Raw genomic sequence first — 451,400 nt, forward strand, 5'->3', positions numbered from 1 at the left:
ACACTCTCTTCCAACAACACAAAAGAAGACTCTACACATGGACATCACCAGATGGTCAACACCGAAATTAGATTGATTATATTCTTTGCAGCCAAAGATGGAGACGCTTTTTATAGTCAGCAAAAGCAAGACCGGGCAGGAGCTGACTGTGGCTCAGATCATGAACTCCTTGCCAAATTCAGACTTAAATAGAAGAAAGTAGGGAAAACCACTAGACCATTCAGGTATGACCTAAATCAAATCCCTTATGGTGATACAGTGGAAGTGAGAAAGAGATTTGAGGGACTAGATCTGATAGACAGAGTGCCTGAGGAACTATGGACGGAGGTTGGTGACCTGGTACAGGAGACAGGGATCAAGACCATCCCCATGGAAAAGAAATGCAAAAAAAGCAAAATGGCTGTTGGAGGAGGCCTTACAAATAGCTGTGAAAAGAAGAGAAGCCAAAAGCAAAGGAGAAAAGGAAAAATATAAGCATCTGAATGCAGAGTGCCAAAGAATAGCAAGGAGAGATAAGAAAGCCTTCTTCAGTGATCAGTGCAAAGAAAGAGAGGAAAACAACAGAATGGGAAAGACTAGAGAGCTCTTCAAGAAAATTACCCTACAAACATCATTAAATCTAAACATTAAAGTATCTGTACCCCATTGCCTAGACCACATTGGTACCTCTTTTGTCTACTGTCCCATTTCTCCGATGGACACACACCAGCAAATTTAAATCAGCCTGAATCCCAGCCGCATACCTCTTACCTGTGAGTACATGCTCAGAAGGTAGGTGCTGGACACTTTGTGCACCTTTGAAGGTGGCTAAGGAGGGTCCGTGGGGTCGTTTCCCTTTCCTGCTGCCTTTGAGTCTGCTCCCACATCACCTGACCTTGACGAGGTTGTATTAATCCAATCAAGGTTAAGTATCACCTTTGATCTTACAACATTTTGTACACACTTTCCGAAAAAAGAAATACCTTATAAATCCACTCATATATGGAACTCTAAATACAAAGAAAAAGAGGGAACAAGGAAAAAAAATTATTAAGAGACAGCAAACGATGGTAACGATAACCCTTTATGCGAGACAGCAAAAGAGACCCAGATGTATAGAAGAGTCTTTTGGACTCTGTGGGAGAGGGAGAGAGTGGGATGATTTGGGAGAATGGCATTGAAACATGTATAATATCATATAAGAAGTGAATCGCCAGTCTAGGTTCGATGAAGGATACAGGATGCTTGGGCTGGTGCACTGGGATGACCCAGAGGGATGGTACCGGGAGGGAGGAGGAAGGGGGGGTCAGGATGGGGAACACGTGTACACCCGTGTCGGATTCATGTTGATGTATGGCAAAACCAACACAATATTGTAAAATAAATAAATAAAAGTGTAAACACACACACACACACAAAGAGACAGGAAATGACACAAAAAATAAACGCATATTCACAGAGCAGAGCAGTGGGGCTCAGAGGGCGGCAGGAAGAGAGGTCCGCAGGCTGGTGAAAGCAAAACAGTTTCTGGTGTTGGTCAGCCTATGGCAGGCAGAGTTGAAATCTATTTTTATACAAATAAAACATGTACTTTTGTAACCCAAAGATACCCTAGAGAAAGAAATACTTAAAAATTACATTATCCATGCCTCAGTGCGTCCCTTGTGACTCAGCGGGTAAAGAGTCAGACTGCAATGCGGGGGACCTGGGTTCGATCCCTGGGTTGGGAAGATCCTCTAGAGAAGGCAAAGGCTCCCCACTCCAATATTCTGGCCTGGAGAATTCCACGGACTATACAGTCCATGGGGTCGCAAAGAGTTGGACACAGCTGAGCGACTTTCTCTCACTTCACTGAGAGACAAGGGGGTGGTGACCCTCAGCCTGAGCAAGGGTAGATAAGTGCCCGGTTGGTCAGGGAGTTCTCAAACCACTCGTGGTGGCTTCTGCTGGCCCCTGTTGGTCCAGGAACAACAGTCCCTGACACTTGCCTCTAGTCCCCTGCTGAGATACCCAGAAGCCTGCTGTCTGGACTCCCAGGTTCTGGAGGAAGAGTTGTCACAGGGCACCTGAGGATGAGGGCTGAGGTGATTCTGGGGCTTCCCGTGGCTGTAGGCAGTGCACAGGCTGACCACTTTCTCCTTGCAGGGGACTCACACGGGGGCGTTGTTAACGTGCATAAGTGGCTCCGGGGATCTGGGAGGCCCTGATTCTGTGTTTTTCATAAAGTCCTCCCATGCTCCTCTTTCCCCTCCATTACAAGATCTATCTTGAGTCAAAATAGTATTAAGATGATCTTCAAGGCTTAGAGATAAAAACCACACATAAAATGTTTTATATGGTAAAACTTTATTAAAATTCAAACTTTTTCATTGGTAAATTTTATAAAATTGGTGGGAGACATTATATCAATCCTACCAAAATGATCATTCAAAAGCAAGGCGGCAACTGATTCCAACCAGTTTTTGATACCAGCATTACATAATAGGGCTTCCCTAGCGGCTCCGTCTGTAAAGAATGTGCCTGCAGTGCAGGAGACCTGGGTTCTATCCCTGGGTTGGGAAGATCCCCTGGAGGAGGGCAGGACAACCCACTCCAGGATTCTTGCCTGGAGAATCCCCACCGACAGAGGAGCCTGGCGGACTGAGGTCCATGGGGTCCAAAAGAGTTACACACGACTAAGCCACTAAGTATACCTTTCCATGATAACAAAATCAAATAATACTTAATAACAAACTCAAAAATTTCCTGATGAGCATAAGTACAAAAGATCTTAATAAACTACGAGCATATTAAATCCAACAGTATGTAGTTGTATTTACATATGAAGCGGATCTTGCCGTATTGGTGATTTGATTTAGGGCTGAAGGAAGGCCCTGCAGGGCCTCGGTGCAGGGCCAGCCTGGCCAGGATGTTGACTGTGGCCAAATGATCTTCTACATCTCTTGAGATGACTGTGTAATTTTTCTTGTTTCTTCTGAAAACACAGAAAGAAATTTTTTAAAACAAACTTTATAGTAACATTTAATGGCACTTGATAAGCACAGCCCCAGGAATTTTCCCCACTGTGATTTATAGTGCAAGACTCCACAGAGTCCACTAGACTTATCTCAGAACGGGGCGTGGCTGACCTTCTGCAGAGCAGAGTCAGGCCTTTAGGCAGGTTCCAAAGGTTCAGATACAGCTACTAGCATTAATACAGACACTACCATCATCAACTGCAGATACTACCATCACTTCCTGTCTGCAGCTACTATTGTAACCCAATGGTACCCTGGAATATCAATACTTGGAAGTTAAATTTTACATGGCTCAGTGCATCCCTTGTGACTCAGCGAGTAAAGAATCTGCCTGCAATGCAGGAGTCCTGGGCTGGGAAGATCCCCTGGAGAAGGGAACGGCTACCCACTCCAGTATTCTGGCCTGGAGAAGTCCATGGACTGTACAGGTCATGGTGTCACAAAGAGTCGGACACAACTGTGCCACTTTCACGGTGCGTAAAGCCACACGTGTACAAATCTTGTGTGCATCTCTTTTCTCTGGGGGATACACTGAACAGCAAATAGAAATAAACAACCTGAAATCCAGCTGGGTGCCTCCCATCTGTCAGTAGATGCTCAGAATGGTGGGCGCTGGACACCGTCCACTGGAGGAGATGCAGCCTCGGAAGTGGCTGAGGGTCCTTGCTGGAAGTTCCCCTTCTTAGCTGACTCGTTACTGCTCCAAGGTGTGTGACCTTGTTAAGATTTTCCTGACCAATCCAAATCATATATCAGCTTTGTTCGCTCTGTGTCTGAAGACAGATTCAGAGAAGAGAAACACCTATTGACTCTACTCATGTGTGAAGCAGGAAGAAACCAAGAAACAAAAGGAAAACAAGTGAAAAAAAATGAAGAATTAAACAAATGACCCAAGAACACATACACAGAAACACAGAGCTGAGTGGTGGATACAGGGGGGAGCTGGCAGGCGGGAGGGCCCGAGGGTAACACAGTCACGGAGAGCAAAGGAGGGAAGATGGCGTGTTGGTGCTGGGCAGGCGCACGGTATGCCGGAGCTGAAATCTATTGTTGTAAACCTGAAACTCATCTAATATTATAACAGAACACCTCAGAAAAATAGAAATGAAAATTAAAAAAAATTAAAGAATCTTCACCGCATTGTCTAAAGCCACATCACTACATATTTTGACTGCTGTTCCATTTCTCTGGGTGTGTAGCTGAACACCACATATATTTCAAACCAACCTGAAATCCAGCTGCGCTCCTCCTATCTGTCAGTAGAATCTCAGAAAAATGGCTGCTGGACAAACTTCACTGGATGACATGAAGCTACTCAGGAGGCCGAGGATGTGTCCATGAGGAAAGCTGTCTTTGCAAACTGACCTTCATGCTACTCCAAGGTCACATGACCTTGCTGAGCCATTTGTACCCAAGGAATGAAATGCATGACAATAGACAGACAAGAGAATTGGTTGCCCCTTACCCTTGCTCAGTTTTACCACCTGACTGTCCCCAGAATTCCGCTTGGAGACTTTGAAAGCTAATGATGGAGTTTCCCTGGTAGCTCAGTGGATAAGAATCCACCTGCCAATGCAGGAGACATGGGTTCGATCCCTGGTCTGGGGAGATCACCCATGCTACTTAGAGCAGCTAAGCCCATGTGCCGCTACTGAGCCTGTGTTCCAGAGCCCGGGAGACACAGCCGAGGCCACGCACCGCAGAGCCTTCGCTCTGCAGCAAGAGAAGCGCTTGCAAGGGGAAGCCTGCACAGCGCAACCGGAGTGGGCCTGGCTCGCTGCAACTAGAGCAAAAGCCCTCAGAGCAAAAGAGACCCAGCACAGCTAAAATCAAATAAATAAGCAAGAAAAGAGGTAATGAGATATCAGTACCATCCTTGTGTGTGTTTCTGTGAGTGGACTCGGGCCTTCTTGGGGAATTGTGCTGCTTTGGCAGGAACACACCTCATCCGAGTGGATATACGGGAAGACTCTCCCTGGAGATTTGGGCTCCGTATGGATGTGGGTCAAAGGATAACTTTCCAAGTCCTACAGACAAGAGGGGAGATTTGCTTTGTGATGACATTCATTTCTTTCTTTGGAAAAGGACATTGCACTGATTATTTTAAAAACCTGCTTGTGTGATGGCTGATAGTTTTAGGTATTTTATGTTCTTGCACATTTATCCCATGAGCTTATGTGAGGGTAACAAGACTGGGTTTCTGTTGAGACTGCTGTGTGCATAATTCAGGAATCAGCTGAGTAAGATAAAGAGTATGATTATGGAAGGAACTCTTCATCCACTGGGCTCAGCTCAGAGATTTGGGGACAAAATACAGATTCCTGAGGTCTGGGAGGGCAGAGATCAGATGTCTGTCTCTTGAGTCCTAGGTGGTTTCCATCCACAGACATAGGTTGAAGGGCCTCAAATAATGTAAGACCGGATGTCTCTGAGACTCCACCAGGACCTTGCCTGAGCAGGTCATGACATTCTGGGAAACCTGGACAGTGGAGCTGAAGATGAGAGCTGTGTCAGCCCCAGGCCCTGAAGGGGTAGATCGGGTGGGGAGATGCTGAAACGAGTGGAGCTGAATTGTGTAGAAAGAGCAGTGGAGAAAGGGGGGCGCAGAGAGTGGGGCTGAGTCTCTGCCCACTTTCCCAGAGTGCAGACCTGAGTCCCTGTGTTACAGGGGCCCAAAGAAACCAGACTTCCCAGGTGGCACAACTGATAAAGAACCCACCTGCCAATGCAGGAGACATAAACAGACATGAATTTGTTCCCTGAATTGGGAAAAACCCCTGGCAGAGGGCTGGAGAAGGCAGTGGCACCCCACTCCAGTACTCTTGCCTAGAAAATCCCATGGACGGAGGAGCCTGGTAGGCTGCAGACCATGGGGTCCCTAAGAGTCGGACACGACTGAGTGACTTCACTTTCACTTTTCACTTTCATGCATTGGAGAAGGAAATGGCAACCCACTCTGGTGTTCTTGCCTGGAGAATCCCAGGGACGGGGGAGCCTGGTGGGCTGCCGTCTGTGGGGTTGCACAGAGTCAGACACGACTGAAGCGACTTAGCAGCAGCAGTAGCAGCCTGGCGGAGGGCATGGGAACCCACTCCAGGATCCTTGCCTAGAGAATCCTATGGACAAAAGAGCCTGGCAGGCTATGGTCCATGGGATCAAAAAGAGCTGGACACGACTGAAGCGACTAGCATGCACACAGGCAAAGCAACCAGACAGCAACACTGAGCTCCTTTAGCCACAAACGACTGTTTGAATATTTACAACTATTATTGCACACACAAATTCTAACTTCTTACAAAACTTTACATCCACGTGGCCAGGTCTCTTCATTCTCCATTTCATGCCACGTTTTCATGAATAGGTCTTTCCCCAAATCATGATGTACTCACGTGTTTGCTGTTGTTCAACTGCTAGGGTGTGACTAACTCTGCAACCCCATGGACCGTACCCCCCAGGCTCTTTTTTCCATGGGTTCTCTAGGCAAGAATGCTGGAGTGGGTTGCCATTTCCTTCTCCAGGGGATCTCCTGGACCCAGGGATAAAACCCATGTCTCCTGCATTGCAGGTGGATTATTTACCACTGAGCCACCAGGGAGACCTGACTGTATGTTACAGGATTTTTTAGGGGCTTGCACAAAGAATCTTTTAGGGGTTTGCCCTGCTACACAAACAATCTGCCTGGAATACAGGAGACCTGGGTTAGGAAGATCCTCTGAAGAAGGGAATGGCAACCCACTCCACTGTTCTTGCCTACAGAATTCCATGGACAGGGGAGCCTGGTGGGCTACCGTCCGTGGGGTCACAAAGAGTCTGACACGACTGAGCGACTAGCACTACGCCTCCTCCACAGGATTTTTTCTGCTATGAAATCTGGCTGTAGCCCCACTGTGCTCTCAGGATCACTGTATCCTCAGGGTGATATCTGTGTGGACTGAGAAATGAGTGATCACCGAAGACCTCCCTTCCTCCATGACACTGACGGTGTGTTATACAGCCTGCGTACATGTGGACCAGAGGGGTTGCTCTATGGAGAGAGAATGTCTCAGAACCTTCTGTGAAATCACTCTCTGGGATAAATTGTTCAGAAGTATGCTTTGGTGCTGCTCAGCATACCTTAGTATTTCTCAGAGGTCTTCGTCTTTGTTCTTGCTTTAGTGCTTTTTTTTTTTTTTTTTTTCCCCACGGAATTTCTTGCGCACATCAAGCCTGGGGCTTGGCTGAATGTTTGTTGACAGTTATCAAAGTCCTAGTGGTTCTCCACATGGAGTTGGCTCATGGTGAACAATACTTATGAAAGAAACACTAAGCATTCTTATCCTCTGCTCACATCCTCTAGGGTCTTTAAGAGTTGGGAGTTGTTGCTGAAAACACCCATATTGTATTTAGAGGGAGTTCTGCTAAGTTACCTGAGGTCAGGCCAGTGACTAAAGGCTTTGCCACAGAGACAGCGCACATGTGGATCCATGTCCACAGGTGATTCCTGTCTGGACCGGGGAGTGCGATGCCTGAAGGAGCCTCCATATTGGTTACAGACAGTTACTTTACTGAGTGTGAACTTGGTGACTTTAAATGCTAACGCTATGGCTGCAGTTCCTCCCACGTTCCTCATGTGTGGAATGTGGGAGGAACAGCGTGTCACCTCGGGTGAGAAAGTCTACTGAGGGCCTTCCTGGTTTTCTCTCTGGTGCTGGGTTCCCTCGTGTCGTCTAAGGGAAGAGCCGTGACTAAAGCACTTCCCACAGAGCTGACACTCATCGGGTTGCTCACCGGCGTGTGTTCTCTCCTGCCTTCTCAGCTTTGCATATTGACTGAAGGCATTCCCACACCGCTGACATTTATAGGGTTTCTCTCCTGTGTGGGTCCTTTTGTGCCGAGTCAATTCAGAACTCTGACTGAAGGCCTTCCCACACACAAGACACACGTGAGGTTTCTCTCCAGTGTGGATTCTCTTGTGCTGACTAAGGCCAGCGCTCTGGCTAAAGACTCGCACGCTGACAACAGTCATAGTGCTTCTCTTTGGGATGGATTGTCTCGTGTTTTCTAAGGTAAGAGATTTGATGAAAACTTTTCTCACAGAGACGACATTTACAGGGCTTCTCTCCTGAGTGTTTTCTCATGTGTCAGGTAGGAACTTTGGAGAGTTTCCCACACACGTGACATTTGAATCGTGTCTCTCCAGTGTGGACCCAGTGCCGGCTTCTCAGAGACTGCATTTGTATGGTTTCTCTCCAGTGTGAATCATCCTGTGTCATCTGAGGCTAAAGTAATTATTGAAGACTTTTCTACATAGAGGACATTCACCTGCTTTTCCTCTAGTGTGAATAGGACCCTGTGCATCAAGAAATGATCCTTGACTACGTGATTTTCCACACTGTTTGCGGACATGTTTCCTTCTCAAGTGAACTGATGAATGCTGAGGTGAAGATCTAGAAGCTAATTCATCTCTCAAATTAGTGCATCCAGCAGGATCCCCTTGCTGGTGAGAAACCTGTTTTGGGAAAGGAGATATGAGGCTGTTACTGGTTTGCCCGTGTCCAGGCAGACACTCATTTGTCTACATGTTCACCCTAGAGCATCAGCCAGTAATAGTCTCCTGGTAAATGTCTCCCGTGTTAGTTGCAAACATGTTGTGTTACTCCCCTTCAGGCACAAACATTCTCTTTTATAGTTTCCAAACCCCAGATATCAGATTAATTTAGAAAACTTCAGTGTGTTCTAAAAACTAGGAGATGAACAATGTTTGTGCTATTGACTTTTTTCCTTACATTGGTTTTAAGCTCATATTCACTTAACCAATTTCAGACTATCCAAAAATTTGCTCTGAAAGAGCTTTATCAACTTACTCACAGGCAACTGTGCTCAATTACCAACTTATCACACTGCTGGGTCTTTCATTTGAATGACTGAGGTTCCCACCCCTGAAACTTACTACTGACATAGTAGAGGATAGGTGCTTTCTGTAGACACTTTGTATGAATATCATTTCTTGTTGTTTAAGGGATCTCTCACTGCCTAAAGAATGGAGAAAAAATATAAATTTTAGAATGGCATTAGGGAAATAAAATGTAGATAACCACCAAGGTCCATGTGAGTATATTTCAAAAATTGGCACTCAGTTGGAGAAACTGTGTATAGCGAAGAAATACTCAGTGTAGTATTTGAAAGAAATATTTTTTAAAGTCATTGTGTATTGGAAAATGAAAACAGGATTAAAATATAAAAATGTAATGTGGTCAGGAGACATTGGGTCAGAAAATGGTGGAAAAATCATGAAATGGCAGGATCAGGACAAGAATCACTATGTGAAAACTTAAGTGCAATAACTCCATAAGAACCCTTTTCCTTAAAGAAGAGAAAATGGCAGGAAGTAATATGAATCGTGATGATGGGGGCCCAGAATGGTGACAACGCGAGGAATATGCCCCAGTGTCCTCGCTTCCACTTTGGAATATATCCCTGGCTTCATCAGACTTTCATCTGGTATCTCCAAGGACTTAACACACTGGCTGAAACTGTTTTGCCCTGGAGCCCAGGCCCCTGACACTCACCTAGACTCTGACCTTGGAGGCTTCCTGCTGCTCCAGTCCACAGCTCTTTTCCTTGTTCCAGCTATGAAATCACATCTGATTTGGTAATTTGATAGCCTGTTTGATTTAAACAAACAAACAAACAAACGTGGATTTTGAATGTGGGCTAATTACCCTTTGCTGTGAGTCATGGGTAAGGTGGTGAAGACAATAAAGAGATAACTGAAGGTCGGTGCAGGTAACATCTTCACCAGACAGAACAGCGAAGGCCCTTGAGCAGACCAGGAGGAAACCCAGAGCAGCAGCAAGAACAGTGAGGCTGTCTACGGGCTGATGCCCCTGCACCAGTTCAGAGAGAGGCCACAGAATCCCCAGTTTTTTCCAAATGGGAAAGATCAAAAGACTCTACTGTGGGCTGAATATTTCTGTCAAACAGGATCCAGTAGTGATTCACCTTACAGGAAGAATCAAAATTATGTCATATGCAGGACTCTGGTGTTAAGCCTTCATGGAGTGATTAGAAGAAAATAATTATTTTAAAAATATTTGATCCTTTTATTTATGCATTAAAATGTCCATTGAATCCCCAGTCCTATTCTGAATGTTGAGACTAAGTATCAATAAAGATATGAAACCTGGCCAAGCTGACCTTTCAGTGTGGTAATGAAAAGTGCCATGAAAAGGAACATGTTCCTTTTATGTAGTTAGGAGGACTAGCAGAGAATCAGGGAGCAGCTGGAGTGGGACACAGGGAAGCTGCTCTAAATGCTCGTTCAGTGAGTGAATGAACAGAATGGACACAGGCGCAGGCACATCCCTGTTGACAGACTCGCCTACAGAGACCAGGTGGGTGACCATTTCCAGCATCACATTTCTGAACAGGTTTTTCTGGGACTTGTCTAGCAGGCTCCACTCTTCCTGGGTGAAGTCGACGGCTACATCTTCAAACGTCACCGATTCCTAAAACATCAGGGATGTTCTGGTTTAGACAGAGCAGCCCTCCCGCTGTCCAGAGTGGGCGGCTGAGCTGAGGAAGGATGGGGACTGGGTGCAGCGTCAGGAGGAAGCACCCCTACTCACCAGGGGCTCCATGCTCAACAGCTCAGTCACCGGGAGCCTTTCTCGGGATCTCACTCAGCCGATCAGGCACTAGGCAGGCCAACCCGAGGATGGAGAAGCCACGAGACTCCAGGCCTGTGCTCCCAGACCCACCTGAATTCAAGCCCCCAACCTTCACCTGGGTGTAGCCTCAGCCCAGCACTCGGGAACCGGTGGTGCGTCCAGGGAATACTATGCAGCTTCTTCTCTCCCAGATCCCTTGTGAAGAGCTAGAGCTGCAGTTGCTAACACAGAAAGTCAGAGTCTGCAAATAAGAACGTGCTAAGCACTAACTTTGTGTTCATCAGCCCGTGGCACCCAGAATCGCTCAGTGTCCTCCCTCATTCCAGCCCTCGGGGACCCTGACTCTCGCCAGAGTGGATGGTGGTTACTGCTGTAGGTAAACGCTCTGGAGGCCCCCAGATCATCCCCTGCCTTATGCGCCCACAGTGCTTCTCCAACAGCCCTGGCAGTCCTCTGGAAACACACTGCCTTCCAGCTCTCCCTCAGCCCTGAGGTTAGTTCTGTCCCCCATGGATGTGGATATCAATTACCCTAGGACCTCTTTTAGGGTGGAGTTAGACTGAGGACTTATTCCATTTGGAGGGACCATAGCACCTATCAGGCAGCCTCATCCTTAACATCCTCTGGACCAGAATGTAGCCGGCATCCAGGAGTCACGGGGTCCCTGTCATAGACTGCTGCAGTTCTCTAGATCAAGGATGTTCAAAAATATGGAAAAACTGAGGTTTAGGAAGAAACTGCTTTATTTACCAATTTACAAATGACACCCAGAGATTCCAGAAGCTTTAATATGACCGAGTTGCATAGAGGAAGGAGCAGCTGCATTTGATTTTGCTCAGTCAGTGTCCTGTGATCAGATTCCTCTGGGGAAACAAAGGTCTCCCTGGTTTACCTGTAATACGACCTCTAACATGAACAATCAGAAGAAGCTCCCTGTCATCTCTCTTCACCTTTATCACCCAGTTTGGGAGGAACCTCTCCATACATCCGCAGTCGATCCCTTCACCACACCCCCTCTGTCTGGAAACAGAAATCTCCCTGAAGACACTGGCTCTCAGGCTGCTGCTCTCCAGTCCTCCCGTCACGATCAAAGGGAAAGCCTAGGGATCACTTCCCACCAGAAATGAATTCCTGGATCCATGCCTCTGCTAACTGTGGAGAGGAGTCAAGTGTCTAGGACAAAGCACAAACCCCAGAATCCACTCAAGAAAGTGACGGAATCACTGATTGGATTATCCCTGGGATGGACTGTCCATGCGTGCTTGCTAAGTCACTTTAGTCGTGTCCAGCTCTGCAACCCCATGGATCATGAGGGGCTGTCCAGGAAAACCAATCAAGCTTTGCCTTTCATTTTGACTTAAAGACAATTTCAGAGTGAAGTGACATGTTCTTTTTCACTTAGAATTTTCCTTCTACTGATAAGAGGAACAAGTAAGTTCCTATGATATCGAAGGAAACTCCAGTCATATGCGAAAGGGCAGTCACACCACTGGAGACATTTCAAGAGACATTCCATCTTGAAATAATTATTTCAACATAAACATCTATCTCAAGTCACATAGAAATGAAGAAAATTGCTTGATGAAACCCATAAAAGGAGAGTAATTCAGAGAGGCAGAAAATGAAGTATTTAGAAACAAATTAGTAAAAACATCAGATGGAGACCAACAGCCAGTAGAACTTTCCGAGACGAAGGGCATGCTCGATCCCAGCGCTGCGTGATACAGAAACTGCTGTGCCTCACGTGCGTCATGACAAAGGACTTGAAGTCTGGGTGGCGCTACCAACGATGTGGAATGTAGCTATTCGGTTGCATGAATTCAAATATTCCAGCCACATGGGGCTGTATTGGAGAGCACATGGCTAGGATCTTCAGTTAGGCAGACGAAATAATTAAATAGATTTAAGACAACAGTGTTGGAGCTGAAAAAAAGGGATGTGAACAGTCAAAGTTTGGAAATGAGAGTGGCAAAGAAAATGTTGACATGGTATGATTCAGAGACCATAAGAGGCTGCTTTGACACCAGTGTCTAGAGACAGATAACACTTATAACATTTAAGGGAAAGAAACACACCCCTATCTCAGTTTGGAGGACTCACCAAAACCCCAAATTGCAGAAGCCGGTGAAGCCAAGTGGATTCTGAGGACTCCACAGCAAGCAGCCAATTTCTCTTTCTTCAAGGTCCCAAGCAGTCCAGCTTCTTCTTCTCTGAACAAATGCATCCCTCTGCCTGTTTGACTCCCTTTTGTACCTGAATAACAGCCTACAGTCCAATCTAGCGATGCTTCACCTGATCAGGAACCCTCTTCAATTTGATCAGGTTTTCCAAACTAATAGGAAAGTATAACCCTTAGGCATGCTGAAGGGCAAGGATGTAATGGCGTTGTCCAGGGACAGTGAGAAGAGCCATCATTTCCTTCTTCATCCACCTGAGTGCGTTTTCTGCACCGGGAACCATACTATGTCTTCAAAACCAGCACGACGTCAGACACACTGGGATTCTGGGGAAATGAAGCTGGGATTCTCTGGGAGAAATTAAAAATAAAATGCAAGATGAAGGACTATGAACACTTGAAAGATAAACAACGAGGTGACCATAGAAGACCTACTGCTGGACTGCAGAGCATGACTCATTAGAGCACTGGCCACACAGGGCCTTCAAGAACATGTTACAACTTTATTAACTGTGCACAGAAAACAGGAAGGCAATTTTATACTCAATTTCTTGGTTAGTGGGGAAGTCAACAAAAAGTTTTCCTGCGTAGTAAACTACTGTAATTTACTTCACTTCCATGCCATGCACAGTTGATTTTTATATTGGAGTAGAAATATTACTGGTGTGGCAATGGTTCTTTAAGCTAAAAGTTTCTGGTTCCCAAGTGGAAAAAATTAGACCAGAGGACATAGTGAGTAGTTCATTGTATCTGAGGACATTTTGCTTATACCTCATATAATGCCTGGGAATCCTATTATTTCATGCATTTCAATTCCATCTCCCATGTTCATTAAAGAAATTTCATCTGAAGCTAGTATATTAAGGTAAATCCACTATATTTTAATTTTTTAAAAAAAGAATATTTTAAACTTTCCCCATTACCATTCAATCTCCAAGGGCTCATCCTGTTCCCTTATGGTTCATCAGATTTTGTGTAGACCATTTCCTAAATGAAATAGATCATTTTGGGAGTGGACACTTTCCACCACAAGATTTAAAGAACTCTTGCAGGGTTATTCATTATTTATGCCACCTCCCACATAAAAGGAAAGGAGCTGCCTTTCGTATCACTCGGGAATTCATTTCTCTACCTGTGTTTTCCCTATTCTCTCCTGGCACATCAGAACGTATGTTATGATTTAAAACGCATGCACTGTATTGTATTTTCATCTAGTTTTTAAAGATAGTTGATGTAAAGTATGATATTCGTTTCAGATGTAGTATGGTGATGCAGTATTTTATAGATTATGCCCCGCTATAGTGTATTGTCTGTATTCCCTGTGTTTTATAATATATACTGGCAGCTAATTTATTTTATACAAGGCAGTTTGTTCCTCTTAATTTCCTACTCCTGACTTGCCCCTCCCAGCTCCCCTTCCCCAGTGGTAGCCACTACTTTGCAGTCTCTATCTGTGTGTTTCCGATCACACACAGAAATGGCAACACGCAGTATCTGTCTTTCTCGGAGTTATCTCACTTGGCGTGATATGCAGTATTACTCAGCCATAGAAACGTGTTGGAGATTACGAGTGAAATGACACAGAGCAAGACACACACACGAGACAGATGACATGCATACTCCGGCCAGAGGAACAGAACTGGGCAAAAAACTAATTGCTGTTTATTATAAAAGCCCCCTAGGCAGAATTCCAGACTGCATGAATAAACCTTTTCAGCACAGTGCAGGTGCATATATGTTATCCTATAGCAAAGGGGAGTAAAATCTTAGTCTACTGCAGAGTCTGTACAAAGCCCTCTATTCCTTCTTTGTCACAAGAAGGGAATGCTCCCTCGTTTGCAAGGGACCATCAAACTCAAGGCTGTGTCCAGACTCTGGCAGAACGCCTCGTTTGCAAGGACATCCAGCCCTAGCAGAGAGGTATGTTTGCAGGCACATCTCTGCTACCCTATTAACCCTTCAAAATGAAAGCAGTTTGCCATTTGCAGCAGCAAGGCTGGACTGGAGGGTACTATCGGTTCATCCACAGGCGGACACTGCGGTGCTTCCATATCTGGGCTCTTGTAAACAATACAATGTGAACATGAGAGGCGCCTGTATCTATTAGAATTCATGTTTTCCTTTCCTCAGATTTTACCCAGGAGAGGAGTTTTGGATCACACAGTAGCTCTGCCTAGTATTCTGAAGAACCTCCATACTGTTCTCCACCATGGCTACACCAATTAGCACTCCCACCAACAGGGTAGAGGGTTCCCTTCTCTAGCCGGCACCCGCTAGCCGTAGAATTCTGATGATAACCCGGACAGGTGTGAGGTGGAATCTCATTGTGGATTGGACTTCCAGTTCTTTGATTAACATTGTTGAGCATGTGCCTGAGGCCAAGCGTGTTTCTTCTTCACAAAAATGTCCGTTCAGACCTCTGCTCAATTGTTATTTGGTTTGTTTGTTTTTTCTGACATTGAGTTGTATGAGTTGCAAACCAACGATATATACTTTAAACCGCTCCTTCTCTCTGAACCCTCCTCTTGGCATTTAAATATGTTATGGCATCACCCGATCTGAAATTTGAAATGAAACAAAAAAAGATAAGCAAACAATTTGGATTCCTTTTATTTCTAATGGTTTCCCTCTCATACCCTCTTTAATCCAGGTTAAGGGTAGAGCTTATTAGCATTTCTCCCCACCTCAAACAATCTTGTTTTCTCCCCATTAATTCATAGATATGATTCTTGCCACCAAAGCTCACGTCTGATCAAAATTCAAGTCTCATGAGATGCCATCAGTCTTCATGCTATTTCCATCCTGAGAAGAAGCTGATTCCTTCTGTTGTGAGCCTGATTTTCCCTGGAATCTTATCACTTTCGTCATAGTTTTGGATACCAGAGGACAGAGGATATGAAGTTTCATGTGCTGAGTATTTATTCGGGAGTGATCTCAAAATAAACATGTTGGGAAAGGATGAGGAGGAAGAAATCCATGCAGGAAGCCCGGCTTCACCTCAGCCCGACAGCAAGCTCTGGCCGAGCACCCTGTGACCACTGCGCCTACATGGCCCTTCGTGTGTGTCCTTAGTCAGACCAAAATGTCCAGGGCTGGACCTCCATCCCTGTGGTCAGCCCCATGAGGGAGGGTGTCACCTTGAGACAGGTGGCACTTTGCTGATGCGTCACCCTCTGTGTGTGCTGACTGGTAAAGTCCCCCGGGGAGTGTGGGCCCCATCACCCTGCAGCTCAGAGAGCTGTGAGGACAACACCCTCCATTCTCTGTGGCCAGAGCAGGCAGTCTCGACTCAGACCCTTGCAGGCCCAGTCAGGGCAGGTGGCCGGAATTCAGCCGCGATTAGCGGGGTGGGGAAAACGAAATGGGAACTGCGCGTCCCAGGAGGCGGCCGCCCTGCCAGCCAGCTGTCCTCACTCCAGAGAGCTGGTGGTGTCCTGTGGGGGTCCCGGACCAAGCCTCTCTGTGCCCAGAAGCCCCTCCTTCCATGGCTGGCAATAGGGTTAGTGCCCCATGCCCTCCTGTGGACGTGGATTCCTTTCTCTTTCTGCTCCTAGGCTTTGCCCCAGAACATATTTCCCTGTTAAATCTAGACCTCTGCTGCCCTGAAGACTGATATCACGACCTTGTCACGCACTCAGGGAAGCCTGTCCCTTCATCCCCTTTGCTATAGGTTTATCACCATTATTAATATAATAAGCACATCTCCCTCCACACATTCATCATGGTCCTCATTATTGTTAATCTTCATTATTCCCATTATTCCTATTACTGTCTATTATAGTACATTGTGGTTGTTAATATGCAACAGTGAGGGGACACGCTCTTTGGGGAAGTGCTTCCAGCTGTACCACATGGTACTTTTCTCCCGAGGAGCTTCCTGAAATATTCCAAATTGGCCTCCAGGGGCACAATCTACACTCGATTCTACTAACAGATAATCAAGGTATAAAACAGGTATGAAACAGATAGCTAACAGGGATGCAATGCACAGCATAGGGAATATAGCCAATATTTTATAATTTTTCTATATGGAGTATGATCCATTATGGACTCCTGAGAGTCCCTTGAACAGCAAGGAAATCAAACCAGTCAAATTTAAGGGAAATCACCCTGAATACTCGTTGGAAGGACTGACGCTGAAGTTGCAACTCCAGTATTCTGGTCATCTGATTCGAACAGCTGACTCATTGGAAAAGTCCCTGATGCTGGGAAAGATTGAAGACAGAAGGAAAAGAGGGTGTCAGAGGATGGGATGGCTGGATGGCATCACCAATGCAATGGACCTGAACTTGAGCAAACTTCGGGAGATGGTGAGGGACAGAGAGGCCTGGCGTGCTGCAGTCTATGGGGTCACAGAGTCGGACATGACTGGGCAACTGAACAGCAACATGATCCATTATCATCAGCCAAATAGCAAAGTACTAAGTTGTACACCTGAAAGTAATATCCTGTAAGTCAATTGTACTTCTGCTTTTTAAAAAATCAATAAAAAATAAGAGCAGGTTTAAAAACAAACCAAAAAAAAAAAAACCACCAAAAATGAATGAACTTTATAAACTGGATTGTGTCCCCTCCCCAAAATTCGTATGTTGAATCCCTCACGTTGAAGAGATCAGAATGCAACATCCCTGACGGGGGATCTAGTGGTTAAGACCCCGCTTCCCCGTGCAGAGACAGCAGGTTTGATCCTTGCTCAGGGAACTAAGATCTCACATGCTGCAGGGTGTGGCCAAAAATTAAAAATAAATAAAGATTGAAGAGACCAGAATGGGGCTGTCTATGGGGAAGGGGCAGATAAAACACTGATTAGGTTAAAGTCGTCCCCTGAGGGTGGGGCCCTGGTGCCCTTGGAAGAAAAGCAGGAGACCCCAGAGCCTGAGGAGGGGCAGGCCGAGAAGGACGTAGCAGGTGAGTGGTGTCCACATGCTAAGGATGGCGGCCTCAGGAGAAAACAAACCCACCTACACCTTCATCTGGAAACTTCCTGCCTCCAGGACTGAGCCTCTGGCAGTAGTTGGAAACTTCTTCATGCTACGTGCTTAAGTCGCTTCAGTCATGTCCGACTCGTTGTGACCCCATGGACTGTAGCCTGCCAGGCTCCTCTGTCCATGGGGATTCTCCAGGCAAGAGCACTGGAGTGGGCTGCCGTGCTCTCCTCCAGGGGATTCCGAACCCAAGGATCAAACCCGGGTGTCCTATGTCACCTGCATTGGCAGGCGGGTTCTTTACCACTAGTGCCTCCTGGGAGATCCACTTTATTTAGCTGGAAACTAGAGCGTGCACCTCTAAATTCAGCCTGGGGAAGGAGCAGTTTCACATCAAACCCCTCAGGATACATTTTCCATTTCTCTGGCCCAGAACGACCTGGTTCTTACTGGCCTCTCCTTTCCAGGAGAACTCGTGTCCCAAGGACGCACAGGTAACAGTGACAGAGGAGACTGACCCATGTGTATCATGGTCTTCGAGCTGACAGTCAGCTTTTCCCACAGTCAAATAGCCAAACAGACCTGCTACTGTTGCTGCTAAGTCACTTCAGCCATGTCTGACTCTGTGCGACCCCATAGACGGCAGCCCACTAGGCTCCCCTGTCCATGGGATTCTCCAGGCAAGAACACTGGAGTGCGTTGCCATTTCCTTCTCCAATGCATGAAAGTGAAAAGTGAAAGTGAAGTCGCTCAGTCATGTCCGACTCTTAGCGACCCCATGGATTGCAGCCTACCAGGCTCCTCCGCCCATGGGATTTTCCAGGCAAGAGTACTGGAATGGGGTGCCATTGCCAAACAGACCTATTAGCTCCAAAAAGCTGGAGGAAGGTGAGCTCTCTATTACATTCATTGTTAAACAGCCTCCAGGAATACCAGAAACTGTATTTTTTCCCCTTTGACCATGTGTGAACGAAAGGTCTGTTTCTTGGGTGGGTAATTATGATAGCACAAGTTTTAAAGTGAAGTGGAAAGTGATCTCAGCCCAGGCTCACAGAGGAGGAGTATATTGTCAAGGGCAGAGCAAGGTCACCGAAGGCAAGGGCATGTTTTTTACATTCTTTGCAATTTCACGTTTCATATAATAAGGACGCAGGCTTGCTGTATGGAATGACAGTCATCCTCACGCCTGGGGTTTCTGCCCTGAAGTCTCCACCCCAGCAGGAATGGGGCCACTTTCCCCACTAAGAGGAGCAGCTCAAAACTGCTGCATCAGGCAAAGTGCCCAGGACACTCCCTTTGGGCACGTCTGTGGGGCCTCACCTGGCTTGGGTCAGGCGTTTCCACGTGCGAGGAAGCAGGTGCCCCTGGGTCCAGAGAAGAGCGGCTCACCTCTGTGAGGGTGAAGGGTCAGTGCAGGAGGGAGAGGTCTGGGCAGGTCTGTGTTCATGCCTCTGGCTCTCTGGAATGTGCTAGAAAGTCTCTCAGTGAGCATGTAGATTTGTAGATAAGTTTCCTCTTAGCAGCAAAGCATGTTTCTGGTCAACTGATGTGTGGACCACAGCCAGGCATGGCTGCGGGTGGGCTAGGTCGGCCCCCGGGCCTGCCCTGGATCCCTGCGCTCTGAGGCCTCCCCTCCCACGTCGGGTGAAAGCATCTGGACACTAGGTTCATATCACAGTGTGGTTTGGAAATTAAACCAGAAGAGGTGAGAGGTGAAAATCCTTTATAAAGTCCTTCTATAGGATAAAAAAAAAAAAAGACTCAAATAACAGACCTGTACTGCTGCAGGCCCCTAGATCCAGTTTAAAAGGTTTTTCAACTTGCTCTAGAGACTGCAGACAGCAGGGTCCAGAAAATGGACAGAAATGTCTGTCAACCTCTGTTTTAAGAGTCTGCAGGTGGCCGTGATCAAGGCCTCACACAGAACCAGCCTGCAGGCCGACTGAAGAGGTCAGTGCCAAGTGTCCCCTGGGCCAGTGTAGGCAGCCGGTGACACACAACTCAGCAACGGGAAAGAAGCCTGGAATTTCAAGGGGAATCACACACACACACACTCACATGCACACATATTCACACACACACCCTGCACGCAGATCTGTGCATGTATACCCACACTCACACATATACCTGGGCACACGTGTGCGTGCACACACACACACACACCTGGAGCACACAGATATGGTGTGTATACCCACATGCACACGCACACACATCTGCGCACACCCTGAACTTACATTTTTCTGTTGACTAGTAGCAGGGCTGTGGCAACCCACTCCAATACTCTTGCCTGGAAAATCCCATGGACGGAGGAGCCTGGTAGGCTGCAGTCCATGGGGTCGCTAAAAGTTGGACACGACTGAGCGACTTCACTTTCACGCATTGGAGAAGGAAATGGCAACCCACTCCAGTATTCTTGCCTGGAGAATCTCAGGGATGGGGGAGCCTGGTGGGCTCCATCTATGGGGTCACACAGAGTTGGACACGACTGAAGCGACTTAGCAGTAGCAGGGCTGAGACATCTATCATGGAAATCTGTTTCCACGCAGCTGGATTAGGGCTAGTCTACTTTCTGGGCCGCCGCTCAACCCAGGGAGCTTTCAGGGTTCAACCTTTAGATTCAGTTGAGTTTGCCTGTCTCAGCTGTGCTGGCAAGAGGGGTCCTTTCCAGGGCCTGTGTTTGCGGGGGGCGGGGGGCGGGGTGGGAAGGGGTCTCCTCTCTGGCCAGACCTGTGTGTCCCTTCTTCCCTGTTGATCATTCTCTGGGTCCTAGTGACCCCAGAGTTGCTGATCACCAAGAAGAAAGCACACTGTCTCCGTGGAGGAGCGCAGGAGACCCTTGGAGTGATGTGTGGTCTGGAGGGTATGACAAAAGGGAGGGGGAGCCAGCCAAGACCCCGGCACTCCTGTCCTGGCCCATCCAGAGGGACTTTCAGGAGTCCTAGGACTCTGTCCCACCTGGCTCTCCGGGTTGTGTGGATGTGCCTTTGTTCCGGTAGGGGGAAAGGACAGGACATAGTTTATTCAGCAGTTTAATTTATAAAATAAGTATTAGTCACCTGTCACAGGAGCCGCTGTCTGTGCACTTCCCAGAGCGCAGGATTATTTGGGGCACTGGGTTTCCTCCAGGGAAAGTGACTCACCTCCAGCCGTGGTGGGACTTCCTGCCCTCATCAATGCTGGGACGCAGCTCTAAGAAAATCGTGGGCTCCAACTGCCTAAGGCTGCGAACCTCAGGCCCTGTTGCTTCTCCTAGAGCATCTCACTCCTCCTTGTGACCGGCTGCCAACGGCCCCGGGAAAGGGGCTTCCCACACCCCCGCCCAGGATACCGCGTTTCTGGGGGTCTGTCTAATCTCTGCACTCAGCTCTGTGCAGAGAGGCAGGCGGTCCCGCCCGGAGCAGCCCCAGCCCTCGGCCCTTGTTCCAGGGGACCGGTCCCTGCGGGGCCACCACGAGGGGAGGCTCGGATCTCTTCTTGTTCAACAGAAACGCGCCCCACGACCACACCCCCGGAGGCTGGAGCAGAACAGACCCGGGGAGACCTCCCTGACGGTGGATGCGCGGTCCAGACAAGTCTGTGGCCTTCAGACCTGACCTCGGGAATCCATCATTGACCCTCAGTCGTCTGAAATACGTTTCCTCGAGGTCCTGAACTACAAGAGGTTTTGGCAAGTTGGAAAACGGAGACTCGAACAGTCAGAGCGCTGGCTTTGAGCTACTGAGAAGGTCCTGCGCCGGAAGGAGCCGGCGGCCCTGGAGCCCGCCCTGCCGTGCGCGCCACGAGGCGGCGCCGGAGAAGGGCCCGGGCGGCTCCAGGCTCCGGGCGTCAGGCGGGACCGGACTCCTCCTGCGCGCGAGTCTGCACAGAGCCGGGCAGACGGCCTGTGAGCCGAGACGCAGGTGCGCACTGCCGCGGCGGAGCGAGCGCCGGGCGGAGCTCGAGAGCCGCGGTCCTCCTTTGAAAAGTGCGAGAGGCGGGCGCTGTCCGCGGGGAGCCGGGCGGGGGGCCGGGCGGGGGGCCGGGCGGGGGGCCGGGCGGGGGGCCGGGCGGGGGGCGCGCGGAGCCGGACGGGCGCCCCGGGCGCGGGGCCCACACACCGCGGGGCTGCACGGACGCCCCGGGCGCGGAGCTGACACACCGCGCCTCCCGGCAGCGCTCAGCTCCCCCTCCTCTTCTTGGTGCAGCGGAGCCGGGCTGTTCACTGGGAAGAGCAGAGAGCAGGAGAGGACTCGGAGACTCACACCCAAACCCACGGGGACGACCGGGTTCCGGGGAGCAGGCCCCACCAGCAGCCCTGCGCTCCGCTCCCGGGACGGGCGCGCCCGGACCTGCTCCCCTGCTGACCTGGGGGCGCGCGGCGTCCTCCTCGCACGACGGCGCCTGAGGGACGGGGCTGGGGGCGGAGGTGACCCTGCGGCTGAAGGGGCGTCAAATGCGCACAAACCTAAGTTCTGTTCAGTTCAGTTCAGTCGCTCAGTTGTGTCCGACTCTTTGCGACCCCATGAATCGCAGCACACCAGGCCTCCCTGTCCATCACCATCTCCCGGAGTTCACTCAGACTCACGTCCATCGAGTCAGTGATGCCATCCAGCCATCTCATCCTCTGTCGTCCGCTTCTCCTCCTGCCCCCAATCCCTCCCAGCATCAGAGTCTTTGCCAATGAGTCAACTCTTCGCATGAGGTGGCCAAAGTACTGGAGCTTCAGCTTTAGCATCATTCCTTCCAAAGAAATCCCAGGGCTGATCTCCTTCAGAATGGACTGGTTGGATCTCATGAATCCCAATATTCCTATTTCCTAGCTTTGGTATTTCTCAACATTTTACAAATTTTTTCAGCTCTGTATTTTCATGTCTTTATTTCTCTCTTCCTTTTCTTTCTTTTTTTGACTGAAATGGGAAGTGTTTACTCTTTAACTTTTGTTTATGTATTCATTTATTTTTCAGTTGGCCTGGCGTTACAACGCTGTTAGTCTGTGCTGTACAGCACAGTGAGTCAGCTGCATGAATACACGGATCCCTTCTTTCCTGGATTTCCTTCCTACTGAGGTCACCGCAGAGCGTTTTCCCTTTCTTTTCTTTTCGCTAGACTGTTTTGAAGCAAATCCAGGGTACCGTGTCATCTCACTGCTCAGCCCTTCAGTGAGCTTCTTTAGCTGATTAGGCCCCTTCTCTTCCAGCATAACTGCCTCATTGCTGGCACCCTAATCAAGTCAATAACAAGCTCTGATATGACCTAGTCCATATTCAAACTTATCTGGCCCTCTCAAAAATGTTTTCTTGCAACCGGTCTCTTTGATACAGAATCCAATCAAGGCCCACCACTGGTTGTTTTGCCTCTTTTCTCTCTATAATGACAATCCCTTCTCAGGCCACTGTTTTTGTAAAAAAAAAAAAGTTTGTTTTTCCCGTGCAGCATCTCCTGTTCTGACCTCGACTTATTGCTTCCTTGAGCAGTTGTTTTACTTGTTTCTCTAACTTTTGCATTTCCTGTAAATTGTTAGTTAGATGTAGAAACTTGATTAGTTTCGGGTTCAACTGCTGGTGAGCCCTGAGGGAACTCAGGAAGGAAACAAGAAATACCCACTATCTAGTAGCCATCAGACTGCAGCCACCCCTGATGGTGCAGCTTGAGGAAACTCAGGATGAGAAAACATAGGATCCTGGCCCCAGAGGCCTGAGGAATGATTTCAGTGAGCCCAGACTTACATCTTCCCATACCTAGAGAAGTGCTAAATTCCTTAACTGGGGATATCTGTTTTTCTTTTATTAACAGTAACCTTTTGTTCTCACTACGTGTTGTTATTGCAAAAATTCCTATATATCCTGGCATATATGCTGGGTTCACCATTTCCTTTTCCAAAGAGTTTTATCTGAGAGGTTCTCTCCCTAAAAATGCCGGCCGAATAAACATAATTCTCAACTTTTAGGTTGTGCATTTTTTTTCAGTACACATGCTTTTGGCCAGAATATTTCTTGGGTGGTGGTGTGCGCTTCTCTGAATCACAGTAGGCGGTCCATGAACTTACAGTCTTGTAAGCTTACAGTGAGGACAAGGTTGATCACTGAGTTCAGTTGGTCTCAGCCTTAATTTTATATCATCAAATTTCCTGCCAGGCTTTCCGGTGGATGTTTTAAAGCCATCCATTGACATTGTTTTAGTTCCATGATTTCATTCAGGGGTGCAAAATGGTGATTTTCCAATTCTATTATCCATTCTTCATTTATTAGCTGGAATTGTCTATAAATATTTCACTCATATAATGGTTGTTTTTTGGACTGCAGCCATGAAATTAAAAGACGCTTACTCCTTGGAAGGAGAGTTATGACCAACCTAGACAGCATATTCAAAAGCAGAGACATTACTTTGTCAACAAAGGTCCGTCTAGTCAAGGCTATGGTTTTTCCAGTAGTCATGTATGGATGTGAGAGCTCGACTATAAAGAGGGCTGAGCGCAGAAGAATTGATGCCTTTGAACTGTGGTGTTGGAGAAGACTCTTGAGAGTCCTTTGGACTGCAAGGAGATCCATCCAGGCCATCCTAAGGGAAATCGGTCCTGGGTGTTCATTGGAAGGACTGATGTTGAAGCTGAAACTCCAGTATTTTGGCCACCTGATGTGAAGAGCCGACTCATTAGAAAAGACCCTGATGCTGGGAAAGATTGAAGGCAGGAGGAGAAGGGGACAACAGAGGATGAGATGGTTGGATGGCATCACCGACTCAATGGACATGAGTTTGGGTGGACTCTGGGAGTTGGTGATGGACATGGAGACCTGGCATGCTGCGATTCATGGGGTTGAAAAGAGTCGGACACGACTGAGCGACTGAACTGAGCTGAATGGTTTTTTACCCTAAAATATAGTTTCTACAAGAGGGGCAGAATAAATGCTTAATCTTTTCTCTTCTATACCAGTTTCCAGAGTGATAAGTTTGCACCTTAACAAACTCCAAGTATAAATAATATTGTTTTTTAAGTATCAGTACTACCTCATGGATTTTTCTATATTTGGTGTTTAAAATATAATTTACTGTTATATTTTTGTGTATTTAATGTGTTTATACATTTTATATATTTAATCAGTGGTGGTCACAGTTCTCTGCCGGGATGGAAAGTGCTCCATCCTAGCCTAGGGAGTCCCCCTCAGATTGGAGCCAGTGTTTCCTGGACACTCACCAGCCTTTGGTGGCTTCTCTGCTATTTAGCACAACGAGATACCCCAGACTCATCTTGTCCATCTCAGGCTCCGTGCTTGGAAGCTGCTGTTTCTGTGAGACATCCTGGTTCCTTCTAGTGGGAAAGGTAATGACCCATGGCCTGGGTGCTAGGGGTGCTCATTGCTACTTCATTGTCTCTGCATTTTAGGGGTGGGGCTGAGAAATATACACTTGTTAAGTGGGGGAAAGTCAGGATTTTATACTAATACATCCAATTCAAAGTTAAGGCTATAGGATTTTAATATAAGCTTTTAATTTTATATGAATCTTCTCTTACGTCAAAACTCTTGGTTCTGATGTTTTTCATCCTCCCCTCAACCTGACTTTCATCTTGAGAAGCTTCAGATGGACACACAGGCAAGATTAGTACAGCGCATACCGTACACCCTCCCTCTGGATTCACCAGTTGTAATTGCTTTGCAAATTTAATTTGCTTTGAGTGATTACAGAGGAAGTTGCCAGCTTTGTGACATTTCAGCCAGCCCTAAATGCTTCAGCTCTGACCTCCTAGGAACAGGCCATTCTTAGCAAAATGTCAGCGCAGGAAACAACACAGATGCAAATCTCGTAGACACTGCTTTGAGCCGTGGGCACACACTGGTCCTGGTGTGTTCAGGCGACTTTGGCTTTTCCATTGGACAACAGTCATGTCTTGCATCTTCAAAATATATGTTCTATACTCCGCATACATTTTATACAAATATACATGTATTTTGTGAAAACGAAATTCTTCCAAAGTACTTCTAACTGGAAGCCACTGCCTTTCACTGCTCCTCTGAATGACATGCTTACCCCTCTTATTTTCACTTATCAACTTTAAACACCATCTGTTGTCTCCTAAGCCACAAGGATTTAGTTGATACTACCCACTCCCCTAACCACTGGACCACCAGGGAATTCCCCCACGTTTTTATACTGCTTGACTTGTATGTGTGCTTGTGACTGATCCAAGTGGAATGTGGACTTGCTCTTGCCAGATGGAGAGGACAGCATGTGCATCATCAGGAGTTGTAAGAAATTTATTGGAAAAAGGGGAAGGCAACCCTTTCTCTCCCATCAGTGGGTGTCTACAGGCCTCGTGGTGCAGAAATGACAAAAGGCAGGGGCAGTGGTCCTGGAGAATGCTTCTGTAAGTGATTGTAAGTAGACCATGTGACTGTGCTGGAGCTAGAAATGGTCCTCCAGGGACCAGCTATTAGGCCTCCTGACTCTGGATAGTTTTACGGTCCTAATGAAAGTTCTCAAATGCTAAGGTTAACCAACCCACAGCCCACTGTCCCGGCCCAGGGAGGAGCAGGGGCAGCAGTTCTGGGCTCAGCAGATGGACAGGCTGCTGAGATCGCTGGGTCTGGGATGAGCTTCTGCTACGAATGAGGGGGGCCTGAGGCTGGGTCATCACATGCTCTTGGTCTCACCTGGACCCCCTGCATCGCTCACCTGTAGATCTGGTGATAAATCAGAGTGGAGGTGGCACGGCTCACAGCCTCGTCAGCATCCCCCAGTCCCGTACTCGATAGGCTTTGCTGCCTAGCCTGTCTGCCCTTTCGAACTCTTCCAAAAGGAGACACACAACTCATTCCGGTCTCAAGGACGTATGCTTCACAAAATCCTTTTATTAAAACAACGGTTACAAAGACTTCACATGGCTCCTGAGTCCTCTCTGCCGTCGCTCCCAGCTCAGAGTCAACGGATGCAGCACTTGGCTTTGCCCTTGTAGCAGGTGCCTTCAATCCTGTTGTAGAGGGGGCAGGGCGATAGGTTGCAGGTCCCCCCTTTCCTGGCACATATGTAGCTGTCAGACCGCTTGCCGAGAGCCGTAAGCTGGCCGGCACCTGAGACGAGGGAAAAGCAACCGTGTCAGACTCCTGGCTTGTGGCCACAGGGATTTCAGGGGAAAGCAGGACAGACAGCCCTTTGCAAAGCACATCACAGGGGTTTCCCTTGCAAGAGCTTCACACCAAGCTGAACTGTGGAGCTGCTTGTGAAACACGGCACCTGAAGAGCCCCCTCAATGCTGGTGGGTTGGTGTCTCCACCCTTAGCAAGCCCTCATTTTTGGCATTATCTTTGAAGCTTCAGTACATTATAGGCCCAAAAGGAATAGCAACATATCTCATCAGAGTGCTTTGGTTACGTTCCTTATTCTAGAGTGTGTCTGTGTGATTTTTAGCAAAGCACTCAAACATTCTGAACCCCAGTTCTCAAAATTAAGGAGACTAGATTATGCGATCTCATTCATTTTCAAGATTCTGAGGCTGGTCATCTTTCTTTTGTTGGGGAAATAGCACTTTTATGGTTACTTTTTTTAAATTTAAACTTTTGATTTTATATTGGAGTATAGCTGATTAAAAATATTGTGATAATTTCAGGTGGACAGCAAAGGGGCACACCCATACATATACATGTATCCATTCTCCCCCAAATGCTCCTCCCATCCAGGCTGGCATGTAACATTGGGCAGAGTTCCATGTGCTATACAATACGTCCTTGTCCTTGACGTATAGCATTTATATATGCCATTTTATATATAGCAATGTGTACATGTCCATCCCATTATGGCTGCATGTAATTCTCCAAGAAATGTATCACTTTTTCCTAACTAAATGACAGAGGAGTTGAGATTAAATGTTCTCATTATCTTATCAGTCAATGGTTATATTATGTTAAAAGATGCAGAAAAATATTGGAAAAAATTCAACATTGATTCATGATTAAAAAAAAAGAAAGAACTCCTACCAAATAAGGAGCTGGAGGAAACTCCTTAACCTGATAACGAGTGCTTACAGAAGCCTGCAGCACAGTGTGCACTTCATGGTCGAGCACTGGAAACATCCCTCGAGACCGGCAATCAGACGAGCATTGCTGCCATTTCATCATCACCCCACACTGTGCTTGAGGTGCTAGCCAGGGGAATGAGACAAGGAAGAAAGAGACAAAAGGTGCAAGCGCTGGAACGGAAGACACGAAACTGTCTCTGTTTGCAGATATTATGATTAGACGTAGGCAGTCTAAAAGGAATTAACGGGAAAGCTTAGCAAATTTGCTGTCCATGAGATCACTACACAAAAAGAATAAGAATTTTACTTCTGCAATCAACAGGAAAAAAAAAAATAAAAGCACCTTATAGAAGAGCATAAAACATACTTGGTTACAAATCTAAAAAATAATGTGCAATATCTCTATCTGTAAAGAATATATATATTTTTTTAATTTAAAGAGGCCCTAAATAAGTAGAAATGCTATGCTTAAGCATTGGAGGATTAATTATATTTAAAATGTTAATTTCCCCCCAATTAAGCTGCTGTGCTAGCCCAAAACCATGACAATCCCAGGAGATTCTTTCAGTGACACTTGATGAGCTGATTTTAAAATTTTTGTGGCAATTCAAAGGACCAAGAGTAGCTAAGGCAGTCTTAGCAAAGAAGGCAGGAGAACTTGCTTTACTGGATTTTGAGACTAATTATAGAGCCACTGTAATTAGACCCGATGGTGAGGATACAAACCTACCAGTGGACTAGGGCAGACAAATACACAAATAGAATAGCGGGAGACGCCCGAGGAGGTCCCTGCAGACACTGAAAGCTGAACAACAGTCGCTCAGCATAAGAGGGGAGGAAATGGTCTCCTCCGTGCTTGGTTCTGGAACAATTAAATATTCATAATGGAAAAAATAAACCTTTTACCGTTAGTCGCACCACACGTGCACATTAAAAATCACTGCCAGATGGTTATAAACCTGGATGTAAAAGGAAAATTAATAAGCCCTCAGAAGACACACTGAACACGCTTCATGCCTTTGGGCTAGAAAAGACTTCTTAAGGCATCACAGCACTAACCCTAAAGGAAAAAATACGACACGCTTAACCACCTTAAAATATTGTGGAAAATTCAGAGAGTGAAAAACTAAGGCACAGGGTGAGGGAAGATATTTGCCATGCTTACAACTGACACGGCTGCTATGTAGAATATATAAAAAACTACTCCAGATTACAGGGCCTCTCCTCCGACCAGCCTCCACACCCAGGAGACCACTCACTTACAGGAGCCATGTCTGGGGCACCCCTGGTGGTCCAGTGGTTAAGAATCTGCATTGCAATGCAAGGGACATGGGTTTGATCCCCGGCCCAGGAAGACCCCGAGTGCCTCAGAGCAACTGAGCCCCAAAGCCACACTCCTGAGCCTGTGCTCTGGAGCGTGGGATCCGCAGCTACCGAAGCCCACATTCCAGAAAGCCCGTGCTCATCCCCAACAAGAGAAGCCACCACAGCAAGAAGCCTGCACACGCAGCACAGAGCAGCCGCGCTGCAGAACTAGAGAAGGTCCTCACATCAGCGAAGACCCAGCACAGCCAAAATGAACAAGTAGATCCTCACCAAGAAGAAGAAGCCATGTTTGATTCTGTGACTCTCTGGTTTGAAAGCCTCTGGGGCCCACCTGAACACAGATGGGGTCTCCTGCTGCCTCAGGCCTGACTGACCTGTGCTTACCTACATCCCTGACCCCTCACCCTGGTCCCAGGACGCTTTGTGCAGTGTTGGAGCTGATGGCCTGGGTTTGAGTCCCTGCTCAGTCTGTTACCAATCATGTGACTTTAGCCAAGTTATTAAGCCACAGAATGGGGGTGATGATTCTTCCTCCCCACAGCGGAGCTGGGAGGACTAGAGTGAGAGTGAGAGCTCTGTTTGTTGTTGTTGTTTTAATTTATCTGGATGTCTGGGCTTTCAAGGGGATCCCCTGGTTGCTTAGATGGTAAAGAGTCTGCCTGCAATGTAGGAGACCGGGGTGCAATCCTGGTGGGGGACAATCCCCTGGAGAAGGAAATGGCACCTTACTCCAGTATTCTTGCCTGGGAAATCCTATGGATGGAAGAGCCTGGCAGGCTACAGTCCATGGGGTCACAAAGAGTCGGATACAACTGAGCAGCTCGCCTACCTACTTGGGTTTCATACCAGCTCTCCTTCCCACGTGGCTTGTCCTTGCCGTCTCTCGTTTTGATAGAGGCAAAGTGAAGAGACAAAGTAGGTAATTAAATAGTTAATCCCAGTCGGGGATTGCAAGTAGAAAAATATGGGAGACCCCTATAAGTTAATGATCACTGGAGAGAGCAGGTTTGCTTAACCACAAAACCCAGCAGGCTTGCTTAGCAACAAAACCGAGCAACAGAGGCACGAGGCAAGCCTCAAAGCAGCAAAACAATGGCGGCATGAGAGCCACAGCCTGCGCAGTGAGCTCAGCAAGTCAGTAGCCCAGGACATGCTCTCTGCACACATGATAAAGCTAATTTGTGGACCTAGCTTGAGCAGGAAGGGACGAGAAAACGCCCCTGCTCAACCTGGAGGAGGAGCAATGTTGGAAGCATGATGTCCACCTAAGAAAGTCGAAGAAGTTCTTCCCCCCCCCTCACTTTTCCATTGTTTATAAAAGAAGCCAGTAAGGTTTTGAGGTGCAGCACCCCATTGCCTGCCCACTTTTATACCTCACAAATGTCGTATCCTAATAAATCACTTCTATCACTTTGCCTCTCATTGAGTTCTTTTCTGGGCTGAGATATAAAGAAGTTTGGTACGGAGCTCTTCAGAAACACCCCCGGCCAAAAATAACTCCGAACAGTTTCACTTTCACTGGTTTAGTTAATTGGGGCTGAAAATCCAGATTCCCATCTCAGCCAGGCAGATAACACAGCTCTGTGAAATGGGCTGAGGGGGGCAGTAGGGACTGCTGGGGTCTGCGGCGTCCTGAGGGGCGCATCCTGTGTGGCGGCAGCGGCACTCTTTAGCGCAGCTCACTGTTGCCAGGCAGGAATCTGCCACATGTGCTGTGCCCTTAAGAGAAGAGAACACGTACACACTGCTGTATTTGATGTGGATAACCAAAAGGGCTTCCTGGTGGCTCAGCACGTAAAGGATCTGCCTGCAATACAGGAGGCACAGGAAACCTAGGTTCAACCCCTGGGTCAAGATCCCCTGGAGGAGGGCATGGCAACCCACTCTAGTATTCTTGCCTGGAGAATCCCATGGACAGAGGAGCCTGGCGGGCTACACTCCATGGAGTCGCAGAGACAGACTTTGACTGAAGCCACTGAGAACGCAACCAAAAGGACCTACCGAATAGCACAGGGAACTCTGCTCAATATTATGTAACAAGCTAAACTGGAAAAGATTTTGAAAAAAGAGTAGATACATGTGTATGTACAACTGAATTATGTTGCTGTACCCTTGAACATGACACATTTTTAATCAAGTATACTCCAATATAAAATTAAAAGTTAAATAAAATTTTAAAACTTTTTAAAGAAGTTAAAAATCTGATTTTTTTGTGTGACATATCCTGACTTTTAATTGGGAGAGAGTTAAAAGAAATATTATTTTGAAAATTCCATGAACTCAAAAATGACTTTCATCATTCCCTCACTTCTCAGCTTCCTCAGCAAAGCCTTTCCGGCCCCTTGAGACCCCCTCTGCTCTCATCGTCATGTGTTCCCCTGGCACTGTGCCCTTAACAGCATTTCACAGCACAGCTCTCTTTAGCTAAGCAATTCTGTTGGCTTGTGCTCTGCTTCTCAAATGTGCGGCCACGGATTCCGGGGCTGCTCCCCGACGCGGCCCCTCATCCTGGGCAATGCCTGCCTGCAGCAGCTCTTCCCTGGATACTCCTTGAACAGCGAGGACACAGCCTCAGCCTTTCTCAGCACCTCTGCTGGCCTCCAGCTTCTGCAGGGACCTGGGTGGCCTTGCCACTGTGACATTCCATGTTCACACAAAGACTATCTGTGTAAGCTAACAGTGGGTGACACAGGCCTTTTTCTCTGACCGGGAGGAAAACTGCTCAACACCAAGTCTTAGGATCTCCTGCAGTGACCACAAAGCGCTGGTTCCCCGGGGCCTCACGGGCCTCGACTCCTCACCTGTGAAATGACCCGGTCTGAGGGCTCTTCTAGAAAAGGAGTAAATTGACCCTGCAGGGGTTCAGGGTGGCTGAGCAGTGCCGCCTCCCTCCCTGCACTAGCCCCAGGCCTCCAGCGTCGGGGCAGCCTGCTGGCAGGGTGGGTATTGCAGGGGTGGCTGCTGCAGCTGCAACAACCAGTACACAGCAACGAGGACGCAACCACAAGGAGCGGAAGCAACCCAGCTGGCGCCTGTGCGCAGGGAACCTCGACCCTGGGGACAGGCTGGGGACCCCAGTGTGTTCTGATGCAGGAAACACCTAGGCTCTTCCTCCCCTCCAGACGTTTCTACATTCCCTAGAAAACGTGATGTCGAGCTTGCCTTCCCTGCAGCCCCTTTTCCAGGTGTGAGCATCTCAAGGCTCAGAGAGGGTGCTCAACCTGCAGGGACCCTGCAGCTCAGGCACCCCCTAGCTCCAGCCCAGAGGTGGGGAGGACCCCACTCCGCCCCTTCTAGAAGAGGAGTTGGGCTCAGTGAGCAGTCCTGAGGGGCCCCATCCTGAGGCCCTCTTTACTGCTGCTTCTGTGCAGTCAGGGCTTGCCTTTCATTCAAGGGCAGTATCTAAGCCAGTCCAGTTTACGCTGGGCCCTCCATCATATCAGCTGCCATTTCTGTAAGAAGTGATTAGTAAGTTCAGTTCCTCCTGCGTGCCCCCGGGAACACTCTTTTTCGAGGCTTTGGATGAGATGCTTGTAATCCTACTTAGATGTCACAGACTGAAAACAACTCTTCATGTTAATATAGTGGCTTTCAAACATTCTGAGTGTGAACTGAGCTGTGGTAAGAGGCTTTGCACGGCTGCTCATGAACACACGTGCTGTGAGATGAGTACGATAACAGCAGGACGCTGCATGGATTTCTCTGCCTCCCTTAAGGGTCCCGACTGGAAACATTAAAGCTCTGCATTGGAATACTTCGGAACCCAGCTGTCCGAGGGGAGCCCTGAGGAACCCCTGGAGTAAATGAGGCCCAAATGCACAACGAGGTGCTGCCCTGGAGGAAAGCACAGCGGGGCTTGCAGAGAATTCCGGAGCCTAACGCTCTTAGAGCCCTCTGCCGCAGCCCACTCACTCTGCCAACGAGGAAACTAAAAGCCAGAAGAGGTGACTTGCTGGGGATGACCTGGGAGTGAGTGGCGGGGCTGGGATAAACTGTGTTCTTGACTCTTCTGGCAGGCAGGGGCTCGCCTTCTCTTACACCAGGGGCATTGCTGCTTTGACCCCGAGGAACTGGCATCCCCTGGCCTGACACAGAGCTCCCCTGTGGTGCACTGGGGAATGGGCCACCCTGGAGGATGTGAGCGGATTTCTCAAGGAAGGTGGATCCCTGAGTGCCTGCACACGGGTGAGTCAAAGACTCTGGCGGAACTGGTCTTGTGGGCAGGGCAGGTGGCACCTGCTTGCAGGAGAACAGCTGGGAGGACCCGCCCCGGGCCCTGGTGAGAGACGGGGTGCACCTCTGGGCTGGCTGGGACCCTGCGCCTCTCGGGGGTAAGGGGGCATCTTGCAGATGGGGGTAGGGGTCCCCTTCACAGAGGATACTTTCTGGATGCCCAAGACAGAGACAGGGCTGGGGGTGTGGGGGCTGCCTGCCACCTGACATCCCCGCCAAGGGCAGAGGGAAGGGAGCCCTGAGGGAGAGATGAGAGAGAGACTGGAGTCCGGCCCTCCTGCCGCTCAGCTGCCCTCAGGCTCCTGGGAGAACTAGCCCGGGGAGGCTCTAGGCAGGCGGGTGCACTCCTCGCACTCGGGATGGCCTGGACCCCTCGGTCGGACCGCCCCGCGCCATCTGCCCCCGACAGGCCGCTCTGCCCCAGAGAGGCCTTCCTGCTGCCCCGGGCTCGGGTTGCAGAGGCGGCCAACCTCAGACGCAGCCCCGAGTCCCAGCCCCGGGTGCTGCAGGGTCCCAGCTCACCTGGGCCCAGCTGGGAGAGGAGCAGGCTGAGGGCCAGCAGCAGCAGGCGGAGGACCCTCATGGTGGCGGCAGGTGGCCGGAGCCCCAGGGAGGGAGGCTCAGGGGAGGCCGGGCTCCAAAGGCTCCAGAGGCTCCAGAGGCGGCAGGGTCACCGCCTTTATGGGCTGGAGGATTGCACAACCGCACACACCGACGTGAAGGGCGGCGTCCAACGCCAGGGAGAGATTCTAATAAATAACCTTTCACATCAAGCCCTGAGTCGTCGGGGAGTCACGTGGACGCCCGTCTCCCTCCGGCTGCAGCTAGATCCGGCGCTGGGCCTGCAGGCCTGGAGGCGGCTCCTCCTCTCTGCTCTGTCCTAGGTCCCCGAGGAGCCGCTCAGATGGAGTTCCCGGGATGGGAGTGCACGCTGGAACCCCTCCCGCCAGAGGCTCTGGGAGCAGGAGAGGTGGCCCCAGGGGCACTGAGCCAGGTGGCTGCCCTGCTGGCAGCCTGTGTCAGGCCTTTAGCTGAGCTGCACTCTCCACGCTGTGCCCCGGACTTCACCCTTGTCCCTCACAAAAGCCCTGCTGTTGCCTTTTCTCCAACCATTAGGGATGGAATTTTCTTCTGGCCCATGGTTGACTAATACTAGTCTTTCTAGTTTCTGGCTGGTGTTGCTTTTTTTTAATCAAAATATCTCTCAAATCTTTTATAATCTATGAGCTTCTTCTGACAAACTTTTTTTTTTTTTTTGGTCAAGACAAATTTTTTGGAGCAGTTTTAAGTGCACAGGAAATTTAGGGGAAGGGACAGACGGTTCATCGTATTCAAACATTTACCCTTTCACTCACTGATGCAAGTGTGCATGTTTGGTTCCTGTTGTGCGCTGGGTGATGGTTGGGGTCTTGGGGTGCAGTGAGGAAACAAGATTTATGTTGGTTTCCTGCAAAAGTCTAGCTGAGGAGATGGAAGAGCAGACAGGCCGTTGCCATGGCACTGGATAGGTGCTCTGATTGGCAGCAAGCGAGGACCCGGGAACAAGGCTGCGATCTGAGGGAGTGTGTGTGAGTTTGGCTTTGCTTTCCTCCTTAGGCAATAGGGAGATCTCGGAAGATTTCAAACAGGAGAAATACACAAGCCAGTTGCCATTTTAGAAACCACCTCAGGGAAGTGTGTGTGGAGAAAGGCAAGACTGGACTTGGGAGGCCAAGGGAGGAGCTGGTGGAGCAATGAGGGTCTTAACTAAGGTTGTGAAGGGGGAAGAAAGGAGACATGGATTCAAGGGATGTTAAGAAGGAAAAGTGCCTCAGACATGGGAGACAGATTGAGCTAGATTCCTGGCTCCACCTAAGTAAAAGGTGATGCCCCGGACCAAGGTAGCATAACCAGGAGCAGGAGGTGATTCAGGGAAATGGTGGTGAGTTGCATAAACATTTCCGCGGAAGGAGTATCTCGGTTTCGGTTTCCCGAGATGCAGAATGTGAGCCCAGATCATGACTGAAGGTGGAGAGCTGGGAAAGTAAAGAGTGGGGGAGGCGACTGGGTGAGAAGGAAGCGGACGTGCGCCTCCAGCCCGAGGTTCCCTTCCTGGTCAGCGGCAGGGCTCCAGGCTCCCACTTTCTCTGTGGAGCCACCGGGCCTGGCACCGCAGCCGGGACAACCTCTTGGCTGGAGCTGTCCCATCTGTGAACCGGGGAGATTCAGACAGAGCCCGTCATGTCCGCACAGCTGGCGTTTGGGGTGTTTACACGGATCAGGGGAGGGACTGGGGTGCACCTGTGTGCGGCGCTCCTGAGAGTAAGAACAGCCACTTTCACTGACAGCTCACGGGCCCCAGGCCAGCCCACGGGCCCTGCGCGCCTACTGAGCGTGGAGCGCTCTGCAGCAGAGACGGAGTGGACTGCATTTCAACGATATTCATGACATAACCACCATGTGCTGAGCACCGCAGCAGGGCTGGCGGCACCTGTGGGTGAGCCTCTCTCTTGTTTCCCAGCCACCTGCTCTGAGAAGTCATCCCTGACCTCTCCTCTTCCTAAAAGTGGCTGTTACTTCTGGGCTGCCTCCTTCCTGTCGAGTTCTTGGCATGCTGGCTGCTTCCCCCGACATCAGTGAGGTCTGAGGGAGGGGCCGCATGGAGACCCCCATCATCTCCCCTCCCAGGAGGGTCTGGTGTCGGTATAGATGACCAGTTGCTGGAGGAAATGAATGAAATGAGTGCTGCCATGGACTGAATGGTGTCCCCCAGTTGCCCATGTTGAAGCCCTGTGTTTGGAGGTGGGGCCTTTAAGGAGGTAATTAAGGCTGAAAGAAGTCACATGGCCCCATCCCTGTAGTCTTATAAGCAGAGGAAGAGCTTCACTGCTCTCTTTGCCACACGAGCACACGGTGAGAAAGTTGCCTCCAGAACCACGAGACGAGAGCTTCTGCCCTTCAAGCTCCCATCCTGTGTGTTTTGTTACAGCAGCCATCCTGACTAATACATGTGTCTGCACCTTGGTTAACTCTCCGTCTCCTAGGACCCCAGAACTCCCTGGATTCCACTCCTGAGAGCTCCCCAAACTCTTGGCACCCCAGCGATGGCCCTTCTCTAGATGCCACAGCCCATGTTTGTCAAAGGATTTCAATCTGAAATGGAACCGGAAGATATAAAATGGAAAATCTCATGCACATGCCCTCAGAAAAATAAAACTTCAGGACTAGAAACAGAGTTTCTGTAAATGCCTGGTTTACAGAAAAGTGATAATATTACAGTTTTCTTAAATGAGAGGGCCTTGGTCATAGGTTGCCTCATATCAGCCTTGGAAGGTTTGCTTATGGTTCCAGAGGTGAGAAAAAGAAATGACCTGGGTTAGGCTCATCTGAGCTTTGTTTGCCTGCCTGGGCTTTCAGGCCTGGTCTCTGTACTTCTTTCAATTGATTTTTATTTTAATAGACTAACTGGACTTTCCCTTCTTTACATTTCCTGGCCATAAACATGGCCTACCCCACACCTTTTATTGACTCACCTATGGCTTCTACAGTTTGTGTGCCCTGACGCAATTACGGCTGTTCCTGAATAAACTCATCTTTTTGACAATTTTGAGCTCGCCTTGGTTTACCTCTTCATGTGGTCCACGGTAGCTATTTCCACTCCACTCTGCTGTGTCTGAAAACAGACTCAAGGCCTTGTTTATAGTTTGGGGCCTCGTTAGGAGGGCCTGCATCCCTCAATGCGTTCCGGGGGCGGCGATCATTAACATTCTTTGCCTGAGAAAGCTCGGGTCAGGGTCTATTCAGGGAGAAACTTCAGTTTTAAGCACATTTGCATGGGGTAAAAGAAAAAGGAGATCTGCGTGTGTGCACATCCACATATGGAATCGCAGGGGAGAGCCCGGAGACTCACAGAGAGTCACCAGCTGGAAGCAGTCTTTGTGAGAGGGGCAGGGGTTTGGAGGGACAGGCCGGGGAGAAACCCTCCGTGTTCCCGCGGCAGGTTTGCGTCCTGGTTATTCAGTTAGTGGAGCTCACGTGGTGGTCAGGGGTGGCACGTGCCCCGGAACTCCCCGCACTTGACCATTCTCTCCCTGGCGCCTGACCTTGGCCGCAGCCAGCTGGGTCCCGTCCTCGCCTGCTGGTCTCCAGGGCACGTCCACCTCACGGGCCGCGTGGCCGGCCACTTCCCGGAGGCAGGAGTTGTTTGCATCAGGTGTTGATCACACCTCCCGGATGAAGAGGAGGGGGCCTCCTGAATTAGGCCTCAGGTGCCACTGGGTGTGGATGACCTCAGGTGTCCCAGGCCACCTGCCACCCTCACATTCCCATCTAGCAAAAGAAGGCGGTGAATTCTATGGGGTTTTTTAGGGGTCAGTTTCCAAACGAGGCAGCCCATCAGAATCACCAGGGACACCGTCACGAAATAACTCCTGCTTGAAAATTGCCAGCAGTGAAACTCTAGAATATGTCTTTTATTTTGGGCTGTGCTGCACAACTTTGAAGGATTGTAATTCCCTGACCAGGGGCAGAACCCTTGCCTTGGCAGTGAAAGCACTGAGTCCTAACCACTGGACGCCAAGGAATTCCCTGGAATCTGTCTTTTCAACACAAAAAAGACTCAGGCAATGCCCTGTGCTCTGTGCACAGAAGGAAGAGCTTCCTGCAGGCCTTGTGGCCTCCAGACTTCCCGCCGGGCTGGCAAAGTGAAGGCAGCGTTTGCTCTAAAGTTGTGGACTCACTGGGCCTCCAGTTTGGCTACCGGATAGAGGAGGGCCCTGTGCGGGCATCAGGATGGGAGGCGGGTCGTCCTGGCCCACCCACAGGCCCCCTGCCCCCACCCAGATCCACCTGCAGATTTCACCATCCGACTTCCTTGCAAAGTGCTCAGAACTAAAGCAGGTTTTATCTTTTAACAGCATCGACAGTGACTGTGTCAGAAAGATAATGGAGCAGCTGTCTTAGCAGGAGAAAAGGGGGTGCACTGACCCCAGCACCCCGTCCCCACACACCCGCCTCCCTGTTTACTGAGCCCATGGAAGGCCAGGGTGGGTACTAACCCTGGGTGCTGGCTCCTCTGTGAATCATCACACGCCCACAGTCAGTGCCCTGGCTCTGAGCCAAACCTTTTTCTCCTTATTTAACAAATATCACAGTGTCTGCCTGTGCCAGACGTTATGCCTGAGCATAAGGAACACCTTGTTGGGCCTGACAGCCCTCATATTATGTGTTGCTTATTCGTAGACAGAGATGGAAAAGTGACCAAATTCTTGTGATTTGAATATATATGTCCAAATTCCTTGTGTACCACCTGCTTGTTATCCAGGAACTTTCTCATCATGGGAAACTGCTTGTATTTTCTCCAGACAGATGCTGCTGGGTGCTCACTGCCATTCAAGAAAACCAAGAGGCCTCTCCAGCAGGGGCCCAACCAGAGTCCTCACCAAGTCCCTTCCTGGGCCTTGGTTTCTTGCTTATTAAGAATGAGTTTATAAAATAGAAAACAAATTTATGGTTACCAAAGAGGAAAGAGGGAAGAATGAATTAAGAGTTTGAAATTAACATATATAAACTACTATATATAATAGATAACCAACAAGGACCTACTGTATAGTACAAGGAACTATACTTAATATTATACAATAACCTATAAGAGAATGTAAGAATGATTCTCTATTATATATAACTACATATGTAAATATAATTGACTCACTTTACTGTACAACACTGTCAATCTACTATATACCAATAAACATTTTTTAAAGGAATGAGTTTATAAGATAGATAAACAGGGCCCTTCTGTATAGCACAGAAAGCTATGTTCAATATCTTATAATAACCTATAATGGAAAAGAATCTGAAAAAGAATATAGATATACATATGCATATGGGGCTTCCCAGGTGGCACAGTGGTAAAGAGTCCACCTGCTAATATAGCCCCAGGAGAGCGAGTTTCCCTCCCTGGGTCGGGAAGATCCCCTGGAGGAGGAAAATGGCCACCAACTCCAGTGCTCTTGCCTGGAGAACCCCACAGACAGAGCAGCCTGGCCGGCTACAGTCCATGGGGTCCCCGAGCTGGACACCACTGAGTGAGCACACACGGGGCACCCCCCACACACGCATTTAAAACGGAATCACTGCTTGCTGGGGTCCAGCCCCGGTGGATCCAGGGAATTCGAAGGGTGGATGGCGTCGGCGTGGAAAGACTTGTTTATTTATTAATGAAAGATTAGATTAAGAAACTATAGTGTAGTAAGAAGATTAAGTGGAGGAAGAGGGCTGAATAGCTTGGTTTACGCGGAAGGCCAATAAAATTCCAGACAAGGAATTTGCACCATCTACGTTGGGCCACCAGCGCCCGCTTGAATATCTAAGGGTGCCTCGCCTTAAGCTCCCTTTCTCGCGGGTCTTAACAGCCAGGGCAAGTAAGTAGACCTGGCGAGCCTCCGAGCTCCAGGTGGAGATTCAGCCTGAAGTTAAAGTAAAGAGCAGAGAGAGGGAAAGGGAGAGAAGAAGAAAGAGAGAGAGAGACACGGGGGGAGCCAGAGTCCCAAGAAACCAGGCCGGGAGACTAGTTAGAGAAGCTGGTCCAAGTAGCTGGCCCCTGGCCCCTGGCCCCCTGGCCCCAGAAGCTGGCCCCATCCTTTATTGTTCAGAAGGCCTTTTATACTTTTGATAAAACACAGAGATCAATGGGTAACACAAGATTATGTAGCGTTCGCAGCTCAGGCTCTTTCTATACATCATTTGGTATACAAAAGGTCTCAGGTGATTTACATTATCTTCTGGCCAAGAGGCTTGTTAACACTTTTGGCTCTCTTCCTTAATGAATGTTAATCTTGTTTCCCCTGAAGTGTTTTTCTTTAATCTACATCTCCTTAAAGCATTAACATTAAAGTTACATCTCTATAGAACAAAGGTGCAGTGGGATATAACAAAGAAGGTACTTAACTCAAAGATCTAATGTTGCTAACACAAGGTCTACTACTTGTTTTTCTAACTATATCTACAACTAAAGGATGTGAAAATTTGGCAGCAAATATTGACTCAACAAATGAAACCTTTAATCAGTCCTAAAAAGATTTTGACTCCTCGGAAGCTCCTACATTCCTAGGATGTTTTAAGCTTCCTGTGCCTCCTGCGGTCAGGAGGCCTCAAACAATCACATGCGCAGCTGTAGGAGTCCTGCAGGCAGGCTAGAAAGCCATCAGAGGGTTTTTTGGATTGAAACACTCTTTCAAATGCAGAAGACTAAAGCCCTGAATTGACTTTTTCCAGAAAATGTCAGAAGAGTGGAAAAGCAGAGCACAAAAGCCAGCAGATTTTTGTTGGGGTACATGCTTAGGAATTTCCAGAGGGGTCCCTGAAGTCTGAGCACGCCTTGCGTATGTCAGCTTCCTTCCTCATGACCTTGTCACGGGCGGGATTCCTCACACTGGCTCCCGGCAACTGCTGTTTCAGAGAAATGAAAATGGAGTCTTGTTCGAGCTTCAGAAGCAGGAGAGCAGGCCTCCGACTGGTGTCTGGTCTGCCTGGACTACATGCCTGCTCGCAAACACCCCAACTGTCGTCAGCAAGTCGGGCAGCACGTTTGCTAAGAGAGGGTTGTGAGTCTTGGAATTTTCTCAAGCCCTTGGAGACCTGTCCAGCCCCCGGGGTCCAGAAAAAAACTCACAAGATGAAACAAACAGCCTTGTAAAGGTTAAAGTTAAGCCAGAGCTGCATTTTTGTGGGCGAACAGATGATGGTATCAGTGGGAGGCCTGGGATTAGGTGGCTCAGACTGTAAAGCGTCTGTCTACAATGCTGGAGACCCGGGTTCGACCCCTGGGTTGGGAAGATCCCTTGGAGAAGGAAATGGCAACCCACTCCAGTACTATTGCCTGGAAAATCGCATGGACAGAGGAGCCTGGTAGGCTACAGTCCATGGGGTCGTAAAGAGTCGGACGTGACTGAGCGACTTCACGTTCAGTTCCCAAAACTGCGATCTGAAGTCTCGCCCTTGCGGTGGATGCACCACGGCATTCTGAGTCCCCTGAGGTTTTCCTCCAGGCAGCCCTGATGTTTCCTCTTCCCTCCTCAGAGCTTGTGTTTCCAGAAACGCTCGATGGGATGGTTGGACCTGGCATCCCCGTGCCACCCTCCCGTTCCTGACCAGGGGGACGTTTGGAAATTTCTGGGGAAATTTCTGGTTTTTTCCTAACCAAGGTGAGGTGCCCATGGCATCTGGTACACAGAGGCCGAAAGGATGGCTGAGCATCTGGGCATCATCCGGTGCAGGAAACAGCCCTCTGGACCAAGGACCGTCCTCCCAAAGGGCCCGCGGTGCCGAGGCTGAGAACCTGGGTGAGAGATGGTCAGGCCTTCCTGCCCCACTGCTTATCATCCTGCTCCTGTTGTTGCTATGACCACATCACCTGCCGTGGGCCTGGGTTCCAGGAACGAGTATTTATCGTGAAATCAGTGGAACAAACTGGTATGCTGTGGGCTTGATCTTATCAAAGATAATTGGCAGGAGAGCGGACCACGATCGGGTTACTCATCAGGCCACAACGGCGGAGCTTCTAGTCCCGGGGGGGGGCGGGGCGGTGATCCAGTCCTGCAGTCTGACACCCGCGGGCGGTGAGCGCGGGAAACAGGGTCTGCGCAGGACCGATCGAGAAACCGGCCCCGGATGCCCCGCTCTGCTCCGAAGTTCTGAGTCATCACCAGTTTCACAAGCAATCGCGGGGGGAAGCACTCCAGGGCGGGCGCACACTGCGTTCACAAGAAGCCTTTCTGTTAAGAATAAATGTGCCCTAAATTACTCTTTAATAGCCAACACCATTTTGAGTTGTTGGAGGTTTCAGTGTCCCAGTGCACTTGGATCTAAATATCCCTGGTCCCTTACGGGGTGCTCCGTTCCTCCCACTGGGTGACTGCTTGTCTGCTGTGTGTCTGGGACCCTCTTGCTCTGGGGTTGGCCATGGTAGACGTGCTGGTCTCTCCACGGGCACTGTCACCCTGTCCCTTCACACGTGGGCCTAGGTCAGCTTGCCACCGTGGAGAGCTAGTGGGAGATCTGGGGCCCGAAGTCTGGAGACTGTGACTCTAGGAAGATGGGGGCCCTTCTCGGACTCCCATGAATGAGGCCTCTCCCACCTCCAGGTCCAGGCTTGCAAAGGATCTGAGGCTGGGGTCATGGGCTACAGCCCAGCTGGGGACACCCCTGCAGGGCCCGCTGTTTGGACAGGTGCTGACTCTCTCTGATTCAACTCGGAAGATTCAAGGACTGCAGGGTCCTTGATGCTAGAACTTTTACTTCAGTGGATGAGGGGGAGATGGACAAGAAACACAAACAGTGCACACACGTGTCTGAGCGTATGGACGAATCAGCTCATGAGCAAAAGGAGGCAGCAGGAAGGATGAGGGGGCAGTTCAGAGGGCGGGGGGGGGGGGGGAAGTGTCTGAGGAGGGAGCCTGAGGCCTGCACAGGATGAGGCGGCAGCTCTGTGCGCGCCTGGGGGCAAGAGTCCTCTTGTTACTAGTTCCCAGTGAGGCACACACTCCCACAGGCAGGTACACACAGTTGCACACACATGCCAGCAAGTGCACACACACACACCACACACACACCACACAGACACACACCACACATTTTATAAGAGGTAGAAATAAAATTGTCCAGACTGTTATCCCTTGACTCTTGCCAGTACAATTCAGCCAGTGTTTTCTGAGCTCCCGCGGTGCGCCTGAGAGTTGGTCACTGAACAAAAGCATCTCAGGAGCAGGAACGCGGTTTCAGAAACAGCTCTGCTACTTCTCCGCCTTCAGGTGAAGGACGCGCCAGCAGACCTCAGATTTGCTGATGGCTTAAAAGGCTACATCAAGGTCAAATGAACTATGTGATTTAGAAAACTTTGCTTAGCCAAAAAAAAAAACCAAAAAAAAAAAACAAAACAGAAGCCAAATCCAGAAAACATGTCTTATGAACTTTATGCAGGCACGTGGAAAAGCAAAATGATGACATAGTTTGAAATTTTCTTTTTAAAGAAGGTAAAAAGAGCAGAAGCCTAGAAACTCTCAAGAGAGGTTATTTAGTGAAGAAATCTGCCTTGTACTCTGGAATCATGTATGTTTGCTTATGTATATGGTCCTCAGATCAGAGAAACAAGTCAACCTGACATCACTTTCCAGAGTTAATAATGGCATTTTTCTTACATTAAATGAATGATTCCTCTTTCCTCAATGGCCATGAGTCGCACTCTCCCTTTCAGCTCCCTGAGAGGGGACGCTGGCCTGTCCAAAGTGGCAGAAGGACCCACTCCTTCCTCCTCTCTGAAAGGAGGTGGGGTCTCTCTCCCTTCAGGAAAATCTGCATTATTTCACTAGAGATGCAGCCTCATCCAGACCAGTGTGGTAAATCTGAGATGATGATTTTTACAATCTGAGGATCTCAAAGATCATGAACAGCTGTCTCTGCATGTGAATCACAGGAAGAGTACTGTCGAAAACGTTTAATCAGTGACACTTCACTTTTCTCTGAGTTAAAAACAATTTTAGTCACAGTATTTTACAACTGCCCATTGACCAGCCAGAACTGCTTATTCCTGGTCAGGCAATGTTCTCAATGACCTTAACACTTTCAGGTGATAAAGTCATGAGACCAAAGGGCAGAGAGGAAAGTTAGACACTCGCAAGACAGAGTTCTGCAGACCCTGACGGCATGCGCCACAAGTTACCTGCCCAGCAGCAAACAGGGATCACTGGACAGCTTCCGATGGAGGCAGAATGCTCACATTCTAAATCCCTTCAAAGAAGATCCATATGCAGGAAGTGCAGACCCAGAGTCTGTTTCTTTCATGGAAGAATAATCTGCATGAAACCATTGCTTGTTGGAACTGAGGAAGGGGTGAAGACAAAATCTAAAAACATAGAGTCATTTCCTTCGTTTTGTATAACAGCTAAACATAGATTCTGAGTTAGCTGAAGAGTTTGTTTTTAACATTCCTTCTTTCGTTTCTGTGGCTGTCCAGGTGAGACTGTTTTGCCTCATTAAGAGTCTCTGAAGCAAAGCACAGAAATAGTGTAGATATTATATGCAGTGCTGCCTGCCGGCGGCAGCGTCACCAGCCTGGTTTGGTGGTAGCAAGCGAACGGCAGACTTTAACTCGAGGAGACAGTTCTCTCAGCATGTTCACAGGCCTTTCCTATGCGGCGATCCGTGTCACGCCTGTGATTTCTGTTAAGTATCCATTAAGGAAGGACAGAAAGACCAAACAGAACAGCGACTGTCTGTGTTCAGTGCCTGTAAGCTCACCTCCAATGGACAATGTATGTGGTTCATTTTCCTTTTTATTCTGTGTGGTTTGTTCCACACAGATTATGTTTATTGAAATGAAATGATTGTTGATTCTAATAATAAATATAGGACTAATAATTTGTACATCTTTAAAAAATGCACAGGCTGGCATACACAAACATAATAAAAGTTTTCACCAGGAAACATCTGGGAAGCGTTGCTCTGAAGGATGTGGTTGCGTGGGGTGGGGGAGAGGTGAGGTGAGATGATGGGCAGAACCCCAGTTCTGACCACAAGGGAGATGGGGTGAGAGTTGCCAGCTCTGTGTGCATATTTTGACCAACCTGAGTTTCTTTCTGGGATTTAGATTTGTTTTCTCTGAAACGGCTTTCTCTTTTAAAAGAGTGTAGTGGTTAAAAAAACAAAAGCAAAAACAACCTGGGATTCCTGGCAGGATGCCTAGAAGGACCATTTGCACAAGCAGAGGAACTGCCAGGCCTGGGAGGTCCAGGCGCAGGACGGGGCGAGCTGCCGCCCTCTAGTGGTCAGACAGAAACTTGCGCGCACCCCACCTGCCGGAGTTAGCCTTTCTCTTAAGAAAACTGCCTGCCCCCGCTTTTATTTTACAATGTTCTTTTTTTAAAAAAACGTTTTTAGTTTTTAAATTATTTTTGGAGTATAGTTGATTTATAATGTTGTGTTAGCCTCAGGAGTATAGCAAAGTGAATCGGTTATACATATACATATCTCCACTATTAGATTCCTTCCTCTATAGGCCATCATATTGAGGAGAGTTGGCCTGTAGAGCTCCCTGTGCTGCGCAGCAGGTTCTTATTAGTTATCTATTTTCCACAGAGTAGTGTGTATGTGTGTATGTAGTGTGTATACGTAGTGTGTAGTTTGTATATGTAGTGTGTAGTGTGTATATGTTAGTCCCAATCTCCTAGACCGTCCCTCCCTCACCCCCACGACAGCCTCGTAACCATAAGCCTATCTTCCACATCTGTGACTCTTTCCGTTTTGTAAATAAGTTCATTTGTACTCTTTCTTAGACTCCATTCCTTTTGATAAACATGAAAGCCCCACACTTACAGTCCTCCCCTTTTTCACCTAAAGATTCCTGGGGATGCTTGCCAAGAATTCATTCAACTTGCTACATATTTTCATCAGCTAAGAGTCGTTCCAATCTTTCTTGAAGCTTGTAACACAAAAATAATATGTCAAATGTAGATAATATTGTAACCCTGAGTATACTCAGGTAAACAACTCCCCTCCCCTCGGCAAGATTCCTGTTCTCTCCTGGAGCTGCACGTTCCAGGACGATGCTCCTTGCTTTAGTTCCTGCTGAAGATCCCAGTCCCTTCGAGCTTTCCTGTTGTCTTCCTGCACGTTTCAGGGGCAGTGATGCCGGTTCTATGAGCAGTTTTCTGTCGCTCTGGCTCCTTTTGCTTCCCTCCCTTTCCCTCCCCTCCTCTTTCTCACCCTCTTTCTATATCCTCAGCCTGTCTCATCTTGTGGAGGGAAAATGCTGAAGGAGAGGTAACCCAGCTCCAAGCTTGTGTAGACGGTGGTTTCAGTGAGTTACTTGTATCACCTCATTTATTTTACCCAGCAGCTTCAAGCAGGAGGTAAGACCTTAGGAACGGGAGCTCTGTCCACTCTGCTCAGAGGGGCTCGGGAGTGGAGGTCTCTTCTGATGGACCATGGGAGGAAGGAAGCAACGGAAACCACACAGCCGCTGGTCAGCGGGGCTTCCCAGAGACCCGCCATCATCACTCAGGGTCTGCGTAGCAGCTCTTCCCTGAGCCTCCCTGGCTCCCCAGTCCTCTGCCCACCCCCAACCCCCACTCCCGGCTTCCTGGCCCTGGCATTTGGGGCCACCCTTCTTGCTGTGTGTCTCTTAGCTTCTGTTTCTCCCACCAGCTGTGTCTGTGTGTGTCAGTTATGTGCAGGTTTGCAGAACCAAATGATCCACATCATGCTAACTCAACCTCAGCTACAGCCTGTGGCCAAGTTTCAGTAAAGAGACTTAGAAATTTTCTAGGACTGTCTTGTGTGTGTGTGAGGGGCGGTTTGCTCTCAGAAGATTCTGAGACCCAGGAAAAGTTCCTCCAGAGCCTAGACCGCCACAGCCCATCCCTGTGGGGCTCTCTGAGGGGGCCTCCCATCTTCTTCCCCCTTACTTGTTCAGATCTGTTTGTGAATCAGCCAGGGTTCTCCAGAGAAATAACCCATTTCTTTAGTTTAAGGAATCGGCTCATACCATTGTGGAAGCTTGCATTCACGCTAAGTCACTTCAGTCGTGTCTGACTCTACGACCCCATGGACTGTAGCCCACCAGGCTCCTCTGTCCATGGGATTCTCCAGGAAAGAATACTAGAGTGGGTTGCCATTTCCTCCTCCAGGGGTTCCTGACAGGGATCAAACCTTCATCTCTTATGTCTCCTGCATTAGCAGGTGGGTTGTTTACCACTAGTACCACTTATGAAAGCTTGGTGAGTCCATCCAGTGTGGTAGACCAGCAGGACTCAGGGAGGAGCTGATGTTGGAGTTCAATTCTGAAGGCTGGCTGCAGGCTCAATTCCTTCTCTTTGGGGAGAAGTCAGGCTTCGTTCAGGCCTTCAACTGATTGGATGAGGCCCACCCATATCACGCAGAGGTAATAATAACCTGCTTTACCGAGGTCCACTGATTTAAATGTAGGTCTCATTTCCAAACATCCTCACTGGAACATCCAGAATGATGTTTGGCCAAATATCCGGGCAGCAAGGCCCAGCCACGTCTATACGTAAGATGAAGCACCACAAGGAGCTTCCCAGGTTCGCTCTTCTCTGTCTTCTGTCTCCCCCTTTCCTCACAGTGTGGGTTTCCAGCAGTTAGAAGCTTTGAGATGGATAGCATTTGCAGTCTGTTAGAAATGCCATCCCTACCCCTGGTCTTGAGTCTGGACACTTGTGTCCTGCGTCCTATTTCACACTCAGACGCTCTGTCACATCAGGAAAGCATTTGCACTTCACAAGCCTCATTTACAGAACAGGAAATTTTATGTTGCTCTTGCAGGTTTGTGTAGAGAAGGAAATAAGGTGGTATAAAAGGGGAGAATCTTTTAAATAGTTCAGCACAAAAGTCAGTATCATAGGTTGTAAGCACCCCATCCTTTTTGAGAGATGGCCTTCCCTGCTTGCTCACTGCCAGGTCTGGTCACATGAAAGTGTTGTTACCAAAAGGTGGGGTCTGGCTGCTCACCACTGGAAATCCAATAAACAGGCCAGGTTGGTGAAAAGGAAAGTTTGCTTTATATCAGATGGTGGCAAGTGGGGGGCAGTGGGAAGGTGGACATTTGTCCAAAGGCCGACCCTCCCATCACTGACAGTCAGTGGGGCAAGAGCTTTTATAGACAGAAGGAAGGTGCTACACGCAGAAACAGCACAGTCAGCTCTGACAATCAGCTTCACACTGACCATCGGTGGTCTGAGCAGCATGATCTTGATTCTTTTAAGTACAGTTAACTTTCAGTTACAGGGTTTGTTCACTCCCATTTCTTCGAGGCCAGCTCTCAGAATTTTGGTCACTTATGTCACGGCTACACTTTCGTCATCATATAGTTAACTTCTCCCACCTCGTTGAGTTTCAGTGTCTATAAGACAGCTCACAAGATATGCTCAGAATATTATCTATATCCCTTGAGGAAAAACAAAAGGTCCTTGACCCTACTTAATGACTACATTAATATTATTTGGTCTCCTTTGACTGTTTTCCCTTTGTTTCTGCATGCTCTCATTTCTCTGATTAAACGTATTCTTTGATTAAAGTTTTCCCCCAGACAAGAGGCAGGCGGAGGACATCGAGGTGGGTGGAAGGACTGTAGAGTTACGCTCCATTTCAGCATTTGGCCAACACGAGTTAAGTCTCTGGTGAGAAGGCGTGGTAGGGAGGGGAGTACACAGCTCTGTTTGCACAGGTGTGTCTGGCTCAGCTGGAGACTGGGGTGCCCCGAGGGAAGTCTACCTTGCCGGGGCTCCTGCGTCTCCTCCCACTCCAATCCGGCTGTTGTGGGGCAATGCCAGGGATGGGCATCATCACCTCTGGCTGCATCTGGCCTGGCAAGTGGAGACAAGACACTACTTTTGTTATGCCCAGAGTCCGAGTCCCCAAAACTGAGAGAATAAGACGTCCACAGCAATGCAAAAGCATGAAGGGGTTTTATTTCTAGCTCAAGCTAGGGCTCCCGCCACATCCAACGCAGTGGAGTGGAGCAAGGAGCCCCGAGCCCAGATTTACAGCAGTATTTATAGGTTTTAGAACAGAGAGTTGGCAAGGGCTGATTGGCTGCAGGAGTTTCCTAGTATTTACTAATTGGCTAATCTTTATTGGCTGCAGGGGTTTCCTGGTATTTACTAATTGGCTATTGGCTGCAGGGGGATGTCTTTTACGTCCTGATAAACTCAAACCAGGTTACCGGGAGTATGCTGATTAGACAAGTCCTGGCATCCGCGGGGATGACCTCACTGGGCAATGACTCAGCCTTTCCTGTGAGTCCTATCTTAGTCCCTGAAGCCTATCATGGCGTTTGTTAGGTCCCAACAGGAAGTTCCCTGGAGAAGGAAACGGTAACCCACTCCAGTACTCTTGCCTAGAAAATCCCATGGATGGAGGAGCCTGGTATCTATGGGGTCGCAAAGAGTTGGACACGACTGAGCAACTTCACTTTCACTTTTTTTAATAGACTTAAAAAAAAAATTACAAAGCCTGCATTTTGTCTTTGCTAATTTTTAATTGAAGCAGAGTTTGCAGAGTGAGGAGCACAGATCCTGAGTGTTCAGCTGGAACCTGCATCCCCATCAAGCTATGGGATGGCTCCATCCAGCCCCAAGTTACCTTGACCCCCTCCCCTCCTCCTCTCCAACACTCTCCTGCTCATCCGGCCTGCAGAACTCTGTGGAATCTGGGTGGTGAGGTCAGGACACATTCGTAGCAGTGTAAGAATCCCCAGCTTTGTATTCCAATAGTTCTGATATGTTTCCATAGTTCTCATGCTTTGCAGGCAGATTCTTTACTTTCTGAGCCACCAAGGAAGCTAGTTTAGTGCCAGTGTTCTTAACTCACATAGCTTTTCATTGTTCAGTTCAGTTCAGTTGCTCAGTCGTGTCTGACTCTTTGCAGCTCCATGGGCTGCAGCACACTAGGCTTCCCTGTCCATCACCAACTCCTGGAGCTTGCTCAAACTCATGTCCACTGAGTTGGTGATGCCATCCAACCATCTCATCCTCTGTCATCCCCTTCTCCTCCTGCCTTCAATCTTGCCCAGCATCAGGGTCTTTTCTAATGAGTCAGTTCTTTGCATCAGGTGGCCAAAGTGTTGGAGCTTCAGCTTCAGCAACAGTCCTTCCAATGAATATTCAAGACTGATTTTCTTTAGGATGGACTGGTTGGATCTCCTTGCAGTCCAAGGGACTCTCAAGAGTCTTTTCCAACACTACAGTTCAAAAGCATCAATTCTTCAGTGCTCAGCTTTCTTTATAGTCCAACTCTCACATCCACATATGACTACTGGAAAAACCATAGCGTTGACTAGATGGACCTTGGTTGGCAAAGTAATGTCTCTGCTTTTTAATACACTGTCTAGGTCAGAGAAGGCAATGGCACCCCACTCCAGCACTCTTGCCTGGAGAATCCCATGGATGGAGGAGCCTGGTGGGCTGCAGTCCATGGGGTCACTAACAGTTGGACACGACTGAGCAACTTCACTTTCACTTTTCACTTTCATGCATTGGAGAAGGAAATGGCAACCCACTCCAGTGTTCTTGCCTGGAGAATCTCAGGGACGGTGGAGCCTGGTGGGCTGCCATCTATGGGGGTCACACAGAGTCAGACACAACTGAAGTGACTTAGTAGCAGCAGGTTGGTCATAACTTTTCTTACAAGGAGCAAGTGTCTTTTAATTTCATGGTTGCAGTCACAATCTGCAGTGATTTTGGAGCCCCTCAAAATAAAGTCTGTCACTGTTTCCCCATCTATTTGCCATGAAGTGATGGGACCAGATGCTAAGATCACAGTTTTCTGAATGTTCAGCTTTAAGCCAACTTTTTCACTCTCCTCTTTCACTTTCATCAGAGGCTCTTTGGTTCTTCTCCACTTTCTGCCATAAGGGTGGTGTCATCTGCCTGTCTGAGGTTATTGATATTTCTCCTGGCAATCTTGATTCCAGCTTGTGCTTCATCCAGCCTAGCTTTTGCATGATGTACTCTGCATATAAGTGAAATAAGCAGGGTGAAATATAAAGCCTTGACATACTCCTTGCCCAGTTTGGAACTAGTTTCATTGTAGTTTATCTTTAAATAATATTTACCTCTGATTTTCACTGGATGGTGGGCATTAGTCTCCTGGGAGAAGGAAGGGACCATGAACTTGCCTGTGTTTGGCTCATGACAGAGACTCAATAAAGTCTGTTGTATCTGTGACTAAAGAGTCAACACTGAGAACAAAGAAGGGTTTGGTCATTTACTTGGCTCAGGTCACACGTGTGGCCTCTGAAGTCAGGAGCTGGCCATCACCAAAGTGGCAAAGAGAAGCCCAAGATATCTTGTGCTGTTTTCTGCTGATCTCAGCCTGTCAATCACTGGTTGTGGTCAAACTGCCCTTTGTGGGTCTTATGATTGCAAGATGCTCTCAACTACAACCATAAGGGAGTTCTGAAAAAAACAAAAAACAAAAAACAAAATGGAGGCTTTTTGCTTACCAGACCTAGAAATTACACAGCACACCTGGAGCCATGGTGTCAGGCAGAGAGAGAGAGCACACGGGGCAGAAGCCTGGAGTTTTACTTTTATTCAGGTCTAAGATCCCCTGAAGAAGGAAATGGCAACCCACTCCAGTGTTCTTGCCTGGAGTATCCCATAGCCCGAGAAGCCTGGTGGGCTATAGTCCACGGGGTCGCAAAAGAGTAGGACAAGACTTAGCAACTAAACAACAACAACAGCAAGGATGGGGGCCTAGGTTTGGGGCTCACTTGTTATTGGTGAATTTAAAACATCAGAGCAAGAATGTAAAGTCTGGGAATAGAAACAAAAAACCGTGGAGCCCAGGGGTGGTCCTAAGATAGTGGAAGAATAGGACGGGGAAACCACTTTCTCCCCCACAAATTCATCAAAAGAACATTTAAACGCTGAGTAAATGCCACAAAACAACTTTTGAATGCCGGCAGAGGGCATCAGGCACCCAGAAAAGCAGCCCATTGTCTTCGAAAAGAGGTAGGAAAAATATAAAAGACAAAAAAAAGAGACAAAAGAGGGAGGGACGGAGCTCTGTCCCAGGAAGGGAGTCTTAAAAAGAGAGAAGTTTCCAAACACCAGGAAACACTCTCACTGCTGAGTCTGTGGCGAGCCTTGGAAGCACAGAGGGCAACATAACAGGGAGGAAAAATAAATAAATAATTAAACCCACAGATTACGAGCCCAAGGGTAACTCCCCCAGCGGAGAAGCAGCGCAGACGCCTGCGCCTGCCACTAGCAAGCGGGGGCTGGGCAGGGAGGCGTGGGCTGCATTGCTTAGAGTAAGGATTGGCCGAATGCCCCGAGTGTAATCAGAGCAAACTAACTTGGGCTAGCAAACAAGACTGTGGGATAGCTACCACGCGAAAAGCTCTAACATAAGACACTGCCAAGACCGTGCACAGAACAAAGGATGGAACAGAATTAGCCAGCTGCAGATCATCCCCCTCTGGTGACAGGCAGCCAGAGCCAGAAAGGCCGGAAGGGGGCAATTGCAGCCCCAGAGAGACATTATCTACCAAACTGCAAGCAGGCTTCTTTGCTAACTAAGACTTCTTGGGGTTCTGGACAGTCATCATCCACCTGAGAAGGTGCACCAGGTGTACACCCAGAAAACCAAGCAGCAGGGACGGGAGAGGCAATAAGTCGCAGCAACCACACTCGCCAAACACCTGAGCTACTCAGACCTGGGAAGGGCACAAAATGCAGGCCCAGCTGAGTCTGCGCCTCTGAGGGCTACATGAGTGCCTGAGCCTGAGCGGCTTAGACCTGGGAGGTGCATGCAGCCCAGGGCCAGCCTCGGATGGTGAATGGGGCAGGCCCAGCGTGCCTGAGACACTGCGAGCACACGCCAGTGTTATTTGTTTGTAGCGTCCCTCCCTCCCCACAGTGCGACTGAACAAGTGAGCCTAAAAAAAGTGTCCACCCCTCTTGTATCAGGGCGGAAATCGGACACTGAAGAGACCAGCAAACAGAAGAAGCTAAAACAGAGGGAACCGCCTTGGAAGTGACAGGTGTAATAGATTAAAACCTGTCGTTAGTACCGACTACATAGGAAGGGGCCTATAGATCTTGAGATATATAAGCCGGACCAAGGAACTATCCGAAAATGAACTGACCCCACACTGCCCACAACAACACCAGAGAAAGTCCTAGATATATCTTTACTATTTTTATGATCATTCTTTTTTGTCGTCTTCTTTTCTTTAACTTAAAAAAATTTTAAGTCCTCTATTACTCCTTTAATTTTCATTTTTATAACCTACTATTACTTTTCAAAAAGAGACCCTATTTTTAAAGCAAACTTCATATATATATATATTTTTAAATAATCTTTGTGACTTTGGTTTTTTTTCTTCTTCTTCTTCTTTTCTTTAATATTGTATTTTTGAAAATCCAACCTCTACTCTAGACTTTTAATCTTTGCTTTTTGGTATTTGTTATCAATTTTGTACCTTTAAAAACCCAATCTTCAGTACCCATTTTTCTTGGGAGTAAGATTGCTGGCTTGACTGCTCTCTCCTCCTTTGGACTCTCCTTTTTCTCCACCAGGTTGTCTCTGTCTCCTCCCTCCCCCTTTTCTTCTCTAGCCAACTCTGTGAATCTCTGTGTGTTCCAGATGGTGGAGAACACTTAGGGAACTGACTACTGGCTGGATCTGCCTCTCTCCTTTTCACTTCCCCCTTTTATCCTCCTGGCCACCTCTGTCTCCTTCCTGCCTCTTCTCTTCTCTGTATAACTCCGTGAACATCTCTGAGTGGTCCAGACTGTGGAGCGCACATAAGGAAATGATTACTGGCTAGCTTGCTCTCTCCTCTTTTGATTCCACCTCATCTCATTCGGGTCACCTCTAACTCCCTCCTCCCTCTTCTCTTCTCCATGTAACTCTGTGAACCTCTCTGGGTGTCCCTCACTGTGGAGAAACTTTTCATCTTTAACCTAGATGTTTTATCAACGTTCCTGTATAGAAAGAGAAGTCTTGAGACTACTGTAAAAATAAGACTGAAAACCAGAAGCAGGAGGCTTAAGTCCAAATCCTGAGAACATCAGAGAACTCTTCAAATGCCTCCATACCTACACTGAAACCAACCACCACCCAAGAGCCAACAAGTTCCAGAGCAAGACATACCATGCAAATTCTCCAGCAACACAGGAACACAGCCCTGAGCTTCAATATACAGGCTGCCCAAAACCACTGACATCTCATAACTCATTACTGGACATTTCATTGTACTCCAGAGAGAAGAAATCCAGCTCCACCCACCAGAACACCGACACAAGCTTCCCTAACCAAGAAACCTTGACAAGCCACTGATAGAACCTCACCCACAGCGAGGAAACTCCACAAAAAAGAGAACTCCACAAACTGCCAGAATACAGAAAGGCTACCCCAACGCAGCAATATAAACAAGATGAAAAGACAGCGAAATACCCAACAGGCAAAGGAACAGGATAAATGCCCACCAAGACAAACAAAAGAGGAAGAGATAGGGAATCTACCTGATAAAGAATTTCAAATAATGATAGTGAAAATGATCCAAAATCTTGAAATAAAAATGGAATCACAGATAAATAGCCTGGAGACAAGGATTGAGAAGATGCAAGAAAGGTTTAACAAGGACCTAGAAGAAATAAAAAAGAGTCAATATATAATGAATAATGCAATAAACAAGATCAAAAACACTTTGGAGACAACAAATAGTAGACTAACGGAGGCAGAAGATAGGATTAGTGAAGTAGAAGATAGAATGGTAGAAATAAATGAATCAGAGAGGAAAAAAGAAAAACAAATTAAAAGAAATGAGGACAATCTCAGAGACCTCCAGGACAATATTAAATGCTCCAACATTCGAATCATAGGAATCCCAGAAGAAGAAGACAAAAAGAAAGACCAGGAGAAAATACTTGAGGAGATAATAGTTGAAAACTTCCCTAAAATGGGAAGGAAATAATCACCCAAGTCCAACAAACCCAGAGAGTCCCAAACAGGATAAACCCAAGGCGAAACACCCCAAGACACATGTTAATCAAATTAAAAAAGATCAAACACAAAGAACAAATATTAAAAGAGCAAAAGAAAAACAACAAATAACACACAAGGGGATTCCCATAAGGATAACAGCTGATCTTTCAATAGAAACTCTTCAGGCCAGGAGGGGATGGCAAGACATACTTAAAGTGATGAAAGAAAATAAACTACAGCCCAGATTACTGTACCCAGCAAGGATCTCATTCAAATATGAATGAGAACTCAAAAGCTTTACAGACAAGCAAAAGCTGAGAGAATTCAGCACCACCAAACCAGCTCTCCAACAAATGCTAAAGGATACTCTCTAGACAGGAAGCACAAAAAGGGTGTATAAACCCAAACCCCAAACAATAAAGTAAATGGCAACAGGATCATACTTATCAATAATTACCTTAAACGTAAATGGGTTGAATGCCCCAACCAAAAGACAAAGACTGGCTGAATGGATACAAAACAAGACCCCTATATATGTTGTATATAAGAGACCCACCTCAAAACAAGGGACCCATACAGACTGAAAGTGAAGGGCTGGAAAAACATATTCCATGCAAATAGAGACCAGAAGAAAACAGGAGTAGCAATACTCATATCAGATAAAATAGACTTTAAAACAAAGGCTGTGAATAGAGACAAAGAAGGACACTACATAATGATCAAGGGATCAATCCAAGAAGATATAACAATTATAAATATATATGCACCCAAAATAGGAGCACCGCAATATGTAAGACAAATGCTAACAAGTATGAAAGGGGAAATTAACAACAACACAATAATAGTGGGAGACTTTAATACCCCACTCACACCTATGGATAGATCAACTAAACAGAACATTAACAAAGAAACACAAACTTTAAATGATACAATAGACCAGTTAGACCTAATTGATATCTATAGGACATTTTACCCCAAAACAATGAATTTCACCTTTTTCTCAAGTGCACACAGAACCTTCTCCAGGACAGATCACATCCTGGGCCATAAATCTAGCCTTGGTAAATTCAAAAAAACTGAAATAATTCCAAGCATCTTCTCTGACCATAATGCAGTAATATTAGATCTCAATTGCAGGAGAAAAACTATTAAAAATTCCAAAATATGGAGGCTGAACAACATGCTTCTGAATAACCAACAAATCACAGAAGAAATAAAAAAAGAAATCAAAATATGCATAGAAACGAATGAAAATGAAAACACAACAACCCAAAACCTGTGGGACACTGTAAAAGCAGTGGTAAGGGGAAAGTTCATAGCAATACAGGCATACCTCAAGAAACAAGAAAAAAGTCAAATAAATAACCTAACTATACACCTAAAGCAACTAGAAAAGGAAGAAATGGAGAACCCCAGGGTTAGTAGAAGGAAAGAAATCTTAAAAATTAAGGCAGAAATAAATGCAAAAGAAACAAAAGAGACTATAGCAAAAATCAACAAAGCCAAAAGCTGGTTCTTTGAAAGGATAAATAAAATTGACAAACCATTAGCCAGACTCATCAAGAAACAAAGGGAGAAAAATCAAATCAATAAAATTAGAAATGAAAATGGAGAGATCACAACAGACAACACAGAAATACAAAGGATCACAAGAGACTACTATCAGGAATTATATGCCAATAAAATGGACAACGTGGAAGAAATGGACAAATTCTTAGAAAAGTACAACTTTCCAAAACTGAACCAGGAAGAAATAGAAAATCTTAACAGACCCATCACAAGCACGGAAATTGAAAGTGTAATCAGAAATCTTCCAGCAAACAAAAGCCCAGGTCCAGACAGCTCCACAACTGAATTCTACCAAAAATTCAGAGAAGAGCTAACACCTATCCTACTCAAACTCTTCCAGAAAATTGCAGAGGAAGGTAAACTTCCAAACTCATTCTATGAGGCCACCATCACCCTAATACCAAAACCTGGCAAAGATTCCACAAAAAAAGAAAACTATAGGCCAATATCACTGATGAACTAGATGCAAAAATCCTTAACAAAATTCTAGCAATCAGAATCCAACAACACATTAAAAAGATCATATACCATGACCAAGTGGGCTTTGTCTCAAGGATGCAAGGATTCTTCAACATCTGCAAATCAATCCATGTAATATACCACATTAACAAATTGAAAATAAAAGCCATATGATTATCTCAATAGATGCAGAGAAAGCCTTTGACAAAATTCAACATCCATTTATGATAAAAACTCTCCAGAAAGCAGGAATAGAAGGAACATACCTCAACATAATAAAAGCTATATATGACAAACCCACAGCAAACATTATCCTCAATGGTGAAAAATGAAAAGCATTTCCCCTAAAGTCAGGAACAAGACAAGGGTGCACATTTTCACCACTATTATTCAACACAGTTCTTGAAGTTTTTGCCACAGCAATCAGAGCATAAAAAGAAATAAAAGGAATCCAAACTGGAAAGAAGAAGTAAAACTCTCACTGTTTGCAGATGACATGATCCTCTACATAGAAAACCCTAAAGACTCCACCAGAAAATTACTAGAGCTCATCAATGAATATAGTAAAGTTGCAGGATATAAAAACAACACACAGAAATCCCTTGCATTCCTACACACTAATAATGAGAAAGTAGAAAAGAAATTAAGGAAACAATTCCATTCACCATTGCAACGAAAAGAATAAAATACTTAAGAATATATCTACCTAAAGAAACTAAAGACCTATATATAGAAAACTATAAAACACTGGTGAAAGAAATCAAAGAGGACACTAATAGATGGAGAAATATACCATGTTCATGGATCGGAAGTGAACATGAGTATACTACCCAAAGCAATCTATAGATTCAATGCAATCGCTATCAAGCTACCAGCAGTATTTTTCACAGAACTAGAACAAATAATTTCACAATTTGTATGGAAATACAAAAAACCTTGAATAGCCAAAGCAATCTTGAGAAAGAAGAATGGAACTGGAGGAATCAACCTGCTTGACTTCAGGCTCTACTACAAAGCCACAGTCATCAAGACAGTATGGTACTGGCACAAAGACAGAAATATAGATCAATGGAACAAAATAGAAAGCCCAGAGATAAATCCACATACCTATAGACACCTTATCTTCAACAAAGGAGGCAAGAATATACGATGGAGAAGAGACAATCTCTTTGACAAGTGGTGCTGGGAAAACTGGTCAACCACTTGTAAAAGAATGAAACTAGAACACTTTCTAACACCATACACAAAAACAAACTCAAAATGGATTAAAGATCTAAACGTAAGACCAGAAACAATGAAACTCCTAGAGAAGAACATAGGCAAAACACTCTCCGACATAAATCACAGCAAGATCCTCTATGATCCACCTCCCAGAATACTGGAAATAAAAGCAAAAATAAACAAATGGAATCTAATTAAAATTAAAAGCTTCTGCACAACAAAGGAAACTATAAGTAAGGTGAAAAGACAGCCTTTGGAATGGAAGAAAATAATAGCAAATGAGGCAACTGACAACTAATCTCAAAATATACAAGCAACTTATGCAGCTCAATTCCAGAAAAATAAATGACCCAATCAAAAAATGGGCCAAAGAACTAAATAGACATTTCTCCAAAGAAGACATACGGATAGCTAACAAACGCATGAAAAGATGCTTAACATCACTCATTATCAGTTCAGTTCAGTTCAGTCGCTCAGTCATGTCCGACTCTTTGCAACCCCATGAATCGCAGCATGCCAGCCCTCCCTGTCCATCACCATCTCCTGGAGTTCACTCAGACTCACGTCCATCGAGTCTGTAATGCCATCCAGCCATCTCATCCTCTGTTGTCCCCTTCTCCTCCTGCCCCCAATCCCTCCCAGCATCATAGTCTTTTGCAGTGAGTCAACTCTTCGCATGAGGTGGTCAAAGTACTGGAGCTTCAGCTTTAGCATCATTCCTTCCAAAGAAATCCAAGGGCTGATCTCCTTCAGAATGGACTGGTTGGATCTCCATGCAGTCTAAGGGACTCTCAAGAGTCTTCTCCAACACCACAGCTCAAAAGCATCAATTCTTCGGCGCTCAGCCTTCTTCACAGTCCAACTCTCACATCCATACATGACCACAGGAAAAACCATAGCCTTGACTTGAAGGACCTTAGTCGGCAAAGTAATGTCTCTGCTTTTGAACATACTATCTAGGTTGGTCATAACTTTTCTTCCAAGGAGTAAGCATCTTTTAATTTCATGGCTGCAATCACCATCTGCAGTGATTTTGGAGCCCAGAAAAATAAAGTCTGACACTGTTTCCACTGTTTCCCCATCTATCTGCCATGAAGTGATGGGACCAGATGCCATGATCTTCATTTTCTGAATGTTGAGCTTTAAGCCAACTTTTTTGCTCTCCTCTTTCACTTTCATCAAGAGGCTTTTAGTTCCTCTTCACTTTCTGCCATAAGGGTGGTGTCATCTGCATATCTGAGGTTAGTGATATTTCTCCCGGCAATCTTGATTCCAGCTTGTGTTTCTTCCAGTCCAGCGTTTCTCATGATGCACTCTGCATATAAGTTAAATAAGCAGGGTGACAATATACAGCCTTGATGGACTCCTTTTCCTGTTTGGAACCAGTCTGTTGTTCCATATCCAGTTCTAACTGTTGCTTCCTGACCTGCATACAGATTTCTCAAGAGGCAGGTTAGGTGGTCTGATATTCCCATCTCTTTCAGAATTTTCCACAGTTTATTGTGATCCGCACAGTCAAAGGCTTTGGCATAGTCAACAAAGCAGAAATAGATGTTTTTCTGGAACTCTCTTGCTTTTTCCATGATCCAGCGGATGTTGGCAATTTGATCTCTGGTTCCTCTCTCTGCCTTTTCTAAAACCAGCTTGAACATCAGGGAGTTCATGGTTGACGTATTGCTGAGAAATGCAAACCAAGACCACAATGAGGTACCATTTCACACCAGTCAGAATGGCTGCAATCCAAAAGTCTACAAGCAATAAATGCTGGAGAGGGTGTGGAGAAAAGGGAACCCTCTTACACTGTTGGTGGGAATGCAAACTAGTGCAGCCATTATGGAGAACAATGTGGAGATTCCTTAAAAAACTGGAAATAGAACTGCCTTATGACTCAGAAAATCCCACTGCTGGGCATACACACCGAGGAAACCAGAATTGAAAGAGACACGTGTACCCCAATGTTCATCGCAGCACTGTTTATAATAGCCAGGACATGGAAGCAACCTAGATGTCCATCAGCAGATGAATGGATAAGAAAGCTGTGGTATATATACACAATGGAGTATTACCCAGCCATTAAAAAGAATACATTTGAATCAGTTCTAATGCGGCGGACGAAATTGGAGCCGATTATACAGAGTGAAGTAAGCCAGAAAGAAAAACACCAAAACAGTATACTAATGCATATATATGGAATTTAGAAAGATGGTAACGATAACCCTGTATGCGAGACAGCAAAAGAGACACAGACGTGTAGAACAGTCTTTTGGACTCTGTGGGAGAGGGAGAGGGTGGGATGATTTGGGAGAATGACATTGAAACATGTATAATATCATATAAGAAATGAATCGCCAGTCTAGGTTCGATGCAGGATATAGGATGCTTGGGGCTGGTGCACTGGGATGACCCAGAGGGATGGTATGGGGAGGGAGGTGGGAGGGGGGGTTCAGGATTGGGAACACGTGTACACCCGTGGCGGATTCATGTTGAAGTATGGCAAAACCAATACAATATTATAAAGTAAAAACAACAACTGTGGAGCCCAAATGGCCAGTTAGAGAAAGCAACCAAGGTTTCTAATACAAAGGAGCCTGGGGAGGCGACCGTGGCCTGGCCCTCCCTCTGGCATTTTCTGTAGTTCTGTGAGTCAGTCTAGTAAATCGTACAATATGAAGGGGGAGGTACTGGGAATTCCTGAGGTAGCCAAGTTGGGCAGAAGTGTGGGGGAGCTGGGGACCCAAGAGTTGGTATCTGAGGTGGGGACAGTCTTGTGGAACTGGGATCATACCTGTGAGGCTGATCCTCCTTCTGGGGTGGTTAGTGTCAGAACTGAGCTGAAGCCCTGGTGTCAAGAAGGGAAAACACACAAACAAAATCCTCTCAGCCAGGACCTGCGAACCCTCTGTAATCTGTTTTAAGCACCCTCTCTCAACTTCCACCTCCTGTCTTTCTGGCTCAACCCTTTGTAGATGAAGAACCTAGAATCTTTCACCTGATGCTGCTAAGCCCCTTTGGAAGCCCCCGGATTCAGCCTGTTTTCCCGATGCCTCATGCACAGCGGGTCCTGTCTCCCCACTGGCCCTGCTTGGACGCCTCCTTTCTTTCCGCTCGCCTTCACTCCCCACAACTGCTTCACGTGGCACCTTCTCCTCCAAAGCTCCCGTCAGCTCCTCACGCCTGCTCTCAGCTGAGAAATCATGACAGGTTTTCAAAGAAAATCAAAGCAACCAGAAGTGAACTTCCCCAGTTGCAGACCCCAGGTGTATCTACCTCTGTGCCCACATGTGGCGTGTGATTCTCTCCAAGCTCTCTGCACACCTTCCTATCTCTTCTCTCCACTCCACCCCCACCCCCACCCCGCCGCCCCCCAAGCCCTCGGTCCCTACCACCTCCTTTTTCTTTCAGCATCTTTGGAGAGATTCTGAATGGTTTCTGTTTGATGATGACTCATCTTTGTCTAGGTGAAATATTCCTGTGCTATTTTTCTTAATTTATTGTATCTAACTGCTTGCTTTATACTGATTCTTTTTTGTTTTGTTTTTTAATTTGTGCCAGCTGTTAGCTGTTGCATGCAGAATCTTTAGTTGTGACACTTGAAATCTTGTTTGTGGCATGTGGGATCTAGTTCCCTGACCAGGGATTGAACCTATGTTCCCAGCATTGGGAGTGCAGTCTTAAGCACTGGACCACCAGGGCTATCCCTGCACGATCTACTTTAAAGAGATTTTGTAGGGGAGTAGAAAAGACTCTGATGCTGGGAGGGATTGGGGGCAGGAAGAGAAGGGGACGACAGAGGATGAGATGGCTGGATGGCATCACCGACTCGATGGACGTGAGTTTGAGTGAACTCCGGGAGTTGGTGATGGACAGGGAGGCCTGGCGTGCTGCAATTCATGGGTCACGAAGAGTCGGACATGACTGAGCGACTGAACTGAACTGAACTGAGACAGAACTGTGTTCCAGGCTACAGGGATTTCTCCCTATGATGCATGACTGTTACTATGAATACCTTCTTTCAATGGGTAACCAATGAGAATAACACAAATGGACCATCCACATTCTCATAATCAAATTCACAACTACTGCCTCCTAAGCAGACTGCTTCCTACCAGTGTGGTTCCCTCATGTGATGGTTAAGTCAGCACATCTCTTCTCCTTCCTGAAGCTGAGCTTCCTGTGCTATACAGCAGCTTCCCACTAGCTAGCTGTTCTATATATGGTGGGTTTATAACAGTCCTCTACCTTCCCTTCCTGAATCCAGTCTATATATGGCTACCAAGTTGTTTCCAGATTGCAAATTTGGCAATGTTATTTTCTCATTTAAACTCCTTCAGTTTCTTCTCTTTGCTTACAAGACAAATTCAAATATCCAAACCTGAGTGTACATATCCTACAGTCTTTCCTTTTTCTTCAGCCAAAGGATACATGACTTCCCAAATTCACATTGAAATCTACGCCTTTCTATCTTTGCCTATGATCTTCCTTTTTCCTGGACTGGCTTCACCACTGTGTGTCTGCCTCATAAATACTGACTCATCTCTTAGACCATAATCAAAAACTGACCTCATAGCAAAGTTTTCTCAACTTCTCCCCCTGCTCCCACCCCCACACCATAGGAACAGGAACAGCTGTTCCTTTCTTTAAGACCCCTCCTCCTCACTGCAGTGAACAGTGATGAACTGTTACAGTGTGGATCTGTTTGATCCAGCGGAAAGCCCCTGCCATTCCGGGAGCACATTTTGCTCATTTTGTACCTGATTCTGGCTAAGTAACTAGAAATTGTGGGAGCAGAGGAAATGGGTCTCATGAAGATGGTGCTGAGCCAAGCTGCCCTGTGCCTGGAAAGGGGGCCAGGAGAGTACTAGAAACTGAGAACCAGGTGACGCCTGAAGGGACCCATCTGACTGTTTCCTATCTTTGTATAATTCCTCACTTGAGTGCTTTGCCCAGAAACTTCCAGGATGTTAGATTACTATATTCGTGTACCATGAAGCAGCTGAATAAGCCTACATTTTGAGTAACTCACTTCCTTTTATTACGCAGGAGGGACAAACATATTTTCCCCAGAGGCAGATAATTTGGCTTTTACTTAGTGCAGGAAGTATCTTTTTGCTGAGAAACCATTCATCAGAGCCTAGTGTCAGCAGGTGCGAGCCCTGGGCTCCGATGCTGTAGCATCTCAGAGTTGGAGGGACCTAAGTGACCATTGCAGTTTCCAGATGAGAAAACTAAGGTCCAGAAAAGAGAGGCTATTTCCCAGGGGTCCAGAGGCAAGTGGCTTCTCTGGAGCCACAGCCTAAAATCAGAGCCACAGACTCTAAAATCAGTGTTTTCTCAGTTAATCCTAAGACTCAGTAATGACACTTTCATGGAGGAAATGTCTAGAGTTGTGAATAATAATCAGAAGAGAAATCGGAAAATAAAAGGAGATTAAAAAAGTGAAATTAAGCAATATTGTGCTATTTCCTTTTATGGACACTTAATAATATTATTCCCAAATGACTTTTGTCGTTTTCAACCTAAACCAATTTTTGTCTATTTCAAATGCATCTGATGAAGCACCCTCCACAGACCAAGGTACTGAAGACCCCAAGACTGTTCACCTCTTCTCAGCTGAGTTCGTTGCTTCCCTGCCGCTGCCCCCTACTTGCCCGCTGATGAGATGGTTAAAGCGCATGTCTGCTGCTGCTGCTAAGTCACTTCAGTTGTTTCCGACTCTGCGCGACCCCATAGACGGCAGCCCACCAGGCTCCCCCGTCCCTGGGATTCTCCAGGCAAGAACGTCTAGGTATGATTTATTGCGTTGTCTCCCCAGACAGGTTTTCTCTCTTTTTCTTGCTTGGCATGCCGCCCTATTTCCTCTTGATTTCCTCCCTTCTGCAGGGGGATCAGACCATCTGAGCCCTAAGGCCGTGCCATGGTGTCATAGAGAGCTGTTCTCCACCTTCTATCTCCTCTCGTCCTCAGTGTTCCTGGCACTGCAGCAGCGCTTGGACCCTCCGACACCCTCCACTCGCCCAGCAGCTCAGCTCTTGGGGGTCGGTGGTGACTGGCTCCTGAGCTTGCTGAGAGGCAGGGGCAGTGACGAGCCCCCCGCATTTTGCAGCCTCACGTCCCCTCCAGTCCACCCGGAGCCAGGCCCGGGTACAGAGGCCCCGGGCGCCAGGTGCTGGCTCTTGGGTCCCTGCCAGGAGGCGCCGCGCGTCCGCAGGTGCCCACTCAGTGATTTCTCTGGTTCACTAGTGCCCAGTGATGGGAACACGGCGGGCCGTCAGGGCCTGAAACAGGCTAGAAACAGGCCCTGGAGGACGAAGGAGAGGCTCCTCAGGCCCCGCTGCCCGCAGGAGGGAGAGGAGGTGAGTGAGCGAAGCTGAGGGCCCGGGCGGACGGCGTCTCGGCTCCGGGGACCCCAGGAGGGAGCCCGGAGACCATGCGAGAGGCCGTCCTCCCACGGTCCCCCCTCTGCGTGGGGCCCCCGCGCCTCTCGGAAGCGCCTGGAGCCACGGGCCTCAGAACCGGCGGGCCTGGGGGTCAGCTCACCCAGCTCTGGCATCTCGCCGACGAGGGCGCGGAGGCGCCGCGAAGGGCCGTGACCTGTAGTCGGAGGCGGAGCCGGGACCGGAGCCCGGGGTCCGAAGCCTCGGTCCAGCGTCATCTTTCCACGCGACATCCCAGACGTGTCTGAGGCTGCTTCTGAGGGAGCGAGGGGGCTGCGGGACGGGACACGCGCGGTGGCGGGGCCCGGCTCTGCGTCCACCCGGGGCTCAGTCCTCCTGACCTCGGTGTGGTCCCGCTCCCCGCGGAGGGAACGGCCGCTCGAGGACGCCCCCGGGGGCCGTCTGAGGCCGCACGGAGGGTCCCAGCGCACTCCGCACGGAGAGGGTCCCAGGATGCTCCGCGCGAAGCCGGCGCGGTGCCGCCCGACGCCCGACGCACTTCCGGGCGCAACCGACGCTCTTGGCGGCCGAGGGCGGCCCGAGACCCAAAGCCGCCCGTGCGCACGTGGGATGGTGCGTCCCCCAGACCGACCTGAGGCAGAGCGTCGGGGGCTTGAAGGGCCCCTTCTTGTTCTCACTGGAAGCAGGACCCCGAGACTGGAGTGTGTACAGAGGCGGGCAGGCCGGGGGCCGGGGGTCCTGAGGCCCTGAGTCAGGAGCGATGAGTGAGCCCCCTCGGGGTCCAGCGCGGAAGGCGTGGGAGCCTGGGCTCAGGTGGGAGAAATCTGGGCACAGACGAAGGAGAAGAATCCCATGTTCCTATGGTTCTGTCAAAGGTGCTTCCTGTTTCCAGGCTCGAGTTAGTCTCCGTCTGGTTCACACCTAAGGGCTCAATGCTGAGGAGACTCTGTTGGGTTTTCAAGACCTCGGAATCTTGTAGGTGAAACAAAGTCGACAGGTAACAGGACTCCCAACTCATTCATGACGACAAGGACGTCATTCTGTTTCTCTAGGGAGAGAACGAGGGCTCAGAAGGAGGCCTGTCCTGTCAGAGTGGAGTCAGTAAGCTCCTCCGGAGAAGGCGGTGGCATCCCACTCCAGTACTCTTGCCTGGAAAATACCATGGGCGGAAAACCTGGTAGGCTACAGTCCATGGGGTCGAGAAGAGTAGGACAGGACTGAACGACCTCACTTTCACTTTTCACTTTCATGCATTGGAGAAGGAAATGGCAACCCACTCCAGTGTTCTTGCCTGGAGAATCCCAGGGACGGGGAGCCTGGTGGTCTGCCGTCTGTGGGGTCACACAGAGTCCGACACGACTGAAGCGACTTAGCAGTAGCAGTAGCAGTAAGCTCCTCAGAGCAGAGCCAAGTGGGAACAGAGCTGCTGGCATCCTATTTTCTCCTCAAAGAGAAGAGATGTGCTAACCCAGGGCCACATGCTCCCAGGCCTGCTCTACTGGAGGAGCACATGGGGAGCAGACTGGGGCCTTTTATGGCCCCAAAACTGAAGAAGAATTTTGAGATTCTTGTGACTGCTCTCTCTCCCTCCCTTCTTCCCTCCATTTCTATTTTCTGTCCTTTAAAGTAGCAACCATCCTTGCCTTGGACAATTGCTCTCACAGCCCATACATCCTCCAGAGATTTCACTCAGGGCCCATAATCAGAATTAGCCCACATTACTAGACCCAATGTGGATTTTTATCTCCCTCTAACTTTTCAAACAGAAATCTTGACATGAACTCAGTCATCTCCATTTTGACCCCACCAGAGTGGTAGACTTAATCCCAGGGTTGCAGAAGCACTGGGTGTTGGTGTTGTCATTAAAATTCCCTCCATTTCTTCACTGGACACAGTCATTTCTGACCACCCAAGGACATCTTGGCTGAAACTACTACTTGTGCTTCATGCATGAGTTGAAATTCTTCATCAAGCCCTGGAAGAAAAATCAAAGGTTTTTACAGAAGAAATCACACATAAAGAAAAAAAGATGGAAGTATCTATTTGAAAAACAGCAACTGTCTTTAAAAACTGTTTTTGAAAAATCTTGTTTCGTTTTTGGAGATTGAGGAAGTTGATCTTTGACAGGAGAAAGAAGGGATAAAAGAAACAAGAAAACAGGGGAAATGGATAGAAACAAGTTAATTTTTGCATTGTCATAACCAAGAAAGAGTTTGCAGCATAAAAGACATTTACCAGAGGATAACCACTAGACATGATTTTGACCTTGTTTGGCCAGTTTCCTCTTCTGTAAAGTAAGGAAGTTGGCTTCGAGGATCTCTGACAGTTCCAGCCATTGTGTCAATGCCTTTCATTGAGAGCAGAAAGGAAGAATCCTACACTTCAGAATCAAGGAAGTTAATGATAATTCTTACAGACCTATAATTTTAGAACTGCAAAACCAGTGAGAAGTAACCACAAAAAATCTAAATGAATAAGAGTTCAACTTGTGGCCTAGTGATGCATTATTATCCCAAATCCACAGCTTTTCTAATGCAGACAGTAGCAGTTATAAAATGTAATGAAAGAAGAATGTGGCTCAAAAAGAAAGAAAAACCATGAAATATCTAGGAGTCAATTTACAAAAACACTCTGAAGGACCCTGAAAGAAGCTTACTGAAGGACACAAAAGGTACTAAGAGGAGGCGAAAACATCTAAAGGGAAATCTAGTTCTTAGATTCAATCACCCACATATCATTTTCTTTTCTTTAGTAAAACCTGTAATTTCAATGAAGTGGTAGCATTGTGTTTAACTTGATGGAATGATTTAAATGTTATTTGGTAATAGAGAATCACTGAGCGTAGCTATGGACTCTAAAAGAGACTGAAGAGGGAGATTTGATTATCTTGAACTTGAGGAGCTGTGTCATTAATAACTCAGATTACATAGTGCTGCCTCTGGTAGAGACAAACAGAAGAGCAGAAGGAAGAGAACCGTCTCTGACCAGGACTAGGTAGGTGTCAGGCAGGCTGTGTGGTTTAGGTGCTCTGATGGGTGTACAGAATGTGTCCCCCCATCCTCCCCCGGACGGCCTGCTGTACTTGGATCACGAGGGTGGCCCTGATCATTTTCAATTCCTTCTAACCATGTATGAGCTTGTTTCTCTTTTACGCAAGACTCGGTTTCCAAAGAGGACAGAGACATGAGCTTAGACATGAGCCTTCCATATGAGACACGTGGGAGTGAGGGCATGTCTGTGGGCTCAGGAAATTCATAGTTCTGGATGGTGCAAGAAACAGTTCTCAGGTCACTGCTGGTGAAGGAGGAAACAGACAGAGCTGGACTCCACCTTAGGCCAGGCTGCGAACATTAGGCTACATGCATGGTCACCCTCCCAGTGGACTCTGAACTTTGTGCCCAGTGTCTGTAGAAATGGCATACCAATGGAAAACCAGACCCCCGCCCCCCCCCGGATAAAAGAGCCTCAGGACTTGGACTCTCTGTTGCCTAAAAGAATATGCTAATTATCTCTGTAACAGAACAAAGTCATACATTCCATTATGTTTATTGGGATATGACCACAGGCCTATTGATAAATGTCCACTGTTTAGCTATCTAGGCTTATGACACATGAATCATGGGTTAACTTTGATCGTATCTCTCTTTTACTCTGTCCAGACTAGTTTCAAGGAATTTGGGGAGATGGGTTTGAGCAAGTACACTTAGGGTATATAAGGTTTTCACAAAAACTGGTCAGGGTCCTTGGCTAAGAGGAGACTCTGCCTTGGGCCCACGGTGTAATAAATTGCACTCCACTATCTGCATTGTCCTTCTGAGTGAGTTTGTGTCCCAGAACATGTGGCTACCACACTGGGGACTTGTCTGTCACAGCTTTTCAGAAGAGCCTCTATTCTAGGGTTGATTAAGGATGAAACTGATTGGGAATACAGATAGAATTAGGTAAATATACAAACAAATATCTTTAAGGAAATTAAACATGAGCAAAATTAATCACTGAGGGTACCTATAAATTTCAGCTATTAGATGAGCAAGCACAAATCCAGAAACAAGCCAGAAACAATTTTTGCAACACATATAAGAAAGGATTAATGATTTTAAACATACACGGGATTCTTAGAAGTCAGCAAGGAAAGATGAATAGAAAAATAGAAAAATGGGTAAAGTGTAAGAGACAAAAATGACCAGTGAACATTCAAAAAATGTTCAAAGTCAGAAACAATTTTTAAAAGATATATTAAAATAAAAAAGGAATATTTTTCACTCATTTAATTTGCAAAAATTGAAACAATTCATAAAAACCAATATTAATGAGAATATTGAATGTCAAATATACTTTTTCACATTGTCAGTAAGAAGATGAATGGTACAACAGTTTCTAGCATGGGCAATTGGGCAAAACCCTTTAAAATTTGAACACTACATATATATTGAGATTCCACTTGTAGGAATTCATACAAAAGTAAGTGTTACATACATTTCTCAAGATATATGTGTAGTCATATAAATATATGAGGCAAATTTATTTGAATAGATATTAAAAATTTTCCTAGATAATATTTAAGTGGTAAAAACACACATTGGCATTGGTTGTGAAATAAGATGCTGTATTTTAAATTAAAAAGAAATATTTACACAATTTCATTTGCAAAGGAAAAGAGCTGAAATACTCTGAATTGTAGGTAGTGATTATACCTGAAGTGTGGGGCTATGGGTTTTTATTAAATCTTCCATTTTTGCATTTCTTTTTGACCTGAAATTTTGTTTTTTTAAGTTGAAATTTTCTGATATGTATTATTTTTTATAATCAGAAAGACTATGATAGATTTAAATGGAAGTAAGCACTGAAATTCAATTCCAGAAATAATTAGGCATATTTCTCCACTGATTTTTAATCAATATGAACTCTTTCTTCCGTTAACATGGATTCTCCAGGAAGGTTATAACCCACCACCATTCTGGATCTTCCTTTCAAGTAGCCCTAAAGATCCAATCAACTGAGCTCTAAATCTTTTCTAATGAACCTCCTCACCCAGGAGGAGCTGGCCTTACCCTCCTTTTGTAACAGCTGGACTTCCGCCCTACCATTGGCTTTGGATGCTCCAGCTTCTGCCTCATGAGGACACTGCCTCCATAGATGTGGGCACAAGAGGGCCTCAACCCCAGATCTGAAACCCCAGGTCTGAGCGAATCCAAGGCGAGCGACAGCTGGGGCTCAGGGAGCAAGAAAGGACGGAGCAGTCACACTCCTCCTCCCGAGGCAGGTGCAGGGCCCCGGGGTAGGAGGTTGTGTTTGCTTTGGTTCTGGAGGCCCTGAGCTCCTCGGACTTCTGACTGTGTCCTTGATTCTTCCCACCAGGCCTCCCGGGACCTCAGTTCCAGGACAATGAGGCTCCTCTGTGTCTTCCTCACCGCTCTCTCGATCCTCTTCCAGGTACTGCCCGGTAAATACCTGCCACAATGCCCTTTCTTATCATTACTTGGTTTTTCCATCCCTGAGTCAACCATCATCAGAAAGTAAAGCGTGACAGAGCTACTAGTAGGTCACTTTCACACCCAAAATTAGGCATCGAGTGATGAGAGAATTCTTCCAAAGCATGTTGTTGTGTCTTCATGACTTTAAATGTCTTGTTGGTGGTAACCTTCTCCCTCTTCTCCTTTCCCTGCAATGAGCTGGATGATTTGTGAACTAAGTCAGTTGAATCACTTGGTTGGTATAACCCAGTATGAGACAAACTTCCTTTATTCAGCCCCAGACTGGAGACCTCTTGCCACACATCAGGGTATGACCTTGAGTTCCACTGGACAAGGCCTCCATCTGACAAGCCTGTGAGAGCTGGGTGGGTTTTGCATGATGGGGAGGTGGGGTCACTGGTGAGGCACAGAGGGCAGTGGTTACTGACCCTGTGGTTAACACCCAGGTGTTCCTGTGGCTGGAAGGAGATATATATATACATATATACATATATATATATATATATATGTATATATATATATTATATATATATTTTTTGGCTGCGCTGGGTCTTCGTTGCTGCGTGGGCTTTCCCCTAGTTTTGGAGAGTGCAGGCTACTCTCCAGTTGCAGGGCACAGGTTTCTCATTGCAGGGGCTTCTCACTGTGAAGCCGGGCTCCGGAGCACAGGCTCACAGTGGTGTCTCAGGCGCTTAGTTGCTCCCACATGTGGGATCTTCTCGAACCAGGTTCATCAGCAACACTGACATCTTACGTCAGAGCAGAGGGTGAGGGATACGAGGGGGATGTTTGCTATTGGTGTTTAGCTGGGAAAGAAGGGGATCCCAGTCAGGTGGTGAGACCCCCAGATTTCCTCATGGGACTTCCATGAGGCTTCATATAAATGTCTTTTCCTTTTCCAGATAGCACTAGGGCGCTCAATTTTGAAAGACCCTGCTATCTTCGGGGTGGAATCTGCCTGAAGCAAGGGACGCCGAGCTGTGAGCCCTTCAGAGGACCTTGCCGGGCATTCACCGTTTGCTGCAAAATAAAGCCGAGCTGATGGAGGCAGCCCAGCTGAGGAACCCAGGGAGAGACCCAGAGCAATCTCCTCTTGTGCTAATAAAAGCAGACAGTTCTCACATCTACACAATCAACTATTTTATCATTAGGACTGATTAAAGTTGTTTTCAGGGTAGGCAGGGTAGGCAATGGGAGGGAAACAGTTATAAGAATTAAATTTATATTATGCTTTAAATGTTGCAAAGTGTTTCATTCACAGAGCAAATGTGACCCTTAGGCCACTTTGGCCCGAGGCTGGAGTCCTGAGAGAGGTGCGCTCATTTGGTGTCTTCCTTGTTCACTTGTTTTGTCCAAGGCATGGCCCCTGCTGTAGTTTGCTGAGTAGGCCGCCTCTCCATATGGGTGTCACTCTCCTCCCTCTGGGGAGGGAGCAGGTCTTGACAGGACCACAGCTTTCTGCAGTTTACAGAGCAGGTTTAGGGCGGGAGGACGGAGACAGGATGCAAGGTGCCCAGGAAGCAGGGGACAAAGAGGACAAGAGACACAAGTGTTTTTCCAAAACCTGAACAATCTCACGGGAAAGAAAGAGTGTGACTGGCATTGCGGCGATGTGACGAGGACCAGTTCTATAACTGGGTCCCAATCAGTGAATAATTAAAGATAATTCAGAGCAGGCTTGCAGATGAACAATGGGCAATGACCAGTGTACATCCGTGTCTGTAAAGATATCCAGAAACAGATACAAATGTAGTTTCTCCAACTGTTCTCCCTGTATGGTCTGCCGGCCGAGGTCATCACAGAACTTTGAGTATGCCTTGTGTCTGCGATGTTGGCCCACTGTATGCTCTATCAGAACAGCTTATCTTCCATTACTGGAACGGGCTTCTAATTTTTCCATAAAACAAATAATGCATACTGACTCTTTACAAAATATCCTGAGTCTAAAAATTATATTTAACACCCCATTATAATCCAGTTCATGCTTCCTTTAAAGCATAAAATAGTTTTTCTCCAAATAGATCATCAATCAGCTCTGCATGATTTATTAAAGGAACAGCTCGCTTCCCCTCCTCCCCCTGCCCCTGCCACTCATGTAAAGGTCACTTTTTATCATAAACTAGCTGTCAGTGTCTGCATAGTCTGTTTGTGACTGCTGTTTTTTGTCTCAGGGATTCTTTTTTAATTCCTCTGCCAATGCCACGTATTTTGAGCCTAGCCATCATCATAGATTGTAGAACTGGTAGTGAAAGTCACCATGTTGCTCTTTATAAACAATTTTATATATTCTTGCACACATTTTCCTTTTACAAGGAATTTTAAAGCCAACACATTAATATAAACATCTTTATTTTTAAATCCTAATTTCTAGATTATCACTAGTCTATGAAAAGTCATGAGCCAATTTATCAGTTCTAAAAATGTATAATAATTTTCACTTGATTCTAATACCTAATCCTTGAGGAAGGACATCCTGCAATAATCAAGAATTCAGAATCTGGAGTTAGATTCCTGAATCCAACTTTGATTTCACCACAAACTTGAACACCACACTGAATATCTCTAGTCTTGTTTTTCCTCATGGATACCATTAGGGATGATATTAGAATCTGTGTAAGGTAAGACTAATTTTTTTTTCTGGTTGTATGAAGACCATCACAATCACCTTCAATACACTTCACTTGATTCTGACTAATTACATAAATGTAGGATGAGTAATCAGCCATCATCTTGGGGTGAGAGGGAAAGTATGAGAATCCTTGAGTCAGTCACTCTGAAGACTTTTTTTTTTTTACAGAAAATGCTTCATTCAGAATAAGGGGGATCATTTCTTATGAGAAGCCCAAGATTTTCTGGGTGAGAAAGAAAATGAAATCCCACACTCAGCCTCTGAGACTCTAAGTTAGGAATGGCTCAGCCAAAGCCCGGGGACAGAGGAGAGAAACAGCAGGTTAAGGAAAACCAGGAGGAGGGTGCCTGGATGTCTGTTAGCATCACTGATGCCATCCTGGGCTCGTGCAGCTCCCGCCGTCCTGCTGACCCTGCCCGGAACTGGACCGTGCGGTGCATCACATCTCTGTCATCAGGGTCTTGTAGTTAATAGATATTGTTTAATAACCATTAGGACCAGGCAGTCTCTATGCTCTGTTAGTCCCCAAACGATGATGAAAACCTTTCCTGGCGTATTCCCATGTGACCAGTTACCCTTTCACAAATCTTAACTTAGGAAAACACATTCCTATTTTCAACCTCCAACCATACACCAGGTTAGTGATAGAATGGTCCCAGTGTCTCCTTGGAGGGTGGAGTGAGCTGTGAATGATTTGGAGTCCTGCTCTGTAAGTAAGGTGCTCCCTGCCCCCCACCCGGTAATCAACTTACTCATTGATTATACTCAGTGACCTCATTTTTTGGTCTCAAGATGCCTGGTCAGATTGGTGAGCTGTTTTCATTCCTTCCATCCTCCAACGGGGCTCCGAAGCCCCTCCCTCAAGACAGAAGAGCTGAATGTACGGGACAGCTGAGGGGACACTCCAGCTACCTGGATTTGGGGGAGCAGAGTGGTTGGTGTGGGTGAGCACCAGGAGGGGCTGCAGTGTCCCTGAGAGCCAGCGCCTGGCCCCCTGCAGGGAGTCCGCCATGGTCTTTTGCTGCCATGCTCTGCTTTGTGCTCACCCACCTTCCTTCTCTGTCTCTCCCTCACTCTCGTCTCCCTCCAGTGGTAAATACACTCATCTGAACAATGATTCCTCTCCTAGCTCTCACTGCTCAGGGCTCCCCATGCTTCCCAGGGTGTTAGCTCACAACACCTGACAGATAATGAGCTAAGCGAGCAGGGGCTGGATGGATACAGTAGCTCCCCCGATGCTCATCCCCAGACTCCGTCCTCTGTCTGCTTCTGGTCAACAAGCCGCTCTCTGCTGTGGGCCCACTGGGCACAATCATCGCTTCTGTGGCCTCACTCAGATGAGTGACCCCAAGTTAGTTTCCTCACTGGGCTAACTTTCAATCAGAGAGAAGGGGACTGGGCTTTTGGGAAGAATGAAGAGAGAGCCACAGAAATGCTTGTGGGAGATTCTCGGCGCAGCGCTTGTACACCGTGGGTCCCAGCGATGGGCAGTACAGGGGTCAGAACTCCTGGGTCACAGCTGCTGTGATGAAGCCCAGGGTGGCATGGGTGGGCATCAGGACAGCCTCCATGATGTGGCACAGGGCTGGGGGTGCAAGGACCCGTGATGAGCAAGCTCCCTGCTAGAGGCTGAGTGCTAGCACCTTCCCTCCAGCCTGTGGGAAAATGGGCAGTTCAAGAAAGTGGAAACAAGGTTGACGTTCCTGAGTGGGCAGAGCAGGGAATGTGAGCCTGCTGCCAGCCCTGGCATTGACCCCACAGGGCGTTGACCCCTCAGCAAGCTGAGGCCAATGAGAGCCAGCCCTCTGACCACTCAACCTGGTTTCCCAAGTTGGTGACCTCTACAAATGACTCAGAGTGGACAGGCTGGACTTAGAGGGTCCTTTTCGGGCCCTTGCTTATCTCCCTGGGAGAAGGCAATGGCACTCCACTCCAGTACTCTTGCCTGGAAAATCCCATGAACGGAGGAGCCTGGTAGGCTGCAGTCCATGGGGTCGCTGGGAGTCGGACACGACTGAGCAACTTCACTTTCACTTTTTACTTTCATGCATTGGAGAAGGAAATGCAACCCACTCCAGTGTTCTTGCCTGAGAATCCCAGGGACAGGGGAGCCTGGTGGTCTGCCGTCTATGGGGTCGCACAGAGTCGGACACGACTGAAGCGACTTAGCAGCAGCAACAGCAGCTTATCTCCCCCACCTCCTAAGAGGCAGGAAAAGCCACCATTTTTATTTTTTAAATTTTTGGCTGCATTGAGTCTTTGCTGCTGTGCCCAGGCTTTCTCTAGTTGTGGTGACTGTGGGGTTCCTCTCTAGTTGTGGTGACCGGGGGCTCCTCTCTAGTTGTGGTGACTGGGGGCTCCTCTCTAGCTGTGGTCCTCAGGCTTCCCTTGTTGCGGGTCCTGGACTCTAGATCGCAGGCTCAGCCGTTTGGCACATGGGGCTTGGGTGTCCCGGGGCATATGGGATCTTCCAGGACCAGGGATCAAACCCGTGTCCCCTGCGCTGGCAGGTGGACTCCCAGCCACTGGGCCACAGAGAAGTCCAAAGCCAACCTTAGTCCTGGTTTGGAACCATGCAGGCTATTCCTTTTTCTCTTTTAGAAACCTCTCTCCCCTCAGCTGGTGCCCTGATCATTCTAGGCCCTTGGGGCCATTCTAGGTCCTAGGTCCATTCAGGGTCTTAATGTTTAAATCTTTAATCTTAATTGTAAGACTTATCTGAGAAACCCTGAAAGCAGGGGTATGTTCTTAGCCTGGGAATGGTGAGTGACTTTCAGAGCATTGCTGACACTTTTCAACCGCGTGGCATACTGTGTGAGTACGTTTACACATTTTAGTAAGTATCTGAGGGCTGCGTTGCCATCTTATTTTTGGTGGGATCCCTTTCCAAGAGGATAAAAACATAAACTTATGAAATTTTAATGTGTTTCCGACAGACATTATCTGAGAACTCCACAATGGCCCATCTCAGAGGGCACAATGGCAGGCTGTAAATGTCGGCCCAAGAGAGATGTTTAAAGTCTCTGATCCCAGCTTCCAAGTTGCAGCATAAAATTTCTGTTTATAACAAACTCTTGAAATCTGGCCTTGTCCTTCAGCTTAACAAGCAAGTAAATAGAAGGGGCAAAGTGAGGGAAAAGCAGTGCATAAGACAGAATACTTTCCTGACAGTATATTTTGGGGATTCCTGGTTGGACTGAATTATTTCCTCCCCTGGACACTGATCTCAAGACTTTCTTCCAAAAACAGACATTTTTGTTCTTTCTGCAGGTTGTGGACACAGTAGTAGAATGCTAAACTTGTGTGACTGAAATAAATTGTCTTATTCCCACGCCAGGGGTGTGCCCTGGTAGGAGCTTCTGCTGTTTAAGGAGGAACTGAAGGACTCATGTTTGATGGAACTTCCTGAATTAAGTGAACTGAAGAATTCACATTTAATGGATCATCCCTGAATTATTGGAAAGCTAAAGCCTCATTCTATCATTTTCTTTATTCATTGACTCTTCTGTCAACATCTATTGAACACCTACTATGTGCTAGAAACTGTACTGGTAGCTGAGGCCATGGGAACAAAGTCTATCCTCTTACTCAAGTTGGGTGAATGAAGGATGTCTTCGCAGTGAAGGCCATGTGTGAGCTGAGACTGTAAAAAGCGAATACAAATCAGGCAGGGAAAGTCGGAGGACAAGTAGCTGAAGTGAGTTCCAGTGTGAGGAGAACACAATACGCCAGAAAGACAACTGACGCTGTGTCAGGGGTTAGTTTGAGAACCAGGCTGAGATAAGATGAAATTCGAGAAAGTATGGCCAACGGGTGAAGGACTTGAGACATTAGAGAATTTGTCCTTCATCCTTTTAACAGAGAAACACGGAGAATTTTACATGAAGGTGTGACGAGGGATGGGAACATGGAGAGACTGGGAACTCAGAGGCCACTGAGATTGTCAGCAGCGACCACAGCTGCTTCAGAAAGCAGTTTGCTGTCTCTTGGGAAGTTAAGCACATGTTGACCACGTGGAAACCCATAAGCCAGGGGAAACACAGACGTCCTTCCACAAAGGGACACAAAACCTCCGTGACTTTTCATAGTATAACACACACACACACACACACACACACACACACACGCACACTCAAAGCTCTTTCCCCCAGTCCATACATTTGTAGACATATATTAACAGGTTGGCTTTCCTGGGGCTCAGTGCTAAAGACTGCCTGCCAATGCAGGAGACACAGGAGATGCGGGCTCAATCCCTGGGTCAGAACGATGTCCTAAAAAAGGAAAGGACAACCCACTCCAGTATTTTTGCCCGGAAAATCGCATGAATTGAGGAGCCTGGTGCCAGGCTCCTCAGTCCATGGCGTCACAGAAGAGTCGGACATGATTTAGCAACTAAACCCCACCACTAACAAAATTAGGCTGCGGGGAACATCCATTTCAGCAGTCACAGGAGCAGAGACTGAGAGTTAGGAAAGGCAAGGCCTGTCCAGCGTGAGTCAGCTAACGAGTGGTGTGACCAGACTTCCAGCCAACCTTCCCATCCAGTTCATGACCTCGTGCACTCAGAAAGACCCCACGGGACCCAAGTGAGCAGCGGCTCTTTTTAAACAGGACTCAGCGGTGGGGAGTGTCTCGTGCTGCTGTGGACGCTCCGATGCTGAAACTAGAGTCTGCAGCAGTGTTTCTTCCGACTCCGGCACTCTCCAGGCAGGATGACACACCCATGGGTGTTCTGATACCTGCAGGCACCACCCATTTTCTCACAGTCAAGGTTTTTCTTTTTTCCTTTCCCTATAAAGGAAGGGGAGGTGGAAAAGAAACAAATAAGTAAGGCATGTGTAACTAAAGCTACCAGAATTCATCTTGTACAGCAAGGAACTCCAAATTACAGTCCACAGGGACACAACTGGCACCCTCCTTGGTTTGGTGTGACCTACCAGCTTAGAATGTTTTCCCACACTTTTTTAAATTGTAGAAAAGTTGAGAAGGGGCCATAAATTGTTCTATAGGAAGGTGATCGTGTTCATTCATTTAAACAGGGTCTATGGGGCTTCCCTGATGGCTCAGTGGTAAAGAATCCGCCTGCCAGTGCAGGAGACATAGGAGGCGCAAGTTCGATCCCTGGGTCAGAAAGATCCCCTGGAGAAGCGAATGGCAACCCACTCCAGTATCCTTGCCTGGAGAATCCCATGGACAGAGGAGCCTTATGGGCGACAGTCCATGGGGTCGCAAAGAGTGGACCACAACTGAGTGACTAAACAACTGGACCTGCTTGGTTAATGAATTCTGAGCGGAACTGATGTTTCCCTTCAGGGCTGGGGCCTTTAATCGCCAGCACAAGAGTCCTGAGAGCACCTTGCTGGGACACAGGACCCGCAGCGCCCGCAGTGGTGGCTGACTCCTCGGGGGTGGGGGGTCTGATCAGAGCACGCGGGCCCTCCCGGGTTGGCATCATTTGAGCAAGAATTAACTTTGGCTCTTTTAAGATGCTAAGATCTGGAGGCCCTGTCACCATAGCACAGCTTGGAGCACGCTGTCACATGAGGAGGGTTGCAGGGAAAATGCAGGACACCCAGTTTAGCTTGGATTGCAGGTGAACAACAAATAACGTTGTAGGATAAGTGTGTCCCAAGTGATGCACAGATCACACTCAAGCTAAAGTATTTGTTGTTTATATATAAACAAATATATAAAATTATATATTTATATATATAAACATCGGAGAAGGCAATGGCAACCCACTCCAGTACTCTTGCCTGGAAAATCTCATGGACAGAGGAGCCTGGTAGGCTGCAGTCCATGGGGTATATAAACAAATATATAAATTTTTTGTTTATATAATTCAGTAAGTAAATTTGTTTTTTAAGATTGTTGAATGTTTAATAAAAATGTGGTCTTTGGAATCAAACCCACTTGGGCTTGTGTTAAAGTCCTCCCTATACACAACCGGCACAACTTTGAACAAATTACTGTATTTCTAAATCCCAGCTGTAAAACAGGGCTGAAAACACCTATCCCATAAATACTGCTATGAGGAATACATTTGGGATAAGACATTAAAAGTTTCAGTGTCTCAGTAAAGAGGAAGGGGTCAATATCATTTGCTATTACTATTAGTGTTGCTGTTAGTCACATGGAAATGATTTGTAAGCTGTAAAGTCTATCTATCACCATTACAATTTATGGACTTAGTACCAACTAGTTAAGGGCAATCGTGGGAGACTATTTTTCACTTTAAGCTTCTCTTTCCTTATTTGAAAAATGGAGCATATTGTATATGCATACTTCTTTCAGATATATTTTTCAGTTGTTATGTACTTCAGTATATCACTGAATGAGGAATCAGCCTGACTTTCCCTACTCCAGGCTTCAAGTTTGGAGCCAGCTGTAGCCGCCAGTTACCTGATATCGTCTGGATAAGACATATGAGTAAGAGGAAGAGAAGGTACAGGAGCCTCATGATGGAAGAGGAGCTTTCTGGATTCCAGGTCGACCCGGCAGTGTCTGATGGCACACCTGAATCGGGCAGGTGATCTGGGAAAGAGTTTGAAAAACAGGTAGCAAGAAAAGACTTGTATTCCAACTGGTGGTGGTACTGTGCTCAGTCTGGTTTGACTCTTTGCAGCCCTATGGAATGCAGCCCACTAGGTTCCTCTGTTTATGGAATCTTCCAGGCAAGAGTACTGGAGTGGGTTGCCATTTCCTACTCCAGGAGATCTTGCTGATCCAGGGATCAGATCTGCGTCTCTTGTGTTTCCTTACCACTGCGCCACCTGGGAAGTCCCTACTAGAGGTGTTCAGTTATGGCCTGGGAGTAATTTGAGGGTGTTTCATCTATGGACACAGGGTCACAGACCCAAGTGTCTGCTTTTTGTAAAGGAAGAGGTTTGCAGGAAGTCAGGGTTTCCACATTGATTCTCACTTCTGCTTATGGCTCTGAGGTTTGGGGCTTTTTTGTTTTGAGAAAAATCTTTAAAAATTGAATTCTGTTAACAAATTATTCATCTATTTATTCAGCTTTATTGCATATCTCTGCATCCATCTCTTTCTCCTTTCAGAATAAATACTGTCCCCTCCACCCTCCACACACACACCTTTTCCAATTAAAAAGTAAAAAGAATTTTGGAAACAGAAATGATCTTCTCTCCTTTTGCACTCTCAACATATTTCTTGCTACCATTTCCAGAGAGACTGATCCATCCTAAGCAAGCTTACCAGGCCATCTCTTGCATAGACCACAACCAGGTGAGGCTTTACAGGCTAGAGTATTTCTTAATACAGGTATTACATCAACATATTCTTAAGTTAAAAGCATAGAAGGGTTCTAGCTGTGAGGCTTCCCAGGTGGTCCTAGTGCTAAAGAGCTCACCTGCCAATGCAGGAGATGCAGTTTTGATCTCTGGGTCAGGAAGATCCCCTGGATGTCAAACAACTCACTCCACCATTCTTGCCTGGGAAATCCCATGGCCAGAGTGGCCTGGTGCGCTGTAGTCCGTGGGGTTGAAAGGAGTTGGACATGACTGAAGTGACTTAGCACACACGCATACCAGGTAAATAACTGAAAAATTTCTCCATCTCTTCCTTCTCTCCACTCAGTTTTGCTTTACAGTGTTCATATCTCCCTTTTTCTTTATATGTAAATTTCTAAAGCAACAAGTCCTGTTTTATTATCTCATGTTCTCAGCACCTAGAACAGTTCCTGGTATAGAGCAGATAGTCAGCCAAACGTTTGTATGAACAGGTCCTAGTATGGAAAAGTCAACCTGTGGGTGAATGAATAAGTGGATGAATGGAGGGAGTCAGGGAGGGGAGGAGAAAAGGAAGGAAGGCTAGGGCTTAATCCTTAGGGTTTTGAGGGTCTGGAGAGAGCCCATTAAGTTGCTTTATCGTTCCCGAGCACAAGCACCCACGCACCCATTCCCAACAGAACAGGTCAAAGCAGGTCATAATACGTCATGGTCTGTAGCCTTCACTCACCCACCTCTCTTCCATCTCACATGAACTATATGTTCTGACGTTTTTCTCTCTGTCCTGAGGCAACTTAGCAATAAAATGTTTTCACTTTTAATCTTTTGATCAGCATTTGAATCTTTCACTAAGTGGAGATCTATTTTAGTTTAGTGACATCAAGGTAAAAATAGAGTGAGTGTTTGCAGGAAGCTGTTTAAATAAGTCTTACTTAATTCTGTTAAATAGCTGTGAGGGTTTTACTTCCTTGGTCCCAGCAACAGTACTTTTATAATAATAGAAAAGAAAGTATAAACTAAAAGTATTGGGTCACATTTCTCTCTTGTACTTTTATACTGAAAGTGATCCTTGAAACTGACTCCCTAAATGTTACACATCTATTCCTACCCCTTCTTCAACCACAGATGTCTCTCTCTCTCTCCTGAAAACCTACCTTGCAGTTGGTTCCTCTGCCCTTCTCAGGTGCACTGCGACCCGTCCACTCAGGCAGAGACACCTGAGAGCCCCTGTCCACGGCTACACAATTAGAGGCCAGGTCAACAAAGGGCAGAAGAAGGGGTGAGTGAGGTCACACAGGATGCCTTGTGATCCCTGTTGGCAGGAGTCATTCTGGGGGAGGAGGGCGACCAGCCAGACTTGATGGTACCAATCCTCCTGAGAGTGATGAGAGGAAGTGGGGGCTGCAGACACTCCTTCCAAAGAGTTTTGCTGAAGAACTAAGTGCAAAGAAGACTGAGCTGATTATTGCTATCATGTCAAGGAAGAGCTGTTTCGTTGTTTTAGGTTTTTTTTTTTTTTTAAAAAAACATGGCTTTTGGGGGTGTTTTTTTGCTTGTCTGTTTTATAACTTATGGCCTCTCCTTTAGCATGTGGAATCTTAGTTCCCCAACCAGGGATGGAATCCAGCCCCCTGCATTGGCAGAATGAAGTCTTTAACCACTGGACTGCCGGGTAAATCCCTGCTTTTAGTTTTTATAGATTCAGTGCTATTGCTGCCAAGTCGCTTCAGTCGTGTCTGACCCTGTGCGACCCCATAGACGGCAGCCCACCAGGCTCCCCCGTCCCTGGGATTCTCCAGGCAAGAACACTGGAGTGGGTTGCCATTTCCTTCTCCAATGCATGAAAGTAAAAAGTGAAAGTGAAGTCGCTCAGTCGTGTCCGACTCCCAACAACCCCATGGATGGCAGCCTACCAGGCTCCTCCGTCCATGGGGTTTTCCAGGCAAGAGTACTGGAGTGGGGGCCATTGCCTTCTCCATAGATTGAGTAGACGGGGGCAAGAGGTAGAGCCGATTTGGGCCTCACCCACAAGTAAGCAAGAGAAATGAGACCCAGGACCCCGGTGGAAAGGTTGGCCTTAGACCAGGGGGGGAGCCTGTTTGGTTCATGAGTCACATGGAAAAGCCATCCTCTTCTTGGTGCTGAAATTAGAAGAGCATTCTTCCCACACAAGACTCCAACACGACACTCAGAAACGTTATGGCAATAAAACATCAGCAGATACATTTAGAATAAAACTTAAAAAGTTAAGCAAAAATTAAAAATTGAAATCCCAATAAAAAATATGATAAAAGTTTAATAAACAGTACCACCAAACCACAGTCAATATCAGATAAACTTTCCATGATAATAAAATTAAAAATAAAGGATTAAAGGGATATAAGATATATGAGGTGTAAGACAGTCCCAAATACAACCTTTGAGATGAAAAGGAGTTGGCAGATGCACCATGAGCATTTCTGTAAAAACAGAAATATAAAACTGAATAAAATGTTATCATTTTTTTTCTCCATTAAACACATGCAGGTTTGGCTCTTTTAAGCTGCTAATTTTAGGCTCAAGGCATGATTTTAAGCTACTGCTGTATTGTTTTTCTGTTGCAGCAGTAGAAAATTGCCACAAGCTACGTGGCTTAAAGGAACACATACTTGTTATTGTGGTTCTGAGGGTCCAAAGTCCCAAATGGGTCTTTGGGAATCTTAGAAGCTGCCTTCCCTCCTTGGCTTATGGCCCCTCCTGAACATCAGTGTGAGCCGGGGCTGGTTTACCCTCTGAGCGCGCATGTCTCTGACATTGGTCTGTATCCCTCCTCCACGTCGAAGGCTCCTTGTAATGAGATGACATTGGGCACAGCAGATAATCCACGTCATTTCCCTATCTTAAGGCCAAATGATTCAGTTCAGTTCAGTTCAGTTCAGTCACTCAGTCGTGTCCGACTCTTTGCGACCCCCTGAATCGCAGCACGCCAGGCCTCCCTGTCCATCACCAACTCCCAGAGTTCACTCAGACTCACGTTCATCGAGTCAGTGATGCCATCCAGCCATCTCATCCTCTGTCGTCCCTTTCTTCTCCTGTCCCCAATCCCTCCCAGCATCAAAGTCTTTTCCAATAAGTCAGCTCTTCACAGTTGAGGTGGCCAAAGTCCTGGAGTTTCAGCTTTAACATCATTCCTTCCAAAGAAATCCCAGGGTTGATCTCCTTCAGAATGGACTGGTTGGTTCTCCTTGCAGTCCAAGGGACTCTCAAGAGTCTTCTCCAACACCACAGTTCAAAAGCATCAATTCTTCAGCACTCAGCCTTCTTCACAGTCCAACTCTCACATCCATACATGACTACTGGAAAAACCATAGCCTTGACTAGATGGACTTTAGTCGGCAAAGTAATGTCTCTGCTTTTGAATATGCTATCTAGGTTGGTCATAACTTTTCTTCCAAGGAGTAAGTGTCTTTTAATTTCATGGCTGCAATCACCATCTGCAGTGATTTTGGAGCCCCCCAAAATAAAGTCTGACACTGTTTCCACTGTTTCTCCATCGATTTCCCATGAAGTGATGGGACCAGATGCCATGATCTTGCTGTAATTCTCGCTTGTCATGTGTCTTCCCTTTCAGGCTACTGAAACAGAAACACCATAGGCTAGGTAGCTCTTTCTTTGCACTTTATTTTTTAACTGAAGGATGATTGCTTTACTGAATTTCATGGTTTTCTGTCATAGATCAACAAGAATCATCCATGGGTTCACCCATGTCCCCTCCCTCCCGAAACTTCATCCCATCTCCTTCCCCATCCCACCCTTGTAGCTGGTCTCAGAGCCCCTGTTTGAGTTCCCTGAGTCACTCAGCAAATTCCTGTTGGCTATCTATTTTGCATGTGGTATTGTAATAGGTGGCTTACTAACAACAGACCCTTACTTCTCAGTTTTGGAGGCTGGGAGCTCCACGATCAAGACAGAGCAGGTGGCTGGTGGACAGCAGTCTCCCTGTGTCCTCAGAGGGCACAAGGGGTGAGCCGTCTCTCTGGGGTCTCTTTCATAAAGGCCCTCATTCCACCTGGGAGGGTCCCACCCTCATGACCAAATCACCTCCCAAAGGCCCTGTCTGCTAACACCATCCCCATGGTGACCTCAGCTTGCACTGAGGGAAGAGTTAGTGCAAAGACCAGAGAGCTGCTCACACGTACAGCGTGCACCAGCAAGGCTCTTGGTTTAAGGAGCAAACCCTCTGAAGAAACTGCACGCAGGCTGAGGTCAGCATGCGAGCCACCCCCCACCCCCGCACCGCCGCGGTCTCTGTGTTCCTTGCTGTGTTGTCTTCATTGAACTGTGCTTTCCGCAGGACTTGTTTTTCCGTAGCATCTAGTTGCATCATATATCCACACAGAGAGGCATGCTTTGTCCACGTCAACTCTGTCATTCAGTTGATGACAATGTGTGAAGCAATGTGTCATCTCAACGCCCAAGCACATACAGGAATAGGGCAAGTCCATGCCTATAGCGATCTTATAGCCCAAAAGGGAATCAGAAGGGTATCCACGAGCGCACAAGGCAGGAGTAAGAAGCACAAACCAAATGGAAGTGAGGGCTGCAGGGGGACAGAGGAGGGGGGTTTCCTCTTGGAGCAGGGGCAGGGGGTTTCCTACGGGACTGGTGTGCTGGTGATTCTGGACCCCTGGGGTGTATGTTTGAGGGGAGACACAGGGCAGGTCAGGGTGCCCTGGGCCGGGAAGCAGGAAGGACAACAGGCAGAGGGGCTGGGGAAGGTAGGCCCCCATGGAACAGGGGGCCACACCTCTGGGAGCACAGAGCACCCCATCATAATTCCCCAGCGGTTCCCGTGGGGAGCTCAGAGAGCATCTTCAGGGATTTTGGAATTCACCTGGGATCAGACACCACACAACAACCTCAATGACCAGTGGGCAAGATTCTTTAACTTTGAACAAAATTTATTCTGGTTTAAATTTTAGATGCTCTGTCTAAGGGCGCAGTTTCTGACTCCACATCGGTCCTGGCCGCGTCTTCGCCTTCTGTTACTTCTTTCTGCAGCATTTTACTGGGGGCCCGCGACAGGTGCCAATCTGTCTCATGTGTCTAGGGCACCTGCTCGGCACACAGACGCCTTTATTCCTATGGCAGCTTAGACGATTTCTTACTCCTTGAGTAAATCCTAAAAAGAGAACAAAGAGGGATAAACGTGTCAGCAGGAAAACGGCATCTCGAGAAGGCCAGCTGTGTCCCCTCTGAGCAAGGCCCTGGGGCTTTCTGTGCTGAGATGCGGACACGGCTTCATGACAATAAGATGTGAGTCCAGGACCCCGTGGCTCAGCTTCCAGACAGACGCTGACCCTGCCCAGGCTCTGGTGGATCCTCATGTTTCCAGAACCAGAGGCCGAGGGACTGGGGCGTGAGGACCCCGGTTGTGTGCGGGGTCAGCTCCACCACGAGGGCAAAGACCGGGAAGCTCTGCTGCATCCACCCTCCCGCCAGGAGTCAGAAGCGGCCCGCGGGGGTCTATCTTCACCCTTTAGTTTTCCACCTCATGGAGTCAGTCAAGCAGTGGAGCTGAGATAGGAGGAGAAGATGCCGCTGAGAGTGTAAGAACTGTTTAAAGAGAGCTTACTCTCACAGGAACTTACAGCTGACGGTGACGATGGCTCAGAGAAAAAGTTTTGTACCATTGTCTCCACTGGCTCGGATCGCTCCCAGCGCTGGTGCGAGTCAGCCCCTCTCCTCCTCCCCGTGTGGTTTCCTCCTGGCCAGCCGCCTTCCCGTCCTCCTCACACCCCTCTCTCTCTTTTGGCCACAAGGCGCCTCTGGTCCCTCTCTAGTTCCTCCCCGAGGGATTGAACCCAGGCCCCGGCCACTGAGAGGCCGTCTTCCTTACTCCCCTGTCCTCTCTCCCTGCCACTGTGCTAAGAGCTGGGTTACAGCCATAAACAACACTGACCAGACAAGGGCTTTTCAAGTTGATTTCTGACACTTAATCAGGTGTCTCAGTGTCTCCGCGTCCTCTCCCTCCCTCCCTCCATCCCTCCCTCCTTCCTTCCTACATATTTTCATCCAATTTCTGGAAATATCAAGGGTAAGATGAACATTAGACAGCCGATCCTGCACACTGCTTTGGATGCGCTGCCTCCCAGCTGTGGAGTGAGGGTCGCATCTTCAGCGACGTGTCCTGGAGGAGACTCAGCCCGGAGCGTCTCAAGGGCAGCCTCTGAAGCCCAGGCTCGGCCTGACTCTCCTCTGGACTTCTCCCGTCGCCCAGAGCCACCACCCTTCAAATAGATTTATAAAGCGACATTCTGCGCTTCTGTCATGGGACAAAATCAAATATCTTGCTTTTATGAAAAAGAAAAAAAGGAGAGTCACTTATCAGAGGCATCTTCGGTTTCTTCCTCATGAAACCAGTGAGGAGACGGGCTCAGAAGCTTTGGCTCACTAGAGTGGCTTAGAAACAGCCAGGAATTTTGCAGGACGGTTCTCAGACCCCTCTCGCTACTAAGGACTCAGCGCTGGCTTCTCAGAAGCATCAACTGCGGTGGGTTTAGTCTGACCACGTGTAGATGAGGGTAGCAGGACAGAAGGAGGTAGAAACAGGAGAGAGAGAGAGCCCGCGGCTCCCTCCGGGGCTCCCACGAGCTCACCTGACCCAGCAGACAGGACCACGAAGAAGAGCACGAGGAGCAGGTGATGGAGCCTCATGTTGGCGTCACGAGCTCTGCAGCTGATGCTGGAGAAGAGGCTGCGCTTGCCGCTTTATAAAGGTCCCAGGTTCCGGGAGGAATTCCGCGCTGGCTGTGGATTTGGTTATTAGGAACTGGTTAACTGAGCCTCTTCCCTGTGTGTCATGGGAGTGGCGTTTGTAGAACAAAGCAGGGTCAGTCACTGTTATGCTAATGAGGCTGTCGAAAACCCCAGAAAAAGCTTTCCTGCTGCCCTTTTGACCAGAAGCTTCTCCCTGGCAGTCAGTTCAGCTGATGGGCAGGGGTGTGGCAAGGGGCACAGACTTCTTGCTGAACCTTTGCTTACCCGCTCCCCAGCCCCACCCTCGCCCCTCCAGGGCTTTGAATCTGCCCACTGTTTTCCTGTGCAGAAGGAACTGGCAACCCACTCCAGTATTCTTGCCTGGAAAATTCCATGGATGGAGGAGCCTGGTGGGCTATAGTCCATGGGGTTGCAGAGAGTCAGACACAACTGAGAGACTTCACTTTCTTTATTTCTATAGTTCCTTTTGGAGAAGGAAATGGTAACCCACTCCAGTGTTCTTGCCTGGAGAGTCCCATGGACTGAGGGGCCTGGTGGGCTGCAGTCTACCGGGTTGCAGAGAGTCGGACACGACTAAGCAACTAACACATACACTGTTTCCATGAAAGGCTGTTTCAGGCTCAAATAGGGACTAACTCGTTCAGAGGCAGTTTCACTCCCTGGGCAAGACTTGCTGACTCCCAGCATCCGCAGAGACAGCCACGCTCTTTCCAGCCCCTGGAGCACTGAGGGAAGAGACCCAGTGGTCCCAACCTGCTCCCCACGCCAGCTAGCCTGGATGGCAGCAACAGTCTCTGCCAAAATCTTGGTTTCCTTTGCCCACCAGATCTGAATAAAAATTGTGGAGACAGAGTTTGGGGCAAACGGAAAGATGGCTTTAACCCTTAAGCCAGCAGAAGAGAGAACACAGTAGGCTCCCACCTCAAGGAGCCCGTCTCCCCTCCATCAGGAATCCAGGGGATCAAACAGTCGGGGCTCACAGTCAGGGGTGGGAGATACGGGACAAAAGGTGTAGGGGTCCTGAATTCTCTCTGTCTCTGTTTGGAAACAGTCAATATGCCAGTGTCAGGTGGCTAGGTATTTGGATCTGGCAGTTGGTCCCGGTGGTTGGGTCCATTGTCCTTTGGGGATTGCCTGGTGACTTTCTTCCTGTAATACAAAAGGGGGAAAGCAAACCACTACGGGGTGGCTTCAAAGAGAGCGCACCATAAAGTTAAGCATCAACATGAGGTTAAAATAGAGCAGAGAGGTAACAAACTACAAGGGGAGGTTTATGATGCCATAAAGTTAAGTATCAGGATGTGGCTAGAATACGTTAAAGGATAACAGATGCAGAATGTGGCTCCTGCAGAAATGGAGGGCCATAGGTGTCAGGTGTAGTTTGCATAATAGGTTAGTTTTCTGAAAAGAAGAGACTTGGTTATCAGTGCAGACTGTACGTTAGGAACAGTTAAAGTGGAGAAAGACACGAAAGGGAGAAAAGAAAGAGGGGTAAAAAAAAAAAAAAAAACCGTTTCTTAATTCACTGCAACACAATCACACACCAGTCTCATGAAATCTCAGTGGGACACATGATGGGCAGATGGGTGCTCCGTTTCCTTTCATCAGAGACAGAGTGGGAGGATGACGTTGCCATTGAACGCATCTCCCCACCCTAGTATCACAAAGCAGGTCCAGCAGTGGGGACCCGTTCACTGGGTTAAGGGGGACCTCCATCACTAAGTAACATCCCTCACTTGGTAACACCCATCCATCTCAGTGTCGGAGAGACACTGACCTGGCTTTTCAGAAACGCTAAATCTCAGGATGGAACTTGCCATGCAGCTCTGAGTAGAACTCCAAGCCCTTTAGAACTGTGGGTACCCAGGGGGACCCCATCCTGAAGGAGCCCCCGGAGCTTCAGTCCTGTTCAGGTCCCTTGCTGTAGCTCAGAGTCTCGCATCTGAGGCTCGGCAAAGCCATGGAGGCTGCCTCGAGCAGACAGAGTCCCTGGCTGGCACCCAGGGAGAGGATTTTTCTGATGGAAAATAAGTCGTCTTGATCATGATTCCTTCTGCTTTAGCTCTAAATGATATTTGAGAGAGGTAGACAGCATCTACTTATACATATATATAATTATCTATACATAAGATATATGTATCTGTTTATTTATGGACCTTGCAGGCAAAATCTATACTACAGGGTCAATTTACATACATACTATAATACTACACTGGAGAAAGAAGTGAGACTGAATCATTGTCTACTGTGTCTCTTCATTGAAAAATGCTGTTTTTCAGGGAACTCTGCTTAATGTCATGTGACAGCTTGGATGGGAAGGGAGTTTGGGGGAGAATGGATACATGTATATGCATGGCTGAGTCTCTTTGCTGTCCACCTGAAACTATCACATTATTAATCAGCTATACTCCAATTCAAAGTTTTTTAAAAAGTAATTTTTAAAAATGCTGTTTTATGGGACTTCCTTGATGGTCCAGTGGGTAAGACTCTACTCCCAAGCATAGCAGGTCAGGGAACTAGATCCCACATGCCACAACTACGACCTGGTGCAGCCTAAATAAATAAACAAAATAAAAATTGGTGTGTTTTAATGATCTATGGTTTTCAGCACAGCAGATTTTTTTTTTTTCTTTTAAGGAAGCTGATGACGCAGTTTTATGTGCAAGACCGAGCATGACTTTTCATAGAAGGGAGTTTTCAAAAGGCTGGTCAGGTTGTCATGGTGAGTTTCAAGGGAGTTTCTTGCCATGGTTCCTCACCAGTGGGACACGGCCCTTGTCAGGAATTCCACAATTGCAGTTGCTTATTTTTCCTTGGCAAGGTCTAAAGATGACTCCTTTGCAGCTATGTTAATCCTAGAGATAAAGCCTAGGGGCGTCTCTGTCCATCAGGGAAGGGTCCTGTTGCTTCAGCAAGGAGGTCACACACCCTAGAAACCATGGAGTGGCTCACCAGAAACCAGAGATGAGTTCAGATAGGATAGCTGCTACTGCTGCTGTTAATTTGCTTCAGTCATGTCCGACTTTGTGCGACACCATAGACGGCAGCCCACCAGGCTCCCACATTCCTGGGACTCTCCAGGCAAGAGTACTGGAGTGGGTTGCCATTGCCTTCTCCACATATAGGGTAGAGGAAAGGGTTAATTTTAGGTCAAGTCTATATGAATTATTAGTTTTCCCAGGTTCAAAGCCAAACAAGGCCAGGTGGATTGTGGTTGCTTCATGCCTGTGCTGAGAGGTAACTCGTGGTTTCATTCTTTAAAGGGAAGATAAATGCTGTGTCCCCAAACCCTTAACCTGTGAGTAGGAAACTGAGGCAGGGTCTTTCCGGCAAAGCGCCTCAGTTCCTCAGGCAAGAAGGTGTGTCCCAGTCCTACAGATAAGGTTTTGAAGAGCAAAGCCCTTCACATCTGTGACTCCACAAACAAGTGTTCTCAGCATGGAGCCCTGGGTGTTAATGGGCAGAGGCCACTGTCGCCAGTTCCCTTCTGTGGACGGGGTGGGCGCCATGGCTTCTGACAGTCATGTGGGGACCTGCCTTCAGAAGGGGACCAGGGCTGGGTCTAATGCTGTGCTCCCCCACTGACACTTTCACTAGTTTTTCTTTGAACTTGTCCCACGATCATATTTTGCAATGAGCCTTGCTCAGTAGCTGGCCACTTTTATTCAAATTATCTCTTTGAATTCCCCTAAACAAACCCGTCAGGTAGGTATGACCCAAGGTTCATACAAGACGGTCCCGAGGACTAGAAAGCCATGTCTGAGGCCACAGGCAAAACTGACTTAAAAAGTTGATTAAAATTGGCTGCAAATCCAACAAAAAGATGTGTCCAAGGCCGCAGTCTACTAAGTGGCAGTAGCGTAACTTGGAGCAAAATCAACCTCCCTTCCAATGTTCCTGCCTGCCTCCTGCAGTCACCAGTGTCCTGAGAGCTTTACCAGGACATTCTCCTATAACACGAAAGCTCGAATAGTGCTGTCAAATGCCAGCTCAGTTCAGTTCAGTTCAGTCGCTCAGTCGTGTCCGACTCTTTGTGACCCCATGAATCTCAGCACGCCAGACCTCCCTATCCATCACCATCTCCTGGAGTTCACTCAGACTCATGTCCATCGAGTTGGTGATGCCATCCAGCCATCTCATCCTCAGTCGTCCCCTTCTCCTCCTGCCCCCAATCCCTCCCAGCATCAGAGTCTTTTCTAATGAGTCAACTCTTCTCATGAGGTGGCCAATGTACTGGAGCCTCAGCTTTAGCATCATTCCTTCCAAAGAAATCCCAGGGTTGATCTCCTTCAGAATGGACTGGTTGGATCTCCTTGCAGTCCAAGGGACTCTCAAGAGTCTTCTCCAGCACCACAGTTCAAAAGCATCAATTCTTCGGCGCTCAGCCTTCTTCACAGTCCAACTCTCACATCCATACATGACCACAGGAAAAACCATAGCCTTGACTAGACGGACCTTAGTCGGCAAAATAATGTCTCTTGGTCATAACTTTTCTTCCAAGGAGCAAGAGTCTTTTAATTTCATGGCTGCAGTCACCATCTGCAGTGATTTTGGAGTCCAAAGAAATAAAGTCTGACACTGGTCTACTGGTGCTAATGAGACTGGAATCAGGCGGGGCACAGCCTTTAAAAGAATGACAGGGACTTCCCTAGTGGTCCAGTTGTTAAGAATCTGCCTTGCAGAGCAGGGGATGTGGATTCAGTCCCTGGCCTGGGAACTAGGATTCCACACGAAGAAAGAAAGTGAAGTTGCTCACTTGTGTCCAGCTCTTTGGGACCCCATGGACCTTGGCCCACCAGGCTCCTCCGTCCATAGAATTTTCCAGGCAAGAATACTGGAATGGGTTGCCATTTCCTTCTCCACATGCCATGGGGCCACATGCCGTGGCACACTCAGCCAGTGTGCTGAGATGAATATCCTGCATACCGCAACTAAGACCTGAAGTAAATATATTTTTTTAAATCCCTTTGTAACACGGCAGCTAGGTGACACACCCAGAGGCGCCATGACAATTCCAAGGCTGACCAGAAAGGTCAAAAAGTGGGTGTTGACCCAGTTCCTGGAAATCCCCACCCTTTCCGCAAAATAGCTGGAATACTCCTCCCACTCATTAGGCTATGAAATGACCCACCCCTATAAACACTGACAGCCCCATACCTTGGTGTTGCACTTGCCTTCCAAGATGGCCCACACTCTCTGCGTAGCGTGTTTCCTCCCTGGATGGACCTTCCTTCACTTCACCGTGACTTGCTCTTGAGTCCCTGCCTGTGCAAAGCCAAGTACCCACATTCGGCGGCCATCCCAGGGACTCGGATGTGACCTGGGATGCGACCATCCTCTCTCAACCCACTCTCTTTCCCGCAACACTGCTGCCATCTCCTCCAGCCTCAGAGATCACTGGAGCGTTAAAATATCACCGTCTTTTCAGTTTGGTCACTGTTTCCTTTGCTGTGCAGAAGCTTTGCAGTTTGATGGATCCTACCGTTTAGTTTTGTTTTTGTGGCTTTTGCTTTTCATGTCAAGCTCAAAACCATCCTTGTGGAGACCCATGCCAAAGAACTTTCCTCCTATGCTTTCTTTTAGGAGTTTTGTGGTTTCAGGCCTTATGTGTAAACCTTTAATCTATTTTGGGGTGAATTTTCTATATGGCATAAGAGATTTTAGTTGCTCAATCAGGAATCGAACCTGTGCCCCCTGCATTGAAAGCTTGGAATCTTAACCACTGGATTGCCGGAAAATTCCAATTGTAATTGTTAATTTGTCTATTTCTCCTCTTATTCCTGTAAGTTTTCTTTAAGAATTTTAAAATTCCTTTGCTAAGTACATTCTGATTCAGTATTCATATGTATTCTTGATGAATTAAACATTCTATCATTAGGATAAATACCCCTCTCTATATCTGGTCCTTGTCCTAAAAGTTACTTGATTGTGCTATGCTTAGTCACTCAGTCATGTCTGACCCTTTGTGACCCCATGGACTGTAGCCTGCCAGGCTCCTCTTTTCATGCCGATTCTCCAGGCAAGAATACTGGAGTTGGTTGCCATGCTCTCCTCCAGGGCATCTTCCCGAAACAGAAATCAAACCCAGGTCTCCCGAATTGCAGGCAGATTCTTTACCATCTGAGTCACCTGTCAATTAACCAATACAGCCTACCATGTTTTCTTTAAATTAATGTTTCCATAGCATATCTGTCGGCTCAACAGTAAAGAATCTGCCTGAGATGCAGGAGATGCAGAGACATGGTTTGATCCCTGGGTCGGGGAGAATCCCTGGAGGAGGGCATGGCAACACACTTCAGTAATCTTGACTGGATGATTCCATGGGGGTCTCAAGAGTGTTGGACATGACTGAGGGTCTAAACAATGACAACAGCAGATCTGTTTCCATCCTTTCATTTTAAATCCATTTGCCTTTATATTTGATATCTCAAGTGGGTTTTTTATAGCTAATTTATATCTGATTCTTGTTTTTTGTTTTTTGTTTTTTTTTTTTTTACTGAAATGACCATCTCTCTCCTTAAGATAGTGTCTAGAATCTTAGCATCACACTTTATGTCATCATGCTGAACCAAAATTCCATCTAGTATCTTAGACTTCATTCTTCCGAGCAGTTTTAGAACTGAATGAAAAGCGCAGAGTTTTTAGGCAGGCTACACAGTCAGGCTACAGTCCATGGGGTCACAGAGGGTCAGCAACTCCACAGTCCACAGAGTGGCAGAGTTGGACACAACTGAAGCGACTTAGCACACAGGCACACACCCCTGATCCCGACGCCCATTGCTGGTTTTCTGTCCAGAAGTGAAGATGCCTGCACTCTCTGAACTTTGACCCCACTCTCTTCGACTCAGAAGAACTGTTGGTCTGTTTGGGTTCTTGTTCCCTATGCTTTAGGCCTGGAAATCTGTAGAGGCTAGAGATGCCATAAGTCTCACTTCACTTACTTTCTTTTCTTTTTTTTAAAAATGGTTGAGCACAGACATTTTAAAAATTTAATTAGCTAATTCATTAATTTGGTTGCCTTGGACCTTAATCCTGGCAGGCAGAATCTAGTTGCAACATGTGGGATCTAGTTCCCTGACTGGGGTGGACCCAGGCCCCCTGTGTTGGGAGCACAGAATCCCAGCCACCAGACCATCAGGGAAATCCCTCAGCTCACTTGTTTTCCTCTCTCCTCAATTATGGTCCTGTACGGCTTGTGCCAGAGTCTGACTCAGTAGTTTCACGGGTTTTGCCTGGTTCCTTAGTTGTGTACTGTAGGAGGGCAGTATGCAGTCCCATCACAGTTCATTTTTTTTTGAAATGCTGGATTGTGGGGTCCAAGCTCTTGTCTTTGAGTGTGTTCCGTTTCTCCTTGAGAATCTAGTGCCTTCTGAGAAGCTAGTGACTAGGGGCACGAGTAGAGGGTGATGGGCCTGCCACTCCATTTGCTGGAATTGTTCTGTGTCAACCTCAAGAGACCAATAGATAGTTACAGTGCAACACTTCCAAGGCCTTGGAATGTTCTTCAACACACTAAATTCTTGCAGAGCAGCTTTTGTGTCAAGACGCTTAGGCCAGAAGTGATGAAATGATGAAGTGCCCTTCAAAATCCTGCAACCACATACGGAGATTGGAAATATGCAAATGTAATGAATGTAATGAACTGAACTGACCTGAACTGAGTGAATGTAAAAATCAAGCGGGACTCATAGATGGAGCACTCAGGTCAGAACCCTTTTAAAAGGAAAGATCATACTTGTTGGCGAAACCAGCTGTGTTTTTAAGAAGGAGGTAGAATTTGAGGTGCCCCTGAGAGATGGGTTTGGAGACATAGCTGGAGGAGAGATTTCATCCAGGCCTGAGGTCAGTCAGAACAGAGGCAAGAGTGAGAGGAAAGCTGAGGGCAGGGTCGAGGAGGAGCCAGGTTCCCCGTGTCTCTGAGCCATAAAGTGCTCAGAAGGACCTGGGAAGACCCTCAGGGATGCCCTGAAGTTTCAGAGACGGATTTGGTGGGGAGATGCTATGACAGATGGACAGACTGCGAAGCTCAGATGGGTGACAGAAGGCAAAGGAAGTGTTTCAGAAAGAACAAGCGGTCCAGTGTCACTGGGGGGTGAAAGCTGCGAAAGAGGAGTAAAATCTGACAATCTTTGGAACATCAGTTTGGACCCTCTTGTGGCTTCACTAGGAATTATACTTTATTTGAATTAAAGGTGAGTCATTAACACTAAGTTGCCTTTTTGGTAACAACTAGCACAATAAACAATGCTAAAAAATAATAATGATAATAATCAAGCTTCTAATTTTTGGTAAAAAGTCTTTAATTTGATTTGGCTTCTGGAGTCTTCAAGGAAGCATTTTCATGCTTTGCGACATTCTCCTTGTGTTTCTGGAGTTTTCATTTCTTCTTCCGGCAGCATTTTCAGCCACATAGGGAACAGCGGCCTATCTGTTTCTCCTTTTGAAGGCAGCCAATCAGAGCACACCGGCCGCTTCTCATTAAGCAATAATACTTGTGTAACCTGCTCGTGATTCCGCCATTGCCTGCAGGAAAGAAACGGAGCACACGGGAAGGGTTTAGGAAGGCCGTGGTACAAGTCTAGGGCTTTTGGAATCCCTCTAATAAGTTATCTGGTGCCTTTCTTTTATTTCTTTTTTCTTTTCTATACCATCAGAAGTAAAGGAGAAGGTGAGGCTAGCAACTAACAACATGTCTGTGAACACAGCTCAGCCTCAAAGGCAGTGTGATCATGGTAGCCACTTCTTCAACTGTTTTGCTTTGCTTCAGTGATTCTTTTAAAGAATTCAAGATGTAGTCCACAGGTTGGTAACAGAAACCGATTTATTATGTATTGAGCCTAGTACAGATCAAGGATCAAAGCAAAAGGAAAGAAGTGAATTTACAATAGCACTTAGCAGATGAATCTCACCCGTCCAGGGGAAAGCACCTTCATCTGGCTTGCAGCAGCTGGGCAGTCGCTGTGGTCAGCGCACCAGAGTCCCAGTGGGAGCACCATCCACTACAAGTGTCCATGCATGGGGGGGACCTCGCCGTGAGTCTGGGTATGTGCCATTTTACAACTTACAAAGTTTTTTGTTCTCAAAGGAGTTCAAAGAGTTTGCACATGAGGGAAATGGGAAAAAAAAAAAAAAAAACCTGATTGGCCCTTTGATTGGCCAGATCAAAGGGGAAAAACAGTATTCCCCAAACCCTACTGTTCCTGATCTTTATCTACTGTTGATGCTTTTCCCCTTTCTTGGTGGATGTTTTCATGATGCTCCCATTCTTCGTGATGTTTAAGTACATAAGATGTTTAAGTACAAGTAATGTCTAAGTACTTTGGCCACCTCATGTGAAGAGTTGACTCATTGGAAAAGACTCTGATGCTGGACGGGATTGCGGGCAGGAGGAAAAGGGGACGGCAGAGGATGAGATGGCTGGATGGCATCACTGACTCGATGGACGTGAGTCTGAGTGAACTCCAAGAGATGGTGAGGGACAGGGAGGCCTGGCGTGCTGCAATTCATGGGGTCGCAGAGAGTCGGACACAACTGAGTGACTGAACTGAACTGAACTGAATGTCTAAGTACACATGTTGTTTGGGTACAAGCAATGAACACAGTACATCAGGTCACCATCTGGTACATGCTTCATCAAAATGGTGACTGAATGGTACAGTAACATGAAATTACTAGCCATTGCACTACATTTGACCCTCCTGTTACAAGTTACGAGGGAGTCAAGTATTATAGTAACTGTAAGCATTAACAGTAACTGTGCATGTGACTTGATAAACATTGCATAGCACAACAACATACAATTAACAAGACAGTAAGTATGATTAGAAAAACCAAAGCATGCATTATCCAATGTGAAGGTGAGGAAAACCATGACAGCAAAGAGTCCCATATAGACACATTAGGGTTGTTTAACTTATTGATCACTTCCTTCATATGTTGAAGATAATCTGACATATTAGCACTATGATCAAGGATGAACACACAACATTCTGTGTGAATTATGGCACAAGTTTACTGCGCTGCTGTTTATGTATATAATGCCATTCTATTCTGAAGTATGGCTTTGCACATTAAAGCTTGTTTTGTAAAATTAGTCAAGGTTTTACTATGAGCATTATGTCAATGGTGCCAACTGATGGCACAAATATTGTAGCTAAGTAGCCATACTTCTGGAACACAGATCATGCCTATCTTGCCTGTGCTATAGGGAAATTGCCTGGGGTGTGTGGTAATTCATTTAAAATTTGACCACGTGCAAATACAGACCCAGGGTACATCTTCCAGTCCATCCTGTGGGTAACGAGGGCCAAAGATTAACCCCACATATCCAATGAGTTCCATTTGGGGCTAAAATCACATGCCTGGGTTGTTTATCCAATCAGTCCCTGGCCATATGACTGAATCTGATGAATTCATATGATTCACTGCTCCTGTTTGATTACACAAATTTAATCAAGATGTTACACAAGATGTTGGTAGGAATGCTAGAGATTTAGTACTATTAGGATACAGTTTGGTATGATTATTTTGTTCCCAGCAAATGGGGGCTGCCTTGATCAATTGCCCCTTTTCTGAAGTTACCCACTTATATTGGTCCCAAATTTGGCATATTTGTAGGGTAGCTTTGGTTTCTCTATGTGTATGGCTAGCATTGGTCCTTTCTTTCATATAATAGTCACAGGCAACTCTTTTTGCTTGATCATAATCAAAATGCAAATTGTATCCTAATCCATCAGTATTATTACACCAAGTTAACAAGTCATAGTAAGGACATTTAACTTCTGGTTTGATTTTGATTTTCTTGAATAAAATGACATACTTCTTAAAAGTCAGGTCCATTTAAGAGTGACACCCACCAAGGCAGTCCATGAGTGGAGGATGGTGATAGATCTCTACAGGCCCAACAGTATGACTGGCTCTGGAAGTTTGCATAGAAGCAGGCCCAAGAGAGGGAGACACTGTCCTGTGGGTCGGCCTATGTCCAAGCGACAAAGGTTCTCAGGAAAAGATCTATTAGGCCAGTTTCTGTGATAAACATTATATATATTTTAAGGTTCTTGAGCATAGCAATATTGTAAAGGGATATGGTTAGGTGTTTCCATTCCCGTAGTCTTAGCAACATTTACATTTTTGGGCCTTGGGCTATAGCTTCAGCTGGTTCTGGTTTATTCATATTGGGTAACTTAAACCATATTTTAGCCCCAGGACATGTTAGATTAGAGGATCCAAAACGCTTTGTCTCCCCGGAGGGTTTGCAAGGCGAGGGACATTCCAATAGATAACTCTAAATGTAAATAGGGCAAAATGAATAATTGTGCAATCTGGTCTGGAGCAGCAGTTAACACCAGGTGGTCCCCCCATTTTGTAAAATAACCTTAATTTCCCCTTGATAATCATTGTCTATTACTCCTCCCAAGACTTGTATACCTTTAATGGCCAGGCTAGAATGGCTTTTAATCAAGTCAAGAAGTTTCGGAGTTAATTTAATTCCAATTCCTGTAGGAAGCACTTTAGTATCTGAGGGATTTAAATGAGTCTGTTCAAGAGAATATAGATCCAATCCAGCTGCTTCAGGAGAGGCTTTAAAAGATTTCATAGCTCCTGGTTGCATTTCCTAATACACTAAGGTTATACCCCATCTTGAAATAAGGGCCACAGATAAACTAAGATTAGGACTCATCATTCTCATCAAGAGGGTTTCACTTTGTCCAATAGGTCTATTATTTAATTGTTGCAAGGCTTCAAATAAATTATCTTTCCATTGTTTATATTCTCCTACTCCTAACTTTAATAACTGTTGTTTTAAAAGTCTATTCATCCGTTCAATTAAACCAGCTGCTTGGGGATAATAAGGGATATGATAAATCCATTCTATATTGCTTGTCTGGGCATGGGTTTTAATTAACTTAACTATAAAGTATGATCCATTTTCACTTTGAATCTGAACTGGGGTACCATAGTATGGAGTAATAATTTCTAGAGTTTTAATCATATTTTGCTGATTTGTGTGTTTGTAAGCACAACCAACCAGATATCCAGAATAAGTATCTACTATTGTACATACCTATTGGCATTCCTGACTAACTGGTAGAGGTCCAGTATAGTCAGTCTGCCATATCTGGCCAGGTAATGTTCCTCGTTGTAACTGTCTAGTTAATCTTTGAGGAAGGGGGCACTTGGTTAGATGCTGATGTATTGGACCATGAGCTATTACCATTTTTATTAGATCTTGTGTTGTAGGAATACCATGATTTTGCCCCCTCCTCTGTATGTAGCCTTTTCACCAAGATGTCTGGCCTTCTTTTTTTTTTTTTTCTGTCTAACTGCCGTGGTCCAGCCCCAGTGGATCCAGGGAATTCGAAGGGTGGACGGAGTTGGCGAAGAGAGATTTATTTAATTAGAAATATAAGATTAGATTAGGAAAGAATAGTGTAGTAGGAAAAATTAGTGGAGATAAGAGGCTGAATAACTTGGTTTATGTGGAGAACTAATAAAATCTCGAGTCAAGAGTTTTGCACCATCTACGTTAGGCCACTGGTGCCCATTTGAATAGTGGAGGGTGCCCTGCCTTGGGTTCCCTTTCGCGTGGGTCTTAGAAGCCAGGGCAAGTAAGTAGACATGGCAAGCCTCCACGCCCCAGATGGGAATTCAGTGAGCGAGGCCCCAATAACTTTATTTTTTTAAAGGACTTTTATACCTTTCCCACAAATGATGTTGTGTACATTATCTTCTGGCCTTGGAGGCTTGTGAAACATTTTAAGACCCTCTTTTGATAAAGGCTGCTCAACCAGAAAACTTATTTTGCCTGGAAGTGTTTTTTCGTTATATTTCTAATCTATGTCAACCTCAGAAAGTATCAAACAAAGTTACATTTCCACGAAGCAAAGGTGCAGTAAGTTACAACAAAGAACCAATTAGCTCAAAAGTCCAATGTGGTCAGTTTCAAGGCTATACTTCTTTTTTCTTACATTCTAACTATGTTAACGAATGTGCTCCCAGGTGTACAGTGGATAAAAGATATGGGAACTTAGCAACAAGCATTGGCCCAATAATGAAATCCTATACCAGCACTACTCTAATAACTTTTAACTCTTTGAAAGGCTTTATGTTTTAGGCTTCCTGTGCCTCTCACAGTTGGGGGGGGGGGGTGGCTGTAACAATCACATGGGTAGTTGTAAAAGTCCGGGTAAGGCAAGTTAGAGAACCATCAGAGGGGTTTAAGCTGAAACACTCTTTTCAAATGCAAAAGACTGAAGCCGTAAGTTAACTTTTTCCAGAGAGTGTCAGAAGAGTGGAAAAGAACATTACAATAAAATCAGGCCAACTCTGGTTTCTGGGGGTAGATGTTCAGGAAATTCCAGGGGGAACCCCTGAAGCCTGCTCCCCGCCTTTGCGTTTTGTCAGGCTTCCTTCCTCATGACCTTTGCCACGGGTGGGATTCCTCACGCTGGCTCCCGGCATCTAACTTTTTTTTCCTTCTCAGTTGTATTTATTTATTTATTTTTTACTTTACAATATTGTATTGGTTTTGTCATACATTGACATGAGTCTGCCATGGGTGTACATGTGTTCCCCATCCTGAACTCGCCTCCCACCCCCCTCCCCATCCCATCCCTCTGGGTCATCCCAGTGCAGCAGCCCTGAGTACCCTGTATCATGCATTGAACCTGGACTGACGATTTGTTTCACATATGATAATATACATGTTTCGATGCCATTCTCCCAAACCATTCCACCCTCGCCCTCTCCCATAGAGTCCAAAAGACTGTTCTATACATCTGTGTCTCTTTTGCTGTCTCACATACAGGGTTATTGTTACCATCTTTCTGAATTCCATATATATATGTGTTAGTATACTGTATTGGTGTTTTGCTTTCTGGGTTACTTCACTCTGTATAATAGGCTCCAGTTTCATCCACCTCATTAGAACTGATTCGTATGTATTCTTTTTAATGGCTGAGGAATACTCCATTGTGTATATGTACCACAGCTTTCTCATCCATTCATCTGCTGATGGACATCTAGGTTGCTTCCATGTCCTGGCTATTATAAACAGTGCTGTGATGAACATTGGGGTACATGTGTCTCTTTCGATTCTGGTTTCCTCGGTGTGTATGCCCAGCAGTGGGATTGCTGGATCATAAGGCAGCTCTATTTCCAGTTTTTTAAGGAATCTCCATACTCTTCTCCATAGTGGCTGCACTAGTTTGCATTCCCACCAACAATGTAAGAGGGTTCCCTTTTCTCCATACCCTCTGCAGCATTTATTGCTTATAGACTTTTGGATTGCAGCCATTCTGACTGGCGTGAAATGGTATCTCATTGTGGTTTTGATTTGCATTTCTCTGATAATGAGTGATGTTAAACATCTTTTCATGTGTTTGTGAGCCATCTGTATGTCTTCTTTGGAGAACTGTCTGTTTAGTTCTTTGCCCCATGTTTTCGTTGGGTTGTTTATTTTTATGGAATTGAGCTTCAGGAGTTGCTTATATATTTTTGAGATTAATTCTTTGTCCGTTGCTTCATTTGCTATTATTTTCTCCCATTCTGAAGGCTGTCTTTTTACCTTGCTTAGAGTTTCCTTTGTTGTGCAGAAGCTTTTAAGTTTAATTAGGTCCCATTTGTTTAGCTTTGCTTTTATTTCCAATATTCTGGGAGGTGGATCATAGAGGATCCTGCTGTGATGTATGTCAGAGAGTGTTTTGCCTATGTTGTCCTCTAGGAGTTTTATAGTATCTGGTCTTACATTTAGATCTTTAATCCATTTTGAGTTTATTTTTGTGTATGGTGTTAGAAAGTGTTCTTGTGTCATTCTTTTACAAGTGGTTGACCAGTTTTCCCAGCACCACTTATTAAAGAGATTGAACCAGGAAGAAATAGAAAATCTTAGCAGACCCATCACAAGCATGGAAATTGAAACTATAATCAGAAATCTTCCAACAAACAAAAGCCCAGGACCAGACGGCTTCACAGCTGAATTCTACCAAAAATTTAGAGAGGAGCTAACACCTATCCTACTCAAATTCTTCCAGAAAATTGCAGAAGAAGGTAAACTTCCAAACTCATTCTATGAGGCCACCATCACCCTAATACCAAAACCTGACAAAGATGCCACAAAAAAATAAAACTACAGGCCAATCCATCCTAAAGGAGACGAGTCCTGAGTGTTCATTGGAAGGACTAATGCTGAGGCTGAAACTCCAATACTTTGGTCACCTGATCTGAAGAGTTGGACATGACTGAGTGAACTGAATTGAACTGAACAGGCCATCACTGATGAACACAGATGCAAAAATCCGTAACAAAATTCTAGCAATCAGAATCCAAAAACATATTAAAAAGATCATGCACCATGACCAAGTGGGCTTTATCCCAGGGATGCAAGAATTCTTCAATATCTGCAAATCAATCAATGTAATACACCACATTAACAAATTGAAAAATAAAAATCATATGATAATCTCAATAGATGAATAGAAAGCCTTTGACAAAATTCAACATCCATTTATGATAAAAACCCTACAGAAAGCAGAAATGGAAGGAACATACCTCAACATAATAAAAGCTATATATGACAAACCCACAGCAAACATTATCCTCAATGGTGGAAAATTGAAAACATTTCTCCTAAAGTCAGGAACAAGACAAGGGTGCCCACTTTCACCACTACTATTCAACACAGTTCTTGAAGATTTTTGCCACAGCAATCAGAGCAGAAAAAGAAATAAAAGAAATCCAAACTGGAAAAGAAGAAGTAAAACTCTAACTGTTTGCAGATGACATGATCCTCTACATAGAGAACCCTAAAGACTCCACCAGAAAATTACTAGAGCTAATCAATGAATATAGTAAATTTGCAGGATATAAAATCAACACACAGAAATCCCTTGCATTCCTATACACTAACAATGAGAAGAAAAAAAAAAAGAGAAATTAAGGAAACAATTCCATTCCACCATTGAAACGAAAAGAATATAATACTTAGGAATATATCTATCTAAAGAAACAAAAGACCTATATATAAAGAACTATAAAACACTGGTGAAAAAAATCAAAGAGGACACAAATAGATGGAGAAATATACCATGTTCATGGATCAGAAGAATCAATATAGTGAAAACGAGAATACTACCCCAAGCAATCTATAGATTCAATGCAATCCCTATCAAGCTACCAGTGGTATTTTTCACAGAGCTGGAACAAATAATTTCACAATTTGTATGGAAATACAAAAAACCTCGAATAGCCAAAGCAATATTGAGAAAGAAGAATGGAATTGGAGGAATCAACCTGCCTGACTTCAGGCTCTACTACAAAGCCACAATCATCAAGACAGTATAGTACTGGCACAAAGACAGAAATATAGATCAATGGAACAAAATAGAAAGCCCAGAGATAAATCCACACAGCTATGGACACCTTATCTTTGACAAAGGAGGCAAGAATGGAGATGGAGATGTCTGGCTTTCTGATAAGCCCATAATGCTAATCCTTCCAGTTCAGAATCAGGGACAATGGATGCATTGTTGATTTCAGCCAAGTGGTCGGGTTCCCTGTTATATTTTCCTTCTTCTGTTATCTCAGGTACATGTGCATCTACAGGAAAAACTGAAACATTAGTCTGTGAACATATTTCCCGAGTATCTTGCCACAATTCCTTTCCCTATATGTGTTTAGATCCAAGTTCCCAGTTATGTTTTCTCCACTGAGGCATCCAGGTTGTAAGACCATTAGTTACTGACCATGCATCTGCATAGATATGACATTCTTTAAAATCTTCTGCCCACAACACTTGGAAAACTACAAATAACTCAGCATATTGACTACTTTCCCCTTCCCCTTCAGTGGTCATTACTCTTTGAGTTGCGGGATTATAAGACACAGCTTTCCAACGTTGGGTTGCCTCCGCATATTTAGTAGAACCATGTGTAAACCATGCATGATGCTTTTGTTCCTTAGTTAACAGTTAATATTCTATTTCCTGTTTTATGGGTGATTTTTCTGTTGGTTTTTGATATTGTAATTGGGAAGATTCTTCATCAGAACAGTCAAACACTCATTCATGTAATAACAGAAGGCCAGATGGCCCAGGTTTTGCCTGGTCTTGAGTATACCATGTTCATTTAATTATTCTAGAGTCTTGAGCATAACCAATTCAGTGAGTTTTGGGGGTACTCATAACCCAAGTAATAATAGGAATATTTGGCCTTAATTGTACTTCATGATATAAAGTCATGTCCTCTCTGTCAATTAATGCCCAATAGCAGGCTACCAATTGTTTTTCAAAAGGAGTGCTGACATTAGGAAGTTTTTGTAACCAACATCCTAGAAGCATTCTTTCCCCTTCTTGTTTTAGCCATAGACTCCAGTTTGCATAATTCTCATCCATAGACACCTGTACTTTCATAGGGCCTTCTCTGCTGCTGCTGCTGCTAAGTTGCTTCAGTCGTGTCTGACTCTGTGCGACCCCATAGACAGCAGCCCACCAGGCTTCCCCGTCCCTGAGATTCTCCAGGCAAGGGGCCTTCTCTAATAGGCCATAAATCCAAAGCAGTTTGAATGGCTATTTTAGCTTGTTCAAAAGCCAAATTCTGTGCCTCTCCCTATTTGAAATTATATTTCTTCCTGACTACTTTATAAAGAGATTGTAATATCTGCCTGAGATGAAGAATATGATGCCTCCAAAAGCCAAATGATCCTATAAACTTTTGGGACTGTTTCTTAGGGTGGGGAGGAACAAGCTCCAAAATTTTCTGCTTGCCTTTAGGGAGTATTTCTTGTTTTCCTTTGTTCCAAATTATTCCTAAAAATTTTACTGATTGTCTTGGCCTTTGAATTTTCTCAGGATTTATTTCCCATCCTTTCATTTTTATGGGCTGGATAATTACATCCAGCTGAGTCCTCACTTGTTCTTCATCAGATCCTTCAAAGAGATTATCATCAATATAATGAGTAATCTGCATTCCTGTAGGTAGAGCCATCTCATCCAAATGCTTAGCAGCAATACCATGATAAATTGTAGGGCTATGAATATATCTTTGGGGTAGTGTAGTAAAGGTATACTGTCGCCCCTGCCACATGAAGACAAACTGATCCCACTGTTTGGGATCAATAAAGAAAGCATTAGCTAAATCTATGACAGCATACCAAGTACCAGCATGTTTCTGCACTTATTCAAGTTAACAACATCAGGGATGGCTGAAGTTAAAAGCCTAGTATGTTTGTTAAGTTCTCTATAGTCTACTGTCACCCTCCAAGATCCATCCGATTTCCTGACAGGCCATACAGGATTATTTCATTCCATTCGAGTAGGAATTAAAACTCCTGCATCAACATATTCTTTAATAGTATTAGTAATTTCTTTTTTCCCCTCTCTGGAATACAGTACTGCTTTTGTGTGACCACCTCAGTAGTTTCTGGGATGGTCACTGGAGGCTCCAACAATTTTCCCACTACCACTGGAACTACTAGTTTAATCATGTGCACACAAAATTGGTATTTTCCATCATCTAGGTTTAAAGTGAGCCCCTTTAAAATATCTATTCCAGTTATGTATTCCGGAATGGGAACTATCATAACTTGATATTCTCTCTTAGGTAAATAGCCAGTTTTCATGTATAATGAGGTTTGTACAGCTTTAGATTCTTTTCCTCCTAATCCTGAAATAATAACTGTCTGCTCCTTAAAGATCTTTGGATTTCCACCTCCACCCCAGTATCAACTAATACTTTAGTAATTGTTTTAGATCCATTTTCCCAAAATATCTGAATTTGCACATGTGGGCAGATGTCTTTAGTAACCAATCTGACTTGGAAAACTCCAGGGCTTGGCCTTCCCTTCGTTTGAGCAACAAATCTGAATATAACAGAAGAAGCAAGAGGAGAAATGACCTGGGAAAATGGGATTATTGTTACCAAGATCTTTAGTTTCTACTTCAGCCTTTTGGATATGAAGGCCTTTCTCTTTATGCTTCCTGGTGGTTCAGGCAGTAAAGAATCCACCTGTAATGCAGGAGACCTGGGTTTGATCCCTGGGTTAGGAAGATCCTCTGGAGGAGGGCATGGCACTCCAGTATTCTTGCCTGGAGAATCTCCATGGAAACAGGAGCTTGGTGGGTTACAGTCCATGGGGTTGCAAAGAGTTGGACACGACAGAGCAACTAAGCGCAGAGCTTTATACTTCTGCCATAATGCCACAGCTGTTTTTCCATCAATTTCTGCAAAAGACACTCCAGCTTTCAACAGTGCAGTAAACATATCTTTCCTGACATTTGGTGCTTGCCACTGCCATTATTTCCACCATTACCTTTTGCTTTGGGAGTTTCCCATTCTCCCAGATCTCCTAATTGCTGCACTTTCTCAATAACTTCCTGAATTGGGCTTCCAGTTTCAGAGAACAATGCTGCTTTTGCTGCTGAGTCGCTTCAGTCGTGTCTGACTCTGTGCGACCCCATAGACAGCCGCCCACCAGGCTCCTCCATCCCTGGGATTCTCCAGGCAAGAACACTGGAGTGGGTTTCCATTTCCTTCTCCAAAGTGTGAAAGTGAAGTCGCTCAGTTGTGTCTGACTCTTCGCAACCCCATGGACTAAAGCCCACTAGGATCTTCCGTCCGTGGAATTTTCCAGGCAAGAGTACTGGAGTGGGTGCCATTGCCTTCTCCACCAGAGAGCAATAAAATCACAATAATGTTCTTACATGCAGCTGGAGCAGTTTTAATAATTTGGTTACAGCTACTTGCATCCAAAGCAGTATCATGTATAGTAGCTGGTCCCTGTCTATCATATAGAGAAATTTTCATACCCTCTTCCTTCAATCTTTGTATACACTCCCGTAGTATATACCAAGATTTGGTGCAGGCTGGCCAAGAGCCAAGAGTAGGGTATTTAATTCCATGTCCCGCAGCACATAATTGTAGCAAAGCTACAGGTCCCTGCCGATGATTAATATTCTAATCACCAAAGGCTTGTTGAACTTGTGGGTCATGGAATATAGGGATAAATTTAATACAGTCTTGGTCATCTGGAACTATTCCATGACCCCCTGTTTCAGATAGTTGGACCAGCCAGGCTACAAGCGGCTCTCCGGCCTGTTGCATGCTATGGAATGGTATATCATTTATCTCTTTTGTATAATCCTTATATATAATTTTAGTCGTAGGAGCATGGCCCCCTCTTTGCTCCATCTTTCCACGTAAAGCCAGTTGTGCCTGACAAAGTGCTCCTTCTTTTGACTTTTCTACACTATCATCGTCATCCATGTATTCATCATCCTCCTCATTATCCCAGATATCGCCGTCCCAGGTAGCAGGGTCCCAATCAGGGCAGGCATGGGCCAAGACAACCTGTACCTTGAGTTGATTGACTCGCCCCTTGCGGTGAAGATAATTTGTATTTAGCCACATGCACTGCTGCTTTCTCTGACACTGTCTGGTATCTAGAAACTTGATCAGGTAAGACTCAATTTTGACATTGCAACATAGCCATGTGGCTTTGTAAATCCAGCATTTCTTTTTCTATTTGTACCTTTTCAGTTTCCACTTCTGCCTTCCTAGTATGTATTTTCCTATAAGCCATGAACAAACACCAACCTTGTCTTCCAAAAAAGAATCTGTTCCTTACTTTTCTTGAAGTTAACCATGGGAAGCTGTCCCAACATGTCCAGCGGCTCAGCACACCACATTACAGTGTCCCAATTTTCACATAGTCCAGCTCCCTTTCTCATTGCTGAGCTAAACTGCTAAAAGAAGGATCTTCCCATCCTGGAATAGGATCAACTTTCCCATGAAAAAGCAATAGCATCTCGAAACATGCTGACTATGCCGAAAACGTTTTGCTTTGCTTCAGTGATTCTTTTAAAGAGTTTAAGATGTAGTCCACAGGTTGGTAACAGAAACCGATTTATTAAAGTACTTAGGCTAGTACAGATCAAGGATCAAAGCGAAAGGAAAGAAGTGAATTTACAATAGCACTTAGCAGATGAATCTCACCCATCCAGAGGAAAGCACCTTCATCCGGCTTGCAGCAGCTGGGCAGTCGCCGTGGTCAGCACACCAGGGTCCCAGTGGGAGCACCGTCCACTACAAACATCCATGCATGGGGGGGACCACGCCGTGAGTCTGGGTGTGTGCCATTTTATAACTTACAAAGTTCTTTGTTCTCAAAGGAGTTCAAAGAGTTTGCACATGAGGGAAATGGAAAAAAACCTGATTGGCCCTTTGATTGGTCAGATCAAAGGAGAAAAACAGTATTCCCCAAACCCTACTGTTCCTGATCTTTATCTACTGTTGATGCTTTTCCCCTTTCTTGGTGGATGTTTTCATGATGCTCCCATTCTTCATGATGTTTAAGTACATAAGCTGTTTAAGTACAAATAATGTCTAAGTACACATGTTATTTGGGTACAAGCCATGAACATAGTACATCAGGTCACCATCTGGTACATACTTCATCAAAACAGTGACCTAATGGCATAACTTTAAATTATTAAACAACATTTTTACTATTATTAAATAAAATTTTGTTATTAGATATTAAATAACACTTTGTTATTTAATATTATTAAATAATATGTAATATTATTATTCAATAACATTTTAAATATTAAATAACACTAAGTAACATAAATTATTAAATAATGCTAAATTATTAACCACAGCACTACAAAGGGACACCTAGGAGGCAAGGGCTGCAACAGTTCTTTGGGCCCTTAAGAGGCCAAGAGACTCTACCTCCAACCACTAAGCTAAAAAAAGGGAATCTGTGTGTCTGTCCTCAGATTAAGCCCATTTTTTCTGTTAGCATTTAAGTTTTACATCACTTTCTTCCTGTCTCATGAACAGGTATAACAATCCTCCCATGAAGGGGTGGTTTGTGAGCTGATTGACTAATCGGAAGAGATGGAGACAGCTACTTTCAGATTTTTAATGGTCTTGTCAGAAAAAAAACAAATTGGTGATGTCTAGTTCCTGGACAATAAATTTACTTTGTCTAAAAGCCCCAGAAGAATGGAGAGGGCTGACTCTGAATGATAAATTCTCTATCTGTTCATCCCTCTCGTTTCCCAGCGCATCTTACCTGGAACAGGCAGCAAGAACAAGAAGAGCAACGCAAAGAGAAGGTAGTAGAGCCTCATGGCTGGCTGGCTTCCCAGCTGAGACTGGACAGGACGGTGTGCTCACTCACTTTATAAAGGCTCCAGGTCCACAGCCATAGGGAGAAGCATTCAGCAGCGGCAATTCCTGTAATATTACAGTGATGACAATATGACGTATTTCCTGATGCTTCATGCCAAGATTGCTTACAAAGCAGACCACGCCCATCCCCCACAGGAGTTAATTACAAACCTCAAAGCACAGGGCTGTTTTGATGCCTCTGAGCTCTGGGTGCTCCTGTAGGGCTGGCTCATGTCTGGCTGTCTGCGACGGGAAAGACCTGCCCACTCCTGGATGCTGTCCTGGGGCGTATAGCTGGAAGCTCGCCTGTGCCCACTGTGGTCCTTCTAAGCTTTTACCTTCTTCCTAAAGTCCTGGGAGAGTCTGAGGGCTGCTAGGAGCCACATCAGTCCAGTCCAAGGCTGGTATATTCAGAATCCAGGTGTAAACTGGGGCTGGGTCTCGCCCTAAGCCTGCAGAGATACCAGAAATTGTTATGAACCAGGATAAGCTTTTAAGTGGTGTGGGAAGGGAGGAAAAGTGGGCTGCATTCTGGAGACCCTGCCCTTGTGTCCTTGGCCTGTGACGGAGTGCGACATCTCAGGTCAAACACAGCTTATACTTTACTGCGGTCTGAAAACCACCAAATTCATGACTCAGGAAGGTGTCTCATTTTCCTTTATCAGAGACAGTTGGATGATGTATTTAATATGCTGGTGTCTCCTTACTGATGATGTCACTCCCTCCACAAATGAGGGGCTTTGGAAGATGAATTTATGACCTTCTCCTCCTGAGAAAAAGAAGGAGGTTTCTATGCAATTTTAACAGAAAGAACGAGGTTTCTGAGAAAGTTCTGAAAGAATGTGATTTGTGGGAGAACCCTGACATAAAAAAGAATGTTTCTGAAGAATCCTCAGAGTACAAAGTAAGTTTCTGAGGAAATTCTGACAGAAGTTTTCTGAGGGGAATCTGACAAAAAATTAGATTCTGAGGATATTTTGAGAGAAAGAAGGTTTTCAGGGAATTTTGAAAGAGGTTTTCTGAGGGGAATCTGACAGAAAGATGGATGTTTCTGAGGATATTTTGAGAAAGAGAAAGCAGTTTCTGAGGGAATATTGATAGAAAGATGTATGTTTTTGAGAGAATTCTGACAGAAAGAAAGATGATTCTGAAGGAATTTTCACAGACAGAAGGAGGTTTCTGATGGAATTCTGACAGATCTGAAGGAATTGTAACAGACAGGAGGAGGTTTCTGATGGAATTCTGACAGAAAGAAGGAGGTTTCTGTGGGAAATGATGAAAAGTAGGAGATTTCTGAGGTAATTCTGACTGAAAGAGTGACTTTTTAAAGATAGTTTTCATCTATAGGTTTTACAGAATATTGAGTAGAGTTTCCTGTGGTATACAGCAGGTCCTTATGGATTGTCTGTTTTATACGTAGTTGTGTGTATACTGTTGTTCTTCAGTCAGTAAGTTGTGTCTGACTCTTTGTGACCCAATGGACTGCAATATGCCACGCTTTCCTGTCCTTCACTATCTTTTGGAATTTACTCAAATTCATGTCCATTTAGTTGATGATGTTATCTAACCATCTCATTCTCTGTCACCACTTCTCCTTTCGCCTTTACTCTTTCCCAGCATCAGGGTCTTTTCCAATGAGTTGGCTCTTCACATCAGGTGGCCAAAGTATTGGAGTTCAGCAACAGTCCTTTGAAAGAATATTCAAGGTCAATTTCCTTTAGGGTTGACTGGTTTGATCTTCCAGTCCAAGGGACTCTCAAGAGTCTTCTCCAACACAACAGTTTGAAAGCATTAGTTCTTTGGCACTCAGTCTTCTTTATGGTCCAACTTTCTCATAAGTAAATGGGAACTATTTACTATTTATTGGAAAAACAATAGCTTGACTAGATGGACCTTTGTGGGCAGAGTGATGTCTCTGGTTTTTAATATGCTGTCTAGGTTGATCATAACTTTTCTTCCAAGGACCAAGTGTCTTTTAATTTCATGGCTGCAGTCACCATCTGCAGTGATTTTGGAGCCCAAGAAAATAAAGTCTGTCACTGCTTCCACTTTTCCCCCTTTTATTTGCCATGAAGTGATGGGACTGCATGTCATCATCTTAGTTTTTGAATGTTGAGTTTTAAACCAGCTTTTTCACTCTCCTCTTTCAGCCTTGTCTATAGGCTCTTTGTTTCCTCTTCACTTTCTGCCATGAGAGCAGTATCATGTACATATCTGAAGCTGTTGATATTTCTCCCAGCAATCTTGATTCCAGACTGTGATTCATCCAGCCCAGCATTTCACATAATGCATTCTCCATATAAGTTAAATAAACAGGATGACAATATGATAGCTATACACTAAACAATGTCAAATTTGTGATCTCTGAAGAAGATTTAGCTTTGGGACCAGGGACCAGGCTTGATCACTCAAGAGCTTTTGTGTAGCAGAGTTTTATTAAAGTGAAAAAGGACAGAGAAAGTTTCTGACATAGACATCAGAAGAGGGAGTACCCCACTCCTAGTCTTATCAAGGCCTTCTATACTTTACCAGGCTCACTCCCACAATATACAAGCTTAGTCAGAAGATTCATGTCCAGCAAGATACGTTGCTGTTATATAATCATTAGTACAGAGCTTAAGGAGAAACATCCTTGAGCAAGATGAGTTATTTTGTTGTGTAATCATTAGCTCTGGGCTTAAAGAAAGTTAGTCTTAAAGATTGTTGTTATAACAACTCAGAGTTTAAGAAAAAATGTCTTATGTGACTAAGACAAAGCAATATAGAAAGAAACCATTTGTCGCTTTTCTCCTCCTCGAGAGCTCCAGACCCCTTCTTCCTTGAGGGCCCTGGACTCCTTATCAACCTTCCTAAGGCTTAGCTTTCTCAAATCTACAGCCTTGTCTTACTCCTTTCCCAATTTTGTACCAGTTAGTTGTTCCATGTAGGGTTCTAACTGTTGGTATTGTTTTTTTTTTTTTTGCCCTGCATACAGTATTCTCAGGGACAGGTGGTTGTCTGATCTTCCCATCTCTTTAAGAATTCCCCACCGTTTGTCGATCCACACAGTCAAAGGCTTAAGCATAGTCAATGAAGCAGAAGTAGATGTTTTTCTGGAATTCCCTTGCTTTGTCTATAATCTTACAAACGTTGGCAATTTCACCTCTGGTTTCTCTGCCTTTTCTAAATCCAGCTGGTACATCTGAAAGTTCTCAATTCACATACTGTTGATGCCTAGCTTGAAGGATTTTGAGCATAATCTTACTAGCATGGGAAATGAGTGTAATTGTATGGTGGTTTGAACATTGTTTGACATGGCCCTTCTTTGGGATTGGAATAAAAACTGACCTTTTCCAGTCCTGTGACCAGTGCTGAGTTTTCCAAATTTGCTGACATATTGAGTGTAGCACCTTAACAGAATCATCTTTTAGGATTTGAAATAGCTCAGCTGGAATTCCATCATCTCTGCAAGCTTTGTTGGTAGTAATGCTTCCTAAGGCCTACTTGACTTCACACTCCAGAATGTGTGGCTCTAGGTGAGTGACCACACCATCATGGTTATCTACATTCTTAAGACCTTTTTTGTATAGTTCTATATATTCTTGCTACCTCTTCTTAATCTCTCTTGCTTCTGTTAGATCCTTATTGTTTCTGTCCTTTACTGTGCCCATCCTTGCATGAAATGTTTCCTTGATCTGTCCAGTTTTCTTGAAGAGATCTCTAGTCTTTCCCGTTCTATTGTTTTTCTCTACTTTGCATTGTTCATTTAAGAAGTCCTTTTTACCTCTCCTTGTTATTCTCTGGAACTCTGCATTCAGTTGGGTCTATCTTTTGCTTTCTCCCTTGCTTTTCAAGTCTCTTCTTTCCTCATCTATTTGTAAAACCTCCTCAGACAACCATTTCGCCTTCTTGCATTTCCTTTTCTTTTGGATGTTTTTGGTCACTGACTCCTGTACAAAGTTATGAACCTCTCTCCATAGTTCTTCAGGCACTCTGTCTACCATATCTAATCCCTTCTATCTATTTGTTGTATGTGTATGTCAGTCCTAATCTCCCAATTTATCCTTCCCTCTCTTGGAACTTGCTATTCTTTTCCTTTTTCCTATAAGAAAATGATCATCTTTAGTATTTCTCCTAAATAATGATTTTGGATTCAAAAGTGCCTTAATTCCAGCTGAGGAACTCATGAGGGCTTGGGGCAATTGTTAGCCTTTCTATTTCTCTAGTATTCTGAGTAAATTTGATGAGTTCATATGTATTTATGACACAATTGCACACATGTTTTGGGCTGAGTTAACGATTACAATTACTCCTCTTCTTTTGTTGTTTTGAATTATAGCCAAAGACCTATTGCTTAGAAATGGTTGGGGAGGGTGACTACTTCACTTACGGGCATTGTGCTGATGATTTCTATTAGTTGAGTCATAAAGATGCATGAGACATCTGAGGCTGTCAGTTTACATATGCATATTTATTATATGCATTGTATTTATATGCATTACTAGAATTTAAAACACCCATTTCCAATTTATTTTCTTTATTTAACTTTAGTCAGCTCTGCATCATATTGTGTTAGTTCTATAGAAAAGGGAAACCAGAACCACCTTAATGAGTTTTATTTGAAAACCGCTTCCATTAGTATGCAAGCTAAACCTATATTTTCAATGATTATTGTATATTCCAACTTATCATAGTTATCAATTTATCATTTATCATTTATTAATAGTATATATTTATTATATTTTCCCAATTCTTTTATCTAATGCTGTGTACTCTGCTAGAAAAGCTATGACTTCTTAGCTGTTTGGGAAACTGAAAACTGTCAAAAATGGAAAGAGGCTTTTAGCCACGAGGTGTCATGGTTTGTCTTTTCTTGAGTGGAACGGTAATGGCTAACTTGCATTTTGTTAAGGTATAATAACATGGGATTAGGAGTTAGAGTCTGCTTTGCTGAGCCCAGATGTTTTACTCCTTCAGCCTTATCACCTCCTATTCTATAGCTGACACAATTTCCCATGGTGTATGCCAGTGCAGAGTACATCATGAGAAACACTGGACTGGAAGAAACACAAGCTGGAAACAAGATGGCCGGGAGAAATATCAGTAACCTCAGATACGCAGATGACACCACCCTTATGGCAGAAAGTGAAGAGGAGCTAAAAGCCTCTTGATGAAAGTGAAAGAGGAGAGCGAAAAAGTTGGCTTAAAGCTCAACATTCAGAAAACGAAGATCATGGCATCTGGTCCCATCACTTCATGGGAAATAGATGGAGAAACAGTGGAAACAGTGTCAGACTTTATTTTTGGGGGCTCCAAAATCACTGCAGATGGTGGCTGCAGCCATGAAATTAAAAGACACTTACTCCTTGGAAGAAAAGTTATGACCAACCTAGATAGTATATTCAAAAGCAGAGACACTACTTTGCTGACTAAAGTCTGTCTAGTCAAGGGTATGGTTTTTCCTGTGGTCATGTATGGATGTGAGAGTTGGACTGTGAAGAAGGCTGAGCACCGAAGAATTGATGCTTTTGACCTGTGGTGTTGAAGAAGACTCTTGAGAGTCCCTTTGACTGCAAGGAGATCCAACCAGTCCATTCTGTAGAAGATCAACCCTGGGATTTCTTTGGAAGGAATGATGCTAAAGCTGAAGCTCCAGTACTTTGGCCACCTCATGCAAAGAGTTGACTCATTGGAAAAGACTCATGCTGGGAGGGATTGGGGGCAGGAGGAGAAGGGGACGGCCGAGGATAAGATGGCTGGATGGCATCACGGACTCAATGGACGTCAGTCTGAGTGAACTCCGGGAGATGGTGATGGACAGGGAGGCCTGGCGTGCTGTGATTCATGGGGTCACAAAGAGTTGGACACAACTTAGCGACTGAAATGAACTGAACTGAACTGAACTGATGCCAATTCTGGTTTTATTGAGCATATGAATCTAAAATAATACAGTATCTTCTGTGGCAAACTATGTCATATTTAAAAGCTTTTTTTTTAACTTTTAAGTTTTCAAAAATGTAATAATATGATAAGTGAAAGTGAGTGAGTGAGTGAAGTTGCTCAGTTTTGTCCGACTCTTTGCGACCCCGTGGATGGTAGCCCACCAGGCTCCTCCGTCCAGGGGATTCTCCAGGCAAGAATACTGGAGTGGGTTGCCATCTCCTTCTCCAGGGGATCTTCCCAACCCAAGGATCGAACCAAGGTCTCCCACATTGCAGGCAGATGCTTTAACCTCTGAGCCACCAGGGAATAAAATGATAAAGTGTTCATTAAATATAAGTTAAAAGGAACCTATTGGTTTGTATTATTCAAATCGAACATGAACTTCATTAACAAAATTGTTTCTTTATTGAATCCTTGTTTTATTTTGAGTGGATTAGGCAAGTGAGGGGAAAAGAGAGCATGAAATAAACTAGACAAAGATGAAGGATTTATTTCAAAATGCCATTCTAGAAATTTGTGGGGCAACCAACTTGTATTTTCAACCTTTGACATTTATCTCTAGTCCTCCTAGAATATAACTAGTCTTCATCATCTCAGTTTTGAGGTTCTTCAGTTACAAAGGATATCTTAACAATTACGGATAATCAAAGTTTTATCAAAACATTTATATTCATATAAAAACCCAGAATGTTCTAGATAATTTATTATTAACATATCCACATCTGACAGTTTTGTTATCTCAGGAACTTTCAGTGTAACCAAATTAAACCAAACTTTAATTCAGTGCAACTGAATTAAATCAAACTCACTAAAATGAGTTAAGAACTCCCATGGAGGTATGTCTGTGTGTGTAGAAACACAAAGGAGGGAGAGATTGCCTTGCTTTGTGAGGTGGGTGTGGAGGGCATCTGGAGGAAGGCTAAGCAGAGGTGTTTGTGGAATCATTTGTCCTCATTCAATAGATTTTTTTTCCATCCTGTGAAACCTGTGTCCTGTAACATTCTTGTCCTCTCTCTCCTCCTTTCCTTTTCTTACCTCTAAAGTACAAATCCACCTGCAATGCAGGTGGTGCAGAAAATGTGGGTTTGATCCTCGGTTTGGAAAGATTCCCTGGAGGAGCGTGTGGCAACCCACCCCAGTATTCTTGCCTGGAGAATCCCATGGACAGAGAAGCCTGGTGGGCTACAGTCCATAGGGTTGCAAAGAGTTGGATGACGGAAGGGACTGAGTACACACGCAGCACAAAGTATGAATGATCCAGAATTACTGTTCTGGTGGAAATGATTCCAGCCAGAATGTGGAATTATCTCGCGGCACATATGGAAAGAATGAGCAGGGCTCACTGAGTTCTTAGCTCTCTGTCATCCACCCATGAACCTCCTCACAGGGAAGACGTCTTGTGTTTAACTCCTGCAGAGCCTGGGGAAAGGGGGTGAGACCAGCCTCAGCTAGTGTTGGCAGGACTGAGTGGGATGAAAGCCTCCAGCTCAGGTGTCCTGTTAGCAGGCTCATGTGATGAACAGACCTTGAATCAGGCCACCCAAGTAGGTCTGTCTTAACAATGAAAATGATTTTTGTTCAGAGTCACATGAAGAAGAAGGCTGATATTCCCCTTTAGGTCGGCAAAACTACCTATTGTTATTTCTTACCCTTATGATTTTTTTTCTTATTTTAAAACTTTATCTTTTTAAAGAGAATCACCTTTAGGATATGAGATGGCCTGTCGTTTAGTTTAGTCTTGTAGTTCTTAAGATGCTGGCAGTGCATTGAGAAGAAGTTCCCCAGGGATGAATACAAGTAGAATTAGGACATTTATTTCCAGTCAATGGAGAAAAAACAAAGTTAAGAGGAGTCTGTATAATTTATCCTCAAGTTCTGAAGTTCTGGAGTTCTGGGCCAAGCTGGAGCCTGTGAAGTTCATGTATGTGTTCTAGAGTTTGAAGAGCCTACAGTTGGCTCTTATCAAGGAGATTTTGATCTGGGAGCTGGCGTTGGATAGGGAAAAAATACCCACCACTTTCTACAACATCTTTTGTCTTCATTACATATGCCAATGGGCTGTTCTATGGTGGTGCAGCCTCCGTCTTTGCACACCCCTTTCAGCCGATTACATTGTTTCTGTCCTGGAATAAGGCCAGTCCTTGCTGCACAGAAAGAGATTTAACAATGTCATTAATTCACCATCCATGTATTGATAATGTACATAAAGCAATACATTTACAGAAGAATGGCTTCGAGATAGAATAAGTGATATTACCTAGTATTACTACTACTATTCTTTGCACACACTGTGGTTTCTCCTGCATCAGGGAAATTACACTGGCTTCTTCCTTTGCCAGAAGCACGGAGGGCTCCTTGCAAGTGGTTTATCCATGAACACTTCTAGTTTTCAGCTCAAAAGGCATACCTCAAGAAACTCTTCCCAGATGTTGAAAATCGACCATGACCACAAGCTTCAGGCACTTTTAAGACTCTGTTCCTCTTCATTATACTTGGCAAAATTTATAATTATAGACAAATTTGTTATCGATTACCTAGTGTCTGTCTTTTGTACCGTGGGAAGATCCCCTTCCTTTTGCTCTCCACCGCATCTTTTGTGTTTCCCACAGCCCATTGGAAGTAGCAGGCGCTCAGTACACACTCCTTACCACTGAGTGCAGTTACGTATTCTTTGACGCCATGCACACTATTTGTCTCTTATTCCTTCTAAAACTTCCTGGCTTCAGCCTGTTTTTGTCTGTCTGGTCCCCACTCTTGGATATACAATTGTATTTGTGGGTGTCCAGTCCCTAGAAACTTCTCTAAATCTTAAGCCTAGATTTCTTGAGTCTTATTTTCCTGTCAGTTGTTTCTAGTCTTTGTTCTAGAATAATCTTTTTCAAAATTGTTTTTCACCCTAAGACTGAACCACTGCTGTATCCTTTGTCCTACTCCAGTGATGAGTTTTGGCTGGATCTTTACTTCCAGAAGAACTATCCTCCTTAACTTTTTCTTTTTTAATTAAAAAAAAAAAAAAAGGTCCTTAACATGGAATACGTATGACTTTGGATGGAGACAGTAATTTATGTTGAATTGAATTTAGCTTAAGTGGTGGAAAGCAAGCATGAACAAAAAATTTTAAAAAAATAAAATATTCACTAATCAATCATGCAGACATAATTGTCTTGAGGCAATTGCTTTCAGCAATCTGAGAATTTATCACTATTATCTAATTTTAAGGAACACCGATCAGGAAAATCTACAGACTAGTGTAAGTCGTCCAAATAATAATGCCAGAATATTAAGCCAACTGGACATGCCTACCACAAACTGAAAAAAAAGAGTTTAGAGTTAAGTGAAGTAACATGTTTCAAAGACATTGTGATTCCCCAAAGAGGAACCTTAAAAATCTTCTCAGGTTCCTCAGTGTCTAATTAGGAGATTAAAAAGCCTGCAAGAAATTAGAGTTACCACTTTGTGGGCATAGATTAATGGAAACAACACTGACCCAGATTAAAATACTTGGTTCAACAATGAGGTCCTACTATGAAACACATGGAACGCTGCTTAATGTCATATGGTGGCCTGGATGGGAAGGCAGTTTTGGGAGAGAATGGATTCATATATATGTATGGCTGAGTTCCTTTGCTGTCTACCTGAAACTATCACAACATTGTTAATTGGCTATGCTGCTGCTGCCGCTGCTAAGTCGCTTCAGTCGTGTCCGACTCTGTGCGACCCCATAGATGGCAGCCCATGAGGCTCCCCCATCCCTGGGATTCTCCAGGCAAGAACACTGGAGTGGGTTGCCATTTCCTTCTCCAATGCAGGGAAGTGAAAAGTGAAAGTGAAGTCGCTCAGTCGTGTCTGACTCTTAGCGACCCCATGGACTGCAGCCCACCAGGCTCCTCTGTCCATGGGGTTTTCCAGGCAAGAGTACTGGAGTGGGGTGCCATTGCCTTCTATAGTCCAACATAAAATAAAAGTTAAAAAGAAATACTCAGTTCCAGCTGTAATGTTGCCCCTACCTACGTGATCTTAGTGAAAACATTCTTTATGTGGACATGGATCTTCTTATCTGTAAAATTAAGAAATTAACTATTAAATTGCCTTCTAGCTTTAAGTCCTTAACATTGTATAATTTTATGTTAGCTGTCACTGCAAGTGTGTCGTCTTCTGACAGAACTGAGGGCCAAATGAGAATTATGTGAACTCCCTCGAGAGTTCACAAATCAAGGGGGCAACTATACCTCAGAGTTCCTAAGACAGTCATAAATCAAGTAAAGATCAAACAAGTCAATATATTCGATTGTATTTGAAAGAATGTTATAAATGATTCAAAGAAGAGAGAGAGTTACCCAAATGAACCCAGATGTTGAGGGGTGGAAACACTCTGCCGTAAACAGTTTTACAAGCATCTGAACGACCCAGCCGGAAAATGGCACGGTCCCTTTCTCCTTTATCTCCTTGAATATTCCAGCTTCTCAGTCATGAGCACCAAGGATGTGCCTCCAGCTGTCAGAATTCCTTCCTGCTAATTTTGCATTATGCTTAAAATTTTGCCACCGAAGTGCCACCCCAAATTTCTGTGCTTTTTCCAGATTCCCCTGCCCCCTGCTGGTTTTTAATAACTTGATAGAATTCTTTTTTGTTGTTGTTGTTGAGTTGTCTTACACACCTAACTTGCACCCTTCACAAATATTCCTTTGCCAATAGACTCCAGGTCACTTTCATTCACTAACCAAGTCTGACCCAACAGCTGCCATTTCCACTGTCTCTTTTGGAGATGGGGGCCCTTGTGAAAGCTACTTGATTTGTATCCTTGTGTCAGATGTCAAGGCTTCTCCCCATCCCCCTAAATTTGAGCCCCCTTTTGTAATCATGGAGCTCTTAGAACTTGTTTTCTGTTGGTGGAAATCCTTGTCCTTCTTCCCAATTTGGACGCCATCAGTTCTAAGGAGGATGCTCATGTTGGACCTCTCTATCCCTGAGACTGTGCGTTAGGGTCTGAGTCAATATGGCCATGGTATAACTCAGTGTCCGAGTAGGTCTCCTAAGAACCCAGGTCTACAGTTATTCGCCACCTACCTTTTGGTATTATAGCCAAAGAGAGAAGGAGAACAGAAAGTAATAAATGGAGTCTCATGGTTGAATGCCTGGTAGAGCAGTGAGTAATCAGGAACAGCAGGATACAGCGCCTTTTATTTACTTCTGCAGACCAAGAGTCCTTTTAGTCAATGAAGCTTAACAAGTAAGAAAATAAAACAGCTTCCGCTGGAATGTTTCCAAACCCTGGGCTCTCTAAATTTGGTGACAAATTAACCTAACCACTGGAGACCAGATGGCTTATCCTGTACTTTATCTGTGGGCTCTCACATTTTTCAGGGGTCACTATCTCTGACCAGCATCTTTTGAAGGATCATTGAGTGCAAAGTCCTGGTTACCAAAAAGTCCTCTGTGTTGCAAGGGGACTCTTGATCATACGAGGAAGAAAATAACTGCATAAGGTCCATTTCTGGAAAAAAGAAGCTGTACTTTTAAGTCATTTCTTTAAAAGAGAGGCCAGTATCACGTATGTATTTTGTTCTTAGTAGCATCTAAAAGGTAAATACACTGAGTTCACATTGAAAACTAAAATTTTCTCATCCGTTATAACCCTTTGTATAATTGTCCCATATGACAATTGTTGGTGAGAACAGAAGAATCAAGAGCACAGGATTTCCTCAGTCACCGTGATTGTCTAAAGACTCTATGTCAAAAGCTTAAGGAGACCCGCAGCCTTTCCATATAGCCAAAGCTATGGTTTTTCCAGTAGTCATGTACAGATGTGAGAGGTGGACTGTAAAGAAGGCTGAGTACCAAAGAACTGATGCTGTTGAACTGTGGTGTTGGAGAAGACTCTTGTGCCTTAAATCTCCAGAACTTACTTATCGACCAGTTGTAAGTTTGCACCCTTAAATAGGGAGAAGAAAATGGCCACCCACTCCACTATTCTTGCCTGGAGAATAGCATGGTCAGAGGAGGCTGGAAGGCTACAGTCCATGGGGTCATAAGAGTTGGACACAACTTAGCGACTAAACCACCACAACCACTCTTAAATAACATCTCCCTAATTCCTCCACGCCAAGTCCCTGGTAACCACCATTCTGCTCTCTGTTTTTACGAGTTTTGCCTTTTTACATTCCACATAAAAGTGCTATCATACAATATTTGTCTTTCTATGTTGAACTCAACTCACGTTGGCATAATGCCCTCAAGGTACCTCTATGTTGGTGGAAATGACAGGATTTCCTTTTTTTCTCATGACTGAATAATATTTTATTGTATATGCACACCCTATCTTCTTTATCCATTCATCCATTGATGAACACTTTGGGTGGCTGTCATATCTTGGCTATTGCGAATAATACTGGAATGCTGGAATGTGGGAGTGCAGATAATTCTTCAAGATTCTGATTTTATTTCCTTTGTCTATATACCCCAAGGTGAGATTGCTGGATCATATGGTGAGTCTATTTTTACTTTTTGAAGAACATCCATGCTATTTTCTGTAACGACTGAATCATTCTACATTGCACTAACATTGCACAAGTTTCTCTTTTCTCCACATCCTCACCAACACTTGTTATCTCATCTTCTTGATAATAGCCATTATGGTAGATGTGCAGTAATATTTTATTGTGGTTTTGACTTGCATTTCCTGATAATTAGTGACATTGAGACTCTTTTCATGTACCTATTGGTCATTTGTATGTTTCTTTGGAAAAATCTGTTCAATTTCTTTGACCATTTTTTTAAAAATTGGGTTATTCGGTTTTTGGTTTTGAGTTGTATGAGTTCTTCACATATTTATGCATATTAACCCTTATATGATGTATCATTTGCGAAATTTTCTCACATTCTGTAGATTGCCTTTTCATTTTTAAAACTTTCGTTCATTTATCTGTCTTTGGTTGCGTGGGTCTTCGTTGCTGCCTGCGGGGTACTCTTTAGCCCTGGTGCGAGGGCTTTCCCTTGTGGTGGCCTCTCTTTTTGTGGAGCACAGGCTCTAGGTGCAGTCTCTCAGTGGTTGTGGTTTATGGGCTTAGTTGCCCCATGGCATGTGGGATCTTCCCAGACCAGGGATGGGACCCATGTCCCCCGCATTGGCAGGCAGATTCTTATCCACTGCAAATCCACCTTTTCATTCTGAAGATTGTTTCTACGGCAGTGCGGAGCTGTTTTCAGTTTGATGTATTCCTGCTTGTTAATTTTTGCTTGTTGCTTTTGGGGTCACATCCCCAAAAATCTTGTTGCCAAGGCAAATGTCAAGTTTTCCCCTGTTTTCTTTTAGGAGTTTTATGGTGTAGGATCTTATGTTTAAGTCCTTAATTCATTTCAAGTTAACTTTTTGTGAGTGGTATAAGGTAGGGGTACAATTTCAGTGTTCTCCATGTGGTTATCCAGTTTTTCAACACCGTTTGTTGGAGAGATTGTCATTTCCCCATTGAATGTTCTTGGCTCCCTTGTCAAACATTAGTTGATTTCATAAATGCTGCAGTATATGATGAAAGAAGGGGAGTCTTCACTACCAAACCACACTTCCTTAATCATCGAAGTTTTACATGTGACTGAAAACCGACTCCTTCTAAGGACAGCTTTGAGGTATGTAGCTGAACTCAAGTCCTAAGGGCATTCAAGGAAAGGGAGACCTTATGATTCTAGGGAAGAAAGTGAAATTGTAGTCAGAAGTTGTGACACACTGAAAATCTATTTAAAAGGGGTATTGAAAGCATACCCTTGAAAGAGGTTACTATGTTTTTTACAGTAAAAAATGTTTAGTTTCTAAAAAGGACAATTATTTGTGTAGAGGAAAACAATTGAGAATCTCTAAGTTATCACAATGTTTCCTCATTGCAGGAGGACATCGATATCTTTTTGTTGTTAACTGAGGTTTTATTTGTTAGTACACTTATTTCTGTTGGTCTTAAACCTTCTGTTCCCTCCTTTTTGATCTCATCTCTTTGCAGTTATCTGTCATACACTTATAATACTTATATATCACCTCAAATTATTTCCTCTTGCCTCATTCCAGTTTTCTCCCCTTTCCCTATGTATATCTCCTCCACTCCCAGATCATTTCTAGATTTGGGTTTGCATTTTCTTTGAACTCTCTGTGTGTCTGTTTAATTGCACTGTATATAAAGATATCGTCATCTTTGCAACTTGTTGGTTAATTTTTTTTTATCTTTCTGTGACAAATTTTGAAATATTTGTTAAATAAATGGGCTTTCTTACTTTTTTGCTTATGTTTTTCACTGGTGTATAATTGCTTTACAGTGCTGTGTTAGTTTCTGTTGTAAAATGAAGCGAATCAGCTATATATGTATGAATGTAAAACCCCTCTCTCCCACTCCGCCCCCATCCTACCCATCTAGGTCATTGTAGATTGCCCAGCTGAGCTTCGTGTGCTTTATAGCAACTTTCCACTGGCTACTCTACGCATTGTAGTGTATATATATCAACCCAAACCTTTCTTACTTTTACAGAGATTTTCTGATCTGAAAATGAGTCTCAAAGCAGTATCAGGGTAAATGTGAACTCACTATATATATATAGGCAAGGGACGATAGAAGTTGATAATAAAAACAATAATGTTTAATATATACATTCTAAAATGTTTAGACACAAAGACATTTCCTTTTTGATGATTTTTCAAGTTTCATTTCACAATCTTCTTATGGGGTGCTTGATAATCTGAATAGATAACGGGCGTTGGAACTAGAAAAAGAATCCACCATGTACAACAGCATTTCCATTTTCTTTGGCAGGTGGCAACTGTATCCTCTGTCAATTTGCAGGTGTCTCTTCTGCAAACGCCATTCAGATTGAGACAGTGGTTTACTGCAGATGATAAACCACTTTAGAAGAAGAGTCCGTAAGATCATTAGTCCATGAAGGGAATATAAACCTGTAAATTATGGTGTGAGATTTTAAAAAGTTCTAGGATGAGCATTTCTACATGGAGGAAAGAAATTGGACAAAGAGTCCATCCAATTGCTTCATCACATGCACTGGCTCCTTTTTACCCAAGAGCCAAAATAATTACAAAGTCTTCCCTCCTTTCCTTATATGTTTAGTCTTCAAATGTAACCTTGGTAAATGTTGAACAATGAAGGGATGGACAAAATGTATGTTCTAAATACACCAGTGTCCTTATTTTTACTCTTTTATATGGACCTTCAACAAGTATTTCCCAAATGTCTTCTATTCACTGGGCATTTTTTGCACTAGCAATAGAACAGCAAGAATGGCGGAAACGTTTCTATTTCTCATAGCACCTGCGGTCAGTGGGGAAAAGCTGACCATACAAAAATAGAATAAGATAATTTCAGAAAGTGATAAGTGGTTAGAACACAATAATACAATAATGGGGCAGTTATAATGGGGAGGATGGAGTTAGTAAAAATGGACTGAGAAAGGCTTTCTGAGGATAGCATTTAAACTGAGATTTGAGTGATGAAAATGAAATAGACAAACAGATATCCATGTAAGGAAATGATAGGCATGTAGGGAACAAGGTCCCTTGCTTAGTTTATTTGAAGAACAGAAAGACCTGTGTGGATGGTGCATATTGGAGAAAACAATAACTTTGATAAGAAATGAGGTGACCTTGATTTAACAGAGTCAGGACATTTGGGGCTTGTAGGTCGCAGGAAGCTTGTAGACTCATATAGCTAACATTGCAGCTTCTTTCTGTCCGCTTCTCGGTGTTCAATCTTCTTTAAAAATGACATTTTTACCTCCTATTTCCTACAATCCATTTAGATAAGGGGTAGGGGAAAGTTTCACAAAAATAGACCCTGTGAGTACTTAGTTATGGTGTGGGTTTATTCTATACTAATAGAAAGAGGAGAGTGAAAAGTTGGCTTAAAACTCAACATTCAGAAAACTAAGATCATGGCATCTGGTCCCATCACTTCATGGCAAATAGATGGGGAAACAGTGGAAACAGTGACAGATTTTATTTGGGGGGGGGCCTCCAAAATCACTGCAGATGGTGACTGCAACCGTGAAATTAAAAGACACTTGCTCCTTGGAAGAAAAGTTATGATCAACCTAGACAGCTTATTAAAAAGCTGAGACATTACTTGGCCAACAAAGGTCTGTCTAGTCAAAGCTATGGTTTTTCCAGCAGTCATGTATGAATGTGTGAGTTGGACTATAAAGTAAGCTGAGTGCTGACGAATTGGTGCTTTTGAACAGTGATGTTGGAGAAGACTCTTGAGAGTCCCTTGGACTGCAAGGAGATCCAACCAGTCAATCCTAAAGGAAATCAGTCCTGAATATTCATTGGAAGGACTGATGTTCAAGCTGAAACTCCAGTACTTTGGCTACCTGATGAGAACTGAGTCATTTGAAAAGACCCTGATGCTGGGAAAGTTTGAAGGCAGGAGGAGAATGGGATGATGGAAGATGAGATGGTTGGATGGTATCACCGACTCAATGGACATGAGTTTGAGTAAGCTCCAGGAGTTGATGATGGACAGGGAAGCTTGGCATGCTGCAGTCCATGGGGTCACAAAGAGTCGGACATGACTGAGCAACTGAACTGAGCTGAACTGAATAGAGAACCTCTCAGTCTCTTCACGTTTCAATCATCTCAGAAAGAAGTAGAGGTTATTTTTTCCTTCCAAATTAGATATTATCTACCTAATTCAATGGACAAGGAAATTTTCATCATGGAGTCTATCAATCAGAGGAAAAGTAAATTTTTAGATATTCTCAATGATCCTTTCAATTAAATCTTAAGAAAGTAAAAGGTACTGGAAAGCTGAAAATTGGTCATTTTGTCCAGACCATTATTTCCTCCCAGTAACTTATATTAAGGTAGAAAATTTAATTTACTAAATAGCTCTCCAGTGGTAGAGCCAAATAAACTAGACTTCTAGTAAAAAATCTATCTAAAGCAAGAGTTAGGAAACAGATAGTTAATAGCTTCACTTTGCGCTTATCCTGTGTGTTGAGAATTTGCATAGTGTCAGAATTTCACCACTCAAGAAATAATACAAAGTCCACTTAACAGCAGATGAAGTCTATTAAAATTTTGAGTGTAATCTTGTTAATTATATTTATATTTCTCTGTTGAGGCCATTCCTAGCTAAGAATGATAAGTCAATATTTTTATTATTTTTTTTGTTTTATTTATTTTATTGTTTCATTTTTCATTTTATTTTTTTTACTTTACAATACTGTATTGGTTTTGCCATACATTGACATGAATCCACAGGTGTACATGAGTTCCCAACCATGAATCCCCCTCCCACCACCCTCCCCATATCATCTCTCTGGGTCATCCCAGTGCACCAGCCCCAAGCATCCTTGCTGGGAAGTCAATATTTTTAGATTAAAATTTGGTGTATGTTCCCGTTTACTGTAACAGAATGACACAGACAATATACTCACTTGCTCAAGTAACTGAAACATGTTTGAAGGGGAGAATGGAAAAGTAAATCAACATTGACACTTGATAAACATTATTTTTTGAATAGGAAGAGAAGAGTATTGCTTTAACCAAGTTAAAGTTTGTCTGAACACAAAAATCCAGGTAATATTTCATAGTAAAATATAGCTTCAATTCCGTGAAAATCAGAAATAAAAGATGAATGTCCACAGTCAATATTACATAAATATAGTTTTGAAATTTTTGAACCATGTCATGAGTCATAAGAAGGAAAGTCAATGGCTACTTGAACCCTTCCTTCAGTATCTCCCCAGATGCCACAGGAATGATGTAAGTAACATTTTGACAGAATCTGCAGGGGTGCCAGAAATCACAGGGTACCATCAATGCATCAGAAATGGGGAAATAACTGAAAGACACAAACCAAATACCATAAGGTTGCAAGAAAGATTTAAACTTTGGCTAAGATTACAAGTTCGATGCTCTCAAGCTACTGCTGTTATAGAAAAAGTAAACCTTAGAGAATATCTTTGAAATATTTCTACTCTTGAAAATGGTATGTTAATGTCCTAAAATACTCTGTTTTTCAAGGAGAAAAGTCTGTGAACTGAAACTTGAGCAGTGGGCCCTCTGTATTGGTCAACTGGGTAGGTGGAGGGTTTCCTGGAAGGTCAATGCTGTGATCACCAGTCCGAACGTGGGGACTGACTCTTGGGTTTTGCACATTGCTATTTGGTTAAGATTGGAACCTGGGAACTAAGAAAAGAAGGGAAGAGGTTTGCAGTGGTAGCTTTGGATGGCTACAGAAACACCTTTTCTATTGAGACCATAAGAACATGGCAGACTGAGTATAGTAAATGAATTTATTATGAAAGAAGATCAGGAAGGCAAGACATTGTGGGTACAGATTAATGGAAAAATAACATGTTTGGTCCTTCAAGGACTAAAGGTATGGAATCATCCATGTGAGCAGATAATCATGTTCTTTACAAAGAGTGCAAGTGGAATAATTTACAGATAGCTTTTTTAAAGAGCCCCTTAGTGATCTGGGTTCTCAAAGAAAGCTAGTTAACGAAAATCCAAATAGGAAAGGACCTGCTGTGGAGAGAAGGGGGAGCTGGGGGAGCAGTGTACATGGTTTGTCTTACAGTCTTTTGGGCTCCTCTCAAAAGTCTAATATTTATTCTTAGCCTTGAGGATTTATGATCATAGAGTCTCATATTTCGTGTGGCTGTCTCCATTTCCCACCTCAATCATTTTTTTCCTACAGAACTCATGCATTAGTATTGCAAACTGTGTTTTCCTCCAAACTGCCTTGTTTTGCGGGACTAGGTTTAGGTTGAGGTACCTATTCTGTGTGATGCTATTTAACATATGAAGCCCTTCCGAAAATGTGGACCAGCATTTGATCTTCTCAGTAACCTCTTACTGGGGACTCTAATTCTCTTTCTGAAACCCTCTCCTGGGTCTGTGCTATTTACATAGCGTGGCCCAGTGGCCAGTTTAAATGAGACAGGTCTGGGTTATGCCTTAGTTCTGATACAGTGATAAGCGCTCCTTTCACTTTGCAAAGATGTCTAGTTCAGATTTTAGAAATGTTCATCCTGCTTCTATAATCACGGCTACACCTCTTCCGTAATGAGAGCTGTGCTCATTATTATGCTGGTTTGTCAGTTCCTTCAGGAGGCAAACCTACCGGACAGAGTTCCCCAGGACGCACCCTCTGCACTAAATCCTGTCGCTAGGTCTCTGTCCGTCTGTTTCTGACCCACTGAATAGATATAACAATAGATGCTGATGGAATCCAATCCTTTCCGATCTACCTGCCTACCAGTGGGTCACTGTGCCTCACCCAGACATCCCAAGCTACAAAGTAAGGATAAAGCCGAATGTGACGCCATCCAGCATTTGGCTAACGGCGAAGGGATGATCTCTCTACCGTCCTCCCCTGTTGTCATCCTGTTAGGTTTATGAATCTGTAAGACCGCTTCCAGAGTCTTGTCTGACCTTCCCAACAGCCTTCTGAACTGTGGACCCAGGTAATCAGCCGCCACCTTACCTAGGGATAAGAGGGTCAAGAAGAAGAGCACAGAGAGCAGCAGGTGGAGCCTGGCGGGGGAGCAGCAGCTGGAGGGAAGGAGCGTCCGCATGGCTTCAGCTGGGGGTCGCTGGACGGGCAGGTCCGTGGCCTTTTATAGTGTCCCCTGGGCCTGCGGTTTTTCCATGGTTAGTAGAGCCTGTCCAAAAGAGAGTTAACTCACAGGAAATCTCCAGGGAAAAAAGTACACGGTGTGGTGGAAACTCAACGGATGAGAAAGCAGAAGCTGATGCCATGGGTTTCCCAGATTCAGGATATCCGAGCTGTCTGCTGTGTTCCCTTGTGGGGAGACCCTCCCAGCAGGGGACTGATGACCTTAGCAGTCAGCGGATGAAGACGTAGTCAGTTCCTCTTTATGTTACATGGAAAATAGAAATTGAGTTCTGTTTCACATTTATAATATCTAGAATTGAAAATGTCTGCACATTTTGCCTTTAAAATTGCTGTTTTAGTTGCTGTAGAGTCTTTTAAAAATTATTTATTTGTTTTTGGCTGTGCTGGTCTCCATTGCTGTGCGGGCTTTTCTCTACTTGTGGCAAGCAGGGGCTACTCCCTAGTTACAGGAACAAAAGTGAGGAAGTCCATCCCCCTTCTCCAAGCTCCAGCTCTTCCTGGAGAGTCCATCCTTGAAGCAAATCGGCAAAGGAGTCTGGGAAATGCGATCTGCACCTTCCTGGGCCCCGAGTGACTGGGAAGCGTGGTGTCAAAGAGGGAACTGGAGCAAAGAGACTCTGGGGAAGTGATGCCACCGTGGATGCGATGTTAGAAAGTTCGAGCAGTCAGAGTGTTTTTCAACATGCAGATGTTCCATGTGATTATGTTGTAAACTCATTCTGCATTTCTTAGAGTTTAAGTCACCTAGGGAAGCAGTGTTCCAGAGTGAAATACAAGGAGAGATATTGAACTGGGGATGATTCATTCCGGTAATGGGATCTGACGATAATTGGGCCAGAAGGTGGTTAGACCCTGAAAAAGAATTAGAAGCAAAAACAAGAGAGAAGCAATCTGTAAGGATGAAAAATGCTATCAGTTATGCTGAAGTATCCTGGCATCCGGTCCCATCACTTCATGGGAAATAGATGGCGAAACAGTGGAAACAGTGTTAGACTTTATTTTTGGGGGCTCCAAAATCACTGCAGATGGTGATTGCAGCCATGCAATTAAAAGACACTTACTCCTTGGAAGGAAAGTTCTGACCAATCTAGATAGCATATTCAAAAGCAGAGACACTACTTTGCCAACAAAGGTGCATCTAGTCAAGGCTATGGTTTTTACAGTTGTCAAGTATGGATGTGAGAGTTGGACTGTGAAGAATGCTGAGCGCTGAAGAATTGATGCTTTTGAACTGTGGTGTTGGAGAAGACTCTTGAGAGTCCCTTGGACTGCAAGGAGATCCAACCAGTCTATCCTAAAGGAGATCAGTCCTGCATGTTCATTGGAAGGACTGATGCTAAAGCTGAAACTCCAAAACTTTGGCCACCTCATGGGAAGAGTTGACTCATTGGAAAAGACTCTGATGCTGGGAGGGATTGGGGGCAGGAGGAGAAGAGGAGGACAACAGAGGATGAGATGGCTGGATGGCATTACTGACTCGATGGACATGAGTTTGAGTAAACTCCAGGAGTTGCTGATGGACAGGGAGGCCTGGTGTGTTGTGATTCATGGGGTCACAGTCAGACACGACTGAGTGACTGAACTGTATTGTTGCTGGAGTATCTAAGAATCACTTTCCTATCCTGCCTGTCCATGAATTAAAGGCTCACCATTCTGAAGGATAGTTACGGGAGTGGGTGGGTGCCTCATACCTATTTAGGGCTTTTCTAGGGAGGCTACAACATGCTCTTGAGGCAAGATATTTACCCCCTCTGGTTTCTGGTTCTTATCATTCTGTCAAAGCCTGTAGCAGAGTTTTTCAACCTCAGCACTGTTGAGATTTGGGGTCAGATAATTCTTTGTCTTGAAGGTCATTTCTGTCGTTGTAAGACGTCTCGGAGCATCCTTGGCTGGTAGCATCTTGGCTACTATTAATAGATGCCGGTAGCATCTTTCTGGTTGTCACAACTGAAGGTATCTCTAGACACTGGCAACTACGTGCTGGGCAGAAAAGCATCTCCAGGTGAGAGGTCTGGTTTATAGTATCTAAATCCTCAGGCAGGGTTGTTTTTCTTCTACTTTTGGACCACTCCTTAGGGCAAAGGTTTGGCTGTAGGGTTATCAGATGGCAGCTGACTTTGAATGAACCCAGGTAAAAGTTGGGGTTATATGAGCTCATCAGGAGCAGAGCCAGACAGGGTGTTTTCCATCACTCAGTATCAGGGCCCACCGTTTTATAATTCAGACAGTAAGGGGTGATGATGAAGCCTTCTCTGCATGACTGGAACTCCTCCAGATTTTTACCTGTCCCCATGGTGGTGCCAGGTCTCAAAGGTACAGCAAAGTTCTGGGGGTGGAAGCCGTGGTTACTCAGGAAGGCCGTGTTCTGGGTGGAGGAATACAGCAGGTCTCATATCCTGACATTAAAGCCCAAGGAAAAGAAGCCACAAGCTATTAGAAGTCAAAGGGAGCTATAAAAGCTGAAGACAGGAACAGAACTGATATTTGCATTGTCTTTTACATCAAATATATTGAGATGTGTCTTTCACAATAGAATTATTTTCATTAAAATTTAGCTCATTTCTATGAGTTTTTAGATGTGCATATAGCTGTATAACCACCACCACAATACCTAGACTAGCTCTATCACCTACAAAATTCCTGTCATATTCTTCTGTATCTGACATCTCCTGTTCCCAGCCCCTGACAACATCTTATCTTTCTGTCCCTATAGTCTATGTTGTCTTCTTATCTATTTCTGCTTACGTGAGGTTTTGGTAGTTTTTTTCTTTCAAAGAATTCACCCATTTTCATTGATCTTGTTGGATTTATGTATGTAAAGCTATGCCTAATAACGTCTGGTTGTTCACCTTATATCTGTAGGATCTAATGTGCTCATTTTCATGGCTGGCATTGGTAATCCCTGTGCTTTTTGTCTCTCTATCTCAGATCAGAATGGTAAGACATTTATAAATTTTATTCATCTTTTCAAAGAGCCAGGTTTTGATTTCAACTTTGTTTTCTGTTGCTTTTCTGTTTAATTTATTATTTACATTAATCTCTTCTTTTTCTTGTTTTAGATTGAATTTGCTCTTTGATTATATAAGCATTTGGATACTATAAATTTATTTTGAAATGCTACTGTAGCTTAATTCCATACATTTGATTATGTTGTATTTTTATTTAATTCAAATGCTTAGCCATTTTTATCTAGAAGCATGTTGTTTAATTTCCTAATATATGGGAATTTCCCAAGTACTGAATATTGAAATCTGGTTTAATTCTATTAAGGTCAGAGTGTATTTTGCCTGGTTTGGGTAATTTTATGTTTTTCAAGACTTGTTTTGTTGCCCAGAATACGATTTACTTTGATAAGCGTACACTTAGAAAGAATGTTTATTCTGCTGTTGTTGTGGGAAGTTTTTAAGTACTATTAATTGGATTGAATTGATATGCTTACAGAATTTTTATTCTCATACTTTATTGATTACTGAAAAAGAAATGATTCTTTTACTGAGATGTAATTAACATATAATATTAGTTTCAGGTGTACAAAAAATGATTAAATATTTGTATATATTGTGAAGTGATCACCACCAAGTCTAATTAACATCCATCACAAAGCATGGTTACAGATTTATTCCTTGTAATGAGAAATTTAAGATCACTCTCTTAGCAATTTCCCAGTATACAATACAGTATTTTTAACTATGTTTACCATGCTATACACTATATCCCTAAGACTTATTTATTTTATAGTTGAAACTTTATACCTTTTGATCATTTCACCTTTTTTACCCACCTCCAACACCCTCACTCCAGTGACCACCAATCTCTTCTCTGAATCTGTGAGTTCATTGCCTTTTTGTGTTTTTTTTTTCTCATTTGAATTCCACATATAAATGAGATCATGCAGTATTTAATTTATTTCACATAGCATAATGCCATCAAGGTCCATCCATGTTGTCACACATGGCAGGATTTCCTTCTTTTTATGGTTTAACATTTCATCATACACCTAATATATATCACATTTTCTTTATTTGTTCATCTACCAGTGGACACTTAGGCTTTAATGAATATGGGAGTGCAAATATCTTTTTGAATTAGCATTTCTATATCCTTAAAAAAAACCCAGAAGCAGAATTGTTGCGTCATACGGTAGTTTTATTTTTAAAATAGCCTCTGTTTGCAAATGAAATGATCTTACATATAGAAAACCCTAAAGGCTCCATAAATGGTTGTTAGAACTAACAAATGAACTAAGTAAAGTTTCAGAATACAAAATCAACATACAAACCAACTGGATTTCTATATGCTAAAAATGAACTCTGAAAATTTAAGAAAAATATTTTATTTGTGATAACATCTAAAACAATAAAATACTTAGGAATAAAGTTAGCCAAAGAATTGAAACACGTATACACTGAGAATATAAGACAATAATAAAGAAATTGAAGAAGACATAAATAAATGGAAAAAATGTCCCTGAATGGAATATTGGTTGGTCATGAAAAAGAAGAAAGAAATCCATGGATGAACTTTGAGAATGTATGCCAACTGAAGTGAGTCAGAAAAAGACAAATACCATATGATCTCATTTATATACAGAATCTGAAAAACAAAAATTCAAACTCATAGAAACCACAGTAGATTGGCGGTTGTTGGGGGTCAGGTGAATGGGTGAAGGTGGTCAGAGGATACAAACTTCCAGCTATAAGATGAATAAGTTCTGTCAGGGGGTGCTATGTAATTTCTTTGGTTCTGTCTCACTACAGCAAAGATTTGAAACAGCGGTCCAGTGTTACAGCTCAGTTAAAGCTCAGAATTTTATTTGGCAAGCAAAGGAAAGTACACTCTTGAGGCATGAGGGTGGGCTGACCACAAAGGAGAGGCCCAATCTTGGCTCCTCTTTTTATATGTTTCATCTCCTCCCCCTGAGCCTGCTCTATATAAATCAGGCGAGCCAGGAAGGCTGTTTCACTTGCGGTTCTCCCTCTGGTCCTTGGATTTTCTTTTGTTCCATTTCCTTTCTTTTTTCTTTTCAGTTCAGTTCAGTTCAGTCGCTCAGTCGTGTCCGACTCGACTCTTTGCAACCCCATGAATCGCAGCACTCCAGGCCTCCCTGTCCATCACCAACTCCCGGAGTTCACTCAGACTCGCGCCCATCAAGTCCGTGATGCCATCCAGACATCTCATCTTCTATCGTCCCCTTCTCCTCCTGCCCCCAATCCCTCCCAGCATCAGGGTCTTTTCCAATGAGTCAACTCTTCGCATGAGGTGGCCAAAGTACTAGAGTTTCAGCTTTAGCATCATGCCTTCCAAAGAAATCCCAGGGTTGATCTCCTTCAGAATGGACTGGTTGGATCTCCTTGCAGTCCAAGGGACTCTCAAGAGTCTTCTCCAACACCACAGTTCAAAAGCATCAATTCTTCAGCACTCAGCTTTCTTCACAGTCCAACTCTCACATCCATACATGACTACTGGGAAAACCACAGCCTTGACTAAACGGACCTTAGTCGGCAGAGTAATGTCTCTGCTTTTGCATATGCTATCTAGGTTGGTCATAACTTTCCTTCCAAGGAGTAAGTGTAATTTAATTTCATGGCTGCAATCGCCGTCTGCAGTGATTTTGGAGCCCCAAAAAATAGTCTGACACTGTTTCCACTGTTTCTCCATCTATTTCCCATGGAGTGATAGGACCGGATGCCATGATCTTTGTTTTCTGAATGTTGAGCTTTAAGCCAACTTTTTCACTCTCCTCTTTCACTTTCATCAAGAGGCTTTCTAGTTCCTCTTCACTTTCTGCCATAAGGGTGGTGTCATCTGCATATCTGAGGTTATTGATATTTCTCCCGGCAATCTTGATTCCAGCTTGTGCTTCTTCCAGCCCAGCGTTTCTCATGATGTACTCTGCATAGGAGTTAAATAAGTAGGGTGACAATATACAGCCTTGACGTACTCCTTTTCCTATTTGGAACCAGTCTGTTTTGGGCTCCCTTTTCCTATTCTAACTACCTAACAATTCTGGAGATCTAATATATACCCTGCTATCTATAGTTAACATTTTATTATATAATTGAAAGTTGATAAGGGAGTAGATCTTAACAATTTGTATCACATATGCAAAAAAATTCTAACTATCTCAGTTGATTATGAATTACGGTGGTAATTATTCAGTGATAAATATAAAACTGGGCAAAGGACCTGAATAGACATCATTTCAAAGGATTCATACCAGAGGTTAATAGTTACATGAGAAATTGCTGAACATTACTATTCAAAAATCTTATATATTGACCTCCTTCTGTCTCTTTGCAGCAGTCTCTCAGAGCTATCTGAGGTGCTGTCTCCCAGGCTGCAGTCCTCATTTTGCACCAAAATAAAACTTAAATCACAACTTCAAGTTGTGCATCTTTTTAGTTGACCAGCACAAGAGAGTGAGAATAAAACATCTAAACAAACAAAAAACTTCAGGAGGGCTGTAGTGCAGTCGACTTGACGTATGTTCACTATGGGCAAGGAGCATCGTTGGCCATCCAGACATCACCCAAAATGGAAATGCCAGTCAAATCTTGCATTCAAGGAGATATCATCCACACCTGTTAGCATGGCTATTGTTAGAAAAATAAAAGAGAAAAAGTATTGTTGAGAATGTGGAAAAGGTGGGATCCAGAGCACTGGCTGTGAAGAGGGTGTGAGAAGAACTTGTCTTTTATCTGGTTGTCATTCTGTGCATGATTCATCTTGCTGGTGACGTCCAGGAAGATTTCCTGTGAGCTGCCCTTTTGTCAGGAAGGGAGACCCCATGAGGCTGCATGGAGTGAAGTGGTGCATTCTCCAAGTTGGAAAAGGGATTCGTCTCCCCACATGAAGGGCAGAGAGTTGCAGGGCCAGGAGGTGAGAGAAAGCTCCTGCCCCCAACCGGAGCTCATCCAGGCCAGATAAAAAGATGGAAACCAAACCACGGCCAAGTGAGGATACATCACAGGATTCTTAGAACAGGTTCTGTGTTCTTTGCTTACTGAGAACTCACTAAGAATCCCTGTGAGAAGAAAGACAGAAGAGAGATAAGAGTGAAAGAGAATGTCAACTACAAATTGGCACCTGCCAAGAGCATTTGCCAGGAACTGAATAACAAGTAGGGCGTTTGCCATCTGCCTTTGTGGAGATGGAACCCTGTGCTGCTGCAGCTGTGGGCCTTCAGCATCTGCTGCGGGAGTCCAGGGTGGAGTGAGGCACTCTGTGCTCCAGGAAATCTGGTGGGACAGGTCTTTAGATAGTTAGATATTTTCAGGAACTGATTTTATGATCCCAACCCAATCTCTTCATATCTAAAAAAGCACTAAATCCCTTCATAATGATATCAGCTGCAGAAAGCCTTTTGTAAAATGAGTGCCTGATTGCACTGAACTCCCCGTTCACCAGAATCTTATATATTGACCTTCTGCCTCTGTCTCTTTGCAGCAGTCTCTCAGAGCTATCAGAGGTGCTGTCTCCCAGGCGGCAGTCCTCATTTTGCACCAAAATTAAACTTAAACCACAACTGTCAAGTTGTGCATCTTTTTAGTTGACCAGCACAAGAGAGTGAGAATAAAACATCTAAACAAACAAAAAACTTCAGGAGGGCTTCAGGGCACTCTGGGTGTAGTGCAGCCAACCTGAGGTATGTTCACCATGGGCAAGGAGCATTGTTGGCCATCCAGACATCACACAAAATGGATTTCTGAGTTATGGCAGAATTCCTGGCAGGACCTATTTGGATGCTCACAGACCTCCTTGAAACTGGTCCTGTCTGCACAGAGAAGAGGGTGATGGTTACTGTCTACTTGTCTCCTTGAATTTTATTGAATTACATGGGAGGGGGGTGTATCTGGAAACAGACTTGTATAGATTTTTCACTGTTATTCTATGTCTTAAAAATCTGTTGCCCAGTCCCTAAGTCATGTCTGATTCCTTTTTGTCACATGGACTGTAGTCCACCAGGCTCCTCTGCCCATGGGATTCTCCAAGAGAGAATACTGGAGTGGGTTGCCATTTCTTCCTCCAGGGAATCTTCCTGACCCAGAGAATGATTCCATGTCTTCTGCATTAGCAGGTGGATTATTTACCCTGAGCCACCAGGGAAGCCCTTTAAAATCTGCTTTCACATAAAATTAGGATTGGGGGCATTCTGGTAAAATCTGCCAATATTGAGCGCATCTAATAAAAGAAAGGCTAGCCATGGGCAGCCCTGCCCTTGCTCTGGGGCTCACACACATCAAAGCTCCTCCCGTCTTTCTCACTGCCTGTTATCTCCTGACACTGATGGCAGGAGGCAGTCTTTATTTGTTATGAGTCTTGTACTGCTCATTTTCCTAAAGTTGAAAAAAAACTTTTTAGAGAAAGCTGTCTTTCTGTGTGTTTGGGTATCTTTCAAAAGTGGAACTGAAATACAGATCCAAAAGATAATGTACACAAGGACATTATTAGAGAGGATATACTTCTGGGGGAAGGAAACGATATTCCTACGTACGTAATGTGCAGATGGCGCCCACGTCAGCATTTCTTGCATCATGAGGGGGCACTCACTGCTTCTCTCCCTGGTGCTGCTCTTCTGGGTTGCAACCTGCTGCAGGAATCGTTGTATGCATTGAGTTCTTAAGGGATAGGCTACCCACTCCATTATTCTCAGGCTTCCCTAATAGCTCAGACAGTAAAGAATCTGCCCGCAATGTGGGAGACCTGGGTTTGATCCCTGGGTTGGGAAGATCCCCTGGAGAAGGGACTAGCTACCCACCCGTGTACTTGCCTGGAGAATTCCATGGACAGAAGAGCCTGGCGGGCTACAGTCTATGGGGTCACAAAAAGTCAGACACAACTAAGCGACTTTCACTTTCACTTTCAAGGGCTGAATACACATGCTTGTTAAAAAAAAATGAATCATATTTGACTTGTGGCCTAATATGTTAGTGTTCTGGAGATGGGTCACACACAACGAGGGGCTCATTTTCGAAAGTGGCTTCATCTCAGCAGTCTCCATATGTAACAAACAGCACCTTTCCCAAGACAGCTTCCGAAGCTCTTTGCTGGCATTAAAAGAGGTCTCAAACCCAGCACTCCTAGATTTTTCTATTCCAGAACACAAAAGACAACTCTTGAATAGTTTCAAATCAGTGTAGGGCATTTGTAGCAGTTCAACAAAAGTCCATTGAATTCAAACGAAAGTCAAATGGATTAAATTGAATTTAACTCTTTACCATTCATAAAACAACCACTAATTGATATTTGCTATGCATCCACTGAATGGGAGGCCCTTACTGGGGAGAAGGCTTCCAAAGAAAAAAAGATATGATGGCCCTTGACTTCTAAGGTATCATGGTCCAGTCATCTTCGTGGCTAGACAGTCCAGGGAACAGTCAACTAGCTCTCAAAACAGAGTGTTGGCCCAAGGATGAAGAAGAGGTTTGCTAAGTGAGAGCCAGAGGTAAATAAAACATGACTGAAATAAAGACAGCGTAAGTGTCCCAGGGGATGAGAGCTCAAGGCACTGAAGCCTCAGAGAATCTGATTGTTGGAGCAGGCTTTGGAAGGAAAATGATGGGATCAGATTAGTACTAAGGCTGTGTGTTCAAGGTTTTCATCTGGATTTTTCCTTATTCCCAGAATAGTAACATTCTCTGTATGTGTGTGTACACACACATGCACTTTGCCTGTCTGTGAAATATATCCACTGCCCCACACTCCACGAGGGATCTTAAGATGAATGAAAGGGCCGGGATTACAGCTCCTTATACGAGGACTGTCCACATTCACCCATCTGTGAACCTTCCCAACCCTGAGACCTTGAATTCTCAGGAAAAGACAAGACAGTCCTGTTGACGTAGAGCACTGAGTCGCTCATCCCTCACAGATCAACAGGTCCTGGAGATAAACATCTGCGCCTGCCCCTGTGATGGGTGTTGGTGAACCACACAGCATGCAGGTGGGTAGACTCCACAGTAGTGCCATCTTCATCTCTGTGTTTAAGTTCTATTCCAGGAGAACAGATGTTGAAAAGAAAGAGGAAGCCCAGGGTTTGGGTGGAGCCTTCAGGGACATCATCAAGCCAGGAGACCAGCAGTGGGTGCACTGGGTTAGTAGTCTCTGAGACTCAGAATAGGCCTTTCAAGGAGACCCTCACCTATCCACCTGCCTGGGCCCCTGTAGCTTTGGCATAGCTCTTATATCAGTATCTTAGGATACTAATTTTTGCTGAAAGTAGAGGAATTTTGGAGACCAAAATTTAGCAGAACAATGCCTTGTTTTTTGTTACCTAGATTTGGAAACTGCTAGTAAACTTGCCTAAATCATCTTCAGTGCTGGAGCAAGAAAGGTTTCTTTCAAGCCCTTGAAACGCCCTTGACCTCGCGTTGTCTAACTGAGAGTCGCTGTGGGGAACGACTGAGTCAGGAGGCTGCGGGTCTTCCCAGGTTTCCCACGAGACCCCTCCTCAGGCAGAGGTGATGGTGACGTTGCTCTGATCACTGGATCCGCTCAAGGTCTCAGGCACTCTACTCTTAGCAAGGAGTCAGCCAGGTTTTGTTGTTGTTGTTACCTGGTGGAACGTGGCTCATAAGGAAGAGAATGGTGAACAGGGGGACAGCAGTGCTCATGGCTGGAGAGAGGAGACCGCTTGGCTTCGTCTCCAAGAGGCAGAGGACACTTCGGTCCGCGGCTCCGGCGCCAGCGGGGCGTCGGGGCCGGATGTCCGCGCTCCTCCACCTCCTTAGGGCTCCGCGCAGAGCTGTTCTGCGCCAGAGCGGCCTTCGCAGGAAGCCGGAGAATCCTCCTTTCGTGGGACACTCAGAGCATTGGGAGCCTGTGGGCGCACACTTTGGACCAGAGAACCGTGTTAAATGGGAACATGAGCTACCAGTGCTTTGGCTCCAGATTAAAGGGTCTGAGCGAGAAGCCGTCTGTATTCAGGGACAAGTGAGTGGGGCTGGTTTTGTCAATGACTAGACATTAGTGAGCTCTTGCCAGGCTTTAAGAGCCCTCCTCACGATCAATCGCCTCTCCCTCCGGGTTAGAAAGCCCACGGTGCTCTGCTCACAATGTACTCATGACACCATGTGAGTTTGCTTAACAGACACTTGCCTCCCAGGGAGGTGTGAGCTTGTTGCTGAGATCAGGCTTTGCTCCTCCAGGCGGAGGAAGTTGAATCCTGTGGTCATTCACTCTCAGAACCTCATGAGGTCAGACGGTGGTGGGGCAGGGAAATGGACATACAGGCAGGAAGTCAGGGTTCAGGTCCAAGTCTCTAGGCCAGCCCCTCACTAGAGGTCCAGACATCAGCAGAAAGCCATCTTCCTGGAGTCTCAGCAGCACCTGCATAGATTTAGATCTGCTGCAGCTTGATCAGGAGACACTTGATCATGCATGAAAACAACTGGGAAAGCTGCTTGAAGATGCAGACACCTGGACCCACTCCAGGAAGTTTTAGTTTGGTAGGGTACAGTGGAGCCTAGACATCTGCATTTTTAACACAGTTCCCAGGGACCAATTTTGGAGTATATTCTGGAATAATCGATGGAAAATGTCACCTTAAATCATCTCTCCGCTCCTTTCTAGCTCTTACAGTAGAGTATTCCAAGTGCTCTTGTCTGAGTAAATCTCGTGGTTGGCTTTTATGATTGACAACAACATTCTGTGTACAGGTGTGTATGCGTGTGTCTGTGCATGCCTGTATGCAGCACACAAAGGTAAATTGCACACCTTAATCTATGCCAAGTTAGAATCCATGTTTATAAACAAAACTGGCCAGGAGGAGTAACTAAATTGACAAAGCAATCTATTTAGAAGAAAGCTGTTGCAGTAATAGAGGCTAACTGAGCTTCCAGACTAAAACGGTGCATGTATAGAAGAATGAGAGACAAAGCATGGGGCCATGATGACATTTATAATTAAAGGGGGCACGTATGAGTAGCCAATAGTTTTTATCTGAGTGCTTAAGAAAATGGCAAGAACACTTACCTGGAAATGGAGCTGTGCTGAGAGGCAAAGGGGTGGTGACCCTCAGCCTGAGCGAATGCAGATAAGTGCCTGGCTGGTCAGAGTTCTAGAGCCGCTTGTGGTGGCCTCTGCTGCCTCCTGTTAGTCCAGGAACAACAGTCACTGACACTTGCCTGTAGCCCCCTGCTGAGATACCCAGAAGCCAGCTGTGTGGACCCCCAGGGCTCTGGAGGAAGAGCTGGCGGAGGGCACTTAAGTGTGAGGGCTGAGATGATGGCGGGGCTCCCTGTGGGTGTAGCTGGAGCTTCTGCACACTGGGTGTGGGTCTGGGGTCTGCACTCCATGCATGCACTTCCTGGGTGGAACTTCCGAAATGGGTGGGGATGGAGGGGTAGGCAGTCTCAGCACCAAAGTCTTTCTGTAGCTGTCCCATAGGACAGCCCTGCGGGACTTGTCTTCTGGGGTTTGTGCCAGGATTCCCAAGTTCACCTGTGTCCTCCTCCTCCATGGTTATTTCCTTTGCTGCAACATTTTGCTTTTTTTTTTCTCTTCTTTCCTTTGTGCAGACCTTGCACTATGAAATCCAAATATCCCATGAGGCCAGAAATTAGTACCTTGTCATCTGTAGAGGAGAGTCTCTATTCTAATCTCTCATGATCTTAAGGTTTATTTTTATTGTTCTTGATAGTGGTGGTACTATTATTACCTTTATGATGGCCCTCAACTTTTGTTATCATTGTTGGTCATTATTATTTTATTAGTAGCATTCATCATTATTTTATTAGTATTTATTAGTAATAGTAGTCATCCTTTTTCCTTATTATGGATGAGTTTGTGGTTGATTTATTCAACCTGAGGGCTTCCTATGGGACTTAAGACAAATCCACGGTTGCTGAACAGGTCAGCTGGCACCCTGTGCCTTCTAGGGCAGTAGCAGAACTTCTTGAGCCAGTGAGGGGACTGAGAATGTGTCCAGAGGTACAAGGGATCCTAGGGTGCCCTAAATGCCCCTAGGGTGCCATAAGTGCCCTTCAGTTTGGGGCTGTGTTGGCTTCCTGTTTCTGAGCTGATAGAGGAAATACTGAGAAGGTAGGGGGAGGTGGTGACACTTTCTAGAAAGCCAAGAGCAATATCACCCGCATCTTCAGGGTGAAGTTAGAAAAAAAATGTATACTTCTGAAGGGCCAATGATTTCTTCCTTGTGTCTTCTAAGACATATACCTTTTAAAAAAATATGGATAGCATCACATACTTTTTCACTTTTTATAAATATATTGTCAATTCACACTTTTCATTATCTTTCCTCCCTGGGCTATTTGAAAGATTATTTTTGTTTTGAAAGTAGGGGATTGTTAAACCCCTCTTTGCTCACTCTAAATATTTTGGGTCAAGTGTGGCTAATGAGCTGCGTACCTTCACCTGGGTGGATGGAGGACCACGATCTTCTCATAGCTGACGGCACGTATTCCAATGGAGCCCAGATCTGTGCCATCTCACTAAAACTGTCCTGTGTCCTGAAGCCCTGTCCTCTGGAGGCTCAGGCCCAAGAATATCAGCCCATCCCTAATAATTCCAATCTTACCTGGCTTCTGTGACAGACTCCTCTCTACGCCTGTGATGCTCAGAGGATTCCATAAGATAGAGCATTCTCAGGCCCATTCAGAGCCTTTGAAATGACAAAGTTGAAGATCAGATGATGTTTTCTTTTGTGAGAATCTAAGAATGTAATGAGGAGGATTTAGATCCTGAGACAAGGGAGTAAAAGGAATAGGCTGTGACCCAGGTCACAGAGAAAGACAGTCTCAGAAGTTTGGGGCGGTTTGGGCCCAGCCCCAGCGTGCCAGCTGTCTCCCTGACAGTTTCATCCCCTTGGGCCTTCAGCCAGCGGCTCCCTGCCCTTGAGGTGCAGGGCTCTGCAGAATGAGGAGATTCCCCCAACCGCTGCTCTGTAGGAAGGAAGGAGCACAGTTTGCTCTTCCAAGGAAGTCCTCTCCACGTGGCTCAGTGGCTGTTCTTGGACGTACTCAGGTCTTTTCCTGCTGGAGAAGAGAGGCAGCCGGGGAGGTGGGTGATCTCTGCCCAGCACCTCCAGTGCTTCTCAAACCCTGCTGCTCGTCTGATGACCTCAGCGCAGCGGCAAGCCCGGTGCCCAGGCCTCAGAACAGACAGTGAGCTCTACCTGAAAGGAGGATCCGGGCGTATGTACACATTGCAACTCACCAACTGAGTCCAGTGTGGCCAGAGTGAGAATAAACCAGTACAAATGCTTATCATATTCTCTACACAGGGGACTCACACTGTGCATTGTCCATGTGCATATGTGGGGATCTGGGAGCCTGATTCTGTGTTTTTAATAAGGTCCCCTGAAGCTCCTCTTTCCCTCAATTACAAAATCTATCTTGAGTAAAAATAACATTCAGATCCTCTTCAAGGCTTAGAGATAAAAACCACATAAAACATGTCTTATATGGTAGAACTTTATTAAAATTGAAAGAAAATATTTTATTCTATGGTAAATTTTATAAAATTTTGGGGAGACATTATATCAGTCCTACTAAAATTATCATTAAAAAGGAAGGTGGAAACTTATTCAAACTATTTTTTCATACCAACTATTTTCATACCAGTATTACATGATAACAAAATCCAATAATGCATTATAAGGAAACCACAAATTTCTTCATGAGCATAGATACAAAAATTTGTAATAAATAGCATATTACATCCAATAGCCTGTAATATGTAATAGCATATTAAATCCATATATAATGGATCTTGACCTAGAGGTGATTATGCAAATTTGATTTAGGACAGAAGGAAGGCCCTGCTGGAGCTGGGTACAGGGTGTGCCTGACCAGGATGTTGAATGTGATCAAATGATCTTTCTACATCTCTTGAGATGATTGTGTAGTTTTTCTTGTATATTCTATATAAGAATAAATATACAAAGAAATTTCTATAAGTATAGAAAGAAAAATTTAAAACAAAATTTATAGTAACATATAAAGAAACATAAACACATTCATGGATGTCTCCCTCCATGATTTATAGTGAAAGACTCCACAGAGTCCACTAGACTCATCTCAGGATGGGTGCACCTTCTGCAGAGCAGAGTCAGGCCCCTTAGGCAAGTTCCAAATGTTCAGATACAGATACTACGAACAAAGCTAGTGGAGGTGATGGCATTCCAGTTGAGCTATTTCAAATCCTGAAAGATGACGCTGTGAAAGTGCTGCACTCAATATGCCAGCAAATTTGGAAAACTCAGCAGTGGCCACAGGACTGGAAAAGGTCAGTTTTCATTCCAATTCCATAGAAAGGCAATGCTAAAGAATGCTCAAACTACTGCACAATTGCACTCATCTCACCTGCTAGTAAAGTAATGCTTCAAATTCTCCAAGGCAGGCTTCAGCAACACGTGAACCGTGAACTTCCTGATGTTCAAGCTGGTTTTAGAAAAGGCAGAGGAACCAGAGATCAAATTGCCAACATCCACTGGATCATGGAAAAAGCAAGAGAGTTCCAGAAAAACATCTATTTCTGCTTTGTTGACTATGCCAAAGCCTTTGACTGTGTGGATCCCAATAAACTGTGGAAAATTCTGAAAGAGATGGGAATACCAGACCACCTGAGCTGCCTCTTGAGAAATCTGTATGCAGGTCAGGAAGCAACAGTTAGAACTGGACATGGAACAACAGACTGGTTCCAAATAGGAAAAGGAGTACGTCAAGGCTGTATATTGTCACCCTGCTTATTTAACTTCTACGCAGAGTACATCATGAGAAATGCTGGACTGGAAGAACAAAGCTGGAATCAAGATTGCTGGGAGAAATATCAATAACCTCAGGTATGCAGATGACACCACACTTATGGCAGAAAGTGAGGAGGAGCTAAAAGCCTCTTGATGAAAGTGAAAGTGGAGAGTGAAAGAGTTGGCCTACAGCTCAACATTCAGAAAACAAATATCATGGCATCTGGTCCCATCACCTCATGGGAAATAGATGGAGAAACAGTGGAAACAGTGTCAGACTTTATTTTCTGGGCTCCAAAATCACTGCAGATGGTGACTGCAGCCATGAAATTAAAAGGCACTTACTCCTTGGAAGAAAAGTTATGACCAACCTAGATCAGTTCAGTTCAGTTCAGTCGCTCAGTTGTGTCTGACTCTTTGCGACCCCATGAATCCCAGCACGCCAGGCCTTCCTGTCCATCACCACCTCCCGGAGTTCACTCAGACTCACGTACATTGAGTCCGTGATGCCATCCAGACATCTCATCCTCTGTCGTCCCCTTCTCCTCCTGCCCCCAATCCCTCCCAGCATCAGAGTCTTTTCCAATGAGTCAACTCTTTGCATGAGGTGGCCAAAGTACTGGAGTTTCAGCTTCAGCATCATTCCTTCCAAAAGAAATCCCAGGGCTGATCTCCTTCAGAATGGACTGGTTGGATCTCCTTGCAGTCCAAGGGACTCTCAAGAGTCTTCTCCAACACCACAGTTCAAAAGCATCAATTCTTTGGTGCCCAGCCTTCCTCACAGTCCAACTCTCACATCCATACATGACCACAGGAAAAACCATAGCCTTGACTAGATGGACCTTAGTCGGCAAAGTAATGTCTCTGCTTTTGAATATGCTATCTAGGTTGGTCATAACTTTTCTTCCAAGGAGTAAGTGTCTTTTAATTTCATGGCTGCAGTCACCATCTGCAGTGATTTTGGAGCTCAAAAAAAATGAAGTCTGACACTGTTTCCACTGTTTCCCCATCTATTTCCCATGAAGTGATGGGACTGGATGCCATGATCTTCGTTTTCTGAATGTTGAGCTTTAAGCCAACTTTTTCACTCTCCTCTTTCACTTTCATCAAGAGGCTTTTGAGTTCCCCTTCACTTTCTGCCATAAGGGTGTTGTCATCTGCATATCTGAGGTTATTGATATTTCTCCCAGCAATCTTGATTCCAGCTTGTGTTTCTTCCAGTCCAGTGTTTCTCATGATGTACTTTGCATATAAGTTAAATAAGCAGGGTGACAATATATAGCCTTGACGTACTCCTTTTCCTATTTGGAACCAGTCTGTTGTTCCATGTCCAGTTCTAACTGTTGCTTCCTGACCTGCATACAGATTTCTCAAGAGGCAGGTTAGGTGGTCTGGCTTTTGTTCTGAGTGATATGCTGAGCACCAGCTTTAAAAAGCAAACCATCCTAAAATCCAGCTGTGCTCCTCCTCTCTGTAGGAGATGATCAGAGAGGTGGGGGAGGAATGCCCTCACTGAGGGAGATGCAGCTCTGATGGTGGCTGAGAACCAGTCAAGAAGGAATTTCCCTTTCCCAGCTGACCTGAGGCTGCTCCAAGGTCATATGACCTTGTCGAGAGTTTCTTATCCAAGTGACATCATCTATTCCCTGTGGTCTGACGACATCTGAAGACTTGTTAAGAGAAATTATTCACAATTTCACTCGTGTGTGGAACACAAGACAAAAAGAAAACAAGTAAACAGAATTTGAAAGAAGACAAGGCTGACATGATGGCAAATACAAAGGTACACAGACCTGAGTAAAGGGAATCAGAAGAGGAGCCGCAAAGAAAATGGGGCCGCAGATAGTCACAGAGGAAACCTGCAGTTTTGGGTGCTGGGAAGGTGCGTGGTTCACAGAAGCTGAAATGTATGGCGATGTACCTAACAGTTCCCTCAAATTATAATGGGATAATACCAAAACTTAAAACAATTAAAATAAAATTCATAAGAAATTAGAGAATCGATCCCCAGCTGCCTAAAGCCACATTACTACATGACTTTCCTCTTGTCCCGTTTCCCTGAGGGACTAGCCAAACACCAACTTTAAACCACACAACCTGAAATTCAGCTGTGATCCTCTAGTCTGTCAGCAGATGCTCAGAATCATGAGTGCTGGACACTCCAGCCGAGGAGATGCAGCTTCCAGGGTGGCTGAGGAGGGTCAGAGGGGAAATTTCCCTTTCCTGCTGACTTTATACCCCCCACTTCAGTACTCTTGCCTGGAAAATCCCATGGACGGAGGAGCCTGGTGGGCTGCAGTCCATGCGGTTGCTAAGAGTCGGACACGACTGAGCGACTTCACTTTCACTTTTCCCTTTCATGCACTGGAGAAGGAAATGGCAACCCACTGCAGTGTTCTTGCCTGGAGAATCTCAGGGATGGGGGATCCTGTTGGGCTGCCGTCTATGGGGTCGCACAGAGTCGGACACAACTGAAGCGACTTAGCAGCAGCAGCAGGTCATATGACCTTGATGAGGTTTTCTTCCCTTTTTCTTTTTTTTGGATGAGGTTTTCTTAACCAATCAATGTTATGTAGGCTATAGTCCAGAGGTCACAAAGAATCAGACACAACTGAGTGACTGAACAGCAGAAATCACCCTGTATCTCTCAGTGTCTCAAAGACCCATTTAGAAAACAGAAATACCTTGTGCATTCACTTGGATGTGGAACACTAAACACAAATTTCAAAAGCAAATAAGTCAACACAAAAAGGAAGGAAAGCAAATGACACAAAAGCAGACATTCTCACGGAGCAGAGCAGGGCGTGTCGGAGGATGGTGGCAAGGCGACGGCTGACGAGTGGAGCAGGTCCACAGTTGGTAACAAAAACACCTAAGTTGTTGGTGCTCACCAATTTTATGATCTACTGGAATTGAAATATATTTTTTGTACACATAAAGTTTAATCTAACAAATTCACTGGATCAGTTCAGTTCAGTCGCTCAGTCGTGTCCGACTCTTTGTGACCGCATGAATCACAGTACCACGCCAGGCCTCCCTATCTATCACCAACTCCCGAGTTCACTCAAGCTCATGTCCATCGAGTCGGGATTGCCATCCAGCCATCTCATCCTCTGTCATCCCCTTCTCCTCCTGGCCCCAATCCCTCCCAGCATCAGAGTCTTCTCCAATGAGTCAACTCTTCCCATGAGGTGGCCAATGTACTGGAGTTTCAGCTTTAGCATCATTCCTTCCAAAGAACACCCAGGACTGATATCCTTTAGAATGCCATAGGCATTTGAAAATCAAAAATATTTATTTAATTTGGTAATTTTAAAAAAACTGTACTCTCCCAACTGACATCAGAGAAGTCAATTTTCAGACAAAAATTCAGTTACCCAAATTATTGTTCTCTCCTGTTTTCTGAATCTTTCATCCTCAGTGTCTCATTTTTACCTAGTTAATAATAATGTGAAATATATTTTTCAACTAAAGATGAAGAAATAATTTTTAAAGCTTTCAGTGCCTACATACAATAGCACTGAGGTTTCATAACTCCTTATCCAGTGTCCCACATCAATGAGAATGATAAGATGCTAAATTCCTTAGAATTTGAATCTTCACATAATAATAGCATTCAGAAGGATGTATTTTATCAGCCTCTGTTCTCAAATTTACTGAGATTAAGTGAGCTAGATCATTGTATGTGTGTGTTCATTCACTAAGTTGAGTCTTGACTCTTTGCGATCCCATGGACTGCAGCATGCCAGGCTTCCCTGTCCTCCAGTTTGCTCAAGGTCATGTCCATTGAGTTGGTGATTCAATATAACCATTTCATCCTCTGATGCACCCTTCTCCTTTTGCCTTCAATCTTTCCCAGCATCACAGTCTAAATCTAGACCCTTATTTGGCACCATACCTAAAACTCAACCCAGAGTTGATTAAAGATTTGAAGATAACACCTAAGATTGTAAAACTCCTAGAAGAAAACAAAAGTAATACGCTCCTTGTCATAGTTCCCAATCAAGGGAAAAGGGGGTAAGGGGAAAAAAACAAAAAAAAAAAACAAAAAACCATGTGCATATTCAACAGAAATCTAATCAGCCTTTAAGAAAAAATTGAGATCTTGTTCTTTTCCAGAACATGGATAGACCTTGTTATGATGCTAATGAACTAAGTCAGAGGCTGAAGGCAAACACCAAAGGACTTCACTCCCAGGTAGAACCGTAAGAACAAACTAGAAAGCAGCAAAGCAGATGACAAAAAGAAACACACAGATATACAGAACAGAGTAGTGAATACCAGTGAGGAGGTTTCAGGGGTAAAGGCACGATGGTAAAGTGATCAAATGTGTAGTGACAGAGAGAGAAGAAAATCTGGGTGGTGAGCATGTGTAAGGTTTACAAAAGTTGACGTGTAAAGCACAAATGGAACACATCTAACCTTAAAACACAATGTTAACTCAATTTATAAACTTAAATTATAAAGACACTTTACCCTATTGCCAGGCAAAATCACTATGTGTCTTTACTATGGACGTCTTTTTCTGAGCAATATGCTAAACACCAAATTTAAAGCAAACTATCCTAAAATCCAGTTGTGCTCCTCCTCTCTGTAGATGATCAGAGAGGTGGAGGAGGAATGCCTCTACTGGAGGAGATGCAGCTTTGAAGGTGGCTGAGGACCGGTGAAGAAGGAATTTCCCTTTCCTAGCTGACCTGAGGCTGCTCCAAGGTCACATGACATTGTCGAGAGTTTCTTAGCCAAGTGACATCATCTATTACCTTTGGTCTAACCACATCCAAAGACATGTTATGAGAAAGAAATAATTCACAATTTCACTCATGTGTGGAACACACACACAAAAAAAAAAAAACAAAAAGAAAACAAGTAAAAAGAATTTTAAGGAAGAAAAAAGTTGACAGGACAACAAGTACAAAGACCTGAGTAGTGGAAATCAGAGGAGAAGCCTCAGCAAAATAGGGCAGCAAATAGTAACAGAGAAAAACTGCATTTTTGGTGCTGAGGAGGTGTGTGGTTCACAGAAGCTAAAATGTATGGCTGTGCACCTACAACTTCACGAATGTTATAATGGAATGATACCTGAGTTTAAAAAATTTAAAATTAAGTTGAAAGAAATTAAAGAATCAGTTCCACATCAGTGATGTGGTCTAAAGCCACATCACTATATAATTTTACTCGTCATATTTTCCTGAGGGACTAGCCAAACACCAAATTTAAACCACACAGCTGTGAATCTCTAGTCTGCTGTTAGCCTCTAGTCAGCAGATGATCGGAATCATGAGTGCTAGACACTCCAGCTGAGGAGATGCACCTTCCAGGGTGGCTGAGTAGAGTCAGCAGGGAAATTTCCCTTTCATGCTGACTTTATACTATCCTAAGGTCACATGACCTTGATGAGGTTTTCTTAACCAATCAAGGTTAGGTAAGCTATAGTCTAGGAGGTCAAAAAGAGTCACACATCTTAGTGACTGAACAACAGCAATCACCCTGTATCTATCAACATCTTGAAGACACATTTAGAAGAGAAATAGCTTACGAATTCACTTATATGTGGAACACTAAACATATATTTTAAAAGCAAATAAGTAAAAAAAAAAATGAGGAAAACAAATGATACAAAAACAAACACATATTCTCACAGAACAGAGCAGTCAACGTCAGAGGGTAGCAGCAAATGGACAGACGGCCAATGAGTAAAATAGGTCCACAGAATGGTAACAACAACAACGACAAAAAGCAAAATTTTGGTGCTAAGCAATTTTGTGATATGCTGGAGCTGAAATATATTGTTACACACATGAAACTTATCTAATATTGTGACCAGTGATAACCTAGAAAAGAATAAAATTTAAAGTATCTGTGGCCAATCGCTTAAACCACATCAATACATAATATCTGGTCTACTGTCCCATTTCTCTGATGGACAGGCTGAATGCCAAATTTATTTTTTATATAATAGTAAGTTTATTCAAGTCAACAGCAGTAAGCAGATGTATCAAATAATGTCAAAATGGACAAGTAAGTGAACTGCAAATTTACATATAACAACCTTAAATCCTCTACTCTGCTGCACCTGAGCTGGGCTGGTCCCTAACCCTAATCCTTGTTGGTCAGTAGATGCTCAGAATGGCAGATGCCGGACACTCTTGAGTCCATTTGAAAGTGGCTGAGGCTAGTCAAGGCTATGGTTTTTCCAGTAGTCATGTATGGATGTGAGAGTTGGACTGTGAAGAAGGCTGAGCGCTGAAGAATTGATGCTTTTGAACTGTGGTGTTGGAGAAGACTCTTGAGAGTCCCTTGGACTGCAAGGAGATCCAACCAGTCCATTCTGAAGGAGATCAGTCCTGGGATTTCTTTGGAGGGAATGATGCTAAAGCTGAAACTCCAGTACTTTGGCCACCTCATGGGAAGATTGACTCATTGGAAAAGACTCTGATGCTGGGAGGGATTGGGGGCAGGAAGAGAAGGGGAGGACAGAGGATGAGATGGCTGGATGGCATCACGGACTCGATGGACATGAATCTGAGTGAACTCCAGGAGTTGGTGATGGACAGGGAGGCCTGGCGTGCTGCTATTCATGGGGTTGCAAAGAGTCGGACACGACTGAGCGACTGAACTGAACTGAGAACCAGTGGGAAATCTCACTTTCCTGCTGCCTTTGAGTCTGCTCTGAAGTCGCATGACCTTAATTAGGTTTTTCTTAACCCAGTCAAGGTTATGTATCACCTTTTGACCCTGTCATGTCTTGTAGACACATCTAGAAGAGAAATACCTTGTGAATCGACATGTATGGACCACTAAAAACAAAGAAAAAGAACACATAAAGTAAAAAATATTAAAGACAGTCAATGGCACAAAAACAAATCCATATATTCACAGAACAGAGCAGTTGATAGCAGACAGTAGCAGCAGAGGGATGGCTGATGGCTCCTCTGTCCATGGGATTCTCCAGGCAAAGATACAGCAGTGGTTTTCCATGCCCTCCTCCAGGGGATATTCCCTACCCAGGGATCAAACCTAGGTCTTCTGCATTGCAGGCAAATTTTTTACCATCTGAGCCACCAGGGAAGCCCCAAAATAGGTGAACAGGATGGTAAAAGATAAACCTCTACTTTCTTGGTGTTGACCATTTTATGGCATATTAAAACTGAACTATAATCATACACAAGTAAAACATGTCATATTGTAACCCAATCATACCCAAGAAAAAATATTAGTTTAAAAAATTAAATTACCCATGCCTCAGTGCATAAAGCCACATCTATGCATATTTTGTCTATGTCCAGGTTCTCTGGGGAACACACTGAACACCAAAACAAATTTTTTTAAAAAACCAAACCTGAAATCCAGCTGGGTACCTCCCATTTGTCAGTAGATGCTCAGAATGGTAGGCACTGGACACCCTCCACTGGAGGAGATGCAGCCTCGGAGGTGGCTGAGGGTCAGTGGGGAGAATTCCCTTAGCTGCCTTTGTTACTGCTCTGTGGTCCTGTGACCTTGTTAAGATTTCTCCTGGCCAATTAAGGTCATGTATCAGCTTGTTCCATCTGTGCCGGAAAACAAATTAAAAGAATCTTCATAGGAACAAGGATAGGAACACACCTGATCCCAGTGGATATCCGGGAAGACTCCCTGGAAATTTCAGTTCAATGTAGGTGTGTATCAAAGGATAACTTTCCAAGTCCTGCAGACAAGTGGGGACATCTGCTTTGTGATAGTATTTCTTTCTTTCTTTGGAAAAAAACATTGTACTAGTTATTTTCAAAACTGACTTGTGTTAAGGCTGATAGTTTGGAGCATTTTATATTCCTGCAGCTTTATTCCATGAGCTTATGTGGTGGTAACAAGGCTGGGTTCCTGTTTAGTGAGAATGCTGGGTGCATGATTCAGTAATCAGCTAAGTAAGACAGACAGTATGATCATGGAAGGAACTTTTCACCCACTTGGCTCAGTTCAGAGGTTTGGGGGCAAAGTAACAAAGAGAATTCTGAGGTCTGGGAAGGCAGAGATGTCTGTTTCTTGAGCCCCAGGTGGTTTCTCTCTGCAGACGTAGGTTAAGGGGCTCAAATAATGTAAGACGAGATGTCTCTGAGACTCCCCCAGGACCTTGCGTGAGGAGGGTCACAACATTCTGAGAAACCTGACCAGTGGAGCTGAAGATCAGAGCTGTGTCACCGCCAGGGTTTGAATGGGGTCATGGGGATAGGGGGACATTGGAATGAGTGGAGTTGAGTTGTGTACAAAGAGCTGTGGAGAAAGAGGGAACTCAGAGAATGGGGCTGTCTCTGCCCACTTTCCCAGAGTGTAAACCTGTGTCCCTTGTTTATAGGGGCTCAAAGAAATTAAACAGCAACTCTGAGCTTCTTTAGCCGTGGACTTTATTATTTGAATATTTGCAATTATTATTCTATACACAAACATTAATTTCTTACAAAACTCTGTATTCCATATTGCTAGGTCACTTCACTCTTCATTGTATGCCACATTTCCATCAAGAACTATTTCCCCATATCACAATCTGCCTGATTGTGTGTTGTTGTTGTTCAGTTGCTAAGTTGTGTACAACTCTGCGATGCCATAGACTAGCCCACCAGGCTCATCTGTCCATGAGATTTTCCAGGCAAGAATACTGGAGTGGGTTGCCACTTCCTTCTCCAGGGTTTCTTCCTGGAAGCAGGATCAAACCTGTGTCTCCTGAATTCACAGGCATATTCTTTACCACTGAGCTACTTGGGAAGCCTGATTGTGTGTTACAGTTTTCTTTCAGGGGTTCCCCGTCCCATATATGATCACTTTTCTTATGATGTGAAATCTAGCTGTAGCTCCACTGTGGTTTTTAGGATTGCTACATCCTCAGTGTGAGAATTTGACATTAACTGAAAAACAAGCGATCACTGAAGACTTCTCTTCCTTCTTCCTTCATGACACTGAGGATGTGTTATATGGTCTGAGCACAGGTGAACCAGTGGGTTTGCTCTATGGAGAAAGAATTTCTCATAACTTTCCATGAAATCAATTCTTGAGGATAAATTATTTAGAAGTATGCTTTGATGTTGCTCAACATACTTTGGTATTTCTCAAGTCTTAATCTTTGTTCTTATTTTAGTGTTTACTTTATTTTCACTGAGTTTCTTGTGCACATCAAGCCTGGGGCTCATCTGAGTATTTGTTAAGAGTGATTACAGTCCCAGTGATTCTCCACATTGAGTGTGTGTGTGTGCATATTAGTTGTTCAGTCACGTCCAACTCTTTGTGACCCCATGGACCCCACCAGGCTCCTCTGTCCATGGAATTCTCCAACCAAGAATCCTGGAATGGACTGCTCTTTCTCCAGGCCACATGGAGCAGCCTCATACTGAACAATTAATTGTGAAAGAAGAACTCGGGGTTGCTTATCCTCTCCTCACATACTCTAGGGTCTATAAAGTTGGAAGGTGCTGCTGAAAACACTCATATTGTGTTTACAGAGTGAGTTCTGCTAAGTTACCTGAGGTCAAGCAATTGACTAAAGGCATAGACAGTGCGCATATGGGTCCACTTCCACAGGTGATGCCTGTCTGGACTGTGGATGGAATATGATGCCTGTAGGAGCCTCCATGTTGATTAAGTCACCTCAGGTTAGAACATCTATGGAGGGCCCTTCTGCTTTTATCTCCTGTGCTGGGTTCCCTCCTGTTGTCTAAGGGAAATAGCAGGAGCAAAGTGTTCTCCACAGAGCTGACACTCACAGGGCTGCTCTCTGCTCTGGGTTCTCTCATGTTCCCTCAGTTTACTACATTTACTGAAGGCCTTCTTACACACAAGGCAAACGTGCTTTCACTCCTGTGTGGATTTTCTTGTGCATACAAAGCCCAGAACTATAACGGAAGAACTTCCCACACTCAAGACATAGATATGGTTTCTCTCCAGTGTGAATTTTATTGTGTGAATTAAGGTCCCTTCTTTGAGGAAACGCTTTTCCACACTGATGACACTCATAGGGCTTCTCTCCTGTGTGAGTTCTCTCATGTTCTTTCAAGGAGGAATTTCGACTGAAGACTTTCCCACACAGTTGACATTTGAATGGTTTCTCTCCAGTGTGAATCATACTGTGTCTCTTGAGGCTGGCACATCTACTAAAGACTTTCCCACACTGATGACATTCATAAGTCTTCTTTTCTGTGTGACTTTTCTCATGTTGTTTCAAGGAGGAATTTTGACTGAAAGCCTTCCCACACAGTTGACATTTGAATGGTTTCTCTCTAGTGTGACTCACCTTGTGTCGTATGAGCCTAGAGCAAAAACTAAAGACTTTTCCACACTGATGACATTCATAGCCATTCTCTCCTCTGTGAGCTTTCTCATGTTCTTTCAAGGAGAATCTTCCATTGATGATTCTTCCACAGAGTCGACATTCAAATGGTTTATTTCCAGTGTGAATCCTCTTGTGTTTGCTGAGGCTAGTACAACTACTAAAGGCCTTTCCACACAGAGGACATTTATAGGGCTTCTCTCCTGTATGAGTTCTCTCATGGTCTTTCAAGTAGTAACTTTGATTGAAGACTTTCCCACAGAGTTGACATTTGAATGGTTTCTCTCCAGTGTGAATCTTCTTGTGTCTGCTGAGGCTAGAGTAATTACTAAAGGCTTTCCTACATAGAGGACATTCATAGGGCTTCTCGCCTGTATGAGTGCTCTCATGCTCTTTCAAGGAGAATCTTTGATTGAAGACTTTGCCACAGTGTTGACATTTGAATGGTTTCTCTCCAGTGTAAATCACCTTGTGTCTTCTGAGTCTAAAGAAATTCCGAAGGACTTTTCCACACGGAGCACATTGACATGATTTACCTCTAGTGTGAATGTGACCCTGTCCATTAAGGAATGACCCTTGACTAAGTGATTTTTCACACTGTTTGCTGACATTATGTTTCCTTCTTAAGGGAACTGTTGAATATTGAGGTGAAGATTGAGGAGTAAATTCATCACTCAGATCAGTACATCCAGCAGAATTTCCTTGCAAGTGAGAAACCTGCTTTGGAGAAGGAGATATGAAACTGTTACTGGTTTGCCCAAGACCAGGCAGACATTCATTTGTCTGCATGTTCACCGTAGAGCATCAGCTGGTAAGTTTCCCATTAAAATGTCTCCAGTGTTAGAAGTAAACATGTGTTGTGTTATTCCCCTGCAGGCACAATATAGTTTTATAAAACTTTTATAGTTTCCTACCTCAGATATCAGATTAATTTTGAAGATGAGCAATGTTTGTATAACTGACTTTTTCCCCTTAATTCACTGGTTGTGGTTTTGAGCTCATATTGATTCTTAACTGATTTCAGTGTACCCAAAATTTTTTCCAAAAAGAGCTCAATCTCAAATTACACATAGGCAATAGTTCTCAATTACCAACTTATCTCACTGCCAGGTCTTTAATTTGGATGACTGGGGTTCCCACCCATGAAACTTACCATTGCCATGGTAGGGGATATGTGCTTCCTGTAAACACTTGGCATGAGTATCATTTCTTGTTGTCCAAGTGGTCTTTCACTGCCTAAAGAAATAGGAAAAAATATAGATTTTAGAATGGCATTAGGAAAATAGAAATATAGATAACTACCAAGTCCTCTATGTGAGTATGTTCCAAAAATTGGCACTCAAATGGAGAAACTGTGTACATAACAAAGAAATACTGAAGGTAGTAGAATACTTTAAAAGTCATTGTCTGTTAGACAAAACCAGGATTAAAATATAAAAATGTAGTGTGGGGAAGAGACAGTGTGTCAGAAAATGATGGAAAAAACATTAAATGAGAGGATCAGGACAGGAATCACTATGTGTAAGTTTAAGTGCAGCAAGTCCACAAGTATTTAAAGAAAAGAAAGTGGCAGGAAGACACATGATTTGGGATCATAGGTGCACAAAATGGTAAAAATGTGAGGAATATGCCCCAACGTTCTCCTTTCATTTAGGATAGATCCCTCATGTCTCAAAACCTTCAGTTTTGCTTCCAAGGACTTAGTCACTCAATGACCAGAACCTCTTTGCAGTGAAGCCCAGGCCCCTGATGCTCACCTGGTCTTTGACTTTGGAAGCTTCCTGCTGCTTTACTCCACAACTCTTTTCCCTGTTCCAGCTGGGAAATCACATCTGATTTGCTGATCTGATTGCCTGTTTGATTTTTTTAAAAAAAGTGTGATTTTGAGTCTGGCCTAATTATCCTTTGGTATGCTTAAGTCCAAGGTAAGGTACTGAGGAAAATAAAGAGATAATTGAAGGTCAGTGCAGGCAACAACATCTTCACTGGACAAAACAGTGAAGATCCTTCAGCAGACCAGGAGGAAACCCAGAGCAGCGGCAAGAACAGTGAGGCTGTCTACGGGCTGATGCCCATGCACCAGTTCAGAGAGAGGACACAGAATCCTCAGTCTTTTCCAAATGGGAAAGATCAAAAGACTCTACAGTGGGCTGAATATTTCTATCAAACAGGATCCAGTAATGATCCACCTTACAGGAAGAATCAAAATTATGTCATATACAGGACTCTGCTCTCAAGCCTTCAAGAAGTGATTGGAATAGAATAATTATTTTTAAAATATCGAATCCTTTTACTTATGCATTAAAATATCCATTGAATCCCCAGTTCTGTTTTGAGTCTAGAGACTGAGTAGCAACAAAGATGAAACCTGGCCAACAAAACCTTTCAGTGTGCTGATGAAAACTGTCACATAAAGAAACATCTTCCTTTTAAGTGTCCATGAAGAATATCAGAGAATCAGGAAACAGTTGCAGTGGAATACAAGGAAGCTGTTTTATATGCTTGTTCAGCGAATGAATGAATGCAATGGACACAGATGCATATACATCTGTGCTGACAGACTCACCTACAAAGACCAGGTGGGTGATAGTTTCCATCATCACATTTCTGAACAGGTTTTTCTGGGACTTGTCTAGCAGGCTCCATTCTTCCCGGGTGAAGTCAACAGCTACATCTTCAAACGTCACCAATTCCTAAAACATCAGGGATATTCTGATTTAGACAGAGCAGCCTCTACTGTTGTCCAGAGTGGAAAGGTTCAGCTGAGGAAGGATGGGGACTGGGTGGATGATGATCATGCTCCATGTGGGGTTCCCCTGGTTCCCTGCAGCACTGAGCTGTTGTCTGCCTTTCAGATACATTCATGGACACCTATACACTCAAGAATCCTTATTTTACAGAAATATCACATGAAGTGTGTTTTAGTATAATTTGGAAGTTTTTCGATAACCTGGTAATTAGGACTTCTAGACAGGTGATTATGAAATAGTCACTTGAAAATGTATAATTAAATTTCTCTTTTTTATTAATTGGACACATTTCCAACAAGACAAACAGTAACCATGATGAGCTACCTTTAAACCATGACTATTGATTTAAATTATGTCCCTAGGTGCTTCCCTGGTGGCTCAGAAGGTAAATTATGTCTCTAGGGGAAATTTTGATTCTCCAAATAGAAACTGCTTTCATAACTTCTTATGAGTGTTGAATCGCCCAATATATTGAGGTATGAACTGTTTCTGGCCTAGCAAACCTATGTTAAATACAAAACATTATTCTACTAATCATGCAAATGTCAGAGAATCATGATGAGCTGTCTATAGTGTTCTCAGAACTGAACAGGGTTCATATAGAACTCGGTACCAGGAGATGTTGTCTCTCTCAGCACTGTGGGACTCAGGTGTTCAGAACACACTCTGAGGTAAGACAGTTCAGCAAAATGAGTTATGGACTCTCGTGCTGGAGTGAAGGACAGACTGAGACTGGCTATTCCTGTGGTGGGAGGACTCCCACTCTCTGCATTCTCAGGGACCTTGACCTTAGTTATCCCTATTTCTCTTGTAATCTAACACTGTCTCTATGGTGAAGGATGAAAGGAGCCTAGTTATTGGCTTTGTTTTCTCCAGTTTTTAAAAAATCTATACAAGAGCCTAGTTTTACTCTATCTACTCTGCTGCTGCTGCTAAGTCGCTTCAGTCGTGTCCGACTCTGTGCAACCTCATAGACAGCAGCCCAGCAGGCTCCACCGTCCCTGGGATTCTTCAGGCAAGAACACTGGAATGGGGTCTCTTTTCTTTGCAGACAATACTCCTCCCTACACATTCCTTCCAGACTTCCCTGGTGGCTCAGTGGTAAAGAGCCTGTCTAACAGTGCAGAAGACTCAGGTATGAACCCTGTGTCAGGAAGATCCCTGGAAAAGGAAATAACAATCCATTCCAGTATCCTTGCCTGGGAAATCCCATGGACAAGGAGCCTGGTGGGCTACAGTCCACAGGGTTGCAAAGAGTCGGATAAAACTGAGCAATTAAACAGTAACAATAGCACATTCGTTCCAGTTCTCAAATATAAGTACAAGTCAGACATCTTGGAATGTGAAGTTAAGTGGGCCTTAGGAAGCATCACTACGAACAAAGCTAGCGGAGGTGATGGAATTCCAGTTGAGCTATTTCAAATCCTAAAAGATGAGGCTGTGAAAGTGCTGCACTCAATATGTCATCAAATTTGGAAAACTCAGCAATGGTCACAGGACTGGAAAAGGTCAGTTTTCATTCCAATCCCAAAGAAAAGCAATGCCAAAGAATTCTCAAACTACTGCACAATTGCACTCATCTCACATACTAGCAAAGTAATGCTTAAAATTCTCCAAGCCAGGCTTCAACAGTATGTGAACTGTAAACTTCCACAGGTTCAAGCTGGATTTAGAAAAGGCACTGTAGACAGATGCTTTACCCTCTGAGCCACCAGGGAAGTCCTTAGAAAAGGCAGAGGAACCAAATATCAAATTGCCAACATCCGCTGGATCATTGAAAAAGCAAGAGAGTTCCAGAAATACATCTACTTCTGCTTTATTGACTATGCTAAAGTCCTTAACTCTGTGGATCACAATAAACTGTGGAAAATTCTGAAAGAGATGGGAATACCAGACCACCTGACCTGCCTCTTGAGAAACCTGTACGCAGGTCAGGAAGTTAACAGTTAGAACTGGACATGGAACCAAAAAAAACACCTGGTTCCAAATAGGAAAAGGAGTACGTCAAGGCTGTATATTGTCACCCTGCTTATTTAACTCATATGCAGAGTACATCATGAGAAATGCTGGGCTGGAGGAAGCACAAGCTGGAATCAAGAGAGCTGGGAGAAATATCAATAACCTCAGATATGCAGATGACACCACCCTTATGGCAGAACGTGAAGAAGAACTAAAGAGCCTCTTGATGAAAGTGAAAGAGGAGAGTGAAAAAATTGGCTTAAAGCTCAACATTCAGAAAATGAAGATCATGGCATCTGGTCCCATCACTTCATGGGAAATAGATGGGGAAACAGTGGCAGACTATTTTTTAGGCTCCAAAATCACTGCAGATGGTGACTGCAGCCATGAAATTAAAAGGCACTTACTCCTTGGAAGAAAAGTTATGACCAACCTAGATAGCATATTAAAAAGCAGAGACATCACTTTGCCAACAAAGGTCCATCTAGTCAAGGCTATGGTTTTTCCAGTGGTCATCTATGGATGTGAGAGTTGGACTATAAAGGAAGCTGATCACTGAAGAATTGATGCTTTTGAACTGTGATGTTGGAGAAGACTCTTGAGAGTCCCGTAGACTGCAAGAAATCCAACCAGTCCATCCTAAAGGAAATCAGTCCTGAATATTCATTGGAAGGACTGATGCTGAAGCTGAAACTCCAATATTTGGGGCACGTGATGCAAAGAACTGACTCATTTGAAAAGACCCTGATGTTGGGCAAAATTGAAGTCAGCAGGAGAAGGGGATGACAGAGGATGAGATGGTTGGACGGCATCACCGACTCAATGGACATGTTTGAGTAAACTCCAGTAGTTGGTGATAGACAGGGAGGCCTGGTGTGCTGCAGTCCATGGGGTCCCAGAGTCGGACACAACTGAACTGAACTGAAAATGCGTGATTTGGGGAAAGAATGCTAATGATAGTTTGTTGACTTTTTCATTAACTTTCAATAGTGCATATGTACTGAGTAGTGAGAGGTTAAAAACTGAAAAAAAGTAAAATGATTCTCTTTTAGTTCCAAACCTGATTTCTGTTCCTGTCAACACTGAACAGCTTCACATCAGGTGGTATAACACTAGATTAGCTACACTCAGGGCCGTGACCTCTGACTCTCCAGGGCTTGTGATGTCTTCTCCTCACTGATCTCTACTACTTGCCATTACTGCTCCTAAGCCCCTCACATCCAAAAATAGCCAAAAAATTAATCTTTCACCAATCAGGACAAGGGTTGAATAAGTAAAAAGAAATTTTATTATCTCTTCTGTAAACATACAAGATTAGTGCAAGCTCTCATAAATTTGTTTACTGTAAAGAATGAGATTAGTTTCTTATTATTGATAGACCTGACCCATGATAACTATCCCAGAGTCCTGGACAAAGGTAATTTGACCTCAAATATCTGAACCCTGTCTGCTTGTGCTTGGAACATAGAAGCCAGTTTGCAACCTTGTCATCTAATGGCACTTGGGGCGTAATTTCAGGAGGAGGCATCTCTACTTACCAGGGGCTCCATCTTCAACAGCTCAGTCACCAGGACCCTTTCTCACGATTTCACTCACAGCCAATCCAAGCACTAGGCAGGTCAATCTGAGGATGGGGAAGAAGCCTTGAGACTCCAGACTTCCAGACCCACCAGAATTCAAGCCCCAACCTTCACCTGGACATGACCCCCAGCCCCTCAAACCGAAATAAGTGATGCACCCTAAGAATCTTCTCTGCAGGATCACATGTAAGATGGCTATAGCCATTGTGAAATGAAAATATCTCCTGCCACATTAATAAACAAGAAATGTCACAGCCATCAGTAATTTCTGCCCTCCATATGTGAATAAGAACTCCCTAAATTGCAATCAAGCATATGTTGCCACCCCTTCACGTTCCTCCCTCCACCCACCCACCCCCACGCCATGGTGATTGCTGAGAAGCTGGGGAAATACAGGCAGCAAGATGAACAAGGAAACAGGATTAGTCCCAGGGAGCTGAAGTGCACATGAAGGCAATGAGCCCAGAGGCTTGCATCTTCCTATACACAGAGTGCTAACTTTCTAATTTGATACCTGATCTTTGATGTTCAGAGTGCCTGCTCCCTTTGTTAAAAACTTTATAGAGCCTGACTTCCCCTCTGGCTTCCTTGGAGCAATCTCTCAGAACTAACTGAGGCACTGCCTCCTAGGCTGCAGTCCTCATTTTGCCCCAAATAAAACTTAACTTGCAACTCTCAAGTTGTGCATATTTTTAAGTCGACGATGCCATAGGCTGCTGAACATAGAAAACTCAAGGTTTATCTTGTCTTATTTGTAAGATGTCTGTAGTTTGACCTTCTTTATTAGCATCCACAGTGCGGACTACAAAATACAGTCATAACCTGAACGTAGAGAGTTATTGCTTTTGTTTAGGACTCTGAGCCCAGGAGACAGCGTCTCAGTAGTTCTGAGAAAACTGCTCCAAGGATGCAGGAGGGGAATTAGATATACACAGATTTTGTAACAAAGGGAGCAGGCAGGCCGAAGGGACTGAAGAATTCCCAGTGCTGGGATGCTCATCCCAGATCAGGTGAAGGTCCTTGTTGATATGTCAATCCAAGTGTTAATTTCCAGATTAGGCCTATTGATAAATAATAAAAGATTCTCTGGATCCTTATCTTCTAATCTAATAGGATCCAGAGATATTTCCCTTGTTGCCTATTACGATACCTCAGTTCAGTCACTCAGTCGTGTCCGACTCTTTGCGACCCCATGAATCCCAGTACGCCAGGCCTCCCTGTCCATCACCGACTCCCGGAGTTCACTCAGACTCACATCCATCAAGTCCGTGATGCCATCCAGCCATCTCATCCTCTGTCGTCCCCTTCTCCTCCTGCCCCCAATCCCTCCCAGCATCAGAGTCTTTTCCAATGAGTCAAGTCTTCCCATGAGGTGGCCAAAGTACTGGAGTTTCAGCTTCAGCATCATTCCTTCCAAAGAAATCCCAGGGCTGATCTCCTTCAGAATGGACTGGTTGGATCTCCTTGCAGTCCAAGGGACTCTCAAGAGTCTTCTCCAACACCACAGTTCAAAAGCATCAATTCTTCAGCGCTCAGCCTTCTTCACAGTCCAACTCTCACATCCATACATGATCACAGGAAAAACCACAGCCTTGACTAGACGGACCTTAGTCAGCAAAGTAATGTCTCTGCTTTTGAATGTGATATCTAGGTTGGTCATAACTTTTCTTCCAAGGAGTAAGCGTCTTTTAATTTCATGGCTGCAGTCACCATCTGCAGTGATTTTGGAGCCAAAAAAAAAATGAAGTCTGACACTGTTTCCACTGTTTCCCCATCTATTTCCCATGAAGTGATGGGACCGGATGCCATGATCTTCGTTTTCTGAATGTTGAGCTTTAAGCCAACTTTTTCACTCTCCTCCTTCACTTTCATCAAGAGGCTTCTTAGTTCCTCTTCACTTTCTGCCATAAGGGTGGTGTCATCTGCATACCTGAGGTTATTGATATTTTTCCTGGCAATCTTGATTCCAGCTTGTGTTTCTTCCAGTCCAGCGTTTTTCATGATGTACTCTGCATATAAGTTAAATAAGCAGGGTGACAATATACAGCCTTGACGTACTCCTTTTCCTATTTGGAACCAGGTGGTTATTTTTGTTCCATGTCCAGTTCTAATTGTTGCTTCCTGACCTGCATACAGATTTCTCAAGAGGCAGGTCAGGCGATCTGGTATTCCCATCTCTCTCAGAATTTTCCACAGTTTATTATGATCCACACAGTCAAAGGCTTTGGCACAGTCAATAAAGCAGAAGTAGATGTATTTCTGGAACTCTCTTGCTTTTTCCATGATCCAGCGGATGTTGGCAATTTGATCTCTGGTTCCTCTGCCTTTTCTAAAACCACCTTGAACATCAGGGAGTTCACGGTTCACGTGTTGCTGAAGTCTGGCTCGCAGAATTTTGAGCATTACTTTACTAGCATATGAGATGAGTGCAATTGTGCGGTAGTTTGAGCATTCTTTGGCATTGCCTTTCTTTGGGATTGGAATGAAAACTGACCTTTTCCAGTCCTGTGGCTACTGCTGAGTTTTCCAAATGTGCTGGCATATTGAGTGCAGCACTTTCACAGCATCATCTTTTAGGATTTGAAATAGCTCAAGTGGAATTCCATCACCTCCACTAGCTTTGTTCATCGTGATGCTTTCTAAGGCCCACTTGACTTCACATTCCAGGATGTCTGGCTCTAGATTAGTGATCACACCATCATGATTATCTGGGTCATGAAGACCTTTTTTGTACAGTTCTTCTGTGTATTCTTGCCACCTCTTCTTAATATCTTCTGCTTCTGTTAGGTCCATACCATTTCTGTTCTTTATCGAGCCCATCTTTGCATGAAATGTTCCCTTGGTATCTCTAATTTTCTTGAAGAGATCTCTAGTCTTTCCCATTCTGTTGTTTTCCTCTATTTCTTTGCATTGATCGCTGAAGAAGGCTTTCTTATCTCTTCTTGCTATTCTTTGGAACTCTGCATTCAGATGCTTATATCTTTCCTTTTGTCCTTTGCTTTTTGCCTTTCTTCCTTTTCACAGCTATTTGTAAGGCCTCCCCAGACAGCCATTTTGCTTTTTTGCATTTCTTTTCCATGGGGATGGTCTTGATCCCTGTCTCCTGTACAATGTCATGAACCTCATTCCATAGTTCATCAGGCACTCTATCTATTAGTACTAGGCCCTTAAATCTATTTCTCACTTCCACTGTATAATCATAAGGGATTTGATTTAGGTCATACCTGAATGGTCTAGCGGTTTTCCTACTTTCTTCAATTTGAGTCTGAATTTGGTAATAAGGAATTCATGATCTGAGCCACAGTCAGCTCCTGGTCTTGTTTTTGTTGACTGTATAGAGCTTCTCCATCTTTTGCTGCAAAGAATATAATCAATCTGATTTCGGTGTTGACCATCTGGTGATGTCCATGTGTAGAGTCTTCTCTTGTGTTGTTGGAAGTGGGTGTTTGCTATGACCGGTGCATTTTCTTGGCAAAATTCTATTAGTCTTTGCCCTGCTTCATTCTGCATTCCAAGGCCAAATTTGCCTGTTACTCCAGGTGTTTCTTGACTTCCTACTTTTGCATTCCAGTCCCCTATAATGAAAAGGACATCCTTTTTGGGTGTTAATTCTACAAGGTCTTGTAGGTCTTTATAAAGTCGTTCAACTTCAGTTTCTTCAGCATTACTGGTTGGGGTATAGACTTGGATAAGTGTGATATTGAATGGTTTGCTTTGGAGACGAACAGAGATCATTCTGTCGTTTTGAGATTGCATCCAAGTACTGCATTTCGGACTCTTTTGTTGACCGTGATGGCTACTCCATTTCTTCTGAGGGATTCCTGCCCATAGTAGTAGATATAATGGTCATCTGAGTTAAATTCACCCATTCCAGTCCATTTTAGTTCGCTGTTTCCTAGAATGTCGACGTTCACTCTTGCCATCTCTTGTTTGACCACTTCCAATTTGCCTTGCTTCATGGACCTGACATTCCAGGTTCCTATGCAATATTGCTCTTTACAGCATCGGCCCTTGCTTCTATCACCAGTCACATCCATCACACTATCACTATTAACTATTTTTCTAACTATTTTTCTAAATGTGATCTATTTCTTCAAGATGTTTAGCTATCATTAATTTGGCAGGAGGCCTGGTTATACATCATGTAATACAAAAGGCAACAATCATAAAACAAACAGGTTATAAGTAATACTGTTAATAATGTAATGAAAGTTACAAATAGAGATTTAAGCCATGAGCTTTCAGAATCAAACCATCTTCCTAAAACATCACCCATTAGAGGATTCATGTGGTATATAAACCAAACACTCAGTTTGAATTATAGCACAGGTGCCCCCTTGAGACGCTGTAAGGATATTAAAGGCCATATGATTTTGTAAGACAGCTTTTCTTATCATAGAAACCTCAGAATTTAGTAAGCTAATAGACTGGTTGCATTAATTATTTAATGCCTTGAATGAATCTTGTTAAGGCTTCAATGTGAGAAATAACAATTTCCAATCCTACTGAAGGTGCCAAAATAGCTGCCAAGTGATCATATCCATGAAATATAGATCTCTTGGCCCATTGGGCTCATACTGATGGTAAATTTGGAGTCACATCTAAGTTTGTACATAAGTGGCCTTGAGCCCAAGGGAATCTTAAAACAGATGTTTCTAGCCAGCCTGTTGGAAGCTAGGGACATAGATTGGACCCACAAAGCCATGGAATCCCATTAGGTGCCAGCCAGCATATTTCTGGTCTTCTGACCTAATCTGTTCCGTATCAATCATTGTCTTTAAGGGGAATGGTACACTGGCAGTTTTCATGACACCCAGCCTAATTTTCTACTATTAGGTTGATTATCTTTGATATGATTACATTGTTCCCAGCATAGGGGGACCTTTAGGCTTAGATGACCATAGTCTGGTGTTAGCTAGATAAATCCATCCCATAACTGAGGAAATGTCCCTCCTAATAGTCTAGAGTTTACCTAGCCCTTAAGAGAAAATTCATGTTTATGGCTATGGTTAGAATAAGTATGTTTGACTGGTCAAGTGAGTGGGTCCCATCTAGTGATATTAGCTGTAGCCTAAACAGAATTATAGTTCTTTTATTCTAAAATAAACTTTCTAAGAGTCATAAACCAATCAGAGCCTTGGAGGGAAGAAAGCCACCAAGGTAAACCAGAGGTACTCAATCCTGGTAATTAACCACAATTCAACTATTTGATTGATTTCTAAAATTTGCATAAGATTGTGCCCATGATAGAAAAACATTTGATTCATGTGTAAGAGTCCAAGAAACTAAGAATAAAACTTACAAACAATCATATGGGTCAGGCCAACATCTTGGATCAGCTGTCTACTTCTGATGGTGTCTTCTTGTCCTGGGCTTTGCTGTTTCCTTATTATCAGAGTATCACTTTAAGGTGAGTTTGAAGCCAGCAGTTCTCTCTATAGACGAGTCTGGTGCAAGAGCCCTTTTAAGGTGGAAAATATGAATCCAAGAGTCAGTTCCCTTCCATTTCACTGCACATGACCTAGTCAAAAGAACCTGATAAGAGCCCTTCCATCTAGTTTGGAAGGAGTCCTTTAAATGACGTCTCTTTTTCCCATGCATAATCTCCTGATTGGGCTTCCCAGTTGGTGCTAGTGGTAAAGAACCAGACTGCCAATGCAGGAAACATAAGAGATGTGGGTTTGATCCCTGGGTTGGGAAGATCCCTTGGAGGAGGGAATGGCAACCCACTCCAGTATTCTTGCCTAGAGAATCCCATGGAGACAGGAGCCAGCAGGCTACAATCCATGGGGTTGCAAAGAGTCGGACATAACTGAAACAACTTAATCTCCTGGTTAATCTCTCATGGGACATCTGATCTTCCTTTGAGGATAGATTACTGTAGTAAGCTTCAGAAACAAGTTTAGAATGACTTGTCAATACTTTGATTAAACCCTTACAATAATATATCTCCCTAAGTAATATAGGGTCATAGTCTTTCCTTCAGTCTCATCTGTCTCCCTGTAACAGTCTCAAAGGGAGACAAATGATGTCTGGGGTTGAGGAGAACCGACGGAAGAGCTTTAGGCCGAGAAGGAATAAACATCCATCATCCTAGCCATCTGAGTTTTAGTTTAACTGTTCCATTTGTCCTTTCCACTAACCCAGAAGACTGGGGGTGACAGGTACAACGGAAATGTTGCACAATCGGCCAACTTTTACACATTTCCTTAACAATTTGTCCAGTAAAATGGGTCCCTCTGTCACTGTGTAGTTCAGAGGGGATTCCCCAGATGGGAATCACTCTTTCTAAAAGCAGCTTCCCTATTGATTGTGCCTTGGTCCTTCTGCATGGTTGAAGATTTGATTACAACATAGTTAGGAAACTTGGATATTTCTGCAACATATAACATTTCAGTATAATCACCAAAATTATGAATAATAACACTGCATCAGGACATGTCAGATGTTAGAGATATTTGGAATATCTATATTAATAATATTTACCTATACATCACAATCTCAAGTTTACTTTCAATCACTTGACAGTGTTTTTGAATTAAAAATACCAAATAAAATACTAAGCTTAATATTTATCTCTGAGGTTCCTCAGAGATGATTCTTTGAAGCATCTATCCCAAAGTCAACTGGAAGCTAAACAGCTTAGTTAGGTTTTGATATTTGGGAAGTTTATTAGAAATATCAAAGAGATTTTAAAATACAGGATCATAGGTCACTGAAACAATACCTATCCATTTAATCAAGGTCACAAAGAAGATAAATATAAATCATTTAAGGGCGCAGAAACTCACACAATCTTTTATTAGGAGGAGCACTTATCACAGAAAGAAAGAAAAATTCCAGTCTTGCATTAGCTCACTTAACAAAGTCCATTTACTTAGTTAACTTCAACCTAAATTCAAGTTAATCCTGACTAGGAATAAAATTTTTTCCTCAGGGTTCCACTTTTTGTATCCAGCCTTTCATTTTTCAACTAAATAAAATTAACTAGCTCATTTTTTTTCTTTAACTAAAATGTAGTTTCATTGCTCACTATCTTCTTTATCGGAAAGACATTTTACTTCCTACTGTATTCTGAAAAGTTACTTTATTATTTCCAACAGCTTTAATTACATGTTTAAATTAGAATCCTCAGCTCTTAAAGCCTTAATTTTAGTAAAATTAAGAAGCAAGCAATTAGGCAGTCTTTACATTATAAAATTATGCATTTTATAAATTGATGAGCTTAAACATAGTGATAATTTTAAAAATAAAACATTTGTTTTCCTATAGAGAACATCTTAGGTGGTATCAAACATTGTCATTAATATTCTCAAATACTTTTAATTTTTTTTTAATTTAGTAATTGATGTCTTGTACATCAGTGTTCAGTCACTTCAGTCATGTCCAACTCTGTGCAACCATATGGACTGCAGCCTGCCAGCCTACTCTGTCCATGGGATTCTCCAAGGCAAGAGTACTAGAGAGGTTTGCCATGCCCTCCTTCAGGGGATCTTCCCAACGCAGGGATCAAGCCCGCAGTGTCTCCTGCATCTTCTGCACTGCACGCAGATTCTTTACCAATGAGCTGCTCCCCAAACCCCGGAAGTCCCAATTGATATCTCAGTATCTTTTAAATAAACGTCCATCACTAAGCTTAAATTGGCCCAGCTTTAGAATCTTAAGTTACAAAACATCTGGAAAGATCATTTTAAATACACATTTCCACTTTATGATTACTTTAAAGCTTTTATCCTAAAGTTTTTAATCTCATTTACATTTATGTGACGTTTCATCATGTCCAGTTATTTTCTTGCAAGAGATTAGTAAGGTCTTATTTATTAAACCTAGGTATAATAAAGTATAATAATTAATTTTGATGACTATTAATGACATCTATATTAATTTAGATCCACAAACTTAAACATTAGTATCAGGTATCAATTTAATATTGAATATTTCCCAGTTCATGTGAGCCTGAAAGCCATCTTGGCCAGTTTTCTTTAAATGTAAGAGCTCATTAATATTAAATAGATCTCTTTATAAATCCAATTCTAATAAGATCTTTTAGAATTAGAAATATCTCATATGTATAATGTGGACACAGACATAAACAAACTAGAGATCTCATGGTTTTAATGAAGTTTAGGTATGAACCAATATTACAATATTAATATAAACTTATTAGTTAACAAACAGCTGGATTATCTTAAAGTTGCTTTCTCGGATGATTAAGGCTTACTATCTGTAAGTTTTGGCTGAGCTAACAGTCTCAGCAGTTTAGATTTAAAACTGCCACTTTTTTCCCCTGCCTTAGTCTTGTAGGTCTTGCCTGCTTAATTGGGCTTAGTCTAGGTCCTTGCGGCTTCCCTGGTGTCTCAGACGGTAAAGCATTCACCTGCATTTTGAGAGACCTGGGTTAGATCCTTGGGTTGGGAAGATCCGCTGGCGGGCATGGCAACCCACTCCAGTACTCTTGCCTGGAGAAACCCCACGGACTGAGAAGTCTGGCAAGCTATGGTCCATGGGGTCACAAAGAGTTCCATGGGGTCACAAAGAGTCGGACATGACTGAGCAACTAAGCACAGCACTAGGCCCTTGCCACTTGTATTCATTTTCTGAATTAAACATTTGAGAGAGAAAGGCAGTTGTTTAGTTTTTTAAAGAATTGTTTTGTCACCCTGAAGTTACTAAAATCAGCGGCAAGATTTTTATCAAACTGAAATGTAATTTACGAAGTTCTATGGAGGGACTGGGGCAGGAGGAGAAGGGGACAACAGAGGATGAGATGGCTGGATAGCATCACCGACTCAATGGACATGAGTTTTGAGTGAACTCCAGGAGTTGGTGATGGACAGGGAGTCCTGGCGTGCTGCAATTCATGGGGTCACAAAGAGTTGGACACGACTGAGTGACTGAACTGAACTGATGCTCTGTAACTTAAGAGTTTTAATTTATCACATTATCAAAGGTTTGTGTAAGGCATTTAGTAAACGCCTTTCAAATTAAACCGAAGCAAAATCACTATTTTTATTTTATTAACACTTGCATGTTAGTTCCCAATTTAGTTATTTTGTATGACTCAAGTAACTATTGGTTTCTTCAGTACATTTAGTTATTATTTCCTTAGTGGCAATCTATATGCCTTGTTTATCCCACAATATTAATTAAATAAGAGCTGTAACCACCTTATATAAAGCCCACTTAAATGTATTCATTTATATACCTTTTTACCTAGATTTCACCAACTTCTGTATCTTTAACTTCCATAAGGATCCAATCAACAAGCTTTGGTCTTAGGGGAGAGTTTAGAAGGCTTTTTCTTTTTGTTCCCTGTCTATTTTACCTACTTGTACATAAAAGGCTCTGGAATCCCCAGAGTCAAGGAAGTCAGGCCATTTAGCTTAACTGTCCCAAAATAACTGGTCAGCTATCTCAGTGTAAATTTTTCTAGCCCCTTAAATACATAACTTAAAACTGGGGTAAACAGAACAGACTTGTTTAGCTTTTAATGTTGGGGACAAGTAGGGGGTCCCGCTTGGCTCATTAACTTTAGGTAGTGTAGTAATACCAAATCTTGTTTAATAATGTAAATGCCTATTTTATTTATCCCATTCTAAATAACCATCCAAAGAATTATATATTCATTTGAGATGAAAATGAAAGTCAATCAGTCGTGTCCGACTCTTTGTGATCCCATGAACCGTATAGTCCATGGAATTTTCCAGGCCAGAATACTGGAGTGGGTAGCCTTTCCCTTCTCCAGCGGATCTCCCCAACCCAGGGATCGAACCCAGGTCTCCCGCACTGCAGGCGGATTCTTTACCAGCTGAGCCACAAGGAAACTAACCCCCTTTAAAAAGAGAAAAAAAAAAAATGTTTTTTTATTTCATTGAAATAATAGCTAGACCTCTTTTTTTCCCCCCCAGTTTTTTGTTGATAGTCTTAATTGCTCTTATTAACATCTGTAAACCCCACTGAGAAGGTCTCAAAGAAACTTCCTAAACTAGTTTTTCTTGTTCAAAAAAGTTCTTAGGTTAATTTGACTTTTGTTTTATAGGTACCAATAAAACAGTTGTTTACAATGAGAGCACTCTAGATTAAATAATTTGTTAGTTTCTCTAATTTCCAAAGGACCCATCATCTGGCCACCAATAAATTACATCTTCATAGAGATGCAAGTGATTAATGCAAAAAGCTATTCATTAAGAGTGGAAAAGCTGGCTTAAAACTCAACATTCAAAAAACTAAGATCATGGCATCTGGTGCCATCACTTCATGGCACATAGATGGAGTAACAATGGAAACAGTGACAGACATTATTTTCTTGGGCTTCAAAATCACTGCAGATGGTGACTGCAGCCATGAAATTAAAAGATGCTTGCTTCTTAGAAGAAAAGCTATGACCAACCTAGACAGCATATTAAAAGCAGAGACAAAGAAAAACAAAGGTCTGTCTAGTCAAAGCTATGGTTTCTCCAATAGTCATGTATGGATGTGAGAGCTGGACTATTAAAGAAAGCTAAGTGCCAAAGAATTGATGCTTTTGAACTGTGGTGTTGGAGGAGACCTTGAGAGTACCTTGGACAGCAAGGAGATTAAAAAAAAAGTCAATCCTAAAGGAAATCAGTCCTGAATGTTCATTGGAAGGATTGATGCTGAAGCTCCAATACGTTGGCCACTTGATGTGAAGAACTGACTCATTGGAAAAAACCCTGATGCTGGGAAAGATTGAGGGCAGGAGGAAAAGGGGCCAACAGAGGACGAGATGGTTGAATGGCATCACTGACTCAATGGACATGAATTTGAGCAAGCTCAGAGAAATGGTGAAGGACAGGAAAGCCTGGTGTGCTACAGTCCATGGGGTTGCAAAGAGTTGGACACGACTGCGTAACTGAAGGACTGAGCGACTGAACAACAACAAAAAGGCAAAAAGATCTCTTATAGGCCTAACATGAACAAACACACAAAAGAACCACCTATGAAGATCAGACAGGACATTTCCAATTCAAAGACACAGAGAAATCTGAGCTTCCCCCTAGAAGGTCTTGCTTAAGGTTTTACCAAGCCAGCTTTTAATTTTTAACTGCATGCGCATTAAAGAGCCCCCACAATATTTAGGACAAGATTTAATGTCTCCAATTAATTAGGTACTTGAAAGTATGAGTTCTGTTCTTATGTCTTTCTACAATGGAACCACCTTGACGGCTCTCAACCGAGCCCCAAGTATTACTGAATGTCTTTCAATTGAACCCCCTGCCCCCAGCACCTTTCCATTGGGTGGGTAATCACCTGTTTGTGTTTTTTCCCAACCTGGCCCCCACACAGTGGGAATTTCTTGCTATCTTTCAACTGAGCCCCACTTAGTATCTAGACCATGAGTGGGTATGCCCAGGATATTCCATCCACGCCCTGCCCCAGTATCTTTCCCACTGGAAGAGGGCAGATACCCTGCTCCACCACCAAATAAAACTCAGAATCTCAACCAGTATGAGAGATTTGAGAACCAGGAGAGACTTACGCAAATTCATCTGCACTTCCTAGGAGGTGGATGGGTACAAGGGGGGCCGCCAAAGCTCCTGCTCCTCATGGAGTTCAGGCGAAGGAGGGAAGTCCACTCAGGGTCACTTCATTGGTCACCAAACTGTCAACTAAAAAATATGCACAACTTGAGATTGCAAGTTTCTTTGGGGCAAAATGAGTACTGCAGCCCAGGAGACAGCACCCCAGTTAGTTCCGAGAGACTGACTGCTCCAAGGGGGCAGGAAGGGAAGTCAGGCTAAACACAAGCTTGTTAGGAAGGGAGCAGGCAGTCTGAACATCAAAGATTAGGTATCAAATTAAGGAATTTAGCATTCTATGTATGGGAAGATACACGCCTCGGGCTCACTGAATTCATTCTATTCACATGCACCTAAGCTATCTGGCACCAATCCTGTTTCCTTAAGGAGTGGCAGATGGCTGCCTGTTGTATTCTCCCAGCTCCTCAGCAATCGCCACGGGGGTTGGCAGCATCTGTTGGATCTCAGTTTTGTGAGCCCTCGTTCACAAGTGAAGGCCAGATAGCTGTGACATTTCTTGTTTATTGATATAGCAGGAGATATTTTCATTTCACAGTGTCCAGAATTACTCAGTGTCCTCCTTGATTCAAAACTTAGGAGAGCAATCGATCCCCTCGCTATGTCACTTTCGTTGTGTCAGACTCTTTGTGACCTCGTAGACTGTAGCCTTCCAGGCTCTTCTGTCCATGGGATTTCCCAGGCAAGAACACTGGAGTGGGGTTGCCATTTCCTTCTCTAGGGGATCAGCCCGACCCAGGGATCTAACCTGTGTCTCCCCCAATGGCAGGCGGATTCTTTACTGCTGAACCACCAGGGAAGCCCCTGCAGAAATGCTTCCAGTACCCACGACAATTCGGCATGCCTTAGGGACCCCTAAGAAATACTTTGTAGCAACTGGATTAGCCAGAGCACAAGAGAGTGTCCAAGAAGGGAAGGAAGATCTAGGAAAACGAAATCTGACTTGGCTATGGAATATGTTTTGTTTTGACTTCAAGGCAAATTCAGAGTGAAATGGACTATTATTTTTCACTCTCAGGATTTTTACTCTATACAAAGATAAGACTCTGTACATTCCTATTTGGTATTCAAGAAGCCCCCAGGTATATGCAACAGGGCATCCTACTGAGCAGAAAGGACCCAGGTACCAGGAATCCCTGTGCTGCATCCATCTCCCAAGCATCAAAACATCAGAGAAGGTCCATATTTATTAATGTTTTAAAATAATTAAATATCTCAAGAGGTTTATTTAATCCTGAGATGCTTATTGTAAAATATCTATCTCAAGACATGGAATAAATAAAATGAAGAAAATCGCTAGATGAAAGCCATAAGAGAAAATTAATTCAGAGAACCAGGAAATTAAGTATTTATAGCAGCAAAAAATTATAAACACATAAGGTATGGATCAAGATGTGAATAGACTTTCCAGGGTGAAGGAAATGCTCTGTATCCACATTACAAGAGAGTAACTGCCCAGCACATGGTTACATAACACTCGAAATTTAAGTAACACTGGAAAGGTGGTGAAGTATAGCTATTTCACTTAATTAATTTAAATTTTATAGCCACTTATGGCTGCTAGTGACTGTGTTGTTGGGACTAAAAAGAGAAGGGAAAAAAAGGGGGGTCACAAATACTTGGAGCCTTACAAGACCACATAGCTTAGTTGGTAAAGAATCCATCTGCAACGCAGGAGACCCCATTTTGATTCCTGGGTCGGGAAGATCGCTGGAGATGGGATAGGCTACCCACTCCACTATTCTTGGGCTTCCCTGGTGGCTTAGCTGGTAAAGAATCCACCTGCAATGCGGGAGACCTGGGTTCGATCCCTGGTTTGGGAAGATCCCTTGGAGAAGGGAAAGGCTACCCATTCCAGTCTTCTGGCCTAGAGAATTCCACAGCCTATATAGGCCATGGGGTCACAAAGAGTTGGACACACTGAGCGACTTTACTCCATACCAAGCTTGGCTTCCCAGGTGGCTCAGTGGTGAAGAATCTGCCTTCGATACAGGAGACATAGTTTTGATCCCTGGGTTGGGAAGATCCCCTGGAGAAGGAAATGGCAACCCATTCCAGTATTCTTGCCTGGGAAATTCCATGGACTTGGTGAGATACAGTCCACAGGGTCACAAAAGATTCAGACATGACTTAGCGACTAAATAATACAGTGAAGTCACTCAGTTGTGCCCGACTCTCTGCGACCCCATGGGGTGTAGCCTATCAGGCTCCTCTGTCCATGGGATTTTCCAGGCAAGAGTGCTGGAGTGGATTGCCATTTCCTTCTCCAAGGGATCTTTCCGACCCAGGAATCGAACCCAGGTCTCCTGCATTGCAGGCAGACACTTCACCGTCTGAGCCATCAGGGAAGTCACAATACCAAGACCACAGTTACAGAGCCTGCACCGAGGTCACCTCCGTCACTGGCCTACCCCCATGGCAACCCTTGCCATGAGGCCTCCTGCTCTAACCCAGTCAGCTCTCTGACGCCATATTAGGTAGACAAACAACACCTAACCAATTACCTAACGCCACCCTTCCAGCAGGAATTTTGTCTTGAGACTATAAAAATCGGTTACTAAGCCAAAAAAACGTCTGCTCTCCCTGGCCAGACAGGAGGTCAGCTGGCTGTACTCCCAGCGTCCTTTGCTGTTTGTTCTTAATAAACTCACTCCTTTCTGAAATACTCTGTGACTGGAAATTCTTTCCAAACCCACGCAGAGACCACAACAAAATAGTCAAAACTAGAATTATGAGGGTGATGGAATCAATTTTGGCACAATAACGTTCAAAGACCATAAGAAACTGCTGTAATAAGACATAAGTCTAAAGACAGACAGGACTTAAGACAGTTTTAAGGGGATGAAGCCACCTCACAACTCACTGTTTGGAGAATTTACCAGATTTCAAAAATCAGAGGAGCTGGTGAAACCAAATCGATTCAGAGGCAAACCCGTTCCTCTTCCTCCAACTTCCTCCTAAACCGTCCCTGTTCAGTTTCTCCTTCTCACTGCCTCCTCTGACTTTTTCCCTTTTACTGGAGCTTTAATCTGGCTACATTCCAGGGACACGCCCTAACTAGATTCTCTTAGGCCTTCAGCCTGCGAGCCACACCCCATTCAACTAGATTGGATTTTTCAGACTAATAAAATAAGCAAAGGTGAAAGGATATTGTGAAGGGATTCGGAAAATCCATTCACCCTTCATTCATCCATAAATATTTCTGAAAGTGAAGTCTCTTAGTCGTTTCTGACTCTGCGACCCCATGGACTGTAGCCTGTTAGGCTCCTCAGTCCATGGAATTTTCCAGGCAAGAGTACTGGAGTGGATTGCCATTTCCTTCTCCAGCGGATCTTCCCGACCCAGGGATCAAACCCGGGTCTCCAGCATTGCAGCAGAAGGCACACGGCCCCACCCGGGAGCCGGCGCACCCATCCCCCGCCCACAGAGGGGAGGGGGGTTTCTGCCCCCCTGCTCTGGCAGTCGCCACTGCGGCCACTGCGCACTGGGGAGGGACAGCGGCTGGGGGGTCCGGTACCCCAAGGTACCCCAATATTTCTGAGTGCACTCTATATACCAGAAAACATTCTGTGTCTTGGAAATAAAACAGGACAACAGACACAATGGAATTCTATGTACATAAAGCTGGAATTCCCTAGAGGAAACAAATATTTACAAATAAAATGAAAGATGAGAAAATATGAAAATTTGAAATATAAACAATGAGGGGGCCACAATGTTGGGATGGAGAACTTGAATCTTAAAACACTGGCCATGTAGTACTTTCGAGAGCATGTTACTAATTTATTAAGTGTCCAAAGAAAAAGGGAAGACAGTTTTATATTTTATTTCTTGCTTAGAGGGAAAACAAATAAAAATTTCCTTACATAGTAGAATATAGTTAATAATTTTTCCTTCCATGTCATCACAGTTTTACATTTATACATTCTAGTGGAATTCTTCAGTTCAGTTCAGTTCAGTTCAGTCTCTCAGTCGTGTCTTGACTATTTGCGACCCCATGAACCACAGCACGCCAGGCCTCCCTGTCCATCACCAACTCCCAGAGTTCACTCAGACTCACATCCATCGAGTCAGTGATGCCATCCAGCCATCTCATCCTCTGTCGTCCCCTTCTCCTCCTGCCCCCATCCCTCCCAGCATCAAAGTCTTTTCCAATGAGTCAACTCTTCACATGAGGCGGCCAAAGTACTGGAGTTTCAGCTTCAGCATCATTCCTTCCAAAGAAATCCCAGGGCTGATCTCCTTCAGAATGGACTGGTTGGATCTCCTTGCACTCCAAGGGACTCTCAAGAGTCTTCTCTAACACCACAGTTCAAAAGCATCAATTCTTCGGCGTTCAGCCTTCTTCACAGTCCAGCTCTAGCATCCATACACGACCACAGGAAAAACCATACCCTTGACTAGACAGACCTTAGTCAGCAAAGTAATGTCTCTGCTTTTGAATATGCTATCTAGGTTGGTCATAACTTTTCTTCCAAGGAGTAAGCATCTTTTAATTTCATGGCTGCAATCACCATCTGCAGTAATTTTGGAGCCCCAAAAAATAAAGTCTGCCACTGTTTCCACTGTTTCACCACGTATTTCCCATGAAGTGATGGGACCAGATGCCATGATCTTCGTTTTCTGAATGTTGAGGTTTAAGCCAACTTTTTCACTCTCCTCTTTCACTTTCATCAAGAGGCTTTTGAGTTCCTCTTCACTTTCTGCCATAAGGGTGATGTCATCTGCATATCTGAGGTTATTGATATTTCTCCCGGCAATCTTTATTCCAGCCTATGTTTCTTCCAGTCCAGCGTTTCTCAGGATGTACTCTGCAGAGAAGTTAAATAAGCAGGGTGACAATATACAGCTTTGACAGACTCCTTTTCCTATTTGGAACCAGTCTGTTGTTCCACGTCCAGTTTTAACTGTTGTTTCCTGACCTGCATACAGATTTCTCAAGAGGCAGGTTAGGTGGTCTGGTATTCCCATCTCTTTCAGAATTTTCCACAGTTTATTGTGATCCACACAGTCAAAGGCTTTGGCATAGTCAATAAAGCAGAAAGAGATGTTTTTCTGGAACTCTCTTGCTTTTCCATGATCCAGCGGATGTTGGCAATTTGATCTCTGGTTCCTCTGCCTTTTCTAAAACCAGCTTGAACATCAGGAAGTTCACGGTTCACGTGTTGCTGAAGCCTGGCTTGGAGAATTTTGAGCATTACTTTACTAGCATGTGAGATGAGTGCAATTGTGCAGTAGTTTGAGCATTCTTTGGCATTGCCTCTCTTTGGGATTGGGATGAAAACTGACCTTTTCCATTCCTGTGGCCACTGCTGAGTTTTCCAAATGTGCTGGCATATTGAGTGCAGCACTTTCACAGCATCATCTTTCAGGACTTGAAACAGCTCAACTGGAATTCCATCACCTCCACTAGCTTTGTTTGTAGTGATGCTTTCTAAGGCCCACTTGACTTCACATTCCAAGATGTCTGGCTCTAGATTAGTGATCACACCATCATGATAATCTGGGTCATGAAGACCTTTTTTGTACAGTTCTTCTGTGTATTCTTGCCACCTCTTCTTAATATCTTCTGCTTCTGTTAGGTCCATACCATTTCTGTCCTTTATCGAGCCCATCTTTGCATGAAATGTTCCCTTGGTATCTCTAATTTTCTGGAAGAGATCTCTAGTCTTTCCCATTCTGTTGTTTTCCTCGATTTCTTTGCATTGATCTCTGAGGAAGGCTTTTTAATCTCTTCTTGCTATTCTCTGGAACTCTGCATTCAGATGTTTATATCTTTCCTTTTCTCCTTTGCTTTTCACCTCTCTTCTTTTCACAGCTATTTGTAAGGCCTCCCAGACAGCCATTTTGCCTTTTTGCATTTCTTTTCCATGGGGATGGTCTTGATCCCTATCTCCTGTACAGTGTCAGGAATCTCATTCCATAGTTCATCAGGCACTCTATCTATCAGATCTAGTCCTTTAAATCTATTTCTCACTTCCACTGTATAATCATAAGGGATTTGATTTTGGTCATACTTGAATGGTCTAGCAGTTTTCCCTACTTTCTTCAATTTAAGTCTGAATTTAGTAATGAGTTCATGATCTGAGCCACAGTCAGCTCCTGGTCTTGTTTTTGTTGACTGTATAGAGCTTCTCCATCTTTGGCTGCGTAGAGTATAATCAATCTGATTTCGGTGTTGACCATCTGGTGATGTCCATGTGTAGAGTCTTCTCTTGTGTTGTTGGAAGAGGGTGTTTGCTATGACTGGTGCATTTTCTTGGCAAAATTCTATTAGTCTTTGCCCTGCTTCATTCCACATTCCAAGGCCAAGTTTGCCTGTTACTCCAGGTGTTTCTTGTCTTCCTACTTTTGCATTCCAGTCCCCTATAATGAAAGGACATCTTTTTTGCGTGTTAGTTCTAAAAGGTCTTGTAGGTCTTCATAAAACCGTTCAACTTCAGCTTCTTCAGCGTTACTGGTTGTGGCATAGACTTGGATAAGTGTGATATTGAATGGTTTGCCTTGGAGATGAACAGAGATCATTCTGTCGTTTTTGAGATTGCATCCAAGTACTGCATTTCGGACTCTTTTGTTGACCATGATGGCTACTCCATTTCTTCTGAGGGATTCCTGCCCGCAGTAGTAGATATAATGGTCATCTGAGTTAAATTCACCCATTCCAGTCCATTTTAGTTCACTGATTCCTAGAATGTCGACGTTCACCCTTGCCATCTCTTATTTGTACTCTGCATGTAAGTTAAATAAGCAGGGTGACAATATACAGCTTTGACAGACTCCTTTTCCTATTTGGTACCAGTGTGTTGTTCCACGTCCAGTTTTGGCTGTTGTTTCCTGACCTGCATACAGGTTTCTCAAGAGGCAGGTTAGGTGGTCTGGTATTCCCATCTCTTTCAGAATTTTCCACAGTTTGTTGTGATCCACACAGTCAAAGGCTTTTGCATAGTCAGTAAAGCAGAAAGAGATGTTTTCTGGAACTCTCTTGCTTTTTCCATGAGCGAGTGGATGTTGGCAATTTGATCTCTGATTCCTCTGCCTTTTCTAAAACCAGCTTGAACATCTGAAAATCATGATTCACGTATTGCTAAAGCCTGGCTTGGAGAATTTTGAGCATTACTTTACTAGCATGTGAGATGAGTGCAATTGTGTGGTAGTTTGAGCATTCTTTGGCATTGCCTTTCTTTGGGATTGGAATGAAAACTGACCTTTTCCAGTCCTGTGGCCACTGCTGAGTTTTCCAAATGTGCTGGCATATTGAGTGCAGCACTTTCACAGCATCATCTTTCAGGATCTGAAACAGCTCAACTGGAATTCCATCACCTCCACTAGCTTTGTTTGTAGTGATGCTTTCTAAGGCCCACTTGACTTCACGTTCCAGAATGTCTGGCTCTAGGTGAGTGATCACACCATCGTGATTATCTTGGTCATGAAGATCTTTTTAGCAGAGCGCAGGTGGAATTCTTACAGTTGTGTAAACGGCTCTTTAAACTTAAAATTCCTGATTCCCAAGAGGAAATAATTAAGCTAGGCAACACAGTAGGCATTTCATTGTATCTGAGGACATTTTGGTTATTTCTTAGAAAAATGCCTGGCAACCTTGTTAGGTTATTTTGCCAATTTTGTCTCTCATTCTCTTTAAAGATTACTCCAGACCGTCCCTATTACCATTCATTGTCTATGGACTCACCTTTTTCCTCACATTTACAGGCTATATGTAAACTATTTCACAAAGGAGATACTTTTGGATGTAGATACATCCTACCACTAGATTTAAATTGTTTCGGTACTGTCCTTCATTATTTATGCAATCTCTTTCATAACCGGCTTCCCAGGTGGCTCTAGTGGTAAAGAACCTGCTAGCCAATGCAGAAGACATGAGACTCGGGTTCAGCCCCTGGGTTGGGAAGATCTCCCAGCATGCACTGGCTCATGACAAGAAAAGTGAAAGCCACTCAGTCGTGTCCAACTCTTAGTGACCCCATGGACTCTAGCCTGCCAAGCTCTTTTGTCCACCTGATTCTCCAAGCACGAATCCTGGAGTGGGTTGATGTTCATCCCTCCAGGGGATCTTCCCAACCCAGGGATCAAACCCAGGTTTCCTGCACTGCAAGAGGATTCTTTACCGTCTGAGTTACCAGGGAAACCCAGGAATTGCCTTTAATCTCAATTTCATAGTTTATTTCTACATTTGTATTCAGTTCCTTTTATCTCCTGCCCCATCATGAATCTTATGCTATTACTTATACTACTTTATTTTAAACTACCCCCTCTCTCCGAAGCCTCCTGTTAGCATTTAAATATGTTACAATATCATCCAATCCGAAATTTGAATTGAAAAGAAAAAAAAACATCCTTGTTGCTGTTGTTCATCATTATATTCATTTTTATCTTTCTTGCTAAGAATTATTTTTGTGGTTTTTCCTACACTTTGAAGAGAGACTCTCTACAAGGAAGTGTTTCCTGCTGTACCACCTGCAGGATCCTGAGCAACATCCAGAAATATTCCAAGTCAGCCTCCAGAAGCAGGACCAGAGATTGAGAGTACATGGGCGTATACAATGGGAGAGGAGAGTGTATATTTTGCAGGCTTGTGTCTCTATTAAATTTTAGTAGATAAATTTAAAAATTTTAAAAACATCGAAAACAGAAAGAGAACCCAGCAGTACCAGTCTTTGCAGACACTGTTGTAGGACAATCTTTACTAGTTGGCTAGTTTTGCTCTGAGCCACAAGATCATCTGAAGGCTTCCCAGATAGCTCAGTTGGTAAAGAATCCACTTGCAATGCAGGAGACCTGGGTTCAGTCCCTGGGTTGGGAAGATCCACTGGAGAAGGAAAAGGCTACCCACTCCAGTATTCTGGCCTGGAGAATTCCATGGGCTGTATAGACCCTGGGGTAGCAAAGAGTTGGACATGACCAAGCAACTTTCACTTTACATGAGATCATCCAGAGGTGAAAGGTTAAGGCCACTTCAGATCTTTTCAAAGCATGCTTCTTGTCTGGACTTACACATGCTTTCTAAAACCCCCAGTATACACTGCTGCTTGTGAATGTCTTAATAACCTAAAGATTTTGAACCAGAGTTTACATAAGAATCTCTGTGATTACCAAAACCAGACAAAGATGCTATAAAAAAAGAAAACTACAGACCAATATCACTGATGAACATAGATGCAAAAAATCCTTAACAAAATTCTAGCAAACAGAATCCAACAACATATTAAAATGATCATACATCATGACCAAGTGGGCTTTATCCCAGGGATGCAAGGACTCTTTAATACCTGCAAATCAATCAATGTGATACACCACATTAACAAATTGAAAGATAAAAACTATATGATTATCTCAATAGATGCAGAGAAAGCCTTTGACAAAATTCAACATCTATTTATGATAAAAACCCTCCAGAAAGCAGGCATAGAAGGAACATACCTCAACATAATAAAAGCCATGTATGATAAACCCACAGCAAACATTATCCACAATGGTGAAAAATTGAAAGCATTTCCCCTAAAGTCAGGAACAAGACAAGGATGCCCACTCTCACCACTATTATTCAACATAGTTTTGGAAGTTTGGGCCACAGCAATCAGAGAAGAAAAAGAAATAAAATGAATCCAGATTGGAAAAGAAGAAAGTAAAACTCTCACTGTTTGCAGATGACATCATCCTGTACATAGAAAACCCTAAAGAGTCAACCAAAAAATAACTAGAGCTAATCAATGAATATAGTAAAGTTGCAGGATATAAAATTAACACACAGATATCCCTTGCATTCCTATACACTAACAATGAGAAAACAGAAAGGGAAATTAAGGAAACAATTTTATTCACCATTGCAAAAAAAAGAATAAAATACTTAGGAATAAATCTACCTCAAGAAACAAAAGACCTATATATAGAATACTATAAAACAGTGGTGAAAGAAATTAAAGATGACACAAATAGATGGCGAAATACACCATGTCCACGGATCAGAAGAAGCAATATAGTGAAAATGAGAATGCAATCCCTATCAAGCTATCAGTGGTATTTTTCAGAGAACTAGAACAAATAATTTCATAATCTGTATGGAAATACAAAAAAGCTCTAATAGCCAAAACAATCTTGAGAAAGAAGAATGGAACTGGAGGAATCAACCTGCTTGACTTCAGACTATACGACAAAGTTACAGTCATCGAGACAGTATGGTATTGGCACAAAGACAGAAACATAGATCAGTGGAACAAAACAGAAAGCCCAGAGAGAAATCCACGCACCTATGAGCACCTTATCTTTGACAAAGGAGGCAAGACTATACAATGGAGAAAAGACCATCTCTTTAACGAGTGGTGCTGGGAAAACTGGTCAACCACTTGTAAAAGAATGAAACTAGAACACTTTCTAACACCATACACAAAACTAAACTCAAAATGGATTAAAGATCTAAATGTAAGACCAGAAACTATAAAACTAGAGGAAGACATAGGCAAAACACTCTTTGACATAAATCACAGTAGGATCCTCTACGACCCACCTCCCAGAGTAATGGAAATAAAAGCAAAAATAAACAAACATGACCTAATTAAACTTTAAAGCTTTTGCACAAGGAAGGAAACTATAAGCAAGGTGAAGAGACAGCCTTCAGAATGGGAGAAAATAATAGCAAATGAAGAAACTGATAAAGAATTAATATACAAGCAACTCCTGCAGCTCAATTCCAGAAAAATAAATGACCTAATCAAAAAATGGGCCAAAGAACTAAACAGACATTTCTCCAAAGAAGACATACAGATGGCTAACAAATGCATGAAAAGATGCTCAACATCACTCATTATCAGAGAAATGCAATCAAAACCACAATGAGGTACCATCTCATGCTGGTCAGAATGGCTGCTATCAAAAAGTCTACAAACAATAAATGTTGGAGAGGGTGTAGAAAAATGAGAACCCTCTTACACTGTTGGTGGGAATGCAAACTAGTACAGCCACTATGGAGAACAGTGTGGAGATTCCTTAAAAAACTGGAAATAGAATCTCCATACGACCCAGCAATCCCACTGCTGGGCATACATACTGAGGAAACCAGAATTGAAAGAGACACGTGTACCCCAATGTTCATCGCAGCACTGTTTGCAATAGCCAGGACATGGAAACAACCTAGATGTCCACTGGCAGATGAATGGATAAGAAAGCTGTGGTACATTTACACAGTGGAATATTACGAAGCTATTAAAAAGAATGCATTTGAATCAGTTCCAATGAAGTGGATGAAACTGGAGCCTATTATACAGAGTGAAGTGTGTCAGAAAGAAAAACACCAATACAGTATACTAATGCATATATATGGACTTTAGAAAGATGGCAATGGTGACCCTATATGAGAGACAGCAAAAGAGACACAGATGTAAAGAACAGTTTTTTGCAGTCTGTGGGAGAGGGTGAGGGTGGGATGATTTGAGAGAATAGCACTGAAACATGTATGTTATCATATGTGAAACAGATTGCTAGTCCAGGTTAGATGCATGAGGCAAGGTGCTCAGGGCTGGTGCACTGGGATGCTCCTGAGGGATGGGATGGGGAGGGAGGTAGGAGGGGAGCTCAGGATGGGGAACACATGTACACCCATGGCTGATTCATGTCAATGTATGGCAAAAACCATTACAATATTGTAAAGTAATTAGCCTCCAATTAGAATTTTTAAAAAAAATCCCTGTAATTGCACATGTAGTCCTTGCCTTCAGGGGACACTTTTCATTGTGTAACTGACACTGTGATTCCAACCATCTCCAAGAAGTCCAGGATCTGTACCTGTCATTCCCTTAAGGGAACTTGTACTCTTGTCTACCCTCTTTGTAGTTTGAGTATTATTGTCAGAATTATAATTGTTAGTATCACTGGTATGATAATGATCACTGTTACTGTTGACATTCATGATGATTTTTATAACGCATATGTTGCCTTTATGTATTGTGTTTCAGTTATATTCATAAAAAATGAATGGAGTCTGTTTATTCACCAAGGGTGTCTGATTTTCTGAAAATGTCTGTGAGGGGTCCCCAACACAAATATACATTGCAGCTCCCAGCTCCTGATACACCTGACTGAACCGTTGGTTTGGAAGACACTCCTGAAATACACCTTGTCCTCTTCTGAGGCAGAGGTTCTCTGTGCTGGGATCTGAGGACCAAGAATGATGTCATGGGCCCTTCTGAGACTGGAAAGATTCACAAGTCCCTGTGAAGCCCAGCAATTGTTTGTAGACATTTGGGATCTCCAGCTGAGGACATCTTTGTACATCTCGAGAAACCACTACATTTCTTACTTCAACTCAGGGACCCAGAGTCAGCTCTTGATGACACAGAATGTGAGGGAGTGAATGGTGGGCCTAATACTCCAGAAATCTTTCTCAGATGCCCCTAAGGACACAAGAACCAGCTTGGAAAGGTTACCAAGAAAACTTTTCTTCCTCTTCAGAAATTTTTACTTTGGCTTAAAAGCCAGGGAACTGCCATTGGTGAAAATGGCTGCTCAGAGACAGCTACCTATCTCCTCTTAAGTTGATGAAAACTTTCTAGGTCACCTCTGGTGGCCAGGAAATGTTGATCCTGGCCTGGAAGTCCTGAAGAAAGTGACCAGCTCTCTCGGGTAAGTACTCCAGGGAATCTTGGAATTTTGTGGAATGTAGTCCATTGGGATATAGCCAATGATTTTTCTTATGATCACATTGGCTTTTGCGTTTTATTGTTTGTTGGGTTTTTAAAATAATTTTAAAAATTATTTATTTTTGGCTGTGCTGGGTCTTTGTTACTATATGGACTTTTCTCTAGCTGTTGTGAGGTGGAGCTACCCTCTACTTGCGGTGTGAGGGCTTCTCATTGCTGAGGCATCTCTTGTTGCCAAGCACAGGCTCTAGAGCATTCAGACTTCAGTAGTTGTGGCCCACGAGCTTAGTTGCTCTGTGGCATGTAGGATCTTCCTGGACTTGGGATAGAACAAATTCTTTACCACTAGCCGCCTGGAAACCCCTGTTTGTTGGATTTTTATTTAATTTGTTTTTTGAGGAAGATGGCAGAGGTGCCACTCACCATTCTCATCATTTCATTTCAAGGCTGCAAGTCTGAAACGACTTAATACTAGGATGCTAGTGTTGTTAGTCCAGCTACTTAGATTAGGTTTCTCCAGTGTAAAGTTATGCTTATATCATGTCCAAAAATGCGTTTTTTGGAAGAATTTCACTACGCACAACCTTGTGTTCCACCTCCTTGATTGCTGATATCCACATGAATTATCAGGAATTCCTCTCCATGGGAGATTTGTACTGTCTTCCAATTTGTTTCTGTACATAATCCTTTATAAATTTATTTATTTATTTTGGCTACACCATGCAGCATGTGGGATCTTAGTTACCTGACCAAGGATCAAACTGTGTCCCCTGCATTGGGAGAGCAGAATCTTAACCACTGGACCACTAGGGAAGTCCCATTTTTTATTTAAATCAGTATGAACTCTTGGATATTTACTTTGTATCCTAGGATAGAGTGAGTACAACTTTATTTTTTTGCTCAAAATGTTCCAGTTTGGGCCGTTGGGAACTCTTTTAGTTGACTTCTGTTTTCTTTTGACATAGTCCCTTCTATGCCTCTGTGTGTGTTGGTGGGGGGGGGGTTGTGTGTGTGTGTGTGTATGTGTGTGTGTGTAGCTGTTTTGTTGAATTAACACTTCCTCACTTTCTGGAACTACAAGAATCTACAAATCTGTCCATTTCCTGCTCCAACCCTAGAATGAACTATTTATCCAAGGAATATGGTTTGTTTTTATTAGCAAATATGATTTCAAAAACAACAGCATAGATCTGAATGTGTTCATTGCTAGAGGGGGTGCTTGTTTCTTGGCTTTTTCAGTGGACAGTGTGAGGAAGTTTTTGTTTGTCCTGACCTGTGTATGCCCACCTAAGTTGTGTCTATCAATCCACTGATCAATATATACAAATAGACAAAGACGTGGCTTCCCTAGTGGCTCAGATAGTGAAGAATCTGCCTGCAATGCGGGAGGCGGGTCTGAAAAAGTCAGACACAGCTGAGCGACTAACACACACATAGACAGAGATGCATGTCCGTAAGGAATAACTGTCGTTTATATTAACATAGACCCAGCTTAATAATTCGTCCTGATGTTCTCGTCTGTCATCCACGGGCTCACAGGCTCTTCTAGCCAGCCCCCCACCTCCCCTACCTGCGGCCATCCTGTACTGCGCCCGGCCGCCGGCAGAGGGCACCGGAGCGCGCCACGTGGAGAATGCGTCGCCGCACGGGGAGCTCGACACCGTCTCCCGACGAGAGGACACGAGCTGTGAACCCTCGGGACCCACCGGGACCAGGAGGTATTTCTCTCAAATAGAGGGAATGTGCTTTTCATTTTCTGGACTTTTTCCGTTGTCCTATTATTCACGTTCTCGTGTACTATAAATTAGACTCCTATGCACTATGAACAAGACTTCTTTTACAGAAGTATTCATTCATTAAGTGATTTGGGGTGAAAAATCACAGCCTGCTTTAGTATTTTTTATGGATTCGGGATGACTTCCGAGGAGAAATCTCTCTACAAATTTGGAGGAAGCGAACCGTGTGGACGTGTGGATGGTGGGAGCAACCATGAGCGGCGGTTCGGTCGCGTGTCTTGGGGACGCGGAAGGGTCTGGTCAGCAGTCACCCGGTCCCGGGGGGAAGGGAAGTGTTTGCCACACTACAAGTGTTTGTTTATTTTCATAGGGTGATTTTTCTGTAAAGTGGAAATAGTTGGAATAGTGAAAAATTGAAGAGTGGGTGTTTTAAAACTTCCAACCATATTTAAATATTGATTCCCCTCCCCCCACATCCCAATCAGAATATATTGTAAGTTCACTTTCCAGGCTTTAAAGAAAATTGTCTTCTCTCTCATACCTTTAAAGTAATGCTTCTCCGCGTATCTGTTTCAAGTTGAATTATTGCATGATTAACTTTTTGTGTGTTGTGACCCAATAACAGTTTTTTTTTTTTTTTTTTAATAATTCTGAGTTAATTTCATCTTAGGGCAGGTCTTCTCAGAAGCTCGGTGTGGTAGGAATTGTTGAAAGAAACCTAGGACACTTGCAAGTTTATAAAATTGTCATAAAAAGAAATGAAGGGGAAAATACTGATTTTGAAACAAAAGCTTAGACTCAAAATAGTAGTTAACACTTTTTCAGAATTGCGTGTTCTTTCTTGAGACCGAAGGCGGAGGGCAGGTGGAGGGTTCGGGGAGGCACGTGGGAGGAATGGCGAACAGCAAAGACCTGCCAGGCTGCCATCCAGCCGCAGAGCCTGAGACTTCTCAGTTCTAATTTTTTTTTAAGGGAAAGTATTTATTTATTTTTGGCTGCCCTGGGTCTTCATTGCTGCATAACAGCTTTCTCTAGTTGCTGTGAACGGGGCTTATTGTCTAGTTGCGGTTTGGGGGCTTAGTTGCTCCGTGGCAGGTGGGATCTTCCCGGGTCAGGGGTTGAACCCACGTCTCCTGCACTGGCAGGCAGATTCTTAACCACTGGACCACCAGGGAAGTCCCTAAGTTTTACTTTTTAAAATATTAGTTAAGTGAAGTGAAGAAGTGAAGTCGCTCAGTTGTGTCCGACTCTTTGCGACCCGATGGACTATAGCCCATCAGGCTCCTCCATCCATGGGATTCTCCAGGCGAGAGTACTAGAGTGGGTTGCCATTTCCTTTTCCAGGGGATCTTCCTGACCCAGGGATCAAACCCAGGTCTCCTGCGTTGTAGGCAGACGCTTTACCGTCTGAGCCATCAGGGAAGTCCTAAAATATTAGTTAAGACACAGTTTATTTATACCGAAAACATTTGTAAGTTGTGACTCAATTATTCTGAAAGGGCATAATATTTTAAAAATCTGTAGTAGTAATTTACATACTTAGGGTGTAGCTAAATATTCTTGCAGAAATGCACCCTGGGTTGACTCTCTATTACTTTATATTAAAATATGAACTCTCCGTAATTACCAAAATGTTTGCTTCTTGGCAGTGTCCCCAGTGTGTTTTTATCTGAAAAAAAATTTTTTTTTTACAATTTCAAATCAGATAACAGAAAACCAGCTAAAGGCTCAGAGCTGCTGAATAAAGATAGTCATTTTTGTTTTACTTTTTTTTTTTTTTTTCTGTGACTAAGAGAATCTCCACATGACAGAAGTCAGGTTCTCTTAGGATTTGCTGCCAGTGAAAGTGAGTGAAGTGAAAGTCACTAAGTTGTGTCCAACTCTTTGCAACCCCATGGACTATACAGTCCATGGAATTCTGCAGGCCAGAATACTGGAGTGGGTAGCATTTCCCTTCTCCAGGGGATCTTCCCAACCCAGGAATCTAACTGGGGTCTTTGCATTGCAGGCGGATTCTTTAGGAAGCCCTGATAGCTGCCAGGGATGGGATTAAATAATCCATCTGAATAACATGTCTAATTAAACTGTAAAGCCCCATGCTTCTGCTTTGTTATCTTTTTAATGAGGATGCTAATATCTTCTTTATGACTGTCAAGAGCCAAAGACTTATTGGTGCCCCTTCGAGAGGAGAGCCCCCTCCCCATCTGTCTTTGCTCCCTCTCTCTGCAGGTGCCTGTGGGTTGTACTGAGGTGGGGAGCATTACCATGTGAAGGTTTGCAGATTCAAGATGGTGGGCTTTTCTGGGGATGTTAGAAATGACTGGAGTCTCTCAGGTTCTTTCTCTTTCCTCAACTTTGTCTGTTTAGTCATTGAACTGTCCTTTGGTGAGAATACGCACGAAGACAGGGCAACTAAGTTCCAGACAATGCAACCCCAGGTGAGTAGGACTTGCTCCTTCTTGTGAATTGATACATATCTTTTTTTTTTTTTTTTTCCCAGGGATGAGTGGGTTTTGAGTCTTGGCCTGGATCTCCTGGGGCCCCCATGAAATTAAATTACTGTCAGTCACTTTTCCTCAGGACTCTGGGAGGCTTAGGGCAGGTCAGGGACTAATCGAGAAATAATTCCCTACCCAATATTTACACTGCTTTATTCCACTCCTCACTCCCTTAAGGATGTCCTTGAAGAAAAGGTAAAAAGTTGTTTCTTCGAATTTATCCCATGTTAGTGTCTGCAGTGGGCTTAGGCATGTGGTGAACATAGGCAGCAGAAACGAGTAAGAGCAAAGTGTTAGTCCTGCAGGGAGGCAGCTGTTTTTCAAGTGAGTTTAGTCCATCCAGTGATTTGGATGCTGCAGAGGAGGGCTCTGCAGCATGGAGATTGGGGTGAAAGGAGGCAAGCAAGAGAGCAATAAGGAATCATTATTTTCCCCCAATTTTAAATTTATTCAAAATTTTGTAGAATATACTTGCACATTTAAATAACTTAAAAAAAGAAAAAAAAAAACCCTTCTTATCCCTTTTGTCCCCAACAACCGAGTTTCCTTCTTTGTAATCAAAACTGCAAACAGAAAGAAATGTCTGGTACTGTTTTCTTATTTTGGGCTGTGCATTAAGAAGAAGGATTATATCAGAATAAACTTAGGGTCCTGTAGCAATTTTTGAAGGGCTGGAAAGATCAGGTTCCACTGAGAGGCCTCTATTTCCTGTTAGCATATAAACAGCTTGGTGGTACAGGAGGGACCGTGATAACCCAAGCTTGAAGGTCCCAGAGAAGATGGAAATGCAAAGTCCCATCGCAGGAGGGCCGGGTCAGGACACTCCTTCTGTGTGGCAGTTTTAGGGCCCCTTGGGGTTTGCTTCTGAACTATACATCTTATTCTCTGTTATGAACATATGAGTTGTGCAGAGATGGGAGAAGCCACCTAATTATCACATTCTCCAGGAGGGTGTTCAGTTCTGCAGAATTTGGCCACTGCTTTGCCAGGTTATTTCCACTAGTTACCTCATTCACTGTAATGATGTTTTGTTTTCAAAGAAAGTGAAAGTGAAAGTCACTCAGTTGTGTCCGACTCTTTGTGACCCCATGGCTTATACAGTCCCTGGAATTCTCCTGGCCAGAATACTGGAGTGGGTAGCCTTTCCTTTCTCCAGGGGATCTTCCCAACCCAGGGATCGAACCCAGGTCTCCTGCAATGCAGGCGGATTCTTTACCAGCTGAGCCACAAGGGAAACCACTTTGTTTTCAAAGTGGTGCGTCTTTTTGTGAGTATGTGTGAGAGACACATGGCATGTCAGCATAGAGAAATATTTGACCAGAACCCCAAACAAGGTTGAGCTTTTTCTTACACAGCAATCTAACTGCAGCCCTACAGGATACCTGTACGGTATCCTCCCATGGCACTTTGTGGGGAAGGGCCTGGCTGCACAAAATGTCCATGTTTTAGGAATCAGTGACCCTCAAGGATATAGCTGTAGACTTCACCAAGGAAGAGTGGGCCCTGCTGGACGCCTCCCAGAGGAAGCTGTTCAGAGAAGTGATGCAGGAGAGCATCAGTCATCTGGTCTCTGTGGGTGAGTCTGTCAACACTGATGCATTTTTAAACCAAGTATCCAGAACAGCTTCTACATATTCCCTTCTCAGCCCTCATTCGCATTCTTTCATGGTTCTTAAAACTCCTTGAGGTTAATTTGTTTATTTATTTATTTAATTATACCTGTTTTTTGTCAACCCCAAAGAATATAGTTTTCCTGACCACTCTTCCCTTTCTTGCTTCTTTAACAACCAGGAATTCAATAAATATATCTAAATAAATGCAAGTGTTAAATATTTACTAAATAACTCTGTTTACTTACTTGATAATTAAAAATGCATTAATGAAAATTATACCAGCTATCTATTTCCAAAGAGAAATGAGATTGTTCCTGTGGAGCTTCTGTGTTTTGGATTCTTTTTTAAAAGTAAAGTTTATCTTACTGTTGTTCAGTCACTTAGTCGTGTTCGACTCTTTGAGACCCCAGGAACCTATCTTACTGTGGGAAGATTTAATTTCTCCATTGAAAACACCGAGGCTTCTTCACTTTAGCTTTGACCTCGGGCCCACACATCAGCAAGAAGAGCCCCCTGTGTTGGCCCAGTGCCGGGATGTTGTTCCTGCTCAGAAGGAACAGCTTCCTGAAAGAAGCTGTGGTGGTGTCCGTGGTGCTCTTCTGGGCTGTTCTCGGGTATTCACCGTGTCCTTCCTTGGCAGCCTGCCCTGAAATGAAAGAATGCACATAGTTCTTTAACCCTGAATTAAATCTAAGATAAAAATACCTTTCCCCCCTCTAAACAGGGTATGAACTGTGCAAATCAGATGTGATTTCCCAGCTGGAGCAGGGAGCAGAGTTGTGGAAGGAAGAGAAAGGATTTCCCCAGTGCCCGAGTTCAGGTGAGTTCCAGGCTCCCGTGTGGTCAGTATCAAGAAGATCCTGATACTAGGGGAGCAGATGCCTGGAAATGTCAGCGGCAGAGTTTCCTGAGTGAATTCTGTTTTCAGGAAAGTGGTGGAGGCCACTGGGACCTGTACTCTCTTTTGCATTTTCTTTGGGCCTCAGAAAGGAACGGTTCACGTCCTCTTAAAGTTTTGTATAACGTTCTTTGTCCTGCTTTCTTCCCTTTGACAAATTCCCTTCTCTTTACCTTATCAACAACCAATTTTGATTTTATTTTGTCTCTTATTTCAATCCTGAAAATACTTTTTAATTTTCAGTTTCTAAAATGGGTTTTAACTCACTTTACCTCCTTTCCACATTCTTGCTCTGTGTCAGGGTCAGTATTTGAAACATACTCACGCAGGCCTTGCATGCTTTCAACAGTTTTCTTCCAGTGCCACACTAGCATTTTTTTTAAACATTATTTTAGACAGGAAAAGTGACCCTGTGAGACAAGAAGAAATATTCCTGCAAGATACCTACAAGGAAAACCTATCTAATTGTGAATGGTAAGTCTCAAGGGGGTGAACCCATCCCTCTTCATTAAAGGCATGGGAACTGAAAGGCTTTAGAATGCAGGGCACCATGGTTATTTGAGGTGAACGAAAATGCTGCAGCAGCAGAAAGTTTTAGATAGTTTTAATTTAGGGAAAAAAATTAACTCATACTTGAAACCATAACCTGAGTACTTATAAAATAATTGCATAAACATGGCTTTGAAACTAATGAAATATTTAACAGATTTGCAGTTGAGATGTTATGAAACAGGAAATCTGTGTTGTAGAAAATAGCGTGTAGTGAGTATGTAAATAGCATTTAACAGGAGCCTGTTCGTGGCATGGTCAATCTAGAAGTCGTGTAGAGAAAAATTAATGTCTGTGAGAAATCTTTAATAGCCTCTTGTCTCCTTGGAACAGCAGAGATTTCACACTAGAGAGGATATACATGGATATAATGATTTGGGGGACATTTTCACTCACAGATCTCCAGTGGCAAGACATGTGCTAAATCATATGAGGGGGGAAAACCTGTAAATGTAATAAACATGGGAAAGAATTCCACCAGAGCACTCAGCTTTCTGTATGTGAAAGGACACACACTGGAGAAAAACCCTATAAACCTAACGAATGTGGTAAATGCTTCAGCCATCGATTCAGTTCAGTTGCTCAGTTGTGTCTGAATCTTTGCGACCCTGTGGACTGCAGCACACCAGGCTTCCCTGTCCATCACCAACTCCTGGAGCTTGCTCAAACTCAGGTCCATTGAGTTGGTGATGCCATCCAGCCATCTCATCCTCTGTCATCCCCTTCTCCTGCCTTCAATCTTTCCAAGCATCAGGGTCTTTTCCAATGAGTCAGTTCTTTGCATCAGGAGGCCAGAGTATTGGAGTTTCAGCTTTAGCACAGTCCTTGCAATGAATATTCAGGACTGATTTCCTTTAGGACTGACTGGTTTGATCTATTTGCAGTCCAAGGGACTCTCAAGAGTCTTCTCCAACAGCTTCAGCCATAGGGCTAATGTTTACTTGCATGAAGAATTCATGTGGGAGAGAAACCATGTAAATGTAAGGTATGTGGGAAGCACTTCAGCCAAAGCACGCACTTATATTCACCCGGAACAACTCACCCAGGAGAGAAACCCTATAAATGCAATGCGTGTGGCAAAGAATTCCATCAGTGCACTCAGCTTTGTATACACCGAAGAAGACACACACTACAGAGAAACCCTACAAATGTCATGAATATGGGAAGCGTTTCAGTCAAAAGGCTAACTTACATTCATACAAAAGAAATCCTTGTCTGTAATAAACATGGTAAAGCTTTCTGTCATCCTTTCCTTCATCTTTGGTCAACAAAAGCGAATCACACTGGGGCAAAACTAGGAATCCTTTGGTTAAAACTCTGCCTTAGATAGCACGAGAGAGTTCACACTAAAGAGGAATCCTACATATGAAATAAATGTGGCCAAAATTCCAGGCGTATGTCCAGTCCTTAAAGAAAATAATCACGTTAAGGAAAAGCCTTCAAATAGTTCTTTAACCTTAGTTGATGTGAAAGAACTCACCGTATAAATGTAATGAAGGACTGTCTTCATCCTCAATTTTAATGTTTATACACACCAGAGAACCTACGCAGGGACAAATTGTGTGTCTGCAATTAATGTGGAAATGCCCTCAGGGAAGACTAGGGCAGCAGGTGAGCTAGAGCTTTCAGGGAGTCTGCTCTGCACTCTAGGTCCAAGAGAAAACAGAAGTGGAGTGAAAACCTGAGGGAACACATGGCAGCCAGAGAGCCTACTGGAGGAGGATGGGAACTGGGCTGCTGGTAACAGCGACCTTCAGCAAAGGGATGAGCCAGGGTCCAGGCAGCCCGTGAGCCCTGGTTCACTCCCCTTAGGGCTGATCCCGCCACAGTTTCCTCCTGATGTTGGTCTCTCACCTTCCCTTGCGCTAGGAACAGATGTCAATTTTCTCTCTGCACCCCAACTCTACCCTGCCCATTCCCATACCCACGGCACTCAGCTCAGTCTCTGAAGCTGCTTTAATGCCCGCCCTGTCGGATTCAGGGCTGGTAAGTGCTGAGCCTGCTTTACTCCAGATGCCAGCTTGGAGTGAGTGAGATATTCAAAGGCTGATCAGTGACCTACATTTATGTGCCACGGCAGCTTCCCTAGTCTCATTTGAGAACATTCCAAATAGTAAGCGAATTGATGCAAAATAGAAATTTCTATCACAAAAATCATTTTGTGTGGAGCATTCATGACAGTGAAAAACTAGTTGAAATGAAATCAAAATCCCTTTGGCTTTTACTCAGAATTAATGTGTAAACTGTATGTGATGTAACAGTGAAATGACAGTGCACATGGGATCCACCAAGCCTGTGTGGGTGTGCTGGCGGGCACGCTCACAGCACGCTCTGGGCACTGTGGCACTCACCTGGGCCTAGTGGGCCGAATCTCCCAGAGGAAAATGGCCTCGAGTGTTTACAGTTTATCTCACGGACTATTGTACAATAATACTTTCTTTCACTCCTGCTTTCTGGGGATCAGTGGTCATTTTCTCCAACAGAAAGGTGAACTTTCTTTTTCCCAAACTTCTCTAGTTTTTTAATTGGATTGAGGAGAATAACAAGGAAAGTTATGAATAATTACTAAATGGTATTGTATGCTCTGTAACATAGTATAGGAATATGTGCCATTTTGTTATTGTCACTATTAAATCTGGATTATCATATTTAGAATATACATTAAAAGTTTACTTTTTTGTGCCCCGTGGTTTGAGGGATCTTAAGTTCCCCAATTGGGGAGTGAACCTAGGCCAGGGTAGTGAAAGCACCAAGTCCTAATCACTGGACCATCAGGGAATTCCCAAAAGCTGATTTTGGAAATCTATTATAGGTTTTTTTTTAGAGAACCAGCATAGTGGAAAAATAAATGTGTTTTGATTTATGCATAATGTACACTGCTAATTCATGTGATAATATGTGGATTTTTATGTTGCAGGCATATAAAGAATAAAATAATGTCTATTTTTAACTCAATCTTAGGGTCTGTCATCTAGCAACATTTCATACTAGGCTCATTCACGTACCCACATAACTGTCGATGTACAGAGGACATTTCTCCATAAGAACTGAAATCAAAAAATTACATAAAATGAAAATTTTACATCAAAATATAACCAATTATTATGAAATTTAAAGTCAATGGTATTAACCTAACAAATAATTTTTAGCACACATAGATAAAGTTGTAGATTAAGATAGTCTAGTTGATAGTAATAAAACATTCAGATAAAGTGTTCTTTACCAGGAAATGATATATGTGAAGTATGCCAGAGTGTGAATTACTTGGCATTTCAGATGAGAACACTAACCAATACTAGGAATTCTTCATAAATAAATGGTGGCAATAATTTTATTACATGGAAAATTAAAGCCATTTAAATATAACTTCAGATAACTCATACTTTTGTAAATGTACACTTTTTAAAAAGTTAATCAGCAAAGAGGACTTTTAGAGCAGTGAAAATACTCTGTATGGCATTATCATGTTGGATACATGTCGTCATACATTTGTCCAAATTCACAGAATGTACAACACCAAGAGCAGACTGTAATGCAAACTGTGGACCATGGATGATTATGATGTCAGTGCAGGCTCATCTTTATTAAAACATGTACCGTCTAGTAGTGGTGTCAATAATGTGGGAGACTGCATGGTTTGGGGGAAGGAGCAGTCTCTGCACCTCCTCAATTTTGTTGTAAACCTAAAATTGATGTTGAGAAATATTGCTTTATTTGTTGAATAAATAGTATCTCACACAACTTTTATATAACTATTACTGAGAATGTTAGAAAGCATTCTATTAAAATTTTATTAACATATCTTTCAATATATTTCATCTTTCTGATATATTAGTAATATACACTATGTTAGCAGTACTTCATTATTTGATATTATCATTAATTACTGCATAATTCAGTATAAGCACGTTACATGTTAATGAAATTGAAATTTATGTTTACCATTAAAATATTCCATTAATGTTATTAATTACTGAAATTGAAATTTGTTTACCATTAAAATATTCCATCATTAATGTTATTAATTATTGTATCATCAATATTGTAATTACTATCTTTAAATTCACCTTCTACTTTAATACTAGAAGTTCTAGTATAGGTTATCCAAAATCTTATTGGTTTTTCTTTTGAATTCCAGACATGGCTGTAGTCGACCTGTCATCAAATCCTGTTGTTCTAGGCTCTGAGGGCTCTCACTGCCTGGGGGCTGCAAGAAGAAATTAACTTTGCTTTCATCTCAATCATATTTGACTTGTAACACTGTAATTAAAAGTTTTTAAAATGTGAAAATCCCTAAGAAATGTTGTCTTTATTCAATGCAGTTTAACCTGAATATAACTATAGTTCTCAGTCAACACAGAGATGCTTTTCAGAAGGTTCCATACGCATGTGATCATGAATCACCAGTTGGTCACCTTTCTCTGGGCTATTTTCCCTAAAGGACAGATTTGTCTTCAGGAACTAATAAACTGAGTAAGGGGTACCTTTGAATATTAGATGTGGTGGTGATATTAGTCTTCTGAGTCCAGCACAGTTATCACCCGGAGGTTGTCCTCCCATATGGAAAAGGCTGGAGAGCGGGTGGTTGCTCTCTTGCCCTAGTTATGGCTGACTGCTCACAAGGCTGTGACTAGACTGGGCGTTGTGATGAGGAGGGTCACTGAGCGGTGGGGAAGGGGAGGCCAGTGCACGTGGATGGCTTTTTCTCTGATGTGGCAACACTAGAGCCAGTTTTAGAAGACAGTTCATATCATTCAGTATCTCATGTATTTAAACTTAGAGGAGTTTCTAGATCTTACATGTCTTATAGAAGAACTTCTCAAAGGATTTGACGACCTGCTTTCTTACCTATTTCTAGGTTTTAGTTCTTGTTATGGGGAGGCCTCTCACTGCTGTTTTCCACACAGGAAATGAAAACCACACTCTCTGCTGCCTACCTCTGTTTTCAGATGGTGCAGGTTTTCTATCCTTTGTGTAGTCCATCATCCCACACTATAGTTATATATACAAGGACAGTGCTTCTCAAATAAGAAGGTGGATCCTCAAATCTTGCATGGTGATGCAAGATAGTAAGAGCAAGCAGTGAGTGAAGGATGAGACAGAGTTGTAAACTTCCTGGCTAAGCTTTAAGAAACGCACCAACACAGAGATCTGTTAATACTGGCAGAGTATTCTGTGTGTGGGGGGGCTTTTTGGTTTTGGCTCTAGTATTTAAGGAGATCTCTCTAAAATCACAAGGTGGCCACTAAACTAATACAGACCTCAACGGCATATCATATATAACAAAACCTTTTACACAAAGTTCAGAAAATCACTAAACAAATAAGCACAAACCACGTAAAATGTCAACAAATCTCAGGAAGGCAGGAGTCTCATTTCTAGACACATTATAATATTCAAAATATCCAGTATTTCATGCAAAATGACAAGAAAATACAACCCATCCTTAGGAGAAAAAGGAAATTAATACTGTCCCTGAGGAAGGACAGACTTTGGAGTTACTAGAAAAAGGCTTTAAATAACTGTCTCAATGTTGCTCAAAGAAGTAAAGGAAACCAGGCAAATGATGCTTCATCAAATCACGAGTTTCAATTAAGAGGTTTTTGTTTTGTTTTTTTTTTTGGCTGTGCCCTTGGGATATGGGATTTTAGTTCTCCAACCAGGGATTGAACCTAGGCCCTCTGCAATGAGAGCAGAGTCCCAATCCCTGAACCACAAGGGAATTCCCAACACAGAGATTATAAAATGGAGTCAAATAGATGTTCTGGAGCTAAAAGTACTATGGGCTTCCATCTGTGTTTATTATATAAAATATTAATAGGGACTTCCCTGATTACAGCCGATCCCTCTCCAGCCAGAACACCAAGATGTTGAATTTTGCTCATCATCCTCACACATGACCTGTTACCACCCTAGCTGAACAGTACAATCACTTTTCAAAATTGTCAGTTTCACCCTGGGATTCGCTTATTTAATTGGCTTCAGGCTATGATATGGTGATTGTGTTAGTTTGGGAAGAGCACCCATCTGCTTAGTATTCTCTTGAGAGCACTTCCACTTCAGCGTGGAAGTCTGTTGAAAGGCAGTACATTTCCAAGCCCTGGAAGCACAGCAGGGGAGACCTCCTTTGACCTCATTTTGCTTGGGGAAAAGAACAATAAGTTAACGATAAGGGCTTCTGTGGTGTCTGAGAGGTAGGGGATATTACAATATATGGCTTGGGTCTTCTTTCCAGGGCTGCTGTGTGTGGGGGGGATGGGGTGGCACAGCAGTGACTGGAAGGCAAGTAGGTGCGTAACTAGGATTCACCTGAATAAAATGTGGGATGGGGTCGTACAGTGAACTCCCCCCAATTAGTCCAACTCAGAGGCTTCACAGAAAAATCCTACTAAGGCGTGTTCTTGGCCTGGAACAGCAGAGCTGCCTGTCTCTGGCCCCATGTAGCTGCCCCAGGGCAGAGACAGGCTGGGGACTGACTGCCCAGCGGTTTACACTCGGTGTCTATGACACTGTGCCCAAGGTCGGCCAGGGTCACGTGCCTGAGAAAGCAGCCAGCGGGGTGAATATTGTCACCAGGGTGTGGATGGAGACAGCTGATGGTGGTGGGAAGCTGGAATGAGTGGAGCTGAGCTGTGTGGAAGGAGCTGTTAGAGAAACAGGGAAGACTCAGAGTTAGGCTGAATCTTACCCACATGTCACCAAGTACAGAGCCAGATCTGTGTGTTTACAGCTGCGTGAAGAAAACCAGAACTTCATCAACATACTAGATTTTTCAGCAACAGACTTTATTATTTAAATATTTACAAATAATAATCTATTGAAAAAAGTGTAGTTTCTTACAAAATTTGGCATTCAGTGTTCCCAGATCACTTTACTATCTTGTATTCATATGTCAGACTTTTCTTCATAAATAGTTCACTCAAAATTCTGAATTATTTGCTAAATTGTACGTTAAAAGCTTTTTAAAGGGTTTTTCACCGGCCCCCCCTTCGTTTTCTGAATTCTAGATGAAGTTTCCTCCACTTGATTTTAGGATCACTGTTTCTTCAACATGAGAACCTTAATATTGATTATGAAATGAGGTCACTGAAGGCTTTCCTTCTTTCATGACAGAGTGTTTTGTACAGTCTGAATCCACATAGGTACCTCAGGTGTGGTTCTTATGAATAAAGGATTTGTCATGATTTTTCAGTGAATCACTTCTTTAGGATGAATTATTTGGTATTTCTCAAGAGCCTTCACCCTCTTACTTCCTGTCATAGTGATTATCCCTTCACTGAGTTTTCTCGTGCGCATCGGCTGTGCTTGGCTTAATGTTTGTTCACAGTGATTAGACCTAGAGGCTTTCCCAGATGGGAGTCTGTTCATGTTGTTTACCATGAATTATAAATGAAAGCATTTTCACATTGATTGCAGACTTGGATTCTCCCCTATGCAAATCCTCCAGTATGTTTAGTTTAGAGCTGTTGTTAAAGACGTCCACATTCCTTACAGTGCAGATTCTCTCATGACATCTATGGCCACACAACAGACTGCAGGTTTTGCTATGTGAATGTCACACATGTGGATTCTCTTTCATATAAATGTGCGTATGTCAAATGGAGTAACTGAAGGGTCCTCCCCACTGATTAGTGTTTTACAGTGCTTACAGCTTTCTTTGATGTGACTCTCTGATGTGTTCAAATATTAAAGCTATGGTTGAAGTCTTGTCCATGTTTATTACATTTATAATACCATGTCATCTAAGGTCAGAATACTTACTGAAAACATTCATAATTTTCTCTCCATTGTGGGTTCCCTCATGTCGCCTAAGGGCGGAACACTGACTGAAGGCTTTTCCACAGAGATGACATTCATACGGTTTCTCTCCAGTGTGAGTTCTCTCGTGACGTCTAAGAGCAGAACATTTACTGAAGGTTTTTCCACAGAGCTGACATTCATACGGTTGCTCTCCAGTGTGCGTCCTTTCATGCTGTCTGAGGTTGGAGGACTGACTAAAGGCTTTTCCACAGAGATGACATTCATACGGCTTCTCTCCAGTGTGAGTCAGATTGTGTTTCCTAAGGTCAGAGCTTTGAATAAAGGCATTCCCACAGATATGGCATTCATAAGGTTTCTCTCCAGTATGGGTCATCTCATGTCTTCTAAGGCTAGAGCAATTGCTGAAGGCTTTACCACACAGATGGCACTCACAAGATTTACCTCTGGAGTGCATCTGCTTATGCGGATTAAGGTATGACTGGTCACTATGGGATTTTTGATACTGTTTGCTGATATTGGGTGTCTTTTCTGTGCGAGTTAACAAATGTTGACCCAGTGTGGAGCTAGGACTGAAATCTTCTTCCAAATCATTACATTCACAGGGATCCTCTGGAGTGTGAAACGTCTGCTTTTAGAAAGGAGATGAAAGGTGGTTAGCGGTTTGTCTACATACATTCACACACTTCTTGCTCTACATACGAATCCAAAACAAATCATTCAGTGAGAGCTTCCATTTACAATCTTTCCAATATTACCCGCATACACACAGTGATTTGCTTTTTATGTGTTGTAAAGACTTTCTCTGAATAGTATCCCAACTTTCGTTTGAGCTTATAGGTTAATTTTGAAGACTGCAATATGTTTCAAAAACTATACATATGAACAATATTTATGCATTTGCCCACCCCCTCTTTTGTTTTTTTTTAAAGATCTGAGGTTATGGTTTTGAGGTCAGGTTAATTTCTTCACTAAATTCAAACCATTTAAAACCTTTTGGTCAGAAATACCTTAATCCAAATTATTAATACCCACTGCCAGGTTTTTAATGTTGATGACCAGGGTTAACACTCAGGAAACTGACCATTGGGATGATTGTAGATGTGTCCTTCTTGCTGATATGCTGTGTGGCTAACAATTCTTCTTTAAAGGCACTTTCCCCGCCTAAAATTATTCGGAAAAAAAATTAGAATGGCATTAGTGAAATGAAAATGTTGAAAAACTCCGACTTCTGTGTTTCAAAACCTGGCATGTCGATGGGGAACACTCCAAGAAACAGAAACACATTATAGGGCATTGACAATTAGTAAAGATTTTCAGGACTGAAATATGCAAAAATTAAAATGGAGATGAGATGCTGAGTTGGTAAAGAGGGAAAACCTTCAGAGGGGAGGATGAGAACAACAGTTATTATGTGAAAGTTTAATAAGTATATGAATGTCCTTTTCCCTAAAGCCAAAAAAAGATAATAGTAGGACACATGAGTGAGCCTGAAATGTGTAAGGAATAACAACATTTAAAGAATTTTGCACCTATATCTTAGAAAATATCACTCAGTTAACAAAATCTTCAGTTGATGTTTTCTAAGTATGTACTCACTGACTAGGCATAGGCCCCTGATGCATACCTGGACTGTGGCTTTGGAAAAATCCTCTTCCTTCAATCCACAGCTCTTCACCTTGCTCCAACTGGAAAATCACATCCAATTTGCAATGCTGATACCCTGTTCATGGAAAAAAGGTGGATTTTGAGTTTTGTGCTACATTATCATCAAGTCCAGGACAAGCTACTGAGAAATAAGGAGGCTGACCACTGAAGTTCAACTCAGGCAACAACACCCTGAACAGAGAAAACCCTGAAATACAGATTGTGTGTCCAAAATAGTGAAGACCTCTAGATGCTGATGTCCATGTTTGAAGACAGGACACACAGAATCCATAGTCTTTTCAAAAATGGAAAAATTAAATGTCCCCATAATGGGTTGAATATTATTTTCAAACAGATGCCAACAAGTTCCACAAGTATAATCAAGGTCTTACTATTTTCTCTAGTCTGCTGTCAATCCTCAGCACAGTGACTAAGGCAGAATAATTAGAAAATATTTACTCAATTTATTGATACATCAAAAATATTAAGTTCCCAGGTCTGTTCTGAATATTAGAGACTGAATAGGAAGAAAGAGATTAAACTGTGGTCAAGATTACATTTAGTGGGGTGACAAACTAGATGTTAAGTATCACATAAAGAAACAACTTGAATGTAGTTATAAGGCCTACAAAAAAATCAGGACAGAGACGGGGTGCGTATGGAGAAGCTGTTCTAGATACTTATTGACTGAATCAATAAATACCTACCTACCTACCTACCAACCTACCTACTTATCTGCTCAGCTGCATACACACATAAATGTTGACAGACTCACCCACGAAGACCAGATGACTGATATTTTCCAGCATCACATCTCTGAACAGCTTTCTCTGGGATGTGTCCAGCAGGGCCCACTCTTCCTGGGTGAAGTCTACAGCTACATCTTCAAACGTCACTGATTCCTACAACATGGATATTATGGTTCTGACAGAACAATCTCTATTAATGTCCAGGGCAGGAGGGTCGATATGGCAGCGCTGAGTAAGGGGCTGGAGACGCTGGGTGTACAGAAGGATCAAACCAAGTTTGGAGTTCCCATTAGTTCATGCTGAGCTGGTATTTGCTTTTCAGATATGTCACAGAGATATACACAGTCTGAATTAGTACAACTTTGTCATAAAGAAGTATCACATGAAGTGTGGTATGATAAAACCTGAAAAATCTCCCCCAAACTGGTAATTATGAGGTCAGACATGTAATTAAAACTTTCACTTGAAAATTCATAAAACTCTCTTCTTGATTAATTTCAAATAACTTACAGACATATCACAAGGCAGACATTAACCATGATTTGCCACCTTTAAACCATAACTATGGTTATATCATTCCCCTAAAAGAACTTCAGACTCCTCACCTATTAAATAGTTTACTAATGTGCTGAGTATTGAAAGATCCAATGAAAGATCAATGGGTGAAGTTCTTCCTATCTAAGTAAACATGCGTTAAATACACACCTCAGTCTATTACTCAGGAAAGGGTCCAAGAATCTTGAAACCATCTCCATCATTCTTCAGAAATGAACAAATTTCATATAGAACTTGGTATCAGTAAACGTGGTCTCACCCAACTCAGTAAGAGTTGGATGTTCACAATAAGGTATGAGGTCAGATGGTTCAGCAGCGTAAGCCAGGGCCTCTGACAGAGCTCTCCTGAAGGACAGTCCTAGCCTGACCACGCCTGTTCTCAATTTTCTCTGGGACCTCAAACAACACTCATCACTCTCCTGTCTTCAGCTTGCCTCTCTGCTAAAGGATAACAGAAGCCTCTTGACTGCGTTTGGGCTATCTAGCTCTTCAAAACTATCCACAGGGTCTTAAATTTTTACTCTACTATCCTCCTCCTGAACATGCAGCCACAATAAAGGAAATAATACCCCCTATATATTAATTTCAGTTACCAAGTATGAAAAAAGGGTTAACTTTCTTTTTAAGAAGTTCCTAAAAGAGCAGATATATTCTATCAAAACTTTAAAATTAGAAAAAAAATAAATGAATGATTCCTCATGCCTTCTTTGTCCTCAACTTCTCTCGTCCTCCTTTCAGAGCCCCCACCCAGGACCAGTGAAGACCGGACTCACTGAACTCAGGTGATGAGACCTCAGCCTCTCCACTGGATGGTAATCTTTTGCTCCTCTCATCTCTGGTCACCACAACCTTAGGCCATTATAGCCAATAACATGATTAACAAGTGAATTATTCCCTGATGAGACCAGGGACAGATTAGAGAAAGAATACTTCTCTCAACCCTTCTATAAATACACAAGCTGCATGGAGGCTGAAATAAATCAGTGTGATGTTAACAAGGATACTAGTTATTACATTTCACTGGTGCTCAGACCCATGAATACTTTTTGATTGCACTTAGAACATCCATCCAATAAGAGAAACCTGCCCATCTCCTCTCAGGAGCAGGGTATGCAGTTTCAGCAGAAAAAGGCATTCCCTACTCACCAATGGCTGCATTGTCAATAACTCAGTTGCCAACAGTCTTTCTCTGGGTTTTCACTCACAGACAGTCCACACATTAAGCAGGCAAAGCTGAGGATGGAGAGAAAAGTTGAAAGACTCCAGTCCTGTGCACACGTTCCAGTCCAACATCTCATGAAACCCCAAATCTTCACCTGGTTGTGGATTCCCAGTCTAACCAACAAACGTGCAGTGCACACTCTATGAGAAACACACAGAGGATGCTACTCCTCTCCCAGGGTCAAAAGTAAGAAGACTGTAACTATAGTCATTAACACCAACGGAAGAAATACAGGTAACTTATGGACATTTATGGACAAGAACATCAAAGCTCAAAGTATTGAGCTTCATATCAATAAGTAACTTCAATAACTCTGTGATACCCAGAGTTATTCAATTCTCCCCCTGACTCCAAACCACAGGGACCCCTGACTCATGCCACATGTAGAGTTTGGTTTTCATTTGTAGGGAACACTGTGGAAATACTGTTCTTGACTTATGCACCCGCAACGGTTCTTCAGCATTCACGGTGGCCCTCTGAACACTCACTCCCTTCCAGCTCTCCCTTAACTCTTCTAGATCTGTTCTGCATGAACTTAGAAGTCAGTTAACTGAAAATCTGCATGATGATGGAATTAATTTAAGAATTTATTCCATTTGGAGGAATCATGGCACCTATCCTGCCAGCCTTGTCCTTAACATCCCCTGCACCAGAAAGCAGGAGTCCAAGAGTCACAGGGTCACCATCAGGGACTGTTTCAAGCCTGTAGGTCAAGGCTGGTTGGAGGTTAGGAGGAAATCTAGTTAAGGCCACCTGATTATCTCAGTAAAGGGGTAGCTGAAATTCTTGAAATCCCTGCGTTAATCTTCATTCGCTGCCATAGGCCTGCATTTCATTATGTACAAACACATATGTATACATGCATACATATATCCATGCACACAAATGTGTGTGCGAGACATGCAGAGAAAGCGTTTACAAAGTGTAAATTCTCCCCTTTGTTGTTGTTTAGTTGCTAAGTCATGTCCAACTCTTGCAACGCCATGAACTGCAGCCCTCTAGGCTTCAGTCTGTGGGATTTCCCAGGCAAGAATGCTAGAGTGGGTTGCCATTTCCTTCTCCAGGGGATCTTCCCATCCTAGGTATTGAACCCATGTCTCCTGCATTGGCAGGCGGATTCTTTACCACTGATCCACCAGGGAGTTCGCCTCTAAAATACCAATAATAACTAAATATATTTTATGGAAAAATGATGATAATGGATCATAAATAAAAGTAAGATTAACTCACCCATTTGTACCTGAGGTCCACAAAAGAAAAAAAAAAAAAAAAGATACATTTGCATCAAATATGACTCTGTGCTTGGATATCTACATATTCGCTTAGTCCTCACAGTAACCTGGCGATTTTAGTTTATCAACTTAACAGATGACATGGATAGTTTAAACCTCAACTAACAGAGACTTTCACTAAATCCAACCAGAGCTAAACCTTTCCCTTCCCCTCTGCCCTGATCTACACAGAACTCTACCACTCCCTGAGGCCACTCATCTCACTAGTCACTAGATATTTGTTTACGCTCTGTCCTCCCAATGGTCTAAATCTACCTAAGAATGATACAATTAAGCAAGTTCACCTCTGACCATTATATATGAATTATAAATACAGAGAAATGTCCACTGTAAGGTAACTTGCCCTCAGTGCCTTGCCCACAAGTGGCTGCAGTCCTATAAACAATTATTTTCTGATTATAAACTCCTTTCCAAAATAACGGAGTCTGTCCTTCCTGGTAAAAATTCTAATATTTACCTCAGCCCATGGAAAAGCTAAAGAAGCCATCTATTGGGGATACAGTCATTCACCACCCAAAACTACACAGCATATAACTGGTTAACTATCTTTCAGGCTCACGTGTATCTGGCTCCAAAGTCTGTTCCCTGACCACAGTTTAATGTGAGTTACGTCCTTTCATGGTTTAAAATGCCTCTGAAAAATCAGAACCCCAGAGGGATAAACATTCAGCACGGAGGGGATGGATAAAAATGGCGCAGGGTGTATAGGTGAGCTGGGATGATTTCAAAAGTCTTTATGCTTGAGATTACAAAGAGCTCCATACTCAGTGACCAGAACCTGAATCCCATGAATCTCTGCAAGAGAAGCCTGACAACTGGGGCCTCTCCCTGCAACAACCAAACACTCTGATGACCAAAGGACTAAAACCAACTGCCTTCAACCAGAATCAGGAAGAGGAATGACTGAGATTCAGGGCCTCTGGAAAACATCAGAGCTGCACTGAGCCATCACATATATCCCCTCCCCACTCCAAGGAGCCCAGTGAGGGTTCTGTGTCAGAACTGCTGCGCCCAGTTTAGAGCAGAGACCTTCGATCGCTTTTCCAAGCAGAATCCATACATACTCTGTAAGATGTCAGGCACATGTCTCCACGGAGCAGACTGTTCAGCTAGCATCTTCCAAAGCTGGCAGACTCTGTAGAGAGAGAAAACGGACATTCCTTCATTCTCTGAAACTGAGGCCAGTCTATGGTTTCACCTCTGAGCTCCTGCCGCCCTACACACAAGGCCAGGAAGTGGCTGGGCGCCCTGCTCCAGGTGGGCCCTAAGCTCTACCACAGCGCTCCTCCTCACTGCGTGTGGACTGGGTCCTATGTTCTACAGCCCTTAGACACCTGCCTCTGCCCTGAGCTCCGAGGTACCGGCTGTTCAGAAGAATGAGGACACTCCTCCCCCGACACTGGTCCACACCTGGAAACCCGAATCTTCTCTGTGGTACACAGGAGGGAGACTGTTGTCAGCATCCCAGAGACAAGCAGTGCCAGGGTGGTTCTCAGGCTCGCTCTCTGCCTGTTGTAGGCACACACTCTGAAGAGGAACTGGAATCTTCTGGGGCGAATTAAGGGGACTAAAGATCTGGAGGGTGATTTAAATGTCTGGGGGTGGGGGTGAGAAATAGAATTCTGGGTACTGTTTCCTCTCATTTTCCTCTGTGAGTCACCCAACAAGGAAGACAGTACTGTCTGTTAGATCTGTAAGAAAAGCCCCAGATTAACGCAAGGATCTGATAACTGGGGAAAGGCTGTCAATACTGAGGATAGTTCACAATATCCGGAAGCTACTCCATCAACATAGTTTACCTACTGAGTCACAAAGAGAAGGAAGACCTAGGAAGACTACTCGGGCAATGTCCATGGGGTTAGGTTAGGTTTTGACCTCAAGGCAGATTTAAATTGAAATGTAAAATAATTTTTTTACCTTTAGAGTTTTTCTTCTAAGGAGATAAAAGATATCCAGGGAAGCTCTCTGCACACAAAACAGAACAGCCCTATGAATGGGAAGGAACATATCTAGCTATCACTGTGCTTTGCCCACACTTCCAAACAGAAGGCATCAAAGGTCACCAGTAGGTGAGAACTATAAATAAAGGGAGCCCTGCTGGAGCGGATATCTTTCTCCAAACTATCACCATGTATTCATGTGGCTTACGGAGAACCCAACTCAATGAAAAAGACTTTAAAAAATTACCAAAGCAATAATAATTAAAAAGACTAAAGCATAAAGCATACCCGCGTCCGAGGTAGGGAGCAGCAGCTGCGCTTTGCTGGAGCAGCTGTGAAGAGCAACCCCGCATCCAAGGTAAGAGAAACCCAGGTAAGAGGGTAGGCACTGAGAGAGGGGATCAGGGGACAGAAAGACTGAGACTACAGTCACGGACAACTAGCCAATCTGATCACACGGACCACAGCCTTGTCTAACTCAACGAAACTAAGCCATGCCGTATGGGGCCACCCAAGATGGGCAGGTCATGGTGGAGAGGTCTGACAGAATGTGGTCCACTGGAGAAGGGAATGGCAAACCATTTCAATATTCTTGCCTTGAGAACCCCATGAACAGTGTGAAACGGCAAAAAGATAGGATACTGAAAGAGGAACTCCCCAGGTCAGTAGGTGCCCAGTATGCTACTGGACATCAGTGGAGAAATAACTTCAGAAAGAATGAAGGGATAGAGCCAAAGCAAAAACACCACCCAGTTGTGAATGGCACTGGTGATAGAAGCAAGGTCTGATGCTGTAAAGACCAATATTGCATAGGAACCTGGAATGTCGGGTCCATGAATCAAGGCAAATTGGAAGTGGTCCAACAGGAGATGGCAAGAGTGAACGTTGACATTCTAGGAATCCGCGAACTAAGATGGACTGGAATGGGTGAAAATAACTCAGATGACCATTATATCTACTGCTGCGGGCAGGAATCCCTTAGAAGAAATGGAGTAGCCATCATGATCAAAAAGAGTCCGAAATGCAGTACTTGGATGCAATCTCAAAAACGACAGAATGATCTCTATTTGTTTCCAAGGCAAACCATTCAATATCATGGTAATCCAAGTCTATGCCCCAACCAGTAACACCGAAGAACCTGTAGTTGAACAGTTCTATGAAGACCTACAAGACCTTTTAGAACTAACACCCAGAAAAGCTGTCCTTTTCATTATAGGGGACTGGAATGCAAAAGCAGAAAGTCAAGAAATACCTGGAGTAACATGCATATTTGGCCATGGAGTACAGAATGAAGCAGGGCAAAGGCTAATAGAATTCTGCCATGAGAACACACTGGTCATAGCAAACACCCTCTTCCAACAATACAAGAGAAGACTCTACACATGGACATCACCAGATGGTCAACACCAAAATCAGATTGATTATATTCTTTCCAGCCAAAGATGGAGAAGCTCTATACAGTCAACAAAAACAAGACCAGGAGCTGACTGTGGCTCAGATCATGAATTCCTTATTGCCAAATTCAGACTGAAATTGAAGAAAGTAGGGAAAACCACTAGACCATTCAGGTATAACCTAAATCAAATCCCTTATGACTATACAATGGAAGTGAGAAATAGATTTAAAGGACTAGGTCTGATAGACAGAGTGCCTGATGAACTATGGATGGAGTTTCATGACATTGTATAGGAGACAGTAATCAAGACCATCCCCAAGAAAAAGAAATGCAAAAAAGCAAAATGGCTGTCTGAGGAGGCCTTACAAATAGCTGTGAAAAGATAGGAAGTGAAAAGCAAAGGAGAAAAGGAAAGATATAAGCATCTGAATGCAGAGTTCCAAAGAATAGCAAGGAGAGATAAGAAAGCCTTCCTCAGTGATTAATGCAAAGAAACAGAGGAAAACAACGGAATAGGAAAGACTAGATATCTCTTCAAGAAAATTTGAGATACCAAGGGAACATTTCACGTAAAGATGGGCTCAATAAAAAACAGAAATGGTATGGACCTAACAGAAGCAGAAGATATTAAGAAGAGGTGGCAGGAATACACAGAAGAACTGTACAAAAAGATCTTCACGACCCAAATAATCACAATGGTGTGATCACTCACCTAGAGCCAGACATCCTGGAATGTGAAGTCAAGTGGGCCTTAGGAACCATAACTATGAACAAAGCTAGTGGAGGTGATGGAATTCCAGTTGAGCTGTTTCAAATCCTGAAAGATGATGCTGTGAAAGTGCTACACTCAATATGCCAGCAACTTTGGAAAACTCAGCAGTGGCCACAAGACTAGAAAAGGTCAGTTTTCATTCCAATCCCAAAGAAAGGAAATACCAAAAAATGCTCAAACTACCGCACAATTGCACTCATCTCACACGCTAGTAAAGTAATGCTCAAAATTCTCCAAACCAGGCTTCAGCAATACATGAACCATGAACTTCCAGATGTTCCAGCTGGTTTTAGACAAAGCAGAGGAACCAGAGATCAAACTGCCAACATCCAATGGATCATCGAAAAAGCAAGAGAGTTTCAGGAAAACATCTATTTCTGCTTTATTGACTATACCAAAGCCTTTGACTGTATGGATCACAATAAACTGTGGGAAAATTCTGAAAGAAATGGGAATACCAGACCACCTAACCTGCCTCTTGAGAAACCTATATGCAGGTCAGGAAGCAACAGTTAGAACTAGACATGAAACAACAGACTGGTTGCAAATAGGAAAAGGAGTATGTCAAAGCTGTATATTGTCATCCTGCTTATTTAATTTATATGCAGAGTGCATCATGAGAAGCGCTGGGCTGGAAGAAGCACAAGCTGCAATCAAGATTGCCAGTAGAAATATCAATAACCTCAGATATGCAGATGACACCACCCTTATGGCAGAAAGTGAAGAGGAACTCAAAAGCCTCTTGATGAAAGTGAAAGAGGAGAGTGAAAAAGTTGGCTTAAAGCTCAACATTCAAACGAAGATCATGGCATCTGGTCCCATCACTTCATGGGAAATACATGGGGAAACAGTGGCTGACTTTATTTTTCTGGGCTCCAAAATCACTGCAGATGGTGATTGCAGCCATGAAATTAAAAGATGCTTACTCCTTGGAAGAAAAGTTATGACCAACCTAGACAGCATATTAAAAAGCAGAGACATTTCTTTGTCAACAAAGTTCCGTCTAGCCAAGGCTATGGTTTTTTTCAGCAGTCATCTATGGATGTGAGAGTTGGACTATAAAGAAAGTTGAGTGCCGAAGATTGATGCTTTTGAACTGTGATGTTGGCGAAGACTCTTGAGAGTCCCTTGGACTGCAAGGAGATACAACCAGTCCACCCTAAAGGAGATCAGTCCTGGGTGTTCACTGGAAGGACTGATGTTGAAGCTGAAACTCCAATACTTTGGCCACCTGATGCGAAGAGCTGACTCATTGGAAAAGACCCTGATGCTGGGAAAGATTGAGGGCAGGAGGAGAAGGGGACGACAGAGGATGAGATGGTTGGATGGCATCATCGACTCGATGGACATGGGTTTGGGTGGCCTCCGAGAGTTGGAGATGGACAGGGAGGCCTGGCGTGCTGCAGTTCTTGGGGTTGCAAAGAGTCGGACATGACTGAGCGACTGAACTGAACTGAACTGAAAGAGAGACTGGCATGGAAAAGAGATTGAATATTAATATTCAGATTCCTTTGCCTTGGAACAGAACATCATTTAAAAATTATATAACAATTTTAGTGATAAGACTACAGACTATTAAAAACCTTAATTAATAGAACTTCAAAGCTTAAGTACAGGACTGAAAATAAGAGATTATAAGACATCAGAAGGAAAAATGACTTGACAGGGCTCCAAAATTTCTGAAGTAAAATAAAGATTTATTAGTAATTTAAGAGAAGAGACCATAATGGGAGATCAGAGAGAAGAGAACAGACAGTGCTAAAAACTCACTCATTTATGCTGATGACAGGCTTTAAAATGAGCAAAAGATAAAAGAATTAAGTAAAAGTCAAGTAAAAACTATTAAAAGGATCAGAGAGAAATTGAAAACTGCGAAAGACAAGTCTGCAACTTATAAAATCCACATTAATGGTAAAGATAACAAAGGAAATGATACGACAAAAATAATGTTATGATTTAATTCAATAAAGAAGGATTAAAACATATAAAAAATACACAGAACAATACAGTAGAGACAAAAGTCTTAGTTGACAGGAGACGTGGAAGGAGGGAACGCAGAGCTATTGCTCCCATCATAGGGCCATTATCATTGCTGACATTCATCACTGTGACGGTACTTATAACAATTATGATTTATCATTGCTGTTAGAAAACACTGACTCACCTTTCTCTGTTCACACAGGGCACAGAGTTTCCTGAACGGACTACAGAGGGTTCTACAAATATATACAAATATACTGATGGTTTCAAGTCATTCCAGGGCCCTTTCCAGAAACAAGTGTCCATCAATTTCCCAAGTTTCTCTCAGGAGGCCAGAAGTGGCCATTTCAACAGAAGATACTAGATGAGGACACCCTGGCCTGCCTGAGCCTCTGGAAAACGTTCTTAGAGGGGACCAGCAACCATTCGATCCTGCTTGAAAGGCCTGGGAAGGAAGCCCACGGCTGGCCAGGCTCAGTGAAAATTTTCCTCAAGTCTTTAGCGGCCCTGGAATAGATACAACAGGAGAAGGATGGAAACTACAGAGGAGGTCCTTGCCACCTGGAGGCCCTGCAGCATTTCCTAGATGTGCCCAGAACCAGGCAACTGATCACCTGCTCTACATCCTACGAGTATAGAGGAGGGCAAGAAGGGACCACCTGGCTGCCCACTCACAGCCCCAGGCTTGGACGCAAGATCTCAAAGTACATACCTCTAGGCTATAGGGTGGAGCAGATGGCAGAATGTGTAGCAAGACAGTCTGGGCTGAGAAAGGCTCTAGTCTTATTGTTCAGAGTAGGTGGGGCCCTGGAGGGCTGGGGAACAGGGCATAGTCCCTGAGTCTGGCCTTCTTCCCAGGAGGCCAGATTCCCTGGAAGACACATACACACATACTTAAGTGAACGTGAGTGTACATCCAAACTGTAGAGACTTTTTATCTCCATTTATCCCAAAGGATAGACTTCAGTTGACCCACTGCATCCATCAAATTTGACTGTATAATTAGCCCCAGAGAAAATTTTAGCTAAATGCAAAAGAGAGTATGTCGAATAGGCCACATAGGCTTACCACAGTAAAGTTAAAGTGAAAAAATGAACAATAATCAGTAGTAGAAACAAACTATTCTAAAGACAATGACAGTTTAAACAATAGGGTTACAATACAATCAAATCATCATTGCCAATTAACAGTTACAGTTACTGTCACCATGGAGAATGAACATGATCAATACCACAGAACAGGGCCACGGTTGTTATCTTAAAAAAAATGTTTAACTTTAAATATACTTAACAGAAACAAAGGGCTTGAAAATTAATGAGCCAGCTGTTCAACCTTATAAATCAAGAGAAACTAAAAGGAACCAAGAGTAAATTGACATTTCAAATTGTTAGGAATTAAGATATTAGTAAAAGTTAAAAGAAATACAAAAGATTAAATAAAAGATTAAAGAATAAAATGAAACAGATTATTTGACAGGAATCAATTAAGTAAAAGTTTTGACAGTCAAATCAAGGAATTAAAAAAGACACACGAAAAGCTTATTTCTCAGGCAAGATCTGTCCTGTGATCACTCCTCAGTGTGGAGAACATGCCTTCAGGGCTTCAACTCAACACACCCTTTCCAATGCCACAACCACACAGGGGAAGGAATTACTGAGGGGCACAGACAGTCTCCTGGGGCTTCCCTGGTCGCTCAGGTGGTAAAGCGTCTGTCTGCAACGCAGGAGACCGGGTTAGATCCCTGGGTTGGGAAGATCCCCTGGAGAAGGCAATGGCAACCCTCTCCAGTGCTCTTGCCTGGAAAATCCCATGCATGGAGAAGCCTGGTGGGCTACTGTCCATGGAGTCGCAAAGAGTCGGACACGACTGAGCGACTTCACTTCACTCACAGTCTCCTGCTGTCTAAAGATTCAAAAGGATTCACAGGGATTCAGAAGCAGTAAACAGGAGATGAACAGGTGGATTTTCTGTCCATTTTTTCAGAACACCCTCCCACCCTACAAGAAGCCCCACATATTTGGTGGCAGCAGTGGGTATGTGAGCTGGACTGGCCTTCCCTGTTAGTCACAGACCCCACGGTCTCCTTAGCATCTGCCAAGCACAGGGTCACCTCAGGGGAGGATGGAAGAGATTTCCCTTCCTCCTGCTCCTGAGCTTCTCAGTCTCCCTCCCATTCCTGGCTCCTTAACCCCTCAACAGCACTCCTGTTCTTTCTTCCAGCTACCTTCACGGAGGCAAGTACCCTCTAATCCCTTCTCATTGGAGAGATACTTTTGCCCTGCGCTTAGTTTAAAAAGTCTAGACGTGGACTTCCCTGGTGACACAGTGGATAAGAAGCCGCCTGCCAATGCAGGGGACATGGGTTCGATCCCTCGACTGGAAAGATCCTGCATGCGGTGGAGCAACTAAGCCCATGAGCCACAACTACTGAAGCCTGTGCCCCCCAGACCCAGTGTGAGGACAACAACAAAAGCCTGGACCCTCCCTTATCAAGCGGACTCATGACTTCCGCGTGATGGAGTAGGCTAGGGGGTCAGCAGGAGAGGCCCTCAGAGAGGAACTAGCACAGTCTCCACGGGAACAACATGGCCTGCCTGGGACAGTAATAGGGTCTGCCCTTCTCAACCCTGCCTGCTCCTAAAAATCACATCTCCTAATTCTGAGCAAGAGCCATTTCCTTTCATGACTTTAATCCCAGTAATCTCAAAGGATTTAACTCCTCTTTCCCAGAATATCACACTACAGCTATCAAAAAACATATTAAGAAGACCTAGTCGGCAGCACTGGAAAACATGAAAGAAAGGAGCAGCATTGGAAAACATGCAATGCAAAGAGCTCAGCAGCTTATTCACCACGAGCAGAAGCGCTCTCTTCCAACTAATTCTGAGGACAATCCAGCTCACGCTCGATCACCTTCCAAGACAAGAGGAAAGGATGTCTAGGGGGACCTCTCTGAAGAGGAGACTGTGAAGAGATGACCTGGGGAGCAGCAGGGCCCCAGGACCAGGCGAGACTGGGGAGAAGGACTCAGGGGAGGACAGGGGTCTGCAGAATCCAGAAAAAGGGCCCAGACTTGGTTGGAAACCTCAGTTCACAGACCACTCAATTAAAAGCTCATTTAAGGGGATAAAGATATTGAATATTAGACTGATTAGGGTTTGACTGTGAATATAAAAAATTACCAATATCTTTAGCATGAACACATTAAGACAGCATAAACTTACTTAGCACTAAGGACTATTTTCAATATATGATATACATCGGAAAACCACTGAGACATCACCAACTGAATCTGACACGATACAGGTGAAAGGGAATTAAGTTAGAAATTTAAGAACAAAATGAACGAATCTGGGATCTACTTTTCTTTTGCCCCTGGCTGCTCTTGTGGCTCATAATAACTCCCTCCTCCCATTCTGTCCTTTTCTGTCTGTGGATCATCCTTTTGTGTCTTTTCGTTCATCCCCCTGCTTTTTGCCCAGGTCACTCTCCTTCACTCTTTACTGTGTCTTTCCAAGCCCACTCCCTCAAACTCAACTGCCCCCTTCTATCCCACGCTGTCTCCCTGGTTCTCCCTAGATCTCCCTTTCTCCTCATCCCCTTGCTCACGCATTCACAGGACGAGCACGCCTTCCAGTGGGGCCCTGGGAACGACAACACACCCTGACATGCGCTGCCAATGGGATGAGATCTGAAACCACGGGGTGTCACGGGACGGGAGTGGCCGGGCGCCCCCGCCCCGGGTCTCCGGGGCCTCTCTGAGGAGATGACTGCGAGAAGATCGCCTGGGCAGCAGTAGGGCTGGGGCCCAGGACGACGCAAGGCTGCAAAGGAGGACTCCAGAGAGGACAGGGGTCTGCGGGACCCGCGGTCGGGGCAGGCGTGACGGCCCGACTCCGCCCTCCAGGGCCGGGGGACACGCCGGGAGGGACCTGACCCGGCGCGGGGAGAGGAGGGCAGACGGGGACGAGGACCGAGGCTGGAAGGTCGGGGCGAGGACCAGGCGCAAAGCGGTTTACCAGAAATAGGTGCGGGTCCGGCCCCCGCGGCAGAGCGCCTCCAGATTAGGCGGGGCTCCCCGCGGCTGGGACGGTAAGAGCCGCGGGGGCCCGGGAGTGTGGAGGACCCGGCGCTGAGCGCGTCAGCGCGCGAGATTGGATGAGAACTGCTGAAACTCACTCGGTGAACCGGGCCGCCAGCCCCGCAGATCTGCTTCCCGGTTGGCAGGAAGTGGCGCCGCCGGGGGCGTGGTCGGGGCGTGGCTTTGGGCGTGGCCGCCCGCCTCCCCTCCCCTGGGCGTTTGCGGTCGGTCTTTGAGTCTCCATCGCCTTGGGACCTTGTCCAGTGTCCGGCCACTGGCGCCGCGCCCACGTTCCCTCCAGTCAGATGTTTACGGTGCTTTCAGGTAAAAGCCTAGGGTCGTGAGGCCACTTATACTGAATGCAGAGATCTTTACTTCTCAAAAAATAGAAAAGGATTTAAGTCAAAAATCCTTTCGGGGAGCGTGTCCTGTGAGTCCTGTGATACGTTTGACATTTGGGTGGGAATGACGTCCCACATGCTGTGTAAGTCATTACTCTCTTAATATATTGTAGTTTCACATTTTCGTTTGTGTTTATTACCGCAGTTACTTAAAAGTAACAAGGGACACCAAGTGGCCCCTCCCAAAACCACACTCTCACCACCCCTCCCCACAGCCCCCCCCAACCGGGTCCCGCAGCCCCTGACAGCAGCTGTAGGATTTAAATGTCCAGCCCAAATCCTGCTCATGTGCCCTAAGATCCGAGAGCACCTGGCCCCCTACCTCCCTGTTCCAGGATCTTCAGCAATAGGATAATTTGCTCACTAACAAGTGGTCTAGTGGGCTCTAGACCAGTCAACCAGTGATGTGGTGCTATGAACTGAATTGTGACCCCCCCCCCCCCCCCCCGCCCCTAGTTTTCATACATTAAAACCTTGTCCCCCCAGTGTGATGGTGTTTGGAAATGGGGTCTCTGGGAGGTAATTAGATGAAGATGTGGGAGGGCATTGGAGGAGGTCACCAAGAGAAGATGGAACCACTGGTCGACTCAAGAACCGGACCCAGGCAATTAGAGGTCTATCATCCCCTCCCCTGTCTTTGAAATGTATATTGCTCTGTTCCCTCACTAGGGTCATTTCTAGGAGGCAGCTTTGAGAGCAATGTGGTGTCGAGACCATATGGATGGTGTATGTGACTGAGGCTCCATTAAGGCCTCTCAAAATGCTTAAGATTCTGGGAGATGGATGTGGAGATCTACCCACCTTGTAGCTGCCCAAGACAAGCTTCACATGTAAGTTCCCTTTCTTATTAAAACAGTTGCCTACCATTCTCGGGCCAGGCTTCCCTCATATCTCAGTTGGTAAATCATCTGCCTGCAATGCAGGAGACCCAAGTTCAATTCCTAGGTCGTAAAGATCCCCTGGAGAAGGAAATGGCAACCCACTCCAGTATTCTTGCCTGGAGAATCTCATGGATAGAGGAGCCTGGCAGGCTACAGTCCACAGGATTTTAAGAGTCGGACAAGACTTAGCAACTAAACCAGCACCATTCTCAAGCCAGAGGGTACCCAGATATTTGGTTAAATATTGTTGTGGGTGTGTCTCAAGGGTGTTTCTGGGTAAGAAGGACATCTGTGTTAGTAAACTGAAAGAACAGTTGCCCTTTCCAGGGTTGGGGAGGGAGACGCTCATCCAAGCCTTTGAAAGTCTGAATGGAACAAAAGGCTGAACAAAAATGAACTTGCTCTCTCTCTCTGCCTTTTTGTCTTCAAGCTGGGACATCTGTATTCTCCTGTGTTCAGATTTGGACTGTGTCGACTGAAAAGATGCTCAACTTGGGAGCTGTGAGTTAAGTTTTATTTGGGGCAAAACGGGGACTGCAGCCTGGGAGGCAGCACCTCAGGTAGCTCTGAGAGACTGCACCAAAGAGGCAGTGGGGAAGGTCAATACATAAGATTTTGGTGAAGAGGAAGTTCAGTATAATTATTTCAGTTCAGTTCGGTCACTCAATCATGTCCAACTCTCTGCAACCCTATGGACTGCAGCACTCCAGGCTTCCCTGTCCATCACCAACTCCCGGAGCTTGCTCAAACTCATGTCCATTGAATCGGTGATGCCATCCAACCATCTCATCCTCTGTCATCCCCTTCTCCTCAATACCATTAAACACTCATTTTATAAAAGGCTTTCTGCTAGTCACGTGGAGCTGATGTGATCATGAAGAGATTTAGTGCTTTTCTAGATATGAAGAGATGCAAGGGTTGGGATCATGAAATCAGCTTCTGAAAATATCTTAAATATCTAAAGACCTGTTTGTTAGGGAAATTAAATGAATAGTCTTGTTTAGGCTTCAGAGGGAAAGCAGAGCAGGCCTCTGACCTTGCTTCTAACCTGCCTGGACACTGCCCTGGCAGTGACTATGAGTGACTGCCTGCTATGAGTGCAAGACTTGCAGCACTGTAGATAAAACGGGAGAGAAGTCTTGAGATTTTAGAGACCCTGGAGGAGGCCGGGCCAACCAAGCCCCAGGCTTAACTACATTCCAAGTTTTACGCAACAAAACAAACAGCATCAACATGAAACCAGAGCTGCACTGCCAAAGAATGTTCAAACTATTGCACTCATCTCACACGCTAGTAAAGTAATGCTCAAAATTCTCCAAGCCAGGCTTCAGCAATACATGAACCGTGAACTTCCAGATGTTCAAGCTGGTTTTAGACAAGGCAGAGGAACCAGAGATCAAACTGCCAACATCCAATGGATCATCGAAAAAGCAAGAGAGTTCCAGAAAAACATCTCTTTATGCTTTATTGACTATGCCAACACCTTTGGCTGTGTGGATCACAATAAACTGTGGGAAAATTCTGCAAGAAATGGAAATACCAGACCACCTGACCTTCCTCCTGAGAAATCTGTATGCAGGTCAGGAAGCAACAGTTAGAACTGGACATGGAACAACAGACTGGTTCCAAATAGGAAAAGGAGTACATCAAGGCTGTATATTGTCACCCTGCTTATTTAACTTATATGCAGAGTACATCATGAGAAACGCTAGACTGGAGGAAGCACAAGTTGGAATCAAGATTGCTGGGAGAAATATCAATAACCTCAGATATGCAGATGACACCACCCTTATGGCAGAAAGTGAAGAGGAACTAAAAGCCTCTTGATGAACGTGAAAGAGGAGAGTGAAAAAGTTGGCTTAAAGCTCAATATTCAAAAAACGAAGATCATGGCATCTGGTCCCATCACTTCATGGGAAATAGATGGGGAAACAGTGGAAACAGTGTCAGACTTTATTTTTTGGGGCTCCAAAATCACTGCAGATGGTGATTTCAGCCATGAAATTAAAATACACTTGCTCCTTGGAAGGAAAGTTATGAGCAACCTAGATACCATATTCAAAAGCAGAGACGTTAGTATGTCAACAAAGGTCTGTCTAGTCAAGGGCTATGGTTTTTCCAGTAGACATGTATGGATGTGACAGTTGGGCCATAAAGAAGGCTGAGTGCCGAAGAATGGATGCTTTTGAACTGTGGTGTTGGAGAAGACTCTTGAGACTCCTTGAACAGCAAGGAGATACAACCAGTCCTTCCTGAAGGAAATCAGTCCTGAATATTCATTGGAAGGACTGATGTTGAAGCTGAAGCTCCAAATCTTTGGCCACTGATGCCAAAATCTAACTCATTTGAAAAGACCCTGATGCTGGGAAAGATTGAAGGTGGGAGGAGAAGGGGACGACAGAGGATGAGATGGTTGGATGGCATCACTGACTCAATGGACATGAGTTTGAGTAAACTCCAGAAGTTGGTGATGGACCGGGAGGCCTGGCAGGCTGCAGTCCATGGGGTCACAAAGAGTCAGACACGACTGAGCAACTGAACTGAACTGAACTGAGAGCTGCACAGATTGATGATGACGTCAGTCTGTGACCCTCCTGGGATTATAAGTGGGAACCCGAACTGCAATCTTTTAAGTCTCACCCACGGAGTGGCCGTGCTGCCTGGGATCTTTTCCCAGCTGGGACTCCAGATGTGCTGTGCCATGGGACTGCCCAGCACTGATTAAGTCTGGATGTTGATCAAAATCCAATTTAATGTTAGTAGTTGAAGTAATATACATTCACTAATTATTAATACCCATTAATTAATATGAATTTATATTAATAAGTACTGAATTAATGTTTGTATTACTTATTTGTATATAATGAGTGGCTTATTTTGTTAACAAATTCTTTGAACCTGAGATGAAAGTGAAAACTTTTGGCAAAACAAACACAAATTTACAATGACCTATGATAACCAAAATGTTAATATTTTTAACAGTATATGTCTTGTGGCGTGTTTTACTTTTCTTTGTAAGACTTTTTTTTTTTTTCCCTTAAGGTCTCACCCCAGTTTGAGTACATATCCAAAATCCACTGTTCTATTTTGCCATGTTTGAATGACTACTTCTCGTATTCCTCTGAGTGGCCTAGCGAAGGAGCCCTGGTCCCCTGAGGGGCCTTGGACTGTGAGAGAATACATTTCTGTCCTTCTGAATCACCAAGTTTGTGGTAATTTGTTATGGCAACCTTAGGAAATCAAGGTTGCCTAAAATGTCCTAAGAAAGATGCCATTTGTGACATCTTTCATTAAAAAAATTTTTTTGTTGTTATTTTTGGCCACATTGGGTCTTTGTTGCTCGGAATTGACTTTCTGGTGTGGTGAGCGGGGCCTGCTCTCCAGCTTTGGTGTGTTGGCTTTTTATGGGAATCCGTGTCTTGTGGCAGAGCATGGGCGCTAAGGCGTGAGCTCAGAGCATGGGCGCTAAGGCGTGAGCTCAGAGCATGGGCGCTAAGGCGTGAGCTCAGAGCATGGGCGCTAAGGCGTGAGCTCAGAGCATGGGCGCTAAGGCGTGCCGGGCTCACTAGCTGTGGTGCTCGGGCTTGCTCACTCTCCCTGTAGCATGAATCCCGTGGGGCCAGGGATGGAACCTGTGTCACGTGCATTGGCAGGTGGGTTCTTAACCACTGGACCACCGGGGAAGCCCCCATCTTTCAGTTTTTAATTGAAAGATTTTTAAGTTGATTAAATCAAATTGATTTTAGACTTTGAAGTGATTTCCTAAATTTTGCGGAATTTTAGGTAAGATGCAAATAGTATACACGCACAGGAGCTGTAAAGGAAAAAGCTTACTGTGAATCCAGCAGATACAGGTCAACTTGTGGAAATTTTGGTATCCAGTATTTTTTTTCCTGTGTTTACATCTGCCTTATCACACACACACACACACACACACACACACACACACACACTTGATTTGAATGATATTGCACCATCCATAAGAACCCATTAAGCCCCATGCCATCCTGCAGCCAGCACCTCCTTGCTGACCTTCTGCCATCTGTTCAGCCCAGACCTGCAGAAATCCAGACGCCTGGGTTTGCGTTCTATTAGAGAAGGTGTAGACAAGAGTTGTGCATGGTGCTTCTGACCAGTAGGGGTGTCAGTGGCCTGCACAAGCATTTCATAGGCTTCCTGGAATATGGAAAACTGCGCAGTGGCTCAGGCTGGCACGGCCCCATCTCCATGCGTTGAAGTGTAGCGCAGGCATTTCTTGGGCCAATAAGGGGCTCAGGTGCAGGGGCTCAGGTGCAGAGGCTCAGGTGAGCCCAGGACTCCCACCTTGTGCCTCTGCTTTTGGCAACAATGATCCTGGGTCCTGAGCTACAGTAGAAAATCTGAGGATTCTCAGGCAGTCAGTATCATATTTTTCAGCCTTTCCAGGATGGCAAGAATAGTGCGAGGACCCTTTGGTGGAATTAGAAGTTTGGGGCGGCTCTGGAGAACGAAGGAGGCTTCCTGGGTCTTCCAGGCCTGCACAAGACAGTGCTGATTTCTAGAGGGAACTTGCTTACATCCTAGAGGCTCAGCCAACCTGGGGATGTCCTCCACTGAACCCCCCACCAACAGGATACCTCAAGAGGGGGACCAGGAACATTTCAGGGGGCTAGTCTCACAAGAGGACACCAAGTGGTAAAGCCTCGGTGTACATGTCTGAATTTGGGGGAAACATCTCTACTGGTCTCTAGTGAATGAGACCCTCCTCCTGAACAGAGAAAGTGTATTCAATGTTATACAACAACCACCACCGAAATAATCCACCATAAGACGTATAGTAAATATAGTGATGGAAACAACAGCAATGATAGGGTGCTGGTCACAGTGACATTAATGTAATGATAATAACAAACCCAAGGGGATGGGAGATTAGAGCACAGACTCCTTAGAGTAAATGACTAGGTACCCAAACCTAGTCCTTGTGGGTATTTTAGACCTGGACTCCTAGATTTTCACACGGGAAATTATGCCTTAAAGCAAACACAGGCAGCCTGCTGGTATAAGAAATCAACCAGGCCCAAGGCATTGGTGAACTTGCTGTAAGGCATGTCTGGGCAGGATGGTTCATGCCTTCAGTTCCTGGTCCCCCCACCCCCCCTGCATGTAGACAGGCATACTCAATTTTGGGGTCACCTTGAATCTCTATGTGTAGCTTCTATTTTAGAAGAGCAGGGCTTGAAAGGGAAGATAGAGAACCAAGGTTTGGAATAAGGCCACTGGGAAAGAGTCAAGCTCTAAACATGTTTAGTCCTTGGTCAGTTTACTTAGACTCATAGTAATCCTTCCAAGTAAGGCCCTGTTGCTTCCCTTTGTCTGGATCCATAGGACTTTGTCATGGCTCTCTCTTGCCAGCATTTTAGAACCACTAACTCTTGGAGAACTTGAGCAGAGGAGTTTTAGAGACAAAAGAATTATTAGGAAAATGTCCCATTTTCTATAACTCTGATCCTATTCATTTTCTTTCTTTTTAAAAAATATTTGTTTGGCTGCACCAGGTCTTAGTTGTGACATGCGGGATCTTTTCTTAAGTTGCTTAAAAAGATCCCACTTCCCCGAGCAGGAATTGAACCCAGGCCTCCTGCAATGGGATCATGGAGTCTTAGCTACTGGACCACCAGGGAAGTCCCTGATCCTGTTCGTTTTCACTGATGGGACAGAGATAGTTCCAGAGTCCTGCAAAGCCTCTGACAGCCGCTTCACCTACGTCAGCCTTCACCTGACCTGGTATGTGGTTCATACAATCAGAAGCGATGATTCCAAGGTCAGGTGACTTTCCACGGGGCTCCTCCGTGTGTAGGTCCTGGGGATTTCATCTTGGGTGCAGAATTCTCTCAAGCTCTCATGTTCTCTAAACTTAACCAGGGTTTTTTGTTTTGTTTTGTTTATTTGGGCTGTGCTGGGTCTTCGTTGCTTTGAGAGCTTTTTTCAGGCCGCGGTGAGTGGGGGCTGTTCTTCGTTGCGGTGCTTGGACTTCTTATTGTGGTGGCTTCTCTTGTTTCAGGGCATGGGCTTTAGGGCACGCAGACTTCATAGTCCTGACTCATGGGCTCAGGAGTTGCGGTCCTGCCTCCAGAGTGCAGGCTCAGTAGTTGAGGCGCACAGGCTCAGTTGCTCTGCAGCGTGTGAGATCCTCCTGGACCAGGAATCGAACCTGCGTCTTCTGCATTGGCAGATGGACTCTCCACCACTGAGCCACCAGGGAAGTCCCTTCCCGTGCTTTTATAAATTTGTTCTGTTACCTGGGGAGATGTGGTTCAAGAAAGAATAAAGCGGCAGAGGAGAACCACAGAAGTTCCTGTGCGTGAACAGATGGCGTGATGTCCCTCAGCAGCACACTAGGGCCAGTGGAATGTCTTTGTTTGGATAATGAGGACATTTGATACTTAGTCAGGAATATCCAGGGTCATGGAGGTCCCATGAGAGCAGAATGGGCTTCCAGGGAGGACAGGGAGTCCTGGTTTTGCTGGCTGCTCCGTTCTTCAATGATGGGAATAGGCAGTTTAAATGGAAATGATTGTCAAACGGGAACATAAGCTACGTTTTTATTGACAATAGAATGGAAGGTTACCGACAGCTGTCCTTCTGTTTCAGTTAAAGTGACTTAGGCTAGTTTGAGGAACCCATGGTTTTAAAGAGTGACTGGGCCTCTTTTCTGTGAACCCTCTCGAGACTCCAGTAACTAGGCAGTGGCTCCTCTCCTGTTCTGAGCTCCCCTGGGGCTCCCATCAGCTTGTGGAACTTGCCACCACGTCTGTTAGTTTGCTGGACATGGATCTGTCATGACAACTAAAATGGCACTTCCACCCCTTAAGCTGAGCAGCAAGGTGAGCCATGTGTTCATTTCCATTCAGCATCTCCTTTCCAAATGGAAAAGTGCATGGCAGAGAAGTAGCAGCGGGTACAAAGCCCAGACTTCGGATCTGAGTCGTGCCTCTCGATTCTGGGACTCCCTGGAGGTAAGGGGCGAGAGCAGTGACCACAGTGTGCCTCGGATGCTCCTCTGTTCATCAGTTTCAGATGTTACGGGGCAGGAAGCTTGGTTAGAAAACTTGTTTTAAAAATTCATTTTGTTTGCTGAGGATTTCGTAGTACGAAGCGTTAGAGTGGGCACAGAGCTCTGATTTCATGCATATTCTAGGTGATTAGAATCAGCTTGGTTCTGGAAACACTGGCCTAGATGAAGGCTGCTTCCAGCTCCGCTACTGTAGTGTTCCAAGTCTTCCTGTAAAACGGAATATGAGTCTAATACCAGTTTCTATGATTGAACAACTCACGATGTATGTGTGTGTGTGTGTGTGTGTTATGTGTGCTCATGCACACACGTGCAGCATGAAAAGGTGAAACTATTCCTTATTCCATACAAAGCCCAAACCCAAATGTATAGGTAAACTTTAGGTAACTGTCAGTGAGAATTTGCTGGTGTGATAGACTGTAGAGACTGAAGATGGTGCAGCTCTGAACACCCAACAATGTTAGTGATGAGAGAGAAGGGAGGATGAGAATTACAATTTGCAGATTCTAATGAGCAGTTTATGTAGATTGATGTAAGGAGTGAATTGTGTGATTTATGAGGCAAAGAAAACTTTCCTGAGGAAGCCATTTTTCACCTGAGTGTCTGAGTAAAGGGTAACAATATTGACTAAGATCTAGAATATTAAATGAAGATCAGTTGTGGAAAGAAAGTAATATATTGAAATAAAGGTAAGTTACTTTTGAGGTATCAACAAAAATCCATTTAGAGAAGACCTAACCCTGGTGGCTCAGCTGGTAAAGAATCCACCTGCAGTGTGGGAGACCTGGGTTCTATCCCTAGGTTGAGAAGATAAGATCCCCTGGAGAAGGGGAAGGCTACACACTCCAGTATTCTGGCCTGGAGAATTCCATGGACTGTATAGTCCAGAGGGCCACAAAGAGTTGGAAATGACTGAACAACTTTAACCAATAAACTTCGGCAAGAAGTTCAAGTTGGAAACAGAGTGTAGTTTTTCTTAGACGGGCTTTACTCAGGTAAGCAGAAACCATACTGAATATTTGAAACAGAATGGACATACTGCAGGTAACCGGTTGCACAGGGACTGACAGGTCAAAAGGGCTAAAAACCAGAGGACAGAGTTACTACCTGCATGCCACAAGGACGAATGATGATCAGAGATCTTTGAAGTTGACGCTGACATCATTTTTTTTTTTTTTTTTTTTTTTGCTACACTATGCGGGTTGTGGGATTTTAGTTCCTGGACCAGGTTTTGAACATGGGCCACAGCACTGAAAGCGCCAAGTCCCAAACGCTAGGTCGTCAGGAAACTCCTGACCCTGGTGTCTTCAAGAAGAAAAGAATGACTAAGAGGCGTCTAAGAGGCCCCTTGTCTCTCGCTAGACAAGTCCCAACTGTGTGATGAAGGCTGAAGATGTTTCTATAGATTAGGAAGCAACTAGGGTGACAGAAAACGTATAGTACCTTTCAAGTCATTTAGTGAGGAAAAAGAGAAAAGGAGAGAAGGGAGAGAGAAAGTCTAGGTAAATTTAGATTCTCAAAGGCAGTTAGTTTTATCTGAGCCTGTTGATCAGGCACTGCTGGGAAAGCCAGAACCGGAGACCATTCCTCTGATTCCAACAGGTCATGTCCTCAACCTGTTGCAGTTTTCAGAAATGAGCCGTAAAGATAAGTGATAATACCAGAATATTTTCCAAAAACAGTTTATTTCTCAAAGCCTTTTATAAATCGCCCCAGGAAAGTTTGTTTTTCTGCATTCTCTCCTATGTATTAATATATCTTTATAGGAAGCAAGCTTAACCCAGGAGATGAGGGAATTCTCTAGAGCAGAGCTGAGGGATTTTGCTGTCTTCTGCTTTGAAAGGGTATGGTGTCAGCCCTCGAGGATGAAAATGGCCCATGAGATAGGTTTTGCTCTGCCTGAAATCTGGGACTCCATATTTTGGCAAAACAGGATAAAGGCAAGCCTCAATTTGCTCCAAAGAGCAAGGATCCCAGGAGAGATTTTGGAAAGTGTCCACTTTTTTTGCAGCTGCTTTCAACTTTTTGTTCAATCTGACTTCTCATTTGAGCTGCTAAAAACTGTCCCATCTTTAGTGTTGGCCTTGTTCTGTGCTCATCTAGCAGTTTTCTGTGGACATCCTGAGAATATAAGACCAAATGAGAAGTCTGAACAGAGGAGTCACTAAGCCTGTAACTGTGTGATCTTGACCTTGGATCGCCTCACCTATAATGAGGGTGTTGAATTAGATAATCTCTGGGGAGCTTACTGCTTGAACAGACCATGATTTAATCAGCTCTGACTGTAAGTGGCCAGAATGAGGATGCTACTAAGTCTGTGGCCAGCTTAAATTTGGACAAGGTCCAAATCTTTGTGGAACTCAATGTTCTAGATCAGACAAGGAACAGGAGACATTTTAAATAATTCCTCCGTATAAAGGAGAGAGAGGAGGGTGCTGCTGAGGAGGTCACAGCTGGTGTCCAGCAAGGGGTCGGTTTAGAACAGAGTTGAGTCTCCTCACATTGCAAATAGCAGAATCTCGGTGGAGAGAGCCCCAGGTCACATCTCCGGTAGAAGCCAGGAGTATAACCTTAAAACTCAATTCGTTGACTTGGCTCTTCAACCTTTCCATTCTACCTCTTTTACTAATTAGTCTACTCACTTTATCCATCAATAAAGTAACTAAAGCCCCTATATGAGGAAGGGGGATGCAAAGCAAACAAGACAGAGAGCTTCCTGCCCCGCCCCCAACTTCTCCCCACCCCAGAAGCTTGCAGCCTAGGAAGGGTATCTCCTGCAGCATCAGAGACTGGACTGACAGCTTCAGAGAATCCCGACGTAGACACAAAGGAGGGAAGATCCAGAGAGGTTCGCTGAACTGAGATCAAAGACAGAGTATCTTCACCTCTTTGATCTGTGTAGCTGCTGCTCAGCTTTTAATTATTGACTCTTTTTCTGCAGCAAAATGGTGTCAGTTCAGCTCTGCAGCCCCCAATCTTATCCTCAAAGGAAAGGCATTCGACTTCACAGCGACCATCCATTTTCAGACAGCGTATCTGTCTTTGAAGACTTCTTGGGGCTAGAAAGCAAAGAAAGCAGTTAGTCTTCAGTTATCTAGTATTTAATTACCACAAACTTCTCCATCCAGGCCAGCTTAGAATTCCCTGTCACCCAAATTCCAAGGAGATACAGAGTGTGAATCTAGCTATCAGATAAAGCAGATGTGATCTAAACAGCTATCAGATAAAGCAGATGTGACCTAAACAGCTGTGTCTGAACTCACATCCCTGGTTCAGTATATACAGTGTCCTTCCATTGTATTCAATTAGGAAAAATGAAAAAGAGTTCCCTCTGCTGTTGTCTTGATTGGATGTATCCAAACAGAATGTTTCTTCGTGGGAGGAGACGATATACTTTTGAATTCCAGTGAACAATCTTTTCCAAGAAATTTTTTTTTCTTGTCTCCAAAATAATAGTGTCTGATAAATAACAGAAGATAAAGCTTGTGCCATGTACATTATAGGCAAATTAGTACTTTGGCATATGGTTGTGGAATTTTACACTTTTGCTATAAAGATCGAAAGAAACATAGTGTAATAGCCTGCTCCATAAATACCATCAACAGAATATTATCTTTACCAGCAACCTTAGGGCGACTGAGGCAGTGTGTGCTCATTCAGCACAAAGAGACTAAGCTGAAAAGAGTAAAATGTTTCAAGAGAGGAGTGATCGAGTATCTTCACCAGGGTAGGACTAATCAATGGGGAAAAAAAAACCAAAACGTCAAGAACTTAGATTTCTGCTCAGAGTAAAGGGAAACATTTTCAGTAGTCCAAAGTTGAACTCGGGATATTGTGTTATAGATCACTGAAATTTATCAAGCATCAGAGCAGTCAATTGACATGTCATGTTTAAATTGAATTGGGGCAAAGAATAACAATAATAATGATAAGAACAATGAGAATTGAATAATAATAATAGTTAACTCCATCGAGTGCCCCTGGAACTGTTTAAGCAGTGTATATAGAGACTGTCCCTAAGAAGTCATTTTCACCTTTCATCTGTTAGTAAGTAGTAGAGCCTCTGAGTTTTGGCTGGCTGCTCAGGGAAGATTCCCTTGGAGAAAGAAATGGCAACCCACTCCAGTACTCTTGCCTGGAAAATTCCATGGGATATAATCCATGGGATCGCAAAGGGTCATACAACTCAGCTACTTCACTTTCACTTTTCAGATCCTTAGCTAAAGATGACTGTTTCTGGTTCTCTATTTCCGTCTGACCTTGTGAATGAGTTTGGACCAATGAAATAGGACTGGAGTGATACGAGCTGTTTCTGTGTAATCTTTTACTCAAATTTTATTCCTTCCTTTTAGAGCATCTTAGAATCAGTGACATAGTCACCTATTTGGGATGGTAAGATTGACCTTCCTCCCTGGTCCCAGCATGGCTTACCTGATGCAGAAAAGCCTTCTTCCCAACCTACTCAGTTCCCTATTTTGGAACTTTTACATGAGAGAGAAATAAACTTCCTTTTTTTCTATTACTCTAGTTTAAGGTAAAGTTAACCAGGTAGCCTCTACTCTAATTAATATAATAAAATGTCTTAATCTTGAAAAAATGCCCTATTGTTATTATTTCCATTTATAGGAAATAAATTGAAACACAGAGTTCATAAATCTTATGAGGACTGGAGCTGAGATCGGCCTCAAATATGTTGGCATTATAGTCTGTGTTCATCACCTCTTTTATCAATCATTAAACCCACTTTCAATGCTGAGATTCTGTGTGATTGTTGTCATGGTGGTGGCCCTAGACTGTGCTCCTTATTGAGAAACAAGCAAGTCTGAGCTGAGTTTTGGAAATAAGATGCTCTTACATATCTCCTTGTACAGTTGATTCGAATCAGCTGGAGTCTGGATGGAAGGAGATGGAGAGGACAGCTTAAAACTCATTTCCTTAGCCTGGATTCGTTGTTTGACTTCACCCCCACCCCCAGCACCCCAAGAGACTGAGGCCGAAGTGAAGAACCTGACTTTACAAGAGATGCTTTGAAACATGAGGGCAACGTTCCTCAGGTCTGTTCTTTATTTCTAGTCCTGCGGGTTTTCAAAATTTTCTAAAGTGCGATGCAAACAACGACCTTCCAGGAAGCCTTTCCTGGTCTCCCCAGCTGGAAACAAACTTCTGCTTCTGTGGCTTCTCTTTTACTTTTCTTCTTCATGGCACTTGTGAGCACTGTTTTGTACCATAGTTATTTGTGATATATTTGCATTCTAAACTTATTGCATGCTTATTATGGGCAACCTATTTTTGACCAACACAGAAATAATAGGCTAATAAACAGTAAGTAAAAGAGCAAAGGCCACACTCTAATGTTCACCTCCACTTTACCTCCTTTTGTTGTAGTCCCTAGAACAATTTCTCATTAGTGGTAACACACATTCAGTAGATATTGGGACAGGGGAGCTTGGCATGCTGCAGTCCATGGGGTTGCAAAGAGTCAGACAGGACTGAGCAACTGAACAACAAAAAGCTAGGTACTATGGATGTGAGAGTTGGACTGTGAAGAAAGCTGAGTGCCGAAGAATTGATGCTTTTGAACTGTGGTGTTGGAGAAGACTCTTGAGAGTCCCTTGGACTGCAAGGAGATCCAACCAGTCCATTCTGAAGGAGATCAGCCCTGGGATTTCTTTGGAGGGAATGATGCTAAAGCTGAAACTCCAGTACTTTGGCCACCTCATGCGAAGAGTTGACTCATTGGAAAAGACTCTGATGCTGGGAGGGATTGGGGGCAGGAGGAGAAGGGGACGACAGAGGATGAGATGGCATCACTGACTCGATGGACGTGAGTCTGAGTGAACTCTGGGAGTTGGTGATGAACAGGGAGGCCTGGCATGCTGGGATTCATGGGGTCGCAAAGAGTCAGACACGACTGAACGACTGAACTGAACTGAACTGACTGAGGCCAGATTGTGCAGTAAGTAAGTGTAGCAATTCAGAAACCACGAAGAAGAAATAGACAAGATGCTGTGTGATGCATGGAGAACCCCATGAGGAAAGGCGTCATAACAGAAGGAATGAAGGATGGTTGAGAAGGGAATGAACAAGAAAGTTGATTAGGGATAAAGTCTTGGCTGTATTGAGTAAAAAGAACCCATTTCTAAGGATTCAAGGACTTCAGAGAAAACTAATTGAGGTGTTAGTGCTTTAAAGGATATAATTTTCCATCAGTGTGTAAGAGCCAGAAAAAAGGTCCAGGATAATCTAGGATTAGGAGATTTGCACCAGTTAGTTAGACTTGAAAAAATAGACTAAGGACTATCATAAGTTTAGTTTCTCTTAGGCTACAGAGGCTACATTTCTCTAAATTAACAAGTTCTTTTGGAGTTTGTCTCTAACTTTTTCTCTCATTTTAAGCAATCACTTTGTCTTACTTTGCAGTTAGGTCAAAGATTATAGGAGGAAAGAGATTTAAACATAAAGAGAACTCTGAACCCCTTTGTAGAGCTTTTAGGGAAATTAATGAGATATTCTTCTGGTTGAAGGTGGCCTGGATCAGTGTGGCCACACTCATTTGTGTCTAAGCTTAGGAAAAGATTTCCTGTAACTGGTTTGTTCTGGGACCTTTTCAGGACATAGGGCTGAGTCATGTACTCTTCTGAAAGCTAAGTTTTCTTCTCAAAAGACAGATCCTGAACAGACTGACATCCTTACATCAGTGAAGATTTCCCGCTTACCTGAGAAAATCTGAGCAAGAAGAATCATGGCAGCAAACATGAAGAAGAAGGTTTTCATGGCTCCAGGCTTCAGTGGAGAGAGGATGAAGGAGGCGCAGTGGCAGGAATCTCGCTGTTTTATCGAGGGAAATTGATCAAAACAAGTTCTACAGCTCTGAAACAGTGGGACGTCAATTTTGGTTTGTGGTGTTCATTAAGAGTGAACTATTCTCCATGCTCCACTGAATAATATGTGGGCTGCTGGGTCAGGTTTTACCTAAGTAAACACTTAGGAGAGAGTACCTTGTCTTCTCCTGTCTTCCTACCTGGAATGCTGTCTTCTACATCTCTGTCTAGATTTCTCCTATGTTCCCTTCTCAAGCCCTACCATTTCCGTAGGGTCCATAACCACCATTCCTTTTATCCTTACCTAAGATTTTACATGCAGTTTGCTTTTATAAGATTCACTCAGCCATTATTGATTAGCACCTGGTATATATCTTTTTCAAATTATACTCTATGAAAAAAATTTATCTCCTCATTTGTATTATAAACTCCATAAAGGAAAATAACTTTCTTCTCATCTTTTTTCTTTCCATTCATTCCTGACAACAGTATTTTTAACAATAGGTGCTCAAAATATATGTATTTGACTTATTGGTTGATAGCTGCCTGGTTAGAGGAATCCGTGAATAATCAAGCAATCAATATGAGAACTGTCATTAATGTTCAAAGTTTTTACACATGTAAGATATTATTACTCAGGGTAATAATGTTAGTATTACATATGCCTATAGTTTATATTTTCTGGGAATAGTATTTATTCAACAAATATGTGTTGGACAATAAATACCATGTGTATTTGTATGTTACTAAGAAATTTGAATTTTATCCTAAAATCAAAGGAAAATCATCAAAGGATTTTAAGTAAGGGAGTTATCCGAAAGATTTGACATGAAATAGATATAAAGGGTTTTATAAATCATTATGAGAAGAATAAACATTTCTATAGAAAAATGGACTAAAGACATGAAAGAGCAATTAAATAAAGGAAAGTGAAAGTGTGAAAGTAGCGTCCAACTCTTTGGAGTTCCCATGATCTATGTAGTCTGTGGAATTCTCTCGGTCAGAATACTGGAGTGGGTAGCTGCTCCCTTCTCCAGGGAATCTTCCCAACCCATGGATCAAACCTGGGTCTCCCGCATTGCAGGCAGATTCTTTACCAGCTGAGCCACAAGGGAAGCCCAAGAATATTGGAGTGGGTAGCCTATCCCTTTTCTCCAGTGGATCTTCCCAACCCAGGAATCAAACCAGGGTCTCCTGCATTGCTGGTGGATTCTTCACTAACTGAGCTATCAGAGAAGCCCAATTTATAAAGGAAGAAACAAATCAAATGTGGAATTCCATTTTTAATAAACTGAAATGAGCTCCTAACAGATGATCATTTCCATTGATAACAAGTGAAAGTCTGGAGGGAAAAAAACAACCTACGTGAAGGATATGAAAGTTACAATAAAGACAGACATGTTTTGGAGAAAAATCAAATATGGAAAAATGGACCAGAATGGAATGAGTTCTCTGATTACAACGTGGCATGAAGCAGTTAAAGCTCCAAAAATAAATACGTAAAAATAATCTGCCACCTTGCTAAACTTAGGACAGGCACAAGGACAGAATCAAAGTTACTTAAAGCTGGGGACTTCCCTGGTGAATCAGTGGTTAAGACTCCACTCTTCCAGTGCAGGGGGCATGGGTTCAGTGTCTGGTTGAGGAAATAAGACCTGCATGCAGTGTGGCCAGAAAGAATAAGAAAATAAAAGAGCATTCTGGAGGCCTGAAAGAGGGGCAGGTATTCCCATGCAAGATTACAAGCCCAGTACAGGCTATGTGGGCTTTTTATCTCTCGATAAAGAAGCGTTCCCAGCCCGAACTTGCCTTCTGTTGCTGAGTAGAGTTCAAAAGACGACACACGCAAGACTGCCATTACCAGCAGAATAATAGAAAATGTTATTACCAACTGTATGCCTAAACATTCAACTGCTTATATAAAATAGGAATATTATTGTTAATCAAAAGATGGCTTTGAAAGGGCATCTTCTCACTCCAAAATACAGAATGAGCTCCACATACTAAAAAAAAAAGGTTTAGTTGGCTCTTCATTTTTAGTTTCTAAAGGTAGAAAATGACTTTATTGATTTGATATCGTTTTTCTTTCTAAATACAGGCATTTGAAACTATAATTTTTTTCCTCTAAGCATTGGTTTAGCTGCATCCCATAAGTTTTGTGTTTGTTTGTTTTTTTATATTTTCATTCACCTTGAAATATTTTCTAATTTTTCTTACGATTTTTTTTCTTTGGCTCATTATTTATTTGTGGGGGTGGGGAGGGGTGTGTATGGTTTAATTGTAACACATTTGAGACTTTCCTAAGTGTGCTTCTGTTATTCTCTCGTGGTTGGAGAACCTATTTTCTATGATTTCAACTCTTTTTATTGAGGATGTTTTCTGCCTAACATATGGCCAGTCCTCGAGAATACTTCATGTGAACTCGAGAGAATCTGTGTTTTGCTGTTGTTGGATGGGCTGGGCCGTAGATGCGGTCTCATGGGGTTTACTTTTTATAAAAATGTTCTCTTGTCTCTAGTAGCCAGTTTGTCTTAAAGTCTGTTTTGTCAGCTTTTAGTGTAACCATTACAGCTCTCTTTTGGTGACTGTGCGCAGGGTGTATCTCTTCTCACCCTTTTCCTTTCTGTGGTCCGTGAGAATCACACCCATCCCTCTGCCTAATATCCTAAGGGCAGCTACCCGGTGCTGTTCTGTTCTTGTCCTACCGTCAGAGGCGGCCCCAGCCACACCTCTTTCCAGGCGTGAGCACTACAGGGTGACTGGTCTAGCTCTCCAGGCAGCCTTCCTTGGATTCAGTCTCTTAAGCATTGATGTGAACGTGATATTTTCCTCATCTTTCCCCATGAGAGGCTGAGTGAAGTCACAGTCACAGCACCACAGAGAAACCCTGCCCCTGCCTTCTCTAGTTTTGTTTTATACCCTCAAGTAGGTACAAGGCTGTGTTTCAGAACTCGTTTGAGGTCAGCCTCTTTACTCTCCTTGCCTTTGCGGTTTAGCACCTCAGTCAGGACTGTGGAAGTTAATGATACTTAGCGTTTTGTCCTCTGCCTTTTGGGAATTTGGGCCAAACTGATCCGTCTTGCTCTGTAGGCACCGTCGTTTCCTTTCAGTTATTGTGAGAGGGCTTTGAAGTGGAACCCAGAACCAGGAAAGGGTGCTAGCCATCTAACATAAGGCTTACAAAAGCTACAGCTTCGGAATTGATGGAGTTCAGTGCTTGCTGACCAGGAGCATTATGTAGACCAACTCAAGTGGGGACACTGTAGGAGAGACCCAGCCCCAGGGTCTCTCTTCCTTGCCACTTCTCTCTGCCCCATCCATCACCTAGAACCTTCTTCTTCAGAAGATTCAGCAGAAACCAATAATCAGAGATCTCCATAATTTACTGAGGAATCAACAGACACTTACCTGAGGCATCCGCTTGACATCTGAAAGGACTGACTTTTCAGATAACAAGAAGCTAGTGTGAGCTGAGACTATATTATTCTGTAGGAAGGACTGGGTATCTCAGAGGGAAAAAAGGTAACTGAATAGAGAAGTTCTAGAAGGAGCAAAGTATGGAAGAGAGGAGAGAGCAAGAGGAAGAAGGGAAATTTGTGAATGGTTGAGCATTTATGAGAGGTGCCCTCTGAGACCATAAGCCATCTGACTCTGGATGCTGTTTAGGGTAATGATTAAGGTAATAGCAGGGCACTGCCACTGGTCCTCCACTCTGTAGGACTCTGAGACACGTACATGAATTCTGCAAAAGAGCATTAGTTCAGATCCAGAATACTTTCAGTTTTTGGAGTCAAGCAGTATGGGATGTGGGATGAGTAAGGAGTACCCTGGCTTTGTGATATTCTATGGGTCATCAGCTGCATGCTCACTGTGGAGATCCGGGGAGAAGGACCATCCCCTGGCAGGTGGTGACTCACCCAGATTTTTAGGATCAGATCCTCCACTTCCCACTTCCCTGAATTGTTTCCTGTGAGAATGAAGGAAACACTGTGTAGAGTCCCACAAGCATTCTGTCTTAGATCAACTGATCAAATGTAAAGAGTCAGGCTCTGTTGTCTGATTTATTTACATTCATGTCAGACATGAAATGGTACCCACACCAGAAGCTTGAAGAAATAATTTAATTTGGACAGGTGGTGATAAAGTGTTAGAAGAACTGAACTTGTAGAATGGGAGCAGTGAGGCAACCCTAACATTAGCCACAACCGAAATACCGCTCTGCCAGATGGTTGGAGGAAAAACAAGAGGCTCTGGTGTGAGCTCAGGAACAAGGACGAGACGGTGGGAGCTGGGCCTGAAGCAGGACTTCTGGTGAGGGAGGTGAGGATGCAGAAGCTGAAACCAAGAGACAGAGCGAGGGAGGGAGTTCTCCTGTTCTCTTATCCACCATTCAGTTTCCAGGCACTTGCAATAGACTGATACCAGCCAGAAAAACCAGAAAGCTTAGAGAATGTACTTTGCAGACAATATGCCAGTTATACAGAGCGAAGTAGGAAAAAGACAGGCATGGATCTGAGCGTAGAAAGACCAATGAGGCCATGGTCCTCTCAAATGTGGAGCAACATAGTCACATATTAAAATTGAGTGAGCAAGTTTGAGTAGGGCCTTTATTTTGACCTTTATTTTGTGAACTGCAAATTTTTTCATAAGGCAAAGTTATAGAGTCAACCATTTATGCATAGCCCATGTTGAACACTTTAAATTAATCTGTACCATTTCACCCATTGGCAGGAAGAGAAGGGCTTCCTTGGTGCCTCAGAAGATAAATAATCTGCTGCAATACTGGAGACCTGGGTTTGATTCCTGAGTTGGGACGATCCCCTGGAGGAGGGCATGGCAACCCGCTCCAGTATTCTTGCCTGGAGAATTCCATGGACAGGGGAGCCTAGCAGGCTACAGTCCATGGGATCACAAGGGAAGAGAAACATAAAGTTGGTGTCCTGGACCTTAACTGAGTGGATATGAAATGTTTTTTAAAAAATACACATCATACACTCTCTAACACCTGTTGTCCTGTGTCTTCTTGATTATAGCCATGCTGAGTGGTGTGAGGTGTGGTTCTGAGTTGCATTTCCTTGAGGAGTAGTGATGTTAATCATCTTTTCAAGTACCCGTTGGCCATTTTAATGCCATGTAGATGGACCTTGAACACATTATGCTAAGTGAGATCATCAAAAAAAGACAAGTACTGAACGCTATCTATTATATGTGGACCCTAAAAAAGCCAAACATGTAAAACACAGAGTAAAATGGTAGTTACCAGGAGATGGGGGTGGAGGGCTGAAGTCAATGTTGTTTAAGGGCACCGACCTGCAACACAGGTAGCAAATAAGCCATAGAGATCTAATGCACAGTATAATGAATACAGACAATTTTGCTGAGAGACTAAAACTTAATTATCCAAGCAGTAAAAAGAAAGGATAAATATGTCCTGTGATAGAGGTACTCAATGTCACTACAACAGAATCATATTATAATGTAGAAATGTATCAAACTAATATGTATGTCTTGAATTTACATAGTTTTATGTCAAAGATAGTCAATAAAAATACACCATAAGTACCAGAGTAAGGGAGTGACAACATATTGGTACAAAAAGAAATGATGTGGAAAAAAGTAATTTGTTACAGAACTATAACTCCATTAACAGTGATGTGGATGCCACGTCCCTTTATTCTGTGTTAGAATTAGTCCATAAGGATGAATACACAGAACGTGGTGGTGGTCGGCACACCCTTTGCTGGTTTCCAGCTAGGACCTTGAGCAAATGACAACCTCCCTGGTCTCAGTTTCTTTAAATATAAACAAGGACAATAAAATCTACCATATAAGATGTTTGTGAGTCATATAAGAAAAGTATACAGGCAAGATTCATAAGTTATAAGAGACTCTATAAATATATAGTAATAGTAGCTGACTGTGTGAGTAGCTGTTAGGTACCAACTCAATCTTGACTTTTTTAAAATTTAAGTATAGTTGGTTTACAGTATTACATTTTTTCAAGTGTACCTCATAGAGATTCCATGTTTTATAGATTATACTACATTTAAAGGTATTATAAAATATTTTTATTTCCAGTGCTGTACAATATATACTTATAGCTTATTTATTTTAGACATAAACAGTTCATACCTCTTAACCCCCCAACTCCTACTCCCCCCTTTCCTTCCTTCTCTTTCCCCACTGGCAACCTTTTTAGAGATTATCTTCAAAAAGAAGCAAAGGACCAAGACAAAGGGAGAAGGAAATGAGAATGATCCTGAATTCGCACTCACTGTGTGACTAGGTTAAGCTACATAACTTCTCTCCACGTTCCTTGAACCTCCAGTCCCATTTCCGAAGCCAGAAGAGAGCTGGTGTGGCTTACAGGATCCTCCGCCGGCAACAGAAAAAGTTCACTTTGCAATTTCCAACAATCTTCTCGTCCTCCGCACATATCTTCCTGCATTTGCCCCGACCGAGCCAGCACGGCTCACAGGGAGACGTATCACCTGCACCAAGAAAGAGCTGCTGACTTGACCTTCCTGAGGACTCTCTGGGAATGGGGGAAGGCCCCAAGGCCAAAGAAGAAGGGAGGGTTTGTGCTTATGACTATAAAGAGTGTTTTCAAGAAACAGCCTGGACTTCTCCAAAGACCTCCACTTCTTTTCAGAATAGAGTTGGGGAGTTTAATGTTTAAGCAAGAGGAAGATGCAATCCCTTTCTCTATGTGTTTAACAACTGCATGGGTCAAAAGTATAAGCACAGTGGGACAATGTCATGTATGTTACAGACTATAAAATATTCATACCTGATGCTGCTGCAAAAGCCACAAAATGAAAATGGGAGAGAGAGCTTGTGGTTTTGAAAGATCTTTGAGGGTAGAGTTTCAAGACTTAGGTTCAGTTTTGTTTGGGCCAGGTAATGGCCATATGTCCTCACTAAACTGCTTAGTCTCGTCTTCCATAAAAATGATGGTTATGATAGTATCTGCCTCAAAGGGATGTTTTGAAGATCAAATGACATAAAGCTCATAAAGTTGTTAAGAGCTTGCCTGGGGCATAGTAAGCACTCAGTGACAGAGGCAACCTTAGTCGCTCTCCCACTCTGAAATTCTGTCTGAACACTTTTAAATGTTGTTTAGAATTACCCAGGAATATTTCTTTCAGTTCTGTTTATAATATGCTTTTTTCCTATACTGGGTGAGTTTACAAAAAAGATCACTGGGCTATTCATTATGACCAAGTCATCTGCAGTGGTGATGGATTTTCACTGAAGTACCCTGACCCCCTTTTCAGACCACTGGTATACATTCAGGACACAGTTTACTGGATTTAGGAGCAGAGGCTGTTAAGAGTTGGGTAAGCGTGCTCTCAGAGCAGTGTTAATTGGCTGGTACAAGCTTGGTCCTGTGACCTTGGATTAGTTAGTACCATGATGTCATGAGAACAGCCATGAAATCCAAAGCACCATGACCAAAATGACAAACCAGTAACAAAGAGGTTTCTCTGTGAAGTGGAAAAATCCAGATATGATGCTTAGAACAAGAGGAAGAAAAGGTGGAGTTAGTCTGGATATCAGTTGGTCTGGGATATCAGGCAGTTCTATTTCCACGGCTTCCTTGTCTCTGGGAGTTCAAGCTACCTGACAGGGCCAGAGTTCCTAAAAGTAAAAAAGGGATTTATCTTACCTGCTGAAAGTGGCTGGGAATACTGGAGTCCTGCCTGGCACCCTAAATTCAAAATAAAGCACATTTTGAATATGAAAACCAATGCAGGGAAATAACAGAGGTTGAATCTTATTCTATTTTTGAAGGCTGGAACTCCTGGTATCCAATAAGTTTCTTTTCTTTTTTTTTTTTTTTTTAAGGAATCATAGTTTGCTTTTAGAAAACGCTATTGCTAGTTCAAGACTTGCCATGAGAAGTGCCGTGGGGAGCTGACTGTCGCTCCTCTTCAGGGTGGTGCATAGAAGTCATCAAGCTTTATTATGATCTGCCCCGTCAAAATCCCACCTACTCTCATTTACCTGACGGAAATTGAGCCAACATGAAGAAAAAGGCCAAGACAAAATAAAACATCTTCCTGCTCAGCGCCATCTCTGCAGGAGGACTCTTCAGAAGGGAGATTTGGGATTCCTTTGAGAGGACGAGAGGCTACCTTATATTTGAAAGTAATGTGATGTGCTCTTGGTCAGTGAAGTGAATCCATAAAGAAAGTACACTTACATGCTCCGTTTCCCAGGATCAAGGACCGGGGTGATGCCCTTGGCCTCCACAGGTCCTTGTGTTGGGGGAATGCCTGCTGGGCTGCTAGAAGGGACGCCGGGCCAGGAGCTGAGAGACCAAGGCAGCTCAGCCCTGGTGCAGGGAGTAGGGGGAAGCCCCAGCCCACTCTCCCAGCTCAGCGAGCTCATCTGTCAAGCGAGGACCAGCTCACAGTTGTTGAGAGTGAGCACAGTCACTCTCCTACCTCTTCCGGCTGGTCTGAGGATCTGGTGTGACGATGGCAAGAATGAGTTGAACACGTGGAATGCTCCCAGGAGCCCTGGTGCCCTGTGAGAGCTCGAGAAGCATGGGGTGTCACCTCCCTAACTTTCCCAAGGAGAAAGCGAGGGGTAGCAGTCATTTTGCCAAGTTATTTCTGAGTCCTTGAACCTGTAACAACCCCACTGAGAAGACCAAGTCATAACTACCACGTCTCTTTAATTCATTAAGATCACGGGTATTTGGACTTCCTTGGGGGTCCGGTGGTTAGCACTCCTTGCTTCCACTGCAGGGAACCTGGGTTCTATCCCTGGCTGGGGAGCTAAGATACCACAAGCCTCAAGGTTTGGACAAAAAAATAAGTAATGCTATGAAAATGGATGAAATAACCTAGGGAGCTAATAGACCAAACACACACACGCACAAAACCATAGGTATGAAAGTGAAGTGAAGTGAAGTCGCTCAGTCGTGACCGACTCTTTGCGATCCCATAGACTGTAGCCTACCAGGCTCCTCTGTCCATGGGATTTCCCAGGCAAGAATACTGGAGTGGGTTGCCATTCCCTTCTCCAGGGGATCTTCCCAACCCAGGGCTTGAACCCGGGTCTCCCGCATTGTAGACAGACGCTTTACCGTCTGAGCCACCAGGGAAGTCCTATGGGTATGAAAATTATACCCATATACCCATATCAGGCTTCCCCGGTGGCTCAATGGTATAGAATTTGCCTGCCGATGCAGGAGACATGGATTCAGTCCCTGGTCTAGGAAGATCCCACATGCCCCAGAGCGACCCAGCCCGTTAGCCACACCTACTGAGGTTATGCTCTAGAGCCCGTGCTCCCCAGCAGGAGAAGCCGCTGCACCGAGGCGCCCCGCACCGAGGCGCCCCGCACCGCAACTAGAGAGGAGCCCCGACTTGCCACAACTAGAGAAAGCCCGCGTGCAGCAATAAAGACCCAGTGCAACCAAAAACAAGTAAATAAATTTAAAACATTAACGAGATGACAAGATAATAGATAAGATAAATGAAACTGTGTATCACTGAAAATATCCAGAAGTTTGTCTTTCCTTGAGGGCTTCGGTCTGCTTAGGTGAGGTTGGAAGGAAGTAGGAGAAAACACATTGTTTTGGTGAATCATTCCTAACTGGATATGCATCAAGAAATATCTCACAAAAACATGCTGACAAAGGCCGAAGACAGATAGGATATTCCCCAGTTGCTTTTTAAAATGCAGTTTTTAGTCTGGAAAAATTTTAGATTTCCTGGAAAGTTGCAAAGACAGTATAGAGTGTGACCACCTACCCACTACCCCCAGTGCCTCCAATGTTAACGTCCATGTTGAAAGTTACTCGTGTTAATAACCGTGGTTCACTCGTCGAAACAGAGAAAGTCACAGGAGGACATGACTACGTGGTAAACGCCAGGATTCCAGTTTCTCTGATGTTTTCTCCTGATGGGGACTGGGTTTGGGGTTTGGAGAAGGAGAACAAAAGGTGGTGTGTCCTTCCCAACCTATTCATCACATCAGGGTTACATGATGCGAATGTGACGGACCCCTCCCGAGATGACCTTGACCACCTGACAGGCTGTCCTGCCAGGCTCCCCCAGTCTTCCGTGACTGTTCTTCTCCTCCCACAGTCTCTTCTTTGAAAGCAACTCACTTTCCTTTAAACTGAAATAATTAAGCTCCAGCTCCTGGATCGGGAGTATCCACAAGTACCGACTGGAATTCTTCTGCTCAGAAACATGTCTGTTTTCTCGAATGTATTTATATGTTCTGTCACTTATTGATATCAGCAGAACATGAGCAAGTGAACTGGTGAACTTATCCAGATCACATATGAAAACCTCCTTTGCATACCATAGCTTTTGAGGCGTTTGTGGTTGGCTTGTTGTCGATTCAATTAATTTTTATGGGAGTATAGTTGCTCTTCAATGTTGTGTTAGTTTCTGCTGTGCAGCAAAGTGCATCAGTCATATGTATGCATATATCCCTCTTTGGGGGAGCTCTATGGTTGTTTCAACAAGTACTTCTAAGGTATCTTGACATTAGCAGTCATCATAGCAGCGGGGCGATGCGGATGGATGCATAGCCCCCTAATTCCACGTTGTCCTAAAGAGAGGCATTGCGCTCCCTCTCTCCCAAGGGGGAAGGTTAAAGTGGACAGCTCAGGTCTTCCTCTCCCCCCAGGTGTCCGTGGGCTACCTTGAGAGGAGCACAGGCACATCTTTGCTTCTGCCACGCCTCACTGATCAAGAGGCTATCAGGCTGGAGAAAATTATAAATGTGGGTGCTTGCTGCTCCTGCCTCGCGGTCACTGTGCTGATCTCTCGAGACCTGCAAGTCATGAGGACGTCCCTCTTTCTCTTTGCTGTCTTCTTCTTTCTGGCCCCAGGTAAAACGAGCACTTTGGTAGGGAAGGTTATTGGAGGTGGAGGCCCGGAGAGAGGATCTGTCTCAGTGAGCTCCCGGGCACAGTCAGTTCTAGAATGCTGTGAGCCCCCTTGGCCAGGAGCCCTGCAGAGGGGACCAGAGGCTATTTTCCTCTAATGCCTCTGCTGCAAATCCTTTGCATTTGTTGTTGTCTAGGATGGGCTGTCACAGGTTTGAAGATATCACGATATGCCAGGAAAGATACCTTTTGGTCCTCCCCAGTCTTACGCTCACTAACAAAAACTTGGAAAAAAAATTAAAAGCAAGGTTAGCCACTGATGGATCTCTTATAAAATAGTTGTGATAGAGATTAAGACCGGGAGGGGAGAGAGACAGAGGAAGGAAGAAATGGATGAGAAAGGGGGTGGAGCTTGGAGACACTGTGTATCACGCTGGTCGTGGTGTTAGCACTTAAAACAGGAAAGCTTAAACTGCCGTTCCTTAATCACAGGCTGTAATGCTGGATGCTGAGACGAAGCCGTCATGTAATGAAATGCACTTTTCTCTCCAGTGCCAGAGCCTTTAAGGGAGACTCCGTCTTACCTCTAATTTAGTGATATTCATAGCAAACCTCTTTGGCTTGGAAGGCCAAGCCAAATACATGTTACATACATGTTACATAATTCAATACATGAATACATGTTACATGTATTTCACAGCTGTAGAAGTTAAACTCTAAATAGGCTGAGCAGCTCCTCAAAGTCCTGCAGAGAAGCAGGAGGGAAGCCAGGACATGAAGCTGGATCTGTCTCACCCCAGGGATGGGAAAGGTCCTTTCCCAGTCAGAACCCCCGTCATTGACCCCAGGACCTCCAAGGGCTCCATTTGGATCCCACTCAAAAGTATAGTCCCAGGCTAGGCTCGTCCCACATCCTGGAGAGCTGATCGAAGGGCTTTCTAGAACAGACAGTGAGTCCGAGTCTGTACCAAATACCAGTGATACCCCTGACATGATGCTCAGAAGTCCCATGGGCTGTGCATGTCTCTGACCTGCTCTGCAGTTACCCTGTGTGAGCGGATTCTAGGGCAAGTACGCATGTGGGGATCTAGCACCTGAACTGTTCCTTCCACTGGCTTTGGTGGACACGTTGGAAACTGACCAAGGCACCCTTTCTAGATCACTCATACTTAATAAGCACAAGATGATATACTATAAAGTTATCTAATGTAACTAAATGAAACTGACCTATCAATGAGCCATGCGTGCACACACAGGCAGGCACGGGGTTCTGTCACCCTCTAGATGGTGTCTGTGATGATCCAGAAGAAGCCCTGTAGGCACGAGGATGCATGCTCATTCCAGAGGCGTTCTCTTTCTGGGCCATCGCTGTGAACTGGACCTAATACAAGAACTCTTGTCAGAGTGAGGTCCAGCGCCCCTGGCCTGAGACAGCCCTCTACTGTTAGGACGGCAGAAGGAGTGTAGTTTCCTGGGGTGGGAGCCAGCGTTCACTGAGCTTTGAAATACTGGGGTATTTAAACTTATAAACTTACATGCTGATGCTCATATGATTAACACATATGCTGACACTAATCCATCTGGTTTTAATTTTATAGGAATGTGAATTAGGTGCCTTTATAAGTTGACATGAATTGCCATTTGTGTGCATCTGACACTTTCATTACATACACCCAAATTGTGCCACTCTAAAATGTTGATACTGCTAAGATGCACTGCCTGGGGAATTCTCTGGCAGGCCAGTGGTTAAGACTCTGTGCTTCCACTGCAGGGTCACGGGTTTGATCCCTGGTTGGGGAAGTAAGATCTCGCATGGGATGGCATGGCCAAAAAAAATAAAAAAATAAGCAAACCAAAATGTTAAGAAAAGAAAAGATCCACTGCCTGTCTTTAAGTTGAAACTGGCTACTCCAGTGATTGCTCTTCCTCGAGTACTAAGGCCAGAACTGGCCTCCCATGCAGAGCAGCAGAAAGAAAGTCTGGGAGAACCACTCCCAACAGAGTCCACCTTCCTGGTCTTCAACACTTTTGATGGAATGTGGTGAGAAAATGAGACTGAGCCTCTTAAAGCAATCTCTCCACTTCTCTCCACTACAGTAAACGTTTTGCTTTCTATGCATTTACTTCTTCTCAGTGCAGTCCTGGGACATCTCCCCAGCCTCGGGTCTTGCTCCACCCTCACCAAATAGCACGTCGAGAGCGTGCTGGGGAAGCTTACCAGCACAGGTGTTTATAAGAACAAGTTGATGATGTCCCAACAGATTTTGATAAAAGAACATTAGCCTCTGTTTCCCAAAGTTCCCCCCAGCCCCCCAACCCAATGTAATCCAACATGCTGGAAGACGGATCTGTGCTTCCTGGCCTCTCATCCTGTGTGACGAAACGACAGGGAAGTCAAGTGGGAAACACTCCCCCACTGCCATCTCACTTACTGAGATGAGGCACTATAACAACTCATAAAGAAATCCTCGTTGGTCAATTAAATGACTGTACCTGGTAAGTAGGCATCTGTGAGAGAAGAATTAATCCAGGTGGCTCTTTCTTCCTTGTGTAGCCAGGAGTGGATTTTTTGACGAGAAGTGCTTGAAGCGTAAAGGGAAATGCATCGAGTCTTGTCAGATAAATGAAGAGCTTATAGGTTTCTGCCAGAAGTCTCTGAAATGCTGTGTGGCACTCCAGCCGTGTGGGATAAATAAGGAAGGCAGTTAAGATCCCAGAGCAACACGGATGACCCAGCTCCATCTTGCTTTTACACTGGCTTCCAGTAAGAAGACACTTTAATAAAAACGAATGGCTGTCCTTGATCCCTTTGTCAAGTGCTTCACTTAGAAGGGGAATGTGAGTAGCTAACCTTGATGGTTCCCGACTCTTGGCTTAATTTTCTGTAGTTTTTTGATAAGGGGCTTGTCCCTAAGCCACCTGATATTTCTTTCTAAAAGGGGACTAGAAGTTATTGTAGTCAACAAACCTCTAGTTTGCTCTCAGGCCGTCGTCAACCTCTACCAACCTACTGAGATAGATAGATGACAGAATGATGATGGGTAGTTAGAGAAATGAACACATATCTAGACGGATGATTATATTAATGATATATGAATAGACAATCAATTTATCAGGGACTATCCTGTGTTACACACCTGTCTAAATTTATCATCTTGACTCCTTGCCTTTAATTGTTGTTGGAGACAGTTCCTATGGACTTGTTCCTTATCTATAAGTCTGGAATCGAATTTGCTGATGGGCACAGAGATTGTCAATATCTCTATAATTGCTAGTAGCTCCAGTGACCAGGATTCTGGTCCCACATTGACTTTCTACTATTTTCCTAGGAACTGGCTAACTGCCAGATCACCTTCTGACTCTAGACTCTCATGTTATCTAGTTCAGTCCTTATCTGAACTAGGGAATGGGAGAGCTAAGGACTCATGACAGGTAAGGACTCCCTGTCATCTTCCCTAGGCTTAAGATCCAACCTGGGTTCCCTGCTGGGTCAGAAATCTTGCCTTACCTCCCTTTTAATTCCTCAAGGTCAATATGCTTAATTCTATTGGAACCAATGTCCCTTTTAATGACATCTTTCTGTTTCGAGACAATTGTGGAGTCACACATGACTGCAAACAAATAACACAGGAACATCTTCAGCAGGTAGGGCTACACAAAGAGTTCTTAGACTTGCTAAAAAACCAAGATCCATAAAAAGAAAATACATGCAATCTCGCAAAATTTGCTCTGCAAAATATCCTGTTAAGAGTTTGAAAAGATGAACTGTGGATTGGGGATAAGTGTCTGAAAACCATATATCCAAACAAATAACTAATATCAAGAATATATCAAGGACTCTCAAAACTCATTAGTAAAACCAAACAAAAAGCAACCCAATTGGAAAATAAACATGTGACAGATATTTTACTGACATGTTAAATATCATTAACATTTAGAGAGTTGCAAATTAAAATCACAATGAACCGTTAATATACTCTTACCAGAATGGCAAAAATAAAAATAAATTGGTGACCACTATTTCTAGACAATCCTGGCTAGAATGTGGACAGGCTAGATCCCTCTTATGTTGTTGACAGAAATGTGGACTGGTGCAGGCATTCTGGAAAAGAGCTTGGTATCCTCTTTAAAAACTTACACTTCTGGCACCCAAAGGACACGGCAGTTGTACCCTAGGACATTTATCTCAGACTATGAGAACGTGTGTGAGGTTTTATGTCAGTCTGGCTGGGAGTTGGGCTAAATTGACTCTTTACTGCAGCTGTAGGTGTCAGAAGTCTCAGCTTCCTCTGACATCCTTGTTTTTGTCTTCCCTGGTATTTTTGGTTTCCCTGGAAACAACTCTTTTTTATTTATATTTTATTTAACTTTTTATTTTGTACTGCAATATAGCTGATTGGAGGAGGGCATGGCAACCCACTCCAGTAAAAGAGCTTCCCTGGTGACTCAGTGGTAAAGAATCTGCCTGCAAGGTAGGAGACCCAGGTTGGATCCCTGGGTCAGGAAGATCCCCTGGGGGAGGGCATGGCAACCCACTCGGGTATTCTTACCCGGAGAATCCCATGGACAGAGGAGCCTGACTGGCTATGGTCCATAGGATTGCAAAGAGTCAGACGTGACTGAAGCAACTTAGCACTCATAGCTGATGAACAATGCTGTGATAGTTTCAAGTGAACAGCAAAGGGATTAAGCCAACCTCTTTGTGACCCCGTGGACTGTAGCCCTCCAGGCTCCTCTGTCCATGGGATATTCCAGGCAAGAATACTGGAATGAGTTACCATGTCCTCCTTCAAGGGATCTTTCTAACCCAGGAATTGAACCCATGTCTCCTGCATTGGTAGGCAGATTCTTTACCACTGAGCCACCCGGGAAGCCCATACATGTATCCATTCTTGCCCATCTCCCCTCCCATCCAAGCTGCCACATGAGGTCGAGCAGAATTCCATTCTACACAGGTCCTTTTTTTGTTATTCGTTTTAAATGGAGCAGTGTGTGCATGCCCATTGCAAACTTCCCCTGGCAACCGTAAGTTCATTCTCTGTTTCCCTTTTGTACATAAGTTCATTGGTATCATGTCTTTTTAGATTCTGCATGTAAGGGATGTCATATGATGTTTCTACTTCCCTGTCTGACTCACTCCACTCACACAAGTCCTTTTTAAATAGATTGTATATGCAGCTTTTGTATCTGTGACCTGTTGTTCCTACACTGGAGCCCCGTGGATATAGGGAAGGGAAGCAGTTTTTAATCTTACAATTAAAGCCCAGTCCTCTCCTGCCTTGTGTCTCTGCAGAGCCACCTTTACAAGTATTTCTCAGCCTATCCGCCCCCCTCTTCCCCACACCGAGGTGAGGCAGGAAGGCTGGTGCGAGCCCCTTCAGGATGGGTTGTGGCTCTAGTGATGCTCTCCCCGGTGAGTGAGTTCTTATAGCGAATTCTCTGGACATATTTCACACTATTACTCTTCCTTTCTTCCTGCCAGAGTCAGTGGGGTGTATTTTTGGTTTTTCCACTGGGATAACTTGGTGGATTTCCTGGAGTTAAAACCCAGGAGAGGGGGCTGGATCTTGGCCTGGGGCATTCAGCACTTTCCACCTCTCCTGCTCAGACTCTCACAGCTTGTCAGACCTTGAATTTAGGCTGTCTTTTCCCTGAGGCTCATCATCAAAGATCACTAGCCTATGCTGTTGACTGGAGAAGGAAATGGCAACCCGCTCCAGTGTTCTTGCCTGGAGAATCCCAGGGATGGGGGAGCCTGGTGGGCTGCCGTCTATGGGGTTGCAGAGAGTCAGACACAACTGAAGCGACTTAGCATGCATGCTGCTACCCACCAGGCTCCTCTGTCCACAGGATTCTCTAGCCAAGAACACTGGAGTGGATTGCCATTTCTTTCTCCAATGCGTGAAATTGAAAAGTGAAAGTGAAGTCACTCAGTCATGTCCTACTCTTCACGACCCCATGGACTGCAGCCTACCAGGCTCCTCCGTCCATGGGGTTTTCCAGGACAGCACTGGAGTGGGGTGCCATCGCCTTCTCCGTGCATGCAAACTCTTGACGGTCAGTCAGAGTCCATGGATTACACCCATGGACGCTCCATTTTGTCTGCTGCGCTGCAGTCCCAGGCTCTTCCGATCCGCCCCCACCTCACCTCCAAAGAGGTCAGGCCCAAGACAGGGTCGCAGACTCTCCCTGCCCAGTCCTGCTGCCCCTCCTTTAGCCTCCGCAGGCACGTGCTGTGTCAGCGTCTTTCTCTCCTGATCCCTTTCAAAACCTGCTCCTTGGAGTTGCCCGTTGTCCTCATCCCACAGGTTTTCTGTCCCCAAAATGTGCTGAGCTCTCTCCCGCCTTCACACCATCCTTCTCTTTCACAGTATGTGCTTATCGATCTCTGTATGTTTGTCTCAGAGTGGTCCTGGGAATGAGAGACTGCGTCCCCATTTGCCTCGGCTATAATGTCAACAAGAAGCCCCAGGCTGCAATTTACCTGGGGCAATTTAATGCCAATTGAACTGAAACAGAACTGCAAGTCCTTTCGTCTGAATCAAAGAATATCTTAGAGAGATCATCTAGATCCGATTCCTGTTTCAGATGGGGAAACAAGTGGCGGCACAAACAACTCCTCGAGGGTCTTCCCCCTCCCCCATCCTGAGCACTGTCTCCAGGCCACTAGGGCTGTCCCTAGCACCTGCCTTCATGCTGCATGCGTGCTCACCAGGAAATGCTGCTTTTTAAAATTCTTCTGGCCGTGTTGCCCTGCATGTGAGATCTTAGTTCCTGGACCAGGGATCAGACCTGCATCTCCTGCACTGAAAGCATAGAGTTTTAATGAATAGACCACCAAGGAAGTCCCAAAAATTGCTGGTTTTGACAAGCGTGGGCAGTCTACAGCATCGCTCTGCCATAACCAGATCTGCTCCTCTCCTGCCCTGCGGTGACCCCTGCAGACTCAATTCTGTGTCTCTCCAGCGACCAAGGGACCATGAGGATCGTTGTCCTGCTCTTACCGCTTTTCTTCTGCTCTCCCAAGCTTCTCCAAGTAAAAAGAGACTCTCAGCTAGAAACCCAGGGAACTGCAGAGGACAGGGGGTGAAGAAAAAGCTTGACTAAGAATAAACATCCTGCAGGGGCCGCAACCTTCTCCCATCAATCTCTAATCTCAGCCCTGATTGAGACCAGGAGTAATCTGCAGTGAAAGGCTGGGCTGGTGTACACCTCCCGGCAGCGAGCTTCATGACTCAGAAATGCAGGGATTTTAAATGTCCCTGGGGGATTCACTAACCGTCCTGACTGCATTGCAGGACAGTTGCAGTTATTCACTTGGGATTTTGTGGAAAGAGATGCCTGCCCCTCCACTTCCCATCGATGGCCCCCATCTGCTCCTGAGCACCTTCGACCTGCACAGAAAGGGACCCCACTCACACTCCTAAAATTTTCATATCAAGTCTGAGGGTTAGGATGAAGAGAAAGGCTGTGATTTCAGTAGGCAGAACAGAAACGTATGGATAACACAAATAGCAGGTGCCTCTGGACACTGCTGAGAAAGTTTCTAAGTTACACTAAGACGTTGGCAATCTCCTGACCCCTGTGGTAATCTGTGTACCCAGAGGCAAACCATTAGCTTCGGTAGGGACTCTAACTCCCGCCTCCTAAAGGCTGAGCCAAATGCTCCACAGCACAGTGAGGGCAAGTCAGGTCCTCCGAGCCTCAAGTCCAGCTGTGCTGGGACGACACCGATTGTTTGACTCGGAGAAACTCCTTGATCCTCTCCAAACCATTTGGTGGATTTCCAAAGCTCCAAAGGGTACCCAACCTTGTCCCCATGTAGAGTGAGTTCCTGCAGTAATTCACGTGGGTTATTTCTTTATCCTGGAGGATTCATGTTTAGCTCAACTCTTCCCTTCCTTGTTCTTTCTTTCTGGGCTGTTTCCCACGGACACCTCTTTGAAGTCCTGCTATCAGCATATTCTAGGCCTGTCAAAGTATGGTGGTAATTTATTTATCAAAAACTTTTGACCGTGATCACAAGACAAAGCACCTGTTGCCACAGAAACCTGGGTCTGGGGTCCCTCCAGGACCAGGGGATGTTCACATTGAGCTGGTCACCATTGCCTGAGTTTGGCTCCTGAGGGCTGGGGCAGGGTGACCATTAGAGTCTGAACCTGAGAAAGGCCCCGGGACGCGGGCGATGTTGGGGGAGAGTGGGGGAGTGGAGTCCAGACTGCCATGACCAGCCGTCCACATCTCTGCCGCTCCTCCTCTCGGTGACCCTGGCTCTTACGTACCCGCAGCCCCTTGAAATGCCCATGAAGCAGGAAAGGGGGTACATAGGAGGGTGATCCGTTATATAAGAAAGACCTAGGATCACTGGGTCTACCCTGGAATGCACTCGTCTGGTTCCTGCCCAAGGCAGGAAGCTCTGGCTGTAGAGCCGCCTTAGGCAAAGTCCCGGAGGGAGGCTCTTCCAAGCCACCATCCACCTTCCCACCATCACCTGTGCTTCAGGGCTCTCCTGGCTCCGCTGTGAGATGCGACCAGCTTGTCATGTGAGCGCTGACTGTTCAGCCTCAGAGCACACACTGAGTGAGGAAGCCGCCTCTCTCGCTTCTGCTCTCGGTCAAGGGGCACAGCATCAGGATTCCACCTCCTTCTCCCCAATCCTATACTCCTCTACTCACTCCAGTCCAGTCTCTCCAGGCATGTGCCCAGCAGGTCACTATGAAGCACACGTGTGTACCTGTCCTGGGTGTGCAATCGTGAGCATGAACACAACATCCTCCTCCCACTCAGGGAAACTGGAATTCAACTGAGAAGACCAAATTACTGAAAACACACACACATACACACTATTTGGCATACAGGTTATGAAATAATTAAAAAAATTACATCAGGAAGACAATAGTTCTGGGGCACTGAGCCACATGAGGAGGACCAGGCAGAGTTCCCTGCCATTGACACTGAGGTAGAGAGGGGAAGGTTCAGAGAGGTTATTTGTGGGAAGAGGAGGAAAGTGTTCCAAGCAGAGGGAAGGGGGTCAGGGAGGGGACCCTGAGACAGACAGGGGCTGGTGTGCAGGAGCCCGCGGAGTCCAGGGGGCTCTGGATGTGGGGGAGCGAGGGCCGCTGGGGAACAGCTGGAGTCTGAAGAGAAGGCCCAGGCTCTGAGCAGCCAGCTCTGTGGGCCAAAGCTAACAGGCTTGGCTGGATTTAATACAAAAAATTAATAGCAAACTTTTGCAAGGATTTTAAAAAGAAGTGTGACACGAACCAATTAACTTAAAAATAAATGAATAATAAAGCCGTGCTGGAAGCAAATCAGATGGTGAAGCCGATGAGCGAGGACGGTGGAGGCAGTGGGGTCTCCGGGGAGGTACAGTTAATCACGCCCTGCCTTACTCTGTTCTTTAGTGGGAAGTGACCTTGACGCAGGCAGGATATGCGGCTACGGGACTGCTCGCTGCCGGAGGAACTGTAAGAGACAAGAGTTCAGAGTTGGAAAATGCCCCAACACCTATCCGTGCTGTTTGAAAAAGTGGAAAGTCAACTCACTGAATCCTCAGAAGGACGGAAAGCCGAAGGGAGCTTGGCTCCTAGAAATGGCCGCCAGCCAGACCTCTGAGCCTCCCTTCTCCGCGCCTTCCCGCTGGACCGTGCCCAGCGGAACCAGCCGGCTGGTTGAGTGAGGACCGGCCGAGGGCGCGCGCATGTGCGGAGCAGAGGCAGGAGGCGCAGTGAGCACAGGCCTCTGCCCGACGGCGGAGGGCAGCAGCGCAGCTTACGTGACTGTCCCAGAGCACTTCAGGAGGTGAGCCAGAAGCGGGTCCAGTCCGCCACAAGCCTAAGTGAACATCGTTTTATTCTTTTGTCTGAATCATACTGATTGATCTTGTAACATTGGGTTTCTTTTCTGATCAGCAGTTCTGCTCAATAGTTATATGTGTCTTTTATTAATTAAAATGGAATAAATCAATAGTGAGTGCAATTTGTCTGGCATACACTGCAATTCAAAGCAAAGACCTCCAGGGAGACAAACCAGAGATGCTCTGTGAGAAGGGTTGACCTCAGTGGATGTATGTGGAGGGTTCCATCCGGCAGATGGCAGCAGAGAGCGCTTCCGACCCTTGCTAGGTGCGCGCTCCCGGCCTCCTTAGCCTGAAAAGTGAGGTGTGATAAAACACTGGACCTGGGGTTCCTGCCCAAACTGTACTTCAGTGAGTAGTCCAGCTAATAAATGAAGGAGGGGTGATATAGAATATCACTATTTTGCAAACACCCAGGGAAAGAGTGATCTGCTAACGAATGTCAACAGCCACTAAAATGAGAGTAATCCCGCATTTGGTGTCTCCTAGTAGAGATACTCAATGCCACCTCTGAGCTGTGAGGCTGATTGTGCCCTTTCTCCCCAAAATGAAAAGGGACCCTTCCTGTTCGTGTCACCCAGCGTCAACACGGACTCAGTCTTGTTTCTTCCTCAATAAGCTCCCCATCCTGGGTTGTCTCCAAAAACAGTCACCATGTTCTATCACACCGTTGGAAAATACTTTGAAATATATAACTCAGGGAAAAGAACTTTTTTTTTTTTTTTTTTAATGTGACCAGAGGGCTCTTACCATACTTGGAAAATTCAGTGCTAACTCCTTAACACAGTTTAAGAGCCAACCAGAGTTCAAATGACGCTGGTCTGCTTCAGTCGGAGTTGTTTTCTTATAGGCAAAGCAAACATGTAGAAATAAGTTGCCCATATACTGCAAAACCTGCATCGTTTTTGAAGATACATTCTGAGGACAAGAAAGCAGTACCGTGACAGCTTTATTTATGTCATTTTAACGAACAGCAATGCTTTAGCCATCAGCACTTGAAACCGGTGATTTTCCCTTAATACCATTTTTCTTGCCTCTCTCCTCTTCCTCCTCCTCCTCTGACATATCTCATTCACTAAACCTACCCAAGGCATTCAGGCATATTATTTACTTCCTGAGAAAAATGGCTCAATGTTTGTTCTGCTAGCGGTGGGAAAATAACGCATCTACCTGTGTGCTTTTGTGAGTAGGAAGTTACTGTGGCTGCAGCCCCTCCCAGCCGGCACCCCCCAGCCCGGCTATAAAGGAAGCCCTCCCTGCCGCCCACCCGCCCTCAGCCAGCCCTGGACGTCAGGGCTGCAGCCTCCTCAGCGACATGAAGCAATTCCTCGCTCCATCCACTCTTCTCCTTGTGGTTCTGCTCTTTCCAGGTAAATCAGAAACGGGACCTGGGCCTGAGGGCCAGGGTCTCTCTGCAATGGTCATTTCCAGGGTAGGAGTCCCCTGGGCCTTGAGCAACTCAGCTCTGGGAGCCCAGCTTCTGGTGGGTGGCTCAGCAGGTGTCTCTGCCTGAGTTTGTGAACAACACTTTTTTTTTTTGGTGCGCCCCAAAGCTTGGGGGATCTTAGTTCCCAGACCAGGGATCAAACCCATACCCCCTGCATTGGAAGGCGGGGTCTTAACCACTGGACGTCCAGGGGAGTCGTGTCAATGACACTCTGAAGGTGCTGGTGGCGCAGCTTCCCAGGAGAGAGGCTCCCAGTGCTGACTGTGCTTTTTCATCCTTTTAGCACCTCCTTCCCTTACAGAGAAGGACAGCGTGTGTCAGGAAGGACCTTGACATTCAGGGGGTCTCTAGGACTACCTTGGTTGCAGCCTGGCGGCGGCTCAGCTTAACTTCCGCGGGGACTCAAGCTCCACTGCTTCCCATTCCAGACATTGCTCCTCTCTGTCTCTGCCTCTCACACACACAGGTCACGTTTGCCCCTCTTCCAGCCCACTCCATCCATCCGCCCCTTGCTGTTTCTGCAGCTTTATTGAGGTATGGTCCTCGCACAGGGCGCTGCACCTACTTATGTGCACAATGTGATGAGTTTGGACGTGTGCAAACACCTGTGGCCCTGTCCCCATCGCCAAGGGGGTGGATGCCTCTGTGCCTCCCAGAGCTTCCGTGTCGCTGTCTGTGCTGTCGTCTTCCTGTGGTTACAACACTTAACGTGAGATCTTCCCACCCAGCAAGTGTGGAAGCACACAGGCCGTGTTGTCACCTAAGCTAGACAGCAGGCCCGGGATGTGTCCATCCCGCATGACCACTGATGGATGACTCCCCAGCCCCTCTCACTTCCACTCTTCGCTCGTCGCTTGGAGCATAAGCCCCTTGCTCTCCTGGATCTGTGAACATTCTCTGCTGTGTGTTTACCCTGAAACAGGACTTTCCGGAGTCACACATGCTAACCACCAGGACCCCGAGGGTCCCAGGAAACAAGAAGAATCCCCGGGACGGGGAACAAACAGGTCTCATCCACTTCACCACCAAGTAAAGCGCTACCTCGTGCCTCGCGAGCCCCCCTTCCCGGGTAAGTGACAGAGCCCGGGATGGGTCAGTCCATGCGCAGGACCTTCAGAGGAAGAGTGGATGGGAGGTGACTGTGGGGGCCTGTGGGCTGAGCGGTGGAGTGTCCTGAGACGATATATGCATGACGTAGTCTGCTCTGCCTGTGGGGAAAGTTAGGGAGGGGTATGACAGCCCCCCAGGGCAGGACCCCCGAAGGTCTCGTGAAACGTGGACGCATCAAGCAAAGAGAGTGCCAGCAGAGTGTGACACAGTTGGCTTGGAGACTGACTGTGATGCTCTCAGAGTGCTCCACAGACTGTGACCTGCCTGCTGGAGGTTCTGGACTACGTGACCTCTGTGTCCCCAGTGTGCTCTCCCTATGTCTCCAGAGTCACGTGCAAACTAGTGGAGAATGTAAACCTGAGCAGAGAATTAGAGATCAGCTGCCACGCACACTGTGTAAAGCCCAACACACAGAGCAGGACTTAGCATGTTTCAGGTTCAGTAATGATGTCTTGTGGAGAAGGAAATGGCAACCCACTCCAGTATTCTTGCCTGGAAAATCCCATGGATGGAGGAGCCTGGTGTGCTACAGTTCATGGGGTCGCAAAGAGTCGGACACGACTGAGCGACTTCACTCACTCACTCACTCACTCAGTGATGTCTTGAGTCAATACTCAGGTGAATTGGCTTTGCTTCATGAAAACGGTGCTCAGTGGACAAAATATTGTTATAAACATGCCTTTATGGTACAGAATCTATCATAACACTGGATCGTTTTTTCCTTATAACTTACGGAGGCAATCCAGAAGACTAGGATGTTATCACAAACAATAATGATAATATTTACATTCTGCTCACTTAATGTGGGTCTGTTCCAACTGCTTCCCATAATTTCATTTAATCTTCATGATAGGCTTAGGAGATAAGCCCTATTATTGTCCCTGCTTTGCAGCTGAGTAAACTGAGAACAAGTGGGCTTTTTCCATCCCCCGAGGGGATGGCAGAGCTGTTAGCAGCTGGGCCAGCCAAAGGTCTCCAGATACTCTGCCATCTTTCCTCCGGTTGCTCCTACTGATTGGTTAGAAGATTCCAGGGCCAGAGGCTTCTAGGACCAAAGTATGTCCCACCTGTTTTAATTAACAGGACAATGGTTTGTGTATAATAAGCACCTGCGGTGTGCTGGGTGCTTTGGGAGAGCTCATATACACTTAGAAGGTAGGCTTTATCACCTCCTTTTGAAGGTCAGGCAACTCTCAGCTCCTTGAAGAGTTTCTTTCTTAAATCACGGGCACCTAAGCAGCAGAAAAGTCGTGTGGATTCAGAACTTCTTCCCCCAGAGCCTGCAATATTATCTTCTCTTGTTTCCACTCCGAGTACTAGTTTTCTGAATGTTTTAGAATTCATTTTGGTGACTAGAGATGCAGATTGAGTGGGGGTCTGGACTGTGTGTGGGTGCGGTGAGAATGAGCTCCTCGGTTGGGTGACAGGTGTGTGTCGCTTCTTTCTCCCACTGGAAGGACCTGAAGAGGACAATCAGACAGTACAAAGGCCTATTCCAGCAGAACCTGAAGGCAAACGACCTATGTCATCCTGAGACTGGGGCATTTGGAGGGATACAGTAGCTCCCCTAAGACAGGATGATTTTGAGTAGCTCTGAACACTAGACAGAGCCACAGAGTGAACACATAGAGAGTGTTAGATCCCCCCAAGAAAGGGATCCCTAACAATGACTATTGTGCAGCTTTGGCACGGGGCACCCTAAACACGACATTTCTCAGCGGCGTTGAGACAATTCTGGGGTCATCTGCCATCAAAGCCATAACGCAAACAATCTTTGGATTGTGTTGGGGTTTAACTCAATGGTTAATAGATCTGAGGAGATAACTCTCTCTCTTGGAAGAAGCAGAGCTATATACCTGGTCTTGATCTTACAGTTTTGAACTCGAAACCATGAACCTTATGGGGTGTTGAAAACAATCAAAGACAGAGGAGCAGACAATAGCAACGTCTCTGGGGTCCCCAGAGGAAGCAGGTAGAGAAGTCAGTGGAACTGTTGTCCGTTAGGATTAAAGTTTCAGTGATGCGAGAGGTGTGCTGTGCGTCACAGAGCCTAGAGCTGATGGTGCGGGCTGTGCATTGAAACAGCTGTTAAGCGAGTAGGTCTTCTGTTCTCACCACAAGAGAAACAGAAACAAAACAAAAACACAGGGACACAGGGAAATTTTTGGAGGTGATGAATGTGTTTATGACTTCGATTATGGTGATAGTATCAGGGTTTCTTTTTTTCTTTTTCTTGCAGGGTGGGGGCTGGCTGTGTTGCATGGCTTGCAGGATCTTAATTCCCCAACCTGGGATCAAATCCAGGGCCTTGGCAATGAAAATACTGCGTCCTAACCACTGAACTGCCAGGGAATTTCCTACATTCAGGTTTTTATAGGTTAAAAAAAAAAGACTATTGTTCTGAAAATGAAGTGATAAGAAAATAATTTGATGGATCAATTGATTCATTGATTTAATCAAATAATTGTAAGGCTTATTGAGGACAGAAATTAGGACAGGAAGAGGGTAACACCTCTTCAGATCTCAACGGTCAAATCTCACATCAGCGGCAAGTGCCTCTGATAAACAGAGCACCCTGGGCATGGTATCCATCAGAAACCTTCCCCACTTCTAAGTCTCTGACATTGTGCCTCTGCTTTCACTGTGTTCATCAACTTTTTCTTTTTTTAAAAAATTTATTTACTTCTTTGGCTGGGTCAGGTCTCAGTCACAGCATGCAGGAGGTTTAGTTGCTCAGAGGCAGGTGGGCTCTTAGTTCCCAGATCAGGGATCAAACCTATGTCCCTGCGTTGCCAAGTTGGATTCCTAACCACTGTACCACCAGGGAAGTCTCCCAGCTTTTTCTTTCATCATTGCACCAAAAATGTATTATTTAAGAGAAAAATTTGTTTACCAATTTCAGTACTTGAAGTACCGAGTAAGATATCAATACAGTTCCTCCGGTAACTTGACTCATGTTTAAGTTGTCGGATCCAGGCACTCTCTCACAGCAGTGGGGAGAAAGCACATCTTGTAAACTCTTGAGTGCTACCCTCTGCCGCCCCTGCTCGCCGGGCCCAGGTGTGTCATCTCCCACTTTCCTCAGGGACCTCTGCACTTAGGACGCGTCTCGTGAGGCCATGGTATGTCACACTTGGCCTCAGCAAGTCCTTCTTTGTCCCTCTACACAACTTCTAGATTATTTAAAGTACAACCTTTGTGTCCTAAAGCATCCCTCACCATTTCTCTTGCCAATTGCCTCTGAATTGAAAGTTCATTTTTCAGGGAGCGTGAAGGTGACTTTTAAGCCAGAATCAAGGATCTGAGTCTGATGGTAGATCGTAGACAAAAGACGTCCATCTCCTAGCCCTTGTCATTCTCCACCGTACGCCTTTGGGTTAAGATAACTAGTGTTTGGTCCTTGAGATGGTCTTACGATGCTAATGTTGACTGTTTCTTTGTACAGATACAGAACCAGGATTCAAAGTTGTCAGGTGCATAAAAGGCGATGGCAAATGTCAAAAATTTTGTAATTACATGGAATTCCAATTAGGATATTGCTCTAAAAAAAAAGATGCCTGCTGCTTACCTTTGAACTGAGGTGTTGACATGGAAGCCAAAACTCTGTCCGCTGCCTACTGGGCCATCAGTCCTAATGCAGGTGTTTTGGACAAAAGCTGAAAGGCTGAGCAGAGAGGAACTGGGGCTTTGTCGATGGCACCAGTCTAAACTTCCACTGGAGCAGAGGAAAAGATGAAAACTGCCACACGTGATCTTTTGACGTGATCTTAGAGAAAACGGCTACCTTGAGATATACAATATTTTCCAGATCAACACAATTTTTACTGGTAGATGTGGATGTAATAAACTCTCCCAGGAAAATATTCAAATCATTTGTTCTTTTATTTATTTATTTATTTATTTTATTATTATTTTACTTTACAATATTGTATTGGTTTTGCCATACATCAACATGAATCCGCTGTGGGTGTACACGTGTTCCCAATCCCGAATCCCCCTCCCACCTCCTTCCCCATACCATCCCTCTGGGTCAACCCAGTGCACCAGCCCCAAGCATCCTGTATCCTGCATCGAACCTAGACTGGCGATTCGTTTCTTATATGTTATTATACATGTTTCAATGCCATTCTCCCATTAGCAAATGAAACAACTGACAAACAACTAATCTCAAAAATATACAAGCAACTCCTGCAGCTCAATTCCAGAAAAATAAATGACCCAATCAAAAAATTGGCCAAAGAACTAAATAGATATTTCTCCAAAGAAGACATACAGATGGCTAACAAACACATGAAAAGATGCTTAACATTACTCATTATCAGAGAAATGCAAATCAAAACCACAATGAAGTACCATTTCACGCCAGTCAGAATGGCTGTGATCCAAAAGTCTACAAGCAATAAATGCTGGAGAGGGTGTGGAGAAAAGGGAACCCTCTTCCACTGTTGGTGGGAATGTTCTTTTATTTTAAACATGTTTTTGAGTACCTCCTTTGGTTCCTAGGCACTGGGGAATGTAATGAATCGGAGGTAGGACTATGTGGGGAGAAAGACATCTCAATAAATAAAAACGAGGATGCTACTTGTTCTAAAATGTGCGTGTATCCAGCATGTGGGGAAGATAAATACAAACAGAATAAGAAAGGGTTCCTGAGAAAATTTGAGCAGGATTTTGGAGTATGATTAGGAGTTTGTTAAGTGAAAGAGGAGCAGCGATTCTCAGGCAAAGGGTGCAGTTGGTAGAAGTTGCGGAATCTTGAAAGAATGATTTGCTAAGAAAATGTGGAAAAGCTCAGCATAACTGTAGAAGAGAGGGACTGATCACAAGTATCACACGAGGAGGGTACAGGAAAAGAGTGTGACATTGTCAAAGAAAGAACAAACATTATACTAAAGACTTGAGACGGTTAAACAAGAGAAGGTTCCCAGGTGCTCCAGGGGTGTGAACATAATCATACTTGAGTGTTGGAATGTTTATTCCAACAAAAGAATTGGGCCTGGACTGGAAATGTGGGAGACCAGAGGCCGGAAAGGAAGAGATGCTCCTGCCAGTGGAGGCCACGGTCAGTGACTGTAGTGGAGACAGTGCTTGAAGAGGGAACAATTAAGGGGTTTCTGCAGAGACTGGGGTTACACCTTTGGTGACGGAGGAGAAGGAAGGAAGGGAAAAAGTCCTGGGGATCAGGCAACATCAGGAACAAGGAGAGCAGGAGGAGCAAGGGGCTGGCTAGACGGGTCTAGGGAATGTTGGATTTGAAGCCTGCAGCATTCACCATATCCGCTGGGACCTGGAGGAACTTGATGAATTCCGAGAGAGAGGAGACAAGAAATAAGAGTCAAGGTGAGCCATAGAAAAGGATGAAATAAGTGGACAAACGGCATTATTTGTCCATAATAATGCCAACAGGATACCGTTTTTGTATATTTGATGTAAAATTAATTGTGAAAAATATATCCAAAAGCAAACAAAAATATTTTCATGTCCAGTGTTAAGATTATTGGTGATTTTAAGTGATTTTATCTTAAAAAATGACTCTGTCAAGTTATTGAAGTACTCTTCAATTTTACATTTAAAAAGACAGAATTGATGTGCCTAAGGATAAATAAGTTTGTATGTGTAAACAAAGACTACTTCAACCCTAGGCAGAGCCAGTCTATAGTGGACTTAAAATGCCCTCAAGAAAGTCATAAATTTAACATAAGGACGGACTTCCTGGGCATTGAGAGTATGAAACAGTAAAGCATGTTATCCAGAGAGGATTTTGCATTTCTGCCTGGAGACAAGGGAGTGAGCCCCCTGGCTCCTCAGGGTCAGTTCTGAGCCAGCAGCTCTGTTAGTCACCTTGTCTGTCTTTTCAGGAAAGCAGCCAAACGCAGGCCCCCGGGCCTGGCCAGGCTTGTAGACACCTGCTGTACTCCTGGTGGGAAGAGACCCTTTAGGCAGCGGGTTGCCCTGGGTCATTGCAGAGCCAGTCGTAACACACCTGACTGCCTGCTGTCTGCTCCCCTCGCCCACTGTGTCCTCTCTGCCCACTGCACCTGGAGAGCCATCCCCCAGAAGGCTTTGATCACTCTGTTCCCACTGACTCATCCACCCTCCAGAGCTTCCCGGTCATCAGGAAGCCCAGGGTCTGCTGGGGCTGGGCCAGGGTGGCCCGGCTCTGTCAGTCACATCCCCATTTGGCTTCCTGTGACTAATAATGGCCACACCTAATCTCTCCTTCCCGTCCACACACGCGGTGGTCATCACAGCCCTGCAGGTTCGGCCTGCTCTGAGCTGGTTTGCCCTTATCTCTTGGGTCATAGGAGGAGATCTTACTAGACCCAGGGAATCTTTTAGCAATAAAAACACAAATTAAAATTAGTCTGTCCTAATGAAGAGAGTCAGACGTGACTGAGTGACTAACACACTGACTTTAACACTAATGAAGAGAAATTGAGTTCATTAACACTGCATCTTTCTTGATGGACCAGAGAGGTTTCCTGGGGTCAGATGAGTCGAATCAGTGTTACTGATGAGGACAGCAGGGATGGGATTGACCCCAGCAGCCAGGGGCAGGGGCTGCGTCCCACAGGGGACTGATGGAATGGCTCTGTTAGGTCTTTGGGCTTCCCTGGTGGCTCAGAAGGTAAAGACCCCACCTACAATGTAGGAAACCTGGGTTCCAGCCCTGGGTCAGGAAGAGCCCCTGGAGAAGGAAATGGCAACCTGCTCCAGTATTTTTGCTTGGAGAATCCCATGGACAGAGGAGCCTGGAGGGCTACAGCCCATGGGGTTGCCAAGAGTCAGACACGCCTGAGCAGAGATGCCTCAGTGGGCACCGTGGTGAAGCTTTCAGGAGAACAAGAAGGCCTCAGAGGATCTGTTGTTGTTTCTCTTCCAGCAGCTTCCTCCTTTCTCTGAGTTCTGAGAGCTCCTCTAGGAAAGCTAGGTGCTACTTCCTACCTGTCCATCCAAGACTCCTGTGATGGGTAGTTCCCATGTCTGCCCCATTGTAGGACAAATTAAGAGCAGAGTTTGTTGAGCCAACCTAGATGAAGTGGCAATCAGGTGACACGCCAGGACCCTGACCCAGCTTACTTTGAGCCAGAAGTCTCAAGGTGTGGGTGCGGGCTTTTCTGCCTTGCACAACTTTACTATACCTAAGACAACACACATCCCTTTCTCAGGATGTTTCCTGGCAGCACTGACTGGGACAGGCTTCTCAACAAGCCCTGGACAAGGGCTTTTCGGGCTGGAAGGCTCGTGGCTCTATGAGTCCCTGATGACTGTGGATCTGAGTGTATGAGTACAAGCAGCCCTTGTGGGAAGGCCAGGTACTTGGATTCTAGTCTCAACTCCAATGATGATTGTGTTGATGCCATGGGTAACTCTTGATGAGCACAGTGGGCAAAAATGTCCTGAGCCCAGCGACTTGTGATTGTGTGAATGAGTAATTCATCCTGGGAAGCAAGTAGCATGACTACAGTTGGTGAAGACCATGAAATAGACAGCAGTTCTGGAGATCTATTGCCATTGGTTATTTGAGAACCTTGGGAGACAAAGAAAACGTGACTGTATGGGCTTGGTGTGCTCCCCCGCAAAGAATCATATTGAGCCTGGAAGAGAAAAAAGACCTGCAAGACAAATGAGACAAGAGTTTGGTGTAAGATGTTAAGAAAATGGTAAATAAGCACCCCAACTTTCTCCCTGGCTTAACCGAGGATTGGGTTAGCTGTACAGGGGGGTTGTGTAAAATGGGGGATTATAGGATGTAACTGAAGAATTGAGTTAGGGTAGTGAAAAGAGAGCCCAAAGGAGTTTCCAGGGCTTGGAGGAAAGGAGGCTGGTTATGCTGACCAGTCGCTCTTTAACTGAAGTTCCCAGATGGCTTAGTGCTAAAGATTCTGCCTGCCAATGCGGGAGATGCAGGTTCGAGCCCTGAGTCAGGAAGATCGCCTGGAAGGAGGAAATGGCAACCCACTCCAGGATGCTTGCCTGGGAAATCCCATGGACAGAGGAGCCTGGTGGGCTACAGTCCGTAGGGTCACAAAGAGTCAGACACGACGGAGCACAACAGCACGCAACAGCAGGAATAAATATGAAAGAAAGACACACCAGATGGACTCTGGGATGAGAGGAAGTCAGCGGGAAGATCACTTCAAATGGCTGTTGTGGCAAGAACCCTTAGCCACAAGTAAGAATAACTGCCCTCAGCCAAAGTCAGGTGTTGGGGGCCCAGTGTATTACTTCACTTAGTCTACACGCAAGGGCTGATGTAATTCATGTATCTGGGAACCAAGGACTTGATGGAAGCCTCTGGTGAACAGAGAGATTGGTCTTATAGATAATCAAGAGTCTCACTATGGCTTTTATGGGAGTGTGAGATAATTCCATTGGGATATCGAAGGCTGAAAATTCTGTTTATTTCTTCGGGAATAAAAGCGAGATTAGGAAACACTCTGTGTGATGAAATAGACATATGATGAGTAAGAAATGCTTCAGTAAAAGTGAAAAGCCAGTTTGGACAGAGAAAACATAAGTATGAACCTAAGCATGACTTGGAGAGGGAAAGATGAGTTTAGCCAACCACTGAATACTTTTCACTAGTAGTGTTACTTCCTGAACCAACAGAATGGCAAAGCCGCAGAGTTTTAACATGGAAGGTCCTGCTTTCTGTCCTTTGTTACAAGGACACCTGAAAATGAGTTTGAAAATGGCAAATGTAAAGGTGGAAAATAACATCTGGTATTCCTTTTCTTAAAAACAAAAACAAAAAACAGGCACTGGAGTATAGAAAAAAAGGTAAATTTTATAACATGTTCAAGAATAGCATTTGGATGTAATATTTTCTGATTCCTTGAATAGTTTAGAATGATTTTCTTTCTTTTTTTTAATTTAACCCGTAAGAGAGAATCAGTTAGGGAACCAAAGCCTTGCAACACAATTTTCCTCTTTAAATCTCAAAGGTGCCAGTTCCTCATCTAGCATTTAGAATCGTGTGAGAGATACATAAGGCAGGTCTGCTTTTGTTCTCTAACAGGACTCCTGATTTTTGTAGGCTTTCACTTCTTTTTGTTTATGCTTTCAACATTTCATTAAGATATATGTAACCGCAATTCTCATTTAATTGGTTTTACCTGAAAATTGGTAAGTCTTATCAACTGGCTTATTTCATTAATTTTCTACTTTATAAACTATTTTAAAATTGTATTTTAGCTCTATTTCCTTTTTAAAAAGTAACTTTATTATGATAAAAACACTTAGCATCACATCTACCATATATATGTTAAGGGTACAATGTATCATCATTGACCGCAGGCACAGTGTTGAATAGCAGATCTCTAGCGCTTATTTATCTGAAATGTCACACGTGTTGATTAATAAATTCCTTCCCTCCAGCTCACATTATATCTTATCTAAAAATTCTGTTTCCTTTTCAGGAATGCCATAATCTTTAGGTAGGTTGACTTGCCTTCCTCTGACTTTCGTGTCTCACCGTCTCTAACGGTTTTCATGTCTGTGTCTCTTTCCTCTTCTACCTGGAATGCCAACCAGTGAAAAGGGGAAAGACACTCCCTCCTCGTGCTGCAGAGTTTTGCTACCTGGAAGCTCCAGTGCCTTGCTGTCGTTGACAATCAAAAGAGCAACAGCCTGTTCTTTCAGGAGGCTGCAGCAGACCTCCAGTTCATTGGGCTGTCCCCAGCAGGTGGCTATTATCTACTAGATATGCCGTATTGCAAACGTGGCATCTGGAGTTTTACTTGCCTTATTTGTAGTCCCCAAATAATCCCTTGAGGAAACTCTTATTGATTCCCTTACTCAGATACAGAAACCAAAGTCATAATCAATGGACAAATTAATGTCTATTTTTTTAAAGAATATAATTTTCCTTACAGGTTCTAAAGTAATAGAGGACTAGATTAAGCTTGCTAAGAATGGGACAGAGAAAAGGACTTGTCCTTTTATAGAGTCTTCTAGTGATTACAGTCACATCCTTAATGTACAGAATATTGTGTGTATGCTCAGTCACTTCAGTCGTTTCTGACTCTTTTGCAAGCCCACACTAGCCCACCAGGCTTCTCTGTTCATGGGGTTCTCCAGGCAAGAATACTGGAGTGAGTTGCCATGCCCTCCTCCAGGGGATCTTCCTGGCCCTGGGATCAAACCTGCATTATCTCCTGTATCTCCTGCATTGCAGGCGGATTCTTTATCTGCTGAGCCATCGGGGAAGCCCAGTGTATAGAATATTGATATCAACCAACTGATGATGAAGCTTCTCCTGCTAAGGAGTTCCCAGATACTGGGCTACTGGTGTTAAGAGTCTGTTAGTTAAGTGACAAGGTAACAAAAGTGTAATAAATGATTAATACATTAGGAAGGTAGAGTTTACATTATGACCAGGTATGTAAAGATCCCCCTGCTAAAACCTACGGTTATACGTAAACTTATACCCCCATGCTTCTGTTTCTTAACTATTAAAACTGGAATAGTGATAACTACTCTTGTCTAGATTATGAAATTGCTAAAGATATAAAGCTTATGAAAGTCAATTTTTAATTGTAAAAATGCACAAGGTATTATGATTAATCTATAAAATAACTTCATCATTTAACTTCTAAATTCTTCTATTTCATGTTTCTTACAAGGCCAAAAAGAAGTATAGAAATGTCATGGAAATACGCACCATTTTGGGGTCCAAAGTGCATTTTCATTATGATAGTATGTCAAATAGGAATTTTTCTGGCAGTTAAATGATAGGTCAATTTTTAAATTTTTATTATTATTTATTATATTCCCTTGGAGAAGGAAATGGCAACTCCCTCAGGTATTCTTGCCTAGGAAATCTCATGGACAGAGGAGCCTGAAGGCTACAGTCCAATGGGGTCACTAAGAGTTGGACACAAGTTCACGAATAAAAAATAACAACAACAAACAATTTATTATATTAATGAATTTTAGAGGTAGGATCAAAAATTGCATAGCTTTCAGCCTCCTTAGGATTTAAAAATCACAAGGTTTCATTCCATAGATAGAGAGATGGAGACTCTGGCCTGAAATTTATTAAGATTTTAGAGACTATTGCATTGGTGATGCTAGGTCCTCAATTTTGTAAGGTTAGTGAAATACATTTCATTTTGTTTGGATATGTGTGACTGAACATTCCATAAAGAATGAATTCCACAAATAATGTGGAACTGAATCCATAAAGATTTCTTTTCTCTTTATGGAATTTTACATAATTTTATCAAGAAGTCCTTTGTCTTCAGGTCCAAAAGCATCACAAATTGCCACCTATGGACATAAAGGTGGAATTGAAAGAGTTTTACTTTATATTTCACAAATAAAATCAGAGCACATTCTATTTGGAATGAAAACTGACCTTTTCCAGTCCTGTGGCCACTGCTGAGTTTTCCAAATTTGCTGGTATATTGAGTGCAGCACTTTCACAGCATCATTTTTAGGATTTGAAATAGCTCAACTGGAATTCCATCACCTCCACTAGCTTTATTGGCAGTAATGCTTCCTAAGGCCCACTTGACTTCACATTCCAGGATGTCTGGCTCTAGGTGAGTGATCACAGCATTGTGATTATCTTGGTCCTGATCTTTTTTGTATAGTTCTTCTGTGTATTCTTGCCACCTCTTCTTAATGTCTTCTGCTTCTGTTAGGTCCATCTGCTTCCAGATCAGGAAAGGGGTACATCAAGGCTGTATATTGTCACCCTGATTATTTAACTTACATGCAGAGTACATCATGAGAAACGCTGGACTGGTTGAAGCACAAGCTGGAATCAAAATTGCCAGGAGAAATATCAATAACCTCACATACAGAGATGACACCACCCTTATGACAGAAAGTGAAGAAGAACTAAAGAGCCTCTTAATGAAAGTGAAAGAGGAGAGTGAAAAAGTTGGCTTAAAACTCAACATTCAGAAAACTAAGATCATGGCATCTGGCCCCATTAGTTCAGTTCAGTTCAGTCACTCAGTCGTGTCTGACTCTTTGCGACCCCATGAACCACAGCAGGCCAGGCCTTCCTGTCCATCGCCAACTCCCGGAGTTTACCCAGACTCATGTCCATTGAGTCGGTGTTGCCATCCAACCAGCTCATCCTCTGTCATCCCCTTATCCTCCTACCCTCAATCTTTCCCAGCATCAGGGTCTTTTCAAATGAGTCAGCTCTTCGCATCAGGTGGCCAAAATATTGGAGTTTCAGCTTCAACATCAGTCCTTCCAATGAACACCCAGGACTGATCTCCTTTAGGATGGACTGTTTGGATCTCCTTTTAGTCCCAGGGACTCTCAAGAATCTTCTATAACACCAAAGTTCAAAAGCATCGATTCTTCGGTGCTCAGCTTTCTTTATAGTCCAACTCTCACATCTATGCATAGCTACTGGAAAAACCATAGCCTTGTCTAGATGGACCTTTGTTGACAAAGTGATGTATCTGCTTTTTAATATGCTATCTAGGTTGATCATAACTTTCCTTCCAATGAGTAAGCGTTTTTGAATTTCATGGCTGCATCTGCAGTGATTTTGGAGCCCAGAAAAAATAAAGTCTCTCACTGCTTCCACTGTTTCCCCATATATTTGCCATGAAGTGATGGGACCAGATGCCATGATCTTTGTTTTCTGGCCCCATGACTTCATGGCAAATAGATGGTGAAACAATGGAAACAGTGACAGACTTTATTTTGGGGGCTCCAAAATCATTGCAGATGGTGACTTCAGCCATGAAATTAAAAGATGCTTGCTCATTGAAAAAAAAATTAGAACCAATCTAGATAGCATATTAAAAAGCAGAGACATCACTTTGTCAACAAAGGTCCGTCTAGTCAAGGCTATGGTTTGTCCAGTAGTCATGTATGAATGTGAAGTTGGACTAAAAAGAAAGCTGAGCGCTGAAGAATTAATGCTTTTGAACTGTGGTGTTGGAGAAGATTCTTGAGAGTCCCTTGGACTGCAAGGAGATCCGACCAGTCCATCCTAAAGGAGATCAGTCCTGAATATTCATTGGAAGGACTGATGTTGAAGCTGAAACTCCAATAATTTGGGCACCTGATGTGAAGAGCTGACTCATTTGAAAAGACCCTGATTCTGGGAAAGATTGAGGGTAGGAGGATAAGGGGATGACAGAGGATGAGCTGGTTGGATGGCATCACTGACTCAATGGGCATGAGTTTAAGTAAACTCGGGAGTTGGTGATGGGCAGGGAGGCCTGACGTGCTGCAATCCATGGGGTCGCAAAGAGTCGGACACGACTGAGCCACTGACCTCAACTGAACTGAACTGTATTCTGTTTTATATGGTGAGAGATCGAGTGGTCTGTGTGTACATGTGTGTGTATGTACTTAGCACCACAACTCATCACATTAGTGGAAGAAATACCTTCTGACTGTTCAAGGATCTGGTTCCTGGGAGTAAAAGTAACCATCCTTGTGTCCTCAGGGAGTTATTTTCTCTAAGATGAGGTGATTTTAACAACACAATTATTAATTGATAATGTATTAGTTGTCTATTTTATATATAGTAGTGTGTATATGTCAATCAATCTCCCAATTTATCCCTTCCTTCCCTTTCCCCCTTAATAACCAATAGGTTGTTTTCTATACCTGTAATTCTATTTCTGTTTTGTAAGTAAGTTTCTTTGTACCATTTTTTTTAAGATTCCATGTATAGCAATATCATATTTGTAAGTCTGACTTACATACTTACTCAGTATGACAGTCTTTAGATCCATCCATGGTCCTTTACATAGCAGTTCATTTTTCCATTCATCCATTGATGGACATTTGTATATTTCTACTTTTTGGTGATTGTGAATAGTGATGCTAAGAGCATTCATGTACAAGTTTTGTTTTAATAAATAAAATATTATTCAAATACATAAAATAAAAATAAGTATTTCCTAAACTTATTGAGGAAGCATCAAACTTTTTCTACAATAGCTGCACCATTTTACTTTCCCATCAGCCACGCATGAAGGTTCTGATTTTTCCACACTGTTACTAATAGTGTCTACTTTCCAAAATATTATTCTTGTTACTTTTTTTTTTTTAAATGACGATCCTAGGGTAAGTGAAGTGGTATCTCTCTGAGGCTTTGATCGCATTTCCCAAATGATTAATGATGTTGAGCATCTTCTCATGTGCTTGATGGCCATTTGTATTTCTTCTTTAGAGAAATGTCTAAGTCCTGTGCCCAATTTTTAATTGGGTTGTTTGGCTAATTATTATTTAATTGTATCAAGTTGTTTTTTTAATATATAAAAATGTTTTATGTTGTTTTTCAGTCTCTGTCATGTCTGACTCTTTGCGGCCCCATAGACTGCAGCACGCCAGGCTCCCCTGCCCTTCACCATCTCCCAGAGCTTGCTCAAACTCATGTTCATTGAGTCAGTTATGCCATCCAACCATCTCATAATGGCATAAAAATGTTTAGCTGTTATCAAATGTTTCAAACCCGTGTATCTTTCATCTCTCCTTAAACTTTTTTCTCCTATTTATAAGTGTAGTACACACCAGAATAATTATCTTCTGTGTTGGAACAAAATGAACTTTAGTTTCTTTCAACCCTGTAATTATAGAAACCAATGAACCTATGACCAGATTAATAAGACCATTCAATGAACTTGATTTGCTACTTTAGCTTCCTTAAGAATGCCACACCTGATTCTCCAGACTGTTTATGCAATTCTTCCTTACCAATTGCGTTCCAAGTCTGTGACTGACTTGAAGATAGATTAAAGTATAGGGGGAAAATGTGGGTGATAAAATCTGATACTGTTAAATCATTTCTCACCCAAATGAGCTGATTTTCCAACATAGTTCATGAAATTTCCAGCTGTACAGAAAACAGTTTCCAAACTATAACTTCACAAGTATTTGGGCTTTAATGCTAGATAAAATATACCATACACCTTTACCTTAAATGTTCCCTACATCAGGTCAGTATAAATAGCGAGGATGAATACCAATTATAAAGCATTGTGTCATTTACGAAGGCGACTTTTTAAAAAATGACCCATACGTTTGGATATATGCACTTCAGTGTTTTCATTGAACAATTATCCTTATCTCTTATAGAGAGGTCCATTTAGAATTGTAATTATTCATTGGAATCCTTGAACTTTTAGGATGTATTGTTTTGGTATGGAAGCCTGTTTTCTCAGGGTTAAATCGATCTGTTTAGACATTTAAAATTTCAGTTATTTTTAGTTAGCAGATAATTGCTTTACAATCTTGTATTGGCTTCTGCAATACATCAATGGGTCAGCCATAGGTATGCATCTGTCCCCTCCCTCCTGAACCTCCCTCCTACCTCCCACCCCATCCCACCCCTCTAGGCTGGCAATTTTTACGACAGGTGATTTCAGACATAGGTTCAGAGCAATCAGCCATAAAAAAAAGAGCTGCAAATTTTAATGTTTATTATTTACTGTTTGAATCACACATAGACACTATCTTAATACCTATTTTATAATTACATAGTGCTTTGTGAACCTTTTTGTTGGCACCGAGAGGTAAAGTTCCCAAGTAACTTTCCCTTAAGCCCTATTTTAGTAGGTGCTTTTACAAAATACAGACAAGCCAGTGAATAAGGGTATCCTTTGTTAGGACCTACTTCCTTTGCTTAATCTTTTTAGTACTGGAATCTCTGAACTGAATGTCTGTCCCTTCTTCTTCTGGATGCCCACTCTGCTCACCTGTGTCCTGACTCACCTCCAGAGAAGTATGGGGCTGCCACCTGACATCTCTTTATCAAAATCCATTTTCTCAGTAAGACTTGTGGTCAAACATGTTTGCTGCAAATTGGTTAAATAGGGGCAGGAGACCACCTATAAGTGGTCTTGAAGCTATTATGCACCTGGGAGTGTGTCCATGTGCCCAACTGTGGTAGATGCTGGCCAGTCAGAAGCTACTAGAAGGCGGGGACCCTGTCTTTGCACGTCTCTGTCCCCATCACCTGGCCCAGCACCAGGTGCTAAGTAACCATCAGTCCAGTGGTTCTTCTGCCACTGAAGCCAAGTTATTGGTCAGGTCCTGAATACGATGAAGCCTGTCTATTTTTAGGCAGAAGAGTATCCAGTAACTTCTGCCCACAGCCTTAGTCAGTAGACCAGATAAATGTGCTCATTCCTCATTAGTGTCCCCAAACCTATAAATGTCCCATTTTTGTGACCTGTCCTCTCCATTCCACTTGGCTCTTTCATCAGATTTGCTTTTCTGCACAGCAGGGTGGGGAGACCTGAGGGAACTTTAAAGCATGAAGGTCCTCTTTCTGTTCACTCTTCTCTACTGTTTGGTCCAAATGAACTCAGGTAAATGTCTCCTGGTCAGGGTAGAAAGCTGCTCCCAACCAGTAGGGTTGAGCTGGGACAGGCTGGGGAAGGCTGTGCAGGAATTCCCCGGATGTGTGTGTCCCTGGCGGGGATGGGCAGGAGGTGTCTGTGTGTTGGTGGTTGGTGCAGGTGGACCCCTCTGGGACTCAGCTCTGGGCCATTTTGATCTTCCCTACAAAAAGGTTTTGAGAGGCTAAATATGAGTTTTCAGGGTCATAAGACAAGTCACAGAGGCATCTTTGCTCCAATACAAATAGAAAAGATTCATCACAGTCTGAGAAAAGTTCGCAGAAAGAAATTACCGTCGCCCAAATGTCAAAGCTGGAAGGGAATGAATCTTCTATGGAAGCCCCACACTTTACAGGGAGAGGAAACCACACTCCCAAGAAAGCCTGCTGTCCTGCAGAGCAATTTACAATCATGGTCACAGCAGCAATTCCTACTGCCGATAGCATTCCTCCAGCTTCCACAGAGAGCCTATTTTACAGAGGAAATCCGAGGCACAAGCAGTTAAATGAGTTATCCGAGGAGAAATCATTAGCTACTGGGAGAAGTGAGGCCAGCTCTGATCTCCAGATTTCTGGGCTGTGGTTCTTTGACCTTCGTTAGGTATGTCGCCCATCACTTCATTGGGCTCCTCTCCAAACCATGGTAGAGCTGAGATGACACAGGCTCAGAGAGTGTACCCCATTTGGATATGAAATGCTGTGCAAGGTTGTTTTTTTAAATCATGTAAGACCAACGCTGTGAGTGTTTTGGTTTTTGAATAATTTCATTTACTTATTTTGGGGTGCACTGAGTCTTCATCGCTGCACACAGGCTTTTCTCTAGTTGCAGCGAGCAGGGGCTACCTTTCCTCACAGTGTGCAGGCTTTTCATTGCGATGGGTTCTCTTGTTGGGGAGCATGGGCTCCAGGGTGCTCGGGCTTCAGTAGTTGCGACATTTGGGCTCAGTAGTTGTGGCTCCCAGGCGCTAGAGCACAGGCTCAATAGTTGTGGCACATGGATCTAGCTGCTTCCTGGCATATGGGATCTTCCTGAATCAGGAATTGAACCCGTGTCTTCTGCATTGCAGGTGGCTTCTTTACCACTGAGCCACCAGCAAAGCTTTTTTTTTTTTTTTTTTTTTTTTGAGTCATGATAGATTGACTTTTGCAGATCTGATATAAGACCTTTCTTTCGACCATCTCATTCCCAAATAGAAAATGCTGTTTTTAAATAAGTTGAGATATATTCAACATACAATATTAGTTTCAGGTGTACAACATATTTGTTCTATATTTGTATAGATTGCAAAATAATCGCCCTAAGTCCAGTCAACATCCATTACCACATGTAATTCCTCTTAATTTTTTTCTTGTGACAAATAGAAAATGCTTTCCTTATGGGAACTTTCGGTAGTTCTGCTTGACCTATAAATCCACAAATCATGGTGAGAAGAACTCAGTTTTCTTTTCTTTATTTCATTTTAGGCTGTAAAACTGAAAATTAGGCCACTGACTGAGGATCAGAACACTTTCCTATTTTCCTAAAGACCAAGACTCATCCTTCCAATTACTCCACTCTATTCTCCAAAACTCTGTTTTTCCTTGTTGAATTAGCTCACATCCACCACCAGGAGGCTTGAGAAGCCTGATAGAATGCAATAACGTACACAAATACATGTATTATATAAACCTTCCCAACAACTTTTAGGAGTATGTATTATTGTCCCTGGTGCTGGGAAAGACTGAAGGTGAAAGGAGAAAAGGGCAGCAGAGGATGAGATGGTTAGAGTCATGTTCATTCACGTTCATAGATTAACCATCGACCCAATGAACGTGAATCTGAGCAAACTCTGGGAGATAGTAAAGGACAGAGGAGCCTGGCATGCTACAATCCATGAGGTTGCAAAGAGTCAGACATGACTTAGCAACTGAACCACAACAAAAAAAGTTATCGTCCCTGTTTTATTGTTCCAGTTGAACTGGAACCTGTCCAGACAATTTTTTAAGAGTATGATAAACATTGTGGAGGTGGCCTATGTTTATCCTTTATTTTTTGCTGTGAGAACTAATTTGTTAATTTGTTCTATCCGTAGGGGATGTTCCACCTGGAATTAGAAATATTATCTGCCTTATGCAACATGGAACCTGCAGACTTTTTTTCTGCCGTTCTGGTGAGAAAAAATCTGAAATCTGCTCTGACCCCTGGAATAGGTGCTGCATACCACATTCAGAGGAAGAAAGAAAATACAGACCAGAGATGGACGGCGGGTCAGGCACCTAGAACGTAAGCTTCCAGAAAGCAGGCGGGATCTTAAAGTATGCTAAGGGTTTAGAAGAATGTGTGACTCACAGCAGGTGCTTAACAAACATTTGTTCAATGAATCCAGCATCAAGGGTGAAGGCCTGATAAAAGATTTTTCCCAAAAGCTTGCCTACTTTCCTTTTTTCTGTTTTTTTTTTTTTTTCTCTTTAAAGACTCTCAGAATTTCATAATATTCACCTCCATTCCAGGGACTGCCCCCAGTTAGGGGTAGACCAGAAAGCAAAGTACAAATCCAGCTCATCTTCAGAGAGTCAGAAATGCAGCCAGTCTACTGGCCTCTTTTCCACCAAATGACATCTTTCTTCTCATCCGAAGCCCAGCCTTATCCCACTGATTCCCAGACTATTGTGTGCCTGGTGTCCTTTCCAAGGCCTCCTCAAGTCACAATAACAATAGGTCACATGTAAATAGGATTAAACATTTTTTCAAACAATCTGAGGTTATCTCGGTTGATCAACGCAGTCTTATGGAGTATATGATAAGGTTGAGGCAGTTCCATTTTAGGGATGGGAAGCAGATGGAAATCAGAAGGTTAAGTGAATGTCCCCAGGTTAGCAGTTCACAAGTGGATTCCTGGCACTGGTATCACCAACCCAGTGCTCGTTGCTCTGTGTTCTTTCTAAAGAGCATATTTCTGAGTAAACAAAGCAAGGCAGGACTTGACGTTCACAACCCACTGTCCTTTGTTTTTCTCTGAATCTGCTGAAACTTGTCACCCATCCCATATCTTTGAGCAGTCATCCGAAGGGCAGTAAATATTAATTACAGGTAAGAAATGTAAAAGAGTGATAAAAGCAGTGTCTTGATGTACGAGACCACATGCCAGGCTTTTTCTAGACCAGTTAGAGAACCTGATAGGTACCTTCTTTCTATGTTTGTGTTCACTGCCTGAATCCAGTTTGTTCTCCCGCAAGCTGAATTTACTCTAAGAGTCACAAGGAAGATCTGCCTCTGGGCTCCTGTCTGGATTCCCAGCTCAGGCATCCAGCCACACTGGCCCAATGCCTTGGCTTCTGCCCAGGCCCTCCTACACTCACTCTTGGTTGATTCCTAAATACCATCAGACAGGCTCATGGGGTTGTGAGGAGTGGAGCCTGTCTTAATCACAGGCATCTCTGCGAAGCCCTTGGTCATCTTCTCAAAGGACTGAGGGCCAGTTCCAGACATGCAGGGACTGTCTGCTTGGGGAGGGATCTCACTCAGGCTTAGGTCTTGCTCCCAAGTGAAACATGACGCTCTCCATGCTTCAGGGCAGGCCGACAGATACTGTGCCAAGAGTCCTGCCATCCCAAGTCCCACATCTCTGTCCCCTGGAGACTTCACACACTCGTGTGTGTGCACAGACACAGCCACACAGACACACACACACAGACACACACACACAGACACACACACACACACACACACACACACACGGAGGGGCCCATGTCCAGAATACTGGGGAACTGGAGTCTGGTTCTACCTCCTCTCTTGACCTTATTTTCCTCAAAAATAAAATGAGGGAGATGGTTTAGACCTCTGACAGCCCTCACAGCTTCCCACGTGCGTGTAGAATCAGGGCCTCATCAATGATCAGGGATAGCTGGGAGCAGGGCAGGTGGGACACCCAGGATTTGGGCAAGTCTCTTCCCTTGGTGGGAATGGAGTTGGGATCATGGACCCTCTATTGACCCAGGAGGGGCTGGACTCTTCCTGGTGGTGCTCCTGGGCCATAGACAGCCAGGAGAGGACAGAGGGACTTGACTGGAACCAACAGGGTCTGGCATTTCTACTCGGGAAGTCTATACACCTTCTCCATGCCTTTTTTTTTTTTTTCTGAGCTAAATATAGTTATCCCCCACCATTCATCTCAAAGAAGCAGCTTCCTCTTCTGAGATGGCTAATGAGTAACAGGGCAGGCCCTCCCTAGACTCCAAAGGGCTCCAGTGTCCCCCACTCAGGCCCACCCCGACCAGCACAGCAGAATCCATCACTGTGGCTCATGGCCCTCAGGCTCCTTGGTGCTTCCCTCCTCCCCTTTTTTTGACTTCCCTGGTGGCTTAGACATAAAGATCCCCTGGAGAAGGAAACGGCAACCCACTTCAGTACTCTTGCCTAGAAAATTCCATGGACGGAGGAGCCTGGTAGGGTACAGTCCATGGGATTGCAAAGAGTCGGACACGGCTGAGCCACTTCACTTCACTTCCTCCCCTTTCAGGACCTGTCACTCTGCTGCTGTGATTTACGCACATGTCTGCGTTTCTCGCTGCACTTGGAAATCCTCAGGACAGGTCTGGGTCTTACTCCTCTGCAGGACTTTAGTGACCGGCCAAGCGCAGTCAATGTGAAACAGATGAAGGAATGAATAATTCAAGCCTCAGACAGATCTCCAGTCCACCGCTGCTGCTGTCCTTTCTGACTTGAGGACAGGACGTGGGATGCCCCCCTGTGCTGATCGCCACATCGCTGTCACAGCCTAACGCCTGCCTCCCCTCTTCTCTCTCACAAATGGCCAGAAAGTAGGACAAAGCTCTCGGCAGCTCTGCCCTGTTGTACTGCCTCACAGCTGAGCACGTGACCCTTTCATTTTCAGGGCTCCCTGCTCCCACTGTGAGCAGCAGGGCTGGAGGAGCGAGGCTGGCAGAAGCCCTGAAGAGTCTCCACCACGAATGTTCACCTGCCACCCCCTGCCCGTCAGACACGGAATCTTAGGCCAAAAAGGGCCCCGAAAGGTCATTTAACAAAACCACCTGCTGTCCCCACCCCCACAAAGGCAACACAGTGTCATGGACTCTTCACCTGATCTTAGCCAAAAGGCCGAGATGCAATCATGGAAAGACTCTTGAGCAAGGAATCAAAACCCCCGAACTCTAGTCCTGTAACTCATCCCTGTCACGCTCTTCATTTGTGATGTGGTCATACGTTTGTATCCGCTGATCTCAAACGCGTCATTAAACTTTTGTTATTTAATGTTGGAATCTTCTTGATTCAAATAAGACACAGGGAGAGTGATCTGAGATTGTTTTTCGATGTGGAAATAGTACACATTGTATTTGAATTCCTGTAGGTGGAGCAATTCAGTAATGAAAATAGAGACATGCATATACATGGGCACATTTACACAAGCTCTTTCTCTGTACAGTTATAACATGAGAGGGTGTTTTAGCTCTTCATGGGTGAAACAGTCCCTCAGCTGAATGTCGATCATCTTTGTCGGGTTCATCTGGACTCTTCAGATGAAGGCACTTGCTCTCCCCACGTCTTGGGGTCTTTGAAGACAGAGCTGAGAGGGGCTTCCCAGGGGGCTCAGTGATAAAGAATCTGCCTGCCAAGCAGGAGACACAAGAGACGTGGATTTGATCCCTGGGTCAAGAAGATCCCCCTCTCTCCCATGGGGAGGAAATGGCAACCCACTCTAGTATTCTTGCTGGGATAATCCCATGTACAGAGGAGCCTGGTGTGCTACAGTCCCTGGGTTCGGACACAGCTCAGTGACTCAACAACAACAACAAACTGGAGAGAAAAATGAGAAGCTTGCCCCCTCACCTGCCTCTGAAGATGACCTTTGCCACCAGATCCCACCTGTGAAACCCTGTGCTGGGGAGGTGAGTGTGCTCATCTCATGAAAAATCTCTCAGGCCAGATGCCGCCTGCCTGTTTCCAGAGCAATTCTGTGCTGTCTGAAAATCACACTGTCCTTGAAGGCGATGCAGCAATGAAAGACTGAGATGAAATTTTAACACCACCACCACCAACAAAAAAGAAAATCGTTCAAACTAGCTCTTGCGCGAGGGCCGCAGGCCCTGCAGGCTCGCAGTCATGTTGCACTAGCTCAGCCTGTTAACCTCCCTCTTCCGGAACCGCCCACAGAATCCTCCTCCACAAAATGCCAATATGTCGTCTTCGCAGAAGATGCACAATCATGTACGTAAAAGCCAGGGAAACCCAGGCCCCTAGGAGCTCAGAAATCCACCGTGGTCCCAGGCTCCGCCTGGTACTTGAGGGTGAAGTAAGGAGCCTCCAGACTCAGGAATCTGCAGCCTGTCTCTGTGTCTGAGAACAAGAGTGAGGCACCAGGCCTTGTCTTCAACGAGAGCTGTTGACCTCCCTGAGGTCAAGGCCCAGGACTCTAAGTTTCTCCTCGGGGAATGCTCTCTCTCTCTGTCTGGAATGGGGTGTTGCCCATCTGACATCTCTCCTCAGACCGCTCTGTCTTTCTCCATACAAACGAGCTCACCTCCCCTGGCCCCCAACAGTGAGGTATTTCTTCCAGAATGTGCCTGTCTGCCTGACACGAAGTGGATCATGTGACCTGTCTCCTCTGAGGGCGCCTTCTCTCTCTCTGAGGAGGAGGGCCAGCCTTTCCTCTCACAGGTTTTCAAGGGTCTGGGGGATCATGTGGTGAAATTATGTTTATCAGGGTTCACGGCGACTTCTCTGTGTTCCACTCACTCGGAGCCTTAGCTGTTGGGTGGCTGTGGTGGTACCGGCGGTCATGTGACTGCAGAGAAAGGTAGTGAATTGCTGGAGGGGCTCCCGGGGTCCCCAGCTCTACCTGAGGCCATGGTTCTCAGTCTGGATACACAACAGTCTCACTCAGATGCCATTACAGAGTCAGCTAAGGACCCACCCTAGATAATCCGTCAGACCCTATAGGCGGTGCCTTGGGGGCCACATGTAATTCTTAAATGCTGCCAAGATGTCCCTGAGGACCACAGGGCTAGGGAAGATGATTCCTGAAGGGGGAGGACCCCTGCCTGGACTTGGACTGAGAGCTGGTCCGTCTGAGCTCCCCCAGCTTCCTCCCAGGAGCGACACGGTGACAACAACAAGTGAAATGTGTGGCTTTTCCAGTTTCCTGTGGTGCTCGCCTGGAACTGCTCCACACCTGCAGCAGGCATCACGCCTGAACATCTTGTTCCGTGAGTCACCGCGGCGCAGCCGTCAGCTGGTCAGGCCGCAGTGGAGCCAGGGAGCCCCAGGCTGGCTCAGCGTGGGAACCCACATCCCGGCCCTCCCCTCATCCCTGTCATTCAGACATCTCCGCCCTATGCTCTTGTGTAGGGAGGACACCGTGAGTCTTGGGAAAGGAATTCGGTAGAGAGACAGCTCCTCTTGAAAAGACAGATGGAACACCAAGATGGCAGAAAGCCTCGTTCTAGGATTTCCCACTCCAGCAGCTTTCCTCTTCAGGTGCCAGACCCTATAGGTGGTGCCTTGGGGGCCACATGTAATTCTTAACTGTTGCCAAGATGTCCCTGAGGACCACAGGGCTGGAGCAGACGACCACCCCACAGTGGGCGAGGGTCTTGTGGTGCCTGTCCTCCCTTTCCTGTGTTGTCCCCTTCCGGGTGGCGTAGCTGATGCATCCCTGTGCAAGCCCTGCACCCCCGCTCCAATAACCAACTACGGAAGTGCCATTCGAGAAAAGACTTTAGGCTCTGGTTTTTGACCAGAAACTTTCCTTTGACACCTTCATTTAAGATTAAAAATATATCACCATCAAAATTTTTCTAATGGGTGTTGGCATCCTTGAAAAAAGTCCAAGTTAAACAGTCTTATAAGAATTGCTTCCTTAACATGAACAGTATTCTTGATACAGGAACACTTTTTTTAAAAAACTCATTTAAAAGCATAAAATAAAATAAGTAATTATGTCTAAACATATTTCAGAGTTCATTCAATAAATGTAAAGTTAAGATTCCATGTGATAAAAATACATTGTTCATAGTTCAACTTTTTTTAATTAAAGCATTAAAAAATGGTGCATTTTTACATTTGATGGCATCTGTGGAGACAAAAAGAGTGAGAGAAGAGATTTGTGTCTAATAGGAAACCCCCCATTAGACAGCTCAGTAACTGTCTTCCTGGAAATCCCCCCTCTACCTCTTCCAGATAATTAGGCTCCTGCTAATAGGGGGACATTGACTCAAAGTTAGTTCTCCAGATCCAAACATGAACTGACACCAATTTGCTCAGTGTTTATTCCTGCCTGCCAGCAAGTTTGAAAGTCTGAAATCCTTTTCCTATAGACTTCCCAAGATCTCTAGAAACCCTAATTACTTGCTTGAGTCTCTAGTTTCCTCAAGAAGATTTCAGGGAACCAATACAGGGTTTTAATCTGGAGGTAAAAGAATTTTTCTGCTGAAAGTGAAAATTCTTGGGGAAAGAAAGGAGATGCAGCCCAATTCACTTCTCCCCAGAATCACTGCAGTCTGAGCAGCTGGTCCTGACTCACTGCCACTCTGGCCAAGTTTGAAATTTGTATTCAAGGTTAGAGAGGAAGACAGGAAACCAGGAAAATGTTTCTCACCCCCACCTCCAAAAAAGAAGATGATCTAGAAATGAGGTGATGAGTGTGTTGATTAACTAGATGTGGGGAATTCTTTCAAAATGTGCACATATCTTGAATCATCTTGATGTTAGTATCACATGCATGCTTAGTCACTCAGTCGTGTCTGACTCTTTGTGACCCTTTGGACTATAGCCCACCTGACTTTTCAGTCCATGGGATTCTCCAGACAACAACATAATGGAGTGGGTTGCCATTTCTTTCTCCAGGGGATCTTCCCAACCCAGGGATGGAAACTGGGTCTCCCGCATTTTCAGACAGATTCTTTACCATCTGAACCACATCATGATCTTACAACTTTATTTGTCAACTATCTATACTTCAAATTTAAAAATCAAAAAAAAATTTTAAAAAAGGACACAGTCTGACTGAAAAAGAAAGAAAATGAGAAGAGAAAAAAGGAAGAAAAAGGAAGGGAGGGAGATTTTTGAGAACCAGGAACCAAGACAGGAACAATGAGACAAGAGTTGGGGAAGTATATTTTGGCTCAATAAGGAGAAAAATAAAATAATAGACATAGCAGCTGAAAGTAAAATGAGATCCTCTTGGAAACAGTGAGTTTGCCAACATTAGAAGTGTTTGAAAAAGGCAGGATTTAACCATCACATAAAGCATTTTATTACTATGAACTTGAAGATCCCTTTAAATCTGGAGATTTTGTTGCTGTTAATAACAAAGCTAGAAAACAGTCATCTTTAAAAAGTAAAGAAACTCCCCTAAAAGCTTGGCTTTGACTATGTCAACTTGGTCATATTTCCTCATGTAGAGAGAAGAGCCACACATGGCCCTATGCTTGCCTCGTTTGGGATTTGAGAATGGTTAGTCTGAGATGAGCTATGACTCCCATCTTGAGCTCTTCTCCCCACAGAAAATGAGGGTCGATTCTTATCTGTTATCTCTTTCCCCATGAACCTTCAAGATGAGTCATTACGGAGCTTTGTGGCCAGGTTTATGGACAGGAGGGGTCTATGTGTTCTCATCACGCTCTCCCACAATCACCGGGCTGGAGAAGGAAACTTCCTGGTCAGGAAACTCCCTCGGGTGCAGAAGGGGGTTCTCAGAGCTGGAAACACTCAGAAGGAGACTTCTGATGTGGAGAGACCCAGGGACCATGGCGCTCTCCTCCAGAGCAGAGGAAGAGACCACTCGGGGCGAAGATACACACATACATGGAGACAAAGAGAAGAAGGGAGGAGACAGGCCGTGACAGATGCAAGAACACAGAGGAGATCAGAGGCAGAGAGAAACAAGAGCAAGACACACAGGGGAGGTGAACGAGACTCGGGAACACGTTATGGTTTCCTTTCTCAAGTGAAAAGGTGCAGTCTTGCAGGGGCTCTGCAAGCTGGTATCTGGAGCTTCCATACTTCCCCAGGGAAGAGGCAGATCTCAAAAGGGCCCCTGAAGTGAGACTTAAACGGAAAATTCAGGCAGCTGAGCAAGACAGCCTGTGATACTGAGCATCACTGTCTGTAATAAAATCCAGTGCCAAAGAAGCTAGAGAAAGCACCACCATTGTTCAGTCGCCTAGTCTGACTCTTTGTGACCTCGTGGACTGCAGCATGCCAGGATTCCCTGTCTTTCACCATCTCCTGGAGTTTGCTCAATCTCACGTCCATTAAGTCAGTGATACTGTTTAACTATCTCATTCTCTGCTGTCCTAGAGGCAAACGTGACCCTTTGTAAAGCGGTGCATCCTGCCCTAGGCACCCCAGGGTGTTTTAGCTCAGTGAGCCATCATAGTCACAACAATATAGGACAGTCTGGTGATGCAAAACACCAACCTCCAGGAGAATAAAGTCCAGCCCTTTATCAGTTATTTTTCCTAAAATGTGTACTGTGCTTGAAAATGTCTAGAGATTTCTTTGATTTTCCCCCCCAGTTTTTGTAGGTTGTCATCTGGAAGACAAGTTCCTTAGCTGGGCGTGCAGGCCTGGATAGGTGTTGTAAGCTCTGCATATGTATACATAACTAGAGAGCTAAACCCGAGATTTGGCCCTGGGCCAGAGTGTTTCCAAAAACAGACATGTCTTGTGAAATGCTTATTACCAAATGCAAAAATGCCCCTGAAACAAAACACATTTTAAGACACAGTAATTTAAACAGGTATATGTATACATATATTATATAGACTGTATTTTTCATGAACTGATCCCGAGTGCTCAAAAGAAGAAGATACATGCAAACAGCACAGATAAATAGAAACATGTGCCCATGAGTGTCAAGTAGAGTGGTGAAAAGGAAGGAAGGAGAAAGAATGGGCAGGAAGAAAGAGCAGAAACTCTCTTTTCACAGAGATTGTTAGAGGATAAATGACATCATTTAAGAGGAGGGGTAAGGACCTGCCAGAAGTGGGAAAGGGGGACGTTTTTCGGGCCCTTATGTATCAGGAGCGGGGGGAATATAAGAGACGTGCAGGCTTCATCTGAGCGAGAGTGACTTCTGTTATTCTGTGCGTGGGTCTGGGTGTGCGTGTGTCTCCCTGTAAAGGCTGTGGGAGAGAGGAGAGGTCTTCTAGATTTGTGGTGGGGAGAGAGAATGTAGGAAAGGCACCGACCAGACGCACAACCTGCCGGGTCTCCCTGAGGTCTGGGCAGCAGGACGCATGGGTGCAGCTATCATGACACAGCTGGGTTTCACAAAGTGTAGGTGGAGCCATTACATGGGCAATGTCCTGGCCTCAGACATGATCAGAAGGTAAGAGAACACCTGTGCTGTGTTTTAGGGGAGCTCTCAAAGCAAGATGGAATATAAGTTAAGCAGCTCCCTAAAGCCCTTCAGAGCCAGGCATTATGACTAAGCGAGACAGGCCAGTGAGAAATGACTCATGAGGGCCCCACCCTGCTCTGGGGGTCCCATTCTGTATGAAGGGGGAGAGATCTTTGGATACTTCTTGAAGTTACAGTATGAAAATATGACTTAAAATAATTTAATTTTCCTGAAAATGCCAGAAATCTGGGCTTTTCTGTAGAATCTTTAGTCCTTTAAATGTTCGTAATTATATCACAATAATTATATCATAGTATGCTGTGTTTTCGGAGAAGGCAATGGCAACCCACTCCAGTACTCTTGCCTGGGGAATCCCGTGGATGGAGGAGCCTGGTAGGTTGCAGTCCATGCGGTCGCTCGGAGTCGGACACGACTGAGCAACTTCACTTTCACTTTTCACTTTCATGCATTGGAGAAGGAACTGGCAACCCACTTCAGTGTTCTTGCCTGGAGAATCCCGGGGACGGGGGAGCCTGGTGGGCTTCCATCTATGGGGTCGCACAGAGTCGGACACGACTGAAGTGACTTAGCAGCAGCATGCTGTGTTTTCGGAGAAGGCAATGGCAACCCATTCCAGTATTCTTGCCTGGAAAATCCCATGGACGGAGGAGCCTGGTGGGCTGCAGTCCATGGGATCACTAAGAGTCAGACATGACTGAGTGACTTCACTTTCACTTTTCACTTTCATGCATTGGAGAAGGAAATGGCAACCCACTCCAGTATTCTTGCTTGGAGAATCCCAGGAACAGAGGAGCCTGGTGGGCTGCCATCTACGGGGTCGCACAGAGTCGGACACGACTGAAGTGACTTAGCAGAAGCAGCAGCATGCTGTGTTTTACCCATGGGTTGCCAATGCACAACTCTGGCTCAGAGGCAGAATTAGTTTGACTCAATTAAATGAACTATGAAGATTTAAACCTATAATAACCTCAGAAATGCATGACTCCTGTTTCTTCAGCAGGCAGAGAGGAAATGGAAGGCCCACACTGGGTCAGCACCTAACCTAAATTCACACAGTAAGTTTGTCAAAAACCTTGAGACCGAACATCTCATCTCTAGATCCCATAAAGCATGGTTTGTAGAACGCCTCACCGTAGTAGTTAACCATCGCTGCGTAACAAGTGACCTCAAAACTTAATGGCTGAAAGCAGCAAACATTATCTCACAATTTCTGTGTATTGTGAAACCATCGCAGCTAAGCTAATGGCTCAGCTGGGTGCTTCTCGATCAAAGCACTCATGGAGTTCGAGTCCGGCTGTCAGCCAGCCTGTGGTTCTGTTAGAAAGCTCTCATCTCTAAGCTCACTCAGGGAGTTGTTGGCAGGAGATGGTGTGTCCCAGGCTGTTAGACTAAGAGTCTCAGTTCCTACTGGCTGTTCCCACCAAAAGTCTTCTTCAGCTCCTGGCCACATGGGCTTCTCAGGGCAGCTCCAAACGTGGCACCTGGCTTCCCTCAATGGCAGCAAGTAAGAGAGCAAGTAGGCACCCAAAACTGAGCCCACACTCCTCTTATCTCAGGAGTGGCATCCGTCACTTCTGTTTGTTAGAAGTGAGTCAGTGAGGCCAGGCCACAAGCAACAAATGGGGGTTACACAGCTTTAGTAGGATAGGTGTCTTCAGAGGCCACCTACATACTCATTGTCTCACAAATACATGCCAGGGGCCAGCCCACTGGCTAAACCCAGCTGCTAACTGTTTTCATAAATAAAGTTTTACGGAACAAAGCCATGCCCATGTGTCTATATATTGTTTAGGACTGCTTTTGCCCTTCACCTGCAGCATTGAGTAGCTGCAATAGAAAGCATATGACCAGCAAAGCCTAAAAGTATGTGTTGTCCAGTCTTTTATGGAAAAAGTTTTCTGGGTTTATTTTTTTTTTAAATTTTTTGTTCATGCCACATGGCATGTGGGATCCCCATCCTCAACCAGGGATTGAACCCATAGACCCTGCAGTGGAAGCACAGAGTCTTAACCACTGAACCACCAGCGAAGTCCCAGTTTCCTGATTTCTGATGTACACAGTAGTAAGATATTTTTTAAAATATGGAATATTGAGGTGGAGATGCCAAATTCATCATCTGAATTTCTCTCGGGGCTCTGGCATTGTGAATGTCAGGGTGGTACTTCCATTTGTGTGCTTGAGGGCTAAGTCACTTCAGTCGTGTCCGACTCTTTTAGACCCCATGGATTTAGCCTGCCAGGCTCCACTCTCCATGGGATTCTCCAGGCAAGAATACTGGAGTGGGTTGCCATCCCCTCCTCCAGGGGATCTTCCTGACCCAGGGATCGAACCTACATCTCTTCCAGCTCTTATATTGGCAGATAGGTTCTTTACCACTAGCGCCACATGGAAAGCCCAATACTTCCATAAGAGAGTTAAATGGGAAATCTCAAAACAACTCTATGGTTTGGGTCCAGTGGTTGAGGTCTAACTTCAACCCCCGGGTCCTTCTCTGCTCATTCTCCACCACATCGGTCATTCACCCTTCCGTTGGGAAACCCCACTCCCAAAACCTTTGACAAAAAGATGGATACAAAACAGAGTTGTAATGACCTCAAGTAGTAAAGCAGATATTTAGCATTCTCTGTAACCCTAATGGGGCTTCCCAGGTGGCTCAGTGGGTGAAGGACCCACCTGCAATGTAGGAGATGTAGGAGACTCGGGTTCAATTCCTGGGTAGGGAAGATCCCCTGGAGAAGGAAATGGCAGCGCACTCCAGTCTTCTTGTCTGGAGAATCCCAGAGGAGCCTGGAGGGTTACAGTCCATGGGGTCACAAAACGTCAGACCTGACAGCACGCAGGCCCATAACCCTAATGGGCCTCAACTCCAAACTTGAATTTTACCAACTTCCTTCATTTCTTTCAGCCTTAATTTTCTTATTCTTAAAATCCAGATTGCAACACTGACTTCACACTTTTTTTTTTAATTGCAAAAAGGGCATTATAGCACCAATTACAGTGCTAAGTACATAACAGTTCAGTAGGTGCCGATCATTATGTGTAAAGTCTTAGATGGTTTCCCATAGCTTATTTTAGCAACAGCCAATAGGTTCATTTCAAGTTTCAGTTCTCACATACTAGTGGCAAAAGCCCTACATTTTCAAAAGGTTTCCCTGAGGTTCCCTCGCTTCCTCCCCGAGTCCCTACCCATTAATGAGTTCACTGCATGTCTTTTTACTAAAAGCCACCTGTAGCCCAGAATTCCTGCTCAAGGAAGCGGCCAGCAGACTGGGCAGGCTAGTGGCAAGAGTCGCTGCCAGGTGAGTTTTCACTGGGGCTGAGGGTGAAATGCAAAATATCTGATTAAAGTATAAAAGTATAAACAGAAAGTAAAGCATCCTGCACATTTCATTCTGCTTGGAATGAAAACATTGCTGTCAGATGGGTAGGAGGAAGTCTTTCGGGAGACTTGCATGAATTTTTGAGGTCCTGCCCTCGATTTTGCCCTCAGGACTCGGGAGAGTAGCCCCACCTTGTTGGGTGTGATTTTAGACTCTGGAAAAATGCACACTGCACCACATCACTACTGAGCCTTCAGATTCCTCAACAAGCTGGAGCCTGTTAAAGGTGTCACATCTCCAGTCTGGCTCTCTCTCCAGAGCGTGTTTTCCTTCAGGCCCACCGGGAGTCACCACCTTGACCGTCTCTCCATGTTGGTGACAATACCGTTTACCTGTCCCCTGTGCAGAACACTGGTGGTCTCCCGAGTCTGCTTTGTCTCACTTCTAATTCCTTCTTTCATCCTCAGTCGTACCAACTTCAGATTTTACCTTCTAGATGCTTCTCACTCTCAAGTCTGTCTCTTTATCCCATTGTTTTTTGGGGTAAATAAACAGTCTTTAGTTCAGCTCTTGGTTTCCTGACCTTTAGCCTAATAATCCTCTATCCTGTATTATATTTGCTATAAATTTTGTTTGCTAAAACATAAAATTGTTTGGATTGTTGTCCTTTGTAAATCCTTTGTTGACTTTGCATTACCTGCTAATATTCTCTATTTCCTAACTCTTCTGGTATTATTTATCCTTTGTAATAGTTTTTTTCCCAAGTTTCTTGGTTGAAAATACCTCAAATTATTCAAAGGATGAAGGCAATGTAGGACATGAGTATGCACTTTCTCATTAACACAAGGACACAAATAAAAAGGCACTGTCTGTTAAAGGTGATAAGAAAGGCCCACAAATAGTGATAGGATATGCCATTTACTAAGGAGTTTGGCAATAGCTCCAAGTGTGCTACAAAATATGCCCTGCATGAATGCAAAGTAGGGAGCAAGCACTTTCAGCCAGGGCGGTCAGCATCGTGAAGAGCTGGCATTTAGTCTGGGTTTTGTATTAATAGATTATGCAAACAAGTGTGGAATGAATGGACTGGACACACAGATTGCATTTGAATAATTGGGAAAAGAGAAGAATCAGAAAGACTTTAATTTCCACCTTCTATTGCCAAGCAACTGAAAAGCCAAGATGATGGAAGGTTACATGCTGAGGTGATGATAGGGTCCCAGGTGGCAGTGCTCTTTAAAAAGATGTGAAGATCAGAAAATTGAGAGAGTGGTCCAGAGTAGTGATAAAGATGGAAGCCATCTGTGTAGAGACATAGACAACCCACATCCCAGGGATTATGGGCAGCAGTAAGAGGACCGGAAGTAAAATTTTAATATTCAATATATAAAGATGACGGGGTACCTTATCTAGCCTCTCTATGTTGTGGCTTCCTCATCTGTGAATGCAGATAATTATATTAACCTTATTGAATTATTGCATGATTCACATGAAATAAATGCGTATAGACTGCCCAGTAGAGTGTCTGGCACAAAAAATGTCTGTGCGCAACAAATGTCAGCTATCATAATGGTGATCATCATTATTATCATCATATGATAATGATAAATTCTTGAAGATACTCTCTTTTAGGGGCTTGGAGGTGAAGGTGTTAGTTGTTCAGTCATGTCTGACTCTTTGCAACCCCAAGGACTGTAGCCCACCAGGCTCCTCTGTCCCTGGAAAAGTGAAAGTGAAGTTGCTCAGTCATGTCCAACTCTTTGCGACCCCATGGACTGTAGCTTACCAGGCTCCTCCATCCATGGGATTTTCCAAGCAAGAGTACTGGAGTGGGTTGCTGTTTCCTTCTCCAGGGGATCTTCCCGACCCAGGGATTGAACCCGGGTCTCCCGCATTGCAGGCAGATGTTTTACCCTCTGAGCCACTGGAGTGAGTTGCCATGCCGTTCTTCAGCGGTTCTTTCCAACCCAGGGATCGAACCCAGGTCTCCTGCATTACAGGTGGAATCTTTGCAGTCTGAGCCACCAGGGAAGCCCTTTAGAAGCTTAGAGAATAGAAAAAAGAAAAATCCCATAATGAATCAAAGGCAACAATCAAAGGAGAGCAGATATGAAAAGTGTATGTTTTTTATCTTTTAAGTCATCATGTCCCAAGGTCCTAATATAGATTCAGTTCAGTTCAGTCACTCAGTCATGTCCGACTCTGCGACCCCATGAATTGCAGCACGCCAGGCCTCTCTGTCCATCACCAACTCCCAGAGTTCACTCAGACTCACGTCTGAGTTGGTGATGCCATCCAGCCATCTCATCCTCGGTCCTCCCCTTCTCCTCCTGTCCCCAATCCCTCCCAGCATCAGAGTCTTTTCCAATGAGTCAACTCTTCGCATGAGGTGGCCAAAGTACTGGAGTTTCAGCTTTAGCATCATTCCTTCCAAAGAACACCCAGGATTAACTATACACAAAGTTTTCTGGATGTTGAATTGAAGTAGAGGGACAGGTTTCAAAATCGAACATAGTCCCACAAATCACATGTTGAAAAGAGATCTAGTTAAATGATTACGGACAAAGAAACCATTGGATTGGTGATGTCAAGGTCACTGTTGAACTTGGAAAGGGTGCCTTTGATGAATTTCTTGAAACAGATGCAGAAAGCAATAAATTTAGGATCAATAGGTTGAGGGAATATATAGTGGTATAGACCACTCTTGGGAAGTCGGATAATGGAGACAAAACAAGCTTCTGCCTCTTCTGTCCTGAGAGGTTCTCTCCCCTATGCAGTGGCTCTCATTTTCTCCTCTTGTAATATTCTTAATCAATTTCAAGTAAACACAGTTTTCACTTGAAGCAAAGTCAGTTAGGGTAATTTGAGAGGATTTGGACTTGTGACTTGAGTAGCACCTAAGAGGAGCTCCCTATGCCGAGTTGATGCAGACTATGGACATGGAATCACTTTGCTAGTTTGTTTGCCCTTTCTCAAATCTAACAAGTATCTCTGTGTCTGCTGGACCCATGAGTAAAATCCTGAAGATAGTTCATCATCAAGGCAGTGGTAAGGAATCAGTGGATCTGGCTGGCTTACAGTGGTCCACATTCAGAGGAGCGGGGGATACCTGTATGAAGGTCAGACATGGTGGCTGTGGAGGTAGATTTTGGTGACCTCAGCATGTTGGATAAGTTATATCTTAGATCTACGTCATCATGAATTCTTGTCGCGGTCCCCTTGTCTTCCGAATCAAGGCAGGCTTGTCCCCATGCTGTCCACCTGGCCACAATAGACTGTTGACTGTTCCCTGACTTGCTCAATGTTTCCCTACATGTGCCCTGGCTCCTGAGGAGAACAGTGTGTCTCTGATTCTGCTCAGCCTCATCAACCAGATCACGAGTCCATGACTCATGGTGACCCAGGCATCCCTCACTCCCACACTTGTTTTTTCTTTTTACTTCCTCCCTTCACCTTCTATTGATCTTTCCTCTTTTTTTTTTTTTTTTTGGGTACTGTGGATGAAGCAAAATGTCAAATAAAATGTTCACAGTTCAAGAGTATTTTCAAGAATCTCAGAGGGTGAACAATGTTTACTCATGCCTGGAATATGCAAGAATGCCAAGAATACTTGCTGTCTGAAGATATAAAATAACAGCCCACACCCAGGGGGTTTGGTGGAGACTAACAGCTCAGTCGAGTAGTGTGAGATACAGCCTATTCTCACTGGGTCCACTTCCCCATGTTGAACTGTAGTTCTCTGGTGTGAATTTGAAGGGAAGACAATATCTTTTAAAGCAGGAATAACAGTTCAGATGCCTTTGGGAGATAGGCAAATATATTAATGCATAAAGCAGGGGGATGGGACAAAGTGCTAAGCAGATTTTTCAACCTGCACAAAAGCCAAATCTACTAACAAAACTAAATACCTCCATAGACGGCCCCAGACCAAGCACCTACAGTTTGCCACTCCTCCAGAAGTAAAAGGTGTCTATACATCCTTGCATTCTCAGTTGTGTCTGACTCTTTGTGACCCAGTAGACTGTAGTCCGCCAGGCTCCTAGGTCGATGGGATTTCCCAGAAGAGAATACTGGAATGTGTGGCCATTTCCTTCAGTGGAGAATCTTCCTGACCCAGGGATTGAACCCGAGTCTCTTACATCTCCTGCATTTGCAAGCAGACTCTTTATCACTGCACCACCTGGGAAGCCCAAAAGGCAGTCTATGATTACATAGTTAAGGAAAGGTTTTGTCTCTCCTGTTTTCTTCCTTAGATTCTTTTGGAGAAAAAGTTTGGAAAACTCAGCAGTGGCCACAGGACTGGAAAAGGTCAGTTTTCATTCCAATAACAAAGAAAGGCAATGCCAAAGAATGCTCAAATTACTGCACAATTGCACTCATCTCACATGCTAGTAGAATAATGCTCAAAATTCTCCAAGCCAGACTTCAGCAATACGTGAACTGTGAACTCCCTGATGTTCCAGCTGGTTTTAGAAAAGGCAGAGGAACCAGAGATCAAATTGCCGATATCTGTTGGATCATGGAAAAGCAAGAGAGTTCCAGAAAAACATCTATTTCTGCTTTATTGACTATGCCAAAGCCTTTGACTGTGTGGATCACAATAAACTGTGGAAAATTCTGAGAGAGATGGGAATCACAGACCACCTGACCTGCCTCTTGAGAAATCTGTATGCAGGTCAAGAAACAACAGTTAGAACTGGACATGGAACAACAGACTGGTTCCAAATAGGAAAAGGAGTACGTCAAGGCCGTATATTGTCACCTGCTTATTTACCTTCTATGCAGAGTACATCATGAGAAACCCTGGACTGGAAGAAACACAAGCTGGAATCCAGATTGCCAGGAGAAATATCAATAACCTCAGATATGCAGATGACAACACCCTTATGGCAGAAAGTGAAGAGGAACTCAAAAGCCTCTTGATGAAAGTGAAAGAGGAGAGTGAAAAAGTTGGCTTAAAGCTCAACATTCAGAAAACGAAGATCATGGCATCTGGTCCCACCACTTCATGGGAAATAGATGGGGAAACAGTGGAAACAGTGTCAGACTTTATTTTTCTGGGCTCCAAAATCACTGCAGATGGTGACTGCAGCCATGAAATTAAAAGATGATTACTCCTTGGAAGAAAAGTTATGACCAACCTAGATAGCATATTCAAAAGCAGAGACATTACTTTGCCGACTAAGGTCCATCTAGTCAAGGCTATGGTTTTCCTGTGGTCATGTATGGATGTGAGAGTTGGACTGTGAAGAAGACTGAGCGCCGAAGAATTGATGCTTTTGAAGTGTGGTGTTGGAGAAGACTCTTGAGAGTCCCTTGGACTGCAAGGAGATCCAACCAGTCCATTCTGAAGGAGATCAGCCCTGGGTGTTCTTTGGAAGGAATGATGCTAAAGCTGAAACTCCAGTACTTTGGCCACCTCATGTGAAGAGTTGACTCATTGGAAAAGACTCTGATGCTGGGAGGGATTGGGGGCAGGAGGAGAAGGGGACGACAGAAGATGAGATGGCTGGATGGCATCACGGACTCGATGGACGTGAGTCTGAGTGAACTCCGGGTGTTCGTGATGGACAGGGAGGCCTGGCGTGCTTCGATTCACGGGGTCACAAAGAGTCGGACACGACTGAGCGACTGAACTGAACTGAACTGAATGAGTATAAAGTAGCATCTTATTCTGGAAATGTGATTCCCCTGATGATTAATGATATTGAGCATCTTCTCAATGCCTATTTGGCCATCTTTACATCTTTTTTAAAATTTATTTTTTATTTGGATGATAGTTGCCTTACAATATTGTGTGTACATCTTCTTTCTCAAGTTTCGAACACAACTGAGCAACTGAACTGAACTGAACTGAATTAAGCTAAAATAACAGTGATAAATTGGATTTCTAGAACCTGCCTCACATATATACCTACAACAGGAAGCACACAATTTTGAGATGCTTTAACAAAGGACCACAGTAAGTTGGTAGCAACTGGCAATTCCATATCATTGTCTTGAATCTCCCACTGGATGCTGAATCTTAAGATGCTGATAAAGTAGATAGGAGGGAGAGTGTAGCCAAGTGTCATCTAGCTATCGACAACATAGTATTGCCACCACAAGGGGAAGAATGAACAGAACTTTAATATTGCTATGATTTAGAGTATGGCTTTGATCCAACTCTGCAACGCTATGGACTGTAGCCCATCAGGCTCCTCTGTCCATGGGATTCTCCAGGCAAGAATACTGGAGTGCGTAGCCATTTCCTTCTCCAGGAGATCTTCCTGACCCAGGGATCAAACCTGGGTCTCCCTAATTGCAGGCAGATTCTCTACTATCTGAGCCACCAGGGAAGCCCTGTGGTCTTAGAAGATAGTCAAAATCCAACAACTGAAGAAAATATGAGAAATTGAAGTAAATATAAGGACCTAAAAAGGGAGGAGTTTGTTCAGTTCAGTTCAGTCACTCAGTCGTGTCCGACTCTTTGCGACCCCATGAATCCCAGCATGCCAGGCCTCCCTGTCCATCACCAACTCCCGGAGTTCACTCAAACTCACGTCCATCGAATCAGTGATGCCATCCAGCCATCTCATCCTCGGTCCTCCCCTTCTCCTCCTGCTCCCAATCCCTCCCAGCATCAGAGTCTTTTCCAATGAGTCAACTCTTCACATGAGGTGGCCAAAGTACTGGAGTTTCAGCTTTAGCATCATTCCTTCCAAAGAAATCCCAGGGCTGATCTCCTTCAGAATGGACTGGTTGGATCTCCTTGCAGTCCAAGGGACTCTCAAGAGTCTTCTCCAACACCACACTTCAAAAGCATCAATTCTTCAGTGCTCAGCCTTCTTCACAGTCCAACTCTCACATCCATACATGACCACAGGAAAAACCATAGCCTTGACTAGATGGACTTTAGTCGGCACAGTAATGTCTCTGCTTTTGAATATACTATCTAGGTTGGTCATAACTTTTCTTCCAAGGAGTAAGCATAATGTAAAAGTAATTTCATGGCTGCAGTCACCATGTGCAGTGATTTTGGAGCCAGGAAAAATAAAGTCTGACACTGCTTCCACTGTTTCCCCATCTATTTCCCATGAAGTGGTGGGACCAGATGCCATGATCTTCGTTTTCTGAATGTTGAGCTTAAGCCAACTTTTTCACTCTCCTCTTTCACTTTCATCAAGAGGCTTTTGAGTTCCTCTTCACTTTCTGCCATAAGGGTGTTGTCATCTGCATATCTGAGGTTATTGATATTTCTCCCGGCAATTAGGCAATTGGTTATAGTGGTGATATGAGAGCTGAGAAATCAAATAAATGTATGGTGAGTCACCTCATAATTTGCAACAGCAGGAAGTCTCTGGTGGTCCAGGGCTTAGGACTCTGAGCTCTCACTTCCCCAGGCTTGGGTTCAATACCTGATTCAGGAACTAATATCCCACAAGCCACATGTTGTCCAAAAAATTTTTTTGCAATAGCATAAAGACACTACTATCCCTGGGACCAGAGGGACAGAAGGAGAAAGGAGATAACCTTCCCAGAGCCTGAGACAGGGAGCACGCCACAGAAGCTGGGGTCGCGGCGAACATGCTTTATGAAAGCCAGGCCCTTGGATGAAGCAGCATTCTGGCCAAAACTGGAAGCACAGAGGAGATGCCTTCGGAAGCTCAGGAAGACGATTGCCTTGGCTTCTTACCAGTTCCTGCCTTCACATTTTCTACCAGTGTCTCCCTTTGGCAAATCTACATGGTGCCTGGAGGCAGGAGTGCGTGGGAAATGTATGTAGTTCCCTACAACACTGCCATTAACTAGCTGGGTGGCCCAGGGAAAGTCACTCAACCTCCCTGAACCTGTTTCTTCATCTGCAAAACTGGGCTAATACTTATCTTTGCTGATAAACCTTAAATAGCAGTGGTCATGATAAATTTTAAACAGCTGCAGAGGAGAGTGGCTGAGTCCCACTTAGACTGTATTAAGATAAAGAAGGGAAGTCCTAGCTCCCTTGTGAGGAGCCCATGCCACAGTCTTTAAGCTGTCTTGCTATTGCTCACCAGCCCTCACTGGTCATTTCTCCCCAGGGCCACATGGGTGATAAATGGGCCAAGTGGTAATTTGCAGTTTACAAGTCAATTTCATATCATTAACTCATAGGGCTTTCCCTGTGGACTAAATAGGACGTTTATTACTCTCTGTACTTTATTGTTGAGGTACAGATGGTCAAAGAGTTTATGAAACTTATTCAAGTAAATCCAGATAATAAATGATAGCACTGAGAATTACATGGTATTGCCTTTGGGCCCCAAACTTTTTTTTAATTAAACTTTTAATTTTATATTGGAATATAGTCGATTAACCATGTTGTGATAATTTCAGGTGAACAGCAAAGGGACTCAGTCATACGTATATAGGTATCCATTCTCCCCCAAACTCCCCTCCCATCCATGTGTTATGTTATGCTACATAACATACAGCAGAGTTCCTGTGATATACAGTAGAACCTTCTTGGTTATCCATTTTATATAGAGCAGTGTGTACCTGTCCATCCTAAACTCCCTCACCATCCCTCCCCCATCCTTCCCCCTGGCAACCATACGTTTGTTCTCTAAGTCTGTGAGTCTGTTTCTGTTGGACCAAAAACTTTGATCAACCAAAACTCTGCTCCAGATTTTAAAAACAGAGTTTAAAAACAAAAAAAGGATTAGAGGACATTAGGAGAAGTCTGACCTGAGAGAAAATAAGTCTATCCTCTCTCAACCTAATCAACATCAAATTTAAAAAAATGCTGGCTCAGAGTCACCAGGAAAAAACCCAGTGGATCCTGCAGGAGGGTTGGGAAGGTCTACATCTCTGAGCCCAGTGACTCAAGACCCTGGGCCTGGGGCATGGCCTCAGTTCCTGTTGATGTCAGACTCATAGGTATGTATTAATTATTCAACAGTAAATGTGCACCTATTAACTGAGAGGCCAGAAGTATTTGTGATGCATAAAATGGTTCAATAAGACAAAAAGGAGGCAAACCAGAGTTAGCAGTGGTTCCCCAGGGTAGAGAAGTGAAGAACAGTCTCACTCTTCTGCTGTGTGAATTTTCACCACAAAAAGTTTCACCCAACTTTTATAAACATCTTAATATACAGAAATGTTCCTCAAAATTCATTCTGTGAGTGGGGCAGTTACCACAGCTATAGCCCGCTCCCCAGCACCCACCTTCCAAATCAGCTGACAAGAAAATGTGCCTTCCACTCCCAGAGAACCTCTGATTAAACAGTCATGTTGCTGTAGAAAGGCCTCCTGTCTTTGAAGGGACAGGTTAGACTCAGGGTTCACGTGGAGGTCTGGTCTCCAAGAAAAGTACATCGTTGCAGGTAACCAGAGCTCCAGGGATGCCAGCCTTGAGCCTGGGCTGAGCGCTGGTTCTAACTCTCTATAGCACCCCAGCCACCCTCTCTTTTATCTCATGTGAGACCAGGTATGAGACCCCGCCGGCCCCACACTTACCTCCTTCCGTATTTAAATGTGTCTGCACTTGGGACTGCAAACTGGTACAGCCACCATGGAAAATGGGATGGAGGTTTCTCAAAAAACTCAAAACAGAAATGCCATATGACCCATCTGGGTACATATTCAAAAAACTAAAAGCGCTATTTGAGAAGATACGTGCACCCAGTGTTTGTTATAGCTTTATTTACAAGAGCCAAGACATGGAAGCCACCTAAGTGTCCATGAATAGACAAAGGAGACGTGGCATTTGTATATAAGGGAATACTGCTCAGTCATACAGAATAATGGAGCTTTGCCTTTCGCAGCAATATGAATGGACTGGAAGATACTATGCTCAGTGAAATAAGTCAGACAGAGGAAGACAAAGTATGCGTGAAACTGGGTATACATGGAGTCTAAAAAATGTAACAAACTAGTAAATATAACCAAAAAAAAAAAAAAAGAAGACTCACAGACATAAGGGACAAACTAGTGGCTACCATTGTGGTGAGGAAGAGCAGAGGGCAACATAGGTGTAGGGGAGAAAGAGCTGCAAACTATTATGTATAAAATAAGCTACAAAGAAATATTGTACAACATGGGGAGTATAGCCACTATGTTATAGTTTAAAAAGCATGAATCTCAATATTGTACACCTGTAACATATAATATTGTACATCAACTATAGTTCAATTAATTAATTAAAATAAAAATGTCTACTTTGTCTCATATCCTGAACTGATGAGGCAAGTTAGGTTTTAAAGATATGAAGTGTCTATAATTTCAAATTCTTCTTAAACCTTTGATTCAGACTTGCCTTTCTGTATGAATTACATTTCTTCTGCATTTCCAAAGCTCTGTACTTGAACCCCTCTTACAGCCCTTTGTCAAAACCCATTCTCTATGGCTGATTTGGCTCTGTGTCAGTCTACATGGGAGTTCCCTGAGAGAAAGAGGCAGAACTGGGCCCTCTGTATTTCACCTTTCTATCCCCTCACCTACCCAAAGCCCATGGTACTTTATCTATGGTAGGAGTTCAGAGTTTGCTTACAGAATCCAATAGGTACAACAGGAGTCTGAACCACAGTCCTAGACCCTGGGGTTCACCCCAGAACCCTGGTGGATCCGTTACAACTGCTTTCACACAAAGTAATAGCCAACCACTGCCATGGGGACTTCAGCTTCCAAGAAAATAACCTCTCGAGTATAACCCCCTTGTTAGATTCCATAACATTTAATTAAGCCTAATAATTTTTTTAAAAGGCAGTTGGCTTCCTAAACACTGAATCTGTATCTAGTGGAAATCCCTGATCCTCAACTTCCTTGTATGTCACGAGCCAGCTCTAACTGGGTGTCATAAACATATCTTCCGAAGCCCCTCTTTTGTAGAGAGAGTGACACCATCAGTGAGGAAATACCAGCCTATAAATTACATCATCCATCTCTCTCTGATGAGGGAAAATGAGACACCTTCCTGACTCACGAATTTGGTGGTTTTCAGAACGCAGCAAAGTGTAAGCTGTGTTTGACCTGAGATGTCGCACTCCATCCCAAGCCAAGGACACAGGGCAGGGTCTCTGGAATGCAGCCCATTTTCCCTCCCTTCCCACACTACTTAAAAGCTGATCCCATTTTGGGCGTATCCATGCAGGCTCAGGGCGTGACCCAGCCCCAGTGTACACCTAGATTTTGAATACACCAGCCTTGGACTGGTGGGGCTCAGGCTTTCTCAGGAAGAAGGCAAAAGCTTAGAAGGACCACAGTGGGCACAGGTGAGCTTCCAGCTATACGCCCCAGGACTGCATCCAGGAGTGGGCAGGTCTTTCCATCTCAGACAGCCAGACATGAGCCAGCCCTACAGGAACACCCAGAGCTCAGAGGCATCAGAATAGCCCTGTGTTCACATCAAGCTCTGAATCTACCTTAGGTTTGTAATTAACTCCTGGGGGGGCTGGGCGTGGTCTGCTTTGTAAGGAACCTTGGCATGAAGCATCAGGAAATACGTCATATTGTCATCACTGTAACATTACAGGAATTGCCGCTGCTGAATGCTTCTCCCTATGGCTGTGGACCTGGAGCCTTTATAAAGTGAGTGAGCACATCATCCTGTCCAGTCTCAGCTGGGAAGCCAGCCAGCCATGAGGCTCTACTACCTTCTCTTTGCGTTGCTCTTCTTGTTCTTGCTGCCTGTTCCAGGTAAGATGCGCTGGGAAATGAGAGGGCTGAATGGATTGAGAATTTGTCATTCAGAGTCAGCCCTCTTCATTCATTTGGGAATTTTAGATAAAGTAGATTTATTGTCTGGGAACTAGACATTACCAGTTTTTGTTTTTCTTGACAAAGATCATCAAGAACCTCAAAGCAGGGTCTCCATCCCTTCTGATTCACTCTTAAGAGACTAATCAGCTCACAAACCATCCCTCCATGGGAGAATTGTTATATCTATTCATGAGACAGGAAGAAAGTGACATCATTTAATGCCAACAGGTATTAATCTAACCAACATCTTTAATACCAACAGGAAAAATGAACTTAATCTGAGGGCAGAAGCACAGATTCCCTTTTATTAGCTTAGCACTTGGAGGTACAGTCTTTCGGCCTCTTAAGGGCCCGGGTGACCATCGCGGCCCCTGCCTCCCAGGGGTCAGTTCACAAGGGGGCTGCCACGGTCACGCCACTTTCTCAGCTGAGCCGAACCCACAGACACATTGTTAGTAGCTAGCCCACCTTCTTCTTTACTCCAGATGGTAAAGAAAAAGGAAAAAGACATAAAAGAATAAAAAATGGCACCAGATAACTTATTAGAGGGATTCCAAAAGCCTTGGACTTGCACCACGGCCTTCCTGAAACCTTCCCGTGTGCTCCGTTTCTTTCCTGCAGGCAATGGCGGCATCATAAGCGGGTTACGAAAGTATTATTGCAAAATAAGAAGCGGCCGGTGTGCTCTGATTGGCTGCCTTCCAAAGGAGGAAGAGATAGGCCGCTGTTCCCTGACTGGCCGAAAATGCTGCCGGAAGAAGAAATGAAAACTCCAGAAACACAAGGAGAATGTCGCAAAGCGTGAAAATGACTCCTTGAAGAGTCCAAAAGCCAAATCAAATTAAAGACTTTTTACAAAAAATTAGAAGCTTGATTATTATCATTATTATTTTTTTAACATTCTGTTTATTGTGTTAGTTGTAGCCAAACAGGCAACTTAGAAAGTGTTAATGACTCACCTTTAATTCAAATAAAGTATAATTCCTAGTGAAGCCACAAGAGGGTCCAAACTGACGTTCCAAAGATTGTCAGATTTCACTCCTCTTTCGCAGCTTTCACCCCCCAGTGACACTGGACCGCTTGCTCTTTCTGAGACACTTCCTTTGCCTCCTGTCACCCATCTGAGCTTCGCAGTCTGTCCATCTGTCATAGCATCTCCCCACCAAATCTGTCTCTGAAACTTCAGGCCATCCCTGAGGGTCTTCCCAGGTCCTTCTGAGCACTTTACAGCTCAGAGACACGGGGAACCTGGCTCCTCCTCGACCCTGCCCTCAGCTTTCCTCTCACTCTTGCCTCTATTCTGACTGACCTCAGGCCTGGATGAAATCTCTCCTCCCACTATGCCTCCAAACCCATCTCTCAGGGGCACCTCAAATTCTACCTCCTTCTTAAAAACACAGCTGGTTTCCGCAACAAATATGATCTTACTTTTAAAAGGGTTCTGACCTGAGTGCTCCACCTATGAATCCTGCCTGATTTTTACATTCACTCAGTTCAGTTCAGTTCATTTCAGCTCATTACATTCATTACATTTGCATATTTCCAATCTCCATATGTGGTTGCAGGATTTTGAAGGGCACTTCATCACTTAATCACCCCTGGCCCAAGTGTTTGACAGAAAAGCTGCTCAACAAGTGTTTATCGGGACCCAATGGACTGGGGCCCACCAGGCGCCTCTGGCCATAGGATTCTTCAGGCAAGAATACATGGAGTGGGTCGCCATGCCCTCCTTTTAGTGAGCTGAAGTACATTCCAAGGCCTTGGAGATGCTGCGTTGTAACTATTTAGCGGTCTCTGGAGGTTGATACAGATAGATTCCAGCAAACGTGGTGGCAGGCCCATCACCCCCACCTTGAGCCCCCAGTCAAGGAACTGAGTTCTCAGGAAAAGAGCACACCCTCAAAGACAAGAGCTTGGACCCCACAATTCAGCATTAAAAAAATAATAATAATGGACTGTGACAGTACACAGCTAAGGAACCAGGCAAAACTCGTGAAACTACTGAGTCAGACTCTGGCACAAGCAGTACAGGATCGTAATTGAGGAGAGAGGAAGACAAGTGAGCTGAGGGATTTCCTGGCCGTCTGGTGGCTGGGATTCTGTGCTTCCAATGCAGGGGGCCTGGGTCCACCCCAGTCAGGGAACTAGATCCCACATGCCGCAACTAAGATCCTGCCTGCCATGATTAAGGTCCACGGCAGCCAAATTAATGAATTAGCTAATTAAATGTTATGTGCTTAACCATTTTTAAAAAAAGAAAAGAAAGCAAGTGAAGTGAGACTTATGGCATCTCCAGCCTCTACAGATTTCCAGGCCTAAAGCATAGGGAACAAGAACCCAAACAGACCAACAGTTCTTCTGAGTCGAAGAGAGTGGGGTCAAAGTTCAGAGAGTGCAGGCATCTTCACTTCTGGACAGAAAACCAGCAATGGGCGTCGGGATCAGGGGTGTGTGCCTGGGTGCTAAGTCGCTTCAGGTGTGTCCACAGTCCACAGAGTTGCTGACCTTTTGTGACCCCATGGACTGTAGCCTGCCTAAAAACTCTGTGCTTTTCATTCAAGTCTAAAACTGCTTAGAAAAAGGAAGTCTAAGATACTAGATGGAATTTTGGTTCAGCATGACGGGATAAAGAGTGATGCTAAGATTCTAGACACTATCTTAAGGAAAGAGATGATCATTTCAGAAAAAAAAAAAAACAAGAATCAGATATAAATTATCTATAAAAAAAACCCACTTGAGACATCAAATATAAAGGCAAATGGATTTAAAATGAAAGGATGGAAACAGATCTGCTGTTGTCATTGTTTAGACCCTCAGTCATGTCCAACACTCTTGAGACCCCCATGGAATCATCCAGTCAAGATTACTGGAGTGTGTTGCCATGCCCTCCTCCAGGTAATCTCCCCGACCCAGGGGTCAAACCATGTCTCTGCATCTCCTGCATCTCAGGCAGATTCTTTACTGTTGAACCGACAGATATTCTATGGAAACATTAATTGAAAGAAAACATGGTAGGCTGTATTGGTTAATTGACAGGCTTCCTGGTGGCTCAGATGGTAAAGAATCTGCCTGCAATGTGGGAGACCTGGGTTTGATCCGTGGTTTGGGAAGATGCCCTGGAGGAGGGCATGGCAACCCATTCCAATATTCTTGCCTGGAAAATTCCATGGAGGGAGGAGCCTGGTGGGCCAAGGTCCATGGGGTGGCAAAGAGTCGGACACAATTGAGCGACTTCACTTTCTTTCTTCGTGTGGAATCCTAGTTCCCAGGCCAGGGACTGAATCTACATCCCCTGTGCTGCAAGGCAGATTCTTAACAACTGAACCACCAGGGAAGTCCCCGCCATTCTTTTAAAGGCTGTGCCCTGCCCGATTCTGGTCTCATTAGCACCAGATAGCTGGCATTTGACAGCGCTATTCAAGCTTTTGCGTTATAGGAGAATGTCCTGGTAAAGTTCTCAGGACACTGTGGTGACTGCAGGAGGCAGGCAGGAACATCGGAAGAGAGGTTGATTTTGCTCCAAGTTACGTTACTGCCACTTAGTAGACTGCATAGTCTACTTAGTAGACACTTAGTAGTCTATTTAGTAGACTTAGTAGACGGCCTTGCACACATATTTTTGTTGGATTTGCAGCTAATTTTAATCGACTTTTTAAGTCAGTTTTACCTGTGGCCTCAGACATGGCTTTCTAGTCCTCGGGACCATCTTGTATAAACCTTAGGTCATACCTACCTGGCGGGTTTGTTTCAGTTCAGTTCAGTTGCTCAGTCATGTCCGACTCTTTGCAACCCCGTGAATCGCAGCATGCCAGGCCTCCCTGTCCATCACCAACTCCCGGAGTTCACTCAGACTCACATCCATCGAGTCAGTGATGCCATCCAGCCATCTCATCCTGGGTCGTCCCCTTCTTCTCCTGCCCCCAATCCCTCCGAGCATCAAAGTCTTTTCCAATGAGTCAACTCTTTGCATGAGGTGGCCAAAGTACTGGAGTTTCAGCTTTAGCATCATTCCTTCCAATGAACACCCAGCACTGATCTCCTTCAGAATGGACTGGTTGGATCTCCTTGCAGTCCAAGGGACTCTCAAGAGTCTTCTCCAACACCACACTTCAGAAGCATCAATTCTTCAGCGCTCAGCCTTCTGCACGGTCCAACTATCACATCCATATGTGACTACTGGAAAAACCATAGCCTTGACTAGACGGACCTTAGTCATTAAAGTAATGTCTCTGCTTTTGAATATGCTATCTAGGTTGGTCATAACTTTTCTTCCAAGCAGTAAGCGTTTTTTAATTTCATGGCTGCAGTCACCACCTGCAGTGATTTTGGAGCCCCCAAAAATAAAGTCTGACACTGTTTCCACTGTTTCCCATCTATTTCCCATGAAGTGATGGGACCAGATGCCATGATCTTCGTTTTCTGAATGTTGAGCTTTAAGCCAACTTTTTCACTCTCCTCCTTTTACTTTCATCAAGAGGCTCTTTAGCTCCTCTTCACTTTCTGCCATAAGGGTGGTGTCATCTGCATATCTGAGGTTATTGATATTTCTCCCAGCAATCTTGATTCCAACCTGTGCTTCTTCCAGTCCAGCGTTTCTCATGATGTACTCTGCATAGAAGTTAAAAAAGCAGGTGACAATATATAGCCTTGATGTACTCCTTTTCCTATTTGGAACCATTCTGTTGTTCCATGTCCAGTTCTAACTGTTGCTTCCTGGCCTGAATACAGATTTCTCAAGAGGCAGGTTAGATGGTCCGGGATTCCCATCTCTTTCAGAATTTTCCACAGTTTATTGTGACCCACACAGTCAAAGGCTTTGGCATAGTCAATAAAGCAGAAATAGATGTTTTTCTGGAACTCTCTTGCTTTTTCCATGAGCCAGCGGATGTTGGCAATTTGATCTCTGGTTCCTCTGCCTTTTCTAAAACCAGCTTGAACATCAGGAATTTCATGGTTCAGGTATTGCTGAAGCCTAGCTTGGAGAATTTTGAGCATTTGTTTAGGGAATTCAAAGAGATAATTTGAATAAAAGTGGCCAGCTACTGAGCAAGGCTCATTGCAAAATATGATTGTGGGACAAGCTCAAAGAAAAAACTAGTGAAAGTGTCAGTGGGGGAGCACAGCATTAGACCCAGCCCTGGTCCCCTTCTGAGGGCAGGTCCCCACATGACTGTCAGAAGCCATGGCGCCCACCCCATCCACAGGAGAAGGGAACTGGTGACAATGGCCTCTGCCCATTAACACCCAGGGCTCCATGCTGAGAACACTTGTTTGTGGAGTCACAGATGTGAAGGGCTTTGCTCTTCAAAACCTTATCTGTAGGACTGGGACACACCTTCTTGCCTGAGGAACTGAGGCGCTTTGCCGGAAAGACCCTGCCTCAGTTTCCTACACACAGGTTAAGGGTTTGGGGACACAGCATTTATCTTCCCTTTAAAGAATGAAACCATGAGTTACCTCTCAGCACAGGCATGAAGCAACCACAATCCACCTGGCCTTGTTTGGCTTTGAACCTGGGAAAACTAATAATTCATGTAGACTTGACCTAAAATTAACCCTTCCCTCTATCCTATCTGAACTCATCTCTGGTTTCTGATGAGCCACCCCATGGTTTCTTGGGTGTGTGACCTCCTTGCTGAAGCAACAGGCTCCTTCCCTGATGGACAGAGATGCCCCTGGGCGCTATATCTAGGATTAACATAGCTGCAAAGGAGTCATCTTCAGACCTTGCCAAGGAAAAATAAGCTATTGCAATTGTGGAATTCCTGACAAGGGCCGTGTCCCACTGGTGAGGAACCATGGCAAGAAACTCCTTTGAAACTCACCATGGCACCCTGGCCCCTTCTGGAACTTCCTTCTATGAAAAGTCATGCCCGGTCTTGCACATAAAACGGCATCATCAGCTTCCTTAAAAGAAAAAAATATCTGCTGTGTTGCAAACCATAGATCATTAAAACACACCAATTTTTATTTTGTTTATTTATTTAGGCTGCACCAGGTCTTATTTGTGGCATGTGGGATCTAGTTCCCTGACCTGCTATGCTTGGGAGTAGAGTCTTACCCACTGGACCATCAAGGAAGTCCCATAAAACAGCATTTTTAAAAATTACTTTTTAAAAAACTTTGAATTGGAGTATAGCTGATTAATAATGTGATAGTTTCAGTTGGACAGCAAAGAGACTCAGCCACGCATATACATGTATCCATTCTCCCCCAAACTCCCTTCCCATCCAAGCTGTCACATAACATTAAGCAGAGTTCCCTGAAAAACAGCATTTTTCAATGAAGAGACACAGTAGACAATGATTCAGTCTCACTTCTTTCTCCAGTGTAGTATTATAGTATGTATGTAAATTGACCCTGTAGTATAGATTTTGCCTGCAAGGTCCATAAATAAACAGATACATATATATATATATCTTATGTATAGATAATTATAAATATGTATAAGTAGATGCTGTCTACCTCTCTCAAATATCATTTAGAGCTAAAGCAGAAGGAATCATGATCAAGACGACTTATTTTCCACCAGAAAAATCCTCTCCCTGGGTGCCAGCCAGGGACTCTGTCTGCTCGAGGCAGCCTCCATGGCTTTGCTGAGCCTCAAATGCGAGACTCTGAGCTACAGCAAGGGACCTGAACAGGACTGAAGCTCCGGGGGCTCCTTCAGGACGGGGTCCCCCTGGGTACCCACAGTTCTAAAGGGCTTGGAGTTCTACTCAGAGCTGCATGGCAAGTTCCATCCTGAGATTTAGCGTTTCTGAAAAGCCAGGACAGTGTCTCTCCGACACTGAGACGGATGGGTGTTACCAAGTGAGGGATGTTACTTAGTGATGGAGGTCCCCCTTAACCCAGTGAACGGGTCCCCACTGCTGGACCTGCTTTGTGATACTAGGGTCTGGAGATGCGTTCAATGGCAACGTCATCCTCCCACTCTGTCTCTGATGAAAGGAAACGGAGCACCCATCTGCCCATCATGTGTCCCACTGAGATTTCATGAGACTGGTGTGTGATTGTGTTGCAGTGAATTAAGAAATGGTTTTTTTTTACCCCTCTTTCTTTTCTCCCTTTCGTGTCTTTCTCCACTTTAACTGTTCCTAACGTACAGTCTGCACTGATAACCAAGTCTCTTCTTTTCAGAAAACTAACCTATTATGCAAACTACACCTGACACCTATGGCCCTCCATTTCTGCAGGAGCCACATTCTGCATCTGTTATCCTTTAACGTATTCTAGCCACATCCTGATACTTAACTTTATGGCATCATAAACCTCCCCTTGTAGTTTGTTTCCTCTCTTTGCTCTATTTTAACTCATGTTGATGCTTAACTTTATGGTGCGCTCTCTTTGAAGCCACCCCGTAGTGGTTTGCTTTCCCCCTTTTGTATTACAGGAAGAAAGTCACCAGGCAATCCCCAAAGGACAATGGACCCAACCACCGGGACCAACTGCCAGATCCAAATACCTAGCCACCTGACACTGGCATATTGACTGTTTCCAAACAGTAAGAAAGAGAGAATTCAGGACCCCTACACCTTTTGTCCTGTATCTCCCACCTCTGACTGTGAGCCCCGACTGTTTGATCTCTTGGATTCCTGATGGAGGGGAGACTGGCTCCTTGAGGTGGGAGCCTACTGTGTTCTCCCTTCTGCTGGCTTAAGGGTTAAAGCAATCTTTCCGTTTGCCCCAAACTCTGTCTCCACAATTTTTATTCAGATCTGGTGGGCAAAGGAAACCAAGATTTTGGTGGTGACTGTTGCTGCCATCCTGTAACAGGCTAGCTGGCATGGGAGAGAGACCACTGGGTCTCTTCCCTCAGCACCCCAGGGGCCAGAAAGAGCATGTCTCTGCAGATGCTGGAAGTCAGCAAGTCTTGCCCAGGGAGTGAAACTGCCTCTGAACGAGTTAGTCCCTATTTGGGCCTGAAACAGCCTTTCATGGAAACAGTGTATGTGTTAGTTGCTTAGTCATGCCTGACTCTCTGCAACCCGGTAGACTGCAGCCCACCAGGCCCCTCAGTCCATGGGACTCTCCAGGCAAGAACACTGGAGCGGGTTGCCATTTCCTTCTCCAAAAGGAATTATCAGTTCTGTTCAGTTCAGTCGCTCAGTGGTGTCCAAATCTTTGTGACCCCATGAATAGCAGCACGCCAGGCCTCCCTGTCCATCATCAACTACCAGAGTTCACTCAAACTCATGTCCATCGAGTCAGTGATGCCATCCAGCCATCTCATCCTCTGTCATCCCCTTCTCCTCCCGCCCCCAATCCCTCCCAGCATCAGGATCTTTTCCAGTGAGTCATCTCTTCGCATGAGGTGGCCAAAGTATTAGAGCTTCAGCTTCAGCATCAGTCCTTCCAATGAACACCCAGGACTGATCTCCTTCAGAATGGACTGGTTGGATCTCCATGCAATCCAAGGGACTCTCAAGAGTCTTCTCCAACATCACAGTTCAAAGGCATCAATTCTTTGGCGCTCAGTCTTCTTCACAGTCCAACTCTCACATCCATATATGACCACTGGAAAAACCATAGCCTTGACTAGATGAACCTTTGTTAGCAAAGTAATATCTCTGCTTTTCAATATGCTATCTAGATTGGTCCTAACTTTCCTTCCAAGGAGTAAGTGTCTTTTATTTCCATGGCTGCAATCACCATCTGCAGTGATTTTGGAGCCCCCCGAAATAAAGTCTGACACTGTTTTCACTGTTTCCCCATCTATCTGCCTTGAAGTGATGGGACTGGATGCCATGATCTTAGTTTTCTGAAGGTTGAGCTTTAAGCCAACTTTTTCACTCTCCTCTTTCACTTTCATCAAGAAGCTCTTGAGTTCCTCTTCACTTTCTGCCATAAGGGTGGTATCATCTGTGTATCTGAGGTTATTGATATTTCTCCGGCAATCTTGATTCCAGCTTGTGCTTCTTCCAGCCCAAAAGGAACTATAGAAATAAAGAAAGTTAAGTCGCCCAGTCATGTCTGACTCTCTGCAACCCATGAACTATAGCCCACCAGGGTCCTCCATCTATGGAATTTTCCAGGCAAGACTACTGGAGTGGGTTGCCATTTCCTTCTGCACAGGAAAACAGTGGACAGATTCAAAGCCCTGGAGGGGCGAGGGTGGGGCTGGGGAGCAGGTAAGCGAAAGTTCAGCAAGAAGTCTGTGCCCCTGCCAGGGGAGAGACAGGCAAGTCTGTGCCCCTTGCCACACCCCCTGCCCATCAGCTGAACTGACTGCCAGAGAGAAGCTTCTGGTCAAAAGGGCAGCAGAAAAAGCTTTTTCTGGGTTTTCCACAGCCTCATTAGCATAAGAGTGATTGCCCCTGCTTTGTGCTATAAAGGCCACTCCCATGACATACAGGGAAGAGGCTCAGTTAACCAATTTCTAATAACCAAATCCACAGCCAACACGGAATTCCTCCCGGAACCTGGGACCTTTATAAAGCGGCATTCGCAGCCTCTTCTCCAGCATCACCTGCAGAGCTCGTGACGCCAACATGAGGCTCCATCACCTGCTCCTCGTGCTCTTCTTCGTGGTCCTGTCTGCTGGGTCAGGTGAGCTCGTGGGAGCCCCTGGGGGAGTCGCGGGCTCTCTCTCCTGTTTCTACCTCCTTCTGTCCTGCTACCCTCATCTACACGTGGTCAGACTAAACCCACCGCATTTGATGCTTCTGAGAAGCCACCGCTGAGTCCTTAGTAGCGAGAGGGGTCTGAGAACTGTCCTGCAAAATTTCTGGCTGTTTCTAAGCCACTCTAGCGAGCCAAAGCTTCTGAGCCCGTCTCCTCACTGGTTTCATGAGGAGGAAACCGAAGATGCCTCTGATAAGTGACTCTCCTTTTTTTCTTTTTCGTAAAAGCAAGATATTTGATTTTGTCCCATGACAGAAGCGCAGAATGTTGCTTTATAAATCTTTCTATTTGAAGGGTGGTGGCTCTAGGTGACCGGAGAAGTCCAGAGGAGAGTCAGGCCGAGCCTGGGCTTCAGAGGCTGCCCTTGAGACGCTCCGGGCTGAGTCTCCTCGCAGGACACGTCGCTGATGATGCGACCCTCGCTCCACAGCTGGGAGGCAGCGCATCCAAAGCAGTGTGCAGGATCGGCTGTCTAATGTTCATCTTACCCTTGATATTTCCAGAAATTGGATGAAAATATGTAGGAAGGAAGGAGGGAGGGAGGAAGGGAGAGAGAGGATGCGGAGACACTGAGACACCTGATTAAGTGTCAGAAATCAACTTGAAAAGCCCTTGTCTGGTCAGTGTTGTTTATGGCTGTAACCCAACTCTTAGCACAGTGGCAGGGAGAGAGGACAGGGGAGTAAGGAAGACGGCCTCTCAGTGCCCGGGGCCTGAGTTCAATCCCTCGGGGAGGAACTAGAGAGGGACCAGAGGTGCCTTGTGGCCAAAAGAGAGAAAGGGGTGTGAGGGAAGACGGGAAGGCAGCGGCTGGTCAGGAGGAAACCACACAGGGAGGAGGAGAGGGGCTGACTCACACCAGCGCTGGGAGCGATCCGAGTCAGTGGAGACAATGGTACAAAACTTTTTCTCTGAACCATCGTCACCGTCAGCTGTAAGTTCCTGTGAGAGTAAGCTCTCTTTAAACAGTTCTTACACTTTCAGCGGCATCTTTTCCTCCTATCTCAGCTCCACTGCTTGACTGACTCCATGAGGTGGAAAACTAAAGGGTGAAGATAGACCCCCGCGGGCCGCTTCTGACTCCTGGCGGGAGGGTGGATGCAGCAGAGCTTCCTGGTCTTTGCCCTCGTGGTGGAGCTGACCCGCACACAACCGGGGTCCTCACGCCCCAGTCCCTCGGCCTCTGGTTCTGGAAACATGAGGGTCCACCAGAGCCTGGGCAGGGTCAGCGTCTGTCTGGAAGCTGAGCCACGGGGTCCTGGACTCACATCTTGTTGTCATGAAGCCGTGTCCACATCTCAGCACAGAGCCCCAGGGCCTTGCTCAGAGGGGACACAGCTGGCCTTCTCGAGATGCCGCTTTCCTGCTGACACGTTTATCCCTCTTTGTTCTCTTTTCAGGATTTACTCATGGAGTAACAGATAGTCTAAGCTGCCGTTGGAAGAAAGGCATCTGTGTGCTGACCAGGTGCCCTGGAACCATGAGACAGATTGGCACCTGTTTCGGGCCCCCAGTAAAATGCTGCAGACTGAAGTAACAGAAGGCGAAGACGCGGCCGGGACCGATGCGGAGTCAGAAACTGCGTCCTTAGACAGAGCGTCTAAAATTTAAACCAGAATAAATTTTGTTCAAAGTTAAAGAATCTTGCCCACTGGTCATTGAGGTTGTTGTGTGGTGTCTGATCCCAGGTGAATTCCGAAATCCCTGAAGATGCTCTCTGAGCTCCCCACGGGAACCGCTGGGGAATCGTGGTGGGGTGCTCTGTGCTCCCAGAGGTGTGGCCCCCTGTTCCTTGGGGGCCTACCTTCCCCAGCCCCTCTGCCTGTTGTCCTTCCTGCTTCCCGGCCCAGGGCACCCTGACCTTCCCCGTGTCTCCCCTCAAACATGCACCCCAGGTGTCTAGAATCACCAGCACACCAGTCCCGTAGGAAACCCCTGCCCCCGCTCCAAGAGGAAACCCCCCTCCTCTGTCCCCCTGCAGCCCTCACTTCCATTTGGTTTGTGCTTCTTACTCCTGCCTTGTGCGCTTGTGGATACCCTTCTGATTCCCTTTTGGGCTATAAGATCGCTATAGGCATGGACTTGCCCTATTCCGGTATGTGCTTGGGCATTGAGATGACACATTGCTTCACAAATTGTCATCAACTGAATGACAGAGTTGACGTGGACAAAGCATGCCTCTCTGTGTGGACATGATATGATGCACCTAGATGCCACGGAAAAACAAGTCCTGCAGAAAGCACAGTTCAATGAAGACAACACAGCAAGGAACACAGAGATCGCAGGGGGCGGGCGCGCATGCTGACCTCAGCCTGCGTGCAGTTTCTTCAGAGGGTTTGCTCCTTAAACCAAGAGCCTTGCTGGTGCACGCTGTACGTGTGAGCAGCTCTCTGGTCTTTGCACTAACTCTTCCCTCAGTGCAAGCTGAGGTCACCATGGGGATGGTGTTAGCAGACAGGGCCTTTGGGAGGTGACTTGGTCATGAGGGCGGGACCCTCCCGGGTGGAATGAGGGCCTTTATGAAAGAGACCCCAGAGTGACGGCTCACCCCTTGTGCCCTCTGAGGACACAGGGAGACCGCTGTCCACCAGCCACCTGCTCTGTCTTGATCGTGGAGCTTCCAGCCTCCAAAACTGAGAAGTAAGGGTCTGTTGTTAGTAAGCCACCTATTACAATATCGCATGCAAAATAGCTAGCCAGTGGGGATTTGCTGAGTGACTCAGGGAACTCAAACAGGGGCTCTGCAACCAGCTATAAGGGTCGGATGGGGAAGGAGATGGGATGAAGTTTCGGGAGGGAGGGGACATGGGTGGTATCATCTGCAATCTGAAGTTATTGATATTTCTCCCAGCAATCCTGATCCAGCTTGTGTTTCATCCAGCCTGGCATTTTGCATGATGAACTCTGCACAGAAGTTAAATAAGCAGGGTGACAATATACAGCCTTGACTTACTACTTTCCCAGTTGGAACCAATCTGCTATTCCATGTCAAGTTCTAACTGTTGCTTCTTGACCTGCATACAGGTTTTGCAGGAGGCAGGTCACGTGGTCTGGTATTAGCTTCTCTTTCAGAATTTTCCACAGTTTATTATGATCCACACACTCAAAGGCTTTAGCATAGTCAATGAAGCAGAAGTAGATGTTTTCTGGAAATGTCTTGCTTTTTCTATGGTCCAACAGATGCTAGCAATTTGATCTCTGGGTCCTCTGCCTTTTCTAAATCTAGCTTGTACATCTGGAAGCTTTCAGTTCATTTATTGTTGAAGGCTAGCTTGGAGGATTTTGAGCATTACTTTGCTAGCAATCAACAGTCTGCATTGATAACTAAGTTTCTTCTTTTCAGAAGACTAACCTGTTATGCAAACTACATCTGTACCTGTTGCCCTCTAACTCTGCAGGAGCCACACTCTGCATCTGTTATCCTTTAACGTATTCTAGCCACATCCTGATACTTAACTTTATGGCATCATAAACCTCCCCTTGTAGTTTGTTTCCTCTCTTTGCTCTATTTTAACTCATGTTGATGCTTAACTTTATGGTGCGCTCTCTTTGAAGCCACCCCGTAGTGGTTTGCTTTCCCCTTTTGTATTACAGGAAGAAAGTCACCAGGCAATCCCCAAAGGACAATGGACCCAACTACCGGGACCAACTGCCAGATCCAAATACCTAGCCACCTGACACTGGCATATTGACTGTTTCCAAACAGTAAGAAAGAGAGAATTCAGGACCCTACACCTTTTGTCCTGTATCTCCCACCTCTGACTGTGAGCCCCGACTGTTTGATCTCTTGGATTCCTGATGGAGGGGAGACTGGCTCCTTGAGGTGGGAGCCTACTGTGTTCTCCCTTCTGCTGGCTTAAGGGTAAAGCAATCTTTCCGTTTGCCCCAAACTCTGTCTCCACAATTTTTATTCAGATCCGGTGGGCAAAGAAAACCAAGATTTTGGTGGTGACTGTTGCTGCCATCCTGTAACAGGCTGGCTGGCATGGGAGAGAGACCACTGGGTCTCTTCCCTCAGCACCCCAGGGGCCAGAAAGAGCATGTCTCTGCAGATGCTGGGAGTCAGCAAGTCTTGCCCAGGGAGTGAAACTGCCTCTGAACGAGTTAGTCCCTATTTGGGCCTGAAACAGCCTTTCATGGAAACAGTGTATGTGTTAGTTGCTTAGTCATGCCTGACTCTCTGCAACCCGGTAGACTGCAGCCCACCAGGCCCCTCAGTCCATGGGACTCTCCAGGCAAGAACACTGGAGCGGGTTGCCATTTCCTTCTCCAAAAGGAATTATCAGTTCTGTTCAGTTCAGTCGCTCAGTGGTGTCCAAATCTTTGTGACCCCATGAATAGCAGCACGCCAGGCCTCCCTGTCCATCATCAACTACCAGAGTTCACTCAAACTCATGTCCATCGAGTCAGTGATGCCATCCAGCCATCTCATCCTCTGTCATCCCCTTCTCCTCCCGCCCCAATCCCTCCCAGCATCAGGATCTTTTCCAGTGAGTCATCTCTTCGCATGAGGTGGCCAAAGTATTAGAGCTTCAGCTTCAGCATCAGTCCTTCCAATGAACACCCAGGACTGATCTCCTTCAGAATGGACTGGTTGGATCTCCATGCAATCCAAGGGACTCTCAAGAGTCTTCTCCAACATCACAGTTCAAAGGCATCAATTCTTTGGCGCTCAGTCTTCTTCACAGTCCAACTCTCACATCCATATATGACCACTGGAAAAACCATAGCCTTGACTAGATGAACCTTTGTTAGCAAAGTAATATCTCTGCTTTTCAATATGCTATCTAGATTGGTCCTAACTTTCCTTCCAAGGAGTAAGTGTCTTTTATTTCCATGGCTGCAATCACCATCTGCAGTGATTTTGGAGCCCCCCGAAATAAAGTCTGACACTGTTTTCACTGTTTCCCCATCTATCTGCCTTGAAGTGATGGGACTGGATGCCATGATCTTAGTTTTCTGAAGGTTGAGCTTTAAGCCAACTTTTTCACTCTCCTCTTTCACTTTCATCAAGAAGCTCTTGAGTTCCTCTTCACTTTCTGCCATAAGGGTGGTATCATCTGTGTATCTGAGGTTATTGATATTTCTCCCGGCAATCTTGATTCCAGCTTGTGCTTCTTCCAGCCCAAAAGGAACTATAGAAATAAAGAAAGTTAAGTTGCCCAGTCATGTCTGACTCTCTGCAACCCATGAACTATAGCCCACCAGGGTCCTCCATCTATGGAATTTTCCAGGCAAGACTACTGGAGTGGGTTGCCATTTCCTTCTGCACAGGAAAACAGTGGACAGATTCAAAGCCCTGGAGGGGCGAGGGTGGGGCTGGGGAGCAGGTAAGCGAAAGTTCAGCAAGAAGTCTGTGCCCCTGCCAGGGGAGACAGGCAAGTCTGTGCCCCTTGCCACACCCCTGCCCATCAGCTGAACTGACTGCCAGAGAGAAGCTTCTGGTCAAAAGGGCAGCAGAAAAAGCTTTTTCTGGGTTTTCCACAGCCTCATTAGCATAAGAGTGATTGCCCCTGCTTTGTGCTATAAAGGCCACTCCCATGACATACAGGGAAGAGGCTCAGTTAACCAATTTCTAATAACCAAATCCACAGCCAACACGGAATTCCTCCCGGAACCTGGGACCTTTATAAAGCGGCATTCGCAGCCTCTTCTCCAGCATCACCTGCAGAGCTCGTGACGCCAACATGAGGCTCCATCACCTGCTCCTCGTGCTCTTCTTCGTGGTCCTGTCTGCTGGGTCAGGTGAGCTCGTGGGAGCCCCTGGGGAGTCGCGGGCTCTCTCTCCTGTTTCTACCTCCTTCTGTCCTGCTACCCTCATCTACACGTGGTCAGACTAAACCCACCGCATTTGATGCTTCTGAGAAGCCACCGCTGAGTCCTTAGTAGCGAGAGGGGTCTGAGAACTGTCCTGCAAAATTTCTGGCTGTTTCTAAGCCACTCTAGCGAGCCAAAGCTTCTGAGCCCGTCTCCTCACTGGTTTCATGAGGAGGAAACCGAAGATGCCTCTGATAAGTGACTCTCCTTTTTTTCTTTTTCGTAAAAGCAAGATATTTGATTTTGTCCCATGACAGAAGCGCAGAATGTTGCTTTATAAATCTTTCTATTTGAAGGGTGGTGGCTCTAGGTGACCGGAGAAGTCCAGAGGAGAGTCAGGCCGAGCCTGGGCTTCAGAGGCTGCCCTTGAGACGCTCCGGGCTGAGTCTCCTCGCAGGACACGTCGCTGATGATGCGACCCTCGCTCCACAGCTGGGAGGCAGCGCATCCAAAGCAGTGTGCAGGATCGGCTGTCTAATGTTCATCTTACCCTTGATATTTCCAGAAATTGGATGAAAATATGTAGGAAGGAAGGAGGGAGGGAGGAAGGGAGAGAGAGGATGCGGAGACACTGAGACACCTGATTAAGTGTCAGAAATCAACTTGAAAAGCCCTTGTCTGGTCAGTGTTGTTTATGGCTGTAACCCAACTCTTAGCACAGTGGCAGGGAGAGAGGACAGGGGAGTAAGGAAGACGGCCTCTCAGTGCCCGGGGCCTGAGTTCAATCCCTCGGGGAGGAACTAGAGAGGGACCAGAGGTGCCTTGTGGCCAAAAGAGAGAAAGGGGTGTGAGGAAGACGGGAAGGCAGCGGCTGGTCAGGAGGAAACCACACAGGGAGGAGGAGAGGGGCTGACTCACACCAGCGCTGGGAGCGATCCGAGTCAGTGGAGACAATGGTACAAAACTTTTTCTCTGAACCATCGTCACCGTCAGCTGTAAGTTCCTGTGAGAGTAAGCTCTCTTTAAACAGTTCTTACACTTTCAGCGGCATCTTTTCCTCCTATCTCAGCTCCACTGCTTGACTGACTCCATGAGGTGGAAAACTAAAGGGTGAAGATAGACCCCCGCGGGCCGCTTCTGACTCCTGGCGGGAGGGTGGATGCAGCAGAGCTTCCTGGTCTTTGCCCTCGTGGTGGAGCTGACCCCGCACACAACCGGGGTCCTCACGCCCCAGTCCCTCGGCCTCTGGTTCTGGAAACATGAGGGTCCACCAGAGCCTGGGCAGGGTCAGCGTCTGTCTGGAAGCTGAGCCACGGGGTCCTGGACTCACATCTTGTTGTCATGAAGCCGTGTCCACATCTCAGCACAGAGCCCCAGGGCCTTGCTCAGAGGGGACACAGCTGGCCTTCTCGAGATGCCGCTTTCCTGCTGACACGTTTATCCCTCTTTGTTCTCTTTTCAGGATTTACTCATGGAGTAACAGATAGTCTAAGCTGCCGTTGGAAGAAAGGCATCTGTGTGCTGACCAGGTGCCCTGGAACCATGAGACAGATTGGCACCTGTTTCGGGCCCCCAGTAAAATGCTGCAGACTGAAGTAACAGAAGGCGAAGACGCGGCCGGGACCGATGCGGAGTCAGAAACTGCGTCCTTAGACAGAGCGTCTAAAATTTAAACCAGAATAAATTTTGTTCAAAGTTAAAGAATCTTGCCCACTGGTCATTGAGGTTGTTGTGTGGTGTCTGATCCCAGGTGAATTCCGAAATCCCTGAAGATGCTCTCTGAGCTCCCCACGGGAACCGCTGGGGAATCGTGGTGGGGTGCTCTGTGCTCCCAGAGGTGTGGCCCCCTGTTCCTTGGGGGCCTACCTTCCCAGCCCCTCTGCCTGTTGTCCTTCCTGCTTCCCGGCCCAGGGCACCCTGACCTTCCCCGTGTCTCCCCTCAAACATGCACCCCAGGTGTCTAGAATCACCAGCACACCAGTCCCGTAGGAAACCCCTGCCCCCGCTCCAAGAGGAAACCCCCCTCCTCTGTCCCCCTGCAGCCCTCACTTCCATTTGGTTTGTGCTTCTTACTCCTGCCTTGTGCGCTTGTGGATACCCTTCTGATTCCCTTTTGGGCTATAAGATCGCTATAGGCATGGACTTGCCCTATTCCGGTATGTGCTTGGGCATTGAGATGACACATTGCTTCACAAATTGTCATCAACTGAATGACAGAGTTGACGTGGACAAAGCATGCCTCTCTGTGTGGACATGATATGATGCACCTAGATGCCACGGAAAAACAAGTCCTGCAGAAAGCACAGTTCAATGAAGACAACACAGCAAGGAACACAGAGACCGCGGCGGTGGGGGGTGGGGCGGACGCGCATGCTGACCTCAGCCTGCGTGCAGTTTCTTCAGAGGGTTTGCTCCTTAAACCAAGAGCCTTGCTGGTGCACGCTGTACGTGTGAGCAGCTCTCTGGTCTTTGCACTAACTCTTCCCTCAGTGCAAGCTGAGGTCACCACGGGGATGGTGTTAGCAGACAGGGCCTTTGGGAGGTGACTTGGTCATGAGGGCGGGACCCTCCCGGGTGGAATGAGGGCCTTTATGAAAGAGACCCCAGAGTGACGGCTCACCCCTTGTGCCCTCTGAGGACACAGGGAGACCGCTGTCCACCAGCCACCTGCTCTGTCTTGATCGTGGAGCTTCCAGCCTCCAAAACTGAGAAGTAAGGGTCTGTTGTTAGTAAGCCACCTATTACAATATCGCATGCAAAATAGCTAGCCAGTGGGGATTTGCTGAGTGACTCAGGGAACTCAAACAGGGGCTCTGCAACCAGCTATAAGGGTCGGATGGGGAAGGAGATGGGATGAAGTTTCGGGAGGGAGGGGACATGGGTGGTATCATCTGCAATCTGAAGTTATTGATATTTCTCCCAGCAATCCTGATCCAGCTTGTGTTTCATCCAGCCTGGCATTTTGCATGATGAACTCTGCACAGAAGTTAAATAAGCAGGGTGACAATATACAGCCTTGACTTACTACTTTCCCAGTTGGAACCAATCTGCTATTCCATGTCAAGTTCTAACTGTTGCTTCTTGACCTGCATACAGGTTTTGCAGGAGGCAGGTCACGTGGTCTGGTATTAGCTTCTCTTTCAGAATTTTCCACAGTTTATTATGATCCACACACTCAAAGGCTTTAGCATAGTCAATGAAGCAGAAGTAGATGTTTTCTGGAAATGTCTTGCTTTTTCTATGGTCCAACAGATGCTAGCAATTTGATCTCTGGGTCCTCTGCCTTTTCTAAATCTAGCTTGTACATCTGGAAGCTTTCAGTTCATTTATTGTTGAAGGCTAGCTTGGAGGATTTTGAGCATTACTTTGCTAGCAATCAACAGTCTGCATTGATAACTAAGTTTCTTCTTTTCAGAAGACTAACCTGTTATGCAAACTACATCTGTACCTGTTGCCCTCTAACTCTGCAGGAGCCACACTCTGCATCTGTTATCCTTTAACGTATTCTAGCCACATCCTGATACTTAACTTTATGGCATCATAAACCTCCCCTTGTAGTTTGTTTCCTCTCTTTGCTCTATTTTAACTCATGTTGATGCTTAACTTTATGGTGCGCTCTCTTTGAAGCCACCCCGTAGTGGTTTGCTTTCCCCCTTTTGTATTACAGGAAGAAAGTCACCAGGCAATCCCCAAAGGACAATGGACCCAACTACCGGGACCAACTGCCAGATCCAAATACCTAGCCACCTGACACTGGCATATTGACTGTTTCCAAACAGTAAGAAAGAGAGAATTCAGGACCCCTACACCTTTTGTCCTGTATCTCCCACCTCTGACTGTGAGCCCCGACTGTTTGATCTCTTGGATTCCTGATGGAGGGGAGACTGGCTCCTTGAGGTGGGAGCCTACTGTGTTCTCCCTTCTGCTGGCTTAAGGGTAAAGCAATCTTTCCGTTTGCCCCAAACTCTGTCTCCACAATTTTTATTCAGATCCGGTGGGCAAAGAAAACCAAGATTTTGGTGGTGACTGTTGCTGCCATCCTGTAACAGGCTGGCTGGCATGGGAGAGAGACCACTGGGTCTCTTCCCTCAGCACCCCAGGGGCCAGAAAGAGCATGTCTCTGCAGATGCTGGGAGTCAGCAAGTCTTGCCCAGGGAGTGAAACTGCCTCTGAACGAGTTAGTCCCTATTTGGGCCTGAAACAGCCTTTCATGGAAACAGTGTATGTGTTAGTTGCTTAGTCATGCCTGACTCTCTGCAACCCGGTAGACTGCAGCCCACCAGGCCCCTCAGTCCATGGGACTCTCCAGGCAAGAACACTGGAGCGGGTTGCCATTTCCTTCTCCAAAAGGAATTATCAGTTCTGTTCAGTTCAGTCGCTCAGTGGTGTCCAAATCTTTGTGACCCCATGAATAGCAGCACGCCAGGCCTCCCTGTCCATCATCAACTACCAGAGTTCACTCAAACTCATGTCCATCGAGTCAGTGATGCCATCCAGCCATCTCATCCTCTGTCATCCCCTTCTCCTCCCGCCCCCAATCCCTCCCAGCATCAGGATCTTTTCCAGTGAGTCATCTCTTCGCATGAGGTGGCCAAAGTATTAGAGCTTCAGCTTCAGCATCAGTCCTTCCAATGAACACCCAGGACTGATCTCCTTCAGAATGGACTGGTTGGATCTCCATGCAATCCAAGGGACTCTCAAGAGTCTTCTCCAACATCACAGTTCAAAGGCATCAATTCTTTGGCGCTCAGTCTTCTTCACAGTCCAACTCTCACATCCATATATGACCACTGGAAAAACCATAGCCTTGACTAGATGAACCTTTGTTAGCAAAGTAATATCTCTGCTTTCAATATGCTATCTAGATTGGTCCTAACTTTCCTTCCAAGGAGTAAGTGTCTTTTATTTCCATGGCTGCAATCACCATCTGCAGTGATTTTGGAGCCCCCGAAATAAAGTCTGACACTGTTTTCACTGTTTCCCCATCTATCTGCCTTGAAGTGATGGGACTGGATGCCATGATCTTAGTTTTCTGAAGGTTGAGCTTTAAGCCAACTTTTCACTCTCCTCTTTCACTTTCATCAAGAAGCTCTTGAGTTCCTCTTCACTTTCTGCCATAAGGGTGGTATCATCTGTGTATCTGAGGTTATTGATATTTCTCCCGGCAATCTTGATTCCAGCTTGTGCTTCTTCCAGCCCAAAAGGAACTATAGAAATAAAGAAAGTTAAGTTGCCCAGTCATGTCTGACTCTCTGCAACCCATGAACTATAGCCCACCAGGGTCCTCCATCTATGGAATTTTCCAGGCAAGACTACTGGAGTGGGTTGCCATTTCCTTCTGCACAGGAAAACAGTGGACAGATTCAAAGCCCTGGAGGGGCGAGGGTGGGGCTGGGGAGCAGGTAAGCGAAAGTTCAGCAAGAAGTCTGTGCCCCTGCCAGGGGAGACAGGCAAGTCTGTGCCCCTTGCCACACCCCTGCCCATCAGCTGAACTGACTGCCAGAGAGAAGCTTCTGGTCAAAAGGGCAGCAGAAAAAGCTTTTTCTGGGTTTTCCACAGCCTCATTAGCATAAGAGTGATTGCCCCTGCTTTGTGCTATAAAGGCCACTCCCATGACATACAGGGAAGAGGCTCAGTTAACCAATTTCTAATAACCAAATCCACAGCCAACACGGAATTCCTCCCGGAACCTGGGACCTTTATAAAGCGGCATTCGCAGCCTCTTCTCCAGCATCAGCTGCAGAGCTCGTGACGCCAACATGAGGCTCCATCACCTGCTCCTCGTGCTCTTCTTCGTGGTCCTGTCTGCTGGGTCAGGTGAGCTCGTGGGAGCCCCTGGGGGAGTCGCGGGCTCTCTCTCCTGTTTCTACCTCCTTCTGTCCTGCTACCCTCATCTACACGTGGTCAGACTAAACCCACCGCATTTGATGCTTCTGAGAAGCCACCGCTGAGTCCTTAGTAGCGAGAGGGTCTGAGAACTGTCCTGCAAAATTTCTGGCTGTTTCTAAGCCACTCTAGCGAGCCAAAGCTTCTGAGCCCGTCTCCTCACTGGTTTCATGAGGAGGAAACCGAAGATGCCTCTGATAAGTGACTCTCCTTTTTTTCTTTTTCGTAAAAGCAAGATATTTGATTTTGTCCCATGACAGAAGCGCAGAATGTTGCTTTATAAATCTTTCTATTTGAAGGGTGGTGGCTCTAGGTGACCGGAGAAGTCCAGAGGAGAGTCAGGCCGAGCCTGGGCTTCAGAGGCTGCCCTTGAGACGCTCCGGGCTGAGTCTCCTCGCAGGACACGTCGCTGATGATGCGACCCTCGCTCCACAGCTGGGAGGCAGCGCATCCAAAGCAGTGTGCAGGATCGGCTGTCTAATGTTCATCTTACCCTTGATATTTCCAGAAATTGGATGAAAATATGTAGGAAGGAAGGAGGGAGGGAGGAAGGGAGAGAGAGGATGCGGAGACACTGAGACACCTGATTAAGTGTCAGAAATCAACTTGAAAAGCCCTTGTCTGGTCAGTGTTGTTTATGGCTGTAACCCAACTCTTAGCACAGTGGCAGGGAGAGAGGACAGGGGAGTAAGGAAGACGGCCTCTCAGTGCCCGGGGCCTGGGTTCAATCCCTCGGGGAGGAACTAGAGAGGGACCAGAGGTGCCTTGTGGCCAAAAGAGAGAAAGGGGTGTGAGGAAGACGGGAAGGCAGCGGCTGGTCAGGAGGAAACCACACAGGGAGGAGGAGAGGGGCTGACTCGCACCAGCGCTGGGAGCGATCCGAGCCAGTGGAGACAATGGTACAAAACTTTTTCTCTGAACCATCGTCACCGTCAGCTGTAAGTTCCTGTGAGAGTAAGCTCTCTTTAAACAGTTCTTACACTCTCAGCGGCATCTTTTCCTCCTATCTCAGCTCCACTGCTTGACTGACTCCATGAGGTGGAAAACTAAAGGGTGAAGATAGACCCCCGCGGGCCGCTTCTGACTCCTGGCGGGAGGGTGGATGCAGCAGAGCTTCCCGGTCTTTGCCCTCGTGGTGGAGCTGACCCCGCACACAACCGGGGTCCTCACGCCCCAGTCCCTCGGCCTCTGGTTCTGGAAACATGAGGGTCCACCAGAGCCTGGGCAGGGTCAGCGTCTGTCTGGAAGCTGAGCCACGGGGTCCTGGACTCACATCTTGTTGTCATGAAGCCGTGTCCACATCTCAGCACAGAGCCCCAGGGCCTTGCTCAGAGGGGACACAGCTGGCCTTCTCGAGATGCCGCTTTCCTGCTGACACGTTTATCCCTCTTTGTTCTCTTTTCAGGATTTACTCATGGAGTAACAGATAGTCTAAGCTGCCGTTGGAAGAAAGGCATCTGTGTGCTGACCAGGTGCCCTGGAACCATGAGACAGATTGGCACCTGTTTCGGGCCCCCAGTAAAATGCTGCAGACTGAAGTAACAGAAGGCGAAGACGCGGCCGGGACCGATGCGGAGTCAGAAACTGCGTCCTTAGACAGAGCGTCTAAAATTTAAACCAGAATAAATTTTGTTCAAAGTTAAAGAATCTTGCCCACTGGTCATTGAGGTTGTTGTGTGGTGTCTGATCCCAGGTGAATTCCGAAATCCCTGAAGATGCTCTCTGAGCTCCCCACGGGAACCGCTGGGGAATCGTGGTGGGGTGCTCTGTGCTCCCAGAGGTGTGGCCCCCTGTTCCTTGGGGGCCTACCTTCCCCAGCCCCTCTGCCTGTTGTCCTTCCTGCTTCCCGGCCCAGGGCACCCTGACCTTCCCCGTGTCTCCCCTCAAACATGCACCCCAGGGGTCTAGAATCACCAGCACACCAGTCCCGTAGGAAACCCCTGCCCCCGCTCCAAGAGGAAACCCCCCTCCTCTGTCCCCCTGCAGCCCTCACTTCCATTTGGTTTGTGCTTCTTACTCCTGCCTTGTGCGCTTGTGGATACCCTTCTGATTCCCTTTTGGGCTATAAGATCGCTATAGGCATGGACTTGCCCTATTCCGGTATGTGCTTGGGCATTGAGATGACACATTGCTTCACAAATTGTCATCAACTGAATGACAGAGTTGACGTGGACAAAGCATGCCTCTCTGTGTGGACATGATATGATGCACCTAGATGCCACGGAAAAACAAGTCCTGCAGAAAGCACAGTTCAATGAAGACAACACAGCAAGGAACACAGAGACCGCGGCGGTGAGGGGGGGGGGGTGCGGCTCGCATACTGACCTCAGCCTGCGTGCAGTTTCTTCAGAGGGTTTGCTCCTTAAACCAAGAGCCTTGCTGGTGCACGCTGTACGTGTGAGCAGCTCTCTGGTCTTTGCACTAACTCTTCCCTCAGTGCAAGCTGAGGTCACCACGGGGATGGTGTTAGCAGGCAGGGCCTTTGGGAGGTGACTTGGTCATGAGGGCGGGACCCTCCCGGGTGGAATGAGGGCCTTTATGAAAGAGACCCCAGAGTGACGGCTCACCCCTTGTGCCCTCTGAGGACACAGGGAGACCGCTGTCCACCAGCCACCTGCTCTGTCTTGATCGTGGAGCTTCCAGCCTCCAAAACTGAGAAGTAAGGGTCTATTGTTAGTAAGCCACCTATTACAATATCGCATGCAAAATAGCTAGCCAGTGGGGATTTGCTGAGTGACTCAGGGAACTCAAACAGGGGCTCTGAGACCAGCTATAAGGGTCGGATGGGGAAGGAGATGGGATGAAGTTTCGGGAGGGAGGGGACATGGGTGGTATCATCTGCAATCTGAAGTTATTGATATTTCTCCCAGCAATCCTGATCCAGCTTGTGTTTCATCCAGCCTGGCATTTTGCATGATGAACTCTGCACAGAAGTTAAATAAGCAGGGTGACAATATACAGCCTTGACTTACTACTTTCCCAGTTGGAACCAATCTGCTATTCCATGTCAAGTTCTAACTGTTGCTTCTTGACCTGCATACAGGTTTTGCAGGAGGCAGGTCACGTGGTCTGGTATTAGCTTCTCTTTCAGAATTTTCCACAGTTTATTATGATCCACACACTCAAAGGCTTTAGCATAGTCAATGAAGCAGAAGTAGATGTTTTCTGGAAATGTCTTGCTTTTTCTATGGTCCAACAGATGCTAGCAATTTGATCTCTGGGTCCTCTGCCTTTTCTAAATCTAGCTTGTACATCTGGAAGCTTTCAGTTCATTTATTGTTGAAGGCTAGCTTGGAGGATTTTGAGCATTACTTTGCTAGCAATCAACAGTCTGCATTGATAACTAAGTTTCTTCTTTTCAGAAGACTAACCTGTTATGCAAACTACATCTGTACCTGTTGCCCTCTAACTCTGCAGGAGCCACACTCTGCATCTGTTATCCTTTAACGTATTCTAGCCACATCCTGATACTTAACTTTATGGCATCATAAACCTCCCCTTGTAGTTTGTTTCCTCTCTTTGCTCTATTTTAACCTCATGTTGATGCTTAACTTTATGGTGCGCTCTCTTTGGAAGCCACCCCGTAGTGGTTTGCTTTCCCCCTTTTGTATTACAGGAAGAAAGTCACCAGGCAATCCCCAAAGGACAATGGACCCAACTACCGGGACCAACTGCCGGACCCAAATACCTAGCTACCGGACACTGGCCTATTGGCTGTTTCCAAACAGTGAGAAAGAGAGAATTCAGGACCCCTACACCTTTTGTCCTGTATCTCCCACCTCTGACTGTGAGCCCCGACTGTTTGATCTCTTGGATTCCTGATGGAGGGGAGACTGGCTCCTTGAGGTAGGAGCCTATCGTGTTCTCCCTTCTTCTGACTTAAGGATTAAAGCCATCTTTCTGTTTGCCCCAAACTCTGTCTCTGCAAATTTTATTTGGCTCCAGTGGGCAGAGAAAACCAAGATTTTGGTGGCAACAATGTCATTGAGTCTGCCTGGTCCCCCACCTCTCCGCCAGGATGACTCTTGCCAACGGGGATCATGAGGCATCCTGTGTGACCTCACTCACCCCTTCCTCTGCCCTTTGTTGACCTGGCCCCTAATTGTGTAGCCATGGACAGGGGCTCTCAGGTGTCTGCCGCAGTCCACCTGAAAAGGGCAGAGGAGCCAAGTGCAAGGTAGGTTTCCAGGAGAGAGAGAGAGACATCTGTGGTTGAAGAAGGGGTGGGAATAGATGCGTAACATTTAGGGAGTCAGTGTAAACGATCACTTTCAGTATAAAAGTACAAGAGAGAAATGTAGCCAATTGCTTTTAATCTATACTTTCTTTTCTATTATTATAAAAGTATTGTTGCTTGGGCCAAGGAAGTAAAACCCTCACAGCTATTCTATAAGATTAAGTAAGACTTATTTAAACAGCTTGCTACAAACACTCGCTCTATTTTTAGGTTGATGTCACTAAACTAAAATAGATCTCCACTTAGTGAAAGAGTCAAATGCTGATCAAAAGATTAAAAGTGAAAACAGTTTATTGCTAAGTTGCCTCAGGACAGAGAGAAAAACATCAGAACATATAGTTCATGTGAGATGGAAGAGAGGTGGGTGAGTGAAGGTTAGAGACCATGGCGTATTATGACCTGCTTTGACCTGTTCTGTTGGGAATGGGTGCGTGGGTGCTTGTGCTCAGGAACACTTTGGGATAAAGCAACTTAATGGGCTCTCTCCAGACCCTCAAAACCCTAAGGATTATGCCCTAGCTTTCCTTCCTTCCCTCCTTCCCTCCCTGACTCCCTCCATTCATCCATTTTTTCATTCACCTGTATGTTGACTCTTTCATACTGGGACCTGTTCATAGAAACAGATGTCTGGCTACCTGCTCTATGCCAGGCGTGTTCTAGGCGCTGAGAGTGTGAGAGAATAAAACAGGACTTGTTACTTTGGAGATTTACATATAAAGAAAAAGAGAGATATGGACACTGTAAAGCAAAACCGAGTGGAGAGAAGGAAGAGGTGGAGAAAAATATCAATGATTTACCTGGTATGCGTGTGTGCTAAGTCACTTCAGTCGCATCCAACTCTTCGCGACCCCATGGACTGTAGCCCACCAGGCTCCTCTGTCCATGGAATTCTCCAGGCAAGGATACTGGAGTGGGTTGCCACTCGCTTCTCCAGGGGATCTTTCTGACCCAAGGATCAAACCTGCATCTCCTATGTCTCCTGCATTGGCAGGCGGATTCTTTACCAGATTAGCCATCAGGGAAGCCTAGGGGAAGTCCCATAGACCCTGTTTAAATGAATGAACACGATCACCTTCCTATAGAACAATTTATGGCCCCTTCTCAGCTTTTCTACAATTTAAAAAAGTATGGAAAAACACTCTAAGCTGGTAGGTCACACCAGACCAAGAAGGGTGCCAGTTGTGTCCCTGTGGACTGTAATTTGGAGTTCCTTGCTGTACAAGATGAATTCTGGTAGCTTTAGTTACACATGCCTAACTTATTTGTTTCTTTTCCACCTCCCCTTCCTTTATAGGGAAAGGAAAAAAGAAAAACCTTGAATGTGAGAAAATGGGTGGTGCCTGCAGGTACCAGAACACCCACGGGTGTGTCATCCTGCCTGGAGAGTGCCGGAGTCGGAAGAAACACTGCTGCAGACTCTAGTTTCAGCATCGGAGCGTCCACAGCAGCACGAGACACTCCCCGCCGCTGAGTCCTGCTTAAAAAGAGCCGCTGCTCACTCGGGTCCCGTGGGGTCTTTCTGAGTGCACGAGGTCATGAACTGGATGGGAAGGTTGGCTGGAAGTCTGGTCACACCACTCGTTAGCTGACTCACGCTGGACAGGCCTTGCCTTTCCTAGCTCTCAGTCTCTGCTCCTGTGACTGCTGAAATGGATGTTCCCCGCAGCCTAATTTTGTTGGTGGTGGGGTTTAGTTGCTAAATCATGTCCGACTCTTCTGTGACGCCACAGACTAAGGAGCCTGGTGCCAGGCTCCTCAATCCGTGCGATTTTCCAGGCAAAAATACTGGAGTGGGTTGTCCTTTCCTCTTTCAGGACATCTTTCTGACCCAGGGATCGAGCCCGCATCTCCTGTGTCTCCTGCGTTGGCAGGCAGAGTCTTTAGCACTGAGCCCCAGGAAAGCCAACCTGTTAATATATGTCTACAAATGTATGGCCTGGGGGAAAGAGCTTTGAGTGTGTGCGTGCGTGCGTGTGTGTGTGTGTGTGTGTGTGTGTGTCATACTATGGAAAGTCACCAAGGTTTTGTGTCCCTTTGTGGAAGGACGTCTGTGTTTCCCCTGGCTTATGGGTTTCCACGTGGTCAACATGTGCTTAACTTCCCAAGAGACAGCAAACCGCTTTCTGAAGCAGCTGTGGTCGCTGCTGACAATCTCAGTGGCCTCTGAGTTCCCAGTCTCTCCATGTTCCCATCCCTCGTCACACCTCTATGTAAAATTCTCCGTGTTTCTCTGTTAAAAGGATGAAGGACAAATTCTCTAATGTCTCAAGTCCTTCACCCGTTGGCCATACTTTCTCGAATTTCATCTTATCTCAGCCTGGTTCTCAAACTAACCCCTGACACAGCGTCAGTTGTCTTTCTGGCGTATTGTGTTCTCCTCACACTGGAACTCACTTCAGCTACTTGTCCTCCGACTTTCCCTGCCTGATTTGTACTCGCTTTTTACAGTCTCAGCTCACACATGGCCTTCACTGCGAAGACATCCTTCATTCACCCAACTTGAGTAAGAGGATAGACTTTGTTCCCATGGCCTCAGCTACCAGTAGTTTCTAGCACATAGTAGGTATTCAATAGATGTTGACAGAAGAGTCAATGAATAAAGAAAATGATAGAATGAGGCTTCAGCTTTCCAATAATTCAGGGATGATCCATTAAACGTGAATTCTTCAGTTTACTTCATTCAGGAAGTTCCATCAAACATGAGTCCATCATACAGCGGAGGTGCTTACCATGTGATGAAGACAATTTATTTTCTTCTCAGGCACACACTTGTGTGAGAGTCACACAAATTAAGCATTCTACTACTGTGTCCACAACCTAGAGAAAGAACAAAAATGTCTGTTTTTGGAAGAAAGTCTTGAGATTACTATCCGGGGGAAGAAATAATTCAGTCCAACCAGAAATCCCCAAAATACACTGCCAGGAAAGTATTCTGTGTTATGCACCTCTTTTCCCTCACTTTGTCCTTCCTATTATACTTGCTTTTTCAGTAGGAGAATAGGCTGAATTTCAAATTTGTTATGAATAGAAATTTTATGCTGTAATTTGGAAACTAGGATCAGAGACTGTAAACAGCTCTCTTGGGCTGACATTTACAGCCTGTTATTGTGCCCTCTGAGATGTGCCATTGTGACATTATCAGATGTCTTTTGGAAATAGCATATTAAAATTTTGTAAGTTTGTGTTTTCATCTTCCTGGCAAGGGATCCCACTGAAGACAAGATGGTACCACAGCCCTCAGATATTTACTAAAATCTGCAAACATACTCACACATATGCCTCGTGCACTTGAAGAGTGTCAGCAATATTCTGAAGATCACTCACCATTCCCAGGCTAAGAACATACCCCTGCTTTCAGGGTTTCTCAAATAAGTCTTACAATTAAGATTAAAGGTCTAAAAATTAAGACCCTGAATGGACCTAGGACCTAGAATGGCCTCAAGGGCCTAGAATGATCAGGACACCAGCTGAGGGGAGCTGCTGCTGCTGCTGCTAAGTCACTTTAGTCGTGTCTGACTCTGTGCGACCCCATAGACGGCAGCCCACCAGGCCCCACCAACCCTGGGATTCTCCAAGCTGAGGGGAGAGAGGTTTCTAAAAGAGAAAAAGGAATAGCCCTCCTGGCTCCAAACCAGGACTAAGGTTGGTTTGGACTTCTCTGGTGGCCCAGTGGCTGGGAGCCCACCTGCCAGTGTAGGGGACACAGGTTTGATCCCTGGTCCTGGAAGATCCCACATGCCCCGGGGCACCTAAGCCCCATGTGCCAAACGGCTGAGCCTGCGATCTAGAGTCCAGGACCCGCAACAAGGGAAGCCACCGCAATGAGAAGCCTGAGGACCACAACTAGAGAGGCGCCCCCAGTCACCGCAACTAGAGAAAGCCCAGGCTCAGCAGCAAAGGCCCAGCACAGCCAAAAATAAAACACAGAAGGACGTTGCTTTTCCTGCCACTTAGGAGGTGGGGGAGATAAGCAAGGGCTCCATAGACTCTCCAGTCCACCCTGTCCACTCTGGGTCATTAGTAGAGGTCACCAGCTTTGGAACCCAGGTTGAGTGGTCAGAGAGCTGGCTCTCATTGGCTTTGGCTTGGGGGGTCAACACCCTGTGGGGTCAATGCCAGGGCTGGCAGCAGGCTCACACTCCCCGCTCTGCCCACTCATGGACATCAACCTTGTTTCCACTTTCTTGAACTGCTCATTCTACCCACAGGCTGGAGGGAAGGTGCTAGCACTTGACTTCCAGCAGAGAGCTTACTCATCACAGGTCCTCGCACCTGCAGCTCTGTGTCACATCGTGGAGGCTGTCCTGATACCCACCCATGCCACCCTGGGCTTCATCACAGCAGCTGTGACCCAGGAGCTCTGACCTCTGGACCGCCCATCGCTGGGACCCATGGATGTCCTAGCGCTGTGCCGAGAATCTCACATGAGGAGTTCTGCGGCTCTGTCTTCATTCTTCCCCAGGACATCCCCTCAAAGCCCAGTGGAGGAAGGGAATCTACACCCCCTTCTCTCTGATTGAAAGTTAGCCCAGTGAGGAAGCTGACTTGGGGTCACTCATCTGAGTGAGGCCACAGAATCGATGACTGTACCCAGTGGGCCCACAGCAGAGAGTGGCTTGTTGACCAGAAGCAGAATGGAGGATGGGGTCTGGGGGTGGGCATCGGGGGAGCTACTGTATCCATCCAGCCCCTGCTCGCTTAGCTCATTATCTGTCAGGTGTTGTGAGCTAACACCCTGGGAAGCATGGGGAGCCCTGAGCAGTGAGACCTAGGAAAGGAATCATTGCTCAGATGAGTTATTTACATTAGGTGGCTCAGATGGTCCAGAACCTGCCTGCAATGTGGGAGATCTGGGATACATCCCTGCATCAGGAAGATCCCATGGAGGAGGGCATGGCTACCCACTCCATTATTCTTGCCTGGAGAATCCCATGGACAGAGGAGCCTGGCCAGACCATGGGGTCACAAACAGTCGGACACGACTGAGCGACCACATGGTGTGATGTGATGACTGGAGGAAGTGAGTGAGGGGAGACAGAGGACGAAGGGCGGTGGGCACCGAGCACAACGTGGCACCAAAAGACAAGACTCCCTGCAGGGGGCAAGGCGCCGGCTCTCAGGGACCCTCCAGCCCCTCTCAGCCACACCAACCACTCTGCCCCCGCACACCCAAGTAATCTTACTGCCCTCTGAGCTGTCCTGTGACAGTCAGCACTTCTGTGATGTGAGGAGCGATCACACAGGGGTCAGACTCCCACCTCCCCTTCTTTTCTCATCCCTGCCACCCCTTGCTCAAGATATGGGGCAGAATATACATCTGTATTTTTTCCCAAAATGCTGCAGTTCTACCTATATGAATTATCTCCTTCTAAAAAATACCCCTAAGCTTCCTCTTTTTTCTTGCTCTGCAGCCAGGAACAAAATGCATCTGGAATGAGGCAAATGGTAAACTTTAGGCACTGCTATCAGCTCAGATGTCAGTAGGTGGAAGGTTTAAAAAAGGAGACTATGTATGATATGACTATGTCCTCATATTAGACTTTAAAGAAAGCAGATGATGGTTTGTTTCCATTCTTTCCCATTGATTTCAGGGTTTCTTCTCTAAGCCTCCAGGGCAGACAGCCTTCTGCAAACCCAGCTGGTAACCTTCCCTTTTCTGCTGTTCCCAGATTAGCATCCCTGAGCTGCTTTGGGGACAGCAGGGTATCTTTTTGAAAGTGGAGCAGATTGGAGAAAGGAAATTGAACTCAGACATGACAGGGAAATGCCAGAGACCATTTACCCGGTATCACTTGAGAAAAGAAGACAACAAAGATGAGGAGGTAAGACAGCTTCAAGGCTGATTCAGAAGAGACTCCTCGCAAGTTCCTGGAAAGGAGAAAACAAACAGCACTTCAGTGGGTTGAATAAAAAGCGACCCAGAGCTACTTCTAAAGGTCCAATCAGGGCGACTGCATGTGGAAGAGAGTCTTCAATTCTGATCTGAGTGCTAACTAAAATATTTGCTGGACTTCGAAAGCCCGTGACATAAACAGGAGCAATGACTAACAATGTTCCAGGCAAAGCTGGAGGGGTTTCTTTTGTTAGCTCTTAATGGGTGCAGGACCAGAAAAGAACAACGATGATAACAGTAAAAATAAGAATGAACAGATGGGATGCCCCTGCAGTCCAGTGGCTAAGACTTGGCCTTCCAGGGCAGGTGATGTGGGCTCAAACCTTGACTGGGGAGCCAAGATCCCACATGCCTTGTGGTCAGAAAGACAAAACATAAAACAGAAGCAATAGTGTGATAAATTCAATAAAGATTTAAAAATGGTCTACCTCAAAAAAATAAAAGTCTAAAAGAATGATTAAAGTTGATGGAGCACTTAATCTATGGGAAACTGTGAATAGTTTAGATGACGTTTTTCCCCTTTGCTTTCATGGAGTTAGTACCATCCACTACTTCAACTCAGGCACAAGTACAGTCAAGATACAATCTTTTATTTTTCTGATAGTCACTCTTGTGCTTAACCGAATGGGACTTCGAGAAGGAAAACTATCGCACGGTTTAGGACTCACCTCCCTTCAGAGGGCTGAGAGGTGTCTGAGATCTATTCTAGCATGTCACTTGGCTCAGTTTGTACAGAAGATGGTCCCCCTGAGTCTGACAATGGGCTTTATCTGTGCTCTAGGAATGACCCTTCTGACTCAGGGCCCTGTCCAGGCCATGGTGATGTCTAATGACCAATAAAGCCTCATGTTCTTGACTCTTGTGCTATAAAACACAGCGTAGTTCCAGGGTAAGTGAAAGTCGAAGGGCTTTGCTCCTTAGCCAAAGCCTGAATCAAAACAAGTTTGGGACAGGGGCTTAGTGTCCCTGATGAAGGACAGAAGGAATGAAAACAGCTCACCAAACTGAGATGGCATCTTGAGACCAAAAAATGAGGAGGCCGCTAGGTATAATCAATAAGTCCGTTTTTTACCAAGGTGGAGGGAGCACCTTACTTACTCACAGAGCAGAGCTCCAAAGCCTTCACAGCTCACTCCTCCCTCTGAGGAGCCACTGGGGCTATTTTGTTGCTAACCTGGTGTATGCGGGTGGGGGGTTGGAAATAGGAATCTATTTTCCTAAGATTTGTGAAAGAGTAACTAGTCACATGGGAATACATCAGGGAAGGTTTTCCTTATTGTTTGGGGACTAACAGAGCATAGAGGCTGGTCCTAATGGTTATTAAACAATATCTACTAACTACAAGACCCTGATGACAGAGACGTGATTCACCGCACAGGCCAGTTCCGGGCAGGGTCAGCAGAAGGACGGCGGGAGCTGCATGAGCCCAAGATGGCATCAGTGATGCTAACAGACATCCAGGCACCCTCCTTCCGATTTTCCTTAACCTGCTGTTTCTCTCCTCTGTCCCTGGGCTTTGGCTGAGCCGTCCCTAACTTAAGTCTCAGCAGCTGGGGGTGAGATTTCAGTTTTTTCTCACCCAGAAAATCTTGGGCTTCTCATAAGAAATGATCCTCCTTATTCTGAATGAAGCATTTTTCTATAACAAATGTCTTCAGAGTGACTGACTCAAGAATTCTTGTATTTTCCTTCTCATCTCAAGATGATGGGTGATTACTAATCCTACATTTATGCAATTAATCAGAACCCACCAAGTGAAGCGTATTGAAGGTAATTATGATGGCCTTCCTACAACCAGAAGTAAACTAGTCTTACCTTACACCAATACTAATATCATCCCTAATGGTATCCATGAGGAAAAAATAAGACTAGAGATATTCAGTGTGGTGTTCGAGTTTGTATGTGGTGAAATTAAAGTTGGAATCAGGAATCTGATACTGAATTCTTTATTACTGCAGGATGTTCTACTGGTCTCCTTCCTCAAGGATTAAGTATTAGAATCAAGTGAAAATTGTTATACATATTAAAAGAATGATAAATTGGCTCACGACTTTTCATACACTAGTGATAATCTAGAAATTAGAATTTAAAAATATTTTTATATTGACCAAGCTGATTTTAAAATTCCCTGTAAAGGGAAAACTTGCAAGAATAAGCAGGATAATTTTTATAAAGAACAATGCAGTGATTTTCATCACCAGTTATTATAATTTATGATGATGCTGAGGCTTGAAATATGTGACTTTGGCTGAGGAATTAAAAAAAAAAAAAAAACCTGAGGTAAAACAAAGAAGTCAGAAACAGTACACTGATTGTTCGTCTGCAAACCTATTCTGAATTTTATTTGATTATTCATGATTGAAAGTCAAATTACAGTATCAGTTACTCAGTGGTGTCTGACTCTTCCCGATGCCATGAACTGTAGCCCACCAGGCTCCTCTGTCCATGGGATTTCCTAGGCAAGAATACTAGAATGGATTGCTGTCTCCTCCTCCAGGGGTTCTGTCTAGCCCAGAGATGAAACCTGGGTCTCCTGCATAGCAGGCAGATTCTTTACCATCTGAGCCACCAGGGAAGCTCACTCATCACTGATTGGGACCCAGTTATAGAACTGGTCCTCGTCACATCACCGCAATGCCAGTCACACTCTTTCTTTCCCGTGAGATTGTTCAGGTTTTGGAAAAACGCTCGTGTCTCTTGTCCTTCCTCTTTGTCCCCCGCTTCCTGGGCACCTTGCATCCTGTCTCCGTCCTCCCGCCCTAAACCTGCTCTGTAAACTGCAGAAAGCTGTGGTCCTGTCAAGGCCTGCTCCCTCCCCAGAGGGAGGAGAGTGACACCTGTATGGAGAGGCGGCCTACTCAGCAAACTACAGCAGGGGCCACGCCTTGGACAAGACAAGTGAACAAGGAAGACACCGAATGATCGCACCTCTCTCAGGACTCCAGCCTCGGGCCAAAGTGGCTTAAGGGTCACATTTGCTCTGTGAATGAAAACACTGTTGCAACATTTGTGTTAAGTCGCTCAGTTGTGCCGAACTCTTTGTAACCCCACGGACTGTACCTGTCAGGTTCCTCTGTCCATGGAATTTTCCAGGCAAGAATTTAAGCATAATAACTGTCTCCTTCCCCCTGCCATGGAAAACAACATCAGTCCTAATGATAAAACATTCGATTATGTAGATGTGAGAACTGTCTGCTTTTATTAGCACAAGAGGAGATTGCTCTGGGTCTCTCGCCAGGTTCCTCAGCTGGGCTGCCTCCATCAGCTCGGCTTTATTTTGCAGCAAACGGTGAATGCCCGCAAGGTCCTCTGAAGGGCTCACAGCTCGGCGTCCCTTGCTTCAGGCAGATTCCACCCCGAAGATGGCAGGGTCTTTCAAAATTGAGCGCCCTAGTGCTGTCTGGAAAAGGAAAAGACATTTATACGAAGCTTCATGGAAGTCCCATGAGGAAATCTGGGGTCTCACGATCTGACTGGGATCCCCTTCTTTCCCAGCTAAACACCAATAGCAAACATCCCCCTCGCATCCCTCACCCTCTGCTCTGACATAAGATGTCAGTGTTGCTGATGAACCTGGTTCGAGAAGATCCCACGTGTGGGAGCAAGTAAGCCCCTGAGACACCACCGTGAGCCTGTGCTCCGGAGCCCGGGCTCCACAGTGAGAAGCCCCTGCAATGAGAAACCTGTGCCCTGCAACTGGAGAGTAGCCTGCACTCTCCAAAACTAGGGGAAAGCCCGCGCAGCAACGAAGACCCAGCGCAGCCAAATATATATATATATATGTATATATATATATATATATCTCCTTCCAGCCACAGGAACACCTGGGTGTTAACCGCAGGGTCAGTAACCACTGCCCCGTGTGCCTCACCAGTGACCCCACATCCCCATCATGCAAAACCCACCCAGCTCTCACAGGCTCGTCAGATGGAGGCCTTGTCCAGTGGAACTCAAGGTCAAACTGTGACATGTGGCAAGAGGTCTCCAGTCCGGGGCTGAATAAAGGAAGTTTGTCTCATACTGGGTTATACAAGCCAAGTGATTCAACTGATTTAGTTCACAAATCATCTAGATTATTCCAGGGAACTGGGAGGAAGGAGAAGGTTACCACCAACAAGACATTTAAAGTCATGAAGACACAACAACATGCTTTGGAAGAATTCTCTCATCACTCGATGCCTAATTTTGGGTGTGGAAGTGACCTACTAGTAGCTCTGTCACGCTTTACTTTCTGATGATGGTTGACTCAGGGATGGAAAAACCAACTAATGATAAGAAAGGGCATCATGGCAGGTATTTACGAGGCAGTACCTGGAAGAAGATCGAGAGAGCAGTGAGGAAGATACAGAGGAGCCTCATTGTCCTGGAACTGAGGTCCCGGAAGGCCTGGTGGGAAGAATCAAGGACACAGTCAGAAGTCTGAGGAGCTCAGGGCCTCCAGGACCAAAGCAAACACGACCTCCTACCCCGGGGCCCTGCGCCTGCCTCGGCAAGAGGAGTGTGACTGCCCCATCATTTCTTGCTCCCTGAGCCCCAGCTGTCGCTCACCTTGGGTTCGCTCAGACCTGGGGTTTCAGATCTGGGGTTGAGGCCCTCCTGCGCCCACATCTATGGAGGCGGCGTCCCCATGAGGCAGAGGCTGGAGCACTCAAAGCCAGTGGTAGGGCGGGAGTCTGGCTATTACAAAAGGAGGGTAAGGCCAGCTCCTCCTGGGTGAGGAGGTTCATTAGAAAAGATTTAGAGCCCAATTGATTGGATCTTCAGGGCTACTTGAAAGGAAGATCCAGAATGGTATTGGGTTATAATCTTCCTAGAGAATCCACGTTAAAGGAAGAAAGAGTTTGTATTGGTTAAAAATTAGTGGAGAAATATACCCAATTCTTTCTAGGATTTTAGTTTTAATGTTTACTTTCATTTAAATCTATCATAGTTTTTCTGATTATAAAAAATAATACACATCAGAAAGTTTCAACTAAAAACACTCAAAATTTCAGGTTATAAATAAATGCAAAAATGAAAGATTTTTTAAAAACCCATAGGCCCACCCTTCACAATTCAGAATATTTCAGCTCTTTTCCTTTGCAAATGAAATTGTGTAAATATTTATTTTAAATTTAAAACATAGACTCTTACTTCACACTCAATGCCAATGTGTTTTTACCACTTAAATATTATTTTGGAAAATTTCATATATCTGTTCAAATGAATTTGCCTCATAAATTTGTATGACCATATATATATCTTAAGAAATTTATATAACACTTACTTTTGTATAAATTCCTACAAGTGGAATCTCCATATATATAAGCATTTTTCAAGTTTTAGTGGGTTTTTCCCAATTGCCCATGCTAGAAACTGTTGTACCACTTTATCCTCTTACTGACAATGTTAAAAAATATATTTTACAAGCTTCCTTGGTGGCTCAGAGGTTAAAGTGTCTGCCTGCAATGCGGGAGACCTGGGTTCAATCCCTGGGTTGGGAAGATCCCCTGGAGAAGGAAATGGCAACCCACTCCAGTATTCTTGCCTGGAGAATCCCATGGGCAGAGGAGCCTGGTGAGAAGGAAATGGCAACACACTCCAGTATTCTTGCCTGGAGAACCCCATGGGCGGAGGAGCCTGGTGGGCTGCAGTCCACGGGGTTGCAAAGAGTCGGACACGACTGAGCGACTTCACTTTCTATTTTCATTACTAGTGGTTTTAAGAATTTTTTCAATTTTTCCAAATTGAATGAGGGAATAATATTTTCTTTTCTGTTTTAACATATTAAAAAAAATTGTTTCTGAGGTTGAACTTTTTTTTTTTTTAATGTTTTTCGGTTATTTTTGTCTCTTACACTTTACCCATCTTTCTATTCATCTTTCCTTGCTGACTTCTCAGAATCCCATGTATATTTAAGGTCACTAATCCTATATTATATGCGTTTCAAAAATTGTTTCTGGCTTGCTTTTTACTTTGTGCTTGCTCATCTAATAGATGAAATTTATAGCTACCCTTAGAGATTACATTTGGTTTTCTTCAAAGATATTTATTAGTATGTTTATCTACTTCTGTCTGTATTCCTGGTTAGTTTCATCCTTAATTCTTTCGGTCCTGGAATGGAACCTCTTCTGAAAACCTATGACAGACAAGTCCCCAGCAGTGACTTGAGAACTGTTGCTTGCACCATCCAGGACTATGAATTTCCTGAGCTCACAGACACGCCCTCACTCCTACATGTCTCATATGCAAGGCTGATGTCTGAGTTCACATCTCTGTCCTCTTAGGAAACCTAGGATCACCTAAACCACACAGCCTGCTTGGCACCTACCTAGTCCTGGTCAGAGACGGTTCTGTACCTTCTGCTCTTCTGTTTGTCTCTGGTGGAGGCAGCACTAAGTGATCTGAGCTATTAATAACACAGCTCCTTGAGTTCAAGATAATCAAATTTCCCTCTTCAGTCCCTTTCAGAGTGCATAGCTATGCTGTGCTCAGAGATTCTCTATTACCAAATAACATTTAAATTACGCCATCAAGTTAAACACAATGTTATCACTTTATTGACTGATTCTTCATTGAAATTACAGGTTTTACTAAAGAAAAAAAAATGACACGTGGGTGATTGAGTCTAATAACTAGATTTCCCTTTACATGTTTTTGCCTCCTTTCAGTATAACCATTCTGGGTCCTTCAGAGTGTTTCCTTGTAACTTGATTCTTAAATATTTTATGGTTTTGCTTTTCAGTCACCTTCTTTTGCTATATTTTATAATTGGCTACTGTCTGCATAAGAAAAGCTGTGAATTGGGAGTGATAATTTTGTCACTAGCCCACATTGAACTCTTATTCGTTTAGATTTTTAGTGGTTACTTCTCGATAGTTTTCCAGTCCTAAAACTATGTATCTGTAGGAATTATCAATAACCGCCTTGATTCTGATGTGTAGGCTTTCTTATATTCTGCTCTCAATGAATGACATTGACTTACAATGGTTGGAACCTCTGGAGATCATCTAAGCCAACTTCCTCTTCACAGAGGAGGAAACTGTGGCCAGACAAGGTCAAAATCATGTCCTGGGTTTATCCTGTGGCAGATGTCTTTTATGTTGCTAAATCTTTCTCAGTTGGTGTGTGCGTGCTTAGTTTCTTTAGTCATATTTGACTCTTTGTGACCCTACGGACTGTAGACTGCAAAGCTCCTCTGTCCATGGGATTCTCCAGGCAAGAATATTGGAGTGGGCAGCCATTTCCTTCTCCAAGGGATCTTCCTGACCGGGGATTGAACTCAGATATCCAACACTGCAGGCAGATTCTTTACTGCTGAGCCACCAGGGAAGACTCCTTTCTCAGTTCAGTTCAGTACAGTTCAGTTGCTCAGTCGTGTCCGACTCTTTGCAACCCCATGAATCACAGCATGCCAGGCCTCCCTGTCCATCACCATCTCCTGGAGTTCACTCAAACTCACGTCCATCGAGTCAGTGATGCCATCCAGCCATCTTGTCCTCTGTCATCCCCTTCTCCTCCTGCCCTCAATCCCTTCCAGCATCAGAGTCTTTTCCAATGAGTCAACTCTTCACATGAGGTGGCCAAAGTACTGGAGTTTCAGCTTTAGCATCATTCCTTCCAAAGAAATCCCAGGGCTGATCTCCTTCAGAATGGACTGGTTGGATCTCCTTGCAGTCCAAGGGACTCTCAAGAGTCTTCTCCAACACCACAGTTCAAAAGCAACAATTCTTCAGCGCTCAGCCTCCTTCACAGTCCAACTCTCACATCCATACATGACCACTGGAAAAACCATAGCCTTGACTAGACGGACCTTAGCCGGCAAAGTAATGTCTTTGCTTTTGAATATGCTATCTAGGTTGGTCACAACTTTTCTTTCAAGGAGTCTAAGTGTCTTTTAATTTCATGGCTGCAATCACCATCTGCAGTGATTTTGGAGCCCAGAAAAATAAAGTCTGACACTATTTCCACTGTTTCCCCATCTATTTTCCATGAAGTGATGGGACCAGATGCCATGATCTTAGTTTTCTGAATGTTGAGCTTAAGCCAAGTTTTTCACTCTCCTCTTTCACTTTCATCAAGAGGCTTTTTAGTTCCTCTTCACTTTCTGCCATGAGGGTGGTGTCATCAGCATATCTGAGGTTATTGATATTTCTCCCGGCAATCTTGATTCTAGCTTGTGTCTCTTACAGTCCAGTGTTTCTCATAATGTACTCTGCATATAAGTTAAATAAGCAGGGTGACAATATACAGCCTTGATGGACTCCTATTCCTATTTGGAACCAGTCTGTTGTTCCATGTCCAGTTCTAACTGTTGCTTCCTGACCTGCATACAGATTTCTCAAGAGGCAGGTCAGGTGGTCTGGTATTCCCATCTCTCTCAGAATTTTCCACAGTTTATTGTGATCCACACAGTCAAAGGCTTTGACATAGTCAATAAAGCAGAAATAGATGTTTTTCTGGAACTCTCTTGCTTTTTCCATGAGCCAGCAGATGTTGGCAATTTGATCTCTGGTTCCTCTGCCTTTTCTAAAACCAGCTTGAACATCAGGAAGTTCACGGTTCACATACTGTTGAAGCCTGGCTTGGAGAATTTTGAGCATTACTTTACTAGCGTGTGAGATGAGTGCAATTGTTCAGTAGTTTGAGTATTCTTTGGCATTGCCTTTCTTTGGGATTGGAATGAAAATTGACCTTTTCCAGTCCTGTGGCCACTGCTGAGTTTTCCAAATTTGCTGGCATATTGAGTGCAGCACTTTCACAGCATCATCTTTCAGGATTTGAAACAGCTCCACTGGAATTCCATCACCTCCACTAGCTTTGTTCATAGTGATGCCTTCTAAAGCCCACTTGACTTCACATTCCAGAACGTCTGGCTCTAGATGAGTGATCACACCATCGTGATTATCCAGGTCATGAAGATCTTTTTGTACAGTTCTTCTGTGTATTCTTGCCACCTCTTCTTAATACCTTCTGCTTCTGTTAGGTCCAGACCATTTCTGTCCTTTATCGAGCCCATCTTTGCATGAAATGTCCCCTTGGTATCTCTAATTTTCTTGAAGAGATCCCTGGTCTTTCCCATTCTGTTGTTTTCCTCTATTTCTTTGCATTGATTGCTGAAGAAGGCTTCCTTATCTCCTCTTGTTATTCTCTGGAACTCTGCATTCAGATGCTTATATCTTTCCTTTTCTCATTTGCTTTTCGCTTCTCTTATTTTCACAGCTATTTGTAAGGCCTCCCCAGACAGCCATTTTGCTTTTTTGCATTTCTTTTCCATGGGGATGGTCTTGATCCCTGTCTCCTGTACAATGTCACAAACCTCATTCCATAGATAATCAGGCACTCTATCTATCAGATCTAGGCCCTTAAATCTATTTCTCACTTCAACGGTATAATCATAAGGGATTTGATTTAGGTCATGCCTGAATGGTCTAGCGGTTTTCCCTACTTTCTTCAATATAAGTCTGAATTTGGCAATAAGGAGTTCATGATCTGAGCCACAGTCAGCTCCTGGTCTTGTTTTTGCTGATTGTATAGAGCTTCTCCATCTTTTGCTGCAAAGAATATAATCAATCTGATTTTGGTGTTGACCATCTGGTGATGTCCATGTGTAGAGTCTTCTCTTGTGTTGTTGGAAGTGGGTGTTTGCTATGACCAGGGCATTTTCTTGGCAAAATTCTATTAGTCTTTGCTCTGCTTCATTCCGCATTCTAAGGCCAAATTTGCCTGTTATTCCAGGTGTTTCTTGACTTCCTACTTTTGCATTCCAGTCCCCTATAATGAAAAGGACATCTTTTTTGGGTGTTAGGTCTTCATAGAACCATTCACGTTCAGCTTCTTCAGCATTACTGGTTGGGGCATAGACTTGGATTACCGTGATATTGAATGGTTTGCCTTGGAAACGAACAGAGATCATTCTGTCGTTTTTGAGACTGCATCCGAGTACAGCATTTCGGACTCTTTTGTTGACCATGATGGCTACTCCATTTCCTCTGAGGGATTCCTGCCCACAGTAGTAGATATAATGGTCATCTGAGTTAAATTCACCCATTCCAGTCCATTTTAGTTCTTTGTTTCCTAGAATGTCGACATTCACTCTTGCCATCTCTTGTTTGACCACTTCCAATTTGCCTTGCTTCATGGACCTGACATTCCAGGGTCCTATGCAATATTGCTCTTTACAGCATCGGACTTTGTTTCTATCACCAGTCACATCCACAGCTGGGTATTGTTTTGCTTTGGCTCCATCCCTTCTTTCTTTCTGGAGTTATTTCTCCACTGATCTCCAGTAGCATATTGGACACCTACTGACCTAGGGAGTTCCTGATTCAGTATCCTATTATTTTGCCTTTTCATACTGTTCATGGGGTTCTCAAGGCAAGAATACTGAAGTGGTTTGCCATTCCCTTCTCCAGTGGACCACATTCTGTCAGACCGCTCCACCATGACCCACCCATCTTGGGTTGCCCCATGGGCATGGCTTGGTTTCATTGAGTTAGACAAGGCTGTGGGCCTAGTGTGATTAGATTGACTAGTTTTCTGTGAGTATGGTTTCAGTGTGTCTGCCCTCTGATGCCCTCTTGCAACACCTACCATCTTACTTGGGTTTCTCTTACCTTGGGCGTGGGGTATCTATCTCTTCACGGTTGCTCCAGCAAAGCGCAGCTGCTGCTCCTTACCTTGGACGAAGGGTATCTCCTCACCACCACCCTTCCTGACCTTCAATGTGGGACAGCTCCTCTAGGCCCTCCTGCACCAGCGCAGCCACCGCTCCTTGGACATGGGTTGATCTTCCCGGCCACCGCCCCTGGCCTCGGGTGTGGGGTGGCTCCTCCCAGCCCCCGACCCTGGCCTCGTACACGGGGTGGCTCCTCCAGACCGTTGCCCCTGACCTCAGACGTGGGGTAGCTCCTCTCGGCCGCGCCGAGTGCACCGACCGTCGCAGCTGCTTGCGCTGAGTGTGCCAGCCGTCACAGCCGCTTGTGCTTTCTCAGTTACCACAATGCAAATATTACCTTATTTCTACCCATTTCCGCAGTTTTCTCATTTCTCTTATTCCTCCTTTCAGGTCAAAGATTAACTTCCTCAATCTTCAAAAATGAAACAAGGTTTTTAAAAAACAGTTCTTTAAAGACAGTTTTTTCTTTTTAAATAAATGCTTTCATCCTTTTTTTTTTAAATGTGATTTATTCTGTAAAAATATTTGATTTTTCTTCCAGAACTTAATGAAGAATTTCAACTCATGCATGAAGCACAAATTGTAGTTTCAGCCAAGATGTCCCTGGGTGGTCAGAAATGACTGTGTCCAGTGAAGAAATTGAGGGAATTTTAATGACAACACTAACACCCACTGATTCTGTGACCGTGGGATTGAGTCTAACCACTCTTGTGGAGTCAAAATGAGATGACTGAGTCCATGTCAAGACTTCTGTCTGAAAAGTTAGTTCAGTTCACTTGCTCAGTCATGTCTGACTGTTTGTGACCCCATGAACTGCAGCACACCAGGCCTCTCTGTCCATCACCAACTCCCAGAGACCACCCAAACCCATGTCTATCAAGTCGGTGATGACATCCAACCATCTCATCCTCTGTCGTCCCCTCCTCCTCCTGCCTTCAATCTTTTCCAGCATCAGGGTCTTTTCAAATGAGTCAGGTCTTCAAATCAGGTGGCCAAAGCATTGGCCACCTTCAACATCAATCAGCTGCAACATCAATCCTTCCAATGAATACCCAGGACTGATCTCCTTTAGGATGGACTGGTTGGATCTCCTTGCAGTCCAAGGGACTCTCAAGAGTCTTCTCCAACACCACAATTCAAAAGCATCAATTCTTCCACGCTCAGCTTTCTTGATAGTCCAACTCTCACATCCATACATGACCACTGGAAAACCATAGCCTTGACTAGAGGAAAGTTAGAGCGAGATAAAAAAGCACACTGGGCCTAGGAATGGGAGCTACTACTATTTATTGACCCTGAGAGAAATCTCTGGAGGATGTATGGCCTGTGAGAGAAATTGTCTAAGGCAAGGATGGTTGCTACTTCAAAGGAGAGAAAATAGAAACGGAGGGAAGAAGGGAGGGAGAGAGGGCAGTCACAAGAATCTCATAAAATTGTTCTTCAGTTTTGCTCCCCATGTGCTCCTCCAGCAGAGCAGGCCAGGGAGCATGTGGCCCTGGGTTAGCACATCTCTTCTCTGTTGGGTGCTGGCAGCTCTGTTCCCACCCGGCTCTGCTCTGAGGAGCTTACTGACTCCACTCTGACAGGGCAGGCCTCACTCTGAGCCCTCATTCTCTCCCTAAAGAAACAGAATGACATCCTCGTCGTCATGAATGAGTTGGGAGTCCTGTTACCTGTCGACCTTGTTTCACCTACAAGACTCCGAGGTCTTGAAACCCCAAGATTGAGTCTCCTCAGCGTTGAGCTGCAGTGTGAACCAGACGGAGACTAACTCGAGCCTGGAAACAGGAAGCACCTTTGACAGAACCATAGGAACATGGGATTCTTCTCCTTCGTCTGTGCCCAGATTTCTCCCACCTGAGCCCAGGCTCCCACGCCTTCCGCGCTGGACCCCGAGGGGGCTCACTCATCGCTCCTGACTCAGGGCCTCAGGACCCCCGGCCCCTGGCCTGCCCGCCTCTGTACACACTCCAGTCTCGGGGTCCTGCTTCCAGTGAGAACAAGAAGGGGCCCTTCAAGCCCCCGACGCTCTGCCTCAGGTCGGTCTGGGGGACGCACCATCCCACGTGCGCACGGGCGGCTTTGGGTCTCGGGCCGCGCTCGGCCGCCAAGAGCGTCGCTTGCGCCCGGAAGTGCGTCGGGCGTCGGGCGGCACCGCGCCGGCTTCGCGCGGAGCATCCTGGGACCCTCTCCGTGCGGAGTGCGCTGGGACCCTCCGTGCGGCCTCAGACGGCCCCCGGGGGCGTCCTCGAGCGGCCGTTCCCTCCGCGGGGAGCAGGAGCACACCGAGGTCAGGAGGACTGAGCCCCGGGTGGACGCAGAGCCGGGCCCCGCCACCGCGCGTGTCCCGTCCCGCAGCCCCCTCGCTCCCTCAGAAGCAGCCTCAGACACGTCTGGGATGTCGCGTGGAAAGATGACGCTGGACCGAGGCTTCGGACCCCGGGCTCCGGTCCCGGCTCCGCCTCCGACTGCAGGTCACGGCCCTTCGCGGCGCCTCCGCGCCCTCGTCGGCGAGATGTCAGAGCTGGGTGAGCTGACCCCCAGGTCCCCCGGTTCTGAGGCCCGTGGCTCCAGGCGCTTCCTAGAGGCACAGGGGCCCCACGCAGAGGGGGGACCGTGGGAGGACGGCCTCTCGCATGGTCCCCGGGCTCCCTCCTGGGGTCCCCGGAGCCGAGACGCCGTCCGCCCGGGCCCTCAGCTTCGCTCACTCACCTCCTCTCCCTCCTGCGGGCAGCGGGGCCTGAGGAGCCTCTCCTTCGTCCTCCAGGGCCTGTTTCTGGGGGCGCCCTGACGGCCCGCCGTGTTCCCATCACTGGGCACTAGTGAACCAGAGAAATCACTGAGTGGGCACCTGCAGACGCGCGGCGCCTCCTGGGAGGGACCAGCGCCTGGCACCCGGGGCCTCTGTACCCGGGCCTGGCTCCAGGTGGACTGGAGGGGACGCGAGGCTGAAAAATGCGGGGGGCTTGTCACTGCCCCTGCCTCTCAGCAAGCTCAGGGAGCCAGTCACCACCGACCCCCAAGAGCTGAGCTGCTGGGCGAGTGGAGGGTGTCGGAGGGTCCGAGCGCTGCTGCAGCGCCAGGAACACTGAGGAGGAGAGAAGATAGAAGGTGGAGAACAGCTCTCTGTGACACCGTGGCACGGCCTTAGGGCTCAGATGGTCAGATCCCCCTGCAGAAGGGAGGAAATCAAGAGGAAATAGGGCTGTATACCAGCAAGAACGGAGAAGGCGATGGCACCCCACTCCAGTGCTCTTGCCTGGAGAATCCCATGGACGGAGGAGCCTGGTGGGATGCAGTCCATGGGGTCGCTAAGAGTTGGACACGACTGAGCGACTTCCCTTTGACTTTTCACTTTCATTCATTGGAGAAGGAAATGACAACCCACTTCAGTGTTCTTGCCTGGAGAATCCCAGGAACGGGGGAGCCTAGTGGGCTGCCGTCTCTGGGGTCGCACAGAGTCAGACACGACTGAAGCCACTTAGCAAGCAGCAGCAGCCAGCAAGAAAAAGAGAGAAAACCTGTCTCGGGACACAACGCTGTAAATCATACCTAGACGTGCACTTTAACCACTGCATCAGCGGGCAAGTAGGGGGCAGGGGTGGTGAAGCAAGGAAGTCAGCTGAGAAGAGGTGAACAGTCTTGGGGTCTTCAGTGCCTTGGTCTGCGGAGGGTGCTTCATCAGATGCATTTGAAATAGGGAGACAAAAAATGGTTTAGGTTAAAAGTGACAAAAATACTTTGACAATAATATTAAAAAGTGTCCATAAAAGGAAATAGCACAACATTGCTTAATTTCACCTTTTTAATCTTCTTTTATTTTCTGATTTCTCTTCTGATTATTATTCACAACTCTAGACATTTCCTCCATGAAAGAATGTCATTACTGAGTCCTAGGATTAACTGAGAAAACACCAATTTTAGAGTTAGGAAACCGGGGCTGTGGCTCCAGAGATGCCACTTGCCTTTGGACTCTGGGAAGTAGCCTTTCTTTTCTGGACCTTAGTTTTCTCATCTGGAAAATGCGATGGTCACTTAGGTCCCTCCAACTCTGAGATGCTACAGCATCGGAGCCCAGGGCTCGCACCTGCTGACACTAGGCTCTGATGAATGGTTTCTCAGCAAAAAGATACTTCCTGCACTAAGTAAAAGCCAAATTATCTGCCTCTGGGGAAAATATGTTTGTCCCTCCTGCTTAATAAAAGGAAGTGAGTTACTCAAAATGTAGGCTTATCCAGCTGCTTCATGGTACACGAGTATAGTAATCTAAGATCCTTGAAGTTTCTGGGCAAAGCACTCAAGTGAGAGGAGTTACACAAAGATAGGAAACAGTCAGATGGTCCCTTTGGGTGTCACCTGGTTCTCAGTTTCTAGCACTCTCCTGGCCCCCTTTCCAGGCACAGGGCAGCTTGGCTCAGCACCATCTTCATGAGACCCATTTCCTCTGCTCCCATGATTTCCAGTTACTTAGCCAGAATCAGGTACAAAAGGAGCAAAATGTGCTCCCGGAATGGCGGGGGCTTTCCGCTGGATCAAACAGATCCACACTGTTAACAGTTCATCACTATTCACTGCAGTGAGGATGAGGGGTCTTAAAGGAAGGAACAGCTGTTCCTGTTCCTATGGTGTGGGGGTGGGAGCAGGAGAGGTTGAGAAAACTTCGATGTGAGGTCAGTTTTTGATTTATGGTCTAAGGGATGAGTCAGTATTTATGAGGCAGACACACAGTGGTGAAGCCAGTCCAGGAAAAAGGAAGATCATAGGCAAAGATAGAAAGGCGTAGATTTCAATGTGAATTTGGGAAGTCACGTGTCTTTTGGCTAAAGAAAAGGGAAATGCTATAGGATATGTAGACTCAGGTTTGGATATTTGAATTTGCCTTGTAAGCAAAAAGAAGATACTGAAGGAGTTTAAATGAGAAAATAACACTGTCAAGTTTGTAATCTGGAAATAGCTCGGTAGCTGTATATAGACTGGATTCAGGAAGGGAAGGTAGAGGACTGTTAGAAACCCACCATATATAGAACAGCTAGCTAGTGGGAAGCTGCTGTATAGCACAGGAAGCTCAGCTTCAGGAAGGAGAAGAGATGTGCCGACTTAACCATCACATGAGGAACCACACTGGTAGGAAGCAGTCTGCTTAGGAGGCAGCAGTTGTGAATCTGGTTGTGAGAATGTGGATGGTCCATTTGTGTTATTCCCATTGGTTACCCATTGAAAGAAGGTATTCATAGTAACAGTCATGCATCATAGGGAGAAATCCCTGTAGCGTGGAACCCAATTCTGTCTACTCCTCTACAAAACCTCTTTAAAATAGATTGTGCAGGGACAGCCCTGGTGGTCCAGTGGTTAAGACTCTGAGCTCCCAATGCTGGGGCACAGGTTTGATCCCTGGTCAGGGAACTAGATCCCACATGCCACAAACTAAGAGTTCACATGTTGCAAGTAAAGATTCTGCATGCAACAACTAACAGCCTGCACAAATTAAAAAACAACAACAATAAAAAAGAATCAGTATAAAGCAAGCAGTTGAATACAATAAATTAAGAAAAATAGCACAGGAATATTTCACTTGGACAAAGATGAGTCATCATCAAACAGAAACCATTCAAAATCTCTCCAAAGATGCTGAAAGAAAAAGGAGGTGGTGGGGACTGGGGGCAGGGGGCGGCGGGGTGGGGGTGGAGCAGGGAGAAGAGACAGGAAGGTGTGCAGGGAGCTTGGAGAGAATCACACGCCACATGTGGGCACAGAAATAAACACACCTGGGGGCTGCAATTGGGGAAGTTCACTTCTGGTTGCTTTGATTTTCTTTGAAAACCTGTCATGATGTCTCTCAGCTGAGAGCAGGCAAGGGGAGCTGACGGGAGCTTTGGAGGAGAAGGTGCCACGTGAAGCAGTCGTGAGGACTGAAGGCGAGTGAAGGGAAAGGAGGCATCCAAGCAGGGCCAGTGGGGAGACAGGACCCGCTGTGCATGAGGCATCCTGAAAACAGGCTGAATCTGGGGGCGTGCAAAGGGGCTTAGCAGCATCAGGTCAAGGATTCTAGGTTCTTCATCTACAATGGGTTGAGCCAGAAAGACAGGAGGTGGAAGTTGAGAGCGGTTGCTTAAAACTGAGATTACAGAGGGTTCGCAGGTCCTGGCTGAGAGGGTTTTGTTTGTGTGTTTTCCCTTCTTGACACCAACTGTGTGTCCAGGGCTTTAGCTCAGTTCTGACACTAACCACCCCAGAAGGAGGGTCAGCCTCACAGGTATGATCCCAGTTCCACAAGACTGTCCCCACCTCAGATGCCAACTCTTGAGTCCCCAGCTCACCCACACTTCTGCCCAACTTAGCTACAAACTCAGGAATTCCAGTACCTCCCCCTTCAGGTTGTACAGTTTGCTAGACTGACTCACAGAACTCCAGCAAATGCCAGAGGAAGGGCCAGGCCCTGGCCCCCTCCCCAAGCTCCTTTGTTTAGAAACCTTGGTCGATTTCTGTAACTGACCGTTTGAGTCACTTGTTTTTTTGTTTCTCTTCCTACACTTTAAATTCTCCCTCGTATGTTTTAAATTCACCAATAGTGCATCCTTGAATGGAGAAGGCACTGGCAACTCACTCCGGTATTCTTGCCTAGAGAATCCCAGGGACAGGGGAGCCTGGTGGGCTGCCGTCTATGTGGTCGCACAGAGTCGGACACAGTTGAAGTGACTTAGCAGCAGCAGCATCCTTGAAAATCCAGACCCCCAACCCTATACCTGAACAAAAGCAAAAGCCTAGGCCCCCCCATGCATTCTTTCCCTACCTGACACCGTGCCTCCAGGTGTGCTGTGTAAGTTTTAGGTCTTGTGAGCAAAAAGCCTCTATTTTTTTCTTTTTTCAGAGCTTCCTGAGTGTGTCAGACCCACAGGGGACAGTCTGACCACCACACTGGTGATTCACAGGCTGAGAATAGCAGAAAATCGTGCAGGACACCCTGGGCTCCCTTTGCCACCCCGGTGGTGCCTCCAGCTCCCTGCTGCAGAGGCCACATGCGTAATCTGAGCCCAGTAAACGACCAAGCCCTTCTCGGTTCTCAGTGTTGGCTCCACAGTCACTGAGGCAACAGACTTTATCGAGTACCTGTCAGGAGCCAAACACAGACAAGTTTGTGGTCCCTTCCCCCTCCCAGAGGTCATTGTTGTTGTTCTTGTTATTGTTCAGTTGCTTTCCCCGTCATGTCTAACTCTGTGACCCCACGGATTGCAGCACTCCAGGTTCCTCTGTCCTTCACTATCTCCCGGAGTTTGCTCAAATTCATGTCCATGAGACTGTGATGCCATCCAACCATCTGATCCTCTGCCACCTCCTTCTCCTGCCCTCAATCTTTCCAAGCATCAGGGTCTTTTCCAATGAGTTGGCTCTTTGCATCAGATGGCCAAAGCATCGGAGCTTCAGTATTAGGCTTCCAATGAATAGTCTGGGTTGATTTCCCGTAGGATTGACTGGTTTGATCTCCTTGTAGTCCAAGGGACTAATGCCCACCATTCAGTGAAGAAGAGAGTAAATGTTATTTAAAGGTCAACTACAATGAAAAACCATGTGAGTTGAGAACTACTGGCATTAAACTATGGGACCATATCAAAACTACTGGAATACAAAGCCGGAGGTCCTTGCACTGCTGAGAATGTGTCCTGACCTCCCCACCCAGATTCCACAGAGTTCTGCAGGCGGGATGAGCAGGAGAGGGTCAGAGAGGAAGAGGGGAGGGGGTCAAGGTAACTTGGGGCTGGATGGGGCAGTCCCATAGCTTGACAGGGACACGGGTTCCAGCTGAACACTTAGGCTCTGTGCTCCTCACTCTATGCAAGCTCTGCTTCAATTAAAAATTAGCGAAGACAAAATGCAGGCTTTGTAATAAAAAGAGCCCTTTAGGTCTAATTTTAAAATGGATAAATGGGCCAGACAGGATGGATGGAGGACCGCTCCCATGTGTCCTCTCACCTCTAAGGGACCACAAATACTGTCCATCTCAAAGCTTCTAACTGCTGGAAACCCACACTGTGAGGAAAAGGGGAGACAGAGGACAGAGAAGAGCGAACCTGGGAAGCTCCTTGTGGTGCTTCATCTTACGTGCGGACGTGGCTGGGCCTTGCTGCCCGGATATTCGGCCAAACGTCATTCTGGATGTTCCTGTGAGGATATTTGGAAATGAGGCCTACATTTACATCAGTGGACCTCGGTAAAGCAGGTTATTATTACCTCTGCGTGACGTGGATGGGCCTCACCCAGTCAGCTGAAGGCCTGAACCAAGACTGACTTCCCCACAAAGACAAGGAATTGCGCCTGCAGCCAGCCTTCAGATTTGACTCCAGCATCAGCTCCTCCCTGAGTCCCGCTGGTCTGCTGCACTCGCACTGGGTCCGTTTGTTTGTTTGTTTGTTTGTTTTGGGACTTACTTTTGTAACGGTGTGAGATGATTCCTTAAAGAAATGAGTTATTTCTATGGAGAATCCTGACTGACTCACAACCAAATCTGGATAAGTGAAGAGGAAAAAGATGGGAGGCACCCCCAGAAAGCCCTACAGGGATGGGCTGTGGTTGTCTACACTCTGAAGTAACTTTTCCTGGGTTGCACAACCTGTTGAGACCACCCCCCCCCCCCCCCCCCCGCCCCCACACAGACACAAGACAGTCTTGGAAAATTTCAGTTTCTTCACCAAAACTTGGCCACAGACTGTGGCTGAGGTTGGGTTAGCATGATGTGGACCACGTGTCTTTGCAACCCTGCAATAACTGACACACAGAGACACAGTTGGTGGGAGAAATGAACAGAAGCTAAGAAACACAGAGCAAGAAGGGCAGCCCAAAATGCCAGGGCCGGGAAGCCGGGAGTTGGGGTTGGGGGTGGGCAGAGGACCGGGGAGCCCAGGAGGCTCAGGGGGCAGCCACTCCCGGGGAGCGCAGGGCTCAGGGAAGAGCTTCTGCGGAGACCCTGGGTGATGATGGCAGGTCTCTGGGAAGCCCCACTGACCGGCGGCTGTGTGGTTTCCGTTGCTTCCTTCCTCCCATGGTCCATCAGAAGAGACCTCCACCCCCGAGCCCCTCTGAGCAGAGTGGACAGAGCTCCCGTTCCTAAGGTCTTACCTCCCGCTTGAAGCTGCTGGGTAAAATAAATGAGGTGATACAAGTAACTCACTGAAACCACCGTCTACACAAGCTTGGAGCTGGGTTACCTCTCCTTCAGCATTTTCCCTCCACAAGATGAGACAGGCTGAGGGTATAGAAAGAGTGTGAGAAAGAGGAGGGGAGGGAAAGGGAGGGAAGCAAAAGGAGCCAGAGCGACGGAAAACTGCTCACAGAACCGGCATCACTGCCCCTGAAACGCGCAGGAAGATAACAGGAAAGCTCGAAGGGACTGGGATCTTCAGCAGGAACTAAAGCAAGGAGCATCGTCCTGGAACGTGCAGCTCCAGGAGAGAACAGGAATCTTGCCGAGGGGAGGGGAGTTGTTTACCTGAGTATACTCAGGGTTACAATATTATCTACATTTGACATATTGGGGGACAACTTTTATTTTTGTATTACGAGCTTCAAGAAAGATTGGACCAGCTCTTAGCTGATGAAAATATGTAGAAAGTTGAATGAATTCTTGGCAAGCATCCCCAGGAATCTTCGAGTGGAAAAGGGGAGGACTGTAAGTGTGGGGCTTTCATGTTTATCAAAAGGAATGGAGTCTAAGAAAGAGTACAAATGAACTTATTTACAAAACGGAAAGAGTCACAGATGTGGAAGATAGGCTTATGGTTACGAGGCTGTCGTGGGGGTGAGGGAGGGACGGTCTAGGAGATTGGGACTAACATATACACACTACACACTACATATACAAACTACACACTACGTATACACACTACATACACACATACACACTACTCTGTGGAAAATAGATAACTAATAAGAACCTGCTGCGCAGCACAGGGAACTCTACAGGCCAACTCTCAATACTCAATGATGGCCTATAGAGGAAGGAATCTAAAAGAGAGTGGAGATATGTATATGTATAACCGATTCACTTTGCTATACTCCTGAGGCTAACACAAAATTATAAATCAACTATACTCCAAAAATAATTTAAAAACCAAAAACGTTTTTTTAAAAAAAGAACATTGTAAAATAAAAGCGGGGGCAGGCAGTTTTCTTAAGACAAAGGCTAACTCCGGCAGGTGGAGTGCGCGCAACTTTCTGTCTGACCACTAGAGGGCGGCAGCTCGCCCCATCCTGCGCCTGGACCTCCCAGGCCCAGCAGCTACTCGGCTTGTGCAAGTGGTCCTTCTAGGCATCCTGCCAGGGATCCCAGGTTGTTTTTGCTTTTGTTTTTTTAACCACTACACTCTTAAGAGAGAAAGTCTTTTCAGAGGAAACAAATAAATCTAAATCCCAGAAAGAAACCCAAGTTGGTCAAAATATGCACTCGGAACTGGCAACTCTCACCCCATCTCCCTTGTGGTCAGAACTGGGGTTCTGCCCATCATCTCACCTCACCTCTCCCCCACCCCACGCAACCACATCCTTCAGAGCAATGCTTCCCAGATGTTTCCTGGTGAAAACTTTTATTATGTTTGCGTATGCCAGCCTGTGCATTTTTAAAAGATGTACAAATTATTAGTCATATTTTTATTAGATTCAACAAACATGACATTTCATTTCAATAAACATAATCGGAACAAACCACACAGACAGAATAAAAAGGAAAATGAACCACATACATTGTCCATTGGAGGTGAGCTTACAGGCACTGAACACAGACAGTCGCTGTTCTGTTTGGTCTTTCTGTCCTTCCTTAATGGATGCTTAACAGAAATCACAGGCGTGACACGGATCGCCGCATAGGAAAGGCCTGTGGGCTGCTGAGAGGACTGTCTCCTCGAGTTAAAGTCTGCCGTTCGCTTGCTACCACCAAACCAGGCTGGTGACACTGCCGCCGGCAGGCAGCACTGCGTATAGTACCTACACTGTTTCTGGGCTTTGCTTCAGTGACTCTTAATGAGGCAAAACAGTCTCACCTGGACAGCCACAGAAACGAAAGAAGGAATGTGAAACTCTTCCACTAACTCAGAATCTATGTTTAGCTGTTATACAAAACGAAGGAAATGACTCTATGTTTTTAGATTTTGTCTTCACCCCTTCCTCAGTTCCAACAAGCAAGGGTTTCATGCAGATTATTCTTTCATGAAAGAAACAGACTCTGGGTCTGCACTTCCTGCATATGGATCTTCTTTGAAGGGATTTAGAATGTGAGCATTCTGCCTCCATCGGAAGCTGTCCAGTGATCCCTGTTTGCTGCTGGGCAGGTAACTTGTGGCGCATGCCGTCAGGGTCTGCAGAACTCTGTCTTGCGAGTGTCTAACTTTCCTCTCTGCCCTTTGGTCTCATGACTTTATCACCTGAAAGTGTTAAGGTCGTTGAGAACATTGCCTGACCAGGAATAAGCAGTTCTGGCTGGTCAATGGGCAGTTGTAAAATACTGTGACTAAAATTGTTTTTAACTCAGAGAAAAGTGAAGTGATTAAACGTTTTTGACAGTACTCTTCCTGTGATTCACATGCAGAGACAGCTGTTCATGATCTTTGAGATCCTCAGATTGTAAAAATCATCATCTCAGATTTACCACACTAGTCTGGATGAGGCTGCATCTCTAGTGAAATAATGCAGATTTTCCTGAAGGGAGAGAGACCCCACCTCCTTTCAGAGAGGAGGAAGGAGTGGGTCCTTCTACCACTTTGGACAGGCCAGCGTCCCCTCTCAGGGAGCTGAAAGGGAGAGTGCGACTCTCGGCCATTGAAGAAAGAGGAATCATTCATTTAATGTAAGAAAAATGCCATTATTAACTCTGGAAAGTGATGTCAGGTTGACTTGTTTCTCTGATCTGAGGACCATATATATAAGCAAACATACATGATTCCAGAGCACAAGGCAGATTTCTTCACTAAATAACCTCTCTTAAGAGTTTCTAGGCTTCTGCTCTTTTTACCTTCTTTAAAAAGAAAATTTCAAACTGTGTCATCATTTTGCTTTTCCACGTGCCTGCATAAAAGTTCGTAAGACATGTTTTCTGGATTTGGCTTCTGTTTTTTTTTTTTTTTTTTCTTGGCTAAGCAAAGTTTTCTAAATCACTTAGTTCATTTGACCTTGATGTGGCCTTTTAAGCCATCAGCAAACCTGAGGTCTGCTGGCGCGTCCTTCACCTGAAGGCGGAGAAGTAGCAGAGCTGTTTTTGAAACCGCGTTCCTGCTCCTGAGATGCTTTTGTTCAGTGACCAACTCTCAGGCGCACCGCGGGAGCTCAGAAAACACTGGCTGAATTGTACTGGAAAGAGTCAAGGGATAACAGTCTGGACAATTTTATTTCTACCTCTTATAAAATGTGTGGTGCGTGTCTGTGTGGTGCGTGTCTGTGTGGGGTGTGTGTGTGTGTGTGTGTGTGTGTGTGTGTGTGTGTGTGGTGCGTGTCTGTGTGGTGTGTGTGTGTGGTGTGTGTGTGTGCACTTGCTGGCATGTGTGTGCACCTGTGTGTGCCCGCCTGGGGGAGTGTGTGCCTCACTGGGAACTAGTAACGAGAGGACTCTTGCCCCCAGGCGCGCACAGAGCTGCCGCCTCATCCTGTGCAGGCCTCAGGCTCCCTCCTCAGACACTTCCCCCACCCCCACCCCCCGCCCTCTGAACTGCCCCCTCATCCTTTCTGCTGCCTCCTTTTGCTCATGAGCTGATTCGTGCATACACTCAGACACGTGTGTGCACTATTTGTGTTTCTTGTCCATCTCCCCCTCATCCACTGAAGTAAAAGTTCTAGCATCAAGGACCCTGCAGTCCTTGAATCTTCCGAGTTGAATCAGAGAGAGTCAGCACCTGTCCAAACAGCGGGCCCTGCAGGGGTGTCCCCAGCTGGGCTGTAGTCCATGACCCCAGCCTCAGATCCTTTGCAGGCCTGGACCTGGAGGTAGGAGAGGCCTCATTCATGGGAGTCCAAGAAGGGCCCCCATCTTCCTAGAGTCACAGTCTCCAGACTTCGGGCCTCAGATCTCCCACTAGCTCTCCACGGTGGCAAGCTGACCTAGGCCCACGTGTGAAGGGACAGGGTGACGGTGCCCGTGGAGAGACCAGCACGTCTACCCATGGCCAACCCCAGAGCAAGAGGGTCCCAGACACACAGCAGACAAGCAGCCACCCAGTGGGAGGAACGGAGCACCCCATAAGGGACCAGGGATATTTAGATCCAAGTGCACTGGGAAACTGAAACCTCCAACAACTCAAAATGGTGTTGGCTATTAAAGAGTAATTTAGGGCGCATTTATTCTTAACAGAAAGGCTTCTTGTGAACGCAGTGTGTGCCCGCCCTGGAGTGCCTCCCCCCGCGATTGCTTGTGAAACTGGTGATGACTCAGAACTTCGGAGCAGAGCGGGGCATCCAGGCCCGTTTCTAGCTCCATCCTGCGCAGACCCTGTTTCCCGCGCTCACCGCCCGCGGGTGTCAGACTGCAGGACTGGATCACCGCCCCGCCCCCCGGGACTAGAAGCTCCGCAGTTGTGGCCTGATGAGTAACCCGATCGTGGTCCGCTCTCCTGCCAATTATCTTTGATAAGATCAAGCCCACAGCATACCAGTTTGTTCCACTGATTTCACGATAAATACTCGTTCCTGGAGCCCAGGCCCACGGCAGGTGATGTGGTCATAGCAACAACAGGAGCAGGATGATAAGCAGTAGGGCAGGAAGGCCTGACCATCTCTCACCCAGGTTCTCAGCCTCGGCACCGCGGGCCCTTTGGGAGGACGGTCCTTGGTCCAGAGGGCTGCTTCCTGCACCGGATGATGCCCAGACGCTCAGCCATCCTTTCGGCCTCTGTGTACCAGATGCCATGGGCACCTCACCTTGGTTAGGAAAAAAACCCAGAAATTTCCCCAGAAATTTCCAAACGTCCCCCTGGTCAGGAACGGGAGGGTGGCACGGGGATGCCGGGTCCAACCATCCCATCGAGCTTTTCTGGAAACACAAGCTCTGAGGAGGGAAGAGGAAACATCAGGGCTGCCTGGAGGAAAACCTCAGGGGACTCAGAATGCCGTGGTGCATCCACCGCAAGGGCGAGACTTCACATCGCAGTTTTGGGAACTGAACGTGAAGTCTGACTCTTTGCGACCCCATGGACTGTAGCCTGCCAGGCTCCTCTGTCCGTGGGATTTTCCAGGCAATAGTACTGGAGTGGATTGCCATTTCCTTCTCCAAGAGATCTTCCCAACCCAGGGGTCGAACCCGGGTCTCCAGCATTGTAGACAGACGCTTTACAGTCTGAGCCACCTAATCCCAGGCCTCCCACTGATACCATCATCAGTTTGCACACAAAAATGCAGCTCTGGCTTAACTTTAACCTTTACAAGACTGGTTGTTTCATCTTGTGAGTTTTTTTCTGGACCCCGGGGGCTGGACAGGTCTCCAAGGGCTTGAGAAAATTCCAAGACTCACAACCCTCTCTTAGCAAACTTGCTGCCCGACTTGCTGACGACAGTTGGGGTGTTTACGAGCAGGCATGTAGTCCAGGCAGACCAGACACCAGTCGGAGGCCCGCTCTCCTGCTTCTGAAGCCCGAACAAGACTCCATTTTCATTTCCCTAAAACAGCAGTGATTCCGTTTTAAATGCGTGTGTGTGGGGTGCCCCGTGTGTGCTCACTCAGTGGTGTCCAACTCGGGGACCCCATGGACTGTAGCCGGCCAGGCTGCTCTGTCTGTGGGGTTCTCCAGGCAAGAGCACTGGAGTTGGTGGCCATTTTCCTCCTCCAGGGGATCTTCCCGACCCAGGGAGGGAAACTCGCTCTCCTGGGGCTATATTAGCAGGTGGACTTTTTACCACTGTGCCACCTGGGAAGCCCCATATGCATATGTATATCTATATTCTTTTTCAGATTCTTTTCCATTATAGGTTATTATAAGATATTGAACATAGCTTTCTGTGCTATACAGAAGGGCCCTGTTTATCTATCTTATAAACTCATTCTTTTAAAAAATGTTTATTGGCATATAGTAGATTGGCAGTGTTGTGGTAGTTTTAGGTGTACAGTAAAGTGAGTCAATTATATTTGCATATGTAGTTATATATAATAGAGAATCATTCTTACATTCTCTTATAGGTTATTGTATAATATTAAGTATAGTTCCTTGTACTATACAGTAGGTCCTTGTTGGTTATCTATTACATATAGTAGTTTGTATATGTTAATTTCAAACTCTTAATTTATTCTTCCCTCCTTCCTCTTTGGTAACCATAAATTTGTTTTCTGTTTTATAAACTCATTCTTAATAAGCAAGAAACCAAGGCCCAGGAAGGGACTTGGTGAGGACTCTGGTTGGGCCCCTGCTGGAGAGGCCTCTTGGTTTTCTTGAATGGCAGTGAGCCCAGCAGCATCTGTCTGGAGAAAATACAAGCAGTTTCCCATGATGAGAAAGTTCCTGGATAACAAGCAGTTGGTGCACAAGGAATTTGGACATATATATTCAAATCACAAGAATTTGGTCACTTTTCCATCTCTGTCTACGAATAAGCAACACATAATATGAGGGCTGTCAGGCCCAGCAAGGTGTTCCTTATGCTCAGGCATAACGTCTGGCACAGGCAGACACTGTGATATTTGTTAAATAAGGAGAAAAAGGTTTGGCTCAGAGCCAGGGCACTGACTGTGGGCGCGTGGTGATTCACAGAGGAGCCAGCACCCAGGGTTAGTACCCACCCTGGCCTTCCACGGGCTCAGTAAACGGGGAGGCGGGTGTGTGGGGACGGGGTGCTGGGGGCAGTGCGCCCCCTTTTCTCCTGCTAAGACAGCTGCTCCATTATCTTTCTGACACAGTCACTGTCGATGCTGTTAAAAAACAAAACCTGCTTTAGTTCTGAGCACTTTGCAAGGAAGTCGGATGGTGAAATCTGCAGGTGGATCTGGGTGGGGGCGGGGGGCCTGTGGGTGGGCCAGGACGACCCGCCTCCCATCCTGATGCCCGCACAGGGCCCTCCCCTATCCAGTAGCCAAACCGGAGGCCCAGTGAGTCCACAACTTTAGAGCAAACGCTGCCTTCACTTTGCCAGCCCGGCGGGAAGTCTGGAGGCCACAAGGCCTGCAGGAAGCTCTTCCTTCTGTGCACAGAGCACACAGTGTTGCCTGAGTCTTTTTCGTGTTGAAAGACAGATTCCAGGGAATTCCTTGGTATCCGGTGGTTAGGACTCAGTGCTTTCACTGCCAAGGCAAGGGTTCTGCCCCTGGTCAGGGAATTACAATCCTTCAAAGCTGTGCAGCACAGCCCAAGATAAAAGACAGATTCTAGAGTTTCACTGCTGGCAATTTTCAAGCAGGAGCTATTTCGTGACGGTGTCCCTGGTGATTCTGATGGGCTGCCTCGTTTGGAAACTGGCCCCTAAAAAACCCCATAGAATTCACCACCTTCTTTTGCAAGATGGGAATGTGAGGATGGCAGGTGGCCTGGGACACGTGAGGTCATCCACACCCAGCGGCGCCTGAGCCCTGATTCAGGAGGCCCCCTCCTCTTCATCCGGGAGGTGTGATCAACACCTGACGCAAACAACTCCTGCCTCCGGGAAGTGGCCGGCCACGCGGCCCGTGAGGTGGACGTGCCCTGGAGACCAGCAGGCGAGGACGGGACCCAGCCGGCTGCGGCCAAGGAGAGAACGGCCAGGCGCCAGGGAGAGAACGGGCAAGTGCCACCCCTGACCACCATGTGAGCCCCATTAACTGAATAACCAGGACGCAAACCTGCCGCGGGAACACGGAGGGTTTCTCCCCCGCCTGTCCCTCCAAACCCCTGCCCCTCTCACAAAGACTGCTTCCAGCTGGTGACTCTCTGTGAGTCTCCGGGCTCTCCCCTGCGATTCCATATGTGGATGTGCACACACGCAGATCTCCTTTTTCTTTTACCCCACACAAATGTGCTTAAAGCTGAAGTTTCTCCCTGAATAGACCCTGACCCGAGCTTTCTCAAGCAGAGTGTTAAAGATCGCTGCCCCTTGGAATGCAGTGAGGGATGCAGGCCCTCCTAACGCAGCCCCAAACTATAAACAAGGCCTTGAGTCTGTTTTCAGACACAGCAGGGCGGAGTGGAAATAGCTACCGTGGACCACGTGAAGAGGTAAACCAAGGCGAGCTCAAAATTGTCGAAAAGATGAGTTTATTCAGGAACAGCCATAATAGCATCAGGGCACACAAACTGTAGAAGCCGTAAGTAGGTCAGTAAAAGGTGTGGGGTAGGCCATGTTTATGGCCAGGAAATGTAAAGAAGGGAAAGTCCAGTTAGTCTATTAAAATAAAAATCAATTGAAAGAAGTGCAGAGACCAGGCCTGAAAGTTCTTGAGCAGACAAAACCAGCCCAGGCAGGCAAACAAAGCTCAGATGAGCCTAACCCAGGCCGTTTCTTTTTCTCACCTCTGGAACCATAAGCAAACCTTCCAAGGCTGATATGAGGCAACCTATGACCAAGGCCCTCTCATTTAAGAAAACTGTAATATTATCACTTTTCTGTAAACCAGGCATTTACAGAAACTCTGTTTCTAGTCCTGAAGTTTTATTTTTCTGAGGGCATGTGCATGAGATTTTCCATTTTATATCTTCCGGTTCCATTTCAGATTGAAATCCTTTGACAAACATGGGCTGTGGCATCTAGAGAAGGGCCATCGCTGGGGTGCCAAGAGTTTGGGGAGCTCTCAGGAGTGGAATCCAGGGAGTTCTGGGGTCCTAGGAGACGGAGAGTTAACCAAGGTGCAGACACATGTATTAGTCAGGATGGCTGCTGTAACAAAACACACAGGATGGGAGCTTGAAGGGCAGAAGCTCTCGTCTCGTGGTTCTGGAGGCAACTTTCTCACCGTGTGTTCGTGTGTGGCAAAGAGAGCAATGAAGCTCTTCCTCTGCTTATAAGACTACAGGGATGGGGCCGCGTGACTTCTTTCAGCCTTAATTACCTCCTTAAAGGCCCCACCTCCAAACACAGGGCTTCAACATGGGCAACTGGGGGACACCATTCAGTCCATGGCAGCACTCATTTCATTCATTTCCTCCAGCAACTGGTCATCTATACCGACACCAGACCCTCCTGGGAGGGGAGATGATGGGGGTCTCCATGCAGTCTCCATGCGCCAGACCTCACTGATGTCGGGGGAAGCAGCCAGCATGCCAAGAACTCGACAGGAAGGAGGCTGTAAAAGGGGCAGCCCAGAAGTAACAGCCACTTTTAGGAAGAGGAGAGGTCAGGGATGACTTCTCAGAGCAGCTGGCTGGGAAACAAGAGAGAGGCTCACCCACAGGTGCCGCCAGCCCCCCAGGAGCAGGGCGCCTTCTTCACTGCTGCGGCGCTCAGCACGTGGTGGTTATGTCATGAATATCATTGAAATGCAGTCCACTCCGTCTCTGCTGCAGAGCGCTCCACGCTCAGTAGGCGCCCAGGGCCTGTGGGCTGGCCTGGGGCCCGTGGGCTGTCAGTGAAAGTGGCTGTTCTTACTCTCAGGAGCGCCGCACACAGGTGCACCCCAGTCCCTCCCCTGATCCGTGTAAACACCCCAAACGCCAGCTGTGCTGGCATGATGGGCTCTGTCTGAATCTCCCCGGTTCACAGATGGGACAGCTCCAGCCAAGAGGTTGTCCCGGCCGCGGTGCCAGGCCCGGTGGCTCCACAGAGAAAGTGGGAGCCTGGAGCCCTGCCGCTGACCAGGAAGGGAACCGCGGGCTGGAGGCACAAGTCCGCTTCCTTCTCACCCAGTCGCCTCCCCCACTCTTTACTCTCCCAGCTCTCCACCTTCAGTTACATTCTGGGCTTACATTCTGCATCTCTCTGAAACCCAAACCGAGACACTCCTTCCGCGGAAATGTTTATGCAACTCACCACCATTTCCTGGAATCACCTCCTCCTCCTGGTGATGATACCTTGGTCCGGGGCATCACCTTTTACTTAGATGGAGCCAGGAATCTAGCTCAATCTGTCTCCCGTGTCTGGGGGCACTTTTCCTTCTTAACATCCCTTGAATCCATGTCTCCTTTCTTCCCCCTTCACAACCTTAGTTAAGACCCTCATTGCTCCACCAGCTCCTCCCTTGGCCCCCCAAGTCCAGTCTTGCCTTTCTCCACACACACTTCCCTGAGGTGGTTTCTAAAATAGCAACTGGCTTGTGTATTTCTCCTGACTGAAAGATTCCGAGATCTCCCTATTGCCTAAGGAGGAAGCAAAGCCAAACACACACACTCCCTCAGATCGCAGCCTTGGTCCCTCGCTTGCTGCCAATCAGAGCACCTATCCAGTGCCATGGCAACGGCCTGTCTGCTCTTCCATCTCCTCAGCTAGACTTTTGCAGGAAACCAACATAAATCTTGTTTCCTCACTGCACCCCAAGACCCCAACCATCACCCAGCGCACAACAGGAACCAAACATGCACACTTGCATCAGTGAGTGAAAGGGTAAATGTTTGAATACGATGAACCGTCTGTCCCTTCCCCTAAATTTCCTGTGCACTTAAAACTGCTCCAAAAAATTTGTCTTGACCAAAAAAAAAAAAAAGTTTAATTGACAGAAGAAGCTCATAGATTATAAAAGATTTGAGAGATATTTTGATTTAAAAAAAGCAACACCAGCCAGAAACTAGAAAGACTAGTATTAGTCAACCTTGGGCCAGAAGAAAATTCCATTCCTAACGGTTGGAGGAAAGGCAACAGCCCGGCTTTTGTGAGGGACAAGGGTGAAGTCCGGGGCACCGCGTGGAGAGCGCAACTCAGCTAAAGTGGACCCTGGGCCACCTCTCCGGCTCCCCGAGCCTCTGGCGGGAGGGGTTCCAGCCTGCACTCCCGTCCCAGGAACTCCATCTGAGCGGCTCCGCGGGGGACCTAGGACAGAGCAGAGGGGAGGAGCCGCCTCCAGGCCTGCAGGCCCAGCACCGAATCTAGCTACAGCCTGAGGGAGACGGGCGTCCACGTGACTCCCCGACGACTCAGGGCTTGACATGAAAGGTTGTTTATTAGAATCTCTCCCTGGCGTTGGACGCCGCCCTTCACGTCGGTGTGTGCGGTTGTGCAATCCTCCAGCCCATAAAGGCGGTGACCCTGCCGCCTCTGGAGCCTCTGGAGCCCGGCCTCCCCTGAGCCTCCCTCCTTGGGGCTCCGGCCACCTGCCGCCACCATGAGGGTCCTCCGCCTGCTGCTGCTGGCCCTCAGCCTGCTCCTCTCCCAGCTGGGCCCAGGTGAGCTGGGACCCTGCAGCGCCTGGGGCTGGAACTCGGGGCTGCGTCTGAGGTTGGCCGCCTCTGCAACCTGAGCCCGGGGCAGCAGGAAGGCCTCTCCGGGGCAGAGCGGCCTGTCGGGGGCAGATGGCGCGGGGCGGTCCGACCGAGGGGTCCAGGCCATCCCGAGTGCGAGGAGTGCACCCGCCTGCCTAGAGCCTCCCCGGGCTAGTTCTCCCAGGAGCCTGAGGGCAGCTGAGCGGCAGGAGGGCCGGACTCCAGTCTCTCTCTCATCTCTCCCTCAGGGCTCCCTTCCCTCTGCCCTTGGCGGGGATGTCAGGTGGCAGGCAGCCCCCACACCCCCAGCCCTGTCTCTGTCTTGGGCATCCAGAAAGTATCCTCTGTGAAGGGGACCCCTACCCCCATCTGCAAGATGCCCCCTTACCCCCGAGAGGCGCAGCGTCCCAGCCAGCCCAGAGGTGCACCCCGTCTCTCGCCAGGGCCCGGGGCGGGTCCTCCCAGCTGTTCTCCTGCAAGCAGGTGCCACCTGCCCTGCCCACAAGACCAGTTCCGCCAGAGTCTTTGACTCACCCGTGTGCAGGCACTCAGGGATCCACCTTCCTTGGGAAATCCGCTCACATCCTCCAGGGTGGCCCATTCCCCAGTGCACCACAAGGGAGCTCTGTGTCAGGCCAGGGGATGCCAGTTCCTCGGGGTCAAAGCAGCAATGCCCCTGGTGTAAGAGAAGGCGAGCCCCTGCCTGCCAGAAGAGTCAAGAACACAGTTTATCCCAGCCCCGCCACTCACTCCCAGGTCATCCCCAGCAAGTCACCTCTTCTGGCTTTTAGTTTCCTCGTTGGCAGAGTGAGTGGGCTGCGGCAGAGGGCTCTAAGAGCGTTAGGCTCCGGAATTCTCTGCAAGCCCTGCTGTGCTTTCCTCCAGGGCAGCATGTCGTTGTGCATTTGGGCCTCATTTACTCCAGGGGTTCCTCAGGGCTCCCCTCGGACAGCTGGGTTCCGAAGTATTCCAATGCAGAGCTTTAATGTTTCCAGTCGGGACCCTTAAGGGAGGCAGAGAAATCCAAGCAGCGTCCTGCTGTTATCGTACTCATCTCACAGCACGTGTGTTCATGAGCAGCCGTGCAAAGCCTCTTACCACAGCTCAGTTCACACTCAGAATGTTTGAAAGCCACTATATTAACATGAAGAGTTGTTTTCAGTCTGTGACATCTAAGTAGGATTACAAGCATCTCATCCAAAGCCTCGAAAAAGAGTGTTCCCGGGGGCACGCAGGAGGAACTGAACTTACTAATCACTTCTTACAGAAATGGCAGCTGATATGATGGAGGGCCCAGCGTAAACTGGACTGGCTTAGATACTGCCCTTGGACGACAGGCAAGCCCTGTCTGCACAGAAGCAGCAGTAAAGAGGGCCTCAGGATGGGGCCCCTCAGGACTGCTCACTGAGCCCAACTCCTCTTCTAGAAGGGGCGGAGTGGGGTCCTCCCCACCTCTGGGCTGGAGCTAGGGGGTGCCTGAGCTGCAGGGTCCCTGCAGGTTGAGCACACTCTCTGAGCCCTGAGATGCTCACACCTGGAAAGGGACTGCAGGGAAGGCAAGCGCGACACCATTTTTTCTGGGGAATGTAGAAACGTCTGGAGGGGAGGAAGAGCCCAGGTGTTTCCTGCATCAGAACACACCGGGGTCCCCAGCCTGTTCCCAGGGTCGAGGTTCCCTGCGCACAGGCGCCAGCTGGGTTGCTTCCGCTCCTTGTGGTTGCGTCCTCGTTGCTGTGTGCTGGTTGTTGCAGCTGCAGCAGCCGCCCCTGCAATACCCACCCTGCCAGCAGGCTGTCCCGACGCTGGAGGCCTGGGGCTAGTGCAGGGAGGGAGGCGGCACTGCTCAGCCACCCTGAACCCCAACAGGGTCAGTTCACTCCTTTTCTGGAAGAGCCCTCAGACCGGGTCATTTCACAGGTGGGGAGTCGAAGCCCGTGAGGTCCCGGGGAACCAGCGCTTTGTGGTCACTGTAGGAGATCCTAAGACTTGGTGTTGAGCAGTTTTCCTCCCGGTCAGAGAAAAAGGCCTGTGTCGCCCACTGTTAGCTTACACAGATGGTCTTTGTGTGAACATGGAATAATGTCACAGTGGCAAGGCCACCCAGGTCCCTGCAGAAGCTGGACGGGAGCCCAGCAGAGGTGCTGAGAAAGGCTGAGGCTGTGTCCTCGCTGTTCAAGGAGTATCCAGCGAAGAGCTGCTGCAGGCAGGCATTGCCCAGGATGAGGGGCTGCGTCGGGGAGCAGCCCCGGAATCCGTGGCCGCACATTTGAGAAGCAGAGCACAAGCCAACAGAATTGCTTAGCTAAAGAGAGCTGTGCTGTGAAATGCTGTTAAGGGCACAGTGCCAGGGGAACACATGACGATGAGAGCGGACGGGGTCTCGAGGGGCCGGAAAGGCTTTGCTGAGGAAGCTGAGAAGTGAGGGAATGATGAAAGTCATTTTTGAGTTCATGGAATTTTCAAAATAATATTTAACTCTCTCCCAATTAAAACTCGGGATATGTCACACACAAAAATCAGATTTTTAACTTCTTTAAAAAGTTTAAAAATTTTATTTAATGTTTAATTTTATATTGGAGTATACTTGATTAAAAATGTGTCATGTTCAAGGGTACAGCAACATAATTCAGTTGTACATATACGTGTATCTACTCTTTTTTCAAAATCTTTTCCAGTTTAGCTTGTTACATAATATTGAGCAGAGTTCCCTGTGCTATTCGGTAGGTCCTTTTGGTTGCGTTCTCAGTGGCTTCTGTCAAAGTCTGTCTCTGCGACTCCATGGAGTGTAGCCCGCCAGGCTCCTCTGTCCATGGGATTCTCCAGGCAAGAATACTGGAGTGGGTTGCCATGCTCCCCTCCAGGGGATCTTGACCCAGGGGTTGAACCCAGGTTTCCTGTGCCTCCTGTATTGCAGGCAGATCCTTTACGTGCTGAGCCATCAGGGAAGCCCTTTTGGTTATCCACATCAAATACAGCAGTGTGTACGTGTTCTCTTCTCTTAAGGACGCAGCACATGTGGCAGATTCCTGCCTGGCAACAGTGAGCTGCGCTAAAGAGTGCCGCTGCCGCCACACAGGATGCGCCCCTCAGGACGCCGCAGACCCCAGCAGTCCCTACTGCCTCCCTCAGCCCATTTCACAGAGCTGTGTTATCTGCCTGGCTGAGGTGGGAATCTGGATTTTCAGCCCCAACTTAACTAAACCAGTGAAAGTGAAACTGTCATTTTTGGCCGGGGGTGTTTCTGAAGAGCTCTGGTACTAAAGTTCTTTATATCTCAGCCCAGAAAAGAATTCAATGAGAGGCAAAGTGAAGAAGTGATTTATTAGGATACGACATTTGTGAGGTATGAAAGTGGGCAGGCAATGGGGTGCTGCACCTCAAAACCTTACTGGCTTCTTTTATAAACAATGGAAAAGTGAGGGGGGGGGAGAACTTCTTCGACTTTCTTAGGTGGACATCATGCTTCCAACATTGCTCCTCCTCCAGGTTGAGCAGGGGCGTTTTCTCGTCCCTTCCTGCTCAAGCTAGGTCCACAAATTAGCTTTATCATGTGTGCAGAGAGCATGTCCTGAGCTCACTGACTTGCTGAGCTCACTGGGCAGGCTGTGGGTCCCTGCCATCATTGTTTTGCTGCCTTGAGGCTTGCCTCGTGACTCTGTTGCACGGTTTTGTTGCTAAGCAAGCCTGCTGGGTTTTGCGGTTAAGCAAACCTGCTCTCTCCAGTGATCATTAACTTACAGGGGTCTCCCATATTTTTCTACTTGCAACCCCCTAGTGGGATTAACTATTTCATCACCGATTTTGTCTCTTCACTCGGCCTCTATCAAATGAGAGAGGGGAAGGACAAGCCACATGGGAAGGAGAGCTGGTATGAAAGCCCAGTAGGTAGGCGAGCTGCTCAGTCGTGTCCAACTCTTTGTGACCCCATGGACTGTAGCCTGCCAGGCTCCTCCATCCATAGGATTTCCCAGGCAAGAATACTGGAGTAGGGTGCCATTTCCTTCTCCAGGGGATCTTCCCCCACCCAGGGGGAAGCCTAGTCTCCTACATTGCAGGCAGACTCTTTACCATCTAAGCAACCAGGGGATCCCCTTGAAAGCCCAGACGTCCAGATAAATTAAAACAACAACAACAAACAGAGCTCTCACTCTCACTCCAGTCCTCCCAGCTCCGCTGTGGGGAGGAAGAATCATCACCCCCATTCTGTGGCTTAATAACTTGGCTAAAGTCACATGACTGGTAACAGACAGAGCAGGGACTCAAACCCAGGCCATCAGCTCCAACACTGCACAAAGCGTCCTGGGACCAGGGTGAGGGGTCAGGAGAGGGGTCAGGGATGTAGGGAAGCACAGGTCAGTCAGGCCTGAGGCAGCAGGAGACCCCATCTGTGTTCAGGTGGGCCCCAGAAGCTTTCAAACCAGAGAGTCACAGAATCAAACATGGCTTCTTCTTCTTGGTGAGGATCTACTTGTTCATTTTGGCTGTGCTGGGTCTTCGCTGATGTGAGGACCTTCTCTAGTTCTGCGGCGCGGCTGCTCGTTGCTGCGTGTGCAGGCTTCTCGCTGTGGTGGCTTCTCCTGTGGGGGATGAGCCCGGGCTTTCTGGAATGTGGGCTTCGGTAGCTGCGGATCCCACGCTCCAGAGCACAGGCTCAGGAGTGTGGCTTTGGGGCTCAGCTGCTCTGAGGCATGTGGGGTCTTCCTGGGCCGGGGATCAAACCCATGTCCCTTGCATTGCAATGCAGATTCTTAACCACTGGACCACCAGGGGTGCCCCAGACATGGCTCCTGTAAGTGATTGGTCTCCTGGGTGTGGAGGCTGGTTGGAGGAGAGGCCCTGTAATCTGAAGCAGTTTTTTATATATTCTACATAGCAGCTGTGTCAGTTGTAAGCATGGCAAATATCTTCCCTCACCCTGTGCCTTAGTTTTTCACTCTCTGAATTTTCCACGTTATTTTAAGGTGGTTAAGCGTGTCATACTTTTTCCTTTAGGGTTAGTACTTTGATGCCTTAAGAAATCTTCTTCTAGCCCAAAGGCATGAAGAGTGTTCAGTGTGTCTTCTGAGGGCTTATTGATTTTCCTTTTACACCTAGGTTTATAACCATCTGGCAGTGATTTTTAATGTGCAGGTGTGGTGTGACTAACGGTAAAAGGTTTATTTTTTCCATTATGAATATTTAATTGTTCCAGAACCAAGCACGGAGGAGACCATTTCCTCCCCTCTTATGCTGAGCGACTGTTGTTCAACTCTCAGTATCTGCAGGGACCTCCTCGGGCGTCTCCCGCTATTCTATTTGTGTATTTGTCTGCCCTAGTCCACTGGTAGGTTTGTATCCTCACCATCTGGTCTAATTACAGTGGCTCTATAATTAGTCTCAAAATCCAGTAAAGCAAGTTCTCCTGCCTTCTTTGCTAAGACTGCCTTAGCTATTCTTGGTCCTTTGAATTGCCACAAAAATTTTAAAATCAGCTCATCAAGTGTCGCTGAAAGAATCTCCTGGGATTTTCATGGCTTTGGGCTAGCACTGCAGCTTAATTGGGGGAAAATTAACATTTTAAAAATAATTAATCCTCCAGTGCTTAAGCATAGCATTTCTACTTATTTAGGGCCTCTTTAAATTACAAAAAAAAGTTTACTATATTCTTTACAGATAGAGATATTGCACATTATTTTTTAGATTTGTAACCAGGCATGTTTTATGCTCTTCTATAAGGTATTTTTGTTTCTTTTTTTTCCTGTTGATTGCAGAATTAAAATAATTTTTTTTCATTTTGTATAGTGATCTCATGGACAGCAAATTTGCTAAGCTTTCCCGTTAATTCCTTTTAGACTGCCTACGTCTAATCATAATATCTGCAAATAGAGACAGTTTTATGTCTTCTGTGCAACGCTTGTACCTTTTGTCTCTTTCTTCCTTGTCTCATTCCCCTGGCTAGCACCTCAGGCACAGTGCGGGGTGATAATGAAACGGCAGCAATGCTCGTCTGATTGCCAGTCTCGTGGGATGTTTCCAGTGCTCGACCATTAAGTGTACACTGTGCTGCAGGCTTCTGTAAGCACTCTGTATCAGGTTAAGGAAGTTTCCTCCAGTTCCTTATTTGGTAGGAGTTCTTTCTTTTTTAAAATCATGAATCAATGTTGAATTTTTTCCAATATTTTTCTGCATCTTTTAACATAATATAACCATTGGCTGATTAGATAATGAGAACATTTAATCTCAATTCCTCTGTCAGTTAGTTAAGAAAAAGTGATACATTTCTTGGAGAATTAAATGCAGCCATAATGGGATGGATATGTACACACTGCTATATATAAAATGGTATATATAAATGCTATACGTCCAACAAGGATGTATTGTATAGCACATGGAACTCTGCCTAATGTTACTCGCCAGCCTGAATGGGAGGAGCATTTGGGGGAGAATGGATACATGTATATCCAAAAGTGTGTCCCTTTGCTGTCCAGTGTTGGAGAAGACTCTTGAGAGTCCCTTGGACTGCAAGGAGATCCAACCAGTCCATTCTGAAGGATATCAGCCCTGGGATTTCTTTTGGAAGGAATGATGCTAAAGCTGAAACTCCAGTACTTTGGCCACCTCATTCGAAGAGTTGACTCGTTGGAAAAGACTCTGATGCTGGGAAAGACTGGGGGCAGGAGGAGAAGGGGACGACAGAGGATGAGAACACAGACGACAGATGGATGGCATCACCGACTCGATGGACTTGAGTCTGAGTGAACTCCGGGAGTTGGTGATGGACAGGGAGGCCTGGGGTGCTGGGATTCATGGGGTCGCAAAGAGTCAGACACAACTGAGCGACTGAACTGAACTGAACTGAAATTATCACAACATTGTTAATCAGCTATACTCCAATATAAAATCAAAAGTTTAAATTAAAAAAAAGTAACCATAAAAGTGCTATTTCCCCAACAAAAGAAAGATGACCAGCCTCAGAATCTTGAAAACGAATGAGATCGCATAACCTAGTCTCCTTAGTTTTGAGAACTGGGGTTCAGAATGTTAGAGTGCTTTGCTAAAAATCACACCCTCACTCTAGAATAAGGAACGCAACCAGAGCACTCTGATGAGATATGTTGCTATTCCCTTTGGGCCCTATAATGCACTGAAGCTTCAAAGATAATGCCAAAAATGAGGGCTCGCTAAGGGTGGAGACACCAACCCACCAGCTTTGAGGGGGCTCTTCAGGTGCCGTGTTTCACGAGCAGCTCCACAGGTCAGCTTGGTGTGAAGCTCTTGCAAGGGAAACCCCTGTGATGTGCTTTGCAAAGGGCTGTCTGTCCTGCTTTCCCCTGAAATCCCTGTGGCCGCAGGCCAGGAGTCTGACACGGTTGCTTTTCCCTTGTCTCAGGTGCCGGCCAGCTTACGGCTCTCGGCCAGCGGTCTGACAGCTACATATGTGCCAGGAAAGGGGGGACCTGCAACCTATCGCCCTGCCCCCTCTACAACAGGATTGAAGGCACCTGCTACAAGGGCAAAGCCAAGTGCTGCATCCGTTGACTCTGAGCTGGGAGCGATGGCAGAGGGGACTCGGGAGCCATGTGAAGTCTTTGTAACCATTGTTTTAATAAAAGGATTTTGTGAGGCATACGTCCTTGAGACCAGAATGAGTCTTGTGTCTCCTTTGGGAAGATATTGAGAAAGTCTGAAGTTTGAAAGGGCAGACAGGCTAGGCAGCAAAGCCCACCGAGTACGGGACTGGGGGATGCTGACGAGGCCGTGAGCCGTGCTACCTCCACTTTGATTTATCACCAGATCTACAGGTGAGCGATGCAGGGGGTCCAGGTGAGACCGAGAGCACGTGATGACCCAGCCTCAGGCCCCCCTCATTCGTAGCAGAAGCTCATCCCAGACCCAGCGATCTCAGCAGCCTGTCCATCTGCTGAGCCCAGAACTGCTGCCCCTGCTCCTCCCTGGGCCGGGACAGTGGGCTGTGGGTTGGTTAACCTTAGCATTTGAGAACTTTCATTAGGACCGTAAAACTATCCCGAGTCAGGAGGCCTAATAGCTGGTTCCTGGAGGACCATTTCTAACTCCAGCACAATCACATGATCTACTTACACATCACTTACAGAAGCATTCTCCAGGACCACTGCCCCTGCCTTTTGTCATTTCTGCACCACGAGGCCTGTAGACACCCACGATGGGAGAGAGAGGGTTGCCTTCCCCTCAGGTTGCCTTCCCCTTTTGCCAATAAATTTCTGACAACTCTTGATGATACACACGCTGTCCTCTCCTTCATCTGGCAAGAGCAAGTCCACATTCCACTTGGATCAGTCACAAGCACACATACAAGTCAAGCAGTATAAAAACGTGGGGGAATTCCCTGGTGGTCCAGTGGTTAGGGGAGTGGGTAGTATCAGCTAAGTCCTTGTGGCTTAGGAGACAACAGATGGTGTTTAAAGTTGATAAGTGAAAATAAGAGGGGTAAGCATGTCATTCAGAGAAGCAGTGAAAGGCAGTGGCTTCCGGTTAGAAGTACTTTGGAAGAATTTCCTTTTCACAAAATACATGTATATTTGTGTAAAATGTATGCAGACTATAGAACATATATTTTGAAGATGCAAGACATGACTGTTGTCCAGTGGAAAAGCCAAAGTCATCTGAACACACAGGACCAGAGCCCCCCTCAGAGCAGTGTCTACGAGATTTTCATCTGTGTTGTTTCCTGCACTGACATTTTGCTGAAGAATGGCCTGTTCCTAGGAGGTACGAGCTAAAGCATTTGGGGCTGGCTGAAATGTCACAAAGCTGGCAACTTCCTATGTAGTCACTCAAAGCAAATTTAATTTGCAAAGTGATTACAACTGGTGGATCCAGAGGGAGGGTGTACGGTATGCGCTGTACTAATCTTGCCTGTGTGTCCATCTGAAGCTTCTCAAGATGAAAGTTAGGTTGGGAGGGAGGATGAAAAACATCATCAGAACCAAGAGTTTTGACGTAAGAGAAGATTCATATAAAATTAAAAGGTTATATTAAAATCCTATAGCCTTAACTTTGAATTGGATGTATTAGTATAAAATCCTGACTTTTCCCCTCTTAACAAGTGTATATTTCTCAGCCCCACCCCTACAAATGCAGAGACAATGAAGTAGCAATGAGCACCCCTAGCACCCAGGCCATGGGTCATTACCTTTCCCACTAGAAAGAACCAGGATGTCTCACAGAAGCAGCAGCTTCCAAGCACAGAGCCTGAGATGGACAAGATGAGTCTGGGGTATCTCGTTGTGCTAGATAGTAGAGAAGCCACCAAAGGCTGGTGAGTGTCCAGGAAACACTGGCTCCAATCTGAGGGGGACTCCCTAGGCTAGGATGGAGCACTTTCCATCCTGGTAGAGAACTGTGACCACCACTGATTAAATATATAAAATATATAAACATGTTAAATACACTAAAATATAACAGTAAATTATATTTTAAACACATCAAGTATAGAAAAATCCATGAGGTAGTACTGATACTTAAAAAACAATATTATTTATACTTGGAGTTTGTTAAGGTGCAAACTTATCACTCTGGAAACTGGTATATAAGAGGAAAGATTAACCATTTATTCTGCCCCTCTTGTAGAAACTGTATTTTAGGGTAAACATTCATTCAGTTCAGTTCAGTTGCTCAGTCGTGTCCAACTCTTTGCGACCCCATGTATCGCAGCATGCCAGGACTCCCTGTCCATCACCAACTCCCAGAGTCCACCCAAACTCATGTCCATTGAGTCAGTGATGCCATCCAACCATCTCATCCTCTGTCGTCCCCTTCTCCTCCTGCCTGCAATCTTTCCCAACATCAGGGTCTTTTCAGCTCTTCACATCAGGTGGCCAAAATACTGTAGTTTCAGCTTCAACATCAATCTTTCCAATGAACACCCAGGACCAATTTCCCTTAGGATGGCCTGGTTGGATCTCCGTGCAGTCCAAGGGACTCTCAAGAGTCTTCTCTAACACCACAGTTCAAAAGCATCAATTCTTCTGCACTCAGCCCTCTTTATAGTCCAACTCTCACATCCATACATAACCAATGGAAAAACCATAGCCTTGACTAGACGGACCTTTTTGACAAAGTAATGTCTCTGCTTTTGAATATGCTGTCTAGGTTGGTCATAACTTTCCTTCCAAGGAGTAAGCGTCTTTTAATTTCATGGCTGCAACCAAAAAAACAACCATTATATAAGTGAAATATTTATAGAAAATTTCATCTAATAAATGAAGAATGGATAATACACCACTTTGCACCCCTGAATGAAATCATAGAACTAAAACAATGTCAATGGATGGCTTTAAAACATCCACCGGAAAGCCTGGCAGGGAATTTGATGATATAAAATTAAGGCTGGGACCAACTGAACTCAATGATCAACCTTGTCCTCACTGTAAGCTTACAAGACTGTAAGTTCATGGACCTCCTATTGTGATTCAGAGAAGCGCACACCACCACCCAAGAAATATTCTGGCCAAAAGCATGTCCACTGAAAAAAAAAGCACAACCTAAATGTTGAGAATTATGTTTATTCAGCCGGCATGTTTAGGGAGAGAGCCTCTCAGATAAAACTGGAAAAGGAAATGGTGAACCCAGCATATACGCCAGGATATATAGGAATTTTTGCAATAACAACACGTAGTGAGAACAAAAGGTTACTGGTAATAAAAGAAAAACAGATATCCCCAGTTAAGGAATTTAGCACTTTTCTAGGTATGGGAAGATGTAAGTCTGGGCTCACTGAAATCATTCCTCAGCTCTCTGGGGCCAGGATCCTGTGTTTTCTCATCCTGAGTTTCCTCAAGCTGCACCATCAGGGGTGGCTGCAGTCTGATGGCTACTAGATAGTGGGTATTTCTTGTTTCCTTCCTGAGTTCCCTCAGGGCTCACCAGCAGCTGAACCCGAAACTAATCAAGTTTCTACATCTAACTAACAATTTACAGGAAATGCAAAAGTTAGAGAAACAAGTAAAACAAACTGCTCAAGGAAGCAATAAGTCCAGTTCAGAACAGGAGATGCTGCACAGGAAAAACAATTTTTTTTTTGAGGAGAAGGGACTGCCATTATAGAGAGAAAAGAGGCAAAACAACCAATGGTGGGCCTTGATTGGATTCTGTATCAAAGAGACCGGTTGCAAGAAAACATTTTTGAGAGGGCCAGATAAGTTTGAATATGGACTAGGTCATATCAGAGGCTTCTTATTGACTTGATTAGGGTGCCAGCAATGAGGCAGTTATGCTGGAAGAGAAAGGGCCTCCTCAGCTAAAGAAGCTCACTGAAGGGCTGAGCAGTGAAATGACATGGTACCCTGGATTTGCTTCAAAACAGTCTAGCGAAAAGAAAAGAAAGGGAAAATGCTCTGCGGTGACCTCAGTAGGAAGGAAATCCAGGAAAGAAGGGATCCGTGTATTCATGCAGCTGACTCACTGTGCTGTACAGCAGAGACTAACAACGTTGTAACGCCAGGCCAACTGAAAAATAAATGAATACATAAACAAAAATTAAAGAGTAAACACTTCCCATTTCAGTCAAAAAAAGAAAGAAAAGGAAGAGAGAAATAAAGACATGAAAATACAGAGCTGAAAAATTTGCAAAATGTTGAGAAACACCAAAGCCAGGAAATAGGAATACTGGGATTCCTTATGTTTGTGTGCATTTGACGCCCCTTCAGCCGCAGGGTCACCTCCGCCCCCAGCCCCGTCCCTCAGGCGCCATCGTGCGAGGAGGACGCCGCGCGCCCCCAGGTCAGCAGGGGAGCAGGTCCGGGCGCGCCCGTCCCAGGAGCGGAGCGCAGGTCTGCTGGCGGGGCCTGCTCCCCGGAACCCGGTCGTCCCCGTGGGTTTGGGTGTGAGTCTGCGAGTCCTCTCCTGCTCTCTGCTCTTCCCAGTGAACAGCCCGGCTCCGCTGCACCAAGAAGAGGAGGGGGAGCTGAGCGCTGCCGGGAGGCGCGGTGTGTCAGCTCCGCGCCCGGGGCGTCCGTGCAGCCCCGCGGTGTGTGGGCCCCGCGCCCGGGGCGCCCGTCGGGCTCCGCGCGCACCCCGCCCGGCTCCCCGCCCGGCTCCCCGCCCGGCTCCCCGCCCGGCACCCCGCCCGGCACCCCGCCCGGCCCCCCGCCCGGCTCCCCGCGGACAGCGCCCGCCTCTCGCACTTTTCAAAGGAGGACCGCGGCTCTCGAGCTCCGCCCGGCGCTCGCTCCGCCGCGGCAGTGCGCACCTGCGTCTCGGCTCACAGGCCGTCTGCCCGGCTCTGTGCAGACTCGCGCGCAGGAGGAGCCCGGTCCCGCCTGACGCCCGGAGCCTGGAGCCGCCCGGGCCCTTCTCCGGCGCCGCCTCGTGGCGCGCACGGCAGGGCGGGCTCCAGGGCCGCCGGCTCCTTCCGGCGCAGGACCTTCTCAGTGGCTCAAAGCCAGCGCTCTGACTGTTCGAGTCTCCGTTTTCCAACTTGCCGAAACCTTTTGTAGTTCAGGACCTCGAGGAAACATTTCAGACGGCTGAGGGACATGATGGATTCCCGAGGTCAGGTCTGAAGGCCACAGACTTGTCTGGACCGCGCATCCACCGTCAGGGAGGTCTCGCGGGGTCTGTTCTGCTCCAGCCTCCGGGGGTGTGGTCGTGGGGCACGTTTCTGTTGACCAAGAGGAGATCCGAGCCTCCCCTCGTGGTGGCCCCGCAGGGACCGGTCCCCTGGAACAAGGGCCGAGGGCTGGGGCTGCTCCGGGCGGGACCGCCTGCCTCTCTGCACAGAGCTGAGTGCAGAGATTAGACAGACCCCCAGAAACGCGGTATCCTGGGCGGGGGGTGTGGGAAGCCCCTCTCCCGGGGCCGTTGGCAGCCGGTCACAGGGAGAAGGAGTGAGATGCTCTAGGAGAAGCAACAAGGCCTGAGGTTCGCAGCCTTAGACAATTGGAGGCCACGATTTTCTTAGAGCTGCGTCCCAGCATTGATGTTGGCAGGAAGCTGAGTCCCGCCCTGGCTGGAGGTGAGTCACTTTCCCTGGAGGAAACCCAGTGCCCCAAATATTCCTGCGCTCTGGGAAGAGCACAGACAGCCGCTCCTGTGACAGGTGACTAATACTTACTTTTATAAATTAAACTGCTGAATAAACTATGTCCTGTCCTTTCCCCCTACGGGAACAAATGCACATCCACACAACCCAGAGAGCCAGGTGGGACAGAGTCCTAGGACTCCTGAAAGTCCCTCTGGATGGGCCAGGACAGGAGTGCGGGGGTCTTGGCTGGCTCCCCCTCCCTTTCGTCATACCCTCCAGACCACACATCACTCCAAGGGTCTCCTATGCACCTCCACGGAGACAGTGTGCTTTCTTCTTGGTGATCAGCAACTCTGGGGTCACCAGGACCCAGAGAATGATCAACAGGGAAGAAGGGACACAGGTCTGGCCAGAGAGGAGACACCTCTCCCCCTCCCCACGCAAACACAGGCCCTGGGAAGGACCCCTCTTGCCTGCACAGCTGAGACAGGCAAACTCAACTGAATCTAAAGGTTGAGCCCTGAAACCTCCCTGGGTTGAGTGGTGGCCCAGAAAGTAGACTAACCCTAATCCAGCTGGGTGGAAACAGATTCCCATGAGAGATGTCTCAGCCCTGCTACTAGTCAACAGAAAAATGTAAGTTCAGGGTGTGCACACGTGTGTGCGTGTGCATGTGGGTATACAAGCACCCATATCTGTGTGCTCCAGGTGTGTGTGTGTGTGTGCACGCACATGTGTGCCCAGGTATATGTGTGAGTGTGGGTATACATGCACAGATCTGTGTGCAGGGTGTGTGTGTGAATATGTGTGCATGTGAGTGTGTGTGTGTGTGATTCCCCTTGAAATTCCAGGCTTCTTTCCCATTGCTGAGTTGTGTGTCACCGGCTGCCTACACTGGCCCAGGGGACACTTGGCACTGACCTCTTCAGTCGGCCTGCAGCCTGGTTCTGTGTGAGGCCTCGATCACGGCCACCTGCAGACTCTTAAAACAAGAGGTTGACAGACATTTCTGTCCATTTTCTGGACCCTGCTGTCTGCAGTCTCTAGAGTAAGTTGAAAAACCTTTTAAACTGCATCTAGGGGCCTGCAGCAGCCCAGGTCTGTTATTTGAGTCTCTCTTTTTATCCTATAGAAGGACTTTACAAAGGATTTTCACCCCTCACCTCTTCTGGTTTAATTTGCAAACCACACTGTGCTATGAACCTAGTGTCCAGATGCTTTCACCCGATGTGGGAGGGGAGGCCTCAGAGCGCAGAGTTCCAGGGCAGGCCCAGGGGCCGACCTAGCCCACCTGCAGCCATGCCCCGCTGTGGTCCACACATCAGTTGACCAGAAACATGCTTTGCTGCTTAGAGGAAACTTATCTACAAATCTACATGCTCACTAAGAGACTTTCTAGCACATTCCAGAGAGCCAAAGGCATGAACACAGACCTGCCCAGACCTCTCCCTCCTGCACTGACCCTTCACCCTCACAGAGGTGAGCTGCTCTTCTCTGGACCCAGGGGCACCTGCTTCCTCGCAAGTGGGGTGAGGCCCCACAGACGTGCCCAAAGGGAGTGTCCTGGGCACTTTGCCTGATGCAGCAGTTTTGAGCTGCTCCTCTTAGTGGGGAAAGTGGCCCCATTCCTGCTGGGGTGGAGACTTCAGGGCAGAAACCCCAGGCGTGAGGATGACTGTCATTCCATACAACAAGCCTGCGACCTTATATGGAACGTGAAATTGCAAAGAATGTAAAAAACATGCCCTTGCCTTCGGTGACCTTGCTCTGCCCTTGACAATATACTCCTCCTCTGTGAGCCTGGGCTGAGATCACTTTCCACTTCACTTTAAAACTTGTGCTACCATAATTACCCACCCAAGAAACAGACCTTTCGTTCACACATGGTCAAAGGGGAAAAAATACAGTTTCTGGTATTCCTGGAGGCTGTTTAACAATGAATGTAATAGAGAGCTCACCTTCCTCCAGCTCTTTGGAGCTAGTGTAGGTCTGTTTGGCTATTTGACTGTGGGAAAAGCTGACTGTCAGCTCGAAGACCATGATACACATGGGTCAGTCTCCTCTGTCACTGTTACCTGTGCGTCCTTGGGACACGAGTTCTCCTGGAAAGGAGAGGCCAGTAAGAACCAGGTCATTCTGGGTCAGAGAAATGGAAACTGTATCCTGAGGGGTTTGATGTGAAACTGCTCCTTCCCCAGGCTGAATTTAGAGGTGCACGCTCTAGTTTCCATCTAAATAAAGTGGATCTCCCAGGAGGCACTAGTGGTAAAGAACCCGCCTGCCAATGCAGGTGACATAGGACACCCGGGTTTGATCCTTGGGTTCGGAATCCCCTGGAGGAGGGCACGGCAGCCCACTCCAGTGTTCTTGCCTAGAGAATCCCCATGGACAGAGGAGCCTGGCAGGCTACAGTCCATGGGGTCACAACGAGTCGGACATGACTGAAGTGACTTAGCACGTAGCATGAAGAAGTTTCCAACTGCTGCCAGAGGCTCGGTCCTGGAGGCAGGAAGTTTCCAGATGAAGGTGTAGGTGGGTTTGTTTTCTCCTGAGGCCGCCATCCTTAGCGTGTGGACACCACTCACCTGCTGCGTCCTTCTCGGCCTGCCCCTCCTCAGGCTCTGGGGTCTCCTGCTTTTCTTCCAAGGGCACCAGGGCCCCACCCTCAGGGGACGACTTTAACCTAATCAGTGTTTTATCTGCCTCTTCCCCATAGACAGCCCCATTCTGGTCTCTTCAATCTTTATTTATTTATTTTTAATTTTTGGCCACACCCTGCAGCATGTGAGATCTTAGTTCCCTGAGCAAGGATCAAACCTGCTGTCTCTGCATGGGAAAGCGAAGTCTTAACCACTAGATCCCCCGTCAGGGATGTCGCATTCTGGTCTCTTCAACGTGAGGGATTCAACATACAAATTTTGGGGAGGGGACACAATCCAGTTTATAAAGTTCATTCATTTTTGGTGTTTTTTTTGGTTTGTTTTTAAACCTGCTCTTACTTTTTATTGATTTTTTAAAAAGTAGAAGTACAATTGACTTACAGGATATTACTTTCAGGTGTACAACCTAGTACTTTGCTACTTGGCTGATGATAATGGATCATGTTGCTGTTCAGTTGCCCAGTCATGTCCGACTCTTTGTGACCTCATAGACTGCAGCACGCCAGGCCTCTCTGTCCCTCACCATCTCCCAAAGTTTGCTCAAGTTCAGGTCCATTGCATTGGTGATGCCATCCAGCCATCCCATCCTCTGATACCCTCTTTTCCTTCTGTCTTCAATCTTTCCCAGCATCAGGGACTTTTCCAATGAGTCAGCTGTTCGAATCAGATGACCAGAATACTGGAGTTGCAACTTCAGCGTCAGTCCTTCCAACGAGTATTCAGGGTGATTTCCCTTAAGTTTGACTGGTTTGATTTCCTTGTTGTTCAAGGGACTCTCAGGAGTCCATAATGGATCATACTCCATATAGAAAAATTATAAAATATTGGCTATATTCCCTATGCTGTGCATTGCATCCCTGTTAGTTATGTTTCATATCTGTTTCATACCTTGATTATCTGTTAGTAGAATTGAGTGTTGATTCTGCCCCTGGAGGCTGGTTTGGAATATTTCAGGAAGTTCCTCGGGAGAAAAGTACCATGTGGTACAGCTGGAAGCACTTCCCCAAAGAGCGTGTCCCCTCACTGTTGCATATTAACAACCACAATGTACTATAATAGACAGTAATAGGAATAATGGGAATAATGAAGATTAACAATAATGAGGACCATGATGAATGTTGGAGGGAGATTGCTTATTATATTAATGATGGTAATAAACCTATAGCAAAGGGGATGAAGGGACAGGCTTCCCTGAGTGCGTGACAAGGTCGTGATATAAGTCCTCGGGGCAGCAGAGGTCTAGATTTAACAGGGAAATATGTTCTGGGGCAAAGCCTAGGAGCAGGAAGAGAAAGGAATCCATGTCCACAGGAGGGCATGGGGCACTAACCCTATTGCCAGCCATGGAAGGAGGGGCTTCTGAGCACAGAGAGGCTTGGTCCGGGACCCCCGCAGGACACCACCAGCTCTCTGGAGTGAGGACAGCTGGCTGGCAGGGCGGCCGCCTCCTGGGACATGCAGTTCCCATTTCGTTTTCCCCACCCCGCTAATCGCGGCTGAATTCCGACCATCTGCCCTGACTGGGCCTGCAAGGGTCTGAGTCGAGACTGCCTGCTCTGGCCACAGAGAATGGAGGGTGTTGTCCTCACAGCTTTCTGAGCTGCAGGGTGATGGGGCCCACACTCCCCAGGGGACTTTACCAGTCAGCGCACGCAGAGGGTGATGCATCAGCAAAGTGCCACCTGTCTCAAGGTGACACCCTCCCTCATGGGGCTGACCACAGGGATGGAGGTCCAGCCCTGGACATTTTGGTCTGACTAAGGACACACACGAAGGGCCATGTAGGTGCAGTGGTCGCTGCATGCTTGGCCAGAGCTTGCTGTCAGGCTGAGGTGAAGCCGGGCTTCCTGACTGCATGGATTTCGTCCTCCTCATCCTTTCCCAACATGTTTATCTTGAGATCACTCCCGAATAAATACTCAGCACATGAAACTTCATCTCCTCTGCCCTCTGGCATCTAAAACTATGACAAAAGTGATAAGATTCCAGGGAAAATTGGACTCACAACAGAAGGAACCAACTTCTGCTCAGCATGGAAATAACATGAAGACTGATGGCATCTCATGAGACTTGAATTTTGATCAGACATGAGCTTTGCTGGCAAGAATCATGTCTGTGAATTAATGGGGAAAAAACACAAGATTGTTTGAGGTGGGGAGAAATGCTAATAAGCTCTACCCTCAACCTGGATTAAAGAGGGTATGAGAGGGAAACCATTAGAAATAAAAGGAATCCAAATTGTTTGCTTATCTTTTTTTGTTTCATTTCAAATTTCAGGTTGGGTGATGCCATAACATATTTAAATGCCAAGAGGAGGGTTCAGAGAGAAGGAGCGGTTTAAAGTATATATCATTGGTTTGCAACTCATACAACTCAATGTCAGAAAAACCAAACAAACCAAATAACAATTGAGCAGAGGTCTGAACAGACATTTTTGTAAAGAAGAAATACGCTTGGCCTCAGGCACATGAAACGATGCTCAACAATGTTAATCAAAGGACTAGAAGTCCAATCCACAATGAGATTCCACCTCACACCTGTCTGGGTTATCATCAGAATTCTACGGCTAGCAGGTGCCGGCTAGAGAAGGGAACCCTCTACCCTGTTGGTGGGAGTGCTAATTGGTGTAGCCATTGTGGAGAACAGTATGGAGGTTCTTCAGAATACTAAGCAGAGCTACTGTGTGATCCAAAACTCCTCTCCTGGGTAAAATCTGAGGAAAGGAAAACATGAATTCTAATAGATACAGGCGCCTCTCATGTTCACATTGTATTGTTTACAAAAGCCCAGATGTGGAAGCACCGCAGTGTCCACCTGTGGATGAACCGATAGTACCCTCCAGTCCAGCCTTGCTGCTGCAAATGGCAAACTGCTTTCATGTCCATGGCTGAGTAATATTGCATATCACGCCAAGTGAGATAACTCCGAGAAAGACAGATACTGCGTGTTGCCATTTATGTGTGTAATCGGAAATAAAATAAAACAGAAACACACAGATAGAGACTACAAAGTAGTGGTTACCACTGGGGAAGGGGACCTGGGAGGGGCAAGTTAGGAGTAGGAAATTAAGAGGAACACACTGCCTTGTATAAAATAAATGAGCTGCCAGTATATATTACAAAACACAGGGACAATACTTTACACTAACTTTAGCGGGGCATAATCTATAAAATACTGCATCACAATACTACATCTGAAACGAATATCATACTTTACCTCAACTATCTTTAACAACTAGATGAAAATACAATACAGTGCATGTGTTTTAAATCATAACATACGTTCTGATGTGCCAGGAGAGAATAGGGAAAACACAGGTAGAGAAATGAATTCCCGAGTGATACGAAAGGCAGCTCCTTTCCTTTTATGTGGGAGGTGGCATAAATAATGAATAACCCTGCAAGAGTTCCTTAAATCTTGTGGTGGAAAGTGTCCACTCCCAAAATGATCTATTTCATTTAGGAGATGGTCTACACAAAATCTGATGAACCATAAGGGAACAGGATTAGCCCTTGGAGACTGAATGGTAATGGGGAAAGTTTAAAATATTCTTTTTTAAAAAAATTAAAATATAGTGGATTTACCTTAATATACTAGCTTCAGATGAAATTTCTTTAATGAACATGGGAGATGGAATTGAAATGCATGAAGTAATAGGATTCCCAGGGATTATATGAGGTATAAGCAGAATGTCCTCAGATACAATGAAATACTATGTACTCTGGTTTAATTTTTTCCACTTGGGAATCAGGAACTTTTAACTTAAAGAACCATTGCCACACCAGTAATATTTCTACTCCAACACAGAAATCAACTGTGCATGGCATGGAAGTAAAATAAATTACAATAGTTTACTATGCAGGAAAAGTTTTTGTTGACTTCCCCACTAACCAAGAAATTGAGTATAAAATTGCCTTCCCGTTTTCTGTGCACAGTTAATAAAGTTGTAACATGTTCTTGAAGGCCCTGTGTGGCCAGTGCTCTAATGAGTCATGCTCTGCAGTCCAGCAGTAGGTCTTATATGGTCACCTCGTTGTTTATCTTTCAAGTGTTCATAGTCCTTCATCTTGCATTTTATTTTTAATTTCTCCCAGAGAATCCCAGCTTCATTTCCCCAGAATCCCAGTGTGTCTGACGTCGTGCTGGTTTTGAAGACATAGTATGGTTCCCGGTGCAGAAAACGCACTCAGGTGGATGAAGAAGGAAATGATGGCTCTTCTCACTGTCCCTGGACAACGCCATTACATCCTTGCCCTTCAGCATGCCTAAGGGTTATACTTTCCTATCAGTTTGGAAAACCTAATCAAATTGAAGAGGGTTCCTGATCAGGTGAACCATCGCTAGATTGGACTATAGGCTGTTATTCAGGTACAAAAGGGAGTCAAACAGGCAGAGGGATGCACTTGTTCAGAGAAGAAGAAGCTGGACTGCTTGGGACCTTGAAGAAAGAGAAATCGGCTGCTTGCTGTGGAGTCCTCAGAATTCATTTGGCTTCACCAGCTCCTGCAATTTGGGGTTTTGGTGAGTCCTCCAAACTGAGATAGGGGTGTGTTTCTTTCCCTTAAATGTTATGTGTTATCTGTCTCTAGACACTGGTGTCAAAGCAGCCTCTTATGGTCTCTGAATCATACCGTGTCAACATTTTCTTTGCCACTCTCATTTCCAAACTTTGACTGTTCACATCCCTTTTTTTCAGCTCCAACACTGTTGTCTTAAATCTGTTTAATTATTTCATCTGCCTAACTGAAGATCCTAGCCATGTGCTCTCCAACGCAGCCCCATGTGGCTGGAATATTTGAATTCATGCAACCGAATAGCTACATTCCACATCGTTGGTAGCGCCACCCAGACTTCAAGTCCTTTGTCACAACGCACGTGTGGCACAGCAGTTTCTGTATCACGCAGCGCTGGGATCGAGCATGCCCTTCGTCTCGGAAAGTTCTACTGGCTGTTGGTCTCCATCTGATGTTTTTACTAATTTGTTTCTAAATACTTCATTTTCTGCCTCTCTGAATTACTCTCCTTTTATGGGTTTCATCAAGCAATTTTCTTCATTTCTATGTGACTTGAGATAGATGTTTATGTTGAAATAATTATTTCAAGATGGAATGTCTCTTGAAATGTCTCCACTGGTGTGACTGCCCTTTCGCATATGACTGGAGTTTCCTTCGATATCATAGGAACTTACTTGTTCCTCTTATCAGTAGAAGGAAAATTCTAAGAGTGAAAAAGAACATGTCACTTCACTCTGAAATTGTCTTTAAGTCAAAATGAAAGGCAAAGCTTGATTGGTTTTCCCAGACAGACCCTCATGATCCATGGGGTTGCAGAGCTGGACACGACTAAAGTGACTTAGCAAGCAGGCATGGACAGTCCATCCCAGGGATAATCCAATCAGTGATTCCGTCACTTTCTTGAGTGGATTCTGGGGTTTGTGCTTTGTCCTAGACACTTGACTCCTCTCCACAGTTAGCAGAGGCATGGATCCAGGAATTCATTTCTGGTGGGAAGTGACCCCGAGGCTTCCCCTTTGATCGTGACGGGAGGACTGGAGAGCAGCAGCCTGAGAGCGAGTGTCTTCAGGGAGATTTCTGTTTCCAGACAGAGGGGGCATGGTGAAGGGATCGACTGCGGATGTGTGGAGAGGTTCCTCCCAAACTGGGTGATAAAGGTGAAGAGAGATGACAGGGAGCTTCTTCTGATTATTCACGTTAGAGGTCGTATTACAGGTAAACCAGGGAGACCTTTGTTTCCCCAGAGGAATCTGATCACAGGACACTGACTGAGCAAAATCAAATGCAGCTGCTCCTTCCTCTATGCAACTCGGTCATATTAAAGCTTCTGGAATCTCTGGGTGTCATTTGTAAATTGGTAAATAAAGCAATTTCTTCCTAAACCTCAGTTTTTCCATATTTTTGAACATCCTTGATCTAGAGAACTGCAACAGTCTATGACAGGAACCCCGTGACTCCTGGATGCCGGCTACATTCTGGTCCAGAGGATGTTAAGGATGAGGCTGGCCTGATAGGTGCTACGGTCCCTCCAAATGGAATAAGTCCTCAGTCTAACTCCACCCTAAAAGAGGTCCTAGGGTAATTGATATCCACATCCATGGGGAACAGAACTAACCTCAGGGCTGAGGGAGAGCTGGAAGGCAGTGTGTTTCCAGAGGACTGCCAGGGCTGTTGGAGAAGCACTGTGGGCGCATAAGGCAGGAGATGATCTGGGGGCCTCCAGAGCGCTTACCTACAGCAGTAACCACCATCCACTCTGGCGAGAGTCAGGGTCCCCGAGGGCTGGAATGAGGGAGGACACTGAGCTATTCTGGGTGCCATGGGCTGATGAACAAAGTCAGTGCTTAGCACGTCCTTATTTGCAGACTCTGACTTTCTGTGTTAGCAACCGCAGCTCTAGCTCTTCACACAGGATCTGGGAGAGAAGAAGCTGCATAGTATTCCCTGGACGCACCACCGGTTCCCGAGTGCTGGGCTGAGGCTACACCCAGGTGAAGGTTGGGGGCTTGAATTCAGGTGGGTCTGGCAGCACAGGACTGGGATCTCGTGGCTTCTCCATCCTCAGGTTGGCCTGCCTAGTGCCTGAGAAAGGCTCCTGGTGACTGAGCTGTTGAGCATGGAGCCCCTGGTGAGGAGGGGTGCTTCCTCCTGACGCTGCACCCAGTCCCCATCCTTCCTCAGCTCAGCCGCCCACTCTAGACAGCGGGAGGGCTGCTCTGTCTAAACCAGAACATCCTGATGTTTTAGGAATCGGTGACATTTGAAGATGTAGCCGTCGACTTCACCCAGGAAGAGTGGAGCCTGCTAGACAAGTCCCAGAAAAACCTGTTCAGAAATGTGATGCTGGAAACGGTCACCCACCTGGTCTCTGTAGGTGAGTCTGTCAACAGGGATGTGCCTGCGCCTGTGTCCATTCTGTTCATTCACTCACTGAACGAGCATTTAGAGCAGCTTCCCTGTGTCCCACTCCAGCTGCTCCCTGATTCTCTGCTAGTCCTCCTAACTACTTAAAGGAAGACATTCCTTTTCATGGCACTTTTCATTACCACATTGAAAGGTTATCTTGGCCAGGTTTCATATATTTACTTATACTTAGTGTCAACATTCAGAACAGGGCTGGGGATTCAATGGACATTTTAATGCATAAATAAAAGGATCAAATATTTTAAAAAAATAATTCTTTTGTTCCAATCACTCCATGAAGGCTTAACACCAGAGTCCTGTATATGACATAATTTTGATTCTTCCTGTAAGGTGAATCACTACTGGATCCTGTTTGACAGAAATATTCAGCCCACGGTAGAGTCTTTTGATCTTTCCCATTTGGAAAAAACTGGGGATTCTGTGGCCTCTCTCTGAACTGGTGCATGGGCATCAGCCCCTAGACAGCCTCACTGTTCTTGCTGCTGCTCTGGGTTTCCTCCTGGTCTGCTCAAGGGCCTTCGCTGTTCTGTCTGGTGAAGATGTTACCTGCACCGACCTTCAGTTATCTCTTTATTGTCTTCACCACCTTACCCATGACTCACAGCAAAGGGTAATTAGCCCACACTCAAAATCCACATTTGTTTGTTTGTTTAAGTCACACAGGCTATCAAATTAGCAAATCAGATGTGATTTCATAGCTGGAACAAGGAAAAGAGCTGTGGACTGGAGCAGCAGGAAGCCTCCAAGGTCAGAGTCTAGGTGAGTGTCAGGGGCCTGGGCTTCAGGGCAAAACAGTTTCAGCCAGTGTGTTAAGTCCTTGCAGATACCAGATAAAAGTCTGATGAAGGCAGGGATATATTCCAAAGTGGAAGCGAGGACACTGGGGCATATTCCTCGCGTTGTCACCATTCTGGGCCCCTATCATCACGATTCATATTACTTCCTGCCATTTTCTCTTCTTTAAGGAAAAGGGTTCTTATGGAGTTATTGCACTTAAGTTTTCACATAGTGATTCTTGTCCTGATCCTGCCATTTCATGACTTTTCCACCATTTTCTGACCCAATGTCTCCTGACCACATTACATTTTTATATTTTAATCCTGTTTTCATTTTCCAATACACAATGACTTTAAAAAATATTTCTTTCAAATACTACACTGAGTATTTCTTTGCTATACACAGTTTCTCCAACTGAGTGCCAATATTTGAAACATACTCACATGGACCTTGGTGGTTGTCTACATTTTATTTCCCTAATGCCATTCTAAAATTTATATTTTTTCTCCATTCTTTAAGCAGTGAGAGATCCCTTAAATAACAAGAAATGATATTCATGCAAAATGTCTACAGAAAGCACATATCCTCTACTATGTCAGTAGTAAGTTTCAGGGGTGGGAACCTCAGTCATCCAAATGAAAGATCCAGCAGTGTGTGTAAGTTGGTAATTGAGCACAGTTGCCTGTGTGTAAGTTGATAAAGCTCTTTCAGAGCAAATTTTTGGATAGTCTGAAATTGGTTAAGTGAATATGAGCTTAAAACCAATGTAAGGAAAAAAGTCAATAGCACAAACATTGTTCATCTCCTAGTTTTTAGAACACACTGAAGTTTTCTAAATTAATCTGATATCTGGGGTTTGGAAACTATAAAAGAGAATGTTTGTGCCTGAAGGGGAGTAACACAACATGTTTGCAACTAACACGGGAGACATTTACCAGGAGACTATTACTGGCTGATGCTCTAGGGTGAACATGTGGAGGAATAAGTGTCTGCGTGGACATGGGCAAACCAGTAACAGCCTCATATCTCCTTTCCCAAAACAGGTTTCTCACCAGCAAGGGGATCCTGCTGGATGCACTAATTTGAGAGATGAATTAGCTTCTAGATCTTCACCTCAACATTCATCAGTTCACTTGAGAAGGAAACATGTCCGCAAACAGTGTGGAAAATCACGTAGTCAAGGATCATTTCTTGATGCACAGGGTCCTATTCACACTAGAGGAAAAGGAGCTGAATGTCCTCTATGTAGAAAAGTCTTCAATAATTACTTTAGCCTCAGATGACACAGGATGATTCACACTGGAGAGAAACCATACAAATGCAGCCTCTGAGAAACCGCAACCGGGTCCACACTGGAGAGACACGATTCGAACGTCACGTGTGTGGGAAACTCTCCAAAGTTCCTACCTGAAACATGAGAAAACGCACAGGAGAGAAGCCCTGTAAATGTCGTCTCTGTGAGAAAAGTTTTCATCAAATCTCTTACCTTAGAAAACACAAGACAATCCATCCCAAAGAGAAGCACTATGAATGTTGTCAGCGTGGGAGTCTTTAGCCAGAGCGCTGGCCTTAGCACAAGAGAATCCACACTGGAGAGACACCTCACGTGTGTCTTGTGTGTGGGAAGGCCTTCAGTCAGAGTTCTGAATTGACTTGGCACAAAAGGACCCACACAGGAGAGAAACCCTATAAATGTCAGCGGTGTGGGAGCACCTTCAGTCAATATGCAAAGCTGAGGAGGCATGAGAGAACACACGCCGGTGAGCAACCCGATGAGTGTCAGCTCTGTGGGAAGTGCTTTAGTCACGGCTCTTCCCTTAGACGACACGAGGGAACCCAGCACCAGAGAGAAAACCAGGAAGGCCCTCAGTAGACTCTCTCATCTGAGGTGACACGCTGTTCCTTCCACATTCCACACATGAGGAACGTGGGAGGAACAGCAGCCATAGTGTTAGCATTTAAACTCACCAAGTTCACACTCAGTAAAGTAACTGTCTGTAACCAATATGGAGGCTCCTTCAGGCATCGCACTCCCCAGTCCAGACAGGAATCACCTGTGGACATGGATCCACATGTGCGCTGTCTCTGTGGCAAAGCCTTTAGTCACTGGCCTGACCTCAGGTAACTTAGCAGAACTCCCTCTAAATACAATATGGGTGTTTTCAGCAACAACTCCCAACTCTTAAAGACCCTAGAGGATGTGAGCAGAGGATAAGAATGCCTAGTTTTTCTTTCATAAGTGTTGTTCACCATGAGCCAACTCCATGTGGAGAACCACTAGGACTTTGATAACTGTCAACAAACATTCAGCCAAGCCCCAGGCTTGATGTGCGCAAGAAATTCCTTGGGAAAAAAAAAAAGGCACTAAAACAAGAACAAAGACGAAGACCTCTGAGAAATACTAAGGTATGCTGAGCAGCACCAAAGCATACTTCTGAACACTTTATCCTAGAGAAGTGATTTCACAGAAGGTTCTGAGACATTCTCTCTCCATAGAGCAACCCCTCTGGTCCACATGTACGCAGGCTGTATAACACACCGTCAGTGTCATGGAGGAAGGGAGGTCTTTGGTGATCACTCATTTCTCAGTCCACACAGATATCACCCTGAGGATGCAGCGATCCTGAAAGCACAGTGGGGCTACAGCCAGATTTCATAGCAGAAAAAATCCTGTGGAGGAGGCGTAGTGCTAGTCGCTCAGTCGTGTCAGACTCTTTGTGACCCCACGGACGGTAGCCCACCAGGCTCCCCTGTCCATGGAATTCTGCAGGCAAGAACAGTGGAGTGGGTTGCCATTCCCTTCTTCAGAGGATCTTCCTAACCCAGGTCTCCTGTATTCCAGGCAGATTCTTTGTGTAGCAGGGCAAACCCCTAAAAGATTCTTTGTGCAAGCCCCTAAAAAGTCCTGTAACATACAACCAGGTCTCCTTGGTGGCTCAGTGGTAAATAATCCACCTGCAATGCAGGAGACCTGGGTTTTATCCCTGGGTCCAGGAGATCCCCTGGAGAAGGAAATGGCAACCCACTCCAGCATTCTTGCCTAGAGAACCCATGGAAAAAAGAGCCTGGGGGTACAGTCCATGGGGTTGCAGAGTTAGTCACACCCTAGCAGTTGAACAACAGCAAACACGTGAGTACATCATGATTTGGGGAAAGACCTATTCATGAAAACGTGGCATGAAATGGAGAATGAAGAGACCTGGCCACGTGGATGTAAAGTTTTGTAAGAAGTTAGAATTTGTGTGTGCAATAATAGTTGTAAATATTCAAACAGTCGTTTGTGGCTAAAGGAGCTCAGTGTTGCTGTCTGGTTGCTTTGCCTGTGTGCATGCTAGTCGCTTCAGTCGTGTCCAGCTCTTTTTGATCCCATGGACCATAGCCTGCCAGGCTCTTTTGTCCATAGGATTCTCTAGGCAAGGATACTGGAGTGGGTTCCCATGCCAACCGCCAGGCTGCTACTGCTGCTGCTAAGTCGCTTCAGTCGTGTCTGACTCTGTGCAACCCCACAGACGGCAGCCCACCAGGCTCCCCCGTCCCTGGGATTCTCCAGGCAAGAACACCAGAGTGGGTTGCCATTTCCTTCTCCAATGCATGAAAGTGAAAAGTGAAAGTGAAGTCGCTCAGTCGTGTCCGACTCTTAGGGACCCCATGGTCTGCAGCCTACCAGGCTCCTCCGTCCATGGGATTTTCCAGGCAAGAGTACTGGAGTGGGGTGCCACTGCCTTCTCCAGCCCTCTGCCAGGGGTTTTTCCCAATTCAGGGAACAAATTCATGTCTGTTTATGTCTCCTGCATTGGCAGGTGGGTTCTTTATCAGTTGTGCCACCTGGGAAGTCTGGTTTCTTTGGGCCCCTGTAACACAGGGACTCAGGTCTGCACTCTGGGAAAGTGGGCAGAGACTCAGCCCCACTCTCTGCGCCCCCCTTTCTCCACTGCTCTTTCCACACAATTCAGCTCCACTCGTTTCAGCATCTCCCCACCCGATCTACCCCTTCAGGGCCTGGGGCTGACACAGCTCTCATCTTCAGCTCCACTGGCCAGGTTTCCCAGAATGTCATGACCTGCTCAGGCAAGGTCCTGGTGGAGTCTCAGAGACATCTGGTCTTACATTATTTGAGGCCCTTCAACCTATGTCTGTGGATGGAAACCACCTAGGGCTCAAGAGACAGACATCTGATTTCTGCCCTCCCAGACCTCAGGAATCTGTATTTTGTCCCCAAATCTCTGAGCTGAGCCCAGTGGATGAAGAGTTCCTTCCTTAATCATACTGTTTATCTTACTCAGCTGATTCCTGAATTATGCACTCAGCAGTCTCAACAGAAACCCAGTCTTGTTACCCTCACATAAGCTCATGGGATAAATGTGCAAGAACATAAAATACCTGAAACTATCAGCCATCACACAAGCAGATTTTTAAAATAATCAGTGCAATGTCCTTTTCCAAAGAAAGAAATGAATGTCATCACAAAGCAAATCTCCCCTCTTGTCTGTAGGACTTGGAAAGTTATCCTTTGACCCACATCCATACTGAGCCCAAATCTCCAGGGAGAGTCTTTCCCGTATATCCACTCGGATGAGGTGTGTTCCTGCCAAAGCAGCACAATTCCCCAAGAAGGCCCGAGTCCACTCACAGAAACACACACAAGGATGGTACTGATACCTCACTACCTTTTTTCTTGCTTATTTATTTGATTTTAGCTGTGCTGGGTCTCTTTTGCTATGAGGGCTTTTTCTCTAGTTGCGGCGAGCCAGGCCCACTCCGGTTGCGCTGTGCAGGCTTCCCCTTGGAAGCGCTTCTCTTGCTGCAGAGTGCAGGCTCTGTGGTGCATGGCCTCGGTTGTGTCTCCTGGGCTCTGGAACGCAGGCTCAGTAGTGGCACATGGGCTTAGCTGCTCTAAGTAGCATGGGTGATCTCCCCAGGCCAGGGATCGAACCCATGTCTCCTGCATTGGCAGGTGGATTCTTATCCACTGAGCTACCAGGGAAACTCCATCATTAGCTTTCAAAATCTCCAAGCGGAATTCTGGGGACAGTCAGGTGGTAAAACTGAGCAAGGGTAAGGGGCAACCAATTCTCTTGTCTGTCTATTGTCATGCATTTCATTCCTTGGGTACAAATGGCTCAGCTAGGTCATGTGACCTTGGAGTAGCATGAAGGTCAGTTTGCAAAGACAGCTTTCCCCATGGACACATCCTCGGCCTCCTGAGTAGCTTCATGTCATCCAGTGAAGTTTGTCCAGCAGCCATTTTTCTGAGATTCTACTGACAGATAAGAGGACTGCAGCTGGATTTCAGGTTGGTTTGAAATAATATGTGGTGTTCAGCTACACCCCCAGAGAAATGGAACAGCAGTCAAAATATGTAGTGATGTGGCTTTAGACAATGCGGTGAAGATTCTTTAATTTTTTTAAATTTTCATTTCTATTTTTCTGAGGTGTTCTGTTATAATATTAGATGAGTTTCAGGTTTACAACAATAGATTTCAGCTCCGGCATACCGTGCGCCTGCCCAGCACCAACACGCCATCTTCCCTCCTTTGCTCTCCGTGACTGTGTTACCCTCGGGCCCTCCCGCCTGCCAGCTCCCCCCTGTATCCACCACTCAGCTCTGTGTCTCTGTGTATGTGTTCTTGGGTCATTTGTTTAATTCTTCATTTTTTTTCCACTTGTTTTCCTTTTGTTTCTTGGTTTCTTCCTGCTTCACACATGAGTAGAGTCAATAGGTGTTTCTCTTCTCTGAATCTGTCTTCAGACACAGAGCGAACAAAGCTGATATATGATTTGGATTGGTCAGAAAAATCTTAACAAGGTCACACACCTTGGAGCACTAACGAGTCAGCTAAGAAGGGGAACTTCCCCCACGGACCCTCAGCTGCCTCCGAGGCTGTGTCTCCTCCAGTGGACGGTGTCCAGCGCCCACCATTCTGAGCATCTACTGACAGATGGGAGGCACCCAGCTGGATTTCAGGTTGTTTATTTCTATTTGCTGTTCAGTGTATCCCCCAGAGAAAAAAGACGCACACAAGATTTGTACACGTGTGGCTTTACGCACCGTGAAAGTGGCACAGTTGTGTCCGACTCTTTGTGACACCATGACCTGTACAGTCCATGGACTTCTCCAGGCCAGAATACTGGAGTGGGTAGCCTTTCCCTTCTCCAGGGGATCTTCCCAGCCCAGGACTCCTGCATTGCAGGCAGATTCTTTACTTGCTGAGTCACAAGGGATGCACTGAGCCATGTAAAATTTAACTTCCAAGTATTGATATTCCAGGGTACCATTGGGTTACAATAGTAGCTGCAGACAGGAAGTGATGGTAGTATCTGCAGTTGATGATGGTAGTGTCTGTATTAATGCTAGTAGCTGTATCTGAACCTTTGGAACCTGCCTAAAGGCCTGACTCTGCTCTGCAGAAGGTCAGCCACGCCCCGTTCTGAGATAAGTCTAGTGGACTCTGTGGAGTCTTGCACTATAAATCACAGTGGGGAAAATTCCTGGGGCTGTGCTTATCAAGTGCCATTAAATGTTACTATAAAGTTTGTTTTAAAAAATTTCTTTCTGTGTTTTCAGAAGAAACAAGAAAAATTACACAGTCATCTCAAGAGATGAAAAATTACACAGTCATCTCAAGAGATGTAGAAGATCATTTGGTCACAGTCAACATCCTGGCCAGGCTGGCCCTGCACCGAGGCCCTGCAGGGCCTTCCTTCAGCCCTAAATCAAATCACCAATAGGGCAAGATCCGCTTCATATGTAAATATAACTACATACTGTTGGATTTAATATGCTAGTAGTTTATTAAGATCTTTTGTACTTATGCTCATCAGGAAATTTTTGATTTTGTTATTATGTATTATTTGATTTTGTTATCATGGAAAGGTATACTTAGTGGCTGAGTCATGTGTAACTCTTTTGGACCCCATGGACCTCAGTCTGCCAGGCTCCTCTGTCCGTGGGGATTCTCCAGGCAAGAATCCTGGAGTGGGTTGTCCTGCCCTCCTCCAGGGGATCTTCTCAACCCAGGGATAGAACCCAGGTCTCCTGCACTGCAGGCGCATTCTTTACAGACGGAGCCGCTAGGGAAGCCCTATTATGTAATACTGGTATTGAAAACTGGTTGGAATCAGTTGCTGCCTTGCTTTTGAATGATCATTTTGGTAGGATTGATATAATGTCTCCCACCAATTTTATAAAGTTTACCAATGAAAAAGTTTCCATTTTAATAAAGTTTTACCATATAAAACATTTTGTGTGTGGTTTATATCTCTAATCCTTGAAGATCATCTTAATAGTATTTTGACTCAAGATAGATCTTGTAATGGAGGGGAAAGAGGAGCATGGGAGGACTTTATGAAAAACACAGAATCAGGGCCTCCCAGATCCCCGGGGCCACTTATGCACGTTAACAACGCCCCCGTGTCAGTCCCCTGCAAGGAGAACGTGTTCAGCCTGTGCACTGCCTACAGCCACGGGAAGCCCCAGAATCACCTCAGCCCTCATCCTCAGGTGCCCTGCGCCAACTCTTCCTCCAGAACCTGGGAGTCCAGACAGTAGGCTTCTGGGTATCTCAGCAGGGGACTAGAGGCAAGTGTCAGGGACTGTTGTTCCTGGACCAACAGGGGCCAGCAGAAGCCACCACGAGTGGTTTGAGAACTCCCTGACCAACCGGGCACTTATCTACCCTTGCTCAGGCTGAGGGTCACCACCCCCTTGCCTCTCAGTGAAGTGAGCGAAAGTCGCTCAGCTGTGTCCAACTCTTTGCGACCCCATGGACTGTATAGTCTGTGGAATTCTCCAGGCCAGAATATTGGAGTGGGGAGCCTTTGCCTTCTCTAGAGGATCTTCCCAACCCAGGGATCGAACCCAGGTCCCCGGCATTGCAGGCTGACTCTTTACCCACCGAGTCACAAGGGATGCACTGAGGCAGGGATAACGTAATTTTTAAGTATTTCTTTTTCTAGGGTATCTTTGGGTTACAAAAGTACATGCTTTATTTGTATAAAAATAGATTTCAACTCTGCCTGCCATAGGCTGACCATCACCAGAAACTGTTTTGCTTTCACCAGCCTGCGGACCTCTCTTCCTGCCGCCCTCTGACCCCCACTGCTCTGCTCTGTGTGTTTATTTTTGTGTCATTTCCTGTCTCTTTGTATGTGTGTGTGTGTTTACACTTTTATTTATTTATTTTACAATATTGTGTTGGTTTTGGCATACATCAACATGAATCCGACACGGGTGTACACGTGTTCCCCATCCTGACCCCCCCTTCCTTCTCCCTCCCGGTACCATCCCTCTGGGTCATCCCAGTGCACCAGCCCAAGCATCCTGTATCCTTCATCGAACCTAGACTGGCGATTCATGTCTTATATGATATTATACATGTTTCAATGCCATTCTCCCAAATAATCCCACCCTCTCCCTCTCCCACAGAGTCCAAAAGACTGTTCTACACATCTGGGTCTCTTTTGCTGTCTCGCGTAAAGGGTTATCGTTACCATCGTTTGCTGTCTCTTAATATTTTTTTTTACTTGTTCCCTCTTTTTCTTTGTATTTAGATTTCCATATATGAGTGGATTTATAAGGTATTTCTCTTTTCGGAAAGTTTCTACAAAATGTTGTTAGATCAAAGGTGATACTTAATCTTGATTGGATTAATACAACCTCGTCAAGGTCAGGTGATGTGGGAGCAGACTCAAAGGCAGCAGGAAAGGGAAACGACACCACGGACCCTCCTTAGCCACCTTCAAAGGTGCACAAAGTGTCCAGCACCTACCTTCTGAGCATGTACTCACAGGTAAGAGGTATGCGGCTGGGACTGAGGCTGATTTAAATTTGCTGGTGTGTGTCCATCGGAGAAATGGGACAGCAGACAAAAGAGGTACCAATGCGGTCTAGGCAATGGGGCACGGATACTTTAATGTTTAGATTTAATGATGTTTGTAGGGTAATTTTCTTGAAGAGCTCTCTAGTCTTTCCCATTCTGTTGTTTTCCTCTCTTTCTTTGCACTGATCACTGAGGAAGGCTTTCTTATCTCTCCTTGCTATTCTCTGGAACTCTGCATTCAGATGCTTATATCTTTCTTTTTCTCCTTTGCTTTTGGCTTCTCTTCTTTTCACAGCTGTTTGTAAGGCCTCCCCAGACAGCCATTTTGCTGTTTTTGCATTTCTTTTCCATGGGGATGGTCTTGATCCCTGTCTCCTGTACCAGGTCACCAACCTCCGTCCATAGTTCCTCAGGCACTCTGTCTATCAGATCTAGTCCCTCAAATCTATTTCTCACTTCCACTGTATCACCATAAGGGATTTGATTTAGGTCATACCTGAATGGTCTAGTGGTTTTCCCTACTTTCTTCTATTTAAGTCTGAATTTGGCAAGGAGTTCATGATCTGAGCCACAGTCAGCTCCTGCCCAGTCTTGCTTTTGCTGACTGTAAAGAGCGTCTCCATCATTGGCTGCAAAGAATATAATCAATCTGATTTCGGTGTTGACCATCTGGTGATGTCCATGTGTAGAGTCTTCTTTTGTGTTGTTGGAAGAGAGTGTTTGCTATGACCAGTGCATTCTCTTGGCAAAACTCTATCAGCCTTTGCCCTGCTTCATTCCATACTCCACAGACAAATTTGCCTGTTACTCCAGGTGTTTCTTGACTTCCTGCTTTTGCGCTCCAGTCCCCTATAATGAAAAAGACAGCTTTTCTGAGTGTTCTAAAAGGTCTTGTAGGTCTTCATAGAACCGTTCACCTTCAGCTCCCTCAGTGTTACTGGTTGAGGCATAGGCTTGGGTTACCATGATAATGAATGGTTTGCCTTGGAAATGAACAGAGATCATTCTGCCATTTTTGAGACTGCATACAAGTAGTGCATTTCAGACTCTTTTGTTGACCATGATGGCTACCCCATTTCTTCTAAGGGATTCCTGCCCACAGGAGTAGATCTAATGGTCATCTGAGTTAAATTCATCCATTCCAGTCCATTCTAGTTCGCTAATTCCTAGAATGTCGACATTCACTCTTGCCATCTCCTGTTTGACCACTTCCAATTTGCCTTGATTCATGGACCTGACATTCCAGGTTCCTATGCAATATTGCTCCTTATAGCATCAGACCTTGCTTCTATCACCAGTCACATCCACAACTGGGTATTGTTTTTGCTTTGGCTCCCTCCCTTCTTTCTTTCTGGAGTTATTTCTCCACTGATCTCCAGAAGCATATTGGGTACCTACCAACCTGGGGAGTTCCCCTTTCAGTATCCTATCATTTTGCCTTTTCATACTGTTCATGGGGTTCTCAAGGCAAGAATACTGAAGTGGTTTGCCATTCCCTTCTCCAGTGGACCACATTCTGTCAGACCTCTCCACCATGACCCTCCCATCTTGGGTGGCCCCTCATGGCACGGGTTAGTTTCATTGAGTCAGACAAGGATATGGTCAGTGAGATCAGATTGGCTCGTTTTCTGAGATTATGGTATCAGTGTATCTGCCCTCTGATGCCTCTCGCAACAACTACCGTCTTCCTTGGGCTTCTCTTACCATGGACGTGGGGATCTCTTCACAGTTGCTACAGAAAGGGCAACTGCTGCTCCTTACCTTGGACAAGGGCTATCTCCTCATGGCCGCCCCTCCTGACCTTGAAGGTGGAGTAGCTCTTCTCGGCCCTCCTGTGCCCGCGCAGGTGCTACTCCTTGGACGTGGGGTTGCTCCTCTTGTCCACCGATCATGTGATCACTCACCTAGAGCCAGACATCCAGAAATCTGGATGTGAAGTCAAGTGGGCCTTAGAAAGCATCACTACAAACAAAGCTAGTGGAAGTGATGGAATTCCAGTTGAGCTGTTTCAAATCCTGAAAGACGATGCTGTGAAAGTGCTGCACTCAATATGCCAGCAACTTTGGAAATTTCAGCAGTGACCACAGGACGGGAAAAGGCCAGTTTTCATTCCAATCCCAAAGAAAGGCAATGCCGAAGAATGCTCAAACTACCACACAATTGCACTCATCTCACACGCTAGTAAAGTAATGCTTAAAATTCTCCAAGGCAGGCTTCAGCAGTACGTGAACTGTGAACTTCCTGATGTTCAAGCTGGTTTTAGAAAAGGCAGAGGAACCAAAGAGCAAATTGCCAACATCTGCTGGATCATGGAAAAAGCAAGAGCGTTCCAGAAAAAACATCTATTTCTGCTTTGTTGACTATGCCAAAGCCTTTGACTGTGTGGATCACAATAAACTGTGGAGAATTCTGAAAGACATGGGAATACCAGACCACCTGACCTGCTTCTTGAGAAACCTGTATGCAGGTCAGGAAGCAACAGTTAGAACTGGACATGGAACAACAGACTGGTTCCAAATAGGAAAAGGAGTATGTCAAGGCTGTATATTGTCACCCTGCTTATTTAACTTCTATGTAGAGTACATCATGAGAAACGCTGGGCTGGAAGAAGCACAAGCTGGAATCAAGACTGCCGGGAGAAATATCAATAACCTCAGATATGCAGATGACAGCACCCTTATGGCAGAAAGTGAAGAGGAACTAAAAAGCCTCTTGATGAAAGTGAAAGTGGAGAGTGAATAAGTTGGCTTAAAGCTCAACATTCAGAAAACGAAGATCATGGCATCTGGTCCCATTATTTCATGGCAAATAGATGGGGAAACAGTGGAAACAGTGTCAGACTTTATTTTTGGGGGCTCCAAAATCACTGCAGATGGTGATTGCAGCCATGAAATTAAAAGACGCTTACTGCTTGGAAGAAAAGTTATGACCAACCTTGATAGCATATTGAAAAGCAGAGTCATTACTTTACCAACAAAGATCCATCTAGCCAAGGCTATGGTTTTTCCAGTGGTCAAGTATGGATATGAGAATTGGACTGTGAAAAAAGCTGAGTGCCAAAGAATTGATGCTTTTGAACTGTGGTGTTGGAGAAGACTCTTGAGAGTCCCTTGGACTGCAAGGAGATCCAACCAGTCCATCCTAAAGGAGATCATTCCTGGGTGTTCATTGGAAGGACTGATGCTGAACCTGAAACTCCAATCCTTTGGCCACCTCATGAGGAGAGTTGACTCACTGGAAAGACCCTGACCCTGGGAGGGATTTGGGGCAGGAGGAGAAGGGGCCGACAGAGGATGAGATGGCTGGATAGCAATCCTGCCTCGATGGATATGAGTTTGAGTGAACTCTGGGAGTTGGTGATGGACAGGTAGGCCTGGCGTGGTGCTGTGATTCAGGGGGTCGCAAAGAGTTGGACACGACTGAGCAACTGAACTGATTCAGTGAATTTGCTAGATGAAACTTCATGTGTACAAAAAATATATTTCAATTTCAGTAGATCATAATTTTGGTGAGCACCAACAACTTAGGTGTTTTTGTTCCCACCCTGTGGACCCGTTCCACTCATTGGCCGTCTCCTTGCCACTATCCTCTGACACGCCCTGCTCTGTTCTGTGGGAATGTTTGCTATTGTGTCATTTGCTTTCCTTTCTTTTTGTGCTGACTTCTTCGCTTCTGAAATTTGTGTTTCGTGTCCCACATGGAAGTGAATGGACAAGGTATTTCTCTTTTCTAAATGGGTCTTCGAGACACTGAGAGGTATAGGGTGATTTCTGCTGTTCAATCGCTCAGCTGTGTCTGATTCGTTGTGACCCCCTGGACTGTGGCCTACATAACGTTGATTGGTTAAGAAAACCTCATCAAAAAAAAAAAAAAAAAAAAAAGGAAAGAAAACCTCATCAAGGTCACATGACCTTAGGGGAGTATAAAGTCGGTGGGAAAGGGAAATTTCCCCTCTGACCCTCCTCAGCCACCCTGGAAGCTACATCTCCTCGGCTGGAGTGTCCAGCACTCATGATTCTGAGCATCTGCTGACAGACTGGAGGCTCACAGCTGAATTTCAGGTTGTGTGGTTTAAATTTTGTGTTTGGCTAGTCCCTCAGGGAAACGGGATGAGAGGAAAATCATGTAGTGATGTGGCTTTAGGCAGCTGGGGATCGATTCTCTAGTTTCTTTGGAATTATGTTTTAATTGTTAAAGTTCTGGAATTATCCCATTATACCTTTAGTGAAGTGTTAGGTGCGTTGCCATACCTTTCAGCTTCTGTGAACCACACACCCTCTCAGCACCCAAAACTGCAGGTTTCCTCTGTGACTATCTGCTGCCCAATTTTCTTTGTGGCTCCTCTTCTGATTCCCTTCACTCACGTCTGTGTATCTTTGTATTTGCTATCAGGTCAGCACCGTCTTCTTTAAAATTCTTTTTACTTGTTTTCTTTTTGTCTTTTGTGTTCCACACATGAGTGACATTGTGAATTATTTCTTTCTCTTAACAAGTCTTTAGATGTCGTTAGACCAAAGGGAATAGATGATGTCACTTGGCTAAGAAACTCTCAACAAGGTCATGTGACCTTGGAGCAGCCTCAGCTCAGCTGGGAAAGGGCAATTCCTCCTTGACTGGTCCTCGGCACCATCAGAGCTGCATCTCCCTCAATGAGAACATTCCTCCCCCTTCTCTCTGATCCTCTCCTACAGAGAGGAGGAGCACAGCTGGATTTAGGATGGTTTGCTTTTTAAAGCTGGCATTCACCATATCGCTCAGAACAAAAGTCCATAGTAAACTTATGTAGTGATTTGGCCTGGTGATAGGGTAAAGGGTCTTAAACTTTATAATTTTATTTTTTGAATTGAGTAAATGTTGATGTTAATATTAGATGTTTCATTTGTCCTTTTTTTTTTTGCAATTACAAAGCTAATTTTAAAACTTTGGGGTGAAACCCACAGGAATAAAAAAGACTGGGAAAGGATAACCCCTCACCCTCTGGCAGTGGCCGAAAGGGAGAGAGGCTACCCAAGGGAAAGGAAGCACAAAAGGGACCCGCTGCAGACTCAGGGCAAAGGGAACGCCATCAGCCCTGGGGCCTGGGAGCCCTGGGGCAGGAAACCCCAGCGTGGGGGCACTGGCTTCAGGCACACAGGCCAAGGGCAAGAGGGTTGCACACGAAGCCCCAAAGCTACCTGGCTTCCCCCTTCCCTTTTGCCTTTCTCAGCTTCTGCTGCATGATCTGGGTGTCCCTCTGCTTGGGGGACAATCGCCCCGGCAGCTCAGTGCTTTTCCTTCACTGAGCGGCTCTGCCTTTTCTTATTCTTCTGGCGGGCAAGCTCCTGCTGGTCACCTCGTGTCATGGGGACTGCAGCGACTCTGCCCTTTTGTGCATTAGCACATTTCAGGTTTCTGACCCTTATTCATGCTCACCACCCAGACTTCCCTCTCTCGCTGCCACTGCACATTTGACCACAGTCACTATCCTGCCCTCTCCCGTGAAGCTTCCTCCCTCAGTTCAGTTCAGTCGCTCAGTCGTGTCTGACTCTCTGCCACCCCGTGGACTGCAGCTCGGCAGACTTCCCTGTCCATCACCAACTCCCGGAGTTTCCTCAAGCTCATGTCCGTTGAGTCGGTGATGCCATCCAGCCATCTCATCCTCTGTCATCCCCTTCTCCTCCTGACTTCAGTCTTGCCCAGCATTAGGGTCTTTTCAAGGGAGTCGCTTCTTAGCATCAGGTGGCCCAAGGATTAGAGTTTCAGCATCAGTCCTTCCTATGAACACCCAGGACTGACTTCCTTCAGGATGGCCTGGTGGGATCTCCTTGCAGTCCAAGGGTCTCTCAAGAGTCTTTTCCAACACCACAGTTCAAAAGCATCAATACTTCAGCTCTCAGCTTTCTTCACAGTCCAACTCTCACATCCAAACATGACTACCGGAAAAAGCATAGCTTTGACTAGATGGACCTTTGTTGGCAAAGGAATGTCTCTGCTTTTCAATATGCTGTCTAGGTTGGTCATAACTTTTCTTCCAAGGAGCAAGTGTCTTTTAATTTCATGGCTGCAGTCACCATCTGCAGTGATTTTGGAGCCCCCCAAAAATAAAGTCTGCCACTACTCCACTGTTTCCCCATCTATTTGCCATGAAGTGATGGGACCAGATGCCATGATCTTAGTTTTCTGAGTGGTGAGCTTTAAGCCAACTTTTACACTCCCCTCTTTCACTTTAACCAAGAGTCTCTTTAGCTCTTAACTTTCTGCCATAAAGGTGGTGTCATCTGCATATCTGAGGTTATTGACATTTCTCCCGGCAATCTTGATTCCAGCTTGTGCTTTATCCAGCCCAGCGTTTCTCATGATGCACTCTGCATGTAAGTTAAATAAGCAGGGTGACGATATACAGCCTTGATGTACTCCTTTCCCTATTTGGAACCAGTCTGTTGTTCCACGTCCAGTTCTAACTATTGCTTCCTGACCTACATACAGGTTTCTCAAGAGGCAGGTCAGGTGGTCTGGTGTTCCCATCTCTTTCGGAATTTTCCATAGTTTGTTGTGATCCATACAGTTTTGGCATAGTCAATAAAGCAGAAGTGGATATTTTTCTGGAACTCTGTTGCTTTTATGATGAGCCAGTGGATGTTGGAAACTTCCTCCCTATTGTCCGCTAACTACTCTGGGTATCTGCGTGTTTTCCTCTGTCTTCTGGTTTGTTTATCGATGTGTTGATTTGTTACTTTTTCGTTTGCTCTCACTGGTCTACCCAGGAGTGATGTCCTTTGTGTTTGCTTTCAGCCTCTGACTTAATTCATTAGCATCATAACAATAAGGTCTCTCCATGTTCTGGAAAATAATAACATCTCAATATTTTTTTTTTCTGGCTGATTAGATTTCCATTGAATATGCATACTACTGAAAGCCAAAAACATCATTTGTTCATCCTTAGCTGAAACATGTATTTCACATTAGCCAGGTACAAATGAGACACTGAGGACAAAAGTTCCAGAAAACAGACCCTTAGCCGTGAGTCATCTAATCTAGTAGAGAGGAAGATAATTTGAAGTGAATTTGTACTTGAAAATTGCCTTCCCTGATGCCGAATGGGAGAGTCCAGTTTTCAAAATTCATCACACTTAATTTTTATTTTCAAATGCCTATTCTTCAATATTAAGTGTAGCTTTCCCCTAGAACAAATATTTGTGTACATGTGGGGAGATCTTTTATCTCCTAGATGGTGATACATGTAACCCAAGTCCCTAAATTTAGTCTTCCGAGGATGCAAATCCAAATGCTTATTAATCTGGGTCCTAATCTGTGTGTCAGTAATCAGGGGAGAATATAGAAATGTCTGGGAAGTTCAGTTCAGGCACTCAGTCATGTCTGACTCTTTGGGACCCCATGGACTGAAGCACACCAGGCTTCCCCGTCCATCTTCACCTCTGGGAGCTTACTCGAGGTCATGTCCATCGAGTCAGTGATGCCATCTGACCATCTCATCCTCTGTCATCCCCTTCTCCTCCCACTTTCCATTTTTCCCAGCATCAAGTCTTTTCCTATGAGTCAGTTCCTAACATCAGGTGGCCAAAGTACCAGAGTTTCAGCTTCAGCATCAGTGCTTCCAGTGAATATTCAGGACTGATATCCTTTAGGATGGCCTGGTTGGATCTCCTTGCAGTCCAAGGGACTCTCAAGAGTCTTCTCCAGCACCACAGTTCAAAAGCATCAATTCTTCGGCATCCGCCTTTGTTTATAGTCCAACACTCACATCCATACATGACTACTGGAAAACCATAGCCTTGACTAGACAGACCTTTGTCAGCAAAGAAATGTCTCTGCTTTGTAATATGCTGTCTAGATTGGTCATAGCTTTTCTTCCAAGGAACAAGCATCTTTTCATTTCATGGCTGCAGTCACCATCTGCAGTGATTTTGGAGCCCCAAAAATAGTCTGTCACTGTTTCCCTATGCATTACCATGATCTTAGTTTTCTGAAGGTTGAGTTTTAAGCCAACTTTCTCACTCTCTTCTTCCACTTTGATCAAGAGGCTCTTTTGTTCTTCTTTACTTTCTGTGAAGAGAAAGATCTGGGCAGGAGAAGACAATTTTTAGAAACCTGGTCGCAATGTCATGATCCCCATTTAGGGTCGATGGGGCAGGGATGTCTCTGTGTCTGCATCAATATGACAGGTTTTTTTTTGTTGTTTTGTTTTGTTTTCACAGAGGAAATCCAAAAATTAAGATTGAGGAGATTCTCCAGTAGGTGTGGAAGATGGCTGGTCAGTACGGATGGCTGAAAGCCTGCCGACTCTTTCAAGACCAGAAAGTGAGGAAGCAAAACCCGGGACCTGGGAGGCAGATGGCTCCCCAGCCACAGGACAAAGACTCTATGGTGAGTGGAGGCTTGGACCCACAGGGAATCTGTGGGTGGCATGGACTGCAGAGACAGGGTTTAGACCTGGAATATTCTGGGTCCATAACTCACTAGTGCATTCGCATCCAGATAGCTGCCTCCAACTCCCTCCTGAGCAGCTCGGGCCACTCAGAGCCTGGGAGGAACCACCTGGGCTCCTCGGGGTTATGTCTGCTCTGGCTTCATCCAGATCTTTCAATGGGCCCTTACTGTTCAGCCAGCCCCTCCTCCTCTGATGCTTGTGAGGAGGGCTTTGGGAGGCACAATGTTGTAACTATCCCGGCACCTGGGGGACCGCGCCCTTTCTCCAGAACCAGCATTCCACGCTCTCCATCCGTCGTTGCATTCCCTCTGAACTCGTGCCTGTGCTTTCTGCTGACTCTCTGACCTGGTTCTCCTCCACCCACAGGTAAAGTGTAAGGACTGTGGAGCCTTTGGGCACACAGCAAGGAGCCTCAGGTGCCCCATGAAGCGCTGGCAAGGGGCGCTGGTGCCCCTGCCCTTGGGGTCCAGATTCGGTAAGGAGAACCTGGCGTGGAAGCTGCAGGACCCACTGGCCCCAGGGACCCCTAATGCGGCTGAGAGAGAGGAGGAGGAAAGGCAGAGGTGAGCAGCGGGGAGGTGGGACCCAAGGTCGGGGCTGAAATCTGGAGGCGGTTCCTCTCCTTGTCGACACTGTGCTGAGCCATCTCTAGAAAGGACAGGGCAACTGGGGAGACAGAGACAGGAGCCACGTGCTCAGGGGCCACACTCGGGGGCTCACACCAGGCCCTGAAGTCACTAAGGAGAGTGGGGAACACACACCGCTTTGCACCGGACCGGCCCTGAGGCCATAGATATGAAGAGACAGGACTTCCTGGGAGACCCTGCAGGGGCCTCTGGAGTCGGGGAAGGACATGGGGGGTCTGCACAAAGGCAGAGGGCTTCAGGTCCGGTGTCACCCCCAAATGAGGAAAGGGCTGGACCACAGCACTGTCGGGCCCATCGGTGACAAGGACACTGGGTTCTGACACTTGACCTGTTCGTGTTGCAGGAAAGAGGAGCAGCAGAGAAAGCTCCTGCAGCGATTTCCCAGGAGGCCCCGCGCTCGGCAGCCGCAGAGCTGGAAGGAGGAGCCGGAGCCCGGCCTCTGCCTGAGGGTCAGTCTCTCGGGCCCCCTCCTTAATCGACTGGCCTCAGTCCTGTCTCTGGGAGGAAACTGGTCATGTTCTTTCCTGACCAATGTCAGCATTTAGTTTTCAGATGCCATTTTTCGCGGTGCCTTTGATTTTGCATTCTGACTCGCATGTCTGGCGAGAAGCTGGTAGGGACATGGAAGCGATTTTATCAGCAGCTTCCATAGTCAAATCCTTTAAGTTAGAACAGGAATCTGTCCATTGTGATTCATCCTCCAAAACTGGAACTGAAAACTCATTTTGCCATCAAGGCGCCTGCAAATCACCAATCTGTGTACAGTCTGGAGAAGAAGGTCTACCAAAAGCCTCTTCCCCTTCCTTAGCAAGAGACACTGTAGGGCATTTCCATTGGCCATTGGATGTACACATGTGTCAAGGTCACATGAGCACCCTGATGTTGAGGATCTTACCATGTGAAATTAACTCCTGTGAGGCGTTTTTCTGGAGGGAGAGGAGATTCTCACACCTGGCCTCTCTGTGTGCTCTTCTCTTACAGCACCCAAACATGCCCCTGCTTATCCACACATCCAGGAGGAAATACTTCCAGGATCCAGATCACCCAAGAGGGTCACCCACCAGGAAGGATGATGTGAATTCCAGCCTCCCCGCAGTGTCTCTCATCGGCAGGAATGTGGCCCCGGCCTCCAAGGGCAGCGTCGAGGCTCCAGGTAAGAGATGTGCGCAGACCCCCAGCCTGACATGTGTGAACCCCGCAAAGAAACCTAGACTCAGCCCCGTCCAGACCCCCCAGCAGAGCACTCCCACAGCAGATCAGGGGGCCTTCCTGAATCTCCCTCCTCCACCCAGCACAGCAGGACGTGGACCGAGAGTGGCCTTCCGTGCATCCAGGGAGACACCTGCCCAGGGGCAGCGTTTTGACCTCCAGCCTCCGGCGGACAGATCTCCCTCCAGGAGCGTGCGCGGGGTTCCCCCAGCCCATCTGCCGCCCATTGTCATCCGCGTTCCGGCCCAGCCTCTCAGGATGCGCTTCCTGAGAGATGCCGAAGGCTGCTGGACCTGCTGCTACACGGCGTCCCCGTCTCCGCGGCCTGCGGAGCGGCCAGCCCCTCCTGCTCAGAGCCCGTCCGTCAAATGGGAGCCCGAGGGACACGCTGTCCCCGGGCCCCGGAGCGTCCTCTACGATGACCTCCTGGTGTCTTCTTCCTCCGAAGAGAGTGACTGGGACGCAGACACCAGTCGCAACTGAGACTCGTCCTCCAGCGCCCGGTGCCCTGACTTGACTGTGGCTGGCGGGTGGGCTGCGTGTAGAGGGAGCGGCCGTTCCCGGTGAAGCCAGACTCCCCACCCTGGTGGGGGAGACAGCAGTGGGACCGGACCTTCCGGGGGACACACAGCTGCACACACTGCCCTGTCTCCTCATGGAACCCCAGTCTGTCCCATGGCACTTATCCAACCGAACGGCAAGCTGTCAACCTAAAACGATTATAAGCAATTGAGGCAAACTCTAGGAGTGACTTGTAACCATTGTGTAGACAGGAAGTGATGGTAGTATCTGCAACTGATGATGGTAGTGTCTGTATTTGATGGTAGTAGCTGTATCTGAACCTTTGGAACCTGCCTAAAGGCCTGACTCTGCTCCTCAGAAGGTCAGCCGACCCCCATCCTGAGATAAGTCTAGTGGACTCTGTGGAGTCTTGCACTATAAATCACAGTGGGGAAAATTCTCGTGGCTGTGCTTATCAAGTGTCATTAAATGGTACTCTAAAGCTTTGTTTTAAAAAATTTCTGTGTTTTCAGAAGAAACAAGAAAAATTACACAGTCATCTCAAGAGATGTAGAAGATCATTTGGCCACAGTCAACATCCTGGCCAGGCTGGCCCTGCACCGAGGCCCTGCAGGGCCTTCCTTCAGCCCTAAATCAAATCACCAATAGGGCAAGATCCGTTTCATATGTAAATACAACTACATACTGTTGGATTTAATATGCTAGTAGTTTATTAAGATCTTTTGTATTTATGATCATAAGGGTATTTTTGAGTTTGTTATTATGTATTATTTGATTTTGTTGTCATGGAAAGGTACACTTAGTGGCTGAGTCGTGTGTAACACTTTTGGACCCCATGGACCTCAGTCTGCCAGGTTCCTCTGTCCGTGGGGATTCTCCAGGCAAGAATCCTGGAGTGGGTTATCCTGCCCTCCTCCAGGGGATCTTCCCAACCCAGGGATAGAACCCAGGTCTCCTGCACTGCAGGAAATTCTTTACAGACTGAGCCGCTAGGGAAGCCCTATTATGTAATACTGGTATGGAAAACCGGTTGGAATCAGTTGCCACCTTGCTTTTGAATGATCATTTTCGTAAGAGTGATGTAATGTCTCCCACCAATTTTATAAAATTTACCAATGAAAAAGTTTCCATTTTAATAAAGTTTTACCATATAAAACATTTTGTGTGTGGTTTTTATCTCTAATCCTTGAAGATCATCTTAATAGTATTTTGACTCAAGATAGATCTTGTAATGGAGGGGAAAGAGGAGCATGGGAGGACTTTATGAAAAACACAGAATCAGGGCCTCCCAGATCCCCGGGGCCACTTATGCACGTTAACAACGCCCCCGTGTCAGTCCCCTGCAAGGAGAACGTGTTCAGCCTGTGCACTGCCTACAGCCACAGGAAGCCCCGGAATCACCTCAGCCCTCATCCTCAGGTGCCCTGTGACAACTCTTCCTCCAGAACCTGGGAGTCCAGACAGCAGGCTTCTGGGTATCTCAGCAGGGGGCTAGAGGCAAGTGTCAGGGACTGCTGTTCCTGGACCAACAGGGGCCAGCAGAGGCCACCACGGGTGGTTTGAGAACTCCCTGACCAACCGGGCACTTATCTACCCTTGCTCAGGCTGAGGGTCACCACCCCCTTGTCTCTCAGTGAAGTGAGTGAAAGTCATTTGACCTGATGAGGTTCTGAGAGTGAATGACCACAGGATTCAACTTCCTCCTCAGCCCTGAGGAGCCAAGCCTGATCTCAGCAACAAGCTCACACCTCCCTGGGAGGCAAGTGTCTGTTAAGCAAACTCAGATGCTTGTCATGAGTACATTGTGAGCAGAGCACCGTGGGCTTTCCAACCCGGAGAGAGAGGCGATTGATCGTGAGGATGGCTCTTAAAGCCTGGGAAGAGCTCACTAATGTCTAGTCACCGACGAAACCAGCCCCACTCACTGTCCCTGAATACAGACGGCTCCTCGCTCAGACCCTTTATTTATTTTTTAAATTTATTTATTTATTTATTTTTTCGCTCAGACCCTTTAATCTGGAGCTAAGCACTGGTAGCTCATGTTCCCATTTAACACGGTTTTCTGGTACAAAGTGTGCGCCCACAGGCTCCCAATGCTCTGAGTGTCCCACGAAAGGAGGATTCTCCGGCTTCCTGCGAAGGCTGCTCTGGCGCAGAACAGCTCTGCGCGGAGCCCTAAGGAGGTGGAGGAGCGCGGACATCCGGCCCCGACGCCCCGCTGCCGCAGGAGCCGCGGACCGAAGTGTCCTCTGCCTCTTGGAGACGAAGCCAAGCGGTCTCCTCTCTCCAGCCATGAGCACTGCTGTCCCCCTGTTCACCATTCTCTTCCTTATGAGCCACGTTCCACCAGGTAACAACAACAACAAAACCTGGCTGACGCTTGGTAAGAGAAGAGTGCCTGAGACCTTGAGCGGATCCAGTGATCAGAGCAATGTCACCATCACCTCTGCCTGAGGAGGGGTCTCGTGGGAAACCTGGGAAGACCCGCAGCCTCCTGACTCAGTCGTTCCCCACAGCAACTCTCAGTTAGACAATGCAAGGTCAAGGGCGTTTCAAGGGTGTTTCAAGGGCTTAAAAGAAACCCTCCTTGCTCCAGCACTGAAGATGAATTATTTAGGCAAATTTACTAGCAGTTTCTAGATCTAGGTAACAAAAAACAAGGCATTGTTCTGCTAAATTTTGGTCTCCAAAATTCCTCTACTTTCAGCAAAAATTAGTATTTTAAGATACTGATATAAGAGCTATGCCAAAGCTACAGGGGCCCAGGCAGGTGGATAGGTGAGGGTCTCCTTGAAAGGCTTACTCTGAGTCAGAGTGTGTGTGTGTGTGTGTGTGCGTGTGTGCGTGCGCGAGCGCGCGCGCGTGCAACTCCCGAGAGACTTCTAACCCATTGCCCCTTAATACTGCTGGTCTCCTGGCTTGATTATGTCCCCAGGCACCCCAGGCCTCCTCTTTCTTTTCAACATCTGTTCTCCTGGAATAGAACTTAAACACAGAGATGAAGATGGCACTGCCGTGGAGTCTATCCACCTGCATGCTGTGTGGTATGCCAACACCCATCACAGGGGCAGGCGCAGATGTTCATCTCCAGGACCTGTTGATCTGTGAGGGATGAGCGACTCACCGCTCTATGTCAACAGGAATGTCTTATCTTTTCCTGAGAATTCAAGGTCTCAGGGTTGGGAAGGAGTCTGAAGGTTCACAGATGGGTGAATGTGGACAGTCCTCATATAAGGAGCTGTAATCCCGGCCCTTTCATTCATCTCAGATCCCTCGTGGAGTATGGGGCAGTGGATATATTTCACAGACAGGCAAAGTGCATGTGCCTTGAGCTTTAGTGCCTTGAGCTCTCATCCCCTGGGACACTTACGCTGTCTTTATTTCAGTCATGTTTTATTTACCTCTGGCTCTCACTTAGCAAACCTCTTCTTCATCCTCGGGCCAACACTCTGTTTTGAGAGCTAGTTGACTGTTCCCTGGACTGTCTAGCCACGAAGATGACTGGACCATGATACCTTAGAAGTCAAGGGCCATCACATCTTTTTTTCTTTGGAAGCCTGCTCCCCAGTAAGGGCCTCCCATTCAGTGGATGCATAGCAAATATCAATTAGTGGATATATTTCACAGACAGGCAAAGTGCATTGTTTTGTGAACGGTAAAGAGTTAAATTCAATTTAATCCATTTGACTTTCCTTTTGAATTCAATGGACTTTTGTTGAATTGTTACAAATGCCCTACACTGATTTGAAGCTATTCAAGAGTTGGCTTTTGTGTTCTGGAATAGAAAAATCTAGAAGTGCTGGTTTTGAGACCTCTTTTAATGCCAGCAAAGAGCTTCAGAAGCTGTCTTGGGAAAGGTGCTCTTTGTTACATATGGAGACTGCTGAGATGAAGCCACTTGGACCCATCTCCAGAACACTAATGTATTAGGCCATTAGTCAATTATGAGTCAATGTTTTTAACAAGCATGTGTGTTCAGCCCTTGAAAGTGAAAGTAAAAGTCGCTTAGTTGTGTCTGCCTCTTTGTGACCCCATAGACTGTGTAGCCTGCCAGGCTCCTCTGTCCATGGAATTCTCCAGGTAAGAACTGGGATAGGTAGCCAGCCCCTTCTCCAGGGGATCTTCCCAACCCAGGGATTGAACCCAGGTCTCCCACATTGCAGGCAGATTCTTTACCATCTGAGCTATTAGGGAAGCCCAAGAATAATGGAGTGGGTAGCCTATCCCTTAAGAACTCTTAATGTTTGCAATGAATCCTACAGCAGGTTGCAACCCAGAAGAGCAGCACCAGGGAGAGAAGCAGTGAGTGCCCCCTCATGATGCAAGAAATGCTGACGTGGGTGCTATCTGCACATTACGTACGTAGGAATATCGTTTCCTTCCCCCAGAAGTATATCCTCTCTAATAATGTCCTTGTGTACATTATCTTTTGGATCTGTATTTCAGTCCCACTTTTGAAAGATACACAAACACACAGAAAGACAGCTTTCTCTAAAAAGTTTTTTCTACTTTAGAAAAACGAGCAGTACAAGACTCATAACAAATAAAGACTGCCTTCTGCCATCAGTGTCAGGAGATAACAGGCAGTAAGAAAGACGGGAGGAGCTTTGATGTGTGTGAGCCCCGGAGTGAGGGCAGGGCTGCCCATGGGCAGGCTTTCCTTTTTTAGATGCACTCAATCTTGCTGAATTTTCCAAGAATGCCCCCAATACAAATTTTTTGTGTGAAAGCAGAGGGTGCTCTCCCAGGTACTCAGTGGTAAAGAATCTGTCTGCCCAACCCTGGGTTGGGAAGATCCCTTTGAGATGGAAATGGCAACCCACTCTTGCCTGGGAAATCCCATGGACAGAGGAGCCTAGCAGGCTGCAGTCCATGTGGTCGCAAAGACCTGGACATGACTAAGCAACTAAACAACAAACAGATTTTTAAGAAAATCGAGTAACAATGAAAAATCCATACAAGCTTGTTTCCAGATATTCCTTCACCGCATGTAATTCAATAAAATTTAAGGAGAGCAGTAAACAGTAACCGTCACCCTCTTGTCTGTGTAGGCAGTGCCAGTTTCAGGGAGCTCTGTGAGCGTCCAAATGGGTCCTGCCAGGAATTCTGCCTCGACTCAGAAATTCATTCTGGACGATGTCTGGATGGCCGCCCATGCTGCTTGCCCTTGGTGAACGTCCCTGAAGTCGACCCCACGACACCCAGAGTGCGCTGAAGGCCTCCTGAAGCTTTTTGTTTGGATGTTTTATTCTCACTCTCCTGAAACCTTTCGCTCTTGCCTCTCTTTTGTTCTCACAGGGATTCTTAGTGAGTTCTCAATAAATCAAGGATCAAAATTTGCAAACACAGAACCTGTTCTAAGAATCCTGTGATGTGTCCTCACTTGGCTGTGGTTTGGTTTCCATCTTTTTATCTGGCCTGGATGAGCTCCGGTTGGGGGTGGGAACTTTCTCTCACCTCCTGTTTTCAGCTGGCCCTGCAGCCCTCTGCCCTTCATCTGGGGAGACGAATCCCCTTCCACGCTTGGAAAACGCACCACTTCACTCCACGCAGCCTCACGGGGTCTCCCTTCCTGACAAAAGGCTGTCTATTAGCTCTCCAGAACCTAGTTACCTTATAACTGGAAGCTTGTACACTTTGACCACCCTCAGCCACTCATCCCACCCCCAACAACCATCACTATATCTGTGGTTTCTATGAGTTTGGATTTTTTTAAATTCCACATATAAATGAGATCATATGGTATTTGTCTTTCTCTGACTAACTTCAGTTAGCATATATTCTCAAAGTTCATCCATGAATTTCCTTCTTATTTTTTTATGACCAAGCAATATTCCATTTGGGGACATCTTTTCATTTATTTCTGCCTTCTTCAATTTCCTTTATGATTGTCTTATATTTTCAGTGTATAGATGGTTCAATTCTTTGGCTAAATTTGTTCCTAAGTATTTTATTGTTTTTGATGCTATCACAAATAAAATTGTTTTCTTAATTTTTCAGATAGCTCATTTTTAGCATATAGAAATGCGACTAAGTTTTGTATGTTGATTTTGTATCCTGAAACTTTAATTCATTGATTAGTTCTAACAGTCATTTATGGAGTCTTTAGGATTTTTTATATTTAAGATCATTTCACCCTAATGAAAACAGAGGCTATTTAAAAAACAAAACTACCGTATGATGCAACAAATTTTCTTCTGGGATTTTTTTTTTTTTGAAGGAAACAGAAACACTAACTCAAAAAGATATCTGTACTCCAATGTTCATTGCAGCATTATTCACAATAATCAAGATATGGAAAACTTAAGTGTCCATTGATAGATGAACGAATAAGGAAAATGTGATATATATTAATATATAATGAAATGTTATTAAGCTATAAAAAGAAGGAAGTCCTGTATTTTGTGACAACATGAATGGACCTTGATGGAATCATGCTATGTGAAATAAGTTAAATATTGTATGATCTCATTTATACATGGAACCCAAAAGAAAAAAACAAACCATAAAACAATGCACTCATAGATACAGAGAACAGATTGGTGGTCACTGGAGTGAGGGTGTTGGAGGTGGGTAAAAAGGGTAAAATGGCCAAGACGTACAAAGCTTCATTATGAAACAGATCCTGGGGATCCAGCGCACAGCATGGTGGATATAGTTAATAAAACCGAATTGCACACTTGTCCTGCCAGGCATTCTGCCTTGACTCAGAAATTCGTTCTGGGTGATGTTCAACAGTTGAAAGTTGCTAAGAGACTCAATCTTAAAGTTCTCATTACAAGGAAAAAATGTGTAACCATGCTTTGCTGTTGTTCCGTGCCTAAGTCACGTCCAACTCTTTGTGACCCCATGGACTGCAGTACACCAAGCTTCCCCGTCTTTCACTATCTCCCGGAGCTTGCTCACCATGCTTTTTGATGGATGTTAATTAGATGTATGGTGGTGATCACTTCAAAATATAAGCGTATGTACACCCAAAATGAATATAATATAGTATATCAATTATATCTCAATAAAAAAATCATTTCTTTTTCAGTAACAACTAAAATATGAGGACAAAAATTCAGTAAGTATATAAAAGCCCTGGGTAATACTAACAAGCAGTTTAATCTAATTAATATTGTTTAAAACTTTCCCACAACAGTAGAATAAACACTCTTAAGTGTGCATTGAGAGATGTAAACTGTATTCTGGGCCACAAAATAGTCTTGATAAACACAAAATTATCTAGATCATACAAAATATGCTCAATAACCTTACTAGAATTAAACCAGAAATCAATATTCAGTACTTGGAAAGTTCCCATATATTTGAAAATCAAACAACTTCTAGATAAAAATGAATAAGCATTCGACTTGAGTAAAAATAAAAATATGATATAACAAAATGTGGGGAATAGAGCTACAGTAGCATTTTGAAATAAATTTATATTATCCAAATGCTTATATAGTCAAAGAAGAGCATGTTAAATCTAAAATAAATAAAGGAGGAGATTAATGTAAATAATAAAAGAAATTAAACATACAACCAATAGAAAATAGAAATGAAAAGCTGGTTCTTTGAAAAGATGAATAAAATTTATGTGTCTTACCATTCTGATCTGAGAGAGAGCACACAGATTACCAATGCCAGCCATGAAGGAAAACACATTAGATCCTACAGATTTAAGGGGAACAACCAGACATTATTAGGCATAGCTTTACGTACATAAATCCAACAAGATCGATGAAAATGGGTGAATTCTTTGAAAGAAACAAACTACCAAACCTCGCTTAAGCAGAAATAGATAAAAAAGAAGACAAAATAGACTATAGGGACAGAAAGATGTCGTCAGGGGCTGGGAACAGGAGACATTGGACACGGAAGAATATGACAGGGATTTTGTAGGTGATAGAACTGGTCTAGGTATTGATTGTGGTGGTGGTTATACAGCTATATGCATGTTTAAAAACTTGTAGAAATGAGCTAAATTTTAATGAATAAAATTCTATTGTGTAAGACACATCTCAATATATCTGACTTAAAAGACAACACAAATGTCAGTTCTGTTCCTGTCTTCAGCTTTTATAGCTCCCTTTGACTTCTAATAGCTTGTGGCTTCTTTTCCTTGGGCTTTAATGTCAGGAAGTACCTGCTATATTCCTCCACCCAGAACACGGCCTTCCTGAGTAACCACGGCTTCCACCCCCAGAACTTTGCTGTACCTTTGAGACCTGGCACCAACATAGGGACAGGTAAAAATCTTGAGGAGTTCCAGTCATGCAGAGAAGGCTTCATCATCACCCCTTACTGTCTGAATTATAAAATAGTGGGCCCTGATACTGAGTGATGGAAAAAACCCTGTCTGGCTCTGCTCCTGATGAGTTCATATAACCCCAACTTTTACCTGGGTTCATTCAAAGTCAGCTGCCATCTGATAACCCTACAGCCAAACCTTTGCCCTAAGGAGTGGTCCAAAAGTAGAAGAAAAACAACCCTGCCTGAGGATTTAGATACTATAAACCAGACCTCTCACCTGGAGATGCTTTTCTGCCCAGCACATGGTTGCCTTCAGCTGATACCTTCAGCTGTGACAACCAGAAAGATGGTACCGGCATCTATTAATAGTAGCCAAGATGCTACCAGCCAAGGATGCTCCGAGACGTCTTACAACGACAGAAATGACCCCAAATCTCAACAGTGCTGAGGTTGAAAAACTCTGCTACAGGCTTTGATACAATGATAAGAACCAGAAACCAGAAGGGGCTGAATATCTTGCCTCAAGAGCATGCTGTAGCCTCCCTAGAAAAGCCCTAAATAGGTATGAGGCACCCACCCACTCCCATAACTATCCTTCAGAATGGTGAGCCTTTAATTCATGGGCAGGCAGGATAGGAAAGTGATTCTTAGATACTCCAGCATAACTGATAGCATTTTTCATTCTTACATATTGCTTCTCTCTTGTTTTTGCTTCTAAGTCTTTTTCAGGGTCTAACCACCTTCTGGCCCAGTTATCATCAGATCCCATTGCCAGAATGAATCATCATTCCCAGTTCAATATCTCTCCTTGTATTTCACTCTGGAACACTGCTTCCCTAGGTGACTTAAACTCTAAGAAATGCAGAATGAGTTTACAACATAATCACATGGAACATCTGCATGTTGAAAAAAACTCTGACTGCTCGAACTTTCTAACATCGCATCCACGGTGGCATCACTTCCCCAGAGTCTCTTTGCTCCAGTTCCCTCTTTGACACCATGCTTCCCAGTCACTCGGGGCCCAGGAAGGTGCAGATTGCATTTCCCAGACTCCTTTGCCAATTTGCTTCAAGGATGGACTCTCCAGGAAGAGCTGGAGCTTGGAGAAGGGGGATGGACTTCCTCACTTTTGTTCCTGTCACTGTTGCTATAGCAACAGTGGCTTGCATCCAGGAGCAACAGTGGCCTCCTGGGTCCACATTCTCATGGTGATACACAACCCATCTCACAATGTCCTCAAACAAGTGTCCGCAACAGCTAGTCGATGCCCCCTTTCATAGACCTGAGGACTGACTCTGAAAGGTCTCCCCTCAGGTCTGCAGAGGCACTGGCACGGCTGGGCGGCGTGCCCCCTCCTCCGAGGCCTGAGGACCACAGGTGTCCTCCCCTGGCTCCTGGCTTCTTCCATTTTGTTGTCTCACTGAGGGGTGATATCCATTGCCTGCAGTTGCTTCTGGGTTCCCTCGGCATTCTCTCCGAACAAATCCTGATGTAAGTCCCCTCTGTAAACCAAAGCACCACTCTGTTCTAATTGGGCGGATCCTGACTGATAGACCTGCTGCCACTATTGTTTCTCCTGCTGCTGTTACTGATACTATTGCTGTATCATCCTAGAAATCTAGGTAGCAGGTCTAGTTGCCTGCTAAGTCTCTTCAGTCTTGCCCAACTCTTTGCAACCCTGTGGACTGTAGCCCGCCAGGCTACCCTGTCCATCGGGTTCTCTGGGTCTAGTTACTTTACAATAAATGGACCAAAGGTAATGCAGACAACATTTTCTCACTGACAATTGGTACATCAAATAGGTGAAAAATACATTAAGACGGTAGAGTGGGCTTCCCTGCTGGCTCACTGGTAAAGAATCTGCCTTCCAATGCAGGAGACATGGGTTCAATCCCTGATCTAGGAAGATCCCATATGCTGCACAGCAACTAAGCCGGTGCACCACAATTATTGAGCCTGTGCTCTAGAGCCTGGGAGCCAAAACTGCTGAGTCCATTTGCTGCAGTTGCTGAAGCCTGAGCACACTAGAGCCTGTGCACCTCCAAAATTAGAGAAGCTACTGCAATGAGAAGCCTGCGCATCGCAACTAGAGAGTAGCCCCTGCTTGCCACAACTAGAGAAAAGCCCGCACAGAAACAAAGACTCGGCACAGCCAAAAACAAATAAATAAAAATTTAAAAAGACTGTAGAGCAACTAAAACAGCAATTTTAAAGGCAAAATGTGCACTTTCAATTCTAGACATTATAAATGTGAAACAGAACTCAATTTCTATTTTTCATGTAACATAAAGAGGAACTGACTGTGTCTTCATCCGCTGACTGCTAAGGTCATCAGTCCCCTGCTGGGAGGGTCTCCCCACAAGGGAACACAGCTGACAGCTCGGATATCCTGAATCTGGGAAACCCACGGCATCAGCTTCTGCTTTCTCATCCGTTGAGTTTCCACCACACCGTGTACTTTTTTCCCTGGAGATTTCCTGTGAAAGACTGAGGTAACTCTCTTTTGGACAGGCTCTACTAACCATGGAAAAACCGCAGGCCTGGGGACACTATAAAAGGCCACGGACCTGCCCGCCCAGCGACCCCCAGCTGAAGCCATGCAGACGCTCCTTCCCTCCAGCTGCTGCTCCCCCACCAGGCTCCACCTGCTGCTCTCTGTGCTCTTCTTCTTGACCCTCTTATCCCCAGGTAAGGTGGCGGCTGATTACCCGGGTCCACAGTTCAGAAATCTGTTGGGAAGGTCAACAGCTCGAATCAGTCTTATAGATTCATAAACCTAACAGGATGACAACAGGGGAGGACGGTAGAGAGATCATCCCTTTGCCGTTAGCCAAATGCTGGATGGCGTCACATTCGGCTTTATCCTTACTTTGTAGCTTGGGATGTCTGGGTGAGGCACAGTGACCCACTGGTAGGCAGGTAGATCGGAAAGGATTGGATTCCATCAGCATCTATTGTTATATCTATTCAGTGGGTCAGAAACAGACGGACAGAGACCTAGCGACAGGATTTAGTGCAGAGGGTGCGTCCTGGGGAACTCTGTCCGGTAGGTTTGCCTCCTGAAGGAACTGACAAACCAGCATAATAATGAGCACAGCTCTCATTACGGGAGAGGTGTAGCCGTGATTATAGAAGCAGGATGAACATTTCTAAAATCTGAACTAGACATCTTTGCAAAGTGAAAGGAGCACTTATCACTGTATCAGAACTAAGGCATAACCCAGACCTGTCTCGTTTAAACTGGCCACTGGGCCATGCTATGCAAATGGCAAAGACCCAGAAAGAGGGTTTCAGAAAGAGAATTAGAGTCCCTAGGGAGGGATTATGGAGAAGATCAAGTGCTGGTCCACATTTTAGGAAGGGCTTCTTATGTTACGTAGCATTGCACAGAGTAGGTACCTCAACATAAATCTGGAGGCAATTAGGAGGATAACAGAGTTTGGAATACTAATGCATGTGCGACGTGGGAAGAAAATGATTGGGCTGGGAAATGCAGACAGTCACATGAAATGTGAGACTGTGACCTTAAATCCTTAGGGCAAAGAATAAATGTAAGACCTTTGAGAGGTGCCCGAAAGACTGTAAGACAAACCACCCACGCTGCTGTCTCTGTGACCTCACTTCCCCTCCCTTGTGGTAGGTCCTTACACCTCTGGAGTTTTAGCTAATTAGCTTTCTTTGAGAACCCAGATCACTGAGGGGCTCTTAAAAATATGATCTATAAATTCCCGGATGGCTCAGATCGTAAAGAATCCACCTGCAATGTGGGAGACCTAGGTTTGATCCCTGGGTTGGGAAGATCCCCTGGAGGAGGGCATGACAGCCGACTACAGTGTTCTTGTCTGGAGAATCCCATGGACAGAGGTGCCTGGCCGGCTACAGGCCATGGGGTCACAGAGTCAGACACAGCTGAGTGACTAAGGACACACACATAAATTACTCAGCTTGCTTTCTTTGTCAAGGCAAGAATATATTTATTTTCTCATATGGATGATTCCCATACTGTTAGTCTGTAAAGGTCCCAATATGTTACTTCTCCATTAACTTGTACTCACAGTATCTTACCTTCCTGGTCTTCTTTCATAATAAATTTGTTGCCTCTACTCAGCTTGCCATGTTCTTACAGTCTCAACTGAGAATGTGTTTCTGCAGCCATCCAAAACTACTGCTATAAACCTCTCCTCTTCTTTATCTCAGTTCCTGGCTTCCAGTCCTAACCAAACAGCAATGTGCAAAACCCAAGAGTCAATCCCCGCGTTTGGATTGGTGATCACAGCATTGACCTTCCAGGAAACCCTCCACCTACCCAGTTGACCAATACTGAGGGCCCACTGCTCAAGTTTCAATTCACAGACTTTTTTCCTTGAAGAAGGAATTATTTTAGGAAATCAACCTATCATTTTCAAGAATAGAAATATTTCAAAGATATTCTTCAGGGTCCGTTTATTTCTACAATAGCAGTCACTTGAAGCACTGAACCCATAATCTCGGCCAGAGTTTAAATCTTTCTTGCAACCTGATTGTGTTTGGTTTGTGTCTTTCAGTTATTTCCCCGTTTCTGATGCATTGATGGTGCCCTGTGATTTCTGGCAGCCCTGCACATTCTGTCAAAATGTTACTTATATCGTTCCCATGGCAGCTGGGGAGATATTGAAGGAAGGGTTCAAGTAGTCATTGACTTTCCTTCTATGACTTATGGCACGGCTCAAAAATTTCAGAACTATATTCATATAGTATTGACTGGACATTCTTCTCTTCTTTATGATTTTCATGGGATTGAGGCTAGTATTTTACTATGAAACATTATCTGGAATTTTTCTGTGCAGACAAGCTTTAACTTGGTTAAGGCAACACCCTTCCTATTTAAAAAATAATGTTTATCAGATGTTAATGTTGATTTTCTTTTCCATTCTCCCCTTCAAATACATATTTAAGTTACTTGATCAAGTGGGAATATTGTCTATGTAACTCTGTTACAGTAAACAGGAACATCACCACCAAATTTTAAGCAGAAAATACTGACATCATTCTTAGCTAGGCATGGCTTTGACAGGCAAGCATAAAACAATTAACGTCATGATAATAAAAACTGTCTTATTTAATAGACTCCATCCAATATTAAATGGACTGTGCATTATTTCTTGACTGGTAAAATCTTGACACTATGAAAATTCTCAAGACACAGGTGAGTCCAAGTGAAGCTACTAACTGTCTGTTTCCTAACTCCGGCTCTAGGTGGATTTTCCATCTAGGTGGATAAATCCATCTAGGTGGATTCATTTAGCTCTGCTGCTACAAAGCTACTTGGTAAATTAACTTTTCTACTGTATAAATCACCAGGAGGAAATAATGGTCTGGACACAATGACCAATTTTCAGCTTTCTAATACCCTTTACTTTTTTTTTTTTTTACTTTACAATATTGTATTGGTTTTGCCATACATCAACATGAATCCGCCATGGGTGTACATAAGTTCCCACTCCTGAACCCCCCTCCCACCTCCCTCCCCATACCATCCCTCTGGGTTATCCCAGTGCACCAGCCCCCAAAAAGATATAATTGAAAGGATCATTTAGCATGTCCAGAAATTTAAATTTCCTCTGATACACTCCATGATGAAAATTTCTTTGTCCCTTGAGTTAGGTAGATCATATCTAACTTGGAAAGAAAAAAATAAATTCTACTTTCGGAGCTAATTGAAACATGAAGAGATTGAGAGGCTTTCTACTAGTTTAGAATGAACCAGTACCACATCTGAATGGGCTTCCCAGGTGGTGCTAGTGGTGAAGAATCTGCCGGCCAGTGCAGGAGATGTAAGAAACATGGGTTTGATCCCTGGGTCAGGAAGATCCCCTGGAAAAGGGAATGGCAACCCACTCCAGTATTCTTGCCTGAAGAATCCCATGGAGAGAGGAGCCTGGCCCTCCCGTAGAGTCACAAAGAATCGGACACAACTGAAGTGACTTAGCACACGGCACATCTGAGTATCCACAGAGTTGTTTTTCCTGAAACCTCCCTCATCCCTTATCTAAATGGACTGGAGGAAATAGGAGGTGAAAATGCCAAACATTTTAAAAGAAGCATAAGCACAGAGACGGAAGCATAAGCTGACGGAAGAAAATTGCAATGTTAACTATATGAGTCTGCAAGCTTCCTACGACCTACAACCCCAGAATTATCTTGATCCCGTTTAATCAAGGTCATTTCATTTCTTATCAAACTTATTTTTTCCCAATATGTTCCATCCACATAAGTCTTTCTGTTCTTCAAATAAACTAAGCAAAGGACCTTGCTCTCTGTACACCTATCATACCCTCATGTGGATAACTGCTTGTCTGTTTCATTTTCATCATTCACATCTCAGTTCAAATGCTATATCCTGAGAAAGCCTTTCTTGGTCCATTTTATCAGCTCCATCCTCCAGACTATATCTGGCTTATTATTGTATTCTAACCACTTAACACTTCGTGAAATTATCTCATCATTCTATTTTTCTATGGTAAACTTTTCCTCACTGAATATAAGTGGCTGTGAGAATAAGAAACATTTCTGCCATTTTCACTGTTCTATTGCTAGTACAAAGAAAAATGCCTAGTGAATAGAAGACACTCGACAAATACTGGTTGAAGATTCATATAAAGGAGTAAAATAATGACATTGTGTATTTAGAACATACATTTTGTCCATTCCTTTGTTGTTTCACTTCAACATTTACCAAAGTTATTTTTGAAGCTTAAAGATATAAGGAAAGGAGGGGAGTTTGTCAGTATTTTGGCTGTTGGGTAAAAAGGAGATAGTGAATGTGATGAAGCAATTGGATGGACACTGTCTGGTTTCTTTCCTGCATGTAGAAATGCTCATGCTAGATCTCACCTAATCTCACACCTAGATTTACAGGTTTATGTTCATGGGCTAATGATTTTAATGCCTCTCCTTCTGCAGTAAGAAGTGGTATGGGTCCTGCACAAAACCACTGTATCAATCTGGGAGGCACTTGCCGAAGAGACATCTGCAGAACGACAGAGGATATAATCGCCTACTGCAAGAGAAGGTGGAAATGCTGTCGCTCATGGTGGATTCTCATACCCGTTCCAACGCCTGCTATCTATTCAGACTATGTAGACCACGTTAAGCCTAAGATAAAATGAAACTTGGAAAAGCATCAAAAATGAAACATGCTTGTGTCTAAAAATTTTAGAATATACACATTAAACACTGCTGGCTTTATTATCAACTTCTATCATCTCTTGTCAATAAATAACTATATATTGATTTCAAATCAACCCGAATACTGCTTCTTTGGAACTCGTTTCAATCCAAAAAAATCCTCTTTGAAAGTAACAAAGATTGAGATTGTCATACATACACAACAGTGTGTAAAATAGCCAGTGGAAAGTTATTATAAAGCACAGGAAGCTCAACTGGGCGCTCTGCGATAACCTAGATGGGGGTGGGCAGGGGAGGTGGGAGGTCCAAGAAGGAGGGGATGTACGTATGCATATAGCTGATCCACGCCATTGTACCACAGAAACACAACACGGTAGAGCAATTGTACTCCAAACAAAGCATAATAAGAAAAAGCAAAGACTATTTACGTAACAAATTTTCAAGAAAATTATCTTAGAAAGATAAAAAACCAACAGGTTGCAAAAATGAAGATATCTTTATATATGCAACATAACTAAATGGACACACAGAGAGTTCAAAGGAAATTCAAAAGCCAAATATAGAGGAAATCTAGAAACTGTCTGGAAGCGGAGGAGATATAAATAGGAAAATGGGAGAAAACTGGAATGAGGCAAGAGAAAATAATTTGGGGTGATAACATAGGATTGTAACTTCATGACAGATAACTAGAAAGAGATGAAACCAGAAAGGAGGAAACGAAAAGTTGAAGACCAACAGAAATAAGTATACTAACACATAAAATCTCAATTAACAACCCCTCCCCAAAAGAGATATTTATGTCCTACTGCAATGAGGAAATATTGTGATCATATAGAGATTCTCAATTATTTTACTCCTCTACACAAATAATTTGCTTTTCTAGAACCTAAACATTGTACTGTAGAAAACATAGGAGCCTCTCTCAGGGTATGCTGTCAATATCCCTTTTAAATAGACTTCAGATGTATCACAACTTCTGACTACAACTTCATCTTCCTCCCTAGAGTCATAAGGTCTCACTTTCCTTTCTTGAATGCCCTTAGGACTTGAGTTCAACCACATACCTCAAAGTTGTTCTTAGAAGGAGTCAGTTTTCAGTTATGTGGAGAGCTTTGATGATTAAGAAAGTGTGGTTTGGTAAGCGAAGACTCCCCTTCTCTCATCCTATAATGCAGTATTTGTGAAATCAACTAACGTTTGACATGGCAGATAAGAATATCAGTGGAGAAATGACAATCTCTCCAACAAATGGTGTTGAAAAAACTGGGTAATCAGATGGAACACACTGAAATCATACCCCTATCTTATACTACACATAAAAAAATTAACCTGAAATAAATTAAAGACTTAAACATAAGACCCTATATCATAAAACTCCTAAAAGAAAATAGGGGAAAACTCCTTCACATTTGCCTTGGCAACAAGATTTTTTGGGGTATGACACCAAAAGCACCAAGCAAAAATTAACAAGTGAGACTTGATACATCAAACTAAAAGCTCTGCACTGCAAAAGAAACAATCTACAAAAATGGAAAGGCAATCTACAGAATGAGAGAAAATATTTGCAAACTATATTTCAGGTATGGGTTAATATATATATATAAATACATAGGAAACTCACACAACTCAAAAACAGAAACCAAACAACTCAATTTTTAAAAAATGGACATAGGAACTGAACAGAAATTTTCCCCAAAAAACCATACAAATGACCAACAGGTACATGAAAAGGGTCTCAACATCACTAATTATCACGAAATGCAAACAAAAACCATAGTGAAATATTACCGCACACGTCTTAAAATGGCTAGCATCAAGGAGACAAGAGCTAACAAGTATCTGGAAAAAACAGGACATCTGTGCACTGTTGGTGGAATGTAAAATGATCCAGTCACCATGTGAAACAGCTTGGAGGCTTCTCAATAAAGTAAAAATAGGGGGAAAGGCTGCGGGTCTCCTTAAGCTTTTGGCATAGAGTCTTTAGACAATCACGGTGATTGAGGAAATACTATGCTCTTTGACTCTTCTGTTCTCACCAACCTTGTCATATGGGACAATTATACAAAGGGTTATAATGGAGGAGAACATTTTAGTTTTCAGTGTGAACTCAGTGTATTTACCTTTCAGGTGCTACTTAGAACAAAATACATATGTGATACTGGCCTCTCTTTTAAAGAAATAAAAGTACAGTTTCTTTTTTCCAGAAATGGACCTTATGCAATTATTTTCTTCCTCGTATGATAAAGAGTCCCCTTGCAACACAGAGGACTTTTTGGTAACCAGGACTTTGCACTCAATGATCCTTCAAAAGATGCTGGTCAGAGATAGTGACCCCTGAAAAATGTGAGAGCCCACAGAAAAAGTACAGGATAAGCCATCTGGTCTCCAGTGGTTAGGTTAATTTGTCACCAAATTTAGAGAGCCCAGGGTTTGGAAACATTCCAGTGGAAGCTGTTTTATTTTCTTGCTTGTTAAGCTTCATTGACTAAAAGGACTCTTGGTCTGCAGAAGTAAATAAAAGGCGCTGTATCCTGCTGTTCCTGATTACTCACTGCTCTACCACGCATTCAACCATGAGACTCCATTTATTGCTTTCTGTGTTCCTTCTCTCTTTGGCTATAATACCAAAAGGTAGGTGGCGAATAACTGTAGACCTGGGTTCTTAGGAGACCTACTCGGACACTGAGTTATACCATGGCCATATTGACTCAGACCCTAAAGCACAGTCTCAGGGATACAGAGGTCCAACATGAGCATCCTCCTTAGAACTGATGGCGTCCAAATTGGGAAGAAGGACAAGGATTTCCACCAACAGAAAACAAGTTCTAAGAGCTCCATGATTACAAAAGGGGGCTCAAATTTAGGGGGATGGGGAGAAGCCTTGACATCTGACACAAGGATACAAATCAAGTAGCTTTCACAAGGGCCCCCATCTCCAAAAGAGACAGTGGAAATGGCAGCTGTTGGGTCAGACTTGGTTAGTGAATGAAAGTGACCTGGAGTCTATTGGCAAAGGAATATTTGTGAAGGGTGAAAGTTAGATGTGTAAGAAAGCTCAGGAGCAACAACAAAAAGAAATTCTATCAAACTATTAAAAACCAACAGGAAGCAAGGGAATTTGGGAAAAGCATGGAAATTTGGGATGGTGCTTCAGTGGCAAAATTTTAAGTGTAATGTAAAATAGGAAGGAAGCATTTTACCAGTCTGATATACACCCTTGGTGCTCATGATTGAGAAGCTGGAATGTTAAAGCATAGATAAAGGAGAAAGAGAATGTGGTCATTTTCAGGACAGTTTGTTCAGATCCTTGTAAAACTGATAAGACTGTTTTCTCCACTGTTCATGGCAGGATGCTCCAATCCTTCAAAATGATACCAGTGTTCACTTGGGTAACTCTCCTTCTTCCTTGAATCATCTATTTAGCTCAGTTCAGTTCAGTCGCTCAGTCATGTCCGACTCTTTGTGACCCTATGCACTGCAGCATGCCAGGCCTCCCTGTCCATCACCAGCTCCTGGAGCTTGATCAAACTCATGTTCACCGAGCTGGTGATGCCATCCAACTATCTCACCCTCTGTCATCCCCTTCTCCTCCTGACTTCAATCTTGCCTAGCATCAGGGTCTTTCCCAATGAGTCAGTTCTTCACATCAGGTGGCCAAAGTATTGGAGTTTCAGCTTCAGCATCAGTCCAATGAATATTCAGGACTGATTTCCTTTAGGACTGACTGGTTGGATCTCCTTGCTGTCCAAAGGACTCTCAAGAGTCTTCTCCAACACGACAGTTCTAAAGAATCAGTTCTTCGGTGTTCAGCCTTCCTTATGGTCCAACTCTCACAACCATATATGACTACTGGAAAAACCACAGCATTGATTTAGACAGACCTTTGTTGGCAAAGTAATGTCTCTCCTTTTTAATATGCTGTCTAGGTTGGACATAGCTTTTCTTTCAAGGAGCAAGTGTCTTTTAATTTCATGGCTGCAGTCACCATCTGCAGTGATTTAGGAGCCCTGCAAAATAAAGTCTCTCACTGTTTCCATTGCTTCCCCCTCTATTTGCCATGAAGTGATGGGAAGATTCTTCAAATACCATCGAAGATATTCCCTTGTTTGATCTTCGCCTGATCTATGAATATCTTAGGATCTCTGACATACAGTTGTCCCCTCTTGAGGGAGTTCACATAATTCTCATCTTGGCCTCAGTTACATCAGAAGTAGACACACTTGCAGTGATAGCTACTGTAAAATTATATGATGTTAAGGACTTAAAATTAGAAGGTAATTTAATACTTAATTCTTTAATTTTACAGATAAGAGAATTTACATAAACCACAATAAAAAATATTTCACTAAGGTCATTTAGGTAGGGGCAATTGCAGCTGAAACAAAATTTTTTTAAATTTTTTTATTTTGAATTGGAGTGTAGCTGATAACTTTTTGCTACTTTCTGTCAAAAGGCCTTCTTTCTGTCAGATTTCCCTCAGAAAATCACCTCCTTTCTGTCAGAAAGGGTCTTCTTTCTGTCACATTTCCCTCAGAAATTGTCTCTTTTCTGTCATAAAGTACCTTCTTTCTGTCAGGTTTCCATCAGAAATCAACTTCTTTCTTTCAGTAAGCGCTTTCTTTCTGTTAGGCTTTCCTCAGAAAATCTCTTCCTTCTTTCAGAAAGTGTCTTCTTGCTGTCAGGTTTCCCTCAAACATCTCCTTTCTGTCACAAAGTGCCTTTTTTTCCTGTTATGTTTCCTCTGAAATCACCTCCTTTTTGTCATAAAATACCTTTCCCCCACCTGGTTTTCCTCAGAAAATCACCTCCCTTCTGTCAGAAAGTGTCTTCTTTTTGTCAGTTTTCCTTCAGAAATCACCTCCTGTTTGTCATAAAATGCCTTCTTTTTGTCAGGTTCCTTTATGAAATCTCCTCCTTTCTGTAATGATACGCTTTCTTCTGTCAGGTTTCCCTCTTAAATTGCCTCCTTTCTGTCATGAAATCTTTTTTTGGTCACATTTTCCTCAGAATTCACCTCCTTTCTTTCAGATTGCCACCTTTGTTCTGTCCTTTTCCCTAGGAAATCTGGTTATAACTGATGGAGATGAAACTACATTGTGTATAAGGAACACCATGAAGGCCCCTAGGAGGCAGTAGTAATTTGTTTCAGAAAACGTGCAGAGGAAATCTGTGATTATGTCAAAGTAAAAGCTGCAGGATGCAATGCTAAATCTGTAGGAACACTTCAAGAATGAGGTAACTTCTTCCAATGGTGTTCCAATGGATAACAACCTGCCTACCGATGCAGGGGACATGGGTTCAATTGAAGTCCAGGCTGATTCCATATTCCACAGGGAAACAAAGCCCGTGTGCCCAGGTACTGAGCCTGGGTACCCTAGAGCCCACGCTCCACAAAGGAGAAGCCATTGCATTGAGAAAGCTGGCACAGCAAGAAAGAGTAGGCCCCGCTCCTCGTGTTATAGAAAGCACAGGCACAGCAACGAAGACCCAGTGCCGCCAAAATTTAATAAAATAAAATAACAAGGACAAGGCTTCTAGACTTCATACCTGGAAGTAGTAATCACCAGCACTGGTATCACCCAGGGGTTTCAGTTTACCCTCAAAGTAGGATCAAGTAAGGGTTTTAAACAGCCTAGAAGAACTATACAGAAGAAAGATCTCAATGACCCAGATAACCATGATGTTATCATCACTCACCCAGAGCCAGACATCTTAGAGTGCGAAGTCAAGTGGGCCTTAGGAAGTGTCACTAGGAACAAAGCTAGTGGAGGTGATTGAATTCCAGCTGACCTATTTCAAATCCTAAAAGATGATGCTGTGAAAGTGCTGCACTCAATATGCCAACAAATCTGGAAAACTCGGCAGTGGCCACAGGACCAGAAAAGCAGTCTTCATTCCAATCCCAAAGAAAGGCAATGCCAAAGAATGTTCAAACTACTGTACAATTTCACTCTTCTCGCATGCTAGCAAAGTAATGCTCAAAATTCTCCAAGTTAGGCTTCAATAGTTTGTAAAACAAGAACTTCCAGATGTTTGAGCTAGATTTAGAAAAGGCAGAGGAACCAGAGGTCAAATTGCCAACATCTGTTGGATCATAGAAAAAGCAAGAGAATTCCAGAAAAACATCTACTTCTGCTTCATTGACTAGACTAAAGCCTTTGACTGTGTGGATCACAACAAACTGTGGAAAATTCTTCAAGAGATGGGAATACCAGACCACCTGACCCGCCTCCTGCAAAACCTGTATGCAGGTTAAGAAGCAATAGTTGGAACTGGACATGGAACAACAGGCTGGTTCCAAATTTAATTAAAAACTTTTATGGCATGCAAAGCTCAGAATGTAACACTTCTTTCTTTTTTTTTCAGTTTTATTTATTTTACTTTACAATATTGTATTGGTTTTGCATACATTGACATGAATCCGCCATGGGTGTACATGTGTTCCCCATCCTGAACCCCCCTCCCATCTCCCTGCAGCCCTTCTTCCTAAATAAAGATGCAACACCATGCTGCTGCTGCTGCTGCTAAGTCGCTTCAGTTGTGTCCGACTCTGTGCGACCCCATAGACGGCAGCCCACCAGGCTCCCCTGTCCCTGGGATTCTCCAGGCAAGAACACTGGACTGGGTTGCCATTTCCTTCTCCGATGCAACACCATACTCATCAACAAAAAAGGTACCTGTTTTGAATGATTTACTTAGGGTTCCCTAGTGGCTCAGAGGTTAAAGCATCTGCCTGCAATGCGGGAGACCCAGGTTCAATCTCTGTGTTGGGAAGATCCCTTGGAGAAGGAAATGGCATCCCACTCCAGTATCCTTGCCTGGAGAATCCCATGGACAGAGGAGCCCAGTAGGCTACAGTCAACGGGGTTGCAAAGAGTCGGACACGACTGAGTGACTTCACTTTCTCTTTCTTTCTGTTTACAGTAAATGTGTATTCATTGAAGTATACCTCCCCCCTGGGCTCCATTTAGAGTATATGACAGGCATTTGTGCTCTGTTACCAAATTTAGAAGTCATAAAACATAACTATGCCTAGAATTTGAGGCTTTTGAGTAATGTCACTTCAGAGCTATGCTATTTTGTAGTGGTTCTATACCAAGTTGCCACCGATACCATAGCTTAAAATAACAAAGTGTATTATCTTAGACTTATGTTATCTCACTGGGCTAGTCAAGATGTTGCCAAAGCCACCTTCCTTCTGGAGGCTCCGAGACACCACCCACATGCCTTCCCAAACGGCATTATCCGAGCCTCCTCCACGCTGCATCCCCCCTGGCTCTCTTCTGACTCCATCCCATTTTCCACTTAAGGACCCTTGTCCTGACCCTGGACCCATCACGATAATCCAGGATAATCTCTCTATTTTAAGGTCATCTGATGAATAACCTTAATTTCATCGGCAACCATAATTTCTCTTCCCATAAAGCTTAACATATTCATGAGTTCCATTGACTGCACATGGACATCCCTCATGGGTCTCTGCTCTGCCCACTCAGAGCTTTGACTTATGCCTCTTTCTATAGAGAAAGAGTGCATTGTCATGCACTCATCACACATACAGTTAACATACAGCCCTTTAATCTCTAACTCATCAGTGAATGTATCTTCATTGGAAATCCATGGTAGGTTCTGTCAGGATATAAGACACTTGAACAAACCACAGATCCTAACTTCCAAGGACTTACATGCTAGTGTTCACCGAGTGTGAACTCGGTATATGAGGAAAGGATGTCAAAGTCAAACAAGAACATTTCTCAAGTCTTTACTTGGCAACCCAGCAGGAGAGAGAAAAATGCAATCATGGCCATTGTAATAAAAATGTATAAGAGCACACCAGCAAATTATAACTGTATAAATAAAGCACAATAATATATTTTGGAGGCATGATTACATAGCTATTAAGAACAAGGTGTTTAGTCTTTAGATAGAGCTGGTTTCAAGTCTTGACTAAAACTTTGGAATCAAGTAGTTATAAAATCAAGTGTTATAAAAGCCTCAGTTTCCTCTTCAATAAAATGCAAATAATACCTATTATGATGAGTCTTGTATAAAGCATATGTACAGAGCTTAGAGCATAACGTGGCTCCTAAAATGTGTTCAATAATTACAGTAATTACAGTCACTTAAAGTTGGAATTTAAGGGAGATTATACACCACAAAAACTTATCACTGAACCTGTGGCATAAAAAGAAAGAGTAAGAAAGAAATGAATTGTTTTAAAAATGTCTCAATAACCTAAACTCGCCCATCTAAAGAGAATCTAGCTGAAAAACTTAATTCCCTGATATTGACACCAATTACATTAAACATTCCGGTAATAAAAAGGGACTTTCCCCCCCCATTCTCCACAAAAGAAAATGATAAAAAATGATTTTATTAATCAGAAGTCGATCTTTCCAGTTGCTAATGTAGGACATCCTGATATATAAAGAATAGCCTTAACTAGTAAATCATAATAATAGAGTTATAAGAACGGAATTTCTCCAAGTAACCTCCTGTTCAAATATGTAAACTCATATTTGACCCCAGAGAGTGTGTGTATGTGTGTGTGTCTCTCAAGAAATAGTTTTGTGATATGTAGTGAATCAACAGAAAATTAGGATTTTGTCCCCACTGTCACTTTGTTCTAGTTCTTTCTTCATAAAAAGTTCACAGCTATAAAGTTGCTGCTTGCATTTTATATGCCCATCCTTATGAAATTACACAATGCAAGGATTCCATCGTGCATGGTCAAGCAAATGATGTTTAGAGAATAATCAAATCATTTGGTGTTAACAGGTAGAGCTCTTCCCCACTGACATTTTTGTATTGCATTGCACTGCTTTCTTCTAAACACACTCAAGGGATTTCCAATGCAGGGGGCTCAGGTTTGATCCCTGGTCAGGAAACTAAGATCCATGCAGCATGACCAAAAAATTAAAAAAAAACAGTAGTAAAAAAATTAAACATACTTGGGTGGAATGTTTGATCCCTCAGACAACCACAACCTGCTTTCTTTGTATCCTATTAGAAAGTGAATCTAGCCCATTAAAAGAGTATAATGGCAGGTCACTCAGGATAAAGCAGCTTTAAAATTATTGCCTAATCCAACACAGATATGTTTTAAAGATTGGGGCAGGTGGGCCAGGGGAAAGGAACTGGGATTGTGGAAAAAGCCCTGGTGAATGGCCCAGTGTGAGAAGGACTCAACGTGTCACCGTCAGCTTAGCAGACAGAGGACAGGAGCATCAAGCCAAGGAATGCGGTCTGCGTGCACGCGCACGTGAGCGCTTAGCCCCTCGGTCATGCTCAACTCTTTGCGACTCCACAGACCGCAGCCTGCCAGGCTCCTCTGTTCATGGGATTCTCCAGGCTAGAAATACTGGAGTGGGTTGCCATTTCCTTCTCCAGGGGATCTTCCTGATCCAGGGATTCAATCCGTGTCTTCTGCATTGGGAGCCAGGTTCTTTACCATTGAGCCACCTGGGAAGCCCCCTGGTGGCCTCTAAAAGATGGTAAAAGGAGGAGGATTTCCTGCCAGAATGTCCAGGAGGAACACAGCTCTGGCAATATCTTGATTTTAGCCCAGCAGGACCCAAGTTGGACTTCTAAACTACACAACACTTAGATAACAAATGTGTGTTGTTGTTAAGTCCCCAAGTTTGTGGTCATTTGTGAAGCCAGACACAGAAAAACAAGACAAATATTAACTGAGAGGCTTATGATATCCTGAGGTGAACTATAGAGACAGGGAGATTCAATTCAGTTCATCTAAGCTTTTCAGCAAATATTGATTTCTAGTGAGGGCTGCCAGATAAAATACAGGACTCACAGTTAAATATAAACTTCATACAACCAATGACTATTTTTTAGCAAGAGAATATGCAGTATTTGGTACATATATACAACAAATTGTGATCCACACAGTCAAAGGCTTTGGCATAGTCAATAAAGCAGAAAGAGATGTTTTTCTGGAACTCTCTTGCTTTTTCCATGATCCAGCGGATGTTGGCAATTTGATCTCTGGTTCCTCTGCCTTTTTTAAAACCAGCTTGAACATCAGGGAGTTCACGGTTCACGTACTGCTGAAGCCTGGCTTGGAGAATTTTGAGCATTACTTTACTAGCATGTGAGATGAGTGCAACTGTGCAGTACTTTGAGCATTCTTTGGCATTGCCTTTCTTTGGCATTGGAATGAAAACTGACCTTTTCTAGTCCTGTGGCCACTGCTGAGTTTTCCAAATTTGCTGGCATATTGAGTGCAGCACTTTCACAGCATCATCTTTCAGGATTTGAAACAGCTCCACTGGAATTCCATCACCTCCACTACCTTTGTCCATAGTGGTGCTTTCTAAGGCCCACTTGCCTTCACATTCCAAGATGTCTGGCTCTACATGAGTGATCACATCATCATGATTATCTGGGTCGTGAAGATCTTTTTTGCACAGTTCTTCCATGTATTCTTGCCACCTCTTCTTAATATCTTCTGCTTCTGTTAGGTCCATACCATTTCTGTCCTTTATCGAGCCCATCTTTGCATGAAATGTTCCCTTGGTATCTCTAATTTTCTTTTTTTTTTTTTTCTATATCAAAAGATATTTAGAAGTTTATTTTGAATTTTTATCAAAAATACAAAGGTAATAAAACTTTCATTATGATTTTCCAAATGCTTGAAATATTTATTACCATTCTTTTGTTCTTTAAGAACACCTGAAATTGGCAGTAATTTAAAATCTGTACTAGAAAAAAGTTACACGAATGTCAAGGATTTTGTATCTGGCCATCATATTGTCGCTGTGCTTTCCAGATGCACCTTTAGGAGTTGATAAAAGAAACCATTGATTTAACAAGCAGTAGTGAACACGATTTCAGTCCTTACACCCAGATAACATTCCTGGGGCTGGCTGTTTTGTACATGAAAAAGCTCAGTTTACACCTCAAGTCCCCCAGGACACTGAGAGAGATTACTCACTAAAGCAGCCACCCCAGCAAGGCATGCTGCTGCTGCTGCTGCTGCTAAGTCGCTTCAGTCATGTCCGACTCTGTGCGACCCCACAGACAGCAGCTCACCAGGCTCCCCCGTCCCTGGGATTCTCCAGGCAAGAACACCGGCATGGGTTGCCATTTCCTTCTCCAATGCATGAAAGTGAAAAGTGAAGTCGCTCAGTCATGTCGGACTCTTAGCGACCCCATGGACTGCAGCCTACCAGGCTCCTCCATCCATGGGATTTTCCAGGCAAGAGTACTGGAGTGGGGTGCCATCGCCTTCACCCTCTAATTTTCTTAAAGAGATCTCTAGTCTTTCCCATTCTGTTGTTTTCCTCTATTTCTTTGCATTGATCGCTGAAGAAGGCTTTCTTATCTCTCCTTGCTATTCTTTGGAACTCTGCATTCAGATGCTTATATCTTTCCTTTTCTCCTTTGCTTTTCGCCTCTCTTCTTTTCACAGCTATTTGTAAGGCCTCCCCAGACAGCCATTTTGCTTTTTTGCATTTCTTTAACATCCGCTGGATCATGGAAAAAGCAAGAGAGTTCCAGAAAAACATCTCTTTCTGCTTTATTGACTATGCCAAAGCCTTTGACTGTGTGGATCACAATAAACTGTGGAAAATTCTGAAAGAGATGGGAATACCAGACCACCTGACCTGCCTCTTGAGAAACCTGTATGCAGGTCAGGAAGCAACAGTTAGAACTGGACATGGAACAACAGACTGGTTCCAAATAGGAAAAGGAGTCCATCAAGAGTGTATATTGTCACCCTGCTTATTTAACTTATATGCAGAGTACATCATGAGAAACACTGGACTGGAAGAAACACAAGCTGGAATCAAGATTGCCAGGAGAAATATCAATAACCTCAGATCTGCAGATGACACCACCCTTATGGCAGAAAGTGAAGAGGAACTCAAAAGCCTCTTGATGAAAGTGAAAGAGGAGAGTGAAAAAGTTGGCTTAAAGCTCAACATTCAGAAAATGAAGATCATGGCATCTGGTCCCATCACTTCATGGGAAATAGATGGGGAAACAGTGGAAACAGTGTCAGACTTCACTTTTCTAGGCTCCAAAATCACTGCAGATGGTGACTGCAGCCATGAAATTAAAAGATGCTTACTCCTTGGAAGAAAAGTTATGATAAACCTAGATAGCATATTCAAAAGCAGAGACATTACTTTGCCAACTAAGGTCCATCTAGTCAAGGCTATGGTTTTTCCTGTGGTCATGTATGGATGTGAGAGTTGGACTGTGAAGAAGGCTGAGCACCGAAGAATTGATGCTTTTGAACTGTGGTGTTGGAGAAGACTCTTGAGAGTCCCTTGGACTGCAAGGAGATCCAACCAGTCCATTCTGAAGGAGATCAACCCTGGGATTTCCTTGGAAGGAATGATGCTAAAGCTGAAGCTCCAGTACTTGGGCCACCTCATGTGAAGAGTTGACTCATTGGAAAAGACTCTGATGCTGGGAGGGATTGGGGGCAGGAGGAGAGGGGGACGACCAAGGATGAGATGGCTGGATGGCATCACTGACTCGATGGACGTGAGTCTGAGTGAACTCCGGGAGATGGTGATGGACAGGGAGGCCTGGTGTGCTGCGATTCATGGGGTCGCAAAAGTCGGACACGACCGAGTGACTGAACTGAACTGAACTGATACAACAAATTGCCCATTATGTCTGCAATTAAAATTTAACCATGTCTTGTAACTTTATTTGCTCAACCTGGCAACCTTATTTTTGATTCACATATGTGGGACATTCCAGGGATTACCTCTGCTCAACTGAACTGTTTCCTGCCAGCCACACTGAAACCCACTTCTTAACAATTCTCCTCCTGCATTTCAGGTCTAATTTATCATGCACAGCCTGTCTTTCTCTGTGATAATAGGGTTGCTGGTTTCCATCTCTAGTGATGGTATTACTGCCATGAATTGCAAATAAAGGTCTGTGGAGTTTTTGCTAAATGTGACAGTCCTAGAATCATCTGGAGCCTCATATGCTTTGTCCTTCTTGCATTTCATCCAATTTGAATTTCTCCTCTGCCAAAATACATGACAACTATCAGAATGCTGCTTAGAGAGTGATATTCAGGCTCCGACTCTGGGCATAAACATGCTTCCTCTGCTTGTTTTAAATAATTTCATCCCCACCACAGCTGTTGACTCTGCTTTACTGATCTGATCCTTTGATTGTGTAATAAAGCCGTTCGGTTTGAACAAATTAGTGTGTCTTTTCCCATAGCACCTTCCTCTGGCTGATAACTTACGCTTACGAATATGATGACTCATGCAAAACCGTACATGTAATAGTCTAATGTGTTCCAAAAGAATCACATAGTTCCTTTCAGTGGGTTCTTATATTACCAAGGAATGGGAGGATAGGTTTTCCATTTCTGCAGTCAGAAAGTGGAACGTGGCACATCCCACTTATTACACACTGGAGTTTCTATTCTTATAGAAGTTATTGATGGAAATGATTTGCTCCTCTTTTGAAAGTGTTGGTCACTCAGTCATGTTCAACTCTGCGACCCCATGGACTGTGGTCCTCCAGGTTCCTCTGTCTACAGAATTCTCCAGGCAAGAATACTGGAGTGGGTTCCCTTATCCAGGGGATTTTCCTGACCCAGGGATCGATTCCAGGTCTCCTGAATTGCAGGTGGACTCCTTATAGTCTGAGCCACCAGGGAAGCCTGTAACTCTTTTAGCAGGATATAGTGAGGAAGGTAGGATGTTAATTCTAAACAAGACTTAGGGGATAATTGTACATTATATTAGAGTTACATCTTTCCATTAATACACTTGGGGTTTATTCTAAGATGTGTGCTTTTTTAATGGTATAAGATACTTAATATAGATTCCTCAGATAGCCTTATCACTTGTAATAAAATTATTTTTTAATAAATGAATAATGTTCAACCATGAATAATGTCCATTTCTGTTCTATGAGTTTTTGAATGATAACAGTGTTGCTTGTTTAGAGTTTGAGGACAGATTCTAAACAATATTAGATAAAACTTTCCCTCAACACAGTACAATTTTTTACTATATTGCCTATAAAAGAAGTATTATATGCAGTATAATTATAATTATTACTATATTGTGTTTTTCTTTTAAACAATACTAAGGTAAATGGTTAGAGAAGGGCATATCAACCCAGTCCAGTATTCTTGCCTGGAGAAACCTGTGGACAGAGGAGCCTGGTGGGCTACAGTCCATAGGTTGGATGTGACTGAAGCAACTTAGCACAAGGTAAATAGTGGTGATATTATTGTAAAAGATAAATCTCTTGCAAACATAAACTGTTCTAAATATCATTTTGACAAGTGAAGGAAAAAGATTCTAAGTTAAGGATCTTTCCTGTCGACTTATTACAGACAACAAAGATGTAAGGTGTATGATAAAACACAAAACAAAAATAGAAGCAATGTAGATTGTACAGCAAGAGAAGAATCATAACAGGTTGAGAAATGAGGGTAAAGACTTCAATACCATAAAGATAAATATCTTGTTTGAAGTGCCCACCACCTTGGCCTGATGCTTTCTAGAAGCCAAATAGCAAAGTGAAATACTGCCACTTGTATTTTTTAAATAAGAATTAATTGACTTGATTGCTAATTGCTTGCTTAGGAGAAGCACAGATATTACTGATAGTAATATAAGACACAAATTCCTGCTTGAGTTCTTCATAAAAAGAATACCAAGTAACACATAAGCCAAATGTCTTATAAACTCCAGACAAGAACCAAGTCTAAAACCCAGATCTGTAGATTTTCCACCTCATTATGTAAATATGTTAGTTTCTGATTCTTCTCAGCAAGACTATAGATTTCCTTTACATCATCAGTTTCTTCCACCCTTCAATCAAGATAATATACCTAGTTTTTCTAAGAATGACAATTTCCTCAGATAATATCTCAAGGTAATTTTTTATTATATGTTAATATAATAAACAAATTAAAAATGTTTAATGTTAAAAATATTATTTGATGTTCACCTAGACGGAAAGCTCCCAGATGATGATGAGTTCCAAGGATGGAATGTAATATAGACAGAAGTCAATCACTTTGATGGATGAGCTATAGACAGCTGTTTTAGCTTTAGTATAAATGGAAATATCTATACTGAGTTCCTGGTCTCAGGTTTTTGCATAGATACATATGAAAAACTGCTGTAATTTGGCAAGGATTGCATTTTTAGACAAAAGTGAAGCTGGACAGGTCGTAGCATGTAGATTCTCTGAATGAGCTTAAATGGGATCCTGCAAAGCTGCCTTGGACAGTGTCCCGCATCCTTACACCATCAGCCTGGTTACCAATCTGCCGTACTTCCAGGTTGGCATTGAATAAGCAGGAAGATACATCATTTCCAAGTGTAAATTAAATGCTTATTATCTTGATTCTAGTTGAGTCATTTTTAAATGCAAAAATTAAATACTTGAAAACACAGGATTCCTTGTAAGCATGCTATTAGTTGAAATAAAAATCCATTGTCTCACATCAACCTAGGATTTTCCTCTGCTGCTTCACATAATTTTCCTGCTTTGTACCAAGGAGATCAAACCAGTCAATCCTAAAGGAAATCAGTCCTGAATATTCATTGGAAGGACTGATGCTGAAGCTGAAATTCCAATACTTTGGCCACCAGATGCGAAGAACTGACTCACTGGAAAAGACCCTGATACTGGGAAAGACTGAAGGCGGGAGAAGGGGATGACAGAGGATGAGATGGCTGTATGGCATGACTGACTCAATGGACACGAGTTTGATCAGGCTCCAGGAGTTGGTGATGGACAGGGAGGCCTGGTGTGCTGCAGTCCATGGGGTCACAAAGAGTCAGACATGACTGAGCAACTGAACTGAACTGAACCTATATTCATGCACAGAGTTAAAACAGGGTTCATACTCTGAGGTATGAATTTTCTGAATAGACAATGATGGACTAAATCTTACACTATCAAGAACATCTCTTGTATTCATTCTATCAGAAAGTAGGTGATTTATTTTAATATCTACAGCCTTTTATTATTTTTTTTAATTTTGAAAAGTATCAACAATCCACAAAAGTAGGGGGAACAGTCAATGACATGCCATGTGTCCATCATCAAGTGACAACCATTAGCAACCTGTGGGCACACTTGTCTCTGCTGAAGCTTTACATGCTTTCTTTTCCCCACACAAATATTGTGACGCAAATCTTAAAGATCACGTTTTTTCATTAAGTAGTTCAGTATATTTTTTCAAAAAGGTAAGCACTCTTTTCTTAAACACCAAAGCAATCAATCCAGTCATGGCACTAAAATATTTCATAGTAATTCCTTCTACTTTCAGACACTCCGTCAGACTCCAGCCATCACATCAGTATACAGTCTCATTAATGGTTCCTCATATGTGCTTTGTTTCAGGGCTTTCGACAAATATTTACTACAAGCTAGCTTGGTTCCAGGTGATGTGTGGCACATTCTAATGTGTTTTATTATATTTTTTCCTTCATTGTAATGATCTATCAAGTGCCTAATACATGTCAGGGAAAGTTGAGGATCCTTGGAACACATAAGTAAATAAAACAGACGGAGTCCCCACCTTCTTGGAGCTCATGCTGTAGGAGGATGAGGCAGGAAATAATGAATCAAAACAATAAAAGTAAATCTGCCCATTGTTAAAAGGGGACAAGTGATCCTGGGGGAAAAAATTACAGCTGGCTAATGGTTATTCCCGGAGAAGGCAGTGGCACCCCACTCCAGTACTCTTGCCTGGAAAGTCCCATGGACGGAGGAGCCTGGTAGGCTGCAGTCCATGGGGTCGCTAAGGGTCGGACACGACTGAGCGACTTCACTTTCACTTTTCACTTTCATGCATTGGAGAAGGAAATGGCAACCCACTCCAGTGTTCTTGCCTGGAGAATCCCAGGGACAGGGGAGCCTGGCGGGCTGCCGTCTATGGGGTCGCACAGAGTCGGACACGACTGAAGCAACTTAGCAGCGGCAGCAGCAGCAACGGTTATTCCAACGGTTATACCTTGGCCACCTCATGCGAAGAGTTGACTCATTGGAAAAGACCCTGATTCTGGGGTTGGGAGCAGGAGGAGAAGGGGACGACAGAGGATGAGATGGCTGGGTGGCATCACCGACTCGATGGACATGAGTTTGAGTGAATCCCGGGAATTGGTGATGGACAGGGAGGCCTGGTGTGCTGCGATTCATGGGGCTGCAAAGAGTCAGACACGACTGAGTGCCTGAACTGAACTGAACTGAACTGAACTGAAAGGTTATTTGCAAATCATGGGCAGAGATGCAATTTTAAAAAGATAATCGGGGGAAGGCTGGTTGGAAAGGCGTTTTTTGAGGAAAGGCTTAAAGGAGGAAAGGGAATTAACCCTGTAGATATCTGAAGGAAAAGTGTCTAAATCAGAACTAGCTCAAAATCTCTAAGACAAGATTGGTGTGTTCCAGAAGCAAGAAGAAGGCTAAAATCTTTGACATTTAATAAAAATAAATGATAACTTGAGCGAAAGGAAATAGCCATAGGAATGCATGAACAGAATAAACATGACCCACTCTGCTCAGTGACTATGATCAGGTATATTTAGGAAAGCAGAAATAGCGGAGTATTAATTTTATAGAAAGTTTGAATTACAAACATTCAAAGACGGACACATAATGTTTAACCTGCTCAGTCTATCAAACCTCTAAAAATGTCAAGTTATTTTTAAAAGGTGGTCTCAGTTTTATATATATTTAGAATGTATATCACCATATTTACTGCTGCCTATGTGACATTTTCCTGAACAATCCCATTCACTTGGATAGTTCTGCCTATTTTTTCTATAATACAATGACCACCCAATGTCTATTTTCAGAGGCCCAGACCTTACTCTAGCGCTGTTAGCTTATGGTGTGCACCGTGAACTGAATACCTTCATCTGAGCATACTTCGTATCACTGAACATCACCATAACCGTCCCCAATATCAAAGGCAGAAATATGGTCTTCATCTGGCTTCCCTCCTTTTAGCCTCTTGCCAAGTCCAGGAGGTGTCCAAACCCTGCCCATTTCAAGTCCACACACTCCTGTTGCTGCTACTAAGTTGCTTCAGTTGTGTCCGACTCTGTGTGACCCCATAGACAGCAGCCCACCAGGTTCCCCTGTCCCTGGGATTCTCCAGGCAAGAACACTGGACTGGGTGGCCATTTCCTTCTCCAATGCATGAAAGTGAAAAGTGAAAGTGAAGTCGCTCAGTTGTGACCGACTCTTTGCAATCCCATGGACTGTGGCCTACCAGGCTCCTCCGTCCATGGGATTTTCCAGGCAAGAGCACTAGAGTGGGGTGCCATGGCCTTCTCCACCACACACTCCTAGGATATATATATTCAAACATTTCAACCATTGAGACCCATGTGGAAGCAAGCCAATTTCCTTTAACCACATATGATGTATTACTGTACTGAATACTGACTTCCCTGATGGCTCAACGGTAAAGGATCTGCCTGACAATGCCGGAGACACGGGTTTGATCCCTGGGTGGAGACGATCCCTTGGAGAAGGATCTTCAGAAGAATACTCCAGTATTCTTGCCTGGAAAATCCCAAGGACAGAGGAGCCTGGCCGGCTGCAGTCCATGGGGGTCACAAAAGAGTCAGACATGACTTAGTGACTAAACAATATTGAATATTTATATATAAGGTAATGTATGTTATATGCATAATAAATGTTATGTGTAAATATAGTCATATTATTATATAATGTATTAAGATATTGAATATGTATAAATAAGGTAATATGTAATATAAGGTAATATGTGCATAATAATGTTTATATGAGGTACGTTCATACTGTAAGTATATATATATATATATAATATTTCACACGCTGCTGCTGCTCAGTCACTTCAGTCGTGTCTGACTCTTTGCGACCCTATGGACTGTAGCCTGCCAGGCTCCTCTGTTCGTGAAATTATACAGATAAAAATACCAGAGTGGGTTGCCATGCCTTCCTCCAGGGGATCGTTTCCACTCAAAGGATTTATGTCTTCTGCTTTGCAGGCGGACTCTTTATTGCTGAGCCACCAGGGAAGCCAAATATTTCACATATTGTCTCCCAATATACTGGCATCAGGAACGCTGCTCTATTTCTATAACGACACGTGCACCAGGCTCAAACAAAACACGCGTCCGGACTGTCTGCAGAGGAGGCTCTGCCCAGCGTGGCGTCGGTCAAAGGCCTTTAGGGTCTTCCGCGGGGCTTTCCCCAGAGCTGCGCGCCCGGGGCAGGGCGGCTCCCCACACGCCACCGGCACGTGCTGGGCGAAGCTGCTCACCTGGACACCACAGGCGTGGATGCTGACCACGGCCTGTCCGCCTGACGCCAGCCTTGGCTTCCAGGTCATCAGTCTTCAGCTTCCGGGTCATCAGCCCACACACCTCCGGAAACACTTTAAGCCGGGTCCCCAGAGGTCAGTGACGCTGCCAGTGGTTGGGTCCCCTTGTCCTGGAGGCTGCAAGGCAGACCTGCTCAAGGATAGGTGCCGGGGCGGAGGCTGTGAGGGCCTGGCTGGAGCCCTGCCCGCTGGGGTCAGGGGACGGCGAAGAGCCTACCTGGAGAGCCGGGCCGGCTCTGCGGACGCGACTCGGCCGTCAGCCCCCCGGGGGCAGCCGGGTGCCCACAGAGCGGGAGGAGCTTAGCGCTGCCCTGGACCGACCTGGGGCTGACCTCGCACCAGGCTGGCTGCTTTGGACCGGTCCCCAGGCTGTGGCGGCCGCGCTCCCCTCATACAGATGGGCTAAGCTCCCTGGACCGAGTGAACTCCCTTTGAGGCCCGAGGCAGGGGCTTCCAGGGCCCAGCGGCCCGGTGGGGGCGGGTCCTGGAGACCCCATGGACCGTTGATCCCCGGGCGCCTACCTGGGCGGGCCTGAGTCCCCCATCCTGGGCAGCCTGTGCAGCGCGCGCCACCTCGCGGCCGTTTCTGGGCGTGCACCTTCAGCACTTGGCTCCAAGGCCCTCTCTGGCCGGAACTCACAGCCGGCCTCTTCTCCTTGGCCAGGCCCATCTCAGGGGTAATTGTAGCAACTAAAATGACATCTCTCGACAAAGAAAGAACAAGGGGAAAAAAAAAGGACTGGTTGGCTTAAGACAACACAACATACGCTTATTTCTCATAATTCTAGAAGCTGGGAAGTCCAAGATCCAGGTGCTGGCAGATTCTGGGTCCGGTGAGAGCCAACTTGCTGGTTTGCAGAGGGCCATCTTCTTGTATCCCCACCTGGTGGAGAAGGAGAGAACTGGCTCTCTGGTTGATTGTTCAAGGGCTCCAGCCTCATGAAGGAATTACCTCCCAAAGGCCCCAGCTCCAAACACCATCACATTAGGGGTTAGATTTCATTATATGAATTTTGGGGGCACACGGACTTTCAGCCTATGACACTACCAAAGGAAGAATAGCACTGTGGGGCCTGGAGAGGAAGAAGAAAATGTGAGAGTAATTATAGCATGTACCCTAACTTGGTTTAGGGCTTCCCAGGTGGTGCTAGTGGTAAAGAACTTGCCTGTCAATACAGAAGACACAAAAGACAAGGGTTCCATCCTTGGGCCGGGAAGACCCTCTGGAGAATGAAATGGCAACCCACTCCAGTATTCTTACCTGGAGAATCCCATGGACAGAGGAGCCTGGCGGGCTGCAGTCCATGGGGTCACAAAGAGTCGGACTGACTGAAGCGATTTACCGTGCACCCACTAACTTGATGTATCATGGCAGACCAGGGAAGGCAAAATGACAATGAGTTGGATAAAACAAGCAAATTCAGAGTCGAGGAGGATGGGCTTGCCACCGCATTTGAAAAGTGGGACACCAGTAGCTTTAGGAGTGAAGAGTTCAGTTAGTTTCTAAACACAGATAGGAAACAGCTGAAGCTGGCATTTCAGCACATCTTGTGGTAAGAAAATGCAAGAGAGAAAATGATAGGCGGATCCCTGACTCCAAGAATATCTACAGAGATGTGTGAGCACAGTTGCTGTGGTTCAGGTAAGACTGAACTAAGTGTGCTTTCCAAATGCTGCCTGTGTCTGCTTCCTTCTCCCTTGGAAATTTGGCTTTTGCCTCCGTGAATGACATTGGTCTGGAAAAGATATTTCTTTTGATTTCTGTGCCTGAGTGCTATTAAATCATTTGGGCTATCTGTGTGTCCCAGATATGAATGAAAGCTATAGGGATCAAAAATTAAAGGCATAACAAAGATGTTGCATCATATTTATGTAAACTTTGTGTCTCTAAAAAGACACAGACATAATCTAGGTAAAAAATTCAACAGAAAGAAACTTAAATGTACTATACAAATGATTACTTAGTGATGCTGAGTGTGATCTTATGAATTCTTTAGGGTATCGTTGATACTTATATCTGAAATAGATTTTTGATAAGGAAATAAACTATTATCCAAATAACCATTTGCTTGCCTGACACGTTTGAAGTGCATAGCTTTTTATTACATAAGTATGTATTTTTGTCTTAACATCAATTATGACTTATTGATTCTGACAGAAATTAATCATCTAGATAGGAAATACTGTCACTCTTAGTGATGGCACCTTGAGCTCCAGCTCTGTAAGTTGGCCATGCATTTAAAAAGCAAAATAAGTAAGGCTAAATAATGCTCTGGCTTCTGTGGATGAAAATCAGACACATTTTCCAAGCAGTATTTACTGGTATCCCATTTAACTAAGTCACTTCTACCGCTGATAGCACATAGCAAAGTAATGATTTTTCAGCATTTAAAATTTGAGAACCGAACCTGTTATTAGGTGCATGAATGTTTCAGGTTGCTATGTCTTCTTGTTGAAAATCCACTTTGTCTTATGTTTAAACAGTCATGACAGCCTTCTTTTCGTTAGGTTTCTTTGGCATCTCTTGTTTGATCATTTTGCTTTTGACTTATCTAAGGCCACCTAGCTGTATCTTCAGAAATAATATGTAGTTATGTCTTGCTATTATTTTGTTTTTTTAATCCAGCCTGAAAAGGGTATTCTTTTACTTAGTATCTACTGAATGTGTATTCAATTTGATTACTGATATGATTGGATTTGACCAGCATCTTCCTCTTTGTTCTGTTTCATCTATTGTTTTTAAAATTTCTTTTGATTAATTTTTTTTGCTATTACATTTAGTATGTTCTTTTAGAACTCTCATTGTAACTTTTATATTATTATTTTAGTGATTATGTAGCCATAACTTCACTTTCACTTTTCACTTTCCTGCATTGGAGAAGGAAATGGCACCCCACTCCAGTGTTCTTGCCTGGAGAATCCCAGGGACCGGGGAGCCTGGCGGGCTGCAGTCTATGGGGTCGCACAGAGTTGGACACGACTGAAGCGACTTAGCAGCAGCAGCAACTTGTAAGAGTACCTTAAATTAGAATTTTTTCAGTTTCCATAAAATCCAAAATCTTGCCTCAATTTAACTATACTTACTCCCTTGGCTTTTCTTTTATTGTTGTTATATAGTTAACTCTGTGTCTTGTAAAAACACAAGCATAGTTTTGAACATAGCAATTATTGTTTCTTTAAGGGCTTCCCCGGTGGCTCAGCTGGTAAAGAATCTGCCCACAATGCTGGAGACCTGGGTTCAATCCCTGAGTTTGGAAAGATCCCCTGTGGGAACGGCTACCCACTCCAGTATTCTGGCCTGGAGAGTTTCATGGACTGTATAGTCCATGGGATAGCAAAGTGGTACACAACTGAGAGACTTTAAGTGGTTATTATTTTTTTCATATTTTCCCCTGTATTTTCCCTTTCCAGTGTTATTTCTGCTTGTAGCTTTGCACTTCTACTTGGAATCATTTAAGTTCTACCTAAATAATTTAATGCTTCATACAGTGCAGTTCTGGACTTCCCAGGTAGCACCAGTGGTAAAGAACCCACCTGCCAATGAAGGAGGCTTAAGAGCCTTGGGTTCATTTCCTGGGTCGGGAAGATCCCTCGGAGGAGGGCAGGCCAGTCCACTCCAGTCTTCCTGCCTGGAGAATCCTTGGGCAGAGGAGCCTGGTGGGCTACAGTCCATGGGTCACAAAGAGTTGGGCTGGCTGAAGCCACTCAGCACATGCTCACGCACAGTGCCGTTCTGTTGGACATAAATTCTCTCCGCTTGTGGCTGTCCAGAAAAATAATAATTTTGCCATCGTTTTGGAAAGATACGTTGCTGAGCTAAATTCTAGGTTGACAAGTTTTCTAAGACTAGTAGACTCTTTTATTGTAGTTTTCATTGTTTCAGTGCAGAGGCAGCTGAAGTCTTATTGTTGCCTCATATGCCTTTTCATCCCAACCGTGGATGGTTGTAAAGTTTTCTCTTTAGGCTGGGTTTTCAGCAGTTTGGCTGTGTGCCTAGATGTGGTTTGTTTGTCTTCATCCTGCCAACAGCGTGGTGAGGGCCTTCAGTGTGTGCGTTGCCTCTCTCATCCGTTTGGAGAAAGGCGCACCGTCTATCATGCCCATGTTGTTTCTGGCCCATTTTCTCTCTTCCTTCCTGCTGTTACCCCGTTACACCAAATTAGGCTGTGTGACTGTCCTACAAGCTTTCTACACTTTGCAGTCCTTCAGAAAGAAGAAAATAACTGCTACCAGCTTATTTAAAATAAGTGAACTTTCTTACATAGTATGGCATCTTACAGCATAGCATAGATTAGAAGACACATTATGTAAATGAAGAAATATCATTTGAAAGTGTCATGTATTTTCAAAATTTCAATGCAAGGGAAAACATTTAGAGATTCAATATTGTTTTATAATTCCTTTATAGACAGCTATAAAGTAGATGTTTTTATTTTTTGGTTTTGTTATACCTAGTGTTAAATGCATATTAATGGTCCAATAGGCCATAGTACCATATATTGCAGTTGACTTCATGTGAAAATAATTCATTTTTCTGGGCATGTTTCTTCCTTCATCCCATAAGCCCAGCCTCACATTAGGGACAGTTTTACGCTCATGTTTTGAACTCATTAGAGGAGACCACCCACCTCTGTAATTCTATAGAGAATTAATTAGTAAACACTCTAGAATCCCCACTTGTGTAACTTCTCTTTTTGGTAGTCCTGTTACCAAGTTGCAGTGCCCTCAGAATCTCACTTCCTTCCTTAATCAAAGCCCATGTAGAGAAAAATCATCAATTCTCTTCAAATATAATAGAAATCAGAAGTGCTCAAGCATTTTGGTCTTGGAACCTCACTGTACTCCTAAAATTTATCAGGGACCCTGAAGAGCTTTCGTATATGTGGGTTAAATACATTGATACTCACCATCAGAAGCTGAAACTGAAAGATTTGTTTAAAATCTTTGTTAGTTAAATTTAAAATAATACTAATGAACTATGGCATGTTAACATAAGCAACACGTTTATGAAAAATAACTATTTCATAAAGTTAGAAAAAAGCAACAAGAGTGACACTGTTGTACATTCTTAGCAAATCTCTTTAATGTCTGCCTTATAGAAGAGAGTGGTATTTTTAGATCTGTGTCTACATTCAGTCTCTTGTGAGTTTATGTCTTGTTACCTCTAGAAGACTTCTGAGAAAATGGGAATTTGAAAAGGCAAAAAATGTCTTGGTATAATTATGGAAATTTTTTTCACCTTACAGAACCCTGAACGGGTCTCATCAACCCTTCAAAGGTCCCTAGACCAGGGTTTGAAAACTGCTAATGTAGGTATTAAGATTCATATGGCTGGAAGGTGTTTAATTCAGTATACATTCCAATGCCATCACTTTAATGAGGAAACTGGGAACTAGGGGTTGAGAAATTTTTACAAGTTCCTCAGAGACGCGGTGGCAGAGAAGCAGAACAAAGACCCAAATCTTTTGTTCCCTCTGGCATTCTTTACAGGAAGTAAATGGAATATTCTTGGTAATAGGATTAAAATAGATTAGACAGAGGCATAGAATATTAGCGATGCAACCTCAGGCCTGGGTGGACAGACTGGGAGGTATTTTTGGAGCAGCAATATCTTCAAAATCAAACCAGTGAGATGGTTCCACACTTTCTATCACATCCAACTCCAATGCCATCCTCTCCTATTTTCCATTGTGAAACAAGCATGGAGAAACTCTGAGAGAATAATAATGATAAAAAAACAAACAGCAAAAATTCTCTTGATGTCTGTTGCTGCTGCTAAGACGCTTCAGTCATGTCTGACTCTGTGCGACCCTGTAGACGGCAGCCTACCAGGCTCCTCCGTCCTTGGGATTCTTCAGGCAAGAACGCTGGAGTCGGGTGCCATTTCCTTCTCCAATGCATGAAAGTGAAAAGTGAAAGTGAAGTCGCTCGGTTGTGTCTGACTCTTCGCGACTCCATGGACTGCAGCCTACCAGGCTCCTCCGTCCTTGGGAGTTTCCAGGCAAGAGTACTGCAGTGGGTTGCCATTGCCTTCTCCGTTGATGTCTATTATCACAGATATAAAATATTCAAATTAGAGCAGGAGTACTCCCTCTGCTGGTAGTGAGGCAGGTTGCAGGTCCTTGGTTTGGACCACTGTTATTAGTACTTGAACTTTGCTAGTTTCTCAGTCGTGTCTGACTCTTTGTGACCCCATGGACTCTTTGTGACTCCATCCCCTGCCAGGCTCCGCTGTCTATGGGATTTTTGAGGCAATAATACTGGAGTGGGTTCCCATGCCTTTCTCCAAGGGATCTTCCTGACCCAGGAATCGAACCCAGGTCTTCTGCATTAGTAGGCAGATTCTTTCCCCTGTGAGCTAATTAGTACAGCAGGGAGCAGGTCTGGATGACCTTCAGTGCCCCCGAGAGACTGTGTGCTCTTTCACACCAGCGCCTCAGGATATAACTCACTAGACTCAAAGGGTTTGGCTCAACAATGGAATCACAAGTGGCCTCAGTACAGTGAAGAGAAGCCCCATATGGTACCTTCACTGAGTGGATAGGGATGTTACACTACAGAGTCCCTGTCACATTACATGATAATGTAGCAAAACCTGTATGCACTAGGGAGGCAGGCTGCCAGAGTTTATATCTAAAATCACCTTTTTTTTTGTTTTTACAAGTTGAGTGAGTAGAGAAACTTTAATAAAATTGTAGCTTTAGACCATGCTCTGGAATTAAGAAAGAGCAGTCGCTGAGGGGGAATTTCAACTAAGCAGTGCAAGCAGAGCGCACGCCCTGGCAGCATACTCTGGGGAGATTTGGTGTGAATGCAAGCATGTTTGTGTGATGAGAATCACAACGCTTTTCTTTTAGTGCCAAGATATCATGCCATCTTGCTCTTACCGCAAGAGCCACACCAGGTTCTTTCCAATATTTATTAACAATAGTTTGCAACTGCTTTATACCAAAAGATGAAACCCATTCTGAAACTTAATAAGCAATTATTTGTGGAAGCATTTCCCACAAAGAAAATGACCAGTTTAAGGGAGATTATGTACTTGTGAATAGGGTGACCAAAAGCTCTATAACAATCCAATTAAAAATGTTTATGGTTAATTACATAAAGGTATAGATTAACATGGCTACATATTTAAAACAGTGTTGAGGGGAAAAAAGCAAACTATATAAACATGTACTGTGTTAAAAATACAAAATTTGTCTCAAATATGTATTCAAATATGATAATATATAGAAATGATGTAATTCTCTTCATGGTAGCAGTTAATTCTGAGGAAAGCAAGAGGGGAGAGGGTTAATTCTGATAAAGACAGGGCATGGAGATAGCCTCCATTACTATGTAATTTTGTTTATATTTTTAAGGAAGAATAATTAGGAAATTCTTAAAGTATCCTTTGTATAATTTTCCATTTAGATGGAATGGTTTAAGGAAACATGTTATAAATTAACACTGGAATAGCAGCGAACAGTAATAACTCACCTCAGTCAACACTGCACCGAAATGCCTACATTTGAGTTCTACATCTGGTTGCTACCATGAGGCGCAGTACTTCCTTCAGGGACCTTATTTTATTAAGATGATAAAGATAGCACAGTATGGGTTGACAAACCTGGATGATGTGTGTGTTTAGTATAATTATGATTTTCTCTCTATTTTAACACAGATGAAAATGAAGATAATACACAAAATTAAAATAATGCAGCTAAAAAGTGAAATAAGCTCACATCTACACGAAACCAATGAGTTGTCATCAAACTAACGAGAAATACGGCTGAATGATGGTGACAGCCATTCTGGAGGCATCCTTTCCGGTAGGGTTGGTGGAGCACACGTGAGGAATACTTTGAGCTCCAGAAGAGTTGAGCTTCAAAGGGATTGGGTTCCAATAGCACCAGATCCTTGTATTTTATTTTTAAAAATAGCTAAAATACAGTATTTTGAAATAGATATAAAGGTACTCCAGCCTATGCAATCCCTATGTATGATTCAGTTGAAACAGTCTCCTAAAAGGCTGTGACAATTTTCAGGAAAAAGTTGCCTTTAGAGGGTTCCAGAAAACCTAACCCCAGTTCGCTCAAACTACCAAGTCGTCCTGTCTCTGAGATTCAGTTTAGGAATGTTTTTTTCTAGGAATATTCCAGTCATCAAGGTATGTGCCTGAGTGTGGTGGTTATGCAACTGGGGAGGCAGAGTGGGTTTGTGGAGAAGACAGGGTAGAAATTTATAGATTTCCCCTCTCCTACAAGTTCTCTGATAGATCTGTAAGTTTCAGATGCCCAGGTGAGCATAAACGCCAGACCTTCAGATCATTACACTCTGAAGCAGGGACCAAAAGCTGCATTGCCCGTGGGAGCTGCAGTCTGTGTTTGCCCTATTTTCTTTTTTTCGCCTCTCACATCTCTGACAGCTTAACTTGGCAGAGTTCATGAATAAGAGCACCAAGCTGATTACTTTGCATTTTCCTGTCACAGAAATGTTGTCTGTGCAGTCACTTGGAAAAAATGAATGTAAATTCCACAAAGGATCAAGTTCTTGCTTAGGAAGCTTTTTGCAAACTCATTAAATTGATGGCTTTTGGAGAGGGACCAAGGAGAGAAGCCATGATGGGGAAAAATTGTCAAGAAAGTGCTCAGTGTAATCTGCTTTCTAGAATAAGGTTTATACTGTGTATAATGACCAATGGGGAAAATATACATAAGGCTTGGAGAAATGTAGTAGCAGGAACTGTTAAACTAAAATTATAACATGCAGAAAAGGAGGGAGGGAGGAAGAAAGTAAGTTAAAATGCGTTTGACAAAACGCGAGCTAAGTCAACTTCAGTCATGTCCGACTCTTTGCAGTCCTATGAACTGTAGCCTACCAGGCTCCTCTGTCCATGCGATTCTCCAGGCAAGAATACTGGAGTGGGTTGCCATGCTCTCCTCCAAAGCATCCTCCTGGTCCAGGGATCGAACTTGTATCTCTTACCTCTCCTACATTGAGAGGTGGGTTCTTTACCATTAGGGCCACCTGGGAAGCCCTTTGCCAGTTAGCCACATACATTAATGTATATTCTTAGAAATACAAACTCTGCCAAATACTCAAAGCAGAAAGGTACTGAGAACTATTATGGGTCCACCCTTTTGCATGTAAAACATAAACCATTGTGGTCAAGCAGGCAGAGCTGAAAAATTAAGGGAAGCACTCAAAAATGTCAGAAGAATTTATCTCTCAAGAGGCTTATTTCAGATTACAAAAGGTCTAAGCCAGGGAGCAGCAAGGCCATTTATAAAGATGTTCTCCATAGGAAATGAAAAGGATGCGCTTTCTTCAGTTTCAGGCAGAATGTGGAGTAAAACTGATCCTGAATGGTACATTTCCCTTTAGCTTTTTATTCTGTCTGAGTATCAGCAGAAGTTTAACATATAAAGGTCCATGATGGGCCATCAAAATAAGATACGTGCATGTGTCCCAGGCGCGCACTGGCCCTAGGAGGTGCAAGGCGTGTAAAGGGGAGCAGTGCGCTGTTGTTGAACGTGGCTTTGTAGTGATGTTTCTGAGAGCCACCAGATGTCAGCATCCGACAACTCTCTGAAAGAGGCTCTGGCTTCCTTTTTTATTTTTCTCTGCGACAGACTTTCTGTTCAGCCATTTTCTCCAACCAGAGAGACAGTGAATGAGAAATTGTATAACATTTAAAATAACGCAGATAAAAATGGATGAAGATCAGCAATTCATTGGATATAACTGTTTTCCAGTCCTAAAGTTATGATATGTTGCTAAGTCACTTCAGTCGTGTCCAACTCTGTGTGACCCATAGACAGCAGCCCACCAGGCTCCTCTGTCCACGGGATTCTCCAGGCAAGAACACTGGAGTGGGTTGCCATTTCCTTCTCCAATGCATGCATGCATGCTAAGTCGCTTCAGTCGTGTCCGACTCTGTGCGACCCTATGGACAGCAGCCCACCAGGCTCCTCTGTCCACGGGATTTTCTAGGCAAGAATACTGGAGTGAGTTGCCGTTTCCTTCTCCTATGATATGTTAAGCAAAGTTATTAGTAAAACTATCAGCGTGCATGTGAGTGTGTATAATGTACATTGCCGTGGTATGAGAAAGAACCACTTCAAACAGTCTTACCCCCTTAAGCTCTTAACACATGCTTTCCATCTGCTGCATCAAGGGGAAAATGAGGATATCTGATTGTTTCTTTCCTGTTTTCACTCTTTTGTAAATTTAGCCCTTTCTACATTTTTGTGTGGTTATTTTTAGATCTCTCAACATTTTTGCAGAGCTAGTACTATCTTGAAGGCTAGAAAAGTCTCTTGCTGATCACATGTGCAAGGTAAAATCAGTGAATTTGTGAATGAATCAATGTAAGGAATTAATTAATTCATCCTAGGGAAATAATTTAAAGAGCAAGTCACGTCTCTTAAGCCAGACCATGAGTTTTGAAGAAGCTGTGTTGGAGAATCCGAATCATTAAGTTTCCTTCGACTACAGGTATTCTGAGTCTGCAGATGACAACTAAGGATTTACCATTTGCCTTTCCCCTTATGCCACTTCCTCTAAGCACCTGACTTTGGGGAGAGGAGAGCCAGAGACAGGAAGTTTCTGTGTTTCTCAACTGTGAAAGATATAATCAAGTGAGACCCATCAAAGTCCTCTGCTCACAGTCGACAAACGAATATTATACAAAGTCTATGTATGTGCAGGCGGCTGTTTTGGAGAAAGGGGGGCACAGGACTAGGGAATTTTGACACTCAACAAAAGTCCTAAAGATTAGCTATGCAGTGATTTTCTGCTGAGAACTGGCTACAGTTTGGGCGTATTTATCCCCCAGTTCCTTGGGTGAGGTCACTCTTTCAATCCCAATTCGAAAACAAGGTCTCCCCTTTTCTCTGAGAAACTGTAGCTACAGAATGAGATTGTAAAAATCTTTTCATTTAGCAGATGTGTATTCAGCCCAGCTCTCTGTGAAGCACTGTGCTAGGTTCCGTGGGGGGATACAAAGATGTATTCAAAACAGCCCCTGTTTCAAGAAGCTTAAAATGAATCATCTAATGAAACGACAACATATTTTAGTCTTAATGTCCCAGAATTCATTAATACTTGAAACTCCTAGAGCACAATTAGGGAGAGGATGCTGAATCATCTTGCTAAAAAATCCTCATTGGTACGTTTAATACACAGTGAAATCAGATCTTACCAGCTGACTTTTTATGATAAAGTAATTGAAGTTTTTAGAAGAAAATGGCTTGCTTCGGGCTATGGAGTGAGCTGAAATTATATAACCATTCTCACCAGCAAGCTGCTGCCAGTCTATTCTAACTCCTAGTATATCATGATTAAAAACATTTTGTTATGCCACAGGCACAACAGAAAATGGAAATTTTGGGGTACTTTTACATTCAGTGTCACTGTGAATATAATAATTCTGGACTTGGGTTCCTGGGCACTAACTATTTGGCAGGGGAAAATCTATTTCAGTTTATCTCAGAAGGATATGTAGAATTTACCTCAAGTTTATGAAACTGAAGCACTTCCCCACTGTTAGCTGTTTCTCACCAAATCTATCCACTTTCTAGTAAATACATTAAAGCAGCAGCCTCCCTTTTTTGGTATCAGGGACCGATTTTTCCATGACCTGGCAGAGGATGGTTTGGGGATGACTCAGGTGCCCTGTGGTGATTATGCACTTTATTTCTATTATAATTACATCAGCTCCACCTCAGCTCATCAGGCATTAGATCCCAGAGGTTGGGGGCCCCTGCAAAGCACAGCACAGGAGGAGCTCAGGTGTGTCTGTGTGCACCTGGGAACATTTTCTCCCTCTTGCCACTGAATGGGGGGGCTGACAGGAGCAGAGCCATCACTCAGACAAGAGAACAGATGGGTGAGAACATTCCCGCATACAGCTCTGGGGAGCTGGGTGGAGAACAGATTCCACGCCCATTTAGTTTTCAGTCTGCCTTCACATCATGTTTATGATTTTGTGGAAAAAAAAAAAATGTCCAGTTTCGTTAACTGAAGGCTGAATTGAATTACCTCCTAAACTTGCATTCCGACCCAACAATAACTCTTCATGTACCATAAGGAAAAAGAATCCCAGATTCACATGGCTTGTGTGTAGACTTGAGTAGACTTATAGCTTGCAGTTTATTCCTTATTTGTGAATATTTTCAAACATGATATTGACAAGATGATGGAAGAGACCCATTAGTGCTAGAAAAGTGACATGTGTGTGTGCCTGTGTGTATCTGTCATTGAATAAAATAAGGATGAAAGTGATGGAAATATGTAAGAGAAAATATTTGGAAAAATAACTAGCTATCAGTTTGAGGATAACTAACTAACCTATTAGTTACTGAGCCTGCATAAGCAGCCATACTGAGCAAGGGATTCATTTGAAGATGGTTGAGCCTGTGACACTATTCATTTTATCTGTGTGCTTCAGATAATCTCAAACATTTGAAAGAAAATTTTTGCTTGTAGAGAAATGCTTTGAGATTCAGAGATAATATGATTTTTTAAAGTTGGTTATTCACTGAAATTAAAAAACATTTTACATGCTAGTATAACTAACTCATGGACATCCAGTCTTATAGCTCCTATAGGCAGGACCATGGCATGACAAGTCAAACGAATAAGCTCATCTAATCTTTGTACATTCCTCTCAATTTTGCTGTGAACCTAGAACTGTCCTGAAAAAATAAAATAAGGTACACTGGGTAGGATCTGTACTAAAATGTTGAAAAGAAATTGCCATAAAATTTATTCTTACCTTTTCCTGATCTTTGTACAAAACATTTATCTTTCACTCTTATGTGTGATCATTGCTATGGGGTTTTTTTGTAAATCCTGTTTATTTTAGCTTGATGAAGTTGCCCTTTATTCTTTGATTCTTAGTGTTTTGATCACAAATGAGTGTTGTTTTGTTAATTGCTTGCTCTGTATCAGTGAAGACAATTATATGTTCCTTCTTTTAGTGTGTGTGTTAATGTGGTGAATCGGAATGTTTAATTTGCAAATGGGAGCCAAACCTTGCTTTCCTGAGATAAATCAGAATTGAAATGTTCCCTTTTTATATTTTGCTGAATTTGTTTTGCTCACACTGTGTAAAGTATTTTTTCATCTCTATTTCCTGAGACATGTTTGTCTCTGTTGTTGTTGCTCTGTTTGTAATGCTGGCATCCTCTTCTGTCAGCTGGAAAATTTGCACGAGACTGACATTACTTCTTTTTTTTTTTTAACAATTACAGTTGTACATTTTCTTTGTGGGACAGTTTTAAACTACAGATTTAATTGCCTCCTGACAAAGGACTATTTAGGTTAGTAGCTTCTTAGTAACTTGTGTCTTTCAAGGAATTTGTATGTTTCATCTTTGTTATCAAATTTATTGATGCATAGTTTTTAAAGATGCCTGTGTTATATAGCGACTTCTTCAGTTCAGTTCAGTTCAGTTGCTCAGTTGTGTCCGACTCTTTGTGACCCCATGAATCGCAGCATGCCAGGCCTCCCTGTCCATCACCAACTCCCGGAGTTCACTCAGACTCACGTCCATCAAGTCAGTGATGCCATCCAGCCATCTCATTCTGCCTTTAGGATCTATAACATTGTCCTCATTTTCTTTCCTGATATTGGTAATTCATACCCTTTACTTTTGGGGTTTTCCTGGATAAATGTTTATCAATTTTATTGAGCTACTCAAAGAACCAACCTTTCAGGCCATCGACTTTTCCCTATTTTTCTGTTTTATACTTCATTGGTTTCTTTTGTCATTATTGCTTCCTTTTGCTGACTTGAGGTTTGATTTGTCCTTTATAGTTTCTCAACACAGATTGGTTTTAAGACCTTTCATGTCTTCTAACCTGGAGATCTAAGGCTATCAGCCCATTTTCTCCTGAATCCTACAAGTTTTATTGTGCTCTATTTTCCTTTACATGCCATTCAAAATATGAACTGAATACAAAATCAAAATTTCTGTTTTGATTTTTTTTTGACCTATGAGTTATGTAATAGTGTGCTACTTTATTTCCAAATTTTGAAAGACTTCATCAGGTACCTTTCTATATTGACTTCTAGGTCATTTTGTTGTGGTTACAGATCACATTCTGATGGTTCTTCAATTTACAGCAATGTGTTTTACCACCCAGAATATAGTTTATCCTTGTCAATGGTCTACATGATCTTGATATGATTGGTAATTTCTGTTGTTGAATCAGGCTTGCTCTGAAGATTTGCTTAGGATTGGTTCAAAGCAGCCTTTGGTCCAGGGCTAACTGATGCCCACTGTGGAGCTGATGTTTCTCTCAGGCCTGCGCCCAGTGCTCATTTATTATAAAGTCTTTCTATGTTGGGATTTTCACTGCATGTGCTTCAGGCAATATTGTTCCATCGCTTTCCGGTGTTTCCCCATCTTCTGGTGGTGCCCTTGTACACATTTGCAGATCAGTAGTCAAAGACGTATGTGCATCCCTCTGCTGACCCATGGGGTTTATCTTTTGTGAAGCTCCCTCCTCTCAGATACCCTGCTTCACACACTGAAGCCACCTTGGTGGGCTCAAACACCAGTCTCTGTCTCCTCGACGGATAACTGCTCCTTGGCTTCCCCAGCCTGTGCCACGGCTTCCGGCCCATTAGCTGAGGCAGGTACACGGTTGGCTTGATTGGTTCCTTCATGTCAGGAGTCACAGCGCACTGCTGCCTGTGGGCCAGGGTTGGAAAAGTATTGTTTCATTTTGGTCTAGTTTTCTAGTTGTCAGTGGC

General features: G+C 45.0%; 19 protein-coding genes and 12 long non-coding RNA genes across 54 annotated transcripts; 15 read left to right on the forward strand and 16 right to left on the reverse strand.

Annotated features, from left to right (window-relative positions):
• Positions 1-21,256: 21,256 nt before the first annotated feature.
• Positions 21,257-24,650, forward strand: LOC132658718 (uncharacterized). Its single transcript, XR_009598678.1, has 2 exons — positions 21,257-21,710; positions 21,931-24,650. It is a non-coding gene; the product is annotated as an uncharacterized LOC132658718 (long non-coding RNA).
• A 1,901-nt stretch (positions 24,651-26,551) lies between these two features.
• Positions 26,552-73,541, reverse strand: DEFB1 (defensin beta 1). Its single transcript, XM_060406914.1, has 4 exons — positions 73,442-73,541; positions 65,391-65,474; positions 64,569-65,234; positions 26,552-26,790 (listed from the first exon to the last, which is right to left on the reverse strand). Exons 1-4 carry the CDS (start codon positions 73,539-73,541, stop codon positions 26,642-26,644), a joined length of 999 nt encoding a protein of 332 aa, XP_060262897.1. The 3' UTR covers positions 26,552-26,641.
• LOC105605768 (uncharacterized) lies at positions 32,712-36,876 on the forward strand. Its single transcript, XR_006058189.1, has 3 exons — positions 32,712-33,245; positions 35,621-35,769; positions 36,317-36,876. It is a non-coding gene; the product is annotated as an uncharacterized LOC105605768 (long non-coding RNA).
• On the reverse strand, positions 48,733-64,562 carry LOC132658717 (uncharacterized). 2 transcript variants are annotated; one of them, XR_009598677.1, is made up of 2 exons: positions 63,632-64,562; positions 48,733-51,241 (listed from the first exon to the last, which is right to left on the reverse strand). It is a non-coding gene; the product is annotated as an uncharacterized LOC132658717 (long non-coding RNA). The 2 variants fall into 2 exon arrangements; XR_009598676.1 differs by having other exon boundaries at positions 53,949-64,562.
• A 3,381-nt stretch (positions 73,542-76,922) lies between the features above and the next one.
• LOC121818080 (beta-defensin 33-like) lies at positions 76,923-78,989 on the reverse strand. Its single transcript, XM_042241473.2, has 2 exons — positions 78,932-78,989; positions 76,923-77,320 (listed from the first exon to the last, which is right to left on the reverse strand). Exons 1-2 carry the CDS (start codon positions 78,987-78,989, stop codon positions 77,193-77,195), a joined length of 186 nt encoding a protein of 61 aa, XP_042097407.1. The 3' UTR covers positions 76,923-77,192.
• A 5,706-nt stretch (positions 78,990-84,695) lies between these two features.
• Positions 84,696-86,502, reverse strand: LOC121818081 (beta-defensin 1). Its single transcript, XM_042241474.2, has 2 exons — positions 86,415-86,502; positions 84,696-84,937 (listed from the first exon to the last, which is right to left on the reverse strand). Exons 1-2 carry the CDS (start codon positions 86,470-86,472, stop codon positions 84,801-84,803), a joined length of 195 nt encoding a protein of 64 aa, XP_042097408.1. The 5' UTR covers positions 86,473-86,502; the 3' UTR covers positions 84,696-84,800.
• An 8,191-nt stretch (positions 86,503-94,693) lies between these two features.
• Positions 94,694-108,693, reverse strand: LOC105605119 (uncharacterized). Of its 2 annotated transcripts, XR_009598683.1 has the most exons (3): positions 108,610-108,693; positions 107,523-107,891; positions 94,694-95,058 (listed from the first exon to the last, which is right to left on the reverse strand). It is a non-coding gene; the product is annotated as an uncharacterized LOC105605119 (long non-coding RNA). The 2 variants fall into 2 exon arrangements; XR_001024753.3 differs by lacking the exon at positions 94,694-95,058 and having other exon boundaries at positions 107,416-107,891.
• LOC105605118 (zinc finger protein 705A-like) lies at positions 95,045-196,343 on the forward strand. 2 transcript variants are annotated; one of them, XM_042241480.2, is made up of 10 exons: positions 95,045-95,337; positions 95,453-95,577; positions 154,889-155,071; positions 184,171-184,737; positions 186,240-186,472; positions 188,858-188,928; positions 190,438-190,564; positions 191,326-191,421; positions 191,895-191,973; positions 196,187-196,343. In XM_042241480.2, coding segments are annotated over exons 5-10 (459 nt in total). In that variant the 5' UTR covers positions 95,045-95,337; positions 95,453-95,577; positions 154,889-155,071; positions 184,171-184,737; positions 186,240-186,387; the 3' UTR covers positions 196,188-196,343. The 2 variants fall into 2 exon arrangements, with proteins under 2 accessions (XP_042097414.1, XP_060263179.1); XM_060407196.1 differs by lacking the exons at positions 95,045-95,337; positions 95,453-95,577; positions 154,889-155,071; positions 184,171-184,737 and having other exon boundaries at positions 184,761-186,472.
• LOC114111068 (beta-defensin 130B-like) lies at positions 116,428-119,806 on the reverse strand. The gene is made up of 2 exons (XM_027962704.3): positions 119,693-119,806; positions 116,428-116,769 (listed from the first exon to the last, which is right to left on the reverse strand). Exons 1-2 carry the CDS (start codon positions 119,752-119,754, stop codon positions 116,592-116,594), a joined length of 240 nt encoding a protein of 79 aa, XP_027818505.1. The 5' UTR covers positions 119,755-119,806; the 3' UTR covers positions 116,428-116,591.
• Positions 123,224-128,362, reverse strand: LOC132658712 (uncharacterized). The gene is made up of 2 exons (XR_009598669.1): positions 128,111-128,362; positions 123,224-126,460 (listed from the first exon to the last, which is right to left on the reverse strand). It is a non-coding gene; the product is annotated as an uncharacterized LOC132658712 (long non-coding RNA).
• LOC101105133 (zinc finger protein 705F-like) lies at positions 155,323-161,845 on the reverse strand. The gene is made up of 5 exons (XM_060407197.1): positions 161,700-161,845; positions 160,508-160,593; positions 156,827-156,953; positions 156,018-156,113; positions 155,323-155,496 (listed from the first exon to the last, which is right to left on the reverse strand). The coding sequence occupies exons 2-5, from the start codon at positions 160,517-160,519 to the stop codon at positions 155,375-155,377; spliced, it is 357 nt and encodes a 118-aa protein (XP_060263180.1). The 5' UTR covers positions 160,520-160,593; positions 161,700-161,845; the 3' UTR covers positions 155,323-155,374.
• On the reverse strand, positions 190,671-215,573 carry LOC101106394 (zinc finger protein 705A-like). 14 transcript variants are annotated; one of them, XM_060407189.1, is made up of 8 exons: positions 215,379-215,573; positions 212,072-212,230; positions 206,336-206,406; positions 203,904-203,990; positions 202,229-202,355; positions 201,434-201,529; positions 200,891-200,970; positions 198,813-200,434 (listed from the first exon to the last, which is right to left on the reverse strand). In XM_060407189.1, exons 4-8 carry the CDS (start codon positions 203,913-203,915, stop codon positions 199,787-199,789), a joined length of 963 nt encoding a protein of 320 aa, XP_060263172.1. In that variant the 5' UTR covers positions 203,916-203,990; positions 206,336-206,406; positions 212,072-212,230; positions 215,379-215,573; the 3' UTR covers positions 198,813-199,786. The 14 variants fall into 14 exon arrangements, with proteins under 14 accessions (XP_060263173.1, XP_060263172.1, XP_011961061.1 ...); XM_012105671.5 differs by having other exon boundaries at positions 198,813-200,437; XM_060407190.1 differs by lacking the exons at positions 198,813-200,434; positions 203,904-203,990 and adding an exon at positions 190,671-191,247.
• Positions 215,086-219,706, forward strand: LOC105605117 (uncharacterized). The gene is made up of 3 exons (XR_001024749.5): positions 215,086-215,764; positions 216,511-216,671; positions 217,153-219,706. It is a non-coding gene; the product is annotated as an uncharacterized LOC105605117 (long non-coding RNA).
• A 5,733-nt stretch (positions 219,707-225,439) lies between these two features.
• Positions 225,440-230,670, reverse strand: LOC114110952 (beta-defensin 107A; the record flags this gene model as incomplete). The annotated part of the gene is made up of 2 exons (XM_027962509.2): positions 225,440-226,832; positions 230,490-230,670. Coding segments are annotated over 2 exons (324 nt in total), but the record flags the coding sequence as incomplete, so codon positions are not given.
• A 2,143-nt stretch (positions 230,671-232,813) lies between these two features.
• On the reverse strand, positions 232,814-243,603 carry LOC105605116 (beta-defensin 105). Its single transcript, XM_012105664.5, has 3 exons — positions 238,602-243,603; positions 238,264-238,305; positions 232,814-237,085 (listed from the first exon to the last, which is right to left on the reverse strand). The coding sequence occupies exons 1-3, from the start codon at positions 238,669-238,671 to the stop codon at positions 236,958-236,960; spliced, it is 240 nt and encodes a 79-aa protein (XP_011961054.2). The 5' UTR covers positions 238,672-243,603; the 3' UTR covers positions 232,814-236,957.
• Positions 243,604-251,996: 8,393 nt separating this feature from the next.
• LOC101105976 (sperm-associated antigen 11B) lies at positions 251,997-257,734 on the forward strand. The gene is made up of 3 exons (XM_027962508.3): positions 251,997-252,678; positions 253,678-253,824; positions 257,311-257,734. The coding sequence occupies exons 1-3, from the start codon at positions 252,624-252,626 to the stop codon at positions 257,442-257,444; spliced, it is 336 nt and encodes a 111-aa protein (XP_027818309.2). The 5' UTR covers positions 251,997-252,623; the 3' UTR covers positions 257,445-257,734.
• LOC121818087 (craniofacial development protein 2-like) lies at positions 257,725-338,582 on the reverse strand. Of its 5 annotated transcripts, XM_060407194.1 has the most exons (4): positions 332,542-338,582; positions 332,305-332,379; positions 331,899-331,988; positions 330,306-331,393 (listed from the first exon to the last, which is right to left on the reverse strand). In XM_060407194.1, exon 1 carries the CDS (start codon positions 338,111-338,113, stop codon positions 337,163-337,165), a length of 951 nt encoding a protein of 316 aa, XP_060263177.1. In that variant the 5' UTR covers positions 338,114-338,582; the 3' UTR covers positions 330,306-331,393; positions 331,899-331,988; positions 332,305-332,379; positions 332,542-337,162. The 5 variants fall into 5 exon arrangements, with proteins under 5 accessions (XP_060263178.1, XP_060263177.1, XP_060263175.1 ...); XM_060407192.1 differs by lacking the exon at positions 331,899-331,988; XM_060407193.1 differs by having other exon boundaries at positions 332,305-338,582.
• Positions 269,662-275,600, forward strand: SPAG11B (sperm associated antigen 11B). Of its 2 annotated transcripts, XM_027962665.3 has the most exons (3): positions 269,662-270,169; positions 272,271-272,461; positions 274,794-275,600. In XM_027962665.3, exons 1-2 carry the CDS (start codon positions 270,115-270,117, stop codon positions 272,456-272,458), a joined length of 243 nt encoding a protein of 80 aa, XP_027818466.1. In that variant the 5' UTR covers positions 269,662-270,114; the 3' UTR covers positions 272,459-272,461; positions 274,794-275,600. The 2 variants fall into 2 exon arrangements, with proteins under 2 accessions (XP_027818466.1, XP_060263181.1); XM_060407198.1 differs by lacking the exon at positions 274,794-275,600 and having other exon boundaries at positions 272,271-272,635.
• On the forward strand, positions 296,450-297,464 carry LOC101105214 (beta-defensin 103A-like). The gene is made up of 2 exons (XM_027962613.3): positions 296,450-296,533; positions 297,218-297,464. Exons 1-2 carry the CDS (start codon positions 296,476-296,478, stop codon positions 297,361-297,363), a joined length of 204 nt encoding a protein of 67 aa, XP_027818414.1. The 5' UTR covers positions 296,450-296,475; the 3' UTR covers positions 297,364-297,464.
• LOC114112118 (beta-defensin 2) lies at positions 306,058-307,862 on the forward strand. Its single transcript, XM_042241482.2, has 2 exons — positions 306,058-306,145; positions 307,621-307,862. Exons 1-2 carry the CDS (start codon positions 306,088-306,090, stop codon positions 307,755-307,757), a joined length of 195 nt encoding a protein of 64 aa, XP_042097416.1. The 5' UTR covers positions 306,058-306,087; the 3' UTR covers positions 307,758-307,862.
• SBD2 (beta defensin 2) lies at positions 311,908-313,576 on the forward strand. The gene is given in 2 exon segments (NM_001198545.1): positions 311,908-311,965; positions 313,440-313,576. Coding segments are annotated over 2 exon segments (195 nt in total).
• LOC121818084 (beta-defensin 2) lies at positions 317,707-319,510 on the forward strand. The gene is made up of 2 exons (XM_042241483.2): positions 317,707-317,794; positions 319,269-319,510. Exons 1-2 carry the CDS (start codon positions 317,737-317,739, stop codon positions 319,403-319,405), a joined length of 195 nt encoding a protein of 64 aa, XP_042097417.1. The 5' UTR covers positions 317,707-317,736; the 3' UTR covers positions 319,406-319,510.
• Positions 338,583-344,326: 5,744 nt separating the features above from the next.
• LOC121818088 (uncharacterized) lies at positions 344,327-351,284 on the reverse strand. The gene is made up of 3 exons (XR_006058198.2): positions 349,381-351,284; positions 346,717-346,807; positions 344,327-346,148 (listed from the first exon to the last, which is right to left on the reverse strand). It is a non-coding gene; the product is annotated as an uncharacterized LOC121818088 (long non-coding RNA).
• A 4,532-nt stretch (positions 351,285-355,816) lies between these two features.
• On the reverse strand, positions 355,817-359,991 carry LOC121818086 (uncharacterized). Of its 3 annotated transcripts, none has more exons than XR_009598681.1 (2): positions 359,458-359,991; positions 355,817-357,134 (listed from the first exon to the last, which is right to left on the reverse strand). It is a non-coding gene; the product is annotated as an uncharacterized LOC121818086 (long non-coding RNA). The 3 variants fall into 3 exon arrangements; XR_009598680.1 differs by lacking the exon at positions 359,458-359,991 and adding an exon at positions 359,312-359,361; XR_009598682.1 differs by lacking the exon at positions 359,458-359,991 and adding an exon at positions 357,542-359,361.
• Positions 358,736-366,548, forward strand: LOC121818085 (uncharacterized). The gene is made up of 2 exons (XR_006058192.1): positions 358,736-358,887; positions 366,293-366,548. It is a non-coding gene; the product is annotated as an uncharacterized LOC121818085 (long non-coding RNA).
• A 1,923-nt stretch (positions 366,549-368,471) lies between these two features.
• LOC121816030 (uncharacterized) lies at positions 368,472-371,239 on the reverse strand. Its single transcript, XR_006058196.2, has 3 exons — positions 371,067-371,239; positions 370,288-370,822; positions 368,472-369,082 (listed from the first exon to the last, which is right to left on the reverse strand). It is a non-coding gene; the product is annotated as an uncharacterized LOC121816030 (long non-coding RNA).
• On the forward strand, positions 371,048-380,461 carry LOC132658719 (uncharacterized). The gene is made up of 2 exons (XR_009598684.1): positions 371,048-371,896; positions 378,660-380,461. It is a non-coding gene; the product is annotated as an uncharacterized LOC132658719 (long non-coding RNA).
• An 18,882-nt stretch (positions 380,462-399,343) lies between these two features.
• Positions 399,344-401,866, forward strand: LOC132658685 (putative protein FAM90A12P). Its single transcript, XM_060406915.1, has 4 exons — positions 399,344-399,463; positions 399,894-400,090; positions 400,518-400,623; positions 401,156-401,866. Exons 1-4 carry the CDS (start codon positions 399,344-399,346, stop codon positions 401,864-401,866), a joined length of 1,134 nt encoding a protein of 377 aa, XP_060262898.1.
• Positions 401,867-403,213: 1,347 nt separating this feature from the next.
• Positions 403,214-407,814, forward strand: DEFB108B (defensin beta 108B). The gene is made up of 3 exons (XM_060406916.1): positions 403,214-403,380; positions 403,942-404,255; positions 406,957-407,814. Exons 1-3 carry the CDS (start codon positions 403,214-403,216, stop codon positions 407,118-407,120), a joined length of 645 nt encoding a protein of 214 aa, XP_060262899.1. The 3' UTR covers positions 407,121-407,814.
• A 4,758-nt stretch (positions 407,815-412,572) lies between these two features.
• Positions 412,573-417,432, forward strand: LOC114111034 (beta-defensin 109). The gene is made up of 2 exons (XM_027962646.2): positions 412,573-412,831; positions 417,086-417,432. Exons 1-2 carry the CDS (start codon positions 412,741-412,743, stop codon positions 417,289-417,291), a joined length of 297 nt encoding a protein of 98 aa, XP_027818447.1. The 5' UTR covers positions 412,573-412,740; the 3' UTR covers positions 417,292-417,432.
• A 14,760-nt stretch (positions 417,433-432,192) lies between these two features.
• On the reverse strand, positions 432,193-438,422 carry LOC121818090 (uncharacterized). The gene is made up of 2 exons (XR_006058199.2): positions 437,914-438,422; positions 432,193-437,535 (listed from the first exon to the last, which is right to left on the reverse strand). It is a non-coding gene; the product is annotated as an uncharacterized LOC121818090 (long non-coding RNA).
• Positions 438,423-451,400: the final 12,978 nt, after the last annotated feature.

This window comes from Ovis aries, chromosome 26 (genome assembly GCF_016772045.2).
Source record: "Ovis aries strain OAR_USU_Benz2616 breed Rambouillet chromosome 26, ARS-UI_Ramb_v3.0, whole genome shotgun sequence".
NCBI classification, from domain to species: domain Eukaryota; kingdom Metazoa; phylum Chordata; class Mammalia; order Artiodactyla; family Bovidae; genus Ovis; species Ovis aries.

Excerpts from the sequence above, each read along its gene's own strand:
- DEFB1 (XM_060406914.1), bottom strand. The coding sequence starts at position 73,541 with ATGGCGGACTCCCTGCAGGGGGCCAGGCGCTGGCTCTCAGGGACACTG. Across the intron at positions 65,475-73,441 it reads CTCTGCTCCCCCAAATCCAG|AGAAACAGAATGACGTCCTT; the intron begins GTAGCTGGAGTG and ends TTCTCTCCCTAG. Across the intron at positions 65,235-65,390 it reads TTCACCTACAAGATTCCGAG|CCCAGGCTCCCACGCCTTCC; the intron begins GTCTTGAAAACC and ends CTCCCACCTGAG.
- LOC121818080 (XM_042241473.2), bottom strand. The coding sequence starts at position 78,989 with ATGAGGCTCCTGTACCTTCTCTTCCTCTTACTCATATGTCTTATCCAG. Across the intron at positions 77,321-78,931 it reads TCTTATCCAGACGATATCAG|GGAAAGGAAAAAAGAAAAAC; the intron begins GTAACTGGCGGC and ends CTTCCTTTATAG.
- LOC121818081 (XM_042241474.2), bottom strand. The coding sequence starts at position 86,472 with ATGAGGCTCCATCACCTGCTCCTCGTGCTCTTCTTCGTGGTCCTGTCT. Across the intron at positions 84,938-86,414 it reads GGTCCTGTCTGCTGGGTCAG|GATTTACTCAAGGAGTAAGA; the intron begins GTGAGCTCGTGG and ends TTCTCTTTTTAG.
- LOC114111068 (XM_027962704.3), bottom strand. The coding sequence starts at position 119,754 with ATGAGACTCCATTTATTACTTTCTGTTCTCCTTCTCTCTTTGGCTATA. Across the intron at positions 116,770-119,692 it reads GCTATAATACCAAAAGGTAG|GACTGGCCTTATTCCAGGAC; the intron begins GTGGCGAATAAC and ends CTGTGCAGCAAG.
- LOC101105133 (XM_060407197.1), bottom strand. Across the intron at positions 156,114-156,826 it reads CACCCACCTGGTCTTTGTAG|GCAATCAGATCAGCAAATCA; the intron begins GTGAGTCTGTCA and ends AAAATCAAACAG. Across the intron at positions 155,497-156,017 it reads CTTCCAAAGTCAAAGACCAG|GCAGTGAAAGACCACTTGGA; the intron begins GTGAGCATCAGG and ends CTATTTCTTTAG.
- LOC105605118 (XM_042241480.2), top strand. The coding sequence starts at position 186,388 with ATGCGTCGCCGCACGGGGAGCTCGACACCGTCTCCCGACGAGAGGACA. Across the intron at positions 188,929-190,437 it reads TCCAGACAATGCAACCCCAG|GAATCAGTGACCCTCAAGGA; the intron begins GTGAGTAGGACT and ends TCCATGTTTTAG. Across the intron at positions 190,565-191,325 it reads CAGTCATCTGGTCTCTGTGG|GGTATGAACTGTGCAAATCA; the intron begins GTGAGTCTGTCA and ends CCCTCTAAACAG.
- LOC101106394 (XM_012105669.5), bottom strand. The coding sequence starts at position 206,356 with ATGTGCCTGACATCTTACAGA. Across the intron at positions 202,356-206,335 it reads TGTGCCTGACATCTTACAGA|GAATCAGTGACGTTTGAAGA; the intron begins GTATGTATGGAT and ends TCCATGTTGTAG. Across the intron at positions 200,971-201,433 it reads TTTCCAAAGCCACAGTCCAG|GCGGGGAAAGTGCCTTTAAA; the intron begins GTATGCATCAGG and ends GAATAATTTTAG.
- LOC105605116 (XM_012105664.5), bottom strand. The coding sequence starts at position 238,671 with ATGGCGCTGAGCAGGAAGATGTTTTATTTTGTCTTGGCCTTTTTCTTC. Across the intron at positions 238,306-238,601 it reads GTTGGCTCAATTTCCGTCAG|GGTGCCAGGCAGGACTCCAG; the intron begins GTAAATGAGAGT and ends TTTTGAATTTAG. Across the intron at positions 237,086-238,263 it reads TTCCCAGCCACTTTCAGCAG|GTGATACGTCTCCCTGTGAG; the intron begins GTAAGATAAATC and ends TTCTTGGTGCAG.
- LOC101105976 (XM_027962508.3), top strand. The coding sequence starts at position 252,624 with ATGAAGCAATTCCTCGCTCCATCCACTCTTCTCCTTGTGGTTCTGCTC. Across the intron at positions 252,679-253,677 it reads TGTGGTTCTGCTCTTTCCAG|GACTTTCCGGAGTCACACAT; the intron begins GTAAATCAGAAA and ends ACCCTGAAACAG. Across the intron at positions 253,825-257,310 it reads TCGCGAGCCCCCCTTCCCGG|ATACAGAACCAGGATTCAAA; the intron begins GTAAGTGACAGA and ends TTCTTTGTACAG.
- SPAG11B (XM_027962665.3), top strand. The coding sequence starts at position 270,115 with ATGAAGGTCCTCTTTCTGTTCACTCTTCTCTACTGTTTGGTCCAAATG. Across the intron at positions 270,170-272,270 it reads TTTGGTCCAAATGAACTCAG|GGGATGTTCCACCTGGAATT; the intron begins GTAAATGTCTCC and ends TTCTATCCGTAG.
- LOC101105214 (XM_027962613.3), top strand. The coding sequence starts at position 296,476 with ATGAGGCTCTACTACCTTCTCTTTGCGTTGCTCTTCTTGTTCTTGCTG. Across the intron at positions 296,534-297,217 it reads GTTCTTGCTGCCTGTTCCAG|GCAATGGCGGCATCATAAGC; the intron begins GTAAGATGCGCT and ends TCTTTCCTGCAG.
- LOC114112118 (XM_042241482.2), top strand. The coding sequence starts at position 306,088 with ATGAGGCTCCATCACCTGCTCCTCGTGCTCTTCTTCGTGGTCCTGTCT. Across the intron at positions 306,146-307,620 it reads GGTCCTGTCTGCTGGGTCAG|GATTTACTCATGGAGTAACA; the intron begins GTGAGCTCGTGG and ends TTCTCTTTTCAG.
- LOC121818084 (XM_042241483.2), top strand. The coding sequence starts at position 317,737 with ATGAGGCTCCATCACCTGCTCCTCGTGCTCTTCTTCGTGGTCCTGTCT. Across the intron at positions 317,795-319,268 it reads GGTCCTGTCTGCTGGGTCAG|GATTTACTCATGGAGTAACA; the intron begins GTGAGCTCGTGG and ends TTCTCTTTTCAG.
- LOC121818087 (XM_060407195.1), bottom strand. The coding sequence starts at position 338,113 with ATGAAGCAAGGCAAATTGGAAGTGGTCAAACAAGAGATGGCAAGAGTG.
- LOC132658685 (XM_060406915.1), top strand. The coding sequence starts at position 399,344 with ATGGCTGGTCAGTACGGATGGCTGAAAGCCTGCCGACTCTTTCAAGAC. Across the intron at positions 400,091-400,517 it reads GAGGAGGAGGAAAGGCAGAG|GAAAGAGGAGCAGCAGAGAA; the intron begins GTGAGCAGCGGG and ends TTCGTGTTGCAG. Across the intron at positions 400,624-401,155 it reads AGCCCGGCCTCTGCCTGAGG|CACCCAAACATGCCCCTGCT; the intron begins GTCAGTCTCTCG and ends CTTCTCTTACAG.
- DEFB108B (XM_060406916.1), top strand. The coding sequence starts at position 403,214 with ATGCACGTTAACAACGCCCCCGTGTCAGTCCCCTGCAAGGAGAACGTG. Across the intron at positions 403,381-403,941 it reads TCCAGACAGCAGGCTTCTGG|CTCATGTTCCCATTTAACAC; the intron begins GTATCTCAGCAG and ends AAGCACTGGTAG. Across the intron at positions 404,256-406,956 it reads TATGAGCCACGTTCCACCAG|GCAGTGCCAGTTTCAGGGAG; the intron begins GTAACAACAACA and ends TTGTCTGTGTAG.
- LOC114111034 (XM_027962646.2), top strand. The coding sequence starts at position 412,741 with ATGCAGACGCTCCTTCCCTCCAGCTGCTGCTCCCCCACCAGGCTCCAC. Across the intron at positions 412,832-417,085 it reads CTTGACCCTCTTATCCCCAG|TAAGAAGTGGTATGGGTCCT; the intron begins GTAAGGTGGCGG and ends CTCCTTCTGCAG.